The following is a 570,589-nucleotide window of genomic DNA, read 5'->3' as shown; positions in this document are numbered from 1 at the left end:
CTCCAGCATCCTTGAGTTCCTTCTTCTTGCAGACAGACCACTTAGAACATCATCCCCCCTGAAAGAAGCAGTCTGCCTTCAGCATCCCTGCACACACTTGCAGGGCGTGTCAAGAGAGCAAGGCGCTGTGTGCTGGTTACATGGGCTGTTCCCAGGTATGTTGCATCAAGTAACTTTGACGGATCCCACAGACAAAGGTTGGGCTTACTTTTCTAAAAAGGAGTGACTCCCCAGACTCAGTGCTGCTCTTTTGTGATGCAGTTTTCTGGGTGTGCAGGCATATACTATGCTCCCTTTCAAATCAGCCCCGTGACAATTGGGAGGTCATAGGCCCCTGGTTCAAATATTATGCTGACACTACCATAAGTAAGAAAGTTGTTTGTCTCTGACTCAGGAGTCTCGTTCTGCTAGTGGTGTTCATTTATCACCTGGAGTCATACTGCATACATACATGACAGACAATTAGAAAAAATAATTACTATCAAATCTCAAAAGCCAATATTGAATCAGGCAGTGGCTTTCTATTTTTTTCACTCTTTTCAGCTAAGACCATTTGTTTATTTAAGACAAAAGTATTTCCTCCCATGCTCTTCCTTTTGGTTGTGGGTCTTCATTCTGAGTGTGGCAAATTTACATCATTCCCTGCAATGAGGAAAAAGAAAAGAAATGTGGGACCTATCTGTGGGACCAGATAGGTCGTGGTAAGCACTCAGTAAGGGAACCTTGTAGGTTTTTATTTTTCCTTCAATTTATGCTGCATTCTGTGAGCAAATAAAACAGGCCAGGGACTCCTGACATGTTCGCAATCTTAATACCAGTCACATAGGATTCACATGCTTCATCTGTCCTGCTCCCAATGTGTGGAAGCTTTTCTGGCCAGTTAAGGTGAAAGGTCCTTTTCTGAGGGGATGTCACTCAACACTCAAAGGCAAATGGATACGAATATTATTTAGTGATTATCTATCTCTTTTCTGAATCCACAGAAGCTTGTTTATACAGAAGACCTGGTGCTGTTATAGTTAACAAAAAGTTACCTTTTTGTGTTGGGTATTTTTGAGACAGGGTCTTGCTTCCCTCTCCCCCGGCTGGCCTCAAACTGTGATCCTCCTGATCTCTGCCTCCCAAGTAGCTAGAACTACAGGTGTGAGCCACCAGGGCCTGGACAAAATTCTTCTTTGTAATAATTGCTCATCACCCCCAAAGTGTGGCAACAGTTGGGTAAATAATCGTAAGTAGAAGTGACAAAAATCTGGAGCAGCAAAAACTTAAATTGACCTGCTCTTCTAAATGATTGTGAGAACCACATCAAGTAGGAAAATTGAATTAATCTTTTATAAAATAATTGTGAGCAGATCCACAGTTTGCTTGTTTCTGTCGCATAACCTTAGAGAACTCGTAGGTAACAGGTAACAGTATCTTACACCATCAGGCTCCAGTTGTGTTCAGTCTTATCTTAAGCAAGACAGAGGAGGGTTGGTGGAGTGGCTCAAGTGGTAAGAGCACCTGCTTAGCAAGTGTGAGACCCTGAGTTCAAACCACGGTGCTGAGAAAAAAAAAAAAGAGAGATATGCTTGAAGAAGAAAAAGTGGTATTCTACCTGAAATCAGGAAAGAAATAGGGATTCTTGATATTACCATTATTAGGTTGTAATGGTTTAGAAGTTCTAGTGGAAACAAGGATATGCATATGAAACAAAATGATCTTTCTTGTAGATGATGGTTGTAACTGTGAATCCAAAGGAATCAGCTTGAATCACCTGATTCATTCAAACAAGTGGCAAGATAAAAAATGTGCAAAACCAAAATGCCTATAGTTGATGAGAAAATACAATGGACAAGGAATGGTCATTCATAGTAACGTGAGCATATCAATATGCAGGAATAAACTCACAGAACTGTGTATGGCATATGAAGAAAACTATAAACATTCAAAAAATGAGTAACTGGATTCTGGGTGACTACAGTGTTTCATTTGTTATCATCAATCTTTTTTTTTTTCTTTTATTATTCATATGTGCATACAAGGCTTGGTTCATTTCTCCCCCCTGCCCCCACCCCCTTGTTATCATCAATCTTAACAGATGTGTGACTCAGGTGGGAATGTTCAAAGTGGGGAAGGCTGTGACTATGTGGTGAGAGCAGGTATATGAGCACTGTCTACCTTTTGTTGAATTTTGCTGTGAAACCAAAATCTCTCTAAAAATTAAAGTTTATTTTATTTTCCTTTTTAAAGTTTATTTTAAAAATGAATAAACTACCTAGGCATCAGTCAGAAGCCCAGAAAATGGTGGAATGAGAGGATATAAGAGCAGGTGCGGGACTCATCTGACCCCTCTGCTTTTGGGGGCCACTTTAGGCTGGCTGGCATTGGCAGTTGAATTTCAGGCATTTCTTAGCCTAAGATTTTACTGGGAAATCTGGAACTGAGATTTTTATCTTATTCTACATCTCTAAAACGCACCATCGTTGCCAACACCCAGTGCTGTGTCTCAGACTTTGATGTAATTACTTCTATAATAACTTAAAACTAATTTCTAAAAATTTAAGTAATTTGAAGACAATTCTTAAAAAGTGTGCTCTATTTCCCAGTTCCATTGGGTAAGAGATCAGATTTCATGAAGGCCTAAATACAACTACTGATGGAGGTAATTTCTGTGTTTAATGGTAGTTACACAAACAGATCTCAGTTATTTCAGTAATTTAGTAAAAAAGAGATTAAACTTGTCAGAAATTTGTATTACCAGTTGCACTTGTGTAATGTAATTGGATAGTTTGAATGATTTAATAGATAACTTGTGAGACCGTGTTGAAAGTTTGAAGTTCAGTTGTTTTATTTATAAAAATGCAGATTACTAGATAGGTAGAATACTGGATATATATTTTGAATAGAATATATTTCAAGCCAAGGCAGGAGTAGTGACACCAGGCCAGCCTTGGCTACACAGTGAGTTCTAGGCCAGTGTGGGCTACATAACCCTGTGTCAAAAACCAAAACCAAAACCACAACCAAAAACACTTATCTCAACAGCACACTTCACATTGTTATTCACTTGTTTTAATTATTAGTTGATCGTTAAAAATCAACATTTTATCTATATTTTTCTTTGGTATGAAGATTAATTTGAATAGGATGTTAAGAAAGTTGGATAAACTGGAGTTATTGTAAGGAAATGTTTCACAGATAAATTACAGAGATAAATTATACATAAATTGTATTTCAAGTATATATGTGTACTTTTTCAAGCTATTACATATTCATCTATTGTCTTTATATTCTTTTTCTTTCTTTTTAATTATCATATTATTGTATTAGGGGTAAGTTGTGACATTTACAAGTGTTCTTACAACATATTATAGTTGAATTCACCCCCTCTATCATTCTTCTTTGTTCCCCTCCCCTCCTCCCATTCCTGAATAGTTTCAACATGTCTCATTTTCCATTTTCATGCATGAGTACGTAATATTTCTACTACATTCACCCTCCTAACCCTTTCCTTACATGCTCCTCCCTTCCCACTGGTACTAACCCCCCAGACAGGCCCTGCTTTCCTTTCTGGTCTCTGTTTTTGAAAGAAAGCATTTTTGTTTGTTTACTGGGTGTTTCCTTGTGTCATTTTCATGTATATATGTATTGTATCCTGAATTGGTTCATACCTTCTATTTTTCTCCTTTCAACCCCAGTCAGCTTATTACCTACAGGTAATTCTATGTTCATGTTTTTATACAAAGTACATCAACCATATTCACCTTCTTAACGTCTTTCTTTCACTTTCCCTCTTCTGTTAGTGATCTCTCCTTATCATAAAAACATGGAACAATTCACAAATTTGCGTGTCATCCTTGTGCAGGGGCCATGCTAATCTTGTCTATATCATTCCAATTTTAGTATATGTGCTGCAGAAGTGAGCACAGTCTTTAGATGAAATAGATTGCTTACTAAATAGTAATAGGGAAACCGTCTTATCTATTCTTGGGACCTGTAGTTAGTTAAGCAAGAGTCAAATGGAGATTAATAAGAATATAGAAGCATATCACGTAAACGTTTATTTATAACACATAAAATAGGGCATATGAATTCCAGAATTCCAGATGTTTTTTTTTTAGTGGAACTGGGGCTTAGTGGTACAGGATTTTACACTTGTTAGGTAGGCACTCTACCACTGAAGCCACTTCACCAGCCCTTTTCCTGTGTTGGGTACTTTTGAGATAAGGTCTCTTAAACTATTTGCGCAGCCTGGCCTCAAACCACAATTCTCTTGATTTCTGCTAGGATTACAGGTGTGAGCCACCGGTTCCCGATCTGAATGAGGTTTCTTTAAAATGAAATATGAATTTCAAAATGCCCATGAAACCATCTGAATGTAGAATTATTTTCCCCATTTTTACTCTTATTTTCACCTTCTTTGAAAAGATTTTTCTTTTTTTTTTTTTTCATTTTTCTTTTATTATTCATATGTGCATACAAGGCTTGGTTCATTTCTCCCCCCTGCCCCCACCCCCTCCCTTACCACCCACTCCGCCCCCTCCCTCTCCCCCGCCTCAATACCCAGCAGAAATTATTTTGCCCTTATTTCTAATTTTGTTGTAGAGAGAGTATAAGCAATAATAGGAAGGAACAAGGGTTTTTGCTGGTTGAGATAAGGATAGCTATACAGGGCATTGACTCACATTGATTTCCTGTGCATGTGTGTTACCTTCTAGGTTAATTCTTTTTGATCTAACCTTTTCTCTAGTTCCTGGTCCCCTTTTCCTATTGGCCTCAGTTGCTTTAAGGTATCTGCTTTAGTTTCTCTGCATTAAGGGCAACAAATGCTAGCTAGTTTTTTAGGTGTCTTACCTATCCTCACCCCTTCCTTGTGTGCTCTTGCTTTTATCATGTGCTCATAGTCCAATCCCCTTGTTGTGTTTGTCCTTCATCTAATGTCCACATATGAGGGAGAACATCCGATTTTTGGTCTTTTGGGCCAGGCTAACCTCACTCAGAATGATGTTATCCAATTCCATCCATTTACAAGCAAATGATAACATTTCGTTCTTCTTCATGGCTGCATAGAATTCCATTGTGTATAGATGCCACATTTTCTTAATCCATTCGTCAGTGCTGGGGCATCTTGGCTGTTTCCATAACTTGGCTATTGTGAATAGTGCCACAATAAACATGGGTGTGCAGGTGCCTCTGGAGTAACCTGTGTCACAGTCTTTTGGGTATATCCCCAAGAGTGGTATTGCTGGATCAAATGGTAGATCAATGTCTAGCTTTTTAAGTAGCCTCCAAATTTTTTTCCAGAGTGGTTGTACTAGTCTACATTCCCACCAACAGTGTAAGAGGGTTCCTTTTTCCCCGCATCCTCGCCAACACCTGTTGTTGGTGGTGTTGCTGATGATGGCTATTCTAACAGGGGTGAGGTGGAATCTTAGTGTGGTTTTAATTTGCATTTCCTTTATTGCTAGAGATGGTGAGCATTTTTTCATGTGCCTTTGGGCCATTTGAATTTCTTCTTTTGAGAAAGTTCTGTTTAGTTCAGTTGCCCATTTCTTTATTGGTTCATTAGTTTTGGGAGAATTTAGTTTTTTAAGTTCCCTATATATTCTGGTTATCAGTCCTTTGTCTGATGTATAATTGGCAAATATTTTCTCCCACTCTGTGGGTGTTCTCTTCAGTTTAGAGACCATTTCTTTTGATGAACAGAAGCTTTTTAGTTTTATGAGGTCCCATTTATCTATGCTATCTCTTAGTTGCTGTGCTGCTGGGGTTTCATTGAGAAAGTTGAAAAGATTTTTCTTAGTGACTTGATTTTGAAAGCACAAAACCTCAAGCTCTCAGTTTTTATATTTCACCACAATATATTTAACTGAAAAAACTCAAATCTACTCTTAGCAGACATACAACTCACTGGTGTGAGCCCAAGTAGCTAAGTATTCTAGGGCACAGTCTATGACCCTTGAATGACCAGTACAAAGAGCAGTGTGTTTTACAGAGGAAATCAAATGTGTTGGTTAATCAGAACAAATGGTGGTGGGTTGTGAGAACTTCGTGAGATGTTTTTTATTGTTCTTTTCTTGATTAAAACTAGCTTCATAGATTACACGTGCACACCTGTAATCATAGCACTTGGGAAGCAGAGGCAGAAGAATCTCAAGTTTGAGGTCAGCCTGGACTAGTGAAACTCTGTCTCAAAAACCAAAATAAAACAAAGCATTCTTCCCCACACTACCTTCATATTGGTGATGGGGTTATGATTAGATTTGAAAGGAGAGCTTCTAAGAGCTAAATATTTTAACAAGCAAAACTTATTCATACCTATGGCCTACAGAAAAAATATAATACAAAATTTTATATATATATATATATATATTTTTTTTTTTGGTGGGACTGGTGTTTGAACTCAGGGCTTTCAGCCACACCTCCAGTCCATTTTGCTCTAGCTATTTTGGAGATTGAGTCTTGGAACTATTTCCCCTGGGTGGCCTTGAACCATGATCTTCCTGATCTCAGCCCCCAAGTAGCTAGGATTACAGATGTGAACTATTATGGCCAGGCTCAGAATAATTTAATTTTAAGTTGCCTAAAGTGCTCTTTTTCAAAGTAAACTTTATGTAGAATAACTTGAGTTGTACAGAAAACTTGCAAAGATAGTAAGAATTTCCTCACCCAGTTTCCACTACTGTTAACATTATCATGGTATGTTTATCCCAACTAAGACACCGATGTTGATATAATATATAATCTCATGGCATGAGTGCTTGGTGTGCCCACTGCTACTGGAGTGTCTCTGCTTCTTGGCTCTTTCAGGGCAGGCAAGGCAAGGAAATGTATGTCTCCTATCTGTGCAGACACACACACCTATAATTATTTCTGTGTAAATCCTTCTGAAGGTAACTATGAGTTCATCCTGATGTCTCTGACAAATCCAATACCATATAGCTCATTTTAGCCTTCTGCACTTAATCATCTGAAACTCTTCCAGCATGAAACCTGCCCCCCATCTAAAAGTTTGAGGACTAACTTTCCACCCTTTTCCCCGCTTCATTGAACTCTACACACTTATCACCTGCAATTTCTACATTTTTCTACATTTCACTGAAAGGACAATATGATCCAGGGGAGAAAGGATGAGAATAAAGCATCCTCCAACTTTCCATTTTCTTATCAAACAATGAAGAAGCAACCATTTCAGCAGTATTTCTACTGAGATTATCACAGTCCTCCTGATCATAGTTTGCAGGAAATTAAGCATTATCAACAGAGGACAAATATGTATTTTTCCAAAAAATTCTGATGAAGTTGTCACCTTCCCCAAGAAGTTGAGTAACCAAGGCTGGAAGAGTTTTTGTATTAAAGCCAAAGAAGAAGTTCTTTTTGTGGAAAATCCTTGGGTTTTTTTTGTTGTTGTTGTTTTTGTTTATTTTTTTAAACAATCATATTAGATCATGGTTTTCCTAATAATGGCCAGAGTTGAAATTAATTAGTTCAAGTTCTTTTTAATTTGTGAGTGTTTAAAAAAGTGATCAAAACCAAAGGTTCTTTATTACAATTCTGTATCTGGCTACAACCTCCTGTTATATCTTCAATGCTATAGAATTATTATTACCACAATATCACTATTAATCATCAATGAAAATATTTAGTTACTTTTAAGGCTCAGTAGGCTTTGGCCAACATTAACATACCGTGGGTGTCACACTAGAAATAATGCTTGAGACATTACACTCACAAATGTTTCATGAATATTACTTGAATATTTTTCAGTTTTACATTTCTCAGGAGCTGTGAAATTGTTTTACATGTGAAACCCAGCCAACTATTGAGATTTTCAGTGTTACTTTATATTCTTTCACTTGATTTAGAGCTGAAATTTTCTATGGCTTTGTACTAAATGTATACCATTTAATTAGATGCTACATAAAGGTGATAAATGGGGATTAGTAGGTAATCCTAATTGCTCTTTTCAATGCTGTGCCTTTAAAAAATGTTTTTCAGTAACTTTTTGGTGAATAAAAGCAATGAAGTAGATGAAAGTAGCCTATTCGTTCCACTTTAATAATTTTCATTTATTGTTACATACTCAAATATTGAAGAGGAATTCCTTGAACAGGAGGTAAATGGTTAAGTCTTGTGGGAGATTCAATTCTAGGAATAAAACTACATTAACAATCATTATTAAATGAAAAGGTTGTTTTCTGAAAACAATATGGAGGCTTCTTAAAAAACTAACCATAGATCTGCCATATGATCCAGCAATTCCACTCCTGGGGATATAACCAAAGGAGCCTGCACACCCATGTTTATTGCAGCATTATTCACAATAGCCAAGTTATGGAAACAGCCACGATGCCCACTACTGACGAATGGATTAAGAAAATGTGGTATCTATACACAATGTAGTTTTACTCAGCCATGAAGAAGAATGAAATCTTATCATTTGCAAGTGAATGGATGAAACTGGAGAACATCTTAAGCGAAGTTAGCCAGGCTCAGAAAGCCAAAAATCTTAAGTTCTCCCTTATGTACGACTTTATATCTAAAACAAATGCAGTACTATTGGGTCACACGCTAAGGGGAGAACACACACAGGAGGAATAGGGAAAGGTAGGAAACCCAAAACTTGAAAGTGTTCGATGTGCCCACTGCAGAGGAGCTAATACAGTAACCTTAAAATGACAGAGGTCACTATGGGGGGGTGACCGGGAAGTAGTGAAGAGGTCTGGTAGAGATGAGCCAATTCGGGCTGTAATACACTAGTGCATGGAAGCAATGCTAGGAATCTCTCTGTATAGCTATCCTAATCTCAACTAGCAAAAATGCTATGTCTTTCTTATCATTGCTTATGTCTTCTCCCCAACAGAACTGGAGAAGAGGGCAGAACAAGTTCTGCCTGGAAGCAAGGGAGGATGGAGGGAGAGGGGACAGGGGGCATGGGGGAGAAATGGTCCAAACAATGTATGCACATATGAATAAATGAATAAAGGAAAAAAACAAAAAAAGAAAAAAGAGAAAAATGTTGTTTTCCTATAAGTATAGATTATAATAATATATTATTCTTAAAGACTCTTCTGCTTTATAGAAGCTGATCTAGTAGTTTGAATTTACCAAAGATGTCCAAAATTCTTTAAAATATACAGGAATGGTAAGAATGTGGGCTTTAGAGTGAAGCAGTCTGAGTTCAAATCCCAGCTGTACCTATTAATAACCATACAACTTCAGGCAAATCACTGAACCTCTCAAAATCTCAGTTTTTTTCTGTAAAAGACACAAAACTTGTCAGTGTCAGTCTTACAACAGAGTAAGTGCTCAATTAATGTCAGTGTATTATAATAATACATGGACTAGACAGTGGTCGTGTAATGTAATTTACCATTTGTAAGCCTTTCTCTTTATGTCTCATCATTGCTGTATGTGTATCATGCCACCAGAATGAGCTACACATACTTCTGTCAACACTGGAAGATGTTTTACGCTTGTTAGAAATACCATCTCCTCTTGGGATTATTTAGCGAACTCTTAGAAACCCTTTAAGTCTCATCCCACACATCTTTCATTTGGTTGGTCAGTTAGCTGTCAACCAACATTTTTTAAAAACACTCACCCTGAACTGCCATTCCTCCTGTGGACACACATCTACCAGCAGATAAAGCATGTAGCGTTAGCAATGCCTAGAAGCATGCGTTACGCAGGCCACTTCCTCTTTAGAAAAGCGATCCTGGCGCATACTTGCCAGTCAGTGACGCTCACTGTACTTTTCTGTGTGTTTCCGTGCTCCACGAGCTTAGTTGAGTTTGTTAGGCTTAAACCCAGCCTATGGCATAAAGAATTTTTCCGCAACAACCTGAGCAATGGACAAGTGTTGAGCCATGAGTTCCCTTCCCTCGTAAAGCTTAGCGACGCATCAGAAGTTTAAAGACTCTCTTTTTAAAGGGAAAGGATGTAAAAGGGAGGCATTTTTACCACACATCCCCTTATGCAAGCTAATTTTACACCACAAATGTTTAGAACTCTAAGACCCTCTCTGATAGTATCTTTTATCTGGAATTTCTAAAAATGAATAGCTCTGCAAACCTGAGTCTTAATTTAAACTGGTAATATGAGTATGTGTCTGCCACATGTCTGTGACAGCATCTCTGCTGTGCCATTTACTGTCAATAGGTATTGTGAAGAGTTTATTAAAAATATCAAACTTGGGCTGGAGGAGTGACTCAAGCGGTGGAGCGCCTGGTTTGCAAGTGTGAAACCCGGAGTTCAAATCCAGTCCCACTCAAAAAGAGCAACAAAAAACCGTAATACTGAACTTAAGCACCATTCTTTGTGTTTGAACATAAATACCTTCAAATACTCCTATGAATAAGTGTCTAATCTATCCTTGAGTCACTGTATAAGTGTTAATGAAAAGTTATGATTGTAAATTATCTTATGGATGTTATACAAATAAACTGTGGTCAAAGTTACTAGAGGCCCACTTACATTTAAAAGACAACTGAGCTAAAAAGCCATAATAATAAGCATGCTAGTTTCCAGTTCTAGTTAGAAGGAAGTCACTGAAGATCATAGAGAAGAAACAGACGATGGCTTTAGTTTTTAGATTCATCTGGAAAGACTGCTTAGGAAGGGTCAAGGCACTAGCTACGATGTCAGTGGCTACAGTTTGAAGTCAGCTTGTTTCTGAAGTTTCACAGAAAGGAATGAGTCACGCTAAATGGCACAAAGAGCTCCCAGGGAGCCATTTTCCGGCCTGCTTTCCCCTGGTGGCCCGAGTTACAGCCAGCCCTGCCCAGAAGAGGCCGAGGTCTTAATTGTCCTTGTCCTGTTCTGCTCAGTTTCCCAAGAACTGAGGACATGGGTAACTTCAGGTTTCCCAGCAAAGTGCCGGCATTCCTTGGGTTGACGCCTAACGTCTGCGCTGGGCCATCGCACAGCGTCTTAACGGGACGACGGCCGGGCCGCCCAGGACTCGCCCTACGCGCTCGGGCTCACGTCCAGCCCCGGCCCGGATGGATGAGTCACTTGATTCGCCCTAGGACAGTTCCCGGGGGAAGACCTATCCGTTCCGTTCACGTTGACGGCCCCCATCGCCCCTGTTCTAGCTTTTCTTCCTAATTTCCTGGGCTTGGGGGACGCGATCGCCCGGGGCGACTTTGAACGTGAGGCAGAAGGAAGCCCATTCCTCCCGCGCAGGGATGGCATTCAAAAGGCGGCGTCGGCCGAGCCACTTATGGTTCCCTCTTCCTGGTTACGTGCGTGCACGCAGAACCCAAACCTTCGCCCGCGACTCCCGCTTCTCCAAAGGATTAAAGGGCTTGGCAACGCAACGCGATACGTGTCAAACGGAGCGCGCCTCATGGCTGCGACAGAACCTCCACCATCCGGGCTCTGACCCTCCCCGTTCCCTGCACTCAAGGCGCATGCGTACTGCAGCTCCCCGCCGTGGCTAAGGCTCCGCCCCGAAGCGGGCTGGCCAATCGTCTGGCTGGCCACGCCCCCGCCCCCTCCTTCGCCGCCTGCGGCTTCAGGTTCCAGGCAGCACGTGTCAGTGTTTGTGTACGTGCTGTGGCCGCGGGGCTGGGAAAGTTCCGGCAGTGGGGATTAAGCTGCTGGGCGCGGTGGCCAGGGTTCGGCCAGCTAGTCCCGGATCTTTAAATTCTCCGCACTGAGCAGGACTGTGCACTCTTACCTGCCAGTCTGCAGCGAGTGCCCCCCAGCTCCACACTCCGGGGACTCTTGTCATCTGCTTTAGGCGGGAGATGCTGTTGCTTGACTGCAACCCGGAGGAGGTGAGACTCGGGTGGGTTCCTTTTGTCCTGCAGGCTGAACCTTCCAGATGTCCATGCGCTCGGGAGCGCTAGTGAGGGGGATCGTGGACTGACCGCCGGGCCCTGCCAATTCCAGCCTGGCCGGAGTGGGAAGGGTTTTGCAGTGGGGGAAGATGGTCACGGCGGAGAGGGATCAGGACTGGACAGCGGAGAGAGGCGCTGAATCCTTTGTGTTCCCGCAGCTGGACAGTCTCAAGCTTCTGCTGGCGACCGGGGCTTCGGTCAACGCACCTCCGGATCCCTGCGAGCAGGCGCCTGTCCACTTAGCCGCAGGTGGTGGCCTCGTTTATTTTCTTCTCTGGCAACTGCAAACAGGTGCTGACCTCAACCAACAGGTAACTAGGTAACTGATTGTTGCTGTGTACAGCCCTCCCCTCCACCCCGAATCCACACAAACATTTCCTAGCAGCCAGAACACTCAGTTTCACTTGTTACAAACACGTCTAAAGCAGGAATGTCCACTATAAACACAAGACACGTAATTTAGAAATGTTTAGTATTCACATTAATAAAGCAAAGCAAAACATGAAGTTAATTGTAGTAACACTATTCAAAATATTTTAGTATATAATATAATAAAGTATTGACATGCTATTTTACGTTTCCATTTCATACTATCTTTCACTATCTTTGAGGCAGGGTCTTGCTATGTAGCCCAGACTGGCCTAGAACTGATGATCCTCCTGCCTCAGCCTTCCAGGAACTGGGATTACAGAAGTGTACCACCACGCCCAGCCCGTTTTTCAGAAGTAGTAATTGTTACATTACCAAGTCTCAGTATAGCATGTGAGGCATGCCGAAAACCATTATAGCTTTATACAGGACTTTTTTATGGTAGTTTTCATCTTCCACTGAATATTAAAGGTTGTGTACCTTTTGACTTCGGTAGAACTTTATTTGGCTTGCATTCACTTAAATTTTAATGGCTGTGTCTGCACGTTTTTATTAATTAAACATTTGTACTGGTTAGTACACTCCTTAAAAAAAATCGAATGAAAAATTCAGTCCACACAAGAATTTTAACTGGCTTCCTCAAATAGCTAGTATTAGACTCACCCACTGACTTTCACAGGAAGTGTTTTTGAGAGACACTAAAATATGCTGTCTTGTTCTAAAGGACATTTTGGGAGAAGCTCCACTTCACAAAGCAGCAAAAGTTGGAAGCTTGGAATGTCTCAGCCTGCTTGTAGCCAGCGATGCCCAAATAGAGTGAGTATAAAATCAGTGGCTTCAAATTTTGTATTTTGTTGGACTAATCAGCCTATTGAAGCTTAATTCTATGTGATTTCAAAAGTAATGCTTGCCTAATTTTTAACTTAGTGTTATCATTCAAATGTTTACCTAAGCTTTTAGTGATATTTAGGAATATCAACTAGAGTAAGTGAAAAATGGGTTCTGAGCAACCAGAGGTGCAGTTCTGTTCACAATGGCAGTATTCCACTTCAGCTTTGGCTTAGGAAGATCCATTTTTTATTATCATGTTATTGTTTTGCTGGGGTACATTGTGACATTTAAAGAAGGGCTTACGATATATCACAGTTGAATTCACCCCTCCATCATTCTCCTTTATCTCCCTTCCCCCATTCCTGGAGTAGTTTCCGCAGGTCTCATTTTTCCATTTACATACATGAGTGCATAATTCCACTGCATTCACCCTCCCACTCCGTTTCCTTATACCCTCCCCCCTTCCACTGGAACCAAGCCCTGGACAGGACCTATTTCACCTTCCTGTTCTGTTTTTGAAAAAAAAAACATTTTTGTTTGTTTAAGATAGCTCTACAGGAAGTTTCATTGTGACACTTCCATGTATAGTATTGTAACCTGAAAGGAAGACTCATTCTATAGAATTTTTCATTGCCTATGTTTGGGTACTCATTCACTGTATTGAACACCAAATACTGTATATTCATTCAATAATGAAATACAAATACAGTGGAATGCCTACTCTGTGCTGAATCTGCTAGCCACTAGGGATACAGTTGTGAGCAAAAGTGAATTTTCCCTGGCATTATCTCCTCCTTTTTTTTTTTTTTTTTTTTTGATGCTGGGAATTGAACAAAGATCCTTGATTGTGCTGTATTCCCAGCCCAATACCTCTTCTGAGCTGTACTCTACATAGATGAATCCAAAATTCTTGTTAGACAGAAAAGAAAGACTGAATAATTATCAATATTTATTTGACTCAGTTTTTGTCTAATTTCAGTTTATGTAATAAGAATGGGCAAACAGCTGAAGATCTTGCTTGGTCATGTGGATTTCCAGAATGTGCCAAGTTTCTTACAACAATTAAATGTACACAGACAATAAAATCAAGTGAACAACCCAATACAGATCACTGTGTTCCAGTACTCAGACAGAAACGGAGTTTTGGAAGTGTAGATAATACAAATGTGAAGCGGAAGTGTTGGTAAGTAAGTCACAGCTGCTTCTTTCTTCCCCAGCAGTCTCTTCCAGCACAGAATTTGTTTTGTTTAAAATATCAACACTCCTATTTCTAGTATTATCTTTTTGTTATTTATTTATTTTTGGTGGTACTGGGATTTGATATCAGGGCCTCACACTTGCTAGGCAGGTTCTCTACCTCTTGACTCATGCCTCCAAGCCATTTTTTTTGCTTTAGTTATTTTTCAGAAAGGGTCAAGTTTTGTTTTTTTTTCCCAATTGGCCAGACTTCAATCTTCAGTTCTTTTACCTATGCCTCCCTAGTAGCTGGGATTTACCTTTTAGTTTTCATTAACATTTGATATTGGTTACAATCACTTCTGCTAGATTCTGGAGAATAGAATTTGTCTTGCATGGTAGAAGTTTAGGGAGGAAAACTTTAAAAAAAAAGTTTTTAATGTTAACATGTTTTTTAAAAACAGATGTCATGTTGGTTATGAAGAAGTTTGAAGAAGGGCTTCATTCTATCAGATCTACAGGTGAAGGCTTTTGGCTTACCTTATGTGTTCAAACTCCTTCCAAGAAGGAGGAAAACTTTCTTCTGAGTGAAGAGAACATTTATGAATACATGTGTTTACATGCCTATGATATTCTGGTTGTGTGTGCTTCCTCTTTTAAGTTATTAAAGGAATGTCTAAAGAAAAAAAAATCTCTCTGTGCATGCTTTGTCATTTAAAGGATAAAATTTCCATGAAGTATTTATTACTTTTGAAAAAAATCATAGTTAAACTATTAAACTATACCCAGGATGTAATTTAAATAATTTTTTATTAACAGATTTATAATACCACTTTTTTACAGTTTTGAAGTCCAAGATAATTTAAATAGTATTTGGTCGCTGAGGAAGACATAAGTTATAGTAAGCATCCTTGTTCCAAAAGTCTAGGCCCTTCCATCCACACCAGCCCTGGATTTGGGGGAAGGGAAAGGAAAATCTTTACAAAGTTATAAGACTACATGATGGAAATTGTAACATGAAGCTCACTCAGTAGGACCTTGGAATAAGACACAAATACTTACATAATTCAAGGGTTTTCTAAGTGAAGAAAGAACAGTAACTTTTTGGGTCATTTTAGCACAGACTTTTAAATTTTTAACTTTACAGTATTTAATCATAGAACTCATCAAAATAGAAAAACTTCCTTGTAAGTCCAGATACCATACTTTATTAGTTCTAAGATATACAATTAAGAGCTTGGTAACTGATAACTGTAATAGCACAGTTGGCAGTCTATTTTTCCTAGTAGTTCATAAAAGACTGTAGAAATATACTGGGTAGCATCTTAGATAGGATGAAATATGGTAGTGAGAAACCTGAGCTTGCTCCATGAGTTGCATCCTATGTTCTTTCATTTTTCTCATGCTATAACCAAGTTCACGTTCATTCTTCATGTCAGTATTAATCCTTTTCTCCAGCAGAGAAGTTACTTTCAAACAGAATCTCCTTATGAATATGAAAGCTTATCACATTTCTTCTAAGGCCATTGATCTACTGTCTTAAAGAAGAAAAAGCTCATGGCTGGTCTATGTCACATAATTCTCAAGTATTTCTTTGAGAAGTACTTGTAAGGCTATCTGAGGACTCTTAAAATACAGATGACAAGTAGCAGTCTTGCTGTTTTAACCAACTCTGAAGCCGATGGGCATTCTGGCAGGGCCTAGTGTCTATGGAAGATTGCATATTAGCTGATTGTTAGAGTGGAGGAGAGAGGGTTGACTGGAGATGTTCTTTCAATTTTGTTTTTGGTTGCAAAAATAAGAAATATTATAAAAATTCAAGCAAGATCAAAATTAAAAAAAAAAAACCCTCCACTTGTTCAACTGCTCCTTAGGTAATCACCATAAAGTTTAGATTATTGTCTTTTAGGCCTATTTCTATAAACAAATTTGATGTCCTAAAATCTGCTGATTTTTGCAATACTGGGGTTTGAACTCAGAGCCTCATGCTTGCTATGCAGGCACTCTCACCAATTGAGTGGTTCCACCAGCCCAAAAGACTTTTTTTTTTTTAAAGAGATATGAGTGGGGAGGGTGCCAAAACAAGTATATGTATGGGGGGGATCATGCTTCTCTTTGAGATGAATTGGCTGGCAATGTTAAACAAGAAACAGCCATGCAGGGTAGAGTCAGGACTTGCCTGCCATCTCTTGGACTGTTGGAAGCAAGTGGCAGTCAAGGTCAAGGTTCTAGTGATGGTCTCACCTTGGCTTCAGAGTTTCTTCATTTATTTTTCAGTACTGAGGACTGAACCTAGGGTTTTGTGCATGCTAGGCAAGTGCTCTACCACTGAGATACTTCCTCAGTTACCAGTTGCCCAGGCTGTCCTTGAATTTGCCATCTTCCTTCCTCAACCTTAAGTAGCTGGGATTATAGATATGTGCTACTATGCCTGGCTTTTAGTTTCTTGTATGGACTAATAGATCAAGAGGGTTTCTGGTGTTGCAAACTTCTACAGAAATATAACTAGCAAAGAAGGAGACTGCAATTCTCAGAGAAGGTAACCAGGGACAATGGCTTCCTCTACTAACTGCTTCAGGAAACCCTATCTAGATAATATTCCATCCACTCCAAAGCCCCTCAAGCCAGGCAGCCAGAAGAAATTGTATTACTTATAGCCATTCCCCTGATGAATCCACTCCTCTCTCTCAGCCTTTAAGATAAACTCTAAACCCTGTGCTTTGCCTGGCTCACATGACTACCCTTCCTGACTTAGCTCCTGCCTGCCCCTCCTGCTGCCCTCCTCACTGCCAGCACTGGGCTCCTGCAGTTCCAAGAGTAGGCCATGTTTTCCTTTCACTGCCTCCTCTAGGTGATCTTTTTGCAGCATTAGCTTTGTAAACCTGCCTTAGGTACCACTGCGTTTGTTCTTGAGAATCCTTTTGGTCTCTTCTCCTCTGTCCTCTCCTAGACTGAGAGCTACTTAAAGACCTTTTTCTTAGTGCTTAGGCTAGCAACTGGCAGGTACTGGGTACTTAATAAATGTTGGATGAATGAATACTTTGCTACAAAAAGAGTAAATGATGCTACTACATTCAGTAAGATAATGTACACCAGTCAAAAACCTTTCAGAGACTTAAAATTCCAAATGTTTTGAAAGGGAAAAGAAAGCACTTAAAAATTTAAGAATACTTATAGCCTGTTAGTATTTACTCATCATTAACAAGACTTTAGTAACTTAAGATGTGAGAGTTCAGCTAACCCACACACCAAGAGCTCTTTAACAAACATATTAAGACATTTTATCCTTAGTGTTGAAGCAAGAAAATGTAGGTACATTCTCTGTAACTTCTGAGAATACCTCAGCAATGAATTTCAATGTTATGCCATCCCATTCTCCAAGAGATCTGCTGTACAAATCATGACCTAATTAAACTACAACTTCAAGTTCAGAGAAACCTTTTTTGGTACTAATTATCTTGATTTAAGTGACAGCATGACAAAAATGAAGAGTAATTGGTAAGACTAGGATAAAAAGGTCATATGCATTCTCTGTAATTTTAATATGTTTGGTAAAGAATTTAAATATTGTTTAAAATTCAAGTTAATTATGCCTTACAATACTTGCCTCCTAAAGACCCAGTACTAATTTTCTTATGAGAATAAGTAGCCTAATTTAAATTTATACCTCCTTTAGCTGATATTGTAAGCATTAACAAATACTCTTAAATCTGCCTCAACTTCAAATCCTTTATAGAATATAATTAGATTATATTTATATTAATTAAAAGTAGCTAATGACTAGGATGATTAGCTATTTTTTGTTTAATTCTAAAATTACAAGTTTTTCTATTCCACTCTCCTATTTCAAGGCCGTGATAAACCTCAATACATTTCTTTTTGCAAAGCTCTAGAATCTCCAAAGGAATGTATCATGAGCTTTGTGTTCCATTATCAAGTTTAATAATTGAGAAAGTTTTATAAATTTAACCTAAATTTTGTCTTTTGTGATTTACTTTGTTCCTTTTGTCCTCCCTGCTCTTTGTGGTACTGGGGATTTGAACTCAGGGTTTCACTCTTGCTAGGCAGACGCTCTACCACCTGAGCCACTCTACCAGCCCATTGTCCTCCCTACTCTTGACAGCCATAGAATACCTCCTTACAGTGAGGATCACTACCCTGGCTTATTACCTTTCTGTTAACAATCTGATTGTTACCCTTCATTTCTGGGTTCTATGCCTTAGGTCTAAATTTGTATTAAATGAATACTTACCTTTTCCAAAATAACTTGCAGATCTTCAGCACCTGTATAATGTGGGTCTAGAATCAGAAATTTTATCTGCCCTGTAATCTCATTCCATGCAACTCCTAGTATTGTGTGGGCCAAAACTCCTCCCCCTATTGAAGAAATAGGAAATACAGAAGGCAGAAATTAATCTCATCTGTTCATTCAATTCAAATTAAAAAACTGATTATTTTGCCTATTAATTGATCTGAAACATCATTAAAATAGTATCCTATATTGTAAAAGATCATGATGGCAAATATACTTTGAAATGATAAGATCACATCTTTGACACATAAAAATATAATCTTATCTATAATCGTGTAAAATTTGTATTACACTGTTACATTCTTAGAATTACCTAAAGTGTACTTAGCAAGGACCACAGAGGGTCCAAATTCCTCCAAACATAGTAACAGTCAGGACTGGGGTACCTTTCACAGTAGCTGGTCCTGCTGCACCTGCTCGAGTATCTCTAGTAGTCCAGCCCAGCCAATCATTTGGTTCTCTGGGATATGCTGCTGACATCGGCCAACCTCCATTTCCTACGTACTAGTCTTAGGTTGACTTCTGTCATTCGAGGACAAGCCTTGTTCTTCACAGAATCATGCATCTTTAGATCAGCTAATTCAATCATCTTATTTTACAAATAAATCCCACAGAGGTAATTTGCATTGTTACACAGCCAGCCAAGTTAATGACAGAGCCATGACTTAAGATGCTTGTCAAGTGACCATCACCTCTTTTTAATACTACTTTTTGCTCTTTAATACAGTTGTTTTTCTTCCCCTTAGCTTTTACTTCTGGTTATCATAGGTTTTTTTTAAAAACTTCTCCTCGATTTTGGAAATTAAAAAAAATCTACTGGTCAGTATGTATGGTGTAAAAGTTCATTTAAAATGTTTTAAAATGATTTATTTTATGCAACATTATATTCTTATATTAACAAGTTTTACTTATTCTCCACTCTAGCAAAGAGCCCAAGATGTCCAAACACCTCACCGATCATTACTGGTGTGCCTTCACTCTGGAAATGATTAGCCAGCTCCCGTCCTTGGGATGCCATTTCTGAACCTTGGCTAGAAAGAAACCATTTTTCATTAGGTAAACTACTTCCATCATGTGGGTCAAATGAGTTTGGGGAGTCAATGTTTTCTGCCTTTTTGTCATTGTTGTCTTTCTGATTTGTTATTGAAAAAGAACTAAGTTCAAATAAAAATTAAGTAGGATGGAAGTGACGCAATTTAAAGCAACATAAACTGTAAATATGTAAGGCCACTAACTGCTAGTAATGACGCAAAAAGATTTTGGTTTTCTGATTCTAGAATTGTATAAAGAGGCTCTGGATTTTTTGTTTGTTTGTGATACTGGGGTTAGAACTCAGGGGTTCGTGCATGCTAGGCAGGTGCTCTACCACTTAAGCCATACCTCTAGACTGAGATTCTGGATTTTTAAGACAATACCGAAACTGGTCACCTTGTGACTCCTGGAGGGCTCTTATGGGTAGATTTAAGTATCAGAAGATGCATGAGGTTAAGCCTTGGGTTCTTTTCTTCTTCATATGGGACTTTGGAGTCTGTGTTTTTCTCATCTTTAAGACCAATAATACCTGCCCTATCTATATGATAGAGGAGTGTCTAGGGCTAATATAATGCCTGTGAAGCCAATGTGAAAACTGCAGTGTCTTCAATTATAATATATATTTTAGGAAGTATTTTGATGTACTATGTAATTTTTACTTTTGAAAAGACAAAAATGGACTGGTGAGATATATTCCTCTACTTACAGTAAGGTTATGTCCTAATAAACCCATTGTAAATTGAAAATATCCTAAGTCCAAAATGCATTTAGCATACCTAACTACTGAATACCACAGATTAGCAACCAGTCTACTGTGTTTCCCCTTGTGATGAGTGACTACCAGGGAGCTAGGACTTGCTGCCACAGCCAGCATCACCAGTGAGGATTGTACTGCACATCACTGGCCAGGAAAAGATCAAATTCAAAATGCAAAGTACAGCTTCTACTAAATTTGTATTGCTTTTGCACCATTATGAAGTTAAAAAAGTTGTAAGTTGAATCATTTTAAATTGAAGACTATCATCTATCTATCTATCTATCTATCTATCTATCTATCTATCTATCTATCTGGTGTCACGTAGTCTAAACCTTCACTCTTGCCTTAAAAGGTAACTATAAATAATGTTTTAATGTACAAAAGCTTTTACTTTATAAACAGAACTGCAACTGAATCTGCCATATTGGCACTGATTTCCACAATCACCCTAAATTCTAATTGTGAAATCAGACCTATTAAAGTACTTGGACAATAAGGGTATTATTGCTATAGTTACCATTGGAAAATATATTCTAAAACATAATCTTATACTGAAAGGAGTAAGCTAGTCATGGTCTGAGGAAGTGATACTCATTTCATTCATATTTTTTCATTTTAATATTAGAATTGTGGAAAAGGTAAAATGAATATATTATTTGAACACACTTTATTAAATATCTTAGGAAGAAAAAGAGCAGGAGGCAAACAAAGGTCAGTTACAGGTCAACATTTGATTTTCTCTTTGAAGACTTTTTGGATATTTAAGCATTAAAAAAATCTATAGATTTTTTATATATAACTTCAATCAAAATTTCTAAATCAATCAAATTCAACATTTCTAAGTTTTCCTACTATAGGCTAAAATTAGGCGTAGTCAATGCAAGTATATATCACAGTTTATTCTTAAACTCAAAAGTCTTTTTTTAAAAAAACAAAAATTTGGGGTTAAAAATGAGATTTATAAAGCAATGAAATAAGGAAAAAGAGGAAGAAGTGAAAATAATGAGGAAAAAAGATACCATTTTTCTATTATTTTAATAAAAATAATAATCTGCCTCTTTGAAATGATTTCTCTGATTTCATGAAGAGTCCTTACCTGACAAACAGTATTTTTGAAGTTATACCAATCAATTGGTTTAGTACCAGCTGTACCTCAATAGATCCAATCCATTGCCGTGATCCCACAAATGAGGCTGGTTTGTCACCGGCATCAACTAGAGCCTTTGTATATTTAAAAATATAAAAAAAAAATCCATACACAAGACAACTATTAAAAGTTACATTTAGGACATTTTTCCTGATACCAGTACAAGAATATTTTTTTCTTCAAAACAGAAATAAACTGGGCGCAGTGGCTCAAGCTTGTAATCCTAACTACTTGGGAGGAAGAGATTAGGAGGATAGTGGTTTCAGGCCAGCCCAGGCAAGAAAACTCCCCATGACACCCTATCTCAACCAATGGCTGGACACAGTGGCACAGGCATATCATCCCAGCTATACAAGGAAGCACAAACTGGAGGACTGTGGGGCAGACTAGGCTGAGCATAAAGTGAGACCCTATCTCAAAAATAACCAAAGAAAAATAGGCTGGTGTTGTGCCTCAAGTGGCAGAGCACCCGCCTACCAAGTGCAAGGCCCTGAGTTTAACCCCAGTACCACAAACGAACAACAACAACAAAAATACGAAAGTAGAAAAACCTCCAAAACAAAAAAGTGCCCACCATGAGGTAACACTGCTAATGGTATATTAAGGGCTAATGAAATGTACATTTAATTCCAACTTAAAATGGCCCATTCTGTACCTCCTGAATTTCTCTGTGTGTTGGAATGGACCTCTCTGTGTATCCCTGATGTTTGAACCAAGAGCAGATAGTCTGCAGCGATCGATAAGCACAGCCCCAGCCATTGTCATCGATCCGATCCTGCATGTAATGATGATAACCATATGTGCCCTGGACCACATAAATCTATGTAAAAAGAAATATAGTAAAATGTTAAGACAGAAGTCCATATTCTATACATACACTTGAATCATGTTTACTGTTCTGAGAGCTAGACTGTTACTTTAGAGCCTTATAAAAATGCCTTCACAGAACTATTGTTTAATAATATATCCTCTTGAGTTTTTCTTAAAGGTCCAAAGTCCTTACCAACAGACCAAGAAAGACCTGCCTTCTTGCCTCCTTTCCAACTTTATATCCTATATTTTTCCCTATTCCTTAATTTGCTTTAGCTCCAAATATATCATGGGCAAATCTGACCTCAAAGCCTTATGGTTCTCTTGGCTGGAAAGACGCTTTTCCCAAATAATTTTACAGCTTGTACCTTTTCTTCAATCAGGTCACTGTTCAAATATCAGAATTCTCCCCCTGACCATCCAACCTAAAAATGACATCCTCACTCTCGCCTCCCACCCTGTGCCTCAGTTGCCATCTCTGTTCTACAAATATGTATGTGTATATGTATATCAATATATACACTATATATACACACACATATATACATCTATATAGACACATAGAGGTACATGTATACATAGACACATCTTTGTATGTTTATATATAATGTTTATACATTTACTTTTCAAAGCAATTATCACTATTTCACATACAACCTATTATCATTTTTAAAAGATCTGCCTATACACACTAATATGTGAGCTTCTGAGGACATGTAGTATCTTATTCATTTCTGAGCCCAAGCTTCCAGAGCAGGCTGGGTATGCAGCAGATATAAATGTTGTTGAATAAATGATGACTGAATAATAAAGGAAGGAATAAAGGAATGTATAAACAAACCTAGGAAGAGTCCATATAATGGGACATAGGAAGAATGCTTCTGAAACTTTGTAAACCTACCATTGACTCAGCTAAGGGATGTTATTCAATGATAGCATATTATCATAAGTTCTTATTTGTAGTATCATGCTAACAATGTACATATCTTTTTGACAAACCAGTATTATTTTAAAAAAATTAGGTGAGAATTGTGGGCACAGATAAAACTCTCACAAGACAATTGGGGAATATATATTTTGCTCAAGCACAGATAGAAAATTTATAGTTACAACATTTTGGCAGGTAAAAACAATTGGCTTTTCCAGAATGATACCTATGTCCTAATCCCCTTGAACCTATGAATGGCACCTTCTATGAAGAACCTCTTCTCCCCCAGAAATATCTGCAGTTGTGATCAAGTTAAGGACCTTAAGATAGGAAGATGGGGAGATTATTCTGGACTATCCAGGCAGGTCCAAAATGCAATTACACATACTCTTATAAAACAGATTCTAAGGGATATTTGACACTGGAGGAGAAAGCAAGTGACTATATATAGAGACACAGATTAGTGATGTGGCCACAAGCCAAGGAATGCTAGCAACCACCAGCAGTGGGAAAGGTAAAGGATGGATTTTCCTCAGTCGTCTATGGCTCTGTGGATACCTTTATTTCGACTCAATGGTGCTAACTTTGGACTTCTAGTCCCTACAACTGTGAGACAATATATTTTTGTAGTTTGAAGCCACTAAGTTTGTGACTGTTACAGCATCCATAGGGAATATCAAGACTTAATAAATTTCAGGGCCAGTAGCCTTTAAAAATTATTTTACCAGTAGGCAAAAGAGTCAGAAACCAGTAGAGAAAAGAAAAATGAATAAATAAATTTAGATATATTTATTCATTAAGATTCTAAATAATATATGGGTTAAAGAAAAATCATACTAGAAATATAAAAATACCTAGAAGTGAACATAACTAACATCCTTTAAATTAAAACTACAGAATACGGTAAAAGCAGTGCTTCTCTAGAAATTTAAAGCTCTAAATTACAAAATAAAAAAGAATAACAATAAGCTAACTGTTCAATTTAGAGAAATTAGAAGAAACACAATAAAGTAAAACTCAAAAATTAATGAAACAGAAAACAAAATTTATAATAGATAGGGTCAACAAAACCAAAAATTTAAAGAAAAAAAAGCATGAAGAATCAAAAAGAAGCATTTTAAGAGGTATTAAAACTCAGGTAAATATAATTTACAAAATGGAAAAGTCCTATAACCATTAACAAAACTGAATGTTATGAGAAATGTTCCCACAAAGAAAATGCTAAGTCTAGTTTTTCTTTCAGGTTAGTTTTACTGAATGATCAAGAAAAGTCCTTAAAAAATAGGGAACATTCCCCAACTCATTTAATGAGCCAGTATATGTCACTGATACAAAAATTGAATAAAGACAGTATGAGAAAAAAAATTATAAGGTAGTATCAATCACGTGCATGCAAAGACCTTAACAAAATATCAGAAAATTAAATCCAGCAGTGAATAAGAAATGACAATAATGAGTCACAACTGAACCAGGCTTATGTAATGAATGGGAATCTCTTATTGAAGGGAGATTTGTGCGAGGTTTTTAAAGATAAATAGCATGATATTTACTTAATTTTCTCTGAAATGGCTCAGAGAAAAACAGAAAAATGAAGAAAAAACATATAGAAAATGTTGACATATAGCAAAACAGTTGCCTGTATGTACACATCAGGAGACATGTAAGAGAATGTTCATAGAGGATTGCCTAATAGCAAAAAACCCAGTAAAAATCGCACAAAGGAATATCATACAGTAATAAAGACCACTGAAGTGCAGAGAGACAAAGTACCATGGGTAATCTTAGATATGTAATACCAAGTGGAAAGCGAATTGCAGAAGACAAGGTGCAGAGCAATGCAATTTTATAAAACTCAACAAGTGAACATTGCTGAGGTGACATACATGTGCATACAGTGGAGCTATCAGAAAAATAAAAGAGGAAGGGGGTGATAAGTACCACTCCTTAGTACATGTACAAAAACTGTTTCCGGACTTGCTATAGATACAAAGTCCTTACTATAAAATGGCATAGTACTATTTGTATAGAATCTGTGCACATCCTTCCATATACTTCAAATCATCTCTAGATTACGTATAATACATAAAACAATGTAAATGCTAGGTGGTTGTTATATTGTAATGTTTAGGAAATAATGACAAGGAACAAAGTCTGTATATATTCTGTACAGATAATTTTTTTCCCAGAGCATTTTCCATCTGGGTTTGATTGTATCCACAGATGCACAAATTGCAGATACAGTATTGGAGTATGGATGGCTGACTATGTAAGAATTCTTCTTGGGACTATGTTGGGGAGGAGGGAGAGGATAAGGAAGTAGCACACAGATTGGTAATGTCCTAGTTCTTAAATTAGGTAGGCACTCCTATGCTTTGCAGTCTACATAAATGTTATATGCACAGGTCAATATTAAATAATAAAAATATACAAATGCTTTTTTGTATCTTTGCAGTATAGAGAAGGAAGCCATTAAATTGTCAAAAGTCAATCAGGATCCACTTAGTACCTTATGGATATTAAGGTTCCTTGTGAGAAACTATTAAGAATCAACATTGAGTGTATTATAAAATATCTATATGCACAAGTTTGAGAGAGAAAACATTTATGTTACAATCTACTAGAAAATATATCAAGAGTTTCATTGTTTGTTAGAGACTCAAGTTTTATATTCCCTATTCTATGATTTCATGGAGTAAGATTTTTAAGAAGGAATAATTTTGCTCTCATCTTCTCAAAATAAGCAAAATCATTTCACTGCAACACTGACTGAAGACTCGTGTGTGCATGGAATGGTGACTGATCAGCCAGAGTTCTTTCTAGGAAAAGCTGGCCTGTCCATATCCAATCGGATGAAGTTGTTGTCTCAAGTACATACTGATGGTCAAGATTAAAGGTGAGCCCCTTATTCCTCTAGAGTTGGTATTATATCATATAGTCATTTTTAATTCTTAAGATTTTGTTATAAAGCCAATTGTGGTGGCTAACACCTGTAATTGTGGCTACCTGGGAGGCAAAGATCAGAAAGACTATAGTTTGAGGCCAGCCTGAGCAACAGTGAGACCCCATCACAAACAATAAAAAGCTGGGCATGGTGGTGTGTGCCTGTCATCCTAGCTATGCATGAAGCATAAATAGGTTTGTGGTATATAGGCTAGCCCAGGCATAAAAGCAACCCTCTATTTGAAAAATAACTAAAGAAAAAAAAAAGGGCTGGCAGAGTGGCTCAAGTGGTAGAATGCCTACCTAGCAAGTATAAGGCCCTGAGTTTAAACCCCAGTACTGCAATAAAATCTCCCTACAAAGTTCCTGGATATTCAGAAGGTATTAAAAAAAATGCCCTGAAAAGATGGCCCATCAAATTTTTCTTTGGTAATCCAAATTGGAAGTTCAGAGTAAACCTGGCAGTAAGGAGCAGGGAAAAAGCTGAAATGCAGCATATACTGAGCAGCTAGTGAAGAACAGGAAAAGTTATACATAAGCTAAAACAATGAGGGTACAGAGGTATGAGGCTGAGAAAAGATGGAACAGGTCAGTCAGGATCAAAAGCATACACAAGGCCGGGGCATGGCTCAACTGTTAAAGAACATCTGTAAGCACAAGGCCCTGAGTTCAACAACAGACCAATCCCCTCTCTGCCACCTGAAAAAACAATTCTCTTAATCCTTTCAAGAGACTACAGCATGAATAACCATAAACTGGGTGTCTTATAAAAGCAGACACAAAGAAAGCAATGGCATGCCATCAAGGAGCCCATGTAGGTCCTGAGGGAGACAGCTCTGGTCACAGGCCTGCTCTGGTGCTAAGAGGACCAGCTGTATTAGTACTCTCACTCTTGGATGCTATGAGGTCCTTTCTTACTGTCCTAGATGTACCTTTGTTTAACACCTTTCTCCACCCTGTCAATTTACTCTTATCTGAGCTACTTATAGTAAGGGTCTATCCCTTGCCACCAGGCATATGCTGTATAGAAAATTAAGTCTTGTCCCTTATTTAGACTTGTCCTACAGCATGTTTTGGGTAGACTATGCCCTTAGTTAGCATGATTTCTCATGTTTAGATGAAAAAATGGGATAAGTCCAAATCAGGGAATGGAACTTTAGTAAGAGAAATGTGGTATACATTCTCTTTTCCTGACTTTTTTAAACAAATGTCATTGTTTAAGCTATCTCAAACAATGACTGCTAAAAGAAATAAGTGACATATTATTTTTTAGAAATAACACATATTAAACAATACTTAAAATTTCTCTTCAACAAAAAACAACTAATGATATTAGTGGTCAATTAACTCTCATAGACAATTAGTTAAACTCACCATACCAGTCTCTATGTTAGGTGGATTAAGATAAGTATGAGGATTTCTAATGTAACCATCTTTGTATGGTTCATCTGGAAAATGATAAGCATTAGACCTTTTGAAATAAGGTCTGTCATGAGGCAGATTGAAGACATCATGTAACTCCTAAAAGAAATCAGAATCAACATACAAAGAAAAAAAGTTAATGAGTTAGATTCTTAGCTAATAAATTCAAACTAAACAAATGACTAAACAACAGGGCTGGGTACAGTGACATAGCTTGTAATTCCAGCTACTTGGAAGGTGGACATAGGAGGATCATGGCCCAAGGCCAGTCCTAGAAAAAGTGTGAGACCCTATCTGAAAAAGCAAACTAAAAAGCAAAAGAATGAGGGTGCAGCTCAAGTTATAGAGCACTTGCCTAGCAAGCATGAGGCCTTGACTTCAGTCCCCAATACCCTCCCCCCATAAAACCAAACTGACTAACCATAAAAAGTTATAAAACAGAAAATGAACTATATTGATTACAAGTTTTCAAACACATGCCATTTAATTAATTAAGGTTGGAAGGTGGGAATAAAATTAAAATCAAACAAAACTTTATGTATATAAACATAAAAACTGGAAGGGAACACAGGAAATTGAAAATAACTTGTTAGAGTGAGAGAACTGTGATACTTTAAACTTATTCATTATAACATTATCAGTAAAATACATAAAGATTGGTTTTGAAAAGGCTTATAAGTGAGAAATTATAATTAACATGATAAAATACCAAAGAATTTGAAAAATCATGCTTAGAGTGCCTTACAAATATAAGGAGTAGGGCTTAAATTGCAGAATAGAGCCAGGTGCCGGTGGCTCACAGCTAGAATCCTAGCTACTCAGGAGGCAGAGATCAGGAGGATCATGGTTCAAAGCCAGCTCCAGAAAAATAGTTCTGAGGTTTTGAAGCCCTATCTCTAAAAAAACCCATTACAAAAAAGGGCTGGTGGAGTAGCTTAAGGTATAGGCCCTGAGTTCAAATTCTAGTACCACAAATTAAATAAATTGCAGAGAAGAAGTTGGTGGTATAAAACCAATCAAAGTGGTATGAAAACAAAAGTATACATTCATGTTTAAAATATGGTATTTTCTCAATTTCATAAAAATATGTAATAGTCAATTTTTAAAGTTGACATGTCTCTTATGCATTCTAATGGTTTGAATAGATGAGCTCGTGCTGTGTTGCCTCTGCAAATCCATTCACCTCACACCTACAGAGCAGCGCAGAGAGTTGAGAGTGCCATGCCCCTTTTTAGGGGAGCTTCTCCCTGGTGTAGTTTGATGGGTGTCATATCAAAAAGATGTACTCTGAAAAGCAGTCATTTTGTCATTTCTTTAAATGCTAGACATATTTTCTCCAAAATTCCTCTAATAATACCCAAATAACCCTACTTATTGTAGAGTATTACCATAAATCATAATCAGAACTAGCGTAAATTCTAACTTTCCTTCCTTAGTTGTGACTTTGTGTTTTTCAAAAATCTGAAAGTAACAGAAGGGAAAAGGAATTTGTTAACACTCATCAGCTACACTAGGCACAGAAGCATTTCATTTCTATATTTCACTATGAAAAAATATAAAAATTCATAGACTATATGAACCAAATTAAGCATTTTAAATTAAAATTTTACATGTTACATATTACGCCAAATCAGCATTTTTTGTTAATGATACCTAAAGAAAGAAGTTCCATGAAAACAGAAATTAAATACTCTGAAAACTAATATTCTACTTCCATACTTTTAAATCAGATTACAAAATAATTTCCATTTATTGGAGATATGTAATTAAATATAAAGTTGTAGGAGGGTGAAGTTGTGGAAATATTATGTACTTGTGTATGTAAATGGGAAAACTAGATGTGTTGGAATTGTTTTAGGAATGGGGGGAAGGGAGAATGATGGAGGAGGTGAATTCAACTATGATATATATTATAAGAACTTTTATAAATGTCACAGTGTACCAGCAGTACAACAATAATAATGAAAAGAAAGAAAAACAGAACAACTTGAAAGTTAAAAAAAGTACTGATGGTCATTAGAACCGGTTTTACCTTCCTGTAGGCTTGCAGCTGACCATCTGGAATTCCTGATGGATATGAAATTGTAATAAGACTCTTTTCCCCTGGCAATAAAAAGTGCAATGGTTCAGGGACCACAATAGAAGTTCCTTTCATATATCTCAAAATGCATTTTTCCATATCAGTGAGTTGGTTATGAATCACACCCACCAGAAGTTTACGAACTCTGTGGGAGAAAACACACAAGTGCATTAATAAAAGTTATAGTGGTTACCAAGTGAAAGTGTAGAGCTAATATATCCCCAATATAATAAAAAACTTGACTGGACTGGGTTTGTTAAAGGAAATCTAAATTATACAAAGTAAAAGAAACTGTACATTTTCTCAGAGTAAACAAAGGGAAACCTTTTGGATTTAGGCAGGCTATACTATACTACTAGGTTGATAATAAACAAGGAGTACAACATAGTAAAACCACCACTCTGGATACACCTACTTAATATTTAAAAAATGGACTCTTATTACTTTGGGGAAGGATCCTCATTTAATGTGGAAGTAGTACTATAAAAATACTTACTTGCCCCATGTCTCTTCTGGAGCAACAGATAGAACTGCATCAACGGGTAAGGTCATATTTACATAGTGGTGTCCTCCACTTTCTCTTTCAATGATAGGGGTTACAGCTGCCAGTGAGGTTGACATTTCCAGCATAAGATCTATGTTTACTATTTGACACTATATAGATAGACAGTAATAGTCAACTTAGGGAACATTAAACACTAAACATAAAGGGTAAGTAAAAGGCCTTTTTAAAAGACAATACAGGGCTGGAGGTGTGGCTCAAGTGGTAGAGTGCCTGCTTTGCAAGTTCGAAGTCCTGAGTTCAACCCCAGTCTCACCAAAAAAAAAAAAAAAAAAAAAAAAGTAAAGCTACATTAAATTGTCTAAAAGCACAATCTTTTCTTAAAAAGAAATTTCTTTCTTGAAATCTTTTGTATGTGTGTGTTCGTACGCATGGCGCTAGGGTTTGAACTCAGAGCCTTAACACATTTTAGACAAGTGCTCTACCTCTGAACTACATCCCCAACCCTTAAAAGAAATTCTTTTCTGTTTCAAAATAATCTGTGGAAAGAGGGAGAGTGAGTAAAAAGTAAAGATGAAATCACACTAGCCATGTGTAGATTAACACTAAAGGTAAGGGCAGTTTCACTGGGTCCATTCTCTCCACTTTTATATAGGTTTAAAATATTTTAAAAATGAAATGAGCACCTAAAAATAACCACAAACCAAAGAATCTTTAAATAATATAACTACATATCCCTGGTTTAAATACATCAAGAACTGTAAACAAACATTGAGCTTTACCTAATAGGCTTCATTTTTACAGTGTATGGAACACATCTGAAAGTACTTTCTGTGCACTGAACAAATTTAGTAAAATAGAGGCTACCAGCAGAAGTTAGGAGCTCCATAAGGCTGAAGTAGAATTTGAGGCATCAATAAGATTTACTAAGATAAATATGAAAATGTGTTATGAATATGAATGTGTATGTACAGTATTTGTGTATGTGTGTGCTTCATGGAGAATGACTGATTCCTGAGTTAGAAAAGGGAAAGGACATGTTGCTCCTGGAACATCTTATAGAAGAAAGTAGGAAGTACTCAAAAACACAAGTGGCAGCTTGAAGAAGCTTCTGTTGGCCAAATCTTGGAAAATGTGGGTGTCAAAATAACTAATGACAAGAAATGTACAATCTACTGCATAAAATAAGAATCCATGAAGATAAAAAAAGAAAAAAGGAAAGCTCTTTTTTACAGTATAATGTTATCCAATAAACTTAGAAGAAAATGATAGACTTAGAAAAGTCACCATCTTCCAACAATCAGATCAATATTGGATTCTGGCAAATTTCATCAATGGATGCTAAAAGTTGTGGTTAAAATCTGATGATATATATATATGTAGTCTTACAGTATCTTTCCATGAGATACTAATTATAATGAAAATATAGTTCCTTTACAGTACAGAAAAAGTAGTGGGTACCACCTTAAGAAGGTGATTAATATTAACATCACCAATGACACGAACAGATAGCATCTGCCTCTTTAATATGTGTGCTGAGAAGGATGTAACATCTCTCCTATGATATTCCTGCAAATAATGCAGGAATCTAATAACAATGAAGCAGAAATCAAACCCAAACTGGGGAGCATACTACAAAATGGCCACATACTCCTCAAAATGTCAAGGTCCAACTCTTGATAATGTTCAATGCATTCTCTCCAGCCCACAATTTTTTTTATACTCCACATTTGTAAATTTAACAGCTCATCAGTACATCTCAGTGGTGTCTTATGCATGACCAAATCTGACCTCATGTCTTTCTCATTTCTATCTTTGTCCAAGCAAGAAACTGGTTATGCTATATCTAGTTAGTTTACAAGTATAATCCATTGTATCCCCTAAATCTCTCATATTCAGTTTCTCCTCTTTGTTTCCACAATTAATGATTTAGTTATAAAAAATATAAAAAAAAATTTAGTTAGGTCTCTCCAACCTCATCCCCTTCCATTCTCTGCCTAAAAACTACTGCTGCAACACCCTGAAAAATCATGGTAGTAATAGTAACTTTGTACAGCTCCATGCCTTAAATAAGCGAATCCAGTTTTTTAATCACTAACATCTGGCAAAGTTTGTGGCACATGGTAGGTACTCAGTAATATTGGTTCAAATAACAGTAAAACCCAAATATTAAATCCTTTAATATTTGTTACCTTAATCATGTTCAAGAATGGATCTTTTCATTTACTTTTAAATAATTTGTAAATGTACTCAATTTTGTTTTATTACTTTAATTTGTTTTATTTTTGTGGGAGCAAAGACAACACTTAAAAAATCTAACATCTGTATTATAGCAAGATAAAAGTTGAGGTATGTAAAACAGTCCAACTACTTTGGACTTCAGTATTCTGACCCATAAAAACAAGAGGTTTAGATGAGATCATCTTGAAGAATTTTTATCAGTAGAGAAGACAGATGATTTGCTTACCGAGTCTGATAATTTTTTGTCTTTCTTTCTCATGAATTTTCGTTTTGTATCTTCTTCCTGCTCAAATCTAAATTTTTAATACACAAAGACATTTACAAATATGGAATGATGTTTTGAAAGCATTTCTAGAAACCTTTAAAAATACTCACTGAATAAAGCGCATTATGTTCTTACAAGCGGAGCTATCAGTTAGTTCTCCTGGAACAGTGTTTATGTCACTGTTAGGCCATACATACACTGAACTGTGGCGAATTCTAAAAACAAGCGCATCTGAAGAAAGCTTGGTCGACAGGTCACTCAACACATGTTTTAGTGCCTTCTTGATAACAATTTCTAAATTAAAAGAATAAAAACAGAAGTTAAGAAAAATCTTAAACTTCTCTGTTGAACACATCCAAATGTACTGACTCTCAAATATCCACTCCCCATTTCAATAATCTTTTTAAAAAATTGAGATAGAATTTACAGATCACAAAGTTCATTCTTTTAAAGTGCATAATTCAATAGCTTTTAGTATATTCTCCGATTTTACAATCATCACTATGTAATTTCAAAACATTTTCATGACCCCCTCAAAAATCCTGCCCTATTAGCAGTCACTCTTCATTCTCCTTCTCTTTTCATTCCTTATATTTCTGAGCCTCTCTGTGGTTCAAACACCATGGATCATACTTTTTATGAATGATTTCATTTATCACCAAGGTATTAACTATTATCCTTTAGTGACATCACATTCTCTAGCTCCAACTTTGGCCATTCTTCCCTCAGTTCCAGACTTAACAAAAGGCATTTTAGGAATTTGAACTTGATGTCCCACTGGCACTGCAAAGGCGACAAATCTCAATCAGTCATGATATTGCTCCTCTAACATTCTTTATCTGGGTTTGCAGCAGCCAAAATCAGGAGCAGGAAGACATCCTAGAGTTTGCTTTATACAAATCCTGTTTATTTTTTCCCACATACTTCTGGTACCATTTCAAGATAATTCAGTATTTAAAAGAATAAGGTCTAGAGACACAGTTATGTATAGTTGTATGGCTGCAATGTGCGATTCTGGGTACATCACTTACATTGTGCTCATTGAGGATATTTACATTTATTGTGACAACTTTCTTCAAGAGGGAAGTAAAGTTTCTTAAGGAGAGGGGTCTTTTTTTCTCATTTGCACAGAGTTGTTCCATAGGTTGGTAAGAGTGCTATAACACAGTGTCTAAATTTAAATCCATTTAATCCACTTACTAAATGTATAATCTTAGCTTACTTTCCCTATCTCTCACTCATTTTCATTTGCAAAATGGAGAGAATCTCAGTATACTTTATCATCAATTCTATAATAAAAAGGCAGAATTTTTTGGAAGACCTACCATTAGCAGTTGCTAGCTGAAAAGCCAGATCAAGGCCTCCTCTTATTCTGAAGAGTATATCCATAGTTTCTGAAATCACCTAGAACAAATAAAACCAAAATTCCTTATGAAGAAAACAAACTCATCCTCAAATAAATTAGAATCTACTTGAGTTTAGTAAGGCATTAGTTAGGCTTGAGTCTTCAAATTATTTTATGAGTTAATTCCTTATTTCATACAGAAATAAAGCAAACCTAAATTTTAAATTTGGGTTTTCCAACCTTTATTCTATAACAAAACAATGTAGGGGGCTTAAAATTACGATACCTCGACTGCACCTCTGGAGCTTCTGATTGATTTGTCTAAGTGGGTCTTAGCACAGGGATATTAAAAGCTGCCTCTACTCTCTCCAGTGCCAGTGATTCTAAGGTGAAAAAGGCTGGGAACCACTGCATCAAGATGCTGTTTCCAAACAGCATCTTGGTGAGTTTAGCAATGCCATGAAAACAGTGGCAGAGAACAAGTTTGAGAATGTGACAAGAGCACTGTGCCTAACATGATGATACCTGTGGGCAAGACAATGAGAGCAAACTAACAAATTAGTGACAGAATATAAAGTAGCAGAACTCTTCTTACAAGGTGGCAAATAGTGATTTTGCATTTAGAAACAGTCTAAGAAAATCTGCAAATCACACAAAGATTAGGGTATATAGATGTTAACCTAACTGCCAATAGCAAAAGATTGGTTATGATTATGAATATCACACAGTTAGGAAAAGTTATTTCAGAGAAAGAGTAAACATTGTAAGATAATGCATACCATTTACAGAAGGAAAAAGCACTTGCAAAATGGAAATGACCAGTAATTATTAACCCGAGTAGTTGATGATACAACAAATGACCTGTATCATGGTGTGTGTGTGTGTGTGTGTGAGAGAGAGACAGACAGACAGACAGAAAGAGAGACTCAGAGAGAGAGAGAGACAGAGACAGACAGGAGGGAAAAGGAGAGGGAGTGATTTAAGGAGAGTTTTCAAAGATTTTTATCAGATTCTCAAAGTACATCCCAAACAGGCTTAAGAATCACACTACACTACTCTGAAATAAATGAGTAATTACTAACACTCATTGTACTAAATAACTGGACATTGAACTTATATTAATTTTGATCCTCAGAACCTTATGAAGTAGTACCATTACAGTTTTTCTCATTTTGCAAGTTCCTGTTCAGATTTCTTTAAGAGTTCCTGCTTTTATTTATTCTACAAATTGCAATCTGTTGAGAGTTTATACCTTCTGACCTAATTCTACTTCTGGGAATTTATTATAAGGAAAACAAGAAAGTTCAGGACATATTCAGTTTCAATGCCATCCATTTACCCTACTATTGTTTAATCACAGCAAAAACAAACAAAAAAATTGGAAACCACTGTGATAGCTATCAGTCAATTAAGCCAGGTGTGATAGCCCACACTATAATCACATCTATGAGGGAGGCAGAGGCAGGAGGATTGTGGTCTGAGGCTGGCAGCAAAAGCTGGAGATCCCATCTGAAGAATAAACTAAAGCAAAAATGGCTGGAGGTGAGTTCAAACTCTATTACTGTCAAAAAAAGTCACTTAAATAGAGTAGCACTATCATACAAAATTGTATGTTCCCATTTGAATAAAAATATTTAATGAAATGGAAGACAGAAGTTAAAAAGACAAGCAAGAGGAAAATTTAACTCAGCTACTTACTGTATGATTTTGTATAATTTAATCACTTGAGTCTATTTTCTTGTGTAAAATTGAAAAATAGATGCAACTTCCCAGTGTTGTGAAGATTCCATTAGAAATCATATGTGAAAGCACTAGACTCATCATGGACTTCTGAAGAACCAATTTTTAAGATGAGATCTGAAGGGTAAGTAGGTAGTGGTAGGAGTCAGCATTTAAAGGAAGTGTTGGGGCCAGCTTGGCTATTTTCCTGGGATTTACTGTGTCTGATATTCACCTTGGTTTCCCCACTGTGAGTCTACAAGCAGCTTTCTGCTAGCTCTACAACACTGTAGCCACCTGCTAGCCTTGCAAAGTTTCTGGCAACTGTAACCACCTACTAAAAGGGGGAGGGATGTAAGGTGGAGATAAGGGGCAAACTCTGTATTTAACCAAGCCCCTGACACAGATCTGGGTTCAGGGCTTTGAGAAATTATCTCCCCCGAGTCTGCTAGCTTACGCTTGCTGCAAAAATGGTCTCGGTGACTTTGTTTCCCTTGTCATTCCCGCAGCAGAAGGACAAGGATTGGAGGTATAAAAACTCATTCCAGGCAGGGGCCCGGCCTGGTGAAGGCCTGCTTACATGACCACTAAGGAGAATACCCCAAATGGTTAGATTTGATGGTGGCAAGAACAAAAAGTGACAACAGAGACATTTAGAAGTGGAATCCAAAGGACTTGATGATTGAGCAAGTGTTCAGGAGTTGACAAGAGGAAGGTGTCTGGGTGATTTCCAGGTTTTGCAGGCACAACACGGGTGGGTCGTGCTGCCTCTGCAGAGATGGGCATTCTTGGAGGAAGAGCAGGTGCAGGGTGAGTGGAGATGGAAATGGAGAGTCAGTTCTGAACCTGCAGAATTTGAAGTACAGGTCAGCTATCAAGAGGAGGTACAGTTAGCACATTTGTGAATCTGGGACTCAGAAGGTCCTCGCGGGAGATAGAAAACCGGTGGAAAGTACAGGGTGTAAAGCATCCCTGAAGAACACCGGCTTCTAGGATGGGAATAGGAGGACCTGGCTGGGTATGGGACAGGAGAGTCGGCATCATTGAAACTAAAGAGAGAATACTTGAACAAAAGTGACACGCATCTTTCCCAGTCAAGTCCTCCTTCTCCAGACCCTTCAAATAACGCCAGTGCTTCGTTTTTAAAATACAAGGAGGAGGAGCAGGGAGCGCGTCTGAGGCTGGGATGCGTTTCTGTGGGGGTCAGTTTTCTTGTGAGCGGAGAGGACTAAGGGAGGACAGCCCTGACCACAGACTTCGCAGCTGTCATGGTGGCCCAGACAGGACCGGCTTCTTTCAGGGGTTGGGAGCTGTGCTCGTGCGCATGCCAAAATCCGAAGGGAAACCCAGGGGCCTTTGACAAGCAGAAGTACTTACCATATCCGCGACGAGGCGTAGACATTTGCGTACAGGCTTGGCGGGGAGGAGGTGGGGGAAGAAGGGAAGGCGGAAGTGACGTCACCGCCGACAAAGGGGCCGGCTTGGACGGATTGACTACAACTCCCAGCATGCCTCGGAAGCATACGTCACGGAGCACACCACACAACATCTCCTCGCCGATATCTAGAGGAGCGGGAAGCGGAAGAGTTATTTCGATAAAATCTTATTGTTTGAATCTTTTGTACCCTAAAGACATTCATGAGTCTTTTAGAATGTTCTTCGATGGTGTTCGAGCTCTCATGTTCTCCCGTAGTGAACTTGGAATGGATTCTCCCGTATCCATGGCGACGCAGTTTAAAGAACAACAATTGTTCGTTCAAAGCTCGGAGAGGTCTTTCGCTGCCCCGGCCCCTGGCGCTCGCGCTTGCGCGCGGTCAGTTCCGAGCCCTCGCGGCTTCTGCAGCCGGAGTTATCTCGGACGCGTGCGGTGACAATCTGATCTCGGGTTAGGTGCCCATCGGAGAGGTGATTTGGTCCTCGCGGACTCCAGGTGTCCCTTAGATAACATGCCTACTCGGAGTCTCCTTTTTCCTGAATGGGACATAACTTCCTCGTCACCTCCCAAAACTTTTCTGACCCGTCTCTCCCCACACCCCCAACAACACTTTACCCATACCTTTTGAAGGGAATTTGGCATGTTCCACTTGTGTTATACATATTTTCCTGTGTACTACCTGGGGGCGATGCGCTCATTTAAGTCTCCGTTTTCCTACTTCTACTTGGAGGAGGGGATTGCGAAGTATTTGTTAAATGAGTGATGCATGATTTTGTAAATGTTCAAGAAGAGTTTAGAGGGAAAAGTTCAAGGCCGTAACTTTCCTCCTTCCCTTCCGTCGTGGCTGGCTTAATGAGTGTCAGGTCTCCGGTAGACCTTGGGGATTGCGTGATAAAGATTTAAAGTAGCCCCGGGTGGTGGGGTGGCGCACCTGTTGTCCCGGCTCCAGCCCAGGAGTTCGAATCCAGCCTGGGCAGCAGAGTGAGGCCCCTGTCCCGAAGAAAGTGGTGAAAAGGAATCAAATTCGTATCACGGTTCCTGTCTTTGTTGGAGCCCACAGTTCAGTGGGGGAAAGCAGTGGAAGGATTCCTGCATCTTCGAATGTGAAATTGATGACGGGTTAGATAGCTATGATGAAGGCTTAGAAGGGGAAGTACATGCCACTCTGAGGGATTAAAGAAGTGATGAGCAAACTGAGCACTTGGAAAGATCAGTGCTAATCCGGGCGAGGGAAAAGGGTGGGCATGTTGTGGTACTGTGGCTGAGAGCCTGACCTGAGAACTGGAGGAAGAGAGGGGGGCGAGGTGGCCCACGCCTGTCATTCCAGCATACGGGAGGCTGAGGCAGGAGGATCTCAATTTCGACTCCAGCTTGGGCTATGTAGTGAGATCTTGGTTTAAAAACAACAGCAACAACTTTGGGGGTGGGGGGGGCAGAAGTTCTCATGGTGATGGATTGAGGCCGATTGATAGGGGACTTTGTGGGCCATTGGAAGGATATGAGCCTCTGTAGCAGCACAGGGGAGATTTATGGTGGGGCAGTGAGGGTGGACCTTTGAAATAATCTGTAAACGAAATAGAACACCCTGAATGACTTGATGTTTAGCTTTCAAGTGCACCTGATCCGAGAAAGAGGCAGTATGGGCTGGTTACAGTTTTCCAGCTTTAAACTGAATCTTCACTTGCCCAATTAGCAATGATTCATACACAGGTGAGCCACAGTTCCAAGTAGGTAAGCATGCTGAAAGTCATTGAAACAGCTTGCTCAAAATTCAGGTAAAAGGTGCTCACCTTGGATTATGATCTGGGTGGGAAGCAAAAAACAATGTTTTGTTCACTAATTGTATGTTCTGTACTGACGTCATAGTTGGAGCTTAAAAACATTAGGATGAGATGGAATATGTTCTTACTTCTTTGGACCTCCTTTTCTGAACATGTCTTAAAAATTAAATTTTAGCTGGGTGTCGGTGGTTCATGCCTGTAATCCTAGCAATTTGGGAGGCTGAGACTCAGAGGATCTTGGATCAAGACCAGCCAATCTCCAAAATACCTAGAGCAAAATGGACTGGAGGAGTGGCTCAAGTGGTAGAGCACCTGCTTTGCAAGCATAAATCCAGTTCTGTCCAAAAGAAATTTTTAAGTTAACACTTGCATGTTTAATGCAATTGAAATAATCATTGCAAAAGAAAGCTCATGCTTGCAGTCTGCTCTCTAACAAATCCTCTAAATGCATTCTGGACTTTTTATTTTATTATTTGTGCTTTCATCTGCCTAAACTGTTGTTCTCTCCCCCTTTATTAATTAATTTCACCACTGGCAAAAGTTATTATATTCATTTAAACTGAAAAAAATTCACACACCGCAGGGCAATACCTCTAGGTGTTGTGCATTCTGAAAACCGAAGTTATAATTTTCAATTTTAGAGACAGAGCAGGTATGTTGAAGTCATTTTATCTAAGCTATCTCTCTCTCTAATTTTTAAATTGACCTTTAACTTCTCAAAAGAAGGATATCATTTACATAATTTTATACTACTCTACATGGTAGTAATTGTATCATTTCTACCAGATAAATAGCAGGTATTACCATACACATACACTTTGTAATGGCAGGTGTTACCTGCCATACACATATGCCATACACTCCTTTGTAATTTGTAATTTGTGAGCACTTTGCAAAGAGTCAAAGGAAAGCTACATGATCTTTTGGAATCCTCGTGTCCTCTGGAGCCCCACAGAGAAGATTCTTTCTCCAATAGTTTGAGACTGTTGTTTTATAGTGTATACTAAAACTCTTAGTTTGAAGATTATTTGGATTGAAATTCAGTAATCACTTTTTGGCTAAAACTTTTCTCTGCATTTTTCAATATAGCAAAATAAGATTTTGCTATAAAAGCAGTAGCTGTCAGAAAACTTTAGAAGTTACCACCATCAGAAGCAACCATGCCTGCAGAAGGAGGGAAAACAGATATGGAGAGGATTGGCCTCTTCAGTGAAATGGAATATATTACTGTGGATGATAAATATTTGCCACCATATAATCGTAAGTATATGTGGTATTCTCTATAGCTGAGTAGTGAGTGTTTTCATTGTGGAAATTGAATTTAATTTTAATGTAAATGCAATTTTAATGGTTTGTATGTTAAAAACATTGAGTCCTAAAGGTGACATTGCAATAGTTGAGAATTTAATTTCCTAAGACCAGGATGCTCATTTATTGTCTTCAAAAGTAATTTTCACAGGTGCATGGTAGGTTTCTCCCAAAATATTTTGCTTTTAGCTTTCTTTGTTCTTCTTAGATGGGATATTCCACTAGACAATGCCACCTGTATTTGCATCCAAGAAGGCTATCCATTATCACTTTCCTGAAAAATGAGATGCTGAATGAATCGCTCAGGGAGTTTTAGAAAAGTCATAATAAAAAGGCCTCCTTTACACTTTGACTGTCTCAGTTAAATTTTCAGATATCTAATGACATCTGTGTTACAAAAAAAAATAATGTACTGATATGGAAACATTTGTAAGATAAAGTGTTAAGTTAAAAAAGCGAGTTATAGAATGGGGTATTATGCTAAGCATTAAAAATGGAAAAGGATATATAATGTTTGCTTAAGATGCCTAAACATCCTCTGGAAGACCAAATTATATGACTGCCTGTGGAAGGGGAACAGAGTGACCGCTGTTTATCCTATTGAATTTGAAGCTTTTTAAATGTACTGCCTTTTCAGAAATTTAAGTTAATAAATCAGTGATACAAGTTCATATTTCAATAACCCACTTGAATTAAGGGTTATGTGCACTTCATTTTTTTTTTTCACATTTTGGAAGGACTTTCCAAATTAAGCCTTTTTAGATTCAAATCACAAAAATTCTAACTATTTATAAAACTGGCCTTTAAACAAATTCCTGGGCTACTAGTATTTTGTTGTGTAAATATAACAATGTCAAAATCTATCCTGTTGACAGACATTTAGGCTGTTTCTTGTTTTTGATGATTGAGAATGCAAGTGTTTTGAACATTCTTGTTCAGATTGTTCAGTAGACACAAGTGAGCAAATTACTTAGGAAGGAATTGCTTCAATTCGAGTGTGCAACACCCCTCTCTTCTTACATCATACACAAGCAGGGTTTCCTAGTTTGTCGATGGAGAAATGTTGGGTTAAATGACCTTCAAGCTCCCTTCCAGCTCTGACATTCAGAGTGTACAATAATGACCTTAGCGTAAGCATTCAGACGTTTTTATGAGAACCTCTTAGTCTTATTGTCAATATTGCTTTAACACAAAGATTTTGAAACAGTGTTTTAGAGTTCAACCTTAACCAAATCATGTTTGGAAAGTTTTGTTATTTTTCATGTCCTTTAATTATTAGTGACTTCAAAATTATGATTTCTTTGTTTTTAAAGGACCCTTTAATGAGGCTGCAAGCAAAAATAGGCAGATGCTACCTGGGGGAACCAAAGTGATGTCAAGTCTGCAGGCAGGTTATTTTGACCCCCAGTTTGTAAGGATTTTTGAAGGTGAAGGCTACATAAATCTGAATCAAGTGAGGAGACGGTTTATGATGGAAGAAGCCAAAAAAAATCTAAGCAAAGCCTTCGTCCCTAGTAGTGGAGAGAAAAAGTCGTAAGTGTGAGGGGAAATGTCTTTAATAGATCTGCACCTTTCTCCATTTTGACTAAAGTAAATGTTTGCTTTTTGTGGAACTTTCAAATGGAATTAATTTTTAAGTGTGATTCTTAAGTTAGTTTTAGTTGGAGACAGTTATTTTGGGTGATTTAGATTGGCAGGTAATTTAAAATATATTCTTAATATCATATTATTATCTCTGTCATTGTTATCTATCAGTTTGTATAATAAAAGCCAACTAAACAATGAAAACAAATTTGTTCAAAAACGTTTCAAGAGCTCGGAGGAAATTGTCTTGGTTTATCATGTCTATACTCTTGGGTATACTTTTTCTGTTTCTTTTTGTCACTACTTCATTTTTTCCCATGTAATAAATGTATTTTACCTTTTTAATTTACTTTTTCTCACCTTTCAGTCTTTTTCCCACCTGTGATGTACCTTGAACTCATGTGGTAATAATTGGAAATGGCTACCTTAATACATTAGCTTCTAATATGCTTAATTCATTTGTCATCCAATAATCACATTTTATTTTTTAGTAACAGCTTTGTAATTAGACTAGCTTTCCTTGTTTTACAAGTTTGTAGATATGTAAAAACATCTGTAATTTAGTGGGATACAGAAGGTGTTTCCTAAAAGAGAGATTGGTGGTATCACTAAGAAGCCCTCTTATGGGCACTTATGGCAAACCGAAGGCATTTTCCTATTCATGATTATTTTATTAATATATGTATTTCCCATGCTAGAGCTTATTTTAAAAATATTTTATTTTTGATTTTCATGTGTTAATTGTACATATTAATGGGTTTCAGTGTGATAGTTTAACAATGCATACAGTGTGTACTGATCAAATCCATCCCCTTTTTATCTACCCTCCTCCAACCACAGATGTTTAACAAATTAATATGTAGTAAATTTTAATGTTTACATTAAATCACATTCTACCTCATTTATGTCAGTGTATAATTTTTTGGCAATATTATTGCTTCATTTATTCACTGTATTTTATGATATATGATCAGGAGTTAATGAAAATAAGTAGCTTTTCCTAATGAAATCTTTATTTGTAGGCTGGGAGAAATAAATCGATGTCAGTACCTTTCTAATTTTTGAAAAATTGAGCATAAATGTGTAGTTTCATCTTTTGATAATAATATTATGTTATGCAGACTAATTCTTATTATTAAACCCTGTTAATTTCCAAGGTAACTTGGAAACTAGAGTATATGACTGCTATTGATATTATCCTGACATTTGTTAAAATATAGTTCTGGGTATTAAATAGTTTGATTACATAGTATAAGTCTAGAAAAATCTAACTTTAAAATTGAAGAAAAGAACACAGTTATTTTTTTCCACAGCAAAATAATAAATGTAAACCAAAAAGAAAATTAGTATCACAATTCTATGAGATTCACTTTGCCTTTGACAGTGGAAACGATAGTTTTTAAATATATGTTTTGAAAGTGTAGTTTTCAGTGCATGTATGGTGAGAAAAAAATCAGCTAAATATATATTTTTTTAGTTAATTTGCCTTAAATTGACTAGAAATTCATCTAAAAACATGAAAGTTCTGTTTATTGCTGTAGTTAACTGAATGAATGGCAACCATTCTAATTTCCTCATGGTCATATGCAACCATTGCAACAGACGTAAAAATTAAAAACATACCCCAAAATTCATCACTTTCAAAAATGAGGAAAATAAAATCAGATTCAAAACTAACAAAAATTGATATCTTTTCTGACCAGTGTCAGGCGAGCCAATGTCATTATAGATTTTTCTCCTTTTGAATCCTTTTAAAAATAGATAACATGAGATTCAATATTTGACCTCTTCCTTTTTATCAATCAAAACTAACTGAACTTAGGAGTGGATTAGGAAGCTACTATGGAACAATAGGCGGCCCAGTACCATTCTTCAGTGTACAGGTGAAACCCAAGGACAAATATGAGCCACCTGGAAAGAATTTGTACACAAACCCAGGAAAGAAAGGAACTGGATATGGGTAAGATATTTTTAATACCATTGTACCATTTGTATTGAATTTTAGAAATAAAGTGTAAACTTCTGAACCCCAAAGTCACCATTACTTATTTCCCTTCTTTAGCTATGCAAATATTACCATAGGCAAACAGTTATCACACTCTGCTGATTTCTACGATGCACCAAAACTAAATTATAAGGTACAATAATTTGTTTTTAACTTTCCCACCCTTCTTTATTTGTTTGAATTAGGATTTACTTGAGATCTAATTACATTTTGTATTGTTCTATTTGGTATTACTGGGGCAATAGTAGACTGAAGCTTATAAATTGTGAATAATTTTACCCTTTCATATTACATTTCTACATCTTGCTCTCAGCTTTTTCTAGGATGTATTATTTCTCCTGCTACAGTTGCTCTGTCTTACATCTTCCTACATTAGCTATGAGTCTTCTGTTAACTTTGCCTGATCAACTATGTCCTTTTTTTTTTGTTGGGATTAGGGTTTGAACTCAGGGTTTCACACTCACAAACCAGGTGCTCTTCCACTTGAGCCACACCTCCTGTCCTCAACTACATTTAAGTGAAGTACTATGCTAATCCTTAGTTATATCTCTACCACATGCACGTATCTTGTGCCTAAGAAATGGTAATTCTTTTAGTCTGCTCAAGAAGCTGTTTTGGTGAGTGTTGGGATGGAGGAATGGTGGGGTGATGGTAGGGTGATGGTAGGGAGAGGAAGATAGAGAATGGATGAATATTGGAGAGAGAGTAAAAGGATTGGAGAAAACTGCTCAGTTTATTAAATGTAGTGGTATGTGCATCTTGTAGTCACTGTACTTACACAATATCTGGGCATGTCCAAATCCAGGAAGAGTTTTATATTAAATTGGAGTAGAAACCTTGGTCATTTGAAAATAAGTTGCTCTGATTTTATGTTTGGATTACTCAGTTTATATAAAATTGTATAAAACTACTTTTCATCTGTAGGGATAATAATGCATGCATGCTATACAACTATATATAGTCATTTATTTCATATAGCATAAATAAATGTAATTTTATCAGAGGTGCAGTAACTAGTTTTTCACCCCAAACCTTTCATTTTCAGAACTTATTGTCAGACATGTTTTGTGTCTGGATTTCCTAAAATAAATTCGGAAAGTAACTTGGAAGAATGCATTTTGCCTTTTCTTAGTATTTTTAAAATGCTATTCCACTGTCTTCTTGCTTGACTTGTTTCTGATGAGAAATCTACTGCCATGCTCATTTGCATAGAATGTATCTTTTTCTTTGGATGCTTTTTTTCACTCAGTTGAGACATTTGACTATGACATACCTTGGTGTCTTATTTCATGCTTCTTATGCTTGGTGCTTATTAAATGTCTTGGATCTGTGAGTTTATAGTGTTTTTTTGGACAATACTAGGGATTGAATTTAGGGCTTTATGATTCTTAGGCAGGCACTGTACCACTTGAGCCACTCTACCAGCCCTTTTCATGTTAGTTATTTTTGAGATGGGGTTTCACTTTATGCCTGGGCCAGGCGATCCTCCTATTTGTGCTTCCCTGTGTAAGGTGGGATGATAGGTATGCACCACCATGCCCGGTGATTGGTTGAGATGGGATCTGTGAACTTTTCATCCTGACTGACCTCAAAGTCTGATCTTCCTGATCTCTGTCTCCTGTGTAGCAAGAATTACAGGTGTGAGCAACTGTGCCCTTCCTGTGTTTGTATTCTTATAAATATTCCTGGGCTTTGCTGTGGAAGACAAATTATTAAAAACTGATATTTTCAGGTCTTGGTTTTGTTAGATGGGACAGGAGTGGTTCCCAGTCTAGGGCTAATTTTTACTCACTATCAAGGCAATATCGTCTAGATATACTACACCCCAATTCATATTCACCCTGTGAATCTGGCATAGCCTCCAGGGATCTGCATTATTCCCAGTACCTCGAATTCTTGCAAGTGATTCTCTTCTTTACTTTGATTAGTTTTCTCACACATATATTGATAAGAAGAACTCAACTGCATATTCTAGGTCAGGGGTTGGTAAGACAGATACAATATTCCTCTGAGAAAAGGTGACTACATTTTAGTACAAAGGTGGTTCATAAAACATTGCCTTATGATAACATACATCAGAATCACTTAGGGTGACTACTAAAACACTGCAAATTAATAGACCATACAGTAGATCAATGCAACCAGAAATCGTGGACAGAGGTTTGGTAATTTGTAATTTTTTTTAATTTATTTTTTTATTATTCATATGTGCATACAATGCTTGGGTCATTTCTCCCCCTGCCCCCACCCGTTCCCTTACCACCCACTCCATCCCCACCCTCTTCCCCCAACCCCCTCGATACCCAGCAGAAACTATTTTGCCCTTATCTCTAATTTTGTTGTAGAGAGAGTATAAGCAATAATAGAACAAGTGTTTTTGCTAATTGAGATAAGGATAGCTATACAGGGAGTTGACACACATTAATTTCCTGTGCATGTGTGTTACCTTCTAGGTTAATTCTTCTTGATCTAACCTTTTCTCTAGTTCCTGGTCCCCTGTTCCTATTGGCCTCAGTTGCTTTTAAGGTATCTGCTTTAGTTTCTCTGCGTTGAGGGCAACAAATGCTATCTGGTTTTTTAGGTGTCTTACCTATCCTCATATCTCCCTTGTGTGCTCTCGCTTTTATCTTGTGATCAAAGTTCAATGTCCTCGTTGTGTTTGCCCTTGATCTAATGTCTGCATATGAGGGAGAACATATGATTTTTGGTCTTTTGAGCCAGGCTAACCTCACTCAGAATGATGTTCTCCAATTCCATCCATTTACCAACGAATGATAGCATTTGTTCTTCTTCATGGCTGCATAAAATTTCATTGTGTATAGATACCATATTTTCTTAATCCATTCGTCAGTGGTGGGGCATCTTGGCTGTTTCCATAACTTGGCTATTGTGAATAGTGCTGCAATAAACATGGGTATGCAGGTGCCTCTGGAGTAACCTGTGTCACAGTCTTTTGGGTATATCCCCAAGAGTGGTATTGCTGGATCAAATGGTAGATCAGTGTCTAGCTTTTTAAGTAGCCTCCAAATTTTTTTCCAGAGTGGTTGTATTAGTTTACATTCCCACCAACAGTGTAAGAGGGTTCCTTTTTCCCCGCATCCTCGCCAACACCTGTTGTTGGTGGTGTTGCTGATGATGGCTATTCTAACAGGGGTGAGGTGGAATCTTAGTGTGGTTTTAATTTGCATTTCCTTTATTGCTAGAGATGGTGAGCATTTTTTCATGTGTTTTCTGGCCATTTGAATTTCTTCTTTTGAGAAAGTTCTGTTTAGTTCACATGCCCATTTCTTTATTGGTTCATTAGTTTTGGGAGAATTTAGTTTTTTAAGTTCCCTGTATATTCTGGTTATCAGTCCTTTGATGGGTAACTTGCAAATATTTTCTCTCACTCTGGGTGTTCTCTTCAGTTTAGAGACCATTTCTTTGGTTGAGCAGAAGCTTTTTAGTTTTATGAAGTCCCATTTATCTATGCTGTGCTGCTGGGGTTCCATTGAGAAAGTTCTTACCTACACCTACTAATTCCAGAGTATTTCCTACTCTTTCCTGTATCAACTTTACAGTTTGGGGTCTGATATTAAGATCCTTGATCCATTTTGAGTTAATATTGGTATAGGGTGATATACATGGATCTAGTTTCAGTTTTTTGCAGACTGCTAACCAGTTTTCCCAGCAGTTTTTGTTGAAGAGGCTGCTTTTTCTCCATTGTATATTTTTAGTACCTTTCTCAAAGACAAGTTGGTTATAGTTGTGTGGCTTCATATCTGGGTCCTCTATTCTGTTCCACTGGTCTTCATTTCTGTTTTTGTGCCAGTACCATGCTGTTTTTATTGTTATTGCTTTGTAATATAGTTTGAAGTCAGGTATCGTGATACCTCCTGCATTGTTCTTTTGACTGAGTATTGCCTTGGCTATTTGTGGCCTCTTGTGTTTCCATATAAATTTCATGGTAGATTTTTCAATCCCTTTAATGAATGTCATTGGAATTTTGATGGGAATTACATTAAACATGTAGATTACTTTGGGGAGTATCGACATTTTTACTATGTTGATTCTACCAATCCATGAGCATGGGAGATCTCTCCACTTTCTACAGTCTTCCTCAATCTCTTTCTTCAGAAGTGTATAGTTTTCCTTGTAGAGGTCTTTCACATCTTTTGTTAGGTTTACACCTAGGTATTTGATTTTTTTTGATGCTATTGTAAATGGAATTGTTTTCATATATTCTTTTTCAGTTTGTTCATTATTAGTGTATAGAAATGCTAATGATTTTGCTATGTTGATTTTATATCCTGCTACCTCACTATAGCTATTGATGGTGTCTAGGAGCTTCTGAGTAGAGTTTTTTCAGTCTTTAAGGTATAGGATCATGTCATCTGCAAATAGGGATATTTTGACAGTTTCTTTACCTATTTGTATTCCTTTTATTCCTTCTTCTTGCCTAATTGCTCTGGCTAGGAATTCCGGTACTATGTTGAATAGGAGTGGAGATAGTGGGCATCCTTATCTAGTTCCTGATTTTAGAGGGAATGGTTTCAGTTTTTCTCCATTAAGTATAATGCTGGCTGTAGGTTTGTCATATGTAGCTTTTATAATGTTGAGGTGCTTTCCTTCTATTCCTAGTTTTCTTAGAGCTTTTATCATGAAATGGTGTTGGATCTTATCAAAGGCTTTTTCTGCATCTATTGAGATGATCAAGTGGTTTTTGTCTTTGCTTCTGTTAATGTGGTTTATTACGTTTATTGATTTTCATATGTTGAACCACCCCTGCATTCCAGGAATGAAGCCTACTTGGTTATGGTGAATAATCTTTTTGATGTGTTGTTGAATTCGGTTTGCCATTATTTTGTTGAGGATTTTTGCATTGATGTTCATTAAGGAGATTGGCCTATAGTTCTCCTTTTTGGAGGTGTCTTTGCCTGGTTTTGGGATAAGTGTAGTACTGGCTTCATCAAATGTGTTAGGCAGTTTTCCTTCCCTTTCTATTTCATGGAACAGTTTAAAGAGGGTTGTATCAGTTTTTCTTTAAAGGTCTGATAGAATTCAGCAGAGAATCCATCAGGTCCTGGACTTTTCTTTTTGGGGAGACTCTTGATTGCTGCTTAATTTCATTTTGTGTTATAGGTCTATTCAGGTGATTAATATCTTCTTGGTTCAGTTTTGGATGATCATATGTACCTAGAAATGTGTCTATTTCTTTAAGATTTTCAAATTTATTTGAATATAGGTTCTCAAAGTAGTCTCTGATGATTTCCTGGACTTCCATGGTGTTTGTTGTTATCTCCCCTTTGCATTCCTGATTCTACTAATTCGCGTTTTTTTCTCTCCTCATTTTAGTCAGGTTTGCCAGGGGTCTGTCGATCTTGTTTATTTTTTCAAAGAACCAACTTTTTGTTTCATTAATTCTTTCTGTGGTTTTTTTTTGGTTTCTATTTTGTTGATTTCAGCTCTTATTTTTATGATTTCTCTCCTTCTATTTGTTTTGGGATTTGCTTGTTCTTGTTTTTCTAGGAGTTTGAGATGTATCATTAGGTCATTGATTTGGGATCTTTCAATCTTTTTAATATATGCACTCATGGCTATAAACTTTCCTCTCAGGACTGCCTTAGCTGTGTCCCATAGGTTCCGGTAGGTTGTGTTTTCATTTTCATTGACTTCCAGGAACTTTTTAATTTCCTCTTTTATTTCATCAATGACCCCTTGTTCATTAAGTAATGAGTTATTCAGTTTCCAGCTGTTCGTGTGTTTTTTGTCTTTACTTTTGTTGTTGAGTTCTAGTTTTATTGCATTGTGGTCAGATAGTATGCATGGTATAATTTCTATTTTCTTGTATTTGCTGAGGCTTACTTTGTGCCCTAGGATATGATCTATTTTGGAGAAGGTTCCAGGGGCTGCCGAGAAGAATGTATATTGTGTAGAAGTTGGATGAAATGTTCTGTAGACATCAAGTAAGTCCATTTGGTCTATTATATATTTTAGATCTTGGATTTCTTTATTGATTTTTTTGTTTGGATGACCTATCTATTGATGATAATGGGGTGTTAAAGTCTCCCACAACCACTGTATTGGAGTTACTATATGCTTTTAGGTCTTTCAGGGTATGTTTGATGAAATTGGGTGTGTTGACATTGGGTTCATATAGGTTGATAATTATTTCCTTTTGGTCTATTTCCCCTTTTATTAGTATGGAATGTCCTTCTTTATCTTGTTTGATCAATTTAGGTTTGAAGTCTACTTTGTCAGAGAAAAGTATTGCTACTCCTGTCTGTTTTCGGGGGCCATTGGCTTGGTAAATCTTCTTCTAGCCTTTCATCCTAAGCCTATGCTTATTTCTGTTGGTGAGATGGGTCTCCTGTAGGCAACAAATTGTTGGATCTTCCTTTTTAATCCATTTCGTCAAGCGGTGCCTTTTGATGGGTGAATTAAGTCCGTTAACATTAAGCGTTAGTACCGATAGGTATGTGGTGATTCTTTAGTTGTCTTAGTTGTTTGAAGGTTTGATTGTGTGTACCTAAGTTGAGGTTACTCTCTACTTTCTTGCTTTTTCTTTTCCTGTAGTTTGTTGCTGCCTGCCCGTTCATGGTTATGTTGGGTTTCACTTTCTGTGTGCAGCATCTCTTGAAGAATCTTTTGTAGTGGTGGCTTTGTGGTCACATATTGTTTTAGAGTCTGCTTATCATGGGAGACTTTTATTGCTCCATCTATTTTGAATGATAGTTTTGCTGGGTAGAGTATTCTGGGGTTGAAGTTATTTTCATTCAGTGCCCGGAAGATCTCTCCCCAAACTCTTCTTGCTTTTAATGTTTCTGTTGAGAAGTCTGCTGTGATTTTGATGGGTTTACCTTTGTATGTTATTTGTTTTTTCTCTCTTACAGCCTTCAATATTCTTTCCCTAGTTTCTGAACTTGTTGTTTTAATGATGATATGTCGTGGGGTAGTTCTGTTTTGATCTGGTTTGTTTGGTGTTCTGGAGGCCTCTTGCATCTGTATGGGAATATCTTTCTCTAGATTTGGGAAATTTTCTGTTATTATTTTGTTGAATATATTGTGCATTCCCTTTGCTTGCACCTCTTCTCCTTCTTCGATGCCCAAGAGTCTCAGGTTTGGTCTTTTGATGGAGTTGGTGAGTTTTTGCATTTTCTTTTCACAGGTCTTTAGTTGTTTAATTAATAGTTCTTTGGTTTTTCCTTTAATTACCATTTCATCTTTGAGTTCTGAGTTTCTGTCTTCTGTTTGTTCTGTTCTGCTGGATTGGTCCTCCGTTTTGTTTTGCAGTTCTGTTTTGTTCTTTTTTCTGAGGTTTTTCCATATCCTGGGTCATTTCCTCTTTAATGTTGTCTATTTTTGTCCTGAGTTCATTTATCTGTTTATCAATCGTGTGCTTTGTTTCACTTTGGTGTTTATATAGTGCTTCTATGGTTTCCTTTATTTCTTCTTTTGCTTTTTCAAATTCTCTATTTTTGTTGTCTTGGAATTTCTTGAGTGTCTCCTGTACAGTTTTGTTGACCATATCCAGTATCATCTCTATAAAATTCTCATTGAGTACCTGTAGTATTTCTTCTTTTAGATTATTCTTGTGGACTTCATTGGGTTCTTTGGCATAGTTTATCTTCATTTTGTTGGAGCCTGGATCCGAGTTTCTATTTTCTTCATTTCCCTCTGGTTCCTGTACTAATTTTTTGCTGTGGGGCAACTGGTTTCCCTGTTTTTTCTGTCTTCCCGTCATTGCCCTTGGTGTTGTTATTGTCCCTGTACTGTGTGCGATTAAGTATTTTCTAGCTTGTAATAATAGCACTAGTGATATTTAGAATGGAAGGGTGAGAGGGGATGGAAAGCAAAGAAGTTAAAGGAAAAGGAAAAACAAATAAACAAGTAGAAAAAACAAAACAAAGAAACAAACAAAAAAGTTTCAAAGATATAAACAGAGAGAGACAGTGTACTAATCAACCATAAGCTGAAAAGGCATTAGAGAGACAGAGAGAGGATTGAAAAAAAAAAATAAAAAAATAAAAATAAATGAAAAATATATATACAAAAATAAATAAATAAAAATTTAAAAGTCTCCAAGTTCAAATGCAATAAACTTTCAGTCTTAATAATTTTGGTGTTTGTCCCTCAGCCTCCAATCCTGGAGATGGTGCCTCAGATTTTGTTCTGTAGTTGTCTCATCAAAGAGGAAAAATAAAATAAAACAGAACCATACAAAACAAAAAAAAACCCCACAATGTGTCCTAAGTTCAAATACAATACAGTTTCAGTAAGTTTTTCAGCATGCAGGTGTAGTTTGGTTGTTTTCTCATCAAAGGTAGGGAGAGAGAAAAAAAAGAGTCTGGAGACAGGTCTGTGAATGGCTATCTGTGGCTGTGGCTGCTGTTGCTGGCAGTTTTATTTATGCAGATCTCTGGGGTGAGCTTAGCACTCATCTGGCCCTGCAGGCTTTGATTACTCAGAGTTCTCCTGTGCGGGAGCCTCTGCTACAAGCTTTCCCCTTTCCAAGCACACTGGGAAAGGTGACACTGCACCCGCGTTCTCAGGCCTGCGTGTTTATTTACAGTTCACGTGGGAAGTGGGTCTTCCCCCCTCTCCTGTGGAGTTTTCTTCCCTCCTCCACTTTTACAAGCTTTCCCGCTCCTGGTTTCTGGGTGTGTGCAGCGTGTGTGCAGCTGCTCCTGCCTTCTCTGGCCCTGCTTGTTTATTTACAGTTCCATGAGGGATTCCCCTCCCCACCACTTCAGCGCTCAGGGGCCCCGCCCTCTTTGCTATGTGTCTTCATTGTTCTTATTGCTTATTACTCAGTTTCTCTTTTTTTCCCCGGGTGGAGGTTGGTCTGTCCAGGGGGCTATGCTGATGTGGCCCAGGGTTGTCTGTGGGAGTACCGCGGACTGCTAAGCTCCCCTTGTCTGCATCTTCCCAAGTTGTCTGGGCGCCGGCGTCTAGTGGCGGCCAGGGAGCCCTCCTGGTTTCTCCATTCAACGTGAAGTGGAGATTCTCTGCACAGGCTGGAGGTGTGGAGGGGTCAAAGTTTTGCCTCCTCTTGGAGGTTTTTCCTGTAAGGTGTGTCTCCAGCATCTCTCCAAGATTTTACTTTAGGAGGCACGTTTTCTGCTTCCTCCCTCTAGCCACCATCTTGGAATCCCCTGGTAATTTGTAATTTAAATTTGTTATTTAAATAAAAGATCTAAATTTTGAGAAACATTGCCTAAAAGCATACATAGAATAGTTGAATTATTAGTAACACTGTTGTAATGTGTAATGTGTAGGGGAAGGGAGATAGCAAGAACTGGTGAAGTCCTACAGATGGTGAAAGGACGAGGACACACAAGAGCAGGAGAAGAACCCAAAAGGAATAAAACGTTTTGAAAGAGCTTCAGCAGCATTCCTCATAGTGAAGATCAGTTTTCTCTCTGGGAATATTTATATTTCATTTCAATGTTTCAGTTCAGTTTGTTGAATGATGAGATGTCAGATTTCATATTTGCAAAAAAAGAAATCAATATTTGCTTTGTAATTGTCTTTTTAAATCTGTATTTCATACTGAAAATTTTCATAATTCATTTTCCAATGATTTTTTGATAATTTATTAACAGTTAGCAATTTTTATATTTAGTATTGTCCCATAGATAAGATTGTAATCTAAAAAGGAAAAAAACCTGTTTTCCTTAAGTATTAGGTAGCTAAAAATACTGTAATAAAAATTTTACAATGTAAAAAGTAAGTGTTCTTCACTGTAAAAACTGACATTTCTTGAGTGCCTACTATGTGCACTCTGTTACCCACTCTTTAAGGGAAAAGGGAATTCCCAGAATTCCCTCAAAAGCTGAAGGAGCTAGAGTTTGAACAAGAGACTAGTTTTTATTTTTATTTATTTATTTATTTATTTATTTATTTAATGTATCTGGGGATATGGTTCACTGAAAGTTAAATGACAGTTAAATATTTTATTTTATTTATTTATTTTTTTTAAGATTTTTTTTTTCATTTTTCTTTTATTATTCATATGTGCATACAAGGATTGGTTCATTTCTCCCCACTGCCCCCACCCCCTCCCTTACCACCCACTCCGCCCCCTCCCTCTACCCCCCCAATACCCAGCAGAAACTATTTTGCCCTTATTTCTAATTTTGTTGTAGAGAGAGTATAAGCAATAATAGGAAGGAACAAGAGTTTTAAAAACTACATCTTACTGTCCAGATCACAAAGATTTGATCAGGTGATAGATTTCTATATTCAAATTTATATACATAATGAATAATCAGAATTATGGAAGTAGAGATAACTTTCGTATCATAAAAACATAACTTAACAAATGAATGCTTTAAAAAAGTGCACCCAGCAGTATATATCATAGAATCTACATATTTATACTAAATTTTGAAAGGGGATTTTACTCTAAGTGATCTCCAATTTGCATAACTTATGCTGTGTCATTTCAAACTCTTTAATTTACAGAAAAACAATGAAGAACACCATCGTTTACAGAAAGGGTCTCCATTCAAGTTAAATCTTTACCCAAGAGAGTATTTTGACACTAATCCTTATTTTCTGGAGAAACCTTTACCTCCAATTAAAAGAGAGGAGAAGAAAGAATCACTTTTGAGCCCTTTTAAACCCTCTTCTCCTGGAAAAAAGGTAAGTTTAAAATTTTTAGAATGAAAATAATTTAAGAATTGTAAAGAAATACTGCCTCCAGCCTAGTGTGGTGGTGTAATCTTGGCAAGGATTTTGAGTTGGAGGCCTGCCTGAGCTACATAGTGAGACCTTGTGTCAAAAAACAAAAACAGAAACAAAATCTGGGCTTGGTGGCTCACATCTGTATTTCCAGCTATTTGGGAGGCAGAGATTGGGAGGATTGCAGTTTGAGGCCAGCATGGCAAAAACTTAGTGAGACCCAGTCTCACAAAACAAACCATGTGGTGTGCATACCTATAATCCCAGCTCCACTGGAGATGGATGAAGGAGATTTGAAATCTGAGGCCAGCCTGGGCAAAAGCATGAGACCCTATCTCAAAAACAAACTAAAAGGACTGGGGTTGTGGCCCACATGGTAGAATGCTTGCCTAGCAAGTATAAGACCCTTAGTTCAATGCTCAGTACTGGAAACAAAAATAAACAAAACAAGGGGAAAAAGAAATGCTTCCTCCAGCTGTTAAATTATTTTATTACCCCTGAAAATACTGAAGTTTTCTTTGTATGGATGCCAAGAATCATGAAACCCAATTTTACAAAATTATGTAAAGCCACAGAACATGACTAGTGTGGAGGATAAGGAAGGTCCTGTAATGAAGTAATTAGTGATAACTTCAAATGTATTTGAATTTACAATGATTTTTCAAAGTTGCCTAATCGAAACCACAAAAGCCAAGTCATCTTTTAATTTTGAAATGGTGATTAAAATGAATGGTCTCCCTGATGCAGAAGTTTATAGGCCGTGAGAATAGAATTTATAATGCTCAGATAGTTTATAAATCTCACTTTATCCTTTTGTCTCTCCCTTACTCTTTTTTCTCTATGAATTGCCTGTTCATTTTCCCTGAAGACTTTCTATTAGGATGTTTGGGTTTTTCATATTGATTTGTAAGATTTTTTCATATAGTAATGATGCTGTTTTTTTGTCATTTGTGTTGAAAATCATTTTTTCTAGTCTGTTGGATCTTTGACCATGGTTATGATATTTGTGATGTTCAGAAACTTAATATTTGATGTTAAATTTTCCTACTCTTTGTGGTGAGATTTATGCCATTTTTCAGAATGGCTTTCTTCACTACTAATATTAGAATAATATACCTTCTTGAGTTCTTCTATTAATCTTATCCCTCTGCATTTAGGGCTTTATAGAAGTGATGTGAAGAATGAGGTAAGGCTCCAGCTTTCATCTTTCCCAAATTCAGTTTTTGAAGCAGAAGGAAACTGGGGGGAGCCTGGGAATGCTCTGTATCTTGACCATGGTAGTGGTTTCAAGATTGTGTGCATCTGTCAAAATGCATACAATCATGTGCTTCAAATGGATGTGGTTTGTTATATGTGAATTAGACTTCAGTGAAACTAAGTTTGAAAAAACCATTTGTCCCTAGTCTCCTGATGGAATAAGTCATTCTTAACATTACTGCTTTGAAATGCCATATTTATCAAAATTCACATTTGTTGAGTGTATATTTTTGAATTTCCATTCTAGGGGACCATTTATTTTTGCCAAATCACTTTTAATTACTCTAGTATTTAATATTAGGTTGTCTAATATCTTCTTTCTACTCTTTGAAACAGTTATATTGGCTATTATCTCATATTTATTCTTTAGAACTTGAGAATTATTTTATAAAACTGTCCCTCCTAAGAAAATCGCTTTTGCTACAAAATTAAATATTCAGAATTTTTGATATATTAATGTATTTTAATTTGAACCTTGTGATCTAGGAATATTCTACTTAAAAAGTCTTCTTTTATATCTTTTGCACAGTTTTATATTTAATGTGACATAGCTTTGCATATTTTACATTTATTCCTCATTATTTTAAGGCTATGGTTAATAGTTTTTTTTCTCCCTCCCATTTTCCTTCATTTTATGTCTCTATAAAAATATGTGATTTAAAAAAATAACTGCAGTCTTATTAATGTTTCTTATGTTCTGATCAGTATTCTGTTCTTTTTTAGATTTTCAGGTATATGATTATATTACCTATAGATAATTTTGCTCTTCTCTTTCTAATATGTATACATCTTATATCATGCTCAGATCCATTTGTGTTGGCCAGCAAAGTGGACATTCTTCCCTTAATCTTGACTTTAATAGGCATACTGTTAATCCTTCATTTTTATAGGTGCCAAAATAGGAATAATTTGGAAATAGTTATTGCATTTTATTGATTTATATTGAACTTTATTGGATGTATGTTGAGTTTTATCAAATGGTATAATCTATTTGTCACCTTTTTCTCTCTTTTTACTTGTTACAAGGTGACTAACAATAACACAGTTCCTGGAAGTACTCTTAATTTGTGGTATTGTATTAATCTTTAAATGTAAGACTGTGTTTTATTTGGTAATGTTTTATTAAGTGCTTCTGCACCAATTTGTGAGTGTGTGTGTGTGTGTTGCTAGGGATCAAGGCTAGGCCTCACAGACACTAGGCTGTACCACTGAACTATCCTGTCAGCCCTGGCACCAATAATTTGAAATGTGATTAGTCTGTACATTTTTGTATATGCCTTAATCTATTTTTGGTATAAAACGGATACTGGCATCTTTAAATAATTGTGCACATTTCCTTCCTTCCTGTTTTCCATTACAGTTTAAAAGTACTGGAAATTTTTGTTCTTGAAGGTTTGAAAGAACTCACTTGGGAAGTGCTCTGGGTTTATCCCTGTGATGGGGTAGCTCTTAGTCTGCTTGCTCAATTCTTGCATGATGTCTCTATTCTCTGTTCCTTTTTTGGTCAATTTTGATCATATATACTTTCTTACAAAATAATTTCATTTGTGTTTTCAAATTAACATAGAGGCTTACAAAATATTATCTTATACTTTTGATATTCCAAATAGTTATGCATATATCCCACTCCTTTTTTTATTCTTTGTTAGTTTTTTTTTATATATATATTTTTTTATTATTCATATGTGCATACAAGGCTTGGTTCATTTCTCCCCCCTGCCCCCACCCCCTCCCTTACCACCCACTCCACCCCCTCCCGCTCCCCTCCCTCAATACCCAGCAGAAACTATTTTGCCCTTATCTCTAATTTTGTTGTAGAGAGAGTATAAGCAATAATAGGAAGGAACAAGGGTTTTTGCTGGTTGAGATAAGGATAGCTATACAGGGCATTGACTCACATTGATTTCCTGTGCGTGGGTGTTACCTTCTAGGTTAATTCTTTTTGATCTAACCTTTTCTCTAGTTCCTGGTCCCCTTTTCCTATTGGCCTCAGTTGCTTTAAGGTATCTGCTTTAGTTTCTCTGCATTAAGGGCAACAAATGCTAGCTAGTTTTTTAGGTGTCTTACCTATCCTCACCCCTCCCTTGTATGCTCTCACTTTTATCATGTGCTCATAGTCCAATCCCCTTGTTGTGTTTGCCCTTGATCTAATGTCCACATATGAGGGAGAACATACGATTTTTGGTCTTTTGAGCCAGGCTAACCTCACTCAGAATGATGTTCTCCAATTCCATCCATTTACCAGCGAATGATAACATTTCGTTCTTCTTCATGGCTGCATAAAATTCCATTGTGTATAGATACCACATTTTCTTAATCCATTCGTCAGTGCTGGGGCATCTTGGCTGTTTCTATAACTTGGCTATTGTGAATAGTGCCGCAATAAACATGGATGTGCAGGTGCCTCTGGAGTAACAGTCTTTTGGGTATATCCCCAAGAGTGGTATTGCTGGATCAAATGGTAGATCGATGTCCAGCTTTTTAAGTAGCCACCAAATTTTTTTCCAGAGTGGTTGTACTAGTCTACATTCCCACCAACAGTGTAAGAGGGTTCCTTTTTCCCCGCATCCTCGCCAACACCTGTTGTTGGTGGTGTTGCTGATGATGGCTAGTCTAACAGGGGTGAGGTGGAATCTTAGTGTGGTTTTAATTTGCATTTCCTTTATTGCTAGAGATGGTGAGCATTTTTTCATGTGTTTTCTGGCCATTTGAATTTCTTCTTTTGAGAAAGTTCTGTTTAGTTCACATGCCCATTTCTTTATTGGTTCATTAGTTTTGGGAGAATTTAGTTTTTTAAGTTCCCTGTATATTCTGGTTATCAGTCCTTTGTCTGATGTATAATTGGCAAATATTTTCTCCCACTCTGTGGGTGTTCTCTTCAGTTTAGAGACCATTTCTTTTGATGAACAGAAGCTTTTTAGTTTTATGAGGTCCCATTTATCTATGCTATCTCTTAGTTGCTGTGCTGCTGGGGTTTCATTGAGAAAGTTCTTACCTATACCTACTAACTCCAGAGTATTTCCTACTCTTTCTTGTATCAACTTAAGAGTTTGGGGTCTGATATTAAGATCCTTGATCCATTTTGAGTTAATCTTGGTATAGGGTGATATACATGGATCTAGTTTCAGTTTTTTGCAGACTGCTAACCAGTTTTCCCAGCAGTTTTTGTTGAAGAGGCTGCTATTTCTCCATCGTATATTTTTAGCTCCTTTGTCAAAGATAAGTTGCTCGTAGTTGTGTGGCTTCATATCTGGATCCTCTATTCTGTTCCACTGGTCTTCATGTCTGTTTTTGTGCCAGTACCATGCTGTTTTTATTGTTATTGCTTTGTAATATAGTTTGAAGTCAGGTATTGTGATACCTCCTGCATTGTTCTTTTGACTGAGTATTGCCTTGGCTATTCGTGGCCTCTTGTGTTTCCATATAAATTTCACAGTAGATTTTTCACTCTCTTTAATGAATGTCATTGGAATTTTGATGGGAATTGCATTAAACATGTAGATTACTTTGGGGAGTATCGACATTTTTACTATGTTGATTCTACCAATCCATGAGCATGGGAGATCTCTCCACTTTCTATAGTCTTCCTCAATCTCTTTCTTCAGAAGTGTATAGTTTTCCTTGTAGAGGTCTTTCACATCTTTTGTTAGGTTTACACCTAGGTATTTGATTTTTTTTGAGGCTATTGTAAATGGAATTGTTTTCATACATTCTTTTTCCGTTTGCTCATTGTTAGTGTATAGAAATGCTAATGATTTTTCTATGTTGATTTTATATCCTGCTACCTTGCTATAGCTATTGATGATGTCTAGAAGCTTCTGAGTAGAGTTTTTTGGGTCTTTAAGGTATAGGATCATGTCGTCTGCAAATAGGGATATTTTGACAGTTTCTTTACCTATTTGTATTCCTTTTATTCCTTCTTCTTGCCTAATTGCTCTGGCTAGGAATTCCAGTACTATGTTGAATAGGAGTGCAGATAGTGGGCTTCCTTGTCTGGTTCCTGATTTTAGAGGGAATGGTTTTAATTTTTCTCCGTTAAGTATAATGCTGGCTGTAGGTTTGTCATATGTAGCTTTTATAATGTTGAGGTACTTTCCTTCTATTCCTAGTTTTCTTAGAGCTTTTATCATGAAATGATGTTGGATCTTATCAAAGGCTTTTTCTGCATCTATTGAGATGATCAAGTGGTTTTTGTCTTTGCTTCTGTTAATGTGGTTTATTACGTTTATTGATTTTCGTATGTTGAACCACCCCTGCATCCCTGGGATGAAGCCTACCTGGTCGTTGTGAATAATCTTTTTGATGTGTTGCTGAATTCGATTTGCCATTATTTTGTTGAGGATTTTTGCATCAATGTCCATTAAGGAGATTGGCCTATAGTTCTCCTTTTTGGAGGTGTCTTTGCCTGGTTTTGGGATAAGTGTAATACTGGCTTCATAAAATGTGTTTGGCAGTTTTCCTTCCCTTTCTATTTCATGGAACAGTTTAAGGAGGGTTGGTATCAGTTCTTCTTTAAAGGTCTGATAGAATTCAGCAGAGAATCCATCAGGTCCTGGACTTTTCTTTTTGGGGAGACTCTTGATTGCTGCTTCAATTTCATTTTGTGTTATAGGTCTATTCAGGTGATTAATTTCCTCTTGGTTCAGTTTTGGATGATCATATGTATCTAGAAATCTGTCCATTTCTTTTAGATTTTCAAATTTATTTGAATATAGGTTCTCAAAGTAGTCTCTGATGATTTCCTGGACTTCCATGGTGTTTGTTGTTATCTCCCCTTTTGCATTCCTAATTCTACTAATTTGTGTTTTTTCTCTCCTCATTTTAGTCAGGTTTGCCAGGGGTCTATCGATCTTGTTTATTTTTTCAAAGAACCAACTTTTTGTTTCATTAATTCTTTGTATGGTTTTTTTGGTTTCTATTTTGTTGATTTCAGCTCTTATTTTTATGATTTCTCTCCTTCTATTTGTTTTGGGATTTGCTTGTTCTTGTTTTTCTAGGAGTTTGAGATGTATCATTAGGTCATTGATTTGGGATCTTTCAATCTTTTTAATATATGCACTCATGGCTATAAACTTTCCTCTCAAGACTGCCTTAGCTGTGTCCCATAGGTTCCGGTAGGTTGTGTTTTCATTTTCATTGACTTCTAGGAACTTTTTAATTTCCTCTTTTATTGTATCGATGATCCATTCTTCATTAAGTAATGAGTTATTTAGTTTCCAGCTGTTTGCATGTTTTTGTCTTTACTTTTGTTGTTGAGTTCTACTTTTACTGCATTGTGGTCAGATAGTATGCATGGTATTATTTCTATTTTCTTATATTTGCTGAGGCTTGCTTTGTGCCCTAGGATATGATCTATTTTGGAGAAGGTTCCATGGGCTGCTGAGAAGAATGTATATTGTGTAGAGGTTGGATGAAATGTTCTGTAGACATCTACTAGGTCCACTTGATCTATTGCATATTTTAGATCTTGGATTTCTTTATTGAGTTTTTGTTTGGATGACCTATCTATTGATGATAATGGAGTGTTAAAGTCTCCCACAACCACTGTGTTGGCGTTTATATATGCTTTTAGGTCTTTCAGGGTATGTTTGATGAAATTGGGTGCGTTGACATTGGGTTCATATAGGTTGATAATTATTATTTCCTTTTGGTCTATTTCCCCTTTTATTAGTATGGAATGTCCTTCTTTATCTCGTTTGATCAATGTAGGTTTGAAGTCTACTTTGTCAGAGATAAGTATTGCTACTCCTGCTTGTTTTCGGGGGCCATTGGCTTGGTAAATCTTCTTCCAGCCTTTCATCCTAAGCATATGCTTATTTCTGTCGGTGAGATGAGTCTCCTGTAAGCAACAAATTGTTGGATCTTCTTTTTTAATCCATTTTGTCAAACGGTGTCTTTTGATGGGTGAATTAAGTCCATTAACATTAAGTGTTAGTACTGATAGGTATGTGGTGATTCCTGCCATTTAGTTATCTTAGTTGTTTGAAGGTTTGATTGTGTGTACCTAACTTGATGTTACTCTCTACTGTCTTGCTTTTTCTTATCCTGTGGTTTGGTGCTGCCTGCCTTTTCATGGTTAAGTTGGGTGTCACTTTCTGTGTGCAGGATCCCTTGCAGAATCTTTTGTAATGGTGGCTTTGTGGTCACATATTGTTTTAGTTTCTGCTTATCATGGAAGACTTTTATTGCTCCATCTATTTTGAATGATAGCTTTGCTGGGTAGAGTATCCTGGGGTTGAAGTTATTTTCATTCAGTGCCCAGAAGATCTCACCCCACGCTCTTCTTGCTTTTAATGTTTCTGTTGAGAAGTCTGCTGTGATTTTGATGGGTTTACCTTTGTATGTTACTTGTTTTTTCTCTCTTACAGCCTTCAATATTCTTTCCTTAGTTTCTGAACTTGTTTTAATGATGATATGTTGTGGAGTAGTTCTATTTTGATCTGGTCTGTTTGGTGTCCTGGAGGCCTCTTGCATTTGTATGGGAATATCTTTCTCTAGATTTGGGAAATTTTCCGTTATTATTTTGTTGAATATATTACGCATTCCCTTCGCTTGCACCTCTTCTCCTTCTTCGATGCCCATGATTCTCAAGTTTGGTCTTTTGATGGAGTCAGTGAGTTCTTGCATTTTTTTTCACAGGTCTTGAGTTGTTTAATTAATAGTTCTTCAGTTTTTCCTTTAATTACCATTTCATCTTCAAGTTCTGAGATTCTGTCTTCTGTTTGTTCTATTCTGCTGGATTGGCCTTCCGTTTTGTTTTGCAGTTCTGTTTCGTTCTTTTTTCTGAGGTTTTCCATATCCTGGCTGTTTTCTTCTTTATTGTTGTCTATTTTTGTCCTGAGTTCATTTATCCATTTATTCATTGTGTTCTCTCTTTCACTTTGGTGTTTATACAGTGCTTCTGTGGTTTCCTTTATTTCTTCTTTTGCTTTTTCAAATTCTCTATTTTTATTGTCTTGGAATTTCTTGAGTGTCTCCTGTACATTTTGGTTGACCCTATCCAGTATCATCTCTATAAAATTCTCATTGAGTACTTGTAGTATGTCTTCTTTTAAATTATTCTTGTGGGCTTCATTGGGTCCTTTGGCATAGTTTATCTTCATTTTGTTGGAGTCTGGCTCTGAGTTTCTGTTCTCTTCATTCCCCTCTGGTTCCTGTACTAATTTTTTGCTGTGGGGAAACTGGTTTCCTTGTTTTTTCTGTCTTCCCGTCATTGTCCTTGGTGTTGTTACTGTCCCTGTACTGTGTGTAATTAAGTATTTTCTAGCTTGTAATAATAACAATGGTAATATTGAGAATGGAAGAGTGAGCTGAGATGGAAAGCAAGAAGTTAAAGAAAAGGGGAAAACAAATATACAGACAAGAGGGAGAAAGCAGAACAAGGTATCAGACAAGAGAGTTTCAAAGGTATAAACAGGGAGTGTTAGTGTACTAATCGACAGTAAGCTGAACAGACAATAGAGAGACAGAGAGAGGATTGAAAATCAAAGATAAAAAAAATAAAAAATAAGTATATGAAAGTAATATCTATTTATAAAAATGAATTAAAATAAAATGGAGAATAGAAAATTAAAAAAAAAAAACAAACCAAAAAACTTCCAAGTTTATATGCAATGCAATTTCAGTCTTAATAATTTGGATGTCCGTCTCAATCTCCAGTCCTGGAGTTGGTGCCTCAGATGTTGTTCTGTAGTTGTCTCATCAAAGGGGATGCATAAAGTAGAACAAAACTACACTCACACACACACAGAAGAAAAAAAAAAAAAAGCCCCAGCATGTATCCCCAGTTCAAATGCAATACAGTTTCAGTAAGTTTTTCAGCATGCAGGTGTAATTCGGTTGTTCTCTCATCAAAGGTAGGGAGAAAAAGAAAAAAAAGCGTCTGGAGACAGTTCTGAGAGTGGTATCTGCAATTGTGGCTTGCCTGCCTGCTGCTCTCAGCCTGTAGCTGGCGGCGTTATTTATGCAGATCTCTGGGGTGAGCTAGCACTCACCTGGTCCCACAGGCTTTGTTTGCTCAGAGTTCTCCTGTGCAGAAGCCTCTGCCACAGGCTTTCCCCTTTCCAAGCACTGGGAAAGGTGATACTGCCCCGCGTTGTCAGGCCTGCGTGTTTATTTACAGTTCACGTGGGAAGTGGGTCTTCCCTCCTCTAACAAGCGTCCCCGCTCCTGGTTGCTGGGCGTGCCCCGCTCCCGCCAGAGCCTCTCCAGCCCGCCCGGCTTGTTTATTTACAGTCCCGGGAAGGATTCCCTTCCCCCAATCTTCGCTCTGGCCCAGGCTTGTCTGTGGGGGAACCGCAGTATCGCGAAGCTCACCTGGTCCGCGTCTTCCCACGCCATATGGGCGCCGGCCACTGGCGGCCCCGGGGGCCTCCTCGGTTCTCCGTTTAACGTGAAGTGGAGATTCTCTGCGCCGGCTGGAGATGTGGAGGAGTCAAAGTTATGCCTTTTCTGTGATTATGCCTGCAAAGTGTGTCTCCAGCGTCTCTCCAAGATTTCACTATAGGAGGGTCGCTTTCTGCTTCCTCCCTCTAGCTGCCATCTTGGAATTTCTGTTAGTTTGTTTTTGAGACAGCATCTCACTGTGTAACCCAGGCTGGCCTTGAACACTTGATTCTCCTGCCTCATCTTCCCAAGTGCTGGGATTATAGACATGTGCCACCACACATGGCTCTCTTTATGCTTAATTCTGATATTACATTGTCTATTTAGTCTATTCTTTTAAGAATCCTGTGGTGGTCTGATTTGCCATTTATATTTTTCCTATTTTTAATTCATTTTGCTTTTATATTTTAAAATTAATTTATTTTACTTTCCTTACTATTTTTCTCTTCAAAATAATCCATGTATCCTCAATCTGGAAAACTTGAAAAAATTATAATCATATCTTTCAAATGAATTAAATCTTTATGTATTTTTGGCATAGACTTTCCAAGCAATAGATGCCTAACTAAAAGATTTATTATAGTTCTATAGAATTTTCTTTTCTTTTCCTTCCCTCCCTTTCCTTCCCAGGCTGATCTCAAATTTACAATCCTCCTGCCTCAGCCCCCCAAGTACTTGGATTATAGAGTGTGTTACCACATAGAATTTTCTTATTTTTTTCATTTTTATTAACATATATTCATTGTACAGGGGGAATTCATTGTGCCAATTTCCAAAAGCCTTACATTGCTTAGGTCACTATCACCATCTCCCCCTCCCACCACAGTCCCCTCCCCACCCCACTTAAAACAATTGCAAGAGATTTCATCGTTCTGTTTCATGTATGTATATGAAAGCCATCAACCATATAGAACTTTCATGATGACTACATAATATATAACTAAAAATCCTATCAAACCAGTTTAAGAAGTGTTTTTCAGTCTCAGTTTAAGTAGAAAAATATTTTGATTGACTTCTTTTACTAAACTATGAGGAAAGTTATTTTGAGGTATCTCCACTGTCATGGACTGGGGCTTAGCATACTCATGTTAATGCAAGGCTCCCTGGGCCTTTCCCCATCAAAGTCAATGTGACCTAGGTCTCCTTCCACCCCCACTAACAGGCTCACCCCAAAACTAGGCAATCAGCCTGATTAGGTAAGCTTTCACTAAAATATTAATGCAACAGCTCATACTATTACATTGCTAGAAACATTAGAGAACACTTGGAATGATCCTGTTTTAACCTTACAGAGTTGGTAGTAAGGAGACGTTATGTTGATATTTGAATTGAACAGTACAGATAATTTTCTTTAATTGGGAAACCAGCTCCACAGACTACAAAAGTATGCACAGCTTTCCTCACAACCTAATTTTGTAGAAGCATTTCACAAAATCACATTACATTGTCTCATTTTGATTTGTAGCCTGGTGGAATGAAGGCTGGGACATTTGAACCGTATCCATTGCATTCTGCTGACCCGTATGTGATTAAACTGGGAAGGGAGATACCCAAAGTAGGTGAAAAGATTTTCCATCCACCAGGCGGACCAAAAAGCAGGCCAACTGAAAGCATTATGATTCTGAATGTCAAAAGGTAGGAATAGCTTAGATTTAGTCCATATAACAAGAAAAAAATCTTTCTGCCTTTTAGATTTCTTCAAAATAATCTTGTATTAAGACATATCTTTAAAAATGGCAAACTTGAGTACCTTCCATCTACCTTCCCTCCCTTGCAGAATGAACTATAGTATTACTCATTTTAGACTACTTAGGTATTTGTATTTCAGGTAGCACCACATGTTAAGATTAGCTGTTTCTCAATGGGTATTTCTTAGCAACTGTGGGGAATTCTAAGGATGCTTGAGAGTTCTGTCCTTACCTTGAAATAACCCTCTGTGAAAACAGGAAATATTCTGGTCAATTAAAACTGGAAATGTCATATAGAATACTCTAAGAAATTTATGTATATTATTAAATACTATGTAGCTTTGAATCTTTGATATGCAGTACTGCAGGCCCTTTGCACTGTGTGGCTATCACCTATTATGCTGTCCTTTCTCCTTTTTAAAATTAACTCATTAATTTATTGGTGTACTGGGATTTGAACTTGGCTTCATGCTTGCTAGACAAGTGTTCTTCCACTTGAACTATGCCCCTAGCCCTGTTTTGCTTTAGTTTTTAGATAGGATCTCTTGTGCGGCTTGGCCTTGGACCATGATCCTATCATCTTCACCTCCTGAGTAGGTGGAATTAAAGGAATGAACTACTATGCCCAACCATTCCTCTATTTAAATGCATCCTTTGCTTCAGCCACATGATATACATAAATGCATAAACTAAGTTTTAGCCACCCTGCTACATTGCTAATAAGTTTGTTCATTCTGCCGTCTGTCTGCCTTCTATTACCTTTTTCTATAAAGTCTTTGCTAATATCCTCAGATGGAGCCTCTATTGAGCTTCTTTTTCTTTATTTTTTTTAATTCATTTATTCACATGTGTATACATTGTTTGGGTCATTTCTCCCCCCTTCCCCCTGCCCCCACCTTCTCCCCCCCAACCCCCTCGCTTCCAGGTGAGCTTCTTTTTCTATACAACTTTTTTTTTTTTTGACAGTCCTGGGGTTTGAACTCAGCACTTCATGCTTGCGAAGCAGGTGCTGTACCATGCCTCCAGCCCTCTATATAACCTTTTATGTATTGTGGTTATGTTGTATGCCTTACATTATAGTTATTTTGTACATGTAGCTGTTTGATTTTTATATTCTTCCAAATGCCTATTTCGCAGATGGCAAGGGCATAAAGTGCTTATGAACTAGTTATTTCTTGGGTACTTCTATACCCCAACTCAGTAGTGTTAAGTACAGAATGCTGTATATATTCCTATTGCTTTTAATCCTATAATTATTACATGCACATTTGTATTAATCCAGTGTGCATCCCATTAGGCATATTGGAATTAACATCTTTCCCACGAATTCAGTATCATTAATGGAATATCACTGTAATTATCTAGAAATAGAGTACATCCAAATTTTATATAAAGTAAAATAACCACTCCCCTAAACTCCAATACAAAATACACTGACAAAAAGCTCTGAAAATCTGGGTACCAGTGACTCCTGCTTATAATGCTTGTTACTTGGGAGGCCAATCCCAGGCCAGAAGTTTGTGAGACCCCATCTCAACCCATAACTGAGTGCAGTGGCCAGCCTGGGAGCCAGGGAGGAGGGATCTTGGAGACCTCATCTTAATGGGAAAAAGCTGGATATGGTGGATGAGCCTGTCATCCCAGCTACAGTGGGAAGTGTAACATAGGAGGTCATGGTCCAGGCCAGCTTGGGCAACAGTTCAAACCCCATCTCTAAAATAATCCGAACAAAAGGGCCTGAGCCCCGAGTTCAAATCCCAGTACCACAAAAAAAGAAAAAGAAGCTAAATAACTATGATGCCAGCAAATGGTAAATAGAAGTCAAACTATGCAGTTTATATACAATCTCTGATTTATGAGATGCTAATGTAAGTACGGTGACATCAATGAATCAGAGTCCTTATTAAATGCAATATTTGGCTGATTCCAGGGCTGTTATGTGCTGTTGATCATACATTCACATGACTAGGTTTTTGAAATATACTTTCAATGACTGATGGTGATGTAGATAAGTGTGATGATACAACTGATCTATTCATATTTCATCTCCTCTTCAAAGTACTTTGGTGACAATTTTGGGAAGTAAAATTGATTTTAACCTAGCAAAATTCAAAAAATTTTGAATTTTCATTCTGAAAGAACAAATTAGAACTGATCTGTTCCCCTATGTGAGTTTTCTTCACATAGCCCTTGGTATCAGAGTAACTTCAGGTCATTCTAACTGACATTTCATGTGGGCTAAGTTGATAGAGTATTGGTTTGGAAACAAACCCAATGCTTTTTTCCCCCTGTGTCCTTTGACCCTTACCAGTACTCTGCCCAACTTTATCTGATAGAACAGACAATAGAATTGGAATTTTCCTCAACATACCTACCCTCAACTAGATGGAATTTTTTTGTGGGTATATAGGGTGGCTCCAGATTTTCTGTGCTCGTTCCTATCCCAGAAAACAAGCCTGAGATAGTTCTGTGATGCCCCAGGATATGTTTAAGGGAGGGAGTAAAAGTGATTGGTTACTCTTTTGAAAAATGAGACCTTTACCTTATGTTTAAAATAACTTTGAGTTTATTGAAACTTTTCATTTTTACATGATCACAATTATCATCCTAAATCAAGTTTTAGATTCTTCTACTGTAATTTTAAAACCAATAAATCTTTGGGCAGTAGTAGTTAAATTTTTTTCCATAATTGTTTAAATTACATTTTCTAAACATACCTGACATTAACAAAGAGAATTTTTTTTAAGTTGGTGAGAAAATTTTGTGGGCTGGGGAATGTATGTAGCTCAGTGGTAAAGTGCTTGCCTAGCATGTGTGAGGTCCTGGGTTTGATACCCAGCACCAAAAAAAAAAAAAAAAAAAAAAAAGAAAGAAAAATGAGAAAAGAAAATTTTATTTGTGGATTATTAACATGTTAAAATTATTAGTTAAAATTTTCATGTAAAAATTATGAGAGTGTACAGAAATACTACCTCTACCTGTAAAAGTAAATATGCATTTATTTTCTAATTTTAGGGCACTAAATATGAAGAATTACAAGACTGCTTCCATACAGTCCTATTGACAACTAGAAGACAAGTAGCTTTCTAGATCCTGACTACCAGTAATTCATTATCAAGAGCTAATTATTCAAAAAATATAAAATGGGGGATAGCTCAAACATTTAAAAGAAATTTAAAACCTGTAACTTCTGTAATCTTCTTCCTGATTTTAATGCTACTACTTAATAAATAGTATTTGCTAATAATTTAACATGGGATTGCTTGTTTGTTTTTAGATCTATAATTCTAAGCAGAATCTGATGTTTACAAATTTTATGAAATGTAGTCTATCATTTGGAAGATTTTACTGCTAATGTTAAGAAATTGTAGGGCTGGAGAGGAAGAGGAGTGGTGGGGACCAGAGGGTTAGAAAGTACACAGCAAACTCTTAACTTTCTGCTGCTTGATGTATTTGAAAATTGCATTGGATAGTCATTCAAGTGTCATAACCTATCAAAACACTCAACATGAATGGTAAATATTAGATCCATTTATATTACATAATTCCTGTGTGTATGGTATTATAATGAGACAAATGTTTCAGCTTACATGGTATCATGCCTTCTATTTATAACTTATGCAAGCATCAGATTAGTCAATGGCAGGCCCAAGACGAGTCAAGGGGGAGGGGAAGGCTCTTGTTAGCTCATAGTTATAAAATTTTAAGAGGGATGAGCTTTGCTTTCAGTGTCTTCTTGTGTTCCTCTCTGGCTCACCCAAACTGCCTCTCCTAGAGTATTCCACCTCAGTTCTACCCTTGAATTCCCTAGTTACTTCTTCTCCTTCACCTGCCCCATCCCTTAAAATATCTATACAGGTGCCAACTCATGATATGATGTGCTATGCACACTGAGAGCCTAATAAAGTGAAGAGCATTTTGTCAAGTGTAAAGGGAACCCACTGGACTTGGAGAGGCAAAGATGATACAAACATGAAAGAAATATCTGTTCTTAAAAGATACAACTTAAGTATATTAGTGTTATTCATTGTGATCATTCAATAGAGGCAGGGGATGGTGGTGTTTGTATTTAAAAAGAGAAAATTTAAATATTAAAATATACTGGGGAAGTTATTTTAGATCAGTATTGCTTTCTTAGTACATGTCCCTCTGCCAGTGGAGGCTTCTAAGAGCTGGAAATCTGACGGTAGAGAGACTGTAGGACTCTTTTGGGGGACCCATTTTTTTTCAATGGTTGGAAGACTATGTTAAGCCTTATATATATATATATATATGGCTTTCAGAGAGGGTGAAGATAGTACAGGGATTTTTTTACTATTTGTTAAATTTGTTTATAAATTTATAATTAATCAGTATGCTAGTAACATAACATCCTAACATTACCATGTGTTGACACTGGTCTTCACAATAGGAATGGCTTTACCACATACACAAACCTGAATCAAATTTATAGTTATAGATTGATAAATATTACCAAACAAGCCTTACAAATGTGTGTATTCTTTTGAGATAATAGGTTTATATTTATAGATTTTAGTAAATTTTACATAATTGCCCATTTAACTCTTTTGTTATCTGTAATTAATTTTAATAATGTCTTTTTAAAACAATGCATGTTTCAAACAGTGTTTTTGAAATGTAAAAGAAGCAGTATGACCAATGGCAGATTTTTAATCTAGATTTTACATTATATCAATTTGCAGAAAAACAAATGCAGAAACCAGTAGCAAGAATAGTGAGGCATTTAAACAAATCCAGATTTTTAAGTTTATTGTTTGTTTTTTGGCAGTACACTTGCTGGGCATCACACTTGCTAGGCAAATGCTCTTCTATTTAAGCCATGCCTCCAGCACATATTCAGATTTTTGAGAGCATGAGGAGAAAAACACCTCAATTGGAGAGTGCAAACTATGATGCCCGTTGATTCCTTCCTTACAATTGTTGTTTCTTTTTTTAGTTTTGGAAAAATGCAACAATATGTAGTTACCTGTGAAAGAGGACTAACTTCAGATTCACACACGACAACGGACATTGGCGTCCTGGCTCTTGATGACTTAGACATTAAGTTACTTACGTTCCCATTACAATGCCAGTATAAATCAAGTAGCTTTCTGTATCCACCATCAGTGAATAAAGGAAGAAATAAGCTTGGTTAGCCAGATAGTAACCTCTGCTACAAATCATCTAACCACATTTGTTTAAGGCTCAAATTCCATATGCATTATATGGTAATATGTTTATGTTTGTTAATAATTTAGTCTTCACCTAGCAAATTAAGAAATGGAGGCAGAGAAAGATTCAGTATCTTGTTCAAGTAGCACAGAAAGTTGCAAAGTTGGGCATTTTGTCTGCTTTGAACCATCAATTTATCATTATATTTTGTTCCGAGGTAAATTTCTCAGTTTTGCACAGAAAAAAAAATGTGATTCTTAAATGTCTTCAAGTTACATTATTTACTCTATAGCCTTTATCAAAATTAGAGAGCAGGTAAGATGGTATTTATTTACTTGGAGGATATGAAATATTGATCACAAGCTAATTTTCTAAAGACTGGGAAGGTCTGTTTCCAGTTCATTCTTCCCCACACCTTATCAAGGACACTGGTTAGAATTCTATGGGAGGTAGCTAGATAGAAAAAAATTATCCTACATAAAAATCTTCACAAAGAAATTTGGAATCATTACACTTCAGTTAGGAAGAGACCTAAAATGTTATCTTGTCTAAACTTCTTGATGTTTAACAGTCTTTTAAATTTACCTACCAAGTAAATATCCAGTGTATGCCTGATACTCTCTAATATAGTGACACTTTATTCACTCATTATTCAGCTAGTAAATATTGAGAGGCTACTATGTTCCAAGCCTGGCTCTGGGCACTCAGATGCAGCAGTAAACAAAATAGACAAAGATAGGTTAAAAGGATGCACCTTACTTTTTAGTTAGTTGCTTGTTTTATATTGTTAATGTTTTTTAATATTAATATTTTATTTTAAAATTAATATTTTATTTTATGGTAATAAAACTTACTATTCTTTAATTTTAGTTCTGTATTTAAATAGTTGCTGTGTCATCATTAGTTCTTTTGTCAATACTTAAATTTTTAGATTTATGTTTGATTTACAGGGTTTAATCATCAATATATACCATTTAACTATTAAGTTCTTCCTACCAATTAAGCATTACAAAATGAAGGGATGCAAAAAAGGCATACTATGTAAATCTAAAGATAACTAGGGTGCCTATATTAATATCAAAGGCTTAGAATTTGGGATATCACCAGGGGTAAATAGTCATTTCATAATAATAAAGGAACCAGCTTACCAACAGGACATACTAGTGCTAAAAGTGTGTGCAAACATTAAAGGACCTTAAAACATGAAACGAACATGGTCAGAATGAAGAAATTTACTTCTCTATCTTCTCAGCATTTTTTAGTACAAGTTGACAGAAGATCAGTAAAGATAAAGATTTCTTCAGCCACATTTACTGAGTTAGTATTTATAAAACACTCCATAAAACAAGAGCAGAATATATATTCAAGTTAACATGAAGTGTTAATATGGATAGACCATATTCTGGGCAATTAAACAGGTCTCAATAAATTTGAAAATATAAATTATACAAGCATGTTCTCTGATCATAACACAACTAAATTATAAATCAATAACAGAAAAATATCTAAAAATCACCAAATATTTGAAGGTCAAGCAATTCACTTCTAAATCTTCCCTTGAGTCAAAGATTAACCAAGAGAAAGAGGAAATATTTTGAACTAAATGGATATTAAATATATCTAACTGTATGATGCAGGTAGTGCTTGAGTGGAAAATTATACCTTTAAATATATATAGTAGAGAGAAATAAAGGGTTCAAGCCAATTACCTGATCTTTCACCTTAAGAAACTAGAAAAAATGCAAATGAAGCTCCAAATCAGTAGAAGGAGATTATTAAAATAGGATCAAAAATCAAGAAACCAATAGAGAAAAATCAGTGTAACAAGAAGTTGGTATCCTTCGCTTCCCTTCCTCTCCTCCTTCCCTTCCCTTCTTCCTTCCCTCCCTTCTCCTCTGCTTTCCACTCCTCCCCTCCCTTCCCTTTCTCTCCCTTCATTTCCCTTTCTCTCCCCTCTCTTCCTTCCCTTCCTTTCCCTTCCTCTTTCCTCCATTCCTTCCCTTCCCTTCTCTTATTTTATCATTTTTACATTTATTTATATGTATATACATTGTTTGGGCCACTTCTGGGAAGAATCTGTTCTGCCCTCTTGTTCTCCAATTTTGTTGAAGACAAAGCATAAGAGATAATAAGACATAGCATTTTGCTACTTTGAGATAAAGCTAGCTATACAGAGAGATTCCTAGCATTGCTTCCATGCACATGTGTATTACAACCCGAATTGGTTAATCTCTATCAGACCTCTTCACACCTTCCTGGTCTTCCTCCCATAGTGGCCTCTGCCAGTTTAAGATTACTTTGTTTGCTCCTTTACCATGAGCACATCGTCCACATTCAAGTTTTAGGTTTCTTTTCCTTTCCCTATTCCTTCTGTGTGCATTCTTCCCTTAGTGTGTGACCCATGTCCAATAATATTACTACATTTGTTTTAGGTCTATAATCTGCATATGAGGGAGAACATGCGATCTTTGGCCTTCTGAGCCTGGCTAACTTTGCTTAAGATGATGTTCTCCAGTTCCATCCATTTAATTGCAAATGACAAAATTTCATTCTTCCTTATAATTGAATAAGATTCCATTGTGTATAAATACCACATTTTCTTAATCCATTTGTCAGTAGTGGGTCATCTTGGCTGTTTCCATCGCTTGGCTATTATAAATACTGCTGCAATAAATGTAGTGTGCGGGTGCCTTTGTTATAACCTGAGTCACATTCCTTTGGGTATATCCCTAGGAGTGGTATTGCTGGATCATATGGCAGATCTATGTTTAGTTTTTTAAGAAGCTTCCATATTGTTTTCCAAAGTGGTTGTACTAGCTTACATTCCCACTAGCAGTGTATGATGGTTCCTTTTTCCCCCACATCCTCGCCAACATTTGTTCTTGGTGGTTAACTATTCTAACAGGAGTGAGATGGAATCTTAGTGTGGTTTTGATTTGCATTTCCTCTATGGCAAGGGATGTTGAGCATATTTTTATGTGCTTTTTAGCTATTTGGACTTCTTCCTTTGAAAAAGTTGTTTAATTCATTTGCCCACTTCTTTATTGGTTCATTGAATTTTGGGGAGTTTTGTTTTTTGCGCTCCCTCTATATTCTGGTCATCAGTCCTTTGTCTGCTGTATAGCTAGCTAATATTTTCTCCCACTTTGTGGGTGGTCTCTTCAATTTAGAGACCATTTCTTTTGTTGTGCAAAAGCTTTTTAATTTCAAATAGTTCCATTTGTCCATCCTTTCTCTTAGTTGCTAAACTGCTGGAGTTCTACTGAGAAAATCTTTGCCTATATCCATTATTACAGAGTATTCCCTGCTCTTTCCTATACTAACTGCAAGGTTATGGGTCTGATATTAAGGTCATTAATCCACTTTGAGTTGATACTAGTACAGGGTTATAAGCAAGGATGTAGTTTCAGTTTTCTGCAGGCAGATAACCAGTTTTCTCAGCAACATTTGTTGAACAGGCTGTCTTTTCTCCATTGTATGTTTTTGGCACCTTTGTCAAAAATAAGATGGGCATAGCTGTGTGGATTCATATCTGGGTCCTTTACTCTGTTTCACTGGTCTTCATATCTGTTTTTGTGCCAGTACCATGCTGTTTTTATTGCTATGGCTCTGTAGTATAGCTTGAAGTCAAGTATTGTGATACCTCCAGTGTTGCTCTTTTTGCTCAGTATTGCCTTTGCTATTCATGGTCTTTTGTGTTTCCAAATGAACTTTAGGGTAGATTTTTCAATCTCTGTGATGAATGTCATTGGGATTTTTATGGGAATTGTGTTGAACATGTAGATTGCTTTTGGTAGTGTAGCCATTTTTACTATGTTGATTCTGCCAATCCATGAGCATGGGAGATCTTTCCACCTTCTGTAGTCTTCCTCCATCTCTTTCTTCAGTGGTTTGTAGTTCTCCTTATAAAAGTCATTTACATCCTTTGTTAAATTTATTCCTAGGTATTTGATTTTCTTTGAGGCTATTGTAAATGGAATTGTTTTGCTATATTCCTTCTCAATTTGTTCATTGCTGGTATATAGAAAGGATGCTGATTTTTGTAAGTTGATTTTGTATCCTGCTGCATTGCTGAAGCTGTTTATGGTGTCTAGGAGTTTTTGGGTCTTTGAGGTATAGGATCATGTCTATAAATAGGGATACTATGACTATTTCTTTACTTACTTGTATTCCTTTTATTTCTTCTTCTTGCCTTATTGCTCTGGCTAGGAATTCCAAGACTATATTGAATAAGAGTGGGGAGAGTGGGCACCCTTGTCTCATTCCTGATTTTAGGAGAAATGGTTTCAGTTTTTCTCCATTAAGTATGATATTGGCTATAGGTTTGTCATATATAGCTTTTATAATGTTGAGGTACATTACTTCTATTCCTATTTTTCTTAGAGCTTTTATCATGAAATGGTGTTGAATCTTACCAAAGGCTTTTTATGCATCTGTTGAGATGATCAGGTGGTTTTTGTCTTTGCTTCTATTAATGTGCTATGTTATGTTACATTTGTTGATTTGTGTATGTTGAACCATCCCTGCATCCCTGGGATGAAGTTGAATTGGTCATGGCGAATGATATTTCTGATACATTGTTGTATTTGGTTTGCCATTATTTTATTAAGGATTTTTATATCAATGTTCATTAAAGAGATTAGACTATAGTTCTCACTTTCAGCTGTGTCTTTGTCTGCTTTTGGGATGAGAGTAATATTGACTTCATAGAATGAGTTAGGCAGTGTTCCTTCCCTTCCTATTTCATGGAAAAGTTTAAGGAGGGTTGGTATCAGTTCTTCTTAAAAGGTCTGATAGAATTCAGCTGAGAATCCATCAGGTCCTGGACTTTTCTTTTTTGGGAGACTCTTTATTGCTGCTTCAGTTTCATTACTTGCTATTGATCTGTTTAGGTGGTTAATATCTTCTTGGTTCAGTTTTGGATGGTCATAACTATCTAGAAATTTGTTCATTTCTTCAAGATTTTCCAATTTATTGGAATATTGGTTCTCAAAGTAGTCTCTGATGATTCTCTGGATTTCCTTGGTGTTTATTGTTATCCCTTTTGTTTCTGATTTTACTAATTTGGGTCTTTTTTCTCATTTTAGTCAGATTTTCCAGGGGCTTTTCAATCTTATTTTTTCAAAGAACCAGCCTTTTGTTTCATTGGCTCTTTGTATGGTTTTTTGGTCTGTATTTCATTAATTTTGGCCTTTATTTTTATTATTTCTCTCCTTCTGCTTGTTTTAGGTTTAGCTTGTTCTTGTTTTCTAGTACTTTGAGATGCACTCAGGGCTATAAACTTTCCTCTTGTGATTGGCTTTGCTGTGTCCTATATATTCTGGTAGGTGGTGTTTTCATTTTCATTAACTTCCAGGAATCTTGATTTTTCTGTCTTATTTATTTTATGACCCATTGATCATTGAACAATGTGTTTATCAGCCTTCAATAATTTGCATTTTTTCTGCTGTTTTTGTTGTTGAGTTCTAGTTTTAATGCATCATGATGAGATAGAATGAAGGGGGGTATTTCTATTTTCTTATATTTGCTGAGGCTTGCTGTGTGCCCTTAAGATATGCTCTATTTTGGAGAAAGTTCCATGGGCTGCTAAGAAGAATGTATATTGTGCTGCTGTTGGATGAAATATTCTGTAGACATTAGTTAGGGCCATTTGATGTGTGGTGTCATTTAGTTCTAGGATTTCTTTGTTGATATTTTGCTTGTGTGACCTATCTATTTGTGATAGAGGGGTATTAAAGTCTCCCACTAGGACTTGTTGGAGTCTATAAATGCTTTTAAGTCCTTTAGTGTATGTTGATGAAATTGGATGACATTGGGTGCATATAGGTTTATAATTGTTATTTTCTTTCAATGTATTGTCCTTTTTATTAGTATGAAATGTCTTTCTTTATCTCATTTGAAGTCTACTTTTTCTGATATGAGTATTTCTACTCCTGCCTGTTTTGGGGGGCCATTCGCTTGGTAAATCTTCCAACCTTTCACCCAAAGCCAGTGTCAATAAGATGAGTCACTTGTAAATAACAGATTGTTGGATCTTCCTTTTTAATTCAGTTTGCCAAACAGTGTCTTTTTATGGGGCAGTTGAGTCCACTGACCTTGTGTGTTAATATTGATCGGTATGTGGTGATTCCTGCCATTTTTTTGGTTTTTTTAAGGATTTGTGTGCAGCCAAATCAGTGTTACTCTCTGATTGTCTTTTCTTCTCCTATGGTTTGACACTTCCATTGTTTTGTTTGCTGTTATCTTCTGTGTCAGAATTCCTTGTAGAATCTTCTGTACTGGTGGCTTGGTGGTCATATATTGTTTTTCTGTTTATTGTGGAAGAGTTTTATTGCTCCCTCAGTTTTGAATGGTAGTTTTGCTGGGCAGAATATTCTAGGGCTGAAGTTATTTTCATTCGGTGCCCAAAATATCTCACTCCAAGCCCTTCTTGTTTTTAAGGTTTCCATTGAGAAATCTGCTGTGATTTTGATGGGTTTACCTTTACATATTGTTTTTTCTCTCTTACAGGCTTTAATAATCTTTCTCTATTCTCTGTGCTTGTTTTAAAGATGATATGCAATAGGGTAGTTCTATTTTGATCAGGTCTGTTTGGTGTTCTGGAGGCTTCCTGTACCCAAACGGGCAAAACTTTCTTGAAATTTGGGAAATTATCTGTTATTTTATTGAATGTATCACATATCGCTTTGGCATGCACCTCTTCTCCTTCTTCAATGCCCATGATTCTCAGGTTTGGTCTTTTGATGGAGTTGCTGAGTTCTTGCATATTCCTTTCACAGCTCTTGACTTGTTTGACTAAGATTTATACTGTTTTTTCTTTAATTTCTATTTTATCTTTGAGCTCTGAGATTCTGTCTTCCACTTGTTCTAGTCTGCTGGAGTGGCCTTCCACTGTGTTTTTTGTTTGACTAAAGGGACTTTTTATTTCCAGGATTTATGTTTGATTTTTTTCTGAGGTTTTCCATATCTTTGTTCAACTTCTCTTTTGTATTTTGTATTGTTATCTTCAATTCATGTATCTCTCTTTTTATAATGTCCTTTGTTTCACTTTGGTTGTTGTTGAAGTCTTCTCTGAGTTCATTTATTTCTGTGTCTTTTCATGTTATTTTTGGTGTCTTAAAATTTCTCAAGTGCGTCTTGTACATTCTGGTTAACCATTTCTAGGATCTTCTCCATGACTTTCTCAGAGATTTCTTCTTTGAGGGTGTTTTGGTGGGTGTCATTGGGCTCTTTAGTGACATTTATCATTTTGTTGGGGTCAGAAACTGGGTATCCATTTTCTTCATTTCCCACTGAATTCTCTATTATTTTTTTGAGGAGAGTGGTTACCATACTTTTTTCTTCTTCCCATCACTCCACTTGGTGCTGTGCAATTATGTTCTTTATCTGGTAATTGGTGGTTTTAATTGGCTGCTTTCTTTCCCTTGATTCAATTTTGTGTTGTGATTGACTTGGTTGTTAGCTAAGTTGATGTGCTCTTTCTGTCCCTGGCTTGGAGGTATAATTTAGCAATAACAAATTCACAGGTTCAATGCCAGACCAGTTGTTTACATATTATATAGAAAACCCCTTGGTGATGTATAAACAGTAGGAGTTGGAAGGGGATAATGATTATTAGGCTTGATATAGAAATTTGGGAAATTGGTAAAGATGGCATAAAAGGGGGAGCAGGAAAAGAGGTGGGTAAGTGGGGGAAGGGATAGGGGCTGCTGGATTTTGTGGCCCTTATGCCTGTTTGGGTGTATTTCTGTTATAGTAGTGAAGGGTACTTGTGTCAGGGATTGCAGGGGGCTGGTATTGTGTACAGTTGGTACAGTCGGCTAGTCAGCAGGTGGTGAGTATATAGGAGGGCGGGGTAGTGTGGTGACAGGTTGGGGGAGCAAATGAGGGGAAGATGAAGATGGGAGAGAGTGGATGAGATGGGGAAGAGAGAGTAGTTGGGAGGGAGAACAGTGGATTATAGCACAGGAAAAGGAGGGAAAGTAAGGGCATAAAATAGGGATAAGCAGTGATGGTGAAAATAATAATACAGAAACACAGAAACACACACACACACACACACACACACACACACACACATATGCACAACAAAAAACACCAGGTACAGGAACAATGAAAAGTTCAGTTTTTTGGTAAAAGTTCTGGAGTTATTCCTTAAGCATCCAATCCTGGTATTGGTGTACAGTCAGGAGCTCTGATGTGTTCTCACCAGGTCTGGCTTGTGAGTAGTATTTGGTTTCTTCTGTCCACAGTGTTAGTTGCAAGTGGGAGGTGATGTAGGTCTGCCAGTTCGTGCAAGGTGGTCAGAACTGTTGTTTTTCACCAGGCAGCAACTGTGTTGGCCTTCAGCTGCAACTGTTTGGTCAGCTCCTCCCCTAGCAAGGTGGGGCAATTCAGGTTTGAATGCTGGCCTCTGTCCCACAAGATCAGCTACAGGATATACCACTTGCCCTGCTTTGGGAGGTTGGCCTGTCACCCCACCCTGCTCTCAGCCTTTATGCCTCTTCTGACCTCTGCATGGTGCTATCAGCTCCTCTGGGAGGTTGGCTTTTTACCCTGCCCCCACTCTCAGCCTTTGTTTCTCGATCCATGCTCTTTCACTGAGCATTCAGCATCTTGCCCCACCCCTGTTCTCCAGGGTGGGTTCAGCATTCCACCCTCCTTCACTGTTGGTGTTAGTTTATAGTTCCCTGTTTATTCTTTTCACTTTTGCTGGTGGTGGGGGTGGGTGTTTCAGTCGCCCAGGGGCTGCATGGATTATGCTCCCAGGTGGGTGGTTAGGAGAGTCACTTGTGGTACATGATGCTCACCTGTTTGTTCTACAGATTCATGCACACAGCTTTGAGCTGGCTGGTGGGGAGAAATGTTGCTGCTTTTCTTATGCAGGATGTAAGGAGGTTTTCCACAGGCTAGGGGTCCAGAAATTTGCAGATTGATGCTTTGTCTTCTGCTTGTTGGCGGGGGAGAAGAGAAATGGTCAGGGGGCTTTTTTCCTAGGGCCGGATCCACCTTGCTGGCTGTGGTGCATGGGATTTTCATGGCTGTTAGGTGCAATTAAAGACTGATTTAAGGGTCAGTCTTTGAATTTTATGTGCACCTAATGTGAGGGCAGTTATTATTTTGGCTAGAAGTGATCAGAATTCAAGTGTAGCTTTGAAGTCTCATGGTGGTTTCTGGAGTCATGGAGCTTAGGATTTCTGATTCCATATCCTAACCGCCATCTTGGATCTCCCTAGAGAAGCTGGTTTTCAAAAGAAGCAATGAAAGTGATAAAATCCTAGCTACACTGATAAAGACAAAAATGGAGAACCCCAAACTATCAGTGTTAGAAATATAGTACATTACTACAAGTCTTCTGCCATTGCTTTGAAAACATATGAAATATGCAAATTCCTTAGAACATAAAAATGGACCAAAATGGACTAAAGAGAAATAGAAAACTGAATAGTTCTTTATCTATCAATGAAATACATTTTGCAAAGAAAGACGTTCCTGTTTAGAAAACCCCAGGCTCTCTGGTGGATTCTACTATGTATTTAGAAAGAAATAACAGGAATACTAATCCTACACTAATTCTTTCAGGAAACAGAAGAGGAGAGAATACTTCCCAACACATTTTAAAAGACCAGAATTTTCCTGATACTAAAGTTTGATGAAGACATTAAAAGAAAATATATAGGCCAGTATCCTTTTCAGTATAGAAGCAGAAATCTTTAACTAAAACATTACTATGAAATTGAATCCATGAATATACATTAAAAGAATAGTTCAACATGACATGGTAGGGTTTATTCCAGTAATGTAAGGTTGGTTAAAATGCTTCAAAGTGTTGTTTTTTTTGTTGTTATTGTTTGTTTTTTACCATATTACCAGATCAAATGAGAAAAAAAACATGATTATCTCAATAAATGAAGAAAAACATTTGATAAAATTCAACAAGTAATTATATAGCAAATCATCCTGGAAGATACTGTCACTCTTTGGAGAGTAAAGGGCAGTTTTGCTTACAACCTTGGAGCTACAGAGGAGATGGGGCAGGCATCTTACTATTGGTAAAATAATGTTTCCATCCAGAGCAAAGAACAGGTGTACTTACTACATACTGTACAAGATTTGCCTTTAATAAACGCAGGGTTTCTTTTATAACACAACACACTGTGTGGTCCTCTTCATGCTGCCCATAGGAATTGGGGCTTGGAGAACCAATGCAAAAATGCCAGTACTCTGGCTATTGCTACCATTGTGAATAACAAACTCTTCTTTATCCCTCACCTAGAACTTGTGTGTCTTTCACTAGGCTCCATGAAATGGTGGTAGGCTAACATATTAGAGTATTAGTTCATTAAATACCAGATTCCTTATAGTTCTTGACAATCTAACAATATGTGTATAATTATATATATAATTATGTATATACTTAATCCAATTTTTAATTTTAAAAACTAGTTACAAGGTAATTACAATCATACATAAAAGTTAATTAAGATTATTTTTTGGGGAAAAAGTACTTGGAAAACATTTGTGAAACATTTTTAGAAATTTATTTACATATCTTGGATGGAAACAATTGATGCAGTTTACTTGGAATTCCTGAAAAAAAAAAAAGAAATGTTTTTAAGGTGGGAATGCTAAGTAGACTTCAGAATCATAATTTAAAAGCTCTTGCTCCCTGCCAAAGAAACTCTGTGCATATCCTGTGTATATAAGTAATATAAGTAGAATACAAATTTTATCTATAGAACAAAATTCCTAAATAATTCTATTATATAATAAATTGTAGCCAGGCTTGATGGTACATGCCTGTAATCCTAGCACTTTGGAGGCTGAGAGAGGAAGATTGTGAATTTGAGGCCAGACTGGGCTACATATAAGACACTGCCTCAAAAACCAACCAACCAAATAAGAATAAGTATAGTTAGGATATAGACCTTCAAAATTAAATCATATTTCTTCAAATTTCCTTCTTGTTTTCTTTATTTTGATTAGTGCCTATAAACTAAAGGAATCTTAAACATACCTCTACAGTCTACCATAGCACACATACCTTTCAAATGGGGAGCTAAAGGTCTGCTCCTAGAAGTGTCTTCATAATCATCATAGTTGTCAAAATGGAATTTTTCTCTTCTTGAAACATAAGTTGTTTTCGATAGGTCATTATGCTGACCACTCATTTTATCACTTAAATTCAAGTATTCTCGTTGAAGATTTCGTATCTCAAATTCCAAGGTATCCCTTTCATTTTCTATGCTTCTCACATAGTTTTCTAAGAGCACTTTATCTTCCGTAAGTCTACCGATGCTGTTTTCAAACTTTACATTTTCTTGACTCTGCTTCTTTAGCTCTTCCTTCAGAATCTGATTGTCAGTCTTAATTTCCATGACCAGTTTTGACAGCATCTCACATTCTTTGTTGATTTCCGTCAAGCTGTTTTTATAAATACTGGCTTCTGCCTTTGCATTTTTGATTTCTTTTAAGAAATTCTCTTCTGTACTCGATTGATAGGTTTGAATATTCTCAAGTTCTCTTTCCATCATCTGTCTAGCAGCAGTAGATTCTTGTAATGCTGTTTCGAGATTCAGTTTCTCATTTTTAACTGTTTCTAGTATTTGAAGAAGTGTTTCTTGTTCAGTTTTTGCCAGTTTTTCTTTTTCTTTTAGCTGCATAATCTCCAGCTGTTTTTCTTTTAGTTCGTGGTCAAGTGAACTCTTGTCCTTTAGCAGCTGGTATGTGTTTTTCTCTAACATTTCTTTTTCATCTCTCATCACTAGAATATTTGTTTTCATTGCTTCCATTTCTATATTCATTCGGTTGTTTTCATTGTTGACAACAGCCATATCATTTTGAGTTTTGTCTTCTTTACTTTTTACTTGATCTAATGCTTCCATAATTTGTTGCTTTTCCAAAGAAAGTTGACTATTTTTTTCCTCTAGAATTTTATTTTGGCCCTGGAGAACACTGAATTTGCTAATTATTTTCTTCAATTCTTTAAGGCATTCTTTGTTCTCTTCTTCTGCTTGAAGTAGCTTGGATTGAATAGCACTCTTTTCTTCAACCAGACTCTTAAATTGCTTTTCGTATGTTTCAACTTTCTGTATCAGAGATTGTGTGGTAAAGATAAGGGGCTTCATTTTGGTCTTAAGAGTTAGATTTTCATTCTCTAGTTCAGTTACTTTTTTCTGTATCTGCATGGATTCATTTAAGTAATGCTGTAAGTACTGAATTTTTGCAACACACTGCTCAGTATCAGAATTGACCTTGGATGTTTTCTCATCTTCAAATATTATTGATCCTTGGTTTTCTACAGATGGTTGCCCTTCTTTGTCTTTCATTTCATGTTTTGTTTGGTCCAGGAATGACAGTGTATATCTTGGACCTCTGGCATGGAATTTTAAATCTGTAATATTCTTGCTGGCAATAGGAATGTCTTTATTATTTTTCTCATTCCTTCTTCCCCGGTGTATGTCACTCTTAGATAATTTTTTACATTTCCTACAAAAATTCACATGGAGTTTTGACACTGTTTCCCTGAGTGGGAGTAATCTGTTTACTAATGTCTCTAATTCTGAGATTCTTTTTGATTTTATATCTTCATTCAAGTTATCTATGTTTTCTTCCTTGACGAAGTTAATTGTTTCCTTCTGAATGGGGGATAGGTCATATTTTGCATTACTTTGGATATTTGCATCAGTTTTTAAAGTTTGGAGTTCATTTGTAAGTGCCAATTCCCTTTCCTGTGACTTTTGAAGCTCTTCTTTCATACGCTTAATGGAGTGGCAAATATCATCTAAATTTTCACAGAATCCATACTTCAGAACAGGCACAGCAATTTTGGATCTATCAAGAATTACTGTACCAGTTTGAGACATCACATTTTGAGGTAGTGTAGGTAGAAAACTATAAAGGCTATTATAATTCTTTGGCATGTCAGAATTTTCCAAAGGGTTCATAATTATGTTAGAAGCTGAATTATCTATTGAAGTTCTCAAGTTCTCAAGCGTTAATATGTCCTTGAGATGTATCTGGGATGGAATATTTATACTTTGAGAGAGACTGTTAACATTATTGCTACTGAATTTTTCTTCCATTGGATGAAGAGTTTTCAAATCCTCAAAATGATGATGTATTTTCTTCATAGAAAGAATTTGCTTCTCTGTAGGCTATGGCAGTAAAAATAACACCATAAATGTACTGTCATTTGCCACATGACCAAGAAATTAAGACAAAACTTTTGTGGAGGATTTACTTATTTAACCAAATCAAGCATTTTATCCATTTATGCAGCATAGAAGCATAGCAAGTATGGTTTATTTAAACACTTTTTTTTTGGTGTAGGTGTATACTTAGGTGGGGATGAAGCATAACAATTACTTTGAGAACTGTAATTCTCGTCCTCACTATTTGCTTATTAGAAGTGCACTTATTTGCTTAGGGGATAAGATACATGGCCAACTGCTCAACTTCAGAATAAAAGTTTAGCATCCTTCAAGAGACCATCATAAATGGATGGGAACAATCATGTATAGAAAGGTTGAATGAGAGTTTAAGGAAAATAAATACTTTTACTTCTGGGCTAGTTGTCAACCTTTGCTTGCATTCTTAGTATGGAGTGTTTTTAAGGCTGTAATCATCTTAGAAATGTGATTTCTAATCACATTTGATGGTCATTCAGGTCTGGAGCTGTTCAAGGGAATTCCTACCAAGTCTTGATAAGTCCTAAGTGAATGGATAGGCTATGCATTGGAATTTACTTGGGACTATTTCAGCATCTGAACCAAGACAAATGTCTCTTACAGACTCTTCTACAAGAACTAGGAGAACTGTAGGAGTACAGAGGTGAACGCACATCTTTTGAGGTTTTCAGTATAGGAATTTCCTTATTTTTATCTCTGGAAGACCATCCTTCCTGTGAAGAAGGAGAGAATATAAAGGTGAAGATAAACTAATTGTAGGAACATTTTTGAAGTACCTAAACATAGGAATTATTTGTGTAGAGTAACATACCGAGTCCTTTTCAGTGCATGTGCTGAACACTAGATTTTTTTCTGGGCTGAACTGCGGATTTTCTACTTCAATAATACTTTTGTTCAATATTTCACTGATTTCAGACTGTACCTTTAAAAGATAAATTAAGAATGTTGGATTTTGATTTCAGGTTTATAAACTTATGAATGTACATGAATAACAGACATTATAATTGCAAAATATCTTTGCATTTCTTGTACATAAGAATTCTTTTCCATCATGAAAAATATAAGTTAAACTTATTTACTTTATTGTGATATCTAAGAAAGTAATGTCTTTATTTTATGGATTATAAAATTAGAGAGTTTTGTAAAATAGTAAGATTTTTCTGAACTATATTCAAATAATTTCCATATTTGCTTTTCTACATTGTGAGGTAAGTAAAAGATCTTTGATTTCTTCATCAAAACGTAATCTTTTCTGTCACTCTTGTGTGAATTATTTTTTCACTTCCCTGTATTTGCTTTTCATGTAAAATATTGGGATGAAATTGAATATTAGTCATTAGTGAGTATGCATTATATTACGTTCCCCAATATCCATACCCTATTCTATTTCCACTACTTCTCATTTGGATGAAGTCCACGTGCCTTTGATGATACTGATTTCACCACTAGTTCCAGTGGTGACTCAGATCTAACTAGTCAGGAGAGTAAGTGGTTCAAGGATTGCATGTGACTCACTAGGCCAATCAGAATCAGGCCAAGAACCTTAGTATAAACTACTAACAGAATAAAGCATGCTCTCTTCTGTGTCTCACTTGAATCTAGAAGGACAAAGGCCTGGAACTCCTGCAGTCATTTTGCTATGGTAAGGAATCTGAGAACCCATTATCTATCCTGGAAAGCAGAACCAAAATGTGGAGTGAAACTTGTGTCTTATGACAGGAGTCTTAATCATATGAATTATTGTATTTTTAGGACTTTCAATTCCTTAAGGTAATAGAGTATGTTTCCTCTCTTAGTCAATTTGAGAGTTTGCTTATTTATTTGGCAGTATTTGGGATTGAACTCAGGGCCTCCAGCTTGCTAGGCAAGTGTTCTACCACTTGAGCCATATCCCAGTCTTTTTGCTTTTTAGTTCATTTTCCAGATAGGGTCTTGTGCTTTTGTCCAGGGGGTCCTTGGACTGTGATCCTTCTACCTCTGCTTCCCAAGCAGCTGGGACTATAGGCATGTACTGCATGCCAAGATTTTTTTTTTTGGCAGTACTGGGGTTTGAACTCAGAGCTTCTAGGCACATGTCACTTGAACCATGCCTCCATCCCTTTTTGCTTTGATTATTTTGGAGATAGGGTCTTCCTTTTTGCCTTGGACAGCCTGGACCACATTCCTCCTCTTTTATGTGTCCTGTGATATACAGTATGTACCACCATTCTCAACTTTTTTCCATTGAAATGAGTTCTCACAAATTTTTCTGCTGCAGCTGGCCTGGTAGCATGATCCTCCCAATCTCAGCCTCCCACATAGCTTACAATGGTAGGTTGCCACAGTGTGCCACTGTGCCCAGCTACTGATTAAGATGGTATCTCATGAGCTTTTTGCCTGGGCTGACCTCAAACCATGATCCTCCAGATCTCAGCCTCCCAGGTAGCTAGGATTGCAGGTATAAGCCACTGGTGCCTGATTCCAGCTTGTTTTTGAGATAGGGTCTTGCTAACTTTCACCAACATTGGACTCAAACTGTAGCCCTCCTACCTCCATTGAGTTACATATTAAAACTTATGAGAGTCCCTATTTATATACTATATATAGGTAGCATTTTAAATGTATGTTTAAAAACTCAGTGAGTGCTATTTTGTCTCATATCCAAATATCAAGTATCACATAGAGAAGAGTGTAGTTTCCGCAAAACAAATTTTGAGCCTGAACTGTGTTGTGGCCCATAGCATATTAAAGTCTATCTGAACTTATCATTTGGCTTGTGATCATCAGTTTAGAAGCTGGGATGGTGCTTAACTTAGGATATTTCACACATATAGACTATAGGAGTCATACCATGGTAACATTCTGCAAAGTCTGCATTCGCAAAGCCTGAAATGATTCCAACTGATGTTGAAGGACCTATAATGAAATTAAAGTATTAAATATTTTAGGCTGTTAAACATATTTCGTAATTGTTATGATTTTTTATATCTCTAAAAGTTGCCTGATACCAGAAAGGGTTGCATGAGAGTCAGATGACCCATGTGCTCAGTTGTTTTGATGGTTTTCCAATGTGCTTTCTTGAAAAGTTTTGTGATGGTAAAGTGGGAGAACCCACATGCATTTAGCAAGTATTTATGGAGAATAAGCTCAGTCTTTACCTAGGATTTTGGAGATAATAAAATGAAATAAACTCACTTTCAATGCTGATTGTGGTTGGATTTGATTTTCTGCTTCTGAGATGCAGCCATATTCTAAGAAAAATAGAAAAAAAGATGTAATTTAATTCTTACATTTTGTTTTAAACAGCTATTATAGAAAGTACACTCTTTACTTTCTTGGATAGTGAAACAGATAATGAGGATATTTGATATTTATACTATGCTACTCATAGAATAAATTTAAGAAATAATTCTCACTTTAAGAAAACACATACTTGAGGTTTATAATAAAGCACAACTTGGAAACCAAACTTGGAAACTCAAACATCTCAGTTTCTGACATACAAACTACATTCTTTTTATAAAAACAAAAACAAAGAAACAAAACCCCCAAACTAGTAACCCTTACTCCATGGAAGACCTTTGGCAAAGTCCCCCATGTGTCTCAGTTTTCGTGCAATTGCCATGTGGTGTTTCTCCCACTTATCATGGAACACAAGCTGGATCAATAGTGTATGCTATTTGCTTTGCTCCTCAGCCAAGTTCTATAAAGATCCATGTGTTCCTTCTGTTGGGAAAGGCAGTTTCATGTGCAGTCCTTCGCCCCACCTTGTCTACATATGAGTGGGCCTTAAGTTTGGAGTACTTCCTTACTAACAGAGTTCTCACAGTCTATGTTCAACTTATCATCTTCTGTGGAAATACATTTCCTCATTTCAGACTTTGTTCTGCTCAGGTCTGTGAGTCATACAAACCTGACCAATCCTGACCAACACACTACCATCCCTGTCCCCTGAAGACAGAGCATGGGGTCCTTCTACTACAGCACAAGAAGGGTGCATACAGGCCATTTGTCCTACAGTGGCTGCTGGGGTTCCGATGCCTACTGCAGAAGCTGATTTTACTCTGTCTTTCAGCTTTGAGACTAAAGCATTTTTCCAAACAGTATTTGACTAAATTGTGTTTCCTTGGTAACTCTGATACTAACACATAGTGAACAAAAGGACTCAGACTTCTCTCATTGATAGACAACATGTCACATGCTTGACACCCTCCCAGAAGATAGATTATAAATCTGCAGCAGGGGAGAGACTATATAATCTTTGCAAACTTCTTGACACATTCCTCTTTGTCCACATGTTGGGCAATTTGCTTGCTTTTAATTTTTGTTTTTTATTAAAGTGAAAAAATTTTCAGCATTGTGAATGAAATGAGAGTTATGATGGAATGTTCTCCTAGCTGACAATTTCTGTCTGTTTTAAATGAGATCAGAACATTTCTGATTGGCATTCTGCCAGATGTTATAGAAATTGATTACCAAATATAGGCACCTTCCCCTTGTCATCTGGTCCTCATCACTGACAGGGCATCACTAATTCGGAGCCTGAAGATAATTGGCCATATCCAACCTTTAGTCAGAGGACAGGAAGAGTCAGTCAGCCTACCTGGATATTGCTTATCTTTGAATCTCACTGAGAACAAAATGGTAAGAGTAGAAGTGAAGTAATACCGGAAGCAAGGCAGGAAGGTATCCTTAATTTTTTAGTCTCTAATGAAATCAAATCAGTCATGCAAATCAAAAAGAAGATACAATATAGAATTCTACCACCCAGAACTAATCATTGTTATTTTAAGTAACCCCTCAGTTTGCTCTCTAGGCATATATGTGGAAAAGACGGAAATGATTTTAGAACAGTGGGATCCTATTATACATGCTACTTTAAGTTATAGTACATTTGTAGCTACTTAAATTTAAAAGAATTAGGAGCTAAGAATAATGGAGGTCATTATTAGTATTACAATTATTTACTACATGAGAGATTTTTCCTAAGAGGTACCTCTAAGCTGATGAAAACATGAGACTGCATGTGCGCGTTGCCTCTCAGGTATTTCACTGTTGTGCTCGAGGCCGGCATTGGAGTGCAGAGAGGGTGTGGCAGAGCACAGAGATACACAGTGGCCTTTAAGGAAAGGCACTAAACACACAGGATCTACCATTCCATTTCTTGAGATGGACTCTGAACCAAGAGGGACTCTGCTTGGTGGGAAAAGGAGGCCTCTGGCAATCCCAGTCATGTCACAGAGACCTTGAGGCATTTACTGCTGGAGAGCCCTGTGGTCCTCGCAGCCTTGAGACTAGTTTGGGGATCTGCTGGGCTGGCTTGCCCCAGAGGAAGAGCCTAGCCCATGTTGTGCCCACGCCTTTCCCACCCATCCCCCAATTCTGTTTGCACAGAACCATCTTGAGGCCCTGCCCACCAGGAGTTGTGTGAAGCAGTCAGGCAGCTGCCCCTAACAACTCCATCAACCTAACCTTACAAAGCAGCCAGAAGGTCCTGCCTACCCTCTCACAGCCCCAGGAAACTCCTGGCAGCTTGGTGTGCAGCTTGGTCCACAGAAGCCCAGGGAGGTAGACAAGCAGCCTTTCTTGAGTGGCTTGGCCTGCTATGGCACCTGGAAAGCAACTGGGTGGCCCTACTCATCCTCCTGTGGCCTCCAAGAAGCAGTTGAGCAGTCTGTGTTCACAGGCTTGGTTCACTGGGGCCCTGAGAAGCAGACACTCAGCCCTGCCTGTTGACCTTTGGCTCTAGGAAGTCACTGGGTAGAACTCGCCAAGCACGTTGACACATAGAGATACCTCAGAGTCACTTGTGCAGCTCCCAGAGACTGACAGACACCCCATCCCACTACCTTGCACACTGTGCCACACACTATGAATGGCCTGCCCTCATGTGACCTGTGGAAACTGACAGGTGCCCCAGACTTGTAGCTGGGTGCACCATATCTATGGCTGCCAGCAAATGTGCACTGCCCAAGACAGCTTCATGCCAGGTGAAAGTGCAGTCCTACATAGCCTTGGCCACCAAGACACCTGCAGACACTGGTATTGATCACAGCTGGAAAAGCTATGGGGACGCTGCACTAACCTGGAACAAAGCCAGCACAATATATCAGACCAATATTGGTGATGTCTGAGGACATCACCAGCAGAAGACCTTTGCTGTGAAAGTTACCCAGTAGAATTGGTGGAGACAACCAATCTACCTGATGCATAAGATGAATGTAAAGTCACAGGAGGCATGAGAAAATAAGGTAACACAATGCCTTCGAAGAACACAACTCTCCAGCAACAGACCTCAAAAAAAGAAAACTGACAAATGAGATTGAAGAGTAATAAAAAATCTCCCAATGAAGAAAAGCCTAGGCTTCACTGCTGAATTTTACCCAACTTTTTTTTTTTGATGGGATTGGGGTTTGAACTCAGGGCTTTGAGCTTGGAAAGCGGGCACTCTACTGCTTAAGCCACACTTCAATCCATTTTGCTCTGGCTATTTTGGAATGAGGTCTTGTGAATTATTCGCCTTGGCTGGCCTTGAACTTGATCCCATCTTCCCAAGTAGCTGGGATGAAAGGTGTGAGACACTGGCATTCAGCTTTACCAAACTTTTAAAGAAGAACAAACACCAGTCTTCAAACTTTTCCAGAACATTTAACGAGAGAGAACCCTTCCAAACTCATTGTATGAGAGCAGCATATTTAAGTAGACATGGCCACACGCACAAAAGGAAACTATAGATCAATATCCCTAATGAACACAGATGCAAAAATTCTCAAAAAACCACTTATAAATAGGATCCAATAGCACTTTAATAAAGATCATTCATTGTGATCATCATTATCCCAGGGGTGCAGGAATGGTTCAATATATGCAAATTGATAAATGTAATACATCATATCAACAGAATGATGGAGAAAAACCACATGTTCATCTCAAAAAATGCACAAAGAGAATCTGGTAAAATTCAGTATCCTTTTATGATATCTAAAAACATTAGGTATAGAAAGAATGTGCCTCAACACAGTAAGGGAGACGTGACAAGCTCAAAGCTGCTGAATGGAGAAAAACTGAAATTATTTTCTCTAAGATCAGCAACAAGACAAGGATGTCTACTTTTCTCTACTGTTAGTCAATACAGTATTGAAATTCTTAGCCAGAGCAATGAGACAAGAGAAAAAATATAAAGGGGATCCACATAGGAAAGAAGAAAGTAAAACTATCCTTGTTTGCAAATGGCATGATTTTATCTTTTATTTATTTATTTATTAGAATATTGTATTGTACCAGGGTACATTGTGACATTTACAAAAGTGTTTACAATATATCTTAGTCAGAATCATTCCTTCCACCTTTCTTCTTTATCCTCTCCCCCCTTTCTTTGGGCATGATTTTATATAGAGAAAAATATAAAGACCACCAAAAAATTCTTGCAACAGATAAATAAATTCAATAAATTTATAGGATACAAAATCATCATACAAAAATCAGAAGCATTTGTATACAACAATAACAAAATTGCTGGGAAAAAATCAAGAAAGGAATCCCTTTCACAATAGCTGCAAAAACAAATTTAAAAAGACATAGAAATAAATTTAGATAAAAAAGTGTCTCTACAATGGAAATTACAAAAGACTCATGAAGACAATTGAAGACGCAGGAAAATAGACATTTCATGTTCATGAATTGAAAGAATATTGTTAAAATGTGTATTCTACCTAAAGCAGTCTACAGATTAAATGCAATTCCTATCAAAATATCAATGTCATTCTTCTCAGAAATAGACAAAATACTCCTAAAATTTTGTGTGGAACCACAAAAGACACCAAATAATCAAAGCAATCCTGAGAAAAAGAACAAAGCTGGAGGCATTAGACTACCTGACTCTAAAACATGCTACAAAAAAATAGGACCCAAAACAACGTGATGCTGGCATAAAATCAGACACACAGACAACAGAACAGAACAAAGAACCCAGAACTCTATATATTTACTGGAATTGATTTTTAACAAAGGGAGCAAGAACATACATTGAAGAAAGGAAAGTTTCTTCAATAAAGGGTGCTGGTTCCTATTTATATGCAGAAGAAAGAAACTAGACCTTTTTCACCACATACCAAAAAAAAATCTACCCAAAATGGATACAAGACTTAAAAGTTAGACCCAAAACTATGACACTACTACAAGGAAATACAGGGAAAATACTTCAGGACACTGGTCTGGGCAAAAATTTCTTGGATATGACTCCAAAAGGACAGACAACAAAAACGAAAATTGACAAATGTGATTATGTCAAACTAAAATGCTTCTGTCCAGCTAAAGTAATAATCATCAGAGTGGAAGCAATCTATAGAATGGGAAGAAATATTTGAAAACTACTCATCTGAAAAAGGATTAATTTCTAGAATGCAAAAGGTACTCAACAGAAAAAACAAAACAAAACAAAACACCCCAAACCAAAATCAAACAAAGTCCAGGCATGGTGGTTCAAACCTGTAATCCTAGCTACTTATGAGGCAGAGATTAGGAGGATGGTGGTTGAAGGCCAGTGGCGGTGTGGGAGGACGTTTGCAAGACTCTATCTCAACCAATAGCTGAGTGTAGTGGTGTGGGTATGTTGTCCAAACTATATGGGAAAGCACAAATAAGAAGATTGCAATCCAGGATGACCTGAGTATAAAGCAAGACGGTATCTAAATAAACAAAAACAAAAACAAAAATGGCTGGCTAAGTGGCTCAAGTGGTAGAGTGCCTGCATAGAAAAACAAGGCCTTGAGTTTAAACGCTGGCCAACAAAAACAAAAACAGCAACCCATATACAAACAAAAAACCCAAAATTAATCCAATTAAAAAATGGGCAAATGACCTGCATGGATAATTCTTAAAAGAAGATATACAACAAGTATATGAAAAAATGTTCAACATCACCAATCATCTGGGAAATTCAAATCAATTGACAGTGAGATAGCATCTCACCCCAGATAGAATGGCTATTATAAAAAAGACAAAAAATAACAAATGCAGAGAAAGGGAAACTCTCATATGATGTTGGAGTGAGTGCAAATTAATATGGTCATTAAAGGAAGTAGTATGGAGATTCTTCAAAAAATTAAAAGTAATATTGCATTATGATCTAGCAATTCCAGCACTGGGCATGTCTCCACAGGAAATGAAATTGGTGTGCTGAAGAGACAGCTGCACTTGCATATTTATGGTGGCATGATTCACAATAGCCAAGAAGTTGAAGCGACCTAAGGGTCCATCAGTTGATGAATGGAAAATGTGGTATCAGGCACAATGGAGTATTATTCAGCCATAAAAACAATGACATTCTGTCAGTGGCAGAAACACGCATGGAACTGGGGGACATTATATTAAGTGAAATACATCAGGCACATGTTGTCACATGTAATGGAAGCTGAAAAGTTGATCTCCGAGAAGCAGAGAAGAGAATATTGGTTACTCTGGCCTGGAAAAGGTGCCGGGGGTAGGGGGGGTGTCGAGAAAGGATGGTTGATGAGGGTACAGTTGGATAGAAGAGATAATTGCTGTGTTCTGTGTAGCACAGTAAGGCAACTATGGTTGACAACAATTATTCAAATATGTCAAAATAGCTAGTAGAGTGGATTTACAATGTTACCAACACAAAGAAACGATGACTATCTAAGGGTTTGTATATGCAATTACTCTGATATAATCCTTACACACTGTAAACATGTATCGAGATGCCACACTGTACCCCATAAATATATACAATTATATGTCAATCAAAATAAAATATATCTAAAAAAAGAAAATGTTCCATGAGAAGGATTAAGTGGTTGGAGCCTTAATGATTTTAAGACATACATTCTTGTTCTATGCAGTATTGATTTACTCTCTGCAAGGAAAGATGAGAACACAGCACTATAGTTTCTTCTACATCTGCCCACCACATTTCATGATATTGGTTTTTATATTACTTCCACACTGAAGTTTTACAATGCTTGCATTCTGTTCTGTGACTGTAATTCCCACAAGCTCTTCACTTAAACACAAAGATAAGATATTATTCTTGTAAATGTTTCATCCTTCCACTTTACTCATGGTGTTACTGTTCAAAATTCCATCTCTTCCTGTCCTGGGATAAAGAGCCCATCTTCTGCACAGATTTCTTTTGTCTCATTGGGAGGACTTTCAAGTTTTTGCTAAAGCCAAGCAAGAAATATGGGTCCAAAAGAAATACACAGACATACTAAAGTGATATAGTAAATATGACTCTTAAGAAAGAATGATGGGATTTATACATTGCTTCTCCACCCTCTGTATCTTCCGCCTTTACTGCCACAGTATAGTTGCCTTGCTACCATGCTTCTTCCTGTCATATGGCTCATGTTTAACCTGAGAATCTTCTGTCCAGAATTTCTTATTTTCTTTGACATAGCATACATAGTTTCTTCTGAAATACTTCCTTGACCGTTCATTGGACTATTCCTCTGAACTATAGATTCAGGGACAGGGTTAAAAAAAATGGGTACAGGTGTCTTCACCTTTGGAAATGATTGAAGACCTTTGCTGGAGGGTGTGATCTCTTTGGTTGTATTGTTGTGGCTGGTGTTCCTGAGGACTTTTGTTACAAATCTAGTGGAAGTTTCATCTTATTGCATTAAAGAAACATTGTCTTGACTTGGGGCATTCAACCAATTCTGCATGAAGCTGTGGAACTGGGACTTCTACATGTTTGTGCAGGCTGTTCACTGCACGAGGGCTTCTGGCCAAAAGCAGATGTGGGGTTGAAATCCATCCTAAATTCAGTAATGAATTAGATAGTAAAGGCTCCTGCTCTCACGGTATCTACATTTTAAAGGAGTAAACAAATAAAAAAAGAGATACTTTTAATTAGTGATAAATAACAAAGAAATAGGCCATGGAAGTGAGTCGGGGCTATGGACGGTGTTGGAGGTGGTGGCTAAGAAAGTCTTATCTGATTAGATGTGGCTTTAGTTGAATTATAGGGGATAAGAAGGGCTCACCCATGTAAACATCTGTAGGAAAAGATCCCAGCAGAGGAAATAACAAAGTCATAAAGCAGAACAAATCATCTATGTTTGCAGAACAGAGAGCATGCCAGCACAACTGTAGCTTAATGAGCTATGAGCTCAGATTGAGAAGATGGAGGGGAAGATGCACTACGTCATGAGGGCCTTACAGGTAAGTGGGGGTGTGTGGCTGGTACTTTAGGTGACATGGGAAGCTTTGGAGAGTTTCCACCAGGGAAATGATTTATATGACTGAACTGTTTACAGGTTAATTCTACGACATCATAAAGGATTTTATTTTAAGATGGTGGGATAGTTCAGTGAGAGATGAAGGTATCTTGGAGTAAAATTGTGGTGGTGGGATGGAGAAAAGTAGAGGGTTCAGGACGGAGTTTGGAGCTAAAGCCAGCAGAATTGTTAGAGGACGATGAGCTCAGAAGAGACGAATGAAGGGTGAGTCTTTGGTTTCTGGTGAGAGCAGGTGGATGAATGATGATGTTATTGACTGAGATGGACAAGAATGAGGAAGGAACATATTTTAGGAGAAATAATTGCTCTTAGATATTTGAAGATTGAGTTGTTTATTAAATATCAAAGTAGAGATTTCAAATAAGCCAGTTCATGATTCATGGGACCAGCAATGAAGATTTTATTAGGCAGCGTGGATCACTGCTGGCCTAGATAAAGACAGGTTCGGTAGAGTGAAAAGGCACAGAAGCCCAAATGAAGTAGTAGGGAGAAGAATGCAATGTGAACATTTGTAGCCACTGAGTGTAGGCAACTTTTTCTAATTTTACTATGGAAGGGAATATGGCTCATAATAGAAGACAGGGCACACTGGAAAAGATATGAAGGTCAGAAAAGATTTCTTTTTAGCCTAGGGATTCTAACATGCTTGCTGCCAGAATCCTGTAGTAGAAGGGGAGAGAAAGAATAACTCTGGAGTATGAGGGAGGCCAATGGCAAGGCTGAATATTTGAGAATTCCAGAAGACGTGGGATCTGAAGGAAATTGTTTTTGATTGAGTAGGAACAGTTCTTCCAGGGAGGCTGAGAATTTGGGCACCCGGGCAGAGTCCAGATGGAGGATAAGGAGTTTGGGTCTGGTTGCTTTTCCTTTTCCATCTAGTATAAGACCATGTCATGAACTGAGAAGTAGTGACGAGAGGTGCCAGCAACGTTTAGATGATTCGGCACAGGCAGAGGGTAGACAGGGAGTTGGAGTTGCCTATTTTTAAAGCTATCAAAATAAAATTTGAGTTTTTAAAAAATGAGTTTCAAAGACTTTGGCTGCTACTTACTCCCAAAGGAAAGAAAAAGTTAAATTTCAGCAATCCTTGGAGAGCGGCACGCAATGGGGGTGATTCTTGAATTGGAAGGGAAATTATCAAAGAACTACAGGAGACAGAATCACACTCTACCATTACTAAGTCCCTGATAGCTTTATGATATTGTGAGGCATTTACAGTGCCTCAGGACGTTTACAGTGACTGGGAACAGAAGGAATAGTACTCATGTCCTGTTCAACAGGGTGAGGCTGCTCTGGCCTCTTTTCTTCTTGTGAAGATCCTAGGTTTTTGTGAAAGTCCTTGATTTGTGAGGTGCAGAAATCCTGTCCCAGCCTCGGGTTTCTTCCAGCTTATCACTTCTCTCATCTGGATTATATATATGCCTCTGCCTCAGCTGGGAGTCACTGGCCACAGGGGTCCTTGTATTGTGCACCAGTCTAGACACCATCTCTGCTAGTCTGCTCAGGGTCTTCCCTGTGTGTTCTACTGAACACCAAGCCATCTGAGAGGTGCCTAGTCACCTGCGACCTCTCTCAAGGAGGTGACACTCCAACTTCAGTGTTCTCAGACTCCCTTTGCTGTGTATTCACGCATCTTCTCCAGGGTTAACGTGGAGCTTGGAAGCTGGAGTTATTCGTTCGTTTTTCCCCAAACATCTTCCCCGTACAATGGCTTCCAGTCTACAAATATTTACTGTAAAAAGTATATACCTTTTTATGTCTGTCTGAAAAATCCACTATTTCTTCCTTGGTATCTAGTATAGAAAGGGTGATGGTTAAGACCTGCACTCTGGAGAACCTGCCGAAAGCTGGCTCTCTCCCTTGCTACCCATGTGACTTTGGGGCAGTTTCTTCATTTGTAAAATGGGGGTAATGACAGTACCTATTTCATAGGCTGTTGTGAGGAGTAAAATCGTCCATCCATTTATGTTCTTACAAGTGTCCCACACAGAGTCGGGTTAGCCATTGTTAGTATCATAATGACAGTTACAGCAGGTACACCAGTTAGGCCAGTGGATGTAGGTACCAGTTGCCTGCATGCAGTACAAGGTGGTGGAGCCATCACTGCCCTGGGAGCCTTGGCCTAGGAGAGTTTACCTGGTTCACTGCCTCCACTTTCCTTTAACCCCTCAGAGGAGTTTGGGGTCTTGGACGCTGAAAGCAGAAAGGAGTCAGCTTCATGCTCTTCCTCAGGATGCTTTTCTGTAACGGAACCGAGCATGGCTTTGGTTCTGTTGGAAGGAGCTGACAGGTAGCGGCGGTAAGAGGAAGAGGAGGCACCGCGGTTCCTGGCCCAAGCCCTCGGCGGCCACGGGAGGGCGCTCTGGGACCACGCCGCGGAGGGACGGTGCGTCCCGGCGGGAAGCCTCGCCGGGCGCGGGGAGAGGCGGGAGAGGCGGCCGCTTTCTTCCCTGGGCAGAGCCGAGGATGCCCGGTTCTTACGGAGATCCGCACTCCAGCCCCGCGCCGTGGTGCACGTAACCCCAGCACTCAGGAGGCTGAGGCAGGGAAATGGGGGTTCGAGACCAGCCTGGGCTGAACACCGAATTCAAGGTCAGCCTGGATAACGCAGCAAGACCCTCTCTCAAACACAATAAACAACAACCACAACCCCCAAACAAAACAAAACAAAGCAACAGATAGGCATTCCAGACAGACCCTCTCCCCCCGACGTCCTGGAGGCTTGGGGGTGACGGGACCAGGGCCTCCTCACTCCGCCACTCCGCTTCCCACAGGTTCCCCTCCCAGGACCGCTCTTACCGGGGCTCATTTCTGCCGCTCAAGATCTCTCTACCAACTGCCTTTGCCCCACGCAGTCCGCACGGTGGCTTCACGGAGGGGCATCCCGTTGCCTAGTAACCAGGCGGCGGGGAGCCCCGCCCCTTTGCGCGTGGCGGAAGCGGGCGAGGAGCGGGACGGGGAGGGGGGCGGCGTCGCCGGCCCGGGCTGCACTTTCGGGAGCCGCCGTCCCGGGGCCGCGCTGAGCCCGCGCCGGGTGGCGGGACCTGCGTCTGCGGTGCTCTCCGGCGCCCCGGTTCCTCCCACCTCGGCTTTTCCGAACTTGGTGTTGACTGCGCTCGTCTTAAGACCACACTGCAACAGGGACACCTAAATGTGCTCACAACCGTACTTTTAACGCAATCGCTAACTCACTTTAGGACCAGCCTGCTTTCGGTTACTGAGGTTCTAAAGTTCTTTTTCTTTTACTTTTGGTGTGTCGTTTATTGAGTAATTTGCAACAGTCCCATCATAAAATTTATACTTGAAATAACTAAGCCATGTCTAATATCAGTTTTTAAATTAGGTGCTTTACATAAGTGTAAATTAGAATGCTCACCGAAAGTAGGTGTGTAGTTTACTAGTCGCTCGTGTACATGTAAAAAATTACAGTTTAACTTGTCATTTAAATTTTCTTTACTGGAAAATAACTGACATAATAGTTACTACCTACTGAAATAGCAAACCCTGCTTTGGTTATCTAAGCGCCTTCTTTTTTTTTTTTAAATTCATTTATTCACATGTGCATACATTGTTTGGGCCATTTCTCCCCCCCGCCCCCTCCCCCACCCTCTCCTCCCTTTCCCTCTCAGTTCCAGGCAGGTCCTGTTCTGCCCTTATCTCTAATTTCCTCCAAGAGAAAACATAAGCAATAATAAGAAAGACAACGCATTTTTGGTAGTTGAGTTAAGGACGGCTATACAGAGAGATTCCTAGCACAGCTTCCATGTACAAATGTGTTACCACCCAGGTTGATTCATCTCTAACTGATCTTTACACTGGTTCCTGATTCGCTTCTTGTGGTGACCTCTCTTTAAGGTTTCTGCATTAGCTCCTCTGCAGTGGGGACATCAAACGCTTTCATGTTTTGGGTTTCTTACCTATCCCCATACCTATCATATGTGCTCTCCCCTTGTCATGTGACCCAAGTCCAACAACATTGCTGTATTTGTCCTAGATCTAAAGACCGCATATGAGGGAGAACATAAGATTTTTGGTCAGCTTTAAAGTTTTAAGCAGACATTTTTTTCTCTTTACTTTCTCTTTTCCTTCCCTCCCTACCACTCTTCCCCTGTTTGAGGGAACTCAAAAATGTCCAGACTGCTCCAGGCAAAGCCATTGGGCTCCTTTCTTTATCTCACAGTAAACCTTACTTTAATTTTAAGATAATTCTTAATAAACTGATCCACCATAAAGGTGGCTCTTAGTGAGAGGGACAATTTATTTTATGTGTTAGGTCAAAACAGCCTTTTTTTTTTGTTTTTATTTATTTTCTTTTTTAAAAAATTTCTTTTATTCATATGTGCATACAATGTTTGGGTCATTTCTCCTCCCTTCCCACCACCCCCTCCTCCCCCCCTTGCCCCCATTAACCCCTCGCTACCAGGCAGAAACTATTTTGCCCTCATCTCTAATTTTGTTGAAGAGAGAGTATAAGCAATAATAGGAAGGAACAAGGGTTTTTGCTGGTTGAGATAAGGATAGCTATACAGGGAGTTGACTCACACTGCTTTCCTGCACATATGTGTTACATTCTAAATTAATTCTTCTAGAACTAACCTTTTCTCTAGTTCCTGGTCCCCTTCTCCTATTGGCCTCTGTTGCATTAAAGTTTCTGCTTTAGTTCATTTTCACTGAGGACATCAAATGCTATCTTGTTTTTTTTGTGTTTCTTGCCTATCCTCACCCCTCCCTTGTGTGCTCTCGCTTTTATCATGTGATCAAAGTCCAATCCCCTTGTGTTTGCCCTTGATCTAAAGTCCGCATATGAGGGAGAACATGATTTTTGGTCTTCTGGGCCAGGCTAACCTCACTCAGAATGATGTTCTCCAATTCCATCCATTTACCTGCAAATGATAAGATATGATTCTTTTTCATGGCTGAGTAGTATTCCATTTTCTTAATCCATTCGTCAGTAGTGTGGCATCTTGGCTGTTTCCATAACTTGGCTATTGTGAATAGTGCTGCAATAAACATGGGTGTGCAGGTGCCTCTGGAGTAACCTGTGTCACGTTCTTTTGGGTATATCCCCAAGAGTGGTATTGCTGGATCATATGGCAGATCTGTGTTTAGATTTTTAAAAAGCCTCCAATTTTTTTCCAGAGTGGTTGTACTAGTTTGCATTTCCACCAGCAGTGTATAAGGGTCCCTTTTTCCCCACATCCTCACCAACACCTGTTGTTGGTGGTAACACAGCCTTTTGATTAGCAGAATATTTCTCTTTTGTAAACTAAGTATTTCCAGTTAGCGCAAAAACAATTTGTCAGACAATTATTGTAATTAGTATATAAAAATCTATCTTTGAAGCCAACAAAGTTATAATATATTCAGAAAAAATGAATTTCCTCCTCAGTTCATAGGAAACCATTATTACAAATTTAGGGTGCAATTTTCCAGTTCATTCTTATATGTTATATAGTTATTATATGTGAATTCATGAATCATATAGATTGTTCTTGTCTGTTTTAAAAAACTCATACATGATCTAATGATTTATATTTTATTCTACAACTTGCACTTTTTAGTTAACATTTTTAGGTCTATCTGTATTTTTAACACTAAATCTTTAATGCAATTGTAAAAATGGATTTGAGATGTATCTCAGTCTTCCTTTTGGTATTTTTAAATCTTGAAGCGATCACCAACTTGTAGTAAAGGTGAACATATTGTATAATATATTTTTTTTTCTCCTGAGCTATTTTGCTGACAGGATATCCCGTCTCTCCTAAGTATGCAAGTACAGCAGTCAAAATCCAGGGATTAGCACTGATGAGTGCCACCATCTAGTCCTCAGACCCCATTCAGGTTTCACCAGGACTACAATGATGTCCTCTTAGCAAAGGATCCAGCCCAAGATCTTGCATTGCGTTTAGTCATCATGCTCAATCTGTTTAATGTGTTCCAGTCAAAACAGTATCTGGTCTTTCTTTGACTTCCATGCCTTTGACAATTTGGAAGATAGTAGGCCAGTTATTGTGTAAAATGTCCCCTCTCCTGGCTTTTGCGGGTGTTTTGTAGTGAGTAGATTCAGATCATGCTTCTTTGTCAGGACTATCACAAATGATGCTTGTTCTCATTGTATCCAATCAGGTGGCCTATGATGGTGATTATGTCCCCTTAGTGATGATGTTCGCTTGATGACTTGCTTAAGGTGGTGTGATTTCTGTTAGCAATTATTGGCTTACTTATTCGAGCAAGTCTCTAGTTTCTAAATGTGCAGTGTCTCCTCTATTTGGGCTCTAGTAGGCCTCTCCTCTACTTAGGCACTGGATTCTATTACCCTGGCTTATCTGTGAAGGAAACCTCCTCATCCTCCTTGGGGTTTTACATCACACACCGGCCAGGCTCACGCAGCATCACCAGCTCTCCCAACCTGGGCTCTGACCATGCAGGGCAATGTTCTCCCTATGGGCAGTCTCTTTTTCCTCCTAGGGATTGGACACTCTAAAAGTTTCCTTTTTTGCAAAGTCATAAAAATGTTTCTTCCATATTTTTTTCTAGAAACTTTGTTATTTTACTTTTCACATTTAGATTTGCTGTTCATCTGAAATTGATTTTTATACAGACTATCAGATTGAGGTCTCTATCTTTTCTTTCTTTTTTTTTTTTTTAGTGCTTGGGATTAAACCCAAGGCCTTGCACATGCTAAGCAAACACTCTACCACTGAGCTATATCCCTATCAATATCCATTTAAAAAAATATGTCTGTCTGATCAATCCAACATTAATTGTAAAGAACAGAATTTTCCATACTAGCTATATTTTTAAAAATGTGTTTTTCTATGTGTGTTCTTAATTGACAATCTTGACCCTAAAGTCGCTCCTTGCCAAGTTCTGGAAGTCGGGTAAAGTGATTATTTACTTATTCACAACACAAATTAGAATTAGTAAGATAAAAGGGAATAGCATAGCTATTTATTTAGTTTATAGTTATTTATTTAGTTTAATGTTTTTTAAACTTCCCACATGGGGAAAACTCCATTCTCCTGGGTGAGATCAGAAGGATGTTTGACTGTTGTTGAGTGCCTAGTTCCTTTTATAGCACTCAGATTTTCAGTAGGATGAAGGATCAATGGTGTCCAGGAAAACCTGGCAAAAATATGCATTCTACTCGCTCAGGTCCTCCTGTTGTTGCTCCTGTGACACTGAATGGTTCATATCCCATTTGAAATAGGTAAACAACACTTAGAATCAAAATGCATGCTCTGGGGAATGTTAAATTTCCTCCCTTCATAATATAATTACTCCCCAGATAATTAAATTTATGGTGAAATAGTCTTACTTATATTTCATGATGTTGAGAATTGTGGATTTTTATGAAAAAATTGTTTTCCAAATTTCCGTGGTGGTAGATTGAAATACAAAAAAGTTAACGAACTTTCCAAAAACTCTTTAAAACTGGTCCGTTCCCTGGTTACATAGGTCAATCAGAACATCTACGGCCCTGAAAAGAGTCTTTGACATTTTTTGACTTCAAAGTTCATTGCTAAAGGAGCGAATTAAAATCTTTATCACCAATTGAAAATATGCAAGTTACAATATTTCAAATCTTCACATTCTTCTCTTAAAGAATCTACTTTCACCTGTTGACTAGCAGCTGCAGATTCAAGAATCTGGAACAAATTCAAGAGCATTGCACAAAAACAGACTAGTCAAATCTATTTTTAGTAACTTATTAACAGACTAAAATACTTCTGGATTTTTAAGCTTCCTAAGATCTTTTTTAAAAACCTGATATCACAAGGCTATCATTAATCATAGATGAAATCTGTAGTTATATGAAGAAATGACCAGATCACTCTTAGGACATAACAAATGCCCTAAGGGGTATGTTTAGATCATAAAAGGGAAGCCATGAACAGGTAATTTAGGAAGTCTTGGGTGGGTTATATGCCTTCCTTCCACAGCTCAGAGGCTTAGATGGAAATACAAATACCTCTATACCTAGCCCTCATTAAATTGCTTTTAGTATTAATTTTAACCTGACTCTATATAAGAGAATGTACTCCATAACTCACTAAGAATAGCCACCAGCTTTGGCTCTTAGGAAGCTGACTGCTGCTTCTACAAGGAGTTATTTAGAGGCAGGATGGGAAGACTGAGAGAGCCGAATTGGTCTGACTTTAGGAAGTCTGATGTACTAAAGGGTCAGGCAGAGAAACAGCAAGCTATCTCGAGAAGGAACAGGCATTGGGGAAGATAATTTTCAGAATGAGTAGAGTACTGGAGCATTTTTGTAGGCTAAGAATAAGAATCACGGAGAGAGTTAGACACAGACTTGAGGAATAGAATAATAGGGATGATGTGGGTCAAGAAGAAGACAGAGGACTAACAGTCTCTTTGAACTTGTGAAGCTTTGGCTAATTGGTAGAGACGATAGAAGCAGACAGGCACTTGGGTCAGATTGGGATTCTGTCTGTGAAGTGTGTTGAGGGTGAGGAAGTGTTTATCAGTTGGAGTATACTTAGAGGCAGTCGTAGTATCTTAAATCCTCCTCTCTGATGCTAACTCCTTTATGAATTTTAGATACTACTACTAATAGCATGATTTCCTTGCTTTATAAATGTACCAGTAATATGTATTTCCACTGGGGCAAATGCATTTAAATAACAAATCCCTGTTCCTTGCTTGACTTCTGTGATGAGTCAAGTGGTGAGTCAGAGGAGATATTTGTAATCATGGAACAGAAAGAAATTTCTAAATTGAACCAAGAACCTGGCACATTGTCAGACACCCTCACTGAATGGAATGGCCAGTCCAGTTAACACTGATAAAGACAATGTCAAGTACAGATCACTGAATGTGCTCAGAGAGGTTTCCAAAATCATCTGGTCCCTCTCCCCATTCTCCAGATGAGGAAACTGAAGCCCAGTGCCAGAGTTCCCCATTAGAATCTAAATCCTTATCCAGGGCTCTTTCCATGATAATTGTGATGATATAATTACTAACAATAGCTAACATTTTAATTCCTCAACATGACTTTCCCTTGCACCAGTTGAAAGAAATAACTTTTATTATAAAGAGAACCAGTATGAGCTTAAATTAACAGTGATATAAATAAAACAGTATAATAGATAGGAGGAATTTTAATGATGTTTAGAACCATAGGTTTAAAGATTTCCAAATTATATTATTATTACTAGGGAATATTAGTGAATTTAAATGCTGGTTTTCCTCTAGTTGTGTGGTCTTATGCAAAAATGTAACTTTGAAATGTTTCCTCATCTATAAAATGTTTATGGCAAAATGGTTGTAAAGATTAAAAATAAGGTATGAATATGACAAGTGTTATATCAGGATTGATGGAACCAGTCAATTAAAATATAAGTCAGCAGAAGGACCTGGTTCTCTGTGGAGCTCTAAGGTCATAACCTATGGTGGTGGTTGTTGCCATTCTTTGCATTTATGTTTGGGTTTCTTTACAATCTTTAGCGGTAATTTAGTCACTATCAGTTTTATAATCTTTGAAAGTAAAGGTGCTAAAATACTGCCACTTGCACACCAGTGTTTACAGCAGCATTATTCACGATAGTCAAAAGGCAGAAATAACCTATAGGTCCATTGAAAGATGACTGGATGAACAAAACATGGTGTTCCCATACAATGGGAAATTATGCAGCTTAGAGAGGAATGAAGTTCTGTTACATGCTGCAACATGGATGAATCTTGAAAATACTATGCAAAGTGAAAGAAAGCCAGAGGTATCTGAAAGAGTCATATTCATAGAGTCAGAAAGCATAGTGAAAGGGATTGAGGTGAGGGGATGAGGAATTATTTATCCGATCCACAGTTTTGTTTGGGGACAATGAAACAGCTCTGGAAATGAATATTTATGATGGTTGCACAAGATTGTAGATGTACTTAATGCCAGCAAATCGTAAAACAGTAAATTTTATGCTATATGTATAAATTTTATGCTACCACAACAAAAGAACACACAAAATAGAAAATAACTGTCAACCTAGAATTATTTACTGATTGAAATATACTTTACAAATAAAAGTGAAGTAAAAAAAGTTTCAGAAAAATTAAAATAGAGCAAATTTGTGTCCTGCAGATATGCCCTGAAGAATAAACCAAAGGAAGTTGTAAACATGGAAATGCAGAGAGGAGCGAAGAACCATGGGAGAGTGTTTGCTATATGATTTTATTTATATAAAGTGCAGAGCCAGGAAAAAGTAAATTGTGGTGTTAGAAGTTAGCATAGTTTTTGGAAACAAAAACTAGTGAAGAAAACTGGAAGATGGATTTGGGAGCTAGCTGTGTTCTATTTCTTTATCAGTGGGTGGTTACGGGAGTTTATTCACTTTGTGAATAAATTCATTGTGCTGTATGTACACTGATGATGTGCACACTTTTCTGTATGTATCTTATGCTCCAATGAAAAACATTAAAAAATGGAATTGAACTGTTATTTGATCAAATAACTCTCAAAACACATTCTAACTAGAAAATAATGGTGTAATCAACTTGAATCCTGAGGTCTGATCCGTAGCAATTGACTATTGTGAACTTTTAAGAGGGTATTTGAGGTTCCAGTTGGCTGCTGTAATTCCCCAAAGCTCCATTTCTTAATAGTTGTGGTATCATAAATATACATTGGAGGGTACATATTAGAACATGCTGTTGTCACCAACCCATCATGAGGATATGCACTCGGGATTTTTCTATCTGGAGTGATAAATTTATATAGATCTATTACCATATTCATTCTGGTCTTCCAAGTGTCTAAGTAACCTGTATTATTTAGAAGGATATCTCAATTTCTGGTATAATCTGCAGAGGTTAAATAGAATAAAGTCAAACAGCTGACTTGGGTATTGAACCTGTGATCAACTTTGCTTTTAGTTATAACAACGAGGTCATTTACATCATCTAAGGGCCTACCCCTGCAGTGTTTATCCCCCGGTCAATATATCTAGGATTTCTACCATTGAAGATGTTCCTTTAGAGTAAGGACTCTAGAACAAAAAACAAATGCCTAACATAAAAGAGACCAGTAGGAAATTATCAAAATTTGGTAGTATGAATTAATCCATTAGACTATTAGCAAAGCAAGCATTAATTAGAGAAAATTGGGATCAAAGAAAAGTGTCATGAGGAGGAATTAAAGGTTTATAATATGAGCCAGTGTTCTTGGTGATGAGGTGGTAGGCTGAGCACATGGATGACAATGGCACCCATGGCATAATTGTACCGAGTGTAGACATCTGATGTCACATTGGCACTCTCATGGTGTGTACACTTAAATGAAATACAGAAGTGCACATGCTTTGGTACATATGCTTATGATGGGGGAATACATGCACACTTTTTTGGTGATACTGGGTCTGAACTCAGGGCCTCCTGCTTGCTAGGCAGGGGCTCTATCATTTGCGCCTCACCTCCAAGCCTGTGAGAGGTACTTTTCAAACTTATAAGATAATGTTCTTGGTGCAAAACTAGGTAACCTGTGTGCACCTCTTCACCAGATGAATATTCAAAGAAATAAATTAATAAAGTAATTTTCATACCAAAATGAACATTTTGTATTTCATATAATCTTAATCTAAAATCTTAATAAATCTAGAATTTACAAGAGATTCTTATGATGGGAATAGCAATTAGGTTTTAGATACTATATTATTCTTTGCATAATGGTGGTGGAATTGTACTTTCTTTATAAATGAAGACCGCTGATGTGGCTTATTCCTAGAGAACCCCCTCCCACTCTTGGACCTTCTCTGCACATGCAGACAAAGTTCGCAGATATTTGAATAGTAAGTGTTTATAACAGATTTTGTGTTTTATTAATTGAATAAGTGATTGATAATATTCCTAAAATATGAAAGTAATTATGATAAAGCAATTCATCTTAAAGGTACTTTGTTTTTGTGGGGCTGGGAACTTGGCTCATGTGGTAGAATGTTTGCCTAGCAAGTGTGAGGCCCTGATTTCAAATCCCAGTACCATCAGAAAAGGTACTTTGTTTTGAAATCAATCACATGAAACATTCAAATTAACTTTAGAAAGTCAGTTTGTAAAAATAGACAAAAATACCTAAAGTTGTTTTATTGTGTCTAGTCTTCAACCTTTTGTACTTGGCAGATGCTCAATAAATATTTATTGAATGTTCCCCACAAAATGTAGAAACCTGAGAGCATTACTGTGACACAGTCCTGTAGGTCAGGCAAGAGATGTATTTACTTGAATTTTCTGAATGCCTTCATTCTTTCTTCAATGTTCTTTGTTTGTGATTAAGGTACAGATGGCACAGTATAAATTCTTTAAAAAAAAGAACATTAGGCCACGATGACATGAAAAATGCAGCTCTATTCAAAGGACAACTTGAAAAACACTTGCAACTAAAGCTGTTAACAGAAGAGACCCAAAGCCTCATTCTGCTTATCGTGGAGGGGTCCCGTGTTGGCAACTGAGAACCTTTATCTTATGTAGAGATTACCAAACTTGGCACGTGATATTAACCATGACGCTAGTTATGCTTTATGCTACTCTGCTTACACAGGTGCAAAAATACATGACGACAGAATTGCTTTCACTCAATCAATCACCCTCTGAATGGAGAGTGTAGCATTTTTCTTCCATGTTTACTCTGAAAAAACCAGCAATTTAGTTGATTGTGAGTGCAAAGTTCATAGAAATCCAATTCTTAGCCATGGATAATGTCATTGATTATTGTTGGATTTCAAAAACTTATAAGTCTAAACTTAAAGGTTTTTTTTCTAAGAAACTTATTCTGTGAGCTCAGTTAGAAACTGGTTGATATTCTTTGTTTATGGCATGAATTCCTATGTAGAATTCTTGGTGTGAATTCATCATCAAAGGACAAAATGCTGTATAGGGGAAAGTACTGCTTTCTCATTTGTTTGCTTTTATTAAAAACAAAGTTTTCAGGGGCTGGGAGCATGGCTCTAGTGGTACAGAGCCTGTCTAATGAGCAGGTGAGGCCCTGAGTTCAAACCCCAGTACTGCCAAAAATAAATAAATAACAAAAAATAAATAAGTACCCTATGTATTTTAAAACAATTTGCATATAGCATTCATTTCTATTTATTAACCCTAGTTCTTCTACATGTTTAAATTTCTAGATTGAATTGCTAAAAGAATAATTTTTTTGGTGGTACTGAGGCTTGAACTCAGGGCCTCAAACTTGCTAGGCAGGTGCTCTACCACCTGAGCCACTCCGCCAGCACTAAAAGAATAATTTTTTTATTCAAAATATGAATCTGCAACTTTAGAGCATGCTTCACAAGCTTTTCTCACATAGTCTAAATTATCCAATTTAAGTCATATCTTGTCTCAATTTCAGATTAGAGCTAAAAAAAAAGGTCCTTATTAAATCTGAACTCAGGCAACTCATTATGTACATATAAAATATAATATTAAGGGAAATTTTAGATGTATGATGTCTAATATACAATGAGCATTAATGTGTAATTTAATGTCCAATGTGCACTTTTCTCATGAGTCTTTCTTTCTTCCTCACTTTATTCTCTTTTCAGCACAGTACACCTATCACAGACTATGCTTCCGCAGCTTCAAAGATGCTGTTTCACTTTGCCTGGATGATGCTACAGACTCACTGGAAGTGTGTGTAACTGTTTAGGGGGACAAGGGGACCCTTTAGGGATTCAGTGCTTCTTAAATAGTTTCCACTCAGTCCTTCCTCGGGGTAGCCTCACATTTATTCTCTGGCCCATAAGTGCCTGGTCTTTCAATTCCTGTACTGTTTCAAGATTCTAGAGAGTAAATAAGGTTGGTTTTCAGTTTTCTCCATTGCTACTTTGAGTTTTAACTTTCTCAGGTTTTCTAAGCCAGTCAACATTAATTTGGTCCCTAATTTTTAAATCTTTAAGTTTGCCAGAGCAAAATTTTTAAAAATAACCTTTGCACAAAAATGTAAGCATTTTGGATACATTCATATCTTTGATCTCAACAGTTTCTTATTTTATTTTTTTAATAGCTTTGTTAATGAATTTATGTTTTGGTGCAAAGGTTGTAAACTTAAATGCTTATGGGGACCAAGCAGTTTTGGGTCCTCCCACTGGATCAAGGACAAGTCAAAGTCAGAAATAATAAGATTAAGCTTGGGAGAATGGCAGAGCAATAAACTGGTGTCTCGTATTGGACACTATGGGAGGAGGACTCATGCCTCTGGGTAATTGATAGCAGCTGCAGGAGGGTAGAGATCCCTATGTGATAAGATGGTGAGACTGAGATGGTTCCCATGTCCCCTGTTGCTGATTCTCTATGGCTTGAACTTTGAAGGGATGATTTCAGAAGTCCCTGTGTGTCTCAGGTGAGGAATATGGAAGGTAGGTAAGAGGTGCAAGTCAGGCACATTGCTCTGTAGACACCTTGCGTGAGAAGCAAGACAACTCCAAGTAGAGTCTCCATGGCAGACTTCCTGGGCCAGGAGCCAGAGGAAATTCATGTCTGGGATGGGGCAAAGGATTTCCTGACTCCTTGGAAAACTGAGCTGAGAGTTTGGAGGTGGTGGAGGAGTTGAGTCATTGCCTGGCCTCCAATTATGTTGAGAAAACAAACCACAGTGAAACCACAGAGTTCAACAGTGATACAAGGAGCATCCCAGGAGATCAGCAGTCCCTGCATACTTGGGAGACCCTCTAAATGGTCTCTTCCTGGAGATGTCATCTTGGGAAGGAGTTGGAGGCTATGCTAAATCACTGAGCACAGAGTAAATGCCCGGATGGACTGTGAACCTTCAATTCACCGAATGTTTATGTGAAAGAGAATTTCAACCATAAAGAGACTGTGTCAAAGCAAAATAACTTTCAATTAGAAAGAAGCCAAATTACCTTCATTGAGCAAATTTAATTTCCTTCCTATTAAGGTAGGAAATTTAGGGAAAGTACCCAAACTGGGTCATGGGGAACAGTTAGCCTCCTGGTAGATCATCTCATGGAGAACATGTGGTCTTATTCCACCCAGAATTGCCATCCCTTTGAAATAGCATTTTCAACTGACCCCAAACTGGGGCATGTGTACAAGGACCCCTAATTGTGACTAAGGATTCCATGTCATTGAATTCACTTGTGCAATCACCAAAAGCCACTCCTAAGTACCACCCAAATCTCCTCCCCTTGCTCGCCCTTGCCATATATAAATGCCTATTCAAACCAAAGCACTGGCTTTCTTGAGTGACAGGTGCTGCTCTTCAGTCACCTCACTCAGAGCCTGCTCCCCCACCCTTCCTTGGGCAGTGTACTTTCCTGCTTTCATTCACTCTCTCCCACTCTCAATAAAACTCTGCGACTGCTTTGCATTCTGTGTCAACACTCAATTCTTTATCTGGATGCTAAGAGTCTTCTGAGACCATCCACCAGTGACACCACCAGCAGAAATTTTGGGCTCATAAGACAGATCGAGTTATGAAAATGAAAAAGGAACTTTTTAAAAAAATATGTTCAAATGTTAGTGTACATGCCAAGATAGGTTTGTCCCTCTCATTGAAATGTTGATTATAACCAAATTCATTGAGTGCCACTTCATCTGATATTGTAAAAATGTTTAATGTATTGATTATGTTTGTTGCATTAGTGGTATAGATGTTTGCATATGAAACTAGAGAAATCCTGGGAATTTCTCCCTGACATGCACTATGATAGTTAAAACAGACACAGACAACTGAAGGTTATGTTAGAATACAAGATTGTTATTTGGTATTCACTACAATTGCCAAAATCAACTTGTCAAGGAAAAACAACTAAACTCCCCCAAATGTCTTGATGTTTACACATTGGATGGCCATACTACATATGTAAATTGTGGAACATGGCATACAAAACCATTATTGCTTTAAATGCCGTTATTGCTATCCCCAAAGATAAGAAGAGTTGCAAAACATAGGTAAATGTATGTTTTTGACATAGGGCAGGCATTTCTCCCCATTCCTTCCCTCCATACAAATAAGACAAATGTCTAAAAGCCTTGGCTTTAAGATTTGGAGGCAACAGGGTGCACTCCTCCTGCACCATTCATCTGATGGGTTGGAAATGTGCGTGGGTGCATGCGTGCGTGAGGGCCGGACCTGCAAAGGACTTAAGCTTTGGGGTACAGAGTGACTGTGTCGTAGCCCTCTGGGGGCCTCGTGCGGGCTCTCGCGTGGGTTTCACAGTACAGCTCCCCCTCCACGAAGAAGTAGCCCTTTTGTTTGAGGTTGAGGTTGCAGTCGGCGCACACGAAGCACTCAGGGTGCCGGTACTTATCCCGCGCCTTCACCACCGCACCACTGTTGCGAAAAAAAGAAGTTCAAGTGAGAAACAGCTGAAAGTAAGACACAAGAGAAAACGCTGAACCTAAGGAAGGGGTCATCTCTTTCACAGTCAGCAAACAACAGCCTGCAGCTATAAAACTGTGGCAGTTGTGCAACTGAGTGCACATGCTAGGAGATGGAAGGAAACCACAATAAGCCAGCCCTGCTTCTCTCTGATGCTATGTGTGGATATTTTTTAGATTCTCAAACAAGCAGTTTATCGAAAAATAGTAGGATCCTACCTCATGTCCCTTCCCCCCACCTCCCCCCTATTTCTCTCTAAGGTGGAGACATGATAAGGTAAAGACACATCCTGTAAAGGATTCTAACTTTGACCAAAGTTGTGGGTTGCATGGCTGAAACTCCCACCATGGGTCCAGCCTCTCTTCCACCATGTAGACACAATTCTCAATGGAGTGAGTTCACTGCCTCTACTGTGCAAGCAGCTTACTCCAGCTTAGGAGAAATAACTGCTTTCGGTGACATCATGAACTGTTGTAATAGTTTTGAGGTCCTCTCTGCTCTCAAACTTCCTGCCTCTCCCTCTCTCCATCTCTCCTTCCCTTCCTTGTTAGGACTAGGGATTAAACCCAGGGCCTTGTGCATGCTTGGCAAGCACTCTGACACTTGAGTCACTACCCCATCCCTTTAGTTTGTAGTTAGTTTTTGAGAAAGGGTCTCCCTAACTTTGCCTTGACTGGTCTCAAACTCTTGATCCTCCTGCTTCTGCATCCTGAGTGGCAGGGATTTTAGATGTGCACCATTGCAGTTGGCTGCTGTTTTTTCCTCCCTTCATCCTAACAAGGCTTATCCTCTAGTTCCTTCTTGAGATGCAGCCTGCATAACCAGACAGATGTTGCCTACTGAGGACAGTTGAGGCTTGAGCTCAGGAGAGGGGAGCAGAATAAGAAGTGACCACATGGGGCACATGCAATGGAGAGATTAAAATGATCATGGTCATGTGAAGATTTGAACTAGCAAGTGTGGTTATTTAAACATGAAGTGAGCCAGTCACTCACTTGGGAGGCTGAGAGTGGGAGGATCAAGATTCAAGGCTAGCCTGCGCAAATAGTTTGTGAGACCCCATCTCCAAAATAACAGAACAAAATGGACTGTAGGTGGGGCACAAGTGGCAGCACCTGCTTTATAAGCACAAAGCCTTATTGAGTTTGAAATCCTAGTCCCACATACACACAAAAAAAGAAGTCCCTTGAAATGGGAACTGACTGTATTTTTAAAATACAGCTGTGTATTTTAAGAAATTGGGTAAAGATAATGTATTTTAACTAACAACCTGATGACCCCTGAACTTTTGCCCTTGTATTATTCATTAACAAAGGAAGGGCTTTTTAAAGTGAAATTGTGACTCTTGGAAATTATTTTCATAAACACATTTGGAGCAATTTTTTTCATAATAGTATTTCTGAAAGTAAAGTCAATAGTGCTGATTTATGTTTTATGCCAATTTGGTGTTACAGCTAAGGAATGATCAAATGTGCTAAGTACTATGGACGTTATATTTCAAGTTGATGAATAGAAATTTTAGTTCTCATTATTGCTTTTTCTACGTAAAGTTAAAATGGAAAACTGCCAGCAAGATTTATGGGGAATTCCCAAGTTAAAATGAGACCTACACAATGCCACTCCCACACTTGTCACAGAGTGGCATCCTCTGGGCGCCACCAGCACCACTGTGAACTTTAGTAACTGGAGCCCTCACACTTCGAGTTCCAGCAGGACGGTCATCTGAAAAACAAAGTGTTTCCATTTAGGGCAAGGAACAGCTGGCCCCTGTTTGTACTTCCCTGCTATTTTAATGGGTGCACTTTAACCCGAGGAATTCTTAGGTTCCATCCGCACTCATTTCCAAGGAGCAGGACAGATCAGAGCAGAAGGGATTTAGTCTGCAACAGAGCCTTTCAAAACAGAATAGTTACACAGTTGTGTTATTGGAGGGATCTGTCACACATGCACAAAAGAGCAGGGGTAACTTTCTTTTTCTTTCTTGTGGAAAAATACTTAATATAAAATTTACTATTTTAATCACTTTTATATGCAACTCAGTGGCCTTAAGTACATCCTCAGTGTTGTACCCCCACCATCCATATCCTTTTCCAGAATTCTCTTCATCCCCAGACAGAAACTCTGTACCCACTGAACATTTGAGTGACTCTGTTCCTTCCTCCTCATAGCCCCTGACAACCTTTATTCTACTTTGTCACTAAGAACTTGTCTGTTCTAGATGTCTCATTTAAGTAGAATCAGATAATATTTATCCTTTGCATTTGATTTCTTTCATTTAGCATGTTTTCAAGGTTCATCATATTGCAGCATGTATCAGAATTTTATTCCATTTTAATGCCAAATAATTTTCTATCATAAATACATACCACATTTTGTTTATCCACTCACCTGTTGTGGACATTTGAGATTTTTCCCACCTTTTGGCTCTTTTGAATAATGTGACCATTGGTGTGTGAGTATCTACTTGAGTTCCTGGGGTGTATACAGGAGTGGAATTGCCAGTTCATCTGTTAATTCTGTTTAGCTTTTTGAAGAACAACCATTTTATTTTCCATTATGGCTGTACCATTTTACATCAGCAGCAGCAATGCACAAAGGTTCCCCTCATCTTCACCAGTACTTATTTCCTTTTTTTTTTTTTTGCTAGTACTCATCTTAATGGGACATTTTGCTTTTTTGTGTGGGGTGCAAAAGCACAAGTTAAAGCCAGAGGACAGAAGGAGTGGGTTAGAGGCTCAGCTCTTGCATTTATTGGTTCTGTGACCTTGTACAAGTCCAACCTCCCAGTGCCTCAGTTTCTCATTAAATAAGGCAAATAAAAGCTCCTACCTCACTGTTATTGTGAAGATTAAGTGATAATGTATGCAAGGTACTTTGCATACAATGCAGAGCATAGTAAGGATGCATTATGATTTTTTTTAACTTCCATGTTGTTAACAGCCTAAAATGTGGGGGAAACTGAGTTTTACCATATCTATTTAAAATTGGATCTGATGATTCCTAATCTGATGACCATGGATGGAATTTGTCTTTGATGGCTTTTATGACTGGTTTAATTTCATGGATATTTGGACATGTCCTGAAAACTCTTTCCCTGAACAAGGCCCACACAAATCCTTTTAAGCAAAATTTCACTTGATTGTGAATAAAACCAACATCTAGACTTGCATCCCAGTGTATTGCTCTACTCTGCTTCCCCCACACTTTCAGTGGTTTCTATCAATAATGGTTCAGCAGATGTTAATGGCTGCTCACCAGGGCCATCGTTCACTAATTCCTGGAGTACTCTGAAGGAGCCAGACTGGCGAGGCTGAGTAGGTTCATCACGATTGTCATGGAGCATTCGGTACACATCCGACTGGGGGGGCACGGAGGCTGTGGGTTCACTGAAACACAAGTCAAACAAGTGAAGCATTGTCAGGAGGACTGTGAGGCAACAGACATCAAAAAGCAGTCACCACTCTGTTTACCACTGAACAGGGCTTCACTTTCAAGTAAATTAAACCTCAATTATAATTAGAAATGCAGTATGAATTCCCATGGGTTGCCTTAAAATGTCACTGAGCGATAAAACTGGGAGTCACCTTAACACTTCTCCATTTGGCAAAACTCTTTGGAGGAAAATGAAGGGTGACTATTAGGAAATGTTAACTGAAGAAAGCACATGTTGTGAGTGATGGATATATCATTATAAAAGTGAACAGAATTGCTTTTTCTCTAAAATATGACAACATAATAGTTCATTTCTACATCTGATAAATTCATTACCTTATACTTTAAAATAGCTACAACTCATTTACAATAATGGCAGCAGTTTTATTTTAATGTGGTTTTACAAATATATTCATGATGAATAATTTTTTAAAATGCCATTTTCAGGCATTAAATACTTTATTACTTATGCCTCTTAACTGCATTGCCTAGAAAAGATAGTTGTTATCCACACATATTTTAATTTACCTATATTATATTTGAAAATAATCACCTTATATATAAGAAATTCTTCGCAAAATGACTGATATATTAATTCAATGTATTCATCCTAAAATATCTGAAATATTGTTACATAGTACCCTTAATCATCACAATAATTTATAAAAAGTGATTTTGCAATATTGAAAGAAGTAAGAAGATTTTATTCTATCATAAATCTTTTTAATTGAAAAAATTTGGTGGCAAAACTACTTGGAACAAATATTCCTAATAAAGAAGAAATTAGTCAAAATAAAGACCTGAGATATTTACTTATAAAACTTAATGCAAAGGAAATATTTTAAATGGAGAAATAGTTTACCCCTCTACACAGTAACATTAGAGAGAAGTGACATTATCTCATACAAATCCTCTGATTCTCCCACCCCTTTCCTGGTTTTTGACCCCCAAAGACAGATGTAGGTACTAGATTGTAAACCACTTTTCAGAAGTACCAAATCAGACATTTGTAAAGTCCACTGTAGCTTTCAAAAGACATAAACATTAGGTTCTTACATGATTTCATTTCATTGCTATCAGCCACATTTTCTCCTTAGATAATTCCTCAAATCACCTTTATTATCAGGCTTAGATACTTGCAATAAACCCAAGATAGTTTTTCTTCAAAGCTTTTTACATAGCTTTCTTTCCATTAAGACAATGTTAAAAGACACCATTAAAGTTGACATTGCCCATGTGTTTAGTTAATATTCCCATGGTTCAAAAAGATTCATATTACCTCATTGAGGGTGTTTCCCCTAGAGCTGTTGAAACCTGACCCTGAAGTGTTTCCATAATATTGTCATCTGAGTACAACTGCATAGGTGTATTAAACTGAGCATGTACAATCTTCACCCCAGGAAGTTCCATTTCCAGGGGAATGTTAGGGGCCATCTTAGCAGCAACTTTCAAGTCACCTGGGCAAATCGTACTAAGAGTACTGACAGAAGAAGGGGTGCTACGTCCACTGCCACAGTCAATACCGGAGGGAGTACTGCATCCACTGTGTTAATCACCACGTTAACAGAGATGACACAAGGAACCAGAAGAACACAGAGAACAAGTGCAGATTGGTTAAAAGGAATTGAAGATAAGAAGTGAGAGGTGAATTATATAATACTAAAACACTGGCTAGAATTTACTTTAAAAGAAGACAATGTTGAAAAACTCACAATTGAAGAAAGTTTAAGAAACTGAAAGATGCAGGTGATATTACATTTGTTGGCTCTGTTCTACTTGGTGATTTGTAAGTTGAGGGCTAATGAAGAAAGAATTGTATGTAATGTAGAAAAGACACTGCTATCTTCTCTTTTTAAAAGTAGGCCACACAATTTTATACCTGACAGTATCACCGATGAGTGATGGACATCCTTTCATATTTTTGAGTTCCAACATTCAAAATTAAAATACTAAAATATTAATGAATAATCCTTCATAATCAAAGATTTAGTCTAAACATTTCAAAATAGACAGTATGTTTTAGTAATTTAGTTGAACTTTAATTGAATAGTAATTGGAAACTTGTAGGTTCTAAGATAAAAATTATGCTTTAAGGCTATTTTATAAATATTTTATTGCTACTATTTCAATATTTTATAATTTTATAACTTTGTGAAACTGTTCTATAGCTTAGTACAAGATCCAGAAATAGCCAATAAATGCTTGTCACCTTGCAGTTAATGATTAGAAGACAAATTAAGTTTGTTTTAGACTTTGGATGCTACCCTAAGGCTAAGATATATTTCTTTTATGCATAGGTATTTCATATAAAATTTTGGAAGCATGCATATATTTCCATGCATATTTCTCATTTCCTTTAAAAGACAAACTATATGGATTTATTATTAAAACACCACAAGGATCATTCATGCAAATTTAAGAATTAGGGAGATTTCATACACTTTGTGAAACTGAAGGCCAGTCACAAGTGAACATTTTCCTGCATGCATTTTATTTATTTATGAAGTTTTGACACTGAGAACTGAACCCATGGCCTCATACATGCTAAGCACACACTTTACCACTGAGCTACACACTCAGCCCTCTACATGCATGTGAATGGAATATACTAAATTATTTTTAAAAGTCATTTAAGACAAAGTAAAGTATTAGTATTAATGTAAATCTCTATCATGTCTGCCATGATAGAGATGCTGTCAACTTAAGACTTACATGGTATGTTTGACTCAGAGTCTCAGCTCTCATGTATGGCTCCCAACACTAGGGCATTACTTTTTAGGACCACTAATGTTAATATCAGTTCCAGATAGAATAGCAAAACTTAAAAGGATATTGGCAATTATTTTTAATTTTATCACTTTTGCAGCCTGATTAGTCTGAACAACTCTTATCACTAATGATTTTTTTAAAAAAAATTTATTTATTTATTTATTTATTTTTGTGGTACTGTGTATTGAATCCAGGACCTTGCTCATGCTTGGCAAATGCTCTCTCTCTTGAGCCAGGCCTCCAGTCCTTGTTGTTTTTGTATTTGTTTCTAAGATAAGGTCCTGATAACTTTTCCTGGGCTGGCCTTGATCCTCAATCCTTTGATCTGTCTGTTTCTGAAGTAGTTGGGATTACAGGTATGCACCACAATGCCCAGCTCACAAAATAAATAAAAGTTTGTATCTTGTATTATCCAACTGAACTACCTATACAGTCAAAATAGTAGGCTTGCTCCTTTACTTGTTGGCTATTCAGAATCTGTTTAAAACTTAGTCCATACACTGGTTGGATCACATATCAAAATTGCAAGTGGCCTTATTTGCCATTTTCATAGGCTCAACACTTGTTCCTGAAATTGAATTTAGCTGATAAAAGAAAAGAAGTAAATTTTCAGTGGCAGAGCAGTTTAGTTTGGATCATATTGATTTGACCTAACTGTAATGAAAGTCATGAAATTGTAGGTTAGGAATTTGTAACACTGAGTTAAATCTTGAGAGTCTTTGGGCTCTACACAGTTAACCTATTTAGCAAGCATTTAGAACTTCTCCTGACCCGCTGTGTGCCAGGCTCAGTTCTGGATTCAGGATAAACCTACCACCAATTGAAACTTATACATATGTATGATTTTGTTGTTTTAATTAATAACCATTTTTATTAGTGTTCTTGTGTAATCAACATGTGTGAACATGCAATTTTAGTTAAGCAAGGATTGTGTCTTCTATTTCCTACTTTCTTTGTCATATCACTTACAGTCCTATGTCTGTTAAATGGACAAGAAATGAACCCATGGCCAATAGAATGACCTTTTGTAAATTTCTGGGACAATGTTAAAATATCTCTTGAATTGTGACCTTAAATAAAGCAGTTCTCATGGACTCCATACACTGTGGCAATCCTTATGGGATACCACCACTTATTCCTGTTGACTGGGAATTGCAGGTGCTTGTGAGATCTCCTGACGTGGGCTGAGTGATGTGGTAAGACCACCTGGAAGACTGGCGATGCCCTCAACTACTTCACACCCAAGTGAGTCATTTGACAGAGAGATAATTCCTCTGGGAGTGTGTACAGACTTGGGGAATTCTTCTGGACACAACTTGTCCAAAAACCACTCACAAAGACTTCAGCATTTGGATCTATCAAATACTGTGTATGTATTTTTAGCTATAGCTTTGGCTTTAAAATTTTATGCATTTGCATATAAAAACACTGGTGTTTTAAAATGATTCAGCTATGATGAAGTAATTAAAGGAACCAGAGCTAGAAGTAAAACTCCAGAGAAACTGACATATTACAAATTTAGCATGTTCACTTTGCTTCTGATTAAATGAGTTGTTCAAGTAGGAACTTGGTACATCACCTCTCAAAATTAACCTTGATGAGAAAACTGTTGGAAGAGAATTCAAAGTTCAGAAGTTAGAGCAAATGGTGAGGGGGCACAGGAGGAAAGGAAGGATGGGACAGGCATCCTTACAATTCTTTAAGATTTGTGCACTGGCACCTGTTTTTTAAGCAAATCTTCTCATTCCTGTTCCTCTCCTCTCCCCTTCTAAATTTAGCTTTAGTAACATCAAAAGAGAAAAGAGAAACTTATGAATGGCCTGTCCTTATCACCATGTTAAAATTAAAAAGAAAAAAACGAAAGAAAGGATGAGATACCTAGGTCTCTCTGACTTTCTCTATACTTTTATAAAATTAAATGTGTTATAGGTCTTTAGTAAAGGATATACGATCATTTTATTTAAGCTTCCTGGGGTCAATGTAGCTGGAGTTAGTGGACTTAGAGTAATGCTAACCTCAAAAGAATGTAAGCATGTTGATTATACTATGCTTCTTTGGAAGTTGTATATATATATATTCCACAGTAAAATAGCATTTTAACTTTTAATACAGGGTTGCTACATTATTGACGGTGGGATGGTGTAGGGAAGCTATTGAAAGTAGAGAACCAGGGAAAAGCTGCAGAGGGAAGCTGAACAAGGAAATAAACACATAGAAGTCAAAAAGTATGGGCAGAGTAGCAAGGGGAAGGAGACAGAAGAGCTCCAGATTCTTCTTGCCACACACTCAGCTAATACGGTTGTGTACTCTTAGGATTTTATCCCTTTATCAAATGTGCATTGCTGAGCATTTATTTTTGTGCTCCAGCCTCATTTCTAGGTGCAAGGGATGTAATGTCGAGCCAGTGAGTCAAGGCCCCAGCAGATAAAAAGCTCACAAGGCAGGGAGGAAGATCATATGGTAGTCATCACCTTCTCAGTATATTCCTCCCGCGCCTCCACTCCAGTACTGATACCACAAGAACTGTCTGGTGACATTTTGAGAGAATCTTCTGGAATGGCCTCTAGCTTATTGAAAGATCTGCACTTGGAAGTCATGTACCAAGTAATGACTCACCACCCACACAGGAGTCATAAGCTCTTCAGGGGTGGGAGAGTCTCACAGATATGAAAATGGGCCAGGTGGCATGCACTTGACAGTGATACTCATTTTGATAAGCTGGTGAGTAGATGTCTCATTTAAAGCACTTAAATAAAATTCTTTCTTTTTTGAGTTACAGGAGGGTTAATGAATGAATCATGAAATGAATTGTAAGAGCCACCAGTATAACACTTGAGGAAAATCACTATTCAGTGTTCCTAACCCAGTAGGATCAATCTATTCTAATCACCAACTTCCTTCCTCTGGGCTGACTAACTTAGGTTAGAGCAATGGGTTTGAGGTTTCTTTTCCCTTAGATTGATGTTCAATTTCTAGAGAAGATACTTGAAAAGGATCATCTAGCTATGGTCAATTTCTCTGAAGATAGACAAGAATTTAGATCTTGGGTAGTGTTACTCCAATTTGTTTTGGAAAATGTATCATCTATGAGAGTCGCTCCATTCTTCCACCCCTACTTTATACTTGTTTTTTGCCCAAGTAGAAGAATGACTTTTTAAGGGACTCTTTTTTTTTTTGATTAGGCAAGTGCTCTGCCACTTGAGCCATACCCCCAGTTTTTTCACTTTTAGTTTGCTTTTCAGATATGGTCTTGTACTTACTTTGACTGAACTGACCTCAGACTTTAGTCCTCCTACCTCCACATCCCAAGTAGCTGGGATTATAAGTCTGAGCCACCATGCCTGGCCCTAAAAATTTATTCTTTATGGAAGGGCTACAGTTAGTGAGGTTTGTAAGGTGCAATGAGAAGCAGGTACTGAGGTGGGATGACCAGAGTCTGTCAAAGGTACAAAGCTACCCCAGCTTTCCCATGTGTGCCAGTCAGCTTCCTTAGGTCTGACTGGTTTCCATTTTTGTCCCTGCTGGCTGGGCTTTCCTGACCAGGGACAAGAATGCCTATCTGACTCATAGGTCACTGTGTTCTGGATGGGATCCCCAGAGCCACAGGGGCACTAGTTATAAATACACATGGTGGCCGCATAAAATTTCACAGCTCTGTTATCCTGTCAATATTTACTCTCAGAAATGGACACTGTTTGGATACTCTTCTCTGCTAGGTGTGTGTGTTTCTTTTTGCTTTTGAAATGAGTTCCACGATGAGAAAAGTCACTCCAAACATCTAAAAGCTGTTACTTTTGGGGTGATTAGTAAGAATGGATTAAAGAAGCATGCACATCAAACTTCACAATCTCAGAGTTTATGACCTGCTTCGGCCTGGGATTATGAAAGGTTTGGGCCGAATATTGTGCTTGTGTTCAAAGTAGTTCACATCCTGTAAAAACAAAGGGTTAAAAAAGTCCCTCAGTGGAAGATATCTTTTCGGTCAGATTAAATGAATGATAATTGTACAGAGAGGATTACTGACCACCAAATATTAATATGACTAAGAAATGTGTTGATGAAACCAGAGGAATTTCTTCTTTTTAACCGTCTTTTCACTACATGGTTAGGACCTGGCTGATTCCGCTCCAGAACAATTCAAACCATGTCCTAATGTTTGTTTTTAAAGCAAAACACCTGACAGTGCCTTTAGAAAAGCAAAAAGAAAACAGCAAGAGCTGGACTTTGGAAAGGAATGGAAACCATATCACCACTGTTAAGAGCACCAGGAGGAGATCTGAGAATCCAATACTTACTTTTGAGGTGAGCTAGGAATGAGACCCCGCAGCTGTCCGTGAAGTGCATCTTGGATATTGCTAGTTGAATAGAGCCCAATTGGTGAGTTATAGGACGCACTCACTACCTGTCTTTTGTCATCAATGTTTGCTGCGGCAACAAAAGGTTGGGCCCTTCTGTTGTGCGTGGTCCCAATGGGTTTGAATTCCTGTACATGGCAGACAAAATACTCAGCCACACAATGTACAACAAAGCAGTTAGTGAGCAAAACGAACAGCATTGCTGTTGTTAATAAACGCAGCTTTACCTGCAACGAAATGAACAGCAAGCTAAGGCAAGGGGAGGGACAAATCTTCCTACCATTTCTCTGAAATTTACATGTGCCATATTCAGCTACCAAATGTTGTCATGCAGAGGTATTGACCTTATTTAAAATATTATAAGATAGTTCAAAAATCGGATGTTGTTCTGCTTCCTGCTGACTTTATCTACTACTTTCAAGAAATTCTAACAACTCATTTGAGTACTCAAACTTTGTGTCAGAAATAAGATTTTTGGTTTAGAAAAATTATTACATTTAACATTTGCTCAAGTAGAAATCACTTATGCTTTCTATTCTGTTAATAGCTTTTAAATTTCCTTTGGTGGTGGTGCTGGGGATGGAACTCGGTTTCACGCATATGAGGCAAGCTTGCTACCATAGTATCTTAATTAATTTCCTCCATTTTAAGAGGGGAAAATAAAATAGTCAGAAGGGAATGAGCACTATGAATAACTATTCTGAATCATTTTAACTGTGCTAGGCAAAAATTCTGTTTTAAAAGTATCTATAACAAAAAACAAATTGATAATTGAATTAAACTATATACTTTAAAAAAACCAATAAGAATGAAAAGCCTTCTTATGAAAGCAGAAGTGACCTATATTAAAATCACCAACATTTATTGTGATGATTTCATGTTTAAAAAGCTCTCAGTGTTTACTCTAATTACAGATAGACTAATGTCAATAAGTCAGAAACAGTATATGTGATTCAAAGGAGGTTTTTACTTTATCACTTGGAGAATAGGACCACACAGTAGAGTCCTAAATCCTGAGTTTGAAATATACCTGAATAATATGAAACCCTATATTATTATCTTTAAATGTAAGAATAGTGTTTTCTAGTTTTGGATAAATGCATAATTTTGTAAAGCTATTAATTTGTGTGTGTGTTCTAGAAAGCAGAAGAAACCAAAAGGGGAATACTAAAATACATGTGATCCGATTCTCTTCCCAAACCTTTCTATATGGCACCAATAGTAAGATTAATCTTTGTAAACAGCATTTTCACCTACACATTCACATCAACCTCATTCACTTTTGTGAATGTGCCACCAGTGTTGAACACAGATTTGAAATAGTACAGACATGAATAAATACTGGAGATATTACTGAAAAGATCATTTTCATTAAAAATTATCATAATGTAACATTGGGTTGACATTACTTTTTCTTCTTGTCATTATATATGAGCAAATTCTGGGATAATGTGCTTCTATCGGAGAAGAAGGAGAAGGAGGAAAAGAAGGAGAAAAAGGAGGAGAAGAGCAAAAAGGAGAAAAAGAGGGAAAAGAAGAAGGAGGAATAAGAGGGAGGAGAAGAAGGAGAAGAAGGAAGAGGAGAAAAATAATAAAGAAAAGTGGCCACTTTCTTAGAGGTGGAACTTAAGTTTTTCATAGTTCCTTATGCCTGAGAACATAAGCAATTTCCTGCAGGGATCCATGCTGCAAAATGCTTTCTTTGATTTTCCTGAGCACTGGTCCTCACACACACTTTCTCTTTCCCCAGCTAGGTCTTCTGACTATGTTTTGAAAATCAGGTTATGCCAGGGCAAATGGGATGGTGCTTCAAATACTAGCCTATCTAGTCTTCTTCCAACTGCCCAAATCTCATGATACTGGTGAATCTGTGATGTGGTAAAGAATAGCTTTTTTCTCATCAACCTGGGACAGCATAGTTACCTGTCCCGAGGCTGAAAAGAACACTTGAGTTGAATATAATTTTAGCCAATGATTCTATAGTGTGATTGAATTTTTTTCCCTTACAGGAATGGCTCACTGCCAAGGAGTTGGCTGGGGGACATGACTTGTTGTTGCCATTAGGGAGCAGAATGAGTGAAACAACCAAATGTATCTTTAGAAATGCTCCAGCTCTGAATCCTAGAACATGTGAACATGTGTATGGCGAAACATTTTCATACTGGTACAATCCTACTGTTTTATCTGACTTAATAATGAAATTAGATTGGCTCTATTTTGTGATTAATCACTATTATTAGCCAATAGCATGAAAAAAGTGAACCGGAAATAATTGTAAATAAAGCAATGGTCACAATTCAAGACTCTAACTCTTTTCGATAGTAAAGAAGACAGAAGGCTAATTGCCTAATTTAGTTTTGGCAGATTGTACATTTTTCAGGCTAATTAAAAACTGAGTCAAGCAGCAATGAACCACTCAAGGTCTGTGGCACTTAGCCTTTAAAAAAAAAGTATGATGTGCCTTAAAAAATCTTGGTAAATAGAATTCAATTTACAATAATTAGTTAACATAACATGACAGTTTTCTAGGGAAAAAATTTCTACCCTTATTTTTTCTTAGCCTTAAAATGATGAATAAACATGGATGGCGATGGTGCTGTAAATTAGGCAACTTCTCTAAGAAGACTTGTACATTAATAATATCTAGTAGGACTTATAAATAGCAGCACATAAGTTAATCAGCTCCAAGCTTTGCCATCTTCAGATTTGGTTATATGTAGTACTAAGGTCACAAATGCGTAATTTTTAAAAGAAAAATTCCCCTATGTTTTACTCAGATCATAACAGAAAGTCTTTCTAATGCAGGCTTAAAACATTTTTATCTAGGCTTTGCAAAGCATTCATTTATTGGCTTCTAGAGTCATTCTGAAATGCACAATGAAGTGTATACACCAAAGGAAAGCAAGGAACGGGTTAGGCTCTGAGAGGTAGCATGCTAGCCACGTCTTTCATCTCTGTATGGTAAAATGGAATCAAAAGATGACCAAATAGAACTTTCTAATTCCACTTTAATGCCTTTTTACTTTTCTTAGGAAATCCCACACAACAGAAGAAAAAGACAGTAAAAAGAATTATATAGTATTTAACATAGTCCAGCTCTTGTGTTTAGTCTACATAGACAAAATCACCAAATAATTCTTCTCTCTTGGGAATTCTTATCTCCTGGGAATTAATAATCATTCAAATTAATTAGCAATCTAAGAATATTGTTTTTAAATGTCAGGAGCTCATATTAAGGAATAGTATTTTGAATTAATGAAATGCTAGGGCAGCCAGAGTGAAAGTTAAGTAACTTGACCGAGCTTTGTTGACACTGGGAGAATGTGGCTCTTGACAGAGCCCTTGAAATCACCTCGGCAATAACACTCAAAGACAGTTCACCTTCAATTTCTTACTTGAAGAAATAATGATTAAGAAATAATGATTAAGGTCATTATCAATGCCATCTGAAACAGTATATTTGATTTATACAGTTTGTTTTTTATTTCCACTGTTTATAATTTTTTATATGAAATAGTGGGGAAAATAAGAGACAGTATTAAGCATTTATTTGATCAAGGCACAATGAATAATTATACTTCATCATGTTTGAACCAGTCACCCTTCAAATGAAAAATAAAGTCACCCTTAAAATCATCTTTTTCTCCTGTGATCTGTTTCAAGTGTTTCCCATATCTCACTGAGAAAAAGTTTGGAAAAATAGTGATTATGAAAGCTTATTCTGCTTAGGTTGCCTTCCAGTTATGAAAACATTGTAGATTAAAGTTAATTTTATGAAAATAAACTGTGTTGCACATGTAGGTACATCTTTACTGTAAAATTTTCTATGGCAAGGATAGAAATGGAGATAGCTTTCTTTATGCTTAGGGAAGAACCATTTTTTATTTCTGAAAAGCATCTTTCCTACTGTGATAGGCACATTATACTTTTGAGTCATTCAATTGACATTAAACAAAGCGAGGGTAACACTTTACTTGAGAATGTAAGCTTTGAAGAAGGACTAGCACACATCTTTAGAGCAGTCCTTTGCTTATAAAAATGCTTAAGTCTATTCATAGACTGTCAGTATTACATGGAAGGAATTTAGACAGTTGGTAAGAATTGAGCCAAGCCACTTCTAATGTCATTTTTAAGCCTAAGATTCAAGTTTAAGTTTATAAAAAACAAAATTTAACTATTTAGTGATAGCATGGAAAAATAAAAAATTCTAGACATTAAAATTTATTATCAGTGAATTGCTATAACCATGTATGAGAAAGTCCCCAATCCAAAACTGATGGATAGGGAACTCCCTCCAAAATATATTTAGATATAGATTTTTAAAAACTATATACTTATTAAATATTTACTAAAATATTTTAAAGTATAAAAATTATTTTAAAGTATATACATTTTATTATTTGTGGTTGGGCTTAGATGGTAGAATGCAGTGTTTCTCTTTTAATGAATAGATTTTGTTCTTAAAATGAAAGAGTATCTCATTCTAACAACAAGGAATCCAATGCAATACATTTGGTAAAGTTTGACTTGTGTTGAGAAACAAGAACTCAATATTGCATTGCTCATTGGCATTTTGCTATTCATCTGTGACAAACTGACACACCTCTGGTGAGCAGGAGATTGCTCTATTTGCAGAGTCATTAAGAAAAAGAAAAGCATTTTGGAAAGCTTTGAATTACTTAAAAAAAGTAACCAGGGCTTTTGTTTTTCTTCAACTGGTTATATATTACAAATGTGTAGTTTGTTAAAAGAAAATCCATCTAGTTCTAACAAAACATTTTGTTCTAGCTTTTGACATAGAATTTCAAATAGCAGGAGATACGTTGGATTTTAGTTGTTTTGACTAGGGAATGTCTGTCCTGAAGCACCAAGTTAAGTGAACTGGTCATGCAGAAATCTGGCCAAAGAGTCCCACAAGGAGTAGAAATCCTTTTATCCATTAAGGAAAGAACTGAAATTGTTCTTATCTCTGAGCCCTTTAAACACTGGCCTCTTAAAGAGGATGCCAATAAGAATTAGTCATGACTCAAACTAATGTAATTTTTAAAGGCTCTATCTAACTGGCTTCAATACACCTTAGCCTAATCTTCACCTTTAACAAAAAATCTCATTTCTTTTTTTCCCATTTGTAGTATCATAAATACTCACATTTTCTAATCCCAAAATGCAGGACTTATGGTCTAATACATGTTTGAAAAGAGACTAGAGTATGTAAAATTAGGATTATGCCTGAAAATCCAATTTTTAGAACAACCATAGTCAAAAATGAATGCTTATAGATTTGTGAAAGACATCTTGGCTTGAGCTCCAACTCAGGCATTACCCTTAAACCCTAATTCTGCAGAGATGTTTGTAAAACACTAACTAACATGGTCTAAGCTCATGTTGTGCTTTAATTAATAGTTGCTGGGTTATCTGTCAGGGTGAGAGAGGCAAGCATGATGGAGGATCACTGGGGATTTGGTCAAATTTGTCTAATTGCCCACTTATTGTACATCTTGTATTAATGAAATAAGGTTTAAGAAATTAGGAGAAATTTTGAATGGAAAAGTAATTTTCAAAAGGGTGTGTTACAATTTTGGATGTGTGCAGAATTCCATCCCATTGGTCCTAGAGATAGAAAGAATTTGGAGAGTCAACAAATGCATGCATAAGGGCCTTAAATTTCCTTTTATGCCCCAAATACTCTCTTTTTCTCTTGTGTTGCTTCTAAGTGATGGATTGATGATGGCAAGAGGAAGCAGGTAGGGTTCTGCAGTACTGCATGGGGCTATATCTGAATGATAGCTTTTCTAGTCTTTTTTTCTATCAAAGACAATGCTGATTAGAGGTGCTGCTATTTACCAACCATCAGCTTTCAAATCCCTTCTCAGTACATTGATAGTCTGAGCACCCCAAATCCAAAAATATGCAATCCAAAATGCTCCTAACTTTTTGAGCAATGACATGCTACCACAGTGGAAAACTCAATACCTGCTCTCATGTAATGGGTAACAGTCAAAACACAGGAGCACTACAAATATTGTATAGAATTACTCTTAGGCTATGTTATAAAATGTATCTAAAAATGAATTTTATATTTGGACTTGGGTCTCCTTGGTAAAATATCTTACTTTGTGTATAGAAACATCTCAAAAATTAAAACCTATGAAATCTTAAACTCTTGTGGGCCCAAGCATTTCTAGTAAGGGATAGTCAACCTGGGCTACCTGTCCCATTCATCCGATCATTTGTTCCCTTATCTGGAAGAGTGAAAATCTTACCTGACCTAAATATCCAATTCACCTTCCAAGATCACTTTTACAGTGCAATAGCTGGCAACAGGCTTATGGACACAAGTAAAGCCTTGAAGGACAAACTTAGAAGTTCACGACCCTGGATGGGGGAGCACAGCTGAAGCAGAAATTATAAATGTTTTCAGCTCATTTTCATTAGATAAATAGAAAAAGTACATGTTGGGAATATCTAGTGGGTTACTAGGAAAGCTTGCTTTGAAGGGAATATTAAATTTATGAACTTAACAAAGATATGTCTTTGTATCTCTAAACTGTGGAGCTTTTTAGCAGAGGTTCTAAAACTGCTTTTAATTAGATTTTTTAGTGTATCACAATTGAGGTTTGATTTAGTTTCAGTTTTTTGGGACTTTTTGGAAGAAGATATAATCAGATAAGCACAAGATTCTTAGATTAATTTAGCTCATAAAATAGAGCTGCCTCAAGGGAAAATTCTTTATTTTTTGTAATTCAATTGTATGGGCAGAATATTATCATGAGAACATTAGTCAAATCTATTATTTAGTAAATTTAATTGGCCAAATTTAGAATTAAAAAGGATATAGCTAAGATCTGTGCAAAGACTTCGAAGGATTGAAGTTTACCTTATTAGATTTAGACACCTATTTCAAACGGTACAGACTATTTTTGGTTTGCTTTTTAAAAAAAAAATAAGTAAAGCTTCTTATATTACCTCATGGCCATTTGGCAGAAGTCCATTATAAGAACTAAAAAAAAAAAAGAGTGGATTCTATGTAGAGTAGCCAAATTCTTCCTGATGAGAACATGGGTGTCTTTTAACAAGATGTTCACCTAGGCATACTTCTCTTTTTTTCTTGATGCAAGAAAACATGGATAATATAAATTAATCTTAGAGAGTAAAGACAGACAGACCACTGCTTCATCGGGTAACTTGTTTTTACATTTACTACTTCTTGGAAGCACCCCCATAATACTCATCATTGGAACAGAAACACAATGTAAATGAATATCACTTATACTAAAATTCATACCTGTGGTTCTGCTTCTAAGTTGATTTTGAAAGGATGAGCTTTCCCATCTTCCGATACCTGTGGAGACCATAATCTAGTTTCTGCCCTGCAAATAAAACAAAGTTTGTAAACTCCAAATCCAAATGGCACTTTTAATTTTAGTATATTTTAACTTTTCATTATGTTTATGAAAAGACTAGCAACCCTCACCAATTTCATCAAAAGGAATACTTATTTTTTTGCTTATTAGTCTATATTTCTCCATCCAATCAGTCTTACATTTTTAGTGTCCTGTTAGGAAATCTAGAATAGATCAAGACTGCTTGATTATTGTACGGCTTCTGGAGAAAGCAGGCCTCCAAGGCATGTAGATAACAATAGAAAGGGAGATTCTGGAAGCACTTCCTGCAGATACCAGGGGAAAACTCTGTTTCCCCTCCCTGTCTTCCCTTGTATCCTATCCAGTCCACCATAGGAGATAAGGAGGATTAGCCAAGTGTCTTTGCTGTTGGCATCAAAGAACTGTCTTTTGTCCAACTCTTCTCATGCATCTATGTCTCCAACGGACTGTGTACCAGGCAGAGGCACACATTATGCAAAGATAGGAAAAAGAATCTATTTCAACAGGTGAAACTGGTGGATTAGCTAACTGATTGAGCCCTCAGTACTAGAGACAAGTGTGACTACAGAAGCAACAGGATAATCACGTAGAGACAACCTTACAACCAATTGTTATTTTCATTGTTCAGATTCTGGTTGGGGCTCTGATGACAAGAAAGTGGGTTCAAACCCACACCTTAAAATATTTTTCTGGGCTGAATTCTATTCAAAACAGCAAACAGAATATAGGATATTGGCAACCAATTTTAGCATGATCACATTTTGAAACGTCAAGAGATTCTTTTAAGACTGTCTACTTTCCATTTCATTCTATACCATAATAAGAATAGCAAGACAATAAGTCATCCTGTTTAGTATTTACATGGTCAATGACTATTTTCCTAGTCAATCAACTGGCTTCTAGAGGAAGAAGACAAATCTGATTGGCCTCTTTTCATTATTTTGACATTCTACAGAATTCTTTCTCTAAAAGGTTTAACAATAACTACCAGATTGATTGACTTCAGTGACAATAAGAATAAAGTAGCCAATATATTAAAAAGCCAGTTAAAATTCTAGGTCCTATGACATTCCTCATTAGGAGGATGAAAGCATTTGTAGTTCTGATTCAGGTTCTTCTGCAAAACAGATCAAATTTTAACCCCAGGAATTCAGAAGCACCTGTCAATTTTGAGACACAGCTGGTGTGATGCTGCTTTAATCCTGTCCTGTGCATCAGCATGAGTCATGGACTCTGTACCAAAGCCATCAATAGCCAGGATGACATCTCCAGGACACAGGTTGGCAGCTGCTGCCTTGCTTCCTGGAGTGATCTGGAAGAAATAAAGACACCATTTAAAAACCACTGTCTTGTGATATCTTGAGTTTCGTGCCTGACATTTGTATTTCAGTTTGGTAACATTTTTAATGGTTCACTAGGTGGGAAAGGTTAAACATAAATTAAAATAAGTCTTAGTTTATCAATTGCGTAAATTCTGTCTTATCATCATGTGAAATAATTTTGTCTTACAAACCACATTTCATATACCATTGTATCTCCTATTCTCTTCTAAAATGTTTTCCATAACTTCTCTTCTGAATCATATTTTCTTTGTTTTAAAGAAATAATCTTTTAAACTTTTTCTAATTCCCCAGAACTTTCTATTTGGGAGCAGAGTTTTACTACATTTAGGCGTTTAGGCAACTTCCAGATTTGAATTGAAACTGCTGTAGCAGCCTGATAATTTATCATCTTTAAAATTCACATGAGGGGAGTGCAATGGGCTGAATGTTTGTGTGTCTCCTCCAAACTCATACGTTGAAATCCTAACCCTCAATGTGACAGTATTTGGAAGTGGGGCCTTTGGGAACTTAATTAGGTCAGGAGTCTGGAGCTCTCATGAGTGAGATTAGCCCTTATAAAGAGAGATTCCAGAGAAAGCTCTCTCTTTGTTGTCTTTTCATCAGATGAGGTCTGTAACATGGAAAAGGATCCTCCCCATGACCAACTCACATCGGTATTCAAATTTTAGTTTTCTAGCTTCCAGAACTGAGGCTAGAACTGTGGTTTTAAAGTCACCCAGTCTGTTGTATCTTATGAGCCTAAACTAAGACATCTAGGGTGCAGAAATCTGGAGGACTCCCTTTTTTACTAACAACAAGAAGCCTAATAATACGTAAGTTTCTGACTTTTTCTTTAGAAAGCTGAAGTTGCAGGGAAGAAACTCTGACATACAAGGAAAGACAGGTGCCTTCAGGAAAAGACAAAGTATGAGCATGAATTACCTGTGACAGAAATGGAGGAGTAAGTGACCATTATACTAGATGTTAAGAAAAATTCAGCTAAAACAAAAAATCGCTAATGGTTGAGTGTGAGTTAGAGTGTACAGAATCCCTGGGGGCCACCGACACAAGGGAAGTCTGTAATCACTCACCTTTTCTTCTCCATGAATGAGGAACAGATGCAATAAACAGAAACAACTAACAAGAATGTAGATTTCAATTAAATCATATCAGCAGTCACATTAAATGTAAATGGTCTAGATATAACACAAAAAACAGAGATTGTCAAACTAGAGAAAAAAGCAAGATCCGTTGTTTTACTGTCTATAAGAAACCATCATAATTTTTTGTGGGGGGGGGGGAGGAGAGATGAAAGTAATACTTAAGGACATAAAGTTTCCATATTTTGAAATGTTTAATAATACAAAATGTGAGGCATTATGATGCTGAATATTCAGTTAAAATCAGCAATTTATTTAATTACTATTTGTACTCTCAGTTTTTCTGGGTAAATTCCAGCTATTTACCTCTGCCTGGACCTCATATAGGCCTTTTTTCTGTTAATGCACTAAATCAACTTACACTGTTCCTGTTTCCTTTCACCCACGGTTCAGTTGTCATTCTGATTTCCTTTTAATTCCTCAAGTAGAACAACCTCATGCCCTATCTGGAGTTTTGCATGTTATTTCTGCTTGAAATTCTTCCCCCAATATTCACTGGTTGCTCTTTCTAATCCTTTAGGTCTAGGCTGATATGTTACATTTTCAGAGAGACTTTCCCAAAAATCTCAAGTGGTTTCCCTAGTCCCTCCCTTCATTATTCTGTATTTTTACATTGTGCTCATTTCCTTTATGAAGATTATTTGAACTTTGTTTATTTACTTGCGTAACTTCTGTCTTTCCAACCAGACTAGAAGCTCTTGGAAACATATTATATTATGGTCCCTGACTTATGATGGTTCAACTTGTGACTTTCAGCTTTACCATGGTGCAAAACTGATACCCATTCAGTAGGAACCATACTTTGAATTGTGATCTTTTCCTGGGGTAGTGATTTTTTGTTGTGATGCTGGGTGGTAGCAGCAAGCCACAGCTCCCAGTCAGTCACATGATCAGGAGGATAAACAACAAATACTGCAGAGTGCACTGTGTTGGTAAGCTATGATGTTTGGTAGATTAAATGTATTAAATACATTTTCAACTTACAATATTTTTAAATGGCTTTATTGGGATATTATCCCAACATAAGGAAAGGATCATCTGCATTTTTAATGTTTCATGGGGCTAATGCCAGTGTTTAAGAATTAATAAGTGATGATCTGAAGATTGAATGAAGAGGTCGTTTAAATCAGAGCTTAAAAAGCAAAAGAAGCTAGTTCCTACATACCTCAAAATGTCAACCTATCATTATTATGTTTGGAAGTTCCAAATATTTAGAGATAGGACTTGACTTAAATCTCATACTGCTCCAGGAAAAAAACTGTATAGTTTCCAATGCTTTATTTTAGGATCAGTTATTATTTCATCTCTTTCTCTACTTGCTTATTCTAGTTATCTACTCAATTTAACTTTATGACTCTGCAGCTCCAAGTTTATCTAAATAAGTAATAGTACTAAAATAATGGGTCATAGGTGTTCAGTCCAATGTTCACTGTACTCACTTTATTGCTGCTCATCTCATTGCAGTGGCTGCCATGATGTTCCAGGAGGAATATTTGATAGAAGGTGGGTGGAGCTGGGGATTTTTGTATCTTAGCTTTTGGGAGGTATTTTTGAGCTGTTTTCCACTTAGAAGTTCTCCCAGACCCAGATCTATTAGAAGCACAAAAGTTTCCATCCCCAGTGGAACTTGTAGGGATAAAAATAATCTTAAACTTTCAATTTTCTCTAGATATAATATGTCAAAGTCAACACTAGCTATCTTTAAACTTCTAAGACCAGGATGCTTTTCTGTGGGTTAAAACATGAGAAACTGTTGCTCAATGTGTTTGGTTTTAAAGCCTTTCTTAGGTTTACTAATACACTTCAATGGATTTGAGTTATATGACACTCAATCCTGATTTAGAAAAACTTAACTTTTTTTTTTAGCTTTGGTTAGATGAGTGGAAGGTAGGGTTTTACTGTTTTAAGCAGAGATACCAGAACTTAGATAGTGAGCAAAGTAATGGATTTGAGGATATATATCGAATACTTCAGATATATTAAATATTGAATATTACTAAAATTTATTAACTGTACTAATACTAAATGAAGGATTCCAACGTACATTTATGCAAACTGTTACATTTGCAAAGCCTTTCCCCATACTTTTAACTATTTCAACAACTCTCGTGCTGGACAGATTGGACCGTCTCTATTTTTTCAAAGAGGAGAGGCATGTAAATAATCTGTGGCTTCGTGGTAAGCTGGGAGCATCAGTCTAACTACATCACCAGGTGTTTCAGAAGCCATTGATGGGTAGAACCCATCTCTGACTTTTCATTCATCCTGGTAATTGCTGTTCTTGGGTCTCCACAGAGGGAAGATGAAGAAGAAAAAAGCACATAGAGAAAAAAAGGAAACAAATATGGTGCCTTTTCTTTTGTCTGTTTTTCCAGCTCCTCTAGGCTGGTGATCAGAAAACGACTGCTGAATTGTCCTGGTTTTTGTAAGTTAAACTGTTTGTTAGAACATAAGACTCTATTATTTCCCAGAATTACTTTTTACTATCACGTTATTATGTTATAATATTCTCACATTGTTTTAGTACTTCATATTATTGCTCACAGTTTATTGTTACTGGTTTCCCAAATGAAGAGAAGAGGGAGATGAAATGAGGCAAAGAGTTTTTCAATGGATTATTTTCAGGTTCACTATGGTCTTGAATATTGAAAGTGCTAGAGAGATAATTGGATGTAGTACTGCAATTAGTCACTCAGAACCATGTTTTCAAATATAACTGATTACAAGAATCACCTGGGGTCCTTGTTGAACATAAAGACTCCATTCTATTCCAGATGTCTGGAACCACAAATCAGAATCTCTAGGAGAGGAGCCAGGGAATTTGTGTTAACAAATGCCTTGGATGATTTCTGTTATTCACATTAACCTATTGCTTGGCTCTATTTGGGGGGAAAATCTAACTCAAGACACAGATAAAGCATATATATCTTATTTACAATGGGAGACACAAGAGAAGTCCAAGATGTGTCTCTAATATGATTCTGATATTACAAATGGAAATGGGGCTGGGTGCAGTGGTGCATGCATATAGTCTCAATGACTTGACAGGCTGAGGTAGAAGAGTACCTTCAGCCCAACAGTTCAAGACCAGCCTGGGTAACACAGTGAAACATCACCTCAAAAAAGAAAAAAAAAAAAGGAGAAAATTGATCACAATTACAGAGCAAGACAAGTATATGTGGAAAGGCTGCACAGAGGCATGGATCAAAGCCCATTGTTTGGTTGCTCTCCATTGCCTACCAAATACACCTCACACACCTCGCCTGGCAACTAAAGCCCCCCAGCATCTGGTTGCAATCGACATTTCTAGAGACATACCTCATGTCAGTTACAGAAGAACCTCTGACCTAGGCGTGGGTATTTTCAAAAGTTATCTGGGTGATTCTAATGTGCAGTCTGGCTTGAGAACTGTTCTTTTATTGTTATAATAATAACAATATTGAGGACTGTTATCTCACTTAATTCATAAGACAATCTTACAAAATAATTATGTCTATTTTAGATAAGAAACCTGATGTTCATGAAGTATAAGAAAATTGCTTAGGGTTGTACACCCAGTAAAAATATGACGTTTCCATGTGGGTCTGTTTCACTTTATAGCCCATGGTGCTTCTGTAGGTAATCTCTCTCCTGCCTCCTTTTGTGTCTTTAGCCATACTTTTCTGGTGGAATCCTGGATGGATTGTGACTGTTCCTTCTCTCCCACTGACGTGAGCTTCTCAGAGGGTAGAAATCCATCTAAATTATAATAGTATTCCACAGTGCCTTTCACATAAAAGCCATTTTGCACATCATAGATATGTGTGGGATGTACGAATGTCATGAACAATGGGCCAGAGCTTCTATGTAGACACAGTCCTTGTTAGCACAAAACAATATGTCTTAATTCATATCAATCTTCCTTCTACATTTATTTTAGCCTAGAAAAGGATTGCATCCAACTGTAAACATGCCTTTCTAAAAGTTTATTTCAAATACAGTTTATATTAAAGCAATATACTTTTCTATGTTAAAGCCTGAGAAAATTAAGGACACACTAACTCTCTGTGTGGGTAGTCCAAGTCCACATAGCATTCCTGGTTATAATGATCTCACTCCTGGGTGTGCTCCGAATAAAGAGAAGGGAGGAGTGAAGCGGGGAGGAGGAAGTGGGTGAGAAGGACATACTAACATCAGCTGTATGCATTCATTTTGGTTATGTACACAACAGAAATCTGTGCTGTATTCCACATTGGAATTTGCAAAAGCCATCTACTACTTGTCTGTGTGAGTAGATCCACTTTCTGGACAGTTAAAAAACCTTAGAGAAGGCCTGGCACAGTGGTTTATGCCTGTAATCTCAGCTACTAAGGAGATGGAGATTAGGAAGATTACAATTTGAGGCCAGCCTAAACAAAAAAGTTATCGCAATCCCATCTCAATCAACGAGCTGAGCACAGAATATACCTGTCATATCAGCTACATGGGAAGCTTAAGAAGGGCGATCGTGGTCCAGGTTGGCCTGGGCAAAAAACAGAAGACCCTATCTGAAAAATAACCAAAGACAAAAGGAAAGGGGTCCTGGTTCAAGTGGTAGAGTACCTGCCTAGCAGGTGTGAAGCTCTCAGTTCAAATCCCACTACCACCAACACCAAAGACAAACAGTAACAAAACTTTTGAGAGAGACTCCTTAGAATATTCTTGCAAGAAAAACAAAAGAAGATGTGAACCTTAAGCATTATTCTGTGAAATATTTCAAACAATTACATATGGTATTTGAAAACCACCCCTTCCCTTAAACTGAACACTCAGACTTAAATTTTATCTTGCACAAAGTATACCACACTTTTTGTCTAGAAACTATTGGTATCTGGTGTTTGATTTACCTGCCTTTTGTTGTATGTGGTTTTCAAATTATACCAAGATTCACACCACTGACTAACTGGTTTAGAGTAGTTATGGGACAGAGACCCTTTATCTTAATTTTTTGAGCTGCAATGGCAGTTGATGGAAAGAGGTACATTTGTCACTTTCCCACAAACTCTGGGTAGAGCTCCATTGTCTGGAACATTTGATATATAGATGCTCCTGGTGTTATGGTGGAGATGTGTCCCAGTAAACCCCAGGTTCTTTTTGCAGCTGAAAATATTGTTAAGTCAAAATTACATTTAATATACCCAGCTTAGTGAGCACCACAGTGTAGTACACTGTAGAGTCTTGGCTGTTTTCCCTCATGATCACATGGCTGACTTTGAGTTGTGGCTCACTGATACTGCCTGCCCTTTGCTAAGCCCAGGAAAAGATCATGTTCAAAATTCCAAGTATGCGCTAGACTGAATGTGTTATTACTCTCACATCATTGTAAAGTAGCACTGTCACTAGTTGGGTAGCCTGCATTTGCATAGCACAGGGCCGGAAGAGAAAAGTGTGACTTGTAGGATGGAAACAGATTTAATTGATTTGAGGAAATGCATCTCATTTGTGGCACTTTTTGTGACTTTTAGTGTGGACATCAGTATTTCATTTCTTCATATGCTTATTTAAAATAGACAACTAACAAAAAATTCTCATTTGTCTTTCTTATGGAATATTTTGGGAATACAATCTGTACTTATTTATGCCTATAAAGTTATTATAAAGTGAGCAGTTTAGTGAATCATTCATATTGTGTCTATATTTATTCTATAACATACACGACATGCTAGACATTGTGCTAGGCCTCAGTGACCCCCAAAGTAGAAAGGTCATGTCTCCCCAGGAGTATGCAATCTGGAGGGATATGGTTATGCTTAAGCCTCTGCAGTACAAGCATGGCAATAAAGAGAGGCATTAGGCAATGGATGAAATGACGATTTCTGGAAGAAGGCTTGGAGAGTACGATTTGAATGGGTTTCCACAGGCATTGAGGACAGTGGGGTTGGACTGAGAAAAAGAATTCTGGGGGAAAATGAGGTATACCAGAAGCAAAGACACTAAGGAAATTATAAGTAGCCCAAGGTAGTAGCACTGCTGTCCATGTTTGGAGAGGAAGAAAGGGGGAGAGAAGGAAGAGGGAGGGAAGAAATGAAGTTGGAGTAGATGGTGAAAAGACATGAGTGCCACACTAAACATCACAAATTTCATTCTCTTAAGCTGGTGATGCCACTGGGGAATTTTAAAGAATATAGGAAAACCCTGCATTTTCCAAACGTGGATGATAAGAATATGCAGGGTGAATTGGAGAGAGGAGATAAAGGTCTAGGTGTGAACTCAGAAAACCTCATATAAAGACACTGGGTGAAAAAAAAAGGAAAGAGGTAGAACTTGAAGATGTGGAATCGATGGGGCTTGTGACACATTAGATGGCAGAAAACACCTATGTAGAACATCTGAACAGTAAGAAAGTGGGATTTTTCACATGTGTGGGCTTTAGAGTACAGGTAGACCTGACACCAAATCCTGTCTCACCACTGTGATCAATGGCAGGTTATTGAGCCTCTTGGAGCCTCATTCATCTCATCTGCTAAAGGGGATCCTACTACTACTTTTCCCATGGGATTATGTGAGCTTCAAGGGAGTCGGTGAATAGTAAGGGCTGAGAAAAATGTTTGACAAGCAAAAGAGAAAACAACACACTCACAACAGGATTCACCACTTTGTAAAACAATATAAAAATTCTAGAACAATCCTATTACTCAATAACAACTGATTGTCTTTGAGTAATGCCTTTGTTTAGTTTTTAAAAATGATTTTCAGTATTCTTATCATTTCAGTGGAAATATTCTTATCTAGGTGCTCACTAAGGCATAGAAGTTCAAGTGAACATGCATCACTTTATTCAACAAGAATCTACGATAGGAACAGCTTTAGGACTTTGGGATACAAGACAATTCAGTTCTGTCTGCTCTCCTGGAGTTAAAATAATTGAAAATGAATACTCAAATGAAATAATTGTGTCTAGTCACACTCTGTTATTGAATCAAATGTCAAAATTGAAGTACAAACTAGATACAAGCTATGAATAGGCTTCTCAGAAAATAACTGCCATTATATAAAAAAATTCACCAACAGCTTTTGTAGTCTGATTGCAGATGTAAGTATTGCTTTAAAATAAACATTGCTTCTAATGTCAACTCAAAATTTCAGACATGATTAATTATACTGACATGTTACATAATAGTAGCAAAATGTTTCTTTTATAAATTCTCCAAAGGGTTTTGTGACATAATTATTTAAGGATTAATCTAAATATTATTTATTCTTTGCTATGATTCAAAAGCTTATTTCATTTACAATAAGCAAAACATACTTATTTCCATAAACCAAACATATTTCTTAGTAGAGATAATGGAAACTGTTTTGTTTGGTAAATCTGTAAAAGGAATTAGCTTGGCTCTGATCACAGAAGCATTTTCTGACTAATTTACTTAGGAACATTTTGGGGGGTATGTTAACTTTTCATGTCTCATATAAAAACACATGTCAGATGTGTTTATATGTTTTTGAAAAATGTGAAATAAAGCTTAAAATGATCCATTGTATAATCTGTATGATACATGTTTTGAGATATTTTGAAAGGACATTTGTTCCCAAATGTCATATACATAAATAGAACAGAATTTAAAAGGTTTGCCATCTTCAAAATCTGTGAGTGATCAGATTATAAAGTATACATTTATAAGATACAGTATAAGCAGTGGGAAAAAAGTAAAGTACTACATTTGGAAAATAAGAGTATAATATTCTGAAAGTTTATGCTTTTAAATTAGGTTTAAAATGGTTTATATGTGGGAATTGAAATAATTGCTTTTGTAGTAAGAGAAATACTTATGTTAGAAAAAAAAACGCAACTAGATCAAATAATGCTTTAGGATTAATCCTAGAAATTTACTGACAAGAAAGAAAGCCTGAGGTTTCATTTTTTGCTTTTCCTTTTCTCTAATTGGCTAGCACTTTAGAGAAGATTAAGGAAAAGTTTGACGTTGCTATCAAAGTATTATTTTTAGAGTTATTAGTCTGCGTGGTGCTTTCCATCGGGTAAACTAAACTATCTGACAGGTTTTCTTTGTAGTTTGAATTATAGGTAATGATTCCCAAGCCAAGTTCTCAGCTTTGGAAAATATTTATTCAAAATGCCTGGAAACCCAGGAATACACATCAGCAATATTTTCCCTGTCTGGGCTGATATGAGTGTCTCCAACTTGGCCATCTCAGGTTATGCCCTGCGAACAGCGCCTTGCTGAAGTTTTCACCCAGACTCTGATGCGCGTCTAGCTCCAAGAAATAACCGGGGTTGCGGGGTGAGGGGTGGGGAGCAGTGGTTCGCCTCTCCTGCTGTGGGGGACCCTCATCTGCTGGTTACTGAAGGGAGGTGGGATGCGGGGAGCGAGAAGCACTACCCCTCCCTCCCGCCCCCAAGCTCGCCTTCTCTGAGCACAGGGAAATCGAGCTGACAGTTGGGATCAAGTGGATCCCAGCTGACTTTGGGGCAAACAACTTTGGGGCTGACTTCCTTACATCTCAAAACTGCTTTGCATCCTCCAAACCTCAACCTGCCAAACTGCTACTGCCCACTTGGGAGCCAGAAGCCCAGGACCCACCAGTGCCAGATCCTGCCCTCTCTCCTGGACTCCCTGGCCACTCTGAGCGACAGGGGCGCTCCCAGGAGTGACACCCGAATCCCTGACTTGTAGCAAAAGCAAGAATGGCAAATACCTACCCTGGTGATGACCAAAGGCTGGTTGAAGTCTACGCCCCCCGAGAGTCTGAAGCCCCAGGGCGCAGGGCCCGGGAGGATCACGTTCTGGGGCATGGTGCCTTTTGGGGTGGCCTTCCAAGGGCGGGGTCTCGTGGCTCCCTGGGTGTGGGGCGCAGCGAGGGTTGGCTCTGCCCCCGCGATTGATTGTCCGGGATCGCGACCCTGCACTCGGCTCTGCGGGCAGCTTTATCCCCGCTGCGGGGTGACGTCACGGTCCCCCGGCCCTCGCCCCTCCCCCGGGGCGCTCCAACTTTGGAGGCGAGAGCGCGCGCCCGGAGTCACCGCGACCGCCCGCCGGGTGCAGCGCGGAGCTCGCGGGACCCGCGCCCAGGCGTCGGGTTACAGTTGCAGTGTCTCTTAAAGTAACACCTGTCCTGCGGGTCCTCTCCCTGGAGCTCAGCCGGACACTTTACTGGAAGTTAAAGCAGGCAAGACGCAGGCCGCATGCTTTCAATTAAAACACAACGCAGGCCCATCAATGCAATTCATTATTTAAGCAGTTTTGAGTGTGTTAATATTTATTTCCTAGTTATGTGACCTTGGCCAAGTTACTTAACGTCCTTAAACCTTAGGAAAATAGGGGCAATTATTTTACCTATTTTATAGGATGACTGTGAGGGTTATGAGAATTAAATGAGCGGTGGTGCCCAGCTCGGCATAGATGCTAGATAAATATTAAGCATTTCTGCAATTAAAATATATGTACACGCTCATATCTATTTATGGATATCTGTAATATACAGTAACACACTTATAAATAAATGTGAATTTAATGTTTTAAAGCAAAGGAATCTAAAAGTGAAGATGTTGGGCAAACATAATGTCCAACCCAAAGAACCATCTAGAAGTACGTGTAAACGGATGATTAATCAATACATTCAAAGTATAAATAGAAATAATTTTGAGTAGACCAATTGTCACTTCCCTCAAATTCTGTCTGTAAAAATGTTTTGACACATGGGAGGCAGGGGTAACAATAACCTAGGAGTTGAAGCTGGAGCAGTGGATGCTGCAGGAATGAGGGTACCCAGGAGACTGTGAGTAAAAGGGACCAGGGTACAAGAAATCAAATTGTAGAGGAAAAGGAAGGGGATGAGTGACCACTGATCACCTCTGTGGTCCAGGTGCTATAGTGATTGTTTTACAAGTGTGCTCTTAGTTCAGAAAAAATTAGGCAAGTTATCTGATGTCATAGTCATTGTTTATACCATACCTTATGAACTGGCTTATAGAGTCACTTGGTTTTATGATACTTTTTCTTTGCCTTTTTACTGGTCATTTTGGCATTATTTAGATGTAGGAATCATTTAGATGTAGGAATCAGCTATACAACATCGATATAATACCTGATGAGTTCTTAAGGCTTGACAGAGAGCGAGGAAAGCAGGGACAGAAAATGGGCAGATTTCCTGTGTCCTGTGTTCACCAAAGTCTACAGGAAAGTGACCAGAGGTTACTTTCAAGGTAGGGCTGAGAGTAGTTGTCAGGGAATGTTCTAAGGAGACACGCTGGTCCCATCCCAGTGACTCCTGAGAGTCCTGCTTTGGTTTGGGAATTGTACTGAGAATAGATTCTTTTTTATGGATCTTCCATTTCTTTTCTTTCTTTCTTTCTTTCTTTCTTTCTTTCTTTCTTTCTTTCTTTCTTTCTTTCTTTCTTTCTTTCTTTCTTTCTTTCTTTCTTTCTTCTTTCCTTTCTTCCTTCCTTCCTTCCCTCCTTTCTTTTCTTCCTTCTTTCTTTCCTTTCTCTCTCTTTCTCTCTCTGTCTCTTTCTCTCTCTCTCTTTCTTTTTCTTTCTCTCTTTAACTCAGGGCTTCTGGCTTGCTAGGCAAATGCTCTACCACGTGAGCAACACCCTAACCCTTTTTTGCTTTAGTTGGTTTTCATTAAGGTCTCACTCTTTTTGCCTAGGACCATCCTCAGACCCTACACCTCCTATCTACACCTCCCGCATAGCTGGGATTATAGACATGTGTTGGGGTCTTGCTAATTTTTTCCTGTGCTGCCCTGGAACTGTGATCCTCCTGATCTCTACCCCCTGAGCAGCTAGGATCACAGTTATGAGACACTGAACCTAGCTTTTACTCCCTTTTAAAAGGAGACAGTGGGCAGTGTGTTATACAGTGATGGGAACGGTGTCAAGGAAAGCTCTGGGAAGAATGGATGTTAGAGCAGAATTGTTAGTTGGATATTGAAGGGTAAGAGTTTTCCAGGTGGCTGGAATTGGAGATGAGCAAGGAGAGGAAATATTCAAGGTAGAAATAACTGCATTGGGTGTGTACAGGGAGGCAAGAAACAAATGGTAAATCAGGAAGCAGGGTGGAGACAGGGGACAAAGGCCAAGGTCATCAGGGACCATGTGAGAGGGGGTTCTTTATTGTCCACTAACATTTTGAGTTTATTCTATCAGGAGTGATAGGTATATTAATCAAATTTGCATTTATAAGCATCGTTCTGGGAGGTGTTGGATGAATCACAGTTGACGGAGATAGGAAGCAGGGAGTCCAGTTAAAACTCAATGCAGCCATTCAGGGGAAGATGTTATTGGGGCAGAGGGAGTGAAGAAGAGTGGGGAGATACAGGAATTATTAATTCATTGGCACATTGAGATTGGGGTAAATCTCACATAGGAGATTAGGGAGAAATTATGAGATATGGGTGGCTCTCAGACTTCTACGTTGGGCTTTACATGATTGGTGGACTTAGCAACAAGGAGAAAGTATGTAAGTACAGTGAGACATTTTTGTGGAATAGAGCCCTGTTTTGACTGTAGTGATTTGAGATGCTCAAAGAATATCTGTGCCATGTAGAGCTCTGGCTGAAAGAGTAAAATTTGGAGACAGATTGCCTGGGTCAGAGTTAGTTCCATTCTACTTCCTGGGTGTTCTTACCACACATTGCTTAACATCTTTGTTACAATGGTGATGATAGGCATAGAAAGACAAATACCACATTTCCTCACTTACATGTGGAAACTAAATAGGTTGATCTCACAGAAGCAGAGAATAAGATAGGATAGAGAGAAGCTGGTGATTGGGTACAAAATACAATTAGATAGAATAAGTTCTAGTGTTCTATGACACAGTAGGATGACGATTTTTTTTTTTTTGAATTGAATATTTTATTTTATTTTATTTTTTTTCATTTTTCTTTTATTATTCATATGTGCATACAAGGCTTGGTTTATTTCTCCCCCCTGCCCCCACCCCCTCCCTTACCACCCACTCCACCCCCTCCCGCTCCCCCCCTCAATACCCAGCAGAAACTATTTTGCCCTTATCTCTAATTTTGTTGTAGAGAGAGTATAAGCAATAATAGGAAGGAACAAGGGGTTTTGCTGGTTGAGATAAGGATAGCTATACAGGGCATTGACTCACATTGATTTCCTGTGCGTGGGTGTTACCTTCTAGGTTAATTCTTTTTAATCTAACCTTTTCTCTAGTTCCTGGTCCCCTTTTCCTATTGGCCTCAGTTGCTTTAAGGTATCTGCTTTAGTTTCTCTGCATTAAGGGCAACAAATGCTAGCTAGTTTTTTAGGTGTCTTACCTATCCTCACCCCTCCCTTGTGTGCTCTCGCTTTTATCATGTGCTCATAGTCCAATCCCCTTGTTGTGTTTGCCCTTGATCTAATGTCCACATATGAGGGAGAACATACGATTTTTGGTCTTTTGAGCCAGGCTAACCTCACTCAGAATGATGTTCTCCAATTCCATCCATTTACCAGCGAATGATAACATTTCGTTCTTCTTCATGGCTGCATAAAATTCCATTGTGTATAGATACCACATTTTCTTAATCCATTCGTCAGTGCTGGGGCATCTTGGCTGTTTCCATAACTTGGCTATTGTGAATAGTGCCGCAATAAACATGGATGTGCAGGTGCCTCTGGAGTAACAGTCTTTTGGGTATATCCCCAAGAGTGGTATTGCTGGATCAAATGGTAGATCGATGTCCAGCTTTTTAAGTAGCCTAGGATGACGATTTTTAATAATAGTTTATTGTACACTTCAAAATAGCTAGATGAAAAAATTTTGAATGCTCTGAACACAAAAATTGATAAATGTTTGAGATGGTGGGTAGGGATATGGATTTGATTATTACACATTGCATACGTGTATTGAAATATCACACTGTACTGTGTAAATTGTATAATTATTATGTGTCAATTAAAAGTAACTTAAGAACATTAAAAATGGAAATTCCTAGAGTTCTTGTGAAGTTTATATCAGATACTTAGAACTATGCCTGGCACATATAAGTATTAGAATCACCTGCTATTGTTATTATTATTATTATTAATGGTAGTACAGTAAGAAATTGGATAAATGAACGTAGAGCTGGGCTTGAGATGAATATGTTGAAGCTATACTAGAACCCGTGCTTGCCAATGATAGGTGGCTTTTAGAAAGTGGTTGCAAATCAGTTGATATCTTTCAATTCAAAAGGTGAAGTGTATGTCCTCTCCACTTGAACTTGCATAGATGTATGACTCTTCTTTTTCCTTTGTTGTTGTGCTGGATGGGGGTACACTGTGGAATTTATGAAGGTTCTTATAATGTATCAAATATATCCTAATTGAATTTACCCCTCCACAACTTTCATGTATCTCCCTGCCCCCAGTTCATGGAATAGTTACAATAAGTATCATTTTTGTATTTACATACATCTGTACACATTTTTTGCACTGTATTCACCCTCCTGACCCTTTTCCTTGCCACCTCCTTCTTTCTGCTGGTACCAGCCCTCCCCCTCTGGGCAGGACCTATTCTGCCCTCTTGTTCTCTGATTTTGAAGAAAAAAAAAGAGAAAAGATAAAAAGAAAAACATGACATTTTTGCTTGTTTGAGATAAAGGTGGCTACACAGGGAGTTTCCTTGTGATATTTCCATGTATATATGTGTTATAATCCCAATTGGTTTATCACCTCTAATTTTCTTTATTCTACTTTAGTTCCTTTATTGTGGTAGTTTTAATTGGTTTAAGATTTCTATATTCATTCTGGTACAGAGAGTAGATAAACCATATTCAAGTTCTTAGTTTCCTTCTTTTACCCTACCCTTGGCTCTTATGCTACCAATGAAATGACATGAGAGTGACACTGTGTGACTTCTAAGGCCAGGTCAGAAAAGACAATGGAGAGATTACCTTATTGATTCTTGCCTAAAGCCTCAAGTTGCCTTGTTGTGGTCCAGGCATGAATCCCAGGCTTCATGAAGACGTCACATGTTAGAACTACAATTAGTAATTCCAGAATGGGCACCAGATCAGAGGAGTGATTCAATTTCCTAGCCTGTCTTAGTTCATTCAGGCTTCTGTGACAAAATTGGTTGGGTGGCTTAAACAAAAGATGTATTTCTCATGCTTCTGGAGCCTGAGAAGTCCAAAACCAAGGTATTGGTAGACTTGGTGTCTGGTGAGGGGCTTCCTCCTGGTTTGCTTTGCAGACAACCTTCTTGCTGTATCCTGGAAAACTCTGATGTTTTCCTCTTCTTACAAGGACACTAATCTGATTTTGGGGGTCCCATCCTCATGACCTCATCTAAACCTGATTATCTCCCAAAGGTGCTACTTCAGAATACATCACATTGGATATTAAGGTTTTAAAATATGACTGTTTCAGGGGACACAAACATTCAGTCTGTAACACAGTTCCAGCCTTTAAGTCACCCTAGCTTCTGAGTCCTCTCAGTCCAGGCCTTAAACCTTGTAGGGTAAACATGAATCATTCCCATTGGACTCTTTCCAGATTCGTGACTCATAGCATCTCTGAGCATATTAAAGTGGTTGTTGTTTAAAATTTCTTAAATATTAGGGTAATTTGTTACCCAGCAGCAGTAACAGATACTGCTGATTAAACCCCAAGTAACAGCAGAAAGCGCAGCATTGAAGGGGCAGAGGAGTAAGAGGAACATGGGAAATTATTTCCTCTTATACAAAGTTTAGAGAAAATAATGAAAGACAAGTGAGGAGGAAGTTCAAGGAAAGAAAGCATAGCACAGGGAGGAAAAGTTAAGGGTATGCCTGTTAGAGTGGGCAATTATGAACTTACTGGAGTTCTTAAAGTCATGTCAGCTGCATGATGATGACTGCCATGGTCTGAAGAATGAAAGGAAGGCAAGTGAAAACAGGAAGCCCTTTCAAGACATTACTATTGATAGGATAGGGGAGGCCTAGGATGGTCAGCAGAGGGGAGAAAGAGAAAGAATATTTCTTATTTTTCAATGGGGGGGCTGGGTGATGTTTGCTGAAGTCAGGGAAAAGAAGATGCTGAGGAAACAGAAGACGCACAGGGACTGAAGCAAGGTCCGGGATTGGCATGAGGGCTGGCCATGTGGATGGACAAGCCTTAGAGAGAACAGGCCCCTTTTCTTCTGAGAAGGGTTGGAGCGCTCATAAACTGGGAAGTGGTAACAGTACAGTAATACATGGTCCAGTTCTCTAAGCCAGGGCCACTAACACACCATGTTTACTGAAGCACTATTCACACTAGCCAAGATTTGGAAACAGCCCAGATAACCTACAACTGATTAGTAGATTAAGAAAATGTGAATGTATGTATACACACATATATATCTGGCAGAGTGGAGTATTATTCAGCCATAAAGAAGAATGAAATTATGTCATTTTCAGGTAAGTGGAGGGAACTAGAGTACATCATATTAAGCAAAGTAAGCCAGGCTCAGGACAAAGGTCACATGCTTTTCCTCATATGTGGAAGCTAAACCTAAAAGATAAATGTGCACATATATATATTTGTAAATACATATATGGAGAGAGAGAGGAAGAGAGAGAAGAGGAGAAAGAGGGAGAGAGACAGAGAGAGAAAAAGAGAATGAGAGAGAAAATGTAACAGTGGGTCTATCAGAGGGGATTAAGAGGAGATGGGAGAGGAAAAGAGAATGATAAGAGAGTGAATAATATTGAAACACATTGCATCTATGTTTGAAGACAGTACAATGAAATGCATTGAGAGCTGTTGAATAATAGGGGAGCAGGGTGATAAAGAGTAAGCAATAGAAGGGTTAGTCTGGTTAAAGTGCACCATATAGATGTGTGAAGTATCAAGGTGACACCCCTTGAACACTCAACATACATTTAAAAAGATGAAGGACAGCAAGGTAAAACAGGTCTGGTCCAGGGGTGGAAACAAGTGGGAGGGGGGAGGCTAAACAGAGAGGATGCAGGAGGACGAATATGGTGGGTATATTTTGTATACGTGTATGAAAGGAGAACAATGAAAACTGTTGAAGTTATTGTAAGAAGGGGGAGAAGAAGGATGAGGGAGAATGATGGAGGAGATGAATCTAATTAAGTTACATTATAGTCACAATGAAACCTCCCTGTACAACTGTGCTAATAAAAATTACTAAAAATTTTTACCTGCCTGTTTCAGGCCCTCAGGGACTTTACCTTTCCATGTAGTCAAGTGTTCTGAAAGAGTGTCCCTGACAAAAATGTCCACTAGGCTTTCTGCTTCACAGAGTACCCACCCACGGCCACTCTCTGGGTGAGGAATACACTAGCACTTCATTGTCCAGAGGACAGAGCAAAGCTCAGCTGAGGAAGGACTCAGAGGGTATTTTGTATCTGCCCTGTGTCTTAGACATCATTCAGATTTGGTCTCTGCATGGCCCAAAATGGTCACTGTAGAGACTGGCAGGTGAACTCTGACTCCTCTTCTAAAGGAATTTCCTATCCAGTCCTTAAAAATATTTCTTCTTTTCCTTTGCCTGCCTCTGTCCTCCTATCCTCCTGTCCTTCTTTTTCCTTCCCTCCCTCCTTTCTTTCCTTTCTGCCTGACTTTAAGGACAAAGTATATATTTATTTGTTTAAATTTGGCTTTTTCTTAGCCAGTTTAATTTTTTTATGTGCATTAAAATAGCTTAGGTGTTTTTTAGAAATGCAAATTTTTGGGCTCTACACTCAAGAGGTTTGAATTCAGTTGCTGGGCTAACATTCATTGTGGGTGGTCTGTGGACCACACATTAAGAAACAGTAATTCAAATCAACACATGAGATTTTGATTTCTTATACTATCTCTTATGTTGTCCCTTCTTTCTGGAATGTTCTTTTTTCTCTATCACACCCTACTCTCTACATTTTCCGGGAAGACTCAATTGAACAGCCATATCTATGTCAAACTTTCTCGTAACTTTTATTTTGTTTTATTTATTTATTTACAGTGCCGGGCCTCACAAATGCCAGGGAAGTATCTACCACTGAGCTACATTCCCAGTCCTTAGCTTTTGTATCTGGTCAATATAACATGATTTTGAACTTGGCTTTCTTCCCATTTAACAAAACACTTTGTAACATGATAGGGCTGGAGGTTACACAAAAGAATAAAACACAGATCCAAACTTTAAGAGGCATGTATTTCTATAAGGATAACTTTTTCCCGAGGGCTATTTTTGTATTCCACATCAGACATTAGACTGTATTTTAGGGAAGGGGCCCCATTTCCTTGGAATCTGCCACAGTTGCCAGATTGGGCTCTGAGTTGAGTGTCAGTAATTAGGTAGAAACACATTTTGGTTCTGAGATTTGTGGGACTGGGAACCTGATTCTTTCTTTCCAATTTTTCATTCAACAATAGTCCTACCAAGGAGTGTCTTCCTTGAGAATGGCATTCTCCATTGTTTACAGCTTCATCTCCCTCCACTTCACCTTGCCTTTGCTTTGTTTGCATTTACTTGCTGGTCTGACTGCTCAAACTAACTTATCCAAGGGGCCTGGCAGCCAGCCAGTGCTCCCAAGCGCTTCCACACATTGTGCCTCACTTCCTCTTTGGTGAGAGCCCATGCGATTTTCATAGTTGGGAGGATTTGAGCCCTTGTGAAATCTCTTCTGGGGAATTAGCCACACTGAATTCCATGCTTTGTGTCCACCCTCAGTACTGGCAGGAGCCTATATTGTTTCATTCTCACGTTGTCGCACTCCTTGGGACCATGTGATGGTTCAGCTCAAGTTCATTTGGTATTCCCCTCTGAAATGTCATTGAGTTTTCCCACTGTTCTGAATTAACTAATAACAATCGAGGGAGTCATTAGTATGCTGAGAAACATGAACTGAGGCGTTGGGGCGTGAGCAGAATGGGGCCTCTTCTGGGCACTAGATCCTTTTGTTGTAGTGGCTGCCATTTTAATACTATTGCTTTTGCTGACTGCAGAGTTGTAAAGAAAGAGGGTGCCTGTGTGTGTGTGTGTGTGTGTGTGTGTGTGTGTGTGTGAGACAGACAGAGAGAGAGAGAGAGAGAGAGAGAGAGAGAGAGATGGTTAGGGTAAGGGGAAGATTTAAGCAGATTACCTGGGGGTGTTTCTGTCTTTACTGGATTGTCCTCTGGTAGGATTTCAAGCTGAATGAAAGCATGTTGGTTCTTGCCACTGGCAGTTTGCAAAAGATGATTCTTTCTTTGTGGATTAATTATTTGTTTCTGGTTCTGGCAAAGTGGACTCGATCAGAACAGCTACTGTGAGGTGTCAGAAAATGTGCTAAGCATTTAACATGTTCATTGGTTTGTTTTGAGGGTACTGAGGTTTGAACTCAGGGCCTTGCCCTCGCCAGGGAAGTGCTTTACAACTGGGGCCAAAACCAGCTCTTCATTGCTTTTACTTCATAAAATAATTCTACAAAAATAGATATATTATCCAAGGGTACAGAGACTGTGAGAAGGTAAGGATTCCTGGCAGGAGGCAGAGCTGGAGTCCAGCCTCCTCTGCTTCTTTCTGCCACTGCCTGATTCTTTGACTTCGTCATGTTGCCTGTTCAGAATGAACATATGCTAAGGATTATTGACCCTAGAGCTTTTCTAACAACTGCCATTGACCAGTTAGTACAATGGTTTGAATTCCTGCAAAGCCAACAGATCTACTTATATGGAAGTTTTATTCTTCCCAGGGACAAGGTGGTCCCTAAAACCCTGTGGAGAAAGACTCTTCTGAAAGTGGAAGGTTGATCGTCCTCAGCACAGCCTGTTCATGTTGTCCACCAGATCCTAGAAACTTCTACCTAAATGTATCTTGGATAATTGGGGATACATGATTTTCTGTGGAGTGGTGTTTTTCTTGCTAGGGTTAATTAGCCTCAGATTCTCTCTGGATGTACCTTTGTGTATTTTTAATGACACTACAGAGTCATCAGAAGAGCCAGGGTACATATTTAGTATAACAGAAACACATCTGAACCTAGTCTTTAGTAACAGAGACCATGTGCTCTGGAGTTTTTTTATTTGGAGTCGGTTTATCATTGCTATAAAAACCTTTCAAATGAGAACAGAGTGCATAGAAACCCTGGGGAATTGTACAAGAAGTGCTTGGTTGGGATGGCTGCATGCCTGGCCTTGGGTTAGTTACTCAGAAGGTTTGAAGCGAAGCACTCACGCTAGCATTTAATCTACAACAGACGCCTTGGCCTTCCCCCTGAGCATTTCCACCTGTTTCACCACTGGGACCCATGGCCGATTTCTTAACAAATAAAATGTGTGTGTTCTCTACTATACATGTCAGTTAGGTCAAGAGAGAACCGGGTTCCATATATAGACATCTTACTGGTGTCTACTTTTTTTTGTTACAGTTTTTTTTGAAAGATGAAAAGTGAAGATAGTAACCAATGACTCCTTTGTATAATCACACTTAAATTATATGGAGAACTTCCAAATAATTTATTCCGTTCTAGAATAAGAGCCTGAGACGCCTCTTAAAAGGGAGACACATTTTAGAGTGGGGGAAAATTAGTATTTCTGCCCTGATTTTCCCAGTTTTCTGGTGACATAGGGCAGGAAATGAATGTTTTATGTTTCATAACCTGATCATAGTTGTAAGGAAAGTCTTCTCTCTATAGGAAAACCATCTGGTCATCACTGAGTTTTAGACATAGATTGGATATCCATGATATAAATTTAAGTCAGACTCAGTTAAGGTTCCAGAATTTAGACATGCTGTTAAAATTGTCCATCCCTTGGATTCTGGAATACCAGGATATTCTAGACTTTCTCTGACATATACACTAGATGCTTCTTCTTACTTCCTTATAAACGTCCCTTCTATAATTGCCTCTTAAATGTTAACCCTTCTCAGACTCATATCAAGATTTTGAATCTTACTGGGTGGTTTCATTAAAATCCATGATCTGTATTACTTGAAAATAAAGCCCCCTTCCCCTAGTCAAATCTGTATTTTCTTTCCTTCCTTCCTTCCTTCCTTCCTTCTTCCTTCCTTCTCCTTCCTTCTTTCCTTTGTCCCTCCCTCTCTTCTTTCCTTCTTTCTTCTCTCCTTCTTTCCTTTATTCCTTCCTGCTCCCACTTCCTCCTTCCTGGATGTGAGAGTCATGCATTGATGTATCTATTCAACTTTTTCTCTCAGAGAAACCGAAACTTGTCCAGAATCCAAATCTTCTGTTTCCATCCCATCTTCTCATTCTATTCTGGCAAAGAGCACCATCATAATCACCACTCAAGGCTCAGATCCATGTATAGTCTCCCACTCGTTCCCTCAAGCACCTTGAATACAGGACAGGGCACCAAGTCTCAGGGGTTACTTTAGTATATTGCTCTCTATTGTATCCAAACCCTCTCTGTCTACTCTTTTAGTTCAGATTTTCACAGATTCTTCCTGGGATGAGTAGAAAGTTCTGCCCACCACATGATGTTGGATTTACTCATGGCTGCAACAGTGATCTTTCTTAAGATGTAACCATGTCCCTTACATGGTTGAAATTCCTCAGGGTCTCATGACGGTAGTGTTCAGGTTAAATATCAAACTCCTTAGCCTAGCCCATAAGACTTAGAAGCTCTGTCTCAAACTAGTTCTTTCTGTTCAACTTTCACTACTCCCTGAGCAGAATCTTCTCTCCAACCATCTAAAATTTTTTCTGGTTAAAAGAACTCACTGACTTGTTTAGAGTTGATGTCCTTGACCAAGATACTTCTTTGTCATTACACATTCTTTTACTAAATTATTTACCCAACACATGTTTGTGGAGTATTTATTCTAGCTCAGACATCATTCCAGTGACTGGGGATAGAGCAGTGAGAGTGAACATGATCAAGTTCCCAGGCTCATGAAACCTTCTAAATAAGCAGACAATGAATTTTAGAACTCAAAGTGATGAAGGCAACAAACTAGGGTGATAAGACAGCAGGTACTAAAAGGGGCTTCTTCAGGAAGAGTTCCCTGGAAGATTCCCCTGAGCGGGGCTATTTTAACAAGGATATTTGCTATCAGGAACAACCATGAGGTCTGGGGAAACAGCAGGTGTGGAGTCTGCTGAGAATGCCCTTAATGTTTCCAAGGAGGCATTTAGAAGATCTGTGTGGCTGCTGTTCACAGACTGAGGGAGAGAGTGACAAGAGGATGAAGAGGCAGGCTAGTCAATTAGTGTTAGACCTTATTTAAATGGTGTTTGTTTTAAAATAACACGTGTTGTCAGGGTGTGAGCTCATATATTGCTGGTAGAAATATAACAAGGTACAGCTGCTAGAGAGAACAGTTTGGAAATTCCTCAGTAAGTTACCTCATGGAGTTACTATATGATCAGAAGTTCACATTTGGATATAGACCCAGAATAATTCAAAACAGGTGTTCAAACAAAAACTCATGTGAAAATACAGCACTATTTAACACAGTCATATGGAAGCAATCCAAATATCCATCAACTATTGAATGAACAAAATGTGATATATCTATATGGTGGAATATCATTTAGCCATAAAAAAGAATGAAATATTTATATATGCTACAGTATGGATGAGCCTTAAAAACATGATGCTCAGTGAAAGAAGACAGGTGGGTATGGTGGCACATGAGGATCAAGATTTGGAAGCCATTCTGAGTTACATAATGAGAACCTGTCTCAAAAAACCAAAACACAAGCACAAACAAAAAAGCCAACAACAACAACAGAACAAAGAAGACAGATGTAAAAACCCAAATATGCTATGACTTCATTTATATGATCACTCAGAATAAGCAAATGCCTGGAAGTAAAAAGCACATTAATAGTTACAGCATCTGGAGGGTGTGGGAAATGGAGAGTGACCACCCAGTGGTTGAGGGTTTCCTTTTGGGATGAGGAAACGTTCTGGAGATCAATAGTTGTATCAATTGTTAATGTATTTAGTACTACTGAGTTGAATATTGTAAGTGGTTTTATGTTGTGTCTTAGTCAGATCAGGTTGCCATAGCAAAATACATAGACCCAGAGGCTTAAACAGCAGAAACAAATTACCATAGACTGGGAGGCTTAAATGACAGAAATTTATTTTCTCACAGTCCTGGAGGCTGGGAATTCCAAAATGAAGAAGCCACCAGAGTTTATGTCTGGGAGGGCTTTCCCCTTTGCTGTGTGCTCACATGTATATGTATATGTATGAAGAGAGGAAGGGGAAGGAAGAGAGAGAGAGAAAGAGAGAGAGAGAGAGAGAGAGAGAGAGAGAGAGAGAGAGAGAGAGAAAACCCCAGAGACTTCTCTTATAAGGATATTAATCCTATTGAATCAGGGCCCCAAACTCATTTAGCCTTAATTGCTTCCATACGCCAAATACAGTCTCAATGAGACAGATATTTACATATAAATTTTAGGAGCCAATAATTTAGTTCATAGTATTATGTAGATCTTACCACAATAAAGGAGGGTTATTTTGGCTACAGTGTGGAACAACCATAGTGAAACGAGGAAGACTAGTTAAGAAATTAGTATGTTAGCACAAGAGATGGTGGTTGAACTAGGCAGTTTTAGAGGGGAACACCTAGTCTTTACCCATATTTTCCTGTGGAGAATCTTCTGGACTATAGCACTCTTAGTTTCTCACATCATCCCTCACTCACGCTTCATGTTGCCTGTTTGGCAGATAAAGGATATTGGTCTACATGTCTAATTGGGTGGAGCTTCTCTACCAATAAACTATAGATAGGGGATTCTGTGCCTTTTCTTCCCTCTGCTCTCAGGCTCAGAGTGAGATATTGATCCTGTCCTGAAGACTCAATCTGTCCACCTGGAGCTCTGTCAGTGCCTAGCCTTGGGTGTGTGGGGGTGGGGCAGAGAGTATTAGCAAACTCAGAAGACCGCAGGCTAGATCGGGTTCTTCAGTCAGCTTTGTCATGAGAGTACTGTTTTGATTTCCATCTGCCTGACTCACTTAGTCTCCTCCACAGAACCTTCACAGCTCATCTCCAGTGTTACTTTCTTTGGGAAGCATTCTCTAACTCTCCAGTGTGCCTTATGTGTCTCTTGTCTGTTTTCCAGTAGGACCATGTGAATCCCCTAGCTTAGCACATAGCAGAGTACCAGAATCACAATTTAGGTGTCTTTTCTGGCGGAGATAAAGCCATTCATTCCCATTCACATCTTATTTCACGTTGTTGCAATACAGGGGCCTAAAGGCTTTAGGTTTTTTAAAGGTCAGGCCCGTATTTTTCCCATACTTGATACAAGAGCTTTCACATAGTAGGTGTCAAATAAATGTTGGGCAGCTCTAATAGGAATTTCAGTGTTCCTACCTCACATTTCTTTTCTGTTATTTTGGGTTTTTTTGCCTTTTAAATGAACTTTTAAAAATTTTGGCCAATCATATAAAACTACAATTTAATTCTCATACCCTTTCTGGGCATGTTAGGGATTGAGAGGAGTTGCTTTTTCTGATTAATCATTCATTATGACAAACATCTAATGAGAAAGACCTTCAGGCTGGTTCTGATGTGGAAAGGAAGAGGTAGCAACAGGGGACTGAGTCTTTGGTGACCAAATGATGGTCAGCTTTGTAGTGGGAGGAAGAAACAAGAAGAGGTAGAATGTAACTCACTGTTCTAAGTAGCAAGGACCTATTGATTCAAATATGTGTTATCAACTTGTTCTAGTTTCTCTCATCTTTCAGCATGCCATCTCCCTTTCCTAAGACAGCAAGTCTCACGTTTCTTTATAAAAAAGTCAGAGAAGATAAGGAATCCTCTAAATACCCTCAAGTTAATATTAATGGTTAGTTTGGATCACGGATGAGACTGGATTCATAAATCACATTGTCTTAGTGCATTTTCTTATTGCTGTTGACACATTCAACTTACAGAAGATGTCCAACGAGGCAACTGAAGTTCTTTCGTGTTTTTGATAAACTCACGACTCTGATATTCAAATGGAGTTTGTAGTCTTCTTTGAGGGTTTTCTGACTTCTTGAAGTTGATTACCTGAAAGTCAGTGGGTAAATCAAGTTGGTGTGTGTTTTCAATTCTTGGGATAATGAAAGGTCAGAGTCACCTGTATTTGTAAAAGCTTGAAAAAGCAGATATAAGTTATATACTTGTTTAGTTGCAAAAATGATCATTTACCAAAGGTCATGTGTTTTGGGAGATTTTTTTTTTAAAAACCAATTGTTATTTAATTTTGCTGTCTGTCCACATATTGTAATCAGTTTTGTCTATAACTAGGGGGCTGTGTGCATTCCAAGTTGTCTGGACTTTAGTCTGAGGATGTGAAATGGGTTGGAGCCAGCTTGCTAATACAGCATTTGAATCCTTTGATTTATGTTTTCTGTAATTTTTATTTCCTGCTTAGGAAACTGACTTCCCACAGATCACAAATTTCCTAAAAATTAAGCTCTAAAGTGATTTTAAAGCTATTTTGAGATGTACCAAACATTTAAAAACTATGTTAGTAGATTATGTATTTCTTAAGATAGTGTGCTGCCTAAAAAGATAAGCAAAATAGTTTAAACATTATGTTAGTCTACAAGTGAAATATAAATAATGAAGTGTACATTTCCCAGGCAGCATGATATTTAAAAGAAGCCAAGATGAACAAGAGAAATTTATATGCGTGCACATCACAGAGCAGCAACTGTAAAGACAGCCTGCCATTCATGGTAATCTATTTAACAGCCGTATGCTCCTTTGTTCTAGGAGAATGCCAGATTCTTTCTCTCATTCATGGGTTGAATTTAGCTCTCCAACTTACATGTATTTAATAACACAGGGCTTCATTGGAATCAATGTATCTTTTCACTAAATATTTTCTGAAGGTGGATGAGAAGGTGAATGACTTCAGAGGTTGATGGGAAGCTTAGCAGGCATTCCTAGAATTGTAAACATTTCCAAAAGAAGTTGGAAATAGAAGACATGGGATTACTCTGTCAGGAACCTTAATACTCCCTTGTCATCCAGCTATAATAAGGAGGCCAGAGCAGTGGCACCTGGTACATTTAGAACCTTACTTTAAATTAGAAAAGGTATCACACTACTGAAAAAATTGCTTAAGAGAGTCCCAAGATCCTTACATTGATATGCCAGATTATAAAATTCAAATTTAATTGGTTACTGCAATTTTAAATCAATTGTCAGGAACGTGGAACTTCTTTCTTTGGTATTAGTAAGTTTCTTTGCCATCTTCCATTAGGGTTTTTATGTATACTTCTGGAATTAGAACACAGATTTTAATTTACTTACAGAAGGTTTGGGGATACAAACAAAGAAAATGAAAACAAAAAAACAAATTTGAACTTCTAAGTTTATTCACCAGTTGGCATGAATAAAGATAAGATAATTTCTCATTGCCTTTCTGTCTGTGCTCCCTTTTTGAAATTAATATTCTCAATGAAAGAAAATATATAACTTATAATAGGTATACCTTGGAATTCCAAATTGCCTTTGCATCTGTGGAGGACTTATGAGTCCAAGAACTAAATGGATATTTAGATGAAGAATATTGACATGAGTAACTCCTTACGAAGTCAAAAATCCTATGGAAAGAGAGAAAAAGAGGTTGGACAAATACTCTAAGGTTGATGTAAATCCAGGGATTGGTTTAAAGTGTTTATTTTTTTTTTTTTTTTTTTTTTTTTTTTTTTTCATTTTTCTTTTATTATTCATATGTGCATACAAGGCTTGGTTCATTTCTCCCCCCTGCCCCCACCCCCTCCCTTACCACCCACTCCACCCCCTCCCGCTCCCCCCCTCAATACCCAGCAGAAACTATTTTGCCCTTATCTCTAATTTTGTTGTAGAGAGAGTATAAGCAATAATAGGAAGGAACAAGGGGTTTTGCTGGTTGAGATAAGGATAGCTATACAGGGCATTGACTCACATTGATTTCCTGTGTGTGGGTGTTACCTTCTAGGTTAATTCTTTTTGATCTAACCTTTTCTCTAGTTCCTGGTCCCCTTTTCCTATTGGCCTCAGTTGCTTTAAGGTATCTGCTTTAGTTTCTCTGCGTTAAGGGCAACAAATGCTAGCTAGTTTTTTAGGTGTCTTACCTATCCTCACCCCTCCCTTGTGTGCTCTCGCTTTTATCATGTGCTCATAGTCCAATCCCCTTGTTGTGTTTGCCCTTGATCTAATGTCCACATATGAGGGAGAACATACGATTTTTGGTCTTTTGAGCCAGGCTAACCTCACTCAGAATGATGTTCTCCAATTCCATCCATTTACCAGCGCATGATAACATTTCGTTCTTCTTCATGGCTGCATAAAATTCCATTGTGTATAGATACCACATTTTCTTAATCCATTCGTCAGTGCTGGGACATCTTGGCTGTTTCCATAACTTGGCTATTGTGAATAGTGCCGCAATAAACATGGATGTGCAGGTGCCTCTGGAGTAACAGTCTTTTGGGTATATCCCCAAGAGTGGTATTGCTGGATCAAATGGTAGATCGATGTCCATCTTTTTAAGTAGTCTCCAAATTTTTTTCCAGAGTGGTTGTACTAGTCTACATTCCCACCAACAGTGTAAAAGGGTTCCTTTTTCCCCACATCCTCGCCAACACCTGTTGTTGGTGGTGTTGCTGATGATGGCTATTCTAACAGGGGTGAGGTGGAATCTTAGTGTGGTTTTAATTTGCATTTCCTTTATTGCTAGAGATGGTGAGCATTTTTTCATGTGTTTTCTGGCCATTTGAATTTCTTCTTTTGAGAAAGTTCTGTTTAGTTCACATGCCCATTTCTTTATTGGTTCATTAGTTTTGGGAGAATTTAGTTTTTTAAGTTCCCTGTATATTCTGGTTATCAGTCCTTTGTCTGATGTATAATTGGCAAATATTTTCTCCCACTCTGTGGGTGTTCTCTTCAGTTTAGAGACCATTTCTTTTGATGAACAGAAGCTTTTTAGTTTTATGAGGTCCCATTTATCTATGCTATCTCTTAGTTGCTGTGCTGCTGGGGTTTCATTGAGAAAGTTTTTACCTATACCTACTAACTCCAGAGTATTTCCTACTCTTTCTTGTATCAACTTAAGAGTTTGGGGTCTGATATTAAGATCCTTGATCCATTTTGAGTTAATCTTGGTATAGGGTGATATACATGGATCTAGTTTCAGTTTTTTGCAGACTGCTAACCAGTTTTCCCAGCAGTTTTTGTTGAAGAGGCTGCTATTTCTCCATCGTATATTTTTAGCTCCTTTGTCAAAGATAAGTTGCTCATAGTTGTGTGGCTTCATATCTGGATCCTCTATTCTGTTCCACTGGTCTTCATGTCTGTTTTTGTGCCAGTACCATGCTGTTTTTATTGTTATTGCTTTGTAATATAGTTTGAAGTCAGGTATTGTGATACCTCCTGCATTGTTCTTTTGACTGAGTATTGCCTTGGCTATTCGTGGCCTCTTGTGTTTCCATATAAATTTCACAGTAGATTTTTCAATCTCTTTAATGAATGTCATTGGAATTTTGATGGGAATTGCATTAAACATGTAGATTACTTTGGGGAGTATCGACATTTTTACTATGTTGATTCTACCAATCCATGAGCATGGGAGATCTCTCCACTTTCTATAGTCTTCCTCAATCTCTTTCTTCAGAAGTGTATAGTTTTCCTTGTAGAGGTCTTTCACATCTTTTGTTAGGTTTACACCTAGGTATTTGATTTTTTTTGAGGCTATTGTGAATGGAATTGTTTTCATACATTCTTTTTCCGTTTGCTCATTGTTAGTGTATAGAAATGCTAATGATTTTTCTATGTTGATTTTATATCCTGCTACTTTGCTATAGCTATTGATGATGTCTAGAAGCTTCTGAGTAGAATTTTTTGGGTCTTTAAGGTATAGGATCATGTCGTCTGCAAATAGGGATATTTTGACAGTTTCTTTACCTATTTGTATTCCTTTTATTCCTTCTTCTTGCCTAATTGCTCTGGCTAGGAATTCCAGTACTATGTTGAATAGGAGTGGAGATAGTGGGCATCCTTGTCTGGTTCCTGATTTTAGAGGGAACGGTTTTAATTTTTCTCCGTTAAGTATAATGCTGGCTGTAGGTTTGTCATATATAGCTTTTATAAGGTTGAGGAACTTTCCTTCTATTCCTAGTTTTCTTAGAGCTTTTATCATGAAATGATGTTGGATCTTATCAAAGGCTTTTTCTGCGTCTATTGAGATGATCAAGTGGTTTTTGTCTTTGCTTCTGTTAATGTGGTTTATTACGTTTATTGATTTTCGTATGTTGAACCACCCCTGCATCCCTGGGATGAAGCCTACCTGGTCGTGGTGGATAATCTTTTTGATGTGTTGCTGAATTCGGTTTGCCATTATTTTGTTGAGGATTTTTGCATCAATGTTCAATAAGGAGATTGGCCTATAGTTCTCCTTTTTGGAGGTGTCTTTGCCTGGTTTTGGGATAAGTGTAATAGTGGCTTCATAAAATGTGTTTGGCAGTTTTCCTTCCCTTTCTATTTCATGGAACAGTTTAAGGAGGGTTGGTATCAGTTCTTCTTTAAAGGTCTGATAGAATTCAGCAGAGAATCCATCAGGTCCTGGACTTTTCTTTTTGGGGAGACTCTTGATTGCTGCTTCAATTTCATTTTGTGTTATAGGTCTATTCAGGTGATTAATTTCCTCTTGGTTCAGTTTTGGATGGTCATATGTGTCTAGAAATCTGTCCATTTCTTTTAGATTTTCAAATTTATTTGAATATAGGTTCTCAAAGTAGTCTCTGATGATTTCCTGGATTTCCATGGTGTTTGTTGTTATCTCCCCTTTTGCATTCCTGATTCTACTAATTTGGGTTTTTTCTCTCCTCATTTTAGTCAGGTTTGCCAGGGGTCTATCGATCTTGTTTATTTTTTCAAAGAACCAACTTTTTGTTTCATTAATTCTTTGTATGGTTTTTTTGGTTTCTATTTCGTTGATTTCAGCTCTTATTTTTATTATTTCTCTCCTTCTATTTGTTTTGGGATTTGCTTGTTCTTGTTTTTCTAGGAGTTTGAGATGTATCATTAGGTCATTGATTTGGGATCTTTCAATCTTTTTAATATATGCACTCATGGCTATAAACTTTCCTCTCAAGACTGCCTTAGCTGTGTCCCATAGGTTCCGGTAGGTTGTGTTTTCATTTTCATTGACTTCTAGGAACTTTTTAATTTCCTCTTTTATTGCATCGATGATCCATTCTTCATTAAGTAATGAGTTATTTAGTTTCCAGCTGTTTGCATGTTTTTTGTCTTTACTTTTGTTGTTGAGTTCTACTTTTACTGCATTGTGGTCAGATAGTATGCACGGTATTATTTCTATTTTCTTATATTTGCTGAGGCTTGCTTTGTGCCCTAGGATATGATCTATTTTGGAGAAGGTTCCATGGGCTGCTGAGAAGAATGTATATTGTGTAGAGGTTGGATGAAATGTTCTATAGACATCTACTAGGTCCACTTGATCTATTGCATATTTTAGATCTTGGATTTCTTTATTGAGTTTTTGTTTGGATGACCTATCTATTGATGATAATGGAGTGTTAAAGTCTCCCACAACCACTGTGTTGGCGTTTATATATGCTTTTAGGTCTTTTAGGGTATGTTTGATGAAATTGGGTGCGTTGACATTGGGTGCGTACAGATTGATGATTATTATTTCCTTTTGGTCTATTTCCCCTTTTATTAGTATGGAATGTCCTTCTTTGTCTCGTTTGATCAATGTAGGTTTGAAGTCTACTTTGTCAGAGATAAGTATTGCTACTCCTGCTTGTTTTCGGGGGCCATTAGCTTGGTAAATCTTCTTCCAGCCTTTCATCCTAAGCATATGCTTATTTCTGTCGGTGAGATGAGTCTCCTGTAAGCAACAAATTGTTGGATCTTCTTTTTTAATCCATTTTGTCAAACGGTGTCTTTTGATGGGTGAATTAAGTCCATTGACATTAAGTGTTAGTACTGATAGGTATGTGGTGATTCCTGCCATTTAGTTATCTTAGTTGTTTGAAGGTTTGATTGTGTGTACCTAACTTGATGTTACTCTCTACTGTCTTGCTTTTTCTTATCCTGTGGTTTGGTGCTGCCTGCCTTTTCATGGTTAAGTTGGTGTCACTTTCTGTGTGCAGGATCCCTTGAAGAATCTTTTGTAATGGTGGCTTTGTGGTCACATATTGTTTTAGTTTCTGCTTAAAGGGTGCACTTATTCTAAGTGTAGTCAGTAGTTATCGCAGATTAGCTATGTCAATGCGTCTCTGAGTCCTAAGGCAAGAAGTTATAATGAAGAAATGAGGAAGAGTTATTTCATAAAAATATATATGGGATTTGAGTTACAGTAGTGCCTGAAAACTAGTAGCTCCAAAGGACAACTTCCTGAGTCAACAGCACCCTCAAAATGGCATAAACACCTGCTGGGCATTAGTGGCCTTGGAATAACTATGTAGACATTAGCAGTGATATCACAGTGTCTGGATGAGCACATTACAGACTTGGCTTAGCCTTTTTGTCCACTTCCCTAGGACCAGTACTTTAGTGTGCATCAACAGGAGTGATGGCAGCTTTTCTGGATATTGGTTGTTTTGACTTTGTGATGGTTAATTTTATATGTCAACTTAACTGGGCCATAGGATGCCCAAATAGCTGATAAAACATGATCTCAGGGTATGTATGTAAGGGTGTTTCTGGTTTCTGGAAGAGGTTAGCATTTGAATTAGTGGAATAAGTAAAGTAGATGGCTTCTTATTGTGGGTGAATCTAGTGAAGGCCTGAATAGAACAAAAATTTAGAGAAGGTTGAATATACTCTGTCTGACTGCTTGAACTGGGACATTGGTCTTCTCTTGCCCTTGCACTCCTGATTCTCAGGCCTTCAGATCTAATCTGGGATCTATGCCAATTACTCTTCAGCTCCCAGGACTTTGAGTTATGCCACTAATTTTCCTGGGATATACTCATATACATGTTCATAGGTATTTATTCATAGATATGTGGTGTATGTGTATTCTATAAGTTCTATTTCTCTGGAGGACTCTAAGTAATATAGATTTCATCTAGATTCATTAGTATAAACTGCTACTGTTGGTATAAATCTTGTAGGAGTCAGGCAATGCAAAAAGGCATTGCAGAGCATGTATGATCCTGCAATGAAGATAAAGAATTGGGGATGAGTTCAAGAAAAGTGGGGAGTTCCTGCAGAATTGAGAAGGCTGAACTAGTGTTCTAATTTTCTGCTTTAAATTGTGGTCCTTTATTTTTGAGTCCCAGGATAGAACAGCCAAATATGAGATTTGACCAACATAGACCAAAGTTCAGCTTAAATTTTGATATATTTGTGGTTTTAGGTGTTTAGAGGGAATCAATAAATGATTAAGACAACCAGGCATGGTGGTACATCATGGTGGTAATCACAGCAGAAGGAATGCAAATTCAAGATCAATCTGTACCGCCTCGTGAAGCCCTGTCTTAAAAAATTGAGGAATAATTGTAAAGCACTCCTTTCCCTTCTATTTTCTTTTAACCTTTCTTATATTCACCTTAAATGTGCTTAATATTTCCTTGAAAACCAAGACTTCCAAAGTAATTTTATATTGAGTCTTCTTCTTTAAAATATGAATAATGATATCACTAATATTCCTGTTCTAGGTAGGTTTAATAGGAGTTCAAGAAACAGTATTGAACTTTGGACAATTAAGAACATTTGGACATATCCACGTTTTTACCTTTCTCATTGGTCTTTTTCCTTCCTAAGTCTTTCAGCTTCTCTCTGAGATTATTTTCCATCTGCCTAAAAAAAAAAAAATCACCCTTTAACTATTTCTTTTTCTTTTCTTTACTTTTTTCCCCTGTAACTGAGGATGGAATTCAGGACCTTAAAAGAGTCTTTAAAGTAAATATTTCATTAACATTCTTTCTATAAATGTAAAAGGAACATAAATGAGAATAAGTTTTATTGATGCCTTACAAGCCAGAGCCAACTAGATAGACCTTTTAAGAATATATTATGGCTGTTACTGAGGAAATTGAGCATCATTACTTTCCATTCTGTCATTTACTCCTTGGTGGCTTAGCTCCATGTTGATCATTAGTATCAAACCTCACCTCTGAGTTTGGCAAACAGCTGCCCTGTTTGGTTTAGGACTAAAACCTCTTCTGGCAAAGAAGTTGGAGCTGCTTATCCAGAAGCGGATAAGAAATGGATGGAAATGGTATGGAAGTCTGCTGAGCATCAGGGGTCAGTATGAAGGCCATCAGTCCATGTGTCCTGAGAACTGACCCCGTGGGGATGCAGGTGAAATCTATAGACTCGAATCTGTGTCCTAAGGGATGAAATGTTGAAGTCTCAAGCCAGGAAAAACTAATTACATGATTGATCTAAGGATCATGGTGTTATGTTGCATCATATCCCTTGAAAAACACTTACACATGCTAAAGTCAGGTTTAGCCTGGTTCCTCATAAAACTCCCTTTCTATACATCATACTTAATGCTAATAGTAAGAGTAATATATTATTACTACTAGAAACATTTTAGCTAATATTGCATTAAACTAGCCATTAGATAGTCGTAGTGAATATAGAAGCTTCTTGCTCATTTTCTTATTTGATTTTCTAATAGACTTCTATGTGTATGGTATTTTGTAATGGCAGATAAATATGAAACAAAAATCATATTCCCTGCCTTTGAGAAATCATAATGTGCTTTATAAAATAACTGGAGGGTAATGCAAGGGTGAACTGCATGGTAGAGATAGATTCAAAAAGTCAAAGACAATTCTGAAAAAAAATTAACATTAGAAATAGCCACAGAAGGTTTCTTGAATGTTTTGCATGTTATAAAGAAACTATTTTGTCTTTGTTGGATGGAGAATTTGGTTTTGCATAGCAAAGCTTGTAGAGGTAACAACAACAGCAAAACTATGCTATGTGGATTGCAGGCTAACAGAGAGGCAGTGGGAGCTTGGATGAAGATTAGAGTGGTAGAAGGAGGCCTGAGTAATGAGAAAACCAGCCTAAAGTGTTTCTTTTTAGGGTTATTGGAAGAAAATATTGGACAGATTGGGTAGATACATTGAACAGAGGTTCTTAAATAGCTGACAAAGGCTTTTGGGCTATTAACTAATTTATTTATCAAATGTTTAAATGTTAGGCATCAGAGGTGGACAAGAATAATGTTTGTCCTAAGGAATTCATATTAGGAGAGACATGTAAGCAGTCTACTACAACTTAATAATAGCTCTAAAAGAAGTCTAAGGAAAGTAGCCTTATAACAAAGATTAATTTAATTTAAACAGAAGGATTAATTTTACCTGGATTGGGAACAGGGCTAAATCATCTTGAAGAAAAGATATGCTCTTAAACAGATGGAATTGATGGAACAAGCTTGTAGAAGATATTGGGGAACAATCTAGACACAACAAGAGCAGAGTAAAATGCTGTAACATAAACTAGAGTGGGTGCCAATGAACAAGTCGGCAGTACAAGGACCTTGATGATATAGCAAAGTTTAGGTGTGTCTACTGGAAAGGGACTGTAGCCACAGAAAGCTTGGTGCTTACAGTTTGAAATTGCTGGCGTTATAGGGAGAGATGAACACCTAGCATCATTGTAAGTAACAACAGGCTTTGTAGGGAAGGACTCTCACTCTCACCCAAGTTCCCATTCACAGAAACAGCATTCTTGGTCAGTTTCTTTGCTGGTCCTCTATTATCCTGGGCATTTTTTGTGCCTCTGAATCTGAATCATACTTTCCTCTCCTCTCCCTTAAAATATCCTTATTTTTTAAGGAAAATCTTCATTTTTCAAATGGTTCTTCTGTAACACCTCAAGAAATTCCTCCATCCTCTGAGCCAATATTTCTAGTGCTTCTTTTATGTTCGGTCATTTGCATGCAGATCTTTCATCCTAGACTATTCACTTTTCAAAACCAGGGCCTATATCTTATTTACAGTAAGTACAGGACTGAGCTTAGTCTCAACTTGGAATCTGTTTTATAATGAATATTCTCTGAGATTTTAAGAATCATGATTAATCCCCTCTCTACCCCACATTCTTTAAAACACAGCAAATATTTACCTAATATGGTTCCTGATTAAAAACTAGTTAGGATCATGTTTGTAAAGCACATGCCATAGTACTGGGTTTGTAGAAACTCAATAAACATTAGTTTTTCTTCTTCTTTCCTTGCTGCTTATATTTGCAATATAGTACCTGCTATGCAATAGAAACTCAATATGCTTTAGCTGAACTTAAAAATGTTCACCTTTACCAAGTGCTTATCACAATGCAGTTATGTTTCTAAGATCTGCAGATGTACATTAATTCATTTAATACTCTCCATAACAGAAAGAAAATATTATGAATATTCTCATTTTATTTATGAGGAGACTAAGACTCAAAAAGTTAAGTGCTTCCTCAGGGAAGCCCAGTGAATAAACAGCAGAGACAAGATTTAAATCCAGGTAGATGTAAGCCTAAAGTTCATGCTTTCATCTTAATCACAGGCTAATTATACGGTATTTACAGACGACATTGAATTTTCTGTAAATTTCCTTCCAGTGATGATCTTACTCATCCAGAGTGTTCTCAGAGTAGATTACCACATGCTTTGTGAAAATCCATTCCTAGTATAGTGATCCAAGGATGTCTGAGTTGCTCTTAAATTTTTGTGAGAAATTATTTCCCACCAGAGAAAAGAGCCAATTCTGTCTTGAGAACTCCTCCATTTGAATGGACATCCATTCAAATTTGTCTGTAAATTGATTAAGTAATATATTCATGAGAGTCCTACTCAGAATTTGCTGGATTATTGTTACCCTAGAGAAGTATAAGTCATGGTAGCTGCTTTTGACTCACAATCACCACTACTACCACTGCCACCAACTACCATCTACTGGGCTTCTGTGGGGCAACCTTACGCTGAGTCCTACTGTAGATGCATTCTGCAGTTGAGAGATCTGGAGTCATAGACTAATTTGCACGTGGTTACACGGCCAGCCAGGGCTCTCTGACTCAGATCCTACTTGGGGAAACAAGAACCACGTAATGAGATAAAATGGTGATGTTCCAGAGTGGCTTGTCTCAAGAGGAAAGAATACAACCTATGTTAGCAATATCCTCTTGAGTAGTTTTCACTAAATACCTGTATCCTTGGATACCATACCTAGGGGAAGAAAATGGAAGAAAAACTTTCTTCTGATCTAAGAAATGGACACTGCTAGTGAAAAAGAAAAAAAAAGTTCATCACAAATTTTCTTTTAATTATTCCCTATTTAAATATAAAACTGAGTATTGGTTTGAGTAAAAGAATGATTACACATCCTAAAGTGAGACTATTTCTTTTAAGGCAAGAATACAAAGCTTCAAAATCAATTCATTTTCTATTTAGATGGAAGTATAATTTTTCTATAACTAATTTTACTTTAAAATTATACAATGGAACTATAATAGTTTTCTGTTTTTGCCTAACTCACTATGTAATTTTTTCAGTTGGTAAGGAAGCCAGAAGATGAATTGCTTTGTAGGAAATGGAACATTGTATAAATATTTTCTTAGAAGGGGCATGCACAGACAATATTAATTATAAGTGATGAAATGTATAACCTTATGACATCTAATTTTGGTTGCGTTTTAGTGCACTGATTGATGGAATCCAATTTCCTTTTTGCTTTATTTAAATCCATCTTGTGGTTCCTGAGCAAAAAGCTCAGAACTGAGCAAACATGATAAGTAAGAGTAATAGGCACAAAATACACGTTCCTTTCCAGATAGAAAGGACATAAATTCCATTTTCCTCCCTAGTATTTGGCCAGCTAAGCACAGATTGTACTATGAATAAGTCAAGAATAAAAGCACAGACTTCAAATATGCAACATTAAAAATTAATTGCTATATTGGAATTTTCACTTGGAAAAGTTTCCAAGGGCAGTCAGCTTGAAGGGAAACACAGAAATGACTGTGTCTCTCCCTCTGATTAGGCTCTCCTTGCTGCCCTTTTTTCTCATTGACATTAGTGTGCTGTCACAGTCTGCTGGACAGAGAAATCTCCAGACCTGTGTAACTGGGAGATCATGGGATAGGACAAGCTCTAATGTTAGGTTTTCACAAATGGCCTGAGTCTCTGTTTCTCAGGCAGGGATTCTCAACATGATAGCCCTGATCTGCATGATTTTCCCTTTCTCAGTTTCTTCCTTTCAATCTTAAGGCAGCCCAGATGTAAGTGGGGAGACCACATGTGCTTCTAGTTCACTGGTATTTATACTGGCATCTGGGCAATGGCATTAGCACAGCTAGTTGGCCATCAGCATTTTCTGGGACAATAGAGCCTCTGAGATGATGGATGGCAGCATTCCTATGAGGCTGGACTGGGAACCTTCAGGTCACCCAGGGCACAGCATATCTATTGCCTTGGAATGGCCAAAGAGGCTGAATGGACCTTCTACTCCTGGTGCTTCTTCACTCTCATGTTCATCCACAAGAAAACTCTCTGAACTCCAAGCCTTGGTGACACATCTTTTGGTGTCACAACTCCTGGTGACACATGCTTTCTATTTCTGTGTGGTGCCATTATCCTTTTTAGAACAGGCACTGGGACATTGTGGCTGGGCAATGGGGTGTCAGCAACAGCTGACACTTACTCCAGTACTGGCAATTTCCTACACTGCCTAGGACCTTCTGTGGTATCCCAACACACCCTCCAGATGCCCCTCCCCACTATTATGATGAATGTGTTCATTGTCCTTTTGTGTTCTTGGGTTTCACATAGGGTTATGCTAGATCACTCGGCATATCTTGGTATCTTTGACCCTTTAACAGAAAGAGTCAGGCCCCTAGTCCTTTCCTCTAAGTCTTCTGCCTCTTTGTAGATTAATGGTTGCAAAATGAACATGGGGGAAAGGCAGCACCCAGTACCTTCAGTGGCTGAAATGAAGATGAATCTGTTGATGGATGATACCATCTATTGAGAGTGACATCTATCTCCTCCACCATTAGTGTCCAGGACTCAAAATCTTGCTGTGCCTTACACGAGAGGATAACGAAAGAATTTGAGTTAGATCCATATGGTGACTGAATGCTACATGTGGTACTATTTACTTGCAGGTAACTACTTCTGCTCTCAAGAATTCTCTGGATTCCATTAGTTCTCTTTCTGCATTGAAAGCATCTGGAATTGCCACGAGACTTTTATCAGGTGATATGATCTTAGAGGGATTCTCTCCAAAGCACTGGCATGATAGTTGGACTCATCTCTCTCCCAACCCCAGGGTGAAGTGACATTTCCTCCTGGAACATTCACTCATTATCTCCTTAGGCATGGACTTGCTGCTCTGAGAAAAAAAATTCAGGTTTGCAGATTTCAACAGCATCTTGTCCAATGTTTCTGAGATAGAACCCTTTCTGATCCTGAGCCTATGTAGGTAACCACACTCCCTGCCTTGCATTCTGAAGTAGTGTCTGCCAGAGCCTGTTCCTCAGGATTGGAGGTGAACTGCTGGAGAAATGAAATTCTGGGGCCAGAGAGGGGCTAACCCCCAAAGCTGCCAGCTTTAGGAAGGAAAAAACACTCAGCGAGGATAAAACAGTGTTAGTCCACCAGCACCTTTGATAGTTCAGCTTTCCAGAAGTAGTTGCTTCTTGGTGGGGTTTATATGAGGTGCTTAAGGAAGCGCATTTGGGGAAAAAGAACATCTGAATCCAGAATGGAGGCTGGTGAATGATAGATACTGGCACAAGGGCATTGATGATAGAACTTTAACATCGAATGCTGTATGGAATCTTAAAACACAGTCTAATAGAAAGCTAACTTTGGGCTTCTGGGATAGCAAGGATGTGCTGTGGAAGAGATGGCTGATATCATTTTTTTTTGTTTTTGCAAATAAAATCATATTTAAAATGCTCTAGAGATATAAAGAGTTTCTGTGGGGAATCCTTTCATAATGAAAAGAACATTTACCAAATGTAAACACTGACCTCTAATTTATTAACTCATACTTTCTAGTCAAATTTTATTAAGGCATAGTTTACACATAGTAAAAGGCATCCACTTAAAGTGCACAATTCAATTGATCTAAAGTGTGCAATTGGCTGTGCTGTGGCATTAGTGCATACCCATGAAATCACTGCCACAATTAAGATAAAGAATATTTTCATTGTCCCAGAACATTTCCTTCTGATCCTTTGAAGTGCTTCTCCTCTTCTGTCCCTAACCTCAGGCAACTGCTGATCTGCTCTTTGTCACAGTGGACTTGTTTACATTTTGTAGAATTTTATACAAACAGAATCACGCAGTATAGACTCTTCTGTGGCTGGCTTCCTTCATTCAGCATAATGGTTTTAAGATTCATCCATGTGGTTGCACGTATTGATTGGATACTAACAAATACCTCATTGCTTTTTCATTTTTTTTTGATTAGTAATATTCTACAATATGGATATAAGACTTTTGTTTATTAATACATATGGATGAATGCTTGGGCTTACAGTTTTTAGTTATTATAAACAGTACTGTATTCATGTACAAGTCTTTGTATGGACCTTTATTTTCATTTCTTTTGGGTGAATACCTAGGAATGGACTGAAGGTATATTTTTCTTAGGAGACTGACACATTGGTCCTCTGAGTGGTGGTGCCAGTGTGCATTCAGTGGAGTGGGAGAGTTCCGGTTGCTCCATATCCATGACAACACCATTTGGCATTGTTAGCAAACATCGCATTTTCTTAAAGTGTAAATTCATGTTGCAAATGTGTATAACTATGTATATCACAAATAATCATGGAGAATTTTGGGGTTTTAATGACTGAAGAAGTTTTTGGATCTCTCCTTTCCTTTTCCTCTCTTATATCAGAAATGACAATTCACATTCTTTATGTTACTATGGGACCCTTTAACCCATAATAAAAGGGTTAACAAAAGAAACCACTTTTAGTACCTTGATAGGAAAGTTCCAGGTGTTAACATATCTGGATTACAACTGAAGAGGAAAAAATGTCATTAAAAATTATATGTGAGAGAGGGAAACTAGGTTAGAATGTGGTGATTTCACATCTTTCTAATTATATAAGTTCACTTTGCTCTTCTTAAACCATGCATTCACTTATAGATTTCCGAGACTGGCAACTGAGTTGGGCCATGCCACCCTCGCTAACCTTTAGGATGCTCTTCTTCAATTGTTCGTGCTCTACCGTTACTCTTGTCACATTAATGTTAACTTGGGTCTTCTAGGAGTCCAAGGATCATGAGAGGAAGCTGCAACCATTGCTAATTCTCTTCCTTGCCTTGAGGTCCTGTTGCTGTCCGTTCCTGCCTGTACCATGCAGCTACCAGCACACAAAGCTGCTGGAGTGGAGTAAAGCAGGGGGTGTCCTAAATGAGTAGGAAGAAGATGTAGGTGGGGTGGTCAGGAATTACTGGGTGGCCACAGCAAAAGCACTGGGAAGTCATGAGCTCAATGAGAGCTGGTGTTTAAGGTTGTGTGAAGACCCAATAGTGAATATGCAAAAGTGAAAGAGGAGAGAAGAGGGAGAAGAGAAAAAAAAAAAAAGCATTTATGACCAAGGAAAAGGGCTTTTCAAAAATACAAAAATGATATATAACAAGGTTTCCCATTTTTAGAGTAAAATTAGAAGATACAAACTTGTATGATTTTCGTTGTAATTGTCCCCCAACAGTCCATGTGGTAAAGACGGTCCCTAGCTTGGCTTCACTTGGAGGTGGAGGAACCTTTCAGATGTGAGGCCTAGTGGGAAGTCTGGGCACTGGGGACATGCCCTATAAGGAGACAATGGGGCCTCATCCTCTTCCTCATTTTCTCTTCCATGTCTTAGTTATGAGGTGAACAATTTTGCTCTGCCACACACTTCTGTCATATGTTGCCTCATCACAGGCCCCAAAACAATGGGGTCAATATGTCATAGACTGCAACCTCTGAAATCATGAACCAAAATAACCTTTTTCTTGTTATTAAGTGGAGGAATCTCAGGTATTTATTACAGTAAAGGAAAGATGACTAACACACTAGCTAGTGACTTCTGCATGCTACTATATCAGCATTTTGGTAGGGGGAGTAGCAGCACCATAGGAATGTGGTACCTGAATGTGTTGGCTCCCGTAAACACATCCTTACCTAAATCCTATCCTATGTAGCAAAGAGGCTGGGGAAGGGGAGAAGAAGCCCTGGTGTGAGATCAGATGCCTGACTCTGCTGCTTCCTGATCTCAGTTTCTCTGAGTCTGTGTTCCTTATCTGTAACACAGTAGCGACACACCTTTATCAAGGGCTGCTGTGAAGATCACAATGAAACAAATGAGAGCCTGGTGCTATATAAGCTTTTTGTTCACAATATTTTCATCTTTTCAGTTTTGAAATTCATGAAAGTTCAGTTCTGTCATATGTCTTCAAGGGCATTATTGGAAAATAGGCTGAAAAAAATCCTTCTGTATGTCTTTTATTTCTCTTGTTCTGTAGCTACTCTGATACTGGAAGACAGCACTTGAAGGAGAAAGATCGTTGTTCACAAAAGGTTAATTCTTAGTTACCCTCATTGCAGATTTCAGACTATCTGGCCTCACAGAATTGCACCAAAGCTGGTCTTCCCTCTTGAAGAGTCTCCGTGTTCTTTCTCCAGTAAACCCTGTGATGAGTTTTGTTAACAAGATGCCTGAGGTTTCCATGCCTACCCGCCCTGTTTTCCCAACTGGCTGCTCTTAGGCTGGCAAGAGGGAACTGACTTAAGTCCAGAAACATTTAAACGTCTTGAAAGATTAAATGGCCATGAGGTCTCCCAAGATCCTCTGCAGTGCTCTTTGTGAAGGTCAGGTTCATGTGTTCATTACGATATGATGATTTTTCTGAATTCTCTATCTGAAATGTAACATCCATCAGGAATTGTTCTACAGCTGCCAGCAAAAAGTTCTGTTTTCCTACCACCTCTCCCTGTAATGCTTTGATCTCCAGCTGCTTTTGGTGTGACTCTGGTTTTCAGAACTTTACCTGTTCTGGTGAACATGTGATCTTTGAGCAACCATGACCATGCTTCCCATGGCGCTTAACACTCAAGGCTAAAAATAGCAAGATGAAGCCTGGAGCATTCTCCAAGGAAATAAAATTGAATAACGTAACTGGATTATTCTTGGTTATCTCACAGATATCCGTGTGACCAGACGTCTACAAACGGTGGTGAGATCATTTCTAGTCGCCTTTTTATCTGTTAACTGCTGGCTTCTGAAAGATTCTTGAGGGTTTTTTTTCCCATGTGCCAAACACAGCCAGTGGTATTGATACTTTGCATATTGGATTGTCATCATGACTTTTACCAGGAACTTTGTATGGTTCATTTCTCTTTCTTTCCCCATTCCAGGCTTTTATGTTTTGGGGGAGGGAAGCTCTACTTTTTCAGAGTGGTTGCTAAGAAAGAATCTTCTCTGTTTATAGGCTGCTAACAAATCCTAGGAGCTGAAAGACAAATATGGTGCTGTATTTGCAGAGAAGGAATGGAAGGAGGCCAGCAATTAGCAGCCTCCAGCACAAACACTCACAATGTGGCCTTTGAGAACGGTGGCTGGTGTTATGCTGATGACTTGAAACAATTCAAAAAGGTGTTTGCCTCAAGCTTTCACTGGCAAATTTATTTGCAGAAACCAGCCAGGGCTGTAGAACTTGATAGGATTGTAAAGCAGTGCAGTCTTTTTTTGGATCTCAAAGAAGCTTTTGCTTTACAGGAGCCAAGCTTCAGTGTGATTTGTATCCATTTTCAAAACAAGGCTCTTTGACCTTTGGGTCAGAGGCTGGGATGTCACGAACTAATAAAGGGAAGCTGGGGTAGGTATATCTCTGTTTATTTTTGAGAATTTATTCTTTTGCTGTTGCCTTAGAGCAGGAGGAGGTGGTGGCTGGGTTGGAGTTTAGTTTTTTTAGCACTCTACCATTTGAGTCATCCCCCCCTACTCTGCCATTTTGTTTGTGTGTTGTTTTGGAGATAGGCTCGCCCCATCTTTTCCCTGGCTGGCCTTGAGCGCAACCTCCTCCTGTCTGCTCCTCCAGAGTAGCTGGGATTACAGGTGTGTTATACCATGCCTGGGTTAGAAAGATTTTATGCAAAAAAAGAGAAAATGGTGTCCTATTCAACACAAATGTATAAGTGGGTGCTATGGCCAGAGTTCATGTGCTGGAACTTAATCCCTAGTGGAAGAGTGTTGGGAGGTGGGACCTTTAAGAGGTTATTAGGTCACTAGGGATCTGTCCTTGTGAGTGGATTAATCATGGTGAGAGTGGGTTACTCAGCACAGGAGTGGACTCCTGATAAAAGAGTGAATTCGGCTTCCCCAGTTCATTCTCTCCTGCTCTTTTGATCTTCCACCGTCTGCTATGGGATGGGAGCAAGAAGGCCCTCACCAGATCTGGTTTTTTTTTTTTAAATAGATCACACTGTCTCAGGTATGCTGGTATAGTAGCAGAAAACTGACTAAGAGCGTGAGTATTTAGGTTCTTCATTTCATAATTTCAGTATAAAAACTGGTTTCCTGGACCAAAATAGAGGGTTCTCAAATGCTGCTTATTTAAGCAGGTCTATGGGAGTGAAGCGAGCATCTTGTCTTCAGTCGGGAGACAGTAGACATAGTCAGAATAGCAATGGGTGTTGTCTGTGATGATGCTGATGGATGATGAACAGACAACCAACTCAGTGTCAGGCACTCTTCAAAGCAATCTTAACAGGGATAGCAACTCATTTGCTCTTCCATGTGGCACTGTCAGGTACTGTTATTACCCTGATTTAAAATGAAATAAAGGACATATGTAACTTGTCCAAATACACAGTAAATGTTAGAGCTGTGACCTGAATCCAGGTGGTTTAGTTCAGATCTATTTATCAAGCACCAAAGGAGGCTGATTATCTTGGTGTCTCAAAGCCTCATCATTTCTTCCCCATTTTTTTTATCAACAACACTTCTGGTTCTGGGGAGGCTACTTTTTTTTTTTTTTTTTACAAAGCCTACAAACAAAATTTATTCTTGCATTGACATTGAATTGCATAAGAACTCAGAATCCAAATTCTGTAAATAAAATTGTTGCCATCCTAAACTCTTTGAAAGTAATGGAGCTAGTTAAGTTTCAAAAGAAATTTTTTGTTCAAACCCTAGTCCCTCCCCCATTTTTTTCTGGTGGGGTTTGGACTCAGGGCTTCATTCTTGCTAGAGGTACTCTAACACTTGAGCCACACCTGGGGAGACTACTTGCCTTGAAAAGATTTTTTTCACTGTCTTGGTAGAGAAGAAAACCTTGATTGCCTTTTTTTCTTTTCCCCTAAGACTTCTTAAGAAATGCCTCTTTGCATAGACTTCTGGAGTGACTTTGGCAGAAACACATGGAGCTTTTGATGTGTAAAGGTCAGTGAAAGATTTAATACTATTTTTTTTCAACACAGTACAAAATCTGGAACTTCCCAATGCAGTACCAGCATTCCAAATGTCCCTTTTGTAATCCTGAAGTGCCTGGATTGATTCTTTACTTCTAGTTCCAAAGTATGTTGGAATCAGTCTATGTGCAAAAGGTGGAAAACAAGAGAATAACTGGCCATCAGCGTAGAAATATTTGGGTTCCTATTGGACTAGTTTCAGTCCTATCGTGGAGCTGAGATTTATCCATGATAACAGAGAGCTGTGTAAGCAGGGTTTGTTGTTGTCTTCGAAATGCAATGTACACTCCTTGTTGGCAAGGTCCCTCCTTGCCTTTTCATCCTTTGACAGATGATTTTGCAAATGTGATTCCCCGTCAGTAATTCCTTCATATATTCTTCTTCACCTAGAAACTTCTAGTGTAAATTCTTCCTTTTACCAACATAGGTGATGAAACAATGCCTTACATGCTTATTCAGAAACAAGTTAGGAGAGCAGAGGACCAGTACAACATAAATTTCCATAAACAGAAGACTATTTAAAACCAGAGGCTGTGTAGAGACTTACTTTTTATTTTATATTTACTGGTGCTTATGATTATTTTATAAAACGTGTGTTATTATTTTAGGATAGAAACTTAGTTAATTATAAGTACCAAGAACTTCAATTATGTCTTAATATTTATTGAGCATTTGTATGGCAAGGATCTGGTGCAGTCTTGGGAAGTTCTTTACATGAGGAGTGGGGTTTATAACACATACAGTGAGTTGTAGCTCAAGCCAACACACACAGGAGTGGGGACAAGAGGGTGGGTAAATGGTTCATAGAGGAGATAATATTTTAGCTAAATTTCGAAGGCCTCATTCATTCATTCCCAAGACATTGCTGAATGTGTACTATATGCCAGGCACTGTGACAGGTGTAGGGTACACAGTGATGAAAAGAAAGGCCCAGGCTCACCCTCGGAGTGGACTCAGAGGTGCTGAGAGGGACACGAACTGGCAAGGCCTACAGTTGGTATGAGCAGATAGCCATGGGTAGTAATCTTGATGACTGGAGGTTGTGTCAGGCTCAGATGTCACAGCAGGGGATGCCATCATTTGCTATGAGTCCGTCAGGACCAATTGTACCTGAGGGATACTGATCCAGAGAACAGAGTTATCAGCCCAACACTCTGCAGAGGCCAGCAGAGAAGACAGGCCACCTTTCCACCATTGCAGGAGGTTTCCCCAGGCCCCCAAGTCAACTGATGAAGGAAGACAGAAGGTGTGAAAGGAGCTGTTAGTGAGTGCACTTTGAGTTTAGAGTGTGTTTGCCAAAATTATGTCTTCTTGAACTGGAAAAATCTGAAGTGATATTGACTGTTAAACTTGAGCTAAAGTAAATTTTTACTGCCACCCAACTTGATGGGAGCTCATGGGGCAATTTAGTTGGCACCTACTGCATGATTTTGTTTTGATGAAATATCTGAAGTAGTCAAATTTCTAGAGACAGAAAGTAGATTAGTGTTCGCCAAAGCCTGGGTTAAATTGGGAGTGACTGCTATGGACTTGGGGTTTCTTGGGGTGGTACAAGTGAAATAAATTAGATAATGGTGATGGTCACTCAACTCCATGAACATACTAAAACGCACTCAATTATATACTTTAAAGGAATGTGGCTTGTGAATTATATCTCAATAAAAATACAAAACAAGATTAGACTGTTAAAGAAAATAAGGAAGCTATTATTCCCTAGCATATCTGAGTAGTATGAATAAATTCTACTATATCTGACAACTGTTACTCAAGCATCGATTTTCTAATTATTTCTACTAAAACAATAAACCTCATGAAAAACTTAACGGTATCAGAATTTACTTCAGGCACCACTTGCAGGTATATTTTTATGGTATTGGTGTTGGAACTCAGGGCCTTGCACAGCACTCTAGCACATGATCCTTGCCTCCAGTGCTTTTGTTTTTAGGTTGTTTTTCAGATGGGGTCTTGCGTTAACTTTGCTCAGGCTGGCCTTGGTCCTCCATCCTTCTGTCTCTACCTCCCCTGTAACTGGGACCACAGGCATGTGCTGCTATGCCTGGCTTGTTTTTAAGAAAGAGTCTTTCTCACTTTGCCCGGGATCCTCCTGTCTCCACCTCCTAGTGGCTGGGATTATAGTTGCGTCCTACCACACCTGACCCAAGTTCTTAGAAACTATGCAAAAATAAAACAGTGTACATGTCGGAGGCTTAGAAAGTTCATGTGAGATGACGTGTAAATCCAAATGCTCTGTCCATATGCTACTGTTTGGTGTTTTTCATGCTTTGAATTTAGAAATGATAAACTTTAAATGCTAAGTCAGAGCACTTGTTAAAAACATACACATTGTATTTTCTAAAGCCATTAAATACACTGAGCCACTACACATTTGTAAATTTTTAAAAAGTTTCCTTCTTTACTTTTAGGTCTGTATGTTGTTATAATAGAAAACTTGTATGTGAAAATAAATCACTGTCATTCTGTGTTAAAAGCAAGACCGAAAGTGGGCTTTTTCTTTTACTTTGTTTAAAAACAAATCTTTCCTGGCTGGAAGCCTGGTGGTCACCACCGCATCCCTCATTTCCTTCACTCCCCACCAGAGGCCAAATCGTGCTCAGTTTACCTTTGAAACGCCTCTCACCTGGATTCCCCTGGCCACTCCCGATGCAGATGACTAGTGCCCCACACCTGCACCACTATGGTGGCCCTGGCTTCTTCATGGCCAACTTGCTCTTCCCCAAGCCCCCAGTCACCTTCCTAAAGCTCCCTGCTGCCCGGCTTCTTCCCAGCACCTGCTCACCAGGCTTGACTCTGGCTAGATTGCTGAGTTATTTTCTTTACAAAGTTCTATTATTTCCAACATTTGTTCTTTTCTTAATTCTATTTGATCTCAGTAAACCAGGGAGTTTATGATTTTTTTAAAAATGATTTTTAAAAAGAGTCATCTTTTTGTTGAAGCTTCTTGATCATTTATTGCTCACTTTTCCTGTCAAGTGAGAGCTCACTTTGTTAGCTGCCTGAGGTTCTTTCTGGAACAAGATGGTCTGGAAAGGAACTTAGGGCATTGGTGTCTTAGCTCTTCATCTTGGTCTCCTGGAAGTTTTATATCCATAGCAGGAAGTTTGTGCCCATCGTTATTGTCTACATCTGATGCAGCTTCAGTACTTAGAGAAACATCAAGAATTAACAGTGAAAATACCTAAGTGTTAAACATTCTGCTCTGTTACATTTTCTCTACATTTTGCACGAGTTCCTCTTAATTTCCTTTGCTTAGTTTCAGCTTTCTGTAAGTTTAAGTTCAAGGCTGCACTCTCCTTCTCCAGGTGGCTCCCAGTTTTAGTGAGTTTACATTTAGGATAACACTTTTTCTTAAATAACTTTATAATGGAGATAAGGTTTCAAAATGTTTTTGTTTGGCCTGAATAAAAAACTTTTGTCTCTTCCTTCTTTATATTCATCTAAATTCTAAATAAAATTTTTATGGGGAAAAAATGCCAAAATATATTTAATATTAATTGTTGGTGATACAATAAAAGATGATATAATCTATTGTCTTAAACAAGAATTCCCAAATCTCTTTATCAAACAGCCCACTCAGCACACTGAGCCCTATTTAGAGAACTTTCCTCATAATGCCAAGGACAGACCCTACATACCTGGCTGGCATAGGGAGGAATGAGGTTAGGGTACAGTAGGAGTAAATAAAAGCCTGGCCATCCTCTGGCCTTGGGGGATGGTAGGAAGATGAAGAAACAGAGAGCAAATGAAGAGTGAAGGGCCTCTGGAGGTATACTTTATGGAAATTCACTTCAAGAGCAGTCTGAACCTCAGTCATATCAAAGTGAGTTGGGCAGAACAGTGTAGTCAGGCAGAAAGGGGCCTGGGGTTTAGCTTCCCAGGCTGCTCTCACTCTTTACATGACCTGGATGCAGACTTGGATATCTAGAGGTGCATATGATGGCAAGGTGAGGTGACTGTTTAGCAGAGCTGCTACACTGCTGGGCAGGGTTGGAGAAAGGCCATGGCAGACATTCAGGACTCTGAAGCCTGCAGGGCTAGTGGGAGGCTGAGTCAGCAGGAAATGATAATCTTGACCAAACCAAGGGAGAGCAGATTACCAACTACACCAGGCTCAGATGTCTGCTTTGAAAGCCAGGAGACACCCAGGGGACAAGAGACACAGTCCTGGAGACTAGAAGTAGAGGACATTGTGCCCAAGCACCCAGGTTTGCCACCATGTAGGATGTTAATTTCCCTTCTTAACCATTCATCTGAGAGCTATTGTGGGAAGAAAGCACAGGAGGGAGACTATTCTGGAAGACCATGCATTTTATCCCACTGAGTCATTATTTCCTAATATGAGTGCTGAAATCTTTGGAATGGACAGTTCAAACATTTAGTTAAATGTATATATTGCATATATACATTAAATGTGGTATATATACACACATTTTCTGTTACATATAAGTTATGATTTCTATAAATTAGAAGGTAGAGATTTGAAAGAGAATAATTAAGAAATTACATATTTTAGGCTTATTTGACTGTGTGTAAATTAAATATTTTACCTTACTACCACTTTTTTCTGATATTAAAAGAAAAAAATCTTAGTTGTAAAAAGTTTGGAAAGTAAAAGTGTTTCTAATAATTGAAGAGATGGCCGTGGTTAACATTTTGTGATTTGTTTTATAACTCTAATTTCAATATATATATGTACTCATTTGGCTGAACCTTGTAAAATTACTGGTATTTTACTGTTTTTGACTTGTAAAACTGGAGATTTCATAAGGTCAACCTAATTCCTTGGTCTAGGCACACACATGCATATACTCACACATACACGCTCATACGCAGACATATAAACATCTCCCTATGTTCTAGGTACAAATGCCCATAAGAAAACATACATTCTTCCTTACAGAAATGGGATCATGTTGTTTTGTAACGTTTTTTTCATTTAAAAATGTGTTGTAAGCATCAAATACATCATTAAATAGTTTCGTATATTGTCATTTTTAAATGATTACATGGTGTTTCACAGTAAAAGGTGCTAAAATTTTTATTAGATAAATAATATCAAAATATCTATGAGTAAATAACACTTAATATTGTTTGCCAATAGTAGTAAATTTCTAAATATCTATGGCTGGATATTTAGGTTTTTAATAATTACTCAATGTCAGAAATAATGTGGTAATACATGCACGTACAGCTAAATATTCGAACATATTCACAATTATTTCTTTTGAATAAAAGTGTATAGAAATAACATTGCTGGATCAATGGATACATTCCATTTTAAAGTTACCAGGGGTCAAATTTATTGTCCTCTACATTTCAGTATATATTTACATCCATATGAACATTGTAAGAAGACAAATTTTTGAATGGTTGTCAATTTTCTGAAACTGTAACTTATTTACTTTTGGTATACTTAGTAGTTCTGTGTTTTCTTAGTCATCATCTTTAAAGAGATTGTTTCTTCTTGGTCTTTGTTGTGCACTGCACTCCGGACTGGGCCTGTCCATTTGGGGGTTGAGCCTGTTCCCTCTGGTCACTAATTCTAATGCTGCATTTCTAGCCTCAGAACCAGTTGTTATGAAATTCCGTCTCTTTGAATCTGCTCCTGTTTTTTTCTGGAAATATTCCCCATAAAGATTTCATAAGCAGTTTAAAAGTTCAAAGATCTTGATGATTTAGTTTATTTTTTTCAATTAGCCAGTGAGGATATTGGCATCCTGGTTATGCTAGTAACTTTCTCAGTGTCACAGGTCATATGAGGGCAGCATGCAGAGTTCCGTAAAGCCAGCCTTCAAGTCTGAGCATATCTTTGTCATCTCACAGTTCTGATAGCATTCCCATAGGCTGTCATGGTCTGGGTCTCTGTGGAGGAACTATCAAAACAGATTCTGACTGATAGCGCTATATTCAAACTCTCTCTCTCTCTCTCTCTTCCTTTTTCCCTCCCTCTCTCCCTTCCTCCCTCTCTCTTTCACTTTCTCTCCCTCCCCAACCTCCTCTCTTGCCTTCTTACCCTATTTCTGACTTCTCAATTTTTATTTTTCTTCTTAAGAACTATTTGGCTGCTACAGCTGTTTTCTACAATATCATCTTTAAAAACTTCCTATTGGTTTGAAACATATTTTAAATGCTGCATTCTGACGGTGTTCTGCAAACTTGTAGACTGAAAAACCTTGGCAGTGCAGCCAAGAGGATCTAACAAATAAATTCAAATGTTTGATGTTGAGTAGGATCAGCCAACATGGCAACTTCAAAAAGAAAAGGTCAGGGAACTAGCCACTCACTGCCAACTATGTATTAGACTGTTTGTATATTTTATCTCATTTGCTTCTCAGATAAACATTACATGATTTTCTTTCTATTATACCCATTATACAAGCCAGCTGCAGTTGTCACCAGTTCAGGGCCACTTCCTTAAAATCCAGAGTCTGAGTTTGGAAAATATTATTTTCATGGTATTTTGAGGAGCTATATTGACAAAGCAAGATGTTCATTTTCTCTCAAACATTTCCTTTTTGTGAACTCTAAATTTTATAACAGTCCTCAAATAACAAGTCATTATCAGTGCCACACACAGTCAAAAAGAACCTTAGAAACTTGAGGATTTGAAGTTTACACAGTAATCCTTGTTATTGCTTTAAATCTTTTCTTGCTGAGAAAAAGTGAGTTATGCAGTTGGAAGATCATTCATGACTCCATTTAGAAAATAGGTCATCTCACTTAAGCGTCATCAGTGTTGAGAACTACGATCTGGTTTTCAATACAGCTGTCTCGCAATTTGTCTTTGATAGTGAAAGAAATACCATGCCCGTTAATCCACAAGCAGATGTCTGCTAAGTTTTTTGTCGTGTCATCTGACAGCTGTGTGTGTGTGTGTGTGCGTGCACACATGCGTGTGCTGAGTGATGTTGAGTGGGCAGGAAGTCTGGAGAGCACTGAGCTCACAGTCCATAAGCATTTGGGGATTTGTCTTTTAGTAGGGAGAAGGAAAGACAGAGTAACTGAAAGAGAGAGACAATTATGTTTTAGGTACTTAATTATAAAATATTTTGCATGTGATTAAAAGCCTTCTCTATGCAATTCTGTGAATGAGAAGAGTCAGAGTAACAAAAGACAGACTATATACCACAGAAAGGAAGAGCATCGGGAATTGTAAAAGAAGTGACAAGACAGGTGAAACGCATGGAGAAAAAGAAAGGCTACACAGAGAAAAGTAGGAAAGAGTCCTGGCTAAGAGGTGAGGGCAAAACCAAAGCCTCAGTCACAAAGCAAGCCAGGTATCCTTGGTGACAACAGACTGAGAAACCCACTGCCCTTTTATAAGCTTTCGATTCAGTGTGGTGATTTGGTGTGACAGTCGCTCCTCTGGCAAGGCAGTCCAGAATTGGAGAAGAAATCCATTGTTGCTGCCTGTATCTCAGAATGCTACAGCTGGGTGCAATCTTGAGAGGGGCTTATTCTTTGAGACTGAGCTATTCTGGGGACCTGAAAACAAATAACAATTGCAAGTCAGGGAGGCTGGTGACCCCCTCCCACAGTGTCTAGGTAGGAGATAATTGCCAGAGGCAGTGGAGGAGGAGGGGAGGGTTGGACATGGACCCATTGAGAAGCATAGGCAGTGGAGAGCTCAGACTGTGGTTAAGTGGTGGTGGAAGGCCTAACCTCGGTGGCAAGGAGGCCCCCTGGTCTGAAGACTACTGCAGAGACTGAGAACTCCAAGCCCATGGCTGGCAGATCACTTGATCTCCAGAGTTGCCTCCCTGCCAATAGAGACACCTGCACAGCCATGTTTATAGCAGCACTATTCATAATAGCTAAGTTATGGAACCAGCTTAGGCGCCTGTCAACAGATGAATGGATAATAAAAACGTGATATGTATTCATCATGGAATTTTATTCAGGCATAAAGAAGAACAAAATTACGTCATTTTTAGAAGAATGGCTAGAAGTGAGATCATCATGTTCAATGAAATAAGCTGGACTCAAAATGACAAATACAGCATGTTTCTTCTCATATGTGACACGAAAGTACAAAGGGCTCTATTTGGGAAGAGGAAGGGGACTGGTTGGAGGGGTGAGGTTGAAAAATAGAGGGTAGTGGGGGAGTGAATATGGTGAAAGTATGTTGTGTACATGTATGAAAATGTAATAATTAGCTTCATTATTTTGTATAATTAATGTACACAAATCAAAATAAATGGATAAAAACGAATAAATTAGCCCTTTTAAAAACTGTGCTAGACTATTCACAATAGCCAAGTTATGGAAACAGCCAAAATGCCCCACCACTGACGAATGGATTAAGAAAATGTGGTATCTATACACAATGGAATTTTATGCAGCCATGAAGAAGAACGAAATGTTATCATTCGCTGGTAAATGGATGGAATAGGAGAACATCATTCTGAGTGAGGTTAGCCTGGCCCAAAAGACCAAAAATTGTATGTTCTCCCTCATATGTGGACATTAGATCAAGGGCAAACACAACAAGGGGATTAGACTATGAGCACATGATAAAAGCGAGAGCACACAAGGGAGGGGTAAGGATAGGTAAGACACCTAAAAAATTAGCTAGTATTTGTTGCCCTTAACGCAGAGAAACTAAAGCAGATACCTTAAAAGCAACTGAGGCCAATAGGAAAAGGGGAACAGGTACTAGAGAAAAGGTTAGATCAAAAAGAATTAACCTAGAAGGTAACACCCACGCACAGGAAATCAATGTGAGTCTATGCCCTGTATAGCTATCCTTATCTCAACCAGCAAAAACCCTTGTTCCTTCCTATTATTGCTTATATTCTCTTTACAACAAAATTAGAAATAAGGGCAAAATAGTTTCTGCTGGGTATTGAGGGAGTAGGGGGGAGAGGGAGGGGGTGGGATGGGTGGTAAGGGAGGGGGTGGGGGCAGGGGGGAGAAATGACCCAAGCCTTGTATGCACATATGAATAATAAAAGAAAAAAAAAAACTGTGCTAGTGTCTTCCTAGGGAACTGGCCAAAGACAAACTTTCAGTTGCAGCTCATTTCTACTTGCCAGCCACAGGCTATCTTTTCTGGAGGTTAGGGGAAAAAATGCCAGCAATTCTGGGGGATGCCTGTGCTATCAGCAACTCTGATAAATAAACAACTGATTAGCTGATACAAAAGCAGTATTGAGACTTTTCTTAAAGTTTCTGAATAGCTTGAAGTCTCTCTGTGTTTTTTTTTTCTTTCATTTTGAATTAGGTTTATTTTATTGATACTGAATCATTAAGATGAGAATTATCAGTGGAGTTATGAAAGAGTTGTGTCTTGCTGGATCAGCACTCCTGCTTGAGTCAGAGGTACTTAGTTGAAACATTGGTGGCATTTAGTAGGAACTGTTGAGCCTGAATGCTTTAAATGCCAAGTTTGAGTGGAATTTTGGTTTTGACATCCCATTCCTTCTATCAAAGCTCATCTATGGAAAAAACAATGGCATGGTTCAAATCTAGGCTAATGTCTTTGACTAGGTACAGCAAAAAAGTGCCACTGGTGGGCATTGCATTGTAGAATGTCTACGTCAATCTAATCTTGAGACCATTTTTTAATCTATGATTAAAGAATAGTCAGCAAGTCATCAAAAAGGTATGCTGATTCCTTGCTATTTTGTTCAAGGGAATTTTTCCAGTATGAGTTTTATCTATAAATTCTTTATACTTCATCAAGAGCTTATCTGTACTTGAACCCTGGTGAAAAACATTGATATTTCATGACTGTCCAATGAACAGCATCTGATATTACCAACTCTCACTTTCACTTAGTATTTTAACACTACATATATATATATATGGAGAGAGAGAGAGAGAGAGAGAGTATGAGAGCTACAGACTCAGGGGAGCCCTCACAAATGGGATCATTGAAGAGACTGCTGATAAGTCCCTTTAATTCTGAGTGGGTGCTGAGCCTGCTTCATAGCTGATGGTTGAGAATGTAGGTGGGACCAAAGGAAATCAAATAGTCTGGTCTTGTGGAGTTAGGTGCCAGCTAGAGGGTTCACCAGTCTTGTGCCTGAGTATCATCTGAAGAACTCCTGGTATCCATTTCCTGCCTCTTTTTTTGCCTCATCAGCACATACCCTTTCCAAGTTGTGCTGTTATGACTTGGAAATGTGCCGTGTTTCTCACTGAGGGTGCTAACACCGTGGAAGAAACCCTTGCAAAATTGGTGCTATAGACTACATGTGTTCCTCTCAAGTACATATGTTAAACCCTAAACCCTAATGTTATGGTATCTGGAAGTGGAGTTGATTAGGTTATAAGAGTAGACTCATGAATAGGATTTGTACCCTTATAAAAGAGGTCCCAGAGAGCTCTCTTCTGCCACCAAGTGAGAACACAGTAAGAAAGCAGCTATTTAATGAGGAAGGGTGACCTCTTGGACATCAAATCTGCTAGAGCCTTGTTCTTGGACTTGCCAGCCTCCAGATCCATGGGAAGTAAATTTCTGCTATTTATAGGGTCCCCAGTCTATGGTAATTTGTTATAGCAGCCTGCATAGACTAAGAAACTCGGGAACACTGAGTTCTAAATGTTGACAAGAGAGAAATCTGGAAATAGGTTTTGGATATCTTTAGGATAGACTCCATATCGAGAGTTTTAGCTACCAAACTGAGTTATGTGAGTTCATAAAAGGAGATAGTGCTTCAATATCTAGTCTTATAAAAAGTCAGCAAAATGTTATTTTGCAAACGAAGACCGCATGAAAATTTTTATGACAGAAACTTCTAAACTCACTGGGGGTAGTCACATGGCTTTGATCAATGTACAGACATGTAAAGACAATGGAGAAAGTCAAGATCAGAGATGGGGATTTGTCACCTGGTGGAGGAAAGCTACTATTGACTCAGAGCTGCTGGTACAGGTGGATTGAAGTGGAGTTTTCTGGTCTATCCAAGAGTGTACATAATTAATAATATGTGAGAAGACTGTAAGATTTCTACCTTTCTGGGACATGGAATTTTTTTTTGTATTACTGAATAAACATTAGTTGTTTTTTGTTGAGATGTTCTATGAGTGTGTATATGTGTGTGTTGAAAGGTATCAGTGAACTACTTAGTGTTATCTTCTGTCTCTGACATAACAGAGAATTTGTTTGAAAATTCCAAATTGAGGATATGGTTGACATGAGGGGGGATTTCAGTCATTATCATCTTCAAGAACAAGATAGATTTTCTGCATACATCATCCATTGAGAACTGGGGAGCAGAAAAGAAGTGAGCAGGAATGGCTGGTCTTGAAAGACTGAATTAGTCTGCTCTGGCTGTCATAACAAAGAACCACAGACTGGGTGGCTTACCCAACAGAAATGCATGTTCTCACACTTGTGGAGGTTTGAAGTCAGAGATCAAGCCAGCAGGGTTGGTTTCTTCTGGAGACTTCTCTCCCTGGGTGCAGATGGCTGTCTTCTTTCCGTGTGTTCATATGATTTTCTCTCTGTGTATGTCTGTCTCAATTTATCTTCTTACAAAGATAGAAGTCATATTGGATTAGGCCCTCCCATAAGATCTTGTTTTACTTCAACTGCATCTTTAAAGGATCTGTCTCCAAATACAGTCACATTGTGAGGTTCTGGGAGTTAGGGCTTCAGTGTATGAATTTTAGGACGGACACAATTTAGCTCTGTCCTGACAGTATTGATTCAGAACATGGGTGCTTTGCTAAACCCCAGGATGGTTTGGATGGTACATGCTGCTGCTGAGATATATTCACACATATCTCAACTTGCTGTCTCTCTTCCTTTACCCACCACTTAGCTGGAAAGGTGTCTGGTGCACGTAGGGAGTTGATAAATATTCTTTTCTTTTCTTCCTTCATTTTTCCTTCCTTCCTCTACAAGTTCCTCAGATTACGTTAAATTTTCTAGCCTCGGGTAATTCTATAACTCTTGCCATGGGGTTTTGAATGAATTGCAGTGTCATGAATCCTGGGAATTGGCTTTGATTTTTCCTTATTTTTTGATAGGCTTTTTATTCACCTTATTTCAGATTCCTGCTCTGAAGAGTAGGTGCAGGTTCTAAAACTGCATTCAATTTTAGTTACTTGTACGATGTGAGCACATGTGCAGAAGAGTAGTCTGGAGGGATATGTTTCAAAGTGTAATCCCTATCCAAATGAGAACCCTAGGCTATCCTCTTTTTTGCTCATCTATATTTTTATTTTTTCCTATACTAAGTATCTATTGCTTATTCAATTAAAAAATTAAAATTGCTTTGAAAAGTCATTCCCAGGCTTTCTGCAATATCATTGTAGGGTTTGTTACCTGTTCACTGATGTTGTTAATAATAACAAGAGTTTTATTTGAAATGGCACTTATTTTTGGAAGAGACAGGGACAACTGAGTCACCCATCACATTTTAGGGGAAAGGATGAAACAAGAAACCTCAAGGGAACAGGTGAAGACTTGCTTCTGTCTTGTACTGAAAGTTTTTTGGGTCAAGATATATGTATGTGTATGAGCTCAGATGGAACTTTCCTGAACTCTGGGGGGGCTGGATTTAGCAGTGAGCTTAGGCTCTGGGCCACTTAGCGAGTCGTCCAGCAGAGAGTGGCTAACATATCCTGGGGCTCTGTGTATTTACAGCTGTCCAGCAGGCACACTGTGTCCTGGAGCATGCTGGGCTTGCCTGTCTCTAAGTGGTTTGACTATTCCAAGCACTTTCCAAAAGCACCAACTGCCCAGCTAGTTCATGGCACTGACCTCTCTTGCCTTGATGAGTCACAGCTCATAGATACTCAGGCCGGGCTAAAACATGTCAGTTACTGACTAGGTTCCTCACTGGTTACTGTGTGCTTTTAGAAACTAAAGTTAGCTTTCTGCAATGAAACACTTTTGTGCTGGATTGGGCATATACCTTTTCTTGTCATGCTGTGCACAGTAAGATGCTATTACATTTGTGGATGCAGAGTGTGTGAGAGTGGTGAAGGGGAAAATAGATGAAAGTAGCTGTTTAACTCTGAGTGCACAGCTTGATCAAAAGTGTGTTTAGCACCAAGCTTGGGTGGTTTAGAAGGAAGAATATAGGCTTGGGAGATAGATATCAGATTCTGAATCCAATTTCCATCACGGATTATAATACCTTCTACATGTTGACAAATTATTTACCTTCTTGCTTCAGTTTCCTCATCTATAAAATGGGCACAAAGCAGATTTCCTCTTAGACTTACTATAAGGATAAAGATATAGATCACATGTAATTAACAGCCTGATAGAAAGGAGGTATTCAATATTCTTTTCTCTCTGGTCAGTTTTCATGATTCTTGTTAACAGCTACCATTGACCAAGAATTCTCAAACTTTTTTTTTGGAAAGGGTTAAATAGTAAATATTTCAGACTTTGTGGGCCAGAAGGAAAAACTGAGGATATTTTATACATACTGCCACAAAAAGAGAAAACATTTCTGCCACTTTTTATTGATAAAATTAAGAATATAATCTTAAAAAATAAAGCATATATTTTTGAATATGAGCCTACTAATGAAAAGGAAGGAATTCTTTTGAGGTAGCTAAAATTTCACTTAAATTAGTTCAAAGTTAGTGTTTCCTCTCATCAAATTGATGGCCAACGTTCTCTGTACAAAACATTCTTTTTTTTTTTTTTTTTTTTTTTTTTTTTTTTTTTTATTTATTTATTTTTTTTTATTTTCATTTTTCTTTTATTATTCATATATGCATACAAGGCTTGGTTCATTTCTCCCCCCTGCCCCCACCCCCTCCCTTACCACCCACTCCACCCCCTCCCGCTCCCCCCCTCAATACCCAGCAGAAACTATTTTGCCCTTATCTCCAATTTTGTTGTAGAGAGAGTATAAGCAATAATAGGAAGGAACAAGGGGTTTTGCTGGTTGAGATAAGGATAGCTATACAGGGCATTGACTCACATTGATTTCCTGTGTGTGGGTGTTACCTTCTAGGTTAATTCTTTTTGATCTAACCTTTTCTCTAGTTCCTGGTCCCCTTTTCCTATTGGCCTCAGTTGCTTTAAGGTATCTGCTTTAGTTTCTCTGCGTTAAGGGCAACAAATGCTAGCTAGTTTTTTAGGTGTCTTACCTATCCTCACCCCTCCCTTGTGTGCTCTCGCTTTTATCATGTGCTCATAGTCCAATCCCCTTGTTGTGTTTGCCCTTGATCTAATGTCCACATATGAGAGAGAACATATGATTTTTGGTCTTTTGAGCCAGGCTAACCTCACTCAGAATGATGTTCTCCAATTCCATCCATTTACCAGCGAATGATAACATTTCGTTTTTCTTCATGGCTGCATAAAATTCCATTGTGTATAGATACCACATTTTCTTAATCCATTCGTCAGCGCTGGGACATCTTGGCTGTTTCCATAACTTGGCTATTGTGAATAGTGCCGCAATAAACATGGATGTGCAGGTGCCTCTGGAGTAACAGTCTTTTGGGTATATCCCCAAGAGTGGTATTGCTGGATCAAATGGTAGATCGATGTCCATCTTTTTAAGTAGCCTCCAAATTTTTTTCCAGAGTGGTTGTACTAGTTTACATTCCCACCAACAGTGTAAAAGGGTTCCTTTTTCCCCACATCCTCGCCAACACCTGTTGTTGGTGGTGTTGCTGATGATGGCTATTCTAACAGGGGTGAGGTGGAATCTTAGTGTGGTTTTAATTTGCATTTCCTTTATTGCTAGAGATGGTGAGCATTTTTTCATGTGTTTTCTGGCCATTTGAATTTCTTCTTTTGAGAAAGTTCTGTTTAGTTCACATGCCCATTTCTTTATTGGTTCATTAGTTTTGGGAGAATTTAGTTTTTTAAGTTCCCTGTATATTCTGGTTATCAGTCCTTTGTCTGATGTATAATTGGCAAATATTTTCTCCCACTCTGTGGGTGTTCTCTTCAGTTTAGAGACCATTTCTTTTGATGAACAGAAGCTTTTTAGTTTTATGAGGTCCCATTTATCTATGCTATCTCTTAGTTGCTGTGCTGCTGGGGTTTCATTGAGAAAGTTTTTACCTATACCTACTAACTCCAGAGTATTTCCTACTCTTTCTTGTATCAACTTAAGAGTTTGGGGTCTGATATTAAGATCCTTGATCCATTTTGAGTTAATCTTGGTATAGGGTGATATACATGGATCTAGTTTCAGTTTTTTGCAGACTGCTAACCAGTTTTCCCAGCAGTTTTTGTTGAAGAGGCTGCTATTTCTCCATCGTATATTTTTAGCTCCTTTGTCAAAGATAAGTTGCTCATAGTTGTGTGGCTTCATATCTGGATCCTCTATTCTGTTCCACTGGTCTTCATGTCTGTTTTTGTGCCAGTACCATGCTGTGTACAAAACATTCTTAACTTACAGGGCATACAAAAACAGGCAGTGGGTTGAATTTACACCACAGGCCACTGTATGGCAGTCTTTACTCTGGAATATTTATTAACAATGCAATGTTTGCTTATGGTTCCACTCCATTCATTAATGATGAGTAAGTAACTTGAAATCATAATTGATATCTAAACAACTGCTGGAGGGCTACATTCTGAGGAGGAGGCCAAAATAATTAAATCCTTAAGACTCTTGGAAGCTGACAGGGTATTTAGTCTTATTTAACTTAAATGATTCTTTAAAGAATATCACCCTTTCTGGCTGAAATCTGGAAAACAGTAGGAAGAAATTAACAGGCCACACAAACTGACCACATACCAAGAAAGATCAAGGAATGAATGATTATGAAAACAGAAAGTTATTCAAACAGATTCTTTCTGCTTTTGATCAAGTATAAAATGGCCATCCCTGTGTTCAGTGATGGTGTAGTTAAAGGAGGGATTAACATTTAGCACAGAACTATCAGAGGGTCCCTTCTTGTTGCTCTTCCACTGATCTGAATGGCCAGATTCAGATTTACCTTGTTAAGTTATCCATCAATACTCTGATGAAAATAGGACCGAAAGAATATCATGGGGGGCATATTCTCAAAGGGAGCACATCTAGGTGAAAGGCCAGTATGTAATGGAAATTAACTGATGGAACAGAGATAAGAGTGGGTACTGAGGTAAAGCAATCTGAGAAAACATCATTGATAACTGAGCTATTGAGAGAGGAATGTCCATGTTTCTGAATATTTGATGGTCATGGACAGAGGTTGAAACAGATAGAACAAGATGAGGCATATGAGAGAGGAACCACTAATTTGAAATTCATTAAAAACCTGTGGGTATTTATTATTACAGTGGTTACCATGCCAATGATGTTAAAGTTAAAATCTTTAGGACAAAGATTTTAACATTTTAATATAGTTGAATTGGCAAAGTGCTTACAACATTTCCTTGGAAAAAAAGCTAGTTTTGAGGCAGAAATATTTTAAAATGTATTATTTTAGCTGAAGAGCAATTTTTAGCCAAAGAGTGTTTAGCAAATGAGTTTTGGTGAATTTAAAAATATTTCTTCTTTGAGCTGATGCTGACACATATTTTCTCCATTTATGTGTTAAGAAAAACCAGAATAAATGCATTTTCTTATTTTAGCTTACAAATTGAAATACACATAAGGATAAATGTCAAAAAGAAAAACTGAAGTATACGTCCAAGCAAAATTTATTGGATGTCTACTCAAGAAAAACACAATGACCTTTGTTTGTAAGATTTCAAAGTCAATTACCTGAAAGCCAGGTATGAATATTTTTCCTTTTAAAATCAGATACAGAGTGTAGAAACAGTAATTTCCTTAAATATGACAGGCAAACAGATATTGAAGTCTTCTCTCATAAATGGCATCAAAGAGAATTATTCATTTATCAGCAAAGCTGCATGCACTTGACTTAATTTCAAACCCAAAGCCTTTAAGGTATAAAGCTGGTTGTGAGTTGGTAGTAATCAAAGCAGGCTACTCAAAGATGTTTGTTCACCTTCTTGCTAATGAGATTCCTCTGAAGTCATATGTATGTACATTTCAATTTGGCTGCTAAGATTTTTAAGTTTATTACATAAATGGTATCTTACAGATTCACGTTACCAAGGGGTGCTTGTGATCTGTGAAATTCATACAGGTAATCTGCTGAAGGTGTTTTAGCTTACTTAAGTGCAGAATAAAGACCAAATTAGGAAATTTCCCTGTTTTCTCAACAACTAAATTGTCTGTACAAAAAAACCCCCAAATATATGTACAAAATTCTAGAGTCTATGTACTGTGAAAAGATCAATCACTATCTATGGAAGAAAATACCATAAAAAGTTATATGTATAAGGTGCTCAAGATCCCAAGATGAATAGTTCTTATGCAAAGTGATAAGAAATACAAAGCTAGTTCTCAGAGTATGGGTAATTCAGGCACTGTTAACTCTATTAAATCTTTCAGGCTCAATGTTTTGCAAATTTCTACCGTAGGGCAGAAAATATAGCCTGAATGATTTAACATTGTCTCTAAAAAGTGCCTGGTTTATTCTTAGGAAGTATTTTAAACACACCAGGAAAATCAGGCTCAACCTATTCCTGTCCTCAAATGTAGCCAGGATTCTGGGTTCCATAGAAGAAAAATAATTATCATAGTAAAAATAATTGTATTGATCATAATCCTTGCTAAAACCAGCCTTAATACTTGCAATGCTTCTGAAGAACTCTATGTCTACAAAATAATATGTGGGATTCTTTTACATTTCCATAAAATGTACAGCATATCATGGACTATATGTTCGCATACAATCTCAGAAGTGTATGTGTACACACAGTGAGTCTTACTAATATTGCTTACAGATACTTTCAAGTGTCTATGTTAGAATAATTCTTTGCACCTCTTCACTAACACTGCTTTTATTTAAATTTTATCAGATAAATAAAACACTAAGAGCTCATTGTTCAAGATGCTGATTATTACATTTTAATATAAAATAGCAATGCGACTTTACAACACAATAGTTTTTCTTCCTTGTCTTCTAGCTAAATCTCTTGTGTTCTGATGATAATTACTAAAGGCTCTTATTCGCTTACTGTTTGCACTTGTATAAAGTACAAAAAAATTGCAGGAAAAGACTTCTATCTGAAAACGTACATTCAATCAACAAAACCACACCCATCCAAATTAACTTTCCTACTCTTGCTTTCGATTTTTGTAATCACTGTGCATACAACAACATATAAGTGCAGGCAAACCATAGCTGAAGTACAGTTGTCATATAGTGTAAACCAGGACACTAGGCAAACTCGTGAAAGGAGAATAAATGCCAAGCTAAGAATGTGAAAATGCAAACCACAGCATTTCAGAATAAACAATCTTCAGGTTGCCTGAGGGGTGAACATCTTCCAGACATGTTGAAATACAACTGTGAGACCCAAGGGCCTCCTGGAGACATTTTCCCTTTTTTGCCTCAACTGTTTTAGTCTTTTTAATTTTAATGATTTTCGTTCTGATTCCACACATTGACTTTTCAGTTTGGGGCAGAAAGCAGGAAAATGCACTCTCTTGTGGATGCCCATGTGTTGTGCCTCCCCAAGGCTCACAGTGGCAGTCACTCTGCTGGTAGTTTGGTGGCAGCAGGTGAAGATGGGGATGGCATATTGGAAACCGTAAGGCATGACAACGAGAGGCCTGTGGTGATGTTTCAGGCAAGTTTATGCAGATGTAGTGCTGAGATGCGGCATAAATAAGGAGGGAGAGTGATTCACAGCCTCTTGACATAGTTTCCTGGAAAAGTACCAAAGAATTTGGTTCTTCTCGAGGTTCCTGAAAATAGAAGCAATAAATGAAAAGGTGTAACAATAATGAAGTATCAGTTCATATCTGTTGGCTTGAACACTTTCACCTAACAAGACTTTACTAAGAGAGCAAGCCAGGGTTTGGAAAGGAAAGAAGAAAACTCACTGTAAAATAATAAAAAAAAAGCCATTTTAGTTATTAGTATGCATTTGCCTCATAAGTAAGTAAGTAAATCAACCAGGCATAATTCCTACTACAGTGAGCTAAACCAAATGCACAAATGGCCATCGTTATGATTGCTTTTGGTTTTGAGTATTTTTCATAAACATTGCTGCACTAAATTGTTTAGTATTTCCATCACAATTAGAGTGAATAGGTTCTTTAAAGTTTTATTTCTCATTGACGCTCTGGAATTTATTGTTTTGGTTTGGTTACTCTTTTCCTTTCTATGCATGTAAGCCATTTTATTTTTCTTCTAGCTATATAAATAGCAGCTGAAGCTTGTGACTGCAAAAATAATCCTTAGTTCTTTCATTATCTCACCATTGCTGGACCTGTCTACGGACCCCTCATCCCCTTATCTTTTTTGCTTTTTTCCTTTCTCCTGTGCCTGTATTTCCTTTGCAACTCCTTCCTCTGTGTCTTGGTATATGATATTTTTGCTACAAGTGCTTTCTTCTTCTCCTTCTCCTCTTCCTACTCCTCTTCTGTGCTGGCAATTGAACTGGGGGGGTCTCATATCTGTTTGCTGAGCTATAGCTGTAGCCCCAGGTCCCTGGTCTTTTTTTAAGATTGTAAGAAAGGGATTGCTTTTGACTTGGTAAGAGTGGAACTCCTCTCCATTCCCACTGTAAACTGAAGCTAAGGAGAATCAATGGGCTGTTAGGGTAGCTACGTCAGACCTAGGAAGTGGGTCAGCTTGAATAATTTTACTCCTTCTCTAATGAGATTTTCACTGTTGAAAACTAACATTTTCTATTGAACAGCAAAATGATATTTCTTATCTGAGAAGCATTTAATTGTTTTTGTTATTGTTAAATTATAGTCTTTCCTGATTGGTACTATTTAAAGAAGTGTTATTTTTTCAGTTGACGTGAGATAAAACTAGCAGAAAATTGCATATACCTGAAGTATACTGAAGTACATTGAAAATGCAATGGTGTTGGGTTTACCCAGTGCATATGAACTCATGGAAGAGCAAAGTCATCATGAACTCAAAGAAAGCTTGATTATCATAGTGAACCATGCATGTGAACAAGTTCAAGCAAATGATGAGATAAGCAATGTGTCTCAAAGAAAGTGCACCTACCCACAAACCATCCATCATCACACTTTTCCATCACATCAATGACATCACTTTCTCTGAGTTCCAGCTCATCTTCATTCCTAGGGGTATAGTTATACAGAGCCTGAAACCTTAAACAGGACAAATGGGTGTGTTTAAAATATTTTTTGCATCTTTGTGAAATTACAGAAGGTAGTACAATATTTATTTTACCTTTAACATTTCTACTGTTACTAACATATTAGGTAGTGTCTTTGGTAAGAATGCAAAGTGAAAGGAAATATTTAGATTTTCATGGGTATTACACTACTCTAACCACATTTCAAAACTCACAGTGAAGAATATTCATGGAAGATTAAAATATTCATGAAATACACTTTAACATTTGTAGGTCAAACCTGAATTTCAATTGTCTAGGCATCTAATGTTTATCATTCAGACACTAAATAACATAAAATAAGTGATATTTATAACATCCAGCTATATTAAAAACAAGAAGAAATCATAGTTTTAGCTAGCCACAGTCATAAGCAAAAAACTGAAGCCTGCAAATGGAATTTTCAAATGATTCTAAATTGAAATGTACAAAGTGTTTCAGGTGCATGACTTCTAAATCATTAGGTGGGAATTATTATAAAAGAGAAGGCTATTTTTTCATCAAAGGGAATTCTTTAAAGCTGATTATGTTTCTAGTTTGAATTTAGTTAAAGAATTCCTTAAATTCATTAAGGATTTAAAATTTGAAAACCAGATGCAATTCCCCTAAAAGATTGAGTGGATATTGTGTTTTTGGTTATTCCTGAGCTAATCTCAAGCAGTAGATTATGGACAGATATCTTTTTTTAAAAATGGGTCCTGAAAAAATTGTGTTTGATTTAAAAACTCTCCTTTGAAATAAATTTATATAAAGAAGAATTACTGATTGAACACTACTATTTTCCTTTCCCTGTCTGAATTTTTTGAGAGAACTATTATGGTGACACTGATTACTAATGAATTTAGACATGAGTTTATAGTAACAAAATTGCATGTCTTTTTGTGACTATTAACATGGACTGACATTTTGGAAAGTAAAGACGGAAGTTATAGCAACTAAGAAGGTCAAGAAGAATTCGGTGTGAGCTAACATGAAAACTTCATATTATCAAATATTACATAATGTAATCATGTACAGGATTATGGCTCAGTGAACACAAAAATAGCATTTAGGGCACTTGAAATTTATTGAAGTTTCCTTTGAAAAGCTGGTAATAATGAATTCTGCTCAGGTCAAGTATGATGAATTTCTAATTATATTAGAGTCAAAAAATCATATTTTGGTAGGATAAACTGTTCTGTCACTTGAACTCAAATACCATGTTATAAATATGGAATGCTAATCCACTGGCTTCCTTTCTGTTCCTGAACTTTCCCAAGATTGGTGGGTCCGAGTAAAGTGGGCTTTAGGGGGTTTTAGACAGAAGTGGTAAGTGGTAGGATGTGGTACCTTAACACTGTCCTGTAAACAATGTTGTCATCCCTGGCCAGGTACCAAAGCCTGAAATTCCAACATTAGAGATTTCTTGCCCTGTTAATATTTTGTTCTCTTAGTACACTGTTTTAGCCATGTGTGGGCTTTTGAGAAGAGTCTTCTGGCTGTGGCCAGAATAGAGAAAGATAGCCAAAATCCCAAACCAGTGACAGGTGTTGACACAAACATACCTGATGTGGATGTGTGCATGGGCCAGCTTAGTAGGAGTTGTAAAATTATTTTGTTGTTTCTATTGATTTGGTTTTGAGGCCAGTCAGGCGAAAAAATGGTATTTTTTGTATATTCATGGGAAAAGTTGATTTCAACAAGGCCCCCTTTCCATTTTCTCACTTGAAGGAGAGCCATTCCTGGTCTGCTATTTTGAAAAACCGAGTCTCTGACTGAGCTTCTCAGCCTCTACCCTTCACCCAGGTCCATCTCCAGCCACGTACAGAGACAGGCCTGTTTAAGGTCACAAACTCCAGTTGCTTAAATAATCTCAGGATCCCCAGAGCTAGCAAACCAAAATTGGCATGGATTCCTACTTCAGTTTTGTATTACGGAAGTCAGTGTGTCTATCAAAATTGACTTACCCTTCTGGTTTAATTAAATCACAAAGAAAAAGGAGCTTCATGGAAATATAAACAAACCTTCCGGGAAATCCCCCTACTTCTGCTGGCTTCCAAAGTCAGTATCGTATGACAGGAAATGTAGTTGAATTACAATAAAAAATGCTGTTTTGATAGATGTGTTGGTGAGATGAATATGGTGGTGGGGTCACAATGTCTCAAAAGGGAATTTGTCTTTTAACTAGGGATGCTGAGCCAAACTGGAAACTGTAGCTTGCATCTGTTTCTAGAACATATCCCACCTAAACTGAATTGTAGCAACATAACATTATGTTTCTATTTTTGCCTCAAATCCTACTTTTTTAAATGAATAAGGTTAAGCAACACAGCATAATCCTGCTAATGAAAGTTGTAATCAAATACAAATTTAGGCTTGGCAGGATAGCTTAGGCATACAATCTTAGCACCTGGGAGGCTTAAGCAGGAAGATCTAAAGTTTGAGGCTAGCCTGGGCTGCACTGGGACCCTGTCTCAAAAAAAAAGAAAGAATTTTTTATAATGTTCAAGGCAGGACTTGGAATATGTGCCTTCTCCCACCTGAGGGCTCTGTGGTTTTTAACAAACAAATGACCACAGTTGCATGTGGCATAAAACGTATAACAGAATACAAACAATGTGTAATTCTTCAGCTCCTTAAAAGCTGTTTACTAGAACATGCTGGTAAAGCATTAAACCTAAACAGTGCTGGAATTTGTTTTTGTGATCTGATCGTATCACTGTTTGCATAAATAAGAGAAAACTTTAGTGTTACAAGTCATAAAGTTTTCCGATACATGAGATTTTAAATGATCGTTTCTTCTAACCTGTTCTGTTTGTGGTATGGTCTTTTCTTCAACAAGAATATCTTTCTATGAGAGTCAGTCTCAGAGAGAGTTCTAAAGAGCCTGCTTTTAACTAGGTTGAGGTTTATGAGGAGCAAGGAGAGTTCAATGCTTCTGAAGACACCAGGCCACATGCCACCCTGGAGGAGTCATCTTTTGTCAGGTGAGCACAGCGAGGGCAGGAAGCTGAAGGTCCACTCTGGGTGCCTAGGCCACAACTGCTCCTTCTTAGTGCCTAGCTTCTGACTCAGAACAGGTAGGAGCTGATAGGCATTGGATAACCTCTGAGCATCTGATGAAATGGGCCAAAGAGGACACAAAAGAGAACCTAAGTTGATTTATGTATCAGAAATATTTGGAAGGAATAAGGCATATTCCTGGACTGTGGAAATAACATGTAACTGAATGATAGTGAAGTTTTGTGTGTGTGTGTGTGTGTGTGTGTGTGGTGCTGGGGATCAAAACTAGGTCCTTGTACACACTAGTCAAGCGCTCTGCCGCTAGGCCATATTCCTGGCTCACAGGGGCTGTTTTGATACTGCCATTCTCAACCGACACTTTGAAACATGTAACTTTGGAATTATGTTATTAAAAGTAGACTTTAGGTCTGCTTTCAAAGTATCCAAGGAGTTAGAAAAACAATGCTAGGACATGTTTTGCATGTCTTTAAAGCTATAGTTACTAGTTACGTAGCCAGCAAAAGAGACAGAATTATAAATCTTAGGAATCACTCCAGCCCTGGAAGGTTTTCTTAGTGCATAAATTAAAACCTCTGTTTTCTTTTAAGCATTAGCTTTTGATCTTTGCCAGAAAAGATGCAGACCACTGCAATTCTCTAAAGTAGGAGATCTCTTAGCTACTTTGATCTCTTTCACTTGTAAAGTTGTACCATCTTATGTTTTGGTGTATCAATTGTCCATTTTGTGGGTCAAAGTTAGTCTTGAATTTAGAAGATAAGAAGAATACTTACGGTTCCCCCCCACCGTGAATGTTTTCATGAGTGAACACAGGACGCTGTGGCTGAAATGAAATGATTTTCAATGTAATCAATGTTTAAATTGGTACTAATTAAAAGATAATTTGGATAATGGCATGGCACTTTTCTTGACATTTAATATTTCCTGTTGTAAAAAACCAAGAGGAAGAAAAGAAAACCACCAAATCAAGGGTTTCTGTAGGATTAATAATTAAAATATTTTGAAGGGTGCTTTAAATTAAATCAAGATAACCAAGGTTCAGATGTTTTGAACACATCCACAATCTAGTCTCCTCAAGCTTTAAGGAAACGTCCAGTTTTGGTCCCATTGATTTTTCAAAGGTCAGGAATATGGCAAAAACATGGACAGCAGACCACTAGAATAGGGCAGATGGACATCTCCATTCAATCTTATTCTCCAGGGTTTTCTCAAACAAGCAGGAAGGAAGCCACATTTAGTTTAACAGCAAAATATCCACATTCACTTTAAACTTTTCCTGCACAGACGACATTTTCACGTACAGTACAGATGAGGATATCAATAGGCAGACGTCCCATGCTACATGTGAATTGACATTCTCTGTTCTCAGTGTGGACAATGCACATGCATTTTATAAAGAGAAAACAGAAATTTAAATAGAATGCAACAAACAATATCCAGGGAACATGTAACATTTTACCTTAGAAGAGAAATATTGGTAGAAATTCCCAGTGCACTGAACTCTCAAAAGAGTTTCCTTGCTTTTTAAACTAAGCATCAAGACCAGTATCTGTAATAGATACTTATAATATTGGAAATGACAAGCCTCAGCATCCCACATAGGCACATATATATATTTCAGTGAATGAAAGTTAACACATTTGTTGAATACACAAACTCAGCGTACTTTCTATTGATTATTTAAGCATTACTTTTTAGGGAAAGAAATTCTTACAACTCATTCACAACATCTTTCAAAAGCATTCTCTTCTAAATGATAGCTGTATGGTGAAATAACCAAATCAGGTTTGTGTGGCAATTATACTTGACTCTTTGATGACATTAGATCCATGTCCGCAGACATTAGACACAGTTCTTGGATTCCCATAGTTATAAGAGGATTATTGATAGGCTGAAAAGTTTTCTTGGAAATTGTCCATGGAAACCCCAATGGCTGAAGCTTGGGTAGGGAATTCTAATGTTCCCTTCAGTCTGAGTCTATGACTGACGCCTTCCTAAACTCTTTATCCACCCTCTTCCTATCACATTGTCTATCCAGCAAAGACTCAGTGCTTTCACCACTAAAACTTCAAGCTTTGAATCTATTAACTGGAAGCATTTATCAACAGTATTATTAGAAATTGTACTCAATGGTCTGTACATGGAATACATAAACTTAAAATTAAGGAGTGGCTAAGAATTATTGGCCATATGGGTAACTTAAGGCCATATAATAGTCTGTATAAAATTAATAACCATAATTAAAATTATATTATCAAATTATAAAATATATTATTTTAAAGTGATTGATTAAACCACCTTCCAGCCATTTTGAGATCATTTAGGATATTATTAAGTCAATCTAAATATATAAAAAGAGGCAACTATAAGTCATCCACAAACCTATGTACTACATTTCTTCTAGTTCTTTCTAACCTAGAAGAACTTGATACATATATATCATGTAAAAGTAAGAGTTGTAAGTATTAATTGCTATTAATGGTTTTGTAATAATTTCTGTCTTCTTTTTCATTTTAAATGACTTCAGAATATTGTTTCCTCACATAAGTATCTATATACTATAGTTTACTTAACCATTTCTCTCTCTTTTCTTTTTGAAGCTAAGATTGGTCTAATTTTTTTTGCTATCATAAGTAGCAATCTATAAACATTCTTATTCAAAGAGTGACTTTTTCCTTTTGAACTATTACTTAGGATATACTTCTAGGAATAAAATTTCTGGTCAAAGAGTATGCATTAAGGCCACGTGATTTTGAAATGTTCATGCTAGTCACTTGAAAATACTATGTATGTAAGAGGAACTTAAAAAAAACTCTAATATGCCATACTTCAAATGACAATCAAGATAGGGACTGTTTTCTTTTTCTTTTTTCTCTTTCTTTTGGTGGTAATGGGGTTTGAACTCAGGCCCTCACACTTGCTTGACAGGCACTCTATCACTTAAGCTACTCTTCCAGTCCTGTTTTTGCATTGGATTTTTTTGAGATATTGTCTCATGAAGTAATACCTAGGGATAAGTTTGAACCTCGATCCTCCTGCTCTCTGCCTCATGCATAGCTAGGATTATAAGCATGAGCCTGGCTATTACTGTTTTCTTACTAAAACAATCACAGCACTATCTACAATGCATAACGTAGTTATAGATAAGAAAATATTTGCTGTTTTATTAAGAGAAAAAGTTCGTAAAACATATTTTATTAATGCTCCCAAAATGGCATGTTTATTTCCACATTCTGGTATTTTTGATATTGTGTAAAACTTGTGGATTTTACATATGGCATCTGGTGCTTGGGAAAGCTGGTTGATCTAATTTCATTTCCTCCTCTTTTGTTAAAATGTGAATATCACTTTAAAAACCAAGTGTTAATGTAATACAGTCTGCTTTTAAAGTCAGCATATCCCCTTTCAGTTATCATCACTGTAACCCTACTGTCCACTGCCTTCAGTTCACTCCACCTCCCAAATCATTTAAATGCACTGTCCTTTTGACATTAGGAGACCTGGGCAGCCCGTGGTGTTCCTGTTTGTGTGACAATAATGCCCTTGCCTTTAGTCACCTTTTCCAATGTCTTCCACCCCCTTCATACCCTTCAAAACACACCCCTTTTTTTCCTTCTAAATCATCCATTTTCTGTCCTGTCCACATGTTCATGCCAGAATTTAATCACAGCTTTATTAGCACAAAAATTGCATTATCTCTTAAAATGCTGGGTTTTAAAACTCTTCAAAGCTTGAACAGGAATCACCCTTGTGTTGACAGATAACTAGCAGCCGGTTTTTCAGGAAAAGTGACTAATTACAGTTTTGAATTAATTCATTTAAAAAGCTTTTACCAATAGAGGAATAAGTAGAGTTAGTTTTTGTTTGTTTGTTTGTTTCTGTTTAGGGTGTTGACTACTATCTTACCTCCTGAATGTATCTCAGATTCCTTCTCTTTAACATCTTGCTTCCCTCAGGGAACCCATAAAGGAATCCACATTTCCTCAACTATTTTTCCTCTGTTATATAAAGGTGCCTCTTCTTAACCTTACACATTTGGTTATCAAACAGCTGTGATAATTGGCATTTGTTGGTTAATTCTCATGTGTCTTAGTCACGTAACCACCATAATGGTAATAATTCAACTTCATTTTATAGATTAGTAAACCAAAACTCAAAGATATTGGAGAATTTCTTAATGTGACAGGTAGATTAAAAAAAATAAGTAGAATGATAATTTTGACTAGCACTCTATTGAACAAAATATTATTCTGATGGAATAAATGGCCTAACTTGGTGAAAATCAGCATCTTTATTTTGTCCTTAAAAGAGGTCTTTAGGTATTCAAGCAAATTATCTTAGATGACTAGCTTTTGCTTTCTACCTTGGTGCTGAAACTCAATGTGTAGAGATCCTAAGAAAAGATTGGTATGGAATCTCCACTCTGTTGTCACCTAACAGTTATTAGTGGTGGTAGCCTTGAGCTGAAAGTTGTTTTTGCCTTTGGTCAGCTCTGGCCAAATTCCTTCAGCCTGGATTAATTTTGAAAGGATATTTTAAAGACCACAATGATGATAACTATCTGTTTTTCTGGCTATGCTCTTCCCTTCCCACGTTTTAAATTCTTGAGGAGGAATCACTTGTTAGTCACCAGTATTTTTTTCCCTGTTCATTTCTATTTTAACTATCTGCTCAGGCATTTCTATTACTCATAACTTCTTAGTAGCTCTGAGATAAATATAGAACAATATACATTTGTGACATTCACATGACCTGTGAGCTTAAGAAGATGGTTTTCAAGTTAACACATCAATATCACTGTGCTGGGAATTTTGAGCAAGAATTGTATCATACTTATATTTCCTTGATGAGTCTTAAGGGTACAATAAAAATTAAAAATATATAATGAAGCATGATCTATTTTCATATTTAACCTTTTCCTTAATAACAATCATTTTTTTCTCTTTTAATGTGGCTATTTTTTAAGTTAGCTTGTATTATACAAAATAATGAGTTTCATTATGTATTTTCATACATATAGCATACTTTGATTTTTTAAATGCTGTCAAAACTGCATACAAAAGAAGTAGGTTTCAAACATATGCTAATTTTCAAAGTCAGCATCAACTATAAGCCAGTGTTCATAAGGAAGCTTGAGAATATCCAATATCCTTGATTCTTTGGCATCAGAAGAATATATACTTCCCATATGGTGAGATATAGACTGAAAACCATTATTTGTGCTTCTGAAAAGGTATCTCTCAAAAGTTAGCTGTATCTTTTATTAGTCAATTTCTTAAATAAGCATGCCCTGTTACTTCAAATACTAATGTGGAAAAATCTTTGAAATCATTATGAGCAGTTCTTCAGAACTAAGGTTCCTAAGTCATTTTTTTCCCAAAAATATTAATTGTAGTCCTTGTCAAGTAGACAAGTACCAGAATTAGATGACATTCTCCTAATAGCAGTACTATATTTGTTTATAGGCTTATTTTTTCTTAACTTATGAAAACATTACTTTGCATAAGTTGAAAGAAAATAGCATATTTATGGTCCACACAAACACATGTAAACTAACATACAAACTCTTAATGCAAAAATATGACAAAAAACCCCTCGGACAACCCAAAGCTTACCATCCTACTCATGCAATTTATGGATGCATTCTAATAATTTTGGAAAAAGCTTTCTTTTTTGTGTTGGCTCTGGAAGAACATTTTGTGGAGTCTAAGAATCTCTACAAATCAACATTCCTCTCTCTATGGCAACACAAGTTGCTACTTTAGCAACAAAAGCAGGTCTTACTATGCAAAGCAAGAAAGCACGAAATGGTGTAAATATAGAACAGCATCTACATTTATAAAATGGAAAGGAAAACTTAAAAATTAAACATTTTACGAGCTTGAGATGCAGAGCCTTAGCTGTGTGATAGACCTGTCAAAGCTAAATCAAGGCCCACTAAAATAGAAATGGTGAAAGGAATCCTGATGCAGGCAAAGATGAAAATCCCCAAACTCCTCGACTACATTCCTCAGAACTGACGGCACCCCTGGAGTCCATTCGTTCTAAAATGCTGTGGATGTTACGGAACTGTGTAAAGGGAAAGTGGTTGGATAGTTATGTTATATTTAATCAAAGCTGTCAAGAAATTATGAGCACATAGCCTTCAGAGGTCAGTTTTAGGGAAGGGACACTGGATGAATGTAGCTCCTATTGCCAGAGCAACAAAATATTTTGAAGTCAGGATCATGGATTAAAATAAATCCAAACAAATTGAATGACCTGGAAGCCAACCTTACTGGAAACGTGGGTTCACTATATGATTGGCAATAGTTTTGTTCTAGCCAATAAAAACAGTGGCTAAAAAACAAGGCTTTAGTTTAGCACCTGAGACAGATACAGAAAACAACATACACTGTATCCTTGTTTGTACAGTGGAGAAGGATCATGATTTTTTTTTTTTTGATTCAGGAGCATACACCCCAAAGACTTAGGATCTGATTTCATAGCTCATCTTCTTGGTGGACACTTCGTCTTACGGGGATCTCCAGCCCTACTTTGTTGCCAGATTACCACGAAGATACCTAGGAAAGAGTCAGCCCACTGAGAGGCAAGGTGATCAGGCTGCCACAGGTGGGGGCGTTCGGACCCTACCCTGTGGGGACCGTTGACAGGTGAGCTGTAGCATCTCTTAGACATCACTGGGCTACGAGGAGGCTTACCCAGGACAGATATCTCTTTTTTTAAACCAGCCTGGAAAAGCCATAAGAAGTTAGTTAGTTCTCGTCTTCATGAGCAATTTTCCTGTTTTGCTTTGTTTTCCATGCACACACAGCATGCCAAACTCCTGAATAACAGCAGAGCAGGAAGGGTGAGTAGGGTGCACACAACTCCTCTGATGGCTCCATAAGACTTCCACAAGCCAGGATCAGCGGCTGCTTTGGTATGGGACTCCCAGGCATAACAAGAAAGGTTTGTAGAGGGGAGCTGGCATTGAGAAGGTGCTTGAATGCAACATATATGGCTAAGAACTCATGAAAGAAATGCTACCTCTCTAACACAATGATCTGACCTATTTTCTTTGTGCGTATTGGATGAATACATGTAAAGTGGATAGGGAAAAGTTTGGCTTAACCCATGAAATTTCATGGAAGATGTCAAGCATTTGTTAGGGATAATTTTTTCTAACAAAACGTAAGAGGAAAAAAAGGCTTCTTTTTTAGAAAAAAATAGTGAAATACAATTAACTATTGAATATTGCCCTAACTACAACTTTGTTTTGGTGTTCTTTCAAAGTAAGATCCTTAATATGGCAGTGAGTAAACTAATCTTCTTGTATCTGAATATATATTATTTTCTTTGCAGTAGCAGACAGGATCTAGCAATGTAGTGTCTGGTATGTGATTTGGCTTAAGACAACTTTAGTAGGACTAAAAGACTTTTAAATAAAGGATGTGGGTTTTTCAACTTGCATTTAGGAGAATTTTAATCATAAGTAACATCTGACTGTAAATATCTAATCTCTTGGGATGAAATGTGTTTGTCATGTTTATTTAGGGGTTGTGGCTTGATACTGCAGGACATCCATTGTCTTCAGCAATGGGACCCAGGGTGTTAGGTTGACACATGGCCACTGTAAGTGAAGACTACTAAATTCCTTGCTATCTGGATGTATTCATGTTGGTTCTCAAAGATGGGATATAGGCAATTTCTGGGAATGGTCAGGGTTCTCTATGACTTTGGAGGCATCACACCAGTCTAGGATGCTTTGCATGTATAAGGGGAATATATTTCTACCTTGTTTGAGCTATAATTATTTTGAGGTTTGTGAACTAACAGAGTTTCTATAGCTATCAAGGCTCATAGGCAAAAATGGTGTGGATGCTAACAGCTAAAAAGATACCTTGGTCATATCCAGAAGAACCAAGGCTCAATTACAGGTTGGTGAAGAGGTCAAAGGGATGACGTTCTGATGCAATTGCCTTACAGTGATGAGACTTTCTTGTGGGACCCAATAACAGAACTTCTTGGAAGAAACCCAAGACAAAGCTATTCTCTGTCTTCATTAAGCACTTCCACTGCAATTTGAGTTCACATCCTAAAGCCTCTTTTATAAAATATTCTCAGGATGGGGAAGAAGCTAAGATTCATAATAGTTTTTATTATGAAGAAATCTCCATTGTTTTAAAAACAGATACAGGAAAAGACCAGGAAAAATGTGGATTTTACATCAAATCCATAATTTGTTTATCTTTCAGTATTCTGTGATCCTGAAACTGAAAGCTGTAATGAAAGCTGTTGAATAATAGGAGACAAGAGGGAAAGGGTAAGGGAGAGTAATAGTGGGTTGAACTGGATAAAGTGCAGTATATTCACAAGTTGACATACATCAAGAAACCCCTGTAAATACTGACTTTGGAACTGAAAATGGAGGACAGGATTATAAAATAGGTACCACAGGGGGTACTTTTGGGAGAGGGGAGGATGAGAGGAGGAGATGAAGGTGGGAGAATATGGTTGATGAGCTTCATATACATATATGAAATAGATCAACAAAACCATTTGCAATTGTTTTAAGTGGGGTGGGGAGTGGGTACACATGGAAGGATGGTGGGGTGACCTAAACAATGTACAATGTAAGACTATTCAGAATTGTCACAATGAATTGCCCCTGTACAATGAAAATAATGTAATAAAAATGAAAAAAAGAAAAAACATTTCAGATTGTTCTGAGCATAGAAGCAAAACTTTTTCTGTGATGGCTAATTTTATACTGTGATTGCCATTATCTCTTTCCAAGACTAGCCATTTATTTTCAAGTTAAAAAAAAAACAACCCAGGATTCTTCAGGAGAGTCAAATATCAGCAGAGTTTCCAGGCTGCAGGTGCCAGAGATGGATGCTGTGTCAACTGCAACCAAAGAATCATCATTCTGGTGGTAAGGGAGGGGGTGGGGGTAGGGGGCAGAAATGACCCAAGCCTTGTATGCACATATGAATAATAAAACAATAAAAAAAGCATCATCATTCCTGCATCTTATTCACTTGGCCTTTGTGGAAAGAGCAAGGCTCAAGAGAGTCAACACCAAAGACCATCCTGCTCTGGTGTTCTGACAAACCTGCCCATGGATAGGAAATGATGGGATGAGGTAATGAACCCACTAAGAAGTGACAGAGGATGGCAGGCACAAGGTGGTGTCTTTGAATGGAATGGCTCTCAACTTGATTCTTAATATTGTTTGTAAGTGTAGTGATTACTTTTGACTATGGTGTAAATTACAGTTTGTTTTTGCTCTCAGTCTGGGTATGTACAGTTGCTATGCAGATATAGCCTTTAAATTTTGGGGTAGAGGCCATGCCAATGATGTTAAAAGTTAGCAATCACCATTTATATGACTTTTTAGACCTTGTAAGATGGCACAAATCTAAATACATATGTATTTAGTTCATTTGAGTTCTATTTGAGTTCATTTAAAGACATGCAATAAACCACACTCAAGATGCAGTTACCTTTAAAACTGGTGAACTTATCTCCTGTTGATAAGAGTATTTAGGGAGGAGAGGAGGTGAGTAGGGCTGAGTAGGCTGAGAAAGTGCAGAGACCAGGTCAGAAACAGAGGCCAAGGGAGAATGAAATGTAGGGGAGGGAAACAGATAGCTGGGAAAAGGTGTAGTCGTTGGATCTCCCGAAGAAAATGAAGAAGGCTTAAATATTGAAGAAAGACAAGATTTGATTATGCTTATATGCAGAATGAGGTTAAATCTACATCATCTTTGGAGAATATTCTCTAAACTTAAATAACTTTAAAGTTACCATCCATGGTAACTTATGACACTTAGGACAAATTCTTGCTTTGAAAGCTCTTACCTTTTCTTTTGAATTTGATTTAAAACTCTGGTGTAATCAGTTTGTTTAATTTTTTGGATGTGGGTAACAGGAGATAAGAATACCTGTATTCCACTTTTATTTTAAATATATAAGGACTCCTTCTAAAAGTGAAGGCAATTGAGTGCCTACTGCCCTGCAATGACTCTGGAACTTGCTTGTAAAGCAGGTCACAAGCTGTAAGTAGTTTGTTACCTAGCCTGGGAAGTTTGGACCTCTGTGTGCATGGAATGAACTGGCTATACAGCTTGCCAATAGGACGGATGCCATGCCTGAGGTGCTGTCTGCAGCAGGCAGACAGCATTTCCATATTGCATCTGAAAATTGGTTATACTGAAGGGAAATTAGTTATTTAAATAATTGACTTAGAAATATGCTTGACCTATTGAGGTAAATTTTCTCTGTCATTTCATTGGTGTGTTTGTTTTACACAAATGCAGGCATGGCTGGGTTATTTGGAAATAAAGGAACCATGGAGGAAAATGGTATAATATGAATCTTTTTTTTTGGAAACAGGTTTTCGTTATGTAATCCAGGGTGGCTTCAGCCTCCTGAGTGCTGGAATTACTGCCACCATCCCTGGCTAAGCCATTCTTTTCGTTTCATAATTTTAGTACTTGCAAGTAAACTCACTTGCTTTTTAATTCATGGAATATGTATTTGAGAGATTGCTTTTTTATTTTCTGGTAAAGAGAGGTTTACACATTAAAGTTTCAGAGTATTTTCCCCTTTGTTGATTAAAACTGTTGTCCACGATCCTTTGTCAGATTAAAATTTAGGACCCATTTCATAAGTAGCTGTCAACTCTTCGGAAGTCAAAGGGAGAATGGAGTAGTATTTAATGAAGTAGTATTTTTTTTCTTTATTTTCTTTACTTCTTTCTCTTTTTTTTCTGATGTGTTGCTTTCTTATCCTTGAATTGAACTAATCTGTCCCTGTATCACTTTCTCATCTTTAAAGTGGGGACAATTATATTTCCTACTGAGTTTTGAAAATTAAAAATGTAGAGTCCTTAGTATATTTTCTCACACTAAGGAAGAGTCAATCATTAACTGTCATCATTAGTATTAGAAAATTAAAAAGACTATAAATTTAAAAGATTTCTGGAATATGAATTTATAGTCATAAAGAAATAATGGGATGATGGAATGCTATATTCACATCTTATCAAACTATGGTGTGTTTCATGCACCCTCCCATCCCTGATTCATACAATACTTATGCTTCTTGTAAGGAAAATTGCTAAGGCAGTTTCAAAATAAATGTTTATTAATATGATCAACTATCCTAGCTGCCTGTAGTAAGACTGGTTAGTTCTTACATAGTTAAACAAAAGTAAAATACCTCATTATAGGTTTTTGTAGAACTGCTGTCTTCTTTGGAAGTCCTAGGCTCCGTGGGGGTGCCTACTTGATATTTTAAGCAGTTGGGTTTCTCCTCCTCTTCCTCCTCAATATGCAGGTCTGATGATGTCCCCTCTGTACCCTTGAGGCCATGCCATATGCCATCATGTTCTCGAGATTCTGGCAGCCATTTTTGGTGTACAACCCTTTCACAGGTTTCCTCATCTTCCTCTCCAATGACAGGGAGGGTCATAGGCAAGGCACCCACACTGGTGCATGCAGAGGCCACAAATTTATCACCTAGGACTTCAAGAACCTTTTTAGGGTCTGCAAAGCCCCCTCTCATTTTGTTCAAATGTGCAGTCTTGTTTTGAGTGGTCTTTATGGGGTCCTCAGGTGGCACAGCATCATCAAGTTGGGTTGCAGCTGAGGTCACACTCGAGTGGGGGGGAGGTAACAGAGAGTGAGATGATTTGGCCAGTAAGGATGCTGGAGGCAACAGGAGGGGGACAGAAGGGTCCTCCTTAATTTCAAGGATGATCTCGTTTAAGATACTGGGTTTGGCTTGGTCAGCTGGCAAGGCTAAAGCACTAAACTTTGCTAACTCATCCAAGAAGTTGTCCAGAAAGGATGAGTTTGCTGCTGGATACTGGTTTGTCAAGGACAGCCACTCCTGGGCACTTCCTTTGGGGGCGCCTGTGTCTGAACCGGGCAGAGCTTTGTGCGTGGGAGGAGGGGCCGGTTTACTGGAAGCCAACTTTGAAATGAGCAGGAATTATGAAGTCAAAAAATGAAGAAAATAATAATATTGCATGAAAACACAGAGACAAAGAAATGCAGGAAAAGTGGTAGGAAATATAAAAAATTATTTTGTGTTATAGACATAGACTTGAAGACATTTGGAAGAAATGTGGATTTGAAGAAATTTTGTTGAAATTTAAATACATAAAATCATTTACACTAATTAAAAAACATACTTTTTTTTTTTGGTACTGGGGTTCAAACTTAGGGGCTCACGTTTCCTAGGCAGGTGCTCTGCAACTTGAGCCACTCCACCAACTAAAAATACGTACTTTCGCAATGAAATTCTACCTGCTTTGGAAGAGGTCTTAAGTGTCAAATGAGAAAATAAGCCTGTCACAGAGACAGTGAAACCTTAAGAGATTTACTTTAATAGTCTACCTGTTTGAGACTATCTTTATGTTTAAAAGATATTGCAGGTTTCTAGATATTGATTTCGAGGTATATATGTCTCTAAAGATATGTTAATACAGAAAGAAAAGCAATAGCTAAGCCTTTTTTTTTGCCCCTAAGTTTATTTACTGGTCTTTCTTCCTGAATCAGTGCCCAGTCTTTTGCACTTTCACAATTCTCTGATTTATGTTTGTGAGCTGGTTATAATGTAGGACATAAAATGTTTTAGACTATTGTACATGAACATATTTCTAAGTGAGTAAGTTCTGAAAAATATTTTTCAAGGCTGGAGGCCTGTGATCAGACTGATCAGATATGGAAGTCAATAACTTCTGTAACTGACATTAAAAAAATTCAAAGTAAGTGTTTACACAGAGAGGGAGAATAAGATGCTCATGGAGAGTAAACGTTGGCTAAGATGCCCATACTCTCTCAAAAGCCCAATGCTTTATGTAAACTTGAAGAGTTTAATTTATGCAGCTTAATCTCCTAAAGTAAAAATGTACTCCCATGTATTTTAACACTATTGATGCATCTGAATATTTTAAACAAAACACTAATTGTAAATTTTTCATGGAAATTCATGGGAAGTGTTCTCTAAGTTCTGCCTAGTAACTTCTGATATATTGATGTATTCTTGCTAGATAAAAAAAAGATGCTGGGCTGGTGGACGACGTTTTAGTTTAGTGCTTTCCAATTAGATGATTTTGGTTTGAGAAGAAAACTCTTCAAGGATTCTGGAGATGCACTTTCTAATTGATTGTTTACGGTAATACTTCACATATGCAGTCAGCACTTTTGGAATTTGGGCCTTAGTATTTATAAGTGCACAGTGTATTCCTCACTAGTTTAATGAATTAATTAACTTAGTACTGTTATTATTTGGTGGTTCTGGGGTTTGAACTTGGGGTCTTATGCTTGCTGGGCAAGTGTTCTACCACTTGAGCCATAATCCAGTCCATAGATTGTTTTTTAAGGAAATATGTCATCTCTTCATGAAGTGGCATAAGTGGCACAAAATGTCATAAAACTCATACAAGCATCTTAATAAAAGATTTAGGGCTCAGGACTGCTTATCATCTGATATAAAGTTAGACTGTGCCTGTTCTTTGTGACTAGGTTAGTAATCATTCCTACTAAGTGCTATAGACATTGAATTTTTAGTGAGATATAAATTACCCAAGTCTCATTTGATAGTCTACAGAAGTTTACTTACTGGCTAATGTGCTATTTTATGTTCTTTGCTATGCAACACGAAGTGTTAGATTTGATTTTAATAATTAGATCTTGAAAGTCTGTGAAATTGATAATAATTCAAGATCATTGCTCTTCAATTTCACTTTCTTTCATGGACACCAGTGTGGATGAGAAAGGAAGATCATCATTTCTACCACTGCCACTATTGCTAGCTGCTGCAACTACTGCATTGCCCTAGCCCAGAGACATCAGATACATGTTAGCAGGTTGAAAGAGCTTAGCTCTGCAATGGATCTGATTGTACTGAAAGTCAAGTACCTTGGGATGCCTACTCCACAAGAATACACCTGTAATACAAAATTCATACAATTATCTTGTCTTCCAGATGCATTAGCATTGGACTCTATTGTACTAAAAGTGGAAATAATATCAACTTACATTTCAGTCTCCCCTAAAATACTTGATAATATGTGAAGAATAATGATTTGAATGTGTCAAAGAGTGGTTTGAAAATCATTAATGAGTTCCTTTCTCTATTTGCAAATATCAATTAGGAAATAGGAGTTGTAATATTTAGTTTATTTTGGATCTCATGGTTGAGAAGTATATATTTCTCTTTCTGAAAATGATTCAGTGCAATACTACTGAGAAATTTCCTTCATAAGCCAATGACATCATCACATGGATTACCAGTTGAAATGAAACTAGTAAGTATTTTTTCAAATTGTGGACATAAGCTTTTAACATGTTTTTCCAGCAGTAAGAATAAAATTGTTATTAGTTAAATCTGTATAGTCCTCTATTTAAAATCTGATGTTATAAGAAAAAGCAGAAAATATATTTAAATCATATTCAAAGCCAAGATTAAAATTGTGGTCTAAAATATTAGTTTCATTGGTAGGGTAAATTTTTAAATGCTAAATAAGCCTTTGTAGATACTACTTCCTTACACTGGCAGTTCTTTTAGACGAATGGATCATAGATTAGACATAGGTATGGATGAAGATTCTTATCTTTTCTCTTTATCAATAGGAACTTTGGAAAGAAAGGTGTTGATCTCTAACTGCTAAGTTAAATATATTTAGCAGTAAATGTATTTAGGAAGATTCTGGAAAACTTCATAATTGAATAAAGTCAGATAATACAAAACTGTTTTGTTATCCAATGATAGAGGACTGAGGGTAACCCACACTGAAACCCAGTCTTCAGAGAGAATTAAAATGAATAAAATGCATAGCCTTAGCCTATTTAAAGGACACTGTCTTTTAAGCTAGATTTGTAGATCATTTACCTGTATAAAATCCTTGTAAGACTCATTTTCCAAGAATGGTTTAGGTCACTGGGGACATTATTTGGAAATGCTCTTGCATTGGAATATGAAGTGGCTTTATGATCTCATAGTGTTGACATGTTGGCTGTAGATATTGTATTTTTGCATCTCCTAGCTTCAATCTCAATTAAAACAACTAGCAAATTATTCAACTTAATACATGTTTTGAAATGTTGGGAAGTACCTCATATTTTGGAAGTAATTCCTTGGCAACTTAAAGTTTTATACACTAAAGTTAATGAGAAGGAGAAAGAAATCCCCAAATACCATCCATAAAAAGGATGTTATAATATAACAGAAAAATAAGAAAAAAATTCATATTGCGAGTAAAGAAAATAGGATAACTTTTTCTAATTAACCAAATTCAGGAAGAAAAGCCCCTTTTAAACTATGTATTGAGAAAGACAATCATCTTCAGCTACTCATTCAAGTGAAACAGAATCAGTGGCTCTAAAACAAATGCAATAAATCTGAAGATTTGTAGTACTCTACACCATTTTCACTGAAACTAATAAATGGAATTATAGACCTTAATTTAAAAATTATATTTTAGCTCTCTTGCTATGTACAAATGAGTCTCAAGGCTTTTACAGAATTTTGTCAACCTAATGACCATGTTTTTTTGAGAGGCATCATTTTGGGATTTCTATACATAGCTATTCATTTACACCATTTTATGTTGTATATGCTTATACATACTGGTATATATAAATTATAATTGTATCTGTACATACAAATGTGTAACTATACTTATTCAAATAATATGATACAAAGAAAATGTACACATAAAATAAAACTTCAGAAAAAAACAAGCTTCAGAAAATATATATACAAAAAAATATAGCTTTGCATCATATAGAGGTCTATGACATTCATGCTTTCTCTTCCTCTTTCAGTATTTTAACTTGAAAGCAGAATTATCAAAAGCAACTATCAAACCTTTATGCCAGCACCTACTTGAGAAAAACTGAATTATATTTACTAACATGGCATTCACACATACAGAAACATAATATGTAAATTCCTATCATGGCAATAGATGCAGTGTTCTAACTTAATATCCCCAAATCACACAGTGATTATTATACTCCAAACTCCCAAGTGTTACATTAATGCAATAGAATGTCTTCTTACCTTGTTGGAACTTAAGCTGTGAATCCTATCACTGGAGTAGCTGTGGGGTATTGGAGGAGCAGGGCATTCCTCAGCACCTTTTGTGTTCTTCTTGATGACGTCTACGTAGGAAACGGGGAATATGCCTTGTCTGTTGGTTCCTGGAATTTTACCTTCGTACCAGTTTTGATCAACTCTCTTAAGAAGAATAATTCTATCTCCCTGCATGGACATTAGGAAAATGCATTATCAATACAGACACAAAAATATCAAAAATATAATTGTTATTATTTTCTAATAAATAATAGTTTGCCATTTGGGAAAGTTTTACACTTGCAAGTTTTTGCTTAATCAGAGGAATGCAAATAAAGTCCTAGCAATTACTAGAAAACACTACAACAAATATGCCATTAAGCCATTCATTCATGGCATTAGAGTCTTCCTAAGGATGCTTGGTTAATGTGAATAGACTTATAAATGTTTCATGCTAGGGCTGTGTGCATGGTTTGTGTAAGTTATTTCAACTAGCAGATAAGGTGAAAAGGTAACAACTCAATGATAACAGCATATTCCTATCTATACTTGATCTGATGGAATGACCTGTAGAAAGACCTTAAGATAGTGTGTCTGAAATGGGTTGCAGAAATGCACCTCTGGAAGGGATAAAGCTGAAGTCTACATGTACTCACTAGTGACAAAGAGTGAATGAAAAGGATGGGGGCAAATCTAGCACCATAGAAAATCCATCACCATGGCCAGGACTGACATCCCCCTGGTCTACATCAGGGGAGAGTAACACCAGCATCCATTTTGATTGGTTGGAGGCTATGACATCCTGTTCATTAAATATTTGAATAGAATCCCTGCCTTTTGCAGTCATGGAACTATACACATCCACTGTTCTGCCACCTGCAGTGCCCAAACCACTGCCACAGAATCTAATTTAAATTTTAACTCAAAATCACATGTGGAGGGTAGGGGTGGTGGTTTGGGGGGAGGTGGCACAAAATTGTATACATATGTAAGCAAATGTAAAAACGATAAAATAAGAGGAGAAAGAAAAAAAAATCACATGTGGTGTGGAACTAAGTTGGCAAATTGCTGTTAAACAGGGAAAACTGTAGCTGCATCCAGAGGTGATATGAGTTTTGGGTGACTGCACCTGACAGAGTGATGGAGGTGACACTCAAGCAGTAACTTCAGGACAATATGGAGCCCTTCTCAGATGCTACTGAGATGAGGTTTTCTTTTTGTCAAAGCACTAGATGTTTTATTTAGTGTGTCCCATCATCACTGAGCAGAACATACTGAAGAAAAGTGAATCACCCCGGCAGTGGCTAGGCTGTTGTGTGAGCTATGAGATGCACTTGGAAAGCCTTTTTTTTCAGTATTTGGGATCAGACTCAAGCAATCTACCACTGGAACTACACCACAGTTCTTTTACTTTATTTTTCAGATAGGATCTCATGATTTTCTCTGTGCCAGCCTCAGACCAAGATCTTCCTACCTCTGCCTTCTGAGTGGCTAGGATTATAGGCACATACCACCATGCTTGGCCCTGGGAAAGCTTTTCTTTAAAGTATGAAATAGAAGATGACACTGTGAAATGCTCTGGGTTCTCATATTAAGTGGTGCAGGGTAGAGGGTGACAGAGAATCAGCTGAGCAGAATGAGGACAAAAAGTAGAAAATGACATGAAGTTCTTCCAGAACCATGACTGGAATTTTTCATCATTGCACCTGGCTAAGACTTGGTCAGCAGGCATGGGAGGTCTCACCTCATCCTAATTATTATTACTATCTGACTGTGTTGTGTGTGGACGTGAGTGACTCTAAGAAATGTGTCAGTGTTTAGCAAACAATAAGAATAGTTCATTTATCATTTTAACAGAGCAGCAAGTTAATAGATTTCTTCTTAAAACTGTTAAGAAGGGGTACTAGGATTGGATAGGTTGCTAGTGAAATTCAGGCCAGTCATGAGGCCTGGGAAGGATGATCAAGGGAACAGCCTTGCACAGATGGCTCCTCAAAAAGGCTCCCTAGAGAGGAAATATCTTCATTATTTTATAGGAACATTCCTTGATTTCAAGATAGAGAAAAGTAAGTATTGGGATACCCTGTTTATTTTTTAATTGAATCATCAGGCAAGAGAACAGCAATATTTTGAGGTGTATTAAAGTGCTTTATCCTTTTCATAATCCTACACATACAACTCTTGATATCCACCTAAGGCACCTCTGGGGGAGGACTTGGGATCCTGCTTCCCAACCTAAGTCACAGAGGAACCCTCAGAGTTGTTCATCTCACCAGGAACCACCTGTGGAAGGACTTGAGGACCAGCAAACCTGGGTAGCCTTAAGGAGTTCTTTGTAGAAAGAGGAGAAAACCCAAAAATGTCTAAAGGAAGTAGGTAACCTGTTTCAGTTTCAGAAATACACTGTCTTTTTGAATACATCCATGAAGAACACGGCGGGGTTACCTTTCTGAGCGAGAGCTCCACGTTGGTGTCTGCGTTGAAATTGTATTTGGCTACAGCTTCTCCAATCTCTCCAGGCTGGGCTGGGGGAGGGGGTCTTGCAGGCTGTGCCTTTTCAGGAGGCATGAGTTTCTACGAAGGAAAGCAATCATTGATTCTTGAACTTGTGGGCACTTTTGGAACAACCACCATCCAGAGGGAGGGGGAGAAGACATACCTCTACGTACGAGATTGGAAAAATACCCACTCTTCCATGGTGTTCTCCCTCGTACCAGTTCTGATCAATTTTCCTGAGGATGTACACGGTATCGCCTTTCTTAAATGACAGCTCCCTGGAAGAGATGTGTGTAAGTGGGCTTCTTCAACATGTATAGCCATTATTCTTAAGATCAATACCCTTCCTAGATCTGTATTTGTCTAGGAAATACGCTTCCAGTACGTAAAGATCTGTTGAGCTCGTTAGACAAGGATTTTCCTTGCAAGTTCCTAGAATCCATTTACAACATCAGAAATTAGTCTGAAAAGCACAAGTACAAGCATCACATCGGTATAAATCATAGGGAAATTAACATGAAATTTAATGGAAGGGACACACTCTTGCTATCTCATCATTAGTTTGTAGTTGAGGCACTGTAAAACTTACCAAATGATGGATTAATGCTGCACTGAATTTTTCTTTTTTCTACTGAAGTTAGTTAGCTAGAGGCCTAGTCCCCCTCTGCCTTTGATGTGGTAAAGCTTAGCTTATTGTGACATTGTGAAGTCTCAGAAGATCCAAGACCAGAAAAATATTTACTTGTGCATATCTGAAGTTAATTGACAAGTATTTAAAGAATTTTGATAAGGAATTAATTTTGATTGTTTTGATGGGGCACAAAGGTAGGTATCTTTTAAGTGTGACCACACATGAAGATGCTTGCTTTCTTTTTTATAGGTTTTGTTTTTTAAAAAGAAAAATATTTAAGGACACTAAATCTATTTTTCTAATTTTGACTGAACCGTACGTTTGGGTATTTTACATTTTAAGTTTTTAAACAAACGAAATGTCTTTTTCTCATTTTCAAAATTGGAGAATAGGAAGGTAAAACAAGTCCTATCTGGAGGTTGGTACCAGTGGGAGGAGGGAAGATATAAGGAAAGGGTGTAGGAGGGCGAATGCAGTGGAAATATCCATACATTACATATTCATGTATGTAAATGAAAAAATGAGACATACTGAAACCATTCCAGGAATGAGGGGAGAGGGGATAAAGGAGAAAGATGGAGGAGGTGAATTCAACCATGATACATTGTAAGACCTTTTGTAAATGTCCCAGTGTATCCCCAGGACAACAATAATACGATAATAAAAAAAGAAAGAGGCCTGGAGATAAGGGGAAGAAATAAAATTTAAGTTCTAAAGACATTATTTATTTTGAATATTTCATGTCTAAATTTATCGTTCTCACTGTTTCAGGATTTCTTGTCTTTATTACTCCAGTAATTCTAATGGTGCATTATTTTTGCTTCTACAATTATACTTTGCGGGAGGGCAATTAATTTGTGTCTTTTCCCAAGAGCCCCGCTGTCTTACACATCTGCCTTCCCACTCAGGAAGCATTTTTCTTGTTTAGTTCAGAATTTTTAGTTGACTCATTTACTAGTGCAGAGAATATGACGAAGAGAGATTTACATCAGATGGAGGATGTATTTCATTGATTAAAAAATTAATTGGAAAAATTGTTGCATGCTAGAAGAACAATTACACATTTAGACTTGTTATTTATTTTTTGGTGATTGCTGGATTTGAACTCATGGCCTTGTGTTTCCTAGGGAAGTGCTGTACTTCCTGAGCAACTTCTCCAGCCCTTTTGGCTTTCAGTTTATTTTTCAGACAAAGTCTCATGTTTTTGCCCAGGCTGGCCTTGGATTTTGATTCTCTTACCTCCTCCTCCCGTGTAGCTGGGATTACAGGCATGTGGCATCATGCCCAATCTTAGAAGTGCTAAAATCTTTATATTGAAAGTGCATAACATTTTTAGAAACCCTAAAACAGTATTTCACAGTGATTTACATATACAAATGCCCAATGTAAACAACAACAATAAAAAGCAAAAACAAAACAGAAAACTAAATATATGTTTACAACTCAGCAGTTTTATTTGTACCAGGGATATTTTATTTCTGGAAGGGACTAGCTTTTCAAAATTTTTTGAATGTGCATAGAAATTAGAAACAACTAATTCTTAAATTTTAACTACAAAGAAAGATCTTTTCTACTTGCATTGGCTTGCATTTAAAACTTTGAAGTCATCTAGAAACAAGAAAGTCATCTAATTCTCTAGTTTTCAAAACTGTGTCTTTCATCTCAGAGTTAGAATCCTTTTGATAAATTTGCTTTTTTATTCACCCCACACTCTTCATTCCTTTTTTGAAAAGTAGCTGTTAATGACCTAGGGAGATGCCCATTTTCTCTCTTTTTCTCTTTAAAAATTGATACATTATGTTTGGTGAATTATTTAACTATATTTTTATAATTATTATTCTTGAACATGGGTTTAAAGTGCATATTTATTTAAAACAGATACATGTGTCTCTTGATGTTAGGTTTCAAAATCATGCACCTGTTAACTGAAATGACTGAATATGTGGCTGGTCCTGTCATTTTCAGTGGTGTCTGGGAGTGGGAGACCTTGAAAGCTGCACATATTCATCACCATGATTTTTGTGTGAAATACAGAACTACACTGGGGATGATGGATGACTGCTCTTCCTGACTCTGGAGAACAGAGCAGGAGGAATGTGGTAAACAGCAATAGGTTCAACCTACTTATGGTATGAGAGGAACACTTTCCTCTTAATAAAATTATAAATGGCCTCTATGGGTGGTTATTTACTCTACGTGCCCAATTAGATTTTTACCTAGTGATGACCTTGGTGGAAGGCAGGGTTGGTACAGACAACCCTTGACACAGGCGCTGGCATTTTTGCTCCCATGGCAAGGAGTGGGAGAGAAAGTTTTCTTGAGCCTACACTCATCCATGGCACTCAAGAAGAAGACACAGTCCATGGAGTAGGGTGAGGAGTTTGGCATCTGGAGTGATCAAAATCCTGTGATGTAATCAACAGCCCACTTTCCTTTGCATTGCAAACTATCTTCCTTGAAGCTTGTTTATATATAAGGACTTTACAAAACGTCTTGTGAGCCCCTGGCAGTCACTTTTCCTATTTTATACACTCTGTTGTTCCTCAGGGTAGTACATTTTAAGGAAGTTTTTGACTGTCACAAAGAAGAAATAGAATAATTATACTCTGGTCATTATTTTATAACACACACCATATGTATTGTCGTATGATGCCCAAAGAACAGTACTTAGGACCAGTGTGCAGTAGAAACAAAACAGAACTTATGCTATAGCTTGTATCATGACTGCCCCAAAAATGCCCAAGTGTTTCAGACTTAGTCCCAGCATGGCTCTTCTTTAAGAAGTGCAGCCTAATGGGAGGACTTCTGGTGATTGGGAGACATGTCCTTGAAGAGGATGGGTAGAGTCTGGTCTCTTCCTTTGTTTCTCTTTTATGTCCTTGTCATATGGTGAATGGTTGCATTATACTACATGTCTCTGTCCTGAGATGTTGTCCCTTCTGGCCGGAGACCAGAAGCAATGGGTCTTCCTGATCATGGACTGAAACCTCCAAAACCATGGGCCCAAATCCACCTTTCTTTATAAATTGATAAATAAATAAATAAATAAATAAATTTCTTTATAAATTGATGATCCCTTACATTATTGCACTAATGTAAGACAACTGACACAATTAAAATATGTGAGATTTTCCTTGGGATTTTACTTTTTATACCAGATTTAAGCCATGCTCAGTATTAATTTCTGAATAGGATAATTTTAAGATTTAGTTTATTCCATATCTCATCAGCATTGCCAAATTCTGACTACTTTTTTAGACTAGCTTCTGGACCTAGTAATTTATATTATATGCATTTTTATGAAGGAGATATTTTGGTTATTCTATATTCAGTTTAGATAACACAGTGCAACTCAGTGGCAATTTACAATGAATTCAATAGCTTGAGTTCTAATGGAGGCCAAAGTTTCTTAAGTAAGTTCTGTGCACGTAGGCCAGAGAAGATCTTGGCAACTTGCTCCTGCTTAAGTATCAGGTGCTCAGTACTTATCTTCCTCAACTACTTGGTTGCTTTTTGGATAAACAAATTCCTAAAGAAACAGGGTAGGAGAAAAAGTGCAACCCAGGATTAAGAAAACACCAATCCCACTGGGCCACAAGAGTGAACTCTGCTCAGGATCTCTAAGCTTCGAGGGTTTCGAAGTGATTTCACTACAGAAACCTTTGATCACCATTCTACTCACTGCCTCGCAGACAATTCTTGATATAGCTAGAAGAATCTCACGTCTTCTAGCTACAGCTAGTTTCTCTCCATATGTTTATTTTTAATTAATTCTTGACAAGAAACTTTAGAAACAAAGATTCTTTATTTCTTTTTGTTTGTCTTATTCTTTGAGCTCATTGTCCTCTAACAGGCTTCATGGAATTTAAGACTCAGTGTTTCTCAACTAAACTCAAAATGAAAATACAATAATCACATTCCAATGAGTAATTCTGAAGGAACCTGTTAGAGTGGGGATTAGGTCTTATTTGTAACACACCCCACTGCAATATTTATCTCTTCAAGTATTCCTAGCATAGGCAAAGCCCACATGATGAATACTTTTTCCTACTTACTTAGATGTCTGAGCCTTAAAATCATAAACAGCTTTTGCAGGCAATTTCTGAAAAGAAAGGTAAACAATTAGCATTAATTTAAAATGTGTATTTCCTACAAGAAAGAGTTTTACATGCATTAAAGGAAAATGAAACCTTAAGGAATAATTAAACATATGTAGCATAAATTCTAGATGCAACTTACAAATAAACCAATTAGTTCTGCATTTAGATTTATAAGCTACATCAGGGATCTTGATAACTGAGCTCTGCAAAATCCTATTTTATTTTAGTAATGAAAGTAGATTAATGCCATATTAGGATAATAAAATGTCATTTTAGGATTCTGCCTGAGGTATAATTTGGCTATTACAAAGGCTTCTCCTGGGATAATTGTGGATAATTGCTCTATGTTCTATGGATTAACACAGCTCATGTCTGAATCATAATAAAAGGACCAAACTGCATGAAGGAAGTCATAATCTCATTCACGAAATACTTATTAGCATATTAGCCAAGGAATACTAGCCCAATTATCACTGGGAGGCCAGTTGGTGGTCAAAAGTGTAGGTGTGAACACCTAGCACCCCCTAGAGGGTTCAGGGGCCCTTGTCAACCGCTGCTCATCTTTAAGTTATGATGTGATGTACCTGCCTATCCTTAAATGTTGGCACCCACAAATGTGCCTAAGGCTCCATGTAGCCTACAGCTAGTGACATTAGCTCTTCTTTCCCCACCAAATGACAATCCCTTCACTCCATTCTCTGTCTCTGTGATTCTAGTGAACTTCAGGAAGCTTGAACAATTTTTGACATCATGAGGATCCCACAGATCCCACAGGCTCTGAACTGATCCTTGTTCCTCCTGGAGTGGTTGCCAACCCAAGATCAGCTTTCAGTTTCCATTCTGCCTTCTTGGGTCTGGGACAGTTAGGAACAAATGTTCTGGCCCTGTCTCAAGACCCTGGACTGAGACCCAATTGGCACATGGTTCCCAGGGGTAGTGCTGTAGGAAATGGATGGATCTTTTCCAACAAAAGTAAGCAGTAAATTTATTTGTTTGGAAGTTGTATCGATTTACAATACAGTGGATGTGGGACCAGTGGGGCCAGGAGATTGGAAAGAGGAAACCTTGTCTTTCACAAGGCAGCCAACTTAGGACTCTTTAGACCACAGTGGGTCTAGTAGGTTCCAGGTTAAGACTCAGAAAGGCCTTCTGCCCAGGTTGGATCATAACGCGAGAACTGGAGCTCAGGTCAGTGGGCAAATGGCCTCCAGTCCTAGACTCAGGCTCCAAGGAAAATCTATCTAGTTTCTTGATTGTGATTTCATGTTCCATCCTTAGTTCTTCACTGGTTTTGGGATGTCCAGTTGGCTGCTAAGTGCTTTATCAAGTAGGTTAAAAATAGACTCCCATGGTGCTCAATTAATTACCTCTTTTTCTGGAGATCCTCTTCGTTCCCTTGATGCACTTCTCCCCAAGTCGGGCAAAGTGGATGAGTAACTTCTAGGAGACTCACGGTCTATTGGAAAGGATAGGGCCAGAGTAAGCCTCATTTAATTGACAGAAGACTTCTCAGACATTTCCCCTGATGTCAACTATCATCAACCCCCAAGTTTGGAGAGATACCACAAATGAAAACATGGTGTAGAACTCATAGTTAACTAGAACGTTGTGATATAAGACACACAAAAACAAGAACATTCAAAAGGAGAAACAGCCAAGGGAAAGTATTGTAATCATATGCATATATAAATACAATTGTTTCATTGCTAATTAATTCTACTATAGCTCTCAGTGTAGACAAATCATAGTTCTAGGGGTTTTCATATTAAAAACTTTTCAATACTTTACTCTTTCTATTTTTTTTGCTTCCAAGTTATAATTACTATTATAAGGTCTATAGAAGATGGAGAATTTGAAAAATAGCAACAATTTGTAGAAACAGAAATGTTTTGTGAAACAACAATTTAAGAAGGTAGTAATGAAAAAGAAAGTATGATGATGAGAAGATTATGGTCGTATCTCTCTTCTATTTTTTTGTTTCGAAAATATTTATTGAGTCTTAAGATATTATACACTTTATCTATGATCTTCTGTTATACTCAGCTGATAAACTACCTTATCAGAAAGTAAATATTTATTCTAGAAAATAAAGGGATAAGAAGAAAGCATCATATAAGTTGTACCTTAAAACAAATTATAAGTAATTACATTACAAAATTATGATGGCAGATATTTATTAACAGTCTCTTACACCTTACACATTTGCATGACTTATATGTGGAAATATAATGAGGAGTTGAAGTATTCCAGCACTAATTCTGTAGAATTTTACTAGTGTAACTGGGTCTAAGTTTTTCATTTCTTTCTTTTACCCCTTTAATAAATTTAGTTCTCTTCAATAGTAAGAAACTTAAAAATAAAATTCATTTTATTTTATTTGAAGGAATTAAAAAATGCTGATTGGTAAGAAGGAAGCATCTTTTAAAGCTTTTACTACTTTGATTGTATGGAAGAATGAAGAGCTTATAAGTGGGATATCAGTTGCATGACATATAAGGACAAGTGTCTAGGAGTTATGAAGTTCAAAGCCTTTAGGAAGGGGCCATGGTCTTCCTTCCTTCCCTCCTTTCTTCTTCCCTCCATCCCTCCCTCCCTCTTTTCTTCCTCCCTCCCTCTCTCCCTCTTTCCTCCCTCCCTCCCTCCCTCCCTCCCTCCCTCCCTCCCTCCCTCCCTCCCTTCCTACCTTCCTTCCTTCCTTCCTTCCTTCCTTCCTTCCTTCTTTCCTTTTTACAGTACTGGGGTACTCATGCTTATTAAGCAAGTTCTCTACTGGTTGACCAACATCCCTAGCCCTTTTTGCTTTAGTTGTTTTTCAGATTAGGGTCTCTCACTTTTGCTTGGGGTCAGCCTTGAACCATGATTCTCCTATCTCTGCCTCCTACCTCACAGGTAGCTGAGATAACAGGTGTGCACTATCCCACTAGACTTGTTTTTTGAGATTGGGTCTTGCTAACTTTTTTTTTTTTTTGCTCAGGCTGGCTTCAAACTGCTATCTACCTATCTCTGCCTCCTAAGTAGCTGGGCTTTCAGGCATGAGCAACTGAGGCCCATCCCCCAAATATTTTAGGTAAGACTTGACCAGTTATTTTCATGCATTTTGAAGGATTATACATAGTGTATTTTTCATTCTAAGTTGATGTACTTTTATGAACATGGGGATCTCATGATGGTCATACATTTTAAGTTACTTTTACTAGCCTATGTAATATAAAGTATTTTAACTTGGGCTAAACATAATTGAAAGTAAACATTTTATTAAAGAACAAATATTATTTCAATGCATTTCAAGGTCCTCTGAAATTATGTTTCAATAATGTACACTAATGAAATTGAGACCATTATCTCAGGCATTGGAAAACTGGAGAAGGTAGCAGAGGTTTTTAAAAAATTAGATTCTGATATGTCTCGGTCTGAAAATTTCCAATTGCAGAAATTGACTTTTAAAACTCTGACTGTTTTTGAAATATGTTGTATACTGTAAGTGAAAAAAGCAAACATAAATACTAATAAAATAAGGAACTTTATGCAATGATAGGTAATTAACAATTTTGCCATATGTACAGAACAAATGTGAAGTTTAAATTACATCTCTTTTTGTCCAGATAAATTATATTTTGTAGAATATGGTTATCTAGCATCTGTGCAGCCTTAAGCAAATTTTCATTCTATTTGGATCTCAGTGTCAACTCTAAAGCAGTACTCGCAATAACACTCATCTGTTGTTTTTTTGCTTGCTTAATTAGATAATGTATAAAGTACTTTGAAGTACCTGGTATATAGAAGAGTCTCTGTTGACAGCCCAACTTGCAGTCTGCAATGTGCATTGTGGCCTACTGCAATTTACATAGTATACAGATGAACTTTAAGAATCAATGAAAAGAACTGGATAAAAATATTAGAGCAGGCTGTGGTTTTAAGCTATGCAACCTTAACACATGTCTCTGCATTTAAACTGCTCTTTGTCCTGTGTTGCCTCTTCCAAGTTACCTATGAAAATGTAGGTGAGTCACTTTTAACCTGGTCTATTGTAAATTTCAATACAAGATTTTTTTCAGTAGAAATAGAAAATGAGTAAGTAATGGAAAAAAAGAGAAAATGGATACATTGCATGATGGAAATGTGACTTTCATATTCAGCTTAAAGACATTCACAAAAATTTTATCCCAGTTGTGTTCTTTAAATGGATAAAGACATTAAATAAATTCTAATCTTTAATTGTACATCTCCTACTAATCGCAAGTTTAGTTTGATTGCTGAATGTTTTGATATAGCATCTTCTGTACGGAACATGAACACACTATCTGCGTTAATGGCTACAAAGCTTGAAAGTTAATAGAAAAGTCAAAGTAAAGAGTACCTGTAAACTACTGGGTTTGATTCTTTTTACAATGGAAAAAAATCCGTTAAGGACATTGGTATCCAATTATAGTTTCTTGCCTTCAAATAGCCTTTTAAATTTGCTGTCTCAATGTACCAGATTTTTTTTTTAACCCTAACATTAAGCTACAGAATGGGTTTCCTTTCACTTTTGAGAAAATTTTTGTGAATTGATGATCACTTTAAGCTATACACGAAGCCCAAATATCATGTGGGCAAGTGGGAACCATTCAGTAGGACATATTTGCACAATAAACATTCGCTTCGCAACACAGAACGATGTCAAGTGGTCTCACAGCTCAGAAGATGAGATGTAGGAATGGAACATGAATGAGCTGGAGGATGAGTATCTGAGCCACAAGGTAAAAGAAAGAAAAGCTCCTCCACCTTGGAGACTCAGTGCGCTATCCGGGTCCTGGTGACAGTTGTTGTTGGTTGTGTCCACGTCTTGGAAAGAAGCACTGCGAGGCAGTCTCCCGCACTCATTTTGGTACAGTGGACAATGAGTAGCACCATCTTGAGGCAGTGGATGGAAGGGCTGGTGCGTGGGGCTCCTTTTGAGAGCTCTGAGTGATGAATTCCTCTCAGGAATATCTGGTAGCAGTTCACTGATCAGACGGTGCAAAATACTGTTATCGGGCAAACTTCCTCGTCTTTTTTCAGCTTTAATTTGGTCACAGATGTCTTTAAGGGCAGAGTCCAGAGCCTCAAATACAGAGGCTTTGCATTTGGCCTTTTCAGTCTGTTTTTTGGGAGTCAAATTTTTTTTCCTCCGGAAAGGCACAGGGCTAACTAGAAATGCAAGTTTAGACAGACCAGGGTCCATTTCTTGTCTTCTGGGCTGTTCAATATTTTCATGCTTAGCTCTTTCGTGTTTTAGCATCGTGGTAAATCGAGTATAGGAGGCTGGACATCGACCTTTGCAGGAGCTGATGAGGTGCCGGTGATGGTGATGGTGGTGATGGTGGTGGTGGTGGTGGCTGGATCCATAGAAACTTTCAGAGGATGTGAACGAAAAGTGATCAAAGTCACTTTCACTGCAGAAGGAGGATCCTTCTACATGAATGTAGTCGCTGTGGTCAGACACAACGCCATCTTGGTCACTGTCGGAAAATTCCATATGAGTTCTCGGCTGCTCTTCGCTGGTGACTTCAATGTGGATGGGCACCAGGGTTTTAGAGTGAGAGTGGTAGCTTCGTTGAACCTGAGAAGGATGTCTACTTTGCGTTTCTTCCTCCAGCAAAGACTCAATGGAAAACCGCCTCTTGGGACACAAACCATTTTCTTGGGGTTCTAGGGTTACCGGAGATAACATTTCATCTCCTAAATTTGGCATGGATTTTGACTTTTGAATCAACTTTTCAAATTCTGAAATGCGGGTGGGTACCATGTCCCTGGGCACCTCCTCGGTGGAGGACTGACTCCACCCATGCAGGAGGTCCTTATGCTGCTGTTCCTTTTCATACTGCATAATTCTCGACTTCACAGAGCAAATCACCTCTGAATTCATCAGGTCCTTGCGATTAATACGATGCATTTTCTTGTACATTTTGAGGAACCCTGGGGCATCATGGGCCGACCTGTGTCTGATCCTTGATCTGCCATTACTGCGACCCTCCTGGATGTAGGGGGACCCCCATGTCATGGGACAGCTGTCTTTGGAGTCTTCTTCACATAGCAGGGAGCCCATGCTTTCTGACTTGGTTTTGGGGTCTGGGAAACTATCACAGTCATCATTTAGGAGATCGTCACAGCTACGGGATTTGATTTTGGGGGATACTGTTTCTTCAGTGCTACTCCAGATCTCTGCATTCTGCCTGGCCATCTGCCAGCCATTCTTGAAAGTGATGGCCCTTTGAGAGTCTCGAGGGACATCTAAGTGCTGTCTATAAGTGCTACAGTACTCTAACTCACTGCAGGGGGTGCTGTTGAGCCCTGAGTAATTGCAAAGGGATGGACACATTTTGGTATCGTCCCCACCTTTCAATCCAGAGCAGCGTGGCAGGAAAGAGACATTTGGAGAAGTTAAAAGGTTCAGAAAGAGAGGAGAGTGTGTCAGTATCAGCACAGCAAAGACAAGGCAGTTAGTGTACTATAATCTAGACAGACTGTTAACACATGTAGCTTCAACTTTAGAGAAAAAGTCTAAGACCAGCTATTATATGTAGCTTTGCAGACACCAGAGGTAGTGCATAACACCCAATTGGTTGCTAATATACCTACTCCTATTACAGAATCCAGACATATTTCTGCCAGTATGGTACGCAGATTATTGAGCTTCTTAAGCTAGTAGCATGACCTGGTAATAAATTAAAGATTTAACAATACTCAAAGTGTTATGGACTTAATTTAATAGGGACAGAATTTGAGGCTCATTTGATTTATCGTAACAGGTAGATAAAAAGTAATTTATAAATTTACATTTAATTAATACTCTATGTTAAATGATTTTTTCATGATATTGGAAAGAAAAAACCGTAAGAAAATGGATTTTCCAGAGTTGCTAAAGCAAAATGCTATGAGCTATTGCTGCCAATATTTTTTCAAGAAAAGAACTATACCTTCTTCAAACCAGCGTTGATTGCTAGTCTTCAACCTTTGAATGTAAAACTTTCTTCAGAGGTACATGTACCATGCTTTGTTTCTGGGAAGTTTTTTTTTTTTTTTAATCACTTGCAATTGGATAATAGAACTTGACCTCAATTTGGAGTATATGGAAATATTCTTTTGCTTTGCTGGGTTAAGGGAGCAGCCAAATTACATGTAACAGGACATTTTCTTCTTAGTAATAAAACATAGTGGAGGAAAATGTCTCTAGCAACAACTCAAGAGTTATGATCTTCCCAGAATTCTTCAAAGTACATAAGCACATTAACAAGATATGTAGTATTTGGGAAAGGAAGTTGATTTAACACCCCCTATGATAAAACAAGTATCTAAATTCATCAGAATCCTTTTAACTTTTGGGTAGTACCCAAGAATAATGAATCAATGGTATTTCATGACTTACTTGTCACCTTAAGATATTTGTTTACAAAAATGAGTAGAATCTCTGTTAAAGGCATCTCTGTTAATGAGGAAAGGTGTACTGAATGGGTCTGCTTCCTCTGACCTTCTTCTTACTATTCATGGCTTTTACTGGGCCTCAGAAAGGTAGGCCTTTTGCTTACCCAGAGTTCAGTCATCGCAATCAGTCTGTCTTTTGCACATAAATCAGTTACTGCTTACCTATAACTACCATGTGGCAACAGTTTTAGGACCCACAATTGATACACATAGCTGAATCTGTCCTGTTTCATGGAAATTCTGTTAGAACTCAGTTTCTTCACACATTTGAAAATACCTCCCTCTTTTGTTTCAACTTCAAGAGACTGGAAGAGATTGTCAGGCCCCATATTTGGTATGGCTCTAGGTTCACAGAGATGCTTGCTCAGTCCTCAGTTCCCATCTCAGAAATAGTCTTACTCTTCAGGCACTAATGCACTAAATGATCTTCTAAGACCTGAAGGAGCAAATTGCTCCCTTTCAACACTGAGCTTATTGTACTTCCTAAGAGGAGACAGGTCAACTGAAAAAGTAGCTTGTTTATTTCTACACTTCATAATTATGGCTGGAAACCAGTTTAGTTTTCATTGTGGACTGTTGTGAATTGACCACTGTGTTATATGGTACAATGTGGATATTCTATCTACCATGTATGAGAAGGGAAATAAAAGTACAGGTAAATAATGAAATAAATGATTTAATATATTAGATAATTTTTAACTAGAATGAAAAACAACATATATTTCAGGCAACAATTTTCTCTGTGCTGTTTATAATTCTTAGTTTATAAATTTAATTAATTTGCTAGCTGTAAAAACATTAGAAAATTAAGACTATATGTAAATGTAGTCTACATAAATCTGATGAGTTATTTGATACTTCGATTTATTTAAGAAATAGTCTGTTTGAGGGGAAAAAAAAGCATTAACAGATACCAGTCTGAATCCTTTAAGCTACGCTACTCAGAGAAGGATCAGCTTGAGTCAGTCTGGGTAGAAATAAAGCTATCGTTCTCAAACTATATTTTATCAAGACATATAGGTAAAAAGAGAAAACAGTAAGTAAAGCTAGCACACGTCAGTATCACTGGACCAGCTTTCACATGTACGCTAGGCTAAAACTTGAACTAAAACATTGTGTGTTCATTTGTTATTGCTCACCTTTTGGTCTTGATGGGGAGGAAGGAGAAGAACTAATGAAAGACTTTGTAAGGGTGGTGTTTGATCCTGGGAGGTCCATCCGACCTGGGCTGGTCCTGCTTGCACTTGGATCCCCCAAGCTTCTGGGGGGACCCACTGCAGGCTCACTCTTCCTCCTTTTCCTGAAGTCACTGGCCATGCCTGTGGAACTGAAAGACGGAGTCAGGTGTGATTGGTATTGGAGGAGGTAAGCATGTGTACTAAATAAGACTGCTGGAAGATGCTAGAGATGATGGTACAATACCCATGCCCCCACCTCCAAAACTGTGTTTTGAGGAACTCATTCCTTGACATTCAAAATGATTTCTTTAAAATCAACTTTTAAAGACTTTAAAAAAATAGTCCTTATTTTTTTATTAGAGAACTTTCAGGCTTACAGAAAAATTGATACAGGCCCTACATTATCTGTGGGTTCTGAACGCACAGATTCAGCCAACTGTGAATTGGAAATATTTTTTGAAATGCACCTGTATTGAACATGTACAAACTTGTTATTATTTCCTAAGCACTATGGCAGAACAATTCTTATATGCCATTGATATTGTGTGAGGTATTAGAAGTAATCCAGAGAAAATTTAAAGTATATAGAGGATGAGAGTAGATTACATGCAGATACTATGTGACTTATATATATAAAAGATTTGAGCATCTGATGATTTTGGTGTCCTTGGGGAGTGCTAGTGCCAATCCTCTCTAGGTACTGAAAGACAATTGTCTAGAGAATTCCTCTCTACTCTCTTCCAGTGGTCTATAATGGTAGGGAGGGTTTTTCTTTTTGTCATGGTTTTGAGTTTGAGTATTGTATCATTTAAGGAAAACCTTAATGAATGAAGGGATACATCATGCCACATTCTGTGTGGAATCACTAGATAAAATTATATAAACAATGGTGACAACACGAGTTGTAGCTCTTTTGGAGCCTAGCAGTACGTTATGTGCTTTATTTACATTTTTGTCTTGTTTAGGTCACACAGCAACCTATGAGGAATCATAGATTATCAAGCACAAATGCCTAGAAGTCACATAGGTGGAGCCAGACCTCAGAATTAGTCTGTACTCTTCTAAAGAGCGTATCCCATCTCCAAGACCTGTGTTTCCATGATTATCCTGCTGTGTGAGGGTCCGTGTGCCTTCATAGCAATCTTTAGATCAGGTTAAAACTCTACAACTCACATGTTTTAAACAGTTTAGGTGCATATGTGGATGCAAAAGACATAAAAGAGAGGTTGGGAGAGATCATCTCTTTGCGATTTTGAATGGACTGCAAGAACCCATTTTATAAGGGCCTAATTCACAGTTTTCTATTTAGGTTGATAGAAACTTCTAGAACAGCACATTAATGTCATAGAAATATTTGTTGATGATACAGTATGGCTGGGAGTTTGTAATATTCAATATTGCTATTTAACGATGTCTGAATTTGGTAATATTTTGAAGTAAGTGTGATATTTAAAGCCTGCTAACAGAATTTACCTTGGTCAGGCTCTGAGGACAATTATGCCTAGTGGTTATAAACTATCTTGCTTCTGTTTTGTCTTCTTTACAACTGGGTAAATTTGGCAAGTTACTGAGTCTAACTGTTAGTTTCTTTAGATATAAATGGGGGCAGTGGTATTTAAGTTAGTGTGTCTTTGGATTGAATTATGTTTATGTTCTTTGAGTGCCTGGAATATATTAAGACATCATTTATTGCTAGTAAAAACTTTTTTATTTGTGTAGTCAGAGTATAATTAGCAAATATGTATGTAAAAGTTTCTAATGTATAATTTTTACAAATATCATATTACTTGACAACATTGAAAATTAGAAATTAAATTGTTATTTAATATTTCCATTTAAAGGAAAGAAAACTGAGTACAGCAGAGACAGGAAAGAGAAGAATTTATCAACCTGTGAAGGAATACAGAATTGTTTCACTTAATTTATTTTATAAATTCTTGAATATTGTCATACAAAATAATGTAGAAAAAAATTAACTTTATGAGGTATCGCCCATAAGAATGAATGATACATAACCTTCACTATACTACTGCACTGAATAATATTGCTATTGAAAAAGAAAGCACTGGCACAGACTCTTCTGGTGGTATAATGCAATGAGATTCTTACCTACTGGGCCTTTCCAGGCTTCTGTCTATAGATGACTGATATATGGAGGCCTGCGAAGAAAAAATAATGAAAATTACTACCATGGCAAACTTCCATTGTCTGTCAATGTTAAATCAAGTATTCCAAAGTGAATATTATAAATATTGAGACTAAAAGTACCATTTATTATGATTATGAATTCCCACTTTTTCCTATGTACGTGTTCTTCTGATATACTGTATTGCATTTCTTCATGTAATGCAAAATATCCATAACCCAAGCATTCATTGTATTGGGGAGAAAAGAAAAATGACCATTTATTCAAGAATACTAATTGGATGAAGAACTAAAGGCATTCTACACTGTTAACTTCAGAATCTCACCTATTGACTGACTGGAGGTAGAAATTTCCTGCATAAAGGAGTGGGCTGATGTTCAAATATATTTGTAGTCATTATTTAATCCTTAAAAAATATAAACCTTCTTTATAATTGTGTTGTTGCTGTTGTGAAGTTATCTTTAAAATATAGCATATAGGAAAAACTTGAGATATCTTTCCTCTGTCAACATAGACTTGGCATTTTAGTAAACCCACAGAATTTGATTTGAAATTAAACTAAAGTACCTGGGAGTTCAATCAGATACAGTTTTATAAATTTCAAATAAGGTGAGTTCAGGGTTATCTTAAAATAAACAATCTAATGAATCAAAATAGAACCCCTTTAAAAAGTATACTTTAAACACATTCCTTAATCCTAAGCAGTACCCTAAAACTGATAGTAAGGAAAAAATGATAGATGTGAAGTTTTCATTTCCTATGGTTGCCCCTGAGACAGCTGCTGAAATATCTAAAAAGCAGTAGAGGGACAATAGTGTGACTCCAAAAAGTGGAGGAGACACTGTAAGATGAAAGCATCTGTGACATGATGTCCATATGTAAAGCAGTATGTGTATCAAATAGATCTAGTTTTAACTTTGGTCATATTTGATGTTCCATTTATTATCACAGACAAACTCTGGCTTGATAAAAAACTAGTTTGGGAATGTTTGTCTATAAGAAAGTTTAAAAATATCAGCCAGAAAGGCAGGATATCATAAATTTAATCTTAAATTCCTATCATACAGAAACATTTTACCAGAGTATTAAAAACCCACTTGGAGGAAATTCAGTCTCATGTTACAAATTATTTCTGTAACTCTTTTTCTATTAATTGGCAAATTAGTTTTAAGCAACCAATTAAACATTAGCATGTAACTCTGCAATTCTTTATGTAGACCAGTCGGACAAGCTCCCTTCAGTATAACTCCGAATTTGGTTCTATAAAATAATATCTTCATTTAATTTAGTGAATGAGAATGGACTCTTACCCAGAAACAAAGAAAAACATCTCTTGAGATGAGAATAGTCCTCCATTTTTTAGACAGAAAAAGCATACTCTAATATTTTTAGGTCCTAAAAAATAGTTGGTTCTCAATGGACATAAAAGTAGGAAAAAATGTTCTGCCAGTCTGGTAAGTTTACATGATTATTCTAATTTGCTGAACTCTGAATTAGACACTAGACAGGAAGAAAAAGTAAAAAATAAAACCAGATATTTACATTACAATTTACAAATATTAATTCTACATGTTTGCAGGAGAGCATTGCCTTGTTGATCGAGGCTTTCATGGGAGACCCCAAGACAAAGCTGATCACCAAAAGAGTCAAAATTCAGAACACTCTTGTAACACCTCCTAAAGGGAGTATTGAATTGCCAGTTTATAGTAAGCCTAAGCAATATTGCAATATAAAATAAAATGCTGTGTGAGAATTGATTAATTGTGTTTTAGAGTTCAGTCAAGAAGCTACAATTATTCCCTTTTTGTGTTGGTTTTCACATCCAAAATGAGCTAAGACATGTTTTTCATTTTATGCGCACACAGAGAAAGTTCAGTATAAGGTAACAGTAAAGAGTCTAGATCAATAGCTAAGAGAAAAATCTGTATAATAATTATGAGAATGATAAATGGAAGTCTCTAGAAAGAGGTAACCCAAATACCCATTGTGATCTACTGGGTATTTATATATTGCTGTTATTTTAAAACACCCAGAATGCCATTTCAGTGAAATATAGATTCGGAATCACTCTGCTAAGTAGTCATGTGATTAAACTTTGTTAGAAGTCCTTAGCTATTTTTCATCAAGGGTCAATTTCTCAGTTATATTAATGTTAAAAAGTTTGATATTCATGACATATGCCAGGCTCTTGATAAATAATTGTAAAGAAATAAACAATAATGTCAAATCCACTACATTTTTTGCTGGAAATGTTATACAAAGACTATTAAAAAACTCACCCAGATACTTTATGAGAGTATGCTTTCTTCCACTCTGAAAAATCATGATCTTAATGCCATAAATAATATGCTATTAACATTCTGCAACATTTCTCTTAGTCCCAAAGAGATAATGGCAAACAGTTTAACTGCCAGGAAAAAGTGCTTTTATTTGGCCACTACCATAACATTAAAGAATACATTGGATTAAATTTCTATTTCTATGCTCTAGAATTATTGTGTAATGTTAGCTCATTTTGTGTAAATTCAATAATTAACAAAAAGTAGTATTAAGTAGTTAAACTCAAACTCTAAATATATCTCTTAGAAGTGGTAGAAAGTGTAGTATAAAGCAATTAGCACTGAAGGGAAGATTGAGAAATGAGAACTTTATTTTCTTGGCTGCCTTTTTACTGGGTGATTTTGGACATATTTCTTAAAATTGTTCCAGTCTAGTTTTCTTAACTAGAAAATGAGAGAATTATACATGATGCTTTCTAAATTTCATTTCAATTCACAATGAGCCAACGGTCTTAAAAACATCCCAGAAATATCTGACCAAAATATCTGAGACATATATGATTAAATTGAACTTCAAAATAAATTCTTGGGTTGTTCATATGTTGAAATGATATGCTTTCTTCATACGCAAGGGTAAAATAACATACAGAATAGAATTGCTTTTTTTTCTTCATTTTTTTCAGAGTATATGCCTGGCATAGGCCTTAAAAAATGATTGAATTCAATAATCCAGAATTTTCTTAATTTCTTTTTTTTAAATTTAATATACAAATACTTTTGTTACTTCCATGTTTTGATTCACATTGTAATGCTTACTTGAGGGAAATAAAGAATTGCAAATTGAACCCCTGGAAACTTCGTCTATTTTCTCCTGAAAATCTCTGCCTGCAATTCTGGGTGATCACCACTATGAGTCAGTAGTATCTACTGCAGCATAAGTTCTAAGTTTTGTTTTCTAGTTGCATGTATTTGACTGAAGACTCTTCAATGAAAATAAGATATTTATTAAGTGCTGTAGTCACTTAAGACCACAGAGCAACTGCTGTGCAAAAAATAGGTTTATTCTATTTGCTTTTATCCTAGCTGCTACTAAGAGTTCCCACAAGGAGGTTTTTACATGGCTGATAACAAAGCTTTCATTTTTGCTTGTGTCTTCTAATGAGTTCTTTATGTGCCTTGCGAAATAATTTTTTCTTTTCTTGGAAGAGAGCAGGGTTTAACTCAGGTTCATTTCTGCATTTTTCATACTCTCTGTGTACTTCAAATAAAAATTACATTTCCTGGCATAAATTTTTCACCTAGGTGTTTGTCATAAGCATTCCTAAGTAGAGATTTCAAGTGAATTTAATTTCATATGGCAGTGTTCATCTGCGACAGCAGCTACTTGAATCAGTGTCCAGAAAGGGTGTGGAACTGGGGAGTTCTAACACACACACCAGGTTTTTGTCATTGCTATTGTTGCTTGATGATAAATCTATAAGCTGTAAGTATTTAGGAAAATAAAAATAAATTTTAGGAAAATATCAGAATAGGCATCTGATTATCTGATAATCTGAACTCTTAATCTGCACCTCTAAGTATGATGATAACTGACTTTCAGAAGCCTTTGGATAGTATTTTTAATAAAAACAGGTGGTTTGTATATGCACTAAGACTGGCACTTTTTTTGATTTTCATGTTGCTGCATACCAAAGTGCACTGAACAGTTTAACAGAAAGCTATGGCTGGAGTGATTTTTCACTTGGGGTTCAGACATAGTCAACCCCACATATAGTAAATGTGTAGCCAATGACACTGGACACACCACAAAGATACAAAGACAGATGTTGAAAACTAGCTTAGACACCACAGTGAACTATAAAACACAGAAGTTCAGATTCACACTAACAGGCTCTAAGAGAGAAATCTGAAAAAGAGAGAGTAAGTTGCTTTTACCTCATTGGAAACCCCAGAAGAATGGTCTTGAACATAGTCCAGAGCCTTTTTAGGTGGCTGGGTGGAGACGTACCACATAAGCAGAAGTGTAGAGATGGAATGAGAAGAATCAATGGCAGCAGGAATGAACATGTGGAAAAGGTGACAACAGTTAGAAATTGAGTGCTGATAGCATCAGATACACATAGAGTGACATGATGGAGCGAAATGGGAGGGTAACCTAGGAGGAAGAGTGCAGTGCTTGTAAATATTCTAAGCACAGGGTAAAACTGCTAGTGATCAATTAGTATACTTATAAATCCATTTCATCATATCAAAATTAGTGCTCCTAGTCTTTGGTCACAGAGGAATGCAAGGTATTAAAGAGACATTAAAGGAGTAAGTGGAGAGCATGCTGGTGAGTTTCCGTTGCGTGGTTGAAAATGCTTATAGAAAATGCTCATAATTTAATCTCAGTACCAAAATTGGTATAGTCCCTATAAACTAGCGAATCAATAATGACAATACATATAAAATAAGGCTTGGGACTATTTCTCCTCTGAAACAAAATATGTTTATGATAATACTATGTTGCAAATTAGAAAAAAATGAGAAAATATTCTTCTTACTAGGTAATGGAAATTCTAGGCAAAATTTTTTGGTTTATATTCATTTACAGTCATGTTTGATTCAGTTCAACAAAATATAATGAATCTAACTAAGTCTCCTTTGCATTTTAATGGGCAAAAGGGGCTACTATAACTACTTGATGTGCGATATATAATCAGTATACATTAGTGTATGATATGGCAGAAGCAAGGTCGTTCACTGACTTCTAAAGTTGTGCATTGTATCTGACATGTTATTTAAGAGTTCAAAATATATAAAACATATGTGACACATACATCAAATACACTGCTGTTGGTAGATACAATTTCTAAAAAAGAACTTGAATTATTAAGGGAATTTGTTATTTGAAGTTTGAGTTGATTCTTTGCCCAAGACTAAGCAATTCCTGTAAAGCCCAACCAGGGGGCTTCCTCTGGTGGGAGTCTGGGAATTAGATGTGGTAATTTTGACCAGGAAGACCAGGAATCAAGGTCCAAAGGGGCTACTAATTTTTTCCTTCCCTTGTATCCCTACTATTGAATGAAGTGTTTTATTGTGGGAATATTCTGGCAATATATTATAGTGGGAATTGCCCAAAGATTTTTTTTTGTTGTTGTTGTTGCTATTTGACAAGCCTAGGTTTAACTTCTGATTCTGCCATTTACTATTTTGGGCAAATTCCTTGATCTTTCTGGTCCCTTCTCTTCTCTTTGGAGGGGGCACCTGGAGTCTCAAACCCAGCACTCTCCAGTGACTTGGTGATTCTTCACCAAATGGGAACTATAGTAATAGAAATTATTATAAATGTACAAATGTTATTCTTTGAACTAGATCAAAATGAACTGCAAACAAATACAAATCTTCCACAAAGCTGTAATAATTGCCCAGATATTCCGGGAAGGAAAATATCTCAACATGTTAAATTTGCAATTAATTACGTATAAAGCCATCCTAATTCATGATCTGCAAAGAACGTATTGGAAGTGTCTGAACACGGACCTAGCCGTCCCACATTTGTGCATATTTTACGCATTCAGCTTTTGCTCTCTGTATGACACCTCGCTCTTCTGATAAGGGTATGTTTAACAAATCAAACAACATTCACCTATTTGTCTTAGAGTAATAGTCTAGCCTCACTTACCGGGCGTCCAAACTCCAGTTCTGAAAAGAATTTATACCAGGGCTCATTTTCTAAATCTATGTCATCTGGATTTATGCGATCAGTCTAGAGCAGATGTGAAGGAAAAGGGAAGGAAAAGGCACACTGAGCGAAGTGAGGGAGACGTGGCGAGGGATGAAAAACGCGCGCGCGTTCCCACGCAGACATGCACCAGCTCATCCAGCAAACCTCAGCAGGACAGAACGGAGGAGGTAAAGTAAAATGAGGAAAATGAGGATATGAAGATGAGCGACCATGGCATCGCTTAGGTGCCTAGGTATTTCCTCGGTCCATCGTTTCTAATTCTCTCCTTGGCTTGTTGCGTAACTATGGGAAACTCACCAGGGCAGTGACAACAGCCATTGATAGCAGGCCAGCGCCATTAGTAAACCAGCAACCAAGGGGCTCCCCATCTTCCTGCCCCCCACTGTGGTCCCAGGATCTGGGCTGCAGTCTGGACAGATTCCCCCTAGAGCAGGCATTGGCGAGCCTGGGGCTAGGGTGGGCAGAGGAACGAGAGGCGCTGGGGACACTTTGGGTGGGTGGGGTCTGTTGACCTGAAGAGCCGAGGAAAGAGGCTGCCCAGGGAGGTGCTGAGGATCCAACCTCTTCTCAGCCTTCTCAGTCCCCGGAGAACAAGGGCTACCCTTGACCTTCCCGCCAGGCAAGAACGAGGTTGCAGAAGGACGGAGCTCACCGGGACTGGGGACAGTGCAGGGGCGCGCGAGCCTGACATGGGGACACCGCCCCGGGGCGGTGGGGACGGGCTACGAGGCGCTGCTCCAAGGGCCGGAGAGGAGAGAGGCTTCCTGTCTGACTCCTTGGGGACAGGTGTCGGAGTTGTAGGGAGAGGGGGCTGCAAGAAAGAGGGGTGAAGGAGACAGTGATTCACCTGGCAGGAGGTCTTGATGAATTTCAGAGCACAGCAGCTGGCAGGGCGCAGTGCCCTGCTGTAGTCCAACGGAGGAGAAAACAATGGAGGGCACGAGGGTCCCGGTGGAGTTGGGGACCCTATACCTGGGGGATGATTTGGACCACTGTGAGATCTGGTCAGGAGATGCGTTTTGTTTGACACCTCAAGATTCATGTTTCTCCTCTCTACTTTGAACTAGAGGAAGGGGTGTGGTGGAGCCGGGGAAGGGAGTGTGTAATACAATCCCATCTTGGCTTCCTGCTCATTCCAATTTAGAGAAAAGGCCAATTTTTACAATTCACTTGCCCCCTGCTTTGGGTGGTTTCTGAATGTTCAGTTAAGATGGAAAGACTAGAGATGCTAAACAGTTTGACAAAACACATACAATTATTTTACTAATAGAAAACAGACAATCAGCTGTTGCTTAATCAGATGAATCCTTAATGTTTTCAAGTAATACATTGATTATTGTTGTTGGTTTTATGTGAAAACTGGGTACTTAAAATACTACCTGTGCACTGCTGCTTATTTGATAACTATCACAGCACCCTAATTAAATGGGGTACAGTTGACCAGTACAGAATATTAGGTCAGAAAAAAAAATATTCTAAGAAGAATTACTTGGTTCTATAGAAGCCATTCACCCTGGCCAGAAGGGCTGTGACTTCTAGGACATATTCCAGGAGCTTCTTAAGCACTTCAAAGCCATTCCATCTTTTTTCCTTATAGTTCTTGAAGGAGCTCAAAGAATTCCAATTACAAGCTACAACTCTTCTGAAAAAGTGTTCTGTAGCCTTTCTAATGTTGGGAGTTTTGAAATACTCTGTCTTCCAAAAAAGTCACTATTTGATATGAGCTTGTTCTAGTGTTTTATTGACTTGTTACATTTACAAGTTTTGCTAATGATACATAGTCAGCATTTAATAATAAATTAAAATGTTTTTAGTAATGTAGTTTTCTTTTAATATTTTATAATAAAATAATATAATAGTAATTGCATGCTGCACACAATGATAGAAAAGTTTGAGACATCACAGCAAAATCGTTCAGGGCACAACTTATCCAACATATGTAGTATCATGATTATCAAGACTGGGAAATAACCTGGGAAACATTTCTGATAGGATGCTAAGTGATAAAGTCAGTGTAGCCATGTACTGGCACGGTATTCAAAGTTGGTTAGAAGAACACAGTTGAAGGAATGCCTATGTACACAAAAGTTCTGGTTTGATATTATTTGTTTTTTTCCTTCTTTTAAATATTATTTCCCTTTGGTGCTATAATGTTATTTTGTAATAAAATCAGAGAGAACATTCCCTTTTGTGTGGAAAAATATTGTAAAAATCCTGAGATATTTTCCCTAGTTTATGCAAATATTAGTTTCAGTTACATTTTAGAAGTAACAGTTAAATTGACAGAAAGAAAATATACTAGTAACTAATCTGCTATTTTCTATTTAATTAAAAATTTTGATTTAATAGTTGAAAAAGTACTAAGACTTTGCTATTTATAAAATACTGTTTTACTCCAATTTTATTTAGATCATTATAGGTGCAGCATATAATTATTTCATGGAATGGTTTTTCTGGAGCTGTTTCTTTTTTTTTTTTTTTTCTTCAGAATAATTAACATTAAAGAGGATCTTCCAGTAATTTTTCTGTTTAGAGAAGCATACTATTTTTTTTCCACAGGAAACAACCTCTGATTCTTTCGAATGTCATAGTATCTAATGTGACATAGTTAGTGGTTATTTGTTCTTGATTTTATAACCATTACTTTTAAGTATAGTATTTTGTTTTGCTAAGGAGCCAGGGAAATTTGTCTTGGAGGAAACAAATTTGCTTAAAAACATTATGACCAGCAGAGGGCAGCAAATTTGCTACACAAATAAGTATCTATTTGACTTCTACCTCAAGGAAATATCTAACAAATGGATAAGTTCTTCTGAGTCATAGAAATATTTTTATGACAGAATATGGAAAAGAGAACAGAATATCACTTTGCATCATACCTTATAATAGCAATTTCCTATTAATTATGATTTTGTCTTTAAGTTCAACACAGTCACAATGAACAACTAGCTAGAAACAATAATTGCTAATCATCAATAACTTTGGAACATGATGAATGGGACACACTTAAGCAGAACAGAGCCTTTATGGGTTTTTTTTGGTGGTACTGGGGTTTGAACTCAGGGCCTTACATTTTCTAAGCAAGTGTTCTAAGACTTGAGTCACTCTGCCGGCCCATTTTTGTGTGGGATATTTTTGAGATAGTGTTTCTTGACCTACTTGCCAGGGTTGGCTTCAAACTGTGATCTTCTTGATCTCTGCCTCCTAACTAGCAAAGTTACCAGCACCCTCTACAACCTTATGGTAAAGAAAATGTAAGGGGCAGAACTAGAACTTTCTCTTTGCTATGGTTGGCCTATTGGATCTCTTTAATTATGTAATGGTCAAATGTATTAATGGACCATTCAAGAGCTACTGCTAAGGTACACAGAAACCTTATGATAATCAGTGACACGTGTGCTGTAATCTCACTAATCCAATTCTTCCCTCTTACGACATAGAAATTCCTTCAAGTTCCGGATCAGTATTAACACTTAGGAACCCATTTAGGAGGTACAACTATATTTTACTCTAACTGCTTATAAAAGACAAAAGAGCAGAAATACTGATGTACCTCATTCTAACCTTGTTTTCTTTTATTTCTTGCCATTAAAAAAACCTAGTCAAGCTCTGGATAGCACTATCTTTGTGTCATCAGTGTAAAAATAAGTGCTTAAGAAAAAGGAAAACTATGAATTGCATAAGATTCTTATTTAAAAGCTACTGAGGGTGAAGAATCTTTAGTTTTATGTTTTTACAATTTAAAAGCACTTCGTTGTTTTTTGGTGCTATAGAAATTCCACTGTTCTTAGTATTCTTGTGGAGGCACATACTTTTTATGTGTTCTAAACAAAATGAAGTGGCCTCAGACTTTCTAAAGACTTCTCTAGCTGTGGCATGGAGAATTAGGGAAATTGATCAGGTGACTGTTGTTGTCAAGGCAAGGGGAAATTACGGACTGGAAGAGAGAGATGACAGTGGCAGTTCTCTTCATGAGTATGACTTTAAGTTCCTTGAAGAGAGGGAAAGAGAGGGGACGCCAAAATGACACTTAAGAAAACTGGGCAGATGGAGAGGTCATCTAAGAATTCAAAAGAACAGCACAGAATTGTCACGCTGTTGTATATAACTTTCAAAATTAAAAATTAAAAGAGCAAAGGAATGTTCTCAAGCTATCTTGAGGAAAAAGACACAGGGTCCATTCGTCACATCTTGAAGCTCCTAAGTGTTTCCATTTGCAGCTGCACTGCCCTCAGTTAGCAAGCTTGCTCTGCATTCTGTACAGCTCCTGTGGCCATGACACCCAGATCTTCTGTTGATATCAATAGGTAACCGTCTCTGTGATACCACTGTCTACGCAGCCCTTTCTTTATACTGGCAATTGGGATGAATTCAGGATCGATTTGAAGAAAAACACATATCTAGTCCTATAATAAAAGGATTAATCTTGTAATAAAAATGCCTGGCTCAAATGATATATGTGACTAGCTCAAATCATTTGGCAAGATGCTGGCTCTCAGCAAATTGATTTAACAATGATAGAAGGTTTGGTTCTTTCCCCTGCTCCATATGATATCCATTCTCATTTTCTTCCAACTTCTACTTACCTTTTCCTGTGGCTGAACAGACTTTTTTCATACCCAAATCTCTGGTAACAAACACCCAAGATTCCTGACCTATCTTCTTAGAGCATTTAAGTAGACTGATCTTGTGTCATAATTACTCAGGATCCAAATATACTAATTTATTACAAATTAACCACTAAACAAACTAATTTATACTGTAAAATAATCAAAATAATTGTGATAGTGACTAGTAAGTAGCTAAAGGCTTCCTACTCAGCTAACCTAATATAGTAGTGATTAAGTGCATGAGTATCCACCTAGCTCTAGCACCCATCAGGTAGGTGGCCACAGGAGCTAATTAATGTGTGCTTAGTCTCCTCATGTGTAAAGTGGGAATACCATGCACCTGTTTCACAGAGTTGTTGGGAACACTGCTTTAGATAAGGTATATATATTACTAATTTCAGAGGCTGGCACATAGTAACTTCTCAGTAAAGATTTACACCTAATCTTATGATTGTTATTATGACTGCTATTTTAAGTCTAGGAAACTTCAAAGCTTCAATCCAAAGACTTAAGTGAAGTAGGAATTTCAGTCACAATGATAGGACCCATGAATGAGCCAGAGAGGAGGAACAGGGAAGACTCTTCAGTTGTGCCTGTGTTCTAACATTGAAGAGGTTTTTATTCATGGGTTCCGTCATCATCCTAAGAGCTTCACAAATCATTAGAATAGACATTAAAGTTTTGCTATTTACATTTGAATATGAGATTAACTATTTTGCCATTTTTAACTCTATGCGATGGTTCCACTGTGGTCAGCTCAATTCTAATCCTGGAAATTTCAGAATTTCAGCTATTTTGATACTCAATCAGCTAACCTAGTAAATGGGTTATAAATTTGCATTGGAACCTGAAAATTGGTGATAGTGGTACTTTTTTTTTTCAGTTTTCCTACTGAAAGCTTGTTATTCTAAAAAAATGAGTTATTTAAAGAAAGGCAAAGAAAACTTAGATAAATACAATATTCATGTTTAAGTCATGTAATTATAAGGCTTTTGAGCATGTTTTAAGAACATCTCCACAAACACAGGGTCAAAAACATGTGAAATCATGGACACTCATGTTCGGTGTGGTGAAGTGAGGCTTTCTAATTAAACTTCAGGGCTGGACTCACATTCATATACTAGCATGATTTCATGGCGACTCTTTGAAGGAGCTAATAAAGAAACTCTCTTTTTCTTGCTCACTGATCCTAAAATTCTTTTAAGGCAAGGGTGAAAGTAAATGGCTATTGACATAAAATTTTTTCTAGAAGCAGGCTGGAAGATGAAGAGAAATTGCAGTTTTAAAGAGATGCTGAGGGCACTGATCTCCCAGGGAAAGCAAAGGACAGAAGGAGGGATGAGGGGAGCAAAACCAAAAAGAAACAACGAAGAACTTATTTGTTAATTCAAACTTAGAAGAGGTAAGTGGCTTTTCTCAAATGCATAAGATTTTTTTTTGTTTGCATATGATTAACTAAATAGAAAAAAATACTGCAAAATGAAATATAATCTTGATCCATTAAGATGACAATCGGGAAACTTGAGATGTGGTGACCTGAGAGGGATTTAATAAGAATCAATTAAACAACTTGTTATAAAAGTATATTTGGAAACTTTCTTCTTAAGTGAAAGGAATATTAAGAAACCAATGTGGAAGCCAAGGGGTGTATCTGCCAGGTTCATATATATCAGGCAGATTAATGAGTGATTAACCACGTAGGACAGCTTTTATAAGTGTTTTTTTTAAAAACTATACTCAGGCCCATAATTTGGTTATGCTAAAAATTGTGCATATTCTGAATATTTATAGGTTATAAAATAAATCTTTCAATTCTGAGACAAGATACACAAATCATGATTCAAAATAAAAAAAGTTCTCAATAATATCAAATAAGTAAATTCCCTTTGTAACAAAACTTGCTAAATGGTAGGGAATTCAGGTTTATTTGGGGACCCTGGAAGCCTAAAGCTGTGGATGCTAGTTAGTGACAAGTGCTTACTGGTCTTTCATGCTGCAGAATTGATGACTTCCCAGGTTCATATTCAAAAATACTCCTTGGCTCAGACCGAAATTTTCTGGTGTCCACTTTTCTGTCTGGAGGATCCCAGTCATGCCTAGAAATAAATAATGAATCACACATTAAAACAGTCCCGTATGCTTAAAAGTGCTGCATAATACCACTCAGTATCTGTTTTCAAAGTTAATTTTATTATAGATTTAAAAAAGCATCCCTCAGGATAAAAAGTTAATTTATGAAAAAGACCACATTTGTGTTTTGCTTTGCATGAATGATTTAAAGAAAGCTATCTCTTTTATTTAATGTATTTTCCCGCAACTATTTATTGCTGGCAAAAAAAACTCACATGAGGATTTTATAGATATGCAGACAAGGACTTGTCACTAACCCTATGTCACCTATGGCAGCCATGTGGGTTTGAGCTTAAAAGAAGCAGCAGCATGCTCTGTGAAGCTGTGCAGTTTATCTGCCTCTCTGTGACCTGGCTTCTTTCATCCAAAGTGACAAAGGATAATGCACACACCATGTTTGATCTTATTTCTTGCGAGTGGCATTAGTTTGACTGTGAGAAGCACAGCAGAATCACTTGGGCTGGCATGCACATCCACAAGTAGAGAGACGCGTGGGAGAGCTCTTTTGGTGTAGCCTGGAAACACCAGAGTGCAACATCTCATTGGAATCTGCCTTTTCCCTCAACTACTGTCATTCCAGGACTATCACCAGGACTTCAAGTAAGGCTTCAAAGAAGGACTTTGCCAAGCAGTTGGGACTGAAGAGGAAAGGCTTCCTTTGGAGAACAAGGAAGTATTATTGACTACAGGTTTTTTTTGGAAGGAGCACTTTCTGACTTTAGAATAGGGAAATTCTTATTCAATGAAATAAAATGAAATTCTGATTCCATAGCACATTGGAAATAGAAGTTCTCTAAGTGACAGAATTAGGGGCAAGTTCTAGCTTTCTACCAAATGGATGAGCAACATTCAACAGACCCCTTTAGCCTTTTTAGTCTTGGTTTTCCCAACTGTGTAAAGCACAGGAAGTAAAATTGTGTCCTTTTTCTTTTCAGAGGGGCCCAAGCATTATGAAATAATATGCATGAAAACCATCTGGGATTTTTAAAGGGATCATCAAATTTCTTTACAAGAGACTTATTTTTATTAACATAAGACAAATAGTAAATTTAAACCTGAGTTAATTTTGGTTCATTTTTGATAGCAAAGAACACTTTTGTATATTATTTCTCATTTTTAAGACATTACACTTCCTAAACTCATCATAAAGAGGTGAGTAGTAAAATGAGAATTTCTTTATACATGGTATGTGTTTATTCTCATGGTACTTGTGGCTTCTATAATTACTCTTAATGGTACAATGAGTGTTGAATATAATTTTTCTCTGATTATATGATTGATGGTACTTAAAAACCAGTATTAATAAAGAATATTTATTCTTTTCTTACTTATTAATTGCCATAGAAGTAGCACAGGCTTTGGATTTAAGTAGAGCTGGTTTGAATCTTAGCTTGGACATATGTGCTGAGAAATTATTGCAATTTTCTTTCTTTTTTTTCTTTTTGTGGTACTGGAGATTGAACCCAGGGCCTCACACTTTCTAGGCAAGTGCTCTACCACTTGAGCCACACCACCAGCCCAACTTACTGCAATTTTCTAAACCAGGCTTTCTAAAAAAGTAGAACACATCTCATTAGGAAGTTCTCAGAATTAAATGATATAATATAAGAAAAGTGCTTAGGTTAGTACTTGGCTCTTAGTGAGCACTCAATAATGATTACCCATAACTAGGAATATCAGCCAGAATTCTAATAAAAATGACACAATGGAGATATGTTTATGAATATTTATTTGAGTGTGAGTAGTTTGTATAAAAAATAATTCAGTGGAGCAATGAAAATTAGAATCAGCTCCAAAAGTTTGTAGAAATGACTCACAAACAGATACTTATTAACTCATACCTTACTTGTGATTTATGAATACATTCCCTAGTTTCAAGAAGATATTTTATTTGTTGACAACATTTCAAGTCTGTGGAAACTGAAAATTATCTGCATAGTCTTTAACTTGCTGTAGCAAAGGAGGTCCATGTCTGTTGTTAATTCTCTCTCTCGTTTTCTCTTTCACAGTGTTGGGAATCAAACCCAGGGTCTGGTATTTGCCAGGAAGTGCTCTATCATTGAGCTGCTTCCTTCTCCAGCCCAACAGCATAATATGTGTGTGGGTTTAGTTGTTCAAGGTGCTCAGGATAGGACCCGGGCAAGGCCTCCAGCATGGTAGGCGAGGACTCTACTATTGACCTACACCCCTATCTATCTTTTATAGGCAATATTGATCAGACAGTAAGGGTTGTGCCAAGTTACTTCCAGTTTAGCTTAGGGTACTATGATAGTATGATCCAAGACTGAAAGCGTTTGCTACAATGTTGGTAGAAGAAACAACATCATATGTACACGACTAATAAGACTATAAATGAATTCTCTCTGTAAGACAAGCGCTGATTCTTTTACTGAGTGGATGTGACTTTATTTTCATCTTAAGCTACCTATAGGCCACCTTGGGGTGGGGGTGGATTGTCTTACTTTTCTGTTGAAGACCGATCCCTGGGTCGTGGGGGAACATGTGGGGGAGGCACTGGGGACGACGCCTCCTTAAAGACATCTGTGCTGTTGTCAGAGTGGCTTTTGGACAGAGGTCTGTAGGTCTGTGTCTTGGCAGCAGGGTGTGACTGCATGCTGTAGGGTGGGTTGTACAGACCTGTCATGAAAAGACAAAGACACACAAACAAAAAGAAGCAAATAATGTTTTAAAAGCAGATTACGTTGCTTACCCCTTAAAATATCCAAGGATTTTACCAAAACTTTTATCAATAAGCACATTCATAATGCATTAGATGGCACAGTGTTTATTAATTTATTGATATTATTAATTTACTAATCGTTATTTCTTAATTATTAGTTTTATATAGACATTGACTATAATAAATCTTTATCAATTATTTTGACATGAGTAACAATTCAGATTATTAGTAAGAATAAACTTACAGGCACTCAGCAAATTTTCTTCTTGACCATATAAACTAGGCAAGGCTCAGAAGAAGATTAAAAGTACTTAGAACTAATCCCAAATATATATCTTCTAATAATTTAAAAACTGATTTACATATGACAATTGATATGCTAATTGAAATCCAACAAAACATTGAACAAGCTGCATATATACAGTGCAAGGCACAAGGAAGCATAAACTCTAATATGCTTACTGTGCATCTAGGGAAATGAGACACAAATAGAACAATGATTGAAAACAACTGGTAATATTTAATAAAGACCAAATGAGCAAAATAGATATTAAGAATTAACAGGTGTTAGAAGATGGTGGGTTGATCAGTGAAGATATTATAGACCCATGGGACGGAGTTAGCCCTGAAGGATTTGTTTGAGTGGATAGAACTGGGTGGCAGGGATAGCATAGGGGAAAAGAAAAGGCAGAAAAATGCAAGACGTAAAGCAGAGGGAGGCTGGGTTAGTAGAAGGGGAAAAGACGAGTTATATGCCTTGTCTACTGACCGAATGATAAAACTCACAGGACTCTGCAGGATAACTATGACCTGGCTTTCAATTCACTAGTTACTAATGGGAGGCAAACTTCAATGTTAAAAAAAATCTGAAAATTATAAATTTCCTACAACTTCATTCTTTGGGGGCTAAGTCTGTTTGCATTCATTTGTTTCTCTTGAAGGTTGGTGTAAAGTTTCATGATAAATGAGTGGGGATAATGTCTGCAGTCAGTTTTTGCCATTCCACAGTTAGACTTCAGCTTCTGAGCTAAATAAGGGAGGTGAATTTGATGTTCCCCAGATCAAGACTAAAAATGGAGGAGAATATTTAAGTGGACTTCCTGCTATAATCTGGGGGACCCAGGACCCAACACAAGTTTGCTAAGCTTGTTTTACTCATTTCCCTGTATTTTGTCTTTGGAGACTAGTAGCAAAATCCCTAAGTTAAAAAGCCTGAGTGCTGGTCTTTAGCTGTCAGGGAGTGGAGAGCTCTATGGCATTCACTACCAGGCTGGCAAGAGGGTCTCTAAATGAGGGTGTAGGTGGTGAAGGCCCCTAAGTGAGGGTACAGTTTCAAGCCCAGGACTGTTGTAAGCAGTCCTGAGCATGTGGTTGGGCTTGGTGGAACACTCGATGCAACATTTAGGAAAAATTATTTAGGGGTCCCTCATAGCAGCTTGAAGACCACTTCACAGGAAGCCAAGGCATTCACGTACAAGTGGAAAGGACCAGAACTGAAGTTATCCTATTCTGATCACTGGTGACTTTCAGGCAGAAAATGGCCCACCCAAGAGGGATTTGAAAAAGAAAAAAGAAACTCTTTCAATGAATGTCTCCATTTTGGAGCAAAAGCCTAGACAAGGTCACAAAACACTTTGCTTAACTTGTTTGGGGGAAGTGTATCTGGGAGATTTTATGCAATGGTAGTCACTCACTCCCTCAGCTGACAAGATTTTATCTTATTTTGTAACCCAGGTCACAGCATGTCCTTTCACACTGTCCTTCGTACCGTGGTTAAACACTCTCTAAACTGAGAATAAACAGTGGGAATGAGTGAGATAAAACAGTGTTAGTTCCTGTTTCCATGAAGAAGGATGGATCTTTTTGTTACACATGCTCTGAGGAAATAAATCAAGCACCCTCTAATTATAAGAAACGTGACGTGGTCAGACAGAGTGTTAAGACAAGTGACCATCGCTCTTGCTAACACTGTGGCACATAAAGCAGTCATTGCAAGCAAGGAAAGCTGTCCTACCTGCGTTGTATGTGTAAGGAGTATTATACATGTCTGTGTCATCATCTAGAAAATGAAACAGAAATGTTATGTAGCACAGATTCTGTCACCTTGATACAACAAGACAGCAGAGCTTCAGAGAAAGAAACAAGCTAGAAAAACAATGCATTTCCCCTCCTTCATAAATCTACTTTGCATTTCTAAGTACTGTTTGCTTTTCTTTTTCTTTTCCTGAAGACTGACCTTCTCTGTAATGTATTTGCATTGCTGCCATTGTCACACAAAAAAGCCAGTGCCTTGTCCTCACTTCCCCAGGCAGCCATCATTCTGGACCATAATTTTCCTTTAGCATGTGTTTTAAACTGGGCCAAGCAGGTCCAGATCAGCCAGATTTACCTATCGTCACTCTTGATAAGTAGCAGACAGGGGTGATAGAGCAGCAGGGAGGATACTGAAGCAGACCACACACAAGTGTGGATAGGAGCAGACACAGGACCAAGCCCAGGACCCCTAGCAGTTCTCCAAGGACACCTCCTAGGTGGCTTCTGGGCACTTTGGGGTGAGGCAGAGGCACAGGTCTGAGATTTAAGGGCTGCTAAAAGAACAGAGATAGGAGGAATGCTGATAGGAAAGGGGGTGGGCCTGACATGTGCTAGAGTCTTGACATTTTGTGGGAACACAGTTTGTATGAACGAGGAGTCTGTATCCTTCATCCCACAGGACCTGATCAGAAAACATGATATACATACCCGGTTTGTGCACCATGTGAATTTGCTTGAACATTGTCTTGTACCAGTCCTTCGGCCGGTCAACTGTCTGTAAAAGATAATGCCCCATAGTTACAAGGCTATGCCTTTCAGTGTTCTTGTTCCCTATATTCTCTTTTGGTCTGTCTGTCTTACTGGAGATTGAACGCAGGGCCTTGTGTTTCCTTGCTAGGCAAGTGCTCTACCACTTGAGCCAGACCCTCAGTCCTTTTGCTTTTGTAGTCTGTTTTTCAGACAGGGTGTCACGTGAAGTTTGCTCAGGGCTAGCCTTGAACCTTGATCCTCCTAACTCTGCCTTCCAAGTAGCTGAGCCCACAGGCATGTGCCACCATGTCCAGAGATACTTTGTCTATGTAATATCAGATTTTTGTTTAGTGATAAAATTTTCTAACCATTTACAATGACCTGATGACAATTTCTGCAGTTTGTCTGGTTATGCATGCAGGTTGCAACTATATGACCCCACATTTGCGTTTAGACTGAATTGAACATTTGATGCTATGGTTTTATTTCTTCACATCCAAGCAGTGCCCGTGCTATGTGGTGGATACTGGCATGACATACTTACATAAAATTCACTAAGTGGAAGTTTTTGTTGCAATAATTTAATTCTTTTGGTGATAATGATTAATAATAATTATTTTTTTCTTTTTTCCTTTTTTTTTTGAGACAGGGTCTCTCTATATAACCCAGGTTAGACTCAAATTCATAATTCTTCTGTCTTAGCCTCTGAGTGCTGGGATTACAGGTGTGTACCACCACGCCCAGTTTATCATTATTCTCAAAAACATTGATTGAGTGTTCTGTCAAGACATTATTTTTAGAATTAGCTAGGGAATATTTTTTACTTCAGTGGTATTCTGATCAGCTTCAATTAAGAGAAAATTGATATTTACTAGTCTAAATTACTGAATGTAGTAGGTAAATCCAGAGTCCTAGAGCAAATCTAAAAATGTACATACAGTTTCAAATTTTCATTAAGCAGATAATAGAATGTACACACATTATATCTTGCTAAATTTTAAGTTATGTAATGGGGGATGTTTCTGACGAAGGCTTTGGGCATGACAGAAACAGTAGACTGTAGTAGAAAAACAATTAATACTCATTTTGAACCAAAATTCAAATATGGGTTCCTTTAATTACTATTTAATACTTTCCAGCAATATGAATTTGGACAAGTTATTTTCTTCTTTCTGAAATGAAATAATGATATCTACATGATAGCATTTTTATAGAAATTGAATGAGACAATGTATCCCAAAAGGCCTAGAATAGTTCCTAGAAAATGATAAATGCTCAAGAAACAACATAGTAGGAAATCTCAAATATTTGTAAAGTGAAATGCTGAATGCATCTAGCTTACTGGATGTAACTCTACCTTGTTGTCTATCTGCAAAAGCAGGCATACACGTTTATAACTGTAATTAAACATTTCGCTTGGCAAGACCTTTAGAACTTTATCCTAACTTTCTCAGAACTACGTTAGCAAGAAACTTGATCATTCTGTGTAGAGTTAACTAAATACACCAGATTTTCCCAGGCAGTTCTCTTGATTTAAAAAGTTTAGTTAGGACTGCAACCAAAATATTCTTATTCTTTCTTGTTAGATGAAGTATTGGTTTAGGTTTTATGTCGAGATTTTTCTTTCAGACATGTGGTTATTGCATCTTTCATGTGGAAACTGAAAGTGTTATGCGCCATATCTAAATTTATTTTGATCTCTGAGAATAGATGCTTCTGTCAATCGCCACAAATCTATTGACTCTGTTGAGAATCACCTCTGAATTCTAGCCTTTTTTCTACAAGGAAAAATCAAGGGGCTTGTTGGCTGAAGATATAGTCAAATGGTCAGAGCTGATGGAAGGAAATGCAGTGAGGAAGTAGGAGTCAATTATTTTGCTGGCTCCAACAAAACAGCTGAAACATATATCTTTAAAGGAACTGATTTTCCTAAAAGACTGATTTCTCTTTCATTAGCTTCATATCTTTTACAGTAGTACAGCAACAAAATATAAGACATAACTGTGTGCAAAAGTATTTTCTAACCATCCCTGGACACAACCAATGGGAGTAAGCAAGAAATAAGTAAATTATATCACTGTATATGGCAGTGCACCTTGACAGACAGTGTTTTTTTCCTGCACTTGCTAGAGGGCCTGTGTCAGGGAGGATCTCACAGTAACGCCATCTGCTAGCTTTATATGGTGAGCACTGAGACGCCAGGAAATGCCCAGTTGGTTGGCAAAGGAGAACAGGAAACTGATAAAACAAGAATAGCTAAACTCAAGGTCCCTTTCTAAAAGAAGTGCTATGAGCATTTAAACTTCCTTGTATCAACGCCATCATGGAGGTTGTTAGGCCTAATACTGCGGTCATGAGAGAAAAAGTCCACTCACATTTGAGGAAATTTACTTCTGGGTGTGTCCTGCAAAATCATTTTGCATGGACCGTAACTTGTAGAAATTCACTATGCTGTTGTTGCTTGTGACCTTGACTGAATAGATTTCAATTTTCCTGTTCCCATAGCTGGTAAAATGTCAGAGCTCCACACTGAATTAGCATATTTTCCAAAAAGAAAACAAGACATATTTTTGACATACCAGTATACAGAGGTTCTCTTCTATTTTTTCCCTTTTCCAGTTTTGAAAATGGTCAAATGAACAAATGTTATATTAGAAGAATTAGAAGAATGGAATCTTGTATGTTACTTAAGTAGCTGGCTTTAATTACACAGTCTCATGGGATCTGAGCCCTAGTGCTTTTTGCTGTTGTTTTGAAGAGTGGTGGTAAGAGGCTAACAGAGACGGCCAAGGTCACAGGAGAGGTGACCTAAAGAGCTGCTTCCCTTCATGAAGGTAACCAAAAAGCAGTTGTTATTGATTCTTGGCATTTGGAGGTTTCTGGATTACTTCACGGGATTCTTTTGCCATGTATATGTTGGTCATACTGTGACATGGTACATTGAGACAATACTGCTTTCGATATAGACACTGGGTAGAAAGCCAATCCAAAGCAATTTGCATCTGATAACTGTTGCTTTCTACACAGACGGGAAAAGAAAACAACCTTGGAGTTTCCTGGCCTGCCATGGCTCAGTGATGGCCTGACTCAACATTTATAAACACAGCTATACTTGGGGATCTGCTCTGAAGCGCTGCAAATAGTACACGTGAACTAGAGAAGAGTTTTCACAGACCTTTGTAAAGGTTTAAAGGTCTATGTAGAGCACAGTTGTATATAAAAATTAGTGTTCCTTTTAAGGAACTTTTGGGTTGCTAATAATTTACATTCTATTTTATAGGAGAGAAGTGAGCATTACATGTTTGGTGTATGTGTTTGCACCTAAGCATGTTTCTGATTTGGCAGTTGATAACATAAAATTTTAATATTACTTGATTTTTGTTAACCATATCTAACACCTCAGCTTTTTTTTTTTTAATTTAAAAATTTAACAAAGAACCTTGCCAGGTACAAATGATGTCTTACGGATAAAAAGAATGGATCATGTTTTCATGTCTATTTTTATACGGTTTTAGATAAAATCTTCTCAGAATTTACAGACAAAAAGCAAGGGTCTCTTAACTTGTGTATATGCCATGCTCCAAGAATCAATAGGTAAAATCTATTATACTATACTTGTCTGACTTAGTATCCCTACATTTTTAGGGAAAACTTTAAATTTGACCATTTTGAGTCAGAAATCCTAAAAGGGGAACAAATGTCAAAACACCATCACCTTCACTATTCACCATGTAGTCATCAGAAAGTTGGGGATATTAGTCACAATCCCTGAACTTTTTCTGTCACTTAAATATGAAAACCATCAGTCCCAGCACAGATATTTAAAGCTTTACAGTCACAGTCAATATTCTCTCACTCTAACAAGTCTAGAACCCCACACCTGCCATGCAGATTTACTTTTTTTTGACTTCAACTGTACTACAGATGCTTAGAACAATAAATTTTAATTCCCCTCTGCGTATAAAACACGTAATCCTCATACAACTAATGTGAATTCAAAAAGAGCAGAATACCCTTATGTTTGGTCTTTCATTCATTTTCGTATTTCCCATCTTACCACTGCTTCTTTCCTGATCTCTTTTTCTCTGTCCATTACTGTCCTTAGCTCCCCACCCTTGTATTCTAGGGAAGTGACCTCTTGGCAACACCCCAGCCCTTTATGGTAAGGCAGGCATAGTCTATGCAGCTGCAGGTACCGGCTCACACCACCCCCCAGTTTCACCTGCAAAGATGTTGTGGCTCTCATCCTGGTGTCCCTGTCTTCTTTCTCCGGCTAGCACAAGTCCCTTCTTCAAGTGGACGTGGTCAGCAGGCAGCTGCCTGCCCAGGCTCTGTTACTGTGAGCTTTGCCAGCAGGGGCGGCCCAACACACTAAGCAATGCTTTGGCAGACTTTAAAGACTTAAAAAAAAATCCCTGCACTTTTACTTATCATCCCCAGAGGGAGAGAGCTGTGCAGGCCCAGCTGAAGAGGGACTCTAAAATGTGTGCTTTTCTTCAGACAGCTCTTCCTTTCTATCACATTAACTCACTTAAAGCTCATTTTTTTTAAATAGGCCTGTACTCCAAGCCTCTCACCGCCCAACTCCCAATTCACAGCTCCCAGTCTCCTAGTGGTGTTAACACACATCCATTTCAAGAAACAAATCAGTGGCTTTTTTTTTTTTTTTTGCAATGCATGTGGGAATTCAATGCAGCTAGAAGATTCACTTTTTTTTTTTTCTTTTTTGTTCCTTCTCTTTTTTCTCTATGGCTCTATCTCTCCTTGGTAAAAGGTTAAAAAAAAGTGTTATTTAAAGAAAATCACAATTTTCATGATTTTTAACTCAAGTGGAGAAACAGATTGTGTAATTCTCTCAATTGACAGTACCCTTTCTCTGCCACACAGCAGAATATTCATGGTTGCTCAGATGTCAGAGGGCAATCCTCATTATATAAGACCCCAGGAATGCACAAAGCCACGCACAATCCGTCCTTTGTAGAGTCTGTGCACAGACCCAGGCAGACGCACACGCTGGCATTTCTTACCGTCCTAATTGCTGTGGGGATTCCAGATTCGTCCACAGGCCCAATCCCTGGGTAATGTGGGGCTTTGATGACTGTCACTCTCTTCTCTTCTTCTGAGGATCTGTACAGCGGTATCGCGCTGCCTGGGGTGCCATCCAGAGACTGTGCATGCTGGGAATACATCTCTGCAGAATCTGGGCAGAAAATGTGGTGAAATGGAATACACAGGATTCACAAAGACTGATAAATTAATGATGTCAACTATAACATACTCTGTTTCCATCACTATGTCTTTTAACTCTATGTCTTTTGCTTTACTTCTGAGCCACCATTATGCAGTGAAAATTGTGTAGCTATGTATCAAATGGGCCAATAACAAAGACCTTGCCATCTTATGAAGAAGGATGACGGGAAGAATAACATTTGTTGAATGAACATGTGACAGTCACTGCTAAGTAAGCACTTTACACACATCACCTCACTTTTCCCTTCCAGTAATCTTGGGGTGGGAGGAGGAAGAGGACATGAATCAGTTTTATACATGAGGAGGCACAAAGTGAGACAAGTTTAGTAATTTCCCTCAAGAAATTGTGATACGGCTACCTAACATTATTTAAAAGTAATGAAATATATTTTTAGACAAAAGATTGTATTGTTGAACCAATGATAGTTATTTCATTAAAATAAAGTGAAAACAAAAAAAAGCAAACATTTTTATGTCTAAAGATACCTGGATGATAAGGCTTATAGATAAACAAGTGCTTTTAAATAATGATCATTAACTGAATTTTATTTAAATACCCAAGGTGATCATGATATCTTTGGTTTTACTTTAAAACACCAAAGCCACAGCACTTTATACTTTGTGGCTAAAAATTGCCCCAAGGATATAAATTAGATGAATCCTAATCAGTTTCTATCTTCGTGTCATCTTTATTAACCTCTAGTTTACTTTCAGAAGCAACAGAGTACATACATACACTGCATGTTCCACTCACTCTGAGTTCAAAAGTGTTTTTGAGAATCAGCTTTATTGCCATTCACCTGATACAGCTAGTAATATGATTTCCTGTTTTTCAGGCATTAATTTCAAAACTTTGGTGACCAAGAGAGACACTTTGGACATGGTTTGGCAGATCTGTTGCTCAGAGAGTTCTTTCATGTGGAAACAGAAAGCCTTCCTGTATCAGAATAGGGATTCATTTGCTTCATTCATATTTATACAAATACATGAGATATATATACATATAATAAATGGGCTTTTCATGAAAAATTTGTATTAAACATCACAAATAAATATTTTAAGAAACTTAGCTCATTTTTTTTGCAGTGTTGGGAATTGCACCCTGGGTCTTGAACATGCTTAACTCCTCTTTGTAAGGATAAATTAGAGTTCCGATCTCTCTAAGGTAAAAATCCATCATAAAATGTGTAACTGCCATTACTATTCTTATGGCTATTTTCAACTTAGTTTGCAACATAAAAACATTTGTATTATATTTTTGAAAAGATGAGGCTATAACCAATGGTGCTGTTGGTTATAAAAATACTACCTTTTCCAAGCTATTTCAAATTAAGATACAATGTAACATTTGGCTCTGATTGACTGTTTAATTCTGAAAAGACTTGAGTATATTTATCAGCAACCAACGTTCTTTTGAACACCTAGTGTGTGCAAAGTCCCAGCCTAAGCAGACAATATCAAGTCTGTCGTCACATATGGTTCATAAGATTATACAAACCTACAGTTAGTCAATGAAAACTAACTCTTTAATTATTCTTTTATATGGTCCATTAACTATTGTCTTTGCAATCTTTGGTCTTCAATTAAATATAAACTTCACCTAGAGCATTGTGCACTTGCAAATTCTCATAAATTCTGCTCCTATCATGGCACTAGCCAATTGGAATTTATTCAATGTTTATACAGGGAACTCCTTTCCATGTTGTATAGTTTACATATAAAATCTACCCATTGATATGGTCTAACATCAAAGCCTGTCTGAGCATTGATACTTTTTTTTTTTGGTAGGGTGGGAATGAAAGTGTATTTACTGAGACAGGCAATGGAATAAAGAGTAATACTTTGATAATTATTTGGGAAAATGTTATGGTTAGAATGCTTTATGAAGTTTTACTTTATATGTGTGATAATGCATAGTTCAATTACAAAAATCTAGATATAGTGGACTGCTATTTCAATACCAAACTATGGATTGGTAGTTAAAGGGAAAACTTTGGCATAAGGAAGTTCTACTTTCTTATACTCCAAAAAAAGCAGATCACTGTAAGATTCACAGATTACTCCCAGGAGTAGCATTAGAAAAGGCACAAGTATAGTTATATTTCTTTAATGAGTCCCCTGGCTACATTTTAAGTCTTATAGAGATTTTGTTGACCATAGAAGCTAAGTTCTACAATGCACTGCTGGATACTGACATACAAGATGTTCTTTATTAAACTAGGGGCACCATATTCTTATAATACAGAGTTAGAGTTGGGAAGAGGGAGTGTTTCCTGCTGTCAACCAGAAGTGGTAAAAACCTGTGTTCTAGTTCTTTCTCTGTGCTGCTGATTTGTGGTGTCTAGAGGATGGGTCCTCTCCTTTTCTCTTCTCCTCAGCTTCCTCTTTTCCCAGAAGCTTTCTAGTTTCTCAATATCATGGAAACCTTTTCAGTCTGAATTCAAATAGTTCCATTTTTTAACATTTTGGGTTTTCTCAAATTGCATTTTTAAAAACTAAGAAACATTTGTAACATTATTTTCTAAGCTATGCTAATATATTTTTTTACCATAGAAGAATGTTTCAGTCTTTACATAGCATAGTATCTTTGCCAAGAGACTCTAAAGAGCTCATTAAATCCAAAACATTATATAGTTATATTCTTAAAATAAACATTCATATTCTTTTTTTTTTTGCTGGAGGAGAGCTATATCTTTAATTTAATTCCTCACCCCCAAAAGGTTAAGAACTATCTCTCTGTAAAACTGAGGAGTCATAATTCAAGGGCATTCTTTGGCTTTCTACCACCCCAACCCTGATTGGTAGCCTTCAGGCATCAGTTTAAATAGTAGTTTATGACTGTGTGAGCCAGTATTTTATGGTTTTACTACTTTGTGAAGCAGCCTGCCTTTGCTATACTGTTTTAGCTGTGAAGCAATTCTTCCTTTTATATATATATATATATATATATATATATATATATATATATACACGTGAAGAATATTCTAGAATGAAAGCTCTTCCACAAAGGAATGAGCTGCTTCAATGCAAAAGTACTGCATGAATGTTTTCTGGGTAATGTAAACTCTTTTCTTCCTAACTAGACAGCTACTTTTTCTTTCTCCGACCATGTCGAAATCAAACGGCCTTCTCCAGGCGCATATAGAGATGGATAGCCAGGAGTCTGTTTTCTCCAAAGGTGATAAGGCCATCAGATAGTGGAATGTTGAATGTTTCTGTCCTGCTTCGAAACTTTGTATGTTTCTCATGTGTACTTTCTGGAATTGCCATGAACGCCATGAGGATGAAATTACTTACCGAGGGACCTGCCATGCGGCGTGATGATGCTCGAGTTGAGTGAGGCTGGCAGGGAGTATGCAGAAGGGGAAAACGGCCTTTGGTAGTAACTCATTGGACTCACAGCACCTCCAGAGCTGCCGTTGACTGTTATCTGGCTCTGACAAAAGTGCAAAGGATCCTGTTATAGCACATAGTTCCCTGTAAACATCACCCTTTAGGTGACAATAAAAGACTTCCAGTCACATGACAGTAATAAACTGCCAAGTTTTTATTTATTTTGAAAACTGATGTCAGAGGAGCAGGGTACATTTTTTTCAGTGTCTTCTCTCTCCATTCCTTTATTTCTAAAAATCACTCTCACATATCAGAGGGCACAGGAGGTGGTGAGAAAGGGTGGAAGCAGCTGGCCAGTGGGCATGCCTTTGCCAACAGAGGTGCCCAATGCTGTCAAAAGAAGTCACTACCAAGTAAATACTGCGGGCAAATGTGCTCTTACAATTATGACTTCAGTAGTCAGAACACTGTCACATTGCTCTGCATGCAGAATTTGAAATGAATACTCTCAGACAGGGGTAAAGGGTTAGTACTCAGACTTAGTCAGGGATGTCTACAGTAAATGAATGTTTCCAAAGCCAGGTGACCAACCCTAAGGAACACAAGTGCTTGGATTTACATGTCATGGAGCAACCTATTCTAGAGCAGTCACATACCTCATAAAACATTAGAAGGTATGTTAAAACGCTGGCTTCTCTTTACTTTGACTTTCGCTCTCCAATTGACTGCTTGATACTTTGTTTTGATTGTTTTATATCTGAATATTTTATATCCCCAATAGTATTTCAGGCACCTTGTTGAAGATGGTCATATATATGCTCCTTTTTTATTTTTATAGTGTGCAACTTGGTGCTAATGACATCATAGCTATACAGTTGACACATATTCTAACTGAATTGAATCAGCTTAGTTCACAAAAGTTGAGCTCAGAATCACCTATACACAGCATAGCACTGAGTGGTGTGAAGATTACATAATACATGCAAATGAGACAGACATTAGTAAGAACATTTAGTTAAAACTACCTTATAGCTAAATGCACTTGGTGTGTGCACACATACACACACACCCCCATGCCAGAGACAAATACCCAAAACTTGTGACCTTTTCCTGCTTATTTTAAAACAGAATAAACTTCTATTATATAGGCCTGAAATACAGACAGGGAAATCCATGTTTCCATGATTTCACTTTAAAATAAGTATGTTTTCAAATGACCTAAAATAATCTAACTTCAGTATTTTATAACCATACCACATACGTCCTAAAGTCGATAAATATTTCTTCATTACAAGGTTTCTAAGTACTTCTTCAAGCTGTTAGAAAATTTGCCAACTTATCATAACCATAGCTTCAGAGCCTTCTACATGAAGAGAACTGGGCACTGAAACAAGAAGGAGGCATGGGACTCACTACATGCTTCAGAGCCCTCATGGACCTCTGGTGAACGATTTGAGAATGCTTTTGCCTGCCCAAATCAAGCCTGGTGGATCTTTGTAAATATAATCCTAGTGCTATTGCTCTTATGAATGTTCAAAGAATCATTTTTTATTAAATATCATCACGTTACTACAGATTGAGTATCCCTTACCTGAAATGCTTGGGATGAGAAGTGTTTCAGATTTCATGTTTTTGTGATTTTAGGATATTTATATATACATAATGACATATTTTGAGGATGGAACATATGGCTAAACATGAAATTCGTTTATGTTTCATAAATACCTTATATGCACAGGCTGAAGAGAATTTTATACAATATTTTAGTACAACTGCATTTTTCATGCAACCTGTCTCTTGAAGTCAAGTGTGAAATTTCCCACTGATGGCATCTTGTCAGTGCTCAAAAAGTTGCAGATTTTGCAGCATTTTGGATTTTGGATATCAGGATGAGGCATACTACTAATTTTAGGGAATTTGCTCTGAGTCTTGTTTTGATGGTTTCAATAATATTAATTGGGGATTAGAAATAAACACCGAAGGTAGTTTATTTTATTGTGTAAACTAATCAATATTTTAAAAAAATGTCCCATGGAGAATCTATGTGCAATGAATCCACAATTGGAATTAACAAGCACCTCGGATGGGGCACACAGACTATATGCATAAACTAAGGATCTCAAAAAGTCTTAAAAACAGAAAATTAAACATGTCAGTCCATAAATTGACATACTCTCATTACTTTTTACTTTTTTGTTAAAGGTTCTGAAAATGTCCTTTAAAGTTTTTAAAAGTTAGGAATCACTTAAAGCATGGCAGGTCAAGGGAGGAATCCAACCCTCCTGAGCACTTCTAGTAATGACAAAGGGAGGGACTCACCTCGGGCTAAGTCATGGAAAATGTTTTATTCCAGTCATTGGATGAACACTAAATCATCCAAAAATATATCTTTTATTTTCTATAATTGCAATGTTTTTAAACATTACCAATTCTTATAACATTGCTCTATGCATAAAGTTACAGATTTATGAACCTCATAGAATATACAAATTATGTAACAAAAATAAAAGCTTATCTAGGACAGCGCCCATTTGAAAGTTCACAACAAGATTAATTTTAGAAAAATTCCTATTTTGTCTAAGGTTATGCCTTTCAAGGGAAAGCCATTACCTGTATGTGACATGCAATTAAGACTCTGTGACATACAACTTTGGAGCATTTTAGCCATTAATAAATCACTTACTAGTGATTGCTTAACATTTAGAAATATTTAAATGCTATCACATTTATGGAAAATACAAATATTTTTCACAAAGACAAGACAAATTATTGATATGTAAGCTAAAAAACATATTCATAAATTTTGTAAGTAGCATGGCTCAGGAAAAATAATTCCAAAAAATTCGCAGGGTTAAATTTCTGTAATGAAAGATTATTTACATAATTCTTACACTACTTCTGTAATGTAAGATTATTCACACAATTCACTCCCCTAAATGACAAAGGAGTTCAAAAGATGTAGTTGACAGTGAAAGAGGAGCAAGAATAATTAGTTTCAGGCAGTCAGTAATCACTTATGTCAGAAAAAAAGATATATAAACTATTTACACAAGATACATTAATATGATTCTCTGAGGAAAACTGTTACCAGACATTAATACTGGGTTATAATTTTTAAGACCTTTTAGACCTCATGATCTAATCCTAGCAATATTATGATGTATATTTATCTAAATTTGTGAGATAACTAACTCCTTATTAAGGCAAATCTCTATACAGCTTACCAATCACAGCAACATGGTAAGCCGTAAACAGACTTTTTAAGAGTAACTCAAAAGTGAATGAAAACAAGGAAAATTCTTAGCATAAAATGGATTTCCCTGACAGATGGTAGAGTCAGTTTACTAATCAACACCTATGCAAGTAAAAATGCTCAGCTGCAAAACCAGATGGCAAGCAACAAATCAATCCTTAAAAAAAAATGGTGGAGGCAAAGGAAGGAAGAATAATTACATGAGTGGCAGCAGGGGTGGTTAGGTTGGTGCCATCTGTCACAGCAGACCTCTGACCCCAGTTTGGGGAAGGTGTCTCAGAGCAGTCAGTGGTGTCAGAGTTGCTGAGTTGCAGCATAGCCAGAATGGCTGTGGAGGACTCACTCTCAGAGTGGGAGGAGGGCTCGCCCAGGAGGAGTCTGTTCTGAGAGAGCCCGTGGCATGGCTGTGGATAAGTCTTTCAGGAGCTAAGAGAGGATGTTTATATAAAAACTGTGAAAGGTTCTGGGGCTTATGCAGGCAAGGACCCAGATCATCAGGGGGTGCTGTTGGGCTAGAGCCACTGCCTGGTGAGAAAGTGGGTCTGTTAAAAGGAATCACAGGAGAAGGGTATGAAGAAGAGGCTTCTGGTGTGGTTTGTCTGTGTCTGGGAAGCATTTACCTCTAACACATTAGCAGTTAAGTTCTGATTTCCAAGTTGAGTTTGAGGGAAGAATAATAAGAGATCTAAATTATCCAATTAATAAAAACATCCTTTTTGCAATTGGCAGAGAAGGCAAAGCATTGGTTTTATTTGCAAGCACTTAAAGGAAATACATTCAGATGGATTAGGTGCCAACCACACAGTACAGAAAAAGCATCAGAACATGAAGAAAAAATGAATGCTGTCAGTGTTTTTTGGAAGTAAGACCAGTTTTCACACAGTGCTGCAATGTAAGTTTGGGTAGAGACTTGAGAGTGTTGGCATAATGGAATTCCTTCCTCAGAAGTTTGAGTTTTTGTCCTGCTGATAGTGAAATGATATCAGATTATCTCTTGGTTGGTAGAGTTAGTTTGACTTTCATAAGACAAATTTCATAGCGTAGTTCTCCTATTGCCTCTCCCCTGCCAAAATGTTCCCAAAATATAAATCAGTTTGCTTCATTTTTCCTTGATACATGGATTTAAGTATCTATCAAGCTAAAAACAACGAAGTGGAAAGGGGATTTTGTTTCCTTTCCAGTCATTGAAATATGTTCTTTGATTTCCCCACAAAATACTAAAAGAATCGAACTTTTAAATACTCTAGCATTGCCAATAGAAGCACCGATGTGTGAAAATGAGCAAAAATGAAAACCAGTCACTGATCATGGTTAGAATGTCCTCCAGTTGGTTAGAACTGCTGTTAGTATTAAACCTCAGGTAAAGGAGAAAGAAACTAAAGGAGAAATAAAAGGTTTGAGACCTCCAAAGCTAAATATGACCTAAGAAGTTAAACATGATGGATGGAGGAAAGAGAGAAGATGAGCCATTAAAAGTTTTTGTAGAATATCCTACAACTGAAATTGTTTTCTTTCAGTGCTTGAAATACCTCACTCCTTGCCCTTCTTGCTTTTAAGGTTTCTGTTGAGAAGTCTGCTGTTCTTTTGATGGGTTCACATTTATATGTTATTTGATTTTTCTCTTTTTTAGCTTTCAATATTCTTTCCGTGTTCTCTGTGCTAATTGTTTTAACTATAATATGCCATGGAGAAGTTCTATTTTAATCATGTCTGTTTGTTGGCCTAGAGGTTTCCTGTACCTGAATAGGCATCTCTTTCTCAAGATTTGGGAAATTTTCTGCTATTATTTTGTTGAATATAAATGGAAAAATGAGACCTGTTGAAACTATTCCAGGAAAGGGGGGAGGGGAGGATAATGAAAATGAGGGAGGAGGTGAATTCAAGTATAATATATTTGGTAGATTATTAGAACTTTTGTAAATGCCACAATGTACCCCACCCAGCATAACAATAAAAAAAGTTTTTGTAGCCTTCTGGTATAACATTGATGACATCTGATCACATATGTTAGCTATGAAAATAAGCCTTAAACACAATGAATACATGAAACTCTGAAGTAATTTTCTTCCCTTATCCAGAATAGAAGCTGTTTTTTTTTGAGGTGTGGCATTTGAGGTGGTGCCAGTTATAAGATGGCTAGAAATATTATGGTATATTAGTACAAAGATGAGGAATGAATTAAAGAGAACTATATAAATTTAGAAATACTGCCTAGTAAAGATTTAAGTGGTACCATTTAGTGTTTTGGGCCAGCCATAATTTTTTTAATAGCTGATGTCATGCAGGCTGTTGCCTCATAAAAATCATAATTAATTTTTTTCCTCAGACTTTTAATTAAGTACTTTAAAATCATAAAAAGTTCTCTCTGGATTGCTTAGAAATCTGATGAAAGCCATTGATTCTTCTCTGGGAAAAATGTATAGATTAATATATTCAGAAAGTTCTGCATGAACTTTGGGAGTTTACAGACACTCTACAGCACATCTGTTTGAGTTTTTTAAGGCATGTATTCATACATGTGCCCGTGCATGAATGAGTGTGTGTGTGTGTGTGTGTGTATAGGTAACATGAAAGATGTTTCTTAATGAATCAAATCACACTTACATTTCTATAACTAAAGCTTTAAAATTCAGTAGTTGGCCACCCACAAGAAATATTTGAAACACCCTGTCAGAAAGCTGCCAGTTACTTCTTAGACTCTGCACTTGGAATCCTTCCAAATGACCTTGACCTCCACATTTGTGAAATGCTCCCTAGACACAAGAGGCAAGAGAACTATCTCATACATGTTTCCCTGCAGGAAAGTGTGAGAAGAGAAGCAAAAACGTGTGGAAAAAGGAAGAAAGTATTTTCTCACTTTGCGCTATCTTGTGGTAGGAAAAATTAACTTTAAACAGGAACAATTTTCTCCCGATGGCATTTAGTGGCAGATAGATGGCTGCAGAAAAGCATCCTAATTGCTTTGTGTTTCTTTCTGTCAAGACTATGTAAGATTAAAGTGTTTGCATACAGATCAAGGGTCATTAACTTTTATGAACCTAAGTTGCTTTACTTTCCTTAATTTTTGAGGGGGAGCCAGAAACACCAGCTTGCCTGGTCTTCAGAAAGGAAAGGGAGAGAACCTGACATATCTAATACACTAACAGAGACCACCGGGTTATTCAAACTACTATCGAGCCTCTAGTCCAAACAAATTAAACCCAGAACACTAAGGTGAACCCGCGGATGATAAAGATAAGTAAATCATAATGGGCACCTTGAAGAGTTAAGGAGCAAGTAGACTGGAAGGAGGTGAGCGTGTGTTGGATATAGGCGTTGCAAACTCAGCTGCCTACCATAGACCAGCAAGGCATCTGCAATGTGCAAATCAAGCAAGATATTAGATAGCAAGGAATAATGGGAACTGTGCAGAGTGGAAAAAGTGTATTGCCATATGGATTGGCTTGCCCATCTCCTTTGATTTAAAGCATGTCAAAAGCTAAAGCACATGCTCTTTAATAATCACCATGGTTATGGGTGAAATCATTAGTTTGCTCATACACTAACAAAAAATTAAGTCAATTAACTCAGTGACAACCACAACATTTCTATAGTCATAATCCTCCAAGCCATCAGTTTGCTGACTCCATAGATGTAGAAGCTGGAGGTGGGAAGAGGCAGGTTAGATGTGGGTTTGGTGTGAAGTTGGGGTATAGGAAGAGCACAGGGCCCAGCAGAGTGGGGGCTCAGGTGAGGCGAGTGAAGGCTTGGGTACAATACTTAGGGGAGGGACAAAAGCTCAATAATTTTAATGCAACCTGGGGAAATGAACCCAAATCAATGTAAACAATCCATATTGAATAGAATATCAAAAATTTCAGGTAAGGGGAGGGTCACGTAAGCCCATATTGGAGACTGAGAAGCAGAAAGAAAAAATGCCCAAGATTTTTAACAAAAGCAAATTTAATATTTCTAAAATCAACTTTCTGCTGATCTCATTTTCAGTTGAGAAAATAGCCATGTTTGACCATTTCCACTTGACAATGAAGATCTTAAATCATTTTTAATGAACTTAAGATGAAATAAACATACATTTTGTTTTGTGAAAATAAATTATTTAAACTTAATCTATTTTAATAGGTTTACATTTCAACTTTTCAAAAAAATTTTCTTTTGAGATAGGGTCTTCAAATGTAGCTTAGGCTGGCCTCAAGCTCACTATGTAGTCCAGGCTGGATTTGAACTCCCAGTCCACCTGTATTAACCTACTAATCATTTTTAAAAATTTTATTAAAAAATTAAAATTTTTACTAATATAATAGTTGTACATGGGAACACATTGTGATGTGATTTTTTTTAAAGAAACAGCCTAAATATCATAGAAATAAACTCATTTAAAACACAAAAACCATATATGCAGGGAGACATTTTCCCTTCTGTATCAACTCCAACTGACCACATTGACAGGGCAATGTGACTGAAGATCCCATCTCTCCTTTAATGTCTTCAGTCACTGAGATTTTAGGCCTTATTTCTCAAGGAACACAGGGGACATGTACTAACTAGCACGCAAAAGGATTTGGCAGGTTTTTGTTCTTTGTTTTGCAATGAGATTGGCAATAATACACTTGAAAAAGCATCTAGAGTGGGTTAATATAAACATCAGGCTTTATCTCCCCCTCTCTTCTATGGCTTTGCCTCCTCCCGGACAGGCAAATGGGGTAAGAGGAGGTACCCAGAAAGTATGTCTGTACCACACAACACCATTTTCTGGTCAGGGCTGACTATGTATAGAAGGACTAGTGGAACTAAATTAGACCAATTGGGCCCTGCTTCCCTTCTGGGAATTTGAATTAGGTGACCCTGAATACCCTACTCAGGTAGTTGTTGGAGTACTAAAATGCAAGGAGCCAGAGAATGTCATAGAAATCCACAGGCAGCTTCAAGTGGTGAGAGAAGATAGAGGGGAATTATGTAGCACCTAAAACGAAGAAAGAAAGAGAGGACAGAGAGAACAGATACCTGTCAATCCCTAGTCACTCCAATGCCTGGTTGTACCACTTGTATTTCAATGATACAAGGTTGCCCTTTGGCTCATGTTAAAACCCCTTTAATCAGAGATCTTCACAGACACATGGTCCTTACCAAGGACCTGGGTGATCTCAAACGGTCACACAGATATGGGCACATTGATGGAATGTGACATCTGAAACAGAGGAGGAAATATTTTTACAGTACTCTGTGGTATTCAGATTTGGAATATACCTTTGCATTTGGGAAGCTGTCCTATTTTAAGGACATTGCAAAAGACAGAGTATAAGCATCATATTGTAGGAGAAAATAGAGGTGGGAGCACCTGTTATTTGTGGATCTGGAGTCAGACTTGACAAATTCTTTAATTTCCATGGCCTTAGTTTTCTCATGTGTAAAATATAAACATTAACAAAACCCACCTCCTGAAGACTGAAAATTAAGGGAGATAATATAAACAAATAGCACAGTGCCTGGTGTGTTGCCATGGCTGTTAAGAAATGAGGGTCATTGTTGGGGAATGAAAATGCACAGGAATACTTTGCACAATGCACAGACAGAGCAGGGCAGGGAGGAGAACAATCATGAAAACTGTCTGATATGTACACAGGGGAGGGAGAAAACTTAACTATTTTGTCCCATGGGATGAGTATGTAGAATTTAAGATTATGATTCAATCTAGGAAATATTTACTAATAATTTGATCTCAGAATTTTCCAAGCACTGAATCCTGTCTCATGAAGTATTAGAGCTCTCCATCATGTGTGTTTAAGGAAAGGCTGATTGGAAGGCACTGCAGAAGGGAACCTAAGTGATTTCTAAATTCATATTGTGTTCCCAAATAGTTTTTAATGTCCAATTATTCACACAAACACACACACACACACACACACACACACACACACACACACACCAGATGAAGAAATTGCCAAAGACCTGATTAACTAAAAGCCTAATAAACCTTCAAAGAGGTTGGAGGACATTGGCTGGCCACACTAATGGAATCCATCAATGATGGTGACTGGGATTGGTGGCAATGGTCCAGAAAGTATCGTCTGCAGTTCTGTATCATGTCTATCATGCCATGCTGCTATCAATTTTCTGCCTCCCTTAACTTCTACATATTGATCCCATGGAGCAAAAGAAATGAGTTTTCTCTCTCTTCTCTACGACAGTAAGACAAATTCCCTGATGAGTCCCCAATGTATGTACTGTAGCAGCTGTGGAAGTGAGGCTCCTGCACATGATTGATTATGTAATTTCAAACAGGAAAGGCCAAGATTATCCCTCAAAAGCAAAGGGCACAGCACTCACGAATGCCATAGTAACCCAGGTGTGGCTTTTTGCTGCTTTTTCAAATCTATCTGGCTTAGACTTCCACACCTCCACTTATCTGATATTGAGAACAAAGTGACATTTTTCTCAGCAGCATATTTGTCCACAGAGTAACAGAAGGTTGACATGTCTCATTTAGTGAGTTTTCTACACACAAATTTGTAGGAAGTAAATTTTAAAATTTGATATATGGTTTGCAAAAACTAATGGTCAGACTTGAATAATGACAAGCTTGTAAAATAAAAGTTCTAAAATGCAAAAAATTGCTTTTCATTTCTTAGCATAGAGTGTTTTGTTTCTTGGGTCTATTGATTTCTTGGGAGACTAATATTTTGCAATAGCATATATTGGGCTGATACACAGAGTGTAGCTCACAGCACTTGACGTTTTCTAAGACTTCTTGCTAGGATGTGGAATATATTCAAGATGAAAAGGTCACCATTGCAAAAGACCATGACATAGAAAATGAGGCTTAAAAATGATGCATATCTCAATAGTGAAGATGTGGAAACTGAATGTCCCTCGATGAATGAATGGATATAGGAAAAGGGTTGTTTACATTCAGTGGAATTTTCTTCAGCCTTAAAAAAAAGAAGGCAGTCTCGCCATACAACATGACAGGGGCAAACCTGGAGTAAGTAAAATAAAGCAGTCAAAGAAGGACAAATACTGTATGGTTCCACATACCTGAGGCATCTGAAACAGTCAAACCCCTAGCTGTCAGTGGCTGTGGTTAAGCCATGAAGAGATGAATTCAACAGGGGTAGGGTTTCAGGTATGTAACATGAGCATTCTTAGTCTGAGGAAATAAACTTTATTTACCAGTGTTGGGGAGAGACATTGTTGAAATGATACATTTCCTCTTCCCAATCATAGTTGGAAACATATTTTAAAATAATAAAAGCCAGTATATGTTAAGGAATTGCTATGCAGCAGGCACTTTGCCAAGTTTCCTCTGTGCATTACCTTGTTCAAACCTCACAGCAACTCTGTCAGATGAATGCTATTATTAGTTCCGTTACTTTATTATTACAGCAATAATAAAACTCCATTAATTATTATTATTATTATTGCATAGATGAAGAAACTGAGGCTCGGGCAGGGTGAAAAACTAGATATAAGGTGGAATGACAGCAGCACCTTAAAAGAAGTGACTGTTCACCTCTCTCCTCCCAGTCTCTCTTAATTTGACCCTCTTAATTCCTTACCTCCCATGATAAGTTTTCATGTCTCATTCTATACTTGCCCTGCTACCTGTCTCATTCCCTCCACATTTTCCTCTCTTGGCTTTCAGCATGTCACATTTTCCTACATTTCCTCCTCCCTCTGAGGACTGATTTCAGTCTCTTAGGCTGGTATCCCATTCAATGTTGGGGTTTGCTTAAGGTTGAATCTTGGGCTTCCTCTTTTCTCCATACTCACTACCTATTGGTTTCACCCAGTCTCAAGGTTACAAAAACTGTCTATAGGTTGGTGGCTTTAATCTCCAACCTGGACCTTTGCTGTGAATGTCAAACTCTCGCATCCAACTACATACTCCACTTTTTCCTCTGGGTGTCTAAGAGACAACTCATGTCCAAGATTGCACCTCTCATGTTCCTCCAAATCTGCTCCACCCACAGTTGTTGGGTCTCGGTTGATGGTAATTCCATCCTCTGGTAGGAGTCAGCCTTTAGCCTTCTCTCTCTCATATCCCATGTGCCATCTGTCAGGATCTCCTACTTGCTCTACTTTTAAACTCTATTCACTTATTGGATTTCTTACCATCTTCACTGCTTCCACCCTGCTTAAATCTACCACAATTTCGGCACTAGTGTTTTCAACACTACCACTACTGCCTTTACAGCTATTATATCTTTAATTAATAGCTGTCACGTATTGAGTGCTTGCTCTGTCCTAAGCTGTTTACCTCTAGTAGCTGTCTAGCCTTGTTACAACCTATGAATTAAAAACTAATTAATATTCTAATTTCTTTGTTCAGACTCACAGAGAAGTAATATGCCTGGTTCATCACACAGCCAGTGAGAGAGCCTGAATTAAAATCTACAGTTTATTCTCGAAGTTTATGCTCTTAACACTACCACTGTCTTGTGGGGGAGCTGAGGAGAGGGGTACATTTCCCTTTGAAACAGATGATAAGTGTCAAAAGAATGAAGGCATGATGGAATTTTATATATGTGGAAATAGGTCCTCCCCAAAAGTCTAGGTAATAAAGACTGATTAATGTATTTTTTGCGTGAGTACCATGTACCAACCAATTCAGCAACCGCATTAGTTCTATTTTTTGAAGTGGTAAACTGATCAGGTCTCAGTGAAAAGAATATTGCGATACCAAGGAAAAGCGTTCTTGAGATTAAGGTGTTAATTATAATTGGCAATTATTTTAAAAGATTTCATATGATTTATTTATTTATTTTCCATTCTGGGTTTGAACTCAGAGCCTTGTGCTTGTTAGGCAAATGCTCTACCACTTCAGCCATGTCCTCTGCCCAAGAGATTTTGCATTATAACATAAATTCAGCTACCAAGAGGTCTGATATGAAACCTAAAGGTACTCTAAGTACTTTGCAGTGATCGCTGACACATTAATGTTATTTAATAAGTACCTAGAAGGAAGAAACTTTTAGAATACGATGTCTAGATAAAAGATCTGTGTCTATTTAAATTAAAAAATATCTAAAAAATTTACTGATGAATTAAATCAGGCTTTAAATTGCAAGATGGTTTCTTTCTCCTTTCCCTTCCTGCTTGGAAGCCAACAAAGCATCAGGTTATGTAAGAAGTCCAAACCAAAGGAGTTAGGGTGTCTGTAATACATAGGAAAGAAAATTCTGGAAAGTGTAATGTACCACCCGGCAGTCTGAGGACTGAGAGGCCGCAGCATCTGCAGATTTTTGTCTCTCCTGCTGAAGAAGTGTCTTTGTAGTCTCTGGAGAAAGTTCAGGTTGCTGTTTGTGGCTTTCGGGATTGTGTTCTGACTGGGGAGCTATCTGAATGGAAAGAGATGCTGTGTGTATCTCAGGCACTGGGTTAGGCGGTGGAGAGCAAGGCCTTTTGAGAAACGATGCTACTTCAAAAGGTTTGGAAAACTGTGGAGTATTAAAGGGACTGCTACTTCCTAGACCCTGGTGAGGGGTTAGTTTCAAGGTAGAAATTCTCCGAGTTTGAGAATCTTGCATGTAGTCCTCTTGTAGTAATGGGGTAGAGCTGTCAACAAATGGCCTTGGACCTGAGCTGGAAACTGCTAGTCTTGGATTAGTAATTTTTTGTGTATATGACATAGTTGTGTTGGATTCTTCAGAATATACAATGGTCTGGCTAGAATCTTCACTAGAGTGCATAGCTCCCTGACAATGTTTTCTGTTAGTAGAGGACTGTGTACAGGAAGGAGTCTGTGGGTTAGTTACTAATGAGTATAAAATGTCACCCTTTGTATGATTAATTATCAAGGGGTTGCAAAAACTCTCCTTTCTGGTTGGTAGAAGAGGTGCCTAGATGGCCAAAAGTGTCCAAAAAAAAAAAAAAAAACATTGAAGGAAAAATAGAGAGAGAAAGTCAAAGTTAGTCATGAAAGAAACTGTCAACCCTGCCTTCAAGGTAAAACGTTAGATCTCTATATTGCACCATACATTTTGTTGACTGAATTGAACATTTTCATTCCCATTAGAATTCATTTTAATTTATTATTAACTACTGATAATAGGGGAAAAGAGTTGCTTTTGTTTTATTTCAGAATACATTATAAAATTTGCCTCCATCTGCATTCTGGGAAATTACATTAAAAGTGAGCACATGTTTTCTTGGTATATTTTTAGACCTTGAAGTCTATGATTTATTTAGTCACATTTTTTATAACATTTTTCATGTGTGTGGCACAATTCTAGTAATATCTCTAACTCAGAGTCCCTTTAGTTAACATAATGAACAGTTCTGTAACTCATATTTATTGAACACACAATGTATTGCTGACCTTATAACTTTGAAATTCAAAACATTCATGGTCAGCTTTTGAAGACTTTGAATAGATCCTAAATATTATGTTAGAAGCTGACCTTCTTTCACGAACTTAATCAGAAAAAAATCAAGGTGGTAAAAAAACACCTGTGCTGAATTAAAAAACTTGTTTTCCACCTTATAAATACAAGTCTGACAAACAAAGCAAACATGAAAGCAAAAATATATTAAAACTAAAACACTAGGAAAGATATTGCTTAGATTCCCCAGAGCAGTGATCTAATTACCATGCCTTAAATTAGCACAGTAGACAAGTATGTCCAGGATTACCTGAGTTGGTGATTTTTTTTCTTGGAGGTTTGGGCGGACGCTTCTAAAACCTTTTGCTGCAAGAGAGGAATATGTAGCATCTCCGTTCAGTGTCTCTTGATTTCGATCATTGTAAGGTCTCCAAGCTTTTATTAATGGAAAACAAATTGGATACAAAAATATCTATGTTCACTTAAACATTTTTTTAGAAAATTTATATTTACTTTTAAAAGTGAAATATTCTTGCTAGAATTTTAATTTAATATGCGTAACACTATATGGAACTTAAATTTTAATGCAAGGCCAACAAAGTGGCTGTGAATATGTGTCAAATCTCCTCATAAGAAATGCAATAGCTATGCAGAATGTCTTTTCTGTACCTGAGTCTGGTGATTGAGAATCACGACCTGCAAGAAAAAAAAATGTTGAAATTAATACCAGGGTGAAACAAATGAACACTTAGTGAAAAGAGTTGGCAAAGAACCACATGCGTTATTTTTGCAGACATTATCTCAGCTCTAAAACTGGGTATGTTAAATTTCCTGATGAGAGGTTTGGGGATTAATTTTAACTTCAATGGGGATGCCATTTAGCAAATATCTAAAATATATAATTAACACATATATCAAACACTACTTTTTCCCCTCAATAATATTGAAACAATGCAATTTTAAGCTTATTGTTACCCAAGATGGATACATGAGCTTCTCAATATAAAATTAAAGGATCAAAGGGAAGCTGGTTTGTGAACAATGGATTTTTTTGTAACATTAAATAAATTCACCAGATTCTTAGCTGGTTGAAATTCCACTGGTTCTGACTATATTTAACTCCTGTGTTCTTCACTAACTTTCTTTTAACAGTTTGCGCTTTTTTTTACTTTCACAAATGGCAATGTGTCTACCATACTATGTGATGTTTTTAAATTACTTCTAGGACTTTTGAGTTTTCTTCTTCTTATTTGAAAGTCATTTTTATTCAAATATGAAAGAGCTTTTATAATGTATTCCATTAGTAAGCTGTAGCAAATAAATTTCTTTTGGTAATGCAGTTGGAAATTGGCTCAATCATGTATTAATTATTAATTTTATTGGAATTACACATTGAAGAGTTTCCATATGCACGTTTGAGTTAATCTCATGGCTTTGCCGGATCTATAATACCACATAGTTAACTTCATGGAAACCCATAAAGCCTTGACCTTTATGGGTTGGAAAGAACTTGGAAAGAACTTCAGGGATTACTTAGCTTGTTGTGCAGTTCCTGGTTTCGTTTACATGGTCCCTGGGACCATATAAAAATTGCTGCTATTTTAATGAGTCTTTGTTTTCCTTTTAATACTTCATAAATAATTATTTTTGAAATCTAAAAACATGAATTTGGAACAATAAAAATGGGTGGAGAAATGCAAATGCTTGCTGTTTTTGCTTATTTATTATTTGTTTATTTGCACTATTGAGGTTTGAACTCAGTGCCTTAAGCTCACTAGGTAAGAGGAGCTTCACCATTTGAGCCATGCCCCCAGTTTTTTGCTCCTAGTTTGTTTTTCATATAGGGTCTTGTGCTAACTTTGCCTAGGCTAGCCTCAAACTGAGGAGGTATGTGTGCCACCATGTCTGGCTTGTTTTTTTGTGGGGGGCAGTACTGGGGATTTGAACTCAGGGCCTTGCACTTGCTAGGCAGGTACTTACCTCATGAGCTACTCCCAGGCCCGTTGGTTATTTTTGAGATAGGGTCTCATTTTATGCCTGGACTGGCCTGGACTGAGATCCTCCTTTTATGCTTCCTTACATAACTGGATTGACAAGTCTGTGCTCACTATACCTAGTCATTGGTTGAGATGGGGTCTTGTGAACCTGTTTCCCAGATTGGCCTTGAGTCATGATTTTTCCAATCTCTGCCTCCTGAGTGGCTTGAGCCACCATGCCTGGCCCTTGCTTGTTTTTGAGACAAGGTCTTGCTAACTTTTGCCAGAGCTGGCCTAAACTAGAATCCTCCTATCTCCACTTCCTGAGTACCTGAGATTATAGGTGTGTACCACCAAGCCTGGCCCCAAGTATTTGATTTTGGATTAATATATGTAGGACAGATTTTTTTTCAAATCAAAGGAAGAAAAATAAATGTTAATCTGTGCAGAGTACCTTAGAATGGCTTCACCTCACGTGAGTTAGAGAAGACTAACAAATTCTCTTTCTTTATGGTAATTAATAATTTATTATGGATTTTACCTCTGATGAATGCAAAGTTGGAGTGATAAAATGGGTACCATCCATTAAAAATAAATTCAAAGACTTACACATTTACTGGACCCTAATTTTAGAATTTGATAGAAGCTGAAATGATTGAAATTCATACTTTAATTTGCTTAAATGATGATGAAGACTCTGTGAAGGAAATAAAGATAACTTAGTAATAAAGAGCATCTTTAGAATTCTACTTTGGGGCACTCAAGGAGAGGGATTTAGTAACTACTAGAATGCCAAATACTGTGGACAAAGAACAAATCTGGGGACTTGGGAAATGGGCAACAGAAAGGTCAGCAGCATGAATAATTATTATTTGTATTACAATTATTTGTTTGAGTTTATTTTACCCTCATTTTGATAAGAATGAGATTAAAAAGAAGGATATGTGATATACTGGGTGATGGCCAGATATGTGGAAATGCAGGGGTGTAGATGTGGTAAGGAAGAAGAGGGTCCATTGAGCTCCTTGGAGGATACCTGAAATAAACTTCCTCTAATTGGTAGCTTGTAGAGGGCCAGCTCTGTTTCTTCACACTGGTGACCATGTTGGAGACTATAGAACTCCAAGGACATTAAGTGGGTAAATAAGGGGACAGTCCCTCCAGGCTCAAGTACGAGCCTAGAAATACTAGGGGAAACATGAAGTATTAATGATGGTGAGCTCTTCTGAAAGGCTTTGCCCAGCACAGTGGGCCTCAGTGTGTAGAATTCAGAGATAGGAGAAGAGAGACAAAACCGGCCATGGAGTAAACTTTAGGATGAAGCCGCATTTTAATGAGACTTATGTTGATGACTTACTTCTTTCTTTAAGGATATTGAAGTGCATAACATTTTAGTTTCTTTAACATAATTCCAATTACAGAGACTTAAAATATCCCTGATTTGTTATTTTATTATAGTTTTCAGAAGCAATGAAAGGTAAAATACCTTCTCACATGGGTACTACTCACTCTAGCCCTGTTTTTATTTTACCATTGCCAGGAAAGCTCAGGAAAGGGAGAACATGTGTGGTTTGGAGCAGGTAACAGAAAGTGTCCTGGGTCCATATCAAGTAGAGAGAATATAGGATTCCTCTTTCTCCCTCAAAAAAGCGTTGGGCAGATAAAATGGTTTTGTCTCTTATCCTAGACATTATCGATGATACTCATGTGTGTAAAAACAGAGCTAGGACTCTAAGGATCAGAGCTCTTAATTTCTTGTATTCTGTGGTAGGTATCCTTGTTCACTTACAAATTTAAGAATGACAAAAGGGGGTCTGTTTATCATTCCCATGTCTGTTTTGCATCTGAAGATACCCAGGGTCTTTGAGAGATAAAAGGATCAGTGTCCTTCACCCGTGCACTGATCCTGCCCTATGTCGCCTTGCAAGTTGGTGGATACCTGTCAAAGATGGTGTTTAAGACATTCCTGGTCTGGTGTTAGGGGATGGACCTGAACCTCTCAAAGTCCTTTACAACTGTATGACTCTAACATTACAGCTTTTCTGTGGCTGTGTTGGTGACCCAGATGGTCACATCATAATCTCTATTCCCGTATTTTATTTAAATTCTTTTTAATTGACGTGCTATGTATTAACATTATCACCTACATTTTTCTTGAAAACTCTGTTGGCTTCTATTCTTATAACTCAGTTCTTTCGAGAGCTCTAGTGCACTGAAACGATTAATGTAAACATTAAATTCAAGTCAATCAATTGAGAACCGCATTTCTAAGTAGTGTAATAAGCCATTTCATTTATTTTCTTCACTTACTCTCATTTAATTCTGACAAATCCTGAGAGTATGGGAAATGATGAAGTTCTCAGAGAGGCAGGAAAATGACAAACAAATTCTACTTATTTTTTAAAGGATGGAAACTTGAGTTCAAACAGACAATTTCCTTAAGGGCGTAAACCACATAGGTGGCATTGGCAAAGATCCTGTCTCTGCACAGTGGTCCTTTCACTCAGTGAGACATGGCAACCTTAGCAATGCTGTGTGAGACTGCCATGTTGTTGCAATGCACTGCGCTTTGATTATTTCTCTATAGTCATTGCTAGGTTCTAGCATGGTTTTGAAGCATCAGTGTGTGCTATGATGAATTATCTAGTAGGACAAGACTTCTTGCAAAAGGAAAAGAGAAGACAGATTGACTTAAGGGACAAATGGTTGATGACTCCTCTGGACTTTCTGATCTGGGAGGGGAGTAAGGGAGGCTTGGAACCTTTCGTGCAGGTAGTTAACCCTTATGTAAAGCCTGCTGGATTTCAACCATACTGACATCAATAAATTCCCTTTTGATTCACATAAAGACATTTTCAAATAAGTTCCTATGAAAGCCATTACAGAATGTGACTTGGCATAAAAGATGCTGCTTACTTTCTTAGAATGTAATTAAAACTTCTTCGAAAAAGACCTTATGTGTCTATTTGATCCAAAGGAGGTTTAAGTCTGTTCGTAAAATTAAATCCAAATTGCAGGGGACTTCACTCTCTAGAACTCTTACTCCCAGTGATACAAAATTTAAACTAGCCCAGAGACACTTGATACTCTTATCACTGAGGATTATTTCATATTTCTAAAGTATCACATTTTAAAACTTTGATTCTGAAATGTTAACTCTTTTTTAAACCCAAATGGGATCATGCTACATATATCACAATACAATTTTCATTTTTTAAACTTGATGTATTTCAGAACCTACTTGCCTAATACTTAAACTTGGACATAGAAATACATTTGTGGAAGTGGAGGTGGTGGGCAGAAGTGGAACTCTTCATACGAACATTTGTTTTATTCTTAACCAAGCTAGGTAATTTAGGGTCAAGTGGCTTTAAGGTCAAGGACAACCTCAATATTTAATCAATTACTAAATGTACGTGTGCAAAAAACTATGAACTGCACAGAGGGAAATAAAATCAACTTAAAACTCTGTATTTATTTCCCACTTCTGCTCCAAAACACATTAGTCTTATAAATAAAAACCAAGGAAGCCCCAAACTTCAACTAAAAAACCAACCATGAAATTAAGCAACCAACCAGCCACCAACTGGGTTTACTTCATTGGTGTATAGGGACAGAGGATTGGTGGGCTTGCTACATCCTGCTTCCAATGCCTTCAGGCTTAGGTGAGTTATCACAGGCATTTATTAAAAAAGACCCACCTTAGTGGAGGCTGAAATACCACACCTTCAATTACTTTCTAGAGTATATTTTTATATGGGAGTGGATGTTAATCTAAATTGGTCAACATTTTGGTATGTCTGTAATATATATTAGAAGGGTCTTTGCTGATTGGACAATAGAAAGGTTGAGGTCATTTTCAAAACTATCATTCTGTTTGCAAACTGTGAGCAATCTCTCTTCCTAACCTCCTATATCCCCCAAAGAAAGATATAAGTTATCTTAACAAAGCATCATGGTACTTCAGTTCGTGAGATAACAAAACCTTAGTTATTAACACTTGCAGTTATTCAACATACTTTTGGCAAGTGACTATTGTTTTTAGTCAGATTTGTTATTTATTTATTTATTTTTTACAAGCTATCAATTTCCTTTGGCTTTTTATTTTCAGAACAAAACAGAAGGGATAGAGGCTATTCTTGGGCAAAGAAAAATAAGACCGAGTGGGCATTTGAAAGGTATTTATAGCCACCATACTCATCCAAACAAGATAATTCTGGAAAGAGAGAGAGGTCAGGTAAAGCCATTCAAGTGTGACAATGCTGTGAGGTAGTGATGTTATACCTGCAGCCAATAGGTTTGGAGAACTCTGAACTCTCTTCACAGACGTTAATGTAACAGACATGGCGGCACGTTTGCGAGCACACCCACCGCTATCTGGAAGCAAAAAAATGATATAGCAGAGGCCAAGGCAACAAAAAAGCACATGCAATATCATGCATTTTAAGTGAAATGTGACAGCCATTCACGAAAAAGATGAACAGTCAGAATTAGTAATCACAGAGTACATCTGCAGATTTCACACTCATTCTCAAACAGACAAAACAAAAGAAGAAATCCAAGGGTCTGTCTCAGAAAAAGTGGTTAATACTTTATAAAAAGAACGAAATATTTAAAATTTAACATCCAATAGTTTTTCCTTAAGGAAAACCCAGACATAGAGCTCACCTGTGTTTATAACCATTTAAATTCAATGCACACCAGGCCTATACGCAATAGAGCTAGCTTTAGAGCTATGTATTAGCAGTATTTCAAGATTAAGAGCTAATGTGATTGTATAGTTTTGTACATATCACTTAGATTTAATATAGTATAGTTATATTCTAGCTTATTATGATTCCTGAAGATTGCTGAAGTATCTTGACTGAATTAATTACTTCAGTAGAAGTTAGCTCACACAGCATGACACATTTGACACACAGGATTCATAAAGAAACACACAGCATTATGGAAATTCCATGCCTTCCCATAGTTATGGAAAGTATTGAAATGGCCATATTTCAAACCTAATTTATTGCTTTTGTACTTTGAACAATGTGCACCATGCTCTGTATTTACACTTCAGCAAATCACAATGTGCAGTGAAACCTGTAATGGGAAGGGACTATAGGAAGTTAAGACGTCTAAATGTGGAAGTCAAGTCTCCTGAAATTGAAAGGTTACTGTTCTATTTATGAATAGATTCCAGCTCCGTTCCCACATTCCTTTGTAAGATAGCATGTGCAACAAAGTTTCCCTCATTTTGTTCATTAAGTAAAACAACTTAAATTGCCCTTTTGAAAGTTATCACAAAAAAGACAAATAGTATAACCCCTAGAATAACATACTCAGTATATGTTGCTGTTTGTTCTTCCTATTTTTCTTTTTCTGTATTTTCTAGGGAATAGTATCCAGTCTGTATAGAATTGAGATTAATATGGAATTAATTGGAAGTATGATTTGAATTAATTATTGGTAAAAGACATACATAGTAAGGTCAATAGACTTCAGAATTAGTAGAATTAGTCTCATTTAAAATAAATTTAAAATATATGTTTAAAGTTACAATTTCTTAATAAAAAGTAATTAAAACAGAAACCCGACTTAAAACAACATTGAATGAAAATAAGCCAAATGAATCAAGACTAAAAGGATGAAAAGAGAAAGACACAAATGGTAGAAACTTACAACTGGAGATATTTTCAAGAGAAGAGAATTTTAGCAAATCAGCAAACTGGAAATAGTTATGAGAGACGATTGTGTCTGCTAAAATGGAGGGAAGGTTTTGGAAGAAAGGGTATATTTAGTACTTATCAACTGGTCTAAAAGGATTAAATACTCAGCAGTGTTGAAAGGGAAAACTGACATCACTTTGAGTGTTTTTTTTTTTTTCTGGTTCTTTAGTTCTGCACATGAGAAGATCAAAGATCATTGTTTAAACTCATGGTGTTCAAACAGATGTGTTACCTCCATGAATTCAAAGGGATGTTGGGGGATATGTCACATTTTTGGGAGGAAAACTTTATGAACTATTAGCTTGAAGTACTTCACAGTTTCAGGGCGATGGATTGTGCTATACTCTTTTGTATGACACGGCATTTTTGAAAAATGGGATTTTTAGTCATCACAGTGTTAAAAGAATGTACTGTAGAAGTGATTTGGGACTAGTAACTAAGAGTGGCCTTGTACAATCTAATTCTATAGTCTGAAGTTTTCCAGAATACAACAGGCATCACGCAAAGCATTAGGAAGTAATTATAGTAATAAAGAATGAAATAAGATAACTATTTTCCTTTCAATTTATATGTATTGTTTTGCTAAATGGCTTGCAAATTGTTAGAACATAAATACTTGTTAAGTAACTATTAAGTGATTAAGATGTTCGCATCTACCTAATACATAGAATTGCTAGATACTTCGTGTAGCCTAAAAGCAGCATGAAAAAATTTACTGAGACATTGTTATTGTAAACCAAGGAAGTTTGGGAATCTTTGTGTTAAATAACTTATGTACTTTAGGCAGCTCCAAGACCTAGATCAAGTAAACAGAGAAGCTGTCTTTATTAACACTTAATGAAGAGCTTATTTTAACTTGGTGGAACACAGAAATCTATTTTATTCTGTTTCCACTTACTTATTATCAATACTTTATGATATTCTTTGAAGACATTTTTAAAGACTCAATTGAGGATGCTGTCTTTTTATACATTAGTTCATCCTGAAGAATCCTAACCTTGGTCTCACCCTCATACTCATCATGACCTGTAGCCTTGCAAGCTTACTCTTCTACCAAACAGCAAGATAAACACTCAGGAAGTAAGTCATATTCAATGAATCACTGGACGTCTTTTCTCTCACTCCACTACTTAAGCCCAATGCCTTAGAAAAGATGGTCATAAACTGTTTGAGTGGAACTATAACACGTTTTGCATATTTTTTCCATGGTTTAGATAATCTGGAATGAACAAAAAAGAACTGCATTCTTCTTGGCCAGTTTATTATGTTTTTGATTAAAAGCAAAGGTTAGATTTAGGCTTTCTTTAAAAAATTTTTTAGGTTACTGGGGTTTAAACTCAGGGCCTTGTGCTCACTGGACAAACACTCTACCATCTGAGTCATGCTCCTAGTTTTCTGCTTTAGTTATTTTTTTAGATAGAGTTTTACATTTGGGCCAGACTATGACACAATCCTACTATTTCTGCCTCTCTCATCTCATAGCTGGGATCACAGGCATAAGCCACTATGTTTGTTTTATTTTTTGAGATACAGTTTCTCTAACTTTTGGCCCAAGATGGTCTTGAACCGTGATCCTTCTATCTCTGCCTCCCAAGTAGCTGGGATTAGAGTTGTGACCACCACCACTGGCCCTTACATTTAAACCTTAGTAACTGATACATGGATGTTTAAGTAGCAATATATCTTTTTAATGACTGATAGGTAAATAATGCAGGTCAATTTTATTTACTAGTTATTTACGAACTAATTTCTATTTCATTTTGTAAGTATAGCAATATTACCTTCAAATTCCTAAGGTAGTATGTTTTTATAGCAAATATTATAGCAATACTTTGGAATTTTAAATAGTTTCAGTCACTTTTAATTAATTTTTTGCATAAGTTTGAATAACATATTTCACATGCATATGTACACATTCAACCACATAACCAAAATAACCTTATGGAAATTAACATCCCCTCCAGAGTCAAGCTCCTTTCTTAGAAAGGAGGAGATGTTTTACTCTAGTTTCTTTCTAGTTTTTTGGCAGTACTGGGCTTTGAACTCAGGCTTTACGCTTGCTAGGCAGGAACTCTACCACTTGAGTCACTCTGTCATCCCATGGAGAGGATGGCATGCTGCCAAGCAGTAACTCGACTCAAGCACCAGAGACTTAAAACAAATTTACAAATGTGTCTACATTGTTATTAAGGATTAAATTATGCGAATTGGAAGATCCATATTGAATATGTTGTATGTGAGTGCAGTATATTTTATATACTCATAATATGCATATCTGTTGTGACAGGGTTATAATAAACAGGAAATCAGCATTCAACAAAATGAGGGATATTGGGAAGTTATGTTCAACTTAAACCTTCCAGGAGAAGCCTCAGAACAATCAGCAAATGTGATTTCCTCATGTGGACATTCTGTGGGAATGACTTTCAGTCACACAACATGACTCATCCTAGCCCAGCTGTGGGGTCTGTATTCTGTTTGCTTTCTCATCTCCTTCTCCTTGTGATATTTCTTGTTTCATTTTTCATGTCTAATTCCGTCATCTCCAATTGCTAGTATGTCTTCACTTGGTTCATTCCCTGGGTCATAATTTCTCTTGATTGCTAACTTTGTATGTTGTGACTGACTCCAATACCCTCATCATGCTTCTTTCTCTACACATCTACAAGTTGACTGCATCCTCAGGTGCAGACTGACACAGCTGCTCTGAGGCCAGTGAGGATGGGTTTCGGCTAAGTGGCTGCCACAGAAAGCAGACAAGTACATGCCTCTCCACTTGATGCAGGGATTAGGCATCGGTTGTTATCAGCAGGTTGTTAATTCTTCTTCTAGGCACTTTGATAAATTGAGTTTGATGTGAAAGAATATTTTGGGTCATTCTTTTTGCTTTGCCTGGGGTGACTTCTGGTTAAGGCAAATTCCCAGTAACTACTTGTTGATAGGAAACAGTCGCACTTACACAGAAGTGACAAAATTTCAATGAGAAAGTTATTTTCCTGAATTACTGTATATAAGAATTTGTAGGGAAAGGGAGCAAAGGTGAAATTATAAACCAAAATATTTCTAGTGTGGAAAAATGTATACTTTGTGTAAACATAGCACAAAGTATAGATTTGTGCTATGTTTCTTGTGCAATTAAAATGTTCTTTTACAATTGAAATGGATATAATACAGAGTTCAGAGACAGTGAAGCCAGTGTTAAGCCAGTTGAAGATACTGTTCTCACATCTAAAATTAAATGCTTAAGACTTTATGTGTATTGTGACTATAAATTAATTAAAGTGATTTTGTGTAAGCTTTGAGATTCTATCTGTTGGTCTGTCAATCTGCTGGGAAGTTTAAATATTCTTTACCAGAGTAACTTGCTTTTGAACTTAGCAAGAGATTTCAAATGAATATGTACAATTTCTAGCATCTATAGGAATTAATTTCAAAATAAAACTAGAGAAAAAGAGAGTAAGAGTAGGTAACAGAACAGAAAACTCTACTTTTGATGGTTATATGATTGGAATGCAAAGATAAAGAAATAAAGTAATATATCTACTCAGAAATCAATATCACATTTAGGATCAGAAGGGTGCTAAACTAATGATTTAGGACCAAGATGATTTTTAGAGAGCAAAGTTACAGAGTTTAAAACTCACAGGGACTGCATACCTGTATTCATTTTGACCTTGGAAGGTTTGTTATTACAGTCTTCAGTTTTCCTGTAGAAAAAAATGATGCATAGTTTGTTCACTAGCATGTGGAACAAAATATTGTGAAAGTGTGTTGTTGTGTTTGGTGTACCTATAAGTATCACATTATCATTTGTCTCATTTAAACTAGTTTAATAAGGAGGGAGGGATTTATAACTCTATTCAAGTTAAAATGAAATTGTCCTTGGTCTTATGGTCATGACCACTAATGGATAAAAAATAAAGAAGTGTTCTATTTCTCCTTCCTTCCTTCCTTCCTCTTTTTTTTTCTTTTCTCCTTGTGGTGCTAGGGATTGAACCCAGAGCCTCATACAAGCTAGGCAAAGTGTTCTACCACTGAGTTCTATACACAGCCCAAGTTTTCATTTTTAAAAATTAAATTTCCATGATTAGCATATGTGAAGCCCTGGGCTCCAACCCCGGCACCACACACACACACACACACACACACACACACACACACACACAAATCTAAGAAAATAATAAATTTCTTTTACAAACATTCAATCAGTTTGTATTTGTAGCTGTTAAATATTCTCTTCCAGAATTATAAAATACCTGTTGGTACTTTGAAATCATTGCTTACATGAGTAGGTCAGTTTTCACAGGCCAATTTACTTCAAAAAGTGGTCGAGGCAATTTTTATTTAATAAATTTTACCTCTTGTTTTTCAGTGTATACAAGTAAAGTGGCACATTTCTGATTTTTTTTGTTTTTGACTTTTTCCAGAACGTGGCATATGTCTAAAAACTTGAGTTGGTAGCCTTACGGGCTGTACGGAAGGGATGCCAATAAGGCCAGGGAAGAAGGCGGTGTGGGTGTAGCTTTGAGAAAATTCCTTCAAATGTATTTATTTTAATCTCTCAGAAACAAAACTCCCAATATGGTAACCTTAAATGGACAAAACAAATGGAAAAGTTGCCTCGGGGGATGTGTGTGACCACGGCAGAGGCAGATTCTAAAAGAGGAAGGGATAAACAATCTCCAGAAAATGAGTGCTGTACGGACCTTTCCCAAATTCTGCTTTATCATTCCTTTTGGAACTAGCCAACACTTGGTGCCCAACACTGATTTAGGTTTTAGAACTGAATGACGAAGATAGTGTTTGCACTGGAATAAAACCGACTGATAAATAAAACACCTAAGAGAAGAAAGGTTAACTCTCAGAACACAAAAGCTGCTAATATATAAAACAATGTTTTTATACCAATTAGAGAATTAATGATCAGCATTTATTGTTTGAATTCAAATGTAGATATTTACAAAACATTTGACTGCTCAAAAAGTATAATAAGATTAACCTAGAACAAAGAAAGGCGCCACAAATCCTTGAGGTTTCCATCTTTCAAGTGATATATCCTGTTACTTACAAATGAGGTGAGGTTTTTAGACTTCACATTGTTTTAGATGTCAAAACGTAAAATGACTAACTTCCTAATCAGGCAAGACATTTTCTAGGTTGTTAAAAGAAGAGCCAAGGTAATTGAGCTCTCCAGGAGAACCTGAAACCGAAAGGCTTCTTGGGTGACTAATAAAAATGCATGATTCTATTTCCCTTATTTGCACTAAAGCCATTAACAAATCCACCACTGAGAACTCATCAGACAGTTTAAACTAAGGCAAACCTAATCTCCTTTGTTCTGCTCTGAAAAAGTGTCTTTGATTGTACTTACATAACAAGCACAGATTATTCTGGAAGGCATCAAATTCCTAGTGTGTTTGCATTTTACTAGATAGCATTTCAAGTATTCTCTTAAATTGGAATTGAACCATGGCCAAGACTATGACATGGAACCATCAAATGCAGACTACCTTGAACCACAGCAGGCAGTCCACTGAGCAAAGAACTCTTTGAACTTTGGGGTGTCAAAATGATTTTCCCTAGGTTGTATGGGGCCATATTTACTTACATTAGTTCTTGACAAAGTGTACACAAGAAGCAACTTTACACATATCCTAATTGGTGTATGGCAATGGATGTGTTTTATTTAGGCGTCGGGGCAATAGCTTGGGCTAGTTGTTCACGAATGGGCAGAAGAGTGACTTCATGTCCACAGTCCTTTGATTCTGCCTGAATTTCTTTCTAGTACCAGACACCTCATTACTTTCGTATGGAGTGGAGAAGACTTTGTTCTCAAGATGGGAGAATAGACTGGATAATTTAACTTTCAAGCGAGAGTTCTGAGAAGTTTGGTTGTTGGTGCCTGAGTTCCAACATGACTCTGTGCTCAAAGTCATAATTCTGCTTGATTTTTTTTATTATCAAGCATCCTACTGTGAAGAAGCACAGAGGCAAATCTTTTCCCCAATTTTAGTCAAGAATTCTGTGTAAGTCACTTTATTTTTATAGACTCGAATTTAAACGTCAAGCTCATCAATAAAAGTAGAGAATTAAATTTGAGTTCAAATTTAATGTGAGGAGTTGACCAAAAACATTTTCCATGAACAATTTTGAACCAATATATTGGTATGGTTATTTTGAATTTAATCCATTGTCAATTCATATATTATTCAGAAGAAAGTGCACAGAGATATTCTAAGTGGTGAGAACATATTGTGGGATGTTAGATGAATATATATATATAGTGAACACTAAGGTTATGCATGAGATTATAACCTGAATTATATATTTCCTTTGAAATGAGATCATCTGTGCCAGTCTTTCTGGTTAAACTGCCCTAAGTGATCAGTGCACAGATGCACTTCTCTTTTTGTCTCTGATTATGGTCAGATAAGAAAAAAAATGCTAAGTGGGCTCACTTTTCAATTCTAGTCAAATGACTTAATTCACATTGACATTTATCTGTACTTATCTTTTCAAATATGTCAATGTGCTACTTTGAAATATTTACAGGGAAACTCCAGGTAGATCATTTTGTCCTTTTCAGTGCCTGAGTTTAGGAACATAAAATCCACTACTGCCTATGCTTGTAGGAACACTACACACCTCCCACCACTCCTGGGCTAATAGTTCTTGAAGGGGCCTGTGGTATCCAAAGGCCAAATTATTCACAGCATTTGACACACACTGAGGGTAGAAGGCATTCAACATCATTTCTAGAAATGAGAAAAATTATTACCATATACTAAAGAGACAAAAAGGCTTGAAGCCATTGATTATTTTTAAAATAATATATAATGCTATTTTAAATCATACTAAATTTCTTGACACCTGGAAAAGTTTCATAACAAGTAAGCACTGTATGTCTTTCAAGGAAACTTGAAATTTTCCTTTCATGATTTTGCAGTGGAAGCTGCTCAAAATACTTACAGATTTTTCCCTAAAGACATAGTGATTAGAAGTTGATCGTCTGGTAGGTGACTGTCTTTCTGGTGTTACTTCAAAGCCTCAGTCAGTGGTGCACTCTGTTTAGAAGATTACATGCATGCTGAGTTCACAGTGCTTTAAATGGTCATGTGACTTACTATTGCTCCAGCACTATTAAGTGCCCTTCCCTGTATCCTCTACTTTATATTATAGCCCTATGAATAATTAAAGGGTACCTCTAAATACTTACAAGTGATTGTTTTTGGTAAGACAAAGTCATTGGTTGGACTTGATAGTACAGTACCAGGGAAATTCCAAGGGTTTATGTTACGTAAATCAAAAGCCAAATGGATACTTAATAAAAATAAATGAGGTCCCCAAGGGGGGATCTGGTGAGTCAGGTCCATTATGGAAGAGACATGCATACAATTAATCAGAATATTCCTACAACATGTTATAACTAAACTGAGCAGTGCTGAAGGATGCTTCTTCAGTTTGGACGTAGTTTGAGTTTGTCCCCCAGGGTTTCATACATTGAAATTTAATCTCCATTATGAGTTATTAAGAATGTGGACACGCAATCCAACTATGGTATTTAAAAGTAGGGCCTTTGGGAGGTGATCAGAGGTGATCAGAATTATATAAAGTCATTAGAGTAGAGGCCCCATGATTGAATTTTGGTAGTGAAGAGGGAGAGAGCAGAACACACACACACACACACACACACACTTCCAGTCTCTTGCCATATGATTCTCTGTGCTACTTCAAGACTGCCAGCAAGAAGACCCTAACCAGATGAGGCCCCAAGATCTTGTACCTCCAGAACTAAAAGCAAAATAAACCTCTTTTCTTTATTATACTCTCATTCTGTGGTATTTATCATTAGCATCAGAAAATGGATGACCACAGATGAGTCATGAGATCATGCAGGTCTGGATTCAAGTTCCAGGTCTGTCTTTTCTAGGAAACTAAACAAGTTATATGAAAGTCATTACCGTTTTCTTTAACAGCTCAGCAGGACTAAAACTGTGCCCCTCCCTCCCCACTGACAGGAAACTGTGTCCAGTTTGGCAAACTGGCATAATTCCTATTCACCACTATTTCAAAGTATTTCAAAGCAGACATTTGCTTTTGATTATGTCTTAAGAAAATAACCTAGACCTTCCTGAAAAATATATGGGGCTTTATTGTAGCGCTTTAGATTAAAACAAGCCACGTGGTTTATTAGGTTGTTACTACTTTTTTTTTGTAGTACTGGTGACTGAATTCATGGCCTTGCACTTGCTAAATGAGTGCTCTGTCACTTAAGCCATGCCATCGGTTCTTTTGCTTCAGGTTTTTTTAAGATAGAATCTCTCGCTAAGTTTGCCTGGGCAGGCCTCAGACCTGGATCCTCCTATTTTTGCCTCCTGAATAGCTGGGATTACAGGTGTGAGCCCCCACACACTAGCAGGTTAATTTGTATGGATTCTCCTATCTCTCAGTTATCCCATCCCTGTAACAGTAGCATGTTGGAACTGAGGAGGAATTCTGTTTTCCAGGCAGCCTTTCTCTCTTCCATAAAGAGGTTTGCCCCCACACATTGTAGTGACAAGAGGAGACAGACCAAAGGCAAGAGCTGATCAAACACTTGCCTCCTAGCCTAGCTGTAGTCAAAGCTATTGAATCTGAGGCAAAGTGACACTGAAAAGTTGTGATGATTGTCCTTCACAAAGTCTTTTATTACCTTTGACAGCTTATAACCCAAAGTGGTGGTCGGAGGCAACGAGACGCCTATAAAATGTCACATAGTGAATCGTGTGGCTAGTTACACAGTGACAGCATTCTGAAGGTGGTCATTCCTGTGAGTTCATGAGGGAGAAGAGACTTCTCTCCTTCTACCATTGGGCATAAGAACACGAATTCCTATCTTGAGGGAAAATCTTTGATCTTTTTAAAAAATTATGTGCTTATTAAGTCTCCCTTTACTTTTAATTTTGAAGTCTTCCTTAATTTTTATGTATTGATTTCACAAAGCATTTGACATCAAAAGAAATTACTCAATCTAGTTTAGTTTTACACAATTCATACTTGGAATTTAAGTGGAAGCAAACATTAAATACCTTGTAGTAATAGATATGATTTTTATGTGTGCGTTATTGTCAAGATTCCAATCCCGAAAGGGACCTTAGCTCAACCACCTCATTTTTGAGGTAAGATATCTGAGGATAAGAGAAATGACTGTGTCGCCGTGAAATAGTGACAAGCTGACATTGGCGATCAGCCTACTTCCCCTGTCTCTTAGCAAAGACTAGGCACCCTCCATTAAGGCACTTTTTGAAATTGAGAACACCCCCCACACATGACAGAGGAGTGCTTCATTCACTGCTAAGTCTTATGAGGCAGGACGACTGGGGAAAAATGGGGGGCGGGGAGATGGGGAAGGGGTGTGGGAGGGTGGCTCGAGCAAATACTATGCACACATGTGTGTAAACGGAAAAATGACTCCTGTTGAAACCGTCCCAGGAATGGGGGAGGGGGAGGAGAAAAGGAGAAGGGTGAATTCAAATGCGATATATTTGATATATTGTAAGAACATTTGTAAATGCCACAATGAAACCCCCAGCACAATAAAAAATTATATACCCCCCAAAAGAAATTAAATGTTAGATTTTTCACACTTAAACACACAAAAAAACAACCACGTACAAGAAACTATCACAAGAAGGTAGGACAGATGGCTAACCTGGGAACTATGAGTACAGCACCCAATGTTTATTCTTCTAAGATGAGCAGGGAAACAACGGTTGCCTGTGACAAGGCTTGTTTTCACCCAGCTGCTGTGCAAACACATGCACTATTCTGGTTTTCTAAGTCCAGTCCAATAGCTCCTGCTACTTTGTCTGAAAATCTTACAATTTTTAAGAACTATGCTTATTTTAAAATATTTTTATGGCAATGTTATTTTATGAAATTACTACAGTTAAATAATCCTCCATAATGTTAATTGACTATTAAAGACAGTAACACGTTTTTTTCTTCTGGTTTAATACACCTGTTCCCTGAAGGCCTGGAAAAACATTTCCAGTAACTCAGCAATGTGAAAGTTTGCTGTCTGCTTCTACTGTTATTATAAACGTGTTTGCATGTCTCTTAAAGCCGCAGTGGTGAAATCTCACCTGCTTTGTGGACTTTGAATTTTGGAGGAGAGGTGAGTACAAATTTGCTCTAATTTTAAACAATGCACATCTTACAAAGTTTATTCAAAATGAAATTGCAGCCCTCTCTCTTTTTTGAGGTGGGTAGGGAACAGTACTAGGGTTGAACTCAGGGCTTCACACTTGCTAGGTAGGTGCTCTATCACTTGAGTCACTCTCCAGCCCTTTCTTTAAAATCTTGCGTATTTTGAAGATGAACTGTTTACCCATGCTGGCCTTGAACCACAATCCTCCTAATCTTTGCCTCTGGAGTAGCTAGGATTACAGGCATGAGCCACCAGGGCCTGACTAAAATTGTATCTTAAAGCATTTCACGTGCATGTTAGTGAAATCTGACTCATTCCAGAAAAATCCAAGGAAGAAAATAACGGGACAAAAGAAGGAAAACCCCATGTGTTTAAAGAAATGTGCAACTTATATAAATTTGACACTTCTCATAGTTTCATTGAGCAGTGGAGAGTTCATTACGCTATTCTTTGGAACAACTGGAAAGGGCAATAAAGACAGGTATCTTCTACTTTTTCTATCAAAATCATGAATTTCTGATATCAGAAATGTGGTGTTATCATTTATAACCTACTATTCTTTTGGAGTGCAAGAATGGTTCCCTGTATTTTAGTAAGAAAAGTGGCAAGATGCTTGATGCTGTCCCCTGTACTTAAAGGTAAAAGGGTTGGGGGGCTCTTAGGTGACGGAAAAGTCATTTGGTGCATTCCTTTTTCTGGTTGTGTATATTCAACATTCTTATTTTGGGGAACAATAATGCAGCACACAGTATGCTTATCGATTCTACAGAAGGTGAGAGACAAACAGGCTGTTAGTAGAAAGACAAATGAGCCTTGACAGTATTAAACTTGAGCAGAGATAAGTATGAAATCCTGAAATTTAGCTAACCCAAACTTCATTATTAGATTGAAGAGACTAATTTCTCAAAAGTTTATAAGAAGTAAGTCTAGGGACTCTCTGGACTGTGGGATCAGTATAATATAGCTATTTAAAAATGTAATTAAATCAATATATAAACTGACAGTGGTTCTATACATCAAGCAAGATTGGAATCCCATTTTTACAGGCATGTTGGTACCCAATTTCCTCATTTTAAAAATGTCTCCTTTAGGGCCGGGCATGGTGGTACATGTCTGTAATCCTAGCTACTTTGGAGGCAGAGATAGGAGGATTGTGGTTTGAGGCCATTTAGGGCAAAAAGCAAAACCCTGTCTTAAAAATTAGCTGGGCATAGGTGGCACAGGTCTGTAATCCCAGCTATGTGCGAGGTGAAGGCATCAAGATCACAGTTGAAGGCTGGCCAGGCAAAAACGTGTAAGCCTACCTGAAAACCACTAAAAGTACAGCCTGGCAAGTGCAAGGCCCTGAGTTCAATCCCAGTACTGCAGAAAGAAAGAAAGAAAGAAACAAAATCCGAGAGGATGTCGGTGATTTTCTCATTGCTGCTAATACACAGCAGCTCACTGTCCTGTACCCCATTCTGTCACAACCCCAAAACCTGGTCAGACTCACCGCCCTGCCAGGCTGATGTGTGGACAAAGATGGGCAATGGCTTTTGCTTTTAGTTTGTTTTCACATAGGGTCTCACACTAACTTTAAGGAGGGGGCCCTTGGGCCTCAGTCTTCCTGCCTCTCCTTCCTGTGTAGCTGGGATCACAGACATGTGCTGTCATGCTTGGCTTGTTTGTTGAGACAGGGTCTTGCTAACTTTGTCTGATCTGACCTCAAACCTTGAGCCTTCTGTTTCTGCTTCCCAAGTAGCTGGGATTACAGGCAGGCACTACCACACCTGGCTCCAGAGTTTGCATGTATTTATTTATTTATTTATTTTACTCTCAGTGAGCTCATTCCAGTGACCCTTTTGACCAATGATCTGAGATAACCAAAATTTGTGCTTTGAGTTGACAGGAAGATGCATGATAACAGTTTTAACTAGAAGCTTCAATGGTCCTTTAAGGATTTACCTGAATTTATAATAAACATGACATCCAAATGTGATCATTACTCAATGTGGGGCTTTTAACAGTCTGCTTTACAACTCTCATCAGAAAGAATGTAAACAGGTCCATCCCAGAACTAAGTGCTTTAAGACTTCTGAGAAATACAACAAAATGGTATTTTATATCTATTGCCCTTTTGTTAGCAAAATGCCAGTCCAAATGACCTCGCTTCTAATTCTTACCCAGCTCATATATTTCCAACATTCTTCATATTTTTATACCTAATATAGTCCTTCATACTCTGCCACTATTTAAAGCTAAAACTTTCACTCGATCCACCAAAATAGGCAAGGAAAACAACACGCAAATTTATACTTAAATTATACATTGGAGAACAGTGAAACTTACTTGAACAAAGTTTCTGTCATTTCCTAAAAACCCTTATTTGACATGGTGGTTAAATCCAGAAATGGCTGGAACACTTGTTGGGCATATTTTAATATACATAATTAAATCTTATTTGATATGATCCTATTATCCATTTCTCCACTTTGGTCTACAGAAACTCTCAGCTTTCTTTCTTTTATCCTACATATTTATAGCTCTTAGAAAAGGAAACAAGATATCCTTTATTTTTTGACAGTACTGAGGTTTGAATTCAGAGTCTTGTGCTTGCTAGGCAGGCGCTCTACCACTTGAGCAACCCCCTCCCCGCCCAGCCAAGATCTTCTCTTAACTTCCCATGAACTCCTCGAGGGTGATACTTGCACCTCCAGAGGAGGCGGTCACCGAGCCATGGGGTCATGAGTTACCTTACACACCCAACCTGGGAGTTTTGGTTGCATGGACTCTACCTATAGCATCCAGACCCTGTTCTACTTCAGGTTCACAGGTGCAGACTGTGTCTGCCTGAAAATCCCCAGGACAAAATTTGATGCTCATTGATTTCACTGTCATTTCTTCTTTTTCAGGTGGAAAATACAAACATTCCCTCATTTACACTGCAGTATTTGACAATGGAAACCTGGAAAGCAAGATGTGACCTGTGTGTTTACATTAATTAATTCTAGTCCAATACATTGAGGAGAGCAATTGCTTTTCTATAGTGCTTGGAAAATTTCTAATATGTATTATTACTTTTGGGATGTTGGCTATCTGGCCTTCTTGTGCTCAGGTTGAGGGTAAAATATGTTGAGAGAAATACACACACACACACATATGGGAAGGGTGGAAGTCAGGATTCAACAACCAGGTCTTAGGGAACTTTTGGGTTCATGCTTTGAGATTACATTGCATGCTTTGTTATCCTACCACTGAAGTAGGTGCCTAGTAAGTCCTGAGTGTGGGTGTGTGCTGGGAAGATCACCTCACATCTGTGTGCAACATTTTTTAATTTATAAAATGAAAGACTTGCTTTAAAACACAGAAGCAAATGAGATTCTTTTAGCCTGAAATTTTGCTAAATGAAGGAAGGTTTATTTAGTCAACAAATAGTCACTGAACGTTCATGTGCAAATCACTGTGCTTACTATCATGGGTGTCATCTAATTGGAAACCAGTATTTAATGACACATTTACATATTAAAATTCAGAAGAAAGGGACTGTTAAAGATTCATTTTTCTGGTAGCATTAAGTTCAGGTAGGAAATGTATTAACAGAGACTAAGACATAATTCAAGGTTGTCCTCCTTCTGGCTACCTAGAGAGCTCTAGAAATAAGATCTATACATCATTTATATATAGCATGACTTTCTATATTATCTCAAGCATCCTTCCACTTAGATTCTCAATTTTAGAATTTGATTGTAGATAAGATAATGCCCACTTTATAAGTATACATCCAAACAAAGGAACAAACCCCTCTCCAACTTCAGACCATAAATCACCTTTTAAAAGCTTTTTTTTTCATCATGAGTGGTGGTAGGGATAATTGGAGATGACAGAAGTATTGATTTCTTTTCTTTTCTTTTTTTTTGGTGGTGATGGTATGGGGGCTTGAACTCAGGGCTCATGCTTACTAAGCAAGTGTCTTTTTATATTCTGTTAGAGTTTACAGAGAAAATGTTCCAAAAGATAAATCACAGGTGCACTTACCATTCCAAATGTCACATTCTTTTACACAGCTCATATTTAAAGAGCAAAGTCTACTGACTTCGAAGAAACAGGTCTAAAGGACAAAAACACACTGTCTTTCTAACCAATATTTCCATCACATTTTCTTACTGGCTAAATTAGTCATGTCATCACTTGCTAAATTACAGCAGCTTGGGGAGTGCAGTGACATTTCACATTATTTTTCATGTGGGTTACTGCTGTTCTATGCTTTGGTTACTGAGGAAAAATACCAAGCTCACAAACACTTGCCAAAGTCTTATTACCCACAAAAATTTTAATAAGTCTGTTTCCTTTCAGAACTATTAGAATTTTAACTTAGTATAAGTTATGGTTTAATATACTTGGCTATTTTGAAGTCTGTTGCGTGATGTGTATCGTCAACTTGATATGTTAACCTGAAATGCTTGGGAAAAAATTTTAATTAAGGAGAATTATAATTTATGGAATGTTTATGAAGAAACAATGTGTTTTCATTCAAAATTATAGATTAACTCTAGGTCCAATAAATAATGTCCTTCTGGGTCTTATTTTAATAACTACCCCAAAATAATCTGTACATATAAATTTACATTCAGTAAATTGTTTTTAAAAGGTTTCTGAGGGCAGAGAACAGAAAGATCATTTTTTAAGGCTAGCCTGTCAAAAAGGTAGTGAGACCTCATCTCAACAAAATAAGCTAGGAGGTCGTGTGCACCTGTCATCCCAGCTATGTGGGAGGTGTAGGTAGGATGACTGCAGTCGAGGATAGTCTGGGCAAAAATGGGAGATAAGGGCTGAGGTCCTGGCTCAACTGGTAGAGGGGTACTTGACAGCAAGCGTGAGGCCCTGAGTTCAAACCCTAAAAAGAAAAGAAAAAAGTTTCTTTATGTAATTTAACTATTTATGCTAATATTTTGTTAAGTTCCTACTCTTCAATATAATCAACAGTGAAGACAGCCTAGATTCTCACTGGATTATCCGAATTCATAAATTGGTATGTCTAAATTACAATTCAAATGTAATTCATACTTATTTCTCGCTTTGTACCAGTCCTCTCTCCAAACCTCACTCCTTTTTTCCAACATCTGTTACTTCAGAGGGTAGTGTCATTCATTCATTACCTAATTCATTAATTAAACATTTCAAGAGCCTATTTTATTTCAGGCACCATGTAAGCCAGACCTGAGGTTTTCCCTTTGACATCACCCTCTCACTAAACTCTATATGCTTTGAGAAGTAAAACAAGAGACATTTTTCTCTGGAAATGGCTTCTACCTCAGCCCCAAATTTATTCAGCCAAGAGGTTTGGGTCCAAGAGGATAAGCCTTTCTAGTTCTTTGGATTGACACAGGTTAAATATAGATTGAGCAAAGTTTAGAGCACAGAGTAGCAGAGATGGGAGTTTATGAACACTCAATAGAGATAGAGGGGCTAGTACTGTTGCTTACTGTGCAATGACAACAATGGCCACCAAACAGATGACCTTTTGGGGTACACATGCAGGGGGTAGCAAGACACATAATAGTGGGAGAAAGGCATTGTGTATATTCATCACACACACACACACACACACACACACACACACACACACACAAGAAGTTTGTGTTGCCTGCCCAGTTTCTCAAAGGCTACTTGTTTGTGGATACTTTTATCTTCCTGGCACAGATACAACCACCTAGACACTGGCAGATGTTAATGTTTCAAAGGAATAGCCATCACTTTGGTCCAAATTTGTTATCTAGTTCTCTCCTTGTCTTAGCAAAAACACTTTAGGAATATGCTCACTGAGATGGATTATTTAAGTACTGGGTATGTTTATTACAAAGGTAATGTATACTTTAGTATTTATATATTTCTACACACACACTAGTAGGAGATACTTTCAGGTTGCTCCACTGTTATACTCTCAGTCCCTAAATGTCTAGTACATAGCATTCCTTCAGTAAATGCTTGCAGAATGAAGAAGACTTCATTTACCACCAAGAGATGAGATGGTTGTCATTGGAAAGCAGACTGTGAGGAAGATAGAACCAGGCAAAGTTTAGCTGGGAGGGTTCCCTCATGTATCCATTACATCCCACCCTTGGCTTTACAAAGATAGCTAGGGCTTTCTTTCCAAGTGCTTCTTGGACACCTGAATGTAATGGTGTCCCTAGACATTTATAGTGCCTTCTGGCATGTGTCACTTGGGGGCTGTCTGAATGACTTAGAAGTGCCAGGCTAACAAATCCCCATTTAAAAATCTCTGGCAAAAGTTGAGGCTGGTTGAGCTGATGTTTTGGCAGTTGAAAGGACAGTTTTGTTTGAAGTATGTAGTGTACGTAAGAAATTATTTGGGATTCCTGAATTCCAACAGTAGTCATGAAAATGCTATGCTTACCACACTGACTTAATAAATTCTAAATGACCAACTGATACTGCACATTTTAGACAAAATTATCTTCACTGTTGAAACCTAAACACTGATGTGAACTCTGATTTTGTTTGTCCCAAGAGCAGAAAACTAATAACACTATTTATTTTAGGAAAATCCTCCATATATGAGCTGTCTATATCTATCTTGCCAGTCCATATTCCAACCCAAACTAGATCAAAAGCAAGGAAACAAGCAGTCCCTTGACTCTTATCTTTTCATTGTTTATAATATAAGAAAAGTGGAGTTCTTATAACAGTGGACAATGATGTTATTTTAGGGGTGTTTCTCAAGTACATAGAACTAGGTAGGTCATAATCCTTTAGTGCATGACGGAAGTCTTATAAGAGGCCCATGTACCCCTCTCTTCTTCCTCCCTCCCTTCTTTCTATCACTAAACATTTATACACTCATCATGTAAAAGAAAAGGTGGACCTGGATATGAACCTAAATTTAAATAGGTGTTTGCTGTCATTCTAACATCCCTCACTCTGTACACCCGTGTAACCATCATTCTGAGTTCCAGGTATATCATTCTTTGGCTCTTTTCTATACTTTTCTATATATTCTGTATAGTTTCATTGTAGCTACATATTTTTTAAAAGCATATTTATCTTAGTTGTGTTAATCTTAATGATGCCATCATACTGCATACAGTTATATTGCTGAGATTCATCCAAAATGTTGGTTATTTCTGTGAAGTATTTATTTTGCTTCCTGTATCATACTTTATTTTATGAATATACCACCTTTTTTGCATCTACTTTCTTGTGCAGAGGTATTTGGGTTGCTTCTAGATTTCTACTATTTGAAACAGTGCTGCAATGAATATTTCTGCTTTTTAGTGTTTGCTTGTTGATTAACTACTTGTCAGAGAATTTAAAGATAATGATAGATACTACTTATAAAAAGATCCTTCTATTTGCCACAAACTGTTCTGTGAATATTTACATATATAGTAATTCACTTGAAGTTGACACCAACACACAAGGTAAACACTGTTGTTATCTTGTTTCAATTCCCCCTCTCCAAAAAAAAAAAACCTCCTTAAAAACAGAGTTGTTAACAAAATTTTCCAAAGTCACCTAGCTATTTAAGTAGCCACATCCAACTTGGGAACTTAGGCAGTATGGTTTCAAAGTTTGTGTTATTAAACTGTTCTAACAAATATATTTATTAGAATAAAGGACCTGAGGCATTTCAAAGGTTTGTAATATACAAGTTCCTTACTGACCAAAATTTGAATGTAGGATGGTGGTAATTTGGATTGATCAAGGTACAGTGTACCTGCGACATTGAAAACCCCTGGTTTATTTGTCATAGGCACAAGGTTCTTTGAAAGCTTATTTCAATGGTTTTGATGCTGAAAGCATCATTGCATGCTTCCCCCAACCACGTGGAAGAGTTCTCTGAATTTCTCATGGACGTCCGTGAATGCACAATTCATGGATGCTCCAGGCCCATTTTTATTCCCTTTTAGGAACTCAGGCATCTTCTGTGGTTCAGTATTAGGGGCACAAACTGGATTCTGGGCAGCCCTTAGAAAATCAGACAATGAGCTTAAGAAAGAGGTGACTCAAACAACTCTCATTCTCCAGAGAAAAAGAAGCAAAACACTCCCAAACCAGTGTAGCGGTATTCTTCAAAAACGTATGGAACTGTAGCAAGCACGAAGCATGACTTCCCTTAAGTTCTCATGAATCACTGCATAGTATCCCATACTAACTGTCTAGTCAAACCCCATTGTCATAGATGCATGTGGACTATAAAGACAGGAAGCACACAGAGCATTTGTTTTCTTGGCCAGGACCAAAGCCATCATCAGAGCTACCCGTTGCTGCTCTGTTAATGTTTTTGTTCATCCTGATTCGGAAGGTTTTGTCCCAAGGGAAGAATGAGCTATCAGATGGATGAGTCACATTTTAGTTATAATCACCGGAACTCTCAAAAATGAAATCATTTCATTCAACTGAACCAACCTTATAAAAAGTAAATTACTTCATATACATTTGGCATAAGGGTAATTAGCTATTTTAAGTTTTTCCTGGAATTATCTCATCCATGCTCTCCACCCTCTATTATGCCTGCCTGCATCTTTCTCCTTTCCCTGGTCATGTTAACGAAAAAGGAAAGGAGGATGAAGTGTGTGATTTCAATGGCCTTCGACTCCTTAAGGCAAGGGGCAGAGGCCACACAAGGTAGTATATTAACAGTGTGCATCTCTCCAAGACATATGAAGTATTTTCAAGACAATATAATGTTTCTTTATCATTACCTTTACAGAGTTCTCTCACTTAAAAGCTGAACTAGAATACTATTTCCAGATCTCCAATCTTCAGCTATCTTTGCATGAATCTCTATGTGTGTTTGAATATATGTATCTCTCTTTTCTATGTGTACATTTCTAATATATATCAACACTTGGCATATAAGCCAGAGATGATTTTGTTTAAACTTGAATCCCTCTTCTTTTGATTGTCAAATGTTTTCATTCAGTTCTTGTGAACTAAGAGCCCTTTAACTTTTTGTTTGTTAACAAAAGGAAACTAAATTTATAACAAAGGAGCTTACATCCTTTATTTCTGACATGAAGTGGAAAGTTTAAAAGAAAGACTGATCTTTTGTATTAGGGTTGGGGCAATTTTCTTTGATCTTTTCCTCCAATTTGCTAAGTGTTAGTATTTTGTTACTTTTAAGTGCATTTTTTCATTTTTTTTCAGATAAATAAAAATAGGATATAACTAAATTATAGCACACATGCACACACATACACACACCTACATCTAAAACAACATGCCACTGTGGTAAGGGAGAAAACTTGACCTGCTCTTCCCTAAACACAGCCTTCCTACTGTCTTTACTCTTTCTGATCATCTCAAAATTCTATCTTCCCTCATCTGAACCCCACTCCATTGTATGTCAAAGTTTAGGTCAAGCTCTTCACCTTCCTCACCTGGCCTAGTCACCTATACCTTTGCCTTATTGTAGGATTGTCATATAGGCCACTCATTGGACATGAACCATAAACTCTCAAAGCATATCCAATGTTACTGTCATTTCATATGACTCTGCATAGGCTTGGCCTTTCTAACTGCATTAAAAGTCTCTTAACTAGCGTGACAAAATCACTTGAAGTTTTGACCTTTATTTCCTTTTTCATCTGTAAAATAAGGCCAATTTCCTTCCTCATCTCTGACTTTTGTTAATTCCTGTACAATAGAGATACATGCACACCCATGTTCATAGAAACACTATGCACAATAGTCAAGTTGTGGAATCAGCCTAGGTGCCTATCAACTGATGGATGGATAAAGAAAATGTTCACAATGGGGATTATTCAGCCATAAGGAAGAATGAAATTATGTCATTTGTAGGAAAATGGATGGAACTGGAGAGCATCATGTTAAGTGAAATGTCAGACTCAGAAAGGCGAATGCTGCACATAGTCTCTTATTATTGAATCAAGATGGAAAGGACACGAACATAAAAAGAAAACTGTTTGGGGGGAAGAGAGTGTGGGGGAGGATATGATAGAAGTACATTGTATGCACATATGAAAAAACATAATGAAACCCACTTAAAAGCTTGTAGGAGAAGTTTAGAAAGGTGAGGGCTTGGGGTAGACGTGATAAGAAAGAGTAATAGAGGGGGTGAATAAGATCAAAGTATATTATACGTACGTGCAGAAATATCACAATGAACCCCCAACTTTGGACAATTAATGTACACCAGTGAAAATAATTAAAATAAGTAAATAACTTCTGCTGATTCCAAAGTCTATAATTCCTTTTCCCAAGACTGAAAGTCACTAGTAATAACATAAATCCAATTTTAGCTTTCCTCAACTTGGAGATCTTAAAACTAAACTAGAAGATACAGGGTGCCCCCTAATCTTTAGGATTGCTGTCTGGGGATATCTCATGTGGGCACAGTGGTGGCCACATGCATAAATGTTAAAACTTATTTAAAGTTCAGTGTTCAAACTTCTTAGTAATGTGACTTGAAAAAATAAGCAAGAGGGAACTGTTCAATTGAACGTGTCCAGATTCTGTGTTTTCTATTAAATCTGAATTTGCCCCCCATTTTCAAGATGGATTTTGTTTTCCCTGGTACCTTTTAAATTCTTTCCCAATCTGATGCCTACATTTGTATAATGGCCACTGGATTCTAGCACTGAGGTGGACGTTGTTGTCTTTGTCTTCAGTGTGAGTCACATAGTTTTTCTGTGTGGTAGCGACCCCCATCTAATTAATTACAGAACATGAGTTGTGTGTCAGTTGTGGATACAAATGGTAAAAGTGTGCATGTGCCAGTCCGCTTTCCATGCTGCATGGGAGGAAAATGGTACACCTCCAGCAGAGATGTGGAGAGGTGACACAGCCCAATGATGCTTAGAAAATCCTGGATCTTTGGGTAGACACTGATGTGCTTTCACAGACACAAATCTGAGTCATAGTTCAACCAGTAAATTGCAAATAAATACACCCAAAGCATAACACAAATCCTACTAATTAGATATTTGGAATATTTTAAAAACCAATTTAGTACCTTTTACCATTAAACAAGATAGTGATTGGGTAACAGATCTGGGCAAGTTTTTAATCAGGTAATTAATGTATCAAGTTCAACTAGAGCATTGTACAGAAATTTATAGGTCTAGCTAATGTTTCAATTCAGGTGGTCTCTGGCCATAGGCATCACCCAACTAAGTTCTGAATTAAAGCACGTACAGAAATTGCAGAGCAGATGAATCATCTTGATATGCACTACCTTCTTTCTGTTTTCCATTCTCTGCATCTTTTTTTGCATTATTTTCTGTCTTGTGGCAATCCGTTCTACATTCCTCCCAATCAAAATTTTCCACATATGTGGGTTTAGAAAATCACACTTGAGGCAGAGAATAAGATATGAATGTATTTGGAAATACTATTTAACCTTAATTCTGGGTATTGGAATATCCCTAAATTTACTTCTCAAGCCCAGACCTCTTCTTAAAATCCCAGACTTGGAATATCAGCTGCTTATTTAGTGCACTCACTTGGGAATGTTTAACAGGTGAATCACACAGACTTCTCTGTCCACCCCAGTATCTCTCCTTTAAGAGGATCAGCATTGTCCTCCTATTGACATCATATTTAACTCATAATTTCTCCTACTATCCTCATTTATGAACAAGTCTTACTATTTTTGTCTTTAAAACATGTCCAGAACCCAAACTCATCTCATTAATTTCTCTTTGACTGCCTTGCGCCTCAGGCTATGTCTTAACTAATTTGGTAGCCTTATGATTGTCCTCCCTTCTTCCCTTTCTATCACTAGCATCCACAGTATTCAGAAACCAAAGCATTCAGAGTGATGGCTGTAACATCTGAGAGAGAGAGAGAGCACTCATTCTCTGTTCAAAACCCTCCACCAGGTTCTACCTCCCATGCAGGCTTCCTTGTTCTGGATGCTCCCTCTCCCTCTTTGTTCACTCTGCTCCAGGCTCTTGGACTGCTTCATTGCTCCTGGAACACAGTAAGCTCTCAACCATCCCAGAGTCTTTGCCTCTGCCTGGAACACTTCCTCTATATAACTCCAGCCCTGTCCCTAACTCCTTCCGGTTCATGTCTGCCTTGTCAGAGAAACTTTCCTTATCATCCCATATAAAACACTCTTCTCTATAATTCCCTTACTTTTTAGAAGTTTTTCTACAGAACACTTGTATTTTAAATGTTTGCTTATGATCTCATTCTCACCATCAGGACAATGTGATTCAGAGGCAGGAAATTCAGTCATGGGTGGACCTACAGCCTACATGCTGGCATCTTGTGCCTCCATACAGAGCAGTTGGAGGGGAAGGAATGAGTCTTATGAATTGCTAAAATCAAGATTTCTTTTTCCCTTAGGAAGTGCAAAGAGGCATTCAACTTCACCAGTTAGCAACTGTGGAGATATTGCCACGATAAACAAGAGAGCCAGAGAATGTCAGAGGATAGAAGAAGTTTGGCTAGTTGCCTCACTGTCATTGTAGGGCAGCATTGCATACTTCAATTTCGCCATTGTTCATACTGATCAGTATTACTTACTTTTGTTATCTTATGTGAAACTAGAAAACATCGTGATCAAACTTTGGACCTGTTCATCAGCATTGATTCCAAACAATGCTGAAGCAATTCAGTGAAATTTGAAATCACCACCACGTCTCACCATCTTAAGTTTGAATTCTAAAAATGAGATGGAATTGTTATCACCTATCCTTAAGTATAATGAAAAAATTACTTTCTTACTTTCTTAATGATAACAACTTTTATTATTTTCTTGGATATATGGTCCACAATTTATATCTTGCATTTATTTACTTTGGGTTTTATTAAAATTATGAGAGATGAGCTATTGCCTTATTAAAATAAAACATTTGCATTCACAACTTTCTTTCAAAAGAAGCTTCTCAAATAATGGACAAAACTATCAAGCTAGAATAGAGGATATTCTTGAGCATTGCATTGCAGTGAGCTTCAAAGTGGTCCCTACTCGTGCCTGACTGTGTACTTGGTTTATACCAAGATTTTACTTGAATTTCATGAGTACACTAGGCTGGCATCAAGTGGAATTATGGCAGAATGCACAAATTTCAATTTGTTTTAGGCTCTTTTCCTATCTCATCAGTGCACAGAACCTCTAAAATTTTTACAAAAATGTATTTTACAATTAAAAAGTCATTGCTACCTGAATATCTCAAATCATTTCAAAGTTTCACTTAAGATATCTCCAGAATCCACAATTCTCTGGAAAGATTAGGAATTGTGTTGTGTAAGTTAAGGGCTTGTAAATCATTTTGCTAAAAAGTCTACTTTATAGTGCATTTTTCATGACAGGTTTTTGGGAAATATTGAGATTCTTTTGTACATGCTACTGCTCTCTAGTAAATACTACTGCACTAATTTATTAATTTATTTGCAAATAAGAAAAATTATTGTGCTTAACCATTGGCTTATATATAGCGTGACCATATAATTTGAACCAAGAGACTGATGTTACAAGTAAAATAAAACAGATGTCATTAATATTTATGCTGATATAACAGACATAAAATGGAATTATTCAAGGCAATAAGACAAAAAAGGGATGGCTTAACAGAATTCCTTCTGTTTTAATATTAATTTCATCTGTAGCAATTTATAGCTTTTCTCTCCAAGAAAAACTCTTGCACTCAAAGAAAAAGATAAAGTTGGTAAAGGCACACAAAAAGACCAATGGGATAGATATAAAAAGAAAGAAAGAAACCTCAGCTTAAAATAGAAATATTTTAATTTAGCCTGGAATAATTGAAGCTGAAGAAAAGTGTGACTGAAAGTTTAAAATCAGAAAATGCACTGATAAAATTAATTCTTTGATTTCCTAGACCCTAACTTAACCAGATATTCCATTACACTTCAATTTTTTAAGAAAAACAGATTAAAATATTTCATGTAGTGAGTGGGAAAATTTCTGGAGCTCAATGATTTGAAAAATAACCAACTGAGAATGTAGACAGGATCTAAATTCTTTAGAAGTATGCATGAGCAACAGATCCATTTGTGTTCACTCCCCTGACTATGAATGACAAGGACAGAGATCATAAAGACTGAAAAATATTAAATGCCCAATAGAGAAAGAACAGATATTAACTGTTCTAAAAATGCTGCTAAAGTGTGTTTCAGAGTACTTTAAAATGAAGGCTATTCTTAACAGTGATGCTTCCTGTGCAGTGTCCCATAATAGTACTACTGGACAGAGAGCCAACCTAAAGTCTATGGCATTTCTTTAGCTTGTTTGGAATAGGGTCATTTTCTACATAAGAATACACAGTAAGAGACCCAAAAGAAAGCAGTCCTCTTCATAACAAATAGAAATAGGTATTCTTCCTGTATTAGAGAGTTTCATAGAAAAAGTATCTCAGAACAAATGTTTCTGATCCAGAGATGAGGAATTTTGAACAATCAATGGCTGCCTTCTGCATCCAGACAGAAATGAGAGAATGGTGTACCATATTGACTACTGCTGGACCAGCTAGTGTGTAAGCAAGAGCACTGACATGGGGAGCTGTCCAGCTCTGTGAAAATCTCATTCTGCCAAATGCAGATGGGTAACTCTGAATCTGTTGAGTTTCCTCCTCTAGAAATAGGACTAACAATGGTGCCAGCCTCCTAGGGATACAGAAAGACCCATTGAACTCATCTGCATTGAACACTTACAAGTGGGTCTGGCACAGGGTGCCCAAAATCTTATGTTTATTCTTATTAAAAAGTGAATGTTTCCTTGGCACTGAAGTGTGTGAACAGTGGTTAAATTAGTTCAGATATGGGTTCCTTCCTTGCCTTGGTTATTCGTTCAAATAAATTCTCTAGTTAGGCTTTCTTTTTTTATTATAAACATTTTTAAAGTAGTGTACTAAATCATGTTTTGAGGAGATGAAATGAATTACTCTGGAGCCATATTTGTTTCTTTACAGCACAGATGGCTGAATAAAATCTGTGTTGGTTACACCTTCATTTGTGTATTAAGGCTCCAAGAGTGGCAGCTTCCTGAGTGGGAGCTAGTTTTGATTGAGGGGTCTCACCACACACCAGACTGTGGAGGAAGAGAAGAAGCTCACTGAGAGAAAATGTCAGGGAAGGTGAGGTTGCTGTTATACAGTCGACTCCTAGATGACAGATGTCTCTTTATAGGAAAGACGTGGGAAACAGGCTTAAGTAAAGTAGCAAGATGACTTTGATTACCAGTAACTTTTCATTGTAGCTAGATTTTTAATAAGAAAAAGATGCTCAAACTCTTCAGTATCACATAAAATTGTTCATGATTGGGACATTTTAGTGTTTATTCTTCCTGCAACCTCATCAAAAACAGGTTCAGTGTATTTGCAGGATATTGAAAGGAGTTAATGACTGAGTTTTAGAGCCCTGATGGTTTTGAACTTAGAAGCTACACTTATCTTCATAAATTATTCCCTGGAGAAATCTTCTGTGAGTTGCTAGTAGATGACTGGTTTCTGTTTTCTTTTGATTTTGAGGCATAACCACCCCACTGTCAAAATGTTAAAAGAAAAAAAAATAGTGATTTCTTAGCATAATTTTTTCCTGTTACTTGCTGTAAGATATTAAAACTCAGACTGTATTGCACAAAAGGAGGAGACTAAGGGAGCCATGAATACCTCTGTAGTACAATTAGAACTGTTATAAAGCAGGTATTGTTTTCCAACAGTGGCCCAGTGTTCAACACATATTGTTTGTTTAATCAAATTAATCATGTATTTTAGTAATTTCTTAAAATACTGGTATTGTGCATGATAGATGGCTTGTAGTTTAACAGAAGTGCTTATAGAGACATGTAGAAGACTTAAGGGTCAAATGAGATAAAATAGCACAAAATGAAGAATATAATTAGCTCTGGACTGAGTTAAAATAAGAAAAGAAAGGACTATAAGCCTTCTGCTCCCAAGACCATGGCTTGGTCCATTATGTCCCATGACTTCTTGTTTGCACAGTTATATATAATTCTTTTCCTGTGATAAACTGGTGTAGCTTTTAAAAGTGACAACCTGAGTTTTATTTATTTTTTTTATTTTTTTTTTTTTCATTTTTCTTTTATTATTCATATGTGCATACAAGTCTTGGTTTATTTCTCCCCCCTGCCCCCACCCCCTCCCTTACCACCCACTCCACCCCCTCCCGCTCCCCCCCTCAATACCCAGCAGAAACTATTTTGCCCTTATCTCTAATTTTGTTGTAGAGAGAGTATAAGCAATAATAGGAAGGAACAAGGGGTTTTGCTGGTTGAGATAAGGATAGCTATACAGGGCATTGACTCACATTGATTTCCTGTGCGTGGGTGTTACCTTCTAGGTTAATTCTTTTTAATCTAACCTTTTCTCTAGTTCCTGGTCCCCTTTTCCTATTGGCCTCAGTTGCTTTAAGGTATCTGCTTTAGTTTCTCTGCATTAAGGGCAACAAATGCTAGCTAGTTTTTTAGGTGTCTTACCTATCCTCACCCCTCCCTTATGTGCTCTCGCTTTTATCATGTGCTCAAAGTCCAATCCCCTTGTTGTGTTTGCCCTTGATCTAATGTCCACATATGAGGGAGAACATACGATTTTTGGTCTTTTGAGCCAGGCTAACCTCACTCAGAATGATGTTCTCCAATTCCATCCATTTACCAGCGAATGATAACATTTCGTTCTTCTTCATGGCTGCATAAAATTCCATTGTGTATAGATACCACATTTTCTTAATCCATTCGTCAGTGCTGGGGCATCTTGGCTGTTTCCATAACTTGGCTATTGTGAATAGTGACAACCTGAGTTTTAAATCATGATTCTTACTAACTGCCACACTTGGAGTGAATTACTTATATGATCTGTGCTTCAGTTTCCATAACTGTCAATAGGATAGGATTGATGTGAGGATGGAATGAGTAATATATGCAATAGAAAAGTTCCTGGCACAAGAAAATGACTAAAGTAACGTAAATTGCCACTTTACTCTGATTATTAATACTATTAGTATTGTTTTATCATACTCCAAAGGCAACTCAACAGCACCCAAGAGTTTAGGGATCCCTTGTATGCAACTTCAAATAACTGGGAAGCCTCTGGTTTTACAGTGTAGATACATAGAGCGAGTTACCAAAAGTAGGAAAAGTGCAAGGAATCAAAGGGAAAATTGAAAAGATTTTCCTTCTTTGCTTTTGCTGATTTTTGATTACCACCTTATTCAGTGATAGTTACGAATTTTCTGTTTGTATGCCTTAGGTTTCTTAAAGTCAGGATGTATCAAGCATGTTCTGTGCACAAGAAGCCCTATGTGTATTTCACCTAAAAGTCTTATGCTGTCCTGAGTGTCAAAATCAGAAAGTGCACTTCCCTGGGCCGTGGGGGTTCCAGATTCTTCTGGTTACCTGAGTGGGTATCTTTACATATCTTCCTACCTTTGTGAATTTCTGTTTCCTCATTTGCAAAATGAAACAGGCAGACACTTAGACAGTATTCCCTGATTTTATACATTTTTATAATTTTATAATCTAACTTTATAAGGCCAGTTGAATGCAATAATTTCCTTGGCAGGTTAGCTCTTAACAGACTTATCATGTGGAAAGACAGTTATAAACCAGAAACACTCAAATGATTTACTTTTGCTTTGCAAATGAGTCAATTGTTTTACAATTTGATTACCTGATTATAAGATTCTATCACAAAGCAAGTTTGCTCCATGGCTCTCGAATAGAATCTGGTTTTCAAAGAAAATCAGTGTCTGTTGTCTATGCCATAAGGTCATCAAATCATGCACCTTATAAAACTACTCTGGCAAAATGTTTTCTTAGAAGAAGTTATCAAGAAAAATGACAGGGAAATTTTAGGATTTCTAGTTTGGAAATCAGAAAGGTATGAGTCACAGCTCTGGATTAAAGTAAGAAAACTCTTTGAATAATAAGATAAACAGACTGGCCAGTATTATTTTTGCAGAGACTCTCATGCCAGAGTGAACGGTACACTGTAATTAATTATTAAATATGGTCCATGCTAGGACAGTCTATACCAACACAGTTCAGACATGCTTTTTCCTCTCCATGTGATACAACAGTTATAAGGATCAGTTTCTATAACTCCATCCCTCAACCTACTTTTTAAATTGTAAATAAAATGAGTTTATTTTTTCTTAACAAAAAAGGCAAAGGGATGAAGAGCTACATTTCAAGAACATTTGTTTTATTATTTTAGTGACAAGCTTAATCAAATTAATTCTATTTGGCTCTGACTAGCTCAGCATAAGGTGTTAGTTTTTAGCTGCAAATGAATAACACTTGACAGGTGAGAAATCTTCCTCGACTGTTGAAATCATCCTAAAACACATTCCTAATTTACACTTGCAAACAAAAGCCCTCTTAGGATGCAGTAAGAACTCTTTTGTTAAATATAGCAAGCTTCTGTGGCAGAGAGAGCTAATAATTGTCCTCAGATACCCAAACTCGTCTTCTTTGTGTAAAGAAGTTTTAGCTGGGCACATGGCTTCAGCCCCAGGCTGAGGTTACAGTTCTGTTTCTCTTACTTTGTGACCAAATTTTAGCCAGTAGGCATGAGAGAAGATGACATGTGCACCTTCCAAGAGGCCATGACCTTCAAGTGAATGGGCATGGCTCCCCCTTTCCTTTTCCTCTTTTCTGCTAGCTGGAAGGTAGACCTCATGTTAGGATCTACAGCAGGCTCCTGACCACAAAAGGGAAGAGTGTGGAGAGTTGAGGAAGGCAGAGCAATAAATGGAAGGAGCCAAGGTCACAGGCATTTGGACAGCTGCCATCCTAGCCCTAAACTACCAGTTTCTACTTTCACACGAGTGAGCAGTGAAGACCTCTCTTCTTCAATCCTCTATTACTTTAGATCTCTGAAACAGCAGCTCAGATGCTACCCCAAGCATGTACTATGACCGCTGGAATCCAGAAAATTGTAATGATCCCATTAAATTTACATCTATTCCTCATTATAAGGAGATGTCCCCAAATTTATATTAAATTTTATTTTCCTTCTAACTGTCCCAGATTGATTGAAATATTGGATATTGTACACATTACTGGTGGCACCATAACGCCACAGACAGTGCTCACACAATTACATTCTCTTCCCTAGTCCTGGGTCACTTTCACTTGCACCTCACTCAAACAACTTCCTTCCTCTCCTCCTCCTCCCCATGTCTCTTCTTCTCCTTACCTTTCTGCTTCCCCTCACTCCTTTTCTGCCTCATCATGTCCATTAGACAGACTACAAGGTTCTTGGGGACAAGACCTATATTCTGTGTTTCATTGTTTTCTACTCCATTGACTTAACACAGTGTTTTGCACATAAAAAGTTCTTAGTTAACCTTTGTTAAAAAAAATACTCAAAAGGCATCCACAGAGCTGTATTGATTTTTATCATGCATGTAGCTGAATGACTGAAAGAAAAATTTGAAAGCAAGTGACCAAGGTAAATACAAAATTTAATTTTGAGATTTCTAGGAATAATGAAGCATTTAAAGAGAAATGTCAGTGAGGTTGTAAGAAATCCAATACTTCAAGAAATAGCCTTAGACACAAGGAAACAGTAATGAGATGTATTTAATAATATAGAAATTTCGAATCCATAAAGCCATTTAGTATAAAGCACTTCAAAGCCAATATTTGTTTCTTTCCTGATTATTTCTAGTAAAACTTATCTGAAGAGTAAGAGAACCAGAAACCAAAAAGGACCAGAAATACAAAATACTCATAGATGTCCTATAGGAAGCCCAGTGATTTAGTCTGAGACTTAGAAAATAAATGAAAATGCTTGAAGTCCTCATTTTTCTTAATTCTTCACTTTCTGTGAGTTGAGTAGATTCTGTTTATTCACATATAATGTAAATATTCTTTACAAGTGGGAGGACTGCCACAACCAAATGGTAAAACAAGTTGTATTTTACTTTGTACATCATATATTAAGTCTGTGTATAATGAATTGTGTCTTAGCAATAAAGAAACATGGACTGGGGCTCAGGTGGTAGAATATTTATCTAACAAACACAAGATTCCCGAGTTCAAACATCAGTACTGATAAAAAAAAAAGAAAGAAATAGAAGCTGAGCATGGTGGTTCATGTCTATAATCCCACATACTGTGTGGCAGAGACAGAAGGATCACAGTTTGAAGTCAGCCTGGGCAAAAAAGTTAACAAGACACTATCTCAAAGAACAAATAGGGCATGGTGGCACATACATGTAATTCCAGCTGTTAGGGAGGTGGAACTAGGAGGATCTTACTCTAAGACTCACTTCAAGTAAAAATTGAGACCCTATCTGAAAAATAGCTAAAGAAAAAAGGGCTGGGGACATGGTACAAATAGCAGAGTACCTGCCTAACAAGCACAAAGCCCTGAAATCAAGCCCTAATACTTCCAAAGGAGGAAAAATACAGACAAGGTTAAGGTTTTTACACATTTTTAAAATTTTCTTTAAAAAGTTTTTAATTTCATTTTTAAATGATCTTACATTAATGATACCAGGGATTTTACTATGATGATTCCATACTTGTTCAATGTACCTTGAACAAGTTCACTCTGTTCATTATATTCCCATTTCTCTTTGCTTTTTAAAAAGTTTCAAGAAAATATCTTGGCAATAAAAAACAAGTAAAAACCTTTCGTGTATCTAAGGTTGGCCTGACCCCCCATGTTTGACTGTGCTAATCTACCTTATGTAAAAACTGCCAGCGTGCCAGAAATCTTTTTGCTGATTAATTTTTTTTTTTTAATTTGAGGTCTTAACAATACACTTACTGGAGTTTTGAAAAAGATTGATGCTATCATCCTCCAGAATGTGGAAGTGTTGGTAATCTATGAGGGAGGCAGAGTGGGATGAGCCACTTGGAACTAAGGCTGAAGAAGCTGAGATTCCAGCTGTGGCCCTGGCAGGTGTAAAGTGACACCTTACCTTGTCTCTGTGGGCTTCAAATGCCTTCCTCTGCAGTTGGATTATCCTGAAATTCCCCATGAATCTATCTACATGATGAGATTTTTGGGAGCATTGTGTGAGACAAAGTACAACTGTGAGCAAAAGCCAACTTCCTAATTCTTTTTGTCCCTGCCGTCATTAACTATGATAGATATGAACGTTTGATCTGTTATCTGTAGACAAGATTGCCATGGTCACTGGAAGATCACTGCCCTAACTTCCTGGAGGAACAATAGAATAGGGAGCAGGTAAGCCTTTGAAGCTCCTGTAAATCAGGGAAAGTCTTAATCTCCCTTCTGTTTTATTACCTTCCATTGGAATTTGGATCTCAATGTGAAATACAAATAGGCTGGAAACCAAACATGATGGAGGAGATTTTTGGTGATGAACCCTACAACCAGAGTTCTAAAGAAGTAAATATTCTACTGTCAAGGAGAAGAAAATACCCAGATCTTTCTGCTTAGTTAAATGGCTTCTGTTTTAACATGTGTTAGATTGAAGGGGAAAACAAAAGTTGTTTTAGGAGACTCAATAAACCATGTGAGGATGACAAAGGGCTGGACATCTGAGGTCTTCACTTAGAAATGATACACTTAAGCCCTCACTTGTTCAACTTCCAAATAATTTAGAGAAAATTATCATGTGAGATTATAATTTTTCTCCAAAATAAACTTTGCAATGTGTTATTAAATGTAATAAAGAAAAAGTGGAAGTTCTTTAGATTTTAGCCAAAATGATAATTTAACCTTAAATCATATACTTGGATACCACTTGGACACCCTACTAAAAGGTTGTGAGTTTGGCCAAGAGATGTTAGAACGCATAGTGCTTCAGACAATTCACAAATACAAAACGGAAATGAGGTCAGTTATGCCAGGGGCACAGGCAAAGGGATGAGATCACTTTGATAAGCTTTATCTGTTAATCTGGAGAGAAGTACTAGGGATATATGTATTACTTTCTGAATTTTGTTTAAAAACATGAAAAACATCCACAAAAACTCTAATAAGGTAAGAGATTTTATTTCTTAGGATCTCAAAAAGATTCTTCAGTTCTAATTAGCTATGAGAAATTACAATTTTTTAAATTTGAGGGTATGTAATTAGAACACGACTTTATTTGGGAAACTTTGCAATTCATTCCAGTGAAGTTTAACATGAAGCAACTATACCACCTTAAAAAAAAATGTAGTGGTGTGAAAACCCTGAGTATCCCTGAGGATTTGCAGATTGGTACTCTACAATGAATGCCATCTGACTGGTGCTACAAAAATATCCAGGAATGCATCCTTAGTTATTCTGGGCAGAGTTTGGGGACAGTTTGATGACAGACAGGGCTTGCAGAGCCCTTAAGAATTCCCGTCCTCATCCTCATGCTTTCATGCTGTCTCTTGTTTTCCTTTCATTCAAAGCTGGCACATTGATACTGCTGTTCACGTTGAGTGTCCACGAACCAGAGGAGCTTCTCTTAACGCTCCTTCTATGTTACTCAAAACCTTACCCAGCAGGTCCAGGAAAAATAACCAGTTTTATAAAGTTCAGTATAGTTTTATTTTGTTTAAGAACTGAAGTGCCTTAGAGCTGAATTCATCTCATCACAGTGGAAGGCAAGAAAACATGTGAGAAATTAATGAATCCCAGAGTCACTAAAGGGATATTGGATGTTGGGCATGACTTTGGCCATGGAGACAAACACCTGAAATAACACAGATGCTTTCCGTCCAGCAGCACAGGAGCAACTTCACCAAGACAAGGACTCTTTTGCTCTATTTCTCTTAAGAAATTTGAAAAAAAAAAAAAACCCTCATGTTTCTGGAAAATAAGTGCCACTTTAGTGTGTACTATGGGTCATATAAACAGAATTTATTTATTTAAAATTTTTGAGATAGGGTTTTGCTATGCTATGTAGCCCAGGCTGGTTTCAAACTTGCAATCTTACTGCTTTCAGCCTTCCAAATGCTGGGATTACAGGCATACACCATTATGTCTGGCCTGAGGATATGTTTTAATGAGCTAAAATCTGAGTAACATACATTAATAGAGCAATCTATTTCTATAAAGATTATAAGAAAAAAGCTGAAGACTTAAGAGAAGTCAAGAAAGAAAAAAAAATAGATTCAATACCTCAGTGCAAATGTGTTTAAATATTCAGGAAAAGCAGAGGTACTGATTCTTTAAGTACTGCTGTCAGTGCTGCTCTACTCATTTCCTTAGAATAATTTCCCTTATTCTAATGTACAAAGAACTTTGGGCGCATGAGCTAGACAATATGTCTTATCCACATGAAAATATTGCAGCTTTTCGTAATGCTTTTTTAAGTGTGCATCATTCTAGTTCAACTGTCTCTGTAGAGTTATGGAAAAAAAACATGGAGTTCATAGTCACAGAGTGAGACATGGAGTTTGTTACACTGAATGCCAGGGTCTGGGTCCGTAAAGGTATAAGGGGAGAGCGACTGGAATATGTTGATCCAGGGAGTCGAGCAGCATTGTATGTACTTCTAGTCATTTTCCTTACTTCAAGCTTTTCTTGTATGCCATGTGCACTAAGGACAGGTGCATGGAACCTAAAAAGTAACAATTTCTGGTGTTTTTAGCAGCTATTTGTCACCCCAAGATATTCCTTTCCTCTGTTTGGTGTACCAATGTCTTTACAGTTGAACAGCAGAAAGGATTACAAGAGTATAATAAATTATTCTTTCATTATTCAACAATCCAGGAAGAGTTAAAAAGTAGAGTTAACAATCCAGGAAGTTTGGTATTAAATAAATCTTGGGTTTCTTAACCTATGTACAGCCTCTCTTTTTCTTTTAGGTTTTGTCTATTTAAAAAAAAATAGTGCTTGGGTGTTTTGTAGAGGAAAATACTGTAAATTTAGGTTTTAAGCTGTGCTGGGACAACTTTTGTTTTTCTAAATACTTGGGATAGTTTCATGCATAGCGAAAAAAGGCAAAAGGAAAAACAGCTAGCTCACAGTCTCCATAGTCATGAGAAGGAGCTAGCTATTCTTCAAGATCAATTATTTTCTAATTTGCATAATTATCCCCCACAGTTCTCCTAGTAAGCCAATGGATATTCAGATCACCAGTTTGCTTTTCAACAGGTGTGCCTAACTTGACTTTCCTCTCTGTCTTCACTGTCACTTCTTGTTGTAGAGGGTTCTTCCTCAAATCATGTCACTTCCTTCCATTCTGGGGGGCTCTCTGCTGTACAAATCTCATGATTTGACCCCATTTTCCTTCTTCCATACCATCTTCCACCAGGTCTCTTCATTCAGCAATGTCAATCTGCTCTTGAAAGTCTTCATGAACTTTCATGCGAATTTCTTTGGCCTTTTGATTCACTCAAATCTCATCTATCTTTCAACTCACCTTCTCCCATGAATAATTACTCTTTATTTCTTTGTTCTCAGAAGCACTTTCTTAAGAAATGATAGAATACTTATTTCCTTCTTGTCTGTCTGTCCCTCTATAATTTCTGTGAGATTAAGGATAATTTCCTTTTCACCATTTATTTCTCACTGCTTCCATTCAGCACCTTGCACATCTTGAAATGTTTAGGTCATTAAAATGTCCTGTATAAGATTATGTTGTCAAAAGCCAGGTGGGGTGGAACATGCCTGTAATATCCCAGCTACTCATGAGGCAGAGATGGGAAGGATCTTGGTTCAAGGCCAGCCTTGGCAAAAAAGTTAGCAAGACCCCATCTTAATCAATAAACTGGGTGTGGTGGTACACTTCTGAGGCCCCAGCAAAAACATGAGATACTACCTGAAAAACAACTAAAGTAAAAATGGGCTGAGAGTGTGCCTCAAGTAGCAAAGCACCTGCCTAGCAAGTGCAAGGCCCTGAATTCAAGCCTCAGTATGATACACATACAAAAAAAAAAAAAGATTGTCTTGTCAGTTTATATTTTAATGAAGAGCCTTTTAAAAGCAGTGACAGTATATCTTTGACTAGTTCCATAAAAAGACTTAGTTCTATTTTTGAAACATTTCTCTTGTTAATATTTACATTGAACTTCAGCCTTTTGTGGGTCAACAGTTACAAACCATCCCAGTAGACAGAGGCCAATAGGAGAAGGGGACCAGGAACTAGAGAAAAGGTTAGTTCGAGAAGAATTAATTTAGAAGGTAACACACATGTACAGGAAATCAATGCAAATCAACTCCCTGTATAGCTATCCTTATCTCAAGTAGCAAAAACCCTTGGTCCTTTCTATGATTGCTTATACTCTCTCTTCAACAAAATTAGAGATAAGGGCAAAATAGTTTCTGCCTAGTAGCAAGGAGGTGGGGGGGGAGAAAGAGTGGGAAGGGAGGGAAGGGAAGAGGTAGGAGAAATGACCCAAACATTGTATGCACATATGAATAAAAGAAAAAATATTATAAAAAAAAAACCCTCCCAGTAGTTAGGAAAGAATCAGAAGTACCTGGCCCAAAGCACAACAAATCAGAGGTCCTGATTTGAAGTGATTACCAGATAACCTGGATATTCTAGCTACTCATTTGTGTTCAATGGGGAAGCTGAATTGGCCAAACTTCTAACTGTAGGTTTCTGGCACCTTCCATGAGAACTCTATGCTAGAGGGGCAAGTATGCATGAATAGAAGAAAGAACTCCAAAAGAGCTCTAACTGAGCTTCCTCGAGGAAGTTTGTGTCTTCCATTTCAATTTCCTCATATAAACTTGAGAATAACAACTTTGTGTGGGAAAAGTCCTAAATGACAATTGATCAAAATTCTGTTTTTGTGCTTGGTCATTGGTATTGATCATATGGATAGCTATTATTGCTTTAGTTCATATAGTACTTACCACTACTGCTATTAATTTCAGGCTCATTATTTCTTTCATTTTAATTTCATTTTATCAAATATATTATCATAATAATCTTTTCATTAGTTTCCTATCCCTTGTTCTCCTCCTCCACCATCTCATTCTTCTCTTCATTTCAAGTTGCAATTGTAGGCTAATATTTTGAAAAGGAACAAGTGACTTCACATAATCTATTAAATTTCAGACCAAGCCTGACACAATATGGCCCTTATCTAATTTTCAAGACATTATTCTTGATTTCCCGTCTCATATTCTGTTCTGTAGGACTTCGTTACTTTTTAAAATTTACCTTCATTGGAGTCTACTTAGCACACCTCAACTGAGTGCCTACCTTGTATTAGATGTTGGCTTTTAGGGGTGTTAAGTCCCTGTCTTTCAGGAGCACATGACTGGGGTGGCAAGACAAGAATGATGTTGAGTCATCTTTTGTGAGGTGTTTTTCCCCTTGGGATTACTCCTAACTACTCTTAAATCACACACATTCATCTTAAAGTAGCCCCCAGATAGTTTTCTTTCTCATACTACTTTGTCTTGTCCAAATTTATGCTATTTGTGTTTATTCTTTCTTGAAGGAGCATGGCCAAGCCATGTTTTATTTAGTTGCTTTTTCTCCATTTTATCTTATACATAATAGGCTTTCAATGAATATTTGATAACTATCAAAGGAACATAATAATAGAATTGGAGTTTAAATAGAAAAATACCCAAAGTTTTTTTTTTTTTGGAAGATCTAGCCCCAAACATACTTAATCTACAAAGCTTAGTAGATATGAGCTCTCTGTTACTTAAGCTGAGCACATGACAGCTTTGGAAACCACATTTAAGGAGTCATAGAAATATTTATTTATTTATATATACATATATATTTAGCTTGAATGAGTAAGGAGATTGCTTATTTTCTTGATGTTATTGTCTTATACTGTTTTTCTACAACTATGTAAGTACTAATAAATTAGAAAATTATGGAAATGAATATAGGAAAAATAAGACACAAATATAGTATGTGAGCCTGGACATAGACCAAAGATTTCAGAAATGGAAGGAGTAGAAATGTGTCTGGGAGGAGAGACTGTTTTTAGCACATTTGGACAGACAACTTTAAATATGAGACACATTTCTGGAAAGAACATAGGGTCCTGGGAGTAAAGTATTAGGTTGCCTTGTTTTATATTTACTCTGGGCCATTACAGAGAGTCAACAAAAGTGGGAAGGGAAAGCAAAACCAAATGCGTTTGGATTCAGCGATGATGAGTATGGCTCTGACAGATTAGGAGCCTCAAACAGATGCCTGCACAAAAGCAGCAGCATCTGGAATACGCACACATGTGCATCTCTTCTCACTGCTGGGTGTTGTCTCCATGGTTACTAAATGAGTCACTCACTTCAGTCAGCACTGTTGAGATCTAAACAGCTTCAGCAAAGCCAGCTCTCATTCTCTCTGAAAGTGGGCAGATTATTAAGGAATGCCCACATTGTGCATTAATGATCCTGCTTCTTATAGGACATAAGCATAATGACAGCCTGCCAGATGCATGCAGAGTCAACATACTTTGTTAATGACTTACCGTTAAAGTAGAAGTCAAATATGTAGAAACTGAAGTTAGAAGGATTTTAATAAATTTAGCTTTTGTCTTTTTACTATGCTCTCGTGTGGTACACTTATAATGATCTAATCTTACTTGGTTATGTCAGTGGTTTTTGATTGTTTTAAAGTTAATGAAAAATTAACAATTTTGTTGCTAACTTACCAAATTGAACCTTTTATCAGACTGTGTCTACATAAGAAAGTGAAAAGCCTAAAAAAGACTAACTTCAGTTGAGTTCCATTAAGTAAATACACTTTCATGAAGAAATAAGCCTTATTTATTAAGGTTATTAGCTATTACACAACAACAAAGTATGATTTCCAAAAATGCCTTATGATTAGGCTTATTTTGTTTGCTCCAAATTTTAACATAAAACAAGATAAATAGCTTATTCAGGAAAAGTAATTAAATCCCAGAAAAACACACCTCAATTACCATTTTGAATTAGAGGTTAATGTTTGGCTCTGAATCTGCTTAGGACAGGTTTTATGTTTTCACTGGTGACTAACTCACTGAATATGACTGGCTTTTAAGATAAACCAATATTTATGGTGTGATTCTTGAGTAGGGGTTGGATACTGAAAACCACAATGTATGTGATCAATTTCTTATTGTTAATTTAATTTTCAATAAATCTATGCATAACAATGTCTACAGAGATTACTAGAATGTTCAAAAACTTTTAGAAAAAGATTTTTATTCCCAAATGGAGATGCTTGCTTTCTAAATCTGTGGACCTAGCCAGTCAGAGCAGGAATAGGCTTAAGGCTCTGTCTTCTGTTATGGAGACCAGAGGTTTTATGTGCTCCCTGAAGAAGCCACTGTGTGGTATGTTGAAAGAGGCTGACCAGGAATTGATGTTTCCCACCCTTGGTTCTACCATTTGTCATCTAGGCAAATTTTTTCACCTGTAGATAAGGGCTCTTGCCTTGCCAAAAAAAACTATTTGTGGCTGGGAATCACTTGAGAATATTTTGCTAGGGTCCTGTCTAGCATTCTATTAACTCCTCTAATCTTGATGGATATTGTGCTCACAATAGACCCGATAAACACTTCTTTCACCATATCAACCATGGAATGTAGTGGTTGGTAAGATAATTTTTGGTGTAGCATCAAATCAATAGGGACTTATATCTAACCAAATGCCTCCTGTATTCACGTACTCATCACAAAACAAAGCACTGTAGCACCAATTGTTTTAATCTGAGAGCCATTCCTGTTTCCAAAGTGAATCACAGTGATTCTCAAATGAAGAAGAAAATAAAGATGCAATGCCATTTACCAGTCTCCTGTGAGACCTCCCAGATTTCTTCAACAATTAATCAAGCAGTTCATGAAGTTGCACTGTTTGCATTGGCTTTCAGTTCTTGGAGCTAGGCAGTCCAGATACAATCCCCAGCAGTGTGTGTCTCTGCTGTCTGAGGAGGCAGAGGTGATGGCCATGTTCCTAATGGTAGCTCTAGCCCTGAAGCTGTGCCAGCCACTCATCAGGAACCAAATACGCACCTCCCATCACTCCTTCCTCCACTGTAAAACAGGGCTATGGTGTCTATTTAAAATAGTTACATATGTTTAAATAACAGATGTAAAGCATGCAGCACAGAGAATGGCATATGATAAGAATTCTACAATTGGCAATCATTATTTTTCCCACAGATGGCCACGATATCTGATTCACAGAAACTATTTATTTTCCACTCTCATTTATTTTCTTATGTGGTAAAGGATAAGTTATGTAGGTATTAAATAGTAAACTCTTGTTCAAGGTAAAGCTGCTAAAAACTAAACTCTGCAGAATTGAGAAAGAAAGGGAATATAGCTTTATCATTGACTTGCTAGCCATCTTTCTCTGAGTGTCTAGGCAGATTTCCATCATTAGGAGGACTTCCCTACAGTGCTATTCTAGAATTTCCTTCTGAATTTTCTTCCATAGTTCTATTTATTATTAGCCAAAAGCAGAATTGGATGCATTGGAGCCTCTATGCCTGTCTCCTCCTTATGTTAAATTGATATGGGGAGATCAGCGCTCACCATTCAGTCAACTGATGACCACAGCTCTGTAGCCACAAGAATCTTGAGTTCTCAGGGCTTGTCAAATCCAGAAAATAATCCAGTCTAGCATTTGCTCAGATCACTAGCTCCCATCTGTGAAATACAAGGAGTAATGCAGCTCTTTACTTTTCTGGGAGAGTGCTTCATTAGTCTTTCTCTTTTTCTTTTTACTTAATCTAATGACTCACATTCCAGATGGTTCTGTTCAGTTTTAGACTTATCACAATCTACTTTGTAAAGAAAAAAACTCCAACACAATATTTAGTGTACAGCACAATTTATGTAATTTTTTTTTCAGGGATCTGAAAAAAATGTAACAAAGTAGAAGAATCTCTGGTTCCCTTTAATATCAGAAGATACCAACTTCTAGTATTTTATCTATGGGTGTTTTATAATTTGCTTACTTACTGGCTAGTTCCCTGAGTAGCTAATGAATTTACATTTTAAAGAGTACTTTAATAATATGGAAAAATCTTCCAAAACAGTGAATTATAAGTATAAGATTCAGACTGGCACACACATTATAAATCCAATTCTTTTTTTAAATTGGGGTTTGAACTAAGGGCCTCATGCTTTCTAGGCAGGCACCCTACCACTTGAGCCATATCCTCAGCTCTTCTTTGGTTTAGTTATTTTTCAGATAGGGTCTTCTGCTTGTTTGCTGGAAGCAGGAGAAAAGGGAAGTGGGGTCTCAGACTGGTATTCTCCTACCTGTGCCTCCAATGTAGCTAGGATTGGGGGCCATGATATCTTGTTCCCAATTTTGAAGAAAAGGTCAACATGAATTTTTTCAAAGAGGAGAAACATCCCCAAATGTTTATTTTATCATCTGGACAGTGAGTTGAAATTTTGTAAAAATTAGTATTTTCATTTGGTCTCAACTTTTCTTTGGTCTCACTTACCAGGTAGAGCCCTGAATTTGGAAACTGGAGTCTTGACTGTGTGGATCTGGCCCTACCACTGTCACACCACGTCGTTAGGGGCAGGACACCTTCTCTTCCACTTAGATGAAACATGCCCTCCCCCACTCACAGAGTCAGTGCTATCATTTGGGTCTGCAATGTCTCCAAAGGCCCACATGATGAAGGCTCGGGTGCAGCTCGTGCTGCTGCTGAGAGATGGTGGAAGGAAGTTACATCATTGAAAGCACGGCCTTAAAGGAGACAGCAGGATGCCCGGCCCCTTCCCTTCTCTCTCCCTTTCTTCTTCTCTTTCGCTCTCTCAGTCTGCTCTTGGCCTGCATGAGCTGACCGGTCTTCCTTTATGCCTCAGCATAAGCCCAAAGGCAGGAGGACCAAATAACCACGGACCGAAACCTCAGAAATTGTGAGCCAAAACCAATCTTTCTTCTTTGTCAGTTGATTACATCAGGTATTTTGTCACAGTGATAACAACCTGACTAACACTGACATTATCAGGACAAATGAGAAAATTTACTGTCCTATGTTTCAGCACTTAGGAATTTTCAAAATAAAAGTAGCATTTGTATCTAATGAATTGTTATAGGAGACAGATGAACCAGCATTTCTGTTGCTGACAAGACCGTGAGCAACTGTCTTTTTAATTCCTCCAAGAAGAGATGGTCATATGAGCTGCTGCAGGCCTTGGGAGGGGACCCAAGTTGCAGCAGTCAGTTTACATTGGGCCATTTCGAGGTGGGAAATAAGAATAGCTTAACTCTCACCCTGCCCCAGGAATCAAAGACTTGGCCAGACCCAGTCTTTAAATGCAGCTCTACCTTTGGAGCTGGGCACCCAGGCACATGGTCTACCTATTGTCAGGTATGCAGATATAAGCTGGAAAGAGGTTTTACCTGACCTAGCTGCAGAGGGATGTTCTATCCAAATTCCACTGTTACTGATAAAATGATATGTTAATTAATATGTATTTATTGACCATTGCTATGGAGACCACCAATAGGGTACTTTTCTTCTAGTAAGGAGTAAATGACTTCTGCTACTTGTTGTATGTAGGTTTTTCTTATGACCGAAGTGTGTGTGGTACTGGCACTTTAACTCGGGGCCTTCACCTTGAGCCACTCCACCAGCCCTGTCTTTCTGAAGGGTTTTTCAAGATAGGGTCTCATGAATTCTTTGCTTAGGCTGGCTTGGAAACTCGATCCTCCTGATCTTTGCCTCCTGAGTAGCTAGGATTACAGGCATGAGCCACTGACACCTGGTCCTTTTTTCTTTTTTTGATGGCACTGGAGTTTGAATTCAGGGCTTCACACTTGCTAGGTAGGCACTCAACCACTTGAGCCACAACTCCAGTCCTTGGTTATTTTTGGGACAAGGTCTCACTTTTTGCCCAGGCAACCTTGGACCACAGTCTTCCTATTTTATGCTTCCTTCCATCCGTAGGATGACAGGCGTGACCGCTATGCTCAGCTTTTTTCTCTTGAGATGGGGTCTTGTGATTTTTTTAGACTGGGCTGGTCTGGAATCATGATCCTCCTGATCTCAGCCTCCCATGTAATTTCAGATGACAGGTGTGTGCCACTGTGCTCAGCTATTGTTTGAGATGGGGGTCTCACAAGTTTTTTGCCCAGAATGGTTTTGGACCACAATCCTCTAGATTTCAGGCTCACAAGTAGCTATGATTATAATGTGATCCATTTGTGCCCCACTGCCATGCTTTTTTAATGGTTTAAACAGGTTTTTTAAAAAGTTGAATTGGTTAATTTAAATCCTTTCTTTCATCAATGATATACAGAGCTCACTTGAGTACACAGTCTCATGCTGACTGTAATCCTGCCCACCTAAAATAGGAGGAGCTGGAACTCAGAATAGAACATTTTTGCAAAAGGAAAACTGCTCACATGCCTAATGCAAATGAGGAATTTCAGCTGGTTTTGAACATAGCAAAAGGCACAATACCACCTCACAAATCATGTTTCTCTTATAGCTACCTACCAAAATATTTATAAAATGTCTTTGCAGTGTTATACCTAATTAAGCCTCTTGGTAGTTATTTTTCAGCAAGATTCCCTTTATCATTACACAAGATCTGATGTGATAACCAAGGACTGACTTTTAGAAAGTGGATTCTCTTTTTCTCTTCTCTCTCATTCTCTCTTTTTCTCTCTGTGTGTCTCTCAATAAATATATAATAAAATGTAGGTGCAGACCCATGTTTATTGCAGCACTATTCACAATAACCAAGTTATGGAAACAACCAAGATGCCCCACTATTGATGAGTGGATAAAGAAAATGTGGTACTTGTACACAGTGGAATTTTACTCAGCCATGAAGAAGAATGAAATCTTATCATTTGCAGGTAAAAGGATAGAACTGGAGAACATCATTCTGAGCGAGATCAGCCAGGCTCAGAAGACCAAAAATCGTACGTTCTCCCTCATATGCGGACTTTAGATCTAGGGCAAAGGCAACAATGTGGTTGGACTTGGATCACATGATAAGGAGAGAGCACATACAGGAGATATAGGAATAGGTAGAAAACCCAAAACATGAAAGCATTTGATTTCCCCACTCTAGAGGAACTAATATAGAAACCATAAAGCAACAGAGGTTATCATGAGAAGGGGATCAGTAACCAGTGTAAAGATCAATTAGAGATGAATCAACATGGGTTGTAACACATGTGTACACGAAAGCAATGCTAGGAATATTTCTGTATAGCTATCCTTAACTCAACTAGCAAAAATGCTTGTCTTCCTTATTATGCTTGTGTTTTTTCTTCAACAAAATTAGTGATAAGGGCAGAACAGGACTTGCCTGGAACTGAGGTGGGGGGAGGGGAGGAGAGGATCAGGGAGGGGAACAGGGGGGAGAAATGACCCAAACAATGTACGCACATGTGAATAAGTGAATAATAAAAGAAAAAAAATCTAGGTGCAGATGGAAGACTAAAAATATCACACAGATTATTATTGTAGATTGTGGATAATAAATTCTGCAATATGATATCTGTGCCCCAATATCTGACCTTTTTTGAAAAACATATACATGTAAATGTTGACTTTCAGTTGAGGAAGTCAAACTTTTATTTTTGAAAGTAATATTTCAGTAGAAAATAGAAAGTTCAATGGGACTGGTGACCTTTTAAACTGTTTGCTTAGGTGTAAATAACTCCAGGGAATTCTGTAGCTCTCTATAGTCAGAACAATCAAGGGGTACACAAGCTGCAGGAAAACTCATCCTCTTGGAAGATTATCTCAATATAGTGTGAGAATAAGAGGGCATTGAAGTATGACCAAAAGAAAGTTTAGAAAGTGATTATAAGGACCATAATACTTCAGAAAAAGTAAGTTGAGAGCTTATGTTGATAAGTGCTTGGTGCTAGTGAGGGGTGATTAGACCTCTGTGTGCCTGCTGCACTCAGGGAGACCTTGGACCAGATGGACCAGTCTTGCCAGAGTTTAGGTCACACCCTTCCTTGCCTCCTGCAAAGCTGGTCAGTTCTATGGATGTGGAAAAAGATGAGTGCTGTTTGGGGGCTTGCAGTAGACTCTGAGTTTTCCATTTGGAGATGACCCCATGTCTAACAGTGACTGCTGTGCGGTGAGTTGTATCTCCCAAAAAAATGTAGGGCAGGCTCTGAATCCAAAGAACGTGGTTCTTATAAAGAGAGATTTGGAGAAAGACACATAGGAAGTAGGACGTCATGTGACAATAGAGACAGAGACTGTAGGGATTGCCATTGGATGCCAAGGATTGCTGGTAATCACAAGAAGGTTGGGAAATGCATGGCAGGATTTTCCCCTACAGTCTTGAGGGGCAAATTGTCCTGACAGCACCTTTATTTCACAGTTCTAAACTTCAAAATGGAGAGACAATGTATTTCTTTTGTTTCAAGCCATTTGTTTGTTGTAAGCTTTTTTAATTCCTAGAAAACTAACACAGTGGCTAAAATGTTGTCCCTTGACTTCTCTTCTTTTGCAATTTGAAGACCGAGCCAATTTGACCTGAAGGGGTAAGAAAATCAGGGAAATTTGCTGGGGGCAGGGGAAAGATAGGTTTAGGTAGATTCTTCTGTGGTGAATTAGATGAGCAACATACAGTGGAGTAAACTCCAGACAACAGTTGGATAGGGTGAGTCAGAAAAAGAGTGCAAGAAGCCCAGGAGTCAGCAGGAAGCAGACCTGCCAATCTAACTAACTGAGCAGTAGACAATGACATTCAGAGAGAGCAGGGGTCTTTTTGTCCTCTCCTTCTCTGGAGCCCAAATGGGATGGAGAGCCAGGAAAACTCAACAGACATGACATGGAGGGGCTTCAAAGTACTGGTGCCTGCTTTGTGTGTGTGTGTTGAAAAGTGTAATCCCTGTTCCCTGTGAAGACACAATGAGCAAGAGCCATTCTCTCTAATAAGTAGAGACTACATGACGATGGCAGACTCTGAAAAGCTGATAGAAGGAAGGCATTTTAGGACAAGGATGGGTTCAGCTGCTGTTTCCTCCCATGTTCCTAAGACCCATACAAGATATTCCATTGTGTATTCTGGGGATGTGGCTCAGTGGCAGAATGTTTGCCTAACATGTGTGAGGTCCTGGGTTCTGTCCCCAGAAAAAATCAAATCAAATCAAATCAAAATAAATAAATAGATATCAGGAGATAAGGTAGAGTAAAAAATTCTAAAATAATCACTCTGAGAAAAAGAGCAAAAAGCAAGTTATATTGATAGCCTTGCATTTTTTTTTTCCCTTGCCTCCTCCTCTGCTCTGATGTCCCCCTGGGCTTCTTTTAAATCAATCAGTTTAAATCCAGGGTATCTATGCAGAATCTCAGGACAGAAATTCTGCTGGGAATACCAGAAAAAGGAATGTCAAGAAGAGGTCAGGGTGCACTCATAATTCTTTGGTGCTCACCATCTAGTCTATCTTAACTTCACTGAGAGATCTTTTTGGTAAAGTACATGCATTCAGTTTTCCTGGCCTTGTCAGCCGCAAACCCAGGCAGTTGTGGTTCCCCATGAAGACAGCATACCTTCTGAAGAAATGCACCCAGATCAGAATGGTATATGAGTCTGTCCTATTCTGCCTCTAGAAGAGAAATATTACAGTAAATACGTGGGTGGAATCTGCTCCACAATCGCAAAACCCAGCAAAACAGCAGTGAGATCAAACTGAGAAAAACTTAATTTTACCATTATATGGTTTTTACTTTCCAGAAAAAAAAAACATGAAAAGGAAATCGTGTAAACACTTCTTACTATTTTTAATTTGTTATATCACAGTTAGTTATCATTTAGTAATTATATGGAAGTGGATAAATTAGGGCTTTTTCACCCAGGGCCATGTTAGATGGGAATAAACGACTGTGACTTTAGTAGCCTCTGACATGTTTTATTGATTCATTTTCTTTCTTCTTAGTCATTATTTAATAAGAAATTCCCTGAACAATGATCCAATTTGACCACCAATCAGCATTTTAATAGAATGGAACCATGCAGTGTAGCAAAGATCATGGTGTTAATGTACTCCATCTGCCATTCCCAGCCCTTCTTTGCTCTTCTAGTCTTTTCCAAATCTGTGTGGAGTGGGACAGGAGAAGAGAAAGATACACAGCATAAGAAGAGAGAAGCAAGTCATTTCTTATATTATAAAGGGTCTCACTGTACTCCCACTGGCTGCTACCATGCCTTCCCTCTGCTTAAAGCTACTTTATTGTGCATAGAAGCATCTTTATGTTCCCCTCATCAAAACATCTTTCCTTGATCATTAAGCCAGCTCTCTTCCTTTCTCTACCATTAGAATTTCTGTTGCCCAGACTCATTTCAGTCATAGAAAAATCAACCTATAGAGGAGCCATTGCTTACTTGAACACTTTAGGTTCTAAAATGTTCTAACTGAAGCTGAGTACACCTGCTTCTCTCAGGTAAATTCTAAGGTATGTTAAACAAGTTCTAAATGTAGGATTGATTCCTATGGTAGGAACTTGAGACCAGGTAGGAGATGAGGGCCATGGGATGTGGAACAGCTGTTTGGGAAGCTGAGGGAATTTGTCAGGGGTCCTGTCTTTATCAGCCTGTTTTAAAGGATGATTCTGATTTAAGAGTGAAAAGCAATGCATGTTTTGTAGACAAATCAATCCTCTAGTAGCAATAAAAATTCCATTTTGACATCCTCAGAGACTTGTTTCAAATGAATCATGGTACAGTATTTTTTCCCTTCTGGGCAGAATACTATTTGCAGATAGTATTAAATTGTAAATTTACAAATTTACATACTCTAAATTTGGGAAGAAGGTGTTTTTTCCTGAGTAGAACTATTCTGACAATAAGGAGAAAGGTCAAAGTATATAGACACACATGTGTATGAACCTTCTCCCCAAATCCTTTCTTGCCTTCCTTCTGTTTAAACTATCTGGTTATAATGATCAGATCACAGTCTCACTAAAAATGTGCTTGCTTCAATGTTAAACTTTTGTTAGATTGCCATCTCTGGACTATATAACTGAAATATTTCACTGTGTGCCTGTGTAAGTATGTATAATTTTTTCCCTTTAGCATATAATGAATCAAAATAAGTAGTTTACTAGCAGACAACTAAAATTCTACACATGTGCCTTGATGCAGCTCATCTCACTTAACAGTTTCAATTAACAAATAGCCTGGAAAATGTTTAAAATTTAACACTATAATATAATCCTAATGTTGTTGAGTTCCCAGCAACACAATTACCGTATTCATGCAGCCAACACTTATGGTGATTACTATGTGGTAAGTTCTTTTCCAAGCTCTTATATTAAACCAGGTTATCCTTGCAATAACAGACAAGGTGGTGCCTGCTGTTTTTTCCATTTATGGATGGCCATATGCCAAGTTACCCAAGTTTCAGTGGTGGGATAGGGAGCCCACACAAGCAGCCTGGCTCCCCAATCCCTGCTCAAACCTACTCTGCTACCACTGACAAAAAAGTGGCCCATTGTGATAATCCTAAACAGTTTTCTTCAGCATTACTTCTGAGAAGATGAAGATGAAGTTCATCTTCAATGAAGAAGTAATCTCAGAAGAGAACTAGCATGCCCTAAAATAACTAACCTTCGTTAAGATGTGGTGCAAGTCTGGGCTTCCACTAAACTTAAAAAAAAAAAAAGTACTTGTACCTAAGGCAATCATCGATGAAAACAAATATGAAATCAGTATTTTCATTTGAAAGTCTTTTCTGGTCTGTGAGTGCCTTGAGACTATTAGGGTAAAAGAAGAAGTTAGATCATGAAAGAATTGAGTAGTCTAGAGGTTACTGAGCAGAGACCATAGGACCCAAGAAAAGATACAAAGAGAAGGATTTTAAAGAAAGGTTGAAGTCAATGTCATTTAATGATCACAGCATTATTTTCTGCTTTTATGCCTGTATCAGTCTAGAAATGAGGCTTCAGGAAAAGTATCTCTTCTAAACAAAGCCAAAACTTGCTTGGCTATAGGTAGGCAATGTGTACTCTGGAGGACACTCAACTCCCATCAGTATTCCAGAGTTGTTCTGGATACTGTTTTGGCCCAAGGCCACCCTAACACACCCTCTAATGATACCAGAGTAGTCCAGGACTATGCTCAAGGTTTATTCATTTGTATTTGCCACTTATTTCCCCCAAAGCCATTGTGGAATAAAAAGATGTCATTCACACATCTTCTCACTCTCAACAATGAGTTGGAAAATCAGGAACTAATAGTCCATATGAAGTAAATTAAAAAATATCCCCCAACAAGAAGGCTTGGTCCATTTTACCTAACAACACCACTACTGGCATAGCTTCTCCTTTTGGCCTATTGCTAGCATTTTTACTCCAAGTTACATATCAAGTAAAGCATAATAAAAATGTTGAGTTCTGGGTTGCTTTTAGAAATACCTATTAACCTGAGCTTCTAATTTTCTTTGTTAAAGAATAGGAACCACTATGAGAACTGAGCATCAAGACTGCTTACCTACCATTTCTCCCTTTTCTGTAATTATTTAAGTGCTTTAAAAGCACTACTTCTTTCACTGTTTTTAAAGGTAAGATAGGAGAGGTTGATTTTCCAATGATTGCACTAACTTGGCAATTGAACTGAAAATTTCCACTGCTTTCATGTTTCAGGCTTGCAACTCAAATTGGCTTGATCCAGAAGAGCCTCTGTGACCAGCCCTCACTGTGGGATGACACAAGTCACAGGAATGGCAAGAAGAGGAAGATGGTGGAGGACAAGGGAACCATAAAAAGCTGGGGGTCTCTTCTTTCCTGAATCAGTGTGAAGCATTTTTTCTGCTTCTTTGCCTTTCTTAGATTATTTGTACTGTTTAAGGAGACCTGTATTAATAATGTAGAAACAATTAGAAAAAAATTAAATATAAAAAGTTGGGACTGGGACGAAGAGAGGATTCCTGTCATAAAAACTACTAATTTATTGTAAAAAAAACTTTTGTAAATTTCACAATGTACCTCCAGTACAATAAAAAAAAATCTTAAATGAGATTTGTGTGAAATATATTACATAACAGAAAGTAATAAGTCTAGGAGACGTTGCAAGAGATCAGTGAAGTCAATGATGTCAAATGAATAAAATTAAGCTAACATCTTGAAAAAAAATGTAGATGTTCCAGCAGATCCCTGGGAGTTGAGAGGTCGTGATTCTGAAGCCTGGAGTGGGGGCACGGTACACATGGCGTCAAGGCAGGGTGTCTTTAGGAGGATTCACATGTTATCTGTGTGTGAGGGCAGGTGTGAGGAATGTAAAGGCTCTTCCCACTGATAAAGCAAAACCTCCACCAACCCAGGTTCTATCGACTGTCTAAATATCTAGACTTCATGCTGAGCTCTGATGTAAAATGGAAAAAAACATGAATAGTAGAGTGAAATTTCCTTTCAAGAAACAGGCTTTTCTACTCTCCACTTGGCATACAGAAACACACTTTGTGGTCTCCAAATAGAGACAAAAAAAGAGCGTAATAGTTTTCGCATTTAGAAGAACAAATTCACTAGTTCCTCAAAGACTTTAGTGAAATGCCTTTATGCACTAGTATAATCTGAAATGAAAAGCATTTAGAGAAGGAAGTCACAGTATTGAGAAGGAAAACTAGAAGAACACTTTTGTGATTTCCATGCCCTCTTCCCCAACATCTGCCTACACTTGTAGTATAATCAAGGCAGGCTGTTTATGTAGCAGTTAGCACAGAAAATACTTAGCTGACCTAAAAGAGCACATTATACACATTTAAAGCAATTCTCCTGTTAATGCTGTTAACCTTCAAGGGTTATTCAAATATTTTCTGAGAAATTGGCTGTTTTGGGTTCTTTCTTAGAATGCCATGTGTTTCACTTTTGTGCAGAGCAGATGACAGGCTGGGCATTCCAACAGGAGTTTAGTTAATTTAACTAATTCCTGTCAGGAGAAGTGAAGTGATGGGATTCAGAAAGCTAGTTCCAGCAGAGGAATTTTCTCTCTTCCATAGCAGAAAAAGCAAAACATGCTGTGTGGTTTTGCAACTGGACAAGTTTAGAAATATTTTTAAGCATCTTCTCTGCCAAGTGTTTCATAAAAAACTATTTTCTTTCTATTTCATGCCAGAAAATGTCACCCCTAAATATTTTTTCCCATATCTGGTTACATGTCCAAGATTGCTTCTTTTCTAAGAATAAATAATTTTCTGGGTTATAAAAATGCCACTTGCTCTATCAGATGAAACATATCTTTATATAGAAAAAGTATTCAAAACATTCTCCCAGTAGGTCTAAAGAAGGATTCTTGCTTGATTTGTTAAATTAATTTTGTTGGAATGAAAGGTTTTGAATGCTGTTTGTGTCTCTCAACGGAAAGTTCAGGCTTGTTTTAGGTATTTTTTCAAGTCCACTTTTTCTCTCACTGGCCTCATACTATTCCTCTTTATTAGAAATTATTAAATAAAAATTAATTTTTGCCTTTGACCAAAATAATACCTTGGAAATGATACCAATGTAAGGAAACACTCTGGGTTCCATTCTCTATTTGCAGTTAGCTGGAATTTGAAGGGTTCGGCTGTCAGGGTTTCAAAAACTCCAGCATTAAAAAAGTGTGAACTTGCAAATTAGCTGTCAAGTTTAATAGAAAGTGAAGAATGCAGCCTACAGCTGATTTATTTCCACTCCTGGTGTCCTACTGATCTTGCTTCAAGGCAAAGCACAGAACACTGAAAAATAGCAATTGGTATGAGTTGCTTGGCACTTTCTTTTCTGCCAGATAGTTACATTCACAAAGTGTAAAAGACGAAACGTAGTCTTAGAGTTGGAAAGATAAAGCAAAACAGAAACAGGCTTGAAATGGCAATAATATCCATCCACTGAAAATGTAATATTCATAGAGAGATAAACTGGATGGCATTAGCTCTTGAAAAAAGGAATAAAGACCTAGATTTAAAGTCTGACATCTTAAAATATGATCATTTGTTATGGGTAATTAACAATCATTCTAAGTAAACCTACTGTGAGTAGAAAATATTCTAGAGTGGTGCATTTCTCATTAGCGTGTGTGTGTGTGTGTGTGTGCAAAGGGAGGGAAATTTCCTGGTCCTTTATCAATGAATTCCCTTAAAACTTCCTGGCTTGTAAATCTTTGTCACTCTTTAAAATATAAAACTCAAGTTTATTATCTCTGAAGAGTACATAAAGATATGGACACACAAACATTTCCAAGAGAGCACATAGAAATATGACTCTGAAATGCAGCATGCTACTTCACATAACTGCAAATTCACTCAAAGATCCATGACATACTCAGAGACTAGAGGATGTAGCAAATTATTTTGCTTGTCTTTGACCCACTGTCACCCTGCCTGAAGTTGTACCAAATAACCTTTCCATCATTTTCCCATCTTATTTTTACATGGCTCTTCCTCCTTCATGAATGCAGATTTAGGTATTTACATTTTGAAAACATCAAGTATCTCAAAACACTTACATTTTGTTGAACCAGGTCTCCCATGGTAAAATGATAAAACCCAACACAGTGAGTTTGCTTCTTGGGAACAGCAAATCAGCTTTGTGATGCACCCAGGTCAGAAAGAATACCCTTCATTTGCTGCAATTGGTTTAGTATTAGTGCTATAAAAAATTGATGACGGAAAACTGGAGCTCTGGACAGAAACACAAGTCTGCCGTGTGTGGCTTCAACAGGAATCAGCAGAGGAGTGGTGGTCTTGTTTATTCATCAAATGTGGCTTGGCCTATGCTGACAAGTGGTGGCAGCACATCCACAGTGCACACGTGCTGGCAGGGCATTCAGCACTGTGGGTACAGGCAATGCCCTATTCAATTTACATAAATGGCAGGGAGCTAAACATACCAGTCATGCTAGAATTTAATTGGCACAGAAACACGAGCCTATGGAATATCACCGTGGAGTGGGCAGGCCAAGTTCTTTACGGTCCTTGGGTTTTCCTCTTTGCTTTTGCAAAAAGATAGTTTTCAACACAAGAATGTTCTATGGTTGTGGCATAAAAAAAGCTGAAAGTTAGCGACATAAAGGCTTGAAGGTCACCTAGTCTGTGCTGCAGCTCCTCTGGCATAGATTCAGAGCCCAAAAATGTGTAGCAAAAAACTAACTAAAAACCGCAAAATTAAGACTTGTGGTCTGTGCCTTGCCTAAATACAACAGTGCCTCTAAACATACGTATTCAAAATACAGCAGAAAGTCATTAAAGAGAAAAAGCATTTGAAACCTTTAACATTATATGAGAAAGACAAGGAAGTGTTAGGAAGGAAAGGTAGAGAGAAGCCCTGGGAGACATGCATGAAAAATACTCTTTGCTTTTTTACTCTTGTCACTACTTTAAAACAGATGCCAAGCTGGAGAGCTACCTTTCTCATCTCTCATTGTGCAGCCTTGCTTTTGTGGCCCTGTTTGGATACTACACAAAGTAAACTGAAAATACATCTTTGTTTTCATTATTTGCTTTGTTTCTAGTCCATTAAGTTGGACAAACACAGCCACAAATCATACACTGGCCAGTTTACAGCAGCAAACTTGAATGAGGAGGCAATTATCAAGATGCCCATCACCTTCCAGCACATTCTGTCCTCCACTCGATCCTAGTCTGTATTCACTTTGTCTTATTTCCTGCATTTCAGACCCACTTGGGTTTGACACAGCCCCTCGTCTTCCACAGTTGAAGTCTCTTCCTGATTCTCTGACTTGTGTTTCTCTGAAACTTATTTCTCAGTTCTCTTGCATTACTTCTGATTTAACTTTCCCCACTGGATTGTCTTAGTGAAAATAATAATCTGCAGTTTCTGGAGCCAGCCCTGGCTTGAAGAGTTTGGGTGTGGAGTTTAAACAATCTTGAGGATCTTATTTTTGAAGCTGGTACTTTATGGCTTCTCGACTCTTAAAGTGGTGAATAAAAACAAAAACAAAACAAAGCAAAAACCAGTGACCTAAGAAAAGGTAAAACATTGATACACCAGCAGCATGAGTGTGGATATTAGACTGCCTGGCTTTGAAGTTGGCTGCTAAAATTCACTGCCCACTTAACTTGTAATCACAAAATGGAAATGCACTACCTATTTGATAGGCACCATTTCTTTTTCACTAATTCATTCATTTGTTCATTATTTGAGTAATTTTTTACTGAATATCTACTACTTCCCAGGCAAAAAGGATCCAGAAGTTTGCAGCACACACAAGAGTCTCTGTCCCCATGTCATCTGTTGACATTCCAGTGTAGTTTACTTTGGGAATCAAATAGGATAATCCACCTAAACTGCACACCATAGTTCCTTAGACATGAAAATATTCAAGAGCTCATAGCAATTATCATAACCATAAGAATAAACTTTTAGTAAAAGTTTTAACTGGATGAGGCAAAAAAAATCATAAAGATAAACCTGTTAGAGTAGCAAGAAGAGAAAACAGTCAGCAAAGAGGAATTATTTTCTAAAATCATGCAATCATGTCTCCTGAGGCTTGGCCTATGCTAGTGGATGTGGGGTCACACGCCTGGACAGGTAGTGATAGAGTTCGGACTTATCTGTCCACTCTCAACACTGCACACCTATGCAGCTTCCCATGTGCGTCAGCGCCTCCACTGAGCATGACTGCCTATAGCTCCAAGCCCTCCCGCCATGGTCTGTACCAGCTCCAGTTTCCTGAAGAGGCATCTTGTTTACACCGATCTGCAAACACAACCTAGATCTGAGCCTTAGAGCTTACGATCAGAAAGGGGACAAGATCGGGGTTTGTAGCATTCGTCTTTATTAGATATACTGTCCCTTTTAGGTTACCTTTTTTTTTTTTAACAATTACTTCCATTTATTAGTTTTTTATAGCATCTTGGTGAGGTGGGCTAGTTTTACAACATGCTGCTTAGAGGAAATTTTCTATTGATAAGTCATTTGATCTCACTAAATTGTGGCACGACATGAAAACATAGGATGTTTTCAACTGACTTTCTTTTGCATACCCACTTTATTCCCAACAGCTCAACTGGAGAGTATGTTTTGGTTTTCACTTTGGTTTTGCAAAGATTACTCACCCGCTGCCCAATTGCTACCTAGGCAATCCCTCCATAGCAAGCCTAAAACAAGGGTGAGATGTGTAACTGCTTATTTCATATGTCCTTCAGAGTTGAAGATGAAGGAATACAGCTGAAAATTATGATCTATGGTGACTTACTGCCCCCAGTTTACAAGTCTGCTTTAAATTCCTCAGGCTCTTAATCTAGTGCTTTTGCATTCCTCTCTCCACATCTCAGAGTCTATGTTGGAGAGGGTTTGGATGTCTAATGAGTCATTGGACAAGGCAAATTTATAGGGTGATGGATTTTCCTCTCCTTCTCTTCTTCCTTTTTCTCTTCATCTTATTCTTCTTTGGTTATTCCATCTCTAATTTTCCCTTCCTACAAGTTCATGTAGTTAGATGCTGTTATAATTATATAGTTGCTCTATGATCACGTGTGGGTTGGTGGTTTCAAAACAATATTCCCTGTTGTTTAAGTTATTGCATTCATGTGGAATCTGGAACCTCAGTAGGTTCTCATGTGGCCTTTTCCAGGGTCTCTAAAAGTAATTAGCTGGTTTTGAATTCAGTTTTCTGTTTCATTAAATCAGTGGATTATTCCAGTCTGTAGTGTATTGTCAGGATAGAAGTAGACCATTGGCTATTTTAGCTTCTGTGTTACTAAAGGAAATGCGTGGCTTTTATTGGGTCACATAAAGGAGAACTGAAAATTGTTCATTGTTCAGGTAATCAGTTTTCTGTAGCACTTAGTTTAATACTTTCTAATACTCATAAATATTCAATATTACATCACTAAAGGTACTTCTTAAGGTTAAGTAGGAAATCTTTTTTTTTTTTTTTGTCTTTTCTTTTTTTGGTGCTGGGATCGAACCCAGGGCCTCACGCATGCTAGGCAAGTGCTGTACCACCGAGCTACATCCCAGCCCGGAAATCTTTTTTCACAATTTTAAGAAAGCCTTAATGTTAGGGGTCAGATTTTGGCAGCCTGATCTTTAATGTATAACAGCCATGATATACATGATACAATTTTATGTCCTGGTATAATTTCCTCTCTGAACAGTCCATGTTGACAGTCTGTCAAACATTATTGAATTTGTAAAAAGTTCTCATTCTGGGATTCTGACAATTCAAAGATTAACTCAATGTGGTGGGTTTATTAGTGCTATCATTTGCTTGCATAGCTTACAAACTGTATAACATAGAGACTAATAAAAGGTGAAATCCTTGTCCTAACTCACTATACAACATCATTAGCACTGTGGGAATGAATTCGCTCCAGTGTTGGCATAAAGATCTATGCATACATGTTTGTACATCAAAATTAGTATTTACTGAGGTCCCTCTCTAACTGATTCCTGAGAATCCTCACAAGGGTGCGTACCCCAGCCTCATTTCAGTCTGCTTCCTAATGAACACATCTATATCAGTGGGTCTCAGCCAGTGCTGTTTGGCCTGCAGCCCATCTTCCTCCTGCTTGAGGACACTTGGAAATGTCTGGGGACATTTTTTGGTTGCCTCTGCTGGGGTGCTGCAGACATCTACTGGATAGATGCTCAATTACTGACAGCGCAAGTGGTATGACATTTGTAATCAAAGCAAATTGCAAAAACATTGCTATTATCAAATTAGAATAAGACATGTTAAGTCCTTTGGCCTGGCTTCCTGCTGACTCTTGTTAGGTACCCAGGGATATGGAAATGGTGAAGAAATGACATAACACTTGTAGCTCAGGTCAAGGATAGAAAATGCCAGGCAGCTTTTTGTGGGATACAAAGGGTTTGTTTTGAGGTGGACATATGAAGAATGCATATGTCCCACTTTCCCATTTCAGCTGTGGAACTGTTGACATGAGAATTGGTCATGGAAGAGGAAGGAGCTGCTACAAAGATGGTCAAGTGGATGGAGTCCATGGGTCAAGAGAAGTGACATCTTTATCCAGAAATGCACATGGATGAAACAATACCATCCTGAGTTTGATCAGTGAGAACACAAGTCAGACCAGAAATATCCTTGAAATAAGGAGGAAATAGTAGATGGCCTTAACTTTTGGCCTTAACACTTTTTAGACAGATAACTTGAAAAGATATCTGATTCATTTGCATAGAAGACAGTTATTTACATTCCAGACTTTGTGTGTGTGTGTGTGTATTATGCTCCTTCTAAAAATTTATTAACATATAATAGCTGAAGAGGGGGATACATTGTGATATTTATATTTGTGCTTGGAATATATTTACATTTGAGACTTATGTTCAGGTGAACACAAAAGGACCAAGGGACATGATAGGCTCATTTTACCTCTTGCTATACCTTCCTCATGGCATCTTTGTACCCAAAGAACAACATTCTGATTTGATAATGGCAATGTTGTACAAATTTGCTTAGATCACAAGTAACCACACTGTATTTAACAGCCATATTTTGTAGAACTCTTAGGTTGACACTTGTAAAAAATATACAATTATATATTATTATCATAGATGAAAAAAATAAAAAAGTACCAACAAACAAATATCATTGCTCTCTCTCTATTTTTAGCTGATATTTTTTTAGACATGTACTCCTACCTCCCCCACCAATCTGAAGACTAAATTAACTCAGGACTATTGAAGAATGTATGTGGTGAAAGCCTGTTTTATTGGTCTTTATAGTTACTATCTGTTGGCCATGACCTTTACTGGCCTTCCCAAGAAGGTGGGGAAGGTTCAGCTGTCAAGAGTATGTCTTCCTGGTCTGCTTTTGATCTTTCAACATGTCAGCAAAACCACGACTACATTTTTCTACATTGGGAACTATGGTAAAGGAAGTGGGGGAAGAAATCATAGGAGGAATCACAGAAGGGACATAGCAAGTGGCTTTTCACCAGGTCTGCCTTCCAGGAAGATTTATAGGAGACAGTGTTTTCTCCATACGTAAGTGGCTTGAAAAGTTCCAGAAAGACAAATCCCTAGTGACATATGCAAACACATTTCCTTGCATCTGAAATTGCTCCAACATCATCAGAAGGCAGGCTTTTAGGGTTTGTTTTCCAGAAGGTGATAGGTTTCTATGGATTTATCTCTCTTTTATCTGATTAGAGTTACTTAGGATCTGTGGTTATAGGTTAGGACAAACTGTGACCAGCTACAAGGTAGTCATCCTGGGATTGATGTATGGTTATGAATACTCAGTACAAGAATCCTTGTGAGATTCAGGCCCTCTAAGACAGTGCCACTCGTGAGAAGGATTTCTTCCTCCATCCACCAGACTATTCCCTAAATTAGCTGCAGCCTTGCTAAGGACTACAGGATGTCTTGTCCAATTTCACATGTTGAAGCTTTGGCCTGACCCCCGGTACCTCAGAACGGGACTGCATTCAGAGATAAGCCTTTAAAAAAGAGATTAAATTTAAATTAGGGTGGGCCTTGATCCAATCTAGCTAGTGTCCTTGTAGTAAAAGAAATTTGGATACATGAAATGGACACTAGAGATGGTGCACACAGAGGAAAGACCATGTCTTCGCATAGTAAGTGACGAAGTGTCTGTCAGCAGGAGAGGGAAGAGGGGGGAACCTTGAGCTTCTAGCCTTCCAAACCTTGAGAAATAAACTTCTATTATTTAAGCCAGCAGTCTGTAGCACTGCACTCGCATCCCTAGCAAAGTAATACAAGACTGTAGACTTGTAACTCTGAGCATAGTTACAACTTTATTGTAGGCACAGTAATTTGAATTTAGATGCAAATCCTTTTTTTTATTCATATGTTAAACTTTTTGACATTTTTTTGGTGGTACCTAGATTTGAACTCAGGACCTTGTGCTTGCTTCTACCTCTTGAGCCAGGCCTGAGTATAAGCTCAAACAGGCTTTCAGTGATCTGGTAGAAAAGGATGGAAGGCAATCGCTCATAGGTACTCTGCTCTGGGGCACCTGACCTCTCTCCCTAAGAGCCCCCAAGAAGAGAGGACTTTCTGGTCTGCTCTTAAGGGCAGCCAGATTCCAGGCTGGAACCATTGCTGGTACCCTGCTGGTGTCCACCATAGCCCTAGGCAGATGAGTCAGACCCACAGGTCATTAGAGCAATGGTGTCTCTGTGTCATCCCTCAGCACGCTCTACTCGGGGCTAAAGTAGTAAACACCAGTCTTTGTCCTCTCTGCATCAAGGATTTTCACATTTCTCTCTGGCTCAATCTACAAAGCTTGCCTTTATTTGAGAAATACTTTGTGAGTTTTGAGGTGGTCTCCTCGAGGTAAAGAGGTTTGCTCTCAGTGGAACTAGCAAATGTGCATTTAACAGTGTAATATTTGGGCACGTGGCCTTGAACTCATTAGTTGGTACTGGGAACTTTGACCTAGGGCCTCAGTGTGTGTGGAGTAGGACTGCTGAGAGTGACAAGTACCATTATAGGGAACCTCATATATTCACCAGAAAAGCTCTTTTTTATCATCCTGACTCTGGTTATGCAATATATTCTTAAAAATATTTTCAGAGTTTACTTTCCATCAATCTTACCATTCCATATTTACAACTGCTTCTGGAATTTGGAATAAGGTGAGCTGGGAAGCAGACCTCTTAAATCCTTTAAGGACTGCACAGACAGCCCTATACATTAAAGCAAAAGCAACCTCCACTGCCACACTAGGTTACCCAGGAAAGCCCAGGGGCAATTTTAAGGAGCCTTACACTGATGATGAGAGGTTTATTATGGATTTTGTGCCTGCAATTTTGACATTAGTGGCATTTTAAGCATAAATACAATTAGATTTTGTTAGTGAACTTATCCATTAGTTTTTGCAATCCAAGTAATATACTGAAAAATAATAACTAAAGTTGAACTGGTTTATATTTTACCTTTGTTGACTATGAGATGTCCCTGGGCTACTTCTGGAGCCAAGTTTATTGATGAGCTTTTGTGTCCTCCTGCAAGAAGTATCATGCTTTGTACCTGAGAATGAAGACCCCACTTACAGCACTATCCAAAGAGCACCTGAGGAGGAATGCAGGAGAACCCCAAGCTAAGACAATAGTCTGTTCTCAGATAATGGCAGAAAGGGTTCATAAGGCTGTTTAGAAGTATGGCTCTGCTTGCCACAGGTATGGCTTGTTTATTTTTAAATGCACATTTGAGCAAGACCCTTTTCATAAAAATGATTCCTTGGTAAAGCCACGAATTCCGGAGCCACCAGTAGGGATCAGCAAGTACATTGCCACTGGCTAACCTTTGGGGATGGTGCTGTGGGAAAGGCCTGAACTACCCAGCCTTTCTGACTACAGGAGCTTCTAGAAGAGACGCTCAGGAACAGTCAGCATAATCATCTTGGATTGGGGGTCTTGAAACACCGCAAGCTCAACAGCCTGATGAAGCCCTAGCATTGCTGCCAAGAACAGCCCCAGGAATCACGCCTGCTCTGAGCCACCTCTGGGAACAGCAGAGACTGTCAGGGAAGATTTAATTGCTTTGACCTTCTTGCCTTCCTGATATCCCATTGAGAGTCAGCCTTAGGGGAGAAGGGGAGAGGCTTCAATTTGTATTAATCAACAAGAAGAAAGAAAAAAAAAATCTTTTCATCTAAAATCTTGATGGGATTGGAAACCAATTATCAACCACACAGACCTTTGATTCCTGTAATTCTGGCTCAGAATTACAGAGACCAGTGTGTTAAATTATGTAACCTTGGCACACGGACTTTTAGACCAGTAGCATTTTACAAAGGGAAGAAACTGTAAAGATAAGGTTAGTCCAGTGTGTGCCTAAATGTAGGAGGAAGTAAGTTTGGTGGTGTTGAAGAAGCAAAAACAGAATTGCCAGAGTAGACTAGTTTGCCAGGAGTTTCTGGATCTAAAGGGATAATTTTAGTTTTCCATTCAGACAAAATAAATGCTTACAGAAATGAAACTAATTTGGGAGGGTGGGGAGGAGAAGGGAGAAAATAAAATGCAAGCCTATTTAGTGTATACCCATTATACACCTTGTAAATAAAAAATTAGAAATTATTCTTTGGGGATTGTTAGTTCCCTGTGGCCCCAACTGGGTGCTGGCATTGTTTTCTGTCACAAATACCAGTCGAGCTGGTTCCTAAGTGGATGCACTGGGGATATAGCCAACTGTTCAAAGGCGACCACATGCAGGGTTGCATGCAAATACATCCTCTGATAGCATCAATATTTGGCTGATAGACACTATGTCACAGTGAACAGATGCTGGATGCTGAAGTGTCCTACAAAGCAAGGTTGGAATCCCTGTTCTGCCACACCCTAAATGTCCCCATATATTTGTCTTTTTTTTTTTTAAACTCTTGTCAAACTTTTCTTCATGTGTAAAGGAAAAAGGATGCATATTACTTATGTACTCATTATAAAATCCTGCTTAATTTTGTCACTTCAAGCAGTGGTTTTAATTTGCTCATAATCCCAATGATAGTCTCTTTCCCTTAAAGAAATTTAGAGCACATCAACATTCAGAAGCCACACTGCTCAAATCTTACATTTGAAAAGACTCACAAATTCAATAATATCCTGTTATCCATCATAGCAAACAGCTAAGATAATTGGTAGACCCTGTTGAAGTGTACCAGGCATATTACAAATCAGAAAGTTCTAGAATAGATTAGTTGCTGCTATAAAGTCACAAACGTTTGGTCTTTTTGAAGTTTGTTGACAAAGTTGGTGTTCTGTTAACATAGTTATTTTGTAGCATACTGAAAACACATTAATTCCAAAGTAACAAGCAACCACTTTTAACCACATTTACTGATAAGCTGTTCTTTTGAAAATAAAATGCTTTCTTTTGGCACAGTGAGTAGTACTCGAGAATGGCAGAGAATTCAAATGAGAAAATGGGGTTCTTTATTTTGTTCTTTGACTTTCATTTATATTTTGAAACTTGGGGGTAAGCTACTAGGTGTTTAGAAGTACTTATTCCTTTCTCTTTATTTTTCCTTTTTCATTTCCTTTCTGTCTCTCCTTTTCCCTTACCTTAGCTGGGTATTACAATTCAAATCACATGAGCAAGTAGCAACAAAACTCCCATTATAGGTAAGGTAATGTCAAGGATTTAAAAAAGAAAAAAATTTCACAAAATACTTTCTGTCTCCAAAAGTTTATAGCATTATTTAGAGAGACAAAAAACACACCATGAAAAGTTCATGATGCAGGGCTCCAACAAACAATGGAAGAATTATTATATAACACCGGAATATCCATTAATTGTTAATTGGATCCTATTAATTCTAACTAATATATAAATTTGGAGAGGAGAGAAATCCAGGAATTTCCCAGTTAGCATTGAAGTAGAAGACAGGGGAAAAAATCCTAACTATTTAAAACCAATGTAGGTGGCTATGTAGATAGAAGAACAAATACTAAAAATCAGGAGATGAGGAAGACCAATGGCAAACTGAAATGGGACAGGCCCAACAAAAAGCATGATGAGCAGAAGTTTGGTGATCACCTTTGTCATTTTGCTAAATTAGATGGCACAGGGACAAGAACCAGGGATCCTACCAGCAAAGTCGATCTCTGACTCCATTCACTGAGGACTGATTGAGGTTCTAGTGTTAATGATAGCAGGACAGGCAGCTGCCGATTGGTTCCAGAAGAAGGCTAAACCACTCAAAATGAAGTCAATAAACATGGACCACAACAGAGACAGAATGTGAGAGTGCACATGAATGTTGCAGGGTGGGAACATCTGAGAGCAGAGAAAATGCAAACAGAGAGGAAGTCAAGGAAAGATGCCTGACCACTCACCATAGAAGGTTAGGCCCAGGAACAACTGGGATAGCAACTCCAAGATATACCAGAGAAAGTATTTACTAGTGCCAGCGTCTACAACAAAACAAAACACTCCTTATATTGAGGTGAAATTTGGGAATATTTTATTATTTAAGGTAGTGGTGTTCAGCTGTGGTTATTTTGCTTCCCAAGGAACATGTGACAATCTAGGGACATTTCTAGTTGTCATTACTAGACTCTGACAAGGTGCTCAGGCATCTCATGGATAAAGGGCAGGGATGCTACTGAGTATCCAGCGATGTGTAGGAGAATCCTCCACAAAAATACTGATCTGGTCAAATGTTACTAGAGCTTGACCTGAGAAACCTAGTTCAAAAGATCCCACTGAAAGCAGATTTTTATGTCTTAAACTTTATAATTTAGTTGCAAAACAGTAGGGACCACTTTATACATGCTAACATTGTACATTTATTAAAATGACAGTTATTACTGTCACTAGAGTTCTTTAATCTCTCCAGGTATTACATCAGACTTTAAGAAAATGTATTCAGCTCCATCACCCTCTTTTAATATACTGAAGGAAACGCCCACCAAAACCATGCCAATGGAAATCAATGATATGCAGAGCACAGTCCTTCTCAGAAAGACTTCGAGTGTAACGAGTGGAAAATTACCTTGAAGAAAAGTTTGAAAGAAGTGACAACTTAAGTAAGGCCAGTTATGGGTCCAATTTTGTATTTATCTTCCCAAATTGCTAATGAATGTTGATTCACTTAGTCATGACCAAATGTATCTCCTAAGGAATTCGTATCCCTTTGGAGATATGTAATGGATGCATATCAGACAAGAAAATATCGCATGTCTTGTTTTATAATACTTGATCTTTAAATTGGCATTTATATGCCACATTTAGAACACTAGGGGAAACCCCAGCCATTCCTGAAGGGAGAAACCTAGCTCAGAGCCCGTGAACACAGCCACAAACAATTTCCATCCTAGGCAGTATACTTAGTGCAGTTACTGGTGCATAATAAATATTTGATCCTAATTAGATCTAATGAATGAATTTTAATTCTGAATTCACCATGCTTTTTTAGAACACTGGCCCATAAATATAAAAAAAGGGTTTTGGGGTAGATTTGGAACTACAGTGATTTTAACATCATTGCGAACATTTTTCATTTCTTTAATCATTAAATTAATGATGATGAAGAATCACATGGAAGTCTTTAAAAAAAAATAGCTGTCATTTGAAAAATTCATCCAGAGGATTCTAAATTGCTTAAGGATTCAGTGCGATGTACTTTTCATTGAATAAGAAATTTTTAATTTCCTTATGTCTATTTTATTTCCTTGGGAAGTTCAAGTTAAAGTATACCTTCTAAAAATATAATTTGGATGGAGAGGGTAAATTTAGCTAAGCTATATTGTAAGCACGTTTGTAAATGTCACAATGTACCCCCAGTACAAAAAATAATATGATAATAAAAATATTTGGATTGGAAAAATAAAATAAGTAAATAAACACATAAAAATATAATTTAGCAAATTATAGTTGAGGTACCAATTTGGAATTTGACTAAACAGGTTCAAGCTTATTTTAAAAGGTTTTTTTAAAAATAAAAATGTTCCTCTAAGGTAAAGTAAAAAGCAGAGATAACAATTTTGTTTTTTAAAAAGTCTGCCCTTTCTTTATTTTTAATAGAATAACTCTAATCCTGGGGCAGAAGTATTTCAGCAGCATTTTTCAAAAACAAACTATGTATAACTTAAATATTTTCAAGTGGAACTGGAACGTTAAATTATCTATTTTTTTTATTCCTTTAAAGTCATAGTATTGTGGGATAAGAAGTTTCAGCATTATTCACCTATGCTTAAAAAATTTTATCCTTGAGAAATACATCTTCATATCACAAAATCTACTAAGGCACATTACACATTGTATTATAGAATCATGGAATTCTACAGTTTCACCAACTGTGCAAGGTTGGTTAACTCACAATCCCCAAATCTTAGCGGCCTAACACTACAAAATTAAACACCTAGTGCCTGTCAGTGGGATGAGGGAGGCCTCCGTCTGCAACAGGGATGAGGCTAATTCCCTACTACTCGGCCATGCCAGAGGGTTTCAGGGTCGTCCACAGTGCCTGAATCCAGCTGGCAGATGAGAAGAGAGGGGAGGGGATCTGGAAGATCGGAAACAGACTGGCCAGAAACCACTCAAGTGCAGAGGAGACTGGAAAACGTAACCTAGCTGTGTGCTCAGGAGAGGAGGAAATGGGGTTTGTTTAATGCATAGCATCATCTCTGACAAGTAAATTGGAAGAAAAAAAAATCACCAATGTCATTTCTCAAAATGCTTGACAGGTACGGTATCAATGATAAATTCCCTTCTTTGGCGCAATGCTCTGCCAAAAGCATTGTCTCTGTCTCCTGGACAGGGACAATATAAGGCTGTGTCAAGATGATCAGCCCATGTCCCATTGCGCTGACCACATACCTAGTCAAACGGGTGTCCCGCTCAGACCACCTTCCTGCTCTTCCAAGCAATCATGACCCTACTTGGTGCAGGACAGCCTTATTTCCCTTTGTAATTACAGGAAAGATTTGATTAGTTTCACCTGTATCTTTATGGGGAAGAGTCAATGTCACCTCTAAAGAGACCATAGACTTCACTCTCCTACACTCCCTCAGAATTATGCTCCTTTATACTATTTGGAGGGAAAAGTCATAAGAAAGTAACAGGCACCTGAGGCAGACACAAATGTGAGGACTATGCCATGGAAGACTATTTTCTAGCCATAAAATATACAACTTGAAACTTGTTATAAGTATCAGATCCTAAATAATTCCAGCAACATTTTAGCAGGAGATGGCAAAATGAAAAGTGTCATAGAGCTTGGAAGTAGCTCTATCTTCCAAGTAGTACTTGGAAGATAGTACTTGGTAGTAGTAGTAGCTATCTTGAAAAGCCAAATGTGGCTATCAACCTACACCCCACATGAACAGGCTAAAGGTCTTACTTTGACAACTTTCACATCCTTTGGCATTAAATCTAGAAGGGTGATCATATTCATTCTTTCTAGTCCTTTCCTTTTTTTTTGGTGGTACTGGGGCTTGAACTCAGGGCCTTCACCAAGAGCCACTCCACCAGCCCCATTTCTTTTTTGTAAAGTGTTTTTTGAGATAGAGTCTTGTGAACTATTTGCCTGTCCTGGTTTTGAACTGTGATCCTCCTGATTTCTGCCTCCTGAGTAGCTAGGGTTATAGGTGTGAGCCACCTGCACCTTGCTAGTCCTTTCTTTTTAATTGTCTACAAGAAAGGAACCGTCTTCTCACTCTTCTTATCTTTCTCTTATCATTGGAAGCATGAAATCTTTTGATGTTTATTCATCTCACTTACCTTAATTGCATACCTCATCATGTGAACAGAGGAATTTAACTTGGTATGTCAGAAAACAGAGTTTAAGTAAACATCAGTAAAGATGCAAAACAATGAAATAAAATTCTTTACAAAGTCTCAGATTTTTACAAATGTCATTTCAAAGGAACCATAAAATTGAGGCAGCTTGATTTGAAACAAATGAAGACATCTAAGAATTTTAATAGTATGCAGATTATTTGGACCAATGGTTGCCAGAATAGACATTCAATCAGTGGAACTCTTCATTTACAGCTTCTTAAACAAAAGATGTTCCAAGAATATCAACCAGCACATGCTCAGCAGAAGCTCTCCTCAATCCAGCTCATGATTATTATTTTGCTTATGTCAGTATAGCTCATCTCTCACATTAGAACATGGACCTCTGCAAAACCAAATCAATTAAAAAATTTCTCACTGGAGTAAACACAACAAGGGGATTGGACTATGAGCACATGATAAAAGCGAGAGCACACAAGGAAGGGGTGAGGATAGGTAAGACACCTAAAAAATTAGCTAGCATTTGTTGCCCTTAACGCAGAGAAACTAAAGCAGATACCTTAAAGCAACTGAGGCCAATAGGAAAAGGGGAACAGGTACTAGAGAAAAGGTTAGTTCAAGAAGAATTAACCTAGAAGGTAACACCCACGCACAGGAAATCAATGTGAGTCAATGCCCTGTATAGCTATCCTTATCTCAACCAGCAAAACCCCTTGTTCCTTCCTATTATTGCTTATACTCTCTCTACAACAAAATTAGAAATAAGGGCAAAATAGTTTCTGCTGGGTATTGGGGGGTGCAGAGGGAGGGGGCGGCGTGGGTGGTAAGGGAGGGGGTGGGGGCAGGGGGGAGAAATGAACCAAGCCTTGTATGCACATATGAATAATAAAAGAAAAAGGAAAAAAAAAATTTCTCAGTGGGAATGTGGCTCAAATGCAAGGTCCTGATTTCAAACTATTGAAATACTATTCTCCTTAGTATAGCTATAATTTTGCTGTTTGTATCACATGGATTTTTAATTATGAATATTTCTCAAAATTATAGGTAGTTGATTAGATAAACAGAATATTTCATAATTTCATTAGTAAGTCAGGGCCACTTAAGATACTGAAGGTTAGTTCACTTCTATTATAACACGAGCTATCTAGATGATGTTAAGTTTCATATGATTTTTATAAAGAGAAACACCCATCTGATTATATTGTTACTTCATAAGTGGCTGAAAATGAGACATATTCACTAATGGCAAGGATGCAGAGCAAAAACTTTTTCACTGCTTTTCAGATCTTGAGAACTAGACCTCATATCACTTTTAGTCTTGGTTTTGTTGTTGAATTTGCTTATTTTGCTTAGAGACAGGCTCTCACTGGGTAGCCCAACCTGTCTGTGAACTTGTGATAATCCTGTCTCAATCTCCTGAGTTCTGGGATTGCAGGTATGCACCACCACACCTGGCCAATGTTTAGTCTTTCTTTAACTGTGTATTCTGACTTTTTGAGATTTTTGTTTTTTACATTACTGGGGTTTAAACTCAAGGTCTCACATTTGCTAGGTAGGAATTCTTCCACTTCAGCCACTCTACCAGCCCTAAGTTTTAGAGATTTTTGTTAATGCTCATTTTTCACTTGACATTCAAGAAACTTCAGAAACCAATGCCTTTTTATTGGAGTTGCTCATTGATGTGCCTTTAGACGTTTCTCAAATTGTATGAGTATGGGGGAATGGCTGTGCCACATCAAGAGTGATAAGGATATCAGTTTTTCTAAGTTTAGAAAAGAAGCAATCCTGTGGTACATTAGAATCCTGCAGGGAAGATAACAGCTTCTTGCTTATAGATAGGAAGTAGGAGTGAAATACCTGCTTCTGCTTTATATAAGGAAGATAGCTTTCAGTTACCAACCTCTAAGAGTTGGTTGGTTTTCCCTCAGTAATTCTCACAGTACCATATAACACTGATTCTGTTTTCTTTTCATAGGTGTAGGCAAAGTGTTCCATTTGATAGAAACAGACATAGAATAAAGTCTGCATGTGGGACAGAGGAAGAGGATGTCACTTTCAAATGGCTGTGTTAGATGACTACATAATATGATGTATTTAACATCAGAGGATAGAGAGAACATAGGTTCAACCACTCACAAACTCTTATAATAATGGATGAATAATGTAGAGAATACCAAAGAAATCTCTCAAATAGATGAATTTCCTAGGGGATGAAAGATTTTTTTTCCCCTCACAATTGAAAAAATATGGAAAATGGACTAATTTGATAATATTTAGCTGTGTTTTAGATGAATGTTTTAAGAAGTCATCATAATTTGATAAATATTCAAAGATGAAGGTGACATTTTAGACAGAAGCCAACAGAACGAACCTGTAAGATGCCCCTGCTATAATTCTCTCAACTGGTGTCATAGTCTTATGTTACTATTGTCTTAATAATTTCAAAGCTCATAATATTTTGAAAAATCCCCTACTTTCTATTAATACTGTAGCCAATGTTAGCAATCAATTAAGGTTAAATCTTCAACTTCTAGAAAATACTTTACACCACAGCACTTTGCTATTCCTTTGTGGCAAATGTCTCTTTCACTTCAAGCTCACTCACTGAACCACTGCACACCGGAGGAGAGCACAGCAGGGAGGATACAACTGCCACTCTGACTTCTGTTTTCCTCAACACATCCGGTCCCCCTCCGTGCTCACACTTCCTACCTCAAGTCCAATTCTCATGTCAGAAATAACCTCAATATATTGTACTGTGCTTAGTTTCCACTGAATTGGAAGTGACTTTCTTTTTCCTTACTCTCCATGGTTTGGCCAAACATGAGGAAGGAACGCTCTGAAAAATTTAATAAGATGCACTTGTTCAGGTGGTCTATGTCTGTATAATGTCTATCCTCACAGACTTTGTTCCTTTAGTAGTGTTCACTAGAACAATACTGATCTCTGGAAAAGAAATACCATAAAAGAACCCAGCTGCCTTTTTCAAATGAGTTCATGAAAAGATCCAGAAAAATAAAAATGTGCAATGAAGTAAAAAAAAAAAAAAAAACTCTCTTTAGCTGCAAGCAGATATTTTTATTTGAAAACATTGACATCGTTAAAATAAATCAGCCCTGTTGCCAATTTCAAGAATGTGAATGATGGCATAAGTAGCAGAAGAAAGAATGATCAATCCTATTTGAATAATTTATCATGATGCTAGGAAAGTAGAAAATATTTCTTTTTAAATTACACATATCACATATAATCTTATACACACATGCACACACAGATTTATCTTGGTCTATGAAGAAAATATATCTTTTATGTTACAACTATGTGTTGTCTTGAAAGGTAGTTGCCCATGAGGAAGAAAACATTAAACATCTTCTTTCACACTTGAAGATATGTTAAATACTCAAATTCATAGTTGCAATCAGTAATGTCTTTTTTTCATTGAGAAATCTTTCAATATCCTTCTGTTAGACTTTTTGGGGAATGTTCATCTTGAAAATTTGTACTTAAGGCTTTAAAAAGTTTTTCTCGAAAGTTCATATTTGTCTTTTACAGATTGTTTTAGAAATAATTCTTTGATATTTAAATAGGAGCAAATACATTAATATCTCTACAATCCATGAATAATTTATATATATAAATATATTTGTAAATGTATGTATTAGTACAGTTAGCTATCATTCTTAAGATACTCTTTCCAAAAAACGAAGACCAGCACATAAACTCACCTATATTTAGAAAGTAAATTCCTGAGAGTTCAGAGGGATATCTGGTCTACCTGAATTTGGAGCACTCATACCCACACTTCTTTAGATTCAGTCAGTGGTAAAAGGCACTCTCGTTCTAGGCACACTGTAAGGCCTCCACTGGTACTTACACTAAGTAGATGATCTTCCTAATCATTTCACTAAGCTCAAATCTCGAAGTCTTTTTGTCATGTACTTTCGGATCTTCAAATTATAGATTCTGTTCTCCTCATCTCCTGCATTTTCCTTTCATGGCTCTTATTAAATTTTAATTACATGCTTATTTGGGCAATTGCCTTTTGGTAACTGGTCTTTGTTTGCATTTTAAGCTCCATGACAGAGCAAAGACGCAGTTCCCAGCAACCGTTACAGAGGCCAATACAGAGTACCAAGTAGACTCTACACAAATGATTGCTGATTAAATAACATAAAGGCCAATGCTGGAATAAATGCTAGAAGATCTAGAAGTTTTATATTTAGAATTTCATCCTTCATTTCATACTAATCTAAGTGACATTTACTTTAATAATTCAATGAATGTGAACTCTGTCCCAGAATATGACACCACCCTTGTTTATGTATTTGTTTTCATTTTTGAGACAGGGTCTTGGTATGCAACCTAGGCTAGCCTAAATTCCCAGAGTTCCTCCATTAGCCTCTCAAGTGCTGGAATTACAGGCATGTGTCACTAAACATGGTACATTGTTCTTATATTTTTTTAATGGACATTGTAGCTTGATATATTTAGCACTCTGCTGTACTTATAAATTTAAAAAGAATGATCTTGTGTATGAATCAGAAAATTAGTTTACTAGTGAAATCAAGTGGCATTTTAAGTGAACACAATTACTTTTAATGACTTAAGCAGTATCATTTTGTGACACTTCATTTATTTTTAAAAATTATATATGAAGTCTTTATTATCACATTTGAATCATATGGAGTTTTTTGGTTTCAACCTTTGCAATTTAATGACAGACTAAATTTTTAACAGAACTACTATAATTTAGCATTTGTTCCTACAACCATCATATTAGTACATAATATGTGGCAAGAAATAAATGACTTGTGAACATTGTCAGTTCTGTCAGGAGAATTTGAGGAAAAGGGTTCTTTGAGGAAAGTATCAGAGTTGACGTTAGATCTCTGTTCCATGCCCAGCACAGTTAGCCACACCCTTTCCCGGTAATAAGTCTGGAAATGTGGCCAGCTCTGCCTTTTATTTTGGAACACACAGGGCTATTTATGCCTAAAAACATGCACTGAGTTTACCTCCTGGGTTGACAGCGTCAGGTTTTGGGAAATTGCTATGTGATAGGAGAGCTTGGCAGATGGGAAGATGGGAAGTCTACATGCAAAGCTCATTTATTTTGGCAAGGTAACTATAGCTGCAAGGGATTAGACGAAATGGCAGAGTGAAAGGATCCAAAGAATAGTCAGGATACTACTGAGAAATCCTACTCAAGAGTGCTGCAATAAGTGGACAAATAGGTTGAACAGATAGTTCTCAAAAAAAGAAGTACAAATGACAAATAAATACATGAAGAAACGTTCAACATCCTTAATCATGGAGGAAATGCAGAGCACAATGATACTAAGATTCTATTTACCCTAGTCAGAATGGCAATCTCAGGAAAATAAACAACAAATGCTGGTGAGGATGTGGAGGGAAGGGACCCTTGTACACTGCTGGTGGGAATGTAAATTAGGGTAGCCACTATGGAAATCAGTATGGGGTTCCTCAAAACTAAAAATAGAACTACCAAAATAGACTGTACCATACTCTTGTTGGATATAAATCCAAAAGAATGTAAGTCAATATACAATAGAGACACCTACACACCCATTTTTATTGAAGCACTATTCATAATAGCCAAGCTATGGAATCAACCTAAGTGCACAACAACCAATGCAAAATGTTTAAAGAAAATGTGGTATATATACACATAGAGTATTTAGCCATGAAATTATGGCATTTGTAAGAAAATGGATAGAACCAGAGATCACCATGCTGAACAAGATAAGCCAACCTCAGAAAGACAAATATATGTCTTTATTGATACGTGGAATCTGGATCTAAATAATAACAACAATAATGTCACATAATTGCAAAGGAGGATTGTTTAGGGGAACCAGTTGGAGGGGAAGGGGGAAAGGAGAGGGTGATGGGAAATGAACATAATCAGAGAACATTATATACATTATGAATATGAGGTAATAAAACCCACTAAAAACTTCTAAAAGGGGGGGGGGGAATACCAGGAGGGTTAGATAGAGTAACAGATGGAGTGAATTTGATCAGAAAACATCATATCACAATGAAACCCCTTTGTACTATTAATTGATGACAATAAAGAAAGTGTTGCAATAGCCTTGTAGTTATAGTAAACGGGTAATAGGAATTAATGAGTAGTGACTAATTGGTGTGGGGAAAAATGCTTGTCTAAGATTTTGCTCCTGAGTATTTGGGTGATGCCATTGTCAAAATATAGCCTGAGAGGAAGAGAAGGTGGAGGAGTCTCAAGAGGGTGAGTTTTAGAAGTATTGAGTTTGAGGTACTACTCAGAAGTTATTCAAGTGAGCTACTTGGAAAATAGTCTAGAACCTGTGTGAGAGAGAGACCAGGAACAGAAACACAGGTTTGGGGATCATCATGAGAGGAAACAAGTGAACTCAGGGAAGGTTATAGAGATTTAGGACAGGGACAGAACCCAAGGGAATAAGTATAAGGTTAGGCGAAGAAAGAAACACCTGTAAGTGGAATTCAGTGGGTGTAATCAGAGACACTGAAGGAAAATCAGGAGCCTGCAGAGTCACAGAAGGCAAAGGAAAAGAGATTTTTTTTGTTTCATTTTTATTTTACTATTGTGTCCTAAGTGCATTGATGAATGCTGGGTAGCTAGCTTTAAAAATCTGTGAGTTGTACATGCTCATTTAAAAATATAAATAAGGGACCCAAACAATGTATGCACATGTGAATAAATGAATAATTAAAATAAAAATACAAATACAAATATAAATAAGGAAAAAGAAAAATATCAAAGTTAATAATTTTCAAAATTTAGCAAATTTCAAATATTAAACATCATTATCCATATATTATAATCTATACAAGAATTCTTAATATTTTATCTCAAATAAAATATGTCTGTGGCATAAAATGATAGTTTGAATCGTATGACTCTGTCTGCATCTGGCTGGATACTTCATTCAACCCATGTATTAATTCTTCAATTCTTTTGAGGGTTAAACTAAGTCATGAGTATTAATTTTATGCATATTTATACTTGCAAAACAAGAGGCAGTACGTTAGTCATTATAATACATAGGAGGACTTTTTTAGCCTGTTTATAGATCTCAGTATAGGAAAAAATGAGAAGATAGATTATATGCAATGGTAAGTTACTTTTGACATTGAAAATTTATGTCATGTCACAATGCTAAAACAAAATCAAATATAATTTAATAATACTACTAAGCAAATAATTCAAAACACATTAAAACTTGTACTTGTTTGCATTGTTATATTCCATTGTCTCTATGTATAAATATGCTATAAATTAAAGTTCCAGTTGATAGCATGCTACATAATATATTGCCTACCCTCATTTCTATCTATCTACAAATTTTATAGATGTACATGTCAAAAATGAGAAATTAAACATGGCATATGACATTCATATAAAGTATAAAAATACCATTTCTGCAAGAACTGTATTGGAAGCCTCAAAATAAGGTGTCATTTCTTGTACTCACATTTTCTAAATTAAGACAGCAGCATGTTAAGCATAAATCTTAACAGAGAAGAGATTTTTAATGAAGGTCAGGGAGTCAACAGTGTGGAATGTCAGTAATCTAAGTCTTTTCCTCACATTCATTTCCAAATATTATTTCTGCTAATTATGTAATATTTAGTTTCTGAGCCTTACTAACAATGACATAAAGAAATTCTAAGTAATTCTTGGTGTTAATAGAACAGTGTGATTTTTCATGTATTTACTGTTTATTTTAAAAAATATTTTTATGTGTTTTCAGACTTTGCATATGAATACGTTAATTACCCCAGACTATGCATATTGACTATTTTGAGGCAAAGGCACTTGTAAGATGGCAGGTGCATGATGACTTTGATTTTCCTTCTGCTTATTAAAAACAGGAGATGAAATTCCCAAGAAAAAGATGTCCTTGCTATAGCAGAAGGAAAGAGCCATTCTCCCCACCAAGGACTGGAGTTTGAGGCTGTGAGCAATCTGAAGACATGCCATGTTCAACTAACTCTGGCCTTCTGGCCACATCTCCACCCAATTACCTACTGCAGCTCAAGCCCCTTTGCTTTGTCACAGTTTCACAGTTTACAATTTTCTTGTCTAACTCAGCATGTAAGTGTTCAGTGTTCAGACTCTATGGACCAGACAGGTAGAAAAAATGGGAATAAAACTTTTTTGGAATTAAGCAATGATGATTGCCAAATGGTGATGAAAAGCTACTTGCCTTCCCCCATGCTATTACAGAAGTGTTATTAATGAACAGCTGTGTATATATAAATTTTTCTGAATAAATTAAATTATAAGAAATGTATTCACTTACAGAATAGGAATGTATTTCTTATTCCTGTTAAAAACATGTAACGCTTGCTTTGCACAGAACTGTGCTAACAAAAAGCCTGTACATTTTGGAACCATATCATGGTGTATCATAGTCCTGTGGCATCTGAGAGAACTGCTTATAATGTGTTGATCACCTTTCATACATTTATTGTATAAATACTCTTAAAGTAAGAATTCTTTATTTTCAATCTATTATCCAAAAACAAATACATGATTATTCACTGCTAGATCCAAACCTCATCACAAATTCTTGTAATGCATAATGACAGTTTGAAAAGTAAATCTCACATTTATAACAATGAAAGATACAGCCAAGATACAGATCTTGAACATAAGATTACAAAAGGTATTTGCTAAAGAACTAAGTTTATTTCTCTTCTAATTCACCATTTATAGATGTTTTGGGCCCTAGATATAAATATAGAGGTATAAGCTAAACATTCTACCATCTGGTGTGTCCTTTCTTTCTCTTTGCAAATTTTCAGAAAATTTGGGCTGCTTTAAGTAAAAATTTAATATATCTCAACATTAGCAGTTGAGAGATGTATTTGTAACTTGTTTTTGCATGTAGAATGTATCTTTTTTGTTGTTGGTGGTGGTATTGGGAACTGAACCCAGGACTTCGTGCAAGCTGGGCAAGTGCTCTAACACTTTGAGCCACACCCCCAGACCTTTTTGTTTAGATAGGGTGGCTAACTTTGCCCTTGTTGACCACAGTTTCTTTTTTTTTTTGTAAGAAATAATAGAGATCTCTTTTATTCTTATGCTCATTTCCCCCCAATGGTAGTATCTTGTGTAAATACAGTATAGCATTGAAAACAGAAAATAGACACTGAAATAGTCTACCAACTTTGTTCAAATGTTACCATTTTATAGAAACTTACTTGTGTGTGAGTCTGTATATTACCTATGTACAATATTATCACATTTGCCTTCCCATATGAGATCACATTACCCCTATATAGATCTGAGCATTGTTATCCAAAACAAAACAAAAACAAAAGTCAGCTCAGGGAAAATGACTTACCAAAGGTCTTAAAATTTGCCTGCACCCCCATTGCAGTTCTTCTTTGTTTTGTTGTTTATTTATTCACGTGTGCATACATTGTTTGGGTCATTTCTCCACCCTGCTCCCCTTCCTCGCCCCCCCTCAGTTTCAGGCAGGTCCCGTTCTGCCCTTGTGACTGATTTTGTTGAAGAAAAGACATAAGCATAATAAGAAAGGCAAAGCGTTTTTGCTAAGGATAGCTATATAGAAAGATTCCTACTATTGCTCTCATAACCACAGATTCTTGATCCTTCTGTTTCCACCTCCCTGTGACTTACAGACATGGACCACAATGCCCACCTGGTTGTATAGAATGAAATTAAAGCATGGGAGATGAGGAAGGAAAACTCTTTCATGCAGGTCTTTATTGAGAAATTAAATAAATAGAAAGAATAATATAGTAAATGTCCATGTGCTCATCATTTATTTTAAAACATATATTATGAATTAAATTAAAGTTCATTGTGTACCTCTGTAAGATAAATCTCTCTCCTTCCCGAGGTAACCAGTATGTGAATTTATTGTTTGTCAGTCCTTATATTTCTTTGCACTACTGTGATGTAGGTTTTTAATGGATTCTCTTTTTAAGATGAAAGTAATTCCTTCCTATTTCTGGTTGTGTTTTTTCTTCAAATAAAGGGTTCCACTTATTTTGCAGTATTGATTTACAGTGTGTTCCATACAAGGCCTGCACAGTAACTTTGTCTTAGCTAAAATATGTGTCATGCACTCCTCTGCTTTTTTTATTGGCATATCTTAATGGTACATAGTAAGGTCTTTTTTCTCTTGAAGGTTGTGCTGGGTTTTGTTCACAATTTTTTTTTTTGCATTGGTTGACAGTGGTCTATAATCAGTGTAAGGTTTTAAACCACAAACTCCATATGAGTCCTATAAAATGGTAAAGAGAGCTTTAAAAATAAATTATTGAAGCAATATAAGAAGATCCTTAAGAAAATGTTTCACTCTGAATATAAAATTGCTTAAGACATTAAAAGTAGTTATCTGTGATCCTTTAAAACACTTTGATTTTTATTAGTAAATTCCATTTCTTTCCTCTCTGATTTATATTAAAGATAATTCTTAAATCAGTAAGTATAGTCCAGTGCTAAATGTACTGTTTTAATGTTCACTAAAAATATGAAATGGTATTCTGCCAAGTGTTTTAATACATATGTACTTGTACCGTCTTTTCAGATTATTGATTAGTAGATCTATGTGAATAAGTAAAATTCTGATGTGAGCACGGATGATTTTTAACCCTCAATGCTTTTTAATTTCTATACTCGAAGAAGATCAAATATTGTAGGTGGGATAAAAATCTCCCTGCAATCAAGTTTTCTCACCATAGTATAAAAATGATCATTTTGTTTTTAGGTAAGTGTTTATAAGCTATAGATATTGAGCTAAGAACCTTACTACATCAGAGAAAGAAAGCCAGTACACCAATTCTAAAGAAATTTTGAAACATGAAATACATCCATGATGAATAAATAAAGCTGTTCAAAACTGAAGTGAAATGCAGTATATTTTGTTCACAGACAAGTAGCCAACACCCAAAAATATTTTAAGTAGCTTTCATTATTCTTTTCACAAAATATCATCCTCTATATTTACTTTTTTTAGTTGGTTTTGTTAGTTTCTCACCATAAATCAAGGTCTGTTTTTCGATCTGAATAAAAAAGTCTAAAAACTTATTTCTATCTAGTTTAAGTCTTATTTTGCCTTGAATGAAAATAATCACAATGGGCATAAAGCGAAAATCACAATGATTTACTATTATGTCATAAATACAATTTCTTTTCTTATTTGAATTCTGCTATGAAGAAGTGATATTCTGTGAACCGTTTGCATCTCCCAAACATTAGCATGTTACTGTCCTCTACGATCAGGACAAGGACAATTTCCTACATCAGAATGAAACCTGGACCTCTTACTGTGACATTTAGCAAGATGCCTCCATCTTGATCTGCCACACTTCCCTTGAGTCCTTCACTATGGGCTCCCTGTACTATTCGGCCAGTGCATGTGAAGATCAAGCAGATGCCAGGTCACACCTTCTAACACTTGGCCCTGTGGGTACACAAGGATGTGGCTCCTAATTCAACTGCACATTTAGACAGTCAAAGCTGGTTCTGCATAGTTTCCCATGCTTAACCATGGGCTTGGTGTAACTCAGTGGTAGAGCATCTGCTTAGTGATATGCCAGGCCGTGGGTTCAATTCTCACCACCAAAAAAAGAAAAAGAAAAGTGAATACCCCCAGTAAAGAAGACATATGTGCACTGGAAAATATTTTTGGCCTATAGATATAGAATATATTTGGAAACTATCTTTGTGATAGTTCACTAAACTCACAAAGTATGTACCCAAATACAACTTTTTCAACATTCTTGAGCGTTTTAAAAATTAAAAACTTTTTCTAAAACTTGAATGCTGCCTATTTTCAAAATATTTCAAAGGTCAGTTCAAACAAACACAAAACTTCTGAGTACCACTTACAGCTAAATTTGAAACCTTCCAAATCTCTTAGGCTTGCAAAATTGCATGAAAGAAGTACCACTGAGCTGAATGCCTGTCAAAGCAAGAGCTCCACTACAATTAAACTAATCCAAAGTTGTCCGTGGGCCAGCATATTCAGTGGGTCAAATATGGACCAGCATATTCAGTGGGTCAAATATGGACCAGCATATTCAGTGGGTCAAATATGGACCAGCATATTCAGTGGGTCAAATATGGACCAGCATATTCAGTGGGTCAAATATGGACCAGCATATTCAGTGGGTCAAAGTAAACAAAATGAAATGTTTTAAAAACATATGCTGTTTTTAAATGGACATGTATTTTGCTTTTAAGCCAAATTCTATCTTTTTTTTTAAATTCAGATCCAAATATATCTCTAGAAGAAGAAATAAATATTTCTGTTCTATCCTTGCTAATACCAAATTGGCTTTTTAAAAACTTTGATTTGTTCATCTTTTTAATATATTTTTATAAAATGTCCAAACTATAATCTTCCCTTATACTTCTTTTTTTATTGTTGTGCTGGAGGTACATTGTGGCATTTACAAAGGTGCTTATAATATATCAACTATATCATATTTGAATTCACTCTTTCCATCATTCTCCTTTATCTCTCCTCTCCCCATACCTGGAACAGTTTTAACAGGTCTCATTTTTCCATTTCCATACATGTGCACGCAGTACCCTCCTTCACCCTTTCACCACATCCTCCCCCCGCTCACTGGCACCAACACCCTTGACAGGACATGTTCCACCCCCCGTTCTCTGATTTTGTTAAAAAAAAAAAAACCCAAAAATGTCATTTGTGTTTGTTTAAGATAGCTATGTAGGGAGTTTCCTTGTGACATTTCAGGTATATATGTAGTATAATCTGAATTGGTTCATCTCCTCTATTTTTTTTCTTTCTACCTTAGTCCCCTTATGGTGATTTCAATAGGTTTAAAATTTCAATATTCATTCTTGTATAGAGTATATTAAACATATACACCTTAGCTTCCTTTTTTTCCTAAAAGATTAAAATTTTAAATTTAAACTGTGTTGAGTTAGTAATTCAATTTTTTGTGTTGTACTGATAAGTTGTTTAAACAGGCCTAGTCTTTATACTACTGGCGCCCTTGTGCCTTTCTCTGTAATTCTAGTCCCTCTTTTACTTATTTTTTTTTTCAGTGAAGTATGGAAAGTTAAAACTAGTTGTGATTTGGAAATGTCTCATTCAAAATTTAAAACGAGTGCCTCGATCTTGGTTACTAATACCATTTCTTTCAATAGAAGTAATCAGAACTTCTTGAAGAAGTATCTGATTTTAGCATTAAGGTAGGAAATACTCAAAATGAGCCTGAAGCATCTTGTAGTGCCAGGAAAAGTATCTCAAAATGAGTATGTCAAAGGGACATCAGAGTCAACCGAAAGAGCCACCAATGCCCTGAACTGAAACAGGTGAGCAACACAATAAAATAGTAATGGATTATAACCCAAAGTATAAATAAATGTCCATATGTTCAGGATGTTATTATTTAATGATTACATTTAAATAAATGGAGGAGAATAGACAAATCTCCCTTTCAGAAAAATTCCAAATAATTTATGTAGATACTGTGCCCTAAAGGTAGAGGAACATAACTTCCCACTCCTTACTTGTGGGCTGTGCAGAGTTGTATTCTCAGTATAGAAAGGGAGAGGGAGGGTACCTTTTCAGAAGAGAAACCTGTTAAACACTACATCTGGTGATCAAAGATAGCATCGGCAGTGATGTGTCCTGTTGATAATCTGCTTCTTGGACATGATAGATGAGAATGGCATTTTATCACTGTGGTCTCCTCCTCTGAGCACATTACCCCAGTCTAATCATAAGACAAACATCTGAAACATCTCAATGGGCAATTTTACAACTACTTGACCAGTATTCTCTAACGCTGTCAAGGTCATCAAAAAACAAGGAAAGGAAACAGTCACAGCTAAGAAGAGGCTAAGGAAGCAGAATGATTAAATGACATGTGATACTCTGGATAGGATCCCAAGATGGAAGAAAGGCATTGGGAAAAACTAGGGAACTACAGATAAAGTATGAAGTTGAGCTATAATAAGATGTTAATATCAATTAACTTTATAAAGTATGTTAATATTAATGTTAATAATGGAATAACTTGGTATAGGGCATGGCGAAACTCTTGTCCTCACCATTTTTCTGTAAATTTTAAAATGTTCTAAAATTACTAAAAATTGAAATGAATAACTTGTTCTGACCTGAAGGGCCACCCTCATGTTCAGTCTATTTGTATTCCAGTGTGAAATATTCAACAGCTATTAAGTACAACTTTCCTGTGATGCACATGCAAATAAATATCCCCTACTCAGGGAGCCATGGCTGCTTCTTGTGAATCTACAAGATGTGAATCTTGTAGTTTAGACTGCTAGCTACCTGAAATTCTTTTCTCCATCAGCAGCTTAAGGATGGCAGATTGGCAAGGAAGCTCTTTGTTTCTCCTGGCAAAAGTAAAGTGAAGATAAAAAAAGGAAGGGTTCTATGAGAAAAGAAAAAATATATTTGGAGCAGACTCAGAGAGGCCCTCTGTCAAGTGCAGAGGAAAGACTCCTTCCTTCTCCAACCGCTTCTCTTTGTTGACTCTAGCTGGTGGCTCAAGTGAGCTGCACTTCTCAGCGCATACAGGAATGATGTAGGGAGTCATTCAGGTCTCTTACCCAGATTCCTCAAGATAAAGCCCAGGAATGAGAGTGGCACTAAGGAAACTTGACTTATCCTACAGCAATCTGCATTTCAACCCACAAAGATGTGCATTTCAACTGCACGTCTGTTTGAGAGCAGTCTTGGAAAGGTGAAAGGAGGCTGGAAAATTATTATGGTGTTTTGCCATTGTAATTTTAAAGGGTATTTTAAAGTACCGCTTCTTACTTCATACAAAACTACATACCTAAACAGAATTTTGATTGGAAATGATGATTTTCTAAAGATGATTGTTTTATCTGCCTCAGATAAATAATCCTCTTTGATCTATCAGGGGAAGGACTCTGTTACCTTGTCCTGATCACACCGATACTCATTTTTTTTAAAAAAAGGAAACAAATGTATTTCATGCATAAATGTAGGCTATATAACATATCCTTGAGGACTATATAAGCACTATATATGCTTCATTTCTCTGACAATAAATTAAACACAACTTTTTTAAAATCAGTGATTTTTGCATTCTTAAATGACAAATGAAGTCACTTGTGAAATGAGTGTTTTTTGTGATTTAGAGAAACATTTGCGCTTGCACGTATTTGGTGTTTTTTTTTTTTTCAACCTGGCAAAATTGCTGTGGAAGATTATATGTATATAGCAATACTGGGGTTTGAACTCAGGGCTTTGCACATTACATCCTACAGACAGGTGTTCTACCACTTGAGCCAAACTTCTGATCTTTTTTGCTCTGGTTATTTTGGAGCTAGGGTCTTGTTTATTGTCCAGGTGGACCTGGACCATAATCCTCCTATTTTAAACTTCCGGCCACTGCTGGGACAACAGGTAAGTGCCACCACACTCAATATTTTTCCATTGGGATGGAGCCTTGCAAATTTTTTTTTTTTTAACCTGGACTGGCCTGGAACCATGATTTTTCTAATTTTGGCCTCCCAAGTAGCTAGGATTATAGACATGAGCTTCCAGTAAAGTACATTTTGTAAGATAAGAAATGAGCTAAAATTTTCAAAATGAAATTTGATAGCAATTAGTTTTATCATGAATCTACACCTGTGTCATTAAATTTAGTCTCAGTAAATTTTTATTGTGGTCCCAAACTCCCTTCTATGCAAATTCTTCAAATGTGTTCACAAATCTTCCAACTGAGATAACCGTGAGAGAGTGTTGGTTCTTGGGTGACTGCATCTTATGATGGGGATAGAACCCACAAACATCTCCTGAGACTGACTCACGCAAGTTCATCTACAACCGTGTACTTCTCCAAAATGGTCATATTGTCATTGGAGATTATTTACTATGTCTGGAATCTTCATGCTTGATGTCTTTAATGAAAAAAATAATATGAAAAATTTCAATGTTCAGCCAACATAAATTTACATGATCAACTAAAGAGAGGAATGTTTTCAGATCCTGGGTTTGATTATTTTTGTTTCTGATGTGACAGATTTGCTGAATAAATTTTATAAATCCCTTCTTTCTCTCCACCCTTTGCTACCCACTCCTCAAACACACACACACACACACACACACACACATATACACACCCGCACTTTCTTCACAAAGTACCTTTTGACTGTTAACAAACACATCAGTGCTAAGTCACCAATATTTTCTGAGGGTAATTGACTTTACTGAGTACTCCTTTATTACAAGTAATAGTACCAAACTTGTCAAACTTACAATGTTCCCTAGGAGTGTATCAGTTGAGCAAGCAAAAAAAGTATCTGGAAGTTTATTATTTTTTCCACCATTATGTTTGACACCACCTTTGGAGAGTGAACAAAAGGCATACTGTCAAGTGGACAGACCTGGACAGAATGTTACTGTTTGTCCCTCTAGAGCACAGAGGTATATTTAAGCAAAGAAAGACATTCCATGACTCCCTGGGGACTTCCTTCCTTCAGCTGAATTATACCAACATGTTCACACCACTGTGGTTTAGACTGTGCTGGAATTTTAAATGCAGACTTCTGTTTGCCAATACTTAATACCACAGCTATAAAAATTCATATTTGAATTAAGTTGGCTTTAAAATATCATAGAAAAAATTGGAAAAAAAGTGTATGCACATGAAATTACAGTAGAAGTTATGGAAATAAGGAACGTCCTTGTTTGACAGCTTCAGTACTTACACAACAAAGCCTCAAAGTCACCAGAAGTCACCTGGCTTCGGATTATATTTCAAATCTGGGCTCCCTGACATTCATGAATCTTTAGGCAAACATGGGCCAAGTTTCGAGCAAGGCTGGGGAGAATACTTCTTTCATGTGGAACCTGTGTGAAACTCAGTGGCTTTGGCTAGGTTTCCCCTTGAGTTTCACATTCAAACAATCCAAAGTTTCAAAGTACATTTAAGAGGTGAACAGAAATACAGGGTGTATGTGTCTGTGTGGGGGGAGCAACAAGACTAAGAAAATGGCTTGCTGGGAATGACCAGCTATCATCTTCCAAACAGATTTCTTCCTGGTGCCATTTGACTTTGCAACTGAATTTGTACTGCCTTTGCAACACATTTGTGCTTGGCGCTGCTGGACCAAGCCTTCCCACTACAAAAAGAGAGTATTCTTGACCTCTCAAGGATCCTGGGAAGAAACAGTGGCACACTTGCTTCAAATAACTAAGTATGATTGATCATGCTCCTTACATATTTAAAGGTGGGGGGAAGTAACAATGAGGTTTTGGAAATACAAAATCATACTGAACATCTCTAGGTTTTCTTACGATTGATCTAAATTCTAAAGATCATGTCACATGTGCTCCTAATCCAGGGGGACCTCTCCCAGAGCACTGTCCATAAGTCTACCCCTTTGAAGTCCTGTCCTGTGGCCTCTTGCTTCCTCCTTTTTAGCAAGGTGCAGGGAGCAGGGAGCCTACTGTGTCAGCTCTGGGTAGCGCAATCTGAGACTTCATGGTCCCTGACAGGACTAGGCTCATTGTATTCCTAACTTTCAACAGGACAGCTTCACCAGGGAATATTAAACCTGGTATCTAGCTGAGGACTTTGAAAATAATACTCTGTGTTTGGGCTAGAAAGAAAAGGCTAACAAACAAGTACAATGACCACAAGCTTCTTTAAAATAGAATATTTAAGAATTGAATGAGTGACTATTAAGTGCAACATTTTGTCCATATTAGGAAATAACGTTTTTTTTTCATCTCTTAACCTTCACATAGCAGAACTTTCACTGGTATACCAGACTTTGGGCTACTGAGGATATTTTTTTAAAGTTTCTTTCTTTCTTTCGGTACTGGGGTGTGAACTCAAGGCCTACAGGGTTTTTTTTCAAGATAGAGTCTCAGAACTATTTGCCTGGGCTTGCTTCGAGCTGTGATCCTCCTGATCTCTGCCTTCTGAGTGGCTAGGATTATAGGCAAGAGCCACCAGTGCCTGGCTTTTTAAAGTTTTCTTTTAAAAAAATTTCCTTTGCTTTCTTTTAAAAATTATCTTTTTCCTTTTTTGTTTACTTTTTGGTATTTAGAAGATCACTATGTATTTAAATGCATGTTTTCTTTTGAAATGTGGTCTGCGATACCAATAAACTTCTTTGGAAAAAAGAATCTTTAAACTCTGAGGATTTCAGTGTTCATGTTTGAAAAAGCAACAATTAGGCCAAGACACATGGTAATTTTGAGGAAGTAGGACACTCAAGTAGGGTTGATCGATTTGGGTTCTGGAAGCTGTCATTTACTGCATGCCCTTAGACATCTGCTTTAAAAAGTCACAAAGTCTGTTTTGCGAAAGAACTTTGCCAGAAAACCCTTTTCTTTCCATTGGGGGTTCCTACAGAAGTAAAATCTAAGACATGCCAGTGAGGAAAACCAAAATTCCAATAAATTATTTGAAGAAAATACTATCAAAGTATTAAACTAAAAAAAAAAAAAAAGACTTTTTACTGAACATAGTAAATGCTCACAATCAAAGCGAATGCTATGTTTGAAGTTAAAGTCCACAGATCAAAGTACTTTGCAAAATGTCAAGTGCAAGCATAAGGAGTGGAAAAGGAAAGGCCCAGAAAATGATCCAAAATATTTTATGGTCACATTTGAAAAACTCGCCAGCAAATGCACCTAGCAAAAGATTAGCTTAGCTGAGACTCAGCGTGAGTAAGGAATCTCAAAACTGAATCACCCAAATTGTTCTAGTAATACACAAACAAAAAAATCTCCCCAAACAATGATTCTAATTCTACACTAGCAATGAACAAAACAGTGACGAAAGAACAATCTAATACAGACTCATCGTTGTTCTTAAGGGGCGATTATTATGATTAATATATAGTGTTTTACTCAGGTGATCGCATCTTTTTCCTACTTTTGAAAATGTCCTTAGGAAGTTAAAAACAAGAAAGTAGTCTAAACAGTAAAATTATGATGTCTGAGAGGTCCCCTCACTGCTGTGGCAATCAACCTTAATTAGAGCTCCAACCCAGTGCTCAGCTATAGTCAGGGCTGTATGGCAGTCAGTATTACAGACAGCTTTAGGCAAAGTTTAAAATTAGAGCCACAAAAATGTACCTATGCTTTTGCTGGATGCTAGAACATAGTATTTACCTGGGAATCGTTCGCAGTCTCCCCTTATTTTCACTCTGAGCTATTTTAAAAACACTAGTCATGAACATATCAGAAAACAAATAATTCCAGAATAAAAACCTTACCTACAGGCAGCTGTTTCACAGTTGATCAAAACAGAGGAAGAAGGAGTCAGTGGCCTTTTACATGTAGAGATTGTTTACTTAGCCCTTTTCAAAAGGTCTTGAACTCCAGAGGTTTTAGATTAAGTCCAATCCAAGTGTCTGAAGGGAGAAAAGGGCAGGACAGAAGACGAATGAGAGAGGGAAAGAATCCCAGCTGCTGGGTGGTGCTACTCTTCTGAGAGCATTTGAGCTATTTTCAGCGTTAACAGCAGCCGGACTTCTGTGCAAAGGGATGAAAATACCTTACAGAATCTCCACCCCCCACCCCAGGGGGGAAAAACAACACAAACCAGGAAACCCACAACAACTTGCTTCATTGTGCAAACATTCATTTACATTTTGAGGGACACTGCCAACACCATTGAACACACACACACACACACACACACACACACACACACACACACACACGAACTTGACTGGACTCTTAAAGGAACACAGTGCCTTGCCACCATCCTCTAATTTTCAGTGATTTACCTGATCTGCTGAAAATAAGATGGTCCAACTTAGTGACAAGGAGGCCTTTTCTCCTGACTATTTACTTGTTTGTGACCCTGGGTCTTAAAACAATATTTTAGACCTCTCAGGTAGAAATATCAGTTGTCAGCCTATTGTTCTTAAGACTGAAGACAAATGGTTTGTTTCTAGCACACATTCAAATTTCCAATTTCATCAACTATGCTATTTTTGAAAGCTACTGAGTTAAACTGTTGACATTTCTTATCTGTTGGCAGGGACATGGGGGACCATTTTGTGACATGAAGCAGACAGACACTGATCCCCTGCTTCTGCCTCCATAGGTTAAAGAAAAATTAATTTAGATTGGGTCACCAATGATGACTGGCAAACTTCAACTTTTATTTGGCTCCTAGAATTAATAACTAAAATGTAGAAGTTGCACTAATTCATTCGCTCATCAAATATTTATGTGAAAAGCACTCTGAGCCCACTATCTTTCATTAACTCTGAGATTACAATGGTGGACAGAATGAACAGTGCCCTCACCTTCAGAGGCTTACAGCACACACAAGCAGCAAAAATAAATAAAAATAGAACTTGCTACTTTTTTGGTGGTGTTGGAGTTTGAACTCAGGGCTCTTGCTTGCTAGATAGGTGCTCTACCACATAAGCCATATAACAAGCCCTTTATGCTATAGTTATTTTTCAGTACGGTCTCATGTTTTTTGACTGGGCCTACCTGGACCTGGATCCTCCTACCTTCACCTCCAGTGTAGCTGGGATTACAGGCATGTGCCATGATGTCTCACCCAGAATTTGCTACATTTTCAGTCTCTTTTTCACATGAGGAGACTATTCAAATCATAGCAGTTCAAGACTAAGATTTCTTTTTACCAAGACTGAAGGAAGGGGTATGTGTACCTCACCACTGCTGCAATTTGTCTTTACTACATCACTCAGAAGGGAAAGCGGTTGCCTACCAAAGAAACAAGTAAGTAGCATCTAGAAGTCTTTATTCCATGTAGCTAAAATCCCTGAATCCTTTCCCCCTTCCTGTTTGTTGTCCATAGCAAAGCAGCAAAGCAGTCAGAAAGCAAAAGCATGGCTTTATTCAAGAGGTTAGAGAAGATTCCCCAAATCCTAACTCTGCACAAAAACCTCTGATACATTTCGTAGTTAAGATTATGAGGATTGGGGGAGGACAGATAAAGGAGAACGATGGAAGGGTGAGTCCAACTATGATACATTGTAAGAATTTTTGCAATGATACAATGTACAACAATATGATAATAGAAAAGATTATGAAGATTGGTTACTGATGCTTATATCAATCCAATTCTTTCTTTGCCATTAAAGACATTGGGATTTGGTGTAGACATCACTGAGGATCATGCATAACAGGTAAAAAGGGTCATGTGACTACTTCACATACTATGTTAAAATATTGAAATCCTTCTTCTCAATATACCCAATTTTAAGACTATATGGGTAATTGCAATTAACAATAACTACAACTTAAGTCTGAAATATCTAATCAGAATTTTAAATAAGATACCAGGTTTGAAAAAAAATCACTGTAGAATAATGCATTTTTCTGTTTGTTTTAAACAGTTACATTTAACCATGTCTTAAATACGTACTAGTTTAAATTAGGATATTTGTTTTACTTGACAAAAGATAATTCCACCAGTAAAAATTAGACACCTATAATAGATTATATATATAAAATATACATTGGACACCTATAATAGATTATATAATAGATGAATTTTTTTAAAAACTTGTTTTTAGTCTTTTCTCCTTATAATAGTGTATAACAAAAGGGAAAATACTCTTAACAATTGGCCTTCCTTTTGAAACTATGAACATTCAGGAAACAAAGAGGAATATTTCACTACAAAGTCATCTATTCTTTTTAAATTCCAAACTACCAGCTTTCCACATCCATCCAAAGGGAAGTCCCTTGTCTGTGCGATTACCTACCTAAGTCACATTATGTCAAAATCTGCACTTGAGCAAGCGGGTTATGACCCTTAGCTGCTTCCATTTATAATGAATCCTAGTGGGTCCTGTCCCTCACCAAGGTCTCCTTTGTTCCCCCAAGGATCGGCCCATGGTGAGCACCTGTGTGACGTCTGTGCTTGAGGTCACAGGAGAGCATGAGTTGAACTTTAAGCATTTTTTTAAATGTTAGAAGATAATAAATTCTGATGTTTCTACTTACTCAACTATGATGACGTTTATTTTACGCAACATTAATATTTCAATAATGGTCCTAATTACATTTGTATTAATGATTTTATTGATATTTTTCTTTTATTCTTTGGTAAATCAAATCCAAGTAATTTGGAAACAATCAGAACAATTTTGGAAAGCTTTTAGTTTGGTGAGATATTAAAAAGGGCTTTGGTATACCTAACCATGGAATCAAATGAGGATAGTAACAGCACTAATCTATAGGGTTGTGGTTGTGGTTAGCTAAATTATGCATGTACAATGCACTACATAGCAAGCATTTGATAAAAGTTAATGCTAGGACCACTTTTGTGAATCTAGGGACTTGCTGTCCAATATGACCGGTACATATGACTGTTGTACCTAAAATGTGGCAAGCTGGAACTGAAATGTTACATAAGTGTAGAATACACACTGGATTTTTTGGTTTTGGGGGTTCTAGAGTTTGAACTCAGGGCTTCACACTTGTTAGGCAGGTGCTTTACACTTGAGCCATGCACCCAACCTAGCACACTGGATTTTTTTTTTTAATACTTACTATGAAAAGTGTAATATTGATTACAAATTGAAATAATATTTTGGACATACTGGATTAAACAGATATTTTGTTTAAAGAAATTTTACCTGTTTCTTTTTACTTCTTAAAATATGACAACTAAAAATTTTTTAAATTACATATGCAGCTCTCATTGTATTTCTTTTTTTCTCTTGATCTGTGGCAGTACTAGGGGTTAAACTCAGGGCCTCTCTGCACTTGTTAGGCAGGTACTCTAGCACTTGAGTCATACATCCAGGCCTTTTTGATTTAGATTATTTTTCAGATCAGTTTTTGTGCTTTTTGCCTGGGTTGGCCTCAGACTGGGATCCTACTACATCTGCTGCCTGTGTAATTGGGATCACAAGCATGTGCCATCATTCCCAGCTGTTTTGTTGATCTGGGGTCTCTAACTTTTTACCTGGGCCAGCCTGACTCATAGCAAGCCTTTGATACATGATCCTCTTGATCTCTGCCTCCTGAGTACCCGGGATTACAGGTGTGAGTCACCTCTCCCAGCCAATTTCATTGTATTTCTCTTTTAAGTCAATGATCATCAAACTGTAGCAAGCATTAGTCACATGGAAGATTTACAGAAGCACAGATTGCTGAGTCCCACTCCCACAGTTTCTAATTTAGTAGGTCTGGGGAGCATTCTGAAGTTTGCATTTCTAATAAAGTCCCAGATAATCCTCAACCACTGCTACTCTGGAGCCTTCCTACTTAAAAAGTATTCCATGGACCAATGTTAATGTCATCACTTGGGATCTTGCTAGAGATGCAAAATCTCAGGCACTATCCAGATCTACTGAACCAATATGTGCATTTAAATAAAATCCTCAAGCTATGTACATACACACTGAAACAGAGAAATTGATATAGCTATCCCTGGATGCATGGAAGACTTACCTGAAAAACACGAGTAGAGAGTCTTTCACCTCTAGAGAGTTTTATTTACCCTGTCTGAAGAAGACCTAGGTATCTGCTTATCTAAAATGCTCCCCAGGTGATTCCAATAGGTAAGCAAGCACTGAGAGTTTTGTGGGCAATGGAGTCCATCAGAAACCAGATATTCCTTCCCTTGTGGGCCAGATTCTTGGAGATTCTCTGGGGACATAAGACTATATGGATGGTAAAGATGTTGGAAATTGAAAAGCAGTGGTCAATGAGTAGATGTGGCCAACAGTGGAGAGCTTGGCAGGAGACTCTCTATGCTCATATAGGGCTGACAGAGGTCCCAGCTGCTCCAGATTTGGAATGAGGACACTAGGCAAGTTATTTGGACAAAGATGCAAGATCCAAGGAAGAAAATAAGGAACTAGTTATAAGAACCCTGGTATAAATCAAGAGTCAGATCAGCTGCCTTGTTAACTGAGTGTCTTAAATTCTATGTAAACATAGTTGGTTTTAGAGACTACAACAGGAATACTCTTTCATATAAGGGGGAAAAAAGTGGGTCTATGTGTTGACAGACAGATGACTTGTGCATTTATTTTCCTCTCTGCCTAAGGGTTTGAATCCTGGTTGAATCCTTGGTCCAATTATCCTCCCCTTGCCTCAGTTTCCTCCTCTGTAATAGGGTCTATCATATTGGGTTGTTCTGATGATTAAATTGTTGTTATTTGAAAAGAATGTAGAAAAGTCTGGCATATCACAAATGCTATATATATGTTGGCGAGGTAAGCAAAATATATTTGATAACTACAGATTTCCATATGTGGCTAAATTTAGTAATTATTTTTATATATGCAATGATTTCTTGAATGAATTTCTAGTTTGAGACTTTTTGGGTGTTGTTTAAATTTTTTTCCCAAGAGAACTCAGAATTCTCAATTGATTCCTCATCATTTCCTATTATTTAAGAAGATCTCAGAAGGAAGGAAGTGAATGTAGTTTTCCCATGAATATTGTTTTTGAGAGTACATTTTTTCTCCCTGAAGTCCTTTGAAAAGTGAATTGCACTATAGATGTTTGAAGGCTTTCATGGCCTATGTCAGTGTAGTAGCATTGTCTAATATTCCCGAAGAACAATGTGTCATTCTCTGAGTCAAATGTTTTAGTGTTTATGGAGAGGCAGCAAGACCGTCTGAAACACTGGCATCAGCTTCAAAGATGTATTGAAAAGGCAGTCAGTCAGATTCTCATAGTATGGAGACTATAAAAATCAGATAATGCTGGTTAAAGGAAGGGGTGGACCACTGAGGTCAGGCATGCAAAATAATGGAAAATGAAGCTGAAATTGATTAGAAGAACAGCTTTCACATCAAGCACACTCAGCAAAGTAAAGCATATGCAAGAAAAATAATGATGTTTAGTAGCCTCATGCACAAGAGTCCACCAGGTCACCTGGAGGAGCCTCGGACTGTTGGAAATTGAGCAAAGTACAAATACGCTGAGTAGGGAGACCCAACCTGAGAGGCTGAGTAACTTCCCATCAGTCACTGGAGCCTTGCACTCTTGTGTTCTGAAATGTGGACAGGGGAACTGGAATGTCAACCCTTACTAACTTTAAAATCTATGCTTTTATTTGGGCTTATAGAAATTATATTTGGCAATGGCTACAACATATCAATTAGTGTAATTACTTCAAAGTTGTCAGTTACTTCTACTGTCCGGGTGTAGATAGCAAGCAACTGTTTTTTAAAAGGTGATTTCTCACCTCATGTGTAACATTATCCCATCTGAGACTGGACTTTGCAAAGCAAGGCAAAAATTCATCAGTGAGAGCCTAAAGAACTATTATCAAATGCAAGAAATAATTCCTTAAGCCTTTCTTAGAACTCAGTTTTCTAGCTAAAGCATTAATGTTTTTAACCTTACTGCCTAAATTTCCTGTGCATTGAAAAGTGCCTCTGCGGTTTAATCATAATCTAACTTTTCTTGGTATTTATATTTTATTTGAAATTGAACATGTGATATAAAAGTCATTAAGATAAGCCCTCTTACGGTGGCTTATTTAAGGTCTGGCATGATCTAGCATCTTCTAGCATCTCCACCCATATCTCCAATATGCTCCTTCTAGTTCTATTTCTTCCAGCTTCTCTGGTCTTATTTAAATTTCTGGAATGTTCCACCTTCAGGGCCTTGGTGTGTGCAGTGCCCAGAAACTGGAACCCATGTCTTCCCCACTATGCATTTAATGTCATGCATCCTTTAGCCCTCAGTTACTGTGTCTTTCCTCAGGAAGGCTTTCCCTGACCCACCCACCAAGGTCAAGTTTTCTCATTTTTAACTCCTACAGAATCACACCCTCATTCCCAGCTAGTTTAATCTCAGGTGCATTTGAATGATGGGTTGATTTATGCGTTTCTTCTCCACCAGCCTCTTTGCTCTTGTTTGCCTCCATACTGATTTCCCACATGAGTATTAGATTTGTGTCTGGTACAAAGTAAGTGTTCTAACTGGATTTGTCAAATACATAAATGATAAAATGAATTCTTCATAAGCTATGAAGCCACACACCAGCACATTTTTATATACTTACCAGAACTTGTGAAACAAAAAGTATTTTATCATGAAAAAATACCCGTATGAAGTCTAATTAAGCAGCTGTTTCCAGTCAAGATCATTCTTTGAAATATACTACTTTGTAGCTACAGATTTGGTTAAAAAAGATGCCTTAAGAGGCAACCCTTGTTCACCTACAAGATATGATAAATTCTGTTGTCTAAATAATTTGCATTTACTTTCTAAAATAGATTTGCCCTAAACCACGTTCCCTGCACACATACATTATATCTCCAGAGCTTTTTTTTTGAACCATGATATACCCTATTGGGGTGGATTAGTCCCTTTTAATAAGTATTTCTTCTGACTGGTCTATGTATTGTTAGACAGTTGTAACACTTCGTTCGCTGAAGGCCACGCCTGATGTTGATGAGGCAGTTAGTTTATGAGCAGACTGCCAGGCATGCATGAGGCATTGCATCAACAATGGTCACATCAATGTCATTCACAGAATCTGAAACCCTTTCTCCTATCTGTATTGCACGTTAGTTACAAACACACAATAAATAACTAGCTGCTGAGAATCTGTGAGACTTGGAATCTTGTTTTCTGGCAAAGGAGCAAGTCATCCTAATAGGAGGGAAAGGAGAGTTTTGTGTGGCCATGGCTACAAAGCAGAGTCAAGGGCTGAGGGAGGTGGGGGCTGTTCTTTGCTGTGTTGATTTGGAGGAGCTACATAGCCTCTTCTACCCTTGGGAACAGGAATGCTTGTCTTTTTTTTTTCCCCTTGTTGTTACTGGGATTTGGAACTTAGGGCCTCATGCTTGCTAGGCAGGTGCTTTACTGCTTGAGTCACTTTTCTAACCCGAGAAATGGTTGTCTTTGCCTAACATTTTAAGATGTGGTTCTTTGCAAATGTGTACAACACACTGAAGTAACCATGGATGAAGAATATTTTTCTGAGACATCCAGGAAATGAATGAATTAACCCAACAACCTTTGGCACATTTCTGTAATTCCTATGATATGACCACAGAAGTTCATTTTGCAAGGTATGACATTGTGAAATACTTATTTGTTCTTCATCCACACTTCCTGGCATACAACTCCTAAAATCCTTGGAATCTCTGAAGTGACAGTGTCTTTCTGCATGCTACTGACTTGACTGACGACTGACTACCCCTAGGTAGCTACATGATGGGGGCTGGTCACTGAAAAAACTGAGGCAAAATTAGCAAGTTGAGGATTTCAGTCCTACCTCCAAAGGAAAGGAGAGGGGCTGAAGGTCAAACTGATCACCAATGGTCAGTGATTTAATCAATCATGCCTACTAACGAAGACTTCATAAAAGCCCCAAAGGGCAGAGCTCAGGGGGCTTCTGGGTCAGGGGACACATAGATTTTTGGAGGGTGATGATGCACCCTTCCCCATAGCTTACCCTAAGCTTTCTTCATCTGTGTTCACAAAGTTATCCTTTCCAATAAACTGCTAAGTATGTTTTCTGAGCCCTGTGAGCTACTCTAGCAAATTAACCAAACCAAAGGAGGGGGTGGGGGACCTTGATTTGTAACCAGTTTGCTAGATGCACAGGTAAAAAAAAATCTTGGGGTTGCAATTGTCATCTGAAGTGAGGCGGGGGAAGCTCTCATCCCGTGGGACTGTGGAATCAGTCAGAACTGACCTGGAATACAGGATGCTCAGGTGGTGTCTGCTGCAGAACTGATGGATTGTTTGCTGGTGGAAAGAAGTTCCACACCTTTTAAAGTCACATGAGTCTTGTCTGTTGATTGTTATTGAGTTAGAGTACAAGAGAACCTGAGACTGAGTTTTTAACTCTACATCCACAAAGATAGATAGATAGATAGATAGATAGATAGATAGAACACAGATAGATAGATACATGCAAAATGCTAAAAAAAAAATCTAAGTTAAGAGTGAATAAAGAACAATAAAGAATAGTTTATTGGCATTCAAAAGTTAAAAAAGGCTGGCCAAGGTGACATTGCTTATAATGACAGCACTCTGGAGGCTGGGACAAGAGAATTGCTAGTTTAAGGCCAGCCTGGGTTACCTATCAAGAACCTGCCTCAAAAATCCAAAAGAAAAAAATTAGAAGAAACTATGGACTCATTACATCAAGTACATGATAAGAACTTCTTCCTAAATGAACACCAGATGGACATATGGCTATATTTCCCAAGTTGCCTATCCTTTAATCCATACCTTCTCTACCTGTTTGTGTGGTCTGTTGGTGTGCTATGACATGGGTTACAGATCCACCTGTAGGTGACTGCTGCAATATTATTCCCCCCAGTTCTTAGGGGGCCAGGTGAGGCCTGGGTGCTGGAGTCCCTGGACCAGTCACCTTTGGCTACAGATACCCTCACTTTCATGTATACCAGTGACACCTAGAAGCCAGGGAGGGAACACGCTGGCCAGCCAAGTCAACCTGCTAAAAATAGCATCAGTAGCCATATCATAAAAGGATACACCAGAAATAAAGAGGTGTGGGAGAGACATGTTGAGAAATGAGTAATGATGTCTTAATTCTCAATTTTACAAAAAAAAGAGGGGCTGGAATCTTTGTTCAGACCCGTGGGCTGAGCTACACTGGGCTGGTCTCTAGCCACAGGCAGGACAGGGTGTGATCTGCCCATAGTGATGGGCATCTCGTGGCAGGCAGAGAGGTGGAGGTTGACCCCTGAGTCAGAGAAAATGTTCACATTTTACTTCCTAGTCATTGTTCTCCTTTTCCCAGCAGGTGTTTCTTTAAAGATCATTTGGTTGAAAATTTCTCTCAGGTATTTTTATTTTATAATCAGGTCATTATTATACCCTCATTACTGTTTAAAACAAAATCTATAAAACCGTTGTGGGAAGCACTGCTTCTGTTTACCAAGTATCCAATTTTGCTCTCTTCCTAAATAAACAATTCTGATAATCCACCTACTTAACACTTATCTTCCCAGGTTTCCTTGCAGTTTGTTCTACCCAATAAGAAACTGAAAATTTCACATACATAAACAGTACAAAACCTCCAGGAGAAGGCTTTTTGGTCCTTTAGCTGTTAACCTTATGCTACTCCTTTTAATATGGACTGAAATTAGGTGCCATCTTTAGAGGCCCACTCCAAGGGAGAGAAAACAGAGGTGAACTCATCCCGGGATGCCTTTCTCTGGGTTTTTCTGAGGCAAATCAAACCTCTCATCTGCTTAAATGGTTGAACCGGTTCAGTCTTTTTCTTGAATAACTAACCCAAATATCTTAAAACAACTTTATCACATTAGGTTGGCTGAAAGAGAGCAGTAAAACCATTAGGCCTGCCATTACCATAACCTGTGAAAAATAGTTTCAGAAGTTTTGAAAGAACTTCTGGACATCAACAACCAGCCCTTACAACCATTGTGGCATTAGGTTTCAGGCCTATTTTCATTTCCTAATGGAGTAAAAATTACCATGAAAAATAGAGTCAATACGTCTGAAGCCTTAGGAGGTGCACTTGAATTTTTTTGGCTCCAAATAAAGTAAAGTAGTTGGCTCTTCTAAAACTAACATTTAATGATCAGTGATATCAAGAGAAATAAGAACATAGCAATAATCTACAGGAAATACAAAACAGGAACCCAGTGTTTATCCTGTTCTCAGTGTAGATTGCCAGATCATTGTTCGGAAAACTTTGAGCAGGGTCACCCTGCAGCTCACAGAGCTTTTAAGTCTAAATTGAAAGATAGGATTCGTCCTTGTTTCAGAAAAGGCAATTTTAAAAGATAACTCAAGGCTAGCACTCTATTGACTTTGAATATTAAAAATCACTTAAGATTTCTACTTACGATTTTCTTAAAATAATGAGTGCTATCAGTCTTAACTGAAGCATAGATATATTGGATTAGGAAAGGAAGAATGTTTCCATAACTAAATAAAGTTAAAATACACAAATAACATGGGAATTTTTTCAAGTTTTTTTTTTTTCATGGTTTCTGATTAAGTATCATAAGGTGAATAAGTGAATGTAAATAAAACACATTTGCTCTTCATCCTTACCCGGGGGCCAGGCTAATCTCTGTATCCTAGTTTTAGTAGATGTGGTGCCAAAGTCAGCACACTAAATCATATTTGATGTTCCAACAGGCAGTCTTTTGTATGTTTCATCTTTCTATCCAAATTTGTAAAAAAAATTTCATTAGAGATCTGTCTGCCACCATCCAATATGGGCTCTACTGTTTCCACTTGGGCGTGGCCACTCCAATAGCCTGTGATTCAAGTCTCTTTTCAGCAAATAACCACAGCAGTACTTACCTCAGATGACTGTTGTGAGGATTAAATGGGTTACTATACGCAAAGCTCTTAAAACAATGCCTGACTCCCTAAATGTTGGTTGCTGTTGTTACCCATTATCATTGCAAAGATGCTCAAGACTGTGTGGCTGAAGGTCTGGGCTTTCAGCATAGCAGGTCTAAGTTTAATGTTTGGTTGTCTTTAAGATCCCCTTGACTTGGGCATGATCTCTGAACCTCAGTTTTCCTCATCTGGAAAATGGACATATCACTCATTACCTGAGAGCATTTTAAAGAGGACTAAAACTTTTAATATGTGGAAAAGCACACCTGTCACATGCTAGTCATTAAATACTGATTTTTGAAAATTACATAGAAAAATTCCTTGCAAGTATAACTGATCTTCAATAAAATATGTACTTTTACTTTGCTGATCGGGGAAATAAAATGGATTGGATATACCTAGATATTGAATTTAATGTTCTTATAGTTTATTGTGGAGGTCTCACCTTCAAAGTTTATGTTTTCTCTTTCACATTTTAACTTTAAATAAGAATTTGTGGAATTGTCAAACAACTGGATTAAGAAAGTTCCCATCTTCCCCAGTAATTTTGTTCTATGGTTGATGTAACAATTTCTTTAATTCAATGACACTTTCATCCACCTCATTTTATTAGTAGAAGAGAGTTAAAGTGGAAAGTAATAACCTGGAAAAAACAGAAGAACTGACTTTGTGAGGAGGCCCCGTGAGAGTCTACCATTCCCTTAGCAGGTAGGGGAACAGATTTATAATCCTCTCTATCTGTTGCAAACAACACACCCGGACTTATGTTGATTGACTATAACTATACGTAATGATAACTGAAGTATAATTATCCATCTACTGGAGCAATGATTACATTGCAAGAAAGAGGAGCCCAGCCTTGGAATCGGAGGTGCTGCCCTGCAGACTCAGCTTCCCCAGCGCTAAATCCTGTCATGTTGGGAGAGTTACTTGATGTCTTTGAGCCTTGATTCCCTCATCAATATGATGTCCACAACACCATTTATCTATTTGTGGTCCTTTTGAGAGTACTAAATGAGATTTTGTGTGAAAATCAATTACTCAGTCAAGTGCCTGCTGCAGAAAAGGAATTTAACACACATCATTGGAAGTATTTACTTATCTTTTTTCCTACTAGAATATGAGCCCCTTAAAGACAGGACTCCCTTTAAAAATTTGAACTATCCAGCTACTCTGGAGGGAGTGATTGAGAGGACCAAGGTTAAAGGCGAACCAAATCAAAAAGTTAGCGTGGCCCCATCTCAGAAGAAAAAGCTGGGCAAGGTAGTGCATACCTATCATCTCAGCTATGATGGGAGGTATGAAATAGGATTGTAGTCCCGACTGCCTGGGCAAAAGAGAGAAACTATCTCCAATATAACTGGAGTAAAAAGGGCTAGAGGTGTGGCTTAAGAGGTGGAGCACTTGCCTAGCAAGCAGAAATCCCTAAGTGCAAACCCCAGTACTCCAAAACTCACTTTTCTGATTTCTAATCTCCCTCTACCATGTCTCTTCCCTACCATGGGTCAGTGTCTTATGAAAAAACTGAAATAAATTTTTTCTGTCTAATTCTACAGATCCTGGATGGCAGGCTTGGTGTATTGTTCCTATCTTAGATCCCTGCTCCCACATTTCCTGAATATGGCATAGTCTGGACACTTTCAGGACCAATTGTTACTTTTCATAGTTCTTTTCACTCATCCTTGAATCATTTATCCTTGAACATTCCAAAATCTGTCTTCATATTTTGAAAATTAAAGAGTGAAGAATGGTTTTACAGAATAGCCATTTACTAGAATGAAGGTCTGAGAATCATTGTTCCAGTGAAGATGAATGACCAAAACAGCATCATAGCATTATCCCCATCTGAGATGGGCCAAGAATTCCCACAGGGGCCTGTCAATCTGCCACAAGCAGCAGAGCTACTCCAGGTCCAACTGAGCAGCCTAACTACTGCTTTCTTTTGTGTGAGAGCAGCTATTGAAACCCTGGGGAAATTCATACTCACAATAGTATGCTCATTTAAGTATCAGGTGATAGCTTTAATGGAGCAACAAAAGAGACTTCTACGAAGAAAAGAAAATAGACCCAGATGAGCTGTGCAATAATTTTAGAGAAAATGGACTTTGGGGAAAGAAATGAATGACTATCTTCTAAAGTGAAAGACAAAAATTTTAGGCACATTTTAGTTGAGATGTAACCAGACACTCAAGTGGAGTAATAGATCTCAGAATCAATTAGTTATCAATGGAGAATAAAACCATGTATGATAATTAGAAAAATAACTCAAGAAATAAGATATGTCTCAGATATACTAATTTTGTTATTGGAGGTTTATTTGCTTAGTCAATCTCTTTGAAAGAGAGAAACTTGCCACAGAATTCATTTTATAGCATTCTATTAGGGTACACTTATTTGGTAAATTTCATAGCTGATAGATAGCCTGTAATGAATCCTACCTGCAAAGACAAGTAAAGAGAGCAAATTCAGGCTGCCCTTGGACTTGCGTATACCATGTTGGGTAAGAGAAGGAGGAATTGGAAGGGTCATAACAAATTGTGCCCGTCACTGTGCCAGTGCTGGCCTGTAACTGTGACAAATCTACCATTCTGTAACATGAACTCTGTGTTTGTGTTAGTGATTAAGATCTATCCACTTGGCCTCCTTTTTAAAAGACTTGCACACATTTGAACGCACCTTTCAGACTCCAAACTAGACTCATACACCACATTCTATTTTGGGTAACCACAAAGGTACTGGAAATTTCAAGTTGCAACAAATACCATGACCTACAAACCTAAGAACATAAGCTAATGAATACGTGGTTCCCTGGCTGCACAGCACACCCGGGCTGTGGGTTCCTATTATTCTTGGTGTGCTTGACTTGCTGCTCAAGACCGGATTAGATAATCTTTGTCATGATGTTTTTACTCTTTCAGTTAATGTAACAATGCTCTTTTTTATGACCCTCAAAAATCAGCCGAAGAACTATTTTTGAAGACTGCTTTTGTACTGCCTTGAGATGACTAACAGATACTTTTATTATTCAGAGGAAACAAGACTGCTGTCCTTTGACTTGTGCATAACCCCACAGAAAACTCCTTACTTTGTCGATAGTTGAATGAAATACAAAAGTGCTCAAAACTTTTAGGTTCCATGCAGGAGTCATTCAAAATAAGGTCTGATAATTTATTTATAAGAATATAGCTTATCAAATGAATTATAAATCACATCAGTGTATAATAAAGCACTATATGCTATAGTTATATAATGTCACATGTAATATCAAATATTTATCAAATATTAGCTAAAATATATTTTCAAATAATTACATTTGTTTTATAAGAAATTATGTAATTTTAACAAATATGGACATAAATTTATTCCACATCCTCTTCTATTTTGATTTTTAAAAGGAAAAATTTGTATTGTGTTTCAGGATATATTCATTTTTAAATTTTCTTTTATTGTTGTGCTGGGTGGGGGTACATTGTGGCATTTACAAAAATTCTTAGACTCACTCAAGAGAGAAGTCATAACATTTATATCTTGTTGATTTTAATACAGTTTTATTAAACTCTTTTAAGCATTTAAAGTTCCTGATAACATACAAGAAGACCTGTTGTGTAATTTTGCCAATCTTGCCTGTTGATCATCTTCTTACTGTCTTTCTTAGGAACTTCTGAGTTTCTTTCTACGTGTGACATACCTGACACTGCCTCCGGGTCAAAGTGAGCAGCAGTAGCATTTACCCCTTTGTGACTCCTTGAAAAGCAATAGATCTATCATATTTAATAGGCTTATGAATGGTCCTTGCCACTTTCTAGGCTGAGGAAGTGTCTCTGATTTCACAGCTTTTAAGGAGGCAGGAGATTTGGAGTTTTATTTCTGATTACACTTATCTCCACTCACTGCTTGAGTGGTTGTGTTCACTTGTCCTGAGAGAACCAGCACTGGGATAAGAATAACGGAGCCAAAAAATAATGAAGTGAGTAAACCAGTCTATTAACACATGCTGATTAGCGTCCACACGCACACACAAAGGCACATTATAACTAACACATTCCTAATTCTCACTTACACTGTGGTTCTACAAGTAAAATAAAAGTATCTTTGTCATTTCATCTCTTGGATGTGTTCTAATAGCTTCCCCCAAATGGACAAGGGCTATAAGCTTCACGGATGATTACAAGATACCTGAGTTGCTGGGTGACTCTAAAATTGGAATTGTTTCCACATGAAGAAAGCCAAGAAATCTATGGACTCTTATTTCATTTATTTATTCAGCCAGTCACATTCTTAAATGGACTTTCCATTAAAATAAATCTTAGCATGTTAATGTTAAGAATTTTAATATCAATATTCATACAAGAGTCCCTTGGACTGATAGAAAGTATCTCTCACTTCTCAAAGACTAAAACATGTTTATCACTTAACAACTGATTTTTATTAATTTAGCACACAGCTAAAGATTTCCTGCACACAGTTTTCTGAGATGAACCACATTTATAAATTGGCATTGACTCTGTCCCACTGAAATTGCTTCCCTCTTCCACATCACATAAATAGAAGGGTTGATTTTGGTACTTCATAGTGTCTGTCTTCTGAAAAAATTGAACACTGAATTGAAATCCATGAGTATGAGAAAGAAGTAATAAAAAATGATCTATGTGCATGTAAGAACTGCTGATTATTAAATTGGTCTTTCTCATGAGACCCTTTAAAAGTTTTTCCAAGACTAATTCTGAAAACCATACTAATTTCTAATACAAATTAAAAGCTACATTTGTTTATATTAGAATGAGCACACTTTTTGCCACATTTTATTATCTTTTAATGGTATATACAAATTTGTCACCTAAATAAGAACAAAATATGGGACCTACATTTATTAATATGGTGAATAGTTAAGATTTCATACAATTGTATGTTTTGTTTATACAGAACTGGACAAGTAAGCCTCAGATACAAACTATAAGCAGCCCTTACAAGTATGTAAGCTTCACAAGGGCAAGAACTTCTGTGAACCCATAGAGTACAGTACCCAGCCCACAGATAAAACTTACCCCGTGTCATCGAAAAGTGCATGAAGGCATAAAGGGTGATCAAAGCCACCCAAGGCTATGCTATGTAATGTGTAATATGCAGTAAATGCTTTGTGGAAAACTTTTTGAATTGTTCTTTATTTTCTTCTTTTTTTTTATTATTTTTTGGTGCTTGGGATCAAAGCCAGGGCCTTGTGCACGTTAAGCATTCTCTTTCACTGGGATGCACCTAGCCCCTTTTGCTGTTTAATGGTCTTGGATGGACTCTTTATTCTAGCATGTTAGGACTTAATTGTGAAATGGAATTTAGCAAAATTAGTGCTCATCTTGCTAGCTATCATACTAGATACTCTCTTAAAAATGTGAAGTAAATCAGATTGGTTTTCCCCAAAACAAATGTTCTCAAATTGATCATTTTCTTCTTTAGATTAGAGTGCTATAGTCAACAAAGGGAAATTGTTCAACATGTTCCTAGCCACAAGACAGTTGATTCTTTTTGAACTCCAGTTGAACTATATTGGGTTCCAAAGTAGAGCTAATCATTCTTAATCCAGAGGTAATATCCTCATTGCCAGTAAGCAGATGGGCCACAGACATTGAGCACAGAATATCAAGCTGGGAAGTGATCAGTTTTCCAATGGTACACCTCGTAAGTAATCTCCCAAATTAAGGTGGATGCAAAATTACATTCTGAGTATTTAAATTTTTGTCTATTGCTTAGTCTTATAACATCATAACTGGATCTGTAAAACATGATAGGAACCTCATAAATTTCCTTTGGTCCCCATTTTAGACATATCTCCTTATTTTGAAAATTTCATAACTTTAGTAGATTTAGAAAGTATGGACAAGCAAAAAGAAACAAAATCATTCATACTCTCACTACAAAAACTAAATTATTGACAGTCTAGATTTTCCCCCTACCTCTTTTTATTGGTGTGCTATTTGTGGTCTTTGAGAATAAGGACATTTGGTGTTTTCTTATAAATAAATGTTTCCATACAGCCCACAAGCAGAACTATAGAGAGGATGATAAAATGAGAATTATAACATTCTTTTGGCTGACCTTAGTTCCCACAAATAGACAGTTTAGAATAACATTGAGAGCACAGGGTTTTAAATCTGACTGGTCCAAGTTTGAATCTTACTTTCCCAACATGTGTGACCCTGTACAAGTTGGTTAACGTCAATGAGGCTGTTTCCTCTGTAAAATGAGAGTAATGCCCTCATCTGAGTGTTTTTGTGAAGAATCAGTGAGAGGTATGTAAAGAACTTGGCAAGCTGCCTGACACAGTATGCATCCTATGAATGGGAGCCATTATTATTATTTATAAGAATGCACACTGTTATTTTACATTACTAATTAACCCTGCAGATCACAAAGCTTCCATACCATGTAAGAAGAAGACTGATTTTAGATCAGCCCAAGAAAAGTATAATTAAGCAGGTAAGTCTGTTGGGAATAGATCATCTGCATTCCCAAGCAAGTGTTTGAGGATTTTAGGATTATAGCTTTTATGAGCATAGTTGGTAGTTCTTTGGAATTGGGAATCTTTAGAAATAGTGATCTCCTGCATTCTCTTCTGTCCCATTCTGTTTTGTTCCATTCCATTCCATTCCATTCCATTCCATTCCATTCCATCCCATCCCATCCCATTCCATTCCACCCCATTCTTTAGAATAGTTGCCCTTAGTGCAACACAATGCAGCTGGAAGTAGAAGACACAAAAGTGGGTTACTGTGCTCTTATAGAAGTTTCTTTGAGTTTTATGTTAGACTGGAGCAGTTTCAGAACCGGTAATCACTGAAAGTCTGGTGGCTTTCATAGCAAGCATTGTTTCATTTAATTATTTATCTGTGATGGAAATGTATCTATTTATTTTGTATAATTTTTTTGCTCCTGGCCCAGTCATGCTTTATTAGATAAGACCTCTGGGAGACACCCATTCCCCTGTGATCCCAGGAGTTTATTATTTAATTGATAATGTAGTTATCATATATGTAGAGCCAGTTATGTGCCAGGTACTGTAATGTATACTGGGCATAAATTATTGAATTTAATAGAACTAATTGTCCTTCGATCTGGGTGTATCTCCATTTTGCAGATACTAAACTATGGAGTTCAGGATGCACTGTACCAAAATATGGCACTGTGGCATTTGAGAAAATAGCAGAAGCAGGAAGGTCACTCTGACCTTCTCCTGCCCCTCTCCCCTGAGAATAAAAGAATCTTCTGACCTTTCTCTGAAGTAGATTACAGATCCTCATGTCAGAGGTGCCTACCCTACACCTGTAAGATAGGAACATTCTTATCTCTGAAGACACAGGGACATAGAGAAGAATCCAAACCAAGAGGCCTCACTGAGCTCCCCTGGTTTATTACCATAGATCATATCTTCTATGCCAATCATATCTCACATGACCATCACTATCAGTCAAGGTGACCTAAGTACATTCCAATGTGAATGCCCACATTTTCATTAGGCCCCACCTCAAATATTTCCCCAGCAACACCATCTCAGAGGCTCTTCCTCAGCAAAGTAGATTACCGCTAGATTTCCCTCACTTCTGTGCACCTATGCTGAAGTGCACTACCCTGTTTCTGGGATTGAGCAGTCATGGTTTTCCATGCCTTCCATACCCTTCCACTGGAAGGGTGACTGACTGGGAGAAGATCTTGACTGAGTAACTCTTCTCTTGTCCCCCAGCCCTGTCACCTTAGTTCTATTGCCTAAGGTTTTCTCTTGCCTGAGATTTGAAACTGTCTCCATACTATGTCTAGTGCTGTTCATTTAATTGATGTACTGTTATCAGTAATATCTTTTTACAACCCAATGTGATCATTAGTTTAGGAAACTTCAATGGTTGTCTTTTTTTCTCTAGAGAAGTAACCCAAACTGCTCAGTGTGGGCCTTATTCTGCTGCCAGTGGTAACAATAGGAGTGGCTACCATTCATTTGTGTCTCTGATGTGGCAGATATAATACCAGGTCATCTGCAGTGATCTCATTATATCATAACAGTGGTCTTCAGAGATGAGTGCTGTCATCTATAAGTAGAGAAAAGAGCTCTTGAGAAGCCCAGAAACCTATTTCCATATCCTAAGTCAGCAATTACAGAGCTGGGAATGAATTCCAAGTTTGTATGACTGCAAAGGTCTTCTATTTACCCCCTCACTACACCTAATTATTATTGTTGTGCCCTTCTCACCTACACAAGGGTTCTCTGTCATAAGCCCTACACATGTCTGAAGTGGTCCATGCAGGATCAGCCACACCCTATTCCAGGCCTTCCATGAGTGTTTGCTCACTTCTTTCTCGAGGCCTGTGATGCTGTGCTATTGTTAACTTCTGCCCCCGCCCCACCTTGTCCCCAGTGGCTGGGACCAGTCCCCAAGACTAGCAACGCCTATTGGCTGGCACGGAACTCACTTAGTGCTTTTGGAACTTGCTTTCCAAGCGAACTCACTTTTATAATAAGAAGGGCAATTAACCAGGCACTCAACGCCTGTAATCCTAACTACTTGAGAGGCTGAGATAAAAAGGACAGTAGTTTGAGGCAGCCTTGGCAAATAGTTGCGAGATCCTATCTCCAAAATAACCAGAGCAAAATGGACTGAAGGTGTGGCTTAAGTGGTAGAGAGCCTGCTTTGCAAGCACAAAGCCCTGAGTTCAAACCCTAGTACCACCAAAAAGGAAAAAAAAAAGAATGACAATAACATTCTCATTCATCTTCTGCATGCCAGACCCTACTCTGTACAAGTAGGACACATAATCCTTTTAACCCCCATAAACTTTCAGATAATTTATCATTTTAATTCTTAACTATTTTCCCCAGAAAAACTACAGCTTGCAATACCAACTTCAATAGAAAAAAACAAAAAACCCACTTTTTCTCAGTACTGAACTACAAAATAGCTGAAATTAATCTAATATGCTGGTCTTTGGTAATTTGTTTTATTTTCCCCCAGTAACTGTAGTTAGGTCAGTAAAATCCCATTTTTTAAACAAAGAAATTCATTTCATTTTTTCAACCAATGAAATAGTTTTATTATTCATGTTTAGAATTCATATGTGGCACATGGACGAAACTTGTAGGGGTAGTTTAAACAAATGAGGTAAGTGTGCTTAGCGACCATTTTTAATACCTTAAAAGTGGTCACTTAATAAAAATGTGAAGGTTTTTTTCACCAGAGTAAGACACCATCATTATAGTTCTTTATTGATTGAACATGCACTCATCAGGAAAAAAATGGCTTTCATCAAGGTGAAATGAGGAATAGTTAAGTGGTATAATAAGCTGTACACAACCATCAGTCCACACCTATCTTCAATTGGGCAAGGTCCAAACTGAAGGCCCTGATTTGAGCTGGAAATTACCTTGCTTCTTCCTGATGGTTGGAAATGAGTCCCATTTGTCTCTGCTCCTCACTTCACTCCAGTGCACCAAAGGCCCCTGTCTCCCCCACGTTCTTTGAAGCTGGGCTATCCCCTGTCCTGGGGTCTTGCTCTTTGATAGCCCCACCTCCTCGTGCATCTTCCTTCTCTCTTGCTGCCATTTCCCCCAGGGCTTAGAATGGGCTTAAGTTTTTGCCATCACATAAAAAAAAATGCCTCAGTTTTCTCCCTTCCTCCTCTTTTCTTCCCACACTCTCAGCTGGGACCTTCTTCATCCTTTTGTTTCCTGGTCTTATTTGTGCTTCCACATCCTCAAAAATATACCCATTCTCCTGCCTTCAGGCTGTTATTGAGGTATAAATGACACAATATATATTTAAGCCATACAACATGGTGTTTTGATATATGTACACACATACTGTGAAATGATTACCACAATCAATAGTTAACACATCTATGACCTCACATAGTCATCTTTTGTGTGTGTGTTGAAGCCATTTAAGATCCACTGTTTTAGCAAACTCCAACTACACAATGCACTGTTATCAACTAGAGTCACCGTGCTGGATATCAGATCCCCAGAACTTATTGTTCTGATGTCTGAACACGTACCCTTTGACCCACTTCTCACCTCTTCCCTGTTCCACAACCCCTAGCAACTACCATTCTGCTATTTCTATGAATTCAACACTTTTTGATTCCACATATAAGTGGAACCATATAATATTTTTCTTTCTCTGTTTGACTTCCTTCCTTCCCTCCTCCTTCGCTCTCTCCCTCCCTTCCTTCCTTTTCTCCCTTCTCTTCTTTCCTCCCCTTCTCCCTTTACTCCTTTCCTCCCTTCCTCCCTCTCTCTCACCTTCTTTTTTTTGAGGTGGGGGGGGTCTCACTATATAAGCCAGACTGGCCTCTAACTCCAATTCTCTTGCCCCAGCCTCCTAGGTGCTGGAATTACAAGCATGTACCACCACACCTGACTTATTCGACTTAGCACAATGTTCTCAATGTTCATATGTGTCATTGAAAATGACTGGATTTCCTTTCTTCTATTTTAAGGCTAAATAGGATTCCATTGTTTTAAAAATATATTCATCCATAGAAGAATACTTATGCTGTTTCTATGTCTATTTTTTATAACCAGAAGTGAGAGTTCTGGATCGTATTGTAATTACAGATTTAATTTTTTGAGGAATCCCTGTTCCATATTGGCTGCCTCTCTTTGTATTCCCATCAACAGAATATTTAAATGGTATTTAAAATAGGTCTTGAATGAGGTGAGATTTTGCCAATCACTTGGAAAGCAAGCTTCGTAGTATTAAAACTTGCTTTTCATGCCAAGCACTGGAGGCTCGTCACTGTAATCCTACCCACTCACAGTTCAAAGCCAGCCTGGACAAATAGTTTTGGAGACCCTATCTCGACAAAACCTAATACAAAGCAGGGCTGACAGGGTGGATCAAGTGGTAGAGCACCTGCCTCCCAAGCATGAGGCCCTCAGTTCAAATCCTAGTACCATCAAAAAGAAAAAAGAATTTGCTTTCCACAACTAACATTAATGTAGCTTTCCCTTCATGCTTTCATGCAAAGTGTTTCATTGGCACAGCAGCCCTGCTTATTATCCCCACTTTGTCCAAGCCTTTAAGAAACTCCCTTCTCTGACCCACTCATTGTCATCTTCTAGAACTTTATCTCTTGAGACACAGGACTTCTATGCTGCATGACTCTTGCACACAACTTTTTTTTTTCCTTTTTCTTTTATTATTCATATGTGCGTACAAGGCTTGGTTCATTTCTCCCCCCTGCCCCCATCCCCTCCCTTAACACCCACTCCACCCCCTCCTTCACCCCCCCCTCAATACCCAGCAGAAACTATTTTGCCCTTATCTCTAATTTTGTTGTAGAGAGAGTATAAGCAATAATAGGAAGGAACAAGGGGTTTTGCTGGTTGAGATAAGGATAGCTATACAGGGCATTGACTCACATTGATTTCCTGTGCGTGGGTGTTAACTTCTAGGTTAATTCTTCTTGAACTAACCTTTTCTCTAGTACCTGTTCCCCTTTTCCTATTGGCCTCAGTTGCTTTTAAGGTATCTGCTTTAGTTTCTCTGCGTTGAGGGCAACAAATGCTAGCTAATTTTTTAGGTGTCTTACCTATCCTCACCCCTCCCTTGTGTTGCACACAACTTTTGAAAGAGTATGTCAATGCATTGATTTCATCTCCTGTAAAGCATTTTACCTCCATCTGTTTTCTATATAGTAATTAACCTTCTATCTTACTTCTGTCACTGAAGTGTAAGCTCCCTTAATGGCTTCCTAGTTTATCTTGTCATCTTTTCCTCTACCCTAAACACTGTAGGTCCTTGAAAAGTGTGCAATAAATTGATAATATGGAAGAATGCCAATTTTAAAATATAATTACAATGTCAACACCTACACTTGAGTCTGGTCTCTCTTGAAACTTCCCCAGAACTTAGGATTTGTCTCATTGTCCACTTTTCTTCATCAAGACCACGATATTAGAAAGGACCTGAGAAGCTGATTTATATTCACATATCACCAACTGAGGTACAATCTTCAAAGGGCTGGAAAGAGTGAATTAGAGAACCTGTCATATGGTCAATCCCATTTACCAGGAAGGGCAATTGCAGACATTTTGAACCATTTGGCAGTTTTGAACTCTCAGCACTGATGTATTTGTTGAGAAAATGTGTTGATAATAGTCTTGAAACCATTTTGCACCTGGCATTGAATTTGCCAACTGAAATTCTGATTTTATTTCTCTAGCGGATACACTGACCAATGAATAATCTGACCATTGGAAAGCAGCATTTTCCAATGTCAGTCACCAAGGGGCCATTGTGTCTTGCTGACCAGATAAAATACTCTTCAACTCTGAGCACATGCAGATTTCTTAAAAATGATTTACTTCTGGTTGGAAATGGAAGCACTTGAAACTCTTCCTAATTCTTTCTGAATGTGGAACTTCTTGTGGTTAAATGACCCCTAGATAACAAATACTCCTAGGGTTAAAGTTCTTTTGGGTTCTGCTCACTAAGCTCCTTCTCTCTCTTGCTTGTGGGCCTTATCTGCACCGTGGGACTCCAGCCCCTCTTCTCACAGGCTAGGAGCAGAATGCAGTCAACTGATTGGGGTGGGAGGGGAGGTCTGGAACAAGGCAGTTCATGGATGGAATATTCCCTCAGAAACATAATTTTATGATCATAATCTCTTCATTCTTGGCAGTTGTAAAAACAAGAATCAGAGCCTAAAGGGTGAAACCATTGTTTTGAGGACATGTTTTCTCAGTTCATTCCAAAGGAAGCAGAAGTTTAGGGTTCAAAGTGATTCTGATGTACTAGAATATCACATCATAATCTATAGATTCTAGTGCAATTATTTTGGCAGATAGCTGTCATTGTGAGGCACTCAAAGCACATTTGAGACTTTGGGTCAAAGAGAGTGATTTTCAAACTGGACCAGGTTATTTATGGCTTTATTTTCTCTCTCTGGCCAATATACCTAAAAATTAATTTAAAATGTAGTCAAAATTCTTTACTCACTTTGGAAGGAAGATATTTCTTAATTTAAGGGAAGAAGTCACCAATTAATCTTATAAAATTAAAGCTGTGGTAGAAAGGAAGTCAGTTGTATAATCAGATTTCAGACCACCTATCATGTGAAGAGGTATGTTTCTGAGTGAAGTCATTGAAAAATTCAAGATAGATTATTAGTCATCTGAGTTATTGCCCTAAGGAAACTCTTTTCCCAAAACAGATATATTTTCAAGAAATGAATAATATTTTTGGCAAAGGATGTAACTATGCTCTTAGATTTTTACTGTTTTCTTTGCTTGCCAGATGTAGCTAACAAGTTAAGTTGTTCAAGAAATTAAAATCTAAGAAAATAAGTCAAATTATTTATTTATTTTTGCAGTACTGGGGATTGAACTCAGGGCCTTGTGCTTGCTAGGCAAACACTCCACCATTTGAGCCTCATCCCAGTCCTTTTGCTTTTAGTTTGTTTTTTCAGATAGTGTCTAGCGCTTTTGCCCAGGGCAGCCTCAAGACCAGTAAACTGGGATTCCAGGTATGCTCCACCATGCCTGGCAAGCCAAGTTATTTTTTATTGTGTCATGATTTTCTCTGCTGAAGATGCCTTGAAGAATAAAAGGATTGCTCAGACAATTAGCTTGGTATTTTACATAAGAAGCATTCTAATCCCAAACAATAAAAAAGATCTCATAACAAAACAAATGTTTACGGATATTTGGATCAAATTAATATTCTCATGAGGAAAATTACATGGAATCACAGTGTGTCTTACTTTGATTAGATTTTTATTCTTTCATATAAATTTTATTTGTTGACATTTGATGTAATAACCTACTCTGTCTAATACTCATTCATCCTTCATTTACTGTTGGTCAGACACATGGAAAGATAATGTGGTAAAAATGCAAATAAAACACTTTTGCTTGTCACAGAGCTTACTTTCACATGGCAAGATTAGACACATACAGAAATGCCTAGTTAAAATGATCTAAAAATACAATGTGCAAAGTGATTCAAGAATATCTAAGAAGTAGTAACTATACTTGACAATTGTTAAGGGATATAGTTTAGCTCAAAAGAAATATTTCTGAGAAATTCTGATTAAAATGTCTTTTTTGTGTGTGTGTGTGAGAATGGGGTTTGAACTCTGGGCCTCACCCTTGTAAAGCAGACACTACAGCTTGAGCCACACTTCCAGTCCGTTTTGCTTTGGTTATTTTGGAGATAGGGTCTCATGAACTACTTCCTCCGGCTGGCCTTGAACTGTGATCCTCCCAATTTCAGCCTGCCAAGTGTCTAAGATTATAAGCATGAGCCACTGGCACCCAGCTGCTTGTAGGTTTTATGATTTCCCAGATCATTCATGAAAAGTTAACACACATGAAGTCCTTTCCTTCAGATAGTGGCTAGTGTCTGTACTAGCCACAATACTAAACTCTATTCAATTTATAATAGTTACCAGTATCTTTTGGATTGACAAAATTATTTTTATATAATCATTTCTGTATCTTATTAAACGCTGGTTATTCAAGCTTCTATTTTTTTGAATTTACTCAGAAGCAGATATTTTGATTGATCATGTAATACCTTCCTGATCTTATGGTTTTTTTCAACTTGAAAAGCTCTCCCCAAATTAACACCTTTGTTTTAAACTCTGTGCTTAATTAGATTACAAAGTCTAAAAATAAAGGTCTTAATTTAGTGACTCTCTGTTTAAATTTTCTTTCTTATGCTTATTTCAAAAGGAAACATTTCAATTCACTAGTGTTGATCATATTTCTTGATGAAGATGAATGTAACCAGAAGTCTTAAGGAAGTTAAGAGTAGAAATCAGTTTCCTTGTTGTCTAAATTTATCATGACATAAGGAGTTACATTTGTGCTTTGTCCAAGTTTCTGGTAATATTCCTGTGTTTGTGAAATTGTTGGAAGACTATCTTGCTTAAAAAACAGCATTTTTCTAAAATTTTCATGATTTTCCTTTCTCCTATATGTTATGATTTCAAAAATAAATAAATACAAAGAAAGAAAAGTTTCTTAATTTTCCTTTTACCTCGAGATGCAAACGGCATGTTTTGATCATGTGTTGGCGTTAGCACAACACCAAGGGATCGATCTGATTACTATGAGTCACTCGTTCATTCAATAAATGCTGACTGAATATTTAATAGGCCCACGTATAAGCTGAATGCCTTCAATGTGCCATTCTAAATCAAGTTGAGTTTTTCTGTCACTCTTATTCTGCCCAAGCAACCCATACCTTTTACTTCTTACCACTGAGCACTCTCTTGACCTCCACTTGCCTACAGTGATCTAAGCCTGTGCCCCAGCAAAACAACTAAGTGGTCATAAAATTTTCATCTTAACCACTAGGAGAAGCTATGCTGCATATATTTCTAGATCCAGATATTGAAAGGCAAGTGCTTTTACAAGTTGCTTATCCCCACAGGATAAAACACATAATATTTACTCTAGTGCAATAATGCATCTGACAGATTAAGTGTACTTGTTTCAGAAAGTGCTAAAACTTCACCAGATGACACAGAGCACAAGAATAGCTTATTGGTATCTAATCTGTTTCCTTTGTTAACTTTCACACAGAGAACTGTAATGAGTAGGTGTGAAGGCATTTCTAAGCTACAAAAAGTCAGTTTGCTTTTAAGCTTCCAAGTATGGGCTTCCTAAAGTTTGTTTTTCAATAGTGTAAAGTATAGGTAAATGGTGTAAAGGCATTAAGATGTGGTATTAAAATGATCCAGTGAGGCAAAAGTAGCTGACTTGTCATTAGGTGGGAAAATGACTCCTTACACAGACAAAGGTTAAGCTTGTTTTTACCAGCAGGGCTGCTGCCTCTACACTGGTCACTTCTTCAGAGGACTAACTAGCTCGGAGAAGCCGGTGATCCCGAACTGGAAAGAGGTATGGAGACCTCTTTTCAGAACAGGAGCAAAATGAAGATTTACGCTAACACGTTTTCTCCAGTGTGGCTAGGATGTGCCAATGTTTTGTGTGTGTGTGTGTGTATTTGAAAATCTTACCTTCCTTCTTACCGGTCTATGCTTATATTCATGTGCTCCCTGCTTGGATTTTTATGTGTTGCAGCTCTTGGTTTGAAGGCTATTTTTGCAGTAACTTGTTGGATTGCAACTCTATTATGTTCAAATGAAGAACATCAGGAAATTTGGAGACCTGATGGGTTTATGCGGCCCTGTCCTCAACCTCAACCATAATCATTCAAGAAAAAGTTTACCAGGAAAAGGAATTTGAAAAGAACATTTATTCCCACATTGATTGGTGTGATTAGCTTAGTTGTAAGCAGCCAGGATTTTCTTGAAGTTTTGTTTTTTTACAGTGTATACAACTATATCCTCACAGCAGAAGAGTAAGAATGTATTTTTGATACTTGCCAACCACTAAGAAAACATCTTAAAGGAAAGATAGAAGAACTGAATGTCTGTTGGATAAAATCACCAAAAACTGAAAAAATTGACAACAGTTAAATAGAAAAAAAATTGCTGAAATTTTCAAGTAAGCCTTTTTATTAAATTTTCCTAAATTATAGCATTGATAGTAAAGGAAATAAGAAAGTATATTGAGAATATTACTAGGATATTTTTTAAAGATGGGAATGTGGTCTTTGACTAGATCATTGGTTGGATTCAGGAAGTGAAAGCTTTCTGGATTTTTGCTTTTAAGCAAAAAAGCATCATTTATAATGCTTTTCAGAGGTGCAAAATAAATGTTGGACCCCTGTCTACTTGACTTGTATAGGGAAGAGGACTCTACTGTCTTTTTGACCAAAATTCCTACTTAGTGAACTAGGGTATTTCTGTTTTGAAGACAGTAAAGCATGATATAGTCCTACGTAAATATGTCATATCATTAAGTCCCAAAATAAAAACTTTTCTGCTGGTTACCTGTCCTTTGTTCTATTAAATGGAAGGTATTTGCCAATATTTAGAACTCAGTTGTTATAGAAGTGTATACTTAGAGCCGAACACCTATGTCTTAATGATACAAAGATATCTTGAAATCCTCAATAAAATTCTTGATAGTGATAGTTGAGAATTTAACAGGCATATCTATAATGAAATCATTCACTTGAGCAACTTTTAGAAAATTACCTAATGCAATTGCATATTAAAACTCTGCACTATATAATGCAAGTGAAACTCATGTCATTCCACTATCCAATATCGTTATGTGTAATTTAAATCTTCAAAATATTACTTAAAATGCAAAATATTGAAAATGATACAGGCAAATTATGGAATCATGTTTTAGATAATTGATTAAACATGGTTAATCTTTAGGGCAAATTTCAACTTTTCATTTTAACTTTAGTTATCATTTAATTATAACATGTTATACATTAAAATCAATTGGAAGATAGCCAAAATAAACCTTTAAAGGGCAGCATCACAATTAACAACTGCTATGTATCTTATTTTTATTAGAAATCTCAATGGTGGACTAGAATGTAAAAATGTCTGGAAATATGAAATTAAGTGCTTTCCTTTCTAATTTCAAACATCTGGATGTTTTAAATTTCCTAATCTGTATTACATTATGTATATAAATCTTATTAAATATTGGTTACAACTTTTGCTTTCAACATGGATATCTTAGAGATAAGGAATTACACATAAAATTCCTGATACACTCTTATTTTTGATGATAGAATTATAGAAATTTTTCCAGAAAGAGGTTATTAAAATTAGACCATTTAAAAAGAATAATTATGCTACCTAATATTGGAAAAAGATGAAGTTTCTATGCTCAAATCTATGTATCAAGAGTGGTACACTTTTCTCGTCTTGGAACTTAGTGATTATCAATAACCTTTTAGGTTTATTTAGGGAAATTAGGAGAAATTCTGCTATTGTAGATTTTATTTCAATTATATGCTCTCTTTCCAGATCATAATCTTTACTTCTTCTGATTCCAGTATGTAAAACAATTCCTTAAGTAATCCTCCCTTATAATCAGCTACTAACCACCAAGTCAACTCCAGCTGTAAATAGTTTGATTTTACAGCAAATTATAAATAGGAATATTTACTATATTTATTTCCCTCTGAAGTTTTTATAATATACATAGAGAGAAAAATAGTATTATCTCTATCTTAAAACTTTCTAGTTATTGTGTTTAAAATTTTATGTTGCTAAATTTCCCTCAGAAAGTTCTCTTCTATTTCAGGGTTTTTATAGCTTTTATGAAATCGTGATCCTGAAGTCACATTCTCATAGCAGAGAAGTTATAGCCTCATTGTTGTTTTTCTTTGAATGGTTTGAGTTTCTATGAGAAAAGGCAATATTAGGACTTCTGTTTTGAGGTCAAGTCTGTATTTACAGTAGTTAGTAATGAAATGGTGAAGCCTGAGCTTACCAGTACAATATCTAAATGCCAAGTTCAGACACAGGACAAAGTACTTTGCAATCAGACATCAGTAAAACTGGAAGCCTGTTTTAGCAGAAATACATGCAGTATGGTCCAATAGACAGAACCAGCGACCTAAGACCCAAGGCCACTGAAGGTGGTGAGGAACAGTGGAGACAGACAGCCTTGCTGGGCTTTGAAGGAGGCATGAAAGGCGGCCGACGTTGCTGGGAGAAATTTAAAGGAAAAGTCTATACAGATAGTATTTCATTTGTCAATATTTGGTAGAGTGTGTTTTGGAAATTACAAAATATTCAATATTGCCAGCATGAAAGGTGGAAGTAGATGAAAACCAGTGCAAAGTCCTGAAAGGTGAGGAATATGCTTCCGAATTCGGTTCTCAAAACTGTTGATTAGTAACTGTGTAGAACTGGATTTCAAAGCTCATCATTCACAGCTGTCACTTTAACGGTTGATATGCAGGAAATAAAGTTTGTGTGTTCCTCTTCCTCTCTTCTCTCACATAAAGCCACACAAAGGTGATGGGGCACAGCAGTCAGGTGTGCCTTGGGTATTTCCACACCTTGTTCTCAAAATTCCCACAAGAACTAAGAATCACTTTCTTGCCTCTGGTCTTTTCCGAGTGTTAATTCTAAGAATTTCTTTAGGGATATAAGGGAGTGAAAAACTAAGATTTTTCTACCATTCATTCTTCTCTAATAGGATCATTTCTTTAGTCAATATTTTTATTCACAGGATTTGACTAGAAGCTAAGTCTCTTCATTGAGTTTTTCTTTGTATGTTAAGCTCACCAACCTCTCACATTCACAGAGCTGTATTCCTGTTTATTCCTAGTAAACATTTATACATGACTCTCTATACTGACAATTCTCAGTCTGCATCTTGAATATCAGTGAGAGGACAAAAGTTTTGAAAATATTCCCTTTAGGCTTTATAATTCTTTTACCTGAGTGTTTGTTAAATGGCAGGAGATTCATGCTCACAGGTATCATTGAAAATATTATACTTAAAATGTAAGGGAAAGGAAGAAAATTCAAATTTATTTCTTTGAAGTAGATCTCATGGTAAAGTCTGTCTTAGTTAATAGAAATCTTGTTCAAAGTTTTCAACTAAATACTTTTCATTAAATATTTTCAATAGCATTTTGAATGATCTGAGATTTCTGATAGAACAACAGAATTGACTTAGGGGAACCTGAAATGTTGCTAGACCAGAATTTAATCATGACTTGATCATTTCCTTACCAGGGATTTTGATCTGATTGACCAATTTTAATCAACAGTTACAGCTTTGTTCCTAAGAGATCATAAATCAAAGGAGTACTAAGGGGTAATTCCTAGTGCAATTCAAAGTTTGTGACAGTAAACATCCACTGTAATTGCTGGTGAACATTTGTAGGAAGTGTGTGATGTTTTGGGTTTTATTCTCCTCTGAAACCTATCTGCTTGTGAGAAAAGTTGTGCAATAAAAGAAGTTTTACTGCCACATACTATAGTTGTGCACTTCCTTTCTTTCCCTGGATTTGGAGCCTGGGGAGCACAATGGGGGTGTTGTGCTCTGGCCTGGCTTGGCATGTGTGATACTCTGAAAGGAGGTGTGAGCAGCTTCCAGTACCTATACTGTTGGCTCTCCAACTCCCCTGAACTAAGTCAAACAGCCCACCGAGCCACTTGGTCCAGTGCAAAATCCACCAGTTATTACGACCTACATAGGGAACAGAATTCCTTAATTTAAAGGTGCCCATAGGTATGTTAAGAGTTAAATAAATCATTTACCAGACTTGGAAATAAACGCTTCACAATTTGCATGCTGCATTTTCCTTGTGGCTTTCTTAATATGTGTTAAAGTGCAGGTCACAAAAGAATCCATTGTTTGTAGGAGAAAAAGGTTGTTGGCTATTAATACCATCCAGAAAGACAAGCCATCAGAGTTTACTAAAACTGTAAATATTTATTTGAAACACCAAGGCCTATCAGTAGTGCTTTTTATCATACAATTTCTAGAACATAAGTTCGCTGAAGTAAGTCTATATCTCTGACACTATTTTGTAGAGAAGTGTATGTGTGATTCCTTGGTAAATTCAGATCACATAATCAACGTAGGTCTTTCAAGGTTAAGTTTTGCTCCAAGTTATTTTTATGCTGTGCTTTCAAAAGGGGATGAGAAAAAAAAAGCTTACCTCTGTCAGTCAAATGAGATGCCTGGATCCCCCTTCTCAGCTTCGGCCTCAGCGTGCAAGCAGATGTTTGGTGAGCCAACAATCTGTTAACAGGAAGCAGGTAAAGCCTAGAGTTGCCTGCGTTACAGTCCAGTGCCCATCCAAGCACACACCTGCCTTTCAGACCTGCCGCTCACAGGCAACGCCACCCACAGGTCCTGTGTTCGCAGAGGGTAACACCCTCCTTTGGGATCAGTGGGTTTCAGGAGAAGCAGCTAGGGAGCCGCTGAGCTGATATTGCAGGGAAGGCTTGCCTGCCCCAGACAAAACCCTTTCCTGCAGCCTGATGGTAGATATGCAGCATTATCACATTGCCTTCCACTTCTCCAATCAGCTAATTGCAGCAGCAGTCAACAGCTTGTGAAAAGGGCAGCTTGCAGGCATGTGTGGCTGTAATAATTGTGTGCTAACATATCCATTGCTTCTCTCTTCTCTCAACAGATTTTTTTTTTTTAAATGCTTCTTCCAGGGCAAACCTCAGCAGAATATGCCCCACTGTTTTCCATAAGTAAAATGGCTGGTCCTCCCAGCCCTGCGGCAGGCAGCTCATTGGGTTCCACTGGCTTTTCGTAGCCATAGCAACAACCAACAGACAGACTTAGACCGTAAGCATGGCTGATCATGTGCAGCGTGCGACACAGCTTGTTAATTTCTTTTTATCAAACTCATCATTTTTGGAGGAGGGTAGCTTCTGTTATCTTTCTCAGTGTTTCACTGATAGTCCAAGTGCTCTGAATTTTTAAAATTCATCTTCCTGAAGAACTTTTGTGATAGGAGCCAGTGCTGCATGTGAAATCAAGGAAGTGAAACTGCATTCTGGTCTATCCAGGTTAATAATATGCAAATCACCAGAGAGACACTAATTGGAACCATTGTCAAAACAGGCTCTACTTTTGAGTCAGAGTCACAGAACGAGCTGAAGGAGATTGGGAAACGGGGCAATTGTGCTTTTTGTTTTTAAATGATAAGCTTGTAGCTATTTAACTGAAACAAAGCCCCAGGAATTATTATATATGGTCAAGTAAAAACCCAACCAAATGGGATACTTTAATAAGATTTTTGAAATGTCCATTTACTGATGGAAGTCATTTGCTCAATTATTTTAATAAATTACACAATTTAAAATAGTCTTAAAAAGTCCCATTGTTTCCACCAAAGAAATGATTCTGTTCAATTATAATTCATTTTCACTTTAAAAGTATTTTAAAAATCCAAAATCAGATTAAAAATCCTTTGAGTGTAAGCATTACCTTCAAGGTGGGAATAATTTTAGTCCATCAGTGCGATGGATTGCACTCTACCCTTTCTTAAAATTTCACCTCCTCTGTGACTAGTCTGGGTTTAACTTCATTAACAATTTATTCCTTCTGCAACACTCTTCCTTAACTACTGTCAACAGTCAGATTTTCTACTGGATATATTTTCAAAGCACTGTCCCTTTATTTTTGCTTGTAGAAATCTGTTTGAAATAGTGTGTTAACACTTTGGACTTGTAAATACAGACGTTTTGTTTAGTAGTCATTGATTTGTACTTTGTAAGTATTGCATGTCCTGCCCAAGTTAACATTCCTATCTTTAGCAGCCATCCCCAAACCTTTGTATGCCTAGGAAGAATCCCGTGGATGTAGACTTGGTGGTCTCATTTCCCTCCCCTGTTCCAAGCAGATTGACACTTGGCCGGTCAACATGTCCACTGACGATAAGTGGGTTCACCTGTCTTGCTTGGGGTTCTCACACCTCACACCGTCTTAAAGCTGCTTCTCTAATTTCAAAATCCTGAATTACATACTGTTCCACGCCTCCTTGCCCTATGAATGTTTCTGTCACCTGAAAGGCTCTGAATTGGACCCTGCCTCAGCTCCTTTCACCTCCATCCCAAGCTTCCTCTCACCTGTCCCTCAACACCTTACTCAAATAGCCAACCTTGCTGGTGATACTCCTCGGTGGAGTTTGCTGTGGCCATCTGTATACTTCCACTCTAGCTGGGATCTATCTCTTTTAGTACAGTACTTCTCATGCTCTGTGGACTTATTGGCAGTTTTCTTTTGATATCTGACTCCCAGACTGCTCTATCAACTGCCTGGAAACGAATTGGTCCATGTCTTATTTGTCTTCATACTTGGAATTTTCTACCTTCTCAATACATGTTTGTTTGGCTTTGGCTTTTTGTGTTTGCTTATTTTGAGATAGGACCCTCCTTGTGTTGCACAGGCTGGTCTCAGACTCCTGGACTGATGTGATCCTCCTGCTTCATTCTCCTGAGTGGCTGGGACTATAGGCATGTACCACCACACATGGCTTTCTCAATACATCTTGAATGAGGACCTATAACACTGTATGAATAGGTACTAAATGATTGTGTGAAGTCTGTTTTAACTCATGTTTTCTTCAATATCACACATTTGTTGATTTACCCCTTCAGAAAAATTGAAGTGATTTTGATTAAATATCGGCATATTATAAAAAGATACTAACAAACCCTCTAAGGTAATTTTGTGTTTAGGATGGCTTTTTTTTCCATTACTTATCTGAAAACCTCTTTATTTTATCCATACACTTAATTGATTAACTAGGTATAAGAATCTTTGAAGTCATTTTCCTTTGGAATTCCAAAGACCTTCCTTCTATCTTCCATCTCCCTGATCCACTACAAAGAATAGAAATGGAATGTCCCCACACTGCACAGGACTGAGAGCTGGGAAGCTGGTAGGAACTGAGACTAATCCTCTTCCTCTTGTGGTTCCATAGTGGTCCTCATGGCACCTGTATAGGTTATTAAATAGTTGTTTCTCAGTTACCATGGGAGATTGGCTCCAGGATGCCCACCTTGACACACAGGTGGTCTTTTGGGTCACCTTTCCATTTTCAATTCATAGTTTTTGCCTGTTTTCACTAACAGGATAGTATAGAATTGTAAGCAAAGTGGTCATAAAAATATTGTCAAATTTTTGTATATCTAAACATTATAATTAAATTTGCTACATGATTAAAATGCAATAAGATATCCATTGATATATAATTCATCTACTAATTGGGTTCTTATTATAAAATAAAAATGAGAGATATGGGTGAAAATCTCCATTTAGAAATTATTTTCAGTATGAAAGCATATACTACCATACCATAATATGATTTTCTAAAACAAATACAATATTTATTTATAAAGACTTTTAACTATAACACTAATAATAGACTATCAGTCTACAAATCATTTTAAAAGCTAAGTTATACCACCCATAAATCTATCTCTACTGTTTATTCATCTATCTATTAAGTGAGGGCAAGCACAGATGTGTAATATCTTAACACCTGGTGAATCTTAGATGGAGAGCTTTTCCAGTTTATTTTACTATGTCGTACAATTTTACTGTTTCACTTTTCTATAAATTTGAAACCTTAGTCTTCAGGATAATGATTTTTTTAAAAAAATGATATAAAATGAGAATAGTACATAGTGTTTATCATAGTCACAGATTAAGATTATTAGGTGGGGCATAACTGTTTATCAAAGTTGAAAGTAAAGAAATTGATAAATTATGGACCAAGGGGACTGTGATTATTGTTATTAAGCAAACATCATGGTACAGAGTAATGGAAACATTTTTTCAATTTCTTTTTTTTTTTTTGTGGAACTGGGGTTTGAAGTCACAGCTTCATACTTGCCGGGCAGGTGCTCTACCACTTCAGCCACATTCCCAGCTGCACTTTCTTGAAAGAAGTTTGCTCTTTCCCTAAATTTACTGCTTCTCTGTATCCTGACCTTAAGCCATTTATATGCTGGTTCCCATGTTGAAATCCTTGTTAATCTTGTTTTTTCATTGCTGTAGAAATTCAACAAGATCGTTGATGCTTACTTAAATCCACGTGTTCTGTGGTCATACCTATTTTAGAGCTAGATTCTATCAAAGCATTCACTGTCTGGATAATAAAGTCTTTCTAAGACTTAACTTAGATAATAATATTTAAGCATGGTTTGTTCATAGCACAGACTTTTTTATAAAGCTTAAAGTAAAATTTCTAATTTCTAACAACAAATAGACAAGGTTACAGGTTGTTCCAAAATCTTGCATATTTAGAAGTTTTCACAACGGTTTGATCAGTGTGCTAAGTGGGACCATGATGGGAGATGTGATGACCACTTGAGCAGGATTAGGACAAGGATGGGAGGATCTCAGTGAAGCAAGTATTTCTAAAATTCCAACCTCTGAGAAATCTATGCAGGGAAACTGACTGACCTACAGGTTGTTAATCACACAACGTCATTTCCTCTGAGGAAATCTGATCATCATTAGTACCCAGAGTGACCTCAGTATATCCAAGGTACCTGAAACCTAAACAAACCCACCCCAGCAAATGCTTTGTGCATCTACATATTGAATGAATTAAAAATGAGAAAACCAGTACAGAAGAACAAAGCCTTACCACAGGGCAAATGATGGGATTGTTAATGGCAGCAGTAAAAACTGTTTTTAAAACTGGTTATAAAGTAAAACCATTAACCCAAAACTACCTCGTGTATACCACGGAATAAAACGCCATTAGTTACCATTACCTGTCAAAGTTCTGTCTCCCCTGTAGATTAAGAGGTATAAGGAAAAGGTGGCAAGAGGTACAGGAAGAAGGCTTAGCCAAGCCTAAGCTGGACAGCCTTGCTCTTGACCAGCTAGTAATAACAATGTTGTTTTAAATAGTCCAGGCTTATCAAGCTCTGAGTTGCAAATGTCTATGATTGCAGCAACTTGAAAGGCAGCCTTATCTTAAAATATTCACTTATATGTGTTGGTACCAGCCTAGGGGAAAATTGTGGTGTGATCCAATAACAACAACAAAAACTAAGCCACAATTAAACCATCCACCCACCCACCTCCAACACAGCGTGCTAACCCCAAACATAAATACATCTTGCTAAGCCCAGCTAGCGATGAGCACGCACAGCAGGTTTGCATAAAACTCACAGTGTGAGAAATTCTGGAAGCCAAGCAGCAAAGGCTGTACCTGCCCTCAAGGAATCTGATTATTGTTTATGTGTCATAATGATAAGCTTGAAAAGGGAGGGAGGAGGAGGCAGCTGTTGTCATTCTCCTGTAAGGGGCCATGCTTTCACTCTGACCAGATTAACAGGGTTTGTCTCCCGTGACCTTTTCCACTTACCATTGTGCCCTGTGGAAACTGTGACTGCCAGGTACTTTTGGGCAGTGTGCCACCATGTCCAGCTACATAGAAAAATCTCTGGGCTCTGTCGTCACAGCATTGTTGAATTAGTAGCGAAGCACACCAGCTTTGGCAAACAACGTCTGGCAAGAAGCATTTTAAACAAATATGCTGCTCGTTTCACCTGAGCCACTGAAACAAACTAAGGCACAGAGTGAAACTGGGCAGCATTTGTCAGTGCTAAAGAGGCAAACGCCAAAGCAAGCCCCCAGTATCCAAGTGCACAAATCCCAGAGAAATGAAAATAGGGGAGGTCACCTCATTCTTCAGAAACTCTTCTGATATAAGTGCTCGGTGAGATTCATTATCAAAGTAGTACAGTGGGGCCTGAGTGATAGACAGTATGATACACACTGAAGAATCCAATAGTCAAATGCCAAATGAGAAAAGCAGTTGAAAATCACACTGAAAATAGTAGATGCTCTGTGAAAGGCCTACCAGTGATAGTATACACAGCCAGGAAAAGTAAATTATGTATCCTTGCAAAATAATAGTCAGGAGCTCCATTGTATGAGGTTAAGACTATAATCCAGAAGGGTAACTTCTTTTTACTAAATCTATCTAAATTAGAATTAATTTCCTATATTTTCAAAGGTAAGACTAGGACATCCTGGCTGCTGGATAGTTACCTTGAACTGATGTTCTACTTTTCAGCATTTATCGTAGTAAAGAAAGATTAACTTTGGAAACATTGCTTGTGGGTTTAAAGTAGCATGACAACTCATTTCCCAACCAACATTAAGCAGGAGGGTGGACTCTTTGAAGAGCTGCTACCTAACCTGTATCTTGAAGGAAATGAGAGAAAGACATAAAAAAGATCCATAAACCAAGTTTAGGAATTATGAGATAGTTTGGTGCATTTACTGCCATGCATTAGATGAAACTGATGTGTCCCCTGAAATAATACAACATATGAAAAAGTTTGAAACTCAACAATTAGAAACAAACTCAAGTTAATTTTTAATATTTGGTAACACCCAAGAAATAATCTTACAGGGTTAGGATTGGTTGCAAGAGAAAACCTAATTATAGGGCTTAAGTAAGACAAAGATTTATTTTTCTCTTGGTTAAAAAATAGACAATTTAGGACCAGTATAGAATTGCCCCATGGTTATCAGGACTCCAACTCTTTCTCTCTCCCTCCCTCTTCACCTCCCTCACTCCCTCCTCTTCTCTATCCTCCCACCTCCACTCTTTTTCCAGAGGATTGAACTCAGGGGTTCACACACACACCACGAGAGAGAGCACTCTACCAGTTGAGCCACAGCTCCAGACCTTTTGTTTTTATTTTATTTTGAGATAGGGTCTTGCTAACTTTTTTGTTGGGGCTGGCCTTGACTCTTGATCCTCCCGCCTCTGCCTCCTAAGTAGCTGGGATTGCAGGATTGTGTCACCATGTCTGGCTTCCTTCATTTCTTGACATTGTCAGTGAGTTTTGTGTATTGGATTCCTTAGGGATTCATTTACATTAATCACCGTCTTGCTGTTTTGAAAGAAAAGCCCCATGAAGCTACATTCTTAGTTATTCTCTCATATGTTGCCAATATGGCCAGGCATTATCATGGCGAGGATGTGCAGGGCTGATCTGACAGATTGAGGTTGTGTCCTTCCTTCCAAGAAGGTGGAAAACTGGTCCATCTAGGCTCACCTGCCTACCTAGACACTGTGATTATTTTCCCAACATGGACTCAAACAAGCACCTCTCAGTCCAGTGCTCTCCTTATTCTAGTTCCATAGCAATTTCTCAGATTATTTTTTCTTTCATCTACTGGACAAATAAACAACATGGACTCAAATACTTTACTCAGCCATGAAGAAAAATGAAATCTTATCATTTGCAGGTAAAAGGATAGAACTGGAGAACATCATTCTGAGCAAGGTCAGCCAGACCCAGAAGACCAAAAATCATATGTTCTTCCTCATATGCAGACTTTAGATCTAGGGCAAATGCAGCAATGCTGTTGGACTTGGATCACAGGACAAGGGGAGAGCACATACGGGAGATATAGGAATAGGTAGAAAATCCATAACATGAAAGCGTTTGATGTCCCCACTCCAGAGGAACTAATACAGAAACCTTAAAATGACAGACTATCATGAGCAGGGGATCAGGAACCAAGGTAAAGATCAGTTAGAGTTAAATCAACATGGGTGGTAACACATGGATACATGAAAGCAATAGTAGGAATCTTTCTGTATAGCTATCCTTAACTCGACTAGCAAAAACGCTTTGTCTTTCTTATTATACATGTGTCCTTTCTTCAACAAAATCAGTGACAAGGAAGGGCAGAACGGGACCTGCCTGAAACTGAGGAGGGGAGGGGTGGGGGAGGGGGTCAGAGTGGAGAAATGACTCAAACAATGTATGCACATGTAAATAAACAAACAAACAAACAAAAATATTCTGTAAGTTATCAGCTGTGAGAGCTTGTGCAAACTACTCTTTGTGCCTCATTTTCCTGGTGTGTAAAAGGGGATGATATTGTCTAACTCAGAGTTATTGTGACAAGTGAATGAATTAATTTATATAAGTGGTATAAAATGATATTAGATATTATCTTGTATGTTCATTTCTTTTATTTATGTCACTGCTACAACGTGCCCGGCATTGTGAAGAATCTTCGGAACCTTCTAATGTAGTTGGAAAGATCAGGTAGACAGAGACCAGAGAAGTAAAAGCAATGCAAATTCATGTGCAAAAGAACAGAACTGACATTAAGGGCCAAGGGAGTTCAGCAAAGAGGCAGAGGCAGTGTCGTCAATGGGAATCACAGAGCACCCGTGACTCGGTCTGGAATGGGCAAATCTGTAGGAAAATTATTGGAGGCCTTTTACTTTCACTTCTTGCTCTTCCCCAATGCTTGCTTCCACCCTCTGATTTAAATTAATACTGGTTGTTTCTCTCTCCCATTGCCTGAGTGCCCTTACTTCTGTAATAACCCTTTTAATGAAGTGTAGTGAACTTCATCGGCCAGAATGCCCCCTCATGGCCCCTCTTGGGAGGGTTCACTTCTGGAGCATGGGAAGAAAGAAGGAGCTGAGACAGCAGTGTGACAGGGCAGCACCGGAGGAAGACACATTCATGTTGGGGAAAGTAGGCCATGCCTAAGGACTTTCAGACAGCTCCTCTGAGGACACAGAGCGGCCCTTTACCAAAGGGCCACCTTTTTCTTTAAGACTCATGTATATGGATTTTGAGATAAGGGCCTAGGTAGCCCAGTTTCAATCAGAGTGAACATATTGTGTTGTTATATTTACTTGTGCGGTTATTTAATCTTTATTGGGCTGCTACATTATAAATTTTATGGTGACAGAAACCATTTATGTTTTATCTTTGCCCTGTTTATAGTGCTTAGTGTTGTGCCTGGCCTGCAGATATAGAAATAGTGAATGGGCAAATGAAGGAATGAGTAGGCTGGGGAGTCACAGGTGAGTTGCATCTTCCTGCAAGGCTGTCCCCCCATTTGTCCAACAAGCACTTCTTTTCTAACCTGTTCTCCCTACTTAAGAACAGCATCAGTTGTCAGATTACTAAATTATTGCTCACATTCTGGTGGGTAGAAAAATAAGGCAGCCCATAGTGATGTTACAATGTGATTTCTTCAGTATAATTAGACCTAGGGAGCCAATGGAAAAATGACTAGTCCCCAGGCTTCATGAAGGGCTGGACTTGAACTGGGCCAAATGGATAAAGAAGAAAGGGCTGGGAAAGGATTTCTAAGCTGAGGAAGTGGCAGGTGTGAGAGCACAGAGACAGGAAGACCCCAGGAAGTTCAATGTGGTTGAAGCTTGGACAGAGGCAAGAGTGAAGGGAGATGAGATTAGTAAATGTGTGGCTGTTTATGAAACACCTGGTTTTGCATGTTATGGAGTTTGGATCTTATCTCTCCAGAAATGGGAAGCCTCCACAGGGTTTAAAAGAGAACAGAGATGTAACCATATTTGTATTTTAGAAAGATAGCCCAGGGACACATTTACTTGGAGCAACTCACAGGCTTTATGTTCTGGTTATTTTTATTACTAGTCATTATTATCAGACATCTGTTGAACACCTTCTCTATGTAAGGTATTCATATTAGGAGCCAAGAAAGGTTCCAACAAAGTGAAGAACCCATAAATTGTCAGACATACCAATATTTTTTTATTCTACTAAGGGGAGAAATAAAAGTTTCCCAATGAAATTATAACACAATGTTCTTTTGTGTATTGGAATCTTGATTACTATTCATTGTAAGAGCTCTTCCAAGTGTATTTACATTAAATTTCATTGTCTATTGCTTTGTGTGTCCAAGAAAGAAAGCCATGATCTTAAAATCAGTGTTCCAGTCTTCTGAGTGACATTTATACTCATGGTTTTGTTTCTTCATGTTATATGCCACATAATATTTTCTATCTAGTGCTTTTCAAAGTTTGATATGAATCAGAATCACTAGGAAAAGTGGTAAAAAAAAAAAAAAGGCCCAAACTACCCTCTGTTTCAACAAGCCTAGGCCTCTGTATTATTTGTTGTATTCTAGAAGATTCCAGGACCCCCGAAAATTGAAAAACACTGGAGAGTTGTTAGCACAGGAGCACTTCTTAAGTGAGTGCACTGCTTCTGTTTTCAGGATTTTCTTGCCTATGGTGAATTTTCTTGGATGAACACATGACAAGATTGTCAGGACTTCAGCTTGGCTAACACATATCTTGTGTTTTTGGGAAATTATGTCATAAAAAGTATGTCTTAACTCATTGAATATAGTATTTTCTTTTGGCATTTAGAAAGGAGACTGGGAATTTAATAATCTGTGTAGAGTACATTAAGAAGAATGGCGATGACTTATATAATAAGGGGCTGATGAAACAGATTTTGGTGGGGCCACATCACGGGACATGTTCAGTGTTTAAAAGTAATTATGTAGAATGATATATTTTTGTGGCAGTATTGTGGTTTGAACTCAGGGCTTCAGACTTGCTAGCCAGGTGCTCTACCACTTGAGCCATGCCACCAGGGGTAGAGTGATATTTTCCAAAGCATATTCTAGAATAGCCTTTCAAAAAGGGAGCCATAGGCAGAAAAGGTTAAGAGACCCTGCCAACCGTATCCTTTCTTTTTAGAGTTTCACTTCACAGTGTGCTTCATAATTTAGAAAGCTTTGAGAAGATAAGGAGTATAAAGATCCTATGTGAAATGTTAACCTAGATTATTTCAATTTATGGCATAAAAGATGTCCACATTGTATTTCAAAGAGACCTCAATAACAAATCCATAAAAATGCATGGAAGCACAGTTCCATTTTCACAAAGTTTTGGATATACAACCACAGAAAAGAGGCAGTGCTACACCAAACATTGACTCACATGATGAGTGACAGGGTTATGTGTAATCTTCCTTCACTTTTTCTAAACAGTATATTCTTCAATGAATTAACATTTTCCATAAAAAAATACTTATTGAAACACTAATAATGAACTGACTTCATGAAAAAGTCAAAGAAGGATTTGAATTTTACTGGCATGTGCTGTATAGGAAACATAAAGAAAATTTAATGTGAACATGGGGATTTCTTTTTCTTGGCAATACTGGGGTTTGAACTCAGGGCTTTACACTTGCTAGGCTTGCTAGGCAGGTGCTCTACTGCTTGAGCAGCTCTGACAGCAGGGATTTGTTTTATGAGACTTTTTCAATTTACATTAGAAAAAAAGTGTTATTAGTCACAAATTACCGAAGAGGACAGAGGAATGCAATAAATTCAGACATTACTTATACTTTTCATTGGGTCATTTACAAGGTCCTATATTTATGAAACAGGAAATGTTAAATGAATGGAAGAAGCTGTTTGGTTTGTGGTTTGATACAAGGTTTAATATAATCAGTAGATTGGATCTCAGAAATTTGTTCCACCATGGAAGATAAATAACTTTAAATTTAACATCCCGGCCTATACCTTATCTGCGGTTTAGGGGAACCTTACTAGTTAGATGATCTTGGGCAATTTGCTTAACCTTCATGGACCTCATTTTTTGCACCAAAATGATTATAGATATTGTGTTCCTTTACTGCCACAAAGGGCTACAACTGGGCTTTGGCCCTATCCTAACCAAGTATGGTCTTGACTTGACTTCTTTACATCTTTAAGGAACATATTTCTAAATAAGGTCATTTGTTAGTTCTAAGACTTCCATAAGTCATTTTTGTGGACACAATTTGGCCCATAATGGTTGTAGTGTGTAGCTATCATTCTTTTTGAAGAAAAAATTGTTTCTCTATCCAGTTGGGTCTGTAAAGAACTAAATCATGGACAACTCAAGCAAACTGAATTTGAAAATGAATGAATTCTGAAGGAACATATCAAATAATCTATTTACCTGGATACTTTTTTCTTTCTACACTGAATTAGTAAGATTCCTTACTGGATTTAGACTTAATCATTATAAAGTTGAAGGAACAATAACAAAAAGAATACAAAAATGTATCTGCTACATTGAAAAGATTCTGCTAAATATTGTCTGGATTTATGCTTCTCCCAGAAGAACTTTCTGAAGCAACAAGCCTCCTAACTGTACTCTAATTCAAATACTCTCTGCTCATTTGTGTGGCAGGCGGTCTAGTACCCGGCATGGTTTCTGAGATCAGTAGGCTGGATTCTCTTCATTTGACTCTCCAAATGCAGCCATTGCTTCTCAATTCAGACTCCCCAAGGTTTCACACCAGCCTCTAGTTGTGGGCCATGTCCTTTCAATTAGCTTAGTTCACCAAAAATCTGAAGCAGGTCTTACAGTTTCCAAAAGCCTAACATCTCAGGGTTATTAGGCATGCAGAGAGAATCTTTTTAAAAAATCTGATCCTTTTGGTTTGTGTTTTACTATACTGGACATCATTTATAATTTCAAAGCCTAGTAAAATAGCAGCCAATATAATTTATTTAGCAGATTTCTGTGTGCCAGGGACTATGCTATAGGTTTCATAAATATTAACTCTGTTCTTTACAGTCTATCTGCCAAGTAGGAATTATTTTTATCTGACAGATGAGAAATTAGGCTCCGGAAAACTATGACTTCCAAGGTTAAAGAATTACATGGTCTTCTACTATCCTGCATTTCTTACTGAAATGCACTTTTAATTCATTATAGACGTAAACTGCTGTTGGTTTTGTTTGGATCAGATTTCTGAAAGTCAGCCACAAAAGAATAGTGATGTTCTCAATGTTTTTTGGCTAAATCTTATTTAGGTGAAATCATTTTGATCACTCTCATTGCAATTTCTGTAACTTAGAATAAAGGTATTATACTTTTCATTGCTTTGAAGCACTGTACATAGGACTGGTGGAGTTCAGAACATAATAGATATCAATGTAGGCGTGTTGGCACACTAAGGAAATTGGAAAGGCTTCAGAACCAAGGTCTTTCTGCCCTCTTACCACTCCCCTAACTACTCCCTCTTTATCCCCCAAAGCCAGTCATTGGAACCAGAAGTCTTCTTCCCCAACGCAGGTCATAGAAACTTGAAGACCTGCCCTCAAAGCAATCAATAAAAATTTTTTAAAAATGGTTCTTTCTCTTCTCCTTTCTCCTTTTAGAAGACCCTCATTCTAGAGAAGCCTGCCACATACCAGGGAGGAAGGAAGGCTATACAGAGAGACCATGAAGAGGGCTGGGAGTATGGCTCAAGTAGTAGAGTACCTACATAGTGAATGCAAGTCTCTGAGTTCAAACCCCATTACCACCGAGAAGGAGAGAGAGAGTGGGAGAGGCATTTGATTTATGGAGAGCTAAGACTCAATCATAAATGGTTTGAATAGAGATTAGAAATTAAACACCTTATAGAAAAAGTGACATTTGACATTTCTTTAGGTTTTTTTTTTTTTTTTTGATGGTGATTCTGAGGTTTGTCTTTAGTGTTTTTACAATGTCTAAGTTGTCAGGCTTAATCTTTGCAGTAGACCTGCAAGAAATGTGGTTATCTCTATCATACAGAGGGAGAAGGAAAGGAAGAGGGAGAGGGAAAGAAAGAGGGAGAGGAAAAGAAAGAGGGAGAGGGAGAGAAAGGATATGAAGGATATGAATAGACAGGCCTCAGAGTGCTCCCCCCATCAGTCTTTGACCATTACATCAGACCCTTTTATGCAATCATATTTATGCAAGATGTCTGTTCCTCATTGAATCTAGTTTTCCCTGGGTATTGGGGTTCTTTTTTTTTTTTTTCTTTTATTATTCATATGTGCATACAAGGCTTGGGTCATTTCTCCCCCCTGCCCCCACCCCCTCCCTTACCACCCACTCCACCCCCTCCCGCTCCCCCCCCTCAATACCCAGCAGAAACTATTTTGCCCTTATCTCTAATTTTGTTGTGGTATTGGGGTTCTTAATTTCTGAAGGCTCCCATGTCATATAAAGCTCTGGTTAAATAAATTTTCTATGCTTACCTCTCATTAACCTGTCTTTGTTACAAGAATCAGCTGTTACCCTCCAGTTGGGTGAGGATCGTACCCCACCTTTTCTGCCCCGACATATGGAAGAGGAAAAAGCATCATCCCAATTTATATGCTAGGTTTCTCACTACTAAATCCTCCCTTGAAAATCAAACAGCACAGTTGTTCCTGAGGTGAGTAAGCAATTGGTGTTTCCAACTGTCCTTTACACTGCATCTAAATCCGCTGTGAAGAAAGAAGAGTGGTTTTGACTTCCTCTCAGTTGCTGTGATCTACCTCCTGGCTCAAGAGTTCCTCTCTCTGGTCTAGAATGTCTTCACCTAGCATTCCTTCAGAGGGAAACAGCCCGAGTCACCATGGGGAGTCTTTCTGTGGTTAGTCAAACAAGCTGGCCTGCAAAGTCTATGGCTTAACGAGTCAAACATGAACTGCAGTCAGGAAAAATCTCAGTAGGGAAGCAATATTTTAGTAAGCTATATTTTAATCAGACACCTCATCAAATGTAGACTAAAAACATAATTCTTTTAAATTCATTTTGCCACATCAATGCTGGTATATCCTATAGAACATTTTTAAATGCTTATGTGTTCTGCTGAGATAGGAGAATTTTCTCTGAAGGTTTTCTTTACGTTGAAGACTTGGTGGATGTGGTTTTTACTCAGAGTGCTTCATCAGGTGCCCTCACCTAGCTGAAATATGTGTACTCTCTAACCATCAATACCTGCTATTCAAGTTACACTGGTCCATGATAAACACAAATATAAAAGCATAGCATGACATGCTAGTGGGTCATAGAAATCTTTCTTGAGTTTTCTTTTAAATATTTACTTTTCCTTTGCCCTGTGTAGTATTCCTATACAAGCCATCACACTTCCTAAACAAAGCAAGTTGCTCGTGTGAGCTAGTGAATCAAAGCAAATTTATTGAAAGAGATAATTTAAAACATGTGAAGTTATGGCATCTTGCAAATAAGGACCATTGACATTTATTATATCCCAGAGAGATGAGAAAGAAGAACGGTTAAAGAGCTGAGGAAACCATACTGTCAGCAAATATTTTTCCGAGTCCTGTGATGTGCTAGGACCTGAAACCAGGTAAAATAACATCAAAATGGGAAACAAAACAGGATTTACTATAAAAGCCGTCTCTAATTATGTGATCATAAGCAAATTACTGACCTAAGATTCCTTGGCTCCCATATTTGTAGACTGAAAACTTTAGGCTTCTGTGCACCCAAAAGTTATAAGGATCAAATGAGCCTTTTCATTTGCCAACATAAAGAGCAATGCACTCGAAATTTAGTTTCTTTTTCATCCCCACTGCTGCCACTGCATCCCTCCTCCACTAGTGTCAGCAGCAGCAGCATGTCTACTACCTTAGGTTGATTCTCTAGAAACACATAAAGTGCGAAGATATTGAAAGTGTTTCTACTTGGTAGGAAGAGGGAGAGGGAAAATTGGACAAAGAGGAAATGTCTGATAAAGTTTCATCAGAGACCACAGGTAGCGATCATACAGAGATAAACCTTCCAAGTTGTTCCAAATGATTGCAAGGAAGTTTGACTTTTCTACCCCTGGATCTCCTCTTTGTACACAGGCTGGCTATATGGAGGGGGCAAGACTTTGGCTGACACCATTCTTGGAGAGATGCTCAGTTGTAAGCATTCAGCAAAGCACCTCTGGGGAATGAGTGGGTGAGGTCCTTGGTCCTGAAAGGAGGTACAGTAGCATTCAGTAACATCGTCACGGTCTTCAAGAAGTCCTGAAGTGCACTTAGTCATTACATTTCTCTTCCATAACACAACAAAGAAAGAAGGAGTTGCTATGAGTGGTAGCACCAAATTATAGCTGAACCTCAAAAGCATCTTAGGAAAGTGTAGAACTATGATCAACCAGCCAATCATGGCAAAACCTGATCCCAAGAGGCCCAAGAGACAGACATTGTGCATGGATTCCATATCAGTATCTCTCATTAATTGTCCCTCAGGTTCCATTTCATTCAATAAATGACAGATTCTCAAGGTGGAGAAGGGCCTTGCAAGTCAGTTGATTCAAGTGCTACCTTGTGATTGAATTTTCTGTAGCAATCCTGCCAAATGTTACCAGCCCTTATTGGATGGATCAACTCCAGTAATGAAAATGCACCATGATCCCAACCAATTTACTTTGTTGTCAGAGCCTTCTCACTATTTGGAATCTGTTTTCACTGCTGTGCCATTGGATAACACAGATAAAAATTGATCTATTCTCCATGTGTGTAATACACATATTTTTGAACTATACTTTGTTTTGAAATGTTCTCAGTTCCCAAAAATAGTCCCTGATTTATAATATTTTCAAAACCAATATCTTGATTCTTTGAATGTCTTCAATAAACTGTGATGATTATGCCAAGTGTTTTCTAAGCAATGTAAAGAACAACAAGGCAGTTGTCTTGATTCTTGCTGTTGGGCTTCTCTATTGAGAAGGTTTAATAGTAAAATACTAGACTTCCATTCCATTGTGTGAATAATGTGATATGGTTGGTAAAACAAATGTTACTTAAAAGCTGAGTTTCCCCTAATCCTGTACTAATGCAGCTGGCTATTTCTGAATGCTGGGGTAGGATTTCAAATAGAGCTGTGAAAAATTCAATTTTGTCTCTCATTTCAACTATTGAGATCTTGATGGACATTCATTTTGCTTATGGATTTTTTTCAGTACCAGTAAGATGATCACATACAAACCCACAAATGAATAAAAATATTGGACAGAACAACCTAAGAAATTTAGGGAAAAAAAAGAAAGAATGATAGAGAGGGAGAAAGTAATTTCTTTTTCTATCTCCACTCCCACTAGACACCCAAACACACAAACCAAGAGATCACTTGGAGGATTAGATGAAGCAGATTGAGCATCCCACTTACCAAAAGGTAGAGGAATGAGTTTTTCTTCAAATTTTGCTCTCAATTTCTGTCACAGTCTTTATTTATACGATGTGAACACCTACTCTAAACTTATGCAGTAAAATAAAACAGGCCTGAAAAAATATTCATAAAGAATTTTATTTATATTTTTCATTAATTATTAGTTCCAATCATCTGCCCTGTACAATTCAGAGTTGTTAGTTTTCCTACCTAACTTCTTGAGTAGCTCTAAAGATAGATTAAAACAAATAATTTCATTTTCAGATATAAATCTTCCATTGAAATGACATTACTGAACTGAGTAAAGAAGATGGGAAGTACAACTAACATTCCTGTATCCTTCTATATTTTAATTCAAATTCTAACTTTGATTTTCCACTGTAATTTTCCCAGGAGTTCCAATCTCTAGGTATGATATAATTTTAAGAGGCACAATAACTGCATATCATTTGATTATACATTTATACTGGCAATTTTCCAAGTCAAATTGTACTCTTTTCACTCCTTCACATTTTTTAAAATTTCCATCTCCCTGATTCCTAGTATTAATCCAGACAACACACTGGAAGTCACACAGGAGAATAGTGTGAAGATGCACACTCTGATTGGCCCGCTAGATGTTTTCAGGCTGTGGTTTGGAGAATGAGCTATTAAGCTATTGGAAATTCCCAATGAAGGAATCTGGAGGACAACCATATAGGAAATCCAGAACACATACGAGGTGCTGCGAATGATAAAGCACATTTTGCTGAATAGCCCAATACCTGATCTTGAATCTGCAAACAGAAAGCAAGTGTGGGAGGAAGCAGGTGAACAAACATCATTATAAACACTAAAGAAACAGGAACAGTATCTTTAGTATGTTGGAAAAGGCCTCCTTTTGATCTCTGAAGTGCAACCTGGTTCCACTTAAGCAAGGGGCTGACCAATTACTTGAAAGTAAAAGCTGACACCCAATGGATAAAGATGAATATCTGGGATGGAGCCTTGCTCGTACTAAAGCTTCTGTTTTGAAGGTATAACTTGAAGAACTCAGCCTACTGCTATTTGTTAAAGTTACATGGTTAATTATTTACCTTTCTCACCATTCAGCTCAGATTCTTTTCTTATCAAATTCTGTTGTCTGAACCCAAAACAAACAACCTCCCTGGAGCAGTTAGTGATCACAGTAAGCTGGGTTTCTGTGACTTGGCTGAACATTTTTCTATTCTTTCTCTAATGCTCTCTCTTGTTCCCAACAACCAGTCTGTTAGAGAGGGCCAGAGCTCATTTATGCTGCCGTGTGGGAGCTTGTGGTTTTCCGTGACTTGCTTCTTTTTGATATGTTAAACCTGCTCTTTAGTTCACCTTATTTTTCAATGCTATGTTAATGTCTCCATTCTATAGGGTCTTTCAGATTTCACTAAAGAAAAGAAGTTCTTTTTTTTTGTTCCTAGGTTTTCTGCTATTTGAATTTTTGATCATATGCTCTGAAACAGGCCTAACATAATCATAAGAGAAGTGGGATTATTTAATAATTAAAAATAATTAGACAGTAAAAGTGGTATTTTAGGCTTTTCTCTTTTCTCTAAGACTCCTACAGAAGCAGATTGCTCTGGCCAAATGTGGCAGAAGAAGAGAGGGTAGGTGGGGTGGATTCCATCAAGCAGATGCTCTGTGTCTGCACAAACTTTCTGTCTAACTTCCAAGTTCAGTGGAAGCAGATATTCTTATTCTTGATTTTGGATGTAGTTTTTTCCCCTTCTTACAGAACATCTCTTTTGACCTTTTATCTTTACTGTAAAGGCCCTCTGCAGTTGTATCTTCAAATCATTTTTAAAAACAAGCTGTTGGAAATAGAATAGAAAAGGAAGGCAAATGGATGGGACCCAAATGGTCAAACTACTTGGCCAATGTCACATATTACATTAGCAGTGCCTCCCAACATTCACTGAATCACTCATTCCGTAAGGAGGCTTAGGAAGTGTTTATTGTGTCACAGGTATTATAATAGGCATTGGCACAGAAAGGTAACCAAGACAGAGTTTCTACCCTCAAGGAATTATCATCTAGACCAGAACATGGGCCTCCTGAGCCCAAAGCTCTGCTCTTTCCACCTCACTTTGTGATACTATTAGTGTTTCAAGAAAATGCATCCCTGGGCTGTGCATGGTGGAGCATTTCTATAATCCCAGCACTCCAGAGGCTGAGGACAGCCTAAGCTAGATAGCGAGACACTGTCCCCAAAACAGACACACAGGCTGGAGTCATGGCTCAAATGGTAGCGTGCCTGCCTTGCAAGCACGAAGCTCTGAGTTCAAACCCCAAGTACCTCCAAAAAAATAAAAACAAAACAAAAAACAGACAAACATATTCTTTTTTTTTTTCCAATTAGGGCTGAATTGAGGCAGAACTGAAGTTAACAAGACCTGAACTCTCTCAATTCTAAATCAGAACCAATAAAGCACCTTACTAACTCGGTGAAGGAGTAAATAAACTAATTCCTTCGAAGAGCACAGTGTGGTATCTGGCATATATTAATGACCCAATACATTTTAAATAGTATAATTATTATTGATGCTCTGGTTATAAATATGGTTAATCCTATTATGAAAGAAAAGAGATTTTAATATACTTAAAATTCATGAACATTCTTTCTTTGAATATTGGCAATTTATAAGGCAGCTGCTTTTGGTCTTTGCCCTTATGCCTTGTAAGTTTCTCTCAATGAAGTTTAGTCATTTTACATACAGACACTTTCTTATATCTAATCTTACCTAAGCAGAAAGTGAGATTTAAAAATCAGCCAGCATAGTCTATATCCTATCTGATAACTACTTCATGCAGACGATCTTATCTAATAACCACTATTTATCTCTAAAAATACTGTACTATTTCTGAAATTTTAAGATTCTCTCTTTGCTTAAAAGCTGCAGAGTTTACATTGCCTTAAGTCAGTAATCCACCCTGGTCAATTCTAATAAATTTCTCATAAAATTATATTTATCTACTTTGTCTCTATCTAGAATGCTTAAACATAAATTCCAAAATTTGACTTAAAAGTCAGAGATTTGTGTATGTGTCAGATTAGAGATGAGGAGAGTTTGGTCACCATGGTCCACCACAATTTCTTTTGGTTATTGTAAATTAAAATATCATTCAAAGACAGTGGATGTGAAAGAATTATCTCTTCTTAATTTTAGTTTCATAAAATGGGTCTAGTTTTTGTTCAGTTGTGACTTTTTGTTTGAAGGTTTGCTTGAAAACATTTTTGGATATGGTTGTCTTTGAAACCTTTCTATTAATACTTCAATTTGTTCCATCTTCTCTTGTGGAAAATAATGGACATCTTCCTTATAAAGGATTTTGAGAAAATACTGACTTTCAAAACTTAAGACTTGAACCATTTCTAAAAATAATTAATCGTTAGTCTCAATTTGAGTGTAATGTTGAGGTTTGTTTTTAAAAATTTTTCTTTACTTTTGTTTTTTTGTAGTATTGGAGGTTTAAACTCAAGGCCTGTATTTGCTAGGCAGGCGCTCTACCACTTGAGCCACTCTGCCAGCCCTTTTAGTGTTGGGTATTTTTGAGATAGGGTCTCTTGAACTATTTTGCCTGGGTTGGCTTCGAACTGTGATCCTCCTGACCTCTGCTTCCCTGGTAGCTAAGATTGCAGGTGTGAGTCACTATCACCTGGCTTTTCTTTGCTTTGTTTTGATAAAATTCTTGTAGTAAAAGAGTTTAATAGACTTGATACTTTTGAGATTTTTCCTATCTAGCTGTTACAGAGTATTAAAAGCACTACCATACATAGTTAGGACATTTTTAGGTATTACATTTTCCTTGTATGTGGTCTTACAATGACTAATTCCAAAGAACAAAGGGTAAGTTATCATGGAAAATGAAGTCATAATTTAATCTTTATCTCCCTCTCTGACTATAACTACCAGTGCACATCATGTTCAAGTAATGTGAACACGTCTGGTTGGCACAGCTACAATAGTGGGCTGATAAGTAACTGATGAGCTTAGCCACAGCATTCTTTTCATGGGGAGGTCACTGTCCCCTTTGTCCCTCAAAGTCCAACAAAGCTTAAACAGTCCAGAAACTGGCACTTCAAATAATTAAACAGCATCGTGCACAGGGCCCCTGGGATTAGCACCATGTAATTCTGTTGCTTCTGTGCTTTTAAACTTGCCTAATTAAGTCCTTTCAGATATAAGAAGTTAAGCAATTAGTGCTATTGAACTACACAATTAATATCTGCCTTTAACACACTTTTAAGATAGAATGGCTAGAAAAGAAATAGTTTGGGTAACAAGTTGCTACTACATCTGAACACATGAAAGACAAATGGATCTTTGATGGTTTAAATTCTATAATTATGGAATAGTATCTTTCTGTTTCTCCATATGTAAAATGAGAATTCTAGCATGTAATTCATAAGCTTTTGTAAAGATTTACACAGGGCATTTAATTCAATTTTCGTCTCATATTAATATTTAAATTGCAATTAACATTAATTCTCAACTAATCTTTATTTAAAGTAATAAAAACTAAAATGTAATAAAATGCAACACTCATAATGGAAATAATTAGTTTTCAACTTTGGATTCAGAAGACACTTGGTAGTCTGTGTCTGCCACTGGACTGCCAGCTCCAGGAGCGTAGTTTGCAGCAAGGAGTTAAGATCCTCAGTGCACACTATGGATAGTTCCAGAATTAATCAGTGCACACTATGGATGTAAGGTGTGACATTGTAAATGCCAATTCAGATAATATAAGAATGATAGCCTTCACAATAGATGCTCCATAAATAAAAATAAAATTTAAACATACTTGACACTTTAATTAGACAAGACACATTTTTATGGCACTTTCTTAGCATGTGTACATTTCTATCATATGTTTATGTACAAAATGTGCTCCATCCTCTTGATAAGTTTAGATTCATGTAGGGAAGAAAATATAAATGTTTATTATTCTCCCATCAGGCAGAGTATGAACAATACTAAACATCTCTGTCCCTACCGGCCTTGTGTTATTAAGTCCTAAAATGAGAACTACTCTTCCAATTCCCAAAATTGTGACTATAAGTATTTCCATTCAAAATAATATATTCCAAGTATAGGCTTTATAAATTTTAACATAAAAATGTTTTCTAATTTATGATACAGAATAGCTCTATATATTTATATAATATAAAGTATTCATTTTTTATTACACCATTGTTTTTAAGACATATTCCTAAAGTAAAGACAGTTATAAGTTATAAAATACACAAACATGAAGGGACATTAAAATGAATCAAAAAGTATCTCCAAAATAATTTTCAACCATTTTTTGAGAAACGTGGAATGAAATAAAACATGCAAGTGAATTTTAAAAATGTTGCTTAGTCACAGGAAAATAAAAGAATGTTTCTATTTTAATGGTGTTCAAATTTTATTGACCTATTTATTGAGGGGAAAAACATTTGCTCTCACATTTAGGTGAACTTTTGACATTTTCTCCTGAGAAACCTAGACTATGATAGGAAAGGAACTTGACAGCAGACTATTAGAATTGCAAAATTTTAAAGGAAAATTCATTTGAGCGTTGCTTGAAAAAAAGTGATAAGAATAGAAAGACTTAAAATTTTTTTTTGTCAAATATGTGTGTGTGTGTGCGTGTGTGTGCATGTGTGTGTGTGTGCATGTTTGTGTGTTTGTGTGTGTGAGTGTGCGTGTGTGTGTGTGTGTGTGTGTGTGTTCAGCTATTATGTGTACCAAGCAATAGGAAAATGTGTGAGCCAATTCTCCCAGCAACCATCACAAGGCACTGGAGACACTTTTCTTAGTTTTGAAAAACATGTCTGCAAAAACCAGTATTACATAGCTAGTCATGGTGGCACAAGCACATGTAAGCCCAGCTACCTGGAAGTTGGAGGCAAGAGGAGCATGAGTTTGAGGTCAGCCTTGGGGAAGTTAGTGAGACCTTATCTCAAGACAAAAAAGGGCTGGAGGTGTAGCCCAAGTGGTAGAGTGCTTGCTTAGCATGTGCAAGGTCCTGGGTTCAGTCCCTGCTATCAAAACAACCCCATATATCTCAAGAAAGCTTGCTCATATTAAATATGTTCCAAGAAAATTAGTAAGTTTATATGGATTTTTAAATTATAGACAAAATACAGTCTACTCACTGTATGCCTAGAGAAAATAGGCCCAACCACAAGTGGCAAGTCAAAGTACTGCCTAGAAGCTGCAATGCCATTTTGTCCCAGGCAAGCATTGTAGCTGTGCCAGGGAATCTAAACTTGAAACAGTTTTTGAATCTGTTGATTTGGAGACTTTAGTGTTTTCCATATTTCAGAAACAGGGAAGCTACTGGCTTTGAAATGCTTCTATTGATTTCATTTTTCTGGTACTGGAGTTTGAACTTGGGCTTTACCCTTGCTATAGGCAGATGCTCTATCACTTGACCAACATCTTTTTGCTCTGGTTATTTGACATAGGGTCTCACTTTTTCCCCTGGTCAGCCTCCTATTTATGCTTCCTGCCATAGTTGGGATGACAGATTGTGCCACCTATTCTAGCCTTTTCTGTTGAGACGGGGACTTGCAAACTTTTTTCTGCCTAGGCTGGCCTGGAACCATGATCCTCCTGATCTCAGTCTACTACCTTTTTATTAAATATTTTTAAAGCATTTAAAAAAATGTCAGATAAAAAGTCAAGTAAGAGGAAAGTCCTTATACAATCTTTACTCAAACACAGCTATGGTGGAAGATGATATAGGTTTATTTCTTTGCTAGAGTGGTCTAATTAAACAGGTTGAGGTAGATTATTTATCTTCAGATTTATGAACCTAGTTCCTAATATATGCAATTTTTAACAATCCTGCGATCAGATTGCTCTGTACAAATATAACTCTTTGAGGCCTGCTGAAATAATTCTTCTGAAAGGCCTGTAAATCTGTAGACAGATAATTAGCATGAAAGTATTAAAAGAAAAAATCTGAATTATGAAAAGGAGCTGAAGAGAAAATGATTTGAATTATTCTAACATTACACAGACTATCCTAAAAGGTTTCTTTTAGAAAAGGAAGGATTCTGGTTTCTTTTGTGGCACTCGTTACCGAACTTCTTCCATCTGAATTTTTTATTTAAATTTGGAGATGGCCTCTAATAGTTCTACCTTTTATCCACGTCTACAAGTCTGTATTCCTATAGAAATTGTTCGATTCCCTTTGTAATATTTCCCACTTGACATTATTCCAATAGGCTGCACTAGCCTAAGGATTGTATTACTTACAATTTGTAAAACCTGGCTGTAGCCTGCAGTTCCTCTCACTTTCCCATCCTGTAGCACACTGGAGGGCCCATATCACATGCACCTCGGTTTGGTTGGCTCACCTACCCCATAAACCTCAGGTTCCAGTGCAGTGCTCCCAGCCATAACTCACTCCATTCCTGTGGTTGTAAAAGCACAGCAGTTCCTCTGCCATTTTACCTTCTTACCCTACAGGCTGTCTTCACCTCCCCTGGGAGCTGGACAAGGCCACCATCATGCCCAGTGAATGGGGTTGGAGTCATGGCAATTTACCACCCAGGTGTGGCCCAACTTAACTTACAGATGTTCTGATTTCCCCTGTGGCTACTTGGAGGGCTCGCATACAAGAACTCGGAAATGTGAGCGGAATTCACACTGACTAACAGAACAGAAGATAAAGGGAGAGGATTTGAGGTGTAACTCCATCTGGCTTCGCCTGCAGTTACAGCCACCCATAATTTCTTGAGAAGCTATGGCCATCTCTGCAATGTGTCACTTTGCATTTGCTTTTCCTCTTTCCCTACCTCACTTTCAATTTTCCCTGACTTCTACATCCTGACATTGCATGTCCCTTGCTTCTCCCATAATGTATTAGCATGTAAGCTTTTCAGGCTATTTGGGGGAAATTGGTGAAGTCCTAGAAATAGTAATGATGAGATTTCACTGTCCCCACATTTACAGAAAGCCCTCAAAATCCAACTGCTCACCAAGAGGGTCAAAATCACCAGGAGGTGTCTTATCTATTCTCACACATGTACTAGCTCAGCTACCACATGGCATCTGATGGTATTTATTTATACAACACTGATTTATCCTTCTAGCAGGTCCCACTTTCTTCCCTGGTCATCACTTTCTTACCCTGCCTTTGAGACACTGAAACCTCAGGGTCCTAATGCTGTGCGATGTTATTTTGCAAGCTAGGAGAGAGCCTTCCTCCTCATTACCATGCAGTCTGTCTTTAGAGAAATCCAGTAATGGTGGGACTCCTATTCCATTGTGAAAAAAAAAATTTAAAGCCTTCAGCAGGGAATTGAGTCAGAAGACAAATTTAAATGGCAAACACCCACACTAACTCAGACACAACTGTCTGATTAATTTGCCACTGGCTTGAAGCAGAGAAAGTGGGCATATAGAAGATGAAGAAGAAGCTAAGAATTTCCACATGAGTCTTTAGAGCTGAAACAGATCTGGAAAGATAGCCCTCTGGTGCATCGGACTTTTTCACCCAACATTCACACCCTTGATGCAGTTCTGGAGACAATGGCACTGGCCACAGCTGCCAGTCCAGCAGGAGGGCTGCAAGGGATCTTTTCTGCAGCATTTGTAACTTCCATGTGCTCTGCCATCACCACTGTAAGAAGAGCTGTGGAGCACTTAGTGTTCCCGAGGGAAGAGGCAAAGGAAGAGGTGAAGAGAGTAATGGAACTTCCGCCCATGCACATCGGTGCTCATGTGCTTGTAATCTATTTATAGTGCCACAAGCTGTTTTTTCATGAATGATAGTGTCTCTTGAGATTTGTTCAACAAAAGACACATGTATAAACCTCAAAAACTCAAAAACCATAAAATAAAAGGTGGTTGTACAAAATAAAATGTTGCATGCTTTGAGTCTGAATGAGGTGGAACACGAAACCTTAAGTTACCGACTGGAAACGTTAGCTGTTTGGCCTGTTCAAAGAGGGGCCCTCAGAGGGACAGTCACAAACACAGGGGCACTGGCATCAGAAGAGAATTGAGAGACCATCAACTGAGCAGAGTGGAGAAATAAAACATCAGGCGAAGTGTTTAGTAAATAGGGGACGATTTGCTGCTCAGCCTATGCCCTTCCCTATGAAAAAAAGTAGAAATTGTGGAGGTGAGAAACTCTGAGCACAGAGCTCCAAGCTGAGATTCACACCAGTGCTGGTCTGTGAGGTGTCAACACAGCTGCTTACAAACCAGGAGCACAGGTGTGGGTAACTAACAGTGAAGAGACAGGGAAGTTCCATGTGGCTTAGTTTATTGGGAGTCTCAGTATTTTATGGATAAAAAGAACCTGTTCATTTAAAACATATTATTTAGGTAAGGAAACAAAATCAAATCGTTCTGTCTTATTGAAATGCCCCAAGAAGAAAAGGCAACTTCACACAAATGAGCAAAGAAAGTACCAAAGTTGTAAATACCCACTTATTTGCAGACCAAAAATATCTTTCATTCATTATAGTTAGACTCTGGCTAGATTTTGGTGTGGTTCTTTCATAAACATCTCTCTCTGTGGCCAACCAGTTGTATTTAAGAGGATAACAAATGTCAGTATCTTACCTATCTGATCTGTGATTCCTGCTATTAATTTCCTCTAAGCATGTCTGTAGGATAGTTGAGTGGAGCAAAACCCTTTTAGTTTCATTCCAATCTATCAAATCTGACTAGGCAGGAGAAAAGAACACGTGCCACTCTTGGAAAAAGAAAATTAGAGGTGCTCTCTTAGAAGCGTGATGTACTGGTTAACCTTTACATACAACTCCATTTGTTTCTCTGGAAACACTTCCTTTGCACACATTCATTCTTTAGAAAAAACTCAAAGAGATCAAATGTATGACATACCTATGTCTGCATGACTTTATTCATCCAGTTAGTCATTCATCAAATGTTTGTCGTGTGCTCCATATTGTACGGAATTTGGTATGAAGACAAAGGTGATATAATCTGACTCTTAAAGATATTTACTCTCTGGAACGGAGGGCCAAAGACAGATTTTTTATCATATGAATTGTAGCACTTGGGAGATGCTCCTAACTCAGTTCAGATTAGAGTATTAGAGAGGAGCAAGAGGGAGGGAAAGGAGAGAAGGTGGAGTAAGGCTTCTAAGGAGACACCTGCACTTTGTCTTCCTGGATAAGCAGTCCCAGGTAGAGATGCATAGGAAGCAGAACAGGCAAAGTGGTGAGGAAATGTATGGAGTGCAGAGTGCTGCTAAGAGCAAACGTCAAAAGACTCCACCTTTCTTTCCCAGCTATGGAACTTGAACTTAACTTTGCAGGTGATGGAAAGCATTGAAGGTTGTCAAGTGGGGAATAGTAGAGTTATATTTTAGGCGGCTTATTTTAAGAAAACAAAGCTGAAGAAAGAAATACCAATTAAGTTCTTGCAAAAGATAATGAGGGTTTAAATGGAGGAGGAGGTGGGAGGCATTTGTGGAGGGAAGACATTGGAGAGGTTTGAGGGAAATGTAGGTGCACTTGGTCAGAGAGTTCATGGGGTAGCTTGTTACTATTTCAATAACTTTCTTTCCTTCTGGTCTCCTTCCATCACAGGTGTCAGAGACACGCACCAACATTTCCCTTACTCTCTAGTCAACAAGATATCATGTTAGGCCCCTCTCCTAAAAAGTACTCATGAAAGATTGGAAGATGGAAAAGAAAGAAAACCTGGTATTATTCCAGCAGCAGTGAGTAGGTTCTTGGGTTTGGCAGATGGCAGAATGAGTTGTTTTCAGGAGTTGCTGCATAAACCCCTGAGAATCTGTGGGGCTGTAGATAGCTGGAAACTTTGGTGGAGGCTTCCCAAAATTCCTACTAGTTGTTTCTCTAATGACTAGCAGAGGCTTCTGACATTTGCTTCTTTAGTGTTTCTAATTGACTCTGTAACTTCCTAATTTTCTATACTAAAAACTCTAGGATGTAAGAACTCTAGGATGTAAAAACTCTAGGATGTAAAAACTCTAGGATGTAAAAACTCCAGGATGTAAAAACTCTAGGATGTAAAAACTCTAGGATGTAAAAACTCTAGGATGTAGCTTGGTGACAGAGTACTTTCCCTCATGTGCAAGGTCCTGGGTTCTATCCCCAGAAATCCCTGGAAAAAATAAGGAAGCAAACCTTGGAATACTTATTAAAAATATGCAATCCAGTGCTCCATCTGAGACCTATGAAGCCAGCATCTCCAGGGATGGAACTTGGAACTCTATAATCTGGACTGTGGCTATGGCTCACTAGTAGAGTGCTTGTTGGGCACTCATGAGACCTGAAAAAAAATCTAGAGTGGTTACCAATTTCTATTTTAAAGATCAAATTCTACTGGAATCAGATGATACCCAGGTTTCCAGATTAGGTGACCATGTGAATAGGTAATTAGAGATTTCATTCATTCATTCATTTACCATTCATAACTTATTGAACATCGTCCATATACCTGATACAACTACTTCTATCACAATGATCAATATTCCTTTCCTCAAGGAGCCTGACCGAGGAGTACACATTTGAGCCTGAATGACCTATGCTCCAAAAAGTATTAGCCATACAAACACCTATTTCTTTTTTTTCTTTATTCATTTATTCATATGTGCATACATTGTTTGGGCCATTTCTCCCCCTTGCCCCCCACCTCCTCTCTTTCTCTCCTACTCCCCTTACTTCCAGACAGAACCTGTGCTGCCCTTTCCTCCAATTTTGTTGAAGAGTAGACATAAGCAATAATAAGAAAGACAGTGTTTTTGCTAGTTGAGATAAGGATAGCTATACAGAGAGATTCCTAGCATTGCTTCCATGCACAAATGCATTACAACCTGAATTGGTTCATCTCTACCAGACCTCTTCACTACTTCCTGGTCACCTTCCCATATTGACCTCTGTTGTTTTAAAGTTACTGTATTAGTTCCTCTGCAGTGGGGACATCAAATACTTCCAAATTTTGGGTTTCCTACCTATCCTTATTCCTCCTATATGTGTTCTCCCTTTAGCATGTGACCCAAGTCTAATAATATACTGCATTTGTTTTAGATTTAGAGTCCGCATATGAGGGAGAACATACGATTTTTGGCCTTCTGAGCCTGGCTAACTTCGCTTAAGATGATGTTCTCCAGTTCCATCCATTTACCTGCAAATGATAAGATTTTATTCTTCTTCATGCGGAGTAAAATTCCATTGTGTATAAATACCATATTTTCTTAATCCATTTGTCAGTAGTGGGGCATCTTGGCTGACAAACACCTATTTCTATTATAAAGTGAGAACAAGCTTGGTTGTCTCTAGGAAAATAATAGAGGTCCAAGTGGGTACAGCATAGCACACAAAGAAGGGAAGTATTAGGAAATGAGCCTGATGGTTAGGTAGAAATCACACCATGTAAGACCTTCTCAGCTATGGTAAGAAGCTTGGAATAAGCCATTAAATGGTGTGTTTTTAAAACTGTTGGAGGTATTACCTTGTGGAAGCAAATGGAAAAAGTAAAGATGATTAATAACTATTGAAATACTAAATTTTGCATGCTTCTAGGATATGCAGTTGGATAACTGAATCTGTGGGAAAGACCTTAGGAGTCTGTACACAGATACCCTTTGATGCTGCAACAGTATATGAAATACATAGGGATTATCTGCAGAAAGAACAGAAAACATGGTTAAGGTTGACTTTGTGGAACACCTATCTATAAGGATAACTGGAGGGAGAGATTACCACAAGGAGGAAGATTCGAAGGCAATCTGGAGAACATGTGGTTGCAAAAGTCGGGAGTATTTCAGTAAAGGAAAGTAAAATACTATTTAAAACAGAACTGAGATTGGGAACAAGAAAAAGATATCCACTTTCACTTCTCTTATTCATGTTCGTTGAAGATAATCTTGCCAGAGCAATAAGGTGAGAAAAAGAAATTGCAGGCATACAGGTAAGGAAAAAAAAAAAGTTACAATGGTCCATGTTCATAGATGATAAGGTTATTTACATAAGAAATCTCAAAGAATCTGCAAGAGAGCTACTAGAGCTAAAAAATGAGTCAATAAGCTTGTAGAATATACATATAAATGAATCAATCAGAATTCTATAAATTAGCAATAAACAAGAACTGAAAATACTAAATAATATTGTTAGTAATAGCACTAATAGTGTAGTATTTAGGATACATTTAACAAGATATATACAATATTTATATGATCCAAACTGTAAGTTTTTATTATAACTGTACATGATTAAGAAGAGACACTAAAGAAGACTCAAATGAAAGCAGAGGTATATCATGTTCATGGATGAGAAAACTTGATTATATTAAGATGTCATTCTTCCCAAATAGATCTTTAGATTCAATGTAATAAATCCCAATCAAAATTCCATCTCTAAAAAATACCAGCATGCTATTTTTAGAAACTGATGAACTTATTCTAAATTTACATGGAAAATCAAAGGAAATAGAAGAGCCTGAACAATTTGAAGAAAGAGAATTAAGATGAAGGAGTTACACAATCTGATTTCAAAGCCTACTCCAAAGCTACAGTGTTCAAGACTGGATACTTCAAGAGTACATGAGATAAGATATTCCTTTATGGGAGAAGGGAAAGACACATAGGTCAAAATAAGAGAATAAGAATCCAGAATTATCCTACCTCTTCAACAAGAGTGTCAAGACAAGTCAATGAAAAAAATGATAACCTTCTGAACCATAGGAACAAAAACAAAGCTTGATAAATGCAGTGGAACGTGGCAGAATGAATCGGCAGTGACTGCTGTGGGAATGGGGTTTCCTGTTCAGGTGATCAGAATGTTTTCAAGCTAGGTAGTGTTGATGGGTGCATAATGTGATGAGATTGGGTATCAGTCAGCTATGTACTTTAAAATGGCTAAAATGATAAAATTTAAGAAGCCAGGCATTCTGCTGGGTATTGAGGGGGTGGGGGGGAGAGGGAAGGGGTGGAGTGGGTGGTAAGGGAGGGGGTGGGGGCGGGGGGAGAAATGAACCAAGCCTTGTATGCACATATGAATAATAAAAGAAAAAAAAAAGAAAGAATTAAAGAAGAGTGAAAAAAAAAAAAAAAAAGAAGCCAGGCATTGGTGGCTCACATCTGTAATCCTAGGTATTTGGGAGGCTGAGATTGGGAGGATCACGGTTCTGGGTCAGCCTGGGCAAATAGTTTACAAGACACCATTTCCAAAATAATCAGAGCAAAATGGACTGGAGGTATTGCTCAAGCAGTAGAGTGCCTGCTTTGTAAGCACAAAGCCCCGAGTTCAAACTCTAGTACCATGAACAAAAAAAGATAAATGTTATATTATGTAGATTTTAACATAATAAAAATGATAAAATTTACAAAAGAAAACCAAGGAGGAAATCTTTGAAACCTTGGGTTGGAAAAAATTTTACATGACACACAAATTGTATAAGCCATAAAAAGGAAAAATTAATATGCTGGTCATGATCAAATCTCTGTGATTTCTACTGCTGAGAAAATGAAAGGGAAGCCACAGACAGGGAGAAAATCCTTGAAAATATATATCTGATAATAGACTGGTACCCAAAATATGAAAAGAACATTTATAACTCAATAATAATAATAATGCAAACAACCAAATTTTAACAATAGGCAAAAACTTTGAAAGACACTTAACCAAAGTAGAGGTACAGATGACAAATAAGAACATGAAAAAGTTTTCAAAACCACCAGTCATTAGGGAAAGGCAAATGAAAACAATGAGATCTCAAACTCCTTGATATTCATTTAAGAGAAACAAAATGTTTGTTCATATAGAAAAGTCTGTAACTGACTATTAATTGAAGTGTATTCATAATCACTATAGTCCTGAAACACAAATATCCATCAGCTGGCGAATGGGAAAATAAACTATGGTATACCTGTACAATAGAATCCTACACAATAATAAAAAGACAAAAGCCCTACTGATAGATGCAATAGCATGGATGAATCTCAAGTACATTATGCTAGTGAAAGAAGCCAGCTGGGGCTGGGGCTCAGTGGTAGAGCACCTGCCTGGCTTGGACAAGGCCTTGGGTTCAAACCCCCGCACCGCAAAAAAGACATGGACATACTGACGCAGATACCAAAGTGACATACTGCATGTTCCATTAATATGACATTCTGGGGAGGGCAAAACTGTAGGGGCAGAAGGGAAATCAGGATTTGCCAGGATCTGGAAGAGGGGGGGAAACTGATTATAAAGGGACACAAGGACCATTTTTTGGAGTGAAGGAGATTTTCTATATCTTGATATGATGGAAGTTCCATGAATCCAGGCAATTTTCAAAATTCATGAATAGTGTACAGATTATCATATATTACTACATATAATTTATACTTTCATAAACCTGACTGTAAGAAATGACTGAGAATACCCGTTGGCCACTGCAAATGAAAAGGCATTGACAATTCTGTGTAGCACAATTTCACCAATAAAGCTTGAAGCACGAGAGAGGTAACAGTGCACATTTACTCAATGAGGTAGAAAGCAAGGCTGAGAATAGGACAAGGTGGCCTCTGCTGAGTGTTCCATTAATCAAGCTCAACTGCCATGTGTTTTTCCCTCTAGGACTGGTAATTCAAATTTAGAAAAGTTTGAAGGAGATGAGGCAGAAGGAATTGGATGTGGAATAATGATTCGGAATCTCCCAAGACAGTTGTGTCTGAAATTTTTATTTATGACATTTAATCTGGAGATAAAACCCTGTTTTTCAAATAAAAGCTAGGGAAAGTAAAGTTTGGCAAACCTTTCTTGTTTGATGAAGATATTTGAGTTAAAAAAGTGACCCTCTGTGGGATCATGATCCCAGGGATTCTTTGGTATGGCAAGAGTAACAATGGAGATATGAGGGAGTTTTTGTTTGTTTTTAAATAACAAAAGGGAGTATGGGGAAAAACAAGTAGAGAAATTCTTTCCTATAAACTTGTGTTTAATAGTAGGTGCAATATTGATACCAATTTTTCTTACTACTCTATATGTGAGCCTTCATAAACAGAAGACAATTTGTTGAGATAAAAAACATCTGATTTTGCTATTTCTACTTATTGTATAAATGGTAAGGGAAGACACTTTCTTTAGAGTTGAAGGAAATGATCTGAATTGGTTTCCCCTTGAAAACACCTTCAGTATCTTTTGGATTGATGCACCAACATTCACTATGCTCAGTGTAGAAGTGACTGCTGAGTGCCGAAATGCTGGTACCAGAAAATCAGGCTGCACACTTGCGTCATAGTGGACAATTTTAGCTTAGAATTCACCCTTGAAGTCTGGGGTCCCTGTATTTGTATCATCCAGACAGATCTCCCCCCTCCACCCAAATGCAACAAGTTCTAGCCAGATCTCACAGGATGAGTAAGTGACATATGGCATGTGTGAAATTTCCCTCCACCCAGTTGCCCTTCCCAGAGCTGCTGAAGATGGCAACGACAATTATAGTAACCTTGACTCCATAAGGAATGTGACAACTTAAATCCCCTAGACTACTTAGCAACGAGTTATTCCAGACCAGCAAGTTGTACCTTAGGGCCCTGGAACAATGACTAAACTGTGGAAGCACTGGGCTCCCATCTAAGGAGATTCGCTCATGAGGCAGAACCTGGCTTCACAATGCCTAAAGTTACTATCATTTTTGATGGCTAGTCTCATCAAAGAGCAAATGGCCCATCTTTTATATGAGAGCTAACTGCCTCTTTGGCAGTCCACAAACTTCTCACATTTGTGCCAAGACACAAGGCTAGCCTGTCATACATTCTAGGATCTGAACTCTCTAGAAATTTAAGAATCCTGAAATTTATTCCCAAATCATAGTTTGGTATTAGACAGTTTGGAGAATTTGATCAACTTCAGAGACGCACTAGGAATAATGCTTTAAACTCCAGGCTTCCCCACACTCTATGAGTGTAATGGAGTGGAGGCAAAGAAGGAGATAGAGTTACAAACTTTTTTTCATAAAGGCTCTAGGATCAAGGTCAAGTAGGTAATGGTTCCCATGGTGATTGAGGCCTTCAGACATGGAGCATGTGAATAATGGTCAGCCTGTGAGAATTCTTGAATGCCTTTAACCACAGAACTCTTTTTTTTTTTTTTCAAGGTGATGGAACCTTTATTTATTTTTTTATTTATTATTTTTTTTTAAAGTTATGCTGAGCTGCTTTTATTTTATTTTATTTTTTTTTCTTTTATTATTCATATGTGCATACAAGGCTTGGGTCATTTCTCCCCCCTGCCCCCACCCCCTCCCTTACCACCCACTCCGCCCCCTCCCTCTCCCCCCCACCCCCTCAATACCCAGCAGAAACTATTTTGCCCTTATTTCTAATTTTGTTGTAGAGAGAGTATAAGCAATAATAGGAAGGAACAAGGGGTTTTGCTGGTTGAGATAAGGATAGCTATACAGGGCATTGACTCACATTGATTTCCTGTGCGTGTGTATTACCTTCTAGTTTAATTCTTTTTGATCTAACCTTTTCTCTAGTTCCTGTTCCCCTTTTCCTATTGGTCTCAGTTGCTTTTAAGGTATCTGCTTTAGTTTCTCTGGGTTAAGGGCAACAAATGCTAGCTAATTTTTGAGGTGTCTTACCTATCCTCACCCCTCCCTTGTGTGCTCTCGCTTTTATCATGTGCTCATAGTCCAATCCCATTGTTGTGTTTGCCCTTGATCTAATGTCCACATATGAGGGAGAACATACAATTTTTGGTCTTTTGGGCCAGGCTAACCTCACTCAGAATGATGTTCTCCAATTCCATCCATTTACCAGCAAATGATAACATTTCGTTCTTCTTCATGGCTGCATAAAATTCCATTGTGTATAGATACCACATTTTCTTAATCCATTCATCAGTGGTGGGGCATCTTGGCTGTTTCCATAACTTGGCTATTGTGAATAGTGCCGCAATAAACATGGGTGTGCAGGTGCCTCTGGAGTAACCTGTGTCACAGTCTTTTGGGTATATCCCCAAGAGAACCATAGAACTCTTATATCATGGAATGAAAGGAGAAATGGAAGTCGGTGCACAAGGAATGGTAACTTTAACCTCATGAAATCCTACTGTGGCACACCATCTTCAATTTTGCTTAGGCATTTTGTTTTCATGTCAATGACAGCTGTGACTCTGTGATTTTGAATATAAGAAGTCAACCTGAATGCAAAGAGAAATGCAAATGGACACAGATTTATGAAAAGAGAACTTTTTAAAGAGTAGAAAAAAATTGTCATGAAGATTCTTGTGATTTAAAATGAAACCCACATTTTAAACACTCTTTACAGAAAGATATTTCCTGACAAAGGGTTTGAGTATTTCAGCTGACTATTAAGTCTGCTGGGTGCAGTTCTAAACTTCATTTCTATAGATAATATATCCTAAACATTCTCAAGTTACTTGAGATTTTTTAGATGTCCCAAGATGAACCAGAATAAAATATCCTCTGTGGCATTTTTAGCAATGTGGCTATTTACATCAAAGTAACACATGATTGTGACACATTTGTGGCACAGTGATTTGATCATTTCTAGCTGGTCAGGAAAAAGTTTGTTAATTTTTGACAATGCCCTTCAATCAGGAGAGTGATATTGGAATCATCTCTTGAAGGGCTGACTCTTGATAAAATGAGCACTGCTGTTGTTCTAGGACCCAGTCAGATTAGGGCTCTATCAGACTGACAGAGCATCAACTTTCTATTCAGAATCTTGGTAGCAAAGGCACTATATAGTCATCTATTAGAGTTCTACCAAATCCACTGTGAGTTCTGGCTTGAGATTTTCCAAGGCTTAGATTATTCTATTTTGAAGTAAGATTTTCCTTAATAAAAAAGTCTTTCCTCATTATTTTTGTGCAATTAAGAAGGAAATAATACATAAATTCAAAGTGACATTAGGGACCAATTGCTCACACTAGATGGGTTGGATTGCCACTTGCTTCCTTTCTCTCAAATACATATATTTGAGATTGTACCATAAAATAAGTAAACTCCAGTGCAGTGCAAGGATAATTCATTTATGTGCTCTAAAATTCTTGCTCCTAACTAAATCCTCCACATCTTTCTCTTTCAGATGCTGTCTTCAATGCTTCACCCCACATTGTAGAATAAGACAATAGCTCAGTGTGCCATGCTTTCATGGGGGCAGGCCTATGTCTTTGCCTATAAGAATGGAAAATTAGCAGCCCATCATTTCAATTCCAAAGAATGTGTAACTATAAAAGGCCTTATTCCATCTGGCCCTCTTCACAGGAGACTGAAAGAAGACAGGCAAAAATGTTGATGGCCAAACCCCTTAATTTCTATTGAGACTAAGAAAGAAATAAAGAACAGACCTAGATTGCCAGAAAACAGAAGGCAGGCATATGGCTGTTGAAATTGCAAGAACAACTGGGCTAGAGAAGACAATCTGCCTTAAATGGTATAAGGGTTTCTACATGGCATTTTGATCCACACCCACCCTGGCCTGGCAATGCCTACAATTGCATAAGCCTTCATTCTTCACGATTGTGTAGATACTAATTTAGATTTGGTCTCTGGCTTGTTATGAAATGAAGCTCTTTCATGGAATAAATGTGGAACAGAGGCGAACCTGATTTGAAGATGTCTATAGACTTCTCATCTTACCTCTGCATGACTCACTATTCCTCTTAAAATATGGAGGGATGCTAAACATGGCTTTCATGTGGGATGTAAATTGGTAATGACTGAGTTGGGAAAAAGACACAACTCCCTGAGCTATTCACATGCCATGAGTTCTCAAAGCAATCTTAGAGATGCTGAGATATTATTGGAAGGTTAAAATTCTTCCCCATTAGCTTATCCACACGTGGAGAATCTAACAACCTTATAAGATACAAGAAAGTTTCTGGAGGGAAAGAGAACAGTTTCTTTATGTGAGAGAAACTGAAGCAAATGATACTGGGTAGTTCTTCCTTGAGATCATGGCTACCCCCCCCCTGCCCACAATGGGGATTAAACTCAGGGCTTTGCATTTGAGCCACACCCCTAGTCCCTTTGCTTTTATTGTTTTTCAGATAGGGTGCGTTTGCCTGGTCTGGCCTTGGACAATGATTTTCCTACCTCTGTCTTCTGATTAGCTGGGATTACAAGCCACCACAGTGTGGATAGGAAACTTTTACTCCAAATGAGAATTTTCTTCTTGTACATCAAAAAATAGATTTCATGACTTTGACATGTGAGTGATATTTAAAAAACAAACAAAAACCCAAAAAGCTATCTTCTGTCCTTTTAGGAGCAGTAGTAATTCTACCCAACTATCTATGCTGAAAACTATTGAGTTCTGTGCAGCATATGTTTTACAAGACACAAGTTTTATCAAGTAGTATCAGAACATACTTAGAACATGTGATGTTGATTTTTATAAGTAGACTTTACTGGGCTAAGGGATACCCAGGTGCATGGCAGAACATTATTTCTGGGTGTGTCTGTGAATGTGTTTCCAGAGGATATTAGCATCTGAATGGGCAGACTGAGTAAAGATTTGCCTTCACCATGTGAGTGGGCACTACCCAATCTGTGTAGGGTTCAAGCACTTTTTAAAACTATGAACTCTGCTTGTTTTCCCTACATTTAGCCCTTTAATGACTGTGTTGTATCACTTAGGGGATTGGAACAGAAAAAAAGGTTTAGAATCAGTGCTTTTGGCTCAGTGCTTTACTTTCATCAATCTCATTATCACTTTTTGGTTCTAGACTGGTATCTGCAAGGTTGAAGATTAGATCCGTCTTTCATTTGTACAGTTAAAGTAACTATAGTTGCCAAGACGAAAGAATGGAGCACATGGTCTAATAAATACAACCACATTCATGGAGAAAACAGGTGTGAGTATTTTAATCTGGGCCTGTTCTAGAAAACTCAGGTCATTTAGCATCCTGTTCCCTGGTTTTGATATTGTTATGGCTGTTGAGGAATTTCCTTAAATGGTAAGAAGCATCTGAAAAAAGAGAAGTGGATTGCTATATTTGAGTTGCAGTTCAAATTGCATTTGTGTCAGAGTCTAACCTCTATAGTACATTATTCTGCTCACAGGTCCTTCTGATAGGCCATAGAGAGATGCTTCATGAGACCCCAGGACAGAACAAGTGGACCGACTTAAGCCCCAGGTATCTGGGCAGAGCTCAGAACAGCCTTCCTCTAGCACATAATGTCTTTGTGGTTTCTTTTCTTGTTAATTTGCATTTATACAAAAATAGTTCTTTAAATTATCTATCACTGAACAAATCACCACTTTAGGAAGCCATGTCCTATTTGATTTCTTGCCTTTGGTGCCTGCCCTCTTCTTGCACTTGCCATACCGTCACATGTCCTTAGGGGATCATGAGAGTCACTACATATTAAATGCAATGATAGGTATAGGTTGATGGAGACAAACTGGCAAATGTGCGCACCAAGTGAATGGTATGGATGTCTGCGCATAAAATACCTCCTCCTGTAAGTGTGATGTGATGATCTTGAGCTTGGCTTCCCACTACCATCCTCAACTTCAAGAACACGGAGAGGAGGTGATACTTAATATATGCTTGGAGTTTCATATAATAATATCATCCAGCAAATTAGGAATTATAAGGCTAATTTTATGGATGAAGAAATCAAAGACAAAAGAACATCTTTTCTCCAAAGTTTTACAGGATAAACTACATATCCTCTCTTACCCAAATACTCAATGTAGAACCAGAAATATGTTATTGTGGTATTATCTGAGACATGACTTTGGTTTCTTTTAGTTCATTTATGGGATTGCTACCACATCCCAAATATGTGCTTAGGATAGCTTTTCAAATGTTGTTGAATTAAGGCAGCTGGAGAATTCTTTTTTTTTTTTCTTATGAGTGCAAGAAGGAGGACATAAGAGCATTACAATGATGAGATATATCCTCTGTCTACTTTGGGGAGAAATACTCAAATTTATTTTTTAATGTGAGATATAAATGTCAAGCTATCTTTCTATGTGCTGTATTTGTAAATGTTCTCACTCTCTCATATACTCATGTGTTATTACATAAGAAATAAACCAAATACCATGTCTCAGACTAGAAATAGAAACATGAAGAGTGTGCCAGAAAAGTTCTTTATGGTGGAGCTGGACTCTAGGGACCCTGAAAAATGAATGAGAGAGAAATGGAGAAAAAATTATTTTTTGATTTTTTAAGGTGAGAGAAAAACTACCGAATTGTGGGTTCTGTCTAGAACTTTTGGCAAAGCATTGGTAAGCAGAGAATACATAAAAAAAAAAGAAAGTATGTTTTTCAGATGTTATTCTTAGGTTTTTAATAGAAGTTAATGTTCCAGTCTACATAAGAGAATTTACTAATAGTCTTTGAAGTAGGATATACCACACAAGAATCATCCATTACAGTCTTTGAACATACTATACTGAAGAGTGTAGCAAGTGTTTCTTTGAGGCCTGAACAATCAGGTGTTCTGGAAGTAAAGAGGAGAGTGTTTGAGGAAGTCAACCCAGAAGAAGTAGAACCAGAGCCATGTTTTGATGGTCAGTAGTAGCTGGTTAACAGGTATACTTTAGTACACATGTGGATGTATACATTCATCTATTTGGAGGGGGACACTTTCATGTTGTATCAGCTTATATAGTATACCTCAGAACAGCACAAAACAAGCATAGGCGCTTTCCACAGAGAGCACTAGATTTTATTAAGCACTTGAAATCCGTGGAGGGAATTGTCATTTCATTAGGAGGCCTCTTGATGCTAATCAAGGACTTTTCATTTCCTTAAGCACATTGGTCTGGTAACAACTTTCCTTCTCTGAAAAACAAACAGCTCTGGAAAGCACTTTCTAAAGCACAGGCAGAGAAGTTTGTTTTTCCTTAGTAAATATAAATATTGTAGAATTACCAAGAATTGAAGCAGAATAAGAACCAAGTGTCTTTACCCTGATTAGATGTTGATGCTCACACCAAATCCCTCACATGTCTTACGGACCATCAAAGTCCTCCATCCCATCATGTATCCTTCCTATAAGGCTTGCTGTCATGGTTTACATCTGGGTCACTAGTCTAGTGCTTAAGATGCCATTTTCTTTTACTGATTTGAAGTAAAATATGTTAGGTTGTCAAAAAATGACAAAGCATAGCTTTGGGTTGTTTGGTTTTGTAGAATGAATCAGTATATTTTAATAAAATAAAATGTGTCTTTGTGCTTCTAGGCACACAGTCAGCACTCAATACACTTAAATTGAATATGATCCTATATTTTAGATTTGCAGCACTGGATTTCCACTCAAATTTAGCTGTTACTTATAAAGCATAAAATTTATTTTTTTTTCTTTTTTTTTCCATTTTTCTTTTATTATTCATATGTGCATACAAGGCTTGGTTTATTTCTCCCCCCTGCCCCCACCCCCTCCCTTACCACCCACTCCACCCCCTCCCGCTCCCCCCCTCAATACCCAGCAGAAACTATTTTGCTCTTATCTCTAATTTTGTTGTAGAGAGAGTATAAGCAATAATAGGAAGGAACAAGGGGTTTTGCTGGTTGAGATAAGGATAGCTATACAGGGCATTGACTCACATTGATTTCCTGTGCGTGGGTGTTACCTTCTAGGTTAATTCTTTTTAATCTAACCTTTTCTCTAGTCCTGGTCTCCTTTTCCTATTGGCCTCAGTTGCTTTAAGGTATCTGCTTTAGTTTCTCTGCATTAAGGGCAACAAATTAAAGCATAAAATTTAAACAATTAAATACTAGGATACAAATCAGTGCATTTCCCACATTCCTACCTGTTACTCATTTAGTCCGATGTCCAATTTGAATCATGCTTCTTAACTGAGGTGGTCTTAGTTTAGAATAAGAAGTGTCATGTACGAGAAAGATCATGGGCTTTGTGATGTGGCTTCTAGTTGCATTTCCTCCCACACAGCTATGTGACCAGGCAAGTTATTTAACACATTTAAGTTTAGCTTCCTTATAGGTAGAATCCCAATAATTCCATCTGAATACCATCCAACATTGTGGCAAAATAATGATTATGAGTTACTATGCCTCAGCCATTGTCACCTACCTTGTAGAAGACATATTATAGAAGTGATTTCCTCCTTCCTACCTCCACACTTATCATCCTACTATCTTCCCTTCCCTACAAGTAAATTTTTGAAACCCTCTGAATTTTCACTAGTCTTAAGGACTCTGTAACTACTGTTCTTTCTCCCCTAGCATTGCAAGCTAAAATGATCCATTTTTATAAACTACATATTCTCACATTTCTTATTCTTACTTTCCTTTTCCCTTTTCTCTCATGTGGCAGAAATCACAATGCTATGGTACTTAGCCTTTTGGGGGTGTTCAGATTGGCATTTGACGCACTTCCTTTCCTCTAGGTCCATAACTGTCTTTTTAGCTGTGGTTTCCATAAGCAATGGTTTCTTTTAGACAAGCCTGCAGCTCATAGCATCCCACTAACTAAAGGACAGCCACAGACAGAAGCTCATATCACTAGCCATGATGACTCAGGTCAAAATGTCCTTTTAAACAGAAAACTGAACACATTTTTACTCAAATAGTTAAAAATTAAAAAATACTGTAAAAAAGTGTGACAACTTTTAATTTTTTTCCCTTGTAACAATTTTCCCCTTATAACAACAAAATCAAAGCAAGGCTAAACACATCATGAGTCTAGATATTGACAAATCTCCAATGATGACATGGAATGACTATTTATTTGTGCTAGCAAAATCTTTGAAATTTTTTCATTGTTGGGATTAATATATTATGATGAAAGCATACAAAGTTTTGTGAACTCAAAAGTCTAGTAGAAAAGAGGCCTGAGAAAAATAGTGCTGAAAATTGCAAACAAAGCAACACACTGGCTTAATTTTATCATGTGTAAGGAGTTTTTTCCAAGTCCTTAAAAACATAGTATTGGCTTTAATAGTGCTTTCTTTAGTCAGCAAGGCTGAAGAAATAGAATTCACTATGAATGGATATGCTCCTTGGGAATCCTTAGGCTGGATAGTAAACACCTTCAGTGGCCATTTTTTCCAAGGAATAAAACTCAAACATTCAGCAGATCACACCTCATTCTCTTAGTGGCTCAGTTCTAGATCTTCCTCTCTCTCATCTCTTAATCTGCTTCCTTCATGCCCTACATTTCCCAAACTAGACGAGTCCCCAAAGCACCAGACTCTTTGACCACTCCTGCTTTTACTGTCTCTGCACTTTAGTGTCACCTCCTTTCAGAAGCATTTCCTGACTCCTTCATTCTTCTGGGAACTAACCACCCTAATTAGACTCTAGTTTGGGTCTCATTATTCCTTAGAAATACTTGTATTCTAGACCCTGAGACAGGCTTGCTGATTTACATACTAGTCTTCTTTCGGGTAGACTAAGTTTCCTTAGGTTGGGACAATTTTAAAGGCAACTTTGCATTCCCAGTGCCTGGAACATAATGGATAACTTAAAAAAGATTAGGACTAAATGACCATATAGGGTGGAGAGAATAAGGACTTGAAGCAAGAAGGAGTGCACAGACTCAACAAAACCCTAAGGTACTGGTGGATTATTTCTAAGAACACGTGCTTGAAGATAATTGACCAGTAAAGAAACAAATTCTGTGAGTTTTAACTATATGCTGAAGACACTTTCATAATTTATTAACATTTTTCTTTTCAACTTTGGCGGTTGGTTGATGGTGGTCTGTAAATAAGAGGATTTTATTTATCAGTGATGATTGTATAAGTAGCTTCAGGTTCTTGGAAACTTTCCACTGCATATGAAATAGAAACACACAGAAATGCAATGAACAAATGAAGGTTGAGAAGAACAAGAGGAAGAAGATTTGATCAGGAATACTGGAAGCAGTTGTTGAATCTCTGTCAGGTTCAAAGACTGTTCTAAGCACTGGATGGATAAGACTGTTAAGGGTTTTTTTTTTTTTTTTAAGGATCTTTCTGCTGCAGGGAAAGACAGTAAGAAAACAAACAAGTAAACATATTAGTAATCAGTAATTTCAGATAACGAATGTAATAAGGACCATAAATTGTGCTGTTTGATAAGAGAGGGTGAGGGACTACAGTCTGGCTGCTTAGCTAAGGCCTTATAAGCACCTGGCGTTGATGCTGGGACCTCACTGAATAGAAGAGGCATGAGAACATCTGGGAGAAGAATGTTCTGGACAGACAGGATGTATCAGAGTCCCTGAAATCAGAGGGAGTTCAGAGTGCTTGAGAAACCAAAAGAAGGCCAGTGTGGACAGAATTGAGTAGAGGAAACCAGTAAATTCACATAATGAGGCTGAGGAGGAGAGAGAAGGCAGCTAATGTATGCTTTAGAGGTCAAGGAGAGGAATTTGGACTTCATTATTGGAGCATCTTAGTTGAAGGAACGAAAAACTCCCACAGTTATTCACTATGTCACTCTCAAACTACAACTCATCTGCGGTCACTCTTTATTGCTTTCCAGATAAATTAGTCTCTGTACCATGCCCTGTACAGCTAAGGCTCTTCCTAATCTGATGTTGCGCAATCTGAACTCCTCATATCTCATCTGTAGTGACTGCTCAGTTCCCACTGCACCCCATGTTGCAACTACACTGACTCTCAATCTCAATCTCTCTCTCTCTCTCTCTCTCTCTCTCTCTCTCTCTCACACACACACACACACACACACACACACACCAGGGTTTCAATTTGCATGGTATTTCTGGAAAATATGCTCCTCTCTGTACTCTACCCAAATAATCAGTGTGACTTCAGTTTTCTCATCCCTGCTACCAGCATCCTGCCCATGCCCCATCTTCTCTCATCCGGGCTATTGGCACCAAACTCTCCCTTATTATCCAGTACCTACACAGCAGGCAGAGTTGTGCATATAATAGGAATCAGAGCATAATTTCCAGAAATACCATGCAAATTGAAACCCCGGTGTGTGTGTGTGTGTATGTGATATATATATATATATATATATAGAGAGAGAGAGAGAGAGAGAGAGAGAGAGAGAGAAAGAGATTGAGAGTCAGTGTAGTTGCAACATGGGGTGCAGTGGGAACTGAGCAGTCACTACAGATGAGATATGAGGAGTTCAGATTGCGCAACATCAGATTAGGAAGAGCCTTAGCTGTACAGGGCATGGTACAGAGACTAATTTATCTGGAAAGCAATAAAGAGTGACCGCAGATGAGTTGTAGTTTGAGAGTGACATAATGAATAACTGTGGGCCAGCTCTGACTTCCTTTGACTACAGTGAAAAGTGTGGACTGCAGGTTTACCACATGGAAGTGAGGTTCACCATTATGGTGGGAGATTCTCAAGGGGTCTCCTCTAAGAAACAAAAAGGGACACCAAGATCCCTCATGTAGCTGAGACTGAGGCTAGCCTTGGAGGTGATCGTTTATGAGTATCCCTTTCCTTACCAAATCCTTAGTTCACTGAAGGTAGCAACTGTGTTAATACCTTTAACAAGGCATTCACAGGTTCTCAACATAGTGTGAAGAGAGAAAATTTCTTAAATGAATTCATTTTATAGGATCATATTTGCCCTGGAGAGAGGCTTAGGGACTACCCTCCTCTTTCTTCTGTTCTTTACCCTCAGGTGACACTCCTGTTTCCCCTCTCCTGAAGGTGGGAGGGGTGTCCTCCCCACTCACATATACCTAATCCATTTTGGATAGGCGATTAAGCTCAGAAATAATTCCACCTGTCCAGCTGGTAGAATTCATGTGTAGTACCCATGTACTCTTCCTTTCAAGACCCCTATTACTCTTGCTGCCCATCCTGTTCCGGGTCTAAGGCCCCCTAACTGTCCTTTGATCCTTACCAGTGCCGATGCCCTGCACACCAGGCTAGTGGTGAGGTGGGACAGGGAGAAAGTGGTGAAAAGCCCTCAAATAGCTTAAATTATCTGTCATGTTAGTATGTTTCATGCTGATTAGACTAAATGGTCTGCCCTTCCACATGGCATTTGCATTTTTACATTAGGAGAAGTATGGCATTAAACATTTGTAAATAGATTAAGAATTATGAGATTTGCCTTCTTTTCACAATGTGTATAATCTGAATAAAAATAAAGCCTTTATCAAGTGCTTATCTGTTCTACCAACATGTCAGTGTGGAGATTGAGAAAAATAATACGCAGTCCTGCAGGAATACAATAATTCATTTGGGGAGACAGATAAGTGACTAGACAATTGCAATGCTATACAAAGTTCTGCTGGCCCCATTTCATTATGGAATTTACCACTATCTGCAATCCACCATGCAAGCAGTTTTAATTAACAAACAAAAAGACTACATGTGAAATATACGGCTTTCTTATCTCTTTGGATAAGAAATTAGTTCATAGTTTGGTTTAGAAATACAAGTGCTATTGCATAAGATTATTTTAATTATTTGGTTTCATGCTTCTTATCTCATTGGGGCTCCTTAAGTTCATTTATCATTGTTGTTGATTAAGATTGACTCTTCAATCAGTTTTAATGGTATTTTGCTGATTTCTAAGAAGAATCAGATTCCATAGAAAATGCAATTGGAGTGTACATTTAAGGGGAAAACGTGTGAACATCAAAGAGAAAGACTGTTAATTTTCACATTTTTATTAACCTATCAAACGTTACTATTGTGAATTAAATGTCACCTCTGTATTATAGGAACTTCATATTTTCCCCATTATTAGGGTGAGTTACACTGTCCAGAAAGGGCCTCACTCAATACTGGGTTCTTTGTTTAATTTTTCAGCTGAGAAATAAAATGCAAAGAGCAGATAAAGGCCTCCACAGGAACGCAGATTATCATTGACCAAGGCTTAAGCAACCACAGGCCTCACGTGTTTTCCATCCTATTTATTTTGTTCCACAAGATAAGGTGAGGTTTGCAATGGCTAACTCTTGTGTTAAAGTTAATTTTAACTCCCTATCAATAAGCAGATGCCTTTTCAAGTTGTAAAAAAGTGTGCCATTTTTATTATCAACTGGAGAGAATGAGGTCATTGTTCTCCTAACATTATAAAAAGAAAACTGGAGTACAACAGAGGGGTAAAATATACCTCGGGGGGAAGTCTCATGCAGCTAACAAATACCTCTTGGGGCAAAGACTATCACCTTGAATATTGATTTTTTTTCTATACCTAACCATTGGATTTAAGGAAAGAGACATAAAGCCGTGACTGGAAGTGGTCTCTCAGAAACTAAAGAATTATTTTCTGCTAACTTGATTTCATGGTGCTCTCTTTATTACTTGTACAGCAAGATCTTTATGTTTTGACTTGTAAACTCTTGCACAAAACAAAAATTAGGAGAGAAATATCCGATTGAAACTTTGATGATTACATTTGAAGATTTGACATCCCAGCTAACACTAGATTTTCCTAATCAAAATAAGTTTAAAGATTTGGGAAGGAGGCACAGGAAAAAGGAAGCAAATTACTTAACAATTTACTAAAAGAAATTAACTTGGTAGGCACAAATAAAATATCACATAGAAAGAGGGATGAATGTAGTGAGAATAGGAGAAAGTGATTCACGAGGCTGGCACTCAGCAGGGGAAGTTGGAGACAGCTTAAGAATAAATCTTCACCTTTCCCTGCTGGGCCTATTGCAACCTTCCTACCTTCCAAAATGAAAACTTAGTTTAGCCATTATCCCGGCCATCTTTCTTTTTGGTATTTTTATGTCTTTGATGTGGCTGCCAAGGTGAAACAATTTAGAGTTCCCTTTATTTCTCAAAGAGAATAATTCACATAAGTTTAATTATCAACCTCCAACAGAAGTGACTGAAATGTGAGAGAGGCAGAGACAATAACACATTGGCTGTTACCCTGAACAGGGACAAGGGTGGCCAATCCCACAGGATTCCAGAGTTTCTGTTCCTTTTCCCTTTGTCTTCGACCCCTTGTCTTACCTGCACCAAAACCCACCAATTAACTTAAGAATACTGAAAATAATCTTTGTTGACATGCCATACACAAACCTCAGACTTGAAATTACCACTGTTAGCTATTATTGGTTTCTCCCTTGAAATCCAGTAAGAGCACAAACAAACAGAAACAAAAAAAAGAACTCTGACGAATTTAATATATATATATGATATATATGAATATATAAAAAATATATGTAAAGTATATATTATATATAATATTATATTATATATTTTATATATATATATATATATATAGTATGTGTGTGTTAGTTTCTGGAACACTGAAATTTGCAAAAGACATTTCAAGCTCATCCTTTCTAAAGAAATTCACTCACTCAGGAAATTCTTAACACACTTAGTTTTCTTAGTTTCACTTCTAGAACATTCTTTCCATTTTTAAGCACTGCATATTTTTCTCTTTTCCTTTCAAATGTGACCTTTGTGTCTAGTTTCCAAGAACCTAGTCAAGTGTGGCACCAATCAAGTTTAAATTGTGGTCCTAATTTTTTTTTAATCACATACTGCAATGCAAAATTTTAGTTCTTTTATGATAAACATAACGTGTAATTCCTCTTACCCATGTTTCTGAGATTTTTATTTTGGTGATGAATCAGGTTTGGTTCTAAAGTACAAACTGTCCACAAACTGGTTTCAAATTACATGATGTAGGCTTTTTGCCATGCGTCTTCTTGAACTCTCACCCAGGAAATACTGGTCATGATTTGTACAAATTGCCAAGTGAAATTCCCAAAGGCCTAGATAACCTCAAAAATGCAGTCATAGTTGAGAAATTTTTTACTTCATATTTTCTGATCCCTGAACTGGTTTCTGTTGTTCAAAGATGCTTGCCACCAGCCAGTTGGCAATGGAAGATTGGTAACCATTACCAAGGAGTGGCCAGAGAAGATGATGTTGGGTGGTTACCATCTCCAGACTAAATGAGCTAATGTTCTCAGCCTCCCAGCAAACAAACCAAGTACCTGTTTACTAGGAGCCAACAAGAACTTGTACCAAATCAGATTTAATTTCATTTCTAATTCAGTTACCTGTGAATTCCTAATTGTCAGTATTAAGACTCAACTAAAATCAAGTTCTTTGCACTGAAAATGGTTTTTGCTTAAATAGAAGTGTCCTTACATGGGAAATAATTAAACATTTATATATACATACTGCATTTACTGCACATTCAATTTTATAAAACCATGAGCAGATTCAGGGGCATTAGTTTTCTTCCTTTTGTTTCTTGTCCCACTCTACCTAGTAAAGATAATAACAGATTCAATTAACTTGCTTTATACAAACTGAGGTTCCTCTATTTTAATTCATGTTAACTTCATTTAGTATAACCAATAAAAATGCATTATTTCTCGTCAAAACAGAGTAAAATTTTCTCATATCTCCTTTTCTTTCATCTTAAAACTCTCAATTTTCATCTTAACAATGAATTGTATTTTATGATGTTTTCCATCTCACCAGCCAGCTAGAAACCTTAGATCAAGACACAGATTTCTGCCACCTAGAATTTATCACCATAGTATTAGATCCTGAATTACTATCTTCTTCTGGGTAGCACTTACTCCACTAAAATTTCAGGGAAAGGAAATTTGTGTGTTGAAGGACATGAATGAAAAAGAGACAACACAGACAAATTGACATTTCAATAGATTGTCTCACCACTGTTTAATATTCCCATTGTTCTTTGCACCACTGCTTATTGCAATTGTTTCATGTTGAACCCTTTCCATAAAGCCTCTTTGGTGGAATATAGAAAAGCTCTAGACACTTGGCAAACTTAGGGAGGAAGGAGATTGTCCCCATAACCAGGGCATGTCACACTGCCCTGTGCTGTCCTGTCAGAGGGAAGAGCACTGCTTCTGAATCAATGCGGAACAATCCCACATCTTGGACAGTAGTTTGGAGGATTTGTCCAATATAAATCTGATGTTCACTTAAGATAGCTCAGCATGTTCTGTTTTTAATACAAAGTGATAAAAACAAAATCCTCTGGGGCAAACAATGTTGATTTTATGGAGCTTGAGATAAATACTCAATCATAGTAAAGACAAGAACATTGGATTGTTGGAAGAGAATTTGCCTTTGATGGTAAACAGGTGAAAACAAAGTAGAACTAACCAGTGTGAACAAAGATACCAGAAGAAGATAGGCACCACATCAATAGCTAGGGACTGCAATGGGCAGATAGTTTTCTATTATGGACAGCAAATTCTCAGAATGAAGACATAAATAATTGATAGAACATGTTTTGCTAATCTTTCTGACTTGCCCAGGAACTGAATTTGAATACCTTTTAGGTTGGAAATTCACTGAATTGGTAGAAGAAATCTTAATTAACTCAGCTTAAATTTAAGTTGAGGGTTTATTTTTTTCTACTCAAAATAATCAGTAGGCAAATCAAGACTTCTGTGAAGGCTCCATCACATATCACTGTCCCAAGCTCCTGTCCTGATTCTTTGTTGTCCTCAGGATCTACCCTCAAATTGGCTCCTGCAGGGTGGCTGTTTCACCCTCAGGTCTCACATCCATGTTCCAGACAAGAAGAAAGAGAAAGCAAGGAAGAGTGATAAGGCAGATGTCAACATTTGATTGGTTGACTGCTTGTAGCATTTCATTGATCCAACCTGGCTACAAGACATGCTGGGAAATGTAGTCTTTACTTGGATATGCTGCCTCTACTGATTGAAATGGGGGTTCTCTTAGCAGGAAAGGGAACTGGGTATTGGGTGGACAGCTTGGAATGTCAGCCATAGTTATTAGGCAGAGAACAAACTCTTGTTGATAGGTCCAAAAGCCTCATGGAAAACACTGGGTCTTATTTTTGCTTTTGATTCAGCAGATTTAACAAATTTCCCAGCTGCAAAAGAAAGATTTTTTTTCTAATTCGAGAATGAATTTCTTTGAGGAGTCATTTAACTCTGTCAGTTACCTTATTAATATTTTAGTTAAATAAAAGATAACCCAAAATGCATTAGTCCTTCCGTGCTTCCAAGCCTCTGGAGAATAAAAAGTTGAAAAATCTTAATTGTTTACAGAGGGAGTAAATACTGTATGGTAAATTAGATATGAAAGAATTGTAAGAACGAAGTGAAACTTGTTGGAGCCTTGTATATTCTGAACAGAAGCTCTGATCTACAGTTGAAGTGAGGAAAATATTATTATCATTACATAGGGCCCCAAGTTTGCCACCTACTGCAAGGACCTCAATGAAAAGCTGATTCCTTGCATAGAGGAATTTCAAGGTATGTAAAGTGTTCAGGAAATGAAAGACACCTGCAGTCTCATATAACACTGCCTGCCCCAAGGGGTCTCACAGAAAACCCTTCACTTTCTGGATCCTGCCTTTCTTCTGTTCATGACCCAGTATAGGCTTCCTAACTCTTTATCCCAACAAAGAACACTCATTCAAAATAATTGGAAGCCACAACCATTCTTTAGTGTTACGTTTCAAACTGTTTGTCTCTGATCTCATTTGAACTGTGATCACAATGACTGTGTCTCTAGTGAGCCCCAAACTGCTGGCGGCAGGAGAAAGCCCTGCCCAGCAAGTCTGAGGTCAGCATAGACAGAGCTGCACTGAGAACTGAGAGTGCAGTAAGTTATCACCTCTTTCAAAAGGTTTTCGGATCACAAGAGTGGACAGGTGAATCTGGGAACCAGACCTTTCTGAGAAGCTGAAAGAATCAATCCACCCAAGTGGGGATGTTACAGGGTGGGAAAGAGTCCACTGCTGCCTTTTTACAAAGCGAGTGTCAATCAAGGATTCATTTTTCTACATAATTAGGAGAGAAGCCTTGGGCATTCATTTTCAAGTGTCGCCATGCTCCTTTCACTTCATTGTGTGAAGTTGAGAAAACAAGGCTAAGTGCCATTGCTCATTCTCTCTTTCTTCTTTCTGTGTGCACAATGAAGTTTCTAGACCTTGGGTGCATTTTGGGAAGTCAAAGGAAATGATTTCCCAGACAGAAAGTTAATGCAATTACCAACAAGCAATTAAGATATGCCTCCTTAGCATATACTAAATTGCACAAAGTGATGGGCTGCATTGTGACACTTCCATACTTACAAATACAGTACTTTGATCATACTCATCCCCTCTATTACTTTCTTTTTTTTTTTTTTTGTGGTACTTGGGCTTGAACTCAGGGCTGATGCTTAACTGGCAGATGCTCTACCACTTGAGCCACACCAGCAGCCCTTTTAACTTTGGTCATTTTTGAGATAGGGTTTTGCATTATTCCCTTGGCCAGTGTGGATCCTGATCATCCTACTTACACTTTTTCATGTAGCTTGGATGACAGGTGTGACCCACCATGCCCAGCTATTTGTTGAGATGGGGTCTCATGAACTTTTTGGCCTGGTCTGCCTTGAACTGCAATCCTCCCCATCTCCACCTCCAGAGTAGCTAGGATTACAGGCATGAGTCACTGCACCTGGCTTCTTTTTCCCTCCATCATCCTCTCTTCCCCCTGCCTCATCCTAGTACTTATATCCTTTCCCACAATAGTCCTCCTTCTGCTTCTATGTCCTTTTTTCTTTTTTACATCTATATTCCTAATTTGAGGGAAAACATACAATATTTATCTTTATGATTCTGGCTTATTTCACTTAACATGATGAATTCCAGTTCCATCCATTTTCCTGAAAATGGCATCATTTCGTTCTTCATTATAGCTGAATAATAGTCCATTGTATATATATGCCACACTTTCTTTATCCATTTACCTAACGATGGGCACCTGGGCTGATTCCATGACTTTTCTATGTGAACAGTGCTGCAATAAGCTTGGGTATGCAGGTGTCTCAATTGAATCAAACAAGCCACACATTGCATATCTCCTTGTGATATGATCTGAATGAGTTCCCCAATACTCATACTGAAACTTAAAGCCAATGTGATCATAGTAAGAGGTGGAACATTTGGGAGGTAGGCAAGTCATGAGGGCAGAGCCTCCATGCATGGGATTAGGGTCCTTGTAAAAGGGCTGTTTGAGAAAGTCAATTCTCTCTCTCCTGCTCTTCTGCCATGCAAGGGTGCATCAAGAAGGCCCAGACATACAACCTGCCAGTGCCTTAATCTTGAACTTCTCAGCCCCTACAGCTGGAAGAAACAAATTTTTTCTTCTTCATAAATTATCCAATCTGAGCCAGGTGCAGTGGTGCATAACTGAAATCTCAGCTACTTGGGAGGTGGAGATTGGGAAAAATCACAGTTCAAGGTCATCCTGGGCAATATGCTGGGGAGATTCCATCTCAGTCAACAAGCCAGGCATGATGGCTGCACCTGTGGTCCCAGCTTACCAGGAGATTGCAGGTTGGAAGATGAAGTTTGGAGCCTAGCCCTAGAAAAAAATGCTAGCTTGACCCTTCCTAAAAGTAACTAAAGCAAAAGAAGGGCAGGGGACATGGCTCAAAGGGTAGAAAGCCTATCTAACAAGCATGAGGCACTAAGTTCAAAACCCTAATTTCACCAAAAAAAAAAATTACCAAGATTGGTCAGGTGAGGTGGTGTGTGCCTGTAATCCCAGCTACTTGGGAGGTGGAAGTAGGCTAGCATAGGAAAAAGTTAGGGAGATCCTGTCTCAAGAACAAAATAGAAAACAAAAGGTATGGGGGCATGACTCAAGGGACAGAGCACTTGCCTAGCATGTGGTTCAATCCCCGGTACAAAAAAAAATACCATCCCATGGTCTTCTGTTACAGCACCACAAAATGAACTAAGACGTCTTATAACCAATCTCTCTTTTCCATGTAGTTTTCCAAATGGGGTTTAGAGTCAGGTACTTGACAATCATCCCAAAAAGGTGAGTTTTACTTTTGTATACCCTAACAAAAAGTGAGCCATGGGAAACTTATTTTCATTCTTAATAATTTGTTTCAAAACATTAGTTCTTTCTGAGAATTCTGACCATGGTGGCTCCCAAGAGCATTGAGCCCATTAGATATTTAATCCTGAGAGTTAAAATACAAATCAGAGTAACACAGAATTCACAAAAGGAAACAAGAAGAGAATTTAAGGAACTACTCAAGTGCTGGGAGGAAGGCCAGGATCCTACAGAAAACCCGAGACACCTTACTTGTGCCTATTCCTTCATGGAGGAGTAAACACTGGTAGCCCGTCATTAATGGAAGACCAAGATTCTTAGAAGAAAAGTGTTCAAATTCTAAAGAACTGCCAGCAATGGCTTCCTCCTGCAAAGAGTTTTGAATCACATGCCTCTTGTTGCCATTGCTGGTATTACAATGGTGCCTGTGTGCAGGTGCTCCTAGGACAGTGCTGATGCAGCTTTTCCCACCTGGAGTCAACAGCTGCAGTGAGGACTGCAGGTTCTGGGAAGGGTTAAGGTGTGAGGAGGGTGGAGATCTGAGTCGCCCTGATGCACAGCCCTCCAGTGTGGGATCAGGCTCTCTAAGCCTGATTTTACATTTCCTTGTGCAGAATACCTTGGAAAATGGCCACCTTCTATGGCTAGTGACAGTGTCTGGTTTATATGTGAGACCTGGTTTATATGTCATACTGCTAATCAAAGCAAGCCATATAGATTTTCTTTGGAAAACACTGAAATTAGCATAGGTTTAGGCTTAAATCTTTTATCTCAAAAATACAATAGATTTTAAAAATATATCCAGTTGGTATCTTGCATTAGCTTCATTTTCATATGCTGAAGGTACTCTTTAGCAAAGTTTCTGATCTTATTTATATCTGAGGATAAATGGATCTGCCTATAAGCAACTACAATCGAAGTATAAGACTCAATAGATGCAGTTAATTTGGATAACTAATACATGGGTTAGAGCACTGGGCTTTCCTGTTACTAGATGTAGGACTCTGGGCCGATCACTGACATTACCTTAGCTGCCATTTTCCTTCATCTGCTCAAGTTGGGGAATAGCACTTCCTTTATGGAACTGTGGGAATTTTAAATGTGCAGAGAGACAACTGCACGCTTGGAATGCACCTAAACACCAATAAATGACTGATGGCGATGATGGGGATAGATGATGGTGCTTACCAATAAAAAACATCTACTAACTTTCTTTGTGTCTTAAATTATTTGGACTCTCCATATCAGAAAAATCCCACAAGAAATTTCCCTTCTTTTATTTAGCTTTGTCTATGTAACCAGGGCCAAAAAGCCCGAGATTTTTTTTTCCTTTTTCTTTTATTATTCACATGTGCATACAAGGCTTGGTTCATTTCTCCCCCCTGCCCCCACCCCCTTCCTTACCACCCACTCCGCCCCCTCCCGCTCCCCCCACCCCAATACCCAGCAGAAACTATTTTGCCCTTATTTCTAATTTTGTTGTAAAGAGAGTATAAGCAATAATAGGAAGGAACAAGGGTTTTTGCTGGTTGAGATAAGGATAGCTATACAGGGAGTTGACTCACATTGATTTCCTGTGCATGGGTGTTACCTTCTAGGTTAATTCTTTTTGATCTAACCTTTTCTCTAGTACCTGTTCCCCTTTTCCTATTGGCCTCAGTTGCTTTTAAGGTATCTGCTTTAGTTTCTCTGCGTTGAAAAGCCCAAGATTTTTTTAAGAATTAATTTCAGAAAGAGAAAAAGAGAAGAAGATGGGAGGAGAAGGGGAGGGGGAGCGTGGAAGTACAGAGGCCCTTTCTTTCCTCGCTCAAGAGCTGCCCTCTGTCCTCCAGCAGCAGGAAACTCAGGCCTTTTTCCCACCTTGGGAAGCGCTGGGAGAGGGAGCCTTCTCCACCTCATCAATGCTTCCCTGCAGGAGGACAGCTCAGACAGGCCGATCACACTTCATAGTCAGTGGTTATATCTAGTGGTGGGGGTCACTGCTATAATAATTAGTGATCAGCTTCATGGTGAATCAATGCTATCAAGGCTTGGCGTATCTATTATTTTTTTCACCACTGCATGCCCAGTGTTTAGCAGAGTGTCTGGCATAGAGAGGACACTTAATAAATACTGGTTAAGGCCGGGCACAGTGGCTCAGGTGCGTAATTCTTGTTACTTAGATGGTGGAGATCATTTGATCATGGCTCAACGCCAGTCCAGGTAAAAATGTTATCAAGACCTCCACCCTAACAAACAAACCAGACATGTTGGTGCATAACTGCATTTCCAGCTACAAAGGAGACACAGGTAGGAGGAATATGGTCTGTGTCTGGCCCTAGAAAGAATAGTGAGATACTACATGAAAGATAACCTAAAGCAAAAAGAAATGGAGACATGCTCAAGTGGTAGAGTGCTTACCTAGCAAGCTCAAGACACTGATTTTACAAGTTTGACACCAAATTTTTAAAAACTATTGGTTAAAAGAATGAATAGAAAAGTGCTATAAAAAAGACATATATAGACATATATATATATATTTATAGTTTGTGTGTGTCTGTGTGTATTTTCCTCAAACAACTCACACAGAGAAGTACTTGCAGAGTGGCCAGATTCTTCTCCTGTTATGAATCCATAACTCATTATGCAGCAATTACCTATTTTAAACCTGTTCTTGAATCCTCTGTGGAAGGCTGAATTCCAGAAGCCCATATAAGTCTTTCCCTATAAGTGCACTAGCTCATGGTGATGTGGATCGGGGAACATGTTCTTAATGATATTTGCTTCTATTTTCCCTTCCCCTGAGTGGTGGCTGCCAAAAAATATTCTCAATGGATTTCAATGTAAATCCATGAGAAATATCTTAATACTGTAGTGCAGCTGCCGATATGTTCGGCATGTTTTTAATTAGATGTTGGAAATTGAAAAGATTGACCCAGGAAAAGGAGTTTGAGGTCAGTTTCAGAAATTTAGAGAAAGCAAATACTCTGTTGCTAGGTGCTGATCACAGGGATGGGTCTGCCAGATAATAGTTATTATAATCTTTGCTTCTATATGAAATATTTTAAAGAAAGACTATAGAATAATCCAATTTTACACTCACAAATTGACTTGACACATTGTTCAAAACTAGGATCTTAAAATCACTTGTTCCTTAAAATAAGATATTAAAAATAGATCTTTTAAAACAAATCTTGTTAACTCTTAATCTTGAGGGGAAACTATGAATATAGGTAGAGTAATACTTAGATTAGCAGAAGCTTAGTGATGTGGTTTATAACTGATTTTAGTTAAATAAAATATAGAAATGTCTGTGATGGTTTTATGTGATGGTTTGCTAGTTTATATCAAACATCGATGTTAATAAGAAAAGCATGTTTAATCAGTAATTGAAGAGCATTTTACAACTCTTTCTCCACCAATTTCATTTCATGTATTCTGTTGTAAAGAAATAGTCTTAGACTTGAATATTTATCTACAAGGATGTCCTTCAGAGTTGTTTATGATGGCAAAAAGAACAAAAGAAATGATCTGCAAAAATAAGGGATTTTTGAATAAACCATAGTTAATTTAGATTTTGGAACACAATGATACCACAAAAATGAAACTACTGAAAATTATGATGCATTATTTTAAAAGTAAAATGCTGATATCACAGCCATGTGTGGTGGTACATGTCTGTAATCCCAGCTACTTGGGAGGTAGAGGTAAGAGGATTAGTCTGAGACCAGCCTAGGTAAAGTTAGCAGGAGATCCTATCTGAAAAACAAACTACAAGCAAAAGGGCTGGAGATGTGACTCAAGTGGTACCCAAATTCAATCCCCAGTACTACAAACAACAATAACAAAAAACCCTACCAATCAAACAAACAAAAACTCAAGACACTGATGACACAATCCAATTTTATGAAAAAATACAGAACTCAATTCAAAGAGATAGCTAAAAAGATAATTACTTATGCTTGCCTAGCATGTGCAAAGCCCTGGGTTCAATAACCACCACTGCAAAAAGAAAAAAAAAAAAAACAGCCTACACTAAAACTTTAGTTTTATGTAGGTAGAATTTTAGAGAATTTGTTAATTGGAAAATAAGTTTCCTGAAGGCAGGAATTGGGTAAGTTTTGTTTTGTTACCTATTTTGTTCAGCACTGGAACAGGACCTTGTGCCAAGTAAGAAGCCAACTGATGTGTGTCAAATGACTTTATTTTCTTATTTTCATGTGCGTGTGATTCTGAATTTCCTTGTTTACTGTAATTTTAAAATGCATTTTTATAGACTTGATTAAGTCAGCTGCGTTAGGGTCAAGACCTTCTTTATGTCTTCTCCCCACACAACCTGCTGTCACTTTTTCTAGACAGTTTTCATAATGAAGCTGACTAAAAATAAATTCTGCCACAACTTTGAGTATCTGAAAGATTGATTTCAGTTACTTGACCCTAATCTTACATTTTCTGTCCTGGACTATAATTGTGTGAATGACCTTGCTCCTAACAGAGGGACAAGGACATTTCAAGGTCATTAATTTGATTGTAAAATTAAAGATCTGTTGTCACGTTTTATCCTACTTTTTTGGCATTTGGCACAATACTTTATACATAGGAATACTTATATTTTAAAAATCCTCAGTCTTTTAAGTTTTATTACAGATTTTCTTGTTAAGTAGAATCAGATTTCATCCTGAAAGTGCAGGCATTAGGAGATCAAGTAAAAATTTTAAGACCACGATGCATGTGTAATCCACTCGTTCTATCATATACCCAACTCTGAGGTAAAAATTCCTGTCGTTAAAAATAAAGCAAACAGATATCTACAGATTTTCCAGGAAATGTAGAACTAAATTATTTTTTGAAAAAATTCTGGCCACTTTTTTTTGGTGGTACTTGCTAACCACTTTTGACTATAAGATCTACTAAAATGTATGAATCCAAACAAGAATGCCAGGATTAGAAAAACAAATGTTAAAAAGATAGCCATGAGGATTGAATTTTTTTCCTTAGCATAATACTGAAGTTAAATTACCGTGGGAGTTTTGGTTACAGAATTCACAATGCTATAAAGTTTGGCAAAATAAATATAACTATAATCAAAGGATAAGGAGGGGGCAAAAGGAAAAAAGAGGTAAGTATAAAACTATTACTCTATCTTTCACAGCTTTGAGTGAACTGATAATATCTAATTTTTGTAACTGTAAAAGACATAAGGAGTCTGTTTTCATGTGATATTTTAGAGGCTAGTATTTCATGTGGTAAATAAACTCTATTCATTTAATTTTATATCATTAACTCAATTGGGTCATACACATTCACATAAATCTTAGAAATATAAAACAGAATCAAATATAAAAAAATGTGATCTTGGATTAGGTGAAGATTTCTTAGGTATAATACCAAAACACAATCCACAGAAGAAAAAACTGATAAGCTAGACTTCTCCAAAATTAAAACTCCTCTGTTGTGGAAGAATACTGCTAAGAAAATAGACAAGCCATAGACAAAGGAAAAATATTTGCAAAACACTGATGAAGAAAAGAACTTATATATTATAAAAAAATGCTATAAAAATCACTAATAAGGAAACAACTCAAGTTAAATAGGCAAGATAGTTGAACAAATACTTTCCCAAAGAAGATATACTAGTAACAAATAAAACATAGGGAGAGATGTTTAAGTAATTGGGAAATTGCAAATGAGTATCATATGTGATTCCACCTAACATCTAATGATGGTTAAAATTGATTTAAAACTTGACAGTATCAATTCTGGTGGAGATGTGGAAGAATTAGAACTCTTATACATTACTGATGGGGACACAAAATGAAACAGTCACTTTAGAAAACACCTTTCCTGTTCCTTGTGATATTAAATATATTTACCAGAGTGTCCCACTACTAGATCTTTACACAAGATAAATGAAAATCTACATCCACGGGAAGTCTTGTGCACAAATGTTCAAAGAAGCTTTTTATTTATAATAGCACAAATTAGAAATAGCTCAAATGTCTGACTGGTAATGGACTAAAAAAACATGGTATATTCAGCATTAAAAATGAGCAAACTATTGGTACACACTGTATCATGGAAAAAATCTCAAGAACATTATGCTAAGTAAAAGAAATCAGGCACACAAAACTAAACACCGTACTGTGACATTCATAAGGATTTCTGGGAAAGGTGAAACCATAGAGACAGAAATTAGATTGATTTTTTCCAGGAGTTGGGGGAGGAAGAATGAGGGACTGCACAGGGGCAGAAGGGGACATTAGTGGTGAGAGTAACCTAGATTGTGGTGGGGGCTTATATGACTATATTTATTGAGGCTCATAGAACACAGGCAGTGGCAAGACACTGACAATGACTGGTCCCTTAACTAGGTGACAAGTATAAGTGTTTTAAAATTGTTATTCTCCAGGCTGTATGATCTATTCTAGATCATATGGAACATAAGGCAATAAAAATTTGGGGTAATCTCTTTTTCTCTTCCTCATATACACACAACTTTATAGAACTGTTCATTTACAAAGGGTTAGTCTTGTTATATGTAAATTGCATATCAAAGAACTTAACATTAAAAGATAAATTGGCATTTTTTAGATCTATGTATGGAAATTTTTTTAACATGCCTGTGTGGATTTCTGTATAGGGAAAGCTATGATAATATTTATCAGTTGATTCTAATGATGGTTATGTTAGGCTGATGGATTTGAGATGACATTTTCATTCTTATTTATACTTTGTGTACTAGTTGATTTCTAAAACAAGAATATTTATTGTTATTAGCCTTAAAAATCCAAAATAAATGCTCAAAAGAAGAAAGGCTCAAGATGATTCAGATGAAAGGAATCCAGAACAGCAGTGAGGGGTCACATCAACCTTCTTTCTGGGGTTCGGAACTGGATCTGAACAGATAATTGATAGGAGATCCATCATCTACACTGTGATTTTCCTCAACTTCCTTTAGTTCTAGACTCCTACATGCTATCTAACATGCAATTTTTTATGAATTCAGCATATGTGGGAGTGTTCATAAATTAGACATTTCCTTAGGTATCTTATTTTATTGGCATCATCCTTTCTAAATTCACTTTGCATTGTGAGATGGAGCCTTTGGGCACTGAGAAGAATGTTGTAGTTTGAATCCAGAATTCTTCCCCCACAAAGGCTTATCTGTTGAAACCTTGGACCCCAGCTTGACATTACTGAGGAAACTAAGAGATGGAAGCCTAGTGAGAGATGCTCTCAAAGTGGGTTACGGGACTTTGGTCCCTCTCTCTTCCAGGCCATGAGATGAGCAGTTTTGCTCTGCTACTTGCTTCCACCATGATGTACCACTAAGTCAGGGGTCAAGCAATCCAGGACTGAAGCCACCAACACTGTCAGTCAAAATCAACGTTTTCTCTTTATAAGTGGATTCTCTCAGGTATTTGTTACAGTGATGGAAAGTTGATTAACACACTTTCTCAGTCCTTGGGAGAAATGACTACATATTTTCTATAACCATTTTATAATAAACTTATAGTCACATTGCTGATTTTCCTATAGAAAAAAAATCATAGAACTAAAGTGATAGCAATGAATATATTGATATATCAAATCTACCATTCAGTGGATGGTAGATTTCTCAGTGTATACATTAGATCTTCCACACCTGGGCTTATCTTTGGAATGATAGCAACAGGAAGGAAAAGAAATCAAAATGCTTAAGCATTGTGTTAGCAAGGATAGTGCTATTTAGGAAAACATAACCTACAGAAAATTCAAGAGTAGTTCACTGACTTCCTCTTCAAAACTCTTAAGCTAAAGCTAAGTAATGATTGTTCATAGCCCACCGGTGGGATTTGGTCAATGGGTAAATTATCAAAGCCTGTTATATAACTACCTAGCCAGGGCAAGGTTAAAGTTCACTCTTGCTCCTTTGAAATAAGACATAGCACCTTGGGCACCTGAGGAATAAACAAGAATTTGGGGACCATCAAGAACATAATGAAAGCCTGCCTCAGACTATAGAAGTGTCTAGCCCAGCCACTAAAGCACAGGGTTAATTCTTAACCAAGATCACCCCCATCTACACAGACCCTGTTCAGCTTTTAAGGTTACTTCCGGACAGTTCAAAAGCAATTCATAGTTTATTCTTCAAGATCCACTTAAGCCTCTCATCACTATATCATCATACATAAACTCAACTGAAAAAGAATCAACCAGTTATTTTTATAATCTCTCATCATGCTCTTCAGAATTTTTAGAAGAGAATAAAATATATAAAAACATAGAAATGACTTCAAACACTTGACTGTTTAGGATTCTTCTAGATCATCCTTGGCATCTCTGTAGAGGAAAAAATGGTAGCATGTTGAATGCCAAATCGTGGCTAACGCACACCCACTCCACTTTTATTGCACTTTTCAGTGATCTTTTTAGATAAAAAGAATTTGGTCTTATTCATATAAGCTTCCATGAAATAAATAACGCTTGGTTTTAGAAAACTTTCAATTTGCTACGTAGGGACTGAGAGGCAACTTTCTCAATTTGTCATTCCTGTTTAAAGATGCTGAGAAAACCTAAGCATGAAACATGCGTTCTCTTGTAATTTGCTATACTGCCTAGTAATCTACATGACAAGTACGAGTATTTACATGCAAACACAGTGCAGAACAAAAAAACATAGTCCCTGGGCAGAGATGGAAAACTGAATGGACAGAAGAAGCATTTATGCTTACTGACTAATTGCCTGACAATGTCTACAGAATTTTAAATCCCCTGCTAGAAACTGCTTTGAAAGACGCTATGAGGAGGGTATCAGAAAGCCTACAGCGTTTTAGGCTGCATTTCAGGAGTATGCTATCAGTGTGGTGTGACCTGGTCCCACTCTGTCATCCAATGTTTGGGCCAGTCTGGGACTTGGGATTCAGAGCAGGGAAGTATACACTGAAAGGGAATTGGCACACATGTAACAAGAACGGGGCCACAGCCTGTGAGGCTTTGGACTTTCAAGGTTTACAGGGTGATTGAAGAGACCTGGATCATTTAGCTTGGAGCAAACTCAGTGTGCAAAGAAGGAACGTTATTGCCTTCTTCTAATATTTGACTTAAAGAGAGTTTCATGTTGTTTGGCTTGCCCTAAAATGGCAGAACTAAGATCAAATGGTAGAAACTAACAGAGATGCAGAGTTAAACTTAGTAAAAATAACCTTCCATTTGGTTTGAGAATTGAATGGGCTGCCTTGAGAGGTGAGTGTTGGGTGTTCCATAAGCAAAGCTTGGACAGCCATCTGTGGGAAGCAGGAGAGGCACTCAAAGATCAAGGAGATGGAAGTCAAAAGGGTCTATGACTCCATGGAACAAAGCTTGGTTGTTAAGTGAGAAGGCAGATAAACCCACCTATGCACACTTTCATAGTACAGTGATGAAGGGGAAACACTGTATTTCCTTTTCCTAGTGGCAATGTAGAAGAGAAGGTCCTCTGTGTACTGAGGAAGTCTTTGGGGAGACAAAATTATAGTGTTTGAAGAAATAGACTTCCATCTTTTATACAGTTCTCAAACTGTTACAAAGATATGGTTGTTTTCTGGATCAAAAAACTGCTGCTTAATTAAGGATGAAAATGTAGCTCAGAAAAGAGAAATCACAACTTATGGCCTATTCCAAAGCATGGTTTTTATTCTTTAAGAGTTTGACACTGTGAATGCAGATTTATGGGCTAAATACTTTATGGTATATAAACATATTTTTGCAAGTGACTTGAGATATGCTAGTTTCAATATTTTAGCAAAATGAGCTACTATAATCCAAGTTAAACAAGAGACTCAGTGTCCTGACACAAAAAGCCATAACCTAGTGAGATTTTGGAAAACCTGATGGATGGTATCAGTCTCCTACTCTAGAAAGCTATTCTTTAATTATTTGTAATTATTGTAATTAGCATCTTTTCCTGGATGGTTATTAGGATGTGGTTGTTGACTTTCTTTCTGTTCAACTGGGTGGTTGAACTCAGGGCCTCACACTTGCTAGGCAGGTACTCTTCCACTTGAGCAAGGCTTCCAAAATAACTTTCTTAATAATAAATTATCCAATTATGTATCTGTAATTTTGTTTCTCAAATTTCATCCTTAAGTTGTTGTATAGAAAGAGTTGCTTTTTTATTTTCTTGTACTAAATTACTATGACTTAATCATATAGGATTCATCCTTGTATATACTTAATTGCTGTGCATTTTCATTATAATTCAAGGAAGCCCAAATGCATGGAAACTGACATTTTGGATTAGATTTGCCCTCTTTCATCTAATTTAGTGCCTTTCCTAATCAATTTATTCTGAGTTCTCACTGCACTTCTGCTCTGTGAAGTAGTCATGCTGGCAGTGGTTCCCAAAGGGGGAACCTTGGAGTAATCCCTGGAAGCGGTGGATGTTATCCTACTTAGAAAAAGGGTCTATGGATTATCTGAGTGGGTTTGAAATGCAGTACATGTATCCTTATCAAACAAAGACAGAAGGATGTTAGAGACAAACAAAGGAGAAAGTGACATGAAGATGGAGGCAGAGATCGGAGCGATGTAGCCACAAACCAAAGAATGCTAACCACCACAGAAGCTGGAAGAAGCAAGGAATAGATTCTTCTCCAGTTCCTCCAGAAGAAGTATGGCCCAGCTGACACCTTGACTTAGAACCTCTGACCTCCAGAAGTCTAGTTGGGGATGACAAACATGTACCACTGTGCCCAGACATTGAGATGGGTCTTGTAAGCCTCTTGCCTAGGCTGGCTTCAAACCACGAGTCTCCCAATCTGCTTCCTGAGTAGCCAGGATTACAGGTTTAAGTCACTGTGCCCAGCTAAATTACAAACATTTAGCACAGTACCCTGGGCAGAGTAGGTACCAGGTGACACCCTCTGCATTGTAAGTACACAGCTGGAATTTCTTGTGCAGCACCTATCCCAGCATGCCACCCATTGTCATTAAGCCTTACGAAGACACTGAGACTCAGTGAGTGAGCTGTTTGTTGTCCCTCTTCACTTGATCCCTTTGCTTTCAAGCTTCCTTCTGCTGTTTTACTTTCATCTTAGAGGTAAGATGTGTTTCTTTTTCCTTCCAAGGCTAAACTCTCCAAGTTGGCATTTAATCTGACTTTCTTGCACTTGCCCTGGGACCTTACTATAGTCATTTTCTCCTAGAAAACATCTGCAATCCATCTTTCTCTGCATCACCTTCCATAGTTAAAAACATAATGAGGTCCATGATGTTAAAATGAAGAAAGAAAACACAACTACTCCCTGTTATCTACCACCCTACTAATTCTCTCCCATGGTCATTCTTATTTGAAAGACTGCTTCTAGTGCCTCACAACCCATGCACTGGAAATAATTTCCAACCTCCTGGCCATACCTGCCTGCCATCTGTTATTCTTTCAAATTCACTAATCACCTCATAGTTCCAAATCCAGTTACCACTTCTTGGACAGCATTTGTCTCACCTCTCTGTAGCACTTAACATTATATGGACTACTTATTGTGTATCTCCACTGGTCTCTTAAATTCAAAATGCTTGAACCATCATCATCACTTCCACCCCTAGGTTATCTTTTAATGCCCCACAGACGCTTATCAAGGAGTTAACGTTCATCTTTGATTTGTTCTCTTCCTCTTACCATACCCAATCTGCTGTTCTCTTCACCCCTTGTCATCTTTCTTCCTTTATATCTGTATCATTTATTGATTATTATTACTCCCACTCCATCAGATTTAATGAGTTTCTCGTTACTCACTTGTCACCTGGACAAGTGACAATTACCTTCTAACACACATCCTACATCCCACCTTCCTTCATTCCAACCACTTCACACAATTCTTCCAGATTAATTTTTAAAATGTATTTATATCATTCCCTTATACAACATCCTCTAGTGGCCTGTGCTTTCTATTGAATTCAATCTATTCAATTCAGTTTACTTTACAATATGAAAGTTGCTGCTGTGGTTAACATTTACAGAGATTTACTGTGTTCTAAGTACTGGGAAGTGGAAGTGTTTCTCAGTCATTATCTCCTTTGCTCTTCTTAATAATCCTGTGTGGCAGGAGCCACTATTATTCAGGTGTTACAAATGAGGATAATGAAGTGTAGCCAAGACTGAAACCAGGGGTTCTCTATTTCTGAGAGCCCATGAGAAAAACAGTCCTTTAAGCCTTCCATCACATGTTCCCCCTTACTGAGTCCCCAAACATGTCTCACTCTGCCTTCACACATCGATCCTGTATGCTCCCCCTTCAATTTTCTCACCTCTGCCTCTCTCAGGAAATCTCTTATTTTCCCCTGATGGATGTGATACTCACCTTCTTCAAGTCCTCGCTATACCCCAATGCATCACTAAGACCCAAGCAGCACAATGTGCCTGTGCCATGCCCCACTTCTGGCTTCTGTGTCCGATGAGTGTGAGTACATGTTCTTTCTTATCTTTGTATCTTCTTCAGTGTTTAGCACACTGGCTTGTGCATTTCAATGCCTTGCTGTAAAAGTTTTTCCCTTGCTATAAAATAAGCTCTGTATGTGTAGGAGCAAAAAGTATAAGCAGTTTTGTTTGTTACAGTATTAAACACAGTGTATCATATATAGTTGACACATAATAAATACTGAATGAATGAAATGAAAGAATGAAATCACACAAGTTGCTTGGATTTCTTCAACTGTAAAATAAAGAAGAGAAGATAGATGATTTCTTCTAGATATAAAATGTTTTGAGTTTAAAATTCTGTATATTCTAATATCTCCCTCTTTTGTACCAGTAGGCAAAAGTAAGTGAACTTCTGTATTTGCTAAAATGTAATCTGAGAAGCCATTATAACTATTATTATATCTTACTTTACAGTAGATTGGATGACAATTTAATTTCTTTTTTTTATATCAGAAATCTCAAAGCAGCAGCATAAAGTAGAATGCTGCAATTGCTTTCAGAAAGTAACCTGAGAATTCTGAAGAATAAAGATTTTAAAGAAAATATAGAGCTGTGAATAAATCTTGAAGGTGTCAATGTTTTAGAATTGTGTCATGCATCCTTAAGGCACAAAGGTGAGACATAATCTGAAATTCTCATTCAAACAGCTCTGCAACATTTCCTTTCACCAACATCAAGTAATCAATGTTACTTTTTCCTCAGGCAATGTCAACATTCCACATTATCTTTGTTATTAAGAAGGACTTTGAACAAGCACATTCATAGCAGTGTTATTTAGAATAGCTAAAAAGAATGGATCAACCCCAGCGTTCATTGACAGATGAGTGGGCCAATAATAAAGTATGATCTATACATACACATACAATAGAATATTATTCAACCTTAAAAAGGGAGTAAATTCTGACACATGCTATGATATGGATGAGCTCTGAGGAAATTATAAGTGATAAGTCAGTTATAAAAGGACAAAATCATATGATTCCAATTACTTGAGGTACTTAGAGTAGTCAAATTCAGAGACAAAAAACTTGGTGGCTGCCAGAGGTTAGGGGAGTGGGTTATAAGAGTTAGCGTTTAATAGATATAGCATTTTAGTTTGGGAAGATGAAAAAATTCTAGAGATGGATGATAGTGATAATTAAAGTGCAAATGTACTGAATATTACTAAACTGTACACTTAAAATTGTTAAGATGATGAAAAAATTTATGTTATTTATATTTACCACAATTTAAAAAAGGACTTTGCACAGGTAGAAGGATGACAGTCACATTCAAAAATAAGAAATTAGGGAAATACATAATACATTTTCCTCTGGTTCAAATACCCTGACTAATTACCATTTAGAGCTAATGTTGTGACTGGTCTTGAATTTGCTAAGGATGTTAGATGTGGAGGAGCAGGAATAAAAAGCAATCAAACATGGGTAGGAAAAGCACCTAGGAGTTCTAGGATCATGAAGAATGAGGAGAAAAGCCCTGCAATCCTTAGGAAATGAGCTTTCTTGTGCTGTCCTGTACTCAGATAAGAAGGTTTAATATGGGGTTATGACATCAGCAAACTTCAGCGTGGTTGAAGCAGGAAGGGCAGGCGAAATACATCTGAGACAGCACCACTGCCACATGGAGGCTGAATGTCAGGGACTGACTTCGGTGTTGGAACACATCCACTGAAAAGGCTTATGACCATAAAAGTTTATTATTCTCTTTTATACTGAGAGACCTGAGTCCCTCGGCAACATGTTCATGGACATAATGGAAGTCTGCAGTGGGTTGAATCATAGAAATATGCATATTTTTAAACAGTAAAAGCAATGTAGGGACATATTAAAGGAGAAAATATGAAAAAGAACAGAGCAAAAGGATGAAACACAGAAGAAAATGCTGGCAGGAGGTGTTAGGGAAAAGTAGGAGTAAAACTTGCCAAATGCTTCAAAGCCCCCAGTGTGTCTGCATAACATTAAAATTAGAGCTTGACTAATTTTCTAACAAATTACTTGGCATCAGAAGTAAGAAATATAAAGAGGTAGTCATTTTTGCTATTGGAAATCTTCAAAAATAAAAGTAGATGTGAAAACTTCTGTGCCTATTTTCAGTTCCACAGATATGGTCTCCAGCTCTTTTTAAGAAAGGCCTTAACCTATAGCATTTCTGTCCACACCAATTAAACCACATGTTATGTGGTTTAATTGACTTGACCAAGGGCGTCACAGTGCACAGATGTCTTACCTTGCAAGGCACCAATTTCACCCTTTGTTTCCCTGTCAGAATCAATCTCTCTCTAGGGTCTGCTTTACAGGGCCAGCCAATCAGCTCCATTGTGCTGACACAGCCCAGCTGATGCCAAATGAAGCTGTTACTTAGACCCCCATTAAGGGAACAAAACACACAGTCATCTCAGACATGGCACCCCATTGCTACAGCAAGCATCACTGTGACCTGAAAATCATAGACTGTCAGAGAATGAAGGGGCCTGAAGAACATGTCATACAACCCCAGCATTTGCCTAAAGAAGAGACAGAAGGGGAGTAATCATATAGTAATCACAGAACCAGGGCCAAACTCATGCATCCTGAGCCCCAGGTTGGCTCTATTTCCATAGCACTACATAGCATCCATTTTTAAGTGATCCCCTTCATCAGATCACATAGTTTTGCATAGTTATCTTAATTTTAAGCTTGACAAAATCAGATTTACTAGTTGTGTACTTCTAAGAATTCAAGATAGAGGAAAGAATGAAAAATGAATTAGGGCATTAGATTCCTTGGGCACCAAATTTTATATCCTTGTAAGCAACAGGGCAAGTAATAATGTCACTGAAGCAAAGGTGATCAACTACTCAAGGTCAAGATACCGGGGACATTCTTGGTCGTCCAGCACCTTCTGATGTCAATGCTTGCATTTGAGCAATTCCCTACTGTATGAACCTCTGCTTTCTTGAACCACACCAACAGCAAATCTAAGAAGGTAAGGTGCACCTGTCTTTATAAGCTAGGTTCAACTTGTGTTCCATTCTGGGATTTTTAATGAGAATAACCCAAAGTGGTAGCCATGCGTTCCATTCCTCAAAATGAAGTGGCCATGGCGCTAGAATGGCATCCAATGTTCCACAAGAGTACCACAGTATACCAGCTAGGAACTCTAATAATTTGGTCCTGACAACTGGCGCTGGTGTGTTCAGTGACCAGGACTCAATGCATATGGCATTAGATAGCACCTGGCATGTGACTGACTAAGACAATGCACTTTAGAATGAAAGACTAGTGTTCTTCTGTCAGAACTTTGCCTTAACAATAAGAAATTTAAATAATAAAAGTTTTAGCACATTGTAACATTAATAACATTTTCCAGAGAAGTAAAATGTAGGCAAACTATAGCTTTTCTAAAAAACAAATATAACTTTCAAATAATTTTGGCCAATCCCTTATTCTTTCCTTTAGAAAATATTATTATTGAAAAAGTTTGATTACAAACTCACAGCATGAAAATTCACTTGGATTAAAATTAACCAGGGAGAATAGTCAGGAAAGACTAATTAGAAGGAATACAGTAACTCCATGTTATTCATGGATTTATTACATGCAATTTTGACCAAGTGTAGTTAAAAAAATGAAAAAAAATTAAAGGAAATTTCAAAACCAAAATTTTAAATTTCTGTGGTGATTCCATAACTCAGTTGGCAGGGAGAAACTCTCTGTCTTGCATTATCTTCAGTTGTAAATAAATCATATATTATATATAGTATGGGAAGCAGGTAGAAAATGTGGATTCAAATGGACTCATGCATAATGAAATGCACTTAAAGAAAAAGGGCAATTTTATTCATTGATGAGTTCTGCATTAGATACAAATTCTCAGAAAAAATATTTATATATATTTATTGCTATTAGTACATTCAGCAAGTGTCAGGAATAAATAAGCTATTGGATTAAAGGAGTGGTTTACATAAAGGAAATGCAAATCAAAACCACACTAAGATTCCACCTCACCCCTGTTAGAATAGCCATCATCAAAAACACCACCACCAACATGTGTTGGCGAGGATGTGGGGAAAAAGGAACCCTAGTCCACTGCTGGTGGGAATGCAAGCTGGTACAACCACTGTGGGAAAAATTTGGAGACTCCTTAAAAACCTAAACACAGACCTGCTATGTGATCCAGCAAACCCACTCCTGGGGATATACCCAAAGGAATGCTACACAGGTTACTCCAGAGGCACCTGCACACCCATGTTTATTGCAGCACTATTCACAATAGATGAGTTATAGAAACAACCAAGATGCCCCACTACTGATGGATGGATCAAGAAAATGTGGTACTTGTACACAATGGAATTTTACTCAGCCATGAAGAAGAATGAAATCTTTTCATTTGCAGGTAAATGGATGCAACTAGAGAACATCATTCTGAGTGAGGTCAGCCAAGCTCAGAAGACCAAAAATCGTATGTTCTCCCTCATATGCGGACTTTAGATCTAGGGCAAAGGCAGCAATGTGGTTGGACTTGGATCACATGATAAGGGAGAGCACATTTCGGTGATATAGAAATAGGTAGAAAACCCAAAACATGAAAGCATTTGATGTCCCCACTCCAGAGGAACTAATACCAAAATCTTAAAGCAATAGAGGTTATCATGAGAAGGAGATTAGTAACCAGGGTAAAGATCAATTTAGAGATGAATCAACATGGGTCATAACATGTGTACACAAAAGCAATGCTAGGAATATTTCTGTATAGCTACCCTCAATTCAACTAGCAAAAACACTTTGTCTTCCTTATTAGACTTGTCTCTTTTCTTCAACAAAATTAGTGATAAAGGCAGAACATGACCTGTGTGGAACTGAGGGGGAAAGGGGGGAAAGAGTGGGGGAGGGGGGCAGGGGGGAGAAATGAACCAAACAATGTATGCACATGTGAATAAAAAAAAAATTAAAAAAAGAAAAACATGAAGTTTGAGAATAGATGTGCAATTAAAGATATGAACAAAAACATTCATAACAGTTTCATTCAAAATAGCCAAACCTGGAAACTACCCAAACAGTAGAAAGGATAAATTGTGGTGTGTTCACATAATGAATACCTTCTTGCAATAAAAACAACGAACTACTGCTTCACAGCAATTAACAACTTGGATGAATCTCAGAGTGAAAGAAGCCAGACTTAAAAAGTCACATACTATGTAATTTCATTTATATAAAGCTCAAGAATAGGCAAACCCAACCAATGGATGAAGTCAGGAGAGTGGTTAAAGTTGGCAGAAGTGGCTGACTGACTGGAAGGAGGCACAGAGGAACTTTCCTGCACACTGGAAATGTTATTTTTTTTCAGTACTGGGACTTGAACCCAAGACCCAAGCTTTCCATGCAGGAAAAGGGCTGCCCCCATCCCTTTTCCCATGTGTTATTTTTTGAATAGGGAACTGCTTTGACGCCCAAGCTGACCTGGACCACAGTCCTCCTATTTACACTTCCTGTGTATCTGGGATGACAGGCACACACCACCACGCCCAGCTTCTTATTGGTTAAGATGCAGTCTTCCCGACTTTTTACTTAGACCACAATCCTCCTGATCTTTGCCTTCCAAGGAACTAGGATTATGGGCACGAGCCACTATGCTTGACCAAAATGTTCTTTATCTTTATCGGAGTGCTGGTGATATGGATGTATACATGTGTAACTATTCATCAAAGATTGGAACTCTTTTACTGTATTTATCTTAAGTCTCAATAAAAAATTTAAAGAATACAAATGCAACTAAGTGAAATTAAGCAGCATATTTGGGAATATGAGTATTTATTATGTAGTATCTTGGATATTTTCAGACACTGATGACTGCAATAAATGGGAATGCTAAACCTCCACTGTCATAAATAGCTCATTCATTCAACATCCAAGCATCTCCCAAAAAATAAAATAAAATAAAATAAAGGAGTAGCTTATATAGCAGTAATAAATGACAATTGTGCCTAAACCCTTCCACACAGCAAGGATTCTACCTGAAGTAGTTTTCACAGCAAGAGTGGGCTATCATGGCACTGAACTCAGCGAGCTGGAAACACAGATCATAGAAAAGGAAATGCCAGTGGTGTTGTGTTTTATTTGAATATGGACTCTGACATGAAAAACTCATTTTGAATGTAAAGGGGAAGTTTGGGCAATGATGGAAAAACAGGTTTTATACCTTCACAAACAATTACAAGAAAGAAGAAGATAAGAACTAGGAAAAGGGAAGAATGCAAAACAGCAGAAATATTTGAGAAATTATACTGAGTTTAACTAGATATATTGAGAAGGTAAAACTTCAAGAAGTAGAATTTTCCTGAGCTAGTTTCTTTTGGAAACACAAGTGCAAGTCAGTTTGCAGGACAATATTTATGTCAGATGTATGAAGGCTGCACATTATATTGTTTTTTATTTGCTAATAACTGGGGTATTTTTGTTTGTTTGTTTTAGGCTGAGTCTCACTTTATTGACCAAGCTGGTCTCAAACTCAGGGTCCTCCTGCCTTTGCCTCTTGACTGTTGAGATTACAGGTGTGTACAAAACACAGCATAATAACTGTTTTTTTGATTTATTGAATTTCCTTACTTTTTATTTTAATTTACTGTTCCTTTTCTAAACTACTGTGTTTGCAACAAAATGATTGAAAAGAGGTGTTCTGTGACCTCTGTTGAGTGGTCTTCACACCCTTCTCTTAGCATATGTGTCTGTGATATGTGCCCATTAACACAAAGTCATATCTTGTGAAAATGCTGCAGGGAGAAGGCTTGTATTTGAAGGAAGGCGTCACTGGAAACCAATGGCATTGTGTTGATACATTACACTCAGCATTTCCTAGCAATGCAATGATACTTGTCCACATTACAAATTCTGCTTACCCATTAGGAAAAATCTTACCACTTGTCAGTGGTTCACATGTAGTATTGAACCATTGGAAAAGCTGTACTCATCTGTTGCAAACAAAAATATGGAAGGTTGAAAAAGCTAAGTTTCATAACCTACTACATCTGTCTATGAGCAAGCAAAGCCACAGAAAATAGATGACTATGCTTCTAGCAAACATATGAGAAAGTTCAAAAAGCTAAAAAGTATGACAATTGTGTAGTTGAGTTAGCATTCTATCTAAGCAAGGTGGCTCTAATACTATGACTTTTGAACATATAAATAAACCTTGGGTCTTTACCATTTTCCAATTAATATTTCATTACTTCCTAAAAGTAGAATGAGGCTGAAGGGGCAAGATTTTGATTTCATAATTACTTCTGTGATATCCAAAGAAACCCCCTCATCTCCTAAAACACTGAAGGTTTTGAGATTTATATTCTAATAATGTAGACTAGAGAGTAAATGAAAGGAGGGAGAGTACATGTAATAAGGTAAAACAAAAGAAAATGTTTCAACAGTCTATGTCAAAAAAAAGAGGGGAGTAAAATAAAGATTTTAGAAGCTTAATCAACCATCCTCAATGATTCATGGGATGGTGTGGGACTTGTTGAGAAAAATGGAAACATCAGGAATAATTGCCAGATATTTCAGAGACAGTATTGATTGCAGTTAGTCAGTAAATGAGTGGCAGTATAAGAGCAAAATAATAACTACAAAGACAAAAAATTAACTTATGACTACATCGATCTGCACATGAGTTTTACCATTTTGTCATCATCCCTGGGAGAAGATCAAAGATGTAGTAGGAACAAACTGAGCAGTGATGTGGAGAAAGTGTCAGTTCAGCATGGGATAATACCCAAGTCTTCAACAAAAGCAAAGCAAATGTTATGTGGATACTCTGAAGCTCACTCTAGAGGCCAAGGTATTGTGAGATTCAATAAAAGGTACATTGAGCACACATCTAAAAATTATTATGCTAATGTAATTGCACAATGTTGTGCAAGATGTGTTTATGGTAATATCCGGGTCCTTTGTTGCCTAAGGGGATGTTTCATGGTGCTATACAAGAAAAGGATCATACTTTCATTCAACAAGGGATTCTATATGGCTCAGTCTTTAAGCAGGAAGATGCTTTTACAGATGAAAGGAGCCTAAAAGCCTTCATATCCACACAGTGCACAGAATGATGCTAGTGCAGGACAGCCTGCTCTGGAACATGGAAGTCAGGAGGCACAGCAGAACCTGATTCAGAGTGTTCACATGACAAAGAGATGGTGCAGCATTGCACAATCTATCCCAGGATGCTCATGCAACAATCAGAGGTAAGGAGCAGCCAACCCAGTCTACACAGAATCATTTGGGACACAATGAAAATGATCTAAGTTGGTCCATGCAGAAGCTATTCATTAACCTGGTAGTTAAGGGTTATCAGTGGTTCTCTGGCAAGGAAGTATTGGTTGCTGTTCTCAAGTTCTGTTTTATCTTCCTTATCATTCACTGCATGATATCCACATCACACAAGGACACAGTAGAAATTTAGTCATTCTTGATAATCATTTTTCACTTTAAGTATTGAGTTTAAAGCTCATGGAGTAATCATCCAAATCAATCACACTCTCATGATTTCTCGGAGTAAAGATTGTCTTAGAGTTGGAAAAATGAAGCAAGAGCCCTCTTTAGTGAAGTGTAACAGAGGGGGTTAATGTACAATACATTCATGGGTGAAATTCTGTGGAAAACACCTTAGAATAGTGAAATACACTTCAATGATGAAGGACAGGAATGTAAAAACAGGTGCTGGTAAGGGGAGGGTACTAGCAGGAGGAGGAGGGTGAATGGACAGGGTAAAGGAAGGTGAATACGGCCAATGTATCTTATATACTGGTATGAAGATAGAACATTGAAACTTGTCAAAATCATTTTAAGTCATGGGGAGGGAGATCAAGGTATAATGTAAGCATATATGGAAATGTCACAATGAAACCCCCTGCACAACTAACATATGCTAATAAAATGGTTTTTAAGGGAAAAAAAGAGTCCTCCCTAATAAATTCTGTCTCAATAAGTAAATTTGTGCTTTTGTGAACTAAATGTGAAGTTAGATTCCCTTACCTTGAAGGTGTAACATGGTCTTTACAAACACATGAATTCACTCATTCATTCTATAAGCATTCAAAAAATGGTTACTATGCTGTACACTATGAAAGGCTTGCTAGAAAAGGGTGACATATTCTACAGAAAAAAATAAATGAGTGCTGACAAAAGCAGTGATATTAGGAAGAAGACAGAATTAAGAGAAATTTAGAGGCAGACCAAAGTTCATAAGTAAAAAACAGAAAACCTAGTGATTACGTGGGACAGAAAAATGGCTATATCAGAGCATAAAAGATTAGGTTGGATAGATTCTAACTTGTGAAAAATAATAGACCTACACACTGCATCTTGAGACCCCAGCAGATAACCATAGAGCTTCTAGGACAACTGTGGGGATTTTTTTCCTCAAGTACAAGTTTCAAGCTGGATTTATATGGAGGTTAAAGGAGTCAGCTCCATAAGTCTCAATGAAAGTCTAGAATGAAAATCATTCTAGACATAAAATGATCAAGGCTACTAGGCCATAGACATGATTACCTGCCAAGTTATAGCAACCTCATTTCTCAGTAATTTTGAAATGATCTAAAACAAAACCAGTAACAGGTGAAGATGGGTCACATGTGGAGATAACAGTAAAAAGAATAATCACAAAAGTCAGTAAAGGAAGTGGTAACAGAATAAATGTGAATTATATAGCCACTATTTTTCTATTCGCAAAATGAATTATAAGGTAGAAACTGCCTGAAAATTTGCTGCCATATTTTGTGTGTATGCATGAGTGAGAGTGAGTGTGGGGAGGGGGACAGAAGAAAGAGAGAGAGAGAGAGAGAGAGAGAGAGAGAGAGAGAGAGAGAGAGAGAGATTAAAATATTTCAGACTAAGAATTTAATTTGGAGAATTAGAATCTAATTAGCATATCAATACCATTATGTTTTTATTATTTCTTTTTGGTCAGTACATCAATCCTAATATGTAAATTAATCAAAACATCACACTGTACTCATAAATATGAGGTAAAACTATTCTATACCAATCAAAAATAATCTAAAGAATCTAACTCAGTAACTAAAAAGAAGGACTACATTTAGTCCTGAGGCCAAAGATGGTTCAAAAAGCAGTTCAGTTACCAAGTTGTCTAATACACCATTAATGGACATCTATCTTTTTGGGGTAAAGTCTGACCTCATTTTTCACAAGCACATTTGCAATCTCAATTGCATGAAACAAGGTAGATAAATTAGGTTTCATTTATTTACTTTCTTAAAGAATTGGTCTTAGAATTTCTTAATCAGTCCAAAATTATGCCATTTATAAAACTTAATTTATAGTTATCTCTTTAGAAAGCATGTATTATATAAACTACATTTCTGAAACTAGATCTACCACTTGCTGTACACAAAATGTTCAAAAGAACACTTTACCATAAAATAAACTATGACAGAAATGTTTTAAAAATATCATTGGGCTGTCTGGAAATTATTACATATTCATACTAGTCACCCAAATACTCATGTCCACAGAGCTTTAAAAATTAGTTTCTAACAATGGATTATAGTATCTTTGATTAACTTTAAGGAGATAAATTTATATTTTCTAACTTATTCTTATGAAGGTAAATGTTGAAATAATTATTAGGGTTTTAAACAGTGAATGATAAGTTTCTTAGCACAGAAAGATGCAGATGTATTTACTGAAAATTCTTATGATAAAAAGCATTGAGATAAACAAGATATGATATGAAGATTAAAATTTAGTTGGTCAAAAAATTCAAATATTTGAGAACAAATGGTTAAGCTTAATGGTTAAAAATGATTTTATTGTATGATTTCCATTTAAGTTTCAAATCCTTGGTTCTACAAAATGTGAAATAGCAGCCCCTACTAAAAGTATAGGTAGGGTAAGAAAGATCTATAAAGAAGGTTGCTATGTAGATTCTAAATCACAAGTATTTTGTGGATAGTTTTTCTCTTCTTCATACATTACATCAGTAAACAGTATTTTAAAAGTATTAGGGTAATTTTATAGATTTCCTCAAAAGCTGGGTTAAAAATATTTATGGAAATACAAATGCTGAAAAAATGCAACTTTGAAACATGACTACTCTTTCAAAGTTCAGTTTCTGAGTCTTACTTTGAACACTTGAATGCAAAACAGGTAAGTTTCAAAATCTTTACATATCTCATAGTATATTAGGGTGAACTAAAGTTAATTATAATATTAGCGGGTATAGTGTCTAAAATAGTTACCTAAGACAATATGAAAAGACAAACTTTGTAAAGAGATTAAACAGAAAAAAATTCCAAATCTGTAGTCTCAAAGTAAGTGGCTTGTTAAATTAGTGAGACCATTTACTGACACTTTAATGCCAGGACACTTTAAGTTTTAAAAGGTCTTTGTTATTAAATAAGATAATTTTATTATATGAATCTTTTAGAGTGGCTATCTCTTTGAGAACACTAAATCAATTCGTCCTGAGAGATGACAGAGCTAATGTGGGGAATTCTAAACCCTGAGGGTGTAAGGAAGAGGTTAGGGATAGAGTAGTGGTTTTTATTTCTTTTTTTAAAAAAGATACCACCATACATGTTCAAGCCCAGTTGCTTCCTGCATTTTGCTAAAGCTACAATAACATTTCTTATGCTATTAATTTTGTATACATTTCAATTCACCGCTGTTGGGAGCAAATGGTTTAACTGTTCTGGGGTTTATGATTGCTGTGGTGAAATCTGCTTTTGTCATTTGCAAGTTGCAGGCATTTTCAGAAATTATGTAACTTCACCAAGTCTCCAATCACTGATTCCAGTGGCACTTCCAGCATTAAATCCATAGAAGGGTCTCAGTGGAGTTCCTGCCTGGGGCATAACACACACGCAATAAACAGCCAGTGTAACATTACCAATGCACTAAGAAAAGCGTAGCTAAAAGGAATGAAATCTGGCTTTATTTTTTGCAGTGACATTTTCCCACAGGAAATGATTTGTATCTCCAGATCCTGAATTCAAAATCCTTAATTCTTAATAGAGAAATTTGGGCGCTTTAGGATTACTGTGACATTCAGAGATGTAAAGCAAGCAGCATCCTTCCTGATAGTAATTCAGTCAGTGGTAGAGGTCCTGTCACCACCATGATTTCCTACACTTTTTCCTGCTCACTTTAGCTGGAAGCATGAATGTTTGAAGTCAACACTTTACCTACCCAGGGCTACCTGGGGCTTTGATATCTTCTAGTCTTCCCTTCCCCTCTGCCAAATATGTTTTGGAAAAAACATTAATAAAATAACTCACATAATTGCATCCTTATTCTTTTCAGGCTAAATTTTTACTTTGATAACTCATTGATGATGGAACATTCTGCACAAGTAGAGTAAGGGCCATGTGGAAATCTTTCACAGAGCCTCTTAAATTGCACTGTAACCATGAAACTTACAAAGTTGACTCTCATTTTAAAGGAATTGAGTCCAAGGGAACTGCTCCATGGACAATAGGACAAGCAGGGAGCTACTGGGTAATTGCAATGCTATACTGTGAAGATTGTACTTGACTTAGACAAGTATTGGCCCACAGGATTTTATTTCATTTGCCATCCAGGATTACTTCTAGAGCAATAACAGCCATTGTTTTGGAAATTTACGCCCTTGGCACCAGTGTCAAACATTTTTAAAAAAATCTAGAAACCATCATATATTCATGTAAAATAACTTGAAGATGAAAATTTTACTTGCCCGAGGAGTGTAGCATTCTACTGTGACCTCAATATTCTAAATTTAATTTTTGAGCACATACTCTTTTTAATTAGCTATGAATATGATTTCCGAGGGGGAAAAGACCTGTCTAAATAAATATCTCCTGCCTTCCTAATGTAAGGGCAGCAGGATATCAGTCTATAAGCAGGAAGAAATGCTCCTGGATGGGAAGTCTGTAGTTTTTGTGCTTTAGAAGAAGTTTAGAAGAGAAGAAGTTGAGAGGAAAGTTTAAATTCACCAAAGCAAGTGTGATCACCTCACTCCAGTGCTGTTGGATATTCTTGAGTGTTGGTCAAGGTTGGAGTCTTCTTGGTGCCAGTGGCCTCTCTAGACTCAGGATATGGAAAGATACTTGCCTCTGTCAGAACAGTTTAAACCCTCCCCTTATATTTTGCTCTGTAATGCAGCACTCCAAAGGTAGTTAGGAATAAAGAAGAATGTTCTTTTAACTTGGTGTTACTTGAAATCATTAATTAAACAACATTACATGCAGCACAAAATGAGAAAAAAACTTAATTGAGTCATATATGAGGCAACTTTGAATTTGACTTTGGTATTGCAGAGTGGGCTTGATGTCTCAGGTGACCAAGAGGAAGAGAAAACACAAAAATAAACAAATTCCCAGGGAGTTTTGACAAAGCTCAGGTCTTCAGTCAGAGACTTAACCAAACGAAAAGTACAAACATCTCTAAGTGGCAAAGAAACAGTGCCAGCCTTGTAGATAATTCAAGGTCTCCTCACCCCACTAGTGAATCAACTGTCCCCTACCCCTGGGTTTCAGACTCCTGGGGATCTGAAGGATCATATTAAGAAGTCCACAAAATAATATATCCAGCTATGGCTATATATCCATCTATAAACATACACAATACATATAAATGTGTATTTTTATACATAACAATATTTTAAAATGTGTGTAGACACTCACTAAATATACTGTTTAATTTATAATAGTGTTCTGTCAATCAAGAGATACTAAAGTTATATTTGTACAGAGGTCTGCCCAATGTTTTGGCACTGAAAAATGATTTTCCACAATAAAATACTGGAACTCACATCAAAACATTATTCCTTTCCTAAATCTAAGAATATTCCATTTGTGAAGCATAATGACATACCTGTTAAAATTGTTAATATTTGAGTTGAGATTAGGTTTCAACAGTTTTTTTTTTTACTTTTTTGCATGTGTATATGCATATTAAGCATGACCCTATAAATTTCCAAGTCAGAGACCACACCTATAAGACAAATAGAGTAGCTGGGGCCATTCAAACAAAAATGAATGCTCTCCACTGTCGTGAGAATCAACATGACCTCTTCTGGGCCCAGCAGAGAGGACAGATTCTCTGCTCTTTCCCATGCTCTGGTTGAGCCCCAGGTGGTAGTCCAAGTTATTGTAGGGCAGCACTAATTTTGGGCAATTACACTGTGCTCTCCATTCCCACTGTAGCTTAGGTAAGAGCAGAGCAAAGTAACTATCAAAGTCATTCTGGAGGAAAACTGGGAGATGTGTTTAAAAATGCTCCCATCTGCAGGGCAGTAAGGTACAAGGAAAGGGGAATGGAGTCCTATGTCCTGTACTGGTGACAGGTTTGTTGTGGCCTCTGAGCATCATCCTCAACCTAATGCTATGGTGACAATGGCATTACAGGTAGAAAGAAACATTCACCTTGGCTTAAATGGAGTGTTCATATACAGAATGTACAACCTGTGCTATTTAAATAGAAGATAGAAATTCTTGATGTTTATTTTTATAAGCAATGATTTTTCCATGCATCTTTAGATTTAATGTGCCGCTATGTCCAGAAATGGAATAATTTTGTTATTTATTTATCAAAGCTGATTTATTCAAACCCTTTACAGACATTGGGAAGTTAATTGCAGAGATATTTTATTAAGATACTTGGGTCCAAACCAAATATTTTAAAATCTTTTTAGGAGGACCATGCTTTGGCACAAAATGAATATATATTGAAGTTACCCATAAAATTTTTGTTCATAAAGCATGTCTTATAAAAAAATACCTAATGTAGCATTTTATAAAGAAATAACCATGAACAAATAAATAAACAAAATTTGTCCATTTGTCAGATCAGTCTATATATGTCTTGAACTACATCTACATGCATGAATCTAGCATATATGAATATAGTATATAATCATACATATAGGTATATATATGGAAATATGTAACAAAGCACATATCTGTACCAGTATGTGCTAATAACTTACACCCTTATCCCCTTATCTCATTTAGGGCACATCAATGTAAAATTCCATATCAGAAACTTATTTTAGAGTTATGAGGAAGAAACAGTGTTGATTCCCCTAGAAGTTTTATTTATAGTCTCTATAATATAATTGCCAAGTTTTCATTTTAGCTTTGGTTACTAAGAAACAAATTTTGTGGCTTGTATGTTTATGTTTGGTTCTTTTTCTGGAGACTTTTAAGTTTTTCCTGTTCTTATTTTGTTTCTTGTTGTTTAATATTTTGTTTAAAATCTTATGTTATCCTTTCATAGTATTTGATTTTATTTTATGGGGTTTGATAAACTCAGTTCTTTATCAGAGAAATGTAGGGTAAATGCTCTCTCTCTCTCTCCCTCCTCCTTTCCCTCCCTGTGTGAATGTGTCTATTTGGGGGAGAGGGGGTAGTACTGGAGTTTAAACTCAGGGTTCTGTGCTTGCCAGGCAGGTGCTCTGCAGCATGAGCCACATGTTCAGCCCAATATATGTGTCTATTTTAATTGCACAAATCAATTTCATTCACTTCCAACTTTCTCCACATAAGATTGTCTTTGGTCTTCAAAGATTCCTTAGACCTATGCATTCTCTTGATAGATATAACCAATTGTTTGCCTCTCAGGGGATTGAAACAATCTTGACCTGTGTTTTCAACATCACTAACTATAAAGTATAATTAATATTGAAGGTAATTTGAGAGGTAGTGGCGGAAATGCACCTGAAGAGGTCATCAGGCAGAGAAATGTTTAGCTCTTTGCAAATTTCCAGGCCATTCTCCCAAATTAAGTATGTACTCAGTCTATTGTGTTTGCTTTTTTCTGCTTGAGGAGATACTTCACACTCTTTCTGCCCTCAAAGGCCAAGTTCCTAAATGCTAGGATTACATCTAAGTTAATAAAAAGATAATCACTTTTTCATTTATAATTCTAAATGAACTCTAAGTGAACCTATGCTAAGACTGTATATAAAGACATTCATACTTATAATGGCCACTCAAGATATTGATAGCCATCCAAAGACATAAAAGACTATTTGAATATTTGAAATATGTTTGAACAGGCTTATTCTCAATGAAAACACCATGTTTCCTGACTTTGACAAGTAGAACTTGCAAAACTGTAAACCTTAGAAAGGATATTTTCAAAAATGAATCTGTCTTCTGAAAACCCAGAAAAGCACTCAAAAGGGTAATGTGGCAATGATTCTTAACCTGCTGTCTTTCAGGAGACAAGTTTTCAGACCTCTAAAAGGCAATGAGTCCTTAACCAAATGTATTTTGGTAATTATTCCTAAAACCTGATACAAACTTATTAAACAAGCAAAAATGTCATTTTCTTCTTCTTTTTTTCTTATACAAAATCAGAGAACAGAAGGGGGAAACAGGTCCTGCCTGGAGGGGGAGGGGCTGGTAATGGTGAGAGGGGGAAGGAGGTAAAGAAATGGTGAAAGAGGGTGAATATAATGCAAACACTGTGTGCTCATACATGTAAATGGAAAAATGATATCTGTTGAAGCTATTCCAGGAATGGGGGGGATGAGGGAAAATGGTGGAGAGAGTGAATTCAAGTATGAAATATTTGATATATTGTAAGAACTTTTGTAAATGCCACGATGTACCCCCAGCCAGCACAACAATAAATAAAAATAAATGAATAAATAAAGTGTAAAAAAAAGAGTTGAGCCTTAAGAGAGTAGAATATAGGACTCCCTTTGGGTACAATTATAGAGCTTCCATTGTATTCAAATGTAAAATAGGTGAGATGGGCAGCAAAACATTGAGCCAGAAGAATTTAAAGTATAACTCCAAAATATATACACTATATATGTATACTTCACATACACACCTATGTAAATAAATTTTAGTTAATGCATTAAAAATCTTTCAAGCAGTGGTTTATTATCTCCTCACTCTAGCCAAAGGTTGTAGAGAACTAGGAGGGCTTTTGATAAGATCACTGCTGCTGGTTTCAATAGTTTGTGAAAATGTTTATCATGAACTCTAAACTAGAGAATCCTGCTAAGAAATAAATGTTAACTTTCAACAATATTTGACCTGGGTGATTTCCAGTTGCATTTGTTTCTATTAGTCAACACTGACAGCTTCCACTTCAAGCTATGTGTCTATCACTGCTCTGGATATAATGACAGGAAGTTTTAAGACACAGCTGGTAAATGATTCAGCCCAAATTCCAGGCAGATCAATCTGGCTCTATAGCAGTGCTCTTCACCACTTCTGACCCTGTTTTTTTAAAATATGAATGATATTACAAGTAATAGCAGTAAAATCTGACTGGTGTCCTAACTAATGTATTTATAAAATACTGTGGTGGAGAATGACCAACCATGAGGGTCTGGCCAAACCCTACCCCATTTTCAATGTGCTTCCTGTCCCTTACTGAAAAGAAATGTTAATTTTGTATTAAAGAAGCCCAGGCAATCCTTTGAAAAGCTTTACGCTTTTTTTCTTATTCTATTTTGTACTCTCTGGTTCCATTATGACTCCCAGATCCAGTCTTTTTCATTTCCTGTGCAGCTACTATCTTCCCCATTGACTCCTTTCTTCCCCTCATATTCTAGAATGCAGAGAGAGCTCAAAACCTATGGCTACTGCATGAAACTTCCATTCTACAGCTTAAATCCTGTGTATATATTTAGATATAAAGATATTGATGTATACTAGACAATATTGTAAATGAAAAATAAAATATTCATTAATGATTCTCCTTCTTCAGTAAATGAAAATTTAACACTATCCAAATTCCCTTCCAAGGTGTTTTTTTCAGATGTGTGGTTTCACCTAGGAAGGTTCACTTCTTGTATCCAAAGCAGTATTTGATTTTTTAAAATTCCCATGGAAAATATAACTATTATGCATAAAATAATTTAATATACAGAATAACCCCACAAAACAAGTGTTAATACATTCCATTTTACCATTAGAAAGTAAAGACTCCAGGCTGGGTGTAGTGGTTCATATCTATAATTTCAGCATTGAAGGCTAAGGCAGGAGGATCTCAAGTTTGATGCCAACCCTGGACTACATAGTGAGACCTTGTCTCAAAAAAAGAAAGAAAGAAAGAAACAAAAAAAGAAAAAACCAAAAACCAAAAAACCCTCCAGAAAGATTAGTTAAGTAGCTTGTCCAAGTTTATAAGTGCCAGACAGCAGATAAAAGATACAAAGTCAAGTTTATGACCTTCTTGCTATGCTACGTAAACTACATTTCCTTTTTTATGTCACATAACATAAGCTTATCTCAGATATCTGATAAAAATTGTCCAGGATGCTGCAAAGTTGTGATATATCTTTAAGTCTACAAATTTTCCTCCTGGTAGATACACTTAACTATATTTTAATGCTTCCAAGATTCACATTGAAAAAATATTTTGACATCTCTTAAGTGGGGTGCATCTCAAAATCAAGGTCATTGACACTCACTGTGGCCCACATGGTAGAGGTGACAGATACCATTGCCTTAACAGTCAAAAACATGGTTACAATCTTGGTGACACAAGTGGGCAGCTGTAACTTATCAATGTTGTTTCCACAAATAACAAAGACCAGTTAAAGAAAGAGTAAGCATGTGGGCTGTGTTCTAAAAGCCTTTTGTTAGCACCAAGAAAAAAAAATCAACATGAAAATTTACAGAATACATGTGAGCATCTGGGAAGAAAATCCCAGACAGCAGTAGAGCACAGAATACAAATGCCACCTCACCTGTGCTCTTGATGGTACAGAGGAATTATTCATGGGAAACACATGAACTTCAATAGCATAGAGTTGGGAAAATAATTCACAAAGGCTTGGCTCTGTATGAAAGAACTTTCAGGAATAACTTAAATACTTCACCTTTTCTTCTCATGCATGCACAAATTACTTTAAGATAAAATTTACATTGAAGTAACCCTAAAAATTCTCTTTCAGTAAATGTTATTGTTAACTAATAGTGCTTTCTTTTTTCAGTGTTGTATACATGACATCTTCCAGGTGGTAAGAGAGAGGTAATTTACCAAGTGTGTCTTAATGTTGGTCATTTTTATTATATCTGAGTACTTGCTATTAAAGATGTTCCATGTTTCAATAAACTTCATGCATTTATAGTTTCTTTTGTACTACCGTGGAAAAAATACATAAACGGAGGAAGAAATTTTTTATAGCTTTTTGGTAGTAAAATCAAATTTATACTGCTATCAATTTTACAACTAAATTAATATATTATCAATATTTTAAAATTTAAAAGATTAGCATACATTATTATTTAAATTAACATTACTCTAATGGTGTGGAATAAATAATGGTGTGGAATGAATAATTTTGTTCTCCCAAGATTCATGTTCAAACCATAGTCCCAAATATGATGGTATTTGGAGAAGGGGCCTTTGAGAAGTCCTTAGGTCAAGAGTGTGGAGGCCTGTGGTAGAATTAGTGCCTGATTAGAAGATGGAAGAAACACTTGCTTCCTTCTCTCAGTTATGTGAGGATACAGAGGCAAGATGAGCATTTGCATATTTGGAAGTGGTCCCTTGCCAGGAACCAAATCCATCAATCTTGGCTCTCCCATCCTGCAGAAGTGAAAAATAAATGTGTGTCGTCTAAGCTACCTTGTCTCTGGTAATTTGTTATAGCAGTCTGTCCTAACACAGTAAAATTTTAATATTTTTTCACATACACATTTACCAATCACATTTTTCTCCTGCTAAGATTGTCTTTTTCTTTCCCTTATTTAATTACCTAGAGAATATAAAACTTTATATTGGCAATTTGTATGTTTCTTTATATATCATTGATAAAACTTTTATCTATATATTTCTACAAATATATTCTAGTCCATTTTATTTTATTTATATTTCCATACCATGGAAGTTGTAAAATTTTAGATAATTAATTTCTTTCCAATTTCTTCTATTTTGCAAAGTTTGATCAATTCCATTTTGCTTTCAATTCATTATTTTAAGCCTTATATGGGTATATGATATAACATATAAACTAAATTATTTGTTTTAAAGTAGCTGATTTGTTATTTTATTTATTAAGTAGTCATTTTACTAACTAGTTTTTCTTTCAAATTATTTTGAGTTACTGACCATATGTTTTTCTTATATGCAGTATAAATGGTTTCTTGTTGTATTTCCTATTCAGTGAATATTTTAAGATCTTGTTACAAAATAAGTCATTCTTTTTTCAATAAAAAATTTTACACCTTAAAATGTGCCACAATAGTATGAAATTGAAATGAATTTGAGGAAATGGAAAATTCAATAAATAAGCAAACAAAATAAACCACAGATGAGAATAAGATGGAGCCAAAGGTGTGTCTATCCTAACACCCTCACAGGTGCTGGGGACAGGTTACAGCCTCAGCTCAGCTTCTACAGCAGCCAGTGCCGAGAAAGGGTCCTTTGCTCGAGCACAAATCCAAGTGCCCTTGAAAATACTGTTCAGAAAATCAGCTATCTATGTGCTGAATTCAGGCGATATTTCTCACAGGACTCCCCATAATAAATCCATTCTGAGAACTAATGAATAAGTTACTGGACATTATCCTTACAGTTGGAATAATGACTCCATGAGTTCAATATGTAGTGGTTCACCAACAAAATAAAGAAAAACTTCGAGTGATGCCTTCAAGCACTCTTATTTATCTCACTCATTGTATCACTTATAGCACATAGTAGAGGCTTAATAAATATCTAACAAGTGAATGGAGGAGTAAAATATCGAGTTGTACCACCCACAAGCATTTCCTTCCTAAGATGTATTTATATTATGCTGTACTATACAGCTGGTTCAGTACAGTCCCATCTGTCTCAGCATTTAATTGATCTGGGAATAGGTTTAGAAACTCTTAATGGAAGTTGGGTTGATTAACATGTACTAATACCACACTGTTTAATTTATTGTTATTCTACAATGCATGCTTCTTAATCTGGTTAGGCTAGTCCTCTTTCATTTTGCCTTTTTCCTCAAAATACTCATTCCTATTATTTTATCTCACTCTTTTAAGTCCAATTGATCACTAAAATGGTCTACTCTACCATCTCTATATAGGGTGCCTTTTAAGTCCTGCTTTACCAAAGACTATCTAGTTGAGTTTATTTCCATTGTCCCAGGACATCGTTTCATCCTCAAAGGTGTCCAGACTTGGATGACTCATTGTGTGGTATCTTACTTACACATTCTTCCACTCTATGCATTCCCACAGTGTGGCCACGTTGACCATACACCCATTCCATTTTCTTCCTGCTCCTGGTCGTTGTTTAGAGCCAACCCATTCTTCACCTTACAGCTCAAATGAATGTTCCCTTCCTGTGTTAAATAATTTAAACTTGTAAACTAAATAAGGAAATCTTTTATATTTTCCCCCAAAGCATTTAATATTATTTGTTTGACCTTCAAGAAAAATCCTTGTTCATATTTTTTCTTTAATTAGTCTGAATATTAGTATACTGGGTATATTGTTCAATATTGATTACTCAGTCATTCAGTGATTCTTAAGTTTTGCCAACCTTAACTTTTTCAAATTTTATTCAGAGCTCAGAAGACTATATAATGCTAAGTCTGTAGGAAGCTACATAATTTTATAAATCATATTGTGAAGATACATCAAAAATAAAGAGCCTGATTTTTAACTATTAGTTCTAGACCAAAGGTTTGCTTACTGTAGCAAATAGTGAGTGTGCCTTTTTAGGATAAAACTGGTATAGTGTAATATTTTTATTCCTAAAAGCCTTCCTTCTAAATGCATATTTCCATTCTCACAGCATACCTATGCAACAGGCATTTTATCCTGAATAAACAAATGAGTAAAATGAAGTGTGCAAGTTTTGACCAAATAAGAAAACTATAATAAAAAATGGATGCATAAGCTTTTTGTCTTGATTTCCTAGTCCTGTTCACTTAATTTCTTTGTGAGACAGAACAAAAAGCAAAATTTGACAGTAATGATACACACTTTCCTTCTTCTTCCTCTTCCTTTTCCTCCTGCTCCTCCTCCTTCTCCTACTCTTTCTCCTCCTCCTTCCCTTCCTTCTTCTGTACTGGACTTGAACTCAGGGCCTTGTGGTTGCTAAACAGACACTCTAACACCTGAGCCATGCTCCCAGTGCTTATCTTCTTAATTCTTGAAAAACATGTATGTTGTTTTTATGAAGAATTAGTGTTGATTTACTTGAAGCTTAAGCATAACAAGTTAGGAAAATTGGTAGTCTTAACACGGATATGAAAATATTTTGTATGCTTTCTCTTTTTCTCAATTGGGAATAAGAAGGAAGTTGACTTAAGTAGGACAAACCGTCCAGGTTATGTAAAATAGAATGTTGAAATACAGTTCCCATCCATATATCTTAATAGTCAAGAAGGACGGTGTATACTGTTATAGAATGTAATTATTCTGCAATGCAATTTAGTTGATAAGCTCTTGTGGTGCTTAGACATGAGTCTAAGAGTTTCTGCTGGGTCACTGTGGGAGAAAAGGGAAAAAAATATCCAAAACAGGAAGTTGTTCCTAGGTAGAAAACTTGATTACATGATCTTTTAGAAAAAAAGCCCTCTATTTCACCAGGCTGATTATATAAAGAAACGTAAACTTATATTTTTTTGCCCCAGAGAATATCAAGAACAGGTTTGATTCGCTGCCTCAGCACTTGATAGTATAAACAATTTAAAATGTTAGACAACAAATAAAAGCACTAGGAACTAAATTTTCTATATTGAAAGTTACCTAATAAAGAGCCGGATATTGCTGGCATTAACACCTATGATTGTGCTGCATTAGTTTTATAGACACAATAAGCCCTTCTGGATGATGAACATTTTGTAATTCAAAGAATGACTCATGGAAAATATAGTTTTCATTTGCTAAAGTGCTGTAGGATTCAATTTAGAAATGTCTTGCTGTGTTGAAATGGATTCAATTTGAATGGCAATGCAAAAGCTACAATAAACTTTAAAAATGTACAAGGATGTTTTGCTTCTTTCATCTATTTGGGAAAACAGAAGCAAACAAATGAAGTAATGTTCCTGGGACCCACAACACAATTATATCTTATTGCATAAACAAATACTATATAAAACAGTCATGGTTATCACATCTATTTATGGAACAAATAAGCATAAACCTAATAAACCTAGTTTTCCCAAGATGGTATCCCATAAAGTATTACAAATGAAGTTCATTCTTTCCAAAACTTAAAAACATTAGGTTGATCTAATAGAACAACACAATTTTTTTTAAAAAAAATTATATGCTAAAATGTTACCAAAGGATTCACCAGGTAATTCTTTTAAGATAAGTTCAAATCAATACAATTTAGATAGAATTCAGTATAAATTTGTAACTTGTTCTCAGCTTTCCTCTGATCTCAATTTGGGGTCAAAAAGTAAGCCTTAAGAAACCAACTATGGATTCTGAAGAAGAATGGTGCATAGTTAATCTTTTTTCAAACAAGGTGGCAGGTAGACGAAATAATTTAACAGCAAAAATAAGGTAGACTCTTAATATTCTGGATTTTTAGGATATATAAGTGACTTTTCAAAGAGTCTCTCATTGGAATGGTTTACTTTGACTATTTGTCAAAGTAAAATTTGTTAGAAAAACAAATTTTCTAAGCTTTGAAGGTCAGATTTTAAAGTGGTCACATGGAAAGCATAATTTAATCTTTATAATGCCTCTGTGAATGAGATGGTTAACTCTAAGTCACATTGAATTAATTGCAACTGTTCCCCATAAAACCGTATACATTTCTTAAGGTTTTCAGCACACAGACCTCCAAATACCTATAATGACTGATGTACAAAGGTTAGAAATAAGAAATTTTGGAGTACAAAATAAGTATACAGTAAAGTACTCTCCACTCTGAAATTTTTACTTTAAATAATAACATGCTTGATCCAGCTTTGCCAGAGTTGAAACATCCAATTATAAACACGTAAACATGAAAAAACAGAAAGATAAAAATAACATGAACATATATATTTTTCTCTGAGGAGTTAGAAATAAGCATATTTTTTCTACTTTTAATATCTTGGAAAAAGAAATGACTGCACTGATTGTTACTTCAATAGATCTCAATTGAAAAATCTGTAACAGTAATATTTCCACTTTCCAGTATAACTTATAATATGCAGACTGTTTTCTTATTTCACCCTTTCTTGAAAATATACTTTCCAATGTTGTCTACAGAATTACCACTACACTATGTTACCTTACAGAAATCACTCAAATACCTTGTTTTATAACAAGTTACATAGGTACATGCTGGAATGCTATTCACCCTGGAATGCTATTCACCAACTGGTTTAGAAATTGATAGTTTATAAATGTGCAAATATCTGAGATTTGAGGATGAAAGGTACTATTATGTTATTACCAGGAACATACGCTTACTATAAATACTGTGGTAACCCAGACCTGAAAGAATCTATTAAGTTAACATTATGCATTCTTTGGGTTTTGAGGTTTCTGAAACTCATCCATCATTCACTACCAATTGACATTTACAAATACCACGAAGCTTGACTATCAGGGAGCTTTGTTTCATTTTCCTGCCCTTCCCTTCCCCTCTTCCTGTCCCAGCATCTTTATCTAACCTTTGTAATAAATCATGACTTGTTTATTATCACTCGAAAAATAGTGCTGAAATGTTTATACACAATCACTTTGTAATTAATAGGAAATGACTTTGTGGGCTGTTTGACTGATCTCTGCTTGTAGGAGAAAGCCTGGGATATGTCTAATGGATTTTTTCCATCTCCTTCAGTTGTGATGTGTGGCAAATGGATTGTAAATGAAGACAGACTGTGTAATTAATTATGGCACTGAAGACTGATGTGAAGGACAGGGAAAACAAAAGGCTATCATCTGAAAGGATGTCCTGTGGACCAAGGTCATGGACACCACTTATCATTTTCTCATTACTTTAAAACACTTTTTTTGCCCTTAATACTGCTTTCACCAACATTTTTATGTAAAGTGAATGATGACTTTAATAGAAAGATCTGAATTGATCTAAATAAGGCATTTATTTTTGAAGCAACTTTTACCTTGCACAACCATAGACTCATGCATAGTTTATCTAACACCTTGGGAAGCATTTTCTTGCAGTGTAAGTTTGGGAAACATTTTGACTATTGGCATGAAGCCTAAATGATCAACTCAAAAGATTATTATAATGGCATGAAAAAAATCATTGTGCACTTGGGGAAATAGCCAACTATGAAGTGAGACTGTGTAGGATGAGAAGAACAAAGTCAAGCAGATTCAATTGCAGTTACACACTGACATTTGATACCTACTTTTATGCTTTCTTTTCTATATTTCTCCACTTTCTTTCCTCTATGTCTTTTGCCTCATCATTCTTTTTTCTAGAAATATTTATTGGAACTTTCATATGTGCTGGGGAGGAAAAATTGACAGGTCATTCTTCCATAGAGCACTAGGTTGGATGAATGAAAGACATTAATCAAATAGTCACTCTACTGAATGTGTAATTGCAAAGCAAAATAAATGATAAGAATGAATGGAACATAGTTCATTAAGAGGGTTAAATCAATAAAAAACTCAGCCTTGATAATTTTGAGGGTTTGATGTCTTTCAGTCAGGAGGGCTTATATAGGAACTAGCATTTGAGCTGAAATCTGAAGAATGTGAAGTTAACTAGATGAAAGGAAGTTGGAGGAAGAAGCAATACATGCAAAGCCTTGTGACCAAAGGTTTATATTAACTTGTGTGTCAAGAAAACAGGCAGGTGGTCTTAATGAGACTGGATAAGTAAGGAAAGCCCAGGTCACTGAGGATCAGGAAGCTATTGAAGGTCTTTAAGTTGAAGAGTGGGAAGACCATATTTTCATTTTTTAAAAGCTAGGAAAGCTGCAATCTGAATAACGGACTGGAAAGAAGCAAGAATGGCTGTATGAAGACTAAATTTAGAGGTCATTTTAGTGTCCAGACTGATGATGGTGGATGTTTATCAAAATCAATAGAACTACATTAGAAAATGAGGGCGTCAAGATGGCCTTTGGTCTATTTCTATCTAGAGAATGTTTGTATAGATGAGACTTCTCTTCTAGGCAGCTACAAGAAATTATAGCTGAAAGAACGACTCCTAGAGTTATTTTAGACATGTCACTTCCAGTGTCCACCATGCCCAAGGTCAGTTTTGAGCTAAAACCACTCAGTCACTTGCTCAGGTAAGAATAATGAAAAAATTCATCGATGCTTAGCATAGACTGATCAAGTTAGCCACCTGATTCAATAACTCTGTTTTGCTGACTGATTCTTGAAGTGGCCTGGTATGGAGAGAGGCCTGGAATGGGAAAGGAGAATTTGATGCCCAAGGTACAACACTCTAAGTACATTCCATTTTTGAAAGTGGTCCTCAGTGGCACCAATTTTACTTCCAAGGGAGATTTTGAATATCTGGAGACATTTTAGATTGTCACAACTTGGGAGGTGAGTGATACTGGACTCTAATGTGTACAAAGTAGGAAAGCTGCTAAACATCCTACAAGCACAGAACTGCCCCTCCTCCCAAGAAAGAATTATCTAGCTCAAAATATCAATGGTGCCAAGGTTCAGAAACCTTGACTTTAAAACAGACTGATTAAGACTTCCACATATCATGAATATAGCAGACAAAAGATAATTCTTATTTCAGCAATGGAAATGAAATGTAATGTTTAAGAAAGCAGCTGATGCATGTGTTAGCAGCATAGTTTATTTGAAATACCTCGTGTATTTATTTACCAAGTATAAAATAAACTTGAGATGCTTATTAGAAAAGAAGACAATGCCTAACATGTTTTTACAGACTTACTAATACCCAACACTTTTTTGAGTGCAAATACTTCCTAAGGCGATTTTGCAAAAAATATATTTGTCTTTTCCAAAATGTGGCATATTATTTGATTCTATCAGCAGATGATGCAATTCCCTTTCTTGTTTATATGTTTTCATGGTTACAGAACTAGAGAAAGAGATACATTATGTACGGTGAAGTGGATTTATGGTCTGAGAACTTAATAATTGTGGTTTCAATATGTTTTTAGTAATTTCTGTTATCCTTCATGCTATATAGCTTCTGATTTTCTGTCCAGATGCACCCTCCACAGCTGTGCTTAGCTGAGCCATCTTTACAGTCAGTGTCAACAGATGTACCTACTTTTTGGCTTTAAGTTGGGTTGGCTAATGAAGAATAAGAGAGAAAAGTAAGGTGGAGGTCTTTATTCCCCTAGTTCTCTTCTGAAAAGTCACCAGAGCCTGGTGGCATTCCCCACAGCTCATCTTAACACTTTGCATAGCATTCTTCACCTCCATTCACCTCTTCTAGCTCAAGGTTTGAAACAGGGCCCTGAATACTGCAATCTCTTTTGTGTTTTCTTATACCATGGTCACACCATTGAAAATAGTCTCATTAAACTCTCACTGCAATATTCTATTTAATTGTACTGTTTTTGCCAACCACCTAATTAACACATATTGTATGATTATGATTTGCAAATTGATAAAGATTCACAATGACTCATAGATGACCACAAAGTACCTTGCAATTGATGCACAAATCATGTGTATAATATATCTATGCAAATTAGAATGGATCCACAGATGCAGCATGTGCTATACAAGAATCTTCATAAAATCAAAGCATAGGCCAGCAGAAAACCTTCGTAAGCCAAAGACAATAGATGATTCCCAATGTCAGTATAACATTTGTGTATCTCAGAATAAAGGACATCAGGAGATTCATGAGGAACTAGAGCTCTCTCATAAACTTCTCTATTGTAATAGAGTCCCCTCTCTTATAAGCCAACATGATTAACTCATCTCCTAAAGTGTTAGTTCATTATTATTTAGTCAAGCTCTAGATTACGTGGAGATTGAAAAAAATATCTCTCAGATATTTTGTTATATAAATGTTCTATATAGTACTGGTATCCCTTGATAGCTGCAGGGGACTGGTTCCAAGTTGCATATAACCTGCACATCCACTTGTATATTTAAAATCATCTCTAGGTGCTTATAATTTTTAATATAATCTAAATGCTGTGTAAATACATGTTATAATGATGCACTGTTAAGGGAATAATGGCAAGAGAAATTCTGTATGCATTCAGTACAGACACTTTTGTCCCCCAAATACATTCCATCCGTGGTTGGTTGAATTTACAGATATAGAACCACAAACACAAAGAGCTGACTGTACATGGAATAACAGTTAGGCAGATCTACATTATGAGATGAACATGGGTTCTTCATTAAGACAAATAGGTTTAAATCTTATCCTAGCCACTTATTAGGTCTGTGATTATGAATAAACTACTTCAATTTTCTGAGCCTTAATTTCATGGTCTGTGCAAGGAAGCCATTAGTATCTATCACAAAGCATTTGATAATAATTAAATGATACTATACAAAGTACAGTGTCTGTAGCGGTCTGACTTTCCTTCTTTCCCCCTTCCTTCCCCTCTACCCTTTCTTCTTCCTCCTTCCTTCCCTCCCTCCTTGTGTCCCTCCTTCCCTCCTTCCTTTCTTCCCTCCTTCCTTCCTTCCTTCCTTCCTTCCTTCCTTCCTTCCTTCCTTCCTTCCTTCCTCCTTCCCTCCCTCCCTTTCTTCCTTCTTCCATTCCTTCTCTGGAAAAGCAGACAAAGTGAGAAAAATAAAACGCATCATAAAAGACTTGATTTGACACATGTGTTATGAAGGTACTCACTAAGGCTTCAGCTGATGTAACTAGCAATAGCTGATACTAGGGTTTTCTCCACAGTTCATTAGCAATTTTCTCTTTACTATCTATTTTTATTTTGAGGGTATTTTATTCCTTTGCTCCCATCTTTACATGAATCTCTGAAAACTCCAAACCAACATGATCCTTAATAATATATTTTGAAGGACATAAGTGAAGTATTGTCTTTGCTTTCACCATATCTTCCTCTTCTTATGTAGTCACAATGACTTCTACTTTCTACATCACAATGTTTCTAGGGAAATTTCAAATATCTTAATGTAATATACATAATATAATTCCCCAATTAGCTTCATATGAACTTGGAAAAATAGGATAAATGATTCAGATTATAATACGCTGTAAAACAAAAAAATCTATTGCTATTCTGATTCCTTCTATAAGGAAATGAATAAAGTCATTGTGCCACCTATCTTATTAATCTTCCTTCATAATAACATATTTATATTGGCTAAAAATTAATTCTAAGGTGAAACAGTAGAAAATCAGTTAAAAATAGCAGTAAGCAAATCAGATTGTGTAAGACTGCTTTAAATATTAAACTAGCATCTTAAAGTCATAATCCTAAATTCAGGATATTCACTATATTCAAGTGATTTTTGTGGTTTCTACAAAAGAGGACCTTTTAATTCACTCTTTTTTACAGATCTTGAATGGCCAGATAAAAATCAGAACTCCAACCAATTCCCACCATCTCTGATGTGGGCTCCCATTTTGTGTGCCAGATGACTTAATGGAAGCCTGGGGCAGATCATTTTACTGTAGCACAAGGTGTCTCTGTCCCAGGATTTGTGTATCTGCATTTGTAGTGAGTCCAGTCATATATTACACACCTACTTTGACTGTAACTGGAGACAGCTGATGTACAATAGTGCTGAAAGAAGTGTACTTTTCCAGCCAGGGAACTTGTAACAGATCCTGCTTCGTCTAGAATTGCCACACAAAGTACCTCCATTTCATCCTTCCTAAAAGTGCTTGAGTGATTGAAAGTGGAAAAAATAGAACCGAATGGTGTTTGTATGTTGGAGTGGGCCTGGCCACTCAACATTCCAAATATGGTGTAATTTAAATCTTGTGTTTAATTTTTTAAAATGACAACTTAAAAGCAGTTTATGAGAAAATAGTGTTTTGTGAGTTTTCACTAGTTTCCCTCAAGAAGCTAGGACAGTTTATAGACTCACTACATTCAGTCATGAAATTTAATAAAATTCATTTTCCTGGAACAAAGGAAAAAGGAAGAACAATGTGAAAGAATTTTAGTGTTCTTTTACTGATAAGATGATGACATAAATCCACAGAATATGGTAGCCATAAAATGGGTTATCAAAATGCTTTTCAGTGATTCATTCAATGAGACTCCCTGTCATGAAGGTCTGAATATTAAATATGAAAGATAGTTGTGGGGTTCTGTTTTTGATGGGAGCCCCTTAGTATGAGAGACAGAGAGCTTGGTACAAAATGCTGATACCTCAGCAATCACCAGCTTAATTTCTTCCCCATCTAGGATAAGAAGATCATGCAGGGAAAGGAGGCAAACCAGATAGCTCTTGGCTTAAACTGTGTTTCTGTATTATGTGTGGGTTTCAATTGTCCTTAGTTCTCATTCTCATAGACATTAGACAGCTACCCTTTATCTTTTCCTTGGCAGTTTAATCTCTCTCCACTCAGCCATTTCTAAATTGAGGATAACACCAATGCCATGAGGATTAGCTAAGCATATTTGTAAGTACTTGAGAGTCATTCCAAGTTGGTTATTTTGTAGTGTCACTTCAAAATTGAAACTGTTACGGAGTTGTTATAGTTAAATGTCTTCAAATAGGAAGCAAGGAAGAGTAACTCAAAGACTTTGCAATGATAGCATTAGAAAAATGTCTATTGAATGACTCCTTGTCATTCTGGAAGAATGTATTGCAATAAAGTATGAAGAGAAGGGGAGAAAAAAGAATGGAATGTATTTAAATTGTCATAGTAAGAAGTAGAGAGTAATCCATGGGAAGTAGCAGGTTTATAAAAATCCCGGGTTCATAGGCTATTACATTCACTGCTTCAGGACACAGCCCTACCAGCCTACCAGCAAGTTGTTTTCTACTTTTAGTCAATTCTTTATGCAAGGTGTTTGCAAACCTTCTAGGATTTCAAAGGGATGCTTCGGTCCTTCTTTAAAAAAGAAGTCCTGCATTCTCCAACACTTCAAGTATCAACATTCTTCAGTCTTAACACCAGACATTAATTTATTCAGACTGCTCCATTACTGGATTTACTGTTACAGGACTATCACCAATTGTGTTAAGTACACACTTGTTCAGAACACAGAAAGCAGGGATTGTTCATTTCACAAAAAGCATTCCCATATTATGAATAGATTCAGTTACTAATACAGTTCTTCAATTAGTGAGCTCTTGAGTAAGTAACCAATTTTTACAGTTCTAATCAGGCACATGATGGCTGTACATAGTGAAGTTTGTCTGCTTCACTGGCTCTGTCTTAAAGTTATAGTTAACACTATAGCACTACTGTCTGGTTATTCTTAACTGTAAAAATAAAATCTAAGGCATTAATTTAAATCTCTTTTGGCAGGTTGCTGGCCATGGTGGATCTCACCAATTCCCCTCTTTGCTCTAGCCCCATCATAATGTATTGTTTGAAGTGATCTTTGATGTACTAATGGCAATATGGTCTGGGGGACCACAGCAGCCCAGGGTCTTGGTTCTGCATCTAGTAATGAACAAATCACTGACCTCTCCAAGTCCCAATGCCTTCACTGATGGGTCTCTCTAGCTCTTACATATCAAATTCATAGCTGTGGATCATGGAATTTTGTTCCAGAAAGGAATATTTTGGGGATTTTTCTCATTTCTTCTGGAAACTGTCAGATTTGCCTAGCTTATGTTTTTATTGTAAGTGATAAGCCATTTCTGCAGCATTCCTTATTTTTTTATCATTCATAATTAATAGCAACTACTGACTCCCTCTTACCTCCATAGAATGTAATTGATCATCATTGCTTTTCATTTTCTTAGAAAATCTTTTGCAGATGTTACCTATCTTTTACCATCCAGGAATTGTTGCAGTCCCCAGCATACTTTATGGATTTTGGAATGATTTAACTGAGTTTGCCTTTAAAGATTGACATCCTTCTATGACATGGATATTATTATGCCCTTTCACAAGCAAGGAAGAGAAGATGTAGGAAGTATAATAGCTCACTTAAGCCTTCATCAAATTTAAAATTCGTATCATGTGACCCTTAACTCAAGGAGTTAGGACATAGAAGGCGGATAGAAACCCTGGATGAGCTTTCTAAAATTATTTCTTCTTCCTGGCCTCAATTTTCTTCTCTGTAAAATGGTGATACTTACAGTGAACTCTCCGTGAGGTTATGAGGATTAAAAGTGATCATCTTTAGGTTATTGTAACAAACAGAGTCTAGCAGATAAATGAGTATCTACTTAATACCAACCTTCCTCTGTTCTTCCATTTTGTTCCTTAACTCCATTCTGGTCAATCTTGGATCTGTGTTATGTTAAAATAATATGGTGTGCATCCTTCTCTGAATAACTTATTTCCCTGGATCAGTCATAATACTTCTTTTACATAAGCCTTTTTATAACACACTTAGAAACTCTGGTTGAGATCTGATTGGCAATGAATGCTCATTTCCATGGTGATGATTCTCAGGAATGAAGACTAACAACACACTGCTTTTCTAAATAAAAGACACAAAAAGAGAGAAACACCTCCCCACTACCTTAGTTATGGTATAAGAGTTCTCAAATTAACATTGTAAAAACAACCTAAGGTTTACTTAAGAGAACTAAAAAGAGTAAAAAGTATTTCACATCTAAAGAGTTAGATACTTCTGAAATCTTAAAAGCAATTGGTTCTCAACATAATAAGTCCAACAGAAGCTCAATCAATGAATCACCTTATATCAATCCCTTCCTCTGCAATGTGTATTACCCTGCAAGAATGGAAGAGGCATGAGAGCAGGAAGCTTGTGTGTTTTTTACTCTACTTCCTCTATGCTGGAGCAGAACTGTGAATCATTCAATAAATACCTGTGACATGAAGGAATAGACGAAATGAATACAAGGATGAGTTAAGTATGCTGTGTGTGAGGGAGAATCGGTATACAGAGTTAGAGAAGGTGGCTGCCTGCCTCAAGGACTTGCAATCCACCTCAGATTGAAAGAAAAGAAGGCAACACTGTCAGTGAATATGGACATGGTACCTGGTGACCACGACAAGGACAGGGAAGGAACATGCCTTAAGAGTTCAGGGAAGCGAAGGTTCACGGTATAGGCAGAAACCTTGTGTGTTTCTGTTCCAATAATCACTCTGAAAGTGCTTTTAAATAGATACATGCAGCATTAAAACAATGGCCATATTAATTCTCAAAAGATGCCACCACTCAAGTTCATACGAAAGATGATTCTAAAAGCAGAAACAACCTACCATGATATAGGAACATGGTTTTATTTGCATCTTGGTGTTTTAATTTTTATAGTATTATTTAATCTTCTGGCAGGTTGTTTTAGCTGCTGAAGGCATTTCTGACTTTTTCTTCCCCCAAAAGTTAGTCTTTTTTGAGAATTCACACTTCCTTTAATGTCATTGGTCTTTACATAAATGTAACTTGAGTTTGAAATCTGGGAGTACTAACCCCAGAGATAGCACAGAATAGGGTGGGTAGTCAGAATTCAGATTAGTACAACAAAGGGAAACAGAAATATATTTTTATGCATAATTCCACCCAGAAATAATCATTATAACTTCTGCTTATGCTCTTACTCTTTAGGCTGTTGTGGTCAGCAGATTATAGGAGATAATAGTAATGTATTCAAAATATTAATAAACATGTATATTTACTAATATATATTTGCAAACCTACATTTTGGCTACATCTTAATAATTATTACACATTTAATATCAGGTAAAATACACTTTGTCATTGACAAAAGTACATGAGAAAATCGACTTAAAGGAAGAAAGATTTATTTTCAGTCATAGTTTCAGGGGTTTTCCATTGCAATGGGCCTGTGATGAGGCAGAACACTGTAGTGACAGGAGTGTATGACACCACTTCATGGTGACCAGGAATCAGCAGGTGAGGAGGGAGCGGCCAAGACAAGTTATACCCTTCAAAATCACTTTCCAAGTGACCCACTTCCTCCAGTCAGGCCCTCTATCCAGTTTCTACCACCTCTGATAAGTCTATTCAATTATGAATCCATGAACAGATTAATCCACTGATTAGGTCAGTGCCCTCGTGATCCGATTATTTCCCCAAATCCTTACTTCTGAACATTATACCAAACTCTCAACAAAATGATCCTTTTTTGAAGATACTTCATAGCCAAACAGAAAAAACTTGGGTGTGAAAGTCTGTGATGCTGATGACTAAGGCTTCCGTGCACACTTCGTGGGTTGTGATGGATTCATTTCAACCAGTTAACACTCAGAGGGGTTAGTCCATTCTGAGGCACTTCAAAGACTCAATCCGACATAACATATAAAATTTAGACTCTAAGTCTTCATTGCCTCCTATTTCCTAAGTCCTGTAATTGAGCTTGAAGCAGAGAACAAACATCTCATCTTTATGTTCTACCAAAGGTCAAACTTTTTTTAAGATAGGAGATTTTTAATTCCTTCATGTTAGAGAAGCTTGGGCTTGAGTCCCATATCTGCCTTGTAAAGGAGAATGAACCTGGGAAGTTTACTTCTTCTGCCAAGCCTCATTTCAGTTATCTATAAAATGGAAATAAAAGAATCAATCTCATGTGTGGTTGTAAGAAGTAAGTGAGCTAATGTTTGTGGACCAGTTTCCACCTTACCTGACACATAGGAGTAAAGAATAAATGTTTCTTATTTTTTATTATCTTTCTCTAAAAATCACTAGATTGTAATACAAACTTATGAAATATATTTTCATACTTGTTTTCTATGCTATATTGGTTACTTTTACATAGCTGTGACCAAATACCTGCCACAAACAGCTTAAAAGGAGGAATTATTTATTTTGGCTCATCGTTTCTGAGTTGTCAGTCAATGATGGTAGGGCAGATGTGGTGAGCAAAGCCATTCACATCTTGGCAGCCAGGAAACATGAAAGAGGAAATTATAGGAAGGAGCCAGGTCATGGTACTGCCCCCAAAGACACACCCGCAGTGGCCTGATTCCTCCAGCTAGTCCCCACGTCCTACCTTTCACCACCTTGGAATAAAGCCATCATGTTATAAATCCTTCAAGTGATTAATCCATCCACTATGGCAGAACCCTCATAATCTAATCATCCGTGGAAAACCATCACAGACACACCCAGAGGTGTGCGGTACTCCTTGCCTAGACACTTCTTACTCCAAGCAGGTTGACCATCAAGATTAACCATTACTTGGGGTGTTTTAAATATCTACTTCCTCACTCCCTAAACAGAATAAAAACATGCAGCTATAGTTTGTATTGTTTCATATTAGTGGAAAAACTTTATATCTTTGCCATAACAATAGAATAAAATTGCAATATTTCAACTCCCTTGAGCTTTCTTTGTGAAAATATTTCTCTTTATCACTATCTTACCTTATTCTGAGGGTACAACTCATGAAATATGAACCATTCCATGAATGACTATTTTTTTCAAAGAATGAAAACTCATAGTTTCCAAATTCTTCCTAAAAATAGGCAGAATTCTGTGACAGAAAAAGTAACAATGACATGTATAAGAAATTCCATGAATTTCTTTCTCTCTTTTTTAATTAATGCAATAAGGAATGATTTAAAAAATCCTAAGCACTGCAGAATGTATGTCACACTAAAAACTTCATGCAATAATGTATCTACTTCCTTAAAATAGTTTCATTAATGCAAAGTTGGAGCAATACTGATTAAATGGAGAATATAGTATATAGTGATGATATCTTCATTTTGTGATATAATTATGTGAGCAATTCCATGAAATTACATAAATTATGTCACATTAAAGAATTTACAATTATGAATTTTCATTTTAAAGGTAGAGGAGAAAAAGGAGAAAAAAAGAATAAGGGACAGTGGAGAAATCGGGAAAGGAGAAGAGAATCACTATAGTAACAAATGTTTGTTGGCTCTATACTAAACACTCTTTTAGGTGCTAAGAAGAAAAGCTTTATCTTGGATGAGCTATAGCCCGATTATGATAACACTTTTACTGCTAAAGAAAAATATGTTCATGCCTGTTGTTAAAGGCTGTTCTGCAGACTTTATTCAGAGGGACTACTCAAGTGTGGTTGTGTAGAAGAGAAGAGAGATTGGGCCCAACTCCAAACACAAGAACAAGTAGAGAGGCATAGCCCAGGAGCAGGGTTGGAAGGGTCAGTAGATTGAAAATTAAAGAGGAAACATCAAGATCAGAGAGACTTTTGCTAGACTGACTCAAAAAAGTTCTTGAGGCAGGCAGGCTGGAGCAATATGATCCCAAGGGTTGGGGGAGGAGGAATGTGGTCAGATATCAAGGATGACTCAATACCAGAAGTGGGAGATCTTCACTAAACTGACTCAGCAGGATATTTGATAAAAGTTGGCAAATGGATCAGGACAGAGTCTAAGGTTGGGTCCTTGAGGAGTTTAGCTCAAGTGAGGTCAAGGAGAGAGTCTTTGCAAATAAAAAGAAAAGAAAAGAAAAGAAAAGAAAAGAAAAGAAAGACAAGATGAAGACAAGTGGGGAAGAGAGGCAGACAGACAGTTTATAGGAATTAAGAGAAACTAGGTAAAATTCTGTGAAAAAAGTTCCAAAGTATGCTTGCCCCAGAGTGCATTTTAGGAAGGAAATGCCCTTTATATGTTAACAAACACTTTAGTAAACCAATGAGATGGTGGAACCCTAAGATCATGAAGAAACGAGATTACATAAAAGTAGCTAAACTATGCTTAAAGAATAAAGAGGAATTTGAGGATGGCAAAGAAGGGGTAGTGGGAAAAGAAAGAGGAGGGAAAAAGGATTGATCACTTGAGAATCTAGAGGAACCTCACAGAGGACATTAGCAGGTATAGAGGAGGGTGTGATCTTTGTTAACTCATATGTTTTTTGCAGTGCCAGCTGCCACTTGCCAGCAAGTAGGAAAGACTGTAGTTCTATGATGTTCTTAATTTTGAATGGCAAGGACTATCGTGTGTACTTTGGTCAGTGACTAGTATTGCCATTAAAAAATGTTCCACACATTAAAATACTAGGTTGGTTAAAAAATAGATCTATACCAAATCAACACCTCCCTATTAAACATCTAAGCCAACTCTGTGGTCTTTTCTCTTCAGCCAGAACCAAGTGCTTATTAAAAATGAAAAGACCCAGCAAGTTACCTAAATGCAATTTCACTGCATGGCAGGCCACATTCATTTACAAGCATCTGAGACCAGCTTCTGACAACTACTGCAGTCAAGACCTGCCTAAAGCCCATAGGGCTACCTTTCCTCTTGCCCCACCATGAGACTTTTCTATAACTTATTCTCTGAAGGGCACACAACTTTCCCTAAAAGCCAATAGGAAACCTCTGCAGCTGTTTAAGGATAACTTTGTCAATTATTCTGCAACATTTTCAATTTTTAATAATCGACTAACAGTCATGGGAAAAACAGAATTCTTCTTAAGCTTTTGGTTCAAAATGCTTCTAAAAATTTCTTCTGCTAATAAAGTGTTTCATATCATTACAACATGGAAAAATGTGTGGATCTCAGACAGTTAAGGTTATGATGAATATTTTCAACTTTTAAAAAGACAAAGTTGATTCAACATCACTGTGACTACTAATGACCAGTTTCCTTGAGGAAGGTCTGAATCACCAGTACCAGCAGTGTCTTCAAAGACAGCACAGTGCTCATGGGTAATTATATTCTCATGTGTTGGTAAAAACACCTCCCACCCAATGATCTTATGTCTGCTTGAGCACTTTGACAGTATCACTGCAGAATTATCACCCGTGGTATTTAGCTGTAACTAGTGAAGTAGGGTAGTCTTTTGAACAATCTCTGTGAATCTATTACTTTGCTTAGGCAGTCAAAATAAAGTATCACAAACTGGATGACTGAAACAGGGAAGTGTATAATCTCACTACTCTGGAGGCCAGAAGTCCAAGATCAAGATTATGGCAGGGTTGGTTCCTTCTGAGGGCTGTGAAGGAGAATGTGTACATCCCTCTTCTGGTTTCTAGTCCTTTGCTGGTAACCCTTGCTTGGAATTCTTTGGCTTTGAGATGCTTAATCTTTGCCTTTGTATTTACATGATGGTCTCTGTGCTTGTACCCAAATATCTTTCTCTCTGATTCTATTCATGTTAGCTTATGTGCCCACCCTCTTTCTAACTAATTAGTTAATTTAACAATAGCCTGTTTCCAAAAAAATGGTCACATACTGGAAGTTAGGATTTTACAACATGAGGTTTGGGGTAGTGGCCCCAATTTAACCCAAACTGGCATGATGGTGAAAGTAGGCCACCTGAAATTGGGATCCTTCTAAAAAGATTATAAAACTTGGGTATACAAGTTGACCTTCAACTGGCTTTAAACTCTTGTTATATCTGGCCTGCTATGCTATATGCTTTCCAGAGATTGTAGTTTTGTTCTAAATCAAAAGTCTTTTCTTCAAAGCATTTTCTCCACACACACAAAAAAAATAAAATAAATAAAATCTTTAGGGAAGACAAATCCTCAAACTTTTCCCAGTAGGTTTTCTTTAAGGCCGCTCTCTAGTTGGCAATTGAACTGACTGATTTCCCTTTTAACTTCTGTGTCTTTTCCCTCATGTCCTCAATAATATAACAACTCAGAACTGTTTGAATGAGAATCTATCTATAGGATAAGAGGCCTTTCTTGCTTTTGTTCATCTGTTCATTCAACAAATGGTTTTGAGTACCACTCTTCATGGTGTGACCTTCATAAAAGGTCATAGTAAAGGCATGCATAAGGCACTGTCCTCATCAAACAAGGGTATTATTTTAAAATGAAGGTACTCAATTTGCCTTAATTTAGAAAACTTTGACTCTCTCACAAAGCAGCATGATATTTTACATAGAAAAAATTGAGAGAGAAATCAAAGCAGTTGTGAACATCCAACTCTGATCAGATACTCAGAATGAGGTTCCTTTTCCTGAAAATTGTTTTATGGTTTCTTACATACATTTTTAGCCTCCTCTGGGAGTCATAATTCTTCCATATAGTTACTTTCGCTAGTGCCTTCTATGTATCAAATGTGTTCTATCTAACTCAAATCAAATAAAGACATCAAAATAAACGGACAACCATGACAAATGTTGCTCTTTCTCCAATTCTTGAGAAAAATCCAACGAAACACACTTTATACCCATGTAATAGATAATATATCAGTTGCCCAGTGAGGGATAGAGTACAACCCACGCTGAATTCAATAATGGAGAAGTTTTTCTGGTTTTAAAGGCACAGGGGATTTAATCCAAAGCATCTACTATTTCTGTGTGCCTGGGTCCCACCATGAATACAAAATTATCTTATTTTGTGCTTAAACACTTTTCTGTAACTGGAAAGTCAAATATAAGACATGGAGAACTATGTTTAGATAGAGACTGAGTTTTGTGCAGTTTGCTCTATCCTCATATGCTTGTTGAAATCTGTATTTCAACAGACACAAAATAATACCAAGCACATAAATGGTGCTCACTCTGTACAAGCATTATTCCAAGAGCTGTAGCAATATTAAGACATTAGGTCATCAGAATAAACGCCACCAAAAAAAAAAAGAAAAAAGACATTTGGGGTAGGATGTAGTCAGGCACACCTGTAATCCCAATTACTTGGGAGGCAGAAATGAGGAAGATCTTGATTCAAGGCCAGCCTGTGCAGAAAGTTAGTGAGACCCCATCTTAACAAATAATCCAGGTGTGGTAATATGCATCTACAATCCTACCTACTTGGGAGACATAGGTATTAGGATCATGATCTGTGTCCAGTCTGGGCAAAAAGTGCTAGTCCCCATCTGAAAAATATTAAAGCAAAGGGCTGGAGGCATGGTTCAAATGGTAGAACACCTGCCTAGCAAGCACAAGGCCCTGAATTCAAACCTCAGTACCTCAAAAAAAAAAAAAAAAAAAAAAGACAGTATTTTACCACTGGGTAGTTCAGTACCCAGAACTATAGGGCTCCTTAGACCGACTAACTTTAACTGGAGTATCCACAGGGCTAATTTACCATCAATTTGAAATAGCATACTTAAAAACTGTGATGTAGGCTGTTTTTGAGACATGCATGGGGGGGTCAAATGCATTTCTCTCCCCAGAGGCACCAATAATCAAGTTGAGATATATTTGGAAATCAATACAAAGCATTATTGTAGAACATGAAAAAGAGACATGGGTTGCTGTGATTTGGAAGTGTTCCCCTGTTGTGATTTGGATATAGAGCTCCCCAAGAGGCTTATGTGTTGGAGGCATGGTCAACAGCTAGTGGATCCAGTCACTAGAGGCAGTTGACTCATGAAGGCTCTGACCTAATCAATGGATTAGTCCACTGATAGAACCATAATTTGATGACATTTTTGGTAGGTGGCAGAAACGTGGGAGGTGGGGCCTACTTGAAGGAACTAGGTCACTGAGGGTGTGCCCTTCAGGGTATATCTTGTCCTTGCCCCAGCTCTGTCTGTCTCTCCTTCCTGATAAGTCCACGCCTCTGCCATACAGTCTGACTGCTTATGTTATTCTGACTCTCCTCAGGCCCAAAACAATGCAGCCAGATGACCATGGACTGAAACTTCTCAAACTGTGAGCCAAAATAAATCTTTCCTCCCTTTAAGTTGTTTTTGTCAGGTATCTCGTCACAGCAATGCAAAGTTAACTAACATATTCCCAAAGGCCTTGGTCCACAGTCTGTGTTGACACTGGGGATAGTCGAACCTTTAGGATTTGGGGTCTAGTGGAAGGAAGTTAGGTCATGAGTGTGGGTTCTTGAAGGGGATTTTGATACCATGGCTTCTGTTCTCTTTTTGCCTCCTGGCTGCCATAACATAAAAAGGCTTCCCCTGCCACAGGCTCCCACCATGATATACTGTGCTTCTACAGGCCCAAAGTAACAGGGCCACGTGACCATGGACTGAAATCTCTGAGCGTGAGCCAAATTAATCTCTTCCTCCTTTTAAGTTGAATCATCTCAGGTATTTTGTCACAGTAATGGACCACTAGCACTTAGGTTGTCTCTGCAAATTAAGTGGGAGCATAGTGTGCAGGAGAATTTTTGGCAGTCCTGGATTTAGATGCACCAAAAGAAGTAACATGAAGCCTTCACAAAGAAGAGCACCAAGGCATGCAGACTGTTCTGTTTTGGGTTGGCTCTAGGGTCACCCTTTCTCCATGCTTTCAACAAACATGTATCGAGGGCCGACTGAGAGTGGACGTTTTACACAGTGTCTAATGACAAAGGCTGGCTATGGTTCAATTGTGTAGGCACTAGGCACGGCACAATGTCATAAAGCCAGCCAATGTACACCAGGTGCCAGAAGGGGAGGTTATAGGCTTCCAAGACAGATAACCAAATGTTTACAAGTACGACACATTCACAAATAAAGTTCCAAAGGAAATTTTCTCAAATCTGACGTGAATTTTCAGCCTTTCTTCAAGCTGACCCCTTCTACCACTGATAATAACACGGAGTCATAAATCCTGTATTTCTATGACCCTCCTAATTTTGAATGTTCTTTGTTAGGTCACATGTCCCAATTTTGGGGTAAGAAAATGTAGCTATCATGTTTAAAGAAAATCTAATTTAAGGCAGATTTCCCTTTTTCTCATGGGTCCTAGATGTGCAAGAGCCTTTCTCCCCTCCCCCCACGCCTTCCCTCTGCTTTCACTGCTAATACCACAGTCTGGTACTGGTCATCAATTTTTCTAAAAGTGGCAGTTCCTCAGAATGCCTAATTAGATTGTTTTAAAAAACAAATTCAGATTCTTAGAGAGTAAGAATATTATATTTTGAAAGATTCCACAGCACTGTCATCTCAATTACAAACAACTGAAATTCTACTCAGAATTGTCTTCCTGAATGACAAGTTAGTCTGTTCTAACATGACATTTGATTGATTTTAATTACAATAGCTTTCCGATGGCATGGTACTTTAAACCAATTTTAAGAAAACTTCACTAGTCTTGTACTAGTTGTGAGAGTGAGTCCCTTCAGAGAATTTGTGAAAGTACTTCTTAATCCTAAGTGAAATTTCAAATTTTTTTTTTTTTTTTAGTGCTGGGAGTCCAATCAAGGGCACTGAACACAGTAGGCAAGCACTTTACTGCTACAGTCCCAGCTCTTGTTTTTTTTAAATACGGTCTCGTTATGCAGCTAGTCTTGAATTCCCTATGTAGCACAAACTAGCCTCAAAGTTGTGATCCTCCTCCCTCTACATCCTGGGTGCTGGTATTACAGAACTGTGCTTCCATACCTGACTACCTGCTGGTTCTAACAGATCTCCTAATAAACATTCTTTTTTTTATCTTTAGCTAACCCTTCAACCTCTGTTTACTGGCCATTTATTATCAGCTGTTAATTTTGCTTTATACTGCATTTTACTAAGAAAAAAGAAGAATTCTGATGCAAATTATTTCAATTTTCCCCAATACAAACTTCACCTAATTTTACCATTACCATTTTATTAAACTTTACCTTTTCTCTGTATCAAACTGACTCATTGTCAAGTTCATAATTTACCTTTTTCATTAAAAAATTCTTCCATACAAGTATTTACGGTATCTCCCAGGATAATCAATTGTTTCTTATTCACTGGAATAATTCCATCAACAATCAAGTATATTGTGATATTTCAGTTTTAACAAAGAGAAATTGCTGCCTTGGTTTACATCACCCTCTGACAGCTACTCCATTTCCTTATCCCCTTCCTAGGAAAATTTCTCAAAAGAATTTGTGCCTGTACTTTGTCTCAGCTTTATCAGCTCTCTCTTCTCCATAATGTAATCCAGTGAGACTCTTGTCCCCATCACTCCAAAGAAACTATTCTTACCATAGTCACCAACATTCTTTACCTCAATCTAATGTCATATAAGTTCAAATCCCTCTCCCTACTTGAAGTTTTAGTAGCTTTTTCCCAAATAACCACATTCTCCTTAAAGCATTTATTTCTTTATTTTCTAAGGCACCACACACTCTTTGTCCATTCCCATTCTGCCTCTAGAGAGAATGTGACAATGCTTCAGAACTGGTCCTCGACCTTTTGTCCTACTTTTGGTAATCTGAGCTGGCCATGGTTTAAATGCCACGTAAACATGATGACTCCCAAACGTGTATCTCCACCCCAATCTCTCATCTGATCTCCAGACCCATGAGATCAGCAGCCCAGTTGCTTAGTGAATGCTGAGCAGGAGCTCAAACACCACATAGCCTACCTCCTCCCTATATGCATGCTCCTCTTCCATCTACCTTCTATTCCCCACATATCCAATCCATTCTATAGATTCTTCTACCATAATGGATTGGAATCCCATTATATCGTAGCACATCCTCAGCCATGACCTCTCACTAATCCTGTGCAGGCCCCCTCCTATGGAGAATACTTCCCAAAGTCTAGTGACAACTTCAGTTGTCACTACTAAGAAATGCTAGTGGCATGTAGTAAGTAGAGCCCATGGATGCTGCAACTGCCTACAATGCACAGGAAAGTCCCTCACAGCAGAGTTGCCAGGCCCTCAAAAAGTCAATAGGGCTGAGGTTGAAGACTGTGCTATTGCTATGCCTTATCATTAATGATCATATCACTTAGCTACAATAAACATTTATTTCAGACTTATCACATGTGAGGTACTGTTTAAAAATTTTACATTTATTTATCTCATTGATCCTCACACATCAATCATCTAGGCAGGTCCTGCTATCCTCATTATATAGGTGAGATACTGGGATAGGAAAAGGTAAATATTCTTCTATTCAAGGTCAAGTTGGGGAGTTAGGTTTTGAATCCAGACTGTCTGGCTCCAAAGCCTACAAATTTAACCATTATATTATAGGGCCACGAGATTACATTTTCCCCTATATATTTATTATCTGTCTTCTCCCACCAGTATATTATCTTCTTGAGAACAAGGGGCTCATTGGTCTTGTTTACCCTGGATGCTCTGTCTAGACACAGAGGCAATTAAAAATCTCAAATGAATAAAGAGTTCCATATCCCTCTCCAGCATTTCTTCACATGATTTTCTTTAAAAAAAAAAAAAAAAAAAAAGAAGCCTACTTCCCAGTTAAAGATGTCATCTCTACCCTTGAGACATTCTATTACCTACCTGTCTTTCTTTCTGATTTAGCCCACACTCTCTCCCAGATCTGATTTGTTCTCCTTAAACTTTTCTTAAATACTGAAAAATTATACCTATTGCCTTGCCTCAACTCTTACATATGCCTTTGAGGTTCATAGGTCCACATAGTGGTTCTGAGAGGAAAAAAACTTTGGAGATGACAGTTTTCAAATGATTTATTTTACATAGAATAAAAGTAAGACTCAGGTAAACTAAGCAGGACACTGACAAAAGTTCCATTTTCTCTTTCTTCTCTTTGGAATGTTCATATAGCTCTGGTTATAATGCTGGTGGGAGAAGGTAGTTTATGAAAACTCCTAAAACAACAGGTACACTGTAGCTTACTTAGCTGAGTGAACACTTATCTCTTCTTCAAATTAAGTGGTGCCTTCATTTAAGTGACAACATTCTCCAGTTTCACTTTTTTCTTTACTCATAACCCTCAGGACACTATGTCTCCATGTTCTTATCTAGAACAGGTTCCATTTACCCCTTATTTATTCCAAAAACATCAGAATTAATCACTTTTGCTCTTAGTGAGTTTATAATGCAGATGGAAAAAGAGGTAACATTAATCCTTCTCTTAGGTCTTCCATTATGAAAACACTGGTTCATATTCTGAGAGAATTATTAGAATGAGTCACAGCTCTCCAAACTGTTCACATTGTTTCTGGGAGTCAAATGGAAGAAAGGTGGTTCACACCCAAGATGATGAACAGACAACTGTATGTTTAACAATTGACACAAGAGAAAATAAATTACACAATTAACCTGTATGATATTATCTGCATTTTCTATAATGCAAGTAGTTTAATGCAACATAATTTTTAGCAGGCTTTTGACATTTCTCCTGTTAGAATGGTGATGCATTAATGGACTTTTTAGTAAAAACACTTCTTTCATAGACCAACATTTGAATACATTGAGAAAAAGATATGTCTGGAAAACTCTTAGGTTGTTTAAGGATGCAATGTGGACAAATATCATAATTTTTTTGGTGACAAGATATTCCACACAGGACCCAATTGCCATCCTTCAGGTTAACTAATGATTTCAAAGAGAAGAACTTTTCTTTATAACAGAAAGACTTGGCAGTCCCTCCCTTAACCAAAACCCAAAATGGCATCAGTGAAGTCTGATATCATGAGCTTGTGGCCTCCAGATGTGAGGCTACATAAAGCACCACTGAGGATATATTCATACTAAAACATTTAAGCTATATTTACTCAAGTAATTTCCATTTAATAAGAAGAAAAGGGAATGAGAAACAAGGTAGCCATCATAGCAATGAAACCATCACATAAGTCCTGATTGTGGGACATTTTACAAGACAAAGGATTTACTCTCCTTGAAAAGTCAATGTCATGGGGATAAACAGTGCAGAGAGTGTGCTATGTTAAGAGATACTAAATTCATGAGTTGCAGTGTAACCTGGTTCAAGAGAAAAAGAATAAAGTAGCTGGGCACTGGTGGCTCATGCCTGTAATCCTAGCTACTCAGGATGCAGAGATCAGGAGGATCTTGGTTTGAAGAAAGCAAATAATCTGAGAGACCTATCTGGAAAAACACCCATCAAAAAAAGGGCTGGTGGAGTGGCTCAAGGTGTAGGTCCTGAGTTCAATCTGCAGTACTGGAAAAAAGAAAAAAAAAGAAGAAGAAGAAAGTAATTTAAAGGAACAATTCAAAAAAGTTGAAAATGGAATGAACATTAAATGATATTAGGAAGTTACTATTCTTCTAAATTGTGCCTTGGAATTAAAGCTGTCATGTCCTCATTCATGGGATATCTAACATGGAGGAGAAAATCTTGTCATGATGTGTACAATTAATTTTAAAACACGTCTTCAAAACACACATGTGTGGGAATGCAGCATTTGGGAAAAATGTTAATAACTAAATTTAGCTCATACCACTCTTACTTTTTGTATATTTGAAATATTGAATGTTTATTTAAATTTTTATGTAACATGTTTCTTCTTTTTAAAAAAATTTTCATATTATTATTTTACTAGAGGTACATTGTGACTTTTACAAAAGTGCTTACAAAATATCATAGTCAAATTCACCCCCTCCGTCATTCTCCTTTATCTGCCTTCCTTCTTTCTTACAATAGTCTCAACAGGTTGCATTTTTCCATTTCATACATGAGTATGTATGAAATACATATTTTCACCAGATTAACCCTCCCCCTTTATCCCTTCTCTGTATCCTCTCCCCTCCCACTGGTACCAACCCCCATACAGGATGTGTTCTACTTTCTGGTCCTTTGTTTTTCAAAAAAGGCATTTCTATTTAAGCTAGCTACACAGGAAGCTTCATTATGACATTTCCATATATATAGGTATAATGTCTGAATTGGATCATTCCCTCCACTTTCTCCTTTCTATCTTAGTCCCGCTCTTATGGTGATTTCAACAGGTTTAAACATTCTATATTCATTTAAATGTTAATGGTAAAATGCTGAAATAAAGTTAACAGTAGTGCTTTAGAACATTGCCCACTAGAGTCCATGCCATTCTGCATGCTTTACCAGGAGCTGTTTTATGAAAACTCCTTATCTCATATTACATTTTGTACATGCTCCATGTAGGAAGCCATCTTTCTTTTTTCAAATCTTCTATGACTTCCAGAAAAGTGACTGGCAAGAAATTAATCTGTGGTCCCAAGATGGAGATGATAGGTACCAAATTAAAGCCACTGTGTGGATACTGGCTTGGACCTAATTCCAAACTTACACTTCCATTAGCATCTGCATGATATTGTTCAAGTCACCTAAATACCTATGTAGATGGAATCTTAATTTGTTTCAAGAGTTCTAGCTTTCATGATATTCCAGTTCTAACATTCCAAGCTATGAATTTGAATGATATAGAAAAATTCAATAGGAAAAAGAGAATGGGTCTAAAATCTGGATCTGAAATGCCTAGAGGAAAAGTCATACAGCCTGTTCAATGCATTTATGCCTTTCACATGATAACGCAATTGAAGTGTAACACAAAATCTTCATAAATATTTATCTGGAAAATGCTGGCAGAATAGGAAGAATCCAGACAAAGCTTCATTGAAGACACTCAGACAAGTAAATCAAATCACTTTAAGTCCTGGAAAATGAAGATGAGCATAAAGGAGTATGAATGAGGCTCTGAATTTCATGAAAGTCATTGGTGCGATGTGTATCCCATGTTCATGAAACAATGTGTTCACCCTTTAATCACACAGCACTGATTAAAAAAGACTTAGTGTCACCATTCATAGTTGGAACATTTGGTGTCAAAAACCTGTTTATCAATCATCTCTTACTGAATTCCTCAAATGCATTTGCCGATATTTACGGGAAAAGGGGCACTGATTTCTAGGCTTTCCATGGTGTTCCTAACACAAAATCATGAGTTTCTGGGGGGTCTTGGGAGCTTCTGAATCATACTAAACATGGTGTCTGTAAATGTTAATGTTATCCACATTTTACTCAAAGACAGTGGTGATTTGAAGATAGGCCAGCAATAAGATGAATGCTACAACAATGTGAGTGCCTAGAGGTTTAATTCACCTATTTGATTCCATCAATTTATTGATAAAGCAACTATTGTAAAGAAAGGTTAACCATTTTGAGAAGTTTACGCACCTCATTAGCTCTCTCCTAGCAAAATGATATTGAATAAATGAGGAAGCTAAACCAAATATTTGGATGGGATTACGAACACATAAAAGGCATCCCATATTACTTAGCAAATATTTTAACTATGTCTTCAAATTTCTGATTAAGGTTAGGTTGAAAGGAAGCATGTATAATGAGCAATATTTTTTTTAGAAAGAATGAAAATGCTTATGACTCAAATCCCAAACTATTTCCTGATCACTGCACAATTTTGGTAAATCTTTGGAAAGTTTATTTGACTTAAGCTACAGATCCTTTTCTAGTGTTCAATAATTGCATCTTATAGGAAACATATTTTTCATTACCACTTTCATCACAGAAAATTCTTGTTTTTGTTGTATTTCATTCTCACTCAACAAACATTTACTGAAAACTAGACAAGCATAAATATAGCATGGTTGAAGTGCTAGACATATGAACATGGTAGTAGGTGAGCTTAGAGAAAGGATATCTAATCCATGCTGGGTGGTGTGTGAACAGTGAAAAGAATAATCCAAAGTGAGATGTGACACACCCACCGAGACAGAGGTGATGGTGGGAGGAAGGAAGTCTAAGGATGTAAGGAAAGATGTTAATGTTACAAATAGAAGCAGCAACATTCAGAAAGGCTTGAGGTGGTGGAAAAGCATGATATGTTTGACAACTACAAGTAGTTCAATGTATGGAACATAGAGAGGGGATGCAAGGCGTATCAGCGGACTCCCATATTAAGAGATGACCATGAAAACTTTGAAATTAATTCATGAAGAGAACAGGACTTTATTCTGAGAACAAAGAATCATCTCAAAAAAGCTTAAGAAAGTTATTAATATGAGTAAGTGTATTTTTGACAATGAGTGCTGGCATTTATGCAGAAGCCAGAGAAGGCAAACCTACAGATCTTTTACAAGGTTATTGCAATAATCAAAGCAAAAAAAAAAATGTGTGTGAATTAAGGCAATGGTGAGACTGGAAGAAAAAGGATGGGTTGAAAAGAATAATAAACCCACAAATGTTTTTGTAAGTTTAACTATCTGAAAGTGTTTGAAAATGCATGAGGCATAAAGTTTGAGATGAAAGTTAGATATAAGTATGAATTCCAGAAAAATCAGTGTTTGACATTTCTTGAGCAGTTATGTTTCAAAACATTTTGGTAAATAGAATTCCAATCAAATCATCAGCAAAAGGAATACAAATCAAAGTAAGACAAACAAAAAATAAAACAGATTTCCATCTCCTCATACACCTTATTTCCCCCTAAATAATAAATTCATTCTTTAAAAAAATCAGTGGAATAAATTCAACACTTACTATATATCTGAAAGTAATTCAATAAATGGGACATATTTTATAGCACACACTTATCAAATGTAAAGCATCAATACGATAATAAAAAAGCCTTTCAGTTAACTTTTTATTTATTTATTTCATTTTTTAATTTTTATAAGACAAAGTCTTGCTATGTAGCCCAAATTGGCCTCAAACTTGCAGTTCTTCTGCCTCCACCTCTCAAATGCTGGGTCTACAAATGTGTGCTCCCATGCCCGACAGCTGGTTTTTATTTTATCAAATAGATGACATGCTTAATTTTATATAAAATATAAAATTATACCCTGTTTGATTTCTTCCTGACTCCAGAAATAATCTTTCATCAATAACTCTCTGAGGTGACAAAATAGACATTTCTCCCTGGGATGTAACCAACAGACAGGTCCCTGACCCATAACTTGGCACTGGCACTTCCCCAATTTCTACCCCATCAATTAACAGCCATTCACCAGGGTAAGGATAGGGTCCAGGAAGAAAGGACGATTTCTAGCTAAAGTTCATGACCTTGGCATTTATAGCTTTCTTCCTTTCAGTTTTCTTGAATTCCTTTCCTATCCCTTCCCTACTCCCTCATCCAGCAAAACACAACTTGTGTGTGTGTTAGATTTCAGTATGCATTGTAATCCCCCTGCTGCAGCAAATGAACTCTTAGAGGGGTCCACACTACAGGTAGAGAAATCTCACAGTCTTCAATTATTTTGAGGACTTGGAATGGAAAACTTTGTTTCTTCTAGCATCTTAATTTTCTTGGCTTTTAATTTCTTGATTTCTCTCTAGTTTCAAACTCTGGAGGAAATGTCATGACTTTTTTCTTCCAAAGTAATTACCTTTTTGTAGCCCAAAAAGTAGGCAGAGTAGTAGAGTAATCAAGGGTACAAGCATTATTAACCAAACTCTGACTCAAACCCAAGCGTTCCAATCTCTACCTGTATGGTCTTGGACAAGTCCTGTTACACTTCTATTGTCTCATTTATAAGCTACAGATTACAAAATCCCTTTCTCAAGTCTTTTAAAGTAACTTTAAATGACCAGTTTTTGTCCACATAGTAGATGGCTTATCACTAAGGAAGTGCTAACTGAACAAATTATTAGTAATTCTGAAACAGACTGGCTCTTTTGCTATCTCCTTTACTCTAGCTTGCTTCTTTGGCAACCAAAACCCATACTTAATGCATTCCTAGACTCTTGCTTCACAAATTCTCTGAAGTAGCTTCTCCTCTATCATTACTTTTAATGCTTCTTATCAGACCATCTGTTTTTATCTGAACTTCTCCAATCTCCATCAGAGCACTCTGGTTTTTAAGGTTTGTTTTGTTTATTTGTTTAAAATTCCTGGAAACAGTTTCATATCTGTAATATACATTAGTCCTCCCTGTCTGTCTTTCTATTAAGTCATTCAAGCTATGATAATCACTTTTCTCTACACTCTAATAGTTCACAAATGCAGTGGGGGAGACAGGCAATATTGTGATACACAGAATAATGATTTTCAGTACTAAATTAGATAACATGTAAACTGCTTACCTAAACATGGTAAGGATGATCAAATATTAAATAGCTTAGTCTAAGTTATGATGAAGCAGCATATAATTCCTCTCTCTCTCTCTCTCCTTTCTCTCTCCTCTCTCTCTCTCTCTCTCCCCTCTTTCTCTCTTTCTCTCTCTCTTTTTCTCTTGCAGTACTGGAGTCAGGCTTTGAGTTTGCTGAGCCATGTCTCCAGTTCTTTTGCTTTTAGTTTGATTTTCTGATAGGGTGTCAATGGTTTTGCCTGGGTTGACCACGATCCTCCTGTCTCTGCCTACTTAGTAGCTGTGATTACACCATGTCCAGATAGCATATGATTCTTGATTCTTGATCTGCATGTTCAGTGATGATCAAGAGATTCCCAGAAAATGGAGATAAATGTTACATCATATATCAAGGAAACGACACTTATCACGACAAGCATAGAGGAATGCAGACTAAAACAGCACACAATGTTTGGGAACCCAAAGTATTCCTTGAGAAAAAGATGAATAGAGAGAGCAGAGTGGGGTGGGGGAGAGAAGAGAAGCAGTGATAACAGGTAGACATCAGATAATGAGTCTCTTTTATGCTGTACCTGGAATTTAGTCTTTCTTGACTCTGAAGTAGAAAGAATTGTTTCCAAATTATTAAATATCTACTCTGCCACAGATGGCATCCTACATACTTAACATTCATTATCCTACTTAAAGTTCAAATGAAATACAATGTAGATGGATATCAGTTCCATTTCATTGACATGGAAATCAAAGTTGTCACCTATGACAACAGTGCAATGAAGGTTTGAACTGAAACGCACTTGACTACAAAATTCCTATTGTATTATACCACACTTTGGACTAAGAAGGCAGAGGTGGGAAATGGCACTCACATATTTCTTGAGCAAAGGAATCATGTGAAAACTATGATTTCTTAAGATCATAACTGTGAAGCATGGTGGAGAATAAACTGAAGAAGGAAGATTCTACATGTAGAAAAGTCCATTAAAATCTAAAGCAGTCATCTGTGAATGAGTCTCAACAAAGACAATGTGAAATTCGAAGAAAATGCGGGATCTAAGACTTATTTGGGAATTTAACTGACAGCATTAACATTGTTAAAATGCTCCCTGACATTTTATCATATGAAGTTGAAGTTATCAAAAGTATGTCATCTCACTCTAATGACTGGATGCCAAGAAGAAGGGAAGGGAAGAATAAAGAGCTTTTCCTACAACTGGAAATTGTTCTTACCAAGAATTTTTTGAGAATGAAGATTTTAGAGTAACATCAGTTTCTTGCTGCAAACTCAATCTACTTTTAAAAATAAATTAGAAAGCAATTATAGATGATGAATAAAATGAAGCTAGAGACAGGTAAAGTGCAAATTCTTGGAGAGGTTGTGCAGTCAAGGGAGCAAGTTATAATTCTGCAATCATTATTAGAGGGGAAGATCAGGGTGGGGGATAGAAGCTCTATATTTCTATACAGACTCAGGGTTCAAAGGCAACTTTTATAAATTTCCTCACAGAGATTCTTCATTCAACTCAAATATTTACCTAGTGCTTGAGTGTGTCCAACAGGGTGGCCCAGGAGTGACAAATGCCTGTACCCTTCCAGAATGCCAGGAACAATTGTTTAAATGCATATTTGTAGCCATAAGAAATACGAGACCATACTGGGAACAATATTTCTAATTTTTAATAAACACTTTGACTTGTTTAGAGTCTGTTTTTTATGAACATTACTTGTTTTTCCTCTAAGAACAGACTGAGTGGGCTTTTGAGAGACACTCAAGAAATTGCACAATGGTTGTACCAACAGTGTTGGGTGAAGGAGCTTAAATGTCCCTGTGAACTAAGTATAAATGGGACAGTGAACTAAGTATAAATGGAACAGAGACCTAAATGTTTCCAGAGGAAGCTCAGTGTCCACCAAATGAACCCATATAAATGTTTCCCTTGTGTCTGCTGAGAGGAAAAATACCAATAATGGAGTTTCAGGTGGGGATGGAAGGAAGGAATCCTAGACTGACTGATTCACAGGTCACAAACCCAGATTCCACCTTCAAATGATCCCTCAATGACATCACACTAAACTAAATAAGACCAACATTTTGGTAGCATTCCAGCAGAATGCCTTCATTGTTTTCCATTACCTGCCTGAAAGGGATGTTATACAAACAGTCCTGGTTGTTAACAGGTATGTGCCATCACATTACCACTTCAGGTATATTAGGTATGACATGTTCTTAGCTTCCTTTCTCAGACCATACAAGGATTTTTGAAAGGACATAAGTAGTTAAAAGATTTGTGAGGCATGAAAAAGGACTAAAAATGATTTTCTGTTTTTTGATGATTGAGTGGAATTAATCATCCTCATTCATGCCAGAGATCCATCTGACTCCAGAAGGCTAGCTTACCACCCATGTGCTGTGGTCTGGGCCCTTTGCCCTTCCTGGGAGCCAATTTCTACTTCTCAGTAGGTGGCAAATACTTCTGCACTTGTTCTCACCAACCCTTCTGACTGCATATTCTGGATTTGGCTGCTATACTAATAAGAGGGACTCTGTCAGTGTGTATTTATCAGACTTGCTTGGGCATTTACACAGCTCCTTGAGATCAGTAGTACCACGAGGGTGCCAGGATGCAGTGGCCTGAAGTTACTGAGTGATGTCAAACAAAGGTAAAATTTTCCTACTGTTGGGTCTGGAGACCTAAGGCAGATGAGAGAGTATCCCATTCCCCATGGAGAGCAATATCATTCCTGCATCCTGAGGAGTTAAAGGCCTGCATTCCTGCATCCTAAAGGACAGATACAGAGTCTGATAGATTTGCCACAGGGCTGATGAGTAAAATGCTCTCAAGATTGTTTCCCCTCCCCCAATTAAGGTGCAAACCAAACCAGTTCACCTGAGAAAGTCCATGAATCCATGGCCAATGAGAAAAGCCCACCTAACTCAGAGTTAAAATGTCCATTAAAAACCCCAGCCTTCACCCCGGCTGTAGCCTTTCCTTTCTCTCTAATAAATCCTACTTTATATACTGGCTTTGACTCATCATTCAGCTGCCTCATGAGACAGTTCTCTGGCCTGTGAAGGCAAGGACCCTCGACCCCGGCACGTAACACTAACTCGCAGGTATTATTGTTAAGTCAAACTGAGGACATTAGTTTGGCCACTTGAGTCTTTATGTAACTTTTGGTAGTTCAATGTGAATGCATCGATGTGTTTCTTGGGAATTGGTTAATACATGAAATAAATATTTATGTAATATTTTCTATGTCACAGTGGAAGATTTGAAGTCAGACCCTATTGTTTTTCTGGAAGAACTCTGATCTGGTAAAAGAAACAAACAAAAACTGTAAAAAGAAGACAGACCATCAGAAGTGGTAGAAGAGAGAAAGTTAAAATAGCTTTCCATAGTATTTTTTTCACCCAAAGGTGTTTGCGCATCAGTGGGATTAGATATCACATTGAGGCACCGGCCAGTGCAGGGATGACCATGGGAACATGGAGATCCTCCCATTAGCCACACTGTTGGCAATGACCTACATATTTGACCCTCAAGTTGCATGCAAACTTCTCTAGATCTAATCGCACCCAAATAGGTGGGAGCAAATAGAATTAATTTCAAGTTGGAGAAAATCTAAGGGGTACAACTGTGCTACCTTGAAGAGTTTGAAAGGCTGCACAAATTGGAAGGTCATTCTTGTTCAGGGGCTGTATCTTTGTTCTTTGTTGAGACTGAAGTTTAGCTTGCACACAGCCAGAGTGAGTTTTCAACAATACCATTCTTCACATTATTTCCTCCCAGTACCCTGCCAAAATTGCTGTCACCAACATAAAAATTTTGCTCTTTCTCTTAGATTTCACTTCCTTTTCCTCTTATTTATTCCCCCTTCAAGCCAGTAAATGAACTCTTTCTATAAACATGAGAGTGACTCCTCATGGAAACATCCTCCTAAGTGACCAAAAAAAAATAATTGTGTGTATCACATTTCTCTCCAAGATTGTTCCCTACCTTAAGGTTTCAACTCCATTTTGGACCCACAACTCAGTTGTATGTTTCTAGTTAACCTGGTCTCTCCAGAGGCGTTTGCTAAGTTATCTGAGTGTCAAGGATATCTTTCCCTAACTCTGAACTTTCTAGTTTAGTTCTTCCTTTCTCAGTAACATCCCTTTTGCCTGATATTTCCATCTTTATTATTTAAAAAGGTCTCTTCTATTCAGCATTTCCTTCAGCTTATGCTCCCAGATCATGCCAGAACACCAGGGGTAATAACATCTTAAAGTAGTCTTCCCAAGGCTATTTGCATTTACATAGGATTCAAAGCATTAAACTGAAGGTAATGTTCTCAAAAGTAGAAGTGTGGTATTATTTGAGAGATGAAAGAGAATGGAGAGGGTGAGGACAGACATGAAGACACTAATTAGGGCCTTTCCATTGTTTCCAGTGAAGCCAATCCCTCTTCTAAGGAGTGATCCTGTCAACCCAATCAGCCCCTATGAGGCCAGAATCTATTTTGCTCTCCTATCTTTATTATCACACCCTTCTTAGACTTACATGAACTGCTTATAATTATGTGGACTCATGAGTCAAGCAAGTAGGGCTAAGGGACCCAGTTGTTTACACAGGGAGTAGGTGGCAGTGCTGGGATTTAGGATGGGCCTTTCTGATGTCACAGGCCAGTCATGGTCTTTTATTTCATTCCCATGATGCCACTTCTGTTGCTTTAATGCATTCCCTAAATGAAGCTATCTCTTGCTGCCCTGAAATGCCTCATTGACACTAACCTTATTTTTCTAAGATTGCATTCTGCCTGTTTTTTTTTTATTCTTCCTTTAGCAAAAACAGATTTTGCATCATCTCAATAAGAACTTTTCTTAGTTCAAGTACAAGATACTTATCCTTCTGTGTTCTCTTCTCCAGAATAACACTCTACCTATATTCCCATTCCCATTCATTAACGTTGCTAACAGACGCCCTCTGGCTATCCAATTAATTGGTTATTTTACCCTCTCAAATGTCTTTTAAACATAGAAATAAATAAGACAATAGTTTCACACATATGGAAAAAAGTTCTTACTTTATTTCATAGCTGTTTTTTAAATCTTAATGTTAGGATTTTTTGTATTATTACCATGAATTATATTTCCTATAATGAAGCAATGATTTCTAAATATCAGCTATTCATATTAGTTTTACTTGCATATGATACTTGAGAAATAGAATCATGCATGTTAGTAATATTTGAAGAAACAGAAAATCCCCAAGTGTTTCATGATAGCATAATGGATAGTATTACAGAGGCAAAGTGTTCTTAGTTCCACAGATAATAATAAATAAAAGGATAAATGAGTAAAAAAGGAATAAAACTACTATTGGGTTGGCAATTTAGAAACTATCAGTGCATTAACATTTCCCCTTTAAAATAATAGCTGCATAAATAATTGGCATTACTTATAGAATCTTTTGGAGGTATTTCTTAAACATGTCAGCCCTGATGATTTCCTACAAAGATTAAATTTTCTGGGGGGGGGGGGGGTCATGCTTTTTCCAGAGAACTAGAAAAGGAAACACAGAAATCTTCAGAACCTTGTCAGTTCCTTGAGAAAAGCTTCTCCCCACTTCTCCCACGCCTCCACTCACATCCTTGACGTGTGACTTCGACTGTCCCACGGAAGATAACGGATAACTTACCAGTGGAACCTTCCATATGACTAACAATTTAATATCTAAGACATAAGTCAAATCTTACCTAATGTATAGAATAAATAATTGTGTGGCACATGATAGAATTCCCTGTTTTATCCATTCCTTCTAATAGATAATTGATGTGATGAGAGACAAAAGAAGGGAACCACTCTCAAAAATAAAAGCTCCATCAAGCAATCTCATCCATCACCTAATGGAATATGTTTCCCATGGGTCTTTTGTTATTCTGTAACATATTAAATTATCCTTCCAATTACCTTGGCAACTAAAACAAGGGGTTCTTAATATGCTGATGACTTGTCTCTGATCACACTAGCTGTCTGTAATAAATGATAATGAAGACATCATAATTATTAAGCACAATGGCAAAAGGCAAAGGGTTCATTTTTAATAGAACTTATGTCTTGAGCACACGGGAATCCAAACACTGGTCAAATAGTCTTTATTATCCTTGATTAGCAATTTAGACCTTTTTCTCTCTAAGGCTGATAATTACCTATATAGATTGCAACAACCTTGAAGATATGTAGCCTCAGTTCCTCCCCTCCGATCTTCTTAGTACTGAAGGTAGCAGAACATGCTGGTTCAAAGCTGCTTTTGTAGCCTGCTTACCTCAGAACAATAGCAACACTAACAAAGAGTCTGCGGTAATAAAAGGTCCATGCACAGTCGGATTAAGCAGTGGAAAGTGTTCCTTTATTCTGCTTTAGTACAGTCTCCCCCTGAGGTTAACCATTTTAAAGCTGGCATTTAGACTGAGAACAAGAACAAAGCATTACTAGAAAGCAGAAATCCAACTCCGGCTCCAGCTTCTCTGTTTTCCATAATTCTTAAGAAAATAGGAAGTCAATGAAAAAGCACCAATACCTTTGAATGAGAACATTCCAGCACAGGAGGATTGTCTTGTCTGCCGATGTGCAGAGCGAGTCGCTTGGGCATCTATCCCTCTCCTTGGCCACAGGTCGGCTTGCTGGCTGCAGTCAACATAAGGAACGTTTAGGACCTGGATGTGGTGTTCATCCGCAGTCTGGGGACACTAACCAGCTCTGCTTGGTGCTGCTTCGCCTGCAGGCACCAGGTCTTTAGACGCTCTCCACCCGATTGGCTGTTTCTTGGTCTCACTGTACTCCTCTGCCTTAACCTTTGGCTCTGTTCAATACAGTTTTCCCTTGGGATATAGTCAGAGAATTGTCCGTTAGGGAATCCGTGGCAGCTTCAATTGAATTGGTTTTTAAAAATCGGTGACATGACTTTCTACCAATACGTCTAATGTTTAATTTTCCAATGTTCTAGGTAATCTACCCTGGAGAAACCTAACAAATGGATATAATTAAACAGTAGCAGTTTGTTTCCACTCTGAAAATACCTTGGGTTGAATGCATGCATAACACACGACTGAAGTGATCAGGTGGCTTTTTGCAGCCAGCATGTCTGTATAATCAACTTAAATCAAAACAGATGGGATGACAGAATATATTAAGGGAGTTATTAAAAATTCCAAGAGATGCAGTCAGATAATTCTGCTGAAGGAGTGTTATAAGTCATTTACTCAAAATGCTCTCACCAAATACGGCTTATTTTGCCCAAAACCATAAAAATCAATGACAGACAAATGGGAAAGCCTTTATCTGTGTTTAGAAGAAAAATAACAAAAGGAAAATAAGGTATTTTATTCTATAAAAGCAGTCAAAATAACTGGAAAAAGTATAACTTTATCATTTTTCCATATATTGAATTCGATTTGCTCAAGAATTTAGAATTGAGTATTGAAAAAATAACCATTAGTGTATTATTTTTTTCAAAATGAGCTTTCTAATTAAAAATGTTGAATTGACCATATACACTAACTTTTTTTCTCTTTCTAAACCCCACTAAAAGACAATAAAGTTTTTCTTTTATTTGTTTGTTTTTGTGTAGTGGGGTTTGAACTCATGGCCTTGTGCTTGCTAGGCAGGCGTTCTGTCACTTGAGCTATGCTGCCAGCCAAAGATTTTATTTTGAAAACTATAAACCCACAAAGGCAAAGAAATACGGGAAAATAGCAACTAGACTTAGATGCATAGACGGTGGATGGACAGGTGGCAAGTGAAGAAAGCTGAACCTCAACTAGAAGTAGGCAAAGTCAGGAAGCCCTGATGGCTGGTGACAGAATAAACCTGTGGAAGAGGGAAGTAAGACAGGGCTAACAACAGCAGGTGAGATAATTGATGCCTGGAATTCCAGCACTCGGGAAGCTAAGGCAGGAGGAACATGAGTTTGAAGCCAGCCAGGGCTGCACAGCAAACTGAAGCCCAGCCTGGGATATACAAGAGCCTGTCTCACAACAACAAAACAAAGCAAAACAAAACCCTTAAACAGCAGGTAGTCTGACTGCCCATTCTTCACCAAGCTGAAGGTTTACTCTCTGCTGAGTCTGAAACACAAGGCCTCTAAACAGATATGGTGGAGAATAAAGGTACCAAACTGAAAAAACATGGTTGGGAAATAGCTATAAAAATCCCAGGCCTTCTTTTCTGCTCAGTACAAGGGGACAGGTTGCAAGGTGTTTTCTCCTAGAAAGGATATCTGGAGGGTGTTTTCTGTTGAAGCTGACCATTCCAAAAGGTAAGATTTATGGCATTAATATATGCTACTCCCTAAGAAATGGCCTGGTCAGATCATCCAGAACTCAACACATTGATGAGCTCTGCACATGAGTTTTTAGTGCTCCAGTCTTACATATAAGCCATCAGACTGATATCAAGGTAGAGAACAAACAAATGACACACAAACAGGCAAATAACAGTCAAATAAGTAAATTTGGAAAAATAAAGTAAATTTGAGTGAACAAGGGGATACAGAGAGAAGAACAGTTTAAATTGTCATTAATGTACCTACGAAATAAGAGATATACAGGCAGTTCTCTCTGCATGGTATCAGTATGTTTTCTGTTGCTAATAACACAATATCACAGAGTAGGTAAATTATAAAGAAAAAAGATTTATTTGGATTCATGGTTTTGGTCGAAGGTCAAAGGGCTGCATCTGGTGATAAGCTTATCAGAGTCCTAAGGCAGCACAGAGTATCACATTGTTAGGGACAGAAAACACCTGAGAGACAGGGCCAAACTGGCTTTTTTTAAAAATTTTTACTTTATTCATGTGCGCATACAATGTTTGGGTCATTTCTCCCCCCTTCCCCCTGCCCCCACCCCCTCCCTTTCCTGCCACCCCCTCCCTTTCCCCCTACCCCCTCCCTCTCTCCCCCTCCCCTTCTCCCTCCACCACCTCGCTACCTGGCAAAAACTATTTTGCCCTTATCTCTAATTTTGTTGAAGAGAGAGTATAAGCAATAATAGGAAGGAACAAGGGTTTTTGCTAGTTGAGATAAGGGTAGCTATACAGGGAGTTGACTCACATTAATTTCCTGTGCGTGTGTGTTACCTTCTAAGTTAATTCTTCTTGAACTAATCTTTTCTCTAGTTCCTGGTCCCCTTCTCCTATTGGCCTCAGTTGCTTTAAAGTATCTACTTTAGTTTCTCTGCGTTGAAGGCAACAAATGCTATCTATTTTTTTAGGTGTCTTACCTATCCCCATACCTCCCATGTGTGCTGTCGCTTTATCATGTGATCAAAGTCCAATCCCCTTGTTGTGTTTGCCCTTGTCCACATATGAAGGAGAACATATGATTTTTGGTCTTTTGGGCCAGGCTAACCTCACTCAGAATGATGTTCTACAATTCCATCCATTTACCAGCTAATGATAACATTTTGTTCTTCTTCATGGCTGCATAAAATTCTATTGTGTATAGTTACCACATTTTCTTGATCCATTCGTCAGTAGTGGGGCATCTTGTCTGTTTCCAAAACTTGGCTATTGTGAATAGTGCTGCAATAAACATGGGTGTGCAGGTGCCTCTGGAGTAACCTGTGTCACATTCTTTTGGGTATATCCCCAGGAGTGGTATTGCTGGATCACATGGTAGATCAGTGTCTAGATTTTTAAGTAGCCTCCAAATCCAAACTGGCTTTTTTAATAGCAGAACCACTCACAAATCCACTAGTCATTAATTGAATGATTTGATTAATCCATTCATGAGGGCGGAGGCTTAATTACCTCTTAATGATCTACTTGTTCCTATTTCTTAATATGTCATATTGAGAATTAAGCTTCAACATGAGTTTCAGAGGAGACAAATCAACCTCAAACCCTAGTGCATGGCTCCAATGTTCACAAATAACAGCTGCATAGCTGATTTTATAGCACTAGTTCTCCAGCAATAAGTTCAAATTTCGGTTATCATGAGCAATTACACAGAATCACAAAAACTTTTCTGTTAACTCTTCTGGTCAGACATTAAAGTCCTAATAGATAGACACCACGATCAGTGACCAGTCATCACGTCTTTCAAAGTCCAGCAGTGATTGGTTACTGCATAGACAACAGTGTGCTGTGGAGTCACCTCCAGGTCTCTCAGTGATAAACCCATGTGATATTTTATGGGAATGGATAATTAAAAGAAGAAATTAGCCATCAAGGTGAATGTGCCACCAAGGAATGACACTTTTCACATGAAAAGAGATGGAATATGATTAAAAGGTTTGGGAATGGTGGTAGCACGGAAAGAACTCAAAGGGACTCCACCTGCGTGAAGAGTATTTGAAGGAGTCATAGAATATTTAAAAACCAAGTAATGTTGCTTCAGTGTCTTTTAGATTAAAATACACTAGGAATAGAAAGCACTTATGATTGGATTGAAGACTTATAGAAAATAATTTAAATAGTATTCAGGTCAAAGTGTTGGTGTTAGTTGCCACATGAAGAAAATGCTAATTAAAAAGAGAATGGAAAAGGAAACATTTTATTGCCAGGAAAGACTGTATTCAAAAGATGGCATTTATTGACTACCATTAAGTTGTGTTGCTAGACCAAAAAGGATATTATTATGAAATTTGCACCTAGATTTCCAAAACTAGTTAAGGTGAGTAGATATAAGCAGATAATTGCTAAATTCTCTATGTGGATGAAAATATTTGTAGTGAAGAGATTGACGGTATCTCAGAGGAAGTGATACTGGCAAAGTAATTCATGGTAACGAACCCTTGGAGACCCTTCACAATATTAAAAACACAAAGGTTAGGTGGTTGGAAACTGATCCAAGGAGAACCATGGTTCAAGGCCAGCCCAGGCAAAATGTTATCAAAAACCCATCTCAACTAATGAAATACTGGTCGTGGCAACATGCACCTGTCACCTCAGCTATGTGGGAAGCATAAGTTATAGGAGGGTTGCTGTCCAGGTGGACCTGGGCATACATGTGAGATCCTGAGTCAAAAAGTAACCAAAAGCAAAAAAGGCTGGGAGCATAGCTTAAGTGGTAGAGGACTTGCCTAGCAAGAGCAAGGCTCTGAGTTCAATCCCAAGTACAGCCAAAAATAAAATATGCTTCCTTAGTATCGTAAGTTATATCAGGAGAAGGCAACAAGCTCTGTCCCAGGAATGGAATCATTTTTATTTTCAATGTTTTAAATTATAGAGTACTAAGTAAATACTAGGTGGTTTTTTTTTTTTTTTTTTTTTTTGGAGGCCCTGGGGTTTGAACTCAGGCCTTCACGTTTGCTAGGAAGGTGCTTTTACTGCTTGAGCCACAACTCCATCTCTAAATATTAGTTTTATTATTTTATTTCCCTATACATTTAGAAGTGATAGCATGAGAGTTTTTAGTATTATGAAAAGATTGCCAAATTTCACAGAATAATTGTCATTTTTTTCTGCTTAAGATTATTTTACATGGTCTCAGCTTCACGTTTGTTTTTATAATCCTGCATTACCACACAAGGTGAAGACTGATTACCTTATATCTATGAAATAAGAACAAAAAGCTAGGAGAAAGAAATACAAGGAACATGAGAAGTTCTTGGGATTGGAAGACAAAGGTGGGAAAATATTCTTGAATGCTAAGTAAAAGGGCAAAAGATGGAAAATCACAACAAAAAGACAATATTAGAACCACAGTCTTGGAATTCAACATCTGGAGCTCTAACAAGAGAGAATGAAGACAACAAAAGGAAGAAGGAATGAAGACATCAAAAATCATTGAGAACAAGTTCTCATGGGTTTCTAGAATGGAAGTGAGTTATTAAGGCACATGATTGGTTCATAATTATGGTATTCCAGAAAATTTAGGACAAGGATTTTATGAACCTTTTAGAAAGAACACTATGGATTTCATATAAATGGTCAAGAATTAATGTGGAATTATTCCTCTCAATTGCAATATTAAATGTCATTAAAATTCTGAGGCAAAATGATTACCACTCAGAGTTGCATACCCAGCCAAATTATGTCTGAGTTTAAATAGAATAAAACCTTTTTTGGAAATGAAATTGCTTTGAAATTTCCATTTCAAGTTCCTTTTTTGGGAGTGTAATGGAGGTTGTATGCCCATCAAAAGAGGATGAATCAAAAAAGAGAAGACAGAGAATTCAGACAACTTGGATTCAACAAAAGGAAAAGGTCATGAACCTTCTTTCTTCATCCTCAGAATTGTTGGAGTTAGACTTCAAAATAAAGACTATGTAGCACACATAGTCTGGATACTATCTGCCCAGATTGGAGCAGATCAAAAGGTCCTAGAATGATAGTTTCAGAGAAATAAAATTGATAGAATATACAATATGTTTGATAGTTTGAGAAAAGAGTTAGTGTTCTAGGCTGTAAGCAAATAAATGGCTGAGCATCTAAAAAGAGAGTGTTACTGAAAAAGAAAAGTAATCACAGCACACTTCATAGATCAGGCTTAAGGTTTTTTTTTTTACATAGCTATAGTAAAATCTATATTCATAGAAGCAGAGGTTTGATATTTAAAGGACTGCAAGGACAGGATGTGGTGAGTATATGTGCAGAGTATATGGGTCAAAGATAAATAAAACCTTATCTTCCAAACAGAGAAGTCAATATATATTTCTAAAGTGGAATCACTAAGAAGTGAAAATATAAGCATGTAATTAAGAAATAAGAGGATAAATACTAGATAAACTTATTGTAAAATTTACTGTCTTTACCTCTGGCAAACAGGAAACAACAAGGATTGCTGGATTCACAGTCACAGAATCCAACTCTATATATGTATACAAATCTAATGAATATAAAAAATAACAGAATAGTAAAATCCAAGAGAGATGTATTTGTAAGTATTTATATACTAATAATAAGTGGAATGATTCAAGATTTACAGTAATGTGAAAAGGAAATTGCTATTAAAAAAAGGATGAAGGGAAAAAACTTTATACCTCTTAGAAAGATATACAAGAAAATAATTTATGGGTCATGATTACCCCTGAGGAGGAAAATCAGAAGGCTTAAAGTAGGAGGGGAAATTAATTTTTTCTATGTAGTTTCCTATAGGATTAACAATTTTAATAATAAACATTTTCAATAAAATTAGACAATCTTTAAATGATAAAATTTCTAACCCAAGAGAAATAAAATATACTTTTGTCATTTAAGTGCTTGTACTTCTACAAATCCTATTAATTTGATTTTTATATTAAATCTGCTTTCTAGTTTAAAAATAAGACTTCAAAAACAATGAAAATTAAAGCAAAATGACAGTCTACCCAAGCATGTGCAATGTTACATATTTAATGGGCCAAACACAATACATTTCAACAGTATGCATACATTGTCCATCATAATTCCTTGTATAGCCATTGCTGAGAGCCACACTTGTAAGTAATTCCTTTGGAAGCCTTCTCAGCACTTGCTATAGGCAGAACCGGATTGAGGAGGGGATGTAATTTAGCTGTTAGTCTGTGGAGATGAAGGAAGAAATAAGGAAATCTGAGACAGATGGTAGTGAGATGGCAAACAGTCTCATCAAATCATTAATAAAGTTGCTCAACTCATGTAATACTTGCTGGAACTGAATTTTTACAGCAGGGGAAACAGCTACTCTTTCTTGAAGCAGTTACTATGTGTACAATCTTAGAGGCAGAGAAAAGAAGTATAGGAACAGAAAGATATGTTGTCTTTTGTTACCCAGGATGACAGTCATGACCAACACTCCCATAACAAAGATATAACAAGAAAGGAGCATAATAAATTTACTTAACCAAAGTTTTATGTGACAAGGAAGCTTTCATAAATGAAGACCCCAAGGCCAGAGAAAGCTGTCTGTTTTCAGGCTTAGGTTTGGGGAAGAATGGACAATCACATAGCAATGGATTGGATAAAAGAGCGATGGAATCATGGTAGACTGAGGAGAAACCCAGCAAGGCCAGTCTGCCCAGATTCTTCTTGGCCTCTCTATGAGCATTCCTTCCTCCCATGATGAGCCAGGGCCCTCTGGAAGGAGAGTTTTCAAGGAAGCAGGAGAGAGTGACCTTTCCAGGTTATATGACTTGCATTGGAAAGGAGGGCCTTGGGGAACAGGAATTCTGGTTTCTATAACTCACTTTGGTGGAAGAGAAACAGGTGTAGAAGATCAAAGAGTCTTATCTTTAGAGGCCTTGTTATTTCTTTTTGTTGAAAGTATAGTCCTCTGCTTAATGATGGGGATACACTCTGAAAAATGAGCTGTTAGGCAATTTTGTGCAAACCTCATAAGGCATAAGGCACACATATGCAAATCTGGATCATGTAGCCTAGTACACACCTAGGCTAGATGGCATAGCATATTGTTCCCAGGCTGTAAACCTTTGTGGCATGTTACTGTACTGAATGCTGAGGATGATTATAACACGGTGGTCAGTGTCTGTGTATGTAAAGATAGGAAAGACATAGGAAAAAAGATAAAATACATTACATCTGTTTAGGATACTTACTGTGAATGGAGCTTTCAGGACTGGAAGTTGCTCTGGGTGAGTGAGTGAGTGCTAAGGATATATGAAGGTCTCAACCATTACTGTTCACTGCTGTAGACTTTACATTTTATATTGAAGCTACACTAAATTTATAAAAATATTTTTCATTCTTCAATAAGTTAACTTGAGCTTACCTTAACTTTTTTACTTTGTAAGCTTTTACATTTTTTTTAACTTTTGGACTTTTATAAGGTCTTAGCTTAAAATACAAGCATTGTACAGCTGTTCATTTCCTTGGTTTATATCTTTATAAGATTTTTACTGCTTTTACTTATATATTTACATTTTATGCTTTTGCTTAAAAACAAAGACACACATACTCATTAGCCTAGGTCTAAACAGAGTTAAGATCATCAGTTACACTGTCTTCCACATCTGCATCTTGTCCTGCTGGAAGGTCTTCAGGGACAATGACAAGTATGGAGCTGTCATCTCCTGTAATTACAATCAATGCCTTTTTCTGGACTACTGCCCTACTGAAGGACCCCACTGAGGTCCTTCTTGGGAAGGTGTTACTGTTTTCAGAACAGTTAACATCTGTTGGTGATATGCTTGGTTTATTATCTTTTTCATCATAGATTTGCTTGTAAGCAGATAATGTGACATGAATACCCCTCTCCATTAATGGAAAACTTTTCCTGTGTTGGGGTCCATGTTTAAAAACTCTTTAGGAATGTCTGAGAAAGCTTCTGTATACTCTTCAATGTGAGTTTATGTTTTCTTCTTCTCCAGTTTCCTTTTCTTTTGCTTCTTCTTTGCCTGCATTTCTGTTCCAGTCCCAATAACTCCTCATTAGTCAATTCCTCAGGAACCACCTGTAAGGAGTGCCTCAATGTCATCTTCATCCATATATAAGTTCAAGTTGTTTGCAAACTCAACCACAGTATTGTTGAATTCTGCCACCTATACCTGCTTAGAAAATTCTTTGAAATCAAACAATTCAAAGAATGGACTTAGACTCTATAATCTGCTTTCAGATTCTATTCTGTTCATACACTCTTTGGTGACATCACCGAAACCCAAGCAAGGTTCTTCATATAGTCAGAGATGTTGTAATCCTTCCAGAATGGCTCCAGAGTCCTCTCAAACTTCTGTGATTATAGCAAAAGCCAGGGCAAAGGTCCTTCTCAGATAGCAGTACTTTAAAGCTGCTATAACTCCTTGACCCACTGATTGGATCAAAGAGGAAGCATTTGGAGGGAGACAGCCCATGTTGATATTGGGACTAAGATTACCAATAAAAAGAGGATGTGCCAGAGTCTTATCAACATTAAGAAAAACCTCAAAAGGTATGTTATTCTCCAAACAATAAGCCTCCATTTTTCTGGCATAGAAATTCAGGTGGCATCTTGGATGAGGAACTGGATCATCTATGACTTCTTATTGCTCCTGTGGTACTCCTGACAGTGTGAGTTTACTGCTATGCTCCAAGGCTTTGGGATTCTCTCTGTACCAGGTCGTAAAGAGCATAAAAGGTTTCAATTAGTAGCCTGCAACATTTCCCCCTAGCAAGTGAGTTATTCTGACCTTAGAAGCTTTGAAACCTGGCCCTAGCTTGGCTTCCTCTGGATGAACATCTTTTTAGGCATCTGTTTTCAGAATAGGAAGCTTTCACCCGTATTGAAGATGTGGTCTGGTAAATCATTTCCCTCCATAATCTGCTTATCTAGAGTTTCCAAGAATTTTTTAGCTGCCTTCACATCAGTACTTAGAGACTCACTTCTTTCTCATTAAGTATTGAATAATAATTCTTTTTTTTTTTTTTTTTGGTCAGGGATTTATAGTACTGGAGAGTGAACTCAGGGCCTGTGCTTGGGAAGCAAGTGCTCTAGCACTTAATCCATACCTCCAGTCCTTTTGCTTTTAGTTTTTTTTCAGATAGGGTCTTGCGATTTTGCCCCTGCTGGCTTTGAAGGGTATTCCTCCTATCTCTGCCTCCTGTGAGCAGGGGTTACAGGTGTGCATTAACACACCCAGCACAAATAATGATTCTTGAATCATTTACACTATTCAGAGGTAGCAATAAATTCAACATCACAGTCAGATCTAGTCTTTTCTTCAACATTGCAAACTTTCTTCTTTGGTTGTAATCATCATGGTGGTTACAGGGATATACTTCTATATCTGGTCTTTAATCTAGGTTACTAGAAGCTCCCCCACATCTGATATAGAGCCTTCTTGAATTTCTGCTAGTCTATTGTCTTCAGCAAAGCAGATCCTTTGTCAGCTTTCATCGCTTTGTTCTTGTCCTTCAAGATCATAGCCATGGTGAAATGAGACATGCCTGACTGGCAGGCAGTAATCATTACTGATTTTCTACTTTAATTTTGCATCCAGGTCAATTACTCAACTTGGCCTACTATTACCAACATTTTCCATAAATTTTTGCATACTTGGGGGCCCAAGTACACAAAACAATACAATATGAGACTAAAGCACAAGAGAAAGTGGTATAATCAAGAAATGTGGTAAACACAGAATGTATAAAGCAAACTGTTTTGCAGTAAACATTATTTTAGGTAGTGCTGAGATTAAATCCAGTGCTTCACAGATGCAAGACAAATGCTTTTCTGAGCTATACTCCCAGCCCAATAGATATTTTTTATAGGCAGGACTACATTTTAAAATGACAACAAAATATATATGTGTAGTTAGTACATAAAACAATAACATAACAGTTGTATTAGTTACTTTTTTATCACTATGACAAAATATTTGGCATAAACAACTTAAGGGAAGAAATATCTATTTTGTTCACAGTTTCACCAGTTTAAGTCTTTCTTGCCAGGAGGAGCATGACAGAGCAGAACTGTTTAACTCTTGGCGGCTAGGAAACAGAACAATACAGGAAGGGGTGGGACAGCGTCCAAAGACACACCCCTAGTGACCTTGGTCTTTCAGTTAGGCCCTGCCTCTTGCTTTTCACCCCCTCCCAGTAATGCAATCATGTGAGTCTGTAAGGGATGAAGCCATGTCTTAGGTCAAAGACTGTTGATCTTATTGACTATGGAAACCTCACAAGCCCACACCCAGAGGTGTGCTTGCCAACTGTCCTAGACATTTCTCATCCAGTAAAGTTGATAATCAAAATTAACCAGCACAGCTGTTTTATTGTCATTAACAAGAATTCCGCATTGTACCTAATGCCACATGCTATACTTTTATATGGTTGGCGATGCAGCAGATTTATTTACAAGAGTAAATTTGTGAATATTGCATTGTACTGTGACATTAAGATAGCTATGACATCACTTGTTGTCAGGAAGTTTTTAGCTTTAGTTTAACTTTATGGGATCACTACTGTATACGTGGTTCCTTATTGACTGAAACTTTATGTGGTGGTGCCAGACTGTACTCAGTGTATCAAAGTCCATAACTTGGGGGATGTCATTTACTGAGCCCAGAAGAAGCTATAGGAACTTAGAAACATCACATGGAATACTTTTGATCTGATAAAGTTTACAGGTGGAATTATAGTTAGGATCCATGGCTACCCAATTTACCCACACCACAACCGTGCAAGGAATTGATGGGCATAGGAATTTAGGCAAATTGTAATTCTAATGCTTGTTCCAACTTTGACCAAATGAGTAACCCCTGAGTAGATAAAAGAAACATTTAGCATTTCTCAGCACACCTATCATGCTAGAAATACCATGAAAATCAAATATCTGTAAATCCCTAAAGCTTTTAGTGGTAAGCAAACCTAAGGAAAATCTTATTATAATATAGCAGAGCCCTTCACAAAATTCTATTATCATTCCTTCATGATTCAATTGTAGTTCTCTCATGTATTTCTTTTCTATATCTCATGTAAGTGTGATAGTTCTTCTGTAATGGCTTTTTGCATAGGACAGTTTGTTTAATATTGCAAGTTATAGATGGTAACAAAAGGTGCTAGTATGTGAGAATTTTATTAGTCAGTTTCTACTTGCTTCACAAAATCATTTCCAGCTTTCACAATAAAAAACATGAATTATTCCTGAAATCCTCGACTGAAAATAATGTGTTGGTTAACATGATCTTTCAGACTCATCAATTTCAGTCACTTTCTTATTAGAGATACTCAGAGAAAACAACAGACATTAACATCAGCTCCAGAACATTCAGAAGCAGTGTTGGAAACTCTTAAGTGCTAAAAAAAAATCAACTCAAATAAAATATTCAAGAGGTTGAAACAAAAATGTTCATTATATTTTTTTCTCCAAAATATTTGTCATTATATTTAAAAATAAATTCACTCACAAATTTGAATAATAAAATGTCATCACTGGTTTAACACCAAAAGCATTTTATAAAATTATAAAACAATTATTAGTTTGATTTCTTAGTGAATTTTAAGCAAATGAAGATAAGGAGGCTGAATGTAGTGGAAATATTATGGTCTCATGTACACAAATGGAAAAAATGAGACCTGTTGAAACTATTCCAGGAATGGGGGAGGAAGGGTAAAGGAAAATGACGGAGGGGGTGAATTCAACTGTGATATATTGTAAGAACTTTTGTAAATGTCACAATGTACTCCCAGTACAATACTATAATAAAAAAGGGAAGAAATTTTTAAGTATTCATTTGGTGTGTACTGAGGAACTTTGAGAAGATCAAGGATAGTTCAATCTGTGGTAGGGAGCTTTAAAAATTTGGCAGGTACAAAAAGCAAAAAAAATCAGACTTTTGGTTAGTGAATAAAATAAACATTCTTTTTGCATGTACCTTTGATTCAGAATATAATCTGTAAGATTAATTTATTGAAAAATCCTTTTTTTTAAAAAGCAGCAAATGCTGGCAAGGATGTGGGTGGGGAGAAGGAACCCTCACACACTGTGGTGGGAGTATTAATTAGGGCAGCCACTATGGAAAGCATCATGGAGGTTCTTCAGAAAACTAAAACTAGAGCTTACCATATGATCAGTTATACTACTCCTGTGTCTATATACTCGAAGGGATCAAAATCAGCACACACACACACACACACACACACACACACACAAACATTATTCAGCTATAAGGAAGGATGAAATCATGTCATTGACAGGAAAATGGATGAAACTGGAGATCATCATGTTAAGCAAAGTAAGCCAGACTCAGAATGACAAGTAGCATGCTTTTCTTCATATGTTGAACCTAGAGGGGAAAATATGGCACTACCAGGGAAAAGGAAGAGAATAGGGGAGGTAATAAAGGGGATAAGTAAGGGTATCAGAGCAGGTAAATATGGTTGAAGTGTGGTGTATGCATGTATGGAAATAATGAAACACATTATTTGGTACCATTGATACATGCTAATAAAAATGCTGTTATAGATAAAAAGTGCTTTCATAGCTTATATTTCTATTCAGTCATTTAACTGTTGATTTATTTATTCATCAAACATTGAATACTTCATGTTGTTATCCAAATTTTGTAGAACTATGGATTTTGAGATTTAGAAAGGGAAAGTAGTAAAAATAAGTATTAGAAAGAAGAGGTTTGTCCACTCTATAGTATCATCCACCATGCCCACCCTATACTTTCTACTTCGTAGGACATTCCTAGAGGTACAAAGCGTTGTCTTTTAAAATTTTTTTCTCTTCCTATGCCTACATCATACATATAAGCAGACACTTTTTGCATAGATAATTAACTCTAACTTGGGCTTGCCAGTAGTGATTACAGATTTTTTTCTTAAATCTTTTCTTTTACAAAGTAATTGGATAACTTTTTTTATGCTACCTGAAAGTGAAATAGCTATGACAGCTTGCCTATTTAATTAAATTTGGACTTTCTAACAGACTCTAAACGGAGGGAACCACTCAGGTTTTGAAATTTAAACATTAACTACCACTTTCACTTCCAAAAGCAGGGATATACAATACTCTTTTGAGCCTTCATCACTGGTACAAGAAGGCAGCCCCTCTCCTCCCTCTGTACACACCCTCACTGTTTACAGCACTTCCCTTCTTTCCAATCTGTCAGGCCTTTGTTTGCTCCCTTCAAAGCCATATTCAACTGCAGGTCTCAAGCACAATGCAGCTGGCTGGTATCTGTTTTCTAAAGTTAAAATGCTTTGTTTTAGCATTGTCTTAACAGCTCACCGTCACCGTATTGGGCTAGATTTACCACCTTGACCTACTTCATTCATTCATGTTCATGAAAATGGAGACTTCTGATGCTATTTCACATGAAAGTATCCATTAGACCAGAGTCAATACAAAAATATAATCCTGGTAAGTTGTTCCATTCACATTAGCTCCTTCCAAGATGTAGACACAGGAACTAAAATAATAAGATTTACTTATACCTGTATAAGTAATTCTGGGGAACATAGACATTTCTACTTTAAAATATGATTTAAAGTGTTACTTTAATCCCTGTCAAAAATAAATTATCCTTCAGTCATACTTTCTACTATTTCCATCTCCTTCTGGCCCATTTAATCATAGCTACCTCTTACTGAACTTGGCCTCAACTGAAATGAAGGAAGCTTGAGAAATAGAGGAAGAAATTGAACTGAATAAATTACTCAAGGCATCTTCCATCTATTTCCTTCTGGTTTGGTTCAAGGATAAGAGGATAGAGAGAAATTACTTTTGCAAGTACTTTAAGGAAGGCTAAACTGTGGATTTAGAGCCAAGAAAGAAATAAGGAAAATTCAGTTAATGGGTACATTCTAGAAGGAAGCTGAGAAAGATTAAAACCCAGAAAAATTATTATTGAAGCCCAATACTTCTTCATTACCTATACTTTTCTTTTTATTTTTTTTCCTAGATGGACTGCACAATTTGATGGTATGTATAAAAATTCACCTCTTTGTCTTCAGTACATCAGATATGAATATAACTAAACAGTAAGAAGCAGCTTGGTTAGCTAGCTTTCAAAATTTTGTACCAGTGTTTGCTTCTTTAACTCAAGAAAATTGTAGCCTTAATTATTAAAAAATTGTAATTTCAACAAATTTAGTTTAAAGATCTAAACTAGTGATTCATGAATAGGGCAGCATCTCATCTAAATATTTAGAAAAAGTGGTCCAAGGAGCCAAACAGAAGAAGTAGGTGAGCAAAGGGCTGAAGAAGTAGACATGGAGAATAAAAAGTGATTTCAAAGTTCATTTCTATACAGCTTAAAGATAGAGAGGACTTCCTAGTCTTGTAGCTGCAGGTTGACTGGGCCTCTTGTGATTGGTTGCTGTGATCTAATTTTTCAAAAGCTGTCTCCTTTCAAAGTTCAGTTTGACTATGTGGCATCTCACATGAGTAACTCTATCCTGGTTTGCTCTGATGTGGGACCTGATATGGAAGCTTGATCCCAAAGAATGATCATTCATAAATTTCATTTAATACCATTACATTTTTTAAAACGTTGAATATTTTTACAATCATCATTCTTAAGTTCTCAGATTAGAACCCAGAATGGAACAATAGAGCTGATGATTAAGTTTAAAACCAAAGACCAGTGAATGAACTCATATTGAAATTACCAAAATAATACAAAACATTGATTTAATTCAGTGATACTCAATTTATTGATTATAATCTCTTCTTAATCTTCAAAGCATCCTTCTGATTATGACCCAAAATGGTAAAATATAAAATTATTTATTTTTCTATTACTTATAGGTTTTTGGAAAAGAAGAGCGGTATAAGTGATATTAAGGAAGAGAGAAAATGGATAAAAGAATAGAGAAAATATTTATCTTATAAACTTTGTAGTATATTGAGAAATATTTTTGTCTTTTGAACTCCACAGTATATTTTAATGATTTTGCTTAAACAGTTACTTGACCGTTTACAAATTTACCACTTCTGGTGTTGCTCATTTTTTTTCTCAGATCTAAGCTATCATCTAGAACCAGATCCCTTAGTCTGAAGTACATTTTTCAGTATTTTTGAATCAAAACTGCTGGTGGTAGTTCCTGCATTTTTTCTAAAAATGACTTTCTTTCATATTAATTATGAAGGAAAATATGGGATATAGAATTCTAGGCTGACATATTTTCTTCCAATACTTCAGAGATGGCATCTCATCCTTTTCTGGCTTATCTTTCTTAATGAGAAGTCAACCACAAAAATCAAATTCTCTGAATATACTGTGTCTTTCCTTCTCTGTCTACTTTTACAGTTTCTCTATCTTTGAATTTTATCTTCTTAATATGTAGCATGCCTCGTGAGGTCTTCATTGTTTTTGTCCTGTTTGGGATTTGCTGCGTTTCTTTGATTGATGGGTTTGTGTCTTTGAGAAATCTGACCTCTGTGTTAGACTACTTGTTTTTGTCAACAGATCTTTAGTACTCTGTCCTTTCTTATTTTCTCTATGATTCAGTTGGAGTAAGTTGTATTGAGCCATCTGTAAATTCATTGATGTTTTCATTTGTGTATCCCTTCTGCTCCAAAGAAATTTTTATTTCCAATAGTCTGTTTTATAGTTCTGGTTTCCCCCTCCCACTCTATTCTGCCCCCAGTCCTATGACTGAACTCTGGGCTTGGTGCATGCTAAGTGAATGCTGTACCTCTAAACTACACCCCCAGCTCCTAGAATTTTGTGTTTGATTCTTTTCTTCTAGCTTTACAGGTATAATTGACAAATGAAAAATTCTATATATTTACTGAATGGAATGTGATGCTTTGATATAGGTATATAGTATGAAATAATTACCACCATTAATCTAATTAACATAGCCATAACCTCACATCATTATCTTTTATTTTGTTGTTGGTTGGTTTTTTTTTTTTTTTTTTTTGGTGGTGGTGGAGAGGACATTTAATACTAAAATTTGTGTAGTCCCCTAAAGCATGAATTTATAATCTCTGTTTTAAATATATATTTCTTTGCAAAATTTTATTGTGAAATTAGTTATTTTTAATCAGAAAGAAAAAAGTCCAATCAACTTTGGGAAGTAACTATTTCCTCAGATACAAAGCAGCATAGAAAATGGAGTGTCCTACAAGCGAGAACACCACTTAGTGAAAGTGCTCCGGAGAGAGAAGGTGGACACCAGATCTCTGAGCAGATGCTTGAGCGCCAACACTCTGGGCTTCAAGATATTCACCTTCGGACCAGGAACCAGAGAAAAAGTTAGTTCGAGAAGAATTAATTTAGAATGTAACACACATGTACAGGAAATCAATGCGGTCAACTCCCTGTATAGCTATCCTCATCTCACCTAGCAAAAACCCTTGGTCCTTCCTGTTATTGCTTATACTCTCTCTTCAACAAAACTAGAGACAAGGGCAAAATAGTTTCTGCCTGATAGCGAGGGGGTGGGTGGAGAGGGAGGGGGCGAGGGAAAGTGGGGAGAAATGACCCAAACATTGTATGCACATGTGAATAAAAGATAAAAAAAAGATATCTACCTTCTCGAAGCTTATCTGCTCTACTGAATGTTTGGAAATTGAGATCTGAGGGACATTAAGAATGGCCAATGCTTAGTACTGTTACTACAGTAACATTGATTTTTGTTTCCTTCATGTCATGAAACCTTACCAGATTCTGAAGCAATCTTGGAAAGGATTGGAAATGCCATTTCTCACCAACACAGAGAAATGGGGATTTGAGATCCAGGATGAGTTCATTGAAAGGAAACGGAGAAACTTTTTCATACAATTAAGTTTTGGCCTGAGGACCATGCATGGAGACAGAGTGAGACGTTTTATAAGCCTCTTTTTCACAAGATACCAATCATAAGCTATCAAAGCATGCTTTTGCAAAAAACATGTTTTAAGGACAAGCCAATACATGTCAGATCTAGGGACCTCGTTCCCTGATGTGTTTGCCTCTTTTACTTACTGAGTCTCCAAAAAGAGGTGCAGGTAAGAGAGAGCTTTACATCCTTAGGCCATTTAATGGTTCCAGATAGTTTCCAGATTATCCACAGTAGGACAGAGAATTCAGAAGCTTTCCCTATGAGTGAAAAAATTGTAACTACTGAAGAAATTTTTCACAGGCTAAAAGTGAGAGGACTGTCCTCAACATAGACAACAGGGCTAGATTTTCCGAATGTGAGATGTAACAGGGAAAAGCTTTTCAAAAATATTTCAAATTAATTGTTAATGTTATTTACATTTATTAACATTATAAATTATTTTTGCAATGTATTTAAATATACTTCCCTCTCTGAGATTACAGTGTATACTATTTATAGCATCATTTTTAAATTTTAATACATGGTGTCATTGAGTATTGCCATTGTTACTATGTAAATTAGGATGAGACTAATTGTTAGAGTACTAGAAGAACACGTTACTGGGTAGAAGAAGATATTAACTCACTTCCTGAGAAAACCCCTCTCTCCAGCTCCTCTTCTAAACACACCTAGCCTAACAAATACACTGATAGTCAAAATTGCCAACCCTTTTGAAGTGAATACCAAAAGCCTATTTTTAGGTTATTGAAGGAGTGACAGAGGGGCTTGGCCTAAGAATACTTGATGTAGTCAATTCAGAATTCTCGAGATCACAAGGTAGAGAATGAGGAGTTAAAGAATGGATATGACTTGTTGTTCCCTTGTATATTCTTTTTTACTTCCATTAGGAAGCAATTGTTTTTGTTATTGTTTTATTTCCAAGAAATTTGCTTTAGAAGCATGGCTAGAATCTATGAATGCTATAAAGGAAATATTATTATTCTGACTAATGTGGAAAGAAATAACTAATAGGAAAGAAAGTCAGAAAGGGCCCCATAATAAAGAGAAATCAAAATTCCAGTGCTCAGCAGGAAAGAAAATCAGATTTTAATGTCCACACAGGAAGAAGAACATATAAGGTGTAGAAGCTAAAAATAAAAGTCAATTTTTCTGTATTAAAAAACCTCAAAGATCTATCTTTTCCTCAAAAAGGAAACTAGAAAGTGTTTACCCACCCAGGGAAGCTTACTATCTCACTAGAATTTTGGCTAACATAAAAGTCAACCTAGGTTAGGCACAAATAAGGTGTGTAAATTAAAATCACATTTATAGCAAAGGAAGCATGAGGAATTAACATGGAAAGCTGGAAAAACCACTGAAAGTTTAAGGTCTCAGTAAAGAAACTTGAATATTGCTGTGCAAGAAGGTACAATGTAAGACACATGTTCCTAGAGAAAAATGAGACAACTACAAAAAAAATTATGAGAGGAGAAATTTATCAGGAAGAGCCAGAAGAAACAGCAAACATGATAATTAACACAAGAACTGAGAATATTAAGATATTTATCTGAAAGAAACTATAAAATAAATGTTTAAAATTATTAAAAGCATAATAGGGAGTGCTGGACCAAGACACTTACGAGGAAGGGGAAAAGCTGGAAAGGCAAGGAGGAAGGCCCAGACAACCATGTGGTTTTAGATGAGTAGAGCTTCAGCAGCATCCTCAAGGGACTTTGACATCTGGAATGGCACCATGAAATTGTTGTACCTTGCGACAAATAGCTGAGGTTTTTATCCCTACAGCATTCAGTCATTTTTGGGTTTAGGTCACCTGTAAGAGAGAAGGCATAATTTGCCCAGCATCTCCTGATGAGATATCTCCTGTTATTCAAGAATAATTTGCCAGAGAAGTGTGCCGCTGAAAGCTGTTAGAAGTCAGCATTGACAGAAGGCGAAGGATGGAGGTACTGCCTGGCAAAGACGAGGGGCCATGGAGAGCATCCACTACAGTAGGTGTGAGGAAGCCTTGCAAAATGAGGCCAGGAAAATCAGAGATGGAGATCTATGGTGGAGAAATCAAAACACAATTCGGATAAAGGACAATGTCCAAATTGTATCTAAAGGGAGTTCCAGAAAAATTAGATTTGTGAGACTGGGGTCAAAAATATGGAAAGATACCTATGTTACAGGGTAAATATCATTAATTAGTTATGTTTCTATAGTCTATGAAATGGAAAAGGGGACAAATGTAGATTCCTACCCTGGATAAAATATAACAAGTTGTGGATAAGTGAGGGTTTTTCAGAAATAAACATATGATTATTTAGACTGAAGGAACACACTGAGCTCTGAGCAGGGTAAGTATGTCTATTCTTAAGCTATATTAAAACTACAGAAAATTAAAATAAAAAATAAAATCTTAAATATGGAGGAAAGGCAGTTTACCTATTGAGGGAAAACAACTAGATAAACAGCACACTTCTCATCAAGAAAAAATGTAGAAAGAATAGAATTACAGCTTCAAGTTGATGAGGGGAAAATTTATCATCTTAAAATCCTAAATTCAGAGCTAGGCTTGGAGGCTCAAACCTGTAATCCCAGCTACATGGGAGGCATAAGTAGGATTGTGGTTTGAGGCTGGCCCTGAGCACAAATGTGAGACTCTATCTGAAAAGTCACTGAGGCAAAAAAAAAAAAAAAAAAAAAAAAAGGTGGGGTGGGGCTCAAGTGGTAGAGTGTCTGCTTGGGTTTAAGTTCAAAAAGACAAAAAAGCCTAAAAACAGCTAAAATATTCATTGAATAGGCAGGATAAACAAAGGTGAGAATAAACCCCTAAACAAACATACTGAGCTCAAGGCAGACACTCATGGTCAACCACTATCTAAACCCATTAAGGCAATTCTGCAATCTACCATTTAAAAATTTTGTGTGAGTCTATGTCCAGAAACTTCTTTTGAAAAATACGATATATTGGTCACTCTTTTTGGTTTTACCAAGAACTTTTTACTATAAAATTGAATTTTACTGTAAAGCCCTATCAGGGAAGAGTCCATTATTTCATTCCCACTCACAAATATATGACTTGTCACCTTGTAGGAACTCAAAAAAAGTTATATGGTAAATATCATTAATTAGTTATGTCTCTGAACCTTGACCTCCAGATTTTCTCCTTCAAATCGAAGTTCTTCTTAGAGTTTAGAAAGCAATGATCCTCAGTTCTTGGTCTTTTGCACTTTTAAAGATGTTATAGAATTTTTTATTTTTATTAGACCAAAAAAATGAAATATTTTTCTCTGGAAAGAAGAGTAAGGAATCAGGACTGGAATTAGAAGTCCAGAATACATGTAAATGTAAATGTATTATTCACCCTCTGTCAACAGCAAGGATATAAAAGGCAAATGAAAGGCTATTCAGATAATGCTTTAAATGTCAAAAGGGGCAGATATAAGAGAATGGAGACTGTAGTGACCTATGATAACTCCAGTAAAGACAAATTGAAATTCTACTACTGAAAATATGGATTAGGCATTCTAGAAAATGCCTCTAAGCAAACCCTTTACAATACAAGAAAAAACACAGTGAATATTTAAATGCTTAGTTGAAGAATTGACTGAATGATCACCTTCTAGGAGGATGAGGAAGGAGCCATAGCAGTGACACTTCAGAATTGCTAGCAGAGAACAGAAAGTTCATGTGTGCACCATCAAAGGCAAGGGCTTAAGTCAGTGTACAGTTAGAGATTTCTCCATAAATCTAAGGTCCTTAAAATGCTACAAAATGTTGTAGGCCCCAAAGTGACCACATGGAGAGGAGTGATCTGGCCACGAGATTCTTTGTTGCCGGGTGGGAGAGGGAGAGAGCCAAGAGAGTGAGAGAGAGTAGGGCAAGGGCTTAAATACCCTCAGTGAGACTTGGCATGATCTGATTGGTTAGGATCTTATGGTTCATGCTGATTGGAGGTTGGGGCAGAAGGAGGGTTCAAGCTAGACTTGAGGCAGGACGGTGACCCTGGAAAACAGAAGCTTAAGGATGCAGTAAGAACTGAAACCTATCAGTGCCATTATTGCCAACATTCCTCCCTTTTTTGTTTGTTAAGGAAGGGGGGCATTGTGTTTGCTCTGGCTTCTTTGAGCTGGCAAGGGAGGGTTAGTTGGCAAACAATGTTGGGGTGGTGAGCCCCATGATGGTGTACACCCAGGCTCTGAAAATGAAAATTTCTTCTTCCCTGAAATTGAGCAAGGTCCCTTGCAGCCACAGGTCATAAAAAGTCTCAAGCCAATCCTCTGACCTCTGCATGGTGGGTATCAGCCAACTATCCTCACGTTTTGGAGGGGTTAGTATCCCTGGAGGTACAAATGGTTAAAATTTTGATTAGCAATAGCAGACATGTAGTATGATACAAGGGAAGAAGCTTAAGAGTAGGAGAGCAACAAAATGGATCAAGGATCTTAATATCAGACCACAAACTCTAAAGTTGATACAGGAAAGAGTAGGAAATACTCTGGAGTTAGTAGGTATAGGTAAGAACTTGCTCAACAAAACCCCAGCAGCACAGCAACTAAGAGATAGCATAGATAAATGGGACCTCATAAAACTAGAAAGCTTCTGCTCATCAAAAGAAATGGTCTCTAAACTGAAGAGAACACCCACAGAGTGGGAGAAAATATTTGCCAGCTACACATCAGACAAAGGACTGATAACCAGAATATATAGGGAACTTAAAAAACTAAATTCTCCCAAAACTAATGAACCAATAAAGAAATGGGCAAGTGAACTAAACAGAACTTTCTCAAAAGAAGAAATTCAAATGGCCAAAAAACACATGAAAAAATGCTCACCATCTCTAGCAATAAAAGAAATACAAATTAAAACCACACTAAGATTCCACCTCACCCCTGTTAGAATAACTATCATTAGCAACACCATGAACAACAGGTGTTGGTGAGGATGCGGGGAAAAAGGAACCCTCTTACACTGTTGGTGGGAATGTAAACTAGTACAACCACTCTGGAAACAAATTTGGAGACTTCTTAAAAAGCTAAACATTGATCTACCATTTGATCCAGCAATACCACCCTTGGGGATATTCCCAAAAGACTGTGACACAGGTTACTCCAGAGGCACCTGCACACCCATGTTTATTGCAGCACTATTCACAATAGCCAAGTTATGGAAACTGCCAAGATGCCCCACCACTGATGAATGGATTAAGAAAATGTGGTATCTATACACAATGGAATTTTATGCAGCCATGAAGAAAAACAAAATGTTATCATTTGCTGGTAAATGGATGGAATTGGAGAACATCATTCTGAGTGAGGTTAGCCTGGCCCAAAAGACCAAAAATCGTATGTTTTCTCTCATATGTGGACATTAGATCAAGGGCAAACACAACAATGGGATTGGGCTCTGAGCACATGATAAAAGCGAGAGCACACAAGGGAGGGGTGAGGATAGGTAAGACACCTAACAAACTAGCTAGCATTTGTTGCCCTTAACGCAGAGAAACTAAAGCAGATACCTTAAAAGCAACTGAGGTCAATAGGAAAAGGGGACCAGGAACTAGAGAAAAGGTTAGGTCAAAAAGAATTAACCTAGAAGGTAACACACATGCACAGGAAATTAAAGTGAGTCAACTCCCTGTATAGCTATCCTTATCTCAACCAGCAAAAACCCTTGTTCCTTCCTATTATTGCTTATACTCTCTCTACAACAAAATTAGAAATAAGGGCAAAATAGTTTCTGCCAGGTATTGAGGGGGTGGGGAGGAGAGGGAGGGGGCAGAGTGGGTGGTAAGGGAGGGGGTGGGGGCAGGGGGAGAAATGACCCAAGCCTTGTATGCACATATGAATAATAAAATAAAAAAAATCTTCATAAACCATTAAAAAAAAAAAGAGTAGGAGAGCAAGAACATAGGCATTAGGATGGGCATTGGCCAGGAGAACCACTGTGAAATGTTGTTCCCTAGACAATTTCAAGAGTCCTCCAATTCCCTTCTCCATTTTTCTAATTGTTTCTTGAAAGGTGCCGCCATTGGGGGACCCATTGAGCTTGACAGCAGTGGGTGTCATGAGAATGACCAGATGAGGGCTGGTCCATCGAAGTCCCAATGGAGAGGGTAGAAGATCCTTTTTGAAGAACAAGATGCCCTGGTTTAGCAGAAATTGTTATAGGGTGGGGCAAGATTTGGTTTGCATGCTCTCTGAGAAGTTCCCTGAGAAGGCAGGTAGTCAGCTGGAGGAGCAGAGTCTGTTGGAGGCAAGTTTTTCTAAAAGAAAGGGGTGGCCATACATTATCTAAGACCCAAATAGGAATATTAGGAGGAGCATAAAAAGGTGTCTATTCAGGGACTACATACCTAGGAATCTAAATTCTGCAAAATCCTATAACTGCCAGGAAAGCTGGAAGCTGTCTTATAGTATGGGGGTTGGGAAATGGAAAATTGGGTTGATGAATTTATGACTCAGGGAGTGAGTCTGTCCCTTTAAGGCCACACCTAGGTAGGTGACCTGTGGGAGGCAGGGGCTGTCAGGATTTAAATGTAACACTCTTGGATAAAAGAGAGCTTTAGCTTATTATTTTATATAAATTGACACTTTTAACTTTTTAAATGTTTGTACCATATTTAGATAAAGTATAACATAACACTGTTACAAGGTGGTCATTTAAGACACATAAGCAAATATGTAAATAAACTCTGATTTAGTAATACTTAAAGCTTGACAAGATCAGTAGAAAACACAAATAATTTCTTTGATAAAATCTTTCTCTGTAATGGTTTTTTGTAGATGTTACTCAGAGCAGAGCAATACTAAGATAACCTTGTTATTTTATAGACATAGAGGATTTGATTTTAGTTTGACATGACCCTAAAAATCTTTTAGGCAACTCTTAGATTATATTCAACTTTAACTTTATCACACACTGAAGTTTTTTATTATGCATTTTTAAAACTTACTTAGACCTTTATATAACATACTAAACCCTTTGATGGCTTGTTTTTATCCCTCCTATTTGAAACAATCTTTAGGATAAACCCTTTTTTGCAAAATCCTTTCTTATCCAAATACATTTATTTTCCTTTAACTTTTCAAAAAAATACATTTATAACCTATCTATATCCTTTCCAGTTGTTTACTTTGTAACTTGTGTTTTAAAATTAACTTTTATACGAAATTTTAATTTATTATAGGGGCTGAAGCAACTAATTACTAGCCCTTACTGTTTTAAGGAATAGGCATAAGGCCTATAAGGGATATTGTTTTAGGTGTGGAAACTGTGAGGGATTTTTGAGTTTTATTTGAATAAGGAGGACCATCCTGGCTCACCCTACACTCATCTCATCAGTGCACACTGTGGAGTCTCTTTGTTCCTGAAGGAGGGGGCAGCAGAGATAGCTTCCTGGAGGGAGGAGAATTTGAGCTTTTAATTGAGATAGTAAATTCTGTCCCAGCAGGGACACTGGAGTTTCAGGTACTATGAGGAAAGAGTGACAGAAGAGGAGGTCTCCCCAAGAGCAGGCCAGAGGCCAGGTAAACTAGCACTCTAGGAGCTGGCCAGATTTGCCCTGAATGATGACTTTTGTCATTGGACCAGGGACCAGGAGAAAAAGGTAAAACAGAGAAACAGGCTCCACTGTCTAGGAGGAAAATGACCTTTTGTTTTTCCTGCCATTATGGCTCCTCAACATTGACACCAAGAAATGGAGTGTGGACAGGAGGCAGAGACCCATCAATCTATAGGAGGTGGCACCTCGCCTTCCATCTGGAGGCAGGGGCACTTAGACTTCCAGTGGTTACCCTTGCAGAGGGCAGGGTCCCGGTTGGGGGCAGGGCTGTCTCCCGGGCTGTCCCCCCTTATGCATTCTCTGCAGGAGTGCCTATCCTGTCCACCATGGTAGCAAGTTCAGGATACAGGCCTCAGATGGGTGGGGCCCTCTCTGAGAGCAGCAATGAGGCCATGGTGTCTCTTATTTTTTTCTCTCCTGTTAGAAGGTCCCGGACATACAGACATAGCTATAAATACAGACATGGCTAGCTGTATGACTTGGTTCAGTGACTTTTCCCTTCAGCCACAGTCTGAGTTTTTACCGATATCTGTGGCTGACTGTTAGAAATTTATCTTTGAGGAGAACCTCTCTCACCTGTGACTCTGAGTCCACTGTGGTATGCTTTCTGATAGCATCCTTAAGATGCTATAGAAAGGTAAGAGGATTTTTTTTTTTTAAGGTTGTTGCTGTAAAGTAAAGTTGTTATTTTACATTGACACCTGACACTCTGGAGAGCAAGTCTCTGAACTGTTCTGGGCCTCAGTTTCCTCACTTGAAGAATGAGGGATCTGGTCTAGGTTAAACTACATTTTTCTACTATGAGATGGCTGAAGTGACATTAATGCCACTTATCTTCTTTACCATTTTTAATTTTTTTTTTAGTAACACTGGGGAATTGAACCCAGGGCTTTGCACATGCTGGGCAGACAGTCTCCCATTGAGCTACTTCCTCAGCCCCAAATATTATTATTATTATTTTTTACTTTGGCAGTACTGGGCTTGAACTCAGGACTTTATGCTTGTAAAGCTGCACTCTACTGCTTGAGCCATATAATCGTTTCCAACCTGAGTGGCCTGGGCCAGAACCCATTGCTTTTCTAATGAGATGAGAGTCTGGTCTAGTAAAAGCATAATATCCTTTCATGTCAGTTGAAAGGTTTGGATCACAGAGATAAAGGCTTGAATGTATTTGTCTGGGCATCAGTACAGCTGTTTGGATGTTTTTAAATTTCCCTTAGATCTGATAACTGGAAGGGGACATAAGACTTGCCCTCTTCCTACCATTGCCTGTTGGAGAGGGAAGCACTCATTAAGAGGTTCTGAGTATTGGGGTGGCTTAGAAGGTAGAAATTTGTACAGGGGACCTCAGTTTACTTTTTTTACTTTTATAGAAAAGGTCTAATTGGAGTATGGTATTATAATTTAAGGAATCCTGTGAAGGCCACTTCTCTTGGTCACCCAAGGCATACTGAGGCCAGGCCTCAGTACAAAGCTTCCAACATCTACCAGCCAGAAGACTGGAAGGTGCAGGTCCCATCTAGAAAGAACAAAACGTTAAGATCCTGTCTTTTAGCTAACAGCAGGCAGCCTCTTTAATAAAGTCTACCTTTTCAACAAAGAAATCATTTGTAAAGTTAGAGAAGGGCATTCAGAGGGCATTTCAGGCCAATAACAGTACCATATGGGACAACTAGTGTTAATATTTGGAGGGAAAAATTTATGCTGAGGCCAAAGGTATAGAAAATTCTAAATGAGAAGTTTAGAGACCACAGTAATGTCTATTTTGTTATTTTTGGAACTATAACCTCGAGCTAACAAACAATTGGCTTACAAGGGCTGCATCTGATGCCCTGAGGTGTGAGGTGGGGCTAGGAGCAGGACTTGTGCAAGGCGCCACTCCCTCCACACACACACCTGGGACAAATGACCCTGACTGCCTAGGCCTGATCCTGCAGCCCATCGCCCCTCCCCCCTTCCTGTGTACTCTGCGCGCGTTTATTCTAGGGGAAGTGGCAGCGGGCCACAGCCATCGCCATGTGTGGCTGGCGACCCAGAATGTGCTGGGTTGTCTCTACGGATTTTCTTAGCTACAGCAGGCATTCTGCTGTGTCCAGAAGCCGGCATCCTGTGCACAGGTGCGCCTGTTTGCTTTCCCTCCTCCCCTTGTGGGGGCGGAGTTAGAGCGTGAGTGTGGCAGCCACAGTTTTTTGTAAACCCCTTTTGTAAAGCAGCTGATTTAAAGTTACATTAGACTGAGAATCCTGGCAAACTAGTTGGAATAACTTAAGTCATAAGGTACTATGCTACAAGTTTTTCATGGGAGGCAGGGTCCCAGTAAGCCCAGGGAGGGGAAGGCAGACAGAGACAAAGAACATGTGGTGAGACTGTGGAGGAGGCAGAAAAGGTGTGCTGACATCTTAGGTAAGGGAAGGGAAGGCAGAGCCTAGAGGCATGACACACGCTTAAGGGATTAGCCATCACCTGTGTCTCTAGGTTGCTCCCATTGATTGGTACTGGCAGGCTTTCAGGAAACTCCACTCTCCAGTCACCGAATAAATCTGAGGCTTGGTCTCAGCCCAGAGGAAGGGAGCCTGAGCTCTCCCAGAGCTGGAACCTCCTTGAGGCCAGAATTGGCAAGGAGTGGCTTGCTTAACTTCATGACAGGGAAAGTTTTTCAGGAAGATAGGAGGAGATAGGTATGGTAAGCAGTGCAAGAAGTCTGTTTACATGGAGAAGGAGGAGGTTTGGGAGAGGAATTGGCTGATTTAGAAACTGGTTCACAGGCTAATAGAATCTGTGCAGGGGAACAGAAAGGACAGTGGGAGGGTTTGAAGTACATGTTTTGGCTTGCAAGTGGTGCAGAGGGCTGGATTTAGACGGAGGTATGAAAAGGCTTGGACATAATGGAATCTCTCCCCATCGTCCCGATCGCTCACAGTAGTTATATGTCCCATAAAAGGTTGGGATCTAAAGACCCGAAAAGGGGCCAGTGACTTTGGTTGTCTAAAGGATAAGTGGGCCAGATTTGAGTGCAAAAGCAGATCAAATTTTTTGTTTTATATCTGGGGTCAAACTCAAGGTGTCCAAATTATTGAGGAGGCATTTTAGAGGGGAGTCAGATGGCAAAGAGGAGGCAGCCCCCATAGTGGGAGCTGGTTGGAAGGATATATGGAATTGCGGGGCATCCCAACGCAGCTCGAATATCCTGAGAATGGTACAAGGCGCATGAGAAGCAGTTGTCACTGCGTTCAAGTGGCTTGTAGGGCCCCTGGGGCCTGGAGGCTGTGGGTCACCCAGCGCCGAACTTTGCAGATGGGCAGTCTCTGAGACCAACAACAAAAATAGACCCAAGCCGAACAGAGGGAAGGGAACGCACCTCTACCATCTGAGTCCCAGAGAGAGCTGAAAAGGGAGGTGTTTAAACCCCAGAGACACCGAAGGGAGAGACTGCAAAGGGAGCCCAATAAGGGTATGTGGACTCACCAAAGGATGTTCAGTGTTGGATGCGAGTGAGGGCGATTGGGAGGATGAGTCCTGGCCAGTCACGTCCTCAGGGTGGTTGTGGGGTGAGTCGGAATCGCAGTCCCACCAGGATTAGTGGGGAGAGGGGAGACCCAATTGGAGTCATGGCACCAAATGTAGGCCCCAAAGTGACCACGGGGAGAGGAGTGATCTGGCCAAGAGATTCTTCATTACTGGGTGGGAGAGGAAGAGGGCGAGGGGGGGGGGGTTGGGGGGCAGTTGGGGGGCAGGGGCTTAAATACGCCTCAGTGAGACTTGGCATGATCTGATTGGTTAGGATCTTATGGTTCATGCTGATTGGAGGTTGGGCAGAAGGAGAATTCAAGCTAGACTTGAGGCAGGACTGTGACCCTGGAAAACAGAAGCTTAAGGGTGCAGTAAGAACTGAAACCTATCAGCACCATTATTGCCAACAAATGTTTTTTAAAATAAGTTGAAAAACATTGTCAAAGGGAAGGACACTTGCCTTTCTCTGCATCAGTGAAAGAAAATTCTAAGAATGCCCTTTTATGAGTTTGTGTTCCCCAAAATCCATGAAATCCCAAAGTGAGAAATTAACAGAATGGTCCAGGATTCACAGGTGCCCTCAGGCATAGGATAGAATACAGAACTTCAGAGCAATGTCCTTCAACCAAGATCTGGATGAGTCATCAGATTTAGGTTAGTCAAATGGCAAAATAAAGTTAAGCTAAAATATTTTTAAGGTCATTTCCAACTAGACTTTCTGTTTATCCCATGTGGTTTGTTCGCCACATCTGAAATTTTTACAAACTAGTATCACCATCATCTCAAGTATTGGCAAATATTAAGTGAATTTTCTGGATGTCTCTTATTTTCCTACAATGTTGCAAATTACATGATGCTTAATACATCAAAATTACCATGAAGGACACACAAAAAAGATTTTTTTTCTTTTATTATTCATATGTGCATACAAGGCTTGGGTCATTTCTCCCCCCTGCCCCCACCCCCTCCCTTACCACCCACTCCGCCCCCTCCCGCTCCCCCCCCTCAATACCCAGCAGAAACTATTTTGCCCTTATTTCTAATTTTGTTGTAGAGACAGTATAAGCAATAATAGGAAGGAACAAGGATTTTTGCTGGTTGAACACAAAAAAGATTTATTTGGTTACTTCCAAACAACATAAGCAGCTCCTGATTTTGTAATTGAAATTTTATTCTACTCAGAAGATGATCAAAACTGAAACTGAAGAATTAGCAACTGAATCATCATTAAGTGTTACTTGAAACAGTTTATATAATTCTCTCAGATCTGTAGAAAATGACAACCAACATGTTTTGGAGGTTGATTTGAAGAGCTTGAAGGTCACAACTATGGTTTACCAGTCCTTGCCCAGCAAGAAAGGGAACCATTCTTATTAAAACTTTCTGTTAATTTCTATTGTTGGTGGTTGAGTTTCTTTTGCTTTTATTTCACTGGTTTTACAAGCAGAAGATATTTCTATCCAGATGGAAACTTCAGTTAACTCTCATTAATTTTAGTTTATGTTCTTTGAAAACCTCCATCTAATTGTCTAAGGCATTTCCTGCACTACTAACAGGAAAATTGTCATTTTGGTAATGGCCTCCATGTAAACAAAGAAGAATGGCTGCTGTCCATCACATAGACAGATGTTTTTGCCTGCAAAGCAGCCCTGCCAGGTCACTGTAGACAAACTCTTAACTTCTCTGAGCTTTGATTCCTTCACTGTCATTTAGGCCCCAAAGTCATTCAGGCCCCCAAACTCATGTGAAGTTGGGCTAAAAATAAGTGAAAAGAAATGTAGATATTAAAAAGATGCATAGCACATAAAATCAGATTATTTCTAGAAATGCAGAACTGGATGGAGACAGCAAGAGTAAAAAAAGAAAAAACTGAAATAAAAAAAGCTAGGCTATAGTTCTTCATTAACTGCTTTCAACTGGAAAAGTCAGTCACTGCTTTGATTCTTTTTTTTTTACAAAACTACAAAAGCTTACAATTTTCCCCTGCTGGTATACTAAGGCATGTGACTTTGCCCTCTTAGTTCATTCTCTAAGTGCTCATTAGGTGATTTAAAGCTCATTAGGGCCTTGGGAAGGGGAGGGAGTGTTTAAGACACCAAGAGAAAGAATCATTTCTTCTCATACTATGACAATACTTAATGAAGGTTTGGTAGCCAGGTGTGGTGATGTAGGCCTGTAATCCCAGGACTTGGGAGGCCAAGGCAGGAGGATCTTGAGTACAAGACCAGTCTGGGTTATATAGTGAGACCTTATCTCCAAAAAACAAGCAAACAAAAACAAATTTGGTGAGTTGAATTGAATTGACTTGGGTTGACTTGAATTCAATCTAAATGAATCAGTTGCAATTCATACTGTTGATTTCCAGACTAACGTTCTTGTTTCTGAGAATCCTATAAACCTGCCCTTCAAAAAACCCAAAACATCACTGTCATTTCTTCCTAAAGACAGGTAATATTTTAAAAGTTTTAGCTTAGGTTTTCCTCAGTATCTTTCTTCTGCAAGGTTAGTTATCCTTCGTATCTATTATTTCCAGTTAAAATCATAAATAAAATGATATTTCTCACTGTGCTTTTTGTTAACGTCTGATTCTTCAAAGTAGACTTTCATGATCTGCGAGGGCAAGAGCCACATCAACCACATCTGTTCACCTGTGACTGGCTGAGCGCTTGGTATGGACTGCTTAATAACTACTTGATAAATGGATGGAAAATAGTAAAATTAGTTTGTAATTACCACTGTATCTGTAGGATAACGTTGGAGAAAGGAAAATGTTCTTTTTTGTGCATTTATGTTTAAAAAGGTTGCTATAGATGTCGTTTCTCTAGACCAGCCCACTGACGTTAGCTTTAGGTCTGTGGAAATAGATGATTTCCTTCATGTGTTCCATTCTCTAGAGACATTGCTATTTATAACAGGAAAAAGGGGATATGACAATTTGCCAAGGTGTTAGGGCACAAAATGCACAAACTAGAAAAACTGGAGTACAACAGAATTTATTTAGCATTGACAATGGGCTTTAGCTTACTTTAGCTTTTCAAGTGCATGCTGAATACGATTTTATGGTGAAGGAACTGAAGCCCAGTGGATTCTGTGGTTTCCTGGAAGGGCTGTTGTGTGGGCAAATACATCTGTCCACATGATAGATGGCAACAATTCTGCCTCATTTACACCCATGGCATTACTGGTTATTAAGACTTGGATGTTACCAAGGACAACAACGGGGTTCTAAGAAAAACAAGATCACAAAACCTCTGTTCTTTGCAACAGTCTTTTATAGTCTCTCACTACATTTTAAATCAGGAAATTGATTTAAAACTTGATTCAGGACTTCCTTTATATTACCTGTATATTATTCCATAAGACATATATTTCTTCTGAGAATATATATATATATATTTCGTTTATATATATATATATATATATATATATATATATATATATATATATAAATGAAAAAGTTCAGCTGCGATTTATCAAATTATTGTGACAATTAAAGAAAGGGAATGTTTGTGAAAGGTGTAAGAGATTCTAGTACCCACTAAAACATCCTTGGAGCGCCAGTATCTGAGGGAGGGAAATGTAGGTGTCCTAGATCAAGTTGAGAGAGAGAGAGAGAGAGAGAGAGAATAGGCTTTGCTTTTCCCTGCTGGGGGCAAGCCTTGGAAGGGTAGATCTCATCCCTGGCTCCAGTCTGTCACTCATCTTATGAGGTGAACAGCCTTCTTCTGCCATGCCCTTTCTCCATGATGTTTTTGTCTTGAGGAACTACTGAATCGTGAGGAAAACAGCCTAGAAAATTAAAGGCAAAGGAGATGAAAAGATCTGGAATGCCCACTAGGAGAGGAGCCACAAGGCTAGGTCAGACTACTCATCTCAGAATGGTTACATGAGAGTAAGATAAATTTTGCATTCTTCAAGTAGCATGAACATGGTCTTGGTTTTCCTAGGGCAGAACAAACAATCAATGGATGGATTTAAACCACTGATTAGGTCCAAGCCCTCATAGTTTAATTGTCTAATTGTCCTAATCTTCTAGGTGTCTTCATCCAATCAAGTTGACGATCAAGCTTTCTTATCGCAAGAACATCACAACTATACTGTGAGGGAGATTTGGAAATGTAGCACCTGATGGAGAAGCTATGGCTCCAGCAACAATTACAATGCTATGGAATAAAGAAAGGGAAATTTGGGTGGATATCCAGAAGCTGTCATCAAAAGGACAATCTTTCTTACAAGGATTTATTTCCTCATTTACAATTCAAGGGTAAAATATCCCAGTGTTTTTAGGCTACAGTGTTTTTTATTTACTCCAGTTTACTTATTAAGTATCCTGGCTTGGTAGTCTTGAGGGCTTAAGTTTAATCAAACATTGACAACATTATATTTCATACTCCTGTTGCTTTTGTAATATTTCAATAATGTACTATCTTTGATATAATTTATCCTTTTTTTGTGGTCACTGACATTACTCTTAATGATTAACTGGTACAATTTTATTATTGCATCAAAGATTCATGACTTTGTCTAAAAAATCATTTTTTCTTTGTTCTTCTCTCTTCCCTAATGCCTTTAAATATATTTCTGTATTTCCCTTATAGTTCCTAAGAGTCAAAGGATTATTTTTAAATATGTCCAAGTGTCTTCTGTGGCCTTTTATTGCTTTTAAAAATGCTGAAACTTATTTATCAAAAACAATCATGTGTACCCTTTTAGGGGGTGTGGATACTTCTTGTTGTGGCTTCCAATCCCTCCGTGTACCCCGTGGGGCTAGTGGCTGATTTTCTCCCCTTCCCGGGAATGAGTTTTTCCATCACTTTTCACTACTCACATAATTAACTTTGGGGCTTAGGGGTTTACTAATTGGAACCTTGACAATCTCCTACTGTTGGAGAAACTTGGTTTGGCAAAACCACTTAGAGGCACTATTCACAGGAGAAGGATGACTTATGATCTCACCATATTCAGACAGAGCCTAGACTCAGTCCTTAGTGCTTCTTAATCCTTCAACATTCCAAACCTTGATTCTATTATAAAGAATAAAAGACACCACCACTCCTAAAATCTTGGCATGAGTGGCCTGGTGAGCACAAATTAATTGTGTACTTTGCTGTTTCTCAAAAACAGTTGTTTAGCTTCTTTGGGGCAAATTATTTAGCCTTGAAGACAATGAACTCTTCCAGAATGCTAGGGGAGCATGCAGACTAGGTCACTGCTTCAGTAGCTTGAAAGAGTCATTGTGTTTTATAAAAGTTAGGACCTTCAGAAATAGGAGCTGACTCACTGTGAGACAAATCAATAAATGAGATAAATCTCACATAAAATTTGCTTAAAGACACAAATGGCAATTTAATAATATGTTACACAAACATGAACTTATGAAATTACCAAGTGTGAGATGAACATTTAATGAACGATGGTTGAAAGGCTGTTTTTAAACCCTAACTCGTAAAGATGACAGTGAGTACACTTTTCCAACTTTGTCTTTTGTTTTCATGAAGTATCAGAGATAGATGGTGCTTAATTTTTCTTTTTAAATTTCTCTAATATGGTATATAAAAATAAAGGCTTTCATGGGAATTAATATGAAAGAGTCCTTTCAGAGTTCCAAAAATATTACCCAAACTTTGCCAAGATTAATAAGGTCAAAGTTTCCATGGAAAGCATCATTTCATGGGAGTTATGCCTGTTCAGATGTGTACAAAAAAATACCTACTTAGTCTTCCCTTCTGATGTACACTTCATGGTTGATACTATTTAGGCTACCATTGTTTGGTTCATGTTCAAAGACTGAGGTTTTGTTTATCTAATTTAACATTAAAAATAACCATATGCACTCTGAAGTCCTTATCCTACTTCCACATACATATCTGAAGTAAGTTTGGCAGATATTATTATTATTCTTGATTTTCCAACTTTTAATAATGAAGGTGAAGTATAGAGGCCCAAAGTGACCGTTAGGTCCGTTAGGAACCATGTAGCAAGCAAGGTCAAGGTTTTTCATCTACTAAAATATCTCTCCAATTTGCCACCGTGTAATAAATCTTAATGATATGAAATAATGGATTAAATTCAACAGTTATATTCAAAGACTACACTTTTATTCTGATGTTTTGCCTTAATTTTCAGAACTGGGACTGGCCACTTCACATGGTTTAAAAAAAAAAAAAAAGGAAGCTCCTGGAAACAAGGTCAAATCTAGACTTGGAATCTCTAGGTCTGCCCAGAAGAGCTTGAAGAGGAGGCAAGGTGACTGGTGCATTTACAGTAACCATTGCTGTCTTTGAGAGATAACATCATTGTAACCAACACCACCATCTCATTAGCGCAAATTCTAATCTGGCTTTGTGTGAAATTTTCCATTCAGTCTTTGCTTATTGTCCTTTGGTGGAGAGATCTGGCAAGTGATATTCAAGTGACCTCATTCCTCTGAAATGTGTGCTCAAGCCAGAAGCTGAATTTTGTTAAATGGAAATGACTTGAGGGGGAAGGAAAATATGGAGCTTGTACTAGTTGAGAGGCTCTTAGTGAAGAAATAAAAAATGATTGTCTCAGGATTGAATTTGACTTCCCTTTTTAGGATGTATTAACAGATGGCGATAGTTGCAAGCAATCTGAATAGAAAAAGAATTTACCAAATATAGGGAGTATTAGATTTGGTGGTAAATCAAATTAACTCTTATGAAAATCAAATTTCCTAGAAGGTGGTCATTTACATTTGGCAGAGAACTATACAAAATATGAAAAACTTGCACCATTTTGTACTTAAATATTTTCCAAATTTTTCCATAATATCTGTAGGTAAAATAAACTCAAAAATAGCACTAGAATATTGACTTAAGAGGTGAGAATAAATTATATGTTGGAATACTCTAGATGTAATAGGATTTACCTTGTGTCATCCTCTATGCAATCAGATCAGAACTGTCAAATAAAAAGGACCAATTTATTTGAGTACTGCTGTGAAAGAGAGACACACTTATGCTCATAGAAAAAGATACAAGGACCTACACATGTATAGATCTATAAGAAAAGGAGCATAATATATGTAGTAATGTATGTCTGCATTTAGAAACTGAATTTCTTTCTTGCATGAAACAACAAAAGCACTTTGGTGTAATTTGATGTGGCCAAAAGATATTCAGTAGCAATCCAACTAGACTGAGGTCCATACCTCATACCTGCAAAATCTCTATGATCTTAATCTTCCTAAGCCTGAACTCCCTCATCCATGTAAGTACATAATGGCATTGGGAATAAAATAAGAAGAGAAGTGCATGCGTCCAGTAGGTCTTCAATAATGATATGTTCTCTTTCCTTCCCCTGGTGTAATTGTTGCATGTGAGGGATAAAGTTTTGGCATTCTGTTGCTAGAAAGGTAGAATTTTCTAAGTTGCACACCATTAATTAGCATCCTATAATATTTTTAATAAGCATACTTTTTGCAATTTGAAATTTTATGGTAATAAAATTAATGATAACATAAAAGATGAAACTTTATGTTAATTTCTCTTTCTACTACATGCACACAGATTGGCTCATTTTAAATGACTGAATTTTAACATGTGTCAGAAATGTTCCACAGTTTTGCAAATAATTTAGAAAAATACTATTCACAAACACTTTTGCTTGTCCACTATGTTTTCAACGCTGTCAAGTAACTCTATCCTGTGTTTAGGTCCTAATACAGATATATATTAGACAAACATGCACAGGTGAAATGAATGAACACTGTATTCTAACCAAATAGAGTAATGAACTTTATTCGGTTGAGAATAGAATAATGATTATTCCTGATTTTAGGATGTTAGGAACCACAATTTCTGAGCTGATAATTGTTTAGAGTCTGAATTCAGACAAATGGATCATTCATAAACACAGGACTTTCTGCTCTGATTTTTTCTCAGTAATACTGGAGAGTTTCCAGGTTTTAGAATCTTGGTTGCCCATTCCCCAACCTATCAGAAAAAACTCCATGGAAACCTTACAGTCGAAGCACATTTAGGCATGTTTAAATGCCTAAGTTTTCTTATAACAGATTACATTTAAAATTTACAGAGCTGTTTTATTTGGTGAAACTTTACTTCTCTTCATGACCACAAAAATCTTAATTTTTTCCTTTATTCTCTAAGTCAGTTAATGCATTCATATATCCAACTAAGTATATTGACTTTTAGTTTCATTATTTATAGCTTTATAATATTGGCTTTGGCCTATAACATCTGCTTTATGAATAATTCCATGTAACACAAAATCATAAACAATGGTTTATGAACATTTTGCATTTTTCAATAGGTTCAGAGGAGCAAATGGGTATGATTAATTTTGGGTGAAGTGAAACCAAATCCATCACCCCAAAACACTGGCTTTTCAATGATTAAACATTTTTAAATGATTCAAGTTGAGTTGAGCAAGTCAGTTGTTTTGGTTGCTTCCTGTTCAATGACCTGATTTTCTTGAGAAGTGATATGGCACTTCTCATATCACATGGCACAGGGGTCGCTGATGCCAACTCTGGGCTCCATCCAGTTAATCCTGGTCTTATCCATTGCCATATCCCATGCCTCCAGCTGTAGCAACTGGCTTAAGGATGGTCACAAGACCCAGATTGTTCACAGGAGAGTTGACTCCAGGACCTTTGTTGAACTATTGAGAAAAAGTGTTGATTTCCCTATGGGGCTGATGAACTGCTGTGATGTCAGCCTGAAGTGAGTGGTGTATGCCTACCATGATTGGGAACCTACCCTAGAATGGCACTCACATCTTGAACAAGACCTGAAACAGAAAGTAAGGTTCTTTACAATAGCATTTAGTCAGAGTTTGCCTGAAGCACAAAGGAATATGTGTGTCACATTATAAATAATGTCTAACATTATAAATAATGCGAGACACCATGTTCCTTTTTAATTTGGCTAGTTGGTTACGCCAATTTTAAATTGTTTTCTGTCACTTACAACCAGAATAATCTGATCAATACCACAAAAACTGTATTCCTTGAGTTCCTTAAGAAAGAGTAATAGATGGGGTTGAAATTGATTAAAGTATGTTATATACTTATGGAAATGTCATGATGAAATCCTTTACTATGTGCAATTTAATGTATGGAAATAAAAAATAAACTTTTTAAAAAAAGAATAAGTCAAATAATACCATAAAGAAAATTATAGCAATTTAATTGTTCTTTGATATACCTAAATGTCCTTGGTCCAGTCTACTATGATAATGTGGTCTATTATCCTGACATGAATCTTTGGTGAAACAAAGAGGCACTAATATAAGGGTTTAGAACCTAACTATAACCCAGACGCAAGCCAATAAATTTTAGGGAAGCTTAAGTTGGCACCAATTTTAAGTTGCTTGTAACTCAGGTGACTTTTCCATAAAGTCTGATAAATGTGTATCCCTCCCCTGGCCATACTGAACTGCACCTCTTTCCCTGTGTATGGCACCCTCTTACTGCCCTTCATAAACTGTTTCTCCCACCTAGAATGCTCTTTTTTCTGTCTAATTAACTTGTATTTATCTTTTCCATTTCAGTACCAAGACACATCCCTGGCCTCTGGGTAAGATTAGGTCCTCAATCAACAATCACATCCTTTGTACTTCTCCTTCTTAGTACTTTGTATATGTGTAATTAATTCATGATTATTCCTTTAATATTTGTCTTCTCTGCTACACTGTGTACTCTACGAGGTGAAGGGAATTCTGGTTGCCTTCCAACACCTAGCCCAAATCCTAGCACATGAAAAGTACTCAATAGTAATTTCCCTGTAAAATACACAATTTAGGTTCATCATCATTATTTCAAATACTTTTTCTACTCTGAAACCCTGACTTAGCCTTCTTGTTCAAAAAGATTGAACAGAAGACTTGCTGCTTTCTTTCCCCTTCTTTCTAATTGACCTGTCCTTACTAACTGGTTCTCTCAAACACTTTTCCCAACACTCATTGTTAGACAGTCATTGTTCGTTTAACACTTATAAATGATAGCTGTAATTTGAGGAGCATGACTTTATGATACCTTACTAAGCAGATGCTTGCAATTTTTCATGAAATCCATGTTTCTCTATGTGCAACAATTGTCTCTCTTAGAATCCTGGTTTGGAGATATCAAATGACAGCTGGGCAACTAATGCACATGTAGTCACAGCTGTTTGGGAGCCTGAGGCAGAAGGACTGCTTAAGTCCACGAGTCTAGGACCAACCTATAAAACATAGTGAGACTCCATCTCAAAAGAAAAAAAACCCAAGTGATGCTTAGAAACTACCCTCCGTTCCTCGACTCATTTCTCAGAGAAATAACAGCCACTTTAGAGGTAATATTCTTATTTATTCCTTCTCAAAATACTCTTTAAGAGTTTCTTCTAATAATTTTGAAGCCTCTATACTTTGGAACAAAAATCACTCAAGGTGAATTTTGGAATTTTCTCTCTTTTGCAAGAACAATTTTAAAAGACACAATTTCATCCCCATCTTCAATATTCCCCTACTTCCTATATAAAATCTGAATGTGTATGGGCAATCAAAAATAGTGGTTGACATGTCATTTCATTTTTTTTTATTTTTAATTTTTTAGTTGGCACATAAAATTGTACATATTTATGGGATATTCATGTACTATGTAGATTATGATGTTTGTGAATATAGAAATCATTATAGTATAAAATACTTTATCTTGAGTGTTAGTGGTATGACCTATATAATTCTTAGTACTTTAAAAATGCATAAATATAGCAGTCCCTCTTTTATCTGTGGTTTCACTTTCTGCAATTTCAGTTACTTCTGGTTAACCATAGCCTGAAACTATTAAATAGAAAATTCCAGAAATAAGCAATTGGTAAGTTTTAAGTTGCATGTCATTCTGAGTAGTGCAATGAAATCTCATGATGTCCTCTTCTCCTGCCTGCAACATGAATTTTGTCTTTGTTCAGTGTATCCTCTTGTATATGCTACCCACTCAGTAGGCCCCATTATCATATTGACTGTCACCATACAGAGTGCTTGTGTTCTAGTAATCTTTATTTTACTTAATAGTGGCCCCAAAGTACAAGAATAGTGATGCAGGCAGTTTAGATATGCTAACAAAACAAAACAATAACCTGTAATGTTTCCTTTATGCAAAAAAGTAAAAGTTCTTGACTTAATAAGGAATGAAAAAGCATCAAGCTGAGGTTGCTGAGATTTCCAGCAAGAAAAAATAGAGGGAAACCTCAGTACATATAGTATTCAGCATTTTCAATCATTTTAGGCATTCACTGAGAAGCTATTCCCCCTGAAGACAAGTGGGGACTCTGTAAAGTAAATAGTGACTTATTCAGGTTCTCATTAAAAAGCATAATCAGAGTGAAATAAACTTGACAGTGGATTTCCCACTATGTCTACTAGGACTGTAACTGACTGTCACAAGGATCTACCTTTGACCTGACGTATCACACTAGCAATACTTAAGAGGGTATTTAATTCACTTTTTTATGAAGCCAATGGAAATATTTTTGAAAATAGTCAAAACTAAACATTGGAATGAGCAATATTTAAATTGCTGTACACTTTACTTCAATATAAGTCACAAATAGCAACAAAGGCTAATACTGTGAAGTTTTTATTTAAAATTCCAATTTCTCCATATTAAGGAACAACCTTGAGCCAAGTTTGATGAAGAGCTTTATCTCCATTCTCTCTTGGTCAGGATTGCTCATTGGTTTTCCTTGCCTAAATTTTGCTTGTCATCTAATTCATTCCATATTTTGTCCTCCTTTCTTTTCTTTCTTCTCTCTTTCTCTCCCTCCCTCCCTTCTTCCCTCCCTCCCTCCCTCCCTCTCTTCCTTCCTTCCCTTCTTTCTTTCACAGTACTGAGTTTTCCCTTGTGCTTGCTAGGCTGGCCTAGACTACAGTCTTTCTGTCTATGACCTCCTTTATAACTGGAATGACAGGTGAGTACCACCACACCCAGCTTACTGATTAAGTTAAGGGACACTGGTCTCAAACCAAAATTCTCCTGATCTCTGCCTCCTGAGTAGTGGGATTATAGATGTGAGCCACCTTGCCTGGATTTTTTTCTTTCATTACTATTCTTTCTACTACTGGCCATCCTTAAAAGTAGTCTCCATTATCTGTGGAAGATGTTTATACACACGATCTTGAAAGAACTTCTTGGTCATCTAATAATGTAAATAACCTCATGTGTTTATTTGGCAAGTGTAACAGGTAACACATACATAAAATTAAGATAGTAGAAATAAAAATTATTAATAGAACTCTAGACTTTTTCCTGTGCTTTTGCCATCTGAAACTCTGAGAGCTATCTATACTGATGATTTTGACATAGTCAGAGGACTGAATCATGAAAATAAGAATTGTTAAAGAGTAAGTCTGTAAAATGTTCATTCTAAGTTAGCTGCATGATGGGGTCCAGAACAGACTGGAATTAACAGTTATGTACTATGGTTCAACAACAGCCCAGGACTGTGGTTCCAATGTTGATCACACACTAAATTATCTGGGTGCTTTCAAAAAGTACCCACGCAGCCCTGTCCTGGATCACACCTGTATGCCAACGGTTCTTAGTCTTTAATATGCATCAGTTTGACCTGGGGATAGTTTAAAACTATCTTTAGAAGCACATCTTTAGAAAATTCTGTTTCATGTGGTCATGGTGGAGTCCAGATATCTAGATATTAAAAAACTAGGCAGGTGATTCTAATGAGCAGTCAGCATTGGGTGACAGTGACTTGTGTGTCCTTGAGTGCACATATGCAACACGAATATGCAGTACTAACATTTCTTCTACTAGGCCTGAGCTGAGAGTTGACCATGGGTTTGCATGACCTGCTCACTGCTGAGGTCATCAGAGATCTGTTTATTTGAGGGAGTCCATTGTAAGGGAAGAAGCACCTAAGTAAGATGAGTCAGCTGTGTACAAAGTCTTAGTCATAGGTGTGCGAGGGGTGAGTCTGAGTGCAGCAATCTGTACTGTTCTGAAAGCTCTGACCCTGTTCCAGTTCCACAGACTGGTCCTAGGAGAGGGAGGGAAAGAAGAAAAGAAAGAAAGAAGGAAGGGAGATAGGATAAGAGAAAAGGAGTGAGGGAGGGAAAGAAGGAAGAGAGGAAGGGAGGAAGGAAGGAGTGAAAAACCCTAGCTACAACAGAATTAAACACGGAACAACAAAAGAAATTCTCCCTGCTTCCCCAGAGATGACCTACAATTTGGCTTCTGCATGATGAGGCCACTTGTACTCTGCAGCAGTGTGTAGAGTGGGTAGAAATGATCACAGCTCCTGGTGCAGGGCAGAATTAGCAAAATGTGCCTGGTAGGTGTTCTGGCTAGAAGATGAAACCCATCATTTTCCACTATCTCCCCCCTCTACACACACACACACACACACACACACACCTAGTGGCTTTCAAATGTATCTTAAAAAATTTTGGCAGGATGCTCATGTACTATGTAACCAGGTAGAGCTAAGGGCTGGTGATTCTGCTGCTATCACTCTCATATGACCCTATCTATTTCTCAGGCTAGAGGACCAGGAGGAACAACATTCACACACACACACACACACACACACACACACACACACGCACACACACGCACCACTTACACATGGTTAACCTTACATGGAAGGGAAGGAAGACACACACTCCTAGGGATGCAGGAGGCAGAAGGTCAAAATGGAGGCTGGCCCCAAGCAGAGGATGATGAGTGCCTTGGAGTGCCAATTCACCTGCCCCTCTGGAAAAGCTCACAAGACTAATTCTAGAGTCACATCTTTACTGTGTTACACACACACACACACACACACACACACACACACACACACACCCTCAAGGTTCTATGAGTTTGTTTCTAGAATGGACCAAAATCCTTTCTTCCCTAGGAACTGGTAAAAACTGTGGCCAGGATTATATTCCTGACAAGATCCATATTATATGTGGTTTTTTCTTCCTTTTCTTTTTTAAATTATTTGTTCTAAGTAGTCTACAAAAGGCTAGCTACTTTTTTTGATAAATAACATTAATTTTAATTACAGAAAAAAAACTTAGCATCTTTGCAGATGCCAGATCTGAATGCCTACTTACAAATTTTCCCTACTGAGTTTTGTGCAATGATGAGACTACAGCAGATCTACCATGTTCCAGAACATTCCATAAAATGCTTCCTCCCACAGTTGCCAGTTAGCCAGAAATGGTCTCTTTCCATGTGAACTGTGGCTGGGTATTATTATGTGTAGACGGGCCTAAATTGTGGTGAAAAGACAGATAATTCAGTAATGAATACTTTCTAAAAATTTATTTACCTTTGATTACATGTTGCTTCCTAAATTTCACTGTCAGAAAGTCTGGCCTTTCTTATGCAGATTCTGTTGTTTAGCTCTCTAGGATCATAAATGCAGGGAAGGGATTAAGAGAAAAATGAGCAACTCCATCGGGACATTTTTTAAAGATTTCTTTTCTGGAAGAAGCTTTGACATTTTGTAACTTAAAGCATCAAGTCTTGTTATTAGCATATAAAAAAGAGCATAAAAATCAGCTCTGCTGTATGTGGTGATACATGCCTGTAATCCCAGCACTCAGGAGGCTGAGCAGGAGGCTTGAGCACTCAAGAGGTGGAGGTCAAACTGGCATATAGTGACTTCCAGACCAGCCTAAGTGACATTACTCTCTCCTTGAGCAGTGTTGTGTACTCTCTAAAACCGACCTAACCTGGGAGAGGCAGTGCCTCCAGGGTCAGCACAGGTCCCAGGTATCAAGCCACAAATTCAGAAAATAAAAAGAGACGGTAATACACAAACATTCCACAGTTTCAAATAACAGTAGGGACAATGGATGATTCATATCTGATCTGTTCAGTTGGGAAAAGAAGAGGAGAAATATTAGGAAGATAACCATCCCTCTAGATGCTCCACATTTGGTGACCTGGGGCCTTGTTAATCAGAACCATCTGATGTCATCAAGGCACACTTCGTATATTCTTCTGTATTTGTAAAGACATGGTCAGTTAGGATGCTCCAGTCTTCAGAAAGAGAACTGCTGTGCAAATGGTTTTCAAATCCTCAGCTGATCATTCTAGAAACTTGACTAGTTCCAGAACCTTCTATGATTCCAAGTCCAAAGGACTTCACATCAAAGAATTCTTTGCTTATTTTGCTACCCAAGATAATTGCATTTATACAGTCTCTGGGGATTTTAACAGCTGGCGAGCTCCCCTATGTAGGCTCTTATGAATGGTCACTATCAGTGACCATTGACCTTCTGAAATTTTCCTGAACTGATGAAAACTTTGCTGTGTTTGCTCAAATAAAAGTATTTCTTAGCTGTCTACTCTGGAGAAAATGCTGTTACATGATTTATTTATTTGTTCAACGCGTATTTGTTGAGTGTCGATGATGTGTTACACACTTTTCTAAGCATTGAGGATAGAGCAGTGAACAAAACAGACAAAAGCTCTGTTATGGATCTTATATTCTAATGAGGAGCTGGCAATAATGAAAGCAAAAACCTATCGCACATCAGCTGGTATAATTGTGGCAGAGTAAAGTGATGCAGAGAATATGGGGCAAATTCAAATAAGGCAGTAAGAAAAGGTCTCTATGAAGGTGACAATTTCAGCATAGACTCGATCACGTGCTGAGAGAGAACTGGTGGATGTAGGAAGCAAGATTGAGCCAGCTGGAAATAGAGGAGTGGTGGGTGGGACATGGGATGCGTGAAGAAGAGATTATGGAGAGAGTCTAGAATAGCGATGAGAGAAAAAGGACAATGAAAGACCTGTTCCCGGACCCAAAGGGCTTAATGGTCTCACCAGGGATAGAAGGTTTAGCAAAAAATCACTGGAAATAGATGGATTCTGTTAGATGGTTCTCACAAGCAATTAAATTCTGTGTTAAAAATCTCCACTGCTGTTTAGCAACTCTTGCAAGAATGAACAACCACACGACAGGTTGGTAACCCACAAAATTAAGGCAAAATTGTACATTCATCATAGCCACTTCTCACCAAGCATGTTCTCAGCATCTACTGTGCTGGAAATTAGGAAGAGGTAAAACTATGAATGTGAGCTTCCAGAACCATGTCCTGTGTTTTCTGTCCTTTTCTAGGAAGGCTCTGCATAAGGCCATGCTGGGATTTAGAGGTGCCTGAGACTGACTGCCACGAGGGAGGCAGGTGACTGACCCAAGTGGATTTGCACAAGGTTTGTGACTGAAGGAGAATGAACAACTGGGCTTCACAGGCATAGAGATTGAGGAGGACAAGGATTGGTATTCATGTTGGACCCTCCTCCTGGATCTATGGAGGTGTGTACACAGAAAGGTTGTAGGAGAAGCCAACCCTGGCTTGTTAATGACCCCTGGGAGGGTCAGCAGCTCAGGTTCTTTGGGTCGCCCTCTTCTGCAATATTGACAGAAGCTGTACGTGGAGCCCCTTTCCCACTTCTTGGGCTCTGGGGAAAAGAGACATGAACAAAGCGAGGTATCCAGTGTAGATCATGCGAGAACACTAATGAGGCATCCCAAAGCTTCCTAGTAAGAGCTGTTCAGAGCTCTGGGTGTTATAAGGAGGGGCTGCAAGAAGAATGTGACTGAAGGCAGAAGCAAGAGCCAAGAAGCAAGGACGGTTAGCGGAACAGGTCATTCTTGTGAATGAGAAGTTGGAGGCACTCACAGGTTAGCTCTGTGGAAACCAGCATCATATGTAAATATGTGTTGATACGTAGCCCCGCACTGTGTAAGTAATGTGTGGTCAATTTTTATGAAATTAAAGTTAAGTTTCTATCTAGTCTCTCTGGAAATTGATTTAAAACACGGGGTAGCAGAAGACAAGTGCATGCAGGATATAGATAATTAAATCAGAGGAGGGGAAAACCTTGAAGCCTGGAAGAGGAGTGAAGACAGGTAGGTTCATGGCCAGCTGTGGCTCTTGGCATTTCAGATGTCCCCCAGGTCAGTAGTTAGAATCTTCTGTCAACATCACAAGGAGCACAAGTCCTATGGGTCAGGAAGTCTGACAAAGTTAGGGATCCTTCTCTTTTAGTGTAAAAACCTTTACAGACTATTTTTATATCTTTCTAGAAACTGGGTTTTCATGCAGTGATCAAAAACATCTTTCCACCTATGCACAGCTGTGGAAGCATTTGAACATCAGTGAAAGTATATTATGCCATGTGTCGTTTTGTGTAGTAGCTTTTTATATAGTAGTTCATCCCAGAATCAGAGATTTTTCTCTTCCTCTCCTCCCCACTTTATGATTTTTAATAACTGATAACATAATCCATCTCTTTTTTTTCCTTTCTCCCGAGATACAAATCAGGCTAAAAATCTATGGCCCTTGACAACCATTAGCTTAAGGCTCAGAAAGAGACCTCTAGGTTTAAAAAGACCAATGATAGCAATTACTTACTGATAGCTTAACACTTAGAAAGAGACTGAGAGGTTTCAGAAGACTTAATGGAACCCAACAGGGGGTTAGTGAAAGAGTCCCCTTCCTCCCATACCCGCTACACCACCCAGCATGGTGGCCAATGCAATGTAGGTGTGTAGTGCTGGCAAGTGAAACAGCATCCTGAACTGGACAGGTAAAGCCACATCACTGATGCTCATCGCCTAGATCTACCCTGTGACGGTGTGGAATGGATTCATTGCAGGCTTCTCATCTTTTCTTTTTGAACACTGGACAAGACGCGCAGAGAACTATGCTGCCCTCTCGCGGTCAGAGTTAGAACTGGACGTTTATTTTAATGCTTCCTTCTGTCAGTAATTCAATTCCCAGAGCAATCTGCTGCTTGCCAAAGTGAAGGAAACGATTGGTAGAATTCACTGGATGAAATCCAGATCCAAATAATCCTCGTTTTGTCTGACTTGTCTGGGTAATGGCAGCTGCATGGTCCGATCCGGACTTTGGGGCAGTGAATCATGTATTTATTCTATTCATAACTCAGCTTCCTTATTCAAGATGTCTCTGCCCTTATTAAACATGCATGTGCTTTTTCATCAGTGAAATTTACAATTTTTCCTCATCTATCTCACGGAGCTATGATGACAATCAGTTAAAATTATGTGAAGCAGCTTGAAGTATAAAACTTTGAAGAAATGTGTTACTAGTGAGGAAAATGACTATTTAGCTGCTACTAGTTAGAATAGTTAATTCAGTTTTCAGTTTCAGGTTTCAGGATTTCCCCCAGATATTCAATCTCTCTCACTCACTCTCTCTTCACTGTCTATATAGAATATAATATATATATTATATTCTATGTAATTACCTCCCTCTGGACTTACTGATAAAAGTCTCATCATGAAGAAATGCTTCACTGTGAAATACACATCTCTACCCTCCTGATTGGCCCGCGGAGATTTTTCTTCTCAGGAATTCTCTAACCCACAATTCTGAAGCACCCATGCAATACAGCTGGAATTGTATAAGGATTGTTTTAAGCACATTTGTTTAGCATAGACAGAGTGGACGATGGAGGATTACCCCATAGTCGGTGAAGGCAAAATTTCCCAGCATATCACATCAACTTGCTCTAAACCACGTTCCCTGCATTAAAACCCAAAGAAAGGGATAATCGTAAGTCACTACTTAGATTTTTACATTTTTCACTTTTTTAGGCTAAAAACTGAGGGATAATGCTTGGATTCAAATCATGTTACATGGTGGTGATTATTTTTTCACCATAGCAAAAAAAAAAAAAACATATTATCAGTAAAATATAGGATTCAGAAACAAAACAAGAGGAAATGTATTTCCATATCCTGTACCAGGAAGACAGGCTATGAAGGAGCATTTCAAATATGGAAAATAGTTAACTAGTGCAGGTTTTCTGTTGTCCTTTATAATGATGCTCAAGACATTTAGCATTTTGTCTGGCAGATGTTAACAAGTACTTTAACCTTATAGTTGTATGGAAATTCAAAATAATAGCACAAACCAGCTGTTTAATTTGCATGTGGAATTAATTTGGTGCAAGGCTCAACATATCAACCCTTGCCCAGGTGCACGCTTGAATACCAAGGAATGTGTTGGCATCTCAGTGCCAAAATATGGACTTCCTTCTCTCCCTCCTTCCCTCCCTCCCTCCCTTCCTTCCTTCTTTCTTTAAGACAGCTTCTCACTATGCAGCCCAGTCTAGAGAACTCTTGACCCTCCTGCCTCACTTTTTCTAGTGCTGGGATTATAGAAGTGTGCCACTGTACTCATCTCTAATGCAATTTTCTTCACAAATCTTTTTCCTCCTCTACTTATAGTCTGATTCTTTAGCTCTTCACCAGTCAGATTCATTTCATTACTCAGGAGCTCAAAAAAGGGAGACTTTTCAATTACTGAGCCAGTTTTTTTCTATTTCTTAAAATAATAAGCTCTATGTCTTTTATATCTATTTCAAAAGATATGTTTTAGAGTGCATTGTCATTGTTTATCACATTAAAGTAAATTCTGACATACATATATATATAATATTAATTCACATCTGTATTTTACTTTTCCTGCTCAATTTTGTTTCTGCATTCAAAGTTACTGTCTGTATGTTTTTGTATGTACAGTATGCATGTCGTACAAACATAATAGTCAAAGGGCCAGTGGAAGTGGAATGGTGGAGTCAGTCCAAAGGCTTCAAAGAGACTCTGACACATCACAAACCACCCAGCCAACCCAGCTTCCTGTCCTGGTTCCTGTTGCTGTTGTCTATTTTGCCAGCTTCTGAGCTTGGATCAGACTAATCAATGAACTCACTTGCCTGGGAGCTGACATTTTCTGGAAATACTCTGCCTAAACTCAGTCTGCTGCAGACACAACTTTCATCTTCAGAACCAAATTTTGGCCTATGTCCCATGCGCCTTTAGGTATCTGACCCTAGCAAGTCAGATGTTTGGGTTGTATTATTTCTATCTTGTCACTGACGTGTTGTACTGTCTAGATTATGCAAAAGGGGCCAAAATAGGACAGCTTTGGTGATACATAAAATCACTATTTTTTTTCAGACTAATGCTGACATATACATCCAGTGGCTGAAATACATAAACTAATCTCCAGATATCCATGCACTTGGAGTATAACACAAAAATCTAGAGGCGAAGACAAATATAAAGAGAGCAAATGTAAATAGAAGCATCAAGGTATTGGTGTCAAACTTCTTTTCTTAGAAAAATAGACTGGTTTAGTCATAAAGATATACTAGATTTTGCATTGTTAATACTTGCTGACCTGGGGTGGGGAATGCTGAGGTCACCTGGAGGACTCAGGCACAGAGAAAATTTAGTTAAGACTTGTTGACCTTCTAGGCATAGAAAGAGAATTATGATCCAGGCATACTCTGCCAGGAAATGTGACAGGTCACAGTCAAAATGAAGAGAGTATGAAAATATATAAAATCATCTGTGGGCTACTGTAGAAAGTGTATGCAAAACATAAATGAGTTTTGTGCTTAAGACTTGAGTCCCATCCCCCAAATATCTCATCATATATATGCGGATATTCCAACGTCTGAAAACATCCAAGCTCTAACTCTAATCATTCCAAATGAGGGATAGTCAGTTTGTAGAACAAATCTAATCAGCGCTTGGGGGATTAGCAAATATTTCACTTCTGGATTTCTTAGTCTCATGGAATCACTGGTCTCGGTCTCTTGCCCTTGGGTGAACCAACTCCATACCACCAATGTTGGATCTCTACCAGCAACAGAGAATTTGCTTCTGCTTAGGATGAAGATAGCTTCAAGATGTCATCTCCAACTGAACAAGCAGAGAAAGTCAGGTAATCTACAAAACTGTAGTTCTAACTTCTCTTCAGCACACCTAGAAGCTGAGGTTGCAAGGAAACCAAATGAACTCAGCTCTGAACAGGGACAAGTCCAGAGGAGAAACAGCTATGTAGACTGTCTCTTCTTTGGTCAAGCATGGGAGGAATATGAAGTTGCCATCAGCTTGGAAGAAAACAGCCAAAGTTCAGCAAATTCTTAAAGACCAAGTGCAAGCTCATGCACTAGACAATTTGGAATACCAAGGAGCCTCAACCCTAAGGAGAATTTGTATTTGCCCTCTACCATTTTTTACACTATATGCTCATGAGTAAGTCTTGGGGAAAGGCAGGAAGCCCTCTCTCCATCAGTCACTGACCAAGATGCATTGCTTTTGATGGAGGAATAGGACCAGAAACTGTTTTCTCTGGGGGATGGGCTAGAAAACACTTTGGTGTTGGATCCTGTGCCAGACCCAAAACACAGGTCTGTTGTTGCTGGGAAAGAAGCAGGAAATTCTCTTCTGCCTGAGGTTCTGGGAAGCTTTTCAGTCAGAAACAATATTAGCTGAGGGAAATGACAAGGCATAGATGTGTCTTGTGGAAATCCCACTGCCACCACCTGCCTCTTAGCACCTATGACCCTGGAGAGCATAGCCTGAGGTGTCTGGATGAATCTAATGCCTTCCCCACTCCATAGGTGTCCACACCTCTGCCTAGAGCTGCTTATGCACCCCATCTAAATGTCATAGTTAGAGCCTAGCTACAGGAGCATCTGGAAAGAGTAGTTTTATTATTATTGTTACTGTTATTATTGTCTTTTCTGCTTCTGTAGTTTAAGCAGGCATTCTGCTGTACTTCAGAAAGTGATTTTATAAATGTGTTTGGATTAGGAGTTGAAAAGCCAGTCCATAACACCTACTGGACACCCATCCAACTAGAAACCATTACATCAGATTTACTGCTTCATGGTGCCAGAGGGTGCTTTTAACAAAATAAAATTCACACGGTGGTTCATATGTTTTTACTTGCGTTATGTCTTACCTTACTCCATTCATTTATAAATGCCACTTGTGACTTTTTCTTTGTTTTCCATTTTCTTTGAGGTGACCTTGTTATACGTGAGTGTCTAACATGTAGTTGGTATGTGCTCAATACTGTTGAAAAATGAGCAAACTCTGATAATTAGATAAGAAGAAAACCATGGAAAAGTACAGCATATTTACAGTCATCTTTGGGAAATACATAGGAGGAAGGCGGAGGGAGAAGATGCAGATGACATGTGCTCCAGTTCACTTGCTTGAATTGCAGCATTTTTGATCACAGAGCTATCAAGATGTATGTGATCCACTAATATACATTGGCTAAAACCGTGTTTAGTGGTTCATTTTGTCTATATCTTGGCCAAAATGTGTTATCATCTATATTTTTAGTGATGGCTTTCTAACATGTGAGAGGTGATACCTTATTTCTGTTTAATGATTAATTGGGTTAAATGTTCTATTCAAATATCTAATGGCCACTTTTTGTTTTCTTATTATAAATTATTACTTAATTTGTTAGTTAATCTTAATCAAATTTTTTATTTTCTTATTACTGGGTTGAGTTCCAAATATATGGGCTTTCAAACTCTTATCCATGTATGGTCCAAATCTATTCAATTATACATATTGTCCCTTTCTATATTGTTTATGTTGTCATGTGGAAGCTGTTTATTTGAACAAATCTAATTTTTAGTTTGTGATTGTACTATCTATGCTTTTGGAAACAAATACAAGAATCACTGCTTGATTCAATTTCATAGAGATTTCTATTTCCTACCAGCAGTCTTACAGTTTGAAATCTTGGAATTAGATATTAAATCATTTTAGTGTATTTTTGAATATTGGGTGAGACAAGGGTCTAATTTCATTCTTCTTCATGCAGCTGTCCAGTTTTCTTAGCACAGTTTCCTAAAGAGATTAGCCATTACCCACCATGTGTTCTTGACATCATTGTCAAAAATCAATTTACCATGAATTGAAACATAAATTTGCATATATATTTAGGGACCCTATATCATGTTTAATTATTGTATGTGGCAATTTGTGCATATTTAATGCTCCATTTTCTTTGTAATGTATTTTGTTGTATAAAAGTTTTAACTTTTATTGTATAACAACATTTCTATTTTTTTGGTACTGATGTGATTGATGTCATTTCAAAGAACCCAATAATAAGATAATAAGATATAATTAAAAAAAAGATGTATGTGGCCCATTCTCCTTACCTCCCCCTGTACCCCTCCCCCAAAAAGGAAAGAGAAATATTTAAAATGTTCCAAGCCTCTTTGCAGGTATAAAACATGTGTCTCCAGCAGGTCACTACCCTAAAAGTGCAAGCCATCAGCTAGAACCATGTTTGGAAGTCCCCAGACAGCCTGCAGCCACTGCTCAGTATATCTTCATGAGGCATTTACGCAAATTCCTGGAACCTGTGCCAGTTCGCCTTTCAAACTTGTTCACTGGCAACAGAAAAGGAAGCAAAAGAAATCCAAGGTCTTAGGGTGCATTTTTTTCATTCTCTTTCTACAGCTAAATAGAGGCTAGGAGCTTAAAAGGGGAATTCATAATAGCTGAGTAATAGCCAGGAAGGGAGATTAGCAAGAAACATTCCGAGAGCTGGGGACTGCTCTTGATTTGAGCAGGAGAAGAATTCAGTGCTCTGTCTGTGTGCATTCAGTTGCCAGGGCTGTAGGCATCAACCACCACTTAGAGCAGTGAGCCCCGGTGCCCTCCTTTTCCCTTTGCTATAAAGGGATTGAGATGGGGGTCTGCCTTGT

General features: G+C 37.4%; 6 protein-coding genes, 3 long non-coding RNA genes and 1 other non-coding gene across 70 annotated transcripts; 4 read left to right on the top strand and 6 right to left on the bottom strand.

Annotated features, from left to right (window-relative positions):
• Positions 1–3,802: 3,802 nt before the first annotated feature.
• On the bottom strand, positions 3,803–3,909 carry LOC141416991 (U6 spliceosomal RNA). The gene has a single exon (XR_012441626.1). It is a non-coding gene; the product is annotated as a U6 spliceosomal RNA (small nuclear RNA).
• Positions 3,910–11,511: 7,602 nt separating this feature from the next.
• Ankrd37 (ankyrin repeat domain 37) lies at positions 11,512–30,480 on the top strand. 2 transcript variants are annotated; one of them, XR_012441523.1, is made up of 6 exons: positions 11,512–11,765; positions 11,987–12,139; positions 12,922–13,013; positions 14,008–14,211; positions 14,669–14,725; positions 19,441–30,480. XR_012441523.1 is itself a non-coding variant. In XM_074054853.1 (5 exons), coding segments are annotated over exons 1-5 (480 nt in total). In that variant the 5' UTR covers positions 11,513–11,735; the 3' UTR covers positions 14,670–14,895. The 2 variants fall into 2 exon arrangements, 1 of the variants encoding a protein (XP_073910954.1); XM_074054853.1 differs by lacking the exon at positions 19,441–30,480 and having other exon boundaries at positions 11,513–11,765; positions 14,669–14,895.
• Positions 14,996–37,227, bottom strand: Ufsp2 (UFM1 specific peptidase 2). Of its 3 annotated transcripts, XM_074054845.1 has the most exons (13): positions 37,082–37,156; positions 35,684–36,550; positions 33,966–34,044; positions 32,751–32,934; positions 32,602–32,668; positions 30,129–30,286; positions 29,585–29,777; positions 27,505–27,651; positions 22,108–22,272; positions 21,402–21,526; positions 19,471–19,547; positions 18,457–18,581; positions 14,996–15,153 (listed from the first exon to the last, which is right to left on the bottom strand). In XM_074054845.1, exons 3-13 carry the CDS (start codon positions 34,027–34,029, stop codon positions 15,067–15,069), a joined length of 1,392 nt encoding a protein of 463 aa, XP_073910946.1. In that variant the 5' UTR covers positions 34,030–34,044; positions 35,684–36,550; positions 37,082–37,156; the 3' UTR covers positions 14,996–15,066. The 3 variants fall into 3 exon arrangements, with proteins under 3 accessions (XP_073910946.1, XP_073910945.1, XP_073910947.1); XM_074054844.1 differs by lacking the exon at positions 35,684–36,550 and having other exon boundaries at positions 37,082–37,227; XM_074054846.1 differs by lacking the exons at positions 30,129–30,286; positions 32,602–32,668; positions 35,684–36,550 and having other exon boundaries at positions 37,082–37,227.
• Positions 37,228–37,440: 213 nt separating this feature from the next.
• Cfap96 (cilia and flagella associated protein 96) lies at positions 37,441–80,725 on the top strand. Of its 6 annotated transcripts, none has more exons than XM_074054850.1 (8): positions 37,441–37,589; positions 40,010–40,180; positions 41,542–41,761; positions 43,635–43,772; positions 43,875–43,950; positions 54,264–54,443; positions 65,590–65,759; positions 68,828–69,067. In XM_074054850.1, the coding sequence occupies exons 2-8, from the start codon at positions 40,081–40,083 to the stop codon at positions 68,874–68,876; spliced, it is 933 nt and encodes a 310-aa protein (XP_073910951.1). In that variant the 5' UTR covers positions 37,441–37,589; positions 40,010–40,080; the 3' UTR covers positions 68,877–69,067. The 6 variants fall into 6 exon arrangements, with proteins under 6 accessions (XP_073910951.1, XP_073910953.1, XP_073910952.1 ...); XM_074054849.1 differs by having other exon boundaries at positions 37,447–37,634; XM_074054848.1 differs by having other exon boundaries at positions 37,448–37,609.
• Positions 80,726–81,373: 648 nt separating this feature from the next.
• Ccdc110 (coiled-coil domain containing 110) lies at positions 81,374–98,641 on the bottom strand. 4 transcript variants are annotated; one of them, XM_074054841.1, is made up of 7 exons: positions 98,214–98,639; positions 87,349–87,404; positions 87,004–87,069; positions 84,986–85,096; positions 84,828–84,887; positions 82,029–84,141; positions 81,374–81,574 (listed from the first exon to the last, which is right to left on the bottom strand). In XM_074054841.1, the coding sequence occupies exons 1-7, from the start codon at positions 98,221–98,223 to the stop codon at positions 81,525–81,527; spliced, it is 2,466 nt and encodes an 821-aa protein (XP_073910942.1). In that variant the 5' UTR covers positions 98,224–98,639; the 3' UTR covers positions 81,374–81,524. The 4 variants fall into 4 exon arrangements, with proteins under 4 accessions (XP_073910942.1, XP_020033445.2, XP_073910943.1 ...); XM_020177856.2 differs by lacking the exon at positions 98,214–98,639 and adding an exon at positions 97,551–97,737; XM_074054842.1 differs by lacking the exon at positions 87,004–87,069 and having other exon boundaries at positions 98,214–98,641.
• A 12,464-nt stretch (positions 98,642–111,105) lies between these two features.
• Pdlim3 (PDZ and LIM domain 3) lies at positions 111,106–141,094 on the bottom strand. Of its 3 annotated transcripts, XM_020177857.2 has the most exons (8): positions 140,851–141,094; positions 130,852–131,003; positions 129,592–129,676; positions 121,815–121,882; positions 116,462–116,725; positions 115,006–115,136; positions 113,361–113,472; positions 111,106–111,702 (listed from the first exon to the last, which is right to left on the bottom strand). In XM_020177857.2, exons 1-8 carry the CDS (start codon positions 140,941–140,943, stop codon positions 111,513–111,515), a joined length of 1,095 nt encoding a protein of 364 aa, XP_020033446.1. In that variant the 5' UTR covers positions 140,944–141,094; the 3' UTR covers positions 111,106–111,512. The 3 variants fall into 3 exon arrangements, with proteins under 3 accessions (XP_020033446.1, XP_020033447.1, XP_073910941.1); XM_020177858.2 differs by lacking the exons at positions 116,462–116,725; positions 121,815–121,882 and adding an exon at positions 122,247–122,434; XM_074054840.1 differs by lacking the exon at positions 116,462–116,725 and having other exon boundaries at positions 140,851–141,093.
• Positions 141,095–173,664: 32,570 nt separating this feature from the next.
• LOC109695375 (uncharacterized) lies at positions 173,665–247,833 on the top strand. 3 transcript variants are annotated; one of them, XR_012441519.1, is made up of 5 exons: positions 173,665–173,843; positions 175,331–175,408; positions 244,490–244,642; positions 245,951–246,522; positions 247,380–247,833. It is a non-coding gene; the product is annotated as an uncharacterized lncRNA (long non-coding RNA). The 3 variants fall into 3 exon arrangements; XR_012441520.1 differs by adding an exon at positions 224,832–224,924 and having other exon boundaries at positions 245,951–247,833; XR_002213206.2 differs by having other exon boundaries at positions 245,951–247,833.
• On the bottom strand, positions 192,002–518,864 carry Sorbs2 (sorbin and SH3 domain containing 2). 46 transcript variants are annotated; one of them, XM_074054807.1, is made up of 27 exons: positions 287,649–287,719; positions 284,337–284,386; positions 279,250–279,342; positions 273,659–273,685; positions 273,300–273,424; positions 271,865–272,506; positions 259,382–259,520; positions 255,862–256,034; positions 250,793–250,859; positions 250,065–250,109; positions 247,833–248,007; positions 245,222–245,336; positions 239,283–239,441; positions 238,568–238,651; positions 236,839–236,895; positions 232,588–232,637; positions 230,440–230,627; positions 226,622–228,214; positions 223,225–223,313; positions 221,813–221,859; positions 217,290–217,404; positions 217,076–217,204; positions 214,619–214,819; positions 200,016–200,105; positions 199,330–199,379; positions 195,424–195,530; positions 192,002–194,141 (listed from the first exon to the last, which is right to left on the bottom strand). In XM_074054807.1, exons 1-27 carry the CDS (start codon positions 287,666–287,668, stop codon positions 194,080–194,082), a joined length of 4,692 nt encoding a protein of 1,563 aa, XP_073910908.1. In that variant the 5' UTR covers positions 287,669–287,719; the 3' UTR covers positions 192,002–194,079. The 46 variants fall into 46 exon arrangements, with proteins under 46 accessions (XP_073910908.1, XP_073910909.1, XP_073910930.1 ...); XM_074054808.1 differs by lacking the exons at positions 200,016–200,105; positions 287,649–287,719; XM_074054829.1 differs by lacking the exons at positions 200,016–200,105; positions 226,622–228,214; positions 287,649–287,719.
• Positions 204,632–205,748, top strand: LOC141416901 (uncharacterized). The gene is made up of 2 exons (XR_012441522.1): positions 204,632–205,209; positions 205,371–205,748. It is a non-coding gene; the product is annotated as an uncharacterized lncRNA (long non-coding RNA).
• LOC141416900 (uncharacterized) lies at positions 295,512–320,212 on the bottom strand. The gene is made up of 2 exons (XR_012441521.1): positions 307,610–320,212; positions 295,512–306,854 (listed from the first exon to the last, which is right to left on the bottom strand). It is a non-coding gene; the product is annotated as an uncharacterized lncRNA (long non-coding RNA).
• Positions 518,865–570,589: the final 51,725 nt, after the last annotated feature.

Source organism: Castor canadensis, chromosome 14, assembly GCF_047511655.1.
Source record: "Castor canadensis chromosome 14, mCasCan1.hap1v2, whole genome shotgun sequence".
In the NCBI taxonomy this organism is placed as follows: Eukaryota; Metazoa; Chordata; class Mammalia; order Rodentia; family Castoridae; genus Castor; species Castor canadensis.
Note: the sequence above shows the minus strand (reverse complement) of the source record. Positions and strands in the feature narration are given on the sequence as shown.

Coding starts and splice junctions, on each gene's coding strand:
- Ankrd37 (XM_074054853.1), top strand. CDS start 11,736: ATGCTGTTGCTTGACTGCAACCCGGAGGAG. Junction 11,766..11,986: donor TTGACTGCAACCCGGAGGAG/GTGAGACTCGGG, acceptor GTGTTCCCGCAG/CTGGACAGTCTCAAGCTTCT. Junction 12,140..12,921: donor GTGCTGACCTCAACCAACAG/GTAACTAGGTAA, acceptor CTTGTTCTAAAG/GACATTTTGGGAGAAGCTCC.
- Ufsp2 (XM_074054844.1), bottom strand. Junction 19,548..21,401: donor TCAAAAATACTGTTTGTCAG/GTAAGGACTCTT, acceptor GTTTCTTTCTAG/CCAAGGTTCAGAAATGGCAT. Junction 15,154..18,456: donor TGCAAGTTATTTTGGAAAAG/GTAAGTATTCAT, acceptor CCCCAAATCCAG/GGCTGGTGTGGATGGAAGGG.
- Cfap96 (XM_074054850.1), top strand. CDS start 40,081: ATGCCTGCAGAAGGAGGGAAAACAGATATGGAGAGGATTGGCCTCTTC. Junction 43,773..43,874: donor AAGAAAGGAACTGGATATGG/GTAAGATATTTT, acceptor TCCCTTCTTTAG/CTATGCAAATATTACCATAG. Junction 65,760..68,827: donor ATGATTCTGAATGTCAAAAG/GTAGGAATAGCT, acceptor TTCTAATTTTAG/GGCACTAAATATGAAGAATT.
- Ccdc110 (XM_020177856.2), bottom strand. CDS start 97,674: ATGCTCGGTTCCGTTACAGAAAAGCATCCTGAGGAAGAGCATGAAGCT. Junction 87,405..97,550: donor AAGTGGAGGCAGTGAACCAG/GTAAACTCTCCT, acceptor TATTTTTCTTAG/AATATGGCTGCATCTCAGAA. Junction 87,070..87,348: donor AACCACAATCAGCATTGAAA/GTGAGTTTATTT, acceptor ATTTCATTATAG/GTCCTTCAACATCAGTTGGA.
- Pdlim3 (XM_020177857.2), bottom strand. CDS start 140,943: ATGCCCCAGAACGTGATCCTCCCGGGCCCTGCGCCCTGGGGCTTCAGA. Junction 115,137..116,461: donor GGGGAAACACCCTCAATGAG/GTAATATGAATC, acceptor CTTGTGTTTCAG/TGAACCCACAGCCTCCGTGC. Junction 111,703..113,360: donor AAGTGTGGGAGTGGCATTGT/GTAGGTCTCATT, acceptor TTTTCGCAACAG/TGGTGCGGTGGTGAAGGCGC.
- Sorbs2 (XM_074054799.1), bottom strand. Junction 248,008..250,064: donor TCCTTACACATACAACGCAG/GTAGGACAGCTT, acceptor TTTTCATGACAG/GTCTGTACAACCCACCCTAC. Junction 221,860..223,224: donor GAGGATCTCCAGAAAAAGAG/GTAATTAATTGA, acceptor CTTTCTTTTCAG/AAATTGCCTGCAAAAGCTGT.